This window comes from Lemur catta, chromosome X, assembly GCF_020740605.2.
Source record: "Lemur catta isolate mLemCat1 chromosome X, mLemCat1.pri, whole genome shotgun sequence".
Classification (NCBI taxonomy): domain Eukaryota; kingdom Metazoa; phylum Chordata; class Mammalia; order Primates; family Lemuridae; genus Lemur; species Lemur catta.
This window is the reverse complement of record NC_059155.1, coordinates 47,660,160-48,147,045: the sequence shown is the minus strand read 5'-3', so window position 1 is coordinate 48,147,045 and position 486,886 is coordinate 47,660,160. Positions and strand designations below refer to the sequence as shown.

The 486,886-nt window shown below is 39.0% G+C and overlaps 6 protein-coding genes and 4 pseudogenes across 16 annotated transcripts; 6 read left to right on the top strand and 4 right to left on the bottom strand.

Moving 5' to 3' along the window:
• Window positions 1-1,906: 1,906 nt before the first annotated feature.
• On the top strand, window positions 1,907-11,849 carry GDPD2 (glycerophosphodiester phosphodiesterase domain containing 2). 3 transcript variants are annotated; one of them, XM_045538686.1, is made up of 16 exons: window positions 1,907-2,148; window positions 3,647-3,760; window positions 4,026-4,129; window positions 4,443-4,536; window positions 4,733-4,792; window positions 5,040-5,138; window positions 5,317-5,410; window positions 5,565-5,710; window positions 5,835-5,917; window positions 6,366-6,516; window positions 8,504-8,725; window positions 8,937-9,085; window positions 10,734-10,881; window positions 11,028-11,110; window positions 11,361-11,389; window positions 11,484-11,849. In XM_045538686.1, the coding sequence occupies exons 1-16, from the start codon at window positions 2,044-2,046 to the stop codon at window positions 11,534-11,536; spliced, it is 1,734 nt and encodes a 577-aa protein (XP_045394642.1). In that variant the 5' UTR covers window positions 1,907-2,043; the 3' UTR covers window positions 11,537-11,849. The 3 variants fall into 3 exon arrangements, with proteins under 3 accessions (XP_045394642.1, XP_045394644.1, XP_045394643.1); XM_045538688.1 differs by lacking the exon at window positions 8,504-8,725 and having other exon boundaries at window positions 1,968-2,148; XM_045538687.1 differs by lacking the exon at window positions 3,647-3,760 and having other exon boundaries at window positions 1,971-2,148.
• A 12,533-nt stretch (window positions 11,850-24,382) lies between these two features.
• On the top strand, window positions 24,383-80,137 carry DLG3 (discs large MAGUK scaffold protein 3). Of its 6 annotated transcripts, XM_045538679.1 has the most exons (22): window positions 24,724-25,080; window position 26,308; window positions 28,116-28,168; window positions 28,431-28,481; window positions 28,902-29,026; window positions 29,258-29,427; window positions 29,724-29,860; window positions 30,201-30,345; window positions 30,936-31,095; window positions 32,814-32,970; window positions 33,403-33,505; window positions 54,754-54,868; window positions 67,593-67,769; window positions 68,000-68,075; window positions 70,902-70,947; window positions 72,670-72,711; window positions 73,993-74,043; window positions 74,624-74,725; window positions 75,335-75,507; window positions 75,873-75,982; window positions 76,642-76,733; window positions 77,869-80,137. In XM_045538679.1, the coding sequence occupies exons 1-22, from the start codon at window positions 24,724-24,726 to the stop codon at window positions 77,973-77,975; spliced, it is 2,550 nt and encodes an 849-aa protein (XP_045394635.1). In that variant the 3' UTR covers window positions 77,976-80,137. The 6 variants fall into 6 exon arrangements, with proteins under 6 accessions (XP_045394636.1, XP_045394635.1, XP_045394638.1 ...); XM_045538682.1 differs by lacking the exon at window positions 72,670-72,711; XM_045538680.1 differs by lacking the exons at window position 26,308; window positions 28,116-28,168; window positions 72,670-72,711 and having other exon boundaries at window positions 24,383-25,080.
• A 13,983-nt stretch (window positions 80,138-94,120) lies between these two features.
• TEX11 (testis expressed 11) lies at window positions 94,121-372,373 on the bottom strand. 2 transcript variants are annotated; one of them, XM_045538676.1, is made up of 30 exons: window positions 372,319-372,373; window positions 357,791-357,913; window positions 355,773-355,894; window positions 350,238-350,322; window positions 344,480-344,559; window positions 332,087-332,167; window positions 331,877-331,996; window positions 318,429-318,509; window positions 276,473-276,558; window positions 263,546-263,600; window positions 259,957-260,052; window positions 244,121-244,202; window positions 241,422-241,500; window positions 210,967-211,118; window positions 208,370-208,455; window positions 193,752-193,889; window positions 166,158-166,260; window positions 161,793-161,917; window positions 151,256-151,341; window positions 150,323-150,379; window positions 147,199-147,239; window positions 145,749-145,835; window positions 144,236-144,306; window positions 142,722-142,838; window positions 132,450-132,522; window positions 107,534-107,683; window positions 105,856-105,964; window positions 104,675-104,795; window positions 95,014-95,178; window positions 94,121-94,364 (listed from the first exon to the last, which is right to left on the bottom strand). In XM_045538676.1, exons 1-30 carry the CDS (start codon window positions 372,353-372,355, stop codon window positions 94,227-94,229), a joined length of 2,946 nt encoding a protein of 981 aa, XP_045394632.1. In that variant the 5' UTR covers window positions 372,356-372,373; the 3' UTR covers window positions 94,121-94,226. The 2 variants fall into 2 exon arrangements, with proteins under 2 accessions (XP_045394632.1, XP_045394633.1); XM_045538677.1 differs by lacking the exon at window positions 357,791-357,913.
• Window positions 178,284-179,054, bottom strand: LOC123628750 (chromobox protein homolog 3). Its single transcript, XM_045538678.1, has one exon. The coding sequence runs from the start codon at window positions 178,943-178,945 to the stop codon at window positions 178,394-178,396; it is 552 nt and encodes a 183-aa protein (XP_045394634.1). The 5' UTR covers window positions 178,946-179,054; the 3' UTR covers window positions 178,284-178,393.
• LOC123628752 lies at window positions 305,743-306,610 on the top strand (annotated as a pseudogene).
• On the top strand, window positions 307,198-307,323 carry LOC123628995 (annotated as a pseudogene).
• On the top strand, window positions 345,582-345,867 carry LOC123628751 (annotated as a pseudogene).
• Window positions 372,374-384,017: 11,644 nt separating the features above from the next.
• SLC7A3 (solute carrier family 7 member 3) lies at window positions 384,018-389,682 on the bottom strand. Its single transcript, XM_045538675.1, has 12 exons — window positions 389,561-389,682; window positions 388,191-388,590; window positions 387,709-387,867; window positions 387,318-387,495; window positions 386,998-387,110; window positions 386,649-386,871; window positions 386,345-386,484; window positions 386,142-386,244; window positions 385,407-385,573; window positions 385,056-385,222; window positions 384,604-384,712; window positions 384,018-384,476 (listed from the first exon to the last, which is right to left on the bottom strand). The coding sequence occupies exons 2-12, from the start codon at window positions 388,558-388,560 to the stop codon at window positions 384,346-384,348; spliced, it is 1,860 nt and encodes a 619-aa protein (XP_045394631.1). The 5' UTR covers window positions 388,561-388,590; window positions 389,561-389,682; the 3' UTR covers window positions 384,018-384,345.
• On the top strand, window positions 389,553-392,809 carry LOC123628240 (annotated as a pseudogene).
• A 38,196-nt stretch (window positions 392,810-431,005) lies between these two features.
• SNX12 (sorting nexin 12) lies at window positions 431,006-484,254 on the bottom strand. 3 transcript variants are annotated; one of them, XR_006731751.1, is made up of 7 exons: window positions 483,847-484,218; window positions 478,983-479,078; window positions 478,359-478,483; window positions 477,877-477,967; window positions 460,943-460,976; window positions 460,320-460,454; window positions 458,639-459,201 (listed from the first exon to the last, which is right to left on the bottom strand). XR_006731751.1 is itself a non-coding variant. In XM_045538673.1 (6 exons), exons 1-6 carry the CDS (start codon window positions 484,009-484,011, stop codon window positions 460,396-460,398), a joined length of 570 nt encoding a protein of 189 aa, XP_045394629.1. In that variant the 5' UTR covers window positions 484,012-484,218; the 3' UTR covers window positions 459,953-460,395. The 3 variants fall into 3 exon arrangements, 2 of the variants coding, with proteins under 2 accessions (XP_045394628.1, XP_045394629.1); XM_045538673.1 differs by lacking the exon at window positions 458,639-459,201 and having other exon boundaries at window positions 459,953-460,454; XM_045538672.1 differs by lacking the exons at window positions 458,639-459,201; window positions 460,320-460,454; window positions 460,943-460,976 and adding an exon at window positions 431,006-431,600 and having other exon boundaries at window positions 483,847-484,254.
• Between the last annotated feature and the right edge of the window lie 2,632 nt (window positions 484,255-486,886).

Below are 486,886 nucleotides of genomic sequence, written 5' to 3'. Positions count from 1 at the left end.
CTCCAGATTTGAGAGGAAGAAATCAATTTACCAAACATCTCCATGTTCCTGCCACAATTTTGTTTGCTCCTCACAAAAACAGCTCAAGGTAGATAGGTATCCTTGTTTTGCAATGAGGAAACTGGAGTACAAAAGAAGTTAAGTAACTTATCTAGAGTCACAAAGTTAGTGAATAACAGAGCTAAGATTTGAACCCAGATCTAACATCCAAGCTCCTGTGTGACTCTCTAGAGTGCCAGCAGCGGCAGTTCCTAATGCCCTGTAGCCTGATTTCTTGGTGTAGGAGGGGCGTTGGGACCACACTACTGTCTAATCCCGGGACAGAACAGCACGGCTCCTTGCTTTCTCCTTCGACAGGGGAGAGAAGGGGAGAGGCTTACTCCTTACTATGCATCAGGGTTCTCCATCTCTCCTTAAAGCTAAAAGGAGACCAGCCCTGGAATGCTATACACAGGCTGCTGACTAGACTTGTAGCCTTCTGAGTAGTTCACAAGCCCTGGGCTTCATATCCATGCATTCTGAATCCCAGACTCCTTCTCCCCAAAAAAGCTCACAAACCATCCCCAAGAACTCAAAAGCCAAGATTTCTCTAGAATCCACCAGAGTCCAAGCAAAGGAAATTGAACAACAACCTGCCTAGAATGCAGTCTGCAGAGGACTAGGTGACCCACTGGTCCTCCCTGGCCTCCTGCCAGCAAACAGCCCTGCTCCTCTTTGCATTTTAATGCAGAGGGAGCAAGAGAGCCTCTGCCATTGCCAACTAGAGCCTCTGGATACAATGGGAAGGCTGAGAGGCAGGGGGGCTGGCTCTTGGCATAAGAGAGCCAGTCTTCTCACTGTTTGAAATTCAGTGCATGTAGAGGGGGAGGGGTAAACGGGCTTATCCCCAGAGAAGACATCCTTTCCCACCAACGCACTAGCCCCCAGACACTGAATGAGCCAAAATGTAGAGAGGGAAGGTCAATCAAACCCCCAGCCCCCCAGCCCCCAGCCTACCCAGACCCCTGTGCTTTAGTGCTAAGCAGACTCTACAACTTGCTTGCCAACCCTTTCCTGCTGATGCTATAGTAACAGCATCTTTTGTATGCATTCATCTTCCAAAAGCCTGTGACCCTAACATACTATACACTCCTCAAAGGATTCTTGGAAAGAGAATTGAGATGCCTTGGGGACAAGGCAGCAGGAATGACGTATGTCTCAGCATGTCCTGAATGAGCATCTCCTGTCTGGGGTGATGGAGAAGGGGAGGGCTGCTAGTGTCACACTGGAGCCACAAGGCCCATGAAGACCCTTGGTCCAGAAACAGGGTGACCTGCTACCCAGAGTTCAGGAAGTAGCTTGCAGAAGTGGAAGTAGGAGCCCAGGAGGGCAAGGAGGCTAATGAATCAAGGCTGTATTCCTAGGGAGCTTGAGGCTAGATCCAGACTTACACCACACACACACACACACACCCACACACACACACACACCCACACACACACGCTCCTTTCCAGGGGGCTGGCTGGGCCCTTTCTCACTGCCAAGTTGCAAAGTTGTGTGGTCAGGAGGGCAAGGAGGCTAATGAATCAAGGCTGTATTCCTAGGGAGCTTGAGGCTAGATCCAGACTTACACCACACACACACACACACACACACACACACACACACACACACACACACACACACACACACACGCTCCTTTCCAGGGGGCTGGCTGGGCCCTTTCTCACTGCCAAGTTGCAAAGTTGTGTGGTCACCTCCCCCCAGCTTCCCCTCCCGCCTGTGCCCTCAGCCCTCGCCTCCCTGAGCCAGGACAAAGCCCAGGCAGTGACTGGGAGGGGAACAGGAGGAGGGACAGAGGGAGATGGGGAAAGCTGCACAAAGGAATTCCTCACCCCAAGCCCCCTGACCGCCAGCGAGTAAAGAAGCAGATCTGCACTCCCACCCCCTTCCTCCCTCCCATCTTCCCACCCAGGCTGGGCCCGGGCCATAGAGCAGCTGCAGGCCTTCTGAGAGGACCCACACAGCCTCCTGTAGGTGGCAACAGTGCCACCTGTTTGACCAATGGGGCTAAGCCAAGGACTGGAAGAGAGAGGAGGCAGACAACTCGGAGAAGAGCTGAGAAGCAGTGCAGAGCAGAGAGCAGAGCAGAGCTGCCGCAGAGAAAAGGTGTGAGGGCTCGGGGAAGGCTGGGGGATACAGGCGGGAGCTGTGGGCGGAGACCGGCTCCACCCAACAGGGGACAGGGATTAGGCCTGGGGATTGAGCAGCACCCCTGTCAGCTCCCCTGCCTGGGGTTTTCAGTCTGCTCAGATCCTGATCCCATCCTTCAGACAGCTCCTGGAGGGAGATGGGACTCTGGAAGGCAGTGTCTGGGGTGCAGGGGTAGGACCCCTGGGGAGGCAAAGGGTGTGGACTGGAGCCCAGGGAGGCTACTGCACTCCAGCCCAGAAACAGGTACAGTCAGGGGTCTCCTTTTGGGTTAGCTTTTTTCTGAGAAGGGTCTCAGGGAGGGGAGAGGTTTCTTTCCCCCAGTTCCAGCTCGTCACTCCTCCACCCCCTATCCTAATTCTCCTTTCCCAAGGCAGCACAAAGAGGGCAGTTTCAGGAGCAGCCACATCTTTCCTCCTTGCAGGGGCCCAGCCACTGTGTACGCTCCCCCACAAGACTTCACAGCCTCAGGGGAGCCCTTATGACAAGGGGTCCTGTCCCTTAGACCACACACACACACACACTTTGGGTATATCCAGAGGCTCCTTTACATACTCAAAGTCACCTAAAAACCCATTGTACTGACTGCCACTAGTGCAAATGCAGGTACATATGCTGACGCAAATTGCACACCTTCTCATGTAGAATCACAATCACACACCCAGCCCAGTTTAGTGATCATGAGCCAGTCCAGAAACACAAGGTACAGAGATCCCCTGCCCCAAGACAACCACCCCCCCCCACACACACACACATGCTTACCTTTGCCCTGTATTTGTTATACTTTCACCAAAGCTAACTCAGAGGGTGGGGCCCCTGAAAGGGGGAAGGGGAGACTGGGTTTCTGTGTCCCCTGGAAGGTGGACACAGAGAATCTATCAGTCAGGGCTTTGTGATTTGTGTGCTCTCTGTATCCATAGCAACTGGCCAACAAGCTGGGCCTCCCTTAGCCCCAGGTCAGAACTGGAACCTCTGCTTCAGGTTGTTCCTGCTTCCTAGAGTGGAAAGCAGCTCAATATGGGCCTGCCTCAGGCCTGGCCAGATCTGCCTCAACTTGCTGAACTAAGTTTGCCCCACCCTGGGCAGTCTCTCCTGAGTCCCTACCCCTGAGCAAACTCCATTCCCAGTGCTGGATGCTGTTAAATGGGGAGGAGCTGGAGACAGTGGGTATACATCCTGCCTACAAAGAGGCTAAACCTCCTGGGTGTCCTGCCGACTTTCCAGGTATCAAGATTAGAGGGAAAGAAAGACCCTGGAGATTGTCCCCTTTTACCAGGCTTGGAGCTGAGTCTGCTCACCTCATCCAATCTGGCACTCTGGGCCTGCCCCGTGACCTCTGTTGCTGAGCAGCGTCCCAGGCCTCTGCCTCTTCCCCAGGCTCCTCAGATACACTGGGAGGGAGGCTGGGATCTGCCCTCTGCCAGGGTCCCTGATGGCCAAGTGTCCCTTCCCCCAGGCCTTCGCCATGGCCGAGTCCCCCGGCTGCTTCTCCGTCTGGGCCCGCTGCCTCCACTGCCTGTATAGCTGCCACTGGAGGAAATGCCCCAAAGAGAGGATGCAAACGAGCAAGGTGGAGTAGGGATGGAGCGGGGAGGCTGCAAGTCAGAAGGCAGGGGCCCATTGGAGGGGATAAGGAGGCCAGTTGTACTCATAGGCAGCTGGGGGGAAGGGGCTTTCTCTCCCCAGGAAGAAAATCTCCCTCAAATATGGAAAAAGCTGCCCCCAGAGCAGAGCAGCCCCACACATGGCAGGAAGTTCCCTTCAGCTGCCATCCTTTGGGAACTCTGATCTTGAAATAGGGATCAGCTGTGAACTTCTCTCCTGCCCCTTTGCAGTGTGACTGTATCTGGTTTGGCCTGCTCGTTCTCACCTTCCTCCTCTCCCTGGGCTGGCTGTACATCGGGCTCATCCTTCTCAATGACCTGCACAACTTCAATGAGTGTGTCATGGATTCCCGCAGCCCTTCCTTAGCATGCATGTCAACCTACTCCCCACCTTGGGACCCCTGGGTGCTCAACCTCCAACCTCGGGGATCCCCCATCCCTGCCCAGTCCCTCAAGCCCAGTTCTGCTACCCAACTGCCTTAGAAAATCCCTCCACAAAATCGTCCCAAGCCGTGGAGGCCCTGGCCCCATGAGGGGCTTTCCCCTCACTCCCTTCTGGTCCTCCTGGATCCAACCACCCCCAACTCCCCTCAGGCCACTGTTGACACCCCTTCTCCCACTTGGACACCTCTCTCTCCCCTCCCGCAGATTCCTATTCCACCACTGGGGACACTGGATGGACTGGTCCCTGGCATTGCTGCTGGTCATCTCTCTACTGGTCACATATGCATCCCTGCTATTGGTGGGTCCAGGGGTAGCTGGCCTAACCCACACCTCAGCCCTTCCTTCCTGCTCAACTCTGTCCCCTTGTTCTCACCCTGGCCACTGAGGGGAGGGAGCTAATTCTTGGGTAGGGGGTGTACCAGCATGGGAGGCCCACCTCAGTTACCTTGTTCCCCTCTTAGTGCCTCATAAGTCTCACTACCCTCTGCCCCCAGCTCCTGGCCCTGCTCCTGCGGCTCTGTGGACAGCCTCTGCATCTGCACAGTCTCCACAAGGTAGAGTGGGAGAGGGGGCCACTGGGCCCAGTAGTTGGCTGGCTATTTGCTCAGGACCTCACTTTTATATCTCTGGGATCGAGCCCAGGATCCAAAGTCCAGTAAATATTTGTTGAATGAAAAAAGGAAAGTAGATGTGTCGGGGGAAGGGTAGGGTGAAGTCCTTTCTCCACAGAGTGAGGGAATAGCCCAGGTAACCATGAGCCCAGGTTCACAAAGAAGGCCCCATTCATCCCTGGTCCCCCAGGTGCTGCTGCTCCTCATTATGCTTCTTGTGGCCACTGGCCTTGTAGGACTGGACATCCAATGGCAGCAGGAGTGGCATAGCTTACGTCTGTCACTGCAGGTGAGTGGCTGATCTCCAGTGCCTAGGTGGGAGCCTTTGCCTGTGGCCAACCCCAGATCGTATCTTGCTCTTGGTCCCCCAAGACTGCAAGTAGCTCTGAACTCCAAGTCAGGCCCTAAGAGGAAAGCGGGGAGGGGCACTAGGAAGAAGAGCCCTGCTCACCAGCTCTTGTCCACAGGCCACAGCCCCATTCCTTCATATTGGAGCAGTCGCTGGAATCACCCTCCTGGCCTGGCCTGTGGCTGATACCTTCTACCATATCCACCGAAAAGGTGCCAACTCTGTGCCACCACTCGCCCTTACTAGCCATCCACCCATGCTCCTGCCTCCTGCCACCTCCCTTGTTTCCTGCACCTTCACTTTGCCTTCTGCCCTTAGAACTCCCCCATTGCCCTTTCTCCAAAGCCTATCCACCACTCCCCACAGGTCCCAAGATTCTGCTCCTGCTCCTGTTTTTTGGAGTTTCCCTGGTCATCTACCTGGCCCCCCTATGCATCTCCTCACCCTGCATCATGGAACCCAGAGACTTACCTGCTAAGCCTGGACTTGTGGGACACCGAGGGGCCCCCATGGTGAGTGTTGGACAGAATGCTAGGAGGGTGGGGAGTGTCTGCTCCTCTGGGTTGTAGTAGCCAGGACTATGGGTTCCTAGGCTCACACCCTTCCCACTACCTGCTCACTAATTCCCTTTCCCAGCTTGCCCCAGAGAACACCCTGATGTCCCTGCGGAAGACGGCTGAATGTGGAGCTGCTGTGTTTGAGACCGATGTGATGGTCAGGTAAGAGAAGCTGGGGCTTAGGGCAGCAGCATCCAACCTTTTTGGTACCAAGGACTGGTTTCGTGGAAGACAATTTTTCCACGGGGTCGGGGTGGTGGGGAGCTCAGGTGGTGATGACTGTGATGGGGAGCAGAGCAGCTATAAATACAGACGAAGCTTCGCTTGCCCTCGCCCACCACTCACCTCCTGCTCTGCAGTCCCCCTCCTGACCCCCTTCCCAAGTTTCATGGAAGACAATTTTTCCATGGGGGGGCAAGACAGGGGAGGTGGAGCTCAGGTGGGTGATGCACAGCCTGGTTCCTAACAGGCCACGAACCGGTACCAGGCCATGGCCCAGGGGTTGGGGACTGCAGGTTTAGGAGATCTGGAGGGCCTGTGGGACACAGCAGGGGAGCTCAGGAAGTGACCAGCTCCAGAGCTTGGCCCTCTGACATTCCTGTGCCCTCAGCTCTGATGGAGTCCCCTTCCTCATGCATGATGAGCGCCTGAGCAGGACCACGGACGTAGCCTCTGTGTTCCCAGCCCGAATCACAGCCCATAGCAGTGACTTCTCCTGGGCTGAACTAAAGAGACTCAATGCTGGGACCTGGTTCCTAGAGGTGAGAACAGCTTCTGGGAAGATGCAGCCACCTATAGGGGCACTCAGAGAAGGCAGAGTTTATTCCATTGATAAGCATTTGCTGAGCCCTGTGCTGGACGGTAGTAACACAGTCTGCTCTCAAGTCACTCCTACCTAGTAAGGAAGAGAGCCTAGGCAGCAGACAATTAGAATAAGAAACCTAGAGCAATAAAAATATTTTTCCTGGGTAGAGAGGAGAGAGAGAGAAGTCACTGTCGGGGTGGGTGTGGGAGAGGATGAAGAGTGGATTCGCACAGGACAGGATGCATGAGTAGCATATGCCACGAGTTTTCTCATCTCAAAGCAGGGAAAGGGAATGCTAGGCAGAGGGAAGAGCACATGTAAAGCCCAGAAGTATGAAAAAGTATGCTTCCAGGAAAGAAAAAGTGGTTCAATGTAACTGGGAGATATAATTCATGGGAGTGGTAGGGAGCAGAGGCTTGGTCTTGCTTGAGGGGCTTTGAATGCTGGGCCCAGAAGTATCAACTTCAATCCTGTACATGGTGGAAAATATTTAAAAGTTCCTCTTTTCCTGATTACAATAGTAATGCATGTTTATTGTAAAAAAATAAAACATCAGAATAATAAAAGAAATAACATAGAAATAGAAGTCTCCCATAATCCAACTCAGTCTGAAATATTCACTGTTAACAGTTGGATACACACACAGTCCCTGACTTGTGATGCTTCCACTTAACAAGTTTTTGACTTCAAAATGGTGTGAGAGCGACACACATTCAGTAGAAACCATATTTCAAGTACCCACACAACAGTTCTGTTTTTCACTTTTAGTATAGTATTCGATAAATTACATGAGATACTCAACACTTTATTACAAAATAGGCCTTGTGTTAGATGATTTAGCCCAATCGTAGGTTAATCTAAGTGTTCTGAGCAGGTTTAAGGTAGGATAGGCCAAGCCATGATTACGATGGGTTCATCAGGATGTAACCCCATCATAAGGCAAGGCACATGTGCATATACATAAATACATACATCCTCACTCTTTATTTTACACAAATAGGATCATTACACAGACTCTTTTGCATTTGCTTTTTTTTTCCATTTAACTCTCTATGATGTCATACCAGAGTGATTAAGAAGAAGGGATGTCTGGGTTTGAATCCTGACTCCACCACTTACTAGCTGTGTGACCCGGGGCAACATTTCTTAGTCTCTCTGTGCCTCAATTTCCTCATTTGTACAATGGGAATAATAACAGTACCTAAGCAGTTAATACACATACACAAAGTACTCGGAACACTGCCAGGCACATATTAAGTATTCCGTAAGTGTTAGATAGCTAGCTTTATCCATATCAGCAATTAGGAGGTGAGCTCATTCATTGATAATAAATAAGGAGAAGAGAGGAAAGTGGGCAGAGGCTTGGAATAGCCACTAGGGAGAATGGGTGAGGGAGCAAATCAAGAGCAAATAAAAGGATTGCTAAGCAGTGCTGAGAGTGAAAAATAGGACTACAGTGCCAACAGTCCACATGGTATACTCTGCCCATAGCAATGCTCAGCCCCCAGTTCTAGGAGTGGAGGAGGCATACAACTGTAGAATTGAACCAGAGTTTGGGAGTTGTGGGGCAAATAGGGCAGAAGGGGAGTTGAGAGTGCTGTGGAAAAGTAGTTCAAGCTGTGGACAGACCACAGGTACAGGATGTAGGTGCAGCCAGAAAGGGGCTGACAGACTGGGAGGAAACCAAAGGGTCAAGACTGCAGAGGTCTCTGCAAGACCAAAGAGAAGGTGTAGTGGGAGAGAGGAAGTTAGGAAACTGGAAGGGTAGGAGATTAAGATCACAGAGTAAGATATTAGATGGTCTGGAAAAAAAGGCCACAGTTGGGGGAAAGACAGACCCTGGCTTAGAGGTGGGCAGAAGCTGGACACCAAGTGAAGCTAGTGAGGATAGGGAAAGCCCTGGAGGCCTCTTCTGGTCTTGAAATAATTGTCCTTTCTTATAGAGGCAACCCTTCTGGGGGGCCAAGCGACTGTCAGGCCCTGATCGAAAAGAGGCTGAAAATCAGACAGTACCAGCATTAGAAGAGCTATTGAAGGAAGCTGCACTCCTCAACCTTTCCATCATGTTTGACTTGCGCCGACCCCCACAAAACCACACATATTATGACACTTTTGTGAACCAGACATTGGAGACTGTGCTGAGTGCAAGGGTGCCCCAAGCCATGGTGATGTTGCCAGGACTCCCAAGGGCCCCCTTTTGCCCCCTCTCCCCATCCTGCGCTTCCTAGGTCATAATGATTTTGAGTCTGCCCTTTACCTCAGAGCCCCATCCCAACTCACATACCCCATTCTGTAGTCAATCCTCTCTGCTCCTGCCCATGTCCCTGGAATCCCTAGGTCTTCCCCAGCTTCATGTCCATCCTCCCTGAACCACAGGTCCTTTGGCTACCAGATGAAGACAGGGCTAATGTCCAACGACGGGCACCCAGAATGCGCCAGATATATGGACATCAGGGAGGCAACAGAACCGAGAGGCCTCAGTTTCTCAACCTTCCCTATCAAGACCTGCCACTGTTGGATATCAAGTAAGTGCTAGAGGAAAGGAACCAAGGGGATCACATGAGGCTTAATGGCAGGAAAGAACCAATGCAGGGAGGGCAAAGGCTATTCATTCATTCATACCACAAATGTTTATTGAACACTTGCTATGTATCAGGTAGTATTTATTGCAGGCTTTAGGGACACAACATGAATAAGACAGACAAGGTCCCTGCTTTCACGGAATTTATGGGCTAGTGAGAGACAGACAACAAACCACTTAAAATACATGCAAATTGGAAAGTGATGAACGTTATGAAGACAAAACAGGGAGATGTAGAAGAGTGATTGGAGTTGGGAGTGAGGGGCTGGGGCAGGGAGGGGGGTATAGCTACCTTAGAAAGAGTGCTTAAAGAGCTGATGTCTGAGATGAAACCTGAATAGTCACAAGGAGCTAACTATGAGAAGAGCTGAAGAGCAGCAGGAACAGCAGCCTAAAGAGCAAGGGAAAAGTGAAGCTAGAAAGGTAGGCAGGGGCCAAATTGGGTAGGACCTTATAGGCCATGAGAAGGATTTTAGCTTTTATTCTACACCAAAGAGATCAGTGTAAGAGAGGATAGATCCAGGGCAGAGAGAAGTGAGAGAATCCCAGACGTTAGCTGGGCCCCAGAAGCTGACCCAGCCAGTAAACATGACGGACTTCAAAGCATGCAGTTGCCAAGGTCTCTTAAAATGTCCTTGTGGTCAAATAGAAAAATGTAAACTGAATGATAGCCCAGTTATCATAAGTATTTCTCTCCTCAAGTTGTCATTATGGAGAGAACTATGACATAGAGTTTGGCCCTCACCTTAGTCTTGTCCTGGTCAATATCAACTGCTGATCATGTTTCCAAAAGACGTGAATTGGTAACAAATACACTGATGATGGAATGGAGGCTCTGAAAGGTCTACGTGCCCTAAAAAGATGGGCCAAATCTAGCAAGATGAAATGCAACAAGGATAGATGTAAAAACCTGTATTTGGGGCCCAAAAGAATTTCAATTGCACAAAGACCAGAGAGAAGGCACTGGCATCAGCAGGAACATGTATCAAAAAGACCAGGGCTTTGATTTAACAGTGTGCATAGTGAGTCATCAGTGAGACATGATATTACCAGAGGCTAACCTGACTCTGGGCTGCCTTCATACAGGCATAGTGCCTGGAAGGCAGGAGGAAATAGTTTTGCTCTACTCAAAGCTGGTCCAAGCCCATCTGAGATATAATTTTCAGAGCCAGGCTCCATATTTTCAAGGCACATTGATAAATTGGAGTAAGAGCAGATTAGAGAGGCTTGTATGGGGAAGGAAATAATAACCCAGGACCCAAGAGTGACGGTTGAAGGAACTGGGGCAGTTGGGCCTGGAGAAGATTCAGGGAGACATGGCCTCTGTTCCTCATACCTCTGAAGGGCTGCCATGGGACACGGGGGAGAGACACTTTTGTGTGGCCCCAGATGGCAAAGCTAGGATCCATGGGTGGAATCCACCAGGAGACGGAGTTCAGCTACACAAAGAAAATCACTTTTGGTAAGGGGCTGCTATGCAAAGGTAGAACCTCCTTGGCAGTGACACAAGATTCAAGCACAGGCAGACGGCTGCCTCCCATGCCTCATGCACCGTGATTCCAGATGTTTCCTTTTCTTTCCCACCTTCACAGGGCACTGCACCAGGATAATGTCTCGGTGAACCTCTTTGTAGTGAACAAACCCTGGCTCTTCTCTCTGCTTTGGTGTGCAGGGGTGGATTCAGTCACCACCAATGACTGCCAGCTGCTACGGCAGATGCATTACCCCGTCTGGCTTATTGTAAGAACTCTGGGACTGTCATCCCTCCTCTTCTTCTCCCATCCCTGGTTCTTCTTAACCCTGTCCCTATCTTCCCTACTTATTTCCCTCCATATACTACCCTTGGGGCTCTAGCTACCAACAAGGGCCTTTTTCAATTCCCACAGCCCCCTCAAACCTACCTAATGATGTGGACCGTTACCAATTGTGCCTCCACCCTGCTGCTTTTGTGGACCTTCCTCCTCCAAGGGTGAGTGCTTTGTACCTCAGCTTTCTGGGTCCTTACTTTCCCTAGGCCCCTAGTGATGACGCTAATTCAGACTCATTTGTGCTGCCTGGGGCTTGGGGTTTGGTCTGCTTAGTTCCCTTGAGATTCTTAATCCCTTACTTATACCACCAAATTGGCTTGAACCTGGAAAAGGCAGTTTGAGAGTCCCTAGGGTTGGAAGGTCCTGCTTGAAGCTAGCTGAACTCACAATGGGAAGCCTTTCTCCCTACAGGAGATGTGCTAAGAAGAGAGAAAGAACTGGTAAGAACTGTTCCCCCCTCACCTCATTTTTCCCCTCCTCTAGCTTTCCCCTTACTTACTCCCTATATGACCCACCTTCTCCCCACCTCCCCAGGTTTAGAAACAGCAGTGCTGCTGACGAGGATCAACAATTTCATAACAGAGTAAATGCCCTGCCCACGCCCAACCCCCTACTGGAGTCTGAACCTGTCTGCGCTGACCAACAGCAAGAGGGGGAGAGTGGCTGAAGTGGGATGTCTCAGGGTAGTGGGTTGCAGTGGGGAGAACTTTACTAACAGGAGGTTTTGAACCATGAGGGCCTTCTTCCTACATGGTGAGCATCCCCCATGCTGCTATGGAATCTGCTCCCCTTGGGGTTTTGAACTGAAATGGTTGGGAAGACAGTGAGTCATGAGAAGTTTCTCCAAAAATGAAACTAGAGCAGAGAAAATAAAAGGGAGATTGCCAAGATAATGTCTCAGACTTGTGTGCACGTGTTCTTGCGTAGAAGGCATGGGGTGTGTCAGGGGTGGGATAGCTTGGAACAGTGACTGAAGGAGATGACAAAATGGCCTTTTCTGGAGAACTGTAAGATGATGGAGACAACATACCCACTCCATGTACTGTCTCCCTCCGACCCTTGCAATTTAGCTGCTTTCCTGCCTAGAGGCTAGGAGCTAAAGAACCCATCTACCCATGTAATTTTGTGCCTATGGGTGGCTTTTTGCTATGCATAGCCTTTTCTTCAATACAGGTTGGTTCCTGTATCTTGTCTGTTAGTGAATTTAATTCCCATTTGGTCACAGTCTAATCTTTTCAGAGCTGGGGTTGGGAAGAGGATGCACCTTATGTCTAGGGTTGGATGTGACACGACATTGAGAGGCCATCATGGGGAGATTCATGGGTTGGAGGTGGGAGAAGTCACCCCGGACAATGAAGGACTGCCAGAGGCAAGCTGGAGAGTGGCTGCCACGGCGAGGGGTGGGGGGCGTTCCCAGTGGCCGAGGTGCACTGTGCAGGGTTGCGTTGTAGCTCCATCTTGTGGTCACCTGCCCCAAGAGGAGGGCCACGTCCGTCGCCACCATGACGTATTTGCTGAATGCCACCTGTTTTCCGTGACTGTTGGGAATTTGTGTCCTTGACTCCGGACTCTGGGGGCACGGTCCGATTTCCACAAGTTTTCTCTCCTCTGGACTGCACGCAGGGTCTGGTTTCCAGCCCAGCCTTCTTCTTGAGGAGCAAGTTTCCCAGCATGTTTGCTGCTCGTGAGTTCCCGGACTAAGCAGTTGAGGTGGCTAGTGCAGAGCTGGCCCAGGATGAGGAGTCTGGTAGAAGCGGGGAGGAGCTAAAGCAAAAACAGGGACAGGAGGGGGCTCTATGGCTGACCCTACATGTGACCCTACATATGCACAGACATTCGCCCTGGTTCGTGTCTCTACACAAAGGGAAGCCGAATTAAGGCACTGGCCAGATCAGGAGGTTCGGTCTTGATTCCTCCTCTCTCGTCAGACTGGGATCTAGGGCAGCACTAGCATCTCGCGACACGACCCTACCCCTCGGTTGCAGGGCAGCCGCAGGAACTACAATTCCCAGTATGTCCCTGGCCGTTTCCGGTCTCAGGATTGACGAAGGCGAATTTGAATTTGTGTTCCCGCCCCCTCCCCCAGACCCCGCCCCTTCCCGCTGTCGCTGCCCCGCCCTCTCCATGCACACACATGCACATACATACCCAAGCAGCCGTCCACGCCAACATACCTGGCCTGCAGCTGGCGCGGTGGGCGGGGGCACCGGCCTGCGACGCGCGGGGAGGCTGGAGGCATACTGGGAGCGAGAACCGCAGCTGCTGCCCTGGTCTCGGTCTTCTTGGGGGTCCACGCCTCCGTGTACTGGGCAGCTCTCTTGCACATTCTGCCTTTTCAAGCTGCGATTCCTTACTTTTCCCTGTTCCGATTCCCCCCACCCCACGCGCCCCGTACCCGACTCCAGACAGGCCAACTACTGGCCTCAGCTCTGGGGCCCCCAGCCTATCAGGTACTGCAGGGTTCTCACCTTTACAGCACGTACCTCCTCCCCCCATCCCTACTTTTCTGTACCTTTCCAGTCACCCAGCCTCGAAGCCCTGCAGCCTCATCCTCTCTTCCCCTCCCAACCTCACCCTGAAGACCTCCAGCGTCTCCACCCCCGCAGGCCCAACCTCTCAGCTTCCTGGCTCTCAGCTGCAGTCCTCTAACCTCAGCACCAAGACTCCCAACCAGAATGCCAGCACCCAGCACAAGCCCCTGACCCCTTGCTCCAGCCCCTAGTCTTGGGTCCTCAGCCCTGAGCCTACCAATTACAAATCCTTACTCTCTTCCCAGGAAGACTGGACAGCTATAGCTCATTTAACCTCTGTGAGGCCCTGGACCAGAGACTGAGACTGACAAAAACTTGAGGGCGGAGGGCCAGGGGGAGCTGCTCATTGGGGTTCGGGTTTAGTTGCTCTCAGCTATTTTTAGCTGCTGACTCACAGCTCCTGGCATCCGGGTTTGGGGCTAGCAGGCTGGGCAAGGGGGCTATTAATAGAGCAGAGGCACAGCCCCGACCCAGTTCAATTTGGAAACAGAGGGAGCAAGGAGCCTCTCCCTGCCATCATGCCCTGTGGAGATGTTGTGGACTGAGGCAGTAGCTGGGCCAGAGGCTCTCTGACTGCCAGTTACCTCAGCCTGGTATCTCTACCTTGGAACTCCTGAGGGAAAGCCCACGAGGAGACTCCTGGCACAGCTCTTCCCTTAGCTTGGGGCTCTGCCACACTGAAGCTTCTGTTGTATTAGCTGAGAGGGAAGAGATAAAAGTCCCAAGTGGAGAGGTTATTTTGGCCAAGGCCTTGGCCTACTCCTGGGCCAGAATGCTAGGTTCCTGGGAGGAAAAGCTGTGGATTTCTGATCCCCAAGGGTCCTCATAAGGATGAGGTGCTTCAGCGTGGTCCTAACAGAGGAGACACAGAGCTAGGGATCCCGATCCCCAAACCAGATACAGAATTAGGAAGCTGCTGAATTCTATCTTTGCCATCTTCCCATTCTTTTTATTTCTTCCCATTTTCTTGGGCTCTGTTCCTACTCACTGGGGTTCACAGACCTCATGATCTCTCCCTTCTCTGTAGAGAAACCTAATTCAGGAAAGCCACTGAGGAACTTGTCCCCAATGAGGTATGAATGATCCTTTATATACTGTCATTCCCATGAGACCTTTTATTTTAATGGGCTAACAGAAGAATTTCTTAATGCATACATTGGGAGTGGGGTGGGGAAATCTTGATACTTTGCTGGACTAATCACCAAAATTATTCCCACCCATCCCCAGTTTGCTAGAATTCCTATTGACTAAGGATGCACACTCACAACAAGGATGCCCCTCCCCTCTTGCTAACCAGAAACTTCTGCTCTATACTACCCAGGTCTCCAGCCCCAAGATGAAACCACATTTGAGGCAAGCGTGATTGGTTCTCCGCACACAAAGACTGGGGTCACCCAGTGAAGCTCTGTTTTCAAGAATGAGCCCAGATTATCAGATGGCAGCGAGCCGGGCCGCTCCAACCTGGTGTACTTGCTAAGGGCGGAAGAAAAGCAGTGGAAGGAGAGAGAAATAGTTTGTCCTCCAACCGGGTCTACTTGCTAAGAGCGGAAGAGAAGCAGGGGAAGGAGAGAGAAATAGCCTGTCCTTGAAAATATCTTCTCTAAGTCCTCCATTGTTTCAGTCTCAGCGCAGGCCACCTGGTCGCCTAGCAACCAAAGCCGCCTGCAGGGGTGTGGGGCTGCTTTCTGCCCGTAGGGGGCGCCCGTCTCCCTGGGGTCTCAGGCTGGAGCTCTAGCAGTTGGGAGGGGGTTCCCTTATTAAGTGTCAAAGCGTCTCAGTGTGGCTGATCTCCTCCCAAGCTTGTCAACCCAGTCTAGCCTGAATGCCAGAGATGTGGAGTGGAGAGAAGCTCACTATGAATCTGAAGGGATTTCACTCAGTCATTAAAAAATGAAAAGAGGGAGAGAGGGTGGGAGGAAGGGAGGAAGGAACCAATCAAAGGGGGTGGGGCGTAAAAAGTGGGTATGGGGTATGGGGAGGGCAGTGTGGCCCTCTCCATTCACTCCAGGCTTAGTAACGCTGATTCCTCAAGCAGAACAGTTATGTAGAAAGGAATCTAGCACGCTATTGATAAACTGCTGAGCATATAACAGACTTTAAGCTCCTGGATTACCAGCCTAGCCTAGATTTGGTCATTAAGTAAGATATTCATTCATTCGTTCATTCATTCAAATTAACACTAACTTACTAGGTACCCGATGGTGTGCTAAGGGCTCTACATTTAATCCTTACAAGAACATTATGATTATTTCCATTTCACAGATTAAAAACCTGAGTATCAGAGAAGTTAAGTAATTTCCAAGGTCACAAAAATAGAGACTGAGTTGAGTCTGATGGAGAAATCACTGTGTGCCGGGGTCAAAGAATATAGAAAACAAGACATTTCTCTCTTTTCTCTACCTAATAAACACCTAGTCACCCTTCAGAATCAAGCTAAAAATGTCATCTCCTTTGTCAAACTTTTCTTAAGTCCCTTGCCCCCATAAGTAGAGTTGATAACTTTCTTTTTCTGTACAACTCTCTGAAGTAGCAGTTTTCACAGGTATTGTAATGATCTGCTTCCATGTTTCCATTTCTCTAACTTTGAGGCCTTGGTGGCAGGGCCTATGTTCATATCCAGTTGGATATCTAATAGACATCTCAAACTCCACATATTCAAATATAAACACCTGATCTTTTCCCCCAAAATCACCCTTCCTAAAGCTGTCCTCATTGCAGTTAATGGCAATTTCACCTTTCCAGTTGCTCTGGCAAAAAATCTTGGAAACACACCTTGCATTTGCTGATGCGATCCATCAGCAAATCCTGTTGGCTCTCCCTTCAAAAATACACCCAGAGTCCAACCACTTCTCATCACCACCAGTGCTATGACCCTGGTCCAAGACACAATTATCTCTCAGCTGGATCACTTCAGTAGCCTCCTGACTGTTCCCACTGCTTCCACCCTTGCTTTCTGCAGCCTATTTTCCACAAAGAAGTCAGACCAATCCTGCTAAACCCAAGTCACATCATGTCAGTTTTCTGCACAAAACCCTCCCATGGCTCCCCATCTCTCTAAGAGTAAAGCCAAAATCTTTACAGTGTTCTAAAAGGCCCTACACAATATGGTCCCCTATTAAATCTCCTGGAACTCTCCCACTCCCTCACACTGTTGCAGCCAGTTGGTCCTCCTTGCTGTTCCTTGAACAAGCCAGGTACACTCCTTACCTAGGACCTTTGCACTGGCTGTTCACTCTTCTGGGTGGCTCACTTCCTAACCTCCCTCAAGTCTTTGCTCAAATGCCACCTTCTCAGTGAAGCCTTCCCTGACCAAACTATTTAATATTCCCTCTATTCTAATTAATAGTTTACAGTAAATACAGAATATTATTCCACGGGGAATATGTTACAAGACCCCCAATTGATGCCTGAAACCGCAGATAGTACGAAACCCTATGTATACCATGTTTTTTTCAGTCTGATAACCAAGATGGCTACTAAATGACTAATATACAGGTAGTGTGTACAGCATGGATACACTGGAAAAAGGGATGATTCACATCCCAGGTGGAATGGAGTGGGACAGCACAAGATTTCATTACACTACTCAGAATGACATGCAATTTAAAACTTATGAATTATTTATTTCTGGACTTTTCTATCTAATATTTTCAGACTGCAGTTGACTGCAGGTAACTGAAACCATGGATAAGGGGAGGACTACTGTATAGAGGAATGAGATAAATGACACCACGAGGGAAAAGACAGACAAATCCAGAATGTAGGATATTCTACAAAACAACTGACTTACGCTCTTCAAAAAGTCAATATACTTAATTAATAAAAAAAGAGGGGGGACTTCCAGTTCTGGACCCAGTTGGAATAGACACACTTCTCCCTATTCCTCATACTAAGTACAGCTAAAACTCTGGACATGATATATAAAACAAAAGAAGACTCTGAACGAAGGAGAAGGGCAAACTGAACTAGGAACCCCAGTGACTTGAACTCATGGTGGTGAGTTCCCTGTGTTTTTTTATTGCCTCATAAATCCCAGACTGGGTGCTGGAGAAGCCAGCAGCCTGGAAACGCCAATGGGCACAGACAATAAAAGCCCCAGTGAAAACCTGTTCTCTTTAGCCAAAAGACCAGGAAAGGGACAGCTTGGCCAGACAGAAAACTCTTAGACAGTAACCACTCCACTGCAACCAAACGCCGCAGAAAAAACTGCAGCTCTACCCAAGCCAGCAAAGGCCAAGTACGGAACCTAGATTTTGACTCTGGCCAGGCTCCCCCACACTCCCTGGGGTAGTGTCAGAGAAGGCTGAGTAGAGAGCCTGGATTTCCATCCCTGAAGGGTAACAAGACCCCGCCCCCCAGTTGGGTGGTATCGGAGTGTCAGAGGAGGCCTAGTGAAGAGTCAGGACTTTCACCACCACAACACATCATTAATGAGGCAGTTGCCCTCTTTCTCCTCCCCTCCCCAACCTCTCTTCCAACTCCTGAATGTAGTGTCAGTGGAAGCCACCTGGAAAATAGTAAAGAGGCACTTCAGCCCCTCCCAACCAGGGACACATCAGCAGAGGCCTAGTAGGGAACAGGAACTTCCCCCTCTGCCCAGCAGTAAGGAGGAGCTCCCACCTCGCATATCAACTGAGGCCAAGGGGGAAACTTGAATTTGAACCTCTCTACCCAGCAGTAACCAAACAGTGGCCCCTTCCTCTAATAGCAATGGTATCAAAAGAAGCCTACCAAAAACAAAAGATTTAAATAAAATCCAGTCTCATAATATCCAAAAATTCCCAGGGTGCAATAAAAATCTCTTATCTAAGCCAGGCATGGTAGCATGGGCCTATAGTCCCTGCTCCTTGGGAGGCTGAGGCAGGAGGATTGCTTGAGCCTAAGAGTTTGAGGCCAGCCTGGGCAACATAGCAAAAGCCCATCTCTTAAAAAAGAAAAAAAAAAAAACACGCATCATACCAAGAACCAGGAGACCCTCAACTTGAACAAGAAATAATCAATAGATGCCAATAACAGGATGACAGAGAGGTTTTAATTATCTGACAAGGACTGAAAAGTAGCCAACATAAAAAAATGCTCCAATGAGCAATTACAAACAAGGTTGAAACAAATAAAAAAATAGAAAGTCTTGGGGAAGAAATAGGAGATATAATGAAGAATCAAGTAGAAATTTTAGAACAGACAATAACAAAACTAAAAACTCGGTGGATAAGTTCAACAGCAGGGTAGAGAAGACAGAGGAATGAATCAGTGAACTTGAAGGTAGAACATTAGAAATTACCCAATTTGAACAGTGAGAAAATAGACCTTAAAAATGAATAGAGCCTCAGGGACATGTGGTACTATAACAAAGGACCTAACATTCAGGTCATTAGAGATCCAGAAACAGAGGAGAAAGAAGATGGGGCTAAAAATAGTTCTCAGAAATAATGGCCAAATTTTTCCAAAATTTGGCAAAAGACATAAACCTACAAGTTCAAGAAGTTGAGCAAACCCCAAACAGAATAAACTCAAAGAAATCCATACCAAGACACATCATAATCAAAAGAATTTCAAAGAGGGAAAATGGCCAAGTCAGGTGCAATGGAGAAGACCAAAGAGGATGGTCAACAGAAGAACTATTTTAGTGAAGTGGTAGAATCAAAAGCCGAATTGCAGGGTATATGAATGAATGGAAAGTAAAAAAATAGAGAGTAGAATTTGCCTGTGGAGGTAAAAAGGAAGATGGTAGTCAATATGTTGAGGGGATGAAGGCGCTTGGACAGGGGGGACCTTTAGTTTGAAAACTAAAGATGGGAAACTTGAAAGCAGGAAGAGAGAAATAACACCTTATGTACAGGAGAAAAACAATTCAAATGTCAGTGGATTTTCCAGAAACCACAGAGGCCAGAAGGAAGTGGCACAACATATTTCAAGTGCCGAAAGGAGAGAACTGTCGGCCCTGAATGCTATATCTGGTGAAAAGATCCTTCAGAAATAAGGGGGAATCAAGACATTTTCAGACAAAGGTAAGCTAAGAGAATTTGTCTCCAGCGGACTCACTTTATTTTATTTTATTTTTATTTTTTTTTAATTTTTATTTATTTATTTATTTATTTTATTTCAGCTCATCATGGGGGTACATAAGTTCAGGTTATATACAATGTCCATGTCCTGCCCATCCCCCCGAGTCAGAGCCTCAAGCAAATGGACACCCTTGAGGCTCGGACTCACTTTAAAAGAACGTCTAAAGGAAGTTCTTAAAACGGAAAGCAAATGATAGAAGAAATCTTGGAATGTTAGCAAGGAAGAACGAACAGAATGAGCAAAAATATGAGTAATACAATAGGCTGGATGTGGTGGCTCACACCTGTAATCCTAGCACTCTGGGAGGCTGAGGAGGGAGGATCACTTGAGCTCAATCTGAGCAAGAGTGAGACTCCATCTCTACTAAAAATAGAAAAAATTAACCAGGCATGGTGGCGCATGCCTGTAGTCCCAGCTACTCGGGAGGCTGAGGCAGGAGGATCGCTTGAGCCCAGGAGTTTGAGGTTGCTGTGAGGTAGGCTGACACCACAGCACTCTAGCCTGGGCAACACAGCAAGACTCTGTCTCAAAAAAAAAAAAAGAAAGAAAGAAAAGAAAGAAAGAAAGGAAGGAAGGAAGGAAGGAAGGAAGGAAGGAAGGAAGGAAGGAAGGAAGGAAGGAAGGAAGGAAGGAAGGAAGGAAAGAAAATATGAGTAAATACCTTCCTTCTCTTCAGTTGTCTAAATTATGTTTGATGGTTGAAGCAATAAGTATAACATTGATGTGGATCTCAATGTACATACATTGAGGAAATATTTAAGATTACTAAAAATGGAAGAGAGTCAAGGTGCTTAAAGGAAATAAGGTCTCTACTCTTTCCTCAACCTGGTAAAATGATGACAGCAGGCTGGGTGCAGTGGCTCACACCTATAATCCTAGCACTTTGGAAGGCCAAGGTGGGAGGATCGTTTGAGGCCAGGAGTTTGAGGTTGCAGTGAGCTATGATGATATCACTGCACTCGAGCCCAGGCAACAGAGTGAGACCCTGTCTCAAAAAAAAAAAAAAAAAAATTGACACCAGTAGATCTTTGTGGCAATGAAGTAGTTCTGTATCTTGATTGTAGTGATTGTTACAGGAACCTCCACCTATGGTAAAATGGCATAGAACTATACACACATGGTATCAATGTCAATTTCCTGGTTTTGATATTGTACTATAATTCTGTAAGATGTAGTCACTGGGGGAAACTGGGTGAAGGGCACACAGGCCCTCTCTGTACTATCTATGCCACTTCCTGTAAATCTATAATTATTTCAAAATAAATTTTTTTTTAAAAGATTGGGACTGTTCTACATTAAAAATGGCTGAAGACATAAATGCAATGTGAGAACCTTGATTGGATTCTGATTTTTAAAAATATAAAAGGCAAATTTGGTGAATTTTCAATATACACTGGACATTAGATGATATTAGTTGATATGAAATTATTGTTACTTTCCTTAGGTGTCAATAATATTGTGGTTATGCGGGAGAGTGTCTTTATTCCCAAGAGATGCATGCTAAAGTATTTAGAGGTAAGTGTAAGAAACTGACAAATGATTCATTAAAAGGTATAGATAGATAAAGCAAATATAACAAAACATTACCAATTATTGACTCAATAAGGAAGACATACAGTGGTGTTCATCGTATTATTTGAACATTTTTCTGTTTGTAAATTTTCATTTTTAAAAAAGTTGGTGAGGCTTTGTGGAGGATAGATATGTGATAAAGCAAGTATAGTAAAATGTGAATGAGAATCCTAGGTGGTGGATAATTGGGTGTCCACTGTAAAATTCTCTCAATTTTTCTGTATGTTTGAAAATTTTCATATTAAAATGTGGAGATAAAAATAACTTGAAAAAATATCACAGCTTTGGGTCCTCCCCTATCTTTCCCAATCCATCTTACTGTGCTCTACTTTTTCTTTGTTCACAGCACTTATCACCACATACATAGCAGGTCCTTGAATAATGTTGTTTTGTTCAACATCATTTTGTTATAATGTTGATGAGGAAAAAAAAATCAGTTCCCAGGCAGGGCCACTGTCTGTGTGGAGTTTGCACATTCTCTCCACGTATGTGTGGTTTTTTCTCCAGGTACTCCAGTCTCTTCCCACATCCCAAAGATGTGCACATTAGATGAATTAGCATGTCTAAATTGTCCCAGTATGAATGAGTGTGTGGTGTGTGTGTGTGCCCTGTGATAGAATGACATCTTGTCCAGAACTGGTTCCTGCCTTGCTCCCTGAGCCACCAGGATAGGCTCTGGCCACCCACGACCCTGAACTGAAATAAGCAAGTTGTAAAATTAATGACTAAGTCAATGTAAATTATTGTAAAATAAAAAATTTGTTAAGTAGCTGATAATCATACAAATGCACAACAATAAATGATGAGGTATGAAAGTGCTCAGCAAGCCTGCCATGTTTGTTATTGTTTGTTTTTGAACTGCGTGGTGGTAGGAGGTGCTCCTTACAGTTTTCATTTTGCAAAGCTTTATTCCTTGATTTAACCCACCACCACACCACTACGACCACTGAGTCACAAAAAATTGGGTAAATAATTATCTTACTTGTTTTGATTAGTCTTTCTTAAATGTATATATGGCTCACATTTAAATGTTTAATATTAGAAGTATTTGGGGTCTTTATTTAGAAGTTTAGTGATATTTTTGTGACCAAGAAATATGCCATAGGAACTTAGCTCTTGTTTGTATTAATTAGCCTATGGTAAAATTGGTTTTGTTATACGTCATTTTGCTTGAAGTCATAGTTTCCAAGAACCTACTGACAATGTTAAGTGAGGACTTACTATGCTATATGATCCACTTATTTATTGTGCTTTTTTTTTTGAGACAGGATCTCGCTTTTGTCACCCAAGCTGGAGTACAGTGGTGAAATCATCGTTCACTGCAGCCTCAAACTCCTGGGTTCAAGCGATCCTCCTGCCTCAGCCTCCCAATAGCTAGAACTACAGGCGTGCAATGCAAGACTAATTTTGAATTTTTGTTTTTTAGAGATGAGGTCTCAGTATGTTGCCCAGGCTGGTCTTGAACTCCTGGCCTCAGGTGATCCTCCCACCTCAGACTCCCAAAACACTGTGATCAAAGTCATGAGCCACTGTGCCTGACCCCATTGTGCTTATTTTAATCTGTGCCTTCTTACTAGGATGTAAGCTCCCCAAGGACAGGGATTTGTTCTGTTTACTGCTATAACCCCAAATCCTGGAACAGTGTCTGGCACATAGTGAGTGCTCCATGAATATTTGTTGAATTAAGAATGAATCTCTGGGCTGGGCGCGGAGGCCCACACCTGTAATCCTAGCATTTTGGGAGGCCGGGGTGGGAGGATTGCTTGAGCTCAGGAGTTTGCAACTAGCCTGAGCAAGAGTGAGACCCCATCCCTCCTAAAAATAGAAAAAAAAAATTAGCCAGGCAACTAAAAATAGAAAAAATTAGCTTGGCGTGGTGGTATGTGCCTGTAGTCCCAGGTACTCGGGAGGCTGAGGCAGGAGGATCCCTTGAGCCCAGGAGTTTGAGGTTGAAGTGAGCTAGGCTGATGCCACTGCACTGTAGCCTGGGCAACGGAGTGAGACTCTGTCTCAGGAAAAAAAAAGAACAAATCTTTGTATCCCTAGTACCTAGGTCAAAGTCTTGCACAGAGTAGGCGCTCAATGAATGTGTATTGAATTGAACTAAGCTCTAAGTTCTGCAGAGGAACTTAGAATAGACCTGTTATACTATAGTGGTTCAGTGCATGGACTCTGGAGTCAAATGGCCAGGATTTGTATCCTGATTCTGTCACTTCCAGCTATGTTACCTAGCTGTGTTAACATTTCTGAGCCTCAGTTTCTCATTGGTACAATTCAGATAATAATACCACCTTAGTAGGGTTTTTGTTTGCATGTAAAGCACTTAGGACTTTGTAAAGACTCAATAATTGGTAGCTAAAGACAAAACAAGAACAGCAAAAAGAGAGGGTCTTTCTGGCATGTCATCCTTCCTCCATGCCCCAGCAGGCTGAGCCAGGAGAGACTAAGAAGATGTCCTTGGACAGGTATTCCCAAGTTCTACTCCAGACCCACAGAATGGTTTCTCTCACTTCAGATCTTTCTTACCTTTCCACCTGTCCTGGACCATTTTTCCTCTTGGCATCCTGAAGCTCCTTCCCCCATCATAACCATGCAAAGGTGGAGTCGAGGAGATAGGGGCTTGTAGGCCAGGGATAAGGATTTAGAGCTTTCTGTTAATCCCTGTTCTAGGGTTGAGTCCCTCACTGGTAATGGTAGAAGGTCAAGTGTGAGGTCGCAGTAATTTCAAGGCCTAGAGGCTGAGAGAACAATAGTCCTGTGGAGGAGGCATTTACAGGAGAGTGGGCCTCCTATGCTGCCCTCTTCCTTGGTCCCTTGTAAGAGACAGCACCTCCCGCCACCCTGCCCCAACATCCCTTTGGTCCGTTCTGCTTCCTCGTCTTTACTTCTGGTGGCCCCCGGCTCAGAGCAAGCCTGGGGACCCATTGAGCATCTCCCTGCAACTCCCCCTTGGAAGTGGGGTGGGGTGGAGTGGGCGGAGGACAGGCTGAAATTGGGGATATATGGGCATGAGATCAGGTGCCTGAGCTCTTCTGTGGCCCAAGTCCTCTGCCTTCACCCTAAAGTCGGTGGTACTCCAGAGATCCTTGGAGCTGGGGCTGAGCCTGGGGGTGCCACTGCCTCTGTTCCTTTAAGGAGCCGCTGTTTAGCATTCCTGCCGCTGCCGCTGCCGCTGCCTGGCTCTGCGCTGTGATTGGCTGGAATCAACTGAGAAGGGAGCCAGGGAGAGATGCTCTTGACTCCACTCAGATCCATCCTGGGGACCAGAGCAGAAGCGGTCCTCGCAGCACCCAGCCTCTTCCTGGGCTCCCGCTTCTTCTTTGCCTCTGGGCCTTGGCCCAGGAGCCACGACGGGCGACACGGAGCCGCCAGTGCTGGAGGGGGAGCCGTGGGTGCGGGGCAGCGTGGGGGCTGAGGCCCCGGGACGCCCGCCCGGCCCCAGGCCCCGCTCCGCCCGGGCGCCCCCACGGGTGCCCCCCCCTTCCTGGTCCGAGCAGTGTGAGTGTGCCCGGGAGCCCGGCGGCGGCGGCGGCAGCAGCGGCGGCGGCGGCGGCAGCGTGGAAACCGGCGTGGGCTGGGGGGTCCGAGCCGCGGGGGGCAGTGCCATGCACAAGCACCAGCACTGCTGTAAGTGCCCTGAATGCTATGAGGTGACTCGCCTGGCCGCCCTGCGGCGCCTCGAGCCTCCAGGCTATGGGGACTGGCAAGTGCCTGACCCCTACGGGCCAAGTGGGGGCAATGGGGCCAGCACGGGTTATGGGGGCTACAGCTCGCAGACCTTGCCCTCGCAGGCGGGGGCCACCCCCACCCCTCGCACCAAGGCCAAGCTCATCCCCACGGGCCGGGATGTGGGGCCAGTGCCCCCTAAGCCAGTCCCAGGCAAGAGCACCCCCAAACTCAACGGCAGCGGCTCCAGCTGGTGGCCTGAGTGCACCTGTGCCAACCGGGACTGGTATGAGCAGGTATGGACCAGCAGGGAGGTGGGGGTGGGGGCAGTGGTGGGGCAACCCAGGGGGGCTGGAGAGTGGGGGCCTAGAGGCCTGGGGTGCACCAGGGGTTGCTGGGGCTCCAAGCTGGGGAACCCAGAGCCCTAGCATTGCAGCTGGGCAAAGAGAGGTGGTTGGAAATGTGTGGTTCCCTGTGTGTGTCTGTTTGGGGGTCTCCATTTGGAGGGGATTGGAAGGAGCTGTGTGTGTCAGGGGGTGAAGGTATGGCGGAGAGGCACATTTTCCTGTGTGGGGGAATTGGGTTTGTCTCAGTGTGGGGGTTTGGCAATGTCTCTGTGTCTGGCAGGGGGCGGGAGGTTCTGCGGGGGCTGTGTGTGGTGTGTGTCTCCACAGGAGAGGAGGAGGGGGCATGGTGCTCTGCGTAGGGGGGACATATGTGTGTGTATGTATGTGTGTGGAGGAAGGCAATGGAGCTCCTGTGAATCTGTGTAGAGGAGTCCATGTGCCTGGTTTGATGAGCTTCATCCTTCGATGCCATGAGTCCCTCTCCATCCCAGTCCCTTTGTGTGTGAATGTGCACATGGACGTGTGGGGTGTCTCTCTGAATGTGGAAGTGTCTCTGTAGATAAGGCTGCAGGGATTGCTGTGTCTCTGTGTGTGGCTACATGTATATGTGTGTGAGCATGTGGCTGTAAGAGTGCATGCGTGTGCCTGTGTGTGTGTGCCTGTGTGTGTGTGTGTGTGTGTCTGTGGTGTCCCTGGTGAGAGGCGCTTGACAGGCAGGGAGGGGAGGGGGAGGAGGTAAGAGACACGTCCCAAGCAAGGCTGAGAGGCTGCTGAGAAGGATGGACTCTTTTGTCCAAGCAGCTCTGAAGTATGTGTGCTGGGGTGGGGGTGTGGGGGGGATTGAAGCAAGCTTCCTCGCTTCAGAGCAGGCACGGTGCCTGGAGCCAGGCAAGGGGCAGCTGCCCCGGTACAGGGACTGGCCCCAGTAGGGCATGTCCCTCTTGGGTACCCCCAGATGTGAGAGAGCTTAGCCCCCCAGCCCTGACTTGGCACAGCTTGGGAGCCCCTGGGTGCCGGGCACAACTCCGGCTTCCACTCCCAGCCTAAACTGCCAGCTTAGAAAATGGAAGGAGCATCTGTGGGAGAAGCAGCAAAATGGAGGCTGGGCCGACAGAGCCAGGTCCCTGGCACGCAAGGCGGAGGGCCTGTCTGATTATCCAACTCTGCAGCTCCCAGGGTGGGGAGAGAGGAAGAGGAGGCTTTGCTGTCGAGGGCAGGTGCTGACTGCCCCAAGCTGGTGACCATTCTGGCTGCCTCTGTCCTCCTCTGGGGATAGGATGTGCTCTCAGAAGCAAAGGTGGGGACTTCCTGGGAAGGGAGCCCTTGGTTTTGGCCTTCTCTCTATCCACACTTACTGCTTCCCCTGTCCCTTGCCTTGGCCCTTTGCCCTCTCCAGTGCGTCCCCTCTTTCCTTTGCCCCTTTGCCCTGGGGCCCTTCCCTTGAAAACACCCTCTCATGCTTGTCCTGCCCAGCTGGGAGACAGGTGCCAATCCCAGGGCTGAGCCAGTTGGCCAAGGTTTCTTTGCCAGGGAGGGTCCCTGGATGGCTCCTGGCCCTAACAGCAAGGTCCCTGTGTAGGGGTGGGGTAGGGGCTTGAGGGTGGACCACTGGGAGTCAGAAGTCTCTGGATACTACTTGAGCAGGGCTTGTGGCATGGCTTGTCACATATGGGCACGCATGGTACACCAGATACATACAAGAGCCACATGGATGTCCTTTTGCCTGTGTGTCTGTTGCATGGTACCTAAGGCAGCTGTGTTGGTTTCGGGTCTGTGAAGAGCCACGGGTTCTTCCTCCTGGGATCAGGAACCAGGGTGAGGCTGCAGCTGGAGTCCTCCCACCAACTCCCAGGGCTGCAGGGCGGGAAGTCCTGGGGCCAAACCCTGAAATGGTGGAAGCATGACTAACCAGTCATCTCCCCCTCTCCTCCACTCTGCTTCTGGAAGCCAGAGCTGTGTGGGGTGGAGATGGGATGGGGGAAGCAGAGCAGGGCATGTGGAGGAGCCCCCACCCTGGGTTTCCAGCTTTCCTCTTCTGAGGAGGAGGCCAGGGCTCAGGAAAGGGAGACATAGCCAGAGAAAGGTTGGGGAGAGGTGCCAGGATACCTGGGGAGAGAGGCAAAAGGGCTCCTCCATTCTTGGGGATGGGAGTGGGAGCCAGGGGCAGGTGCTACTTGTCTGTCCAGAATCACATTTTTACTTGACAGATGGACACAAGTACGTCCTGTCTGGGAGGCCACATCTGTGGTTTGATCAAACCAACCCTGTGTTTCTGACCCCCTCCCTTCCCTCTCCTCCTGTGGTTACTGCGTTGAAGACCATGGACTCTGCTGCCAATCAGTCATGGGTCATCGACTTTTCCCTCATAGGGAATCTTGTCCACCCTGCTCCTGTCCCACCCCTAGCTTTGCCTCTGACTCCTGACTAGATCCCAACCTGGCCCTTTCTGCTGGGAAACACAAAGGGTTCAGGATCAAAAGTCCCTTGGTAGAAAATGAATTAGTACTTTGTTTCCTTCTGACTGTTTGAGGAATTGGGTATCTGGAGCCACAGAAGAAGGTATAGAATGAGGGTTCACGAGGTACTCTGAAGAGTACAACTCCCCTTTTTCCCATGAGCTCTGCTGGGGGAAGGGAATGAGTGACCAAAACATCAGTGGCCTTGACAGCTTGCTATAATCAAAAGAGCACTTAGAGATCCAGGTTCTAGCCCTTGCTCTGCAACTTACTCCCAGTGTGCCCTTAGGCACATCCCATGTCCTCTCTGGGCCTCAGTGTTACCATCTGTCACATGAATGGAGTTGGACAAGATGATTTCTGCTGTACTTCCAGCTCTGACAGGGTGGGAGTCTATGATTCTCAAGTCTGGGAGAGCTGTGGTTCAGAAGGGGAGGGGTTTCCTGTCCAGGCCACTGGGTACCCCCTATGGATGCTGGGTGTGACATGGTCTGCCTGCCATGCTCCATCTCTGCCATCCCCCTTAAGCCATCTCTGCACCCCTCCTAGTGAACCCTGAGGCCCTAGGGCCTAGCCTCTTGGTGAGTGCACCATTGGCTGGCTCAGTCTCAGACAATTGATCTGGGCTAAAGGAGCGGCTGGGTTTGGCCTGATTTGGTTGGAAGCAAGGGGAAGGGAGCAGCCTCCTTGGGGTCAATCTGTCCTCATCTGTGGCCAAGAGGTACCCTTGGGTATACTTGGACTCTCCTACCTTGTGGGAGTGAGGGAGGAGGCAGGTTGATTAATGGGTAGATAGCTGGGAGGGCAAGAGGCACTGAGGGGATTGCCTGTTTCTTCCCCTAGGTGAACGGCAGCGATGGAATGTTCAAATATGAGGAGATAGTACTTGAGCGGGTGAGTCTGCCAGTGGGGAGGGGATGAAATGGGTGGAGAGGGCTGGAGCCAGGAGAGGGGAGGGACCTGAACCGTGGTTTCAAGACACATGGGAGGACCTGTGTTGAGAGGATGGGGAGATAGCAGCCCTCAGAGGTAGCTTCACTGCATCAATCAATCAACCCACTAACGAGTATTAATTGACCTTGCTCACTGAGGCCTAGGGAATTGTGGAAGGGATGGGTTTGCTGAGGCCTCCCTGCCAGAATGATCAGCACAGGTTGGGAAATGGCCAGGTTTCTGACAATTGTGCCCAGCCTGCCTTGGCCCCTTCTGAGGCCTGGAGAACTTGCTCTGGGACATAGAGGGAAATGGGGTACCCAGAACCCTTCTTTGTGCCCTCAGAGTGAACACACTGTGCCCTTCCACCCTCTTCTGCAGGGCAACTCTGGCCTAGGCTTCAGTATTGCAGGTGGCATCGACAATCCCCATGTCCCTGATGACCCTGGCATCTTTATTACCAAGATCATCCCTGGTGGAGCAGCTGCCATGGATGGGAGGCTGGGGTAAGATGGCCTGGAAGCAGGGTTGTGGGTGGCATGGGCAGGATGGAGATGAGGGGAGGAGGGCCGGCCTGGCAGGATGACCCTTCCATTAGATCTGAGAGGGGAGGGGGTAGAGGAGGGAAGAGGAGGGATGAAGAGGGATGAGGTGGGGAGGAGACAGGAGGGGGAGAAAGTGGGACAGGGGGTGGAGGGGTGGTGGTGTAGTGTCATGCCTCTCGGGCTTCCCTGCAGGGTGAATGACTGTGTGCTACGGGTGAATGAGGTGGACGTGTCGGAGGTGGTGCACAGCCGGGCAGTGGAGGCGCTGAAGGAGGCGGGCCCTGTGGTGCGGTTGGTGGTGCGGAGGCGACAGCCTCCACCCGAGACTATCATGGAGGTCAATCTGCTCAAAGGACCCAAAGGTGCGGCCCTTCGGGTTCCTGTGCTCTGGCCAGAGCCCTCAACCCCAGGTCCTAGCTGGCCCCATAGGGAATGGAAGGGAATGGCCTTACTCCTTGCCTTACTCCCCCTGTTCCAGCTCACAGCCTTCTTTCTTGACCCTTACTGACCTTGAGATGGCGGCCTAGTGTTTGGGATCCCTTGGGGAAGCTCCTGTGGGACCAGTGGGTTGGATGGGGGTGGGGGGTTGGATTGGGATTGACAACACTCTAACCTTTCCATGTGGCCCCCCTCCCACTCCCTGCTGGTTCCCACCCAGGCCTGGGTTTCAGCATTGCTGGGGGCATTGGCAACCAGCACATCCCAGGAGACAACAGCATCTATATCACCAAGATCATCGAGGGGGGTGCTGCTCAGAAGGATGGACGCCTACAGATTGGGGACCGGCTGCTGGCGGTGAGACAGACTTCACAGGGATACCCAAATGGTAGGGTGGGGAGGAGGAGCTCCAGTACCCTCTCACTCCACCTGAACCTCACTTGGGGATGAGACATTATGGGGAATTTCAAGAGTATCATCTGAGTTGTGTTTACCCAGAAACCAAGACCCTAGTTCTTTCATGGCGGGGTTCCTCTCACTCTCCCTATCCCTGCCTCCTGCCTCTCTGCTCCTCACAGCACTATGCTTGGGCCTTGGTTAGCCCACTTTTGAATTTCCCTGAAAGGGCACCCCTCACGGTTCCCTGGAGAGGCCTTCCCTTCTCCCAAGTCCTAACCTGAGGCTTCTCCGCTTCTAGGTGAACAACACCAATCTGCAGGATGTGAGGCATGAGGAAGCTGTGGCTTCGCTGAAGAACACATCTGATATGGTCTATCTGAAGGTGGCCAAGCCAGGCAGCCTCCACCTCAACGACATGTATGCTCCCCCTGACTACGCCAGCAGTACGTACCATCAGCCCCTGTCCCTGGCCTAAAGTCCTGTGCACTGGTTTCAAGGGGAAGAACTTCATACTCCTTGTTAAGAGAGAGCAAGCACAGAGGATAGTGCTCAGAAGAACTGAGTGCAGATCTCAGCTCTGTCCCTTAGAGCTGGGTGCCCTTGAGCAAGTCCCTTTCAGCTGTCTTTAGTTTCCTCTTTGGCAAAAAGGAGCTAATGATATATGTGCTGCCTTCCTCATAGGACTGCTGCATGGATCAAATGAGATCATGGACGAGAAAGCCCTTGGAAAACTGTATTAGGCTATAGAGATGTGAGGGATTATTATTAGTCACACCTCTAGTCATGCCTTCTTTGTAGACTGCCTTGACTTCAGCTCTTTCTAAGACTCACAGGAGTGAGCCCAGGATTTAGAAAAGGACTGCGGAGGAGGAACCCTGGGTGGGGGATGAATGGAGTGGGGAGGAGCGGCCTGAGGAATCTTGGTCTCTTTCGAACCTGAAGTAGGGTGTGGGGGAAAGTCCTTGGAGGGGGTTGGGGGAGGGTACTTGCCAGGACCAGTTTCTGAAACTTTCTCTCCCTTTCTTGATTCCAGCTTTTACTGCCTTGGCTGAAAACCACATAAGCCATAACTCCAGCCTGGGTTATATCGGGGCTGTGGAGAGCAAGGTCAGCTACCCTGCTCCTCCTCAGGTTCCCCCCACCCGCTACTCTCCTATCCCCAGGCACATGATGGCTGAGGAGGACTTTACCAGGTAGGACCCCGCCCCATTCAATCTAGCCGGGGATGGGGAAAGAGAGGAATCCGTTTCCGGCGGGCCACAGGCCTCCTTGTAGTGTGGCTTTGTAGTCCCAGCTTTGGGGTCTCGGGCCTTCTCTCAGCCCTTGGGGCCCTGGAGAGGGACAGAGGTAGCTGCAGGGACAAGTTCTACCATCAGGGGGAGTGCCGAATGAGTGGCCCCGATCCGAAAGTGCGGATAGAGGGTGGAGTGGAGCGTTGAGGGGACTGCGAGTTTCCTGCCCTGAGGCAGTTGCAGTCCCCTCTGCTGCAACCATTTCAAATGAGAGAAGAAAGCAGTCCAGCTGGTGGGGTTGGCTGGACTCTGGGAGGCCGACCGGCCCGGTGGCCTCGCGGGGAACAGCCCCGCCCCGCTTGCTGCGGCGGCTGCGCCCGGCGGTGGAACTGGTCGGGCCGGCTGGGGTTCCGGGGGGCAGGTTTGCGGGGTGGGGCCTGGTAGGCTGCTGGGCAGGCTGCAGTGGAACCGGAAGGGTAGGCGGACGGGGGAGAGCCAGAGGAGCCATGGAGAGGGCCCGCAAGTTCTCAGGCTCCAACTTGGCCCTGGGCTTGGGATCGGCCTCGGCTTCGGCATGGAGGAGGGCTTCACAAAGGTGGGCCTGGCCGCTCCGCTCCCTGCGGCCTGGAGGGGATGCCAGGTAGGAGTGGACGGCTATGAATGAGCAAAAGCATCTGAGACTTAGGGAGGGAGTCTTGCCCCTGAGACTGGGAGCAAGAAAGGAGGAGTCTTGCTTGGGGCTTGGGGCCGCTCAGATAAAAGGTGCTTATAACAAGTAAAGGCAGTGGAGGAGGAGAGTGTGCTGAGAGTCTGGTTGTATGGATACACATGTGCAGCTGTTGCTCTCACCTGATGACACTGTGACCATTTACAGAGGGGTTCCTTAGACGTGGTTAGTTTTATGCGGGTTTTTCCTTTGTTTCTCTCCTCTCTTCAGTCTGGCCCCTAAGCTCCTTTTGGGGTCCTGGGATTTCTTTTTTTTTTTTTTTGAGATGGGGTCTCACTGTATTGCCCAGTCTGGTCTTCAGCTCCTGGGCTCAGGCAATCCTCTCACCTCAGCCTCCCCAGAAGCTGGGACTACAGGTGTGAGCCACCTCACCCAGCTCTAGAAGTTCTTTCTCTGCCTGCCACATCACCTAGCAGGCTACATAGTGGTAGCTACTGACTAAATATGTTGTTGAGGAAGGTAGGAAGGGTCATAGTTGGTGGGTGGCATTTTGAGACTGCAGAGCAGCGTGTGTAAAGTAACCATGCACATCTTGTGTGGATGGTGAGTGCCTTCAACCCAAGGGTGATTCCACTGTTCCTCTTCTTGTGGCCCAGGGTCCATCACACTGGTTGGTAGGATAGGAGAATCTGGGAAGGAAGAAGACCAGCGAGTGGGCTCTGAGATTTTTGTCTTTAGAGTTCAGGGTAGGGGTTCGTTGACCTGAGAGAGTAGGGGACTGTCCACTGGGAAGTTGACTGTAAGCCCTCAGGAAGAGGAACTGAAACTTGGCACCTGACAGAAAACAGCAGCCAAGCAGATTTCAGGAGACAAAGGGAGAAACAGGGTGTCATACATAGGGACCCAAGTCCTTACTCCCTACAGCCAGTATGGCTGTTATTCCAGGCTGGCCTTCACTGGGACAACAGTTCATCTCTACCTTGTCCTGACTCTTCCATTCCTTTCCCATCAGAGAGCCCCGAAAGATCATCCTGCACAAAGGATCCACAGGCCTGGGCTTCAACATCGTAGGAGGAGAGGATGGAGAAGGCATTTTTGTCTCCTTCATCCTGGCAGGAGGCCCAGCTGACCTGAGTGGGGAGCTGCGCAGGGGAGACCGGATCTTATCGGTGAGGAGACAAAGGCAAAGGCGAGGTGGGAGGATGGGAGCTGTGCCAGTGTAAAAGGCAGGAGGGGAGAGCTTTCTTTCTCCAAGCAATGCTTTTTGGGATGAGGAAAGGGATAAGAACTGGAGAAAGTTACATTGTTTTTATAGACATCCTTAGTGAGGGACAGGGACCAGGACTATACTTATTCTTGAGGAGGAAATGAATGTCTCTTAGATCTTAACCCTAATTGGCATTTGACCTCTACAAAGATAATTATTACACTAGAAATGTCATATCCTTTAGGTCTTGTTTTAGGGACAAGGATGGAATACTGGGAAAGACATCCGAATGGCTTAGGGTTGGGCTACCTCTGTCCCTCCCTTTCCTAACTGCTAGGACTGAGGACTCCCCTCCTTGCTTCTGGGGTGGCTCACAGCTTCTCTCTTTGGCCAGGTGAATGGAGTGAACCTGAGGAATGCAACTCATGAGCAGGCTGCAGCTGCTTTGAAACGGGCTGGCCAGTCAGTCACCATTGTGGCCCAGTACAGACCTGAAGGTAAGATAAGGGAAGGTGGGAAGTGATGAGGTGGAGGAATTTGTATTGGCTTTTTGCCATCGTAGGTAACAAAGCCACTAGACCAGGGCCTTTCTACGCTAGGGCAGTAACCAGGATGGGGGTTGGTTTGGGTGTCTAGGAAGGCTGTGCTCAGAGCCTACTGATCAGGGCTGCAGTGCAGCAGAAGACCAGTAGTGGGCAGCAGCCTACGGGAAGAAGCGCAGAGATCAAGCGGCTAGAAAAAGGGGAGCAGGGCGGAGGGCTGAGAGGCGGAGACGGGGAACTATGTGCCCTGGAAAAGAGAACAGCTCTTGGTTAGAAGGATCTCAGGGAGAAGAGATACAATCTCTTAAGAGATCATGAACCAAACCTCTATGAACCCCCTACTCTCCTCCCCTCATCAAGATGACCTCAAAAGACCCATAAACGCTCTGAAAAGGTGATACTATGCCCTTGGGGTAGTGGGTCGCTAGTCTACCTAATCAATCCCCCTACGGGGGAGGGGGCCTTCTTTGTATTCTCATTGAGCAGTCCCCTGGCTGGGGCTAATGGGCGGGGCTAGTTATGCAAATAAATGCGTTTGATTGGCTGGGGCCAACCGCGGCCCAGGTGCCGAGGTGAGCTGCGGGAAGGCGCGCCCTAGTCCGCCGGCCGGCAGGGTGGCCATTGGCCGGGCGAGCGCGGCCTCCAGCTGCACGCCCCGCCCCTGACCCAGGCGGAGGGCGGCGGGCGCCCCTCCTTTCCCCCCTCGCGCGCCTCTGGCGTCTCCTCCTCCCCCCCCTCCTCCTCTCTCCTCCCTCTTCTCCTCCTCCCGCGCGCCCCGCTTTGTGTCCCTAGTCTCCCGCGCGGGACGGAGGGACTGGCCCGAGCTGGCGCTTTCTCAGCACTAGACCTGGACTCCGACCCGGCGCCAGGTGAGGTGGGGCGGACGGGGCTCAGGCCCCCTCACAGTGACCCCTGGCCTCTCTATGGTTCTGTTCTCAGCCTTCTTTTCCAACACTGCGCCCCCAGCTCTGCCCTCTCCCCCTAATGCCTTCGTTGCGTGCCCCGGGCCTCCTCCTGAGCCCCTCCTGAGGGCCCCTCGGAGCGCCGCGCGGGGCGGAGCGCCAGATCTCCCTCCACAGGGCCCTGTGTGGCCTTCACCTCTTTACCATCACCTTTCCCCACCCGCGAACTGTGCCCCCTTCTCGCCCCAGGCCTCAGTCCTGCCTGCTGCCCGCTTCCTGCTGGCTTCTGCGCCCCCAGCAGCTCCCTAATCTCTTTCCTCAGAGCAGTTTTCTAAATCTTCCCTTCCCCCACGCGCGTTTCTCCACACAACCTGGCTACCTCTGGGAACACCCGGGATTGGTCTGGTATTCTCCTGCCCCTCTCCCTTTTGTTTGCAAGGGTCTTGTACTATTCCCGACTTCTTTCGCCTCCCCCTTCCCTTTGTAAGGCGGCCTTTGTCCCCTAGGGCTGCAGCGCATTGGCTCCTTGGACACCTAGGCCCTGTGGGCCAGTTACTAAGGTGGAGGAAGGGGCCTTTCCCTGGCAGGTGCTCTAGTTCCGTGATGAGAAGCCGAGAGGCAGGGAGCCCTGTCGTCCAGTCGCAAAGCTGAGAGGGATCGAAAGCGCCTACCTCAGTCCTTTCCGCCCCCTCCTCCGTCCCTGTTCCGTGCCTCAGGAGCCTGTAGGGAAAGAAGAGAGGGCCTGCCACCTTTTGCCCAAGGCTTTTTTGATGGGGGACAGAGGTGTAGGGAGGTAACTAACTGGAGAGCTCTTTGGTCTGAGGTAATGGGAAAGAGGGATGCAAATGGGCACCTTGAATCATCTCTCTCCATGTTTGTTTTTCAGCTTGCTGACAGGGAACGCACCTTAGGGTTATTGCTTTTTATGATTTATGTGTGTGCCGTTGGCTTCTCAGCATAGAGCTAACCATCTGATTTTTATGTTAGCAACTCATATTTATCCATTTCGTGCCCACAACTTAGACAAAGTAGGTTCTGCAAAGGAAATGGTTTCTGTTGCGCGCGTGTGTGTGCGTGGGGGGGAGAAATTGATGTTTCTTTTGGTTTTGCTCTGTAATGTTGGGCACACGGAAACATTACTGTGAATTTGGTGGTGGTATGTTGGAAACTGGTGATTGCATATTCTATGACTTTTGTTGGGGGAATGCCACTGGTTTGCATAAAAAAGCTGCAAGTTGTCCAGGGTAAGGGGATTCCTGCAATGTTGATTGCTGCCTGAGTATATTTCTGAGAGTTTATAATGTAGGTTGAGGCGCTATCTTATGTTAGGTCTTTCTAGCACTTGCTAAACAAGGCCTTTCTTCTTTCAGGATTTAGTTGAACTACTGTTGTTAAGGCTGTCCCACCCCAATCTTACTTCTTTGTTTGGTTTGGTATATCCAACAGGGCCCCAACATGCAGAAGCTTTTTTTTTTTTTTTTTTTCCATTTGAAAATAGACCCTTGGAGTCTGGTCCAGAGGGACTATTAAGCATTCCATGTTGCGCTCTGAACTTTGTTTGATAAAATGCTAGTTTTTAAAAATAAGAACTCCATATTGATCATTTTATAAATATATACAGTTCTTTGGAGGATTGCATCACGGTGTGTATTTACAAAATGCATAATCCAAGTATATGTCTGTTGGCAAAAATGGCTGAGATTTTGCATGTTATTGGCCAGGTAAGTGTTCATTATTTGGATATTTTTCACATAGAATGTGAGAGCTGGAAAAGATCATGTCGACCCCTTATTGTGGATACTAGAATAATGAGAGGAGAACCAGGATATGACTTGCCCAAGGTCACGATGGGAAAGTTGCATAGGGTCAGCAATCAATCAGTTTAATCCTGAGGTCTGCCAGTTGGGACAAACCATGCTTGTGAACACCTGAGAGACCCAAGACCTAGTTAAGAGTGGAGGAGCAACAGAAAAGGGACTGGGGAAATAACAGACGCTGTAAAGAGTCAGGGAAAGATGTATGTGGAGAGGAAGGTTAGAGTGATCTCCATGGTGGACGCTGAGGCACCGTTCCAAACCAGTGCAGCCTTTAGCTAGATAGCCTTTAGCATGAGAGCTTAAAATATAGCTTTGATTAATTAGAATAGAGAACAATTTTTCTTCTTTTTTAAAAGGTGTTAATGAGATATAAATCATTTGCCATAGAATTCCCCCATTTAGGTACACAATTCAGTGGCTTTTATGCACAGAGTTGTGCCTTTAACACCACAGTAAATTTTAGAACATTTTCATTACCCCTCTCCTTTTAATACATAGAGAGGGCACAAGCATTGGAAGGGTGATAGGTTTAGGACAGTTGCTTCCTAATGTATCTCCCCTGGACACGGGCTGGATGGCAACTTGGTAATACTCTGACCTTGAGATTCTTTAATATATCCAGTTTTCTTAATGTGGGTTAAATTCATAATGAAGTATAGGAACCACATCTTTCTATTGTGCCTAGCATGGATGCTTTACAGGTGTTTTTATGATGAAGATTTGGAAAATATTAAAATAGAACTGCTAAATGATAAGGTACCACAGTGAGAGATGCTGTTTAATATTTTCACTCCTGATTGCTCCAATCTGTTGTGGACACAGCAATCCTACCTATTAGCTAAAAATAGCATGATGTTCTTGGGCATGTATAATCCTGCTTAAAATTCAAATTGAAAATTTAAACAACTGGCTCTTGCCAAAGCCTCTCTTCCAATCTATTCTAAAATGACAAATATTTTTCTGTGACTTGTGGCAATGCTCCACCAAGGGAAGGATGGGCTTTGTATTACAGCATTTTGAAATCTCCTACATTTTCCCCCTAGTTAGTTTGTGTCAGCCTCTGGTTATAAACCAAGCTGGTATTTTTCTGGAAAGCCCTTTTGTTTTTAGAGTAGAACCTGATCTCAAAATCAGGAGGTGAGCCAGAAATTTGTCACTAAGGTAGCTAAAGTGGGAACTGATCCTTTGTGACCAGTCTTTTCAACTGGAATGTAAATCCAGACAGGCTGGGGGTATGGGGAGTGAGAGAATGAGAGTTTTTCCATAACTTATTTTAAGCTGCCAAATAAGCATATTTTCACCAGGGAAACACCTTCAGATAAGGTCTGGAAGAGTTAGGGATCAGTGTTGACAATAACTTGAAAGCATAAAAGGGATATTTTCTTCATAACATTTACCTAACCATCCCATCTCCTCCTGTTTAAGAATGAAGGAGGTAAACATAACTGCTATCCTATCAGTATGATCTCTCTTGAGAACAGAGGTGAAAGTATACCAAGGCAAAGAATCAAAGTTCTGAAACTTTGCCATCCTCAAAGAAGGCTATGGTAAGGAAGAAAGAAAATTAATTCCTATAAACAGCATTTCTACAGTGTGAACAAATTGAAGGCAGCTAGTATTGTATTTATCTTTGTGTTCCCAGCATCTAGTTGGAGCCTGACACATGGTTTGTTGAATTGAATTATTGGGTATCTCTATGTTCAGATACTTCTGTTAAGCATTAATCTTCAGGATCTCCCTGTGGGATAGGTGTTATTATCCCCATTTTACAGATGAGGAAAATGATGGTCAGAGAGATGGAGTGACTTACTCAGGGTCACATACCCAGTGAGGGGCAGAATGAAAGTTTGAAGTCAGATTTCCTGAGAACTTTGGGTCTAAGGCTTTTGCCACTAGGCCACAACTATCTCTCACTACTGTGGGAAACTGTGAGCCCCCTCCCCAAATACATCTGGACACCGTAGAAGATGCCATTCTGAGACTCTTCAGGTGCCAGAAACTGTTAACAAATGGAGTAAAACCAACTCCCAAATCTCAGCTTTTTAGTCTTAATGGCCACAAGCTCCTGCTCAAAGGAAGAAGTAACCTTGGGGTACAAGGGCTGCTGGAAGCCTGAGGGAGATCCCTTCTCTTCTAGAAGGAAAGTGGATTTAGGAAGATTACTAGGGAATGATAATGTGGGGGGAAACTTAGGAGGAGCCAAAAGGTGGGAGTTGGCTTGCATGACTTAATAGTATGCAGGCTTAAGAACATTAATGCAGTAAGTAGGTATTTCTCAATTCTTTAAGTGAAATGGAGTTGTATTTGTCATTCATTTTTTTATGACCTTACAATTCATTCATTTAAGGATATACTTCAGTCGTTTTTAAAATGTTCGCAGAGTTGTACAACCATCACTACAATCAATTTTAGAATTTTCATTGCCCCATACCCTTTAGTTGTTACCTGCCCTGCCCCCACCACCTTCCTATTCCCCCGCAGCCCTACGCAACCACTTAATCTACTTTCTATCTCTATGGATTTGCCTATTCTGGACATTTCATATAAATGGATTCATATAATATGTGGTCTTTTTTGACTGGCTTTTTTCACTTAATATTGTCAAGGTTTTTCAGTGTTGTAGCATATATCAATACTTCATTCCTTTTTATAACTGAATAATATTTCATCATCTGTATACATCACCTTTGTTTATCAGTTGATAGACATTTGGGTTGTTTCTGCTTTTTGACCATTATGAATAATGCTCTACGAACAATCTGTATGCACATTTTTGCATGGACATGTTTACATTTCCCTTGGGGATATATATATATATACCTATGAGTGGAATTGCTGGATCATACGGCAACTCTGTTTAACCTTTTGAGTAATGGCCAGGCTACATGCCATAGCAGCTGCAACATTTCATATTCCTACCAGCAGTGCGTGAGGGTCCTAATTTCTCTACAACCTCCCCAACACTTGTTATTGTCAGTCTTTTTGATTCTAGCCATCCCGGTAGGTGTGAAGTGGTAGGTATCTCATTGTGGTTTTGATTTGCATTTCTCTGATGGCTGATGATGTTGACCATCTTTTTGTGTACTTATTGTTTGCTGTTCGGTTTTGCTTTGCTCAGTCCCCTGATGCGATTCTCAATGTTTCCAAATTGACCTGAGGCTGGAGCAAGCCAAATATGTTGCTAGTCAGGTGATTAGAAGGAACCAAGAGGATAACTATCTCTCACTCTTATCATTGTGTGTGCTGGAGGGGTTTAAGGCTTTGGGAGTAGATAATTTTAGCTAGGAATGCTGACCTGATAAAAATGATAGGGCCCACATTTTTTTAAAAAAAAACAACTTACTGAGATATAATTCACATACTGTACAATGAACCTATTTAAAGTGTACAGCAGTTTTTGGAATTTTCAGAGTTATGCAGCTGTCACCACAATCAATTTTAGAATATATTCATTACCTCAAAAAGAAGCCCTGTGCCCATTAACAATTGCTCTCCATTTCCCCCCTGCTCCTCCCCTCCCCCCAGCCCTAGGCAACTACTAATCTACTATCTGTTTCCATAAAGTTGCCTATTCTGGCAGGTTCATATAAATGAAATCATACAATATGTGGCCTTCTGTGTCTGGCTGTTTTCACTTAGCATAAAGTTTTCAAGGTTCATCCATGTTGTAGCATGTATCAGTACTTCATTCCTTGTTATGGCTCGATAATATTCCATCCTATCATTATGCCACATTTTGTTTATCCATTCTTGAGTTGATGGACATTTGGGTTGCATCTACCTTTTGACTATTGTGAATTGTGCTGCTATGAACATTCATATACAAGTTTTGTGTGAACATATGTTTTCAGTTCTCTTGGATGTATATCTAGGAGTGCAGTTGCTGGGTCATAAGGTAACTTAGTTTTTAACATTTTTGAGGGATTGCCAGACTTTTTCCCAAAGTAGCTGCCTCCTTTTTAGGCCCACCCTGTTTTGTAAACTTAGAAGAGAAAAAAATCATTAAACTTTCTTTTCAGTTTTGTCCCCTGGAGCTGAACTTGTGTGTGTGTGTGTGTGTGTGTGTGTGTGTGTGTGTGTGTGTGTGTGTGTGTGTGTGTGTGTGTGTGTGTGTATGCTGGGCTTTTCTTTATTCTATGTAGCCCAAGGACATGGTAGCTAGATTTGGCAAAGCATTCCGAATTTAGCTAGACAGGTGCTTTCTTGTCCTTTTGTTAGATGGTTTGAGGCAAAATGCTAGGAGCTTTGGTGTCTGTAAAACATCAGTTCTTCCTGATGGGGTAGAATGATTAGGATAATATATAATAATGAGAATGAATTATTTCTTATTTAATTATAGCTTTTTAGGATTTCTTTTTAATTTAATGTGTTACATGTTAAAATCTTGACTCTGATTGACACTGTTATTTTGTTTAAAGCTTTAGTCTTATATTCCACAATAAGGTGATTGTTTTATTGTAAAAAATAAAAATTATTTTTGCTCCCTTTATGTGAGAATATATATGTATATATATATGTATAAAATCTATATATAAATAAAATCTTGTCAGAGGAGCCAAGGCCTTCCTGGGTTCTAACTTTAAGTAGCTGAATGATCTTAGATTAGTCAACCTACCTCTTAGGGACTCAATTTTTTGATACATAAAATGAGGGGACTGTGCAAAATGATCTCTAATGTTTCTTCTAACTCAAATTCTGTATTAGATAAGTGCAAGTAAGCTATAAATTCAGTTTACCAGTTCCTATTTACTCAGTCTTGAGCTGATTAAAAGTCTTGCTTTAATAAGGGTCTTGTCCCCTCTTCTTTGTTATGATAAGGCTTTCACCTTCTTGAAATGGACTTTTGTTTGCTTTTCACTGAATTTAGATATCATTGGCCGGGGTGCAGTGGCTCACGCCTGTAATCCTAGCACTCTGGGCAGCCAAGGCAGGAGGATCCTTTGAGCTCAGGAGTTCGAGACCAGCCTGAGCAAGAACGAGACCCTGTCTCTACTAAAAAATAGAAAGAAATTAGCTGGACAACAAAAAATATATAGAAAAAATTAGCTGGGCATGGTGGCACATGCCTGTAGTCCCAGCTATTCGGGAGGCTGAGGCAGAAGGATTGCTTGAGCTCGGGAGTTTGAGGTTGTTGTGAGCTGGGCTGATGCCACAGCACTCTAGCCTGGGCAATAGAGTGAGACACTGTCTCAAAAAAAAACACCATAATTTAGATATCATTAAAAAGCAAAGCTCTAGAGATTTTGTGATTTTTTTTCTACTTGATGAAATTAAGTGATAAAAAATTTGAATAGACCAAAAGCAGAAAATAAACATTTTGTATAAATATGTACATTAGGGATCTGGATAGATGTCCTTCGAAAAGGAGAAAGAGAATTTTGCAAATTTTGGGTTAAATTCCAGACTAGATTATTATTATTATTGTTTGAGACAGAGTCTCACTCTGTTGCCTGGGCTAGAGTGCCATGGCGTTAGCCTAGCTCACAGCAACCTCAAACTCCTGGGCTTAAGCAATCCTTTTGCCTCAGCCTCCCGAGTAGCTGGGACTACAGGCATGTGCCACCATGCCTGGATAATTTTTTTTCCTGTAGTTTTAGTTGTCCATCTAATTTCTTTCTATTTTTTTTAGTATAGATGGAGGTCTCGCTCTTGCTCAGGCTGGTCTCGAACTCCTGAGCTCGAATGATCCTCTTCGCCTTGGCTGCCCAGAGTGCTAGGATTACAGGCGTGAGCCACTGCGCCCGGCCCAGACTAGATTATTAAGAGTTGTTTTGTAAGTACTCAGAAAAAGAAGTACTGAGCACTGAGAACCAGTATTTGTTCACCAAGGTCGAACAAGTCATGTTAGCCTGACCAAATTTTCTCGATGGGCAGGACTACTGGGCTGTAGATCAGGGAAATATGGTAGATATGATATGTCTAGATTTCATCAAGGCATTGGCAAAACTTCTTTGGTCTACTTTGGGATAAGACGGCTCAGTGATAATAGTGATAATACATTTAAATGGATTTGTCTGGAATTGGTTGAATGAACAGTCCCAGAGGAAAGTGATTAATGAGCTAGGAGCAGTGTGGAGGGAAGTTTCTAGTACACATGTGTCCTGGCTTTGTCCTTGGGCCTATCCTGTTCAGTCTGCCTCCTCACTCCCTCAAATCATATTTATTTTTTCCTAGATTTAAAAGTATTACATTTAGATTTATAGAAAATTGAAAAATACAGAAAAATACAAAGTTAAAAAATTTGAAATCTTCTATAAAACTACATTCAGAGGTAACCCTCTTGTATGTGTGTATTTCCCTCCAAACTTTTATATATTTATATTTTATATATCATAATATATATATTTCAAGAATGGAATTATTGGATTTAAGCAGTTCTATATTCTTTCCATTAACTTATATCATGACTATTTTCCTAGGTCATTATATTTCTTTGAAAAAATGGTGTTTAATAGTCAAATAATGCTCCATCGTGGGTGTGCTATGATTTGTGTAACCATCTCCCTGTTGGTGGACATTTAGGTTGTTTCCAATGTTTTGATATTACACAAAGCACTCTGCTGGATCTCCTTCTATAAGGTTTTTCTGAATCTATGATTATTTGTTCCGAATAAATTCCTTTCCATAGAATTATTGGATCAACAGGCTTTTGATACATTTTGCCAAATCAGCCTCCACTTCCACTGACAGTCTGTCTACTTCAAGATCCTCACTAACATGGAGTATTATTTTTTTAAGATAATCTTGGCAAATTTGGTAGAAAAAAAGTGTTATTCTTTATATTTCTTTCATTAATAATAGGATTGAACATTTATGTGTGTGTTCATTAGTAATTTTAATTTTGTGGATTGCCTGTTCATACCCTTTCCCCATTTCCCTATTGGGGTATGTTTATCAGTTCTTATTGATATATAAAAGCTTTAATAGAGTTAGAATATTCTTTGTCATATATATTGCAAAGATGTTTCCCAGTTTGTAATTTGCTTTATTATTTTATTTTGATGTACAGATGTTTTATGTTTTTATATAGTCAAATCTATCAATGTTTTCTTTTGTGTATTTTGCCTGTACCCAGAGGTTTAGAAGGGCCTTCTCTATCCTTAGAGCAAATAATTACCCACTTGTGTTTTATTCTAGTTATTTAATGTTTTTTGTTTTTATATTTAAAACTTTATCCTGCCTGGAGTTGATTTATGATGTAAGGTAGGATACTAACACAATTTCTGTTGCAAATGTTAATCAGTTACCTCAGTACCATTTATTAAATAATCCATCATTTCCCTGCTGTTTGGAAGTACCACCTTTATTATAAATAAAATACTTTATACACACACACACACGATTTGGATTTTGGGTTTCTTACTCTGTTCTATAATATTTTACCGTAGGATTATTAGTTATTCAAAAATGACCGTAGATGTTTTGATAACTGTTTTTTTTTTTTTTTTGAGACAGAGTCTCACTCTGTTGCCCGGGCTAGAGTGCGTACCATGGCGTCAGCCTAGCTCACAGCAACCTCAATCTCCTGGGCTCAAGCGATCCTCCTGCCTCAGCCTCCCGAGTAGCTGGGACTACAGACATGCGCCACCATGCCTGGCTAATTTTTTCTATATATATTTTTAGCTGTCCATATAATTTCTTTCTATTTTTAGTAGAGACGGAGTCTTGCTCTTGCTCAGGCTGGTCTCCAACTCCTGAGCTCAAACAATCCACCAGCCTCGGCCTCCCAAAGTGCTAGGATCATAGGCGTGAGCCACCGCTCCTGGCCTGACAACTGTTAATATAGATGAGAGGAGTCTTTCTCTAGGTCCCATTTTCTGGGTTTCTTCCACAGAAACTTGACCTAGAGGAGATTCAGTTGATACCCCAATAAAGATTTTCAGAGAGTTTGTGATCCTGTAGGGGGTGACTACTGTGGAGAACATTTGACTCTAGACTCTCCATTGACCTGGTAAAACATAGAAATTGGTTACATTAACTCAAGTTGGCAAGCTTCGTCATAAAATGTTTGTTTCAGTCACTATATTGTAGTATCCCTGTTAAGTGGAAACGATCCTTTTGAACAAGCTACCCACCACCTTGAGAGCATGGAAAGGGTATAATTCTGTCTTCATTCTCATGCTTTTTGGATGGAATTTTTTTTTTTTAATTCAAGAGCCAGAGATCCAATGGATGAGGTATTTTATCTTGGAGTTTATAAATACTTTGGCTTATGGGTTAATCTTTCATTTGAATATGTGTGTACGAAATTCCTTTGAGATAGAGAAAAATCCCTATTTGAGCCTTTTTCCCTGATCTGCTGGGTGATCCAGAATAGGTGACAAGGACCAATGGCAAGGTCCTGTGAATACTTTTTCTTAGCTTTTTGAGAGATAAAGGCATTTTTCATTCTACTCATTTCAGACCAGGTGGCTGAATGTAATGCAACCTTTATATAGTATAGCACTTTTTACTCAATAGCTCTTCCTTTATCCTCTCTAAGCTCTTTAGGGGACAAAAATATCCAGTCAATAGGGATAAACTAGAATTTTTTATGGCATGCTGATATGGCCTGTTTTGTTTTCTGTTTTATTCCCAGTATCCTTCAGGCTGCTATCCAGAACCCTGGCTATGTGTGTATATGGCTGAGGAAGCTCATTGTGGCAGTATAGGGAACAGAACAATGACACCCAGGTTTCTGTTCTGGGTTAGTCTTTGTTCTAAACCATTGTGCTGAAAGCAGAGCTGAAATGATTTTTCCTCAAGTAATATTTGCCCACATTGAGGCTTGTTTGCCACTTTTCTACCCTCTCACAATGGCTTAAGAAAATTTTTTTTGTAATTTATATTCATTGGTTTGATCATTTGTTTCTTTTCTTTTTTTATTTTATTTTTTAATTTTTATTTTTTATTTTTTTAATTAGAGACGGGGTCTCACTGTGCTCAGGCTGGTGTCGAACCCCTGAGCTTCAGCTATCCTCCTGCCTTGGCCTCCCAGGAAGCTAGGACTACAGGCGTGAGCCACCGTGCCCAGCCTTGATAATTTTTTTGATGCAAAGAGTTTAGGATTATTTGCAGATTTGAAGATTTCCCTCTTCTAGATTATATTAAAAATTAAATTAGACTAGCATTAGTTTTTTTTTTTTTTTAGACAGAGTCTCTGTTGCCCGGGGCTAGAGTGCCGTGGCATCAGCCTAGCTCACAGCAACCTCAGACTCCTGGGCTCGAGCAATCCTCCTGCCTCAGCCTCCCGAGTAGCTGGGACTACAGGCATGTACCACCATGCCTGGCTAATTTTTTCTATATATTTTTAGTTGTCCAGATAATTTCTTTCTATTTTTTTAGCAGAGACAGGATCTCGCTCTTGCTCAGGCTGGTCTCGAACTCCTGAGCTCAAACGATCCACCCGCCTCGGCCTTCCAGAGTGCTAGGATTACAGGCGTGAGCCACTGCGCCTGGCCCCATAATTATTTTCATAGAGACAAGTTTGTGATTCCTGAAATGTGATATTTGGCAATTCATATTCTTACTCCATACTAACAAATGTCTTCTTGAGGGACTTATTTTACTTTCAGCTCCATCCAATTCTTTTGAAAACATGAGCCATAGTGTTGGGACAGAGGTTTGTAATTCTGACATATCCTGAGGGTTTGTACTCCAAAGGCAACTACAAAAACCTAAATCACAATTCATACTCATCAAAATCTGTGACTCTCTTCTGAGGTTGTTACTTCACTTCCTCCAGAATTCTGTTATTCTTCATAATTGGTGATTCCTTTGAGCCTCAGGGCAGCTCAGCAATGGCAAATAAGAGCTATATGAGTTTGCGATTTGAATGCCTGCACTTCCATGAGACCAAGTGAGCTTTCTGGGCAGCTGGTGATTTATTTTAAGTTTATAGGCAACCAAAACACGAGCTATTATTCAGTCATGTCTTCCCTATTCAGTATTTGTGTGGGGACTCAAGGTCAAAAAGATACAGTTCTCTATTTTACTTTATTTTTATTTGCATCTTCTCATTGTTTCTACCTGTCACAATCTATGTGTCTGAAGTCTGTCATCCACTTGTCTCCCCAGCATCATTGTCATTTCTAAATTTGATAGGCATGGCTTTTATTCTCTATAAAAGGGCTTTTCCCTTTTATATCTTCATTCAAATCATTGGTAGTCTATACTGCATGCAGAGTAAGTGCCCTTTGTTGCTACCATTTGTTTCCTGTCTCTATATTTTCCTGCCTATAATCAAATAGGACCAAAGGAACTTAATACAGGTTGAGAAACTGAGCACCTTTCAGCTTTTCCAAATTAATAATAAATGTCATTTTTTATTCTTAGAAGACAATTTTTCTGTCGTTAGGAAGGTAGATGGATTTGAAAACAAGTCTTAGAGGTGAGATGGATTTAGAGGCCTGGGTGTGTGTCCATTCACGATAGTGAATATTGTAGTTTCAGGCCCCTTTGATGCTTTATTGGGTTGTTAACTTATATTTTGGAACCTCTGACTTGTCAGTGTTTTGTAGAAGTGGTTTGTGGTTTTATTGGTCAGTTTTTTAGCATGTTTGGGTGGGTAGAAGGAGAAAGTTTATATTCTTTTCTCTTACATTTGTTCCTGAGAAGCCAGAATTTGAGAAGTATAGAGTTCAGGTTTGGCCTGTCAGATCTCTATATCCAGTTAGCTCATTCAATAAATGTTTGTTGACTCAACAGGGGCAGCAGACCGCTGCACTAAACTTTGAGAAGGAAACAAAACCACATCAAGGAGCTTATAGTTTAGTAAAGGAAATGACATCACCACAAATTCTGAGCACTAGATTAGATTTTAAAAGGTAGTGGAGGATCTGGAAACTATGTTAGGTAAAAAATGGTTAAGGAAGTAACACTATTTAGCCTGGAGAGGAGATGACATTTTGAGGACATGATGGCCATTCTGTATTACAGCTGATATGATCCCACCTTTTCCTTGTCTCCCAGGACGAAGTTCAGATCCTTTGCCTTTGGTCCTTTCTTGCCCTACATTCAATCAGATGTCAAATTTTCTCTTTTCTAGCTCCAACATATTTCTTCATTCTTGCCCATTCTTTCTATCGTCATTGACTTCATATTATGTCAGGCCTTTGATATTATTGTCTGTATTAGTAGAATAGCTTCCTGGTCTCAGTTATCTCTCCCTCTGTCCTCCAGTCTATATTACACTCCCAGAATAATTTTCTCCCAAACCTAGTTCTAATTGTATCACTTTCCTATTTAAACATTTAATAGCAGTTCCCATTGCCTAGAAAGAAAAGTCCCATCTCAATCTCTTAGAATCTGGCCCCCAACCTGCCGCCACTTCCCCTTCCCTGTTTGCACTCTTCCTTCTACTCCATCTTAGTCTGTAGTTTTGGAACCTCCTCTATACTTTTCCCACTCAGCTCATCGACCTAATTTAAACTGTTCCTTCACACTGTTATGAAGAAGAGGACTCATCATGTTTTATGTTGTTTTAAACAAAATTGGGACCAGCTGGCAAAAGAGGTGGCCCTCAACCCAAGAATTTTGTCTTGAATACTGTTGTCTAGTAATTAGGAATTAGAGAATTTCCCAGCATTGGACGTGTTTGAGCAGAGGCTGGAGGGCTAGCTGGTTTGGATGCTATAAGAGCAGGGGCTACTAGGGGCTGGGGAGATAAACAAAAAGAGAAAGCATGATCTTTTTCTGTCAAGAAACTTAAATCTAGATGTAAGACACCACACTTACTGTCCACAATAGCCAAAGTAACACACACACTTGAGCATGTCATTCCTTTTCTCAGAATCTTTCAGTGGCTTCTTTCTGTTACTCTTAAGATAAAAGCAAATATCCTTACCATAGTCTATAAGGCCTTGTATGATCTGACCGCTACCTCTTAGTCTGATCTCCTGCCATTATTCCCTGACTTTCCGGTGTTCCATACATTTTTGTGCCCCTTACATAATGCTGTTCCTTCTGTCTGGAATGCTTTCTTCACCACCACCCTGCTTCCCCTGGAATCAGCTTCAATGTCACTTCCTCAGGGAAACCTTTGTGGTACCCCAGACCCCTTCCCACAGTAAGTTAGGTCATTCTGTTAGTCTCTCTCTTAGCATTTTCTTCATAGCTGTTATCATCATTATAATTGAAATTGTAATTAAATAGTTGTTTGTTTTGTGATTGTAACCATTTTGATTACCATTATATTCCCAGCAGCTAGCACAATGCCTGACAGACAGTAGACATTCAGTAAATATTTGAATAAATAAGTGAATGAACAAAACTTCTGGGATGAGTAAAGGAAGGTGGTGAAAGGGTATAAAGGATGTTTAGAGTCAGGCAGATGAGAAAATTCCAGAAGCAGGGAATAACAGAACTGAACAAGTTGTGTTCAAGGGTTCCAGGCAGGCTAGCTCAAAAGAGGACCTGTGCAATTGAGAGATGGGATGGATAGGCTGGGTGTGATGGGAGGATGGTTGTAGCAGTCCTTGAAAGTTTAGTTGAAAGAGTAAAGTAAAATTCTTTAGTTGCTGTTGAGTTATTATAGATACTTGGACGGGGAGCTACAAATGGAAGTTTTAGGAAGGCTTTTCAAATAATCTAAGCTGGATTAGAGTTTGGAAAGCCTGGGGAAGAAGACCAGTTAGGGCAATATAACAGTGGCCCAGAGAAGAGATGACATCAAGGCAAGGTAGTGAGACAGAGATAGTAAGGCAAAATCAACAGCAAGGCAATGACAATGAAAGAGATGGATTGAGGAAACAATTAGGAAGAAACATCAGCAAAACTTGAGGAAATACACGGGTTATGTGCAGGGGAAAAGAGGGGGTGTCATTAACAGTAAGGGGAGTTTTGGGTATAAAGGAAGAAAAGCTTGGTTTTCAAGTGGTGGCAAGCAGGCAGAGTGGTCCAGTAGATACTTCTAGAGGTAGATACAGTATCACATAGGTGGAGGCTGAAACCCTGAGTTAGGAAACAGTGGGGGGGGAGGGCGGGGAGGAAGAACAAGACCCTCGGGGCTGAGGCCTACCCCAGAGAACCAGCAACTCCGTCCACTTGGAGAACAGCCCTTCCCATTATTACGCACAGAGAACATTTTAGCTCCTCTTTGTCTTTGTCCCTTCCAGAATAAAATCTTGACTTTACTTTTACATAACTAAAAAGCTCATTAAAGTGTTTTTCTTCAAACAATGGATTAATCTGTCCTCAAAGGTAAATTCTGCCTCCACTTCTTCAGAAACAGAAAAGGTGCTGGAAGCTTTAGAACAATTTATCCTCATTTACAGCAACAAAGGTTTCAGAATGTTCCGGTTCAATTTGGCAGTAGTAATCAAAATTTTTAATGTGCATATAATTTGATCCTGTAGTTTCACTTCTAGTAACCTATGCTATAGAAATGCTCATACAAATATACAATGCAGCATAGATTGTAATATTAAGAATTATAAACAACTGAAATGTGCATCAATTGGAATATGACCAAATAAATTGTGGTCTAGCCATTATATGAAATACTATGCAGCTATTAAAAAGAAGGTCAGTCTGTATGTACTGACATGGATGGGTTTTCACGACATATCAGAGAATGAAAAAAGTATGTGTGTGAGTTTTGAGTGCATGTAGATAAACAATATATGTGTCGACTCATAAGTGACTGAGGCAAAAATCTCAGTCAATGGAAGTTTATTACGCAAAAGTTGAGGATGCACCTTGAAAACACACGAACTGCAGACAGTGCTGTGGCTGTTTTTCTGAAGGGGAAATTGGAAGCTTCAGCATTTTAAAGGCATCCAGAGAGAAGGGAAAAAGGCAGGAGGATGGGGGCTCATGAGGCAAAGTGGTTACCTTCTTTTGAGGCCAGGAAATCTACATTTTACATAAAACAGTGGGAATAATAGAAGAGGAAAAGGGAGCGGAGGAAGCAGCAATTATGTAGATGTCCCCAGGTAGATGGAAGAATGTATGATTCTATGTGTCTCCAGTTTTGTTACTGGTAAAGACAAACTTGTAATTCATTACTAGTGCAGAGTCAAACAGGCTTTAGTTTTAGGTACTAGACATAGTTACAATTTGCGTGTCCTCGCTTATGGGAGATCAGAAAGAAAATTTTCTTAATGAATGATCTGTGTGGCCAGTTCTTCACAGGTGCCTGAGGCCTTTACCTTCTGTTTTGCATAAGGAGTTGGGGGGTGGCCCTGAGACTTTGATTTTCTTTTTATATATATATGGAAGTAAGGCTGGAAGGATACATACTAAAAATGCCAACAGTGGTTACTTCTGGTAGTGGGATGGGGAAATGATACAGAAATGTTTAAAGAAAAAAGTTAAAGATTTTTTAAAAAATCACGTTACTTTTATAATTTTTAAAAAAGTAAACTCGTCAGCTTTCTCTCCAGGCACATAGGACTGTGGCTTCTTTAGCACTTTCCTTTCCCATGGGATTTGCAGTTGTATTGATGAATTTTATTTATTTATTTATTTATTTTTGCACACTTAAAACTTTGACTCAAGACAAATTTTATTTTTGAGAGCTTTCCAACCCATTTGTCCTGCTTTCCTTTTGAGACACACTGCAGAATCTTTGCCTTATCCTTCTCTGAACTAAAAAACAAAACGCAATTCTGTAAGTCAAGACCAGCAGTTTCAGACTTTATCAGGCATCAGAATCACCTTGATGCTCATTAAAATGCAGATTCCTGTGCCCTGGCTCTGTAGGTTCTGATTCTGTGTGTCTGGAGTGAAGTCCAAAATCCTGATCTTTTAGAGGCACTGCAGGTGGTCAGTGAGAAACCCTGTTTCAGTACTGACTTCTAATTGTGCCCCCTCCCACTTGTTTCTCTTTCTGTGATAGCAACTGGCAAAAGGGAGCAAAGGATGATTCACTGTGGATATCTTTGTGGGTCACTAATGGTTGGGTTCATCTGGGGAAAAAATGAATAATGCACTCTTTAGTAGACTTGCGATTTTAGTAATGTATTGCTTCTTTGGAGTGGGCCCTTTGGGTTAGAGGCTGGTCAGGTGGGCTTCCTAGACGATGACTTTGGCCTAGGAGATGCCCTTCCAGCGAAGGCTATGATGGCTGTTAGTTATGAATGGAAAGGAAGGAGGGACCTTGGCAAGTTGTGAAGGCTTAGAATTGCGATAGATGCTTCTTTTTTTTTAAGAGACAGGGTCTTGCTCTTTTACACAGGCTGAAGTGCAGTGGCACAATCATCGCTCACTGCAACCTCGAACTTCTGGTCTCAAGCGAAGTGATCCTCCTGCCTCAGCCTCCTAATTAGCTGGGACTACAAGTGTGTGCCACCATACCTGGCTAATTTTTCTTATTTTTGGTAGAGAAGGTGTCTCACTATGTTGCCCAGGCTGGTCCAGAACTCCTGGTCCCAAGTGATCCTCCCACTTCAGCCTTCCAAAGTGCTGGGTTTACATGTGTAAGCGCCCCTGGCCCACAGATGCTTTTTTGTTTTTTGAGACAGAGTCTCACTCTGTTGCCCTGGCTAGAGTGCCGTGGCGTCAGCCTAGCTCACAGCAACCTCAAACTCCTGGGCTTAAGCAATCTTACTGCCTCAGCCTCCCAAGTAGCTGGGACTACAGGCATGCGCTACCATGCCCGGCTAATTTTTTTTTCTATGTATATTTTTAGTTGGCTAGATAATTTCTTTCTATTTTTTAGTAGAGACATTTTTAGTAGAGACAGGGGTCTCACTCTTGCTCAGGCTGGTCTCGAACTCCTGACCTCGAGCGATCCTCCCGCCTCAGCCTCCCAGAGTGCTAGGATTACAGGCGTGAGCCACCACACGCCTGGCCCACAGATGCTTTTACAGTGAAGTTTTTATCCTGGGAAAATGATACCCCTAATATTAACATGAAGTACTATGTATCTTTAGTCTAAACAGCTTTTTGTTAGAATGATTTTTTTCCTCTGTTGTATACAAAGTCTGTTAACTAGCTGCCCTTTGTGAATTATTAACATCTCAAAAGGGTGTTTAAAAAACATAAACCCCAGTTGCTCCCACTAGTTAACCTCAGGAACAAAAGTAAATGGGAATGCTTCTTACTTTCCAAGCCATCAGTGAAGCTGGCAGCTATCAGTTAAATAAACCATTAGGTTTATTAGTTTGAGAACAGAAGCATCGACTTGGACAGCTTTCTAATTTGCTCCTCATTTACCCAACAATCATTTATTCAAAGGGTACTCTGTGCAGTGGACATTAGGTAACTCTACGAATAGAAGCCAAAGACTGATGAGTAGCAGGAAGTCTACAGGGATCATCTGAATGGAAAAAAAACTGAATAAAACACAATTTAATAAACTTGAAATCTCAGTAGCACATTTAAAAACAAAAGTGGATTCCTTTAAACAATAGCTTTGCTCTCTTTCTGTAGTTTATTTTAAGTGGGCCCTGTGGCCCAGAATTATCAGCCTCGGATTAGGAGCTTTGAGGAAATGGTGGTTTGGTGGTTGTTTTTTAAAGCATTTTTTAAGAAATGTAGTCACTAAGCAGCTGCCGTGACCCGCTGCTAAGTTGGAGTTCAGTGGGCACGTCAATTCCAAAGAAGGGAATATATAAACAAGTTTTGAGAGGAGAAAAACGGCTTAAAGATAGATTACATATATTTTTGTGTTCTGGGTTCAATACATAGTTCTGTCTTTTACTTATCTTCCCCAAGAAAGGACTGCCTGATCATAAAATCTCTTTGCCTCACGTGGTTCTCTCCTTAGTTGGTGAGCTCAGAGGGCCAGAAAGGAACCAAGGAGAACCAACCCCCTCCCAGTGTAGAGGGCCAAGCCCTGGGGTGGGGCCAGTGTCTGAGCTGTCTCTAAAGGTCAATTGGCCTTCCTGCTGCTGTGCTCTCCAGCAGTCCAAGGCTTCTGTGACAAATTGGTCACCACCCTCTACCTTTAGATTGGGGTACCTCATTGATAATGATGTGTTGCTGTGTAACCCTAAAAACAGGGTCATTGTGCACCTGTTGTCTCTTTTTTGCTCCCAACTTTAATGAGTGAGTCAGTGACTTAACTGCTTCCTCCAGGATTTCAGAGATGAGAGTAGGTAATGAGGACAAATCACCATAACACCAGTGCGTGATGAATGAAAGAGCAAATGAATTTAACCAGTTGGCTTCATTGATATCGCAGTGAACAAAAAGAAACTTTGTTGAGAAGAGGCTATTTACGTGACTTAGAATGCCATTCCCTCCTCTTTAGGCTTTTTAGCATTTTCCCTTTATACCCAGCTGAAGGTCAGGTTGCTTTGCTGCGGGAAGGGGGAGTGTCAGGTGTTGGAACAGGTGTTTTGTTTTTTCCTGTAGAGTCATACCAACTAGGTGGGGATGCTTCTTGCCAGCTGTCTATGGTGCATGAAAACGCTTTTGTGGAATTTTTTTCTCCTGGAAATTTGTTTGGTTTTTAAAGCAGTTCCCCAACATTCAACCCCTAGTATAAATTTTGACTTCCTTTAAAGTCAGCTTGTCACAGTGAAATATGCCTGTTTTCTACCATTTCCATAGCTTGTGCCTTAGATATACCCCATTTTTGCAGCAATTATAGACCTGGAACATGTGTAATTGTGTGTGTGTGGTAAGTGTGAATATCATATTTTAAATGTACTAGGAGAACGTCACAGCAAAGCAGCCCTATAAAAAGCCTTTTATAATAATTGCACAGCTAGAGTTAATTTTCCTATATCAGGTTTTGTTAAATTGGGCATAAACCTGTAGTTACCTTTCTAGGGTTATAGGGCTGTTTGAGGCTGTTGTGATGTTCTCAGTGGGCTACAAGGCTGGGCATGAACTTATGACCTCACTGACCAGATGATTTCGGAGGTGAGCGGTGTCAGCAGACTTCTAGGTTTGGGAGAATTTATGTTTTAATGTTTGATTGTTACTGAAGCCAAAGAGGCTGTCTGTTGAAAGGGAAATAACTCAGAAGAGCTTGAATTCTCCTCATATGGTTGTGAAGTTTGTTTTTACCTCTGTACTGGGTTCCAGTATCTCCACCCCCCAAAAAAGTCATCCCCCCAAAATTGTCTTCCTCGCTTAACAATGATATAGTGGCTTCAGGTCCTTTCCAGCCCCTCCAGTCTGAGTCTCAGGGCCATCTGTTCTCTCTGCAATACGCTTTTTGGGAAAGTCTCCTTTCCCATCTGCTCTCCTTCGGCGGCGTTAGTGTCAGCTCTAAAGATTTATAAAGGTTGCGCTGGAACCTCTTTCCAGTTGTTATTTTTTCAAGGATCAGTGAGATTTTGAGGCAGATAAGAGCTGTTTCCATTTCACGTGCCCAAATGCTATTCCCTTTTCAGGTGCATTCTTTCCTTCTATTAGTCTGGGAGTGGAGGGAAGTCTGTCTTTCTGTGCTTGGAGGAGGGACTTTGCTTATCAAAGCAAAGATTGACTGGGCTAGCTCTGGCTGCTTTGAAGCCAAGTGTCCTCATGGCTTTTTGGCCGCTGGCATGCAGACTCAGGGGAGCTCCTTGGGTTCATTCTTTTCTTGCCTTTTCCCTTGTCTCCCTGACAGAGTACAGTCGCTTTGAATCGAAGATACATGACTTACGAGAACAAATGATGAACAGCAGCATGAGCTCTGGGTCTGGGTCCCTCCGAACCAGTGAGAAGAGGTCCTTGTATGTCAGGTAAGTTGCCCTTCTGAGTACCAGGCCTTGTGCTGGAGGAGGGGAGCTCTGTGCCAACCCAACCCTTCTTGTTTAACTAGTGGGGTAGGGAGTGTGTACTCCCGGTACTAAAATAACACTTCTCACTGTATGCTCAGGTTGTGTATTTTATGGTCAGTATCTCCTCCCTTTTGTGAGCTGGCTTCTTCCTTTTCGCTCATGAATGACTCAGTATGGGTCAGTACGGGAAAATTTCAGTTTGCTCTAATTGTAAAAGACTGTTGGGTGATTGTTGCTAGTCAGCATTCAAATAGCAGTCAAATTTTCAAAGTACTTTGCTTGCAATCTGTGCTTTGAGGGGAAAACTTGGCACCCCTCAACCCCCTGCACATATGCATAATAGATAATCAGGATTTGGATCTGAGCATATCAACTATCACAGTGTTCTGGTACAGGGTCTCTTTTAAGAGACCAAAGAACTGGCAGGTTGCTGCATTCTGGATGTTTTATTGTGTTTCCATTCCCCCCCCACAACCCCCTGCTGCACTGGTCTGCTGTATCTATGAATCATGGGATGGGATGGTGTATGTTCCCTAGGAAGAGGGAGTGGAAGGAACAGATAATATAGCATTGATTATATTGCTGCTAAAAGCTATTCTGAGATATTTCCAAGGTTGAGCTTCTGACCCTTGAGGCGTAATATAATACTTTGTCAGGTCAAAGTACAAACCTCCTGAGTAGCTGGACTGCCAAATGAACACTATAGTTTCCTTCTTCCTGCCTTATTTCTTGGCAAAACTCCAACAATTTGGTGCAAGTACATTGTATCTCTTCAAGGTTAAAACCCTTAGAGAAAGAGTTGGTGGAATTACTCTCCTGGGCGGGAAGTAGCTAAGGCATGTGTTTAATGCTTAGGTGTGGGGTTGTATCAAGCTCTTGGGCTGAACTTGTTCTGGTGGCCTCTGATACCTGTTAGGGGTGGGGAGGCTACATTTGCTAGTTGCTTGGCAATGTGACAATTGCTGTGTCCTTGGAGTGTGATATGACAATAAATAGCTAACCCTACTACAGGGAGGTAGGGATTGGAGCCCCGCCTCTGTTACTAAAGCCCACTAGAACTCCACTCCTTTTGTGTTGAGAGCCTTTGCTGTGCTCACCTCCTGCTGTGAAGGGAGAAGAATGGTAGGAAGGCTGGACTAGTCCCTGGCCATCTTCTAGTCTCCCAATAAAGAAAGTCCTGTTGTCTGTCACTAAAGCCCTTGCTCCAAGCCTGCAGCATAGACATTGGGGCACTGATGGGGAGAATCAGAAATGTGCTGTCACCCCCTGAAAACGGGTAATGCTTATGTGACTTGGTCAGGATTGTTCCGTTCCTGTGCCAGCCCCCGCAGATGTGGCACTCCAGTGTGCGTGGGAAGCTGCTCTTTAGGCAAGACAGTTTCTTTGGAGAGCTTTATTTTTAGATTTCCCCTCTCTGCCTATCCTGTGCTAGAGTTCTCCCTGCCTGGGCAGGGGGAGTGGGGCATTGGTTCTCGGTCTGGAACACCCTTCTCTGGCCCAGGCAAGGGATATATTCAGCCTAACTCTGGGAAAGAGGGTAGAGACCATGACTCTGTTTCTAGTGAATCAGTTTATATAATCTGCTCTTAACCTTGTCTAGATAACATCTGTATCCTTTGAAGAAAGTAGATATGGTTTAGAAAATAGTAACCATTTGTGATCACTAGATTTAATCTGGGGAAATAGTGTCTTATGGCTATAGCAGTGAGCTGAAGTCCTCTGCTAAGCTAACCCCTTTAATGGAACCTGGCTTGCTCTCTTTTGTTCCTGTTTTTGGCCTTTAACTCTGCACTTGGTTCCCTTTCTTCAGCATATAAACTTATTTAAGCTTCTTTCATTCTTTTTTTTTTTTTTTTTTTTTGAGACAGAGTCTCGCTCTGTTGCCCAGCTAGAGTAAGTGCCGTGGCATCAGCCTAGCTCACAGCAACCTCAAACTCCTGGGCTTAAGTGATCCTACTGCCTCAGCCTCCCGAGTAGCTGGGACTACAGGCATGCGCCACCATGCCCGGCTAATTTTTTCTATATAGATTTTTAGTTGGCCAGATAATTTCTTTCTATTTTTAGTAGAGACGGGGGTCTCACTCTTGCTCAGGCTGGTCTCGAACTCCTGACCTCGAGCGATCCACCGCCTCAGCCTCCCAGAGTGCTAGGATTATAGGCGTGAGCCACTGCGCCCGGCCTTCTTTCATTCTTAAAAAGAAAAAAATCCTCTTGATACCAATGGTCCCTTAAACTATTGTCTGTCTTCTTTTGATTGCTGCATTTGCAAAATTATGTGCCAGGAAATGCTAGTTCCTCAACATGTTAATAAGTATTGTGTGGGCCCAGCATGGTGGCTCATGCCTGTAATTCCGGCACTGATGGAAGGCTGAGGTAGGAGAAGCACTTTTGAGGACAGGAGTTTGAGACCAGCCTGGGCAACATAGCAAGACCCCATCTCTGCAAAATAAATACATAAATAAAATTTTTAAAAAGTATCGTGTGAAAAATCAGTGGTTCAGTAAGTTAGGCAAATGCAGGCTGAAACAGAGGAAAACAGGGTTCTTTCTTGTGATTATCCTCCAGGAGAGACTGTACTAGGCAGTGTTTCCCCAAAAGATAAGAGCATGGGAGCATTATTTGGAGAAACCTCTCTTAACAGTTAGGAAATGTTAGAGTCGTCTGTATTTGCTGCTGCTACTTCATATCACCTCTCTTTCACTAGCTCAAAAGGAAGTATGCATCTGCTTTTCAATGTGGTGGTTCTGAGCAGCTCTGGGAAGCTCCAGAGGAGCAGAAGCTTGGCTTTATCAGGGATCAGCAGTGACCTCTTAGTCGTCAAATGTAACGACTGGTTCTCTGTCATTGGTCTGACCTCTTCACCACATTTGTTTCCACGAATTACCTACTTTCTTCTTTAAAGGCTCTCTTCTTACCTTGCTGACCATTCCTCAATACCTTTCATTAGCTCTGCCCCCTAAATGGCAATGTCATTTATTTTCACAGCTTCAAATCCTGTTGTATAAATGACATCCTTGATCTCTTTACTGAACTCCAGACCTGCATATCAACTACTTGCCCACGTGTGCATAAATAAAGCTGCCCTTTCAATGCCTCAGACTAGCAGCTTGTACTTTCCTTATCTAAGTTAATTGCCTCACCCTATCATGTGGAAAAGGGATTAGATTTGTCCTGTCACCCAAGGCAGATCTGTTCAACACAAGGAAGGAAGAGCTAATGATTAAAACTGTCAGAAAATGGAATGGACTGCTTCCGGATATAGTAAATTTGATCTTTTGTCACTCAAGGTGTTACAGAAGGGGCTGGGCAACCATTTGCCTGGGTGTTGCAGAGGGAGTTGAAGCTAAAGCAATAATCTGAACATGATCTGCTCAGAAGCTTTCACTAGTTCCCCAGTGTCTTCAGGATAAAGGGGAATAAACATTTAGGGAACACCTACTATATGTCAGGACCTTTGTTATTCTCTTTAAATGACTTTTAAAATCTTTTTAATAATTCTACAAAGTAGACATATGATTCCCATTTTGCAGACAAGAAAACTGAGGCTCCAGTTAGACAGCTAAGAAATTTGAACCTGGTTGCTCTGACTATAAAGTGTGGTTCTTTCAGAATTTCCCCAACTTACTGATAGGGATCAGCTGGAATGTTAGTAAAAAATACAGATTCCCTGGCTCCTCTTCTAACAAGTTAGATTCACCAGGTTCGGGAAAATGGATGTTTTTAACAATCAGAACACTCAAGAATGACTGCTTGCGTGTCACAATAGACATTTATTTCTGTATCACTGAAATAACTAAACCTTACACTTTGTTTCGCTCCTACTATATGGAAAGCAGTAAAGCATAGGTGTGACTTCTGCCCTCTGGCAGCTTGCCATCTACCCAGAAAGGATTGAGCAGCAAGTCTGTTAAAGTGAGGGAAACTTTTTCTGTTTGGGTTTCACCTCTAATTCATTTTGCTATTGTTTGCTCTTCTAACATGTTTCTCCTCCCTTCCCTTCCCCTGTGTATCTATCCCTCTCTGGTATGCATGGGTTTGCAAAACTATTTTGAAGAAAATAACACCCTCTTAGAGCTGCACTGAGGTTATAGCAGGTGAAACTCAAGGGAGCTGCAGCTGTGCTAACCATAGGGGAGATGGGATTTGTGGACCAGGGAGCAGGAGCAAGAAGGAAAGATAACAGTATTTGGAAAATGAAACTTGGTTTAAAAGTCACCAGTAACTTAATGGGAAAGGCCTTCCCCACCCTTCTCCATAGTAGAATCATCTCTTAAATGGATGAGCAGGGTGAGCAGAGCCCCTTGGTCTGCCCAGCCTAGGTCTTTTGCTCTGCTGGTGAATTTGCCTTGCCTGCTGGAAAAGTCCACAGAAATATACTTCTCTTGAGCCTCTTGTTCAGGGTTGGGGAGCCTAGGTGTTTAACTCAGGCAATTCTGATATGAAGGCGGTACAAAGACACAGAGTAGGTTAGGATTCCAGGGATGATCTCCTTCTATACTTGTATTTTATTTTTATTTATCTATTTATTGAATGAAGGAAGGAAAGACCTTGTCCTCCAAAGATTACCAAGAGGATCAACAGTACACTTGTAGAAATAGCTTTTGAAAGTCTGTTCAGGCTAGCCTGGCTGTGTTCTTTGCAGCCACAGGACAGCATTCAGGCAGTTGGGAGGCCTGGACTCCTGACTGGCCTCTGCCATCCCAGTCTTCTTCCCAATCTAGGAAGGAAATAATGTTGGGATATCTGTAGTCTTGATTGAAGAAACGATGTCAGAAATAGTGGCTTTGTCATCAAAGAAGGCTAGAGAATGCTCCTTCCTGTCAATAAGCAGACATTATTTGTGCAACTACTCTTCGTTTTACCAGAGTGGTGGTGCTTGGCGGAGCCTAACTGGTCTTGTTCATTAAAGTTCAATAGTGGATTAAGATGCCAACAAGATAATATTGGCAGGCTTCACTATCTGACAGAATTTGGGAGTGGTGATAATATGTATTTTAAAAAGCAACAACAATGTATATAAGTGTTCAGTGCTACCAGAGTGTGAGGCAGAGTTTCCTGCATCAGTGACTTCTGGAACTGCCTGTTCCCAAACACTACTGGGCCTGTGCTTGTAATCCCTCAGCTCATCTTGTCATCTGCAGGTGCCGTGAGCCCTGAACAGCCACTCATTGTGGGTTAATTGGTCCTTGAATGCCTCTCTAACTTCATAATTGCCCTCTAAGGCCTGAAACTTTGAGATAGACTAAGGGGAAAAGTGCCCTCACCTACTCTCCATGCACCCTTCTTCAAGTTGTGCCAGGGGGGCTTGACTTGCTGCTAGCTGCACTCACTCCTCTTGTGATAACCCACCCTGTACCTGCCTGAGTGCTTGGGTTCAGGCTTTTAGGCTGCTTTTTAGAGCCTGCTGGAAATTTTAACTTTCTCGCTAAAGTCGAGGACTAATGAGTGACAGCTGCATTATAGCTTTCTGTCCATGCTTTATACGGACTGGGCAAGGGATGGGCTGCTCAGTCTTCAAATAATATATGCCCTTTATCCAGTACTTTCTGGCCAAAGGAAGAAAGTGATGTCTTAGACTCCAGTTACTATGGAAGGGAAATACAGTAGGAGAACACTCTGAGGGCTAGTACCTGGGAGGATATTCTGTGGACCCCCACCCCCAGTAGCCTGGTCTCATCTATGATTCACAAACATTCAGAATCCCACATAGAGCATAAGACATGGTTTCAGTCTTTAAAAGGCTTCCACTTTGGCGATATAATATGAAACATCAAAAAACCTTGCAAGGCCAGGCATGGTGGCTCACGCCTGTAATCCTAGCATTCTGGGAGGCCGAGGTGGGTGGATCGTTTGAGCTCAGGAGTTCGAGACCAACCTGAGCCAGAGTGAGACCCCGTCTCTACTAAAAATAGAAAGAAATTAGCTGGACAACTAAAAATATATAGAAAAAAAATTAGCCAGGCATGGTGGCACATGCCTGTAGTCCCAGCTACTTAGGAGGCTGAGGTAGAAGGATCGCTTGAGCCCAGGGGTTTGAGGTTGCTGTGAGCTAGGCTGATGCCACAGCACTCTAGCCTGGGCAACAGAGTGAGACTCTATCTCAAAAAAAAACCTTGCAAGAGGCCAGGTGTGGTGGCTCACACCTGTAATCCTAGCACTCTGGGAGGCTGAGGCAGGAGGATTGCATGAGGCCAGGAGTTTGAGACCAGCCTGAGCAACAGTGAGACCCTGTCACTACAAAAAAAAAATAGAAAACTTAGCTGGGTGTGGTGGCACGCGCCTGTAGTCCCAGCTACTTGGGAGGCTAAGGCAGGAGGATCACTTCAACCCAGGAGTTTGAGGTTGTGAGCTATGATGATGCCACCACACTCTAACCTCAGTGACAGAGAGAGACCTTGTCTCAGAAAAAAAACGCTTGCAAGAATTAAATAGCAATAAATAGGAAGTATAAAGAAAAGTTGCTGCAAAGTACATGATATGAATTTGGAAGAAGGAAATTTGGAGTGGGAAGGATCACAAAGCAGGGGAAGATTTGGACTGGGCCTTAGAGGAGTTGCTGAGGGGGTGAAGGGGCTGACAGAGCATCTCAGCTAGACAGATAAGTGAGATCAGCAGAGTCAACCCCTTGCCTTTGAGGCTATAGTGCTCTTATTTGCTTTGCATCGAGAAACCTGCTTGACCAGTTTCCTTGGTGGTTGCCATTTTCTTTGCATTCTGGTGCACTAGGACAACCATGGTGGCTGTGCCAGGTGCTTATGATTTCCCTGTATCACACTTTAGGATCTGAACTACAAAGATTTTTGCCTGATAACCTGTTCACTTTGAGCTGATTATATTCTTGCTCTGCCATCCAGCAGGGAGGGCCCAGATGAAAGGAAGCTTCAACAAAGTTCCCCTGAGCATGTGCGTTATCCTTGTGGGTGTGTGCATGTATCTCTTAGGGGATATTTTAAAGGTCACCTCTTAAGCAACATATCTTTGAAGACCTTTGGAAACACTTTCTCCTTAGGGAGACAGGGAGCTGCCTTGAAAGCTAGAGTGCTGACGATTAGCTCAGGAACTCAAACCCAGAGACCCTTGGGAAGTTGCATCAGCTCCTTATGATGGTGAGATGGCTCGGGAAAGCTGCTTTGTTGTCTACTGTTACTTTGTTTTTACATGTCACATTTTTCCTGTGCCACACTCTTTATCCTTCTCTTAAATAATTTTTTTTCTGGCCTGGCCTCAATATTTAAAAAGTTACAGTAATACCCAGGGTCTGGCTCTCCCTGGCTTCATAGAGGTGCATGGACTTAACTAAGGAGGAGCATATTCCAGGGCAAATCATCTTTTGTGTATGTTAAGCACTGTGGCTTTAGGCTGGGGATGGTAATATTTCCATGAGCTTTGTTCTCTCATGACACAGTGTTTCCTTGTGATGTGACCAAGTCCTTAATTCAGAGGCCTCCATGAAATTCTTTTTATCTAGACCCAGAAAGAATAAGGGGTTTTCTGAGGCTGCTGCTGCTTCTTTTTTTTTTCTTTTGAGACAGAGTCTTGCTCTGTTGCCTGGGCTAGAGTGCAGTGGCATCATCACAGCTCACTGCAGCCTCAAACTCCTGGGCTCAAGCGATCCTCCTGCCTTAGCTTCCTGAAAATCTGGGACTATAGGCCCACGCTACCAGGCCCAGCTAATTTTTCTATTTTCTGTAGAAACAGGGTCTCACTCTTTCTCAGGCTGATCACAAACTCCTGACCTCAAGAGATCCTCCCACCTTGGCCTCCCAGAGTGCTAAGATTACAGGCATGAGCCACTGAGCCTGGCCAGGTTTCTAAGGCTTCTATTCTCCCAACACACAATCTTGTCAGATAAGCTGATACACACACAGATAAGCTGATACACACACACACACACACACATATGTAAAGTGAGACCAAGGTGGCAGATGCTTAATTATGGCCTTTCTTTAGGTGTCTGGAGACAAATAGGTTTTGCTTTCTTTTTTCCTGCTCACTCTCTTTTTGAATTGGGTTGAAATGGTTGGTTGCTGTATCATCTGGGCTCTGCATGTATGGGATTTCGGTTCTGGGACAGTGGTTCAGTCCAATTTAAAAGGGGCAGTATCTGCCTTGACTATCTCTAGTGCTTCCCCTACAGATAGGAAGGGGGAGGGAGAGGATATGTCAGTGTTGTGGAGAAAGACGCTCCTTCCTCCTCTCACCAGGCCTAAAATGAGGCTTTTGTAAGAAGGTGCCAAACTCTGTCACTTCATTAGGATTCCAGGCTGTTTCTCAGAGAGACTGTCACTGCTAGACAGCCACAGTTTAGCATACTTAAAGATCCTAGAAAGGTAATTGATATTTTTAAAAAATGTATTAAGGTCTAATTTACATACCTTTTTTTTGATTACTTGAAAATACATGTCATGTGAGAGGTTGTTTGACTTTAATACTCTGGGCTGTTCTGTTTTACTGGGTTAATTTCCACAGGAAAGTTTAGCCTGGTAATGGGATAAAAAAGCTGAGGCAATGAAGTTGGTCATACAAGGCCTAGTAAGTGAGTGTCAAACTCCTTAGCTCAACAGTCCAGTCCTTTGCTTACACTGTTCCCTGGAGCTGGAAGGACCTCTCTCCGTCTCCACCTTTTGATATCCTGAACCTTCATTGAGGCCCAATTCAAAAAGCAATACCTCCTCATAGCTTCCACAAACTAGATGTGATCTACACTCCCTGTAAATGCTTTTAGGGCTTGGTTTGTCCTCCTTCAGGGCCTCTTGCTACAACATACTTAACATACTCTGTCAAATAGCAAGCTTCACAGGGCCAGGAGCTTACTTTGCTTTTGCATCTAACACAGTGCCCCACATAAAGAAGACTCAGTAAATATTTAAATAGTGAAAGAATAATAATTTCTAGATGTAGACAAATGGAGCGTTAGCTTTTTTTTTTTTTTTGTAATATACACATGACTGTGACTTTGACCTTGTGAAATTTTCTGAGATTTAAGAGTCCTGATCTGAGAGTTACCTCCCACCGGCTCCCCCAACCCCATGCAACTCTAGATAAGGCCCTGTGCATATCTGGGTCTTGCTATCATCATCTGTGAGGAAGTTTTCTAGCTCTTAGTCAAACAAAATTACAGCAGGAACAGAGACAAAGTGGATTTAGAGAAAATCCACATCATGGGTTTGGAAAACAAATCAAAATCATGACAAAGGAAAGGATTGTTGAAGGAATTGGGAATGTGTAGCCTGGTAGAGAAGACCTAGGAAAGACCCAGACTCATTAAATGCTAGAGCTGGAAAGAAACTTAGAGAATATCTAAGGAATTTCCTTCATTAGATAGGAAGTTGGACAAAATGAACCCTAAGGCTCAATGTTTTGCAAAGTTCTTTTCCTATTTGCAATTCTGATTGACAGAAAAGGAAATTCTTGTTAATTCATCTTTTACATTCCCAACTGAGAATAATATTCTAGTTCAGAATTTCAAATTCAGATACTATGTTTCTATGTCTTTAATAAAATCATAGCTTAAAAAAGCATTGTCCATCCTCTTATTCAGTATTCCTCGTTCATTCATCATTCATAAAGTCATCAACAAAATCCAGATAGACTTGAGTACTGCTTTTTATTGGGATATTGGAGTTAATACAACTTCCTTTCTTGCCTTACTTGCTAGGGAACTTAGAGCCAAATGCGTTCCTCGTCTGAAGTAAATGACTCAAGCTTAGTATATTATATTTGTTTCCCCACTTTAATTTTTAATTAACTTATATTTTTTGAAAATTGTAAAAGGAACACATGCTGTAGCTAAAAAAAAAACAAACCAAACAGTACAATTCCCAATGTGCAGAGGTAACTACTGGCAAAGTCTTGTTAACTTTGATCTGTGTTTATTTTGCTTTTACTTCACTTGTGCTCTGTGGGTTTTAATAATGGAAGGTACCTAAAATTCATCTTGGAAATAAACTGTTATATTAACTTTATTTGAACCTCAGATGTTTAAAAAATTACAAATAATTGGATTCCTGGCATCTGGAAAACATGTTTACATCAACTTTACCATACGTACTCCAGCTTGTTACTGCTGTTGCCAAAGGTCAAGTATGGTTCTGTGAGGTGCTAAAGTGTATATTGTGTTTTAAACTAGTAACCAGTAAACTCTGCCTTCTAATCTTCTACAAATTCATCCAAATCTTTCCTAACTCATTTTAACATTTCCCTCCCTCCTTCCCTCCCTCCCTTCTTTCCTTTCCCTTCCCTTCCCCTTCCTTCCTTCCTTCCTTCCTTCCTTCCTTCCTTCCTTCCTTCCTTCCTTCCTTCCTTCCTTCCTTCCTTCCTTCCTTCCTTCCTTCCTTCCTCGCTCCCTCCCTCCCTCCCTCCCTCCCAATTTGTGCTTAACCCAAGTTCTGTTCTTTTCCTTACTGTATTTGTTCTAATCTTTGTGGCCCATACTGACGTTTAGTGTTTCTCATTGTTGCTGAGAATAAGGTCGCTTCATGATGCTTGTCTAAGTAAGTAGGAGTGGCTGACAGAATGCCTTCCTTGCTTTAGGAAACACAGGACTCAGGCAGTGTGAATGCATTCAGATTTCATTCTGTCACATGGAGCCGGGAAAGCACCTCACGAACATCACCTCCTTATCTGCTGGACTCTGTTGCTCTCCTTACTGCCTTGAATATGTAAACTGAGAGAAAAACAGGGCTTTTTGTTAGAGTTGGGTATTTTCATTTTCAAATCCTCTGACATTGATTTTTAAGTATTCTGTTTCAAAAACTTTAAACAGTAGATGAGTATTTTATTGTCTCCATGGTTTTACTACGTTCTGTCTTTCATTTGGATTTACACGTGGGGAAATAGTGTGTTTTACTTGCAGCTTCCAGCTGAGCTACAGGCCACCATGTTGCAGGTAAAAGCTGAAGTCTTGGAACTGGGTTCTGAGCAATCCACTGGGCTATGTGTACAAAGATGTGAAAACACCTCTGTTAACCGAAAATACAAAGAAGACAGAGCCTAGATTGCAGGTAGAAAAATACAAACTTCTCACTGAAATCACCCATTTGTGGTGACTTGATATGAGGAGAGGATCCACTGGATGAGAAAAGTAGAAACTTTTATCCAGGTGAGTTTGTTCTCTGAGCAGGAAGCTCTGATGCGAAGTACCAGCCCAGCCTCACCAGAGCTAGAGTCAGCAGCAGGCGCAGAAGGATTGAGGTTTCATTTAAATTTGCCACACACACCCGGCCACTTATCCCATCACATATGAGGTTGGGTTAATGTTTCTAAGACACTTTTGATGTGTCACTCTCAAATTTTCAGGGGCCACTGGATCAGGTTTATTCGAGGCCTCCCAAAATTTGCCCCAGGGCTTTATTTCCGACATCATTTCCTAGGGCTTCCAGCTGCAGCCAAGCTAGTCTCCTTTTCCTCAAGCCTGGGTGGTATAGCTCTCTCCCCACCTTCTCCTGCCTTTGCCTTTATCTCTTTTCTGTTAGGGTGGAAGTTAGTGCACACAGGTTTTGAGAAAGATTTCTCCAGGCAAAGTTTAGGATAGAGAGAAGTTTATTTTACTATTCCAGATGGAAAAGGGCCAACACAAGGGGAAGAGGAAGAGTATGTTGGCAGAGAGAACCAGGTATTCAGGGCTTTTATTTAGGAATTTTAAAGGGAGTGAAGATGATTTATGACTGTAGCTGAATTTAACAGGGCACTGTGAATTGTTGTATCCACTCCTTTCTTTTCATTTACTCTGCTTCGTTTATATTGTGTCAGAGGACATGGGTTCTGTCCCAGGTTAATTAGGTCTTCCTCCCTAAGCTTCTGGTTCCCCATATATAAGAAAAAGAGACTGAACTAGGAGACTTCTAGGGTCCCTTTTGACCTTATCATTGTGTGGGTCACTGGCAACCTTAGCTTTTTCCTTGGCTGCCTCAGGACACAAGGCCCTTTCTTTCTTTTGTGTTTCTGCAGCATTTAACATTCATTGTTTGGGATTGTAGTTAACATTTTTTTGTTCTCTCTTCAACTACTTTTGCTTTTGAGACAGAGTTTCACTCTGACACCCAGGCTGGAGTACAGTGGTATCATCATAGCTCACTGTACCCTCGAGCTCCTGGGCTCAAGCGATCCTCCTGCCTCAACCTCCCCAGTAGTTGGGACTATAGGCACACACCACCATGCCTAGCTAATTTTTCTTACTTTTTGTCTCACTGTGTTGCCCAGGCTGATCTCAAACGCCTGGGCTCAGATGATCCACCCCCCCCTTGGCCTCCCAAAGTCCTGGGATTACAGGCTTGAGACACTGAGCCCAGCCTCTTCAACTGCTTATTGAGGATATGTTTGTAAACTGAGAAAGCCCCTTGGTAGAGCTAGTTTCCTAGAATGTGGGTGAGGGAGAGGGCTATTGAGTGAGTTCTACTTTGGACTTCCACCTTGAGTCCAGAATACAGGATGGGACGGGATTTGTACGAGATTTTCCCTTATGCTCCTTCTTGGGAGAATGGGATGTTCCTTTGAAAAGGGGATGCATATTTGCCATTTTGGGACTGAAAGAAGGCTGCAATTTCCTGGAGAATTCCTTCTGGTCTGCTGTGAAGCTGCTATATCTGTGCTGTTTAGGTTGGCCTTCCTCTGCCATCCTTTCAGGGTGCCAGTCTCCTGGCATTTAGGGTTGGATGATCACTTTATCTTTCACTGTGCCTTTTAGGGCCCTGTTTGATTACGATCGGACTCGGGACAGCTGCCTGCCAAGCCAGGGGCTCAGCTTCTCTTATGGTGATATTCTGCATGTCATTAATGCCTCCGATGATGAGTGGTGGCAGGCAAGGCTGGTGACCCCACATGGAGAAAGTGAGCAGATTGGTGTGATCCCCAGTAAGAAGAGGTGAGTTATCATGATCACTAGCAAGGCCTTTGCTTCCCTCTTGCTGGTATTTCTTTCTTGTTTTCCCGTTATGCTACAAGTTGCTTGAGAGCAACATGTGTGTTGGTAGAGAAGTGGTACGTGACATGGTTTTCACTCAATGAGCCAAAAAGTAGCTACTGTTCCTGTTGCAACCCACTGCTGAGACCATATTCTGGCAGTAACAGAGCTTGTTTCTGACTCCAAAACAGGGTGGAAAAGAAAGAAAGAGCTCGATTGAAAACTGTGAAGTTCCATGCCAGGACGGGGATGATTGAGTCTAACAGGGTAAGTGGGACCCCCCAAGGAAGTCAGCCTATATGTTGAAGAGAGGCAAGAGGCTTGGAGTTTGGTCTGATGTTTAAGAGAAGTGGGGAGCACAAAAGAAAATCTCTTTTTCAGGAGTCTGGCTCTGCCCTATCAAAACATTGACTGCTTTTCAGAAAGCAGTGAGAGAGCACTTAGAAAGTCTATGGCTAGTCTGTGCTCCTTCCACCTGGGTACTGGCTCTTGAAGATGTGTTGGAGTTGGACTGTCTGGAAGGCTGACTTGCTTGGGGAATATCAAACCACTCACGGGGGTCTCCCTGGCTATAGACCCTGTCGGAGTTGTGGGGACCCTGAACAGAATCTGTCCCCATCATCCATCCAAGAAGGCCAGCCTCAGAGCTCCCACCTCCCTTCAGACAACCTGAGGCAGGAGGGCTCTCCATTCACCCCTTTTCTTCTATGAGCTTCACAGGCCAAAGAACTTCCGGAGCAGTAGAGGGAAGAGAGACATGGAGTAGATGACTCTGTATGTCAATGGCACCTTAGGGCATGTGTCCAGGAGACTACAGTGACCTTTGTTCTTTAGGAAGTGCCAGTGAGTGTTATGATTCTGGATTAGGTAGAAACCTCTAACATCCCTACAACATTTTCCTGTAAACATAATTTTCCTCTTACATCAACTTTCATTTAATCTCTTAGACTCCATTTGTGAGAGATGGTCTTTTATTTAGCTCACCATTGTCTCCATTTTAGTTTTCTTGCATGCTTTAAAATCCATTGTTCTGTTTTTTTTTTCTTCTGTCCTTCCCCTCCATCTTCATGTTCTTTCACAGTCGATCAAAACGAAACGTAAAAAGAGTTTCCGCCTCTCTCGAAAGTTTCCATTTTACAAGAGCAAAGAAAACTTGGCCCAGGAGAGCAGCATACAGGAACGTAAGTAGCAGCAGAGTCCAGAGAGCAGACCGTCCACAGCCTTGTCCTCTCGTCCTCAGTCGCACCTTCCCTTAGGAGCAGTTTGGGCAAGGGCGTGTGTGGCCCTGTGTGTGCCTATGCGCATGTGCACCTGCCTATTCACAGTCAGGGCAGAAACTGGTCTGCACGGGGAGATATTGGGTCTTAATTTGTCCAGTTCCTCACTTGGAATGAATGTTGGAGGTGCTGAGGTGGGACTGGTCCCAGGGCCAGCCTCCAGGAAGTGTGTGGCACTGGCATTGGAAGTGCCAAATGGAGCTCTGCTGTGGTGAAAAGCAGTTTTCAGCCAGTGTCAGGGTTAGAAAAATGGTTTTTCAAGAAATCAAGGTCTAGGGACTCAGTGTTGCTCTCCTGGCTCCTTCCTCTTGTGTTTTCTTTCCTTTAACTTCACTCATCTATGTCAAGAGAAGAGCCTTTTCTTCCGAGGATCCCTGGAGTCGGGGCTACTTCTGAAATCCCACGCACATACATAAGCACACAGGATATCCAAGTGACTCTCAGCAGATTCACTGTCGTCGTAGAGTGCCTACAGAGCCAGTTCTCACAAGAAAATCTTTCCTGCTTAAATGAGTTGACATGGAAAGGGTGTTGCTCAACATTGTCCAAATAAAGATTTATTGAGAAATTCGAAGTTGGTTTGGCAGAAAAAGTTATAATGCTGAGCTCAATTAACTTTAAAATCTAATTTAATCCTGATGAATCTTCTTGTTCTACCGTATGCCTCAGAGATAAACTGCTCTAACCCTAACCTTAAACACCAGGTCTGGCTTGAAAACTATTTTCCCATTTGTCTCATCATGAATTGTAAACATCTGTCATTTACCAGTGACTCCTCTGTCTTACATGGAGGGATCTTGGGGTCCCGGGCTGTTGGGACTGACAAGAGACTGACTAGTTCCAATAGGAAATGTCCTTTTTTTAAGGGTAGCCTGATTCGCAGTCATGATATGTGTAGATCATTGCCATCTGGGATGGAACATGGTAGATAGAAGGGTGTCCTCATCCAGATGGAGGCCATGGCTCTTTATCCTGGGGTAGCTCAAGAAGAAGCAATAGATGAAGGTGGTTCTGCTCATGAAAGTAGGAGACGTTCTGAGGTGGTGTCACTGCAGTTCACCAGATGAGTCCTAGTACCTCCATGCTGAGCCAAGCCTGGGGAGGTATCCACTGCTTAGTGCCCCAGCCTGGGAGAGGAGTACCCGTTGGACGACAGAGTTGGAAGTACCCTAGTGCTTATTCTCTGGAAGCTGAGCTCACCCCCCGCCGTGGTCTGCACAATTCAGGGCAGCTTTGGAGGCCACACCCCAGACTGCGTGAAGCTTTCCCTGAAGCATTTGGACAGAGTGAGTCAGTATTGGGTGAAAGTTCCTTGGGGGATGGTAATTCTGTCTACCAGTCTGGCACACATGGATATTTGTTTTTTCAGGCACCTACAGAGGGAAATGGTGATCTCAGGAGCAAAGCAGAGACCTGGGCTCTCCAACTGCAAATTTAGTCAAAGCAGGTGCTCTAAACCTTGGAATGTCACCTGTCTTATCCTGTGGGCCTACAGCTGTAGACTACTTCAGAAAGCTGGTTCACTCCAAGGTCCTCTGGCAACAAATTTGGGCAGCATGAAGTCCAGATATGGGATGTTCTTTCTGTAGCAAAGTTCTTGACTTCACTGAAGTTATAGGTCTTCATAGTATTTCACACTTCTGTCACTAGTGCTCACCTGCCTCTGTATTCTTCCTTCCCCTTGTCTTTTTTCTGTATTTTTTCTCTTCTCCCCAATTCTCTCCCTCCCTCCCCTCCCCTCCCCTTCTCCTCTCCCCTCCCTCTCCTCCCCTTCCCTCCCCTCCCTTCTCTCTGTCCTTGCTGTCTGTGAAATCAGGACTTCCCGGGGTTAAGTGACGATTATTATGGAGCAAAGAACCTGAGTAAGTCAAACTTACACACCATTAACTGTATTTGTGGCATGAGTGGAGGTAGTGGGGGTGGGGGTTTAGGGGACGTGGGTGAGGGTGAAGCGGGAGGGGAGGGCAGTGTTTGTGAGAACTCTTGATACCACAGCAGGAAGAAATGCATGTGGTTCTAAATGTCACACATTTACTCTGGAGCCCTGGTACCCTAATAAATCCCTATAATTCATGTCTATGTTTTCCTTTTGCCCCTTGAAGTAGGAGGGCACGAGCTTGGTATCCCACCTAAGCAGTGAGGTGGGCCTGAAATGCTCCTTCAGGGTAACTACTCAGCTAATCTCTAGCCTATTGTCAAGGGGGGAGGTGCCTGCTAGTTGGATTCTTCTCCCAGTGACACATTGAAGAATTGGGTGTAAGGATTGCGGCTCTTGTAGTCCCTCTACCTAGGGGCAAGGGTACTGCGAACTCTTTTACCCACCCTGCATCTAAGTGCCCCAACAGGTCCAGGGCCTCAGCAAATAGCTTTCCACAGAGTGTCTCTAAGGGGCTGAGCTGGCCTGGTGGGGGTCTCAGCACCATTCCATATATAGCTAGTGCTTTATCTTAGGAAAACTCTAACTGACCTGATTTTCCATTCTGGAAAATAATCCTAGAGTGGAAAATGATAAGGGCCTAGATGATGGGGACTTAGCGGCCTCCCTGCTGTGTGCAAAGGTGCATGGACAGGTGCCATGCCTGGTGGGTTCTGTCAGCATATACTCTCCTTCAATAAATCATAAAGGCTGAAGGCAAAGGAGCTGCCATCAGGGATTGTTCAGGAACTAGTCACGTGTGGCAATTCAGCCAGTCCTTCCTGAGGGGGGGCCACAGCATATCATGGTCTGGAACAGTGTGGTCTTGGCTGAAACGAGCAGTGTCTCTCTCCATAGTTTGGTGTGTCCATGTCTCATCTTCATTCGCCTGTTGTGCTGGGAGGAGTGGACTTTGTTTGTGCCTCCTGTGAATGCTGTTCCTCTGTTTGAGCTTTCTCCACCCACACTCAGAGATGGGCAGGTCCCAACTGTCTGAGACAGGAGGACTGTCTTGTCCTCAAGGTATTCTTGTTGATTTTGTTGTCTCTGTGTTTTGACATACATATCTGTCTTGTGGTGGATAGAGGTGCATCCCCCCTCACTGCTGAAGCTAAGCCCTCCTTCTTTGGAGTGGTGGCAAGGGCCGGGGGTCCCACCAAATGGTCAGAGCAGCGCTCCCGGGTGCCTGCTTAACCCATCGAGTGGTTAGCTTATTACTTCTGCAGTGCCACACGATTCCGTACTTTGGGGGCTCTGTCTGGGAAGGAAATTCATGAGCAGCCAGGTCTGTGGACGTCTCTTTGTTCCTGTCACTGCCTTTTCTTTCCTGTCATTAGCCTTGGGAGATGCATTTTGAGATAGGATTGGGAAACCATCCAAGTCAATTCATTTGATTCAGATGAAGAAGATGCTGCTGAAGGAAGCAAGGCTTGTAGTGTGTAGGAAGGAACTTGGCAGACCAAGAGGGCTCTGGGGACAAGTGTGAGATGGCCAGGGGCTCGGAATTGGAGCTGTGCCTCCCAGTTGGTAGCCTGGATGTGGCAGGCCTCATGTGGCCTGACTTGGTTGGCAGCTCAGTGTCTTGCTCCTGGAGCATTTGAGTTTTGTGCTTTGCGTGACCTCTCAGTGGTGTGTTCTGAATTGGAGTCTCTTTCTTGTTGGCTTGCAGAGGGAGTGACATCCAACACCAGTGACAGCGAAAGCAGTTCCAGTAAGTGTGTGTCATTCCCCCCATGTTGTGCAGCTCTACCATGTGTCCCAGTCATCCTCATTCCAGTGTTGCACGGCTGCCATTTCTGCTCAGAGGCTGGTGCTTCTTTTAGCCATGTACACTTTGAGATCCTGGAAATGCTGTGGCCGGTTCATTCTCCTTATGGGATGGGGTTTGCCCCACGGATTAAAGGAGAGTATAAGCCCTGTAGTTCTGGCCAGGGCCTGACTTAAAAGCATCCCTGGGACCTGGGAAGGGTAAACTACCAGAGAGTAAATCTCTGCCATGGGCCCTGGGCTATAGATGCTTCCAGGTTTACAGATTTGCTCAGAGACCAAAAGAAAAATGGCTCCTATGGGATATTGTTCTGAATCTGTCTTTCTAGGTCACTAGGACCTCCTTATCTTTTGTGCTGGTTAGTTAAATGACCAGATAATTGCCCAGTTTTCCTTGGGAGATCCTGTGACCAGACCAGAGGAACCACAGTTCAAACCTCATGAGCTGTGGTGGCTAGAGGCCTTGTAAATCTGCCCCAGAAGTCATAGGCTCAGAAGAAGCCTTTTTAGCAAGCATCCTGTGGCTTGATGCAAATATCACTGCCGTCCCCAGGGCTGTTGTCAGCCACTTTTGGACCTCCAAGCATCCAGCACCAAGTGGCTTGGTGACTGTTTTAGGGAAACCTCATCATTACTAGGCTATGTGGAGCTCCACCATGAGGAGAGAGCAAGCTCAGCATTCCTCTTAAAGGGCACTGGGGCCCTTAGCCCAGCCATGCACCACTTTTTTGGATGCTTCTTCCAACGGAGGTGGGGATAAGTAGACCCTTAAAACAGCAAAGGTAGGCAACAGCTTCGGAGACCCGCATGTGCCCTGACTCCTCTGCCTGCAGGTGAGAGGACTCTGGCAAGTGTGTCTCAACCAGCTGAAGCATCCTTGTCATTTTACCAGAGCAAGGGGGCTGCTGAACATAGCCGACTGTTAGCTACAAGAACAGTTCCTCAGAAATTGGGGTGGTTTTTGGTGGAGGCTTCATGGCTTCTGGAACTTGGCCCTTTGTTCACTGATAGAAATTTCACTGAACAAGAGAACTGCTGACTCCTGCCCCAGGGCCAGTGAAGGGCTTCCTGTGCTTTCTTACCAACAGAAAGCAAAAAGGATGACAGCGCAGGTGGTAGCAAGTGCCACTTGATAAGGCTGCTTTCCATCAGGGGTGGGACTACAGCGAATGTTGTACATAGGGAAGGAGATCATACAGTGCTAACCTATCCCTTTTTGTTGCAGAAGGACAAGAGGATGCTATCTTGTCATATGAGCCAGTGACACGGCAAGAAAGTAAGCCCCCTTCTGAGAGTCTTGCCTTCGTGCTAGCCTCCCGGTCATGGGGCTCAATGCAGTGGGCAGCTATGGCAACAGAGGAAGGGACCTGGGGGAGGAGGAAGGCCCAACTTATGGTACATCCAGCCCCTGGGTTCTTCCTCCTCCTCCTCCTCCTCTTTACTCCTTCCTAGTGTCATAGGGAAGGGGGAGGCCATCCAGTGTGTACCTTTCTCTGTGACTTTGCCTGCTGCCAGGATGTCTTCCAAAGGAGAGGTATATTTCAGTGGGTATAGCCACTGCTGAAAGAGAGATCCCAGTCCCTCCCTTCAGTGGGTGCTTTGCAAAAACCTTGCTCAGCTACTGGTGTCTCTGCAGAGATTTATCCTGAATCTGTTGCGAGATGCTTCTGGTTTCAGACTTGCCTTGGACTTAGATATTCTCGAATTAAAGGCTCTTTGATGTCTTTGTAGTTAAAAGCCAGACAATGGCCTCGGATGCTTCACCCTGTCTGAGTCTTGGCTCCAGAGCCTCTGTGTTCTAGCCAGACTCGCAGATAGGGGCCTCTGTTCACTGTCTTGATGCTCTCCCTCTCTAGTTCACTATGCAAGGCCTGTGATCATCCTGGGCCCAATGAAGGACCGAGTCAACGATGACCTGATCTCTGAGTTCCCGCATAAATTTGGATCCTGTGTGCCACGTAAGAGCCCAGGAAGATGCAAGAGAGTAAAGCTTAGTACCCTGGGAATTGTTGCTCTGATGTTTTATGGAAAAGGCCTGGGATCACATGCCAGGGCTGTCTGGGGACAGGGTATTTCTGATACCCTGGAAGAGAGTAGGTGGCAATAAATTCCCCAAAAGCTAATGGGATTGAGAGGACTAAGACATCAGGCTTGGCTGCTTACTCCCTTAGGGGGAAGTTTGGCAACTGTCAGGAATGATTGGACAAACGGAGAGGCCTAGCCAAAATGGTGTTGATATGACTCAATGAAAAGTTTGTTAGGTTCACTGACTCCTGTACCAAGTTTGGCACCCTCTGCCAGGCCTTGGCTCGAGAAACCCCACCTTGCTGGTCCAGTTTAAGCTAAAGCAAATAGCCTGCTGTGTCTCCTTTGTGTGAGACCTGGAGATTGGAAGAAAAGTAGGCAAGACAAACTCCTTCCCAACTGCTTTTTTCCCCCGACTCATCTGAAAAAAATTAGAGTAGCCCTGTGACCCACCCAGGTGAGAGAGGACCAAGTCATCTTTTTTTTTGGCTCAGGGCAGGTCATTGCCCTTGGGCCACAAAGTGTTTCCTTTCTTCTTTCAGATACTACCCGGCCTCGGCGTGACAATGAGGTAGATGGACAAGACTACCACTTTGTGGTGTCCCGAGAACAAATGGAGAAGGATATTCAGGACAACAAGTTCATTGAGGCGGGCCAATTCAATGATAATCTCTATGGGACCAGCATCCAGTCAGTGCGGGCAGTTGCAGAGAGGGTAAGCATAGAGGAGAGGACCTTAAAGGGAAGACAAATGTTCCACTTGGATCCTCATCCTTCCAACACAGGGGCTACCAAGTGGTACTGCTGACCAAAGCCATGGGAGCTGTGCATATTCTTAGCCCCTTGATGAAGCTGTGTATCTCTATGCAACTTACCCCTGAGCGTCACCCACTGGGGAATGGGGACCCCTGGGCAGATGCAGCCTTTTCTGGGTAGTAGGAGCAAAAAGTGAGGCCTGGCTCTAGGCCATTCTGGGTGGCCCTGGGTTTCCCCCAGGTGGATGTTTGAAATGCCACTGAATTTCTGCTTGGGGTTAGGTGGACAGGGAGTGGGTAGACTGATACAACTCTGCTTTTTCAGGGCAAGCACTGCATCTTAGATGTTTCTGGCAATGCTATCAAGAGACTGCAGCAATCGCAACTTTACCCTATTGCCGTTTTCATCAAGCCCAAGTCCATTGAAGCCCTTATGTAAGTGTTTGCTGAGACTCAGACATGCCCAGCCAGGATGGGGCCCTGGAAGGGAAATGGAGAATAAAGCGATTTGTTGGGCAGGGGTAGAACCCAATGGAAGCTTGAAGGAAACTGTGCCCCAGCTCTGGTCACTAGGTGCTTTATTTTTATTTATTTATTTATTTATTTTGAGACAGATTCTCACTGTGTCACCTGGGCTACAGTGCAGTGGTGTCATCGTAGCTCACTGCAACCTCAAACTCCTGGGCTCAAGTGATCCTCCTGCCTCAACCTCCCAAGTAGCTGGGACTACAGGCTCATGCCACCATGCCTGGCTAATTTTGTTTCTATTTTTAATAGAGATGGGGTCTTGCTCTTACTCAGGCTGGTCTCGAACTCCTTACGTCAAGTGATCCTTCCACCTCAGCCTCCTGTAGTGCTAGGATTACAGGCATGAGCCACCTCACTGGCTGCTCCTTCTGTTTTGAGCGCCTGCGCATGTATCGCATGTATTCCTGGTTGGGCTTTTGAACCTGGAAGATTTGAGGAAGGAGTTAGCCATGGGCTAACTCTGAGAGGGCAGCTTAGCACATTTTTAGGGCTCCTGGAATAATCCTTTATGTTAATCAAAACATAGGATCTAGTTTGGAACTATTTTTCTTCTGTGTTTTTGGCAGGGAAATGAACCGACGACAGACATATGAACAAGCGAATAAGCTCTATGACAAAGCCATGAAACTGGAGCAGGAGTTTGGAGAATACTTTACAGGTAAGAATCTCTGCTGCCTAGCCTAGGGTGCCATGGGACCAGCCAGATACCTGTTTCGATAAGTGTCTCAAAGAGGTTTAGACAGGATTTAGAAACTTTGCACAGAGTTTCTGGTTGCATTTGAGCAAAAACTTTTCCAAAGCACTCAAGTTCCCTCTGTATAGTCATAGGAGTTTAGCCAGTTTATAGTATAAACCACTCACCAAAGGCTGCATTGGATTGTTGGTTTGTTCATTTTGTCTTGTCCCTACTAGTTTGTAGGCTCCCTATATCACTTTGTTTCCCTCCCTCCCAGATCCACCCCCCTACTTTGCTTTGCATATTTTAGGTACTGAATAAACGTTTGTTCATGATGCTGATTCCTTGGTGTGGTGTTCAAGTTGTCTGCCAGGATGTGTATTGTGTGTGTGTTTATATGGTCGCCTACTTTAGAAGGTCCGTTCTTAAAAGGTTGGGAAGGTTTCTATGTAATAAGTTCCTCACCTTTTAAAGTACAATGACATATATGTATGTGCAGGGCAGTGCTGAGTCGGTTCTAGCTGGTGGTGCTACTAGGTTAACTGAGTAAAGAATTCATAAATGTATTTGCACACCTTGGGTCTTTGGAGCTCCCTTTACTGTCAGTATCCATGTCCTTGTTTGCTGGACTGACCTCTGACATACAGCAGATGTGATGGCCCCAGGAGCACTGCCTCTTGCCAGAAATTGTGGCTTTCAGTTCTTTCAGTGGATAACCAGGATTTTCCAAATCTTTTAGTAAGGCTGCTTTAGAATTACAAGCTGCCAACCTTATGGTGCCCAAGAGTAACATGAGCTGCAAGGTCTGGCATATAATGGGTGCTCAATAAATATCTTTTGAATAAACACATTTTTCTGGTCATTGCTACTTAGTCTCACTGTCTCAGTGAGTTGACTTCAAGCCCTGGGCTTGGGGCACCTAGCCAGTTCTCCTTACTGCCCTGAGAACACAGACAGCCGGCTAGTGAAGCCAAGCCCAAAGCTGCACCCCCGTGAGTGTGTCCTTCATGCTGGGTGAGTGGGGGGCACTGTAGGATTGTTGAGAGAGGCAGGATTGCTGGGTTTTGGGGGTGTGCTGTGGACCACAGTAATAATTTTGTTTTCCTCTTCACTTTAGCCATTGTACAGGGTGACTCACTGGAAGAGATTTATAACAAAATCAAACAAATCATTGAAGACCAGTCTGGGCACTACATTTGGGTCCCATCCCCTGAAAAACTCTGAAGAATCCCCTCCAACCATTCTCTTGTGAACAGAAGAAATCAAGTCCCTCTTCCCTCCTCCCTCTTCATTCCTGTCCCCATGGGGAGAACAAATGCTACTGTTCTTGTCCCCCTTTTTAGATATGTCAAAAAAAATTGAGTTTTCTAGTCCTGTTCTTTTTTTTTTTAAGTTTTGTTTTGTTTTAGTTTATTTTTTGGGATGATGCCATCTCACTCATCATGTGACTGTGCCCATTCCTGCATGGACCTTTCCCAAGCACTAGCACAGGTGCAAATCCATCAGAGCCATTGTTTTCATAAAAACCAAGCAGAAGCGAAGAGAAGAGAGGAGGACTGATGGAAAGACAGACTCTGGACAGCTGCACAGCTTGTGAAGTGAGCTAAATGCACCACATGATGAGATGCTCCTGGGCATTTCTACCTGTCTGTACCGCTGTCTTGCAGCTCTGAACGGTGCAACGTAATGGCAACAGAAAGTATCTTATTTATATATAGATATATATATGTAATTTATATAAAATATATAGAAATTATTATATATATATATTATACACTCTCATATAATATATATATATATTCACACACATTTGGACTTAGAAAATCTATGGAGACTTCATCAATGGTACTATGTTATTAGAGAAATGCTTTAATTTTCATATTCCAATCAGATGGCATCTTCTATTCCAGCTGGTTGGGAAGGGATTGAAAATGGTAGTAAGTGCTGCACTAAGGGCACTCGCATTTGGTCATTCTCTTGAGAGCTAAGGTTTTCTCTAGGAGGGGTCAGCCTGAGGCCTGAGAGAAGGGGCTTTTGCCTGGGGCAAGAGGGTTGGAGACTACCTGAAAGCATCTGCTGCTCTGAGGTGCAGTCAGTCCTGTGTGTGGAAAGAGAAAGAATGGCTAATGATGCTCCACGTGAAATTGCCTATTGTTTTATGCCACCTGATGTGTCTGCATGAGAGGTTTCCTTTTTGTTCATTTTTAAGCTGCTGTTAAACCAAAACCATGTTGTGCTACTGTGTCAGCCTTTTCATTATTGCAAATTTTACTTTTACTATTTAAGTGAATGCGTAGAATCCAATTTGCCAATGTTCTAAAGGCTTCTGTGGTCCTGAAAGAGCCAGGCCTTATGACATAGTAGGTGATCCAGGTCTGGCCGTCCCGTCAGCAGAAGGGAGATCAGGGGCTGGTGAGGGCTGAAAGGAGGAGCCCAGGCTCTGCACTGCCATGCTGTCCCTTCATTCACCTGCCAAGGACATGTTGGGCTCTGCTGAGGTTCCTTCCCAGGGCCCACCAACAGGGACAGGGAGTCACTTGCCTTCCTGTTCTATGCTGGGACAGCAGAACAGCATTTGGCTTGACCAGCCATGTCATGAGTTTGATTTGGGTTTTTTTTTTTTTGCAGCTGCTTCATATGCCCTGCCCCAGCTCCCTCCCCAACAGCTGGTAGCTTACTGTTTCTTCAAGAAGAAAGTAGACTTTAATGCTGTACATTTGAGCTGTAGAGCTAAAATTCACTTACTGCTGAGCTGTGAAACCTTGTTGCTTTTTCCCAGAGTCTGATGGCAGTGATTGTGGTCAAGGGAGTTTTTGCCCGCCACAAGTGCAGGCAGCAGGTGTGGTTCAGGCCCTCTCCCATCCCACTGTGCTCCTTTGAAGCCAATGTGCCTCCCTCACCTCCATGCTGGAGGGATGACGCAGGGGAGAACATCGAAATGCTTGACCCTAGGGTTGAGGCACTTGCTTCCTAGCCCACTGGGTTAGGGCCAGTGCAAACGTTGCAATGTTGAAGATGCTTTAAGCACTACCAGCCAAATTTGAGAAATCTCTTAACAGTTATCCTACCAGCATAATGAGGCTAACTGTAAAATCTGGGGCCCAGAATGAGGATAAAGAAAGGGCGGCAGCTTTCCCTGGGCAGTACACTGGGTTGAAGGCAAAGAGGGATAAAGTGATGGCCAATTGTGACTCTGGTGAGGAGGGGGTGAGCAGGGAGTATTGATTCTCTGATGTTAACTAAGTGGTGATGTCTGAACCATGCTCAACCCTTTCCCCCTCCCAGGGAAGAAAAGCAAAGATTCAAAGTAAGCATGGCACTAGTTGGTTTACCAGTGTTCCTTCCAAGGAGACATATATTTTTTAATAAACGATAGTTGCAATGAACTGTGTGGCTCAGAGACTTTCTTTAAGTAGTTGAGACCATGGAGGGTGGGGGCCGACCAGTGGGAAAAATGTCCCAAACCTTTGCTTGGGGGCCGAAAGGCTCTGCCCTTCATGATGATCAGCTGACTGAACTGGTTGGTCCTCAAGATGGAAACTGCCCCCTGGAGTGGTGACAGGTCCTTTGTGAAAGCTGCATGCTGGGTCTTCATGACCCCAGCCCCAGATGTTGCCTCAAATAACACCAACCAGATGGGGGTTCATATCCTTGGTGGCAAAATGCTGACATTTTCTCAAAAGGTACACAAGGTGGGAGATGCCTACTGCAGCAAAGATTTTTGTTAGAGAAAGCAGGGGCCGACTTAGCAGCAGAGAACTGAGGGAGAAAAATGGTAAGCGAAAGTGGTCTGCATCTACCAGTGTTTCCAAAACTGAGAGTGGGATGGGCCCAGTTTGCAGAGGAGGGCAGCAGTGATCCCTGAAGCCCTCCCTCTGAGGAGAGAGGAGTGCTTACAGCAGGTATTCCTCACATAGGCAATGTCGCTGCAACTTGGGTAGAGGAGAAGCCTGAAGCCATAGTTCTTGAGGTCAAAAGCAACATCTGGATGAGTGAGCCACCCCAAATGTGTACGGGCTGAGCCACAGTAGTGATGAATACCCTTGTTTGTGGTGCTTCATGGTATGCAGGGTGCTTTCTTTCCCATGTTTGCCGATTTGCCAGAAGGCAACCCAACAAAGGGGAGTCCCCACAGAGTTCCATGGGGGGTTAAGGAAATCCCCCTCCTGAGAGCAAAGAGAAAAAAGACTTGGCCTGTAGTCACACTGTGTTGAGACTGTCTTCATGGCTGATGTCCCTCCTAGAGGAGGTGCAGCTGAAGAAAATTAAGCCCCAACACAAGAAGATACTGAGCAGCTTGGAAACACCAAAGGGAGATGTGCCCTTAATGCTGCCCTATGCTGTGACCTGAAGGAGGGAGCCCCGTCTGAACAAGGGGCAGACTTGGACTCTTGTTCCAGTTTTGCTGCTGACACTGCAGCTGGTTATGTCTCAATTTCTTCATTTCTAACAGAGGAAGAACTGTATTATCAAACCTCAAAATATTCATAAGTCAATACCCATGACTAAATAAAATATTTGTTCAAGCACAAATGACTAAATTTATCTTAAGTTGAAAGTGCTTCTAGAAATTAGCTAATGAAAGCAAAATCCTTACCCGAAGCAAGTGTGGAAGTTGAAGGGCTCAAGGATGAAGCTAATACAGTTGCAGAAGAAAGTGCAGTTGAACTGCAGTCCTGGGAAGAGCATAGAGGGAAAGTATCCCCACCAGGCCAAGAAAAAGAGTATGGGACCCAGAAGGGGCACTGGCTCGAGCAGGAAGGTCAGTAATGAAGGCCAACGGAGCCCCTTCTACAGGGACAGCCCCTGCTTGGTGCCAACCACTGGAAGCCCAAGGCAGCAGAAAACCTGGTAGCAATGAGATGAGAGGGTTTTCAGAGAGCTGTTAGCTTTCTCAAGGAAAGCCAACAAGTTACTGTGGAAGTCAAAAGCCAGCCTAGATGCCTGACAACCTCAACTTGAGCCTTGGCAGTGTGCTTTCAGTCTCGGTATTCCCCCAAATTTTCTCTTTCATCCCTGTTCCCAACTAGGATTTCATGGCCTTGATTCCACTAATCCTTTCATCCATCCAGTCATTTCCTTCGCACCTCTAGGATGTTTTATTATCATTACAAATAACTTTCTGAAGCACAGGTTCTAATTTGCTGAACAGCCTCTTTCTTCCCCCATCACTTCCAAGAAATAGACCTGGGTCCTGCACACCTTGGTTCCTCCCCAGTGAACAGGGTGTTGATACTTTGTGCTTTGCCAGAAAGTAGAAGAGCTTCTTCGACAATGAAGCCCAAACTAGATTTTATCTGCAGAGCTGTTCCCATTGTGCGCAGTGTGATACCCAGTGGTGGCTTTTTCCACATTAGACTGGATGAACTACCTGCATGGCCATCCCTCCCCTACTACTGGCAGTCTAACCACAAGCATCTAACACTTGGAAGAACCGGAAAGCAGGGTGATTTGAGAGTGGGCTTCGGACCTGCATTCCCTTAGTGAAGAGCATCTGTGAGAGTCTGGCCTTTCTGTCCAGCCCCGGGCTGATGGAATCAGCTGTCCCACATGTATTCCGCATCCCACGGGGCCCTGCTACCCACAGGGAAAAGTCACACTGCCTCAGCATGGCCCTTCATCATCAGGCCCAGGCCTTTCTCTCCGGCCGCCTCTTCTGCTGTGTCCCCCACTGCTCCTGGCGTTTGAGTTCCCTGAATGCTCCCAGACCTAGCTCTTGGCTCATGCTTCTTTTTGTGCCCATGAATGCCCTCACTGCAGCCCCATGTTGCTTACCTAGAAGACTTCTCTTAGTGTTTCAAGACTCGATTCGAATTCCCTTTTCTCTGTGAAGCCTTTCCTGAACCACCACCACTTCTTCCCTCCCACCCTGTAAGTAGAATTGACCATCCCTCCCTTTGTGCTCTATTATGTCTGTAAGGACTTTTGTCATCACTGTAGCAGCTCACATTTATTTCCTGCCTACTCTGTGCCTGGCATTGTACTAAATGCCGTATGCATACTAATTCCACCTGTTGCGAGGAACAGCCCTGGAAGGTAGGTGCTGGTATTATCCCTGTTTTCCAGATGAGGAAACTGAGGCACAAGGCAGTCACATGGCCAATAAATGGCAGAGCTCTGAGGCAAATAGGCTGCCTGGCTGTAGCAGCTGTGTTCTTAAGCACACTGAGCTGCCTGTCCCTTTGCCCTGCTTGGAACATCTTCTCGCCCTATCTCTTTAAATCTGTCTTCCTTGCCTGGCCTCCTCTTTGAGAGCAGAGACTGTCCTGTTCAGCTTCATACCTGCACAGTTAGTGCAGGACCTGGCACACAGTAGGTACTTGGTAAAAGAGAAGAGCTGCACTAGTCTGTGGCTCAACCTTGGAGGGAAGTGATTTGACTGATTCTAAACCTGTGGTGAATGTGAAGGGTTTTGGTTTGTTCTATGGAGAGCTTCCTCTGGGATCTTGCTCCATTTTTCTGACTCCTCTTTCTCGTCTTCATCCACTTCCTCTCCTTTGCTCCTTCCCCCTGTTTTCACTCTGCTAGCTTCTCACCAAGAGCTGAACCTTCTACCCGGTCTGCTTCCCCTTACTGGCCATAATTCATTCATGCAACACAAGTTGATTGAGTGCCTGAAATCTCTCAGAGGCCAGCCATTACCTCCCAAGCATGAAATCAAAGACCCTAGACAGGAAAATGCCATGTCCCTGCTCTCGCTGTTGACTTCATTTCTTTCCAACCCCGCCCCGCCCCTTCCATGGGCTCCCCTAGCCCGCGCAGCTCTGACCCTTTTGCTGTCTCTTCCCCCACCCTGAAGTGCCACTGTTGCCCTAGTCACTCAGGCTCAAACCCTGACTTCTCTTGGTCATCACATCCAATCTCCTACCAAAACTTGTTGATTCTGTACAATATCTTTTCAATGCAGTCCTTTGTTGTCATCGCTGCCCCTACCCTCTTAGTGTCAAGAGCTACTGCTTTGTGAGCACTTATTGATAGGCAATGTGCTTGGTGCTAGAAAGACAATGGCAAATAAAACAAATAAAGTCCTGTTCTTAAAGGGCCTGTAATCTACTGGGGAGACAGCAAAGAAGGAAATGACTAAATCTGTAAGTACACATTAGGGTAAGTGCAATGAAGGAATAAACAGGATGCAGTGATACAGGCTAATACAGTGAGGGGCCTGCTTGGAGAAGGTGCCCTGGGAAAGGTACCCCTCACCTTCTCTGAGGAGGTGACATTCAGGTCAAGACCTGTAAGGTCAGTAGGACCAGCCTGGTGAGATGGGATATAGGAAGGAAGTATTTATTTAACATCCTCCACTGGCCCTAATTTGCTTTTCCAGCCTTTGTCTGGAATGTTTCCAGTCCCCATCTCTTATTTAATGAAACCCTTCAAGCTTTAGCTCAAATGTCACCTTCCATGATAATGTTGCTGATCACTGCAGAGGAGCTTCCCCCATGCCTCCTTTTGCACCACTCGAGCAGTTTATACTGAACTTACTCTTTTCTTCCTTGCGTGGTAGCTATTTGTCCATAATATGCTTCTCCAACTAGACAAAAAGCTTCTAGAAGGCTCGGATTGCATCTGGTGTTTCTTTCTGTCCCTCACAGCAGCTAATACATGCCTTGCACATGACAGATGCTCAATAAATATTGTTGAATGAACTTCCCCTTTCTGGGCCTCAATGTCTTACTCTAAAACATGAGGAAGTTGGACAGATGCTCCTCAGTGCCCCGCCCCCCGCCCAGGAGAGACACCTGTTAGAATAAGAGGTGGAAGAAGGTGGGGATGGGCAGCATCTGTTTGACTTGAGAGCTTTCCCACAGCTCTCTGTTAAATGGCAATGAAAATACATGACCGAAGACAATAGTCATGTTATGTTTGCACACATGTAGCCCTCTCCATATCATTAAATCAAGAAGCCATCAGGCTGGGCCCAGTGTCTCACGCTGGTAATCCTAGCACTCTGGGAGGCTGCGGCGGGCGGATTGTTTGAGCTCCAGAGTTTGAGACCAGCCTGAGCAAGAGCAAGACCCCGTCTCTACTAAAAATAGAAAGAAATTATACGGACAGCTAAAAATATATGTAGAAAAATTAGCCGGGCATGGTGGTGCATGCCTGTAGTCCCAGCTACTCGGGAGGCTGAGGCAGGAGGATTGCTTCAGCCCAGGAGTTTGAGGTTGCTGTGAGCGAGGCTGATGCCACAGCACTCTAGCCTGGGCAACAGAGGGAGACTCTGTCTCAAAAAAAAAAAAAAAGCCATCAACTATTATTCATTCATTCATTCATCTGTCTGTCCAGCCAATGAATGATTGTAGTTTACACCTTCAATGTGCTTATCGTTTGATAGGGGAAGAGGTTAGGCTTACATTTATTGTATTAGAGTGATTGCAATATTAAAGATAGAAGATAGGTGCTATGAAAGTTGGGGAAACCTACTGAGATTCCAAAGGAGGGGAATCAGGAAATGCTTTGTGGAGAAGGTTGAACTGGGCTTTAAAGATGTATAGGATTTGGCCATAAGGAATGAAGGTAAGGGTATTCCAGGCAAAATGAACAGCATGGCAAAGGCACATGGCTTTCTGTGTGAGGGACAATGTATTTGCAGCATAGAGTGCTTAAAGGGAAATAGTGGGGAAAATGTTAAAAAGGCATGTTGGAATTAGCCAGGCGTGGTGGTGCACGCCTATAACCCCAGCTGCTTGGGAGGCTGAGGCGGGAGGATCACTTGAGCCCAGGAGTTCAAGGGTGCAGTGAGCTATGATGACAACACTGCACTACAGCCTGGGAGACAGAACATGACCCTGTCTCAAAAAAAAAAAAAAAAAAAGGTTAGTACCAGATTATGGAGGATCTCAAATATCTGGCTGGGGAGCTTGGACTGTATGTGTAAGCTGTTGAAGGAATTTGAGCTGGGGAGTGGCAGGGTCAGAAATGGATCCCAGGAATATTAATCTGGGCAACAGTGGGTATACTGGATTGGAGAAGGGAGAGTGTAGTGGAAGGAAGACTAATTTGAAAGCCATTATAATTCCTATTTCACCCTTTTACAAAGCCTCACACTTTTCATTAACAGCACTTATCAGTTTGTAAGTATGTAATTATTTGTGTGGTTGTTTAATGTCTGACTACCTCTGAGATAGTAAGATCTATAAGGGCAGAGACCATATCTGTTTTGCTCACTATTGTATCTCCAGGGCCTGACACACAGATTTATGTGTTTGTTGAAAGAATGAAAATAATGAAGAATTGAATTGGGGCAATAGTAGTGAAAACAGCGAAGGTGAACATGAGGACTGGTGTGGAAACATAATCAGAGATGAGATGCCACAAAGGTTTCAAGTCTGGATGGAGAGAATGTTTTGGGAGTTATGTGTGTTGAAGCCAGGAAAACTCCAGTGAATTTAATGTGGAGAGAGAAGAGGGCCAAGAACAACTTTAACAAACATTTAAGGGGGAAGAAGAAACAAAGATCTGTAAGAGGCAGAGAAGGAGAAAAAGGAGAGATGTAGGAAAACCAAGAGGGTAGTATCACTGAAGCTAAGGGGAAAGTTTCAAGAAGGAGAGAATAATTAACAGTATCAAATATAACAGAAAGGCTGATGGGTATGAAGTCCATGAATGTATAGGATCTGGTGATTTGGAAATCATATTGACTTCTGAGAGCACAATTTCAGTGGAGTGGTGAGAGCAAAAGCCAGACTACAAAGAAGTGTGAGGTAGAAAGTGGTAGCAGAACTGGACGAGGCTACGTAGCACAGGTACCCACCCTCGAACCAAATTGCCTGGGTTCAAATCCTTGCTCTCCCACTTATGAACTGTGTGTACGTAACCTCTCCAGGCCTCAGTTTTCTCATCTATAAAATGTCCAAAACCATCCTCACAGAGTTGTTGTAAAGAGAATATGAGTAAATACACACAAAGGTCTTAGAGTGATACCTGACACAGAGTAGGTGCTTTGTAATGTTTCCTATCGTGCACTAAATCTGGACATCTTTCTCCATTCTCCAGAAGATCTGTGTTTCTTCTTCCTGGAAAGGCTTCCTCCCTATTACTGGGCAGCTCCAGTGATGGGGTGGGAGGAGGTTTCACTTTTTTTGTTTTGCAGTCTTCTACTCATATTCTTTTTTTTTTTCTACTCATATTCTTGACTGTGGTTTTTATTCCCCTTTATCGCCTCTGTTTCTTGTTATTTCTTCTCTAGAAAGACCCAATTCACCCTCAGTGGGGTGAACTCTAGTAGACCCCACAGGGTGCTTTTGTCATCTCTTCTGACATTCCTCTAAACAGCAAGATCTTTTAACCTTCACTTCCTGATTTCTTTTTTTTCCTTTTTTGCATTTCCCCCAACTTCTCTGATAAGCCAGAACAGAGTGGTAGTTTGCAAACCTTTTTACTTCCTCGAGAAAAGTTGAACGTTGACAAGCTTACATTTAATCTAACAAACACAAAGCCAGCAACTGCTTCAACTAAAAGACAAGTCTGTTTCACCAAAGGAGACACGGAAATCATCTCCAAGAACTATGAAGTTGCGGGCAGATAATTCAAGTACTTGGGGGACCAGGTGGTGTTTTCTTCTTAAAAAAGAAAACTGGTACTTTGGAATAGAAAACAATATATGGAAGATGAAATGGCTTCCTTCAGAGATGGAATTTTATTTATTTATTCACTTATTTAGAGACAGGGTCTCACTCTGTTGCCTCAGCGGGAGTACAGTGGCTGTTCACAAGTGTGGTTGTAGCACACTGCAGCCTCCAGCTCCTGGCCGCAAGCGATCCTCCTGCCTCAGCCTCCTGAGTAGCTGGGACTACAGGCATGCGCCACCACACCCAGCGAGAGATGGAATTTTATTTTATTTTATTTTTTATTTTTTAAGTGAGTGAAAGGTTTTTTTTATTCTAGATTTTTATTTTTTTTTATTTCAGCATATATCTGGGGTACAAATATTTAGGTTATATATATTGCCTTTGCCCCCCCAGCCCCCCAAGAGATGGAATTTTAGAATAGGGTTTATTTTGTCTGAACCATAGTTTAAAATACTGGATTGCTGGGCTCTTGGCTAAGGACACAGTTCTCTATGATAACTGGGAAAAATGTGTTTACCAAGAGCCTTGCTGACCTGATAGAGACAACTTTAAATTGAAAATGGAAGGGAAAAAAGAAAAAAAAGAAAATGGAAGGGAGAGGAGAAAAATGCTCTGATAATATTGTAAAATCAATTGCTCTGCATAACATCAGATATGACAGCAAGAACAGCACTAGGGGAGGTGGCCATTAAGTCACAGAAGAATGTATCTGGGAAAAGAGTCATAAATAGAACTTACAGCTTCAGCTGTCTCTGTATCAATACACAGCATATGTATTAGGTTGAACCATATGAAATTGCCAATATTCAAGTGTTCTTAACCCATAAAAATGGTAACTTCGCATGGTTCAACATAATATTATAAAATGAACTTGAAATTTCAACTCAAGGTAATAAATACCAGCTAAGAGGTATCACTAGGACTTGGAGGAATGAAACTGGAATCTGGTATTAAAAGAAGCATATTATTAAGAAAAAGGTGTCCTTTAGAATGGGAGGTGACATTGTACTACATGCATAGAAATCCACAAAGGTGGGGACAGTGCCTCTATGGAGTTTTGGTGAAGTTAAAGGAGAAAGGCAGAGGAGTTATATAGGGTAAGTACATCACATCCCACCACCCTACAAAATGGTGGAAATAGATGATATTCTCCTGATGCAGATCACAAAAATGGCACAGGGCAAGATACAGCAGCAAGGAGGGACTTTGTCCAGAGTTGCTTGTAAGTTTCCTTCGCCTAAAAGCAGAACATTTAGAAATTCTTTACTTGTTTTGCTGACAATATTACCCCTCAGAAAGTAAAGAAATCAACAAGAAGGACTGTTTGCTATTGATTACCTAATTCTCACCAATAACAAAGAACTGATTGGTGAAGTGGAAACTCAAAGAGCAAGCATATTATGTCAGAGTTTGTGAGAGCATAAGGCCAGGCACTGTAAGGTATTCTGCTCTAGAATTTAGGAAGGCAGACTTCAAACAGCTCAGAGGGAAGAAAGGGAGCATGAGGGCAAAGAAAGAACACAGGATCCAGTAGATCTGACTTTAAATCATGGCTATGCCATTTACCAGCTGTGTTATCTTGCTTAAGTTACTTAAACTCTCTGAGCTTCAGTTTCCCACAGGAATGACTAAGAAGGGAGGGAGAGAGAGTGAAAGAAGGAAGGAAGGAATGGAATGGAATGGAATGAATAATGCAATGAAATCACCTGTATCACAGGGTTGTTATGACAGTTAAGTAAGAGAGCACATGTGTAGGTGCTTAGCACTTAGTAGCTATGGATTAACTGTTAGTTTTCTTGCCCTTTCTACTTGGCTTCCCTCTCAAAAGGGTTGAAAGGCTCCTAAAAACTAAATTCTGGCCATATAATTGTGAATTATTTTAATGAAGAAGTAAAAGGAGAAGTATCTAAAGAAAATGATGCAAATGCACAGAGTTCTTTGATCATGAAACATTAAAAAGGTAGAAAGAAGAACTTCTGACCAAGGATGAACATAAAATGGTAACACAGAACTGCTAAAATCATGTCAGGGAGGCCTGACCCAAAATGAGCTAATTCTAGGGGGTGGGAAAAAAGACCCTGTTTACAGTTTAGTTTGTATCAAGAAATAAATCAAGGCGGACTTAAAGTCCCTGTGTTGGGGAAGATAGTATGTTTTGTTTTAATTTTATTAATAGGTTTTTAAAATTATAAAATATAAGCACATGTAAAAAAATTCCAATAATACTGAAGGGTATAAAATGAAAAATAAAATGATGTCATGCTTACCACACAACAAAGATAAGTATGATCCTTTAATTCCTATTTTGCTTTGTTTTTTTTTCTGCCATCCAAACTCTGTCCATTAGACTGGAAAGGTTAAGTAGACATTGGCAAGAAGCAACTGAGTATTATGGTAAGTAAGAAAATTTTAAGAAAGCACCAAAGTGCTTTAAATGATTTTGAGTCTCTTGGCCTAGATAAATTATATATCAGGATATTGAGAGAACCTATAGATGAGATCACTAAACTGGTGTTTGTAACCTCTGAGGAATCATGGAGAATGAGAGAGATGTTGGAAGCCTACTAGAGAAGGATATATGCTCCTTTTTAAAAAGGGAATAGGAGATTTCACAAACGTTAGACAAGTAAGTTCTATCTTAATCCCAGGCAAGTTTCTAGACTACATTATTGGAAGGGCTGGTTTGTATGAACAGTCCTTAGATGAGAACTACTGATCACAAAGAATTTATAAAACCCTTTGCCTAAGAATAGCTCAACACAGACTAAACTCATTTTCTTTTCTGAAATGAGCTTCGTAAATACATGTAAATCGGTAAAGCTTTGAAAATGTGTAAAGTCCAGCAAAGCATTGACAAAGTCACTCATGATAGATATCTTTGTGAAAAGGTTGGAAAAATGCAGATAATATGGTTATTAAATGGGCAAATAATCATTCCAAAGTCTGCTAATTAATGGATCAATGTTTAAGTTATTTATATACTAGTTTATCTGTTGCCCCCACTAGAACGTAAGCTCTTTGAAGGAGAGACTTTGTCCTCTATTTTGTTCACCACTTTATCCCTAGTACCTATAACAGTGCCCTGTCCATAGTAGAAAAATCTTCAGGGAATATTTGTTGCATGAATAAAAGAGCCCAGTGGTGGGACTGCAAAGCATGTCACCAGGCTCTGTCTCAGCTCTCTCCTATTCAGTATGTTTTATCATTTATTTGGTTAAATACATTAGCTGGCATGCTGACCAAATATGCAGATAATGTGAGCCTGACAGGGATAACTAAGGATAGACTCTCTATCCAAAAAGATCCACTGTCAAGAGCAATTTATTTATTTTTTATTTTTATTTTTTTTACAATTTAAAGGTCTAATTGGCTTTTTTCTTTTATTTTTTGAGACAGAGTCCCACTCTGTTGCCCGGGCTAGAGTGCCGTGGTGTCAGTCTAGCTCACAGCAACCTCAAACTCCTGGGCTCAAGCAATCCTCCTGCCTCAGCCTCCAGAGTAGCTGGGACTACAGGCATGTGCCACCATGCTCAGCTAATTTTTCTATGTATTTTTAGTTGTCCAGCTAATTTCTTTCTATTTTTAGTAGAGATGGGGGTCTCACTCTTGCTCAGGCTGGTCTCGAACTCCTGACCTCAAGCTATCCTCCCGCCTTGGCCTCCCAGAGTGCTAGGATTACAGGCGTGAGCCTCCACGCCCGGCCAAGAGAAATTTAGTAGTGATAAATTCAATTAGATTTTAAAAAACTGGAACTAGAAGCAGAGACATCAGTTAGTAGCAGTATGTGTGGGAAAAAAAGACTTAGAAGTTTTCACTCATTCTTTCAACACATTTTTTTGAAAGTGCTAGGCACTATGCTAGACCCTGGGAAAATACAATGGTGAGGAAAACACACCGTCTACCCTCATGGAGCCTAAAGACTATTTGGGGAAACAGACATTAATCAAATTATTCCACAGACAAATATTTTAAAACTGTGAAGAATAAAACAGAGTATTAAGATAGCATATAGGCTGGGTGCGGTGGCTCACACCTGTAATCCCAGCACTCTGGGAGGCTGAGGTGGGAGGATCGCTTGAGGTCAGGAGTTCGAGACCAGCCTGAGCAAGAGCGAGGCCCCGTCTCTACTAAAAAAAAATAGAAAGAAATTATATAGCCAACTAAAACTATATATATAAAGTTATCCAGGCATGGTGGCTCATGCCTGTAGTTGCAGCTAATGGGGATGCTGAGGCAGAAGGATCGCTTGAGCCCAGGAGTTTGAGGTTGCTGTGAGCTAGGCTGACGCCACGGCACTCCAGCCAGGGCAAAAGAGCAAGACTGTCTCAAAAAAAAAAAAAAAAAAAAAAGGCAGCATATAACAAGAGAACCTGACCTAGTCACGGAAAGTTTTTCTGAGGAACTAACAGGTGCTGACTTCTCAAAGATACGGAGGAATAAACTAAGGTGAAGGCAGGGAAGAGCAAAAAGTAAGTGCAGTGAGTCAACAATGTGAAATGCCTGCTTAGATGCTAATGTTGTCTTCTTCCCTTCTTGGCGGGGGCTGGGGTCAGGATCAGGGCTGTAGTGGGGCCTCAGCTAGGCACTCAGCTTGCTTGCTCTCTGGTCTGGGGGCTCGGCTGATGACTTGGCCAGAGTGTTCGCTAGGATTCAGGCCAAAAAGGCAGCCCTTTTGGTCAGGATGGTGGGGTTAGGGCTGAGGAGACAGCCCACATGGCTAGGAGACTGGGATCATACAGGGAGAATGAGCAAACACATGACTATTTGAGGTTAATGAGAGCCAGGCTTCTCAATGTGTGTGTGAGCGCGTGTGTATATGTGTACATTCGTGTATGTATATACACATACATTTACTTCCTAGTTCCGTCCATCAAGAGGACCTAGAAACAACAGCACCCCAGTAATAATGAGTACACCTCTAGGACCCAGATCTTGGGCACTACCTACCATCTAACATTAAAAGGAGCCAGGGCTCCTTGGAGAAATGACTCATTCCAGGGTTTGGGCAGGGAAAGTTCAAGATGAGCCTGGAGCATCTTATTGTGCCACAAAGTAAGGAAGTGCTAAAAGAATGATGGGGACATGTTAAAAGGATGTAGGAGCCAGCTTTGGGCAGCAAAATAAATAACGATAATAGTGGATTATAACCAGTTGAATAAAATAGGAATCCATTCGTCTGTACTAAAATGTATTTGAAAAACATGGATAAATAAGTGTGAGGCGGGGATAAAACCTCTATCTTAGTGCCAACTAACAAATGAACAGGGAATGATGGAAATGGAAAAATCAACGTTTAGCAATCATCACAGTGAAAATGGATTCAGGCAAGAATCACCAATGGATGCTAAAATTAGTGGTGAAAGTTTAATGAGGAACAGGATATTTACTCAGTCTTCCGTCAAGTACTTCATAATTACTTCATTACTAAGTACAACAGATTTATCAATTAATTTTATTTTGGAGAAATCTGGCAGAAACCATCTTAACCTTAAGCAGTAATAGGGCAAATTGACATTGTGTGCTTCTGGGCATGGTGCACGGAGAACACATCACTTTTGTGGTATGCCTGCCCCAAATGCATGAACTGAATCTAATCATCAGGAAACAACCAGTCCACCTAAATTGAGGTTCATGGTCAAAGTAATTAGCCTGTACTCTTCAAAATGTCATGGTCATGAAAGATAAAGACTGAGGAACATTTCAGTTTGCGGGAGATGAAAGAGACATGACCACTAAATGCAATTTAGGATACTGAAGGACTTTACTAGGACAATCAGTGAAATTTGAATGGGTCTGTGGATTAGATGGTAGAATCATATCATTGTTAATTTCCTAATTTTGATGGTTTACTGTGGTCATGCAGGAGTATCCTTGTTTTTATGAAATACACACTGAGGCATTAAGGGGAAAGGGGGCAGGAAGTCTGCAAATTAATCTCAGCTGGTTCAGAAAGAAACAAAAAGACAACGAATAATAAGGAAATGTGGTAAAAATGTTAACAAATAGTGAAGCTGGATGAAGGATGTATGGTAATTCTTTGTGCTTACTTGCAACTTTTCTTAAGTATGAAACTATTTCAAAATCAAAAGTTTAAAAATGTTAATACAAATCCACTGGGGAAAAAAGGCAACATGATTTTAACAGTCAGTACACTAATGCCAGTTTAGCCAGAATGACGCTGCTCCATTCTGCATGGGTCAGACCTCACTGGAAAACAGGATTTGGCTCTTGGGAGGTGAAGTAACCAGATCACATGAGGAATGGCGAAGGGGTCTGAGGATGTTTAACCTGAAGGAGGAAAAGCCTGGAGAACAGGGAGGGGCCTGGCTCTGTCTTCAATTCTCCAAAGGGTGTCTGGGATAGAGGAAGCAGACTTGTTATAGGGAGCCAGATTTCTCTTCAGTGTGAGGAAGGGCTTTTTACCAATTATACAGTAAAACTAGGTGGATTGAGCTATCTCGGGAGTTCCCTATCATAAGATATATCCTAATATAGACTGGGCAACTGATTCTCAAGGATATCAAAGAGAGATTTCATGAATCAGACCAATGCTAGGCCCAGTGACCACTAAGGTCATTTCAATGAAGAGTCTATGATTCTCTGTTATCTTCGGGTATTGGGAATTCGAACACTTCAGGAATAAAATGCAAAGTGTGTTGGATTGGGATGAACAGTTCCTTTTGTTCACACGGGGCATAAACCATCTTGCTCTCACATGGGTTATTTCAATATAAGCCTTAGCACTTTGGAAAATTCATTTGTCCCCCAGAAATGAGCTGTTCACTGAGGAGAAAGTCAACATGCTTTTATTTTAGAAAATTTCATTCAACAACATGAAACTAGGGCCTGAGAAAACAGAAACAAAAGCTCAAGAGAAAGTTTGGCAAAAATTTAAATAGTCAGCATCTCAGGACAATACATCTTCTTCAAGTTGCTGTGAGCTTGCCTGCTCATCTGCTTGCTCCAGTAGTTCTTGCTCTTCATTAGAAAGTGAGCCCTTCTTTTTATCTAATGCTTCCATAAGCTTACTATGTAGAACATTCATCTGGGAAAGAGAATAGCAAATAGATTTCTTGAGAGGAAAGGAGTTGTGGGAAAGCCTCCCAGACTCATGGTGATGGCATTAAAGTCTAACCCTTACCTTCTGAGATCTGAGAGATCTCAGATTTGGGGAGAAAATACAGTCCTCTCTTGAGGAATAAGTATCCCATATTATAAGGGAGAGGGTACTTAAAACATAAAAGATCTTTGCTCTCGTTTGGTAACAAGGATTTTTCTCCACCAAATCTCTCCTGGTTATCTAACGGCCCAGAAATCTGCAACTGTGAATAGTTCCTGGAGAAAACGCCTTTTTAAACAGTCATTGATTTGAGCAGAGGCCAGTCCTTCCCCACATAGCACTGGCATTGACAGTGATGCATCTTTCCAGAGTTCACTCTTGGCATTCCTCCTAATTAGATTCCATTTGCTATCCCTAAGATTCCCCCTGTTCTCCATCCTTCTTGGTTTTCACTCTAAGAAATTACTGTTTACAGTCCCCTAACCCTTAAAGTTATATGGAACCACTGAGAGGAACAATGATCAAGATCCTTTCCTAGCCAAGGACAGTAGGGTTGAGTTCTTATGGAAGGCCCAGCTATAACCTCTCTGCCCCCTAAGTCATTCTGTCCACTCCTAGTCCTTTCCTTCCTCACCTGAGTTTCATAGCTTCTCTTGAGGGCACCAAGGTGGTCAAAGAAACGGAATGCTAGGTCACACCATTTTTCAGCAGATACATACTTGCTTCTGCTGTACATAAATATTCCAGTATTCCAGGACTTGGTCATCAGCCAGAGAATCTCTATTTCTGGGTAGCCTTCCTGAAATCCATAAACAGTGAGTATTTTGCAGTTATTACTATTACAGCTCATAGTAGCACTACCTGTATCTGTGCTGTGTCCCATTAGTATTAAACAAACAGGTGCTCTGCTAACACTGAGGAAGGTGCATGCTCCTGGAGAGTACGAGGAGAGCACCTTGAAGTTTTATCAGCCGTTGAATGTTCCACAGCAAGATCTCATGAAGAGACATCTACTGAAAAAGCAATGAGGCTCTCTTCAACTGAAGGAAAGAATGAGAGAAAGAGATTTTTGGTCTCCCTGATAACATGAGAAAAATCTGTATCCTGTTTGGGGCTTTCCTTAATGCTGTCCTCAGTCAATTATCTCCCCAATAGCTACCTCTACTATTCACAGAAGGTTGTCAAGAAGCAATTTTAGAGGCCGGGCGCGGTGGCTCACGCCTGTAATCCTAGCACTCTGGGAGGCCGAGGCGGGAGGATCGCTCAAGGTTAGGAGTTCGAGACCAGCCTGAGCAAGAGCAAGACCCCGCCCTCCTACTAAAAACAGAAAGAAATTATATGGACAGCTAAAAATATATATATAGAAAAATTAGCTGGGCATGGTAGCACATGCCTGTAGTCCCAGCTACTTGGGACGCTGAGGCAGAAGGATCGCTTGAGCCCAGGAGTTTGAGGTTGCTGTGAGCTAGGCTGACTCCACGGCACTCTAGCCCAGGCAACAGAGCGAGACTCTGTCTCAAAAAAAAAAATAAAAGAAGCAATTTTATTTTATTTTGTTTTTTTGAGACAGAGTCTCACTCTGTTGCCCAGGCTAGAGTGCTATGGCGTCAGCCTAGCTCACAGCAACCTCAAACTCCTGGGCTCAAGGGATCCTCCTGCCTCATCTGCTGGAGTAGCTGGGACTACAGGCATGCACCACCACACCTGGCTCATTTTTTCTATTTTTAGTAGAGACAGAGTCTTGCTCTTGCTCAAGCTGGTCTCGAACTCCTAACCTCAAATGATCCTCCCACCTCGGCCTCCCAGAGTGCTAGGATTACATGCATGAGCCACCACGCCCAGCCAAGAAGCAATTTTATTGAATCTCTTTAATTTCTTTGACCAGAATCAGTCCATGTTTAGAATAGAAACTATATTAATCTTTAGCACTGACAATATCGACCTAGCTATGAACAAAGGACACATTTCTAAGATGGTCCCTTAGCCTTATCAGTGGTCTTTAACATGATGAATCACAAGATTATAACAGCTTCTTCACAATACTTCTGTGATAGTGAAAAAGATTAGTCTAAGAGGAGCTACTTTCTCTGTTCTTGCAGAGGAGACGGAGCACAAAGAGCATTTGTGTGACAGCCCTTCATCTACACAATAGGCGTCAGGCCCTTGAAGGAGAAAATGCAATAGGAGATGTGGGCAACAGCTACTTGAGAGTGTCAAGGATGTTGCCTCAGCTGTCATTTTGTCATTCATTTGGATCCATAAAAATATTACTACTCACAGAACACTGTGATAATGAGGGTGCTAAGAGGGATAAGACAAAACTTTTATCCTAAAGGAAACACAATGCTTTTGGGGAGACAAGGCATCCACATATAAAGATGATTTCATAAACTATGTGATTAAGGGCTAGAGTGACACAGGCGTTGGGTGCTTTAGTTCAGTAAAAGAAATGAGCACTACTGCAGCGGTCCCCAACCTTTTTGACACCAGGGACCGGTTTCAGGGAACATAGTTTTTCCACATATGGGGGGTGGATAGTGGGGCAGCGTCACTGCCTCAGCTCCACCTCAGATCATCAGGTGTTGGATTCTCATGGGGAGCACGCAACCTGGATCCCTCATATGTGAGTTTGCAGTGGGGTTTGTGCTCCCAGGGGATGCTGATGCTGCTGGTCCATGACTTGCACTTTGAGAATCAAACTCCTAGAGAACATAGCTCAGTAGTCTGAATCACTTTAGCTTCTTTTGTGAAAGAAAAGAGCCTGCTTTTGGGGGGCTTCTTCTTGGTTACTCAACAGGCCTTTGTGACTCCAGTGTCAGCTGTGATGGATGATTAGGGCTGTCTCTTCTCTTTAAGTGTAGGCTTTCCCTCACCATTATCTAAACTGCTGTACAGTCTTCTTTTATTCTTTTACTTTTTGTAGAGACGGGTCTTGTTGCCCAGTCTGGTCTCAAACCCCTGGCCTCCAGTGATCCTACTGCCTCGGTCTCCCAAAGTACTGGGATTATAGGCAGGAGCCACCATGTCTGGACCCTGTATAGTTTGGTTTTGGTTTTGGTTTTGTTTTGAGACTAGGTCTCACTCTGTCGCCCAGGCTAGAGTGCAGTAGCATCCGTAGCTCACTACAACCTCAAACTCCTGGGCTCAAGCAATCCTCTTGCCTCAACCTCCCGAGTAGCTGGGACTACAGGCATGTGCCACCATGCCTGGCTAATTTTTCTACTTTTTGTAGAGATGGTGGGGTCTCGCTCTTGCTCAGGATACCTATATAGTTTTAAAAAATGAACCAGGGAACTTCTACTTCCATGAGATGAACTAAATATATTTTATCCCTATTCCCCCTGCTAAGTACAACTAAAATCCTGGACATGATACATAAATATAAGAAGACTCTGAAAGGTAGAGAGAAGAAGGAAGACTGGCTAGGGACCTTGGTATAGTGGTGATTTCCCTGGGTTTTCTTTTTGCTTCACATATCCCAGATTTGGTGCTAGAGATGCCAACAGGCACAGACCAAAAGTCCCATGAACAGCCTGCTCTTTCTAGTCAAGGGACCAGTAGTAACAAGCAGTCCTCCACCTCAAGTATCAATGGAGGCCAAATTGGAAACCTGGGCTTCTACCTCTACTTGGAAGTAACAAGGTTGCTGCCAAAGCAGTGTCAGAAAAAGCCAGCTAAAACAGAAGGTTTAAATGACATCCAGAGCCTCATAACATAATATGAAAATGTCCAAGTTTCAATAAAAAATTACTCATTATACCAAGAATGGCGAAGATCTCAAACTGAATTTAAAAAAAGACAATCAATTGATGCCAACACTGAGATGACAGAAATGTCACAGTATCTGATAAAGAGTTTTTCTATGAATTTAAAAAATTGTGGTAAAAAATATATATATAACACAAAATTTACCATCTTAACCATTTTTAAGTATACACTTCAGTGGCATTCAGTACATATACATTGTTGTGCTACCATAACCACCACCCACCCACAGAACTGGTTTCATCTTGCAAAACTAAAACTCTGTACATATTATATATAACCCCCAGTCCCTGCAATTACCACTCTATTTTCTGTCTCTATGAATTTGACCACTCTAGGTACTTCATGTAAGTAGTATGACACAATATTTGTCCTTTTGTGACAAGCAACAACTTGATGAATCTCCAGAGAATTGCACTGAGTGAAAAAAGCCAATCTCAAAAGATTATGTACTGCACAATTCCAAATCTCAAAAGCTATATTGTATGAGTCCATTTATACAATATTCTTAAAATGAAAAAATTATAGAAATTAGTAATAGATTAGTGGTTGCCAGGGTTTAAGGAGGGGCTGGGAGTAGGAGAGAAGTGTGTGGAGGCTATAAAAAGGCAACATGAGGAATCCTTTTGGTGATGAAAATGTTCTGTATCTTGACTGTAATAATGCCAACATCCTGTTTGTGATATTGTACTACAGTTTTGTCAGATGTTATCACTGGAGAAACTGGGGAAACGGTACATGGGATATCTATGTTATTTATTACAACTGCAAGTGAATATACAATTATCTCAAAATAAAATTTTAATTTAGAAAACTTGAACAATCTACTTCCTGTTAAAAATAATCTAGAATATGAACCCACTGTAGATTACATAGGCTTGCCTGCTTAAGCATGTTGAGTCATCCCCCTGCTTTTTCATTGTCACTAGCTTCTGATTACCAACTTAAGTCTCTCCTTTGAACTGAAATTTCTCAGCAAGAACTGGTAAAAAAAAGTTATGTGTTCCAGTGGAAAGAGCCCTGTAATTGAGATGCAAATGGCTGAATGTTTGTGTCCCCTCAAAATTCATATATTAAAATCCTAATCCCCAAGGTGATAGTATTAGGAGGTGGGACTGTTGGGAGGTGATTAGGTCATGAGGGCAGAACTCTAATGAATAGGATTAGTGCCCTTACAAAAGAGACCCCAGGAAGATCCTTCACCCCTTCACCATGTGAAGTTACAGTCAGAAGAGGCCATCTATGAGGAAGCAGGCTCTCACCAGACACCAAATCTGTGGGCACCTTGATTTTGGACTTCCTAGCCTCCAGAACTGTGAGAAGTAAATTTTTGTTATTTATAAGCCACCCACTCTATATTTTGTTATAGCAGCCCGAATGGAATACAATGTAAGGTCACAAGATCTGGGTTCTAGTCCTGACCCTCATTCATTAACCATGAATGACCTTAGGCAAATTGGTAACTTGACCTTTTTGAATCTTAAAAATTTTCTCATTTGGAAATCACGGATAATAATAGCAGCACTGTCTACTTCATAGAATTGCTGTGGGGGTTTATGAGATAATGGATGTAAGCGTGCTTTGTAAACTATAAAGCATGATATTGTGAGGCATGAGGTTTTATATTTGTGTAATAGCCATTTTGCCAGTGTATGGAGGCACTTGATAAAGGTTATATGCTCAGTAAAAAATGAGTGAGTGATCGGTCATTTAAAAAGTCAATCAAAGGCAGAATTTTCTCCCAAGCATTTAAAACAAAGGAGATGCACAGCACATTCAAACAGGAAAAAGCAAGATGTACAATATAAAGAGCCAAGAGGGTTACTGAACTAATCTCTTCATTAAAAAGCCAATTAATCAGTCATGTTTCAGGGGATGAGCAATAATGGATGGGAAACTCATCAGAAAAGTAGAAAACCATTAAGCTCTCTAACAGGCAACCCAAGAGCTGTAATGTATTATTGGAACTGTAATGTATTAAATAGAATAAAAGAAGCAAAACCAAAATGCTCAGAAGTTTTGGCCTTACACTAACTTGGAAATTGATCAATTTGAAGTCTTAGTGCAGTCTAATTTTAGTTTGTATTAGTTACTATGGCAAACACTAATATAAACTACCAATTCCAGATGAGGCTCATGGCTTAGAAATAGAATATTCTATTTTTCCCACAAAATAGTAAAGGAAAAAATCCAAAATGTTCAATGTTGAAGTTTGGTTTTTTTTTTTAAACTTAAATTCAGACAGGCCATAATTACACACACAGCTCCAAGAGAATTCTAGGCTTTGATAAGTCAATGCTAGTTTGTACCAGGTTGTCACCTTGCTATATTTTTCCACTATCTGTTGTGATTTGCAGATACAGACATGTGTCACTTACCAACAGGGATACTATCCAACAAATGCATCATTAGGTGATTTTGTCATTGTGAGAACATCATAGAGTGTACTTACACAAATCTGGATGGTATGGCCTACCACACACCTAGGCTATTTGGTATAGCCCATTGCTTCTAGGCTACAAATCTGTACAGAATGTTACTATACTGAATGCTGTCAGCAATTGTAACACAGTGGTAAGTATTTGTGTGTCTAAATATATCTAAACCTGGAAAAGGTACTGTAAAAATATGGTATAAAGATAAAAAATGGTACATCTGCATAGGGCACTCATGGAGCTTGCAGGACTAAAAGTTGCTCTGCGTGAGTCAGTGAGTGGTGAGTGAATGTGAAGGCCTAAAACATCACTGTATGCTACTGTAGACTTTATAAACACTGTATACTTAGGCTATACTAAATTTATGAAAAATATTTTTCTTCAATAATAAATTGACTTTAGCTTACTGTAACCTTTTATACTTTATAAACTTTAAAATTTTTTAAAGTTTTTGAGTTGTAATAACACAAACATATTGTACAACTATACAAAAATATTTTCTTTATATATTTTCTTGTAAGCTTTTTTCTATTTTTAAATTTTCTTTTAAACTTTTAAAACTTTTTTGTTAAACACTAAGACATAAACACACACATTAGCTTAGGCCTACACAGGCTCAGGGTCATAAGTATCACTGTCTTCCATCTTTATATCTTGTCCCACTGGGTGGTCTTCAGGGACAATAACATGCATGGAGCTGTCATCTCCCAAAGTACCAGTGCCTTCTTCTGTAATACCTACTGATGAACGTGCCTGATGTTATTTTACAGTTAACTTTTTGTTTTATAAGTAGGAGGAGTACACTCTAAAATAACAATACAAAGTATAGTATAGTAAATAGGTAAACCAGTAACATAGACATTATCAAGTATTATGTACTATACATAATGCATGTGCTAGACTTTTATATGACTGGCAGTGTAGTAGGTTTGTTTACACCAGTATCACCACAAGCACACTAGTAATGTCTTGCACTATGTTGTTACGATGGCTAAGATGTCACTAGGTGATAGGAATTTTTCCGCTCCATTATAATCTTACGGGACCACCATGGTATATAATGAAACGTTGTTATCTGGTACATGACTATATTTATATATGAAGAAGCATTTGAGCCGAGAGCAGTTAGGATCCTTAGATACTAACATTAACTCAAATAATGACTTTCTATGTGACATTAAGCAAGCCAAGGAGCCACCTTAATGTATTTATAGCTCCCTTATAATAACAATACTACCTTACATATGTATGAGCTGTTAAAGTTTACAACACATATATTATTTCCATGGATCCTTACAACCCCAATGTAGAAGAGTCAGAGCAGGTGTTATTCCCATTTTACAAATGAGAAAACTGAAGTCAAACAGTAGAGGAGTGATATCCATATGCAAAAATAAACAAACAAAATACCATTTAGACCCTTACCTTACCTCATACATAATAATTAAAATGGATTATAGACCTATATGTAAGAGATAAAAGTATAAAACTGCTAGAAGAGACGGGGTGCAGTGGCTCATGCCTGTAATCCTAGCACTCTGGGAGGCCGAGGCAGGCGGATTGTTTGAGTTCAGGAGTTCAAGACCAGCCTGAGCAAGAGCCAGACCCCATCTCTACTAAAAATAGAAAGAAATTAGCTGGACAACTAAAAACATATAGAAAAAATTAGCCGGGCATGGTGGCGCATGCCTGTAGTCCCAGCTACCCAGGAGGCTGAGGCAGTAGGATTGCTTGAGCCCAGGAGTTTGAGGTTGCTGTGAGCTAGGCTGACACCATGGCACTCACTCTAGCCTGGGCAACAGAGTGAGATTCTGTCTCAATAGCAGACAGACAAACAAACAAAAAAGCTGCTAGAAGAACACATAGGAGAATATTTTTTTAAACTTGGGTTAGGCAAAGATTTCTTAGCATGACCAAAAACACTACCCATAAAAAAATTGATAAACTGGAATTCATCAAAATTCAAAACTTTTACTCTTCAAATTATGCCTTTAAGAAAATGAAAAGACAAGCCAGAGACTGGGAGAAAATATTTACAAGTCATATATCTGATAAAAGACCTGTATCCAGAATATATAAAGAACTCTTACAACTCAAGAAAAAGACAACTTAATTTTTAAAATGGGAAAATAATTGAATAGACATTTATCCAAAGAAGATATACAAATGGTCAATAAATACATGAAAAACAAACAACACCATTAGCCATCAAGAAAATACAAAACAGGCCAGGTACAGTGGCTCACGGCTGTAATCCTAGCACTTTGGGAGGCCAAGGATCTTTTGAGGCCAGGAGTTCAAGACCAGCCTGACCAAGAGCAAGAATCTGTCTCTACAAAGAACAGAAAAATTAGCCAGGCGTGGTGGTGCACGCCCATAGTCCCAGCTATTAGGGAGGCTGAGGCAGAAGGGGGTTGAGGTTGCAATGAGCTATGATTACACCACTGCACTGTCCAGGTGACAGAGCAAGACCCTGTCTCAAAAAAAAAAAAAGAAAGAAAGAAAGAAAGGAAGGAAGAAAGAAAGGAAGGAAAGAAGGAAGGAAGGAAGGAAGGAAGGAAGGAAGGAAGGAAGGAAGGAAGAAAAAGAAAGAAAGAAAGAAAGAAAGAAAAGAAAGGAAAGAAAGAAAGAAAGAAAGAAAGAAAGAAAGAAAGAAAGAAAGAAAGAAAGAAAGAAAGAAAGAAAGAAAGAAAGAAAGAAAGAAAAGAAAGAAAGAAAGAAGGAAAAAATACAGGCTGGGCGTGGCTCACGCCTTTAATCCTAGTACTCTGGGAGGCCAAGGTGGGAGGATCACTTGAGCTCAGGAGTTCGAGACCAGCCTGAGTAAGAGCAAGAACTCGTCTCTACTAAAAATAGAAAAATTAGCCAGGTGTCGTGGCATGCACCTGTAGTCCCAGCTACTCAGGAGACTGAGGCAGGAGGATAGCTTGAGCCCAGGAGTTTGAGGTTACAGTGAGCTAGGATGACACCACTGCACTATAGCAAGGGTAATAGAGTGAGACTCTGTCTCAAAAAAAAAAAAAAAGAAAGAAAATACAAAACAACAATGACCTACTATTCCATACCCACTAGGATGGCTATAGTAAAAAACATGGAGGGGTGGGGGGTGGCAGAAAAAAAAAACCATGGACAATAACAAATGTTGATGAATTGTGGAGAAATTGGAATCCTCATACACTGCTAGTGGGAATGTAAAATGGTGCAGCCACTTTGGAAAACAGTTTGCAGCTCCTCAAAAAGTTAAACATAGAGTTACCAAATGACTCAGCAATTCCACACATAGGTATATATCCAAGAGAATTCAAAATGTTATGTTCACACAAAGTCTTGTACATAAATGTTCATAGCAGCATTATTTGTGATGGCCAAAAAGTGAAAGCAACTCCTCAAATGTCTACGAACTGGTAAGTGGATAAAAAAATGTGATATATCCATTCAATAAACAAATGTGGTATATCCATTCAATAGAATATTATTCAGCAAAAAAAAGGAGCAATGAAATACTGATAATACCACAATACAGATGAACCAGAAAAACATTTATGCTAAATAAAAAAGGCCAGACACAAGAATTGTGGTGATAGTTGCACAACTCTATAAATTTACTGAATTATGCATGAACAATGGGTGAATTTTATGATATGTAAATTACATCATAATAAAGCTAACTTAAGATCACTGAATAAACCTGCACTGAAGAGAAAAAGAAATCAGCAGAGGAAGGACTAAAATACAGGTCTTCAGTGTTCTACTCTATCACCTGCCTCTGGGAAAGAGTGGGAATAACAATAAACTTTTCCAAGAGGTTCATATCCTCATAGGGGAAGTAATGATTCTACCAGGCTTTGAAAATACAAAATAATTCATAATGCCTAGTGGTACTGCTATTTTGACCTAATCTATAGCATATTTGTGTTAGAAAATTTCTACTTTTAACTATTTACATTTCAGAAATCCAGGGAAATTTTGTAGTGTCATAATATGAATTTATCCTAAAACTCGTATCAGAAAGTATTATTCCATGTAATTTCTAATACACAAGACATTGCAGTTCTTTTAAATTAGCTGAAAGTTTAATATCACTATTTGACTTACAGTGTGGCTAATAAGGCTCAGAGCATCTTCAAAATAGCCCCAAACTTCTTGCAGGGGACAGAGCTCTGCACTTGATGTCCCATTTGGCAGTGAGAGGTTAATCAAGTTGCGCACACATTTGCTGAAAATCAAAAAGACAAAACTCATCCCATAAGGAAATAAATCAGTGGTGTCATGGCTAAGATAAGTAAAATCTGGATTTCATCCCAGACTAAGAACTTCAAAACATTTCTGTTCTTCCTTCAGTTTTATCTGGCCTCCAACCTCAGAAGACAGATTTTTGAAGCTGTAAAACAAATTGACCAATCCTTCCTTTTATCATGCCTAGGCTGTCTTTCACTCTTTTATTAGTTTCCTGCACAAAGGAGTTGTGTCTGTTTATTTTATTTTATGAGATGGTTCAATTTGCAGGCATTTTAAAGCATCTTGTTATTTCCTCAAATGGGCAAGGGAATTGGGATTTAAATTGGGAATAATTCCACAAGAACTGTCTCTCATGACTTAGAACAGGAAAACCATAATGAAGTTTTCCAGAGAAAAATCACACAACATCTATTTTCCCCCATGTCTGGACATAGAAAACAAAAAATCTCTAATAAATAATATTTTATATAGCACTTATTGATGCTTAAAGAGAAGTACTTAGAAAAAAACTGGAGACAAATATAGCAAAATGTTAACATTTGTTAAGTTTGGGTGGTAGAGCCTGTAGTCCCAGCTACTCAGGAGGCTGAGGCAGGAGGATCACTTGAGCCTAGGAGTTCATATCCAGCCTGGGCAACATAGTAAGACCCAGTCTCTTAAAAAAAATAAATAAATAAATTTGGATGGTGGATACATTGGTGTTTGTTATATCATCTTCTGTATTTTTCTGTACATTTGGAATATTTAGTAATGAAACAAAGAAAAAAAAGGTACTTAGTAGTTTCACTATATACACAAACTCACACAAAGAAGCAACTTTTCCCCTCTTTTTCTTTTTGGGAAAACCAGACTCCTTGATTTTGCTAAATAACTCTTGGTCTCAATATGGAGCTGTTCACAAGAGTGCCTCCCAGATCATCCCTAGATCATCTTTTAGGTTGGGCCAGTTGAGTATGATTGATTACTTATGGGGCATTGACTATAGTTATTTTGGCTATCAGAAAGCCTGGATTAGGTGTTGAATTACATTTACTAACCTGTATTTCAAAACATCAATTGATTCTTGCTTTTTGTGGAGCACTAAAGCCCTTTTCAAGGCCTTGACAGCGATAGAAGGATAGTATGCAGGCGTTTCCACTGCTAATGCTAGAGGAAGAGAAGAAAAAAGGTGAACACCATAATCTCATCCATCACGGTTTTCATCCCAGGCTACAATTTGCTTTCTCTAATGAAAATGGCCTGAAACAGATGAACAAAAACAAACAAACAAACAAAACAATGAATTTTATAAATGATAAATCCACACATGCTTTTAGAAATAGCTTCTAATTTCTGGGTAGAGTAGCAGGGTAGGATTACCAGATTACATCCTTTCTTCAGCAAATATCAATAGAAAACTTACTGTTTCTATGACCCTGCACACAGTCATACAGGTGAAGCAATAATCTTATGAATGAGAGTCAAGGAAGGGCACACTAAGAAGGAAACAGAAAGCAGATCAGTAAAAGGGCTTTAATCAAAAGCAGATTTATACTACAGTGTATGATTTTTGTCTAACACTAAAAATATGCAATACTTGGCATAGGAGTGAGAATCAGAGATAACTAACTCTAAAACTTCCAGATACATTTAACAGGCCTCTAGAATCGGAGTTCCATTATACAAGGAGCAGTGGTCATCATAACATGTCCATAAAGAATACATCATCTGCTCCACGGCTCTAGGAATTCTGTCTTGGCAAGACCAAGGAAAGGCAAATGTGACTCTTGTGCACTTGGGGTTACCTAATAACTTTATTAACCTTTATGCATGCTCCTGAGGAGGATGAAAGATAAAAAGGGAAGATACTTAGGCCATTTTCTGCAACGTATCCCCAAAAAGGCTCTGAGCCCCAAACCCACTTAAAATTCAACCAGAAATTTGAGGGTAGCAGTTACGTTAAAAAATATTACCAGGCCAGGCGCGGTGGCTCACGCCTATAATCCTAGCACTTGGGAGGCCGAGGCGGGCGGATCGTTTGAGCTCAGGAGTTCGAGACCAGCCTGAGCAAGAGCGAGACCCCGTCTCTACTAAAAAAATAGAAAGAAATTATCTGGACAACTAAAAGTATACAGAAAAAATTAGCCGGGCATGGTGGCGCATGCCTATAGTCCCAGCTACTCGGGAGGCAGGAGGATCGCTTGAGCCCAGGCGTTTGAGGTTGCTGTGAGCTAGGCTGATGCCACGGCACTCTAGCCCAGGCAAGAGTGAGACTCTGTTTCAAAAAAACAAATATTACCAGTATTTCTCCGTACGTTTCAATAAATTGCTGAGATTGCATCACCTTTGATTGGTGAAGTGCTCAATTATCATTTCTCGCTAGCAGAGAAAAACTTTCTGAAGTTTGAGCTCCCCCTATAGTGTAGTTACATAATTAAATTCCACACATTGAATAGATTTGAGGACCTATTATGAGCAATGCACTTCACTAGGGTTTGTAAGTACAATAAATATAGGTAATTATTATTCATGACCCTAAGGAGATTGTGATCTTATAGAGTGAAAAAGATAAATGCACAAATGATCATAACATGAAATAGTCTTAGGGAGAATAAAAGTACTATGGGGAAACATTGTTTCCCACCTGGAGGTAAGAAAGAAAAATAAAGAGAAGAAAAAAAAGTAGTAGGATCTAAATGGCCACTGGCCTTACAAAAGCATAAACATAGCTCTTACATGCGATTGTTTCAAATGTTTTACTTTCTAAATGAGGCAGCTCCCACACCGATTCCAGGAAGCTGTCCAAGGATGGATCATTCATTTTGGCTTTAACTTCAAACTCGTACAGCAGAAGCAATGTCTCACATGGATCATTTGAGAAGTCCCCTAAGACAGAAGCAAAAATGCCACATTCTCTATGATTTCATTCCATTATTCTCTCAGGTTCTAATCCCTCTGACTGTAGAGGTTTTCTTTTGGGGAAAAATTAATTTTACTGACACTTTGAAGGTCATCCCAGCCTCTGTACACAGATTAAGTTCACCAATACTTTCAGCACCCTGTAATACGTTCACCAGCATTGCCTATATTTTCTGAAACTATTGCCATCATGCTCCTAACTAGCCTGAAAAAGTCCTGTTGCTATCATTAAGATTCTACTTCAAATCTGATGTTTACTTGCCTCTTGTGAACTTTCAACTTGCCCATGCTCCCTCTAATGGCTGAGTGCATTATGCAGCACTGTATCTTCTAGTTAAGAAGTGCTGCTTCACCATGGGAAGACTCTTATGTTAGGTGGCATGCACCATACTACATGAGACAGCTTTCATTCATCCTTGGTATATTGAACATTTAAAAATGTTTAGAAGTATAACACACATACAATAAACTGAAGGAAGTGCTCTAACCTTAAACAGTTTGATGAATTTTTACATATGTTTAAACTCATGTAATCACTATCTAGATCATGATAAAAAGCACACTTCCAACACTTCATAAGGTTCCCTTGTGCTCCCTTCTAGTCAATAACATCCCACCAGACGTAACAATTATTTTTACTTCTATCATTATCCATTGATATTGCTTACTCTTGAACTTCGTTGCTAGTAACAGAAATATTAAATAGAATTCTTTAGCAGAGTTTTCTTTGTTGGAAGATTTTAAACTATGAATTCAATTAATTTAATAGACATAGGACTATGTCTATTTCTTCTTAAGGGAGCTTCTATAGTTTGTGACTTTCAAGAAATTTGTACATTTCACCTAAGATTTTAAATTCATGGGCATAAAATTGTTCATAATATTCCCTTATTACCTTTTTTAATGTCTGTAGGATCTCTAGTGATATCTCCACTTTCATTCCTGATATTGTTAATTTGTGTCTTGATCTGCCTGGCTAGAGGCTTACCAATTGCATTAATCTTCTCAAAAGAGAAAAACACAGCTTTTGGTTTCATTGATTTTATCTATTGTTTTCTGTTTTAAATTTTATTGATCCGTGCTCTTATCTTTATTATTTCTTTTCTTTGGCTTCATTGGGTTTAATTTGCTAATTTTTTTCTAGTTTCTTGAGATGGAGGCTTAGATTATTTGAGATTTTTTTTCTTTTTCTAATAGAAGAATTTAATGCCATACATTTTTGTCTAAAGAGTGCTTTAGCTGTATCTTCCAAATTTTATATATTGTGGTTTCATCTTCCTTCAATTCAAAATATTCCTAATTTCCCTTGACACTTCTTCTTTGGCCCATTGGATAATTTAAAAGTATGTTGTTTAATTTCCAAATATTAGGAGATTTTACAGATAACTTTGTATTATAGATTTATAATTTAATTCCACTATGGTCAGATCAAATACTTTGATATTTCAATATTTTTATAATTTCTTTTAATTTTTTTGATGTTTGGTCTATGGTTCAGAATATGCATATGTTCCATGTGCATTTTTAAAAAATGTGTATTTTGTTGTTTTGGGGTAGAGTGTTCTATAAATGTGAATTAGGATCAAGTTGGTTGATAGTGTTGTCATGTTTTCTATCTCCTTATTGAGTATCTGTTGATTTATTCTATTGACTACTGAAAGGAGTATTGAAGCTTCCAACTTTGTCTATTCCTCATTTCAGTTCTATAAGTTTTTGCTTCATGTACTTTGAAGCATTGTAAAACAATTCCATTTACAATAGCTTCAAAAAGAATAAAGACATCAGTTTTATTGACAGGATGATGTGATCTTATGAATAAAATTCCTAGGGAATGCAGTCAAATGCCATTAGAACTAATAAACAAGTTCATCAAGATCAATATACAGGCCGGGCGCGGTGGCTCACACCTGTAATCCTAGCCCTCTGGGAGGCTGAGGCGGGTGGATCGCTCGAGGTCAGGAGTTCGAGACCAGCCTGAGAGAGACCCTGTCTCTACTAAAAATAGAAATAAATTATCTGGACAACTAAAAATATATACAGAAAAAATTAGCCGGGCATGGTGGCGCATGCCTGTAGTCCCAGCTACTTGGAAGGCTGAGGCAGTAGGATCGCTTAAGCCCGGGAGTTTGAGGTTGCTGTGAGCTAGGCTGACGCCACAGCACTCACTCTAGCCCAGGCAACAAAGTGAGACTCTGTCTAAAAAAACAAACAAACAAACAAAAAAAGATCAATATACAAAAATCAACTCTATTTTTATACAGCAGCAATGAACAAGCTGAAAAGACCATGTATAATGGCAACAAAAAGAATAAAATACTTAAAAATACATTAAACAAAAGAACTGCACAACTTGTACACTAAAAACTATAAAACATTGTTGAAGGAAAGAAGATGTAATAAAATGGAAGAATATCCCACGTTCATGGTTCAGAAGATCAAACTTTGTTAGGATGGCAATACTCCAAAACGGTTTATAGATTCAACACAATAATTATCAGAATCCCAGCTGAGTTTATGTTTTCCAAAAACTGACAGGCTGATCATAAAATTAATATGGAAATTCAAGGGATCCAGAATAGCCAAACCAATCTTGTAAAAGAACAAAGTTGGAAAACTAACACTTCCTGATTTCAAAGCTTACTACAGAGCAATGGTAATCAAGACAGCATGATACCAGCATAAGGACAGACATATCATGGGACAGAATTGATGATGCAGAAATAAAACCATGTTTCTATGGTCAACTAATTTTTCACAAGGGGACAAAGGCCATCCAGTGGGAAAAGAACAGTTTTTTAAACAAATAGTTCTAGGACAACTGGATAACCACATGATAAAGAATGAAGTCAGACCCTTGCCTCATACCATATATAAAAATTAACTCAAAATGAATCAAACATTTAAATGTAAGAGCTAAAACTATAAAACTCACAGAAGAAAACATAGGGGTAAACCTTCCTGACTTTGTATTTGGCAATGGATTCTTAGATGTGACACCAAAAACACAAGCAACAAAACAAAAATAGATAAATTCGACCTCATCAAAGTTAACAAATTTTGTATTTCAAGGGACACTATCAAGAAAGGGAAAAGAAAATGCACAGAATGGGAGAAAACCAAGTTATATATCTGATCAGGGACATGTATCTAGAACATAAAAAGGACTCTTACTACTCAATAATAAGGAGGCAGCTCAATTAAAAATTGGGCAAAGGGTCCAAATGGATATTTCTCCAAAGAAGATATACAATGGCCAATAACCATCTGAAAAGATGCTCAACATTACTGGTCATCAAAAGTACTCATCGGGAAATCAAAACCATAATGGGATACAAACATACACTGACTAGGATGGCTAGAATCAAAAAGTCAGAGAATACAAGTGCTGGCAAGGAGGTGGAGCAATCAGAAGCCTCATATACTACTGGTGGGAAGGTAAAATGGTGCAGCTGCTTTGAAAAACACTCTGTCAGTTCCTCAAATGATTAAATGCAGAGTTACCACATGACCTAGCAATTCCACTCCTAGGTATACACTAAGCAAAAGTGAAAATATATCCACACAAAAATGTGTGCATATCATTTACAGCAGCATTATTCATAGTAGCCAAAATATGGAAAGAATCCATATGTCCATCAATTGATGAAAGGATAAATAAAATGTGGTATACCCACACAATGGGATATTATTTGACCATAAAACGTAAAGAAGGGGCCAGGCAAGTGGCTGAAGCCTGTAATCCCAGCATTTGGGGAGACCAAGGTGGGAAGATTGCTTGAGGCCAGGAGTTTGAGACCAGCCTGGGCACCATAGCGAGACTTTATCTCTATAAAAAAAAAAAATAGCTGGGCTCAGTAGTGTGCTTCTGTAGGCCTGGCTACTTGGGAGGTTGAGGTGGGAGGATTGCTTGAGCCCAAGAGTTTACAGCACCCTGTGATGATGTCACTGAATTCTGGGCAGGAGAGTGAGACCCTGTCTCAAAAAAAAATTTTCTTTTAAAGTAATGAAGTACTGATACATGCCAAACATGGATGACAAAATTTTAAAATATACTAAGTGATATAAGCCAGTCACAAAAGTCCACATACTATATGATCATATATGAAATTTATATGAAATGTCCAGAATATGCAAATCTATAGAGACAGAAAGTAGACTAATGGTTGCTTATGGCTCGTGGGGAAATGCAAGGGTAGGTAAAGGGTGGTTTCTTTTTGAGGTAATGAAATGTCCCAAAATTGATTGCTGATGGTGGTTACACATATCTGTGAATATACTAAAACCTATTGAATTATATACATTTAATGGGTGAATTGCATAGCATGTGAGTTATACCTCAATAAACGTGTTTTTAAAGTTGAATTTATACTGTGTATTCTTTTGCAACTGACTTTTTTTGCTCATGATAATGTCTGATATTTATTAATATCTATATTTTTGTATGCTGTCAGAAGTTTATTCCTTTTATTGCTTTGTAGTAGTCCATTGTATGAACATACCATAATTGAATCCATTTGGCTGTTGAAAAAGCAATGTAATTGTTTCAAATTTTTAGCTTTTATGAATGGAGCTGTCTTGAACATTCCTGTACATATTTTGGTGAACAGATGCACTCATTCCACCTGAGTATATATGTAAAAGTGAGATTGCAGGGTCATCGCTAGGATAGGAGCATGTTTGGTTTTAGCAGATACTGCCAAACAGTTTTCCAAAGTGGTTGTACCAATTACATTTTCACCAGCAATGTATCAGAGCTCCAGTTGCTTCCCATCCTCATTAATACTTGGTATGTTTTTAGTCATTTCAGTGAGTGTGCAGTGGTTTCTCATTGTGATCTTAATTTGCATTTCCCTAATGAGTAATGACATTGAGTGTCTTTTCCTTTGCTTATTGGCAATTTATATGTCCTTTATGAAGTTCCCATTCAATTCTTTTGACCAGTTTTTATTGTTTGTCTTTTCTTGTTGTGTTGTAAGAGTTCTTTATATATTCTAGAACTTGTCAAGTTTATGTATTGACATATCTTCCTCCTGTCTGTGGCTTGTCTTTTCCTTTTCTTTTCACAAACTGAAGTTTTCACTTGTAAAGAAGTCCACTTCACCAATATTTTCTTTTATACTTGGTAATTTTTATTGTCTCCCTGAGGTCATAAAGATATTCTCCTATGATTATTTTTAGAAACCTTATTGTTTTACACTATAATTCATCTAAAAATCAATGTTTGTGTATGGTGTGAGGGAAGGGTCAAAGTTTATGTTTTCCATATGGATATTTAATTTTTCCAGCACTATTCAATATAAAAAAATCGTTTCCTCATTAAATAGCACTGGGCACCTTTGTTGCAAATCAAATGACCATGTGTGTGTCTATTTCTGTACTCTGTATTCTGTAGTTTAAGTCATCAAATTTTACTCATCTTTTCCAAGATTATTCTTTGCATCTCTATAAAAATGTTAATATCCTGTCAATTTCCACAAGTAAGCTGGGATTTTGACAGGGATTGCCTTGAATTTATAGGTCAATTTGGGAGGACTGACATCATAACAGTATTGAGTTGTCCAGTCCATGAACATAGCATATATTTTCATTTATTTAGGCCTTTTAAAATTTCTCTCAGTAATGTTTCAATGTTTTGTAGTTTTCAGTGTAGAGATCTACATCTTTCATTATAAACTGATTAGTAAGCATTAGATAGATTTTGATGCTATCAAAAATGGTATTTTAAAAGTTCATTTTCCAATCATTTCTTGCTAGTATTTAGAAATACAATTAATTTTTGTATACAAGCCTGTATCCAACAACCATACCAAACTCACTTATTTTTAAAACTTTACTGAAAATAAAATACAAATATAGAAAACCATATGATACATGTACATTTGTTTGCATATACATATATATATACACACACATACATACAGTTCTGTTATAATGTTTGTTTTGAAAATGTAAATTTGTTCCAACATAATTGATATATTAAGGAACAATTCAAGCATAATGTAAATTAGGTGCTTACTTATATGCAATTTAGTCTACGTTAAATGGTAAGTAATGCAGAAAACTGTACCTAGCTGAACCAAGCTGTGTAGAAATACACAAAACACACACACGTGCACAACTCAAACTTCTATCAGCTACCTCAGTTCACCACATATGTTATGAGTCATACCCATCCACATCTGTTGTTATAACTATCAGATTTCAAATAACCCTCCTTCCACAACTTCACAATAACACACAAGCTGCAATCCTTCTGACATTCACTTCCACATGCAAATTTCAGGTCTTTTTCAAGGTAAAATGCCATATTTATTGTAGTAGTTATGTATTTTTATCATTTTATTAGGTTCCTATCCTTTTTTAATGTGTCAAATTTTTGAGTGCTTTTCCCTTAACCCCATTTTCCCTATAAGCTCTGTGGGGTTTTTTGTTTTTTTCTTTTTTTGAGACAAGGTCTCACTCTGTTGCCCAGGCTAGAGTGCAGTGGCATCATCATAGCTCATTGGAATCTCCAACTCCTGGACTTAAGTGACCCCCCCGCCTCAGCCTCTCAAGTAGCTGGGACTACAGGTGCTTGCCACCATGCATGGCTAATATTTGTATTTTTTTGTAGAGACAGGGTCTTGCTATATTGTTCAGGCTGGTCTTGAACTCCTGCCTTGGCCTCCCAAAGTACTACAATTATAGGCATGAGCCACTGCACCCAACCATTCCTATGGTTTTTATTGCACAATTTTGCACAGTGCAATAATTTTTAGGAGCACATATGCCATGTTATAGCAGAACTCACTAAACATGTGAAGTATTTTCATAATTGCTAATCCACATCCACATGAAAAACAAAGTTACCAAGTGGAGTACAGTATTGTGCATAGTTCTTTTTGTCTTTAGCATTGTGTCCAGTCAAAAGAGTGTCTTTCAGTTACTTAAGTCAGCTTCTTTCTTCCCCACCCACTTCAGTATAGTTATGTAGTTCATTTGTAATACAGTTAGATCCATTTGTCACGGTCTGAATTCCATCTGGGATTCCCTCCATATCCTGATTGATCTATTTTTAAATTGCATCCAGTAAAACCTACTCTTTGCGGTGTATAGTTCAATGGGTTTTGACAAATACATAGAGTTCCATGTCTACTATCAGAGATCCTTACAGAGCAGTCCATTATCCTAAAAATTCTCTCGTGTTGCCACTTTATAGTGAACTCTTCCTCCTATGTCCAACCTCTGGCAATCACTGATCTGTTTTCTGTTCCTATGATTTTACCTTTTCCAGGATACCATATAAATGGAATCATAGCCTTTTGGGTCTGTTTTTTTTTTCACTTGGCATATGCATTGAACATTCAGTTAATGCTGAGTAATTTTGTATAGATGTAGAGTTTGTTTATCTATTTCAGGTTATCTTTTTTGTTGTTGAGATTACATGATCAGCTTCTGGAAAGGGCAGATTGATTGGTGGGGTCTCTGTGATGCTTTCAAAGTCATGGTAAAGAAATTGCTCCACTATTCTGAGTCCTTTAGATAAGCAAAACTCCCTTCCAATGTATAGACAGGGCAGGGATTAGTCCCACTTTTGAGATGAGAAAATTAAGGCTGAGATATTAAATAACTTGCCCACAGAAACAGAAAAGTAATGGAGAGCTAGGACTCTAATCCCAGATGTCCTGATTCACAATCCACTAACGGAAAGCATGTAGAGTATAAGAATGACTATGACTTGAAGGTTGGAAAATAGAACCTAGGGACACTAATTTTTGGAGTAGTTGGTCTGAAGAAGAGAGAGCCTAGTAAATACTTCGGAAACTGTCTGAATCATATAAAGGGTTTGCAACTGAGGTTTAAAGAATAGATGGTCTTTAGGAGGCAACATGGAGAGAGTGATCAATTAGACCTAAGAGGTGAAATAGGTTACTAGGAAGTCTGGAATTATTCCAGTATGATGTTGAATAGAAATGGTGATAGTGTACACCCTTTTCTCATTCCCTGACATAAGTGGAAAAGTGTTCATATTTTACCATTAAATAAGGAGTAGTTTGGTTTTAGGTAATGTTTATGAGCTTGGGAATTTACCTTCTATTCTTAGTTTGTTGAGTGTTCTCATCATGAATGGGTGTTGAATTTTTTAAAACGCTTTTTCTGCTTCTATTATTGTGTTCTCCTGCCATTTATTTTGTTAATGTGCACTGATTTTTTTTTTTTTTGAGACAGAGCCTCGCTCTGTTGCCTGGACTAGAATGCCGTGGCATCAACCTAGCTCACAGCAACCTCAAACTCCTGGGCTTAAGCAATCCTTCTGCCTCAGCCTCCCGAGTAACTGGGACTACAGGCACGTGCCACCATGCCCGGCTAATTTTTTCTATATATTTCTAGTTGTCCAGATAATTTCTTTCTATTTTTTAGTAGAGACAAGGTCTCGCTCTTGCTCAGGCTGGTCTCAAACTCTTGACCTCGACCGATCCTCCCACCTCAGCCTCCCAGAGTGCTAGGATTACAGGCGTGAGCCATTGTGCCTGCCCTGCACTGATTTTTGAATGTTGAATTTCTAGGATAAATACTAACTGGTCATGATATAGTATCCTTCTTATATACTGGTGGATTCAACTTTCTAAAATGTGTTTAGGATTTTTGGATCTATCATTTAAGATATTGACCTGTGTTTTTCTTTTCCTGAAATGCCCTTTTCAGTTTTGGGCATCAAAGTCATGCTGGCCTCATAAAAAAATCTATGTGTTATCTCTTTTTCTATTTTCTATAAGAGACATTTGTATAGGATTGCTATTGTTTCTTCCTTATATTTGGGAAAATGTACTAGTAAAGATGTTTCCTTTGTGAGAAGGTATTTTAAGATTTCATTTCTTTAATAAGTATAGGACTATTCAAAATAGTCTAAATAGGACTATTCAGATTCTTTCTTTGGGGGCCAATTTTGGCAGGTATACTTTTCAAGGAATTTTTCCATTTTGTCTAAATTGTCAAATTTATTGGCATAAAGTTGTTCATAATATCCTTTTATTGTGTTTTCAATGTCTGAAGGATTTGTAGCTTGTAGTGATGCACACTTTTGAATTACTGATATTAGTAATTTGTGTTCTTTCTTTTCTTTCCTGATCCATCTTACTAGGCAGTTAGCTATTGTATTATTAATCTTTCCAAAGAAACTACTTTTGGCTTTGTTGATTTTCTGTATCATATGCCTATTTTTTTATTTCATTGTTTTCTGCTCTCATCTTTGTTATGTTCTTGCTTCTACTATCTTTGGATTTAATTAGCTGTTCTTTTCCAAGACTCAAGTTGGAAGCTTAGATCACTGATTTTCAAACCTTCATCTTTTCTAATATATGCATTTAAAACTATGTATTTTCCTTTATTTTAGTTGTATACAACAAGTTTTGATGTCATTATCATTTTTGTTAAGTTCAATATATTCTATAATTTTCATTTTGATTACTTCTTTGGCTGATGGGTTATTTGGAAGTGTTTCTTTTAGATTTTCAACAGGATGGGTTTTCTAATCATCTTTTTGTTGCTTTCTCATTTAATTCTACTTTGTTCAGATAACATACTTTGTATGATTTCAGTCCTTTGAAATTTGTTGAGACTTGCTTTTTTGCTCAGCATATGATCTATTTTGGCAAATGTTACAAATGCATTTTAAAAGAATGTACATTGTATAATTGATAGGTGTATTATTCCATATATGTATCAGTTAGGGGTGGACTGAAGTTTATAGTTTGGGAAGCATAGTGGAAACAAATAATGAATGCTTGTAGGTGAGCTATGGTATGTACCTTACTCTGATCAGGAGACATTGTGCCAAAATAATTGTACGGGAAAATTTCTAGATTCACATCTGTCTTTTTATAAAAGCAAATCACAGTGGAATATATGTTAGAAACAGGGAGACATGCATGACATTCCTAATTAGGTCAGGCACTTGGGAGAAGAAATAGTGTATATCACCATAAATATCTGGGAACAATAACAAACCTGTCTCCTGAACCTGGGACCTCTATTATATTTCTTTAGTGACTCTACAGCCCTGTATCAAAGTCCCTACTCAATGCCACTGGAGCTTTGCTTTGCATTATTAGGATAAGCTTATGCTGCCTGTGAGGCATAATTGAAATGGAATGCAGCCAAAAGCGAAGACTTTTAGGATCCACTTTTATCAGAGATACTAGGGTATCTCCAGCTAATTCTTTAATTTCTTTCCAGGAAATAATCCTAAACTCAGGTTCTCATATTTGTGTGGCATGAGTCCTGGCCCAAAATGTACACTAGAAAATCTACTGAAGTTTTACTATTTTGTTTAATGTGCCTTAGGATTGGGTCCGGTTCCTTTTTCTCTTGGCTGATCTCAAAACTATCATCTCTGAGAATTCCTTATCCACGGAGAACTAATCTCTGGGACAAAAGTAACCTCTGACTGATTGTTAGTTATTAAGCCAGTGAAAAAAACAAGCAAAGACTGTCCGCTGAAAGAATAAGAGCATTTAATCCTAGTTTTGGTGTGTGCAACTGAATAGACAAAAATATTTCTAATTTCAACATGAGCCTTGTTAAACTGTAGATTTTATCTACTGCATTTGGATAAATTAGAATGACCTTTCCAGTTCCGGGCTGAGGAGACCATAATACAGAAATATATAATATATAAAAACATAGACAATTGTCTGCCCTGCCAGCTGAACTGAATTTCTGCTGGGAGAGAACTCATGCTGGGTTTTGTTCTAAAGCTCTCAGGAGGTTTGCCTTGCTTGCCATAAAGACTAAGACTTTCAATGATGACACTTGATTAATACTTTATACCAAAGTCAAAATTATACCACTGGAGATAAGTGAAATTCTTCCTTGCAATGACCTATAAAAATAGCTAAAGACTTTTCTCTGGTCTCATGTTTTCGCAATAAAAATTTAACTTATATTACAAAATAGATACCTTTAAGAAATCAAATTGCTAAGATTACTTCTAGCCCTAACATTTGATGATTCTCTATGTAGAGAGTCTGGCTCCAAGGATGCTCATAGCAACATCCAAAAGTGATAATCTTCAGTGGAGACCCAGAAGAGGAAGTCTCTTTTCACAGCCGAAAGATAGATTCAGAAGCTGTGATCTCCCTCAAAGTTAAAGAGGTTTGGAGTGTCTTATCACTGTAAGCAAAATTATCTTTGGTATAATCCCAACCTCCCTTTAAATCTCCTTTTTCTTTTCATTGAAACCTGACCTGCCCTTCTCTACTTGATATTCCTACTTCAATCTCCATTAGGTATTTTTCTAAATGTTCCTCCAAAGTGTAAGCTGATAATGACTTACATTGTGGGCTCTCCCAAGGATCTTCGCATAGAGGGCTCTCAAAGATCAAAATGCTAGAATACTCAAATGAATGACTCTCTAATGATAGAATTTCTGGTGTTATAGTAGCATTTCACTTAATAAATATTTATTGAGTCCTACTATGGTCCAAGCAGAGATTTAGGAGGTAGGAATAAAGAGTGAATAAGATAGACAACTTTTTACCTGCATGGAACTTAGATTCTAGTTGGGGAGACAAACAATAAACAATATATATTTAATAATATAATGTCAAGTAGTGATGTGTGCTGTAAAAAAATATGGGCTAAGAGGGTATATAGTGATGAAAATTGATATTTTAGAAAGGGTGTGGTCTCAGGGGAGAGTGACATTTTAGCAAGTGGGAGAGCAAGCCATATGAATATCAAGGACAAGAGTGTTCTATGCAAAGGGAATGGCAAATACAAAGGCCCAGAGGCAGGAAAGTACAAGGTGTTATTGAGATATTGTAGGGCTAGAGTACATTGAGCTATGAGATAGAGTGGTAGGAAAGGTAACCAAGGGCCAGATCATCTATGGCCTTGTAGATCCTGGTAAGGCCTTTGGATTTTATTAAATCCAAGTAAATATGAAGTGCAAGGAGACTGACTTGAACTGACTTATATGTTATAATACTCTGGCCGCTGTGTGGCTATTGGATTTATAGGGGGTCAAGAGTGGAAGCAGAGAAGACAGTTGTAAGGCTACTGCACTGGTACAAGTCAGAGATGAGGTCACTTGAACTAGGATGATACTAGTAGCTTAATTTATTGTTGGGAAGGGGCACACTACAAACCACATGCTTTCAGCCTACTATGGGTTGAATGTGCTCCCTCCCAAAATCTAGGTGTTGAAACTTAATGGCCAATGTGATGGTATTAAGAAGTGGGGCCTTTAATAGGTGGTTAGGCCCAGAGGGCTCCTACTGTGTGCACGGGATTTAGGCCCTTATAAAAGAGGCTTAACACAGCATTAGCTTCTCTTGCCCCTCCACCTTCTACCCTCTGAGGAAACAGCATTCTCCCTTCTGGAGGATGCAGCAACAAGGCACCATCTTGGAAGCAGAGAGCAGCCTTCACCAAACAACTGAACCTGCTGGCACCTTGATTGTGGACTTCCCAGCCTCCAGAACTGTGAGAAAATAAATTTCTGTTCTGTATAAATTACCCAGTCTGTGTGTGGTATTTTATTATAGTAGCACAAACAAAGACACAGCCTCACCTCCCACTATGTAACACCTGAATAAGAGACAATCCCAAAACTAACAATGTTTTCTTATACTCCTTGATTTTTTTTTGTTCATTTGGTTCTTACCATTAAAATCCTATTTAATCTTGAAGAGTAAGTTCAAATATTAGCTTTTTGGTTTGGGGTTTGTTGTTGTTGTTGTTTTGGTAGAGACAGGTTCTGGTTATGCTGCCCAGGCTGGTCTCTAATTCCTGGCCTCAAGTGATGCTTCTGCCTCAGCCTCCGAAAGTGCTGGGATTACAGGTGTGAACCACCACACCTGCCCCAATTATCAACTTTTGGAAAAGATCATTTCTTCTCTGTGGTCCTACATATTCTGTATCCCTATTAGTTATTTCATTTTGACTTGCATATGTGTAATTGATTGTGTTTCTGATCTACTTTATTTACTGTAAATTTCTTAAGGACAGAGACAGTCATACATTTCCTTGTTTCCACAATTCCTAGTAGCCCTTAGGAATTTAATAAAGACTTTGCAGAATAAATGTGGTGAGCTGCTTTCCTTAGGTCACAAATATAATGGCATGTCAGGGGTAATCCTTTTGTAAAAGCCAATTCCTATAGCACTAAAATTTTAGTTACTGTTTTTACAGTTTAATTAACTCTGATTTGGAGCAGATTTTTCAAAAGGATGGCATTTTCCAATTTTCCCTCAGGAGATTATGATTCACCAGCTTTGTACTTTCCCTCAATTTATGTATTTACAGTTGGTAGTTTAATGATTTATTTACATTACTCACATACTGGGCTCATAATTTAGGCATTATTTCATTGGAAATACACAATCTTAAGAAATATGAACTTTTAACAAGTCAGAATAATTTTTCTAAATGTATTTTTTGTTTTAATTATTAAAAGGACATGTTAATTGAAAAATTCAAACACAGAAATAAAATTAAAAGTCCCCTAAACTCACTAATTCCTGTTCCAAGGGGTAGTAAATGTCAGGATTGCTGTGTATCCTTCAAGACTTTATATTTGATATATAAATATATATAATTTATATACGTATGTATTATTTTGTTTATTCATACATTAACCAAATGTCTATTATGTGCTAGGCATTGGATATACAAAGGCAAGCAAAAGCAGACATAGTATCTGTCCTCATGGAGCTTACAGTCTAGTATATATGTGTGTGTATATATACATGTATATTTTAAAAATAGAATCAGAAAAAGCCAGCAAAAGTATAACATTCAAGGTGAGGGGCACACTCTGAAGCATAAATTCTTTATCTACAATAACAAGAACAGAGTTTAAAGGCTGGTAAAGGGAATTGGTCTGGACTTGGTTTGGTTTTGAGAAGGAGAAAAGAAAGGGCTGAAAGAGTGAGCAACTGGTCAGTGAGGCAGTGGAGAGGAAAGATTGTTATGAGAGGCCCATAGCTGCCTACATTCACTGGTTGGGAAAATGTAGAGACTACAAGAACCCATATACACAGCAACCCTAGATCTTAAGTTTTTGCTAGCCTGGATTATGGCCCTGATCTCCTCTCCACATGTGTCTCCTACAAACAGATGGTCTAAAGAAAACTTATTGTAATTAAAGATATCAAGCAAAGTAAAACAAAACACTCCAGCACAACTTATATACAAAGACACTACATTAAAATGAGATGAAAGGAGCAGAGAAATAAGTGACAGATGCAAAATTCTCACCAAAGAAATGTTGCCATAAAACAGATGAAAACTGTGACTAAACATGTCAGCCATGAATTTCATAATATTCATTAAGTAATTATCCCTTTAAAATAAGACTATAAGGCAGGAATGCAAGAGCTCAGGGAAAAGATGGTGGACAACAAAAGGAAATGAAATAGGAGCTATTTCAGAGATAAAGAAGGAAACAGAAAAATAAAACCATCACACAAATAAAGGCAAAACTGGAAGCAGCAAAAGGAAGAACAGACATCACTGAATAAATAGTAAGAAACAGAAAACAAGAAGAGGTAAGAAAACAAAATGAAATGGAAATTGAAATTGGTTGCAACAAAGATATGGAAACAACCCAAGTGCCCATCAATACATGAGTGCATTAATAAAATGTGGTATATGAATATCATGGAGTCCTACTCAGCCACAAAAATCAATGGTGACTTAGAACCTCTTGTATTATCCTGGATAGAGCTGGAACACATTCTACTAAGTCAAATATCCCAAGAATGGAAAAATAAGCACCACATGTACTCACCATCATATTGGTATTAACTGATCAACACTTAAGTGTACATATAGTAATAATATTCATCAGGTGTCAGGCAGATGGGGAGGAGGAGGGAATAGGTATATACACACCTAATGGGAGCAGTGTGCACCATCTGCAGGATGGACACGCTTGAAGCTCTGACTTGGGTGGGGCAAGGCCAATATACATAACCTAAACATTTGTACCCCCGTAATATGCTGAAATTTAAAAAAACATTAAAAAAAAGAAATTGGTTGCAACATCTTCCTGGTTTCCTCATCAACTAATGAGTTAAATAAAATCCTTGACACACGTTCATTTTATATTCCTAAGAGAGTCATGGTTATATCTTAAAATTATTGGCTGAGATGTCCACTGGATACACTTGACAAAACCAAGTATATTGTGTTCCTGGAGAAATGTAACTCATAGACTGTTTAAACTCATCTTCTCTTGGCTTCCATAGTGAATCCTAAGTGGCAACAGAACTTTGCTGAATCTGTTTCTTTCTTTTCTATTTATTTTATATTTTGTTTTAGTTTCCGATTTGTGTATAGCCAATAAGATATTCCCCCTTGGTAGAAGCAATGACTGGCAATGTGGTTATATGGTCTGACCATTTGGTGATCTCTGTAAGTGGATTAATAGATTACCCAGTCTCTGATGGGTGAGAAACAACAGAGAATTTAATTTGTCTCTTTTTTTGTTCTATTTGTCCATTTTGAGCTCAAATTAATCAGTAATTTCATGCCCACATGGAAGGAGAACAGCATTTTGATATCTGGACTGGTGAGTTTCTGCATTTACTCTTGACTTACAGCTGAAATTATAGCTCTGAATCCAAAAGATCTCTCTATATCTGTGTCTACATGTCTATAATTGAAAAGGCCTTAACTTCACATTGGGTGAGTGTGAAATGTTTTCCTATCTCTGCAAGGTATTAAAAATTAGATGATAAAGTCTCCTAAATTAAAGGAGCTCTGTTCTGATTGGTTTATAAACACAAAGACTTATATGTATATATTTTTAAAATTCCAAGAAAAAGAAGTGGAACTATTAATACTAAAATGTGCTAAACTAAAAATATTCTTACATAAAATTCTGCTAAATCAGAAAAATTTTAAGAATCTCAAATTAAAGTAATTCTTTGGAGAATGAGATTAGTTTAATAATTTTTTAAAAGAGCTATGTCTTCTTTGGTGATTTATTTGTGTAAAGTATAAATCAAGCACAAATTTTATTTAACTTGGGTCTGTTTTTCCTAAATATATAAAGGTTTACTCACGAAATAAGATAATACTATTTTTTTTTTGAGACAGAGTCTTGCTCTGTTGCCTGGGCTAGAGTGCCGTGGCATCAAGCTCACAGCAACCTCAAACTCCTGGGCTTAAGCAATCCTTCTGCCTCAGCCTCCTGAGTAGCTGGGACTACAGGCATGCACTACCATGCCCGGCAAATTTTTCTATATATATATATTTTTTAGCTGTCCATATAATTTCTTTCTATTTTTAGTAGAGAGGGGGGTCTCGCTTTTGCTTAGGCTGGTCTCGAACTCCTGACCTTGAGCGATCCTCCTGCCTTGGCCTCCCAGAGTGCTAGGATTACAGGTGTGAGCCACCGCGCCTGGCCTAAAATAATACTATTTATACATAATATTTAAGATTATGAGAAATGTAAATTTGTATTCAACTAAAATTGAATCATTATTCTGACAAACTTTTATTTCAGCAGTAAATATATTCTGTAGTATGTTAGATTTAAGCTAATTTCCAAGATATTTAGCAACTTAAAACATTGGATTGATATCAAATTAAGTTGATTAATGGATAATCATTTGATACCTACATAATTTTTACATAAAATAGAATACTTAAACATTGTTTACTAAGCATAGTTTTAAGTTTATATACTGTTCATTCTTATTTTTATATGCTACACAGAGGCAGTATCTTTGGGCCATGTTAATGGGTATGGCCATTTTCCTCTTTAGAAGAGATGGGTGTGTACACAGCAAGTTGTGCTACCTGTGTTCATGTGGCTCTGCTAATCTGCTATAATGCTTGTGGGTGAGAGATGGTTGTCAACTGTACTCCTCAAATTTTCTCTTTGAAATAGAATTATTTTGGTCAAAAGTTACAATTAAAACAAGTGTTTGAGAATTATATTATGAGCAATAGTGACAAATGGGTATATGCTCTTATTTTTCAAGGAAAAAGTAGTCTGTTCCTAAGGCAGTCGTTCACAAACTTTCTGTTCTCAGGACCTCTTGTACTCCAAAAACATTACTGAAGACTTCCAAAGATGTTTTTCATATGCATGTTCAAACTATCAATATTTACCATATTAGAAATTAAAACAAAATTTAAATATATTTACTTATAGAATCGACTTGAAATGAAGCTATTGCATGTTAATAACAACTTTATTATATTTTGAGACAGGGTCTTGCTTGGTCACCTCGGCTACAGTGTAGTGCCCTCATCATAGCTCACAGCAACCTCAAACTCCAGGGCTCAAGCAATCCTCCAGCCTCAGCCTCCTGAGTAGCTGGGACTATAGGCACATGCCACCACACCTGGCTAATTTTTGTATTTTTTGTAGAGATAGGGTCTCACTCTTGCTCCAGCTGGATCTTTAGTAAAAATAATTATATTTAAAAAATAAATAAGAAGATTGTTTCACATTTTTGCAAAGTTTCTTTATGCCTGATGTAATAGAAATAGCTAGATTCTCCTACCTGCTTCTGCATTCAATCTATTACAACATTACACATCATGTTGCCTCTGGAAAACTACATGTCTTGTTATTATGAAAATAGTTTTGACCTGGTAGATCCCCTAAAAGGCTGTCAGTTTGTTCCAGAACATAAAAATAACATAATGAAAGACAAACTTGGAAAGTGAATTTTATTCACCTTGGTTTAAACCTGAGTCTAAAATAAAGATATGTAATGTGTTAAAATTGTAGCAAAGTTATCCCAATTTTGATGGGCTTGCTTCCTTAGTTAACTGATTAATGCCTTCACCTACAATACAAAGGTTATTCTTTACTTTCTATGTAACCTGCCTAGATAGCAGATTCTGTGTTTTACCAGAATAATTTTCTGATGTTGTATTGTCTTTTTATTCTTTATTTTTGGTTATCTAATGGCAAACAAAGAACAAATTTCCTTACTTATCAAAGAGTTAAAGTTCTTTAGAATTGTGTTACACCTCCATGTTTATTTTTAAATGTTTGATCGTCACTTTGTTTAGATAGGTAACCAAGTATTGTTTCTCAGGCACCCATGATCCTAATTTAATCAAGTGCCCACTTTGCCTCTAACAACTTTTTTGATTTTACCTTTTAAAAATTGTACCCCAAATATAAAAGAGATAAAAACAAAACTTTCAGGATATCTTTTAAACCTAAAACTATCTTTGAGATTTTCAAAAGGACCCCTGGAAAATTGCAAAGATTATTCTTTCTCTGCATAAAGTGAGAAATGTTAGAAGTAATTAGGTTAGTTTGTTGTGTTACTATTGTAAGAGCTGCGTGAGAACAGTTGTAAAACCAGAAGAGATGCCCAGCCTTTTCTATGTTAAATTTTTATAGGTAAAACATTATGAATATAAGATTTCCAGAAATTGTATACTTTATGGGCAATTTCTGAAGATTTTTCACTGTCCTCCCTCTCCATAGCATTTTCACCCTTAAGATAAACACTAATTGTAACTCTTATAAACTACTTTCAACAATAGGAGGAATATCTAGACAGACATCAAAAGGATATAGGGACTGTGAACAACATTATAAACCAACCAGACCTAACAGATATACTTAGGACACTCCACCCAACAGAAGCGAAATACATATTCTTCTCAAGTGCTCATGGAACAGTCTTCAGGATAGACTATATGTTTGGCCACAAGACAAATCTCAACAAATTTAAAAAGATTAAAGTCATACAAAGTATATTCTCTGATCACCATGGAATGAAGCTAAAAATCAATAACAGAAAGAAAACTGGAGAATTTGCAAATATGTAGAATTTAAACAACATACTCTTAGACAACCAATGGGTCAAAAAAAATCACAAGGAAAATTAGAAAATACCTAGAGATGAATGAAAATGAAAACAACCTATCAAAAATTATGAGATATAATGAAGGTGGTGCCCAGAGAGAAATTTATAGCTATAATACAAAAAAGAAGAAAGATCTCAAATCAGTATCCTAACTTTAAACCTTGAGTAACTAGAAAAAGAAAACTAAAACCAAAGCTAGAAGAAAGGAAATAATAAAGATTAGAGATAAATGAAATAGAAAATAGAAAAATAATAGCATCAATGGAATCAAGAGTTGGTTCTTTGAAGACATGAACAAAATTGACAAACCTTTAGCTATACTCACAAAGAATAAAAGAAGACTCATTATTAGGAGACTCATTTACTTTTACAGAAATAAAAAGTATTATAAGAGATTACTATGAACTAATGTATGCCAACAAATTGATAACCTAGATAAAATGATAAATTTCTAGAAGCACACAAATTACTCAACTGACTTTAGAAGAAATAGAAAATCTCAGTAGACCTATAACAAGTAAAGGAATTGAATCAGTAATTAAAAACTTCCCAATAAACAAAAGTTAGGATGAGATGGCTTCACTGGTGAATTCTACCAAACATTTAAAGAAAAATAAACACCAATGCTTCTCAAACTCTTCCAAAAAACTGAAGAGGAGGGAACATTTACTAACTGATTCTATGAAGCCAGCATTACCTTGGTACCAAAGCCAGATGTAGACATCATGAGAAAAGAAAATTGCAAACCAATACAGTATATGAATATTGATTCAAAAGTCCACAACAGAATCATATTAAAGGATTATACACTACAACCAAGTGTGATTTATCCCAAGAGTGCAAGGGTGATTCAACATAAGCAAATTAATTAAAGCAATACACCACACCAGGCTGGGTGTGGTGGCTAACGCCTACAATCCCAGCACTTTGGGAGGCTGAGGCAGAAGGATCACTTGAAGCCAGTAATTCAAGACCAGCCTGGGCAACATAGTTGAGACCTTGTCTCTACAAAAAATACAAAAATTAGTCAGGCATGGTGGCACGCACCTATAGTCCCAGCTACTAGGGAGGCTGAGGCAGTAGGATCACCAGGAGTTCGAGGTTGTAGTGAGTGAGCTATGATGATGCCACTGTACTCTAGCTTGGGCAACAGAATGAGATCCTGTATCAAAAAATGTATGTGTGTGTGTATATATATATATACACACACACACACTCCACAGTAATAAAACAAAGGAAAAAACACATTACCATATCAATTGATGCAGAAAAGTCATTTGATGAAATTTGATAAAATCCAAGATCTTTTCATGATAAAAACACCCAGGAAAAAGAAGGGACTATTCTCAACCTGATAAAGGGCATTAAAAAAAACCCATAGTTAACACCATACTCAATGGTGAAAGAATTAAAGTTTTTCCCCTAAGATTAGGAACAAGACAGGATGCCCCCTTTCACCACTGCTATTCCACAATGTACTGGAAGTTCTAGCCAGCGAAATTTGGCAAGAAAAAGAAATAAAAGGCATTCAAATTGGAAAGGAAGAAGTGAAACTATCACTGTTCACAGATAACATGATCCTACATACAGAAAATCCTAAAGAAACAATAAGAAAGCTATGAATTCAGCAAAGTTGCAGGTGCAAGATCAACATGCAAATATCAGTTGTGTTTCTAAACATCAGCAATGAACAATCCAAAAAGGAAATTAAGAAAACAATTCATTTACAATAGCACCAAAAAGAACAAATTTAGCCAGGGAGGTGAAAGAACTGTACACTGATAACTATAAAATACTGATGAAGGACATTAAAGACCTAAATAAATGAAAAGACAGCCCATGTTTATGGATTGGAAGACTTAATATTGTTAAGATGTCAATACTACACTAAGCAATCCCTATCAAAATTCCAACAGCCTCTTTCTGCAGAAATTTTGCAATCCTCAAATTTATATGGCATTGTAAGTGGCCCCAAAGTCCAAACAATCTTGAAAAAGAAGAACAAAGTTGGAGGACCAACACTTCTCCATTTCAAAACTTACTACAAAGCTACAGTAATCAAAATGGTATGGTACTACCATAAGGACAGACATACAGACCAATGGAATAGAATTGAGAGTCCACTTATAAGCCAATACATTTATGGCCAACTGATTTTCAACAAGGGTGTCAAGACCATTAAATGGGGAAAAGAATAGTCTCTTCAATAAATGGTGCATGAGCAAGTGGATTTCCACAGGCAAAATAATGAAGCTGGAAGCCTACCATATAACCGAGTACAAAAATGAACTCAAAATGGATCAGTGACTTAAACATATCAACTAAAGCCATAAAACTCTTAGAATAAATACATAGGGGTAAATCTTCATGACCTTGGATTTGGCAATAGATTCTTAGATATGATACCAAAAGGATGAGCAACAAAAGAAATGGTAGATAAAATGAACTTCATAAAATTAAAAACTTTTGTACATCAAAGAACATTATCAAGAAAGTGAAAGACAACATATAGGAGAAAGTATTTGCAAATCATATACCTTATAATGGTTTAATATGCAGAATATATAAAGAAATCCTACAACTCAACAACAAAAACAGAAACAGCCCAATTTTAAAAATGAGCAAAAGACCTGAATAGACAAGTCCCCTTCCCTCCAAAGATGATATACAAATGGCCAATAAGCACATGAAAAAAAGTCTAACATCATTAGTCATTAGGGAAATGCAAATAAACCATGAGGTAACATTCCACATGCTAGGATGGTTATAATAATTAAAAAATGGGCTGGGCGGGGTGACACATGCCAGTAATCTTAGTACTTTGGGAGCTGAGGACAGAGGATTGCTTGAGGCCAGGAGTTGAAGACCAGCCTGAGCAACATAGCAAGATCCCATCTCTACAAAAAAATTTTTTTAAATTAGCCAGGTGTGGTGGCACATGCCTGTAGTCCCAACTACACAGGAGGATGAGGCAGGAGGATTGCTTGAGCCCAGGAGTCTGAGGTTGTAGTGAGCTATGATGATGCCACTGCACTCTAGACTGGGCAACACAGCGAGACAATGTCTAAGGAAGGAAGAAAGGAAGGAAGGAAGGAAGGAAGGAAGGAAGGAAGGAAGGAAGGAAGGAAGGAAGGAAGGAAGGAAGGAAGGAAGGAGTGAAGGGAAAAAAGAAACAGGGAGGGGGGAAGGAAGGAAGGGAGGGAAGGAATACTTGAATCTACATGTTGGAAAAGTACACTATGTTCCAGAAAAAACTAACACAGAATATTCAACACTAACTCATTTCCTAGTAGGGTATGTTCTGTTACCATATATCTTTTTGATTAATAGATACTACTTTTTTATATATATTACTAGTATTTATTTGTTTATTTATTTTACTTTTTTATTATTATTTCAGCATATTGTGGGGGTACAAAAGTTTAGGTTATGTATATTGCCCTTGCCCACCTAATAGATACTACTTTTAAAAGCAGTTTTAGATTCACAGCAAAACTGTACAGAAAGTACATAGAGTTCCCACATACCCTTGCACCTCCCCCCTACAGCATCCTCTACTATCAACATCCCACATTGAATTGGTACATTAGTTACAATTGATGAACCAACATTGATGCATCATTTTCAAAATTCATAATTTACATTAGGGTTCACTCTATATGTACATTTTATGGGTTTTGACAAATGTATAATGATATGTGTCCACCATTATAGTATCATACAGAATAGTTTCCCTGCCCTAAAAATTCCCTGTGCTCCACCTACTCATCCCTACCTCCCTTCCCTCAAGCTCCTGGCCAATCACTGATTTTTTTTACTGTTTCTACAGTTTTGCCTTTTCCAGAATATCAAATATTTGGAATCATACAATATGCAGCTTTTTCTACATTGGCTTCTTTCACTGAGTAATATGCATTTAAGGTTCCTCCATGTATTTTTGTGGCTTTATAGTGCTGAATAATATTTCATTGCACGACTGTACCACATTTTAAAACATCCATTCACCTGTTAAAGGACATCTTGGTTGCTTCCAAGTTTTGGCAATTGTGAATAAAGCTGCTATAAACATCCCCATGTAGGTTTTGGGGTGGTTATAGGTTTTCACTCTTTTAGATAAATACCAAAAGGAGTGTGATTGCTGGGTCATATGGTAAGACTATGTTAATTTTGTAAGAAATGCCAAACTGTCTTCCAAAGTTGCTCTACCATTTTGCATTCCTACCCGCAATGAATGAGAGCTCCTGTTGCTCTGTATCCTCACCAGCATTTGGTGTTGTCAGTGTTTTGGATTTGGTCATTCTAATAGATGTGTAGTGGTATCTTATCATGGTTCTAATTTAAAATTCCCTAATGACTGTGTATTTGTGTGTGTTCTAGGAACACAGCTAGACTGTATGTGTGTGTGTATATATGTATACACACACATACCTAGGTTACATATATAGATATATATTTTTATCTACATATTTATATCTCTGTCTCTATATCTATAGCTAGTCTAGCTGTGTGTATACATATATATATGAACATATAACTAGATTGTAGATATAGATATATATATATACATGGAGAGGGAGAGAGAGAGATCTTTATTTCTCTCTCTCTATCTATAGTCTAGTTGCATTCCTAGAAAGAAGAAATTGATTTTTTTAGTGGACAGCTAGCATTCTGACATACTTTTGTTAATAAATGTCATTGAGACTATGAATTTGCTCTGAGTACTGCTTTAGCACTTTAGATTCTGGTATAAGGTATTTTAATTATCATTATTTTCTAGGTATTTTGTAGTTTTGGTTTTTAAAAATGCCCAGGTGGTAGGGTGCCTTTTATGATTTCTTTATTAATACCTAATTTTTACATTATGATCAGATAATGTCTATTTTATTTATGTGTCTTGGAATTTATTGAAGTTTTCCTTGTCATCAATTTTGTAAATATTCAAAGGGCATATAAAAAGAATATGTGTTTTCTGTTGTCAGGATACAGAGTATATTTTCAGACTATGGAGTATATTTCCATTAAATATTCTATAGTAAGTATTTTATTTAGGTCTTCTCTATCTTTACTTTTTGTTTTTATTGATTTAAATAACTGTCATAGGTTGAAAGAGGTAAATTAAATTTTATGTGTTTATGTCCCTCCTTATAATTCCTGTAATTTGATACCAAAATCTGTCAAAGACATGACACATGCACAAAAAGAAAATGACAGACCAATAATTTCTAAATGTTAGGAAACAATTCATCAACATATTAAAATAAGAACACACCATGACAAAATAGGGTTTATTGCAGGAATGCAATGGTGACTTAATTTTAGGAAATCTATTACTATAATTCAATATATTAATAGTTCAAAAGAGAAAAATCATATGATTACCTACATAAAGTCTGAAAAAGCATGTAATTCAATTCAATATCCATTGATTTTAACAAAATCTAAAACAGGAATAAATGGACACTATAAAAATGTCTATCTAAACCTAAAAGACAATATCATCTTTAATGAGGAAACAGTATCAAGCTATTATATAACTTCAAAAGGTTGACTACTATTTAGACCATTTTATAAGAAAATATTAGCAATATCTGATATCTTGATTGTGATTTGGAAGACTATAGCCTACATTTAGTCAGAGTTAAAGCTTGATTAAATTAGACATTAAATCTAGCAACCAAAGAGCAATAATGACATGTTGAACAATAAAATATTATATTTTCATAAAAAGAAAATTTAAAAATATTCTTGCTCCAAGCAGTGTGTTATGGAGTCAAAATAATGACATACAGTGGAGAAAAATCAGTTCTTAAATAATCATTTGACTGGTGACAAAAACTTGGTAATTCAGATTCTAAACTGCCTTCATAACTGTGTTACCGAACATCCAGTTTTCACTGTACCTGTTTGTTTCAGGAGATTCCAGATGTCATTGCATTTATGGATCTGCTCAAGTGCACGATTTAGTAACCTGGTCTATTTGGCAAAAATGCAGCAAGATAATTAGTCTCAACAAAAAAGAACTTTAAGCAAATTAATATAATCTCATATCATTTTCATTAAAAACAGCTAAAAATAAAATGATAGAAAAATGATAGTTTAAACTGAACATTTTGGATTTATATAGAAATGTTAGCCTCTATTTGCACTTTTCCCCAGAAAATGAGGATTAAATGGAAAACCTTGAGCATTGTCCACTTCTTTAATAATCTAGAACAGAAGAGAAATACTTTCAGAATGGTGGTGTGAGGAGCTCCATGGACCCTCTCCCCAGCCAAATGATCATAACTGGTGAGAATTATAAAACATCATATAAAGGCTCAGAAAATTGCCCTGAGGGCATAGAGAAAATGGAGAAACATTTATTCCAGGAAATTTGCTAAGACCCAGTAAGAACAGTGAGAAGCTGTGACATTTAAGCCATGACCCACTCACCAACCCCCAGCTCAGTGTGATGTAAGCACTACTTTAGGTAGGTGTGGCCGCCAAGGAGATGGGACTCTCTCTATCCCTAGCTTCCAGACTAGGAATTCCCGGGAGGGCCAGATTTACCGCACTTCTCATCCCCCCTGTCTGTATTGTAGAAGCTCTATTATAAAGAAGCATAGCTGAGAGGCCTTGGAGCTCTCTCTCTCTGCCCAGCCCTCATTTATAGGGCAAAAGCTTTACCCCAGGAATGGTAGGTTCAGAATATGGGGTCTCAGTTGCTCTCATCTCAGCTTGCTTATAGGATAATTTCCATGCTGGGAGAGGCAAGCCAAGAATATCAGGGACTACAACTGTTACCCAGTCCTCCATTCAAAAGAGCTGGACTATCACTCTCAGAGAAGTGGGCCATTATCCCTGCCCCTAGCTCTAAGACAGTGGTTCAGAGTTTCTGCCCAGTATGAGAGGCAGGTCATTAGGAGAGTGAACTCGTAGAGCTCCCTAAAGGAAATGACTAATTGGAACAGAGCCTGGGGAAGTTCAAGTCTAAAGATACTATAAAAAATCATGGAGATTCTGGTAACGAGTAAATTATGAGGAAGCTGGTAGCTCAATGATATCAACAAACAAAACAAAGGAACAACTAGAAGTTCACAGAGTGAACCCAGTGAAGAGATAACTAAGAAGATCCCTACTCCTTCAAAGGGGCCTTATTTTAATGGAACAGGCTGTGAAGCAATTTATGCCCAAGAGTATTTTCAAAACACACATACATACAAACAGAGCAATCACCTAGCAATTAGTCAGGACTAACTGGATGTGATACCAATAGAAGACCATCTAGAGATTAAATCTAGAGGAAGATCAGGGAAAGAGATAGTAAAAAAGAACCCTGCTAAAACCACTGTCATCCCTTATTAGGGGGAAGGGTCAGGGGGACTGCACAGGCAAAGACTGTGCCTTCTGAGGAGTGATAGCAGAGTCTAAATATTATGGGAGAAATAGATGTAACTGAACTAGCCAGCCAATTCACTAAACAAATAAAGAAGCAAACATTAACAGCAACAAGCCCCACAGAGATATATTATCTAAAATGCCCAGTTTTCAACAAAAAATTACAAGATATACAAAGATACAGGAAAATGTGACCCATACACAGGAAAAAAGCAGGAAATAGCAATTGACTTTGAAAAGGCCCAGATGTTAAACTTAGCAGACACAGAATACAAAGAAGGAATTTTAAGTTTGTTCAAATAATTAAAGGAAACCATAATTAAAGAAGGAAGGTATGGCCGGAAGTAGTGGCTCATACCTGTAATCCCAGCACTTTGGGAGGTCAAGGCAGGATTGCTTAAGGCCAGAAATTCAAGACCAGCCTGAGTAACATAGTGAGACTCTGTCTCTACAAAAAAAAAAAAAAAAAAAAAAAAACCCCCAAATTAGCTGGGCATGGTGGGAAGCACCAGTTACTCAGGAGGCTGAAGCAGGAGGATTGCTTGAGCGCAGGAGTTGGAGGTTGCAGTGAGCTCTAATGACACCATTGCGCTCTACCTGGGGCAACAGAGTGAAACCCTGTCTGGGGGGGGGGGAAGAGAAGGGAGGTTTGATAACAATGTTTATTAAATGTAGAATCACAATGAAGAGACAGAAATTATAAAACTCAAATGAAAATTCTGTGATTGAGAATTATAATAACTGAAATAAAAAAATTCACCAGAGGAGATCAACACTAGGTTTAAATTGGCAGAAGGAATTAGCAAACATCAAGACAGATCAATACAGATTATGAAATATGAAAAGCATAATGAAAAAGAAGAAAAATAAACAAAGCCTCAGTAAAATGGGGACACCACTAAGCACACCAACATATACACAATGGAATTACCAAAAGGATAGAAGAGAGCAGAAAAAAGTAGTTTTAAAAAATGGCTTGAAAACTGCCAATTTTAATGAAAAACATTCGTCTACACATCCAAGAAACCCAACAAACTCTAGGCAAGATGAACAAATGTAGAGATGCAACCCAGATACATTACGGTTAAAAGAATAAATGACAAAAACAAAGAGAAAAATTTGAAAGTAGCAAGAGAAAAATGATTCATCACATACAAGGGAATCCCATTTAGGATCAGCAACTGATTTCTCATTAAAAACAGTAGAGGCCAGAAGGCATTGGGATCCAAAGTGATCAAAGAAAATAACAGTTCACCTATAATCTATTACCCAGCAAAACTATCACTCAGAACTTAAAGTGAAATAAAGACATTCCCAGATAAACAAAAGCTGAGAGAATCTGTTGCTAAAAGAAGATCTTTTAGGCTAAAAGCAAGTGACATCAGACAGTAATTTGAATCCAAATGAAAAAATAAAGAGCACCAATAAAAGTAACTATGTAATTATAAAAGATAGTATAAATGCAGATTTCTTCTTCTCTTAACTGTTTCAAAAAGTAATTGCATTGTATATACACACACATATGTGTGTGTATATATGTATTGTTGGGCCTATAACATATAGAAATGTAATATATTTGACAATAACAGCACAAAAGAGACAGGTGGGAAGAAAGCTGTTTTGGAGTAAGGAAATGAGACCATATGGTAACTCTAATCTACAGGAAAAAATGAAGAAAAGCAGAAATACTAAATAAGATGGTTAATATAAAAAGCCATAATATATACTTGCTCTCCGTTCTTCTGTAAGTTCATTTAAAAGACAAAAAATTATATTAAGTGATACAATAAGATGTATTATTGTGTTCGAAATCCATATAGATGAAATATGTATAACAAAATAGCACAAAAAAAGTAAAGAGAAGAGAGCTAGTAGGAATAACATTTCTATGTCTTACTGGAATTACATTCATAACTTGATGTAGATCCTGATAAATTAAGATCTATATTGCAAGGTAAGCATGGTGATGCATGCCTGTAGTCCCAGCTACTCCAGAGGCTAAGGGAGGAGGATTGCTAGAGTCCAGGAGTTCAAGACCAGCCTGGGCAACAAAACAAGACTCTATCTCTCTTTATCTTTTTATTTTAATTTTTTTAGAGATGAAATCTAGCTTTCTTGCTCAGGCTGGAGTACAGTGGTGTGATCATAGCACACTGCAGCCTTGAACTCCTGGGTGCAAGTGATTCTCCCATTTCAGTCTCCAAAATAGCTGGGACTATAGGTGCATGCCACCATACCTGGATACCTTTTAAAATGTTTTTAGAGATGGGGTCATTCAGGTTGGTCTCAAACTCCTGGCCTTTAAGTGATCCTTCCACTTCAGCCTCCTGAGCCGCTGCACCTGGTAAGACTCCATCTCATTAAAAGAAAAAAAAGAGATTTCCATTATAAGCCCTAGAGTGACTACTAAGAAAGTAACTCAAAAAATATTGTGTAAAAACTCATTAAAGGAACTAAAATGTTGTATTAGAAAACATTCACAAAAGAAAGGCATAAAGGAGAAAAACAAGAACAAAAAATACATGAAACATACAGAACTAAAAAGTAAAATGGCAGAAGTAAATTCAACCGCAAAAATAATAACATTAAACGTGATTGGAGTAAACAATCTAATAAAAGGCAAAGACAGTCACATTGTATGAAAAAACATAATCCAAATATATTCTGTCTACAGGAGACATGCATTAGATTCAAAGATACATATAAGTTGATTGTAAAAGGGAAAAACCTATGCTATGGAAGCATTGACCATAAAAATGTTAGAGTAACAATACTAACATAAGACAAAAGTAAACTTTAAAACAAAAAAAAATTACTGAAGACAAAGAGGGAAATTTAATAATGCTAAAAGGGCCAATCCATCAGGAATATATAGCAATTATAAACATATATGCACCTAACAATAGAGCCCCAAAATACATGAAGTAAAAATGGACAGAATTGAAGGGAGAAAAAGATAATTCAACAATAAAAGTTGCAGACTTCAATACCCCAATTTATTTTTTTTGAGACAAGGTATCATTCTATTGCCTGGGCTATAGTGCAGTAGCATCATCATAGCTCATTGCAACCTCAAATTCCTGGGCTCAAATGATCCTCCTGCCTCAGCTTCCTGAGTAGCTGGGACTACAGGCTCATGCCACCATGCCCGGCTAATTTTTCTATTTTTTGTAGAGACAGAGTCTTGCTCTTCCTCAGGCTGGTCTCGAACTCCTGGCCTCAAGCAATCCTCCCACCTCAGCCTCCCAAAGTGCTGGGATTACAGGAGGGAGCTACTGTGCCCAGCCAGTGATATTGCACTTTTTTTTTGAGACAGGGTCTTGCTCTGTTGCCCAGGCTAGAGTGCAGTGAGATCATCATAACTCACTGCAACCTCAAGTTCCTGGGCTCAAGCGATCCTCCTGCCTCAGCCTCCCAAGTAGCTGGGACTATAGGCATGTACCACCATGCCTGGATAATTTTTCTGTTTTTTGTAGACATAGGGTCTTGCTCTTGCTCAGACTGGTCTCAAACTCCTGGCCTCAAGTGATCCTCTGCCTCAGCCTCCCAAAGTGCTAGGATTACAGGTGTGATCCACCACACCCAGGAAATACCCCACTTTAAATAAAGGATAGAATAACTAGGCAGAAAATCATCAAGGATATAGAAGACTTGAACATCACTATAAAGCTACCAGTCCTAACAAGGATCCATAAAACATTCCACCAACCCAAGCAGAATAAACATTCTTCTCAAGCTCATATAGCACTTTCTCCAAGATAGCTCATATGATAGGCCATAACACAAACTTCAAATTAATTTAAAATAACTGAAGTCATACAAAGTACGTATTCTGACCACAGTGGAATAAAAGTAGAAATCAATAAGAGAAAAAGATTTGGGAAGTTCACAAATATGTGGGTATTGAACAAAAGATGCCTTAATAACCTATGGGTCAAAGAAGAAATCACAATGAAAATGAGAAAATACTTTCAGATGAATGAAAAGAAAAACACAACATACCAAAATTTCCAGGATGTAGCTAATGCAGTTCTTAGAGGGAAATTTATATTATAGCTGTAAAAGTTGATACTAAAAAGAAGATATATCTCAAATCAATTTCTACTTTAAGAAATTGGAAAAACAAAAGAAAATTAAACCTTAAGCAAGCAGAGGGAAGAAAATAATAAAGATTAGAGTAGAAATTAATGAAATAGAGGCTAGAAACACAATAGAAAAAAAAAGCTGGTCCTTGAAAAAGATCAACAAAATTGACAAACCTTTGTCTATATTGACCAAGAATGAAAGAGAGAAGACACAAATAACTAAAATTAGGATTGAAAGAGGAGGCATCACTACTAACCTTACAGAAATAAAAAAGGATTATAAGGGGAATACTATGAAAAACTGTAGGCCAACGAATTAGATAAATTAGATGTAGTGGATAAATTTCTAGAAAGATAAACTACTGAAATTGATTCAAGAGGAAATAGAAAATCTGAATAGACTACAAAAAGTAAAGAAGTGAAAAATCTATAATCTGAAAACTATGAAACATTGTTGAAAAATTAAAACCTAAACAAATGAAAGGATAGTTCATATCCATGGATCAGAAACCTTAATATTATTAAGATCACAATACTACCCAAACTGATCAACAGTTTCAATATAACCCTATCAAAATCACAGCTGGCTTTTGTGCAGAAATCAATAAATTAATCCTAATGTGAATATGGAAATTAAAGGGACCCAGAATAGCCAAAACAATCTTGAAAAATAAGGCCAGGCATGGAGGTGCATGCCTGTACTCCCAGCTACTCAGGAGGCTGAGGAAAGAGGATTGCTTGAACTCAGGAGTTTGAGGTTACAGTGAGCTACAATGATGCCACTACACTCTACCTGGGGCAACAGAGCAAGATTCTGTCTCAAAAAAAAAAAAAGAAAGAAAGAAAAATAAGAACAAAGGTAGAGGACTAATACCTCCCTATTTCAAAGCTTACTACAAAACTATACAAATTAAAGCAGCATGGTATTGCCATATGGATAGGCATAGACATCAATGGAATCAAATTGAAATTCTAGAAATAAATCTCATTATGGTAAATTGATTTTCAACAATGATGCCAAGATAATTCAATGGGAAAAAATAGTCTTCAACAGTATTTCTAGGACAAATGGATATTCAAATGCAATATAATAAAGTTGGGGCTGGGCACGGTGGCTCATGCCTGTAATCCTAGCACTCTGGGAGGCTGAGGTGGGTGGATTGCTCAAGGTCAGGAGTTCAAGACCAGCCTGAGCAAGAGCGAGACCCCATCTCTACTAAAAATAGGAAGAAATTATATGGCCAACTAAAATATATATAGAAAAAAAATTAGCCGGGCATGGTGGTACATGCCTGTAGTCCCAGCTACTCGGGAGGCTGAGGCAGGAGGATCGCTTAAGCCCAAGAGTTTGAGGTTGCTGTGAGCTAGGCTGACACCACGGCACTCACTCTAGCCTGGGCAACAAAGCAAGACTCTGTCTCAAAAAAAAAAAATAATATAGTTGGACTCCTATTTCACACTGTACACAAAATTAACTCAAAATGGATCATAGACCTAAGTGTAAGAGCTGAAAATATAAAACTCTTAGCAGAAAATATAGAGGTAAACTTTTATGACTTTGGATTAGGAAATGGTCTTAGATGTGATACCAAAAGCACAAGCAATAACAATAAAATAAATAAAATGGATATCATCAAAATTAAAAATGTGTTTCAAGGAGTACTAGCAAGAAAGGGAAAAGAAAACCCACAGAATATGATAAAATAATTGCAAATCATATATTTGATAAGTCTAATATCAAAAATATCTAAAGGATTATTACAACTCATGGTAAAAAAACAAATAGCCCAATTAAAAATGAGCAAAAAAATTTCAGTAGACATTTTCCAAACAAGATATATAAATGATCAATAAGCACATGAAAAGATGCTAGACTCCATTAGTCAGGGAAATACAAATCAAAACCGTAATGAGATATCACTTTACACTCACTAGGATGGCTATAATCCAAAAAACCTAATAACAAGTGGTAATAAGGAAGTAGAGAAACTGGAACCCTCATTCAGTGCTGGTGGGAATGTCAAATGGTGCATTTACTTTGGAAAACTCTGGCAGTTCTTCAAATGATTAAACACAGAGTTACCATATCATTCAGCAATTCCACTCCTATGTATATACTCAAAAGAAATGAAAATGTCCACACAAAATATGTACATGAATGTTCATCACAGCATTATTCATAAAAGCTGAAAATTGGAAACAACATAAATGCCCATCAATGAATGAATGGATAAACAAAATGTGGTACATCCCTACAATGGAATATTATTCAGCCATAAAAAGGAATGAAATACTGATACACACTAAAACATGAAGAAACTTGAAAACATAATTTAAAGATTTATAAAAGGAACCAGTAAGAAAAGACTATAAATTTTATGACATTTATATGAAATACCCAGAATAGGCAAATCTATAGAGACAGAAAATAGGTTAGTGGTTGCCTAGTGCTGGTGGTAGAGATGAGGAGTGACTGCTAATGGGTAAAGGGTTTCTTTTTATGGCGATGAAAATGTTCTAAAATTAGGTTGCATTGATAGTTGCACAATTCTGTGAATTTTTTTAAAGACCATTAAATTGTACATTTAAATGGGTGAATTGTAAGTTGTATGAATTATATACTTCAATAAGTCTGTTAAAAAATAATCTAGGACAGGGATCAAGACAATTTTTCTATAAAAGGCTAGACAGTAAATATTTTAGGCTTTGCCAGTCACATATACTCTTTTTCATATATTTTTCATTTTAAATTACAACCTTTTACAAATGCAAAAAATGTAAAAACTATTCTTAGCTCTCACGCTGTACAAAAACATACCATGGGCCTAATTTGGCCAGTTGGCAGTAGTTTACCCAGCCCTATTCTAGGAAAAAGTTATAGCTCCTTGACAAATTACAATTACTATATGTTTTTAAAGTATCCCTCACTTCTCCTAACTCATAATGAGAAGGACAGAGACAATGTTGATAGGAGCATGCAGTCTATCTATATTCCTTCATCACCTATTTACTTGGAAATATCCCAATTTATGAGGGTTTACAGAACAGGGAGCAGATATATATAGTAGAATTCAAGAAGTATGCTGTAGAGAGACAGAGTACCACAGTCTAATCCATAGGGAACACACTTAGATGATGAAAGGCAGAAGTATATTTTCATTTATCTAAATAGACATCCTTTCAAAAGCAAAGATTATAGAAGGGTTACTAAGTTATAGAGTTCTTAGGAAACATAGATGTATACAAGGGAAAGAACATAGAATAAAAAAGAACATTTGTTAGAAACAAAGAAAATAATTAAGGACTATTCTTAAGAATTTATGAAATTTCCCTCATGTCAATCTGATCTCTATTCACTGAGAGAAAAAAATTTAACAAACTCAGGACTACAAACTGAAAAGGAAGAACTTTTAGAAAGTTAAAAGCATTATATAAAAACAAGATTTATTATTATTTTTTAGTAAAGCAAAAGTTCCTATTGAGAATTAAATTACATTTACCTTTACCTAGTAAGAAGCAGAATTGTTTTCTTGTTTGTTTTGCTCTGGGACAGGTAGATTATTTTCTCATCTTCTTTTAAAATGGAAAGACTTCTTAAGAGAGGGCACTTTACTTCTCATAAACAAGGATTTTGTCTTCTTTATCTCTGTGTCCCCAGTACCTAGCACAGTGCTTGGGTGCTGAAATGTTTTCTTGAGCTGAACTCAACAAGGGAAGGGAAAGGAAGGGAAATACACTGGCAGAGATCTGGTGAGAGTTTGTTTCAGATCTAAAGAGTAACATAAAAGAAGAGATTCACTGTCTGGGGGATGGGCACACTTGTAGCTCTGACTTGGACAGTGTAAAGGCAATTTATGTAATCAAAGTGCTTGTACCCCCGTAATATGCTGAAATAAATAAAATAAAAAAGAAGAGATTAACAGAAGGAGAAGAATAAATAGAAAGATTTTACATGGATTGGAGAGAAGAGAGGCTGACAAGTATGGGAAATTAGGAAGTTCTCTTTGTACAGATAAATCAAGTAGAGAGAGAATCTAGATTTTAAAAATCACACAAAAAAGGCTATTGGTCTGACTTCGAGACAATTTTCTTAGTTTAAAAGAAAGAAGGTAAAGAGCTAAAGGCAAACCAATAATCTGGTGTATGGGAGACTGAGATGTTGCCAACTCTTAAAAAATGGTAACGTTTAAGAATATGACACGGGAATTCAGACAAGGTAAGGAACTGTCTTGGTGAGAAATTGAGTTAATGATGAGATATTAAAGGGTGTGGGACAAAGAAAGCAAATGCAATTGAGTGAAAAAAACAAGCTAAGTAAATAATTTCAGATGGCTACAAAGCTCTGAAAATAGATGAGTTCTTCCTGAGAAGACGTGTGCAAAGAAACAAAAGTAGGGGAAACACTGCAATGGACGATATGTAATCACAGGGAGACAATGAAGATAAAGAACATTTAAAAACATATTTGGAAAGAGTTGTCCACAGAAAGGGGCATTTTAAAAGAAGAGATATTCAATCTTCTTAAAAGAAGAGGTCAAGCCAAATGTAACCTTCCTTAGGAAGTAATTAGCCATTACAAACCGTTGAAATCAAGATGCTGCTGGAATGGAAGTATTCTCTACAGAGAATCAAAAAGAACTACATCAGGGAAGGCAAACATATCAAATAGTGCACTGAACTCTTGTCTTTTCTTTGAAGGTTGCACATTACCTGTTCAGATGTTGTTGAAGCTTTTCTCCCTTGCTCTAGATCAACTGCAGCTGCCATAAGTAAACATGTTTTCTGTGCAATCAGAATTACTTGATCAGAAGGACAAAACTGGGACAGCTGATAAGAAATAACCAGAACATCAGTGAATAGTGAGAATTCTGCCAGGTGAACACAAACAATCAAAATGAAAATTAGCAACATCCTGTCTGAATGAGAAAATTCAGCTGGAAAAGCACATGTCGCCGCAGAAATGATATAGACTATAACACTGATTTACAGTTTTAATTTTATATTACTTTCCATTGTTTTTAGTACCTTCCTAGAGATAAAAAGCTTCATTTCTTCATAGTTTTCCTATCTTTCCCAGTGACAAATACTATCATTTGCCCCTGTATTTCTATCTAGTGATTTACTTCTTGGTTTATACTGTAATTTCTAAGCGATTTTTCCCTTGGCAAATAGATGTACTGAATAGAGCCAAAATTAGTACATATATTGTCATGGTTGAAAGAGACATTTCTTTCAACATTTGTCTGAAAGAGACAAATCTTGACAGGCATTATGCATAACCTCATCATTAACCTTATCCTCTAGTTTTAGCAAAAACTCCCAACTACTACAATAAAGCTCTAGGCCACTTGGATTCTTACATGCCAGTCCTAAATGCATTATCACAAATGTCAAAACTAAAACCAATTTATTTCACTAATTAAAGTGGTAATTACACTTAAACTTGCAAAGACTATTTCTTGACCTCTCCAAACACGTAGTGATCATAATCATCACCATCACTGAATTAATAGCATTTCAAGACAACCAATCTCTTTAGGTCTGTCTAGGTTACTCCTTTGTGAGATGAGGGAGTTGTGCTAGATTATCTCTACGTTTCTTCCAGCTCTAAAATTCTTAACATTTAATTGACCTGAACATAGCATACTGTGTACTCCTGAAGTGTGTGAGGGATGTTCTTTAACCCATCAATACTTGGTCCTCTTTCTGACATTTAATTTCTACCTTGGATGCTAGTGACTATTTAAAAATGCTTATAATTGAATAACAAACTTACAAATCATTACACACAGAACTTGCTCTAGGAAAAGTTTTAAAGGTGGCACAAGCTTCTTATCTCCTTTTTTAGCCCCTGCTGTCCCCAGATACTTATTCTATATTCAGACTACAGACTTATTTCCCAAACCTTCGCAATGTGTTGGTAACTGACAACTGCTTAGAGTACTCCACTCCCAAAGATAATTACATTTTAATATAGGACTCTGGGAGACTGAAATTCCTTCAAAGGCAAAGGAATAAGTCTCTAAGTGTAGAACTTTAGGCTCCATGATGGGTGCTTATTATACTCTATAGGGAACAAATTCTCCTATGTCATTCCTGCTTAGACATACATTAAAAGTTCCTAGATTAAGAGCCAATCCCAGTCTATACTTAATCCTTTACTGTAGTCATAGTGGTCATATCCTTGTGGTCCATGCATGGCATAATTATTAGAAGAGACTTACCTTATAAGAAAGTATGAAAAACTCTCTCATTGTCACTGGGTCTTTGTCAGATTGTACAGCCAAGTTCCAAGCTGAAAGTTAACATGAAATAATATAATTATGAAAATTGACTGTTTAGTCTGTACCATTATAATATCTACTACCTATATCTTTAATATTAATATACTAATAAGGGGATTCTCAGGGGCTAAAAACTTAACTTTAGGTTTGTAGAGAGCATGTTTCCAGGTAAATTTAGAGACTCCTATCACTTCTAATCTTCAATTCTAGGCCAATGACCAATGGAGGTGCTGCTGAATTTTTTAAAAATTGGGGACATATGATAAGAATTCTTAGTTGGCACAAATCCATTTAAAAAATGAGGATCACCAAGGAGCTCACCAACTGGCAGTGGTAAAGGAAGTTAAAATTCAGCAGAGAACAGGGTACATTAGAATCAAGAATTGAGGAAAATTGCTGGAAATATTCACGTCTTCCAAAGAGGAGTGGAAGCCCCCATTAGGTAACATTAAGTATGATCTTCACCTTAGAAAATAAAAATAAAAATGCAGTAAAAGTAGGAAAACACCTTTTCAAACTTTGGAAAGATCAAAGTCATCCAACCATTCTATATTTTAAATGTTTGTTATTTTTAATTTTCGCTTAAATTCTTTAGAAGCCAGATTGCATATTTATTTCCTGTCTTCTAGATTAAAGCCTCACTAAACCAATAAAGCAAGAAGAGGTTCATGTAGAACGAGTTTACTTTGTGACATTTATGCTTAATTGGTCTTGCTTATTTATCACTGTAGTAAATGCCTCCACAATTTTTAGATCATTTTATTGAAGTGGAACCTACATAAAGTACATTACATAATTTATAATTGTATAAGATTGATGAATTTTCACAAAGTGAACACATCCATGTATCCAGCACCCAGATCAAGGAAGATCTTGATCATTACTAGAAACCCAGAAGTTCCCTCACTTTAAAGCCCAAACCTCCTTCAAGGGTAACCACTATCCTGACTTCTAACTCCATATATGGTTTTGTCTGTTTTTTTTTTTTTTACTACATAAAAATTGAATCATGTAGTATGTACTCTTCAATGTCTGGCTTGTTTTGCTCAACTTTATGTTTGTAAAATTTAACTATATTATTGCATAATTTATTTTTGTTGAATCACAGTTAGAAATAAATTAGGCATTTTAGACCAAGTTTAGGAGCATAACCTTGGGGACTTGCAGTTACAACTCATCATTTTAATCTTAGAATCATTTCTATAGAAAAAGAAAAAAAACTAATGTTCATTGAGTACCTACTATGTGCCAGGTACATATACTGTTTCATTAAAAACCCTTAATAACTGTATGAAGTACACATAATTATTTCCACTTTATAAATAATGAAACTGAGATTAAGCAAGTTATCTCGGTACCCATAGCTACAAAAGAAAGAACCAGAATTTGAATCCAAATCTGTCTGATTCCACCACCCCATAATGTTTCCCAGAGCCACAGAATTGTCTTTTACCTATTTTTCGAAACCACTGAACTTCGTCAGTCCTTGAATCCAAAGTTGAGGTTTCTTCATCAAAAGGCTGAGCAAATTTCTGGAGTGCTGCATCGAACAGCAAAATTTGATACTGAAGTTTTTACATTATACTCTAGCAAAGTTGTTAATTCTGCTTTAAAAACAGTCACACATGAGGGGTTTTTTTTTGTTTTTTTGTTTTTTTTGACAGAGTCTCACTCTGTTGCCCGGGCTAGAGTGAGTGCCGTGGCGTCAGCCTAGCTCACAGCAACCTCAAACTCCTGGGCTTAAGTGATCCTACTGCCTCAGCCTCCTGAGTAGCTGGGACTACAGGCATGTGCCACCATGCCCGGCTAATTTTTTGTATGTATATTTTTAGTTGTCCAGATAATTTTTATTTCTATTTTTAGTAGTCACGGGGTCTCACTCAGGCTGGTCTCGAACTCCTGACCTCGAGCCATCCACCTGCCTCGGCCTCCCAGAGGGCTAGGATTACAGGCGTGAGCCACGGCGCCCGGCCCACACATGAGTTTTAATTTAGAAATTTTTTTGTGTATGTGTACGTGGGTGTATACCAAAAGTAATTAAAATGGCAAAGAGCATTACCAAGCTCCAAGAAGCTGTTAACTCAAACTTTGGGGAACAAACACATCTTTGGAGAGATTTATAATTTTAATTAGTGCAATCATTTACCACCTGAGGTAGAAAGATATGATTTACATGTAAGGAAATAAAGAATAGAAACAATCATTAAAAAGACTGAACTGAAGATTGAGAATTGGAGGAGTATCAATACACTGGTGTAATATTTACTGAGCTCGCACAACAAGATTTGGAATTTTTGGTGTGTTTTGGACATAAGGAAAGAGGTACATGGGCAGTAAAAATGGGAGGACCTGTGAGGCAAAAGGGGCATGATGTAAGAAAGCTTGGAGTTGGAAAAAGACATAGCTAGGAGATTAGCTTGAATGATTAGCAGATAGGGGAGATGACACAGACTTGGGTAGACAGATGCACAGCTTCAAAATAATAAACAATCTGAATTTGATTCAGAGGGCACGAAAAACCAGCAGGGTTCACAGCATTTTTATTTGTCTTGATCCTTTTCACCTGTTCAATTCCTAGGTTAGAATAAAGTGGCAATTAGAAAAAAAGGATAGATGGATAGAAGGAAAAAAGTAAGGAAGGAAGGGAGGAAAGGAAATGTCCTTAAAATAAACTAGAATAAAAACAGAGCTGAAATCACATTTAGAGATGAATGCTAGTGAAGACAAACTTTTCTCTGCTTGTGGATGAAGAAACCAAAATAAACTCCCATGGCAAACATTAATAAGAAACATGAAGCTTAACTCAAACATAAGGTTGGAGTCAATGTGCTAAGTGTACTTAGAGAATTCAACAGAGGATAGAGGCAAGATGAAGGACTGAAAACAATCAAGGAGATATTTACCTATATTCAAGCAAGTCAAAAGTCTATCCATTTCTTTCTTTCTGGAAAAAAAAAAGAAAAGAAAAGGGTGTTTTCCAACTGTTCCAAGATTTACTATGGAAAAGAACTATAATAAAAAGATACCCTATTTGTGCCTGAGAACTCAACTAAGAATAGGCAAAATTGTAAAATTTGTTGTTTTGGACTCCAATCTATCATTTCAACAATCTTTCCCTCCTCTATAGGACAGTTACTCATCCCCAGTGCCCTCATGTTTTTTCTCTTTTCTACTTCTATACCTACTCTCAGCAAAGGATTTCAATTTCAATGACTGGTAAGGTTTTACGTTACAGGGTCATAGAATTTGAGAGTAGGTAGTCCTTTCTGTGATTTATAAGCTTTCTTTTGAAGAGGGACAATTAGAATTCTTATTTCAAATAAAATTGTATAAAAGTCTAATATGTAAGAAAAGATAAAAGTGAAGCTGTTGTAGTTGAACCAGGGGTGGGATGGAGGCCTGAAGTTTCACCTTCTTGGAAGTCCCTGAGGCAGTAGCACAAACTTTCCAGGGTTCTGAGGAACGCAGTCTTAAAAATCACTTAACTAGGCCGGGCGCGGTGGCTAACGCCTGTAATCCTAGCACTCTGGGAGGCTGAGGCGGGTGGATCGCTCGAGGTCAGGAGTTCGAGACCAGCCTGAGCAAGAGTGAGACCCCCGTCTCTACTAAAAATAGAGACAAATTATTTGGCCAACTAAAAAAATATATATATACAAAAAATTAGCCGGGCATGGTGGCGCATGTCTGTAGTCCCAGCTACTCGGGAGGCTGAGGCAGGAGGATCGCTTAAGCCCAGGAGTTTGAGGTTGCTGTGAGCTAGGCTGTTGCCACGGCACTCACTCTAGCCCGGGCAACAGAGTGAGACTGTGTCTCAAAAAAAAAAAAAATCACTTAACTAGTACAGACCCCTCATTTTACAGATGAGGAAACAGACGTGGGGTTGGGGGATGATTTGTCCAAGGTAATACAGTAAGTGACAATGTCAAGATTACTAGCCAGGTCTCTTGACTCTCTGTCAAACTTCTTTAAGAAGTATACACATTTTAACAGAGGACTTCTGGTTTCTAGTTCTGCATGTAAGGAACTTGGAAGTTACCACTCTCTCCTAACAAGTAAAAAGCTGAACAGATTGAAAGATCAACAACTCTTCATGGATCCATAAGAGAGGTGAGGAAACAAGGCAAACCACCACTGCCACAAAGAGTAGAAAGACAGACAGACAAATACAAGGAGTCATGGCTTACTGGAACAGAGACTCAGGAGTGGAAACCACCAGGGTAACCAGTGTCAGAGGGGGAAAACCTGAAACATAAATGACAAATTGCTAGAGTTTCAGTGTAAACAAGTCTCAGAGTTGAAAACTCCAGGGGGGACCCAGTCATAAAGGGGCCTCCACAATTTTGTGAGTTTTACCTCCAAGAGCTCAGCTAGGTTTTCACTGTGAATATTTGAGAAAAATTCCTTCATGCTTCTGACAGAGGGAGAGAAAAGAAACCATTTTGAAATATGCCAGAGCACTCTATTCTTAACAAGGCCTGCCCTAATAGAAACTACTTAACTAGAGCCTGACCTTCTAGGGTATTATCAGAGCCTAAATGATGGGGTGGTTGGGGAGGGGTTATGTCATATGCCAAAGCACAGATCCAGGAAGCTCAGAGAACACCAACCAGGATAAAAACCAAAAAACTACACCTAGGTATATCATTTTCAAACTACAGAAAATAAAATATACAGAACAAATTCTGAAAAAGCCCAGAGGAAGAAAACATATGACCTATAGAGGAACAAAGATAAGAATTACATTCCACTTCTGCTCTGAAACCACATGAGCAAGAACAGAGTGAGGTGAATTATTTAAATGTTGAAAGAGAAACCCACCAACCTAAAGTTCTGTATCCTGTGAAATTATTCTTTAAAAATGAAGAAAAATAAAGGTTTTCTCAGACAAACAAAAATTGAGGAAATTTGTTGCCAGTAGACCTGCCTTACAAGAAATGTTAAAAGAAGTTCTCTAGAGAGAAGGAAAATAATATTGGTTAGAAACTCAGGTCTACATAAAGACAGGAAGAGCATCAAAGAAAGAATAAGTGAAGGTAAACTAAAACTTTTATTTTTCTTATGCTTACTTGCTCTAACAGAAAATAATTTATTCAAAATGATAGCAATAATATATTACAAGAAATTATATACCAATTCCCTACAATCTTTTCCAGAAGAGAGAAGCAGAGGGAATACAGAAATGGGTGATATTTCTCTGAAAGTTATCCTTCATCAACACCTTGAATAGAGTTTTCTTTCAAATCATTAGGAGGTAGTGAGTTTTATGAATGAAAAATTGGTAACCAAATTCTTCCACAAATTGTTAAGTTCTTGATATCTTATGCCATAGAACCTGTGAGTGGAAACATATTTGAATACTCCTCCCAGCTGACCTGATACAGAATCAGAATCAACAAGCCATCCAGGTTATATGTTCTATGGGAAAGTAACAGATATGTTTATATTTGAGTCATCTGTTAAGAAAGGAGGAAACAGATGCAACATCATAATTAGATCATAGACAATGTTCTTGAGGGCTTATTAAGTGGCTGGCACTCTAAATGTTTTACTTATATTAACTTATACTCCGGTTTCTCTGAAAATCACATAAATCTTTTGCCTTTTACATGTTTTAACTTATCAACTCAATGAGGTGGGTACTATTTAACAGCAACCCAATGAGGTGGGTACCATTATCATTTTCATTTTACAGATTGGGAAACAGAAGCCCATAGAAGTTAATAAACTTGCCCAAGGTTACACATCAATAAGTAGCACAGCCAGGATATGAACCCAGAAATACTGGTCCCAAAGCCTGTATTGATCTTATCTACTAAACTAAACATCTCTCAATATAAGATTTATACTGAAAGTTACTATAATTTTTCTTTTTTTGAGATGTGGTCTTGCTATGTTGCCCAGGCTGGTCTCAAACTCCTGGGCTCAAGCAATCCTCCCACCTCAGCCTCCCAAGTAGCTGGGATTATAGGCATGTGCCTGGCTAATTTTTCTAATGGTGAATACATCATTTCTGTTGAAATAACTTACTTATTTTCAGATTCCAGCATTTGACAAATTTTTGGAAGAACAAGATGAAATAAATACCTGTATGATAAAGTAATATAGAAAGTGATTCTTAGAAACAAACATGTGAAAAAAACATATACCAAGTTGTTAACAACCTTGATTATTCTAGGAGGCAGAGTGAGAAAAGAGAGGGTAAGGGGGAGATTAAGAATTTTAAATTGAGAATTTTAAAATGAAAGTGTTGCTTATAACAAATTATTAAATGGTTCCACAGTTCATATCATTGCCCAAAATCACCCTCTAGAATATCAGGTATGGTGTACCAGTCTTTGTATTTTTCTTTCTATAAAGGAACCTGGAACTGGCCTTTGGGTATCACATAAACTAGCATCACAATTCTTTGAAGGGCTCTGGCAGCACAATGACAAATGGACAAAATAAGATAGTTGGTAAAGTTTCAAACCCTAAAAAGCTTTAAATGAATACCATTTGTGCTGAATGATTTTAGATATTTACCTAAGTCAGGGCATGCAAGTACCTCAAGACTCCTTCTGACTCTTTTATCTCTGTGACTCCAATTCCCTTTGGAAGCATGGGCTCAAGCGTAATTGACCAACAGGAGAACCAGTCTAAAACTCTCTGGTTTCCCATTTTTCACAGTGGCATTTTCTCAGTCACACCATTAGTAGTCATCAAGTCTCAGCCTCACCCTCCTCTGCCTCACTATTGTATGTAGAAGTTCTCTTTTGACAAACCATTTTCCTTCCCAGAAAGAGAGAAGAAGGAATATCAGGCTCAACTGCTATCTTTTTTTTTTTTTTCCGCTTTGAGTATCTGGGTTAACAGTTGTTACAGTAGTCATTGATCTTGTCAGCACAATTTCAGCAAAGCACAGATCAAGAGTAAAATGAGCACAGGAAATCCTTTCATTTCCACAGGATGTGGATTACTTACTTTAAAGCTGTAAGGACTTGTTGTGGGTCTTCTGAATGTTGAGCTAAATATTCCAAAGCTTTTTCTGCCACAATTTGTTGTCCATTCTAAAATGAACAAATATAATATGTTAAATTACATCTCAATTGATACTTACAAAATGTTATCTATATTCCTGTCCATTAAGGATAAGACAAAAATCTGAATATGTTCATTTTGTATTCTCAAAAGAGCTACTGCAAGATGGCAGAATGAAGATACAACTCATTGACAAAAACAAAACATGTTCATATTATCTCCAGAAACCTGCTCCTCTCTATCGATGAATACTCACTGACAGCCTTGCCAACACTGCCCTGAATCCACTAGGGCCAATGTTATTATGCCCTTTGTCCCCATTTATTAGCAATACCCAAAAGAATCCCAGACTGTCAGGTCACCCTCATTTCCAGCACTTTAATTCCCAAAAGGCTCTATATGTCCCCTCTTCTGTCCTCTTTTCCCACCTCTCCTCAACTCCTCCAACCCTTCCATGATGCTCTCTGAAGTTCAGTCCACTCTCAGCAAAATCTCCTCTATGAGCAACCTCTTCCCTGAAAATTCCGTCCACATTCTTGGTCTAATGAAAATCTAGGTTTCTGCCAAGATACTGCTTCTACTGAAGTCCTCATAAATGGTAGCTGTTTTTGCTCTCACTGTCCTAGTCTACTCCTAGGCCTGGAGATGAAGTGGGGATCCTTGTTTTTTTTTTTTTTTTTCGAGACAGAGTCTCGCGCTGTTGCCCGGGCTAGAGTGCCGTGGCATCAGCCTAGCTCACAGCAACCTCAAACTCCTGGGCTGAAGCAATCCTCCTGCCTCAGCCTCCCGAGTAACTGGGACTACAGGCATGAGCAACCATGCCCGGCTAGTTTTTTCTATATATATTTTTAGTTTGCCAGATAATTTCTTTCTATTTTTAGTAGAGACGGGGTCTCGCTCTTGCTCAGGCTGGTATCGAAGTCCTGACCTCGAGCGATCCGCCCACCTCGGCCTCCCAGAGTGCTAGGATTACAGGCGTGAGCCACTGCGCCCAGCCGTAAATTCATTTTTAAAAATGAAAATACCAGGCAGGGCGCGGTGGCTCACACCTGTAATCCTAGCACTCTGGGAGGCTGAGGTGGGCAGATCGTTTGAGCTCAGGAGTTCGAGACCAGCCTGAGCAAGAGCCAGATCTCATCTCTACTAAAAAAATAGAAAGAAATTAGCTGGACAACTAAAAATATATAGAAAAAATTGTTGGGCATGGTGGCGCATGCCTGTAGTCCCAGCTACTTGGGAGGCTGAGGCAGAAGGATTGCTTGAGTCCAGGAGTTTGAGGTTGCTGTGAGCTAGGCTGATGCCACGGCACTCTAGCCCAGGCAACAGAATGAGACTCTGTCTCAAAAAAAAAAAAAAAAAAAAAAAAAATAGAAAATACCAAGCATTCATTGGTGAGGATGTGGAGTCACTGGAACTCTTATATATTGCTTGTGGGAGCGTAAAATGGAACAACTTCTCTTTAAACAGTTCTGGCAATTTCTTATATAGTTAAACATATACCTTACTCTATGACCTGACAGTTCCAGTTTTAGGTATTTATCCAAAAGAAATGAAAATATATCCATGGAAAGACTTGCATATTAATGTTGTTAGCAACTTTATTCAAAATAGGCCCAAACTAAAAACAACCCAAATACCCATCAACTGGTGAATGGATAAACAAATACAATGGAATTCTACTCAGCACAACACGGCTGAATCTCAAAAAAAAATTCTGCCATGGAAGATGCCAGACTCGAAAGGCTGCATATTGTGTGATTCCATCTATAAGAAGCTCTAGAACAGACACAATTTATCCTTGGTGGTTCTCTCTGGAGGATGAGGTGGGGGTGAGTTTAACTGAGAAGGGGCATGAGGGAAGTTTCTAGGGATAATGGTAATGTTCTATATCTTGCTGTGAGATTGGGTTACACAGTTGTATGCATTTGTCAAAACTCGGCAAATGTTCAAGATTTTTGTATTTCCTTGTGTGTAAATTTTAACTCAAAAGAAAAAAACTGCAAAAAATGAATTCTAGTTAATAATATCATGCAGAAGTATCAGTGGGGGATAGGCACTAATGCCTTCAATTTACTTTGAAAAGCATAAAAAATAAGATGGATTGATGGAATGATGGAAAGTTGGCTAGGTGGATAGGCATGTGATAAAGAAAATATGGGAAAATATTAATGGTAGAATCCAGTAGTGGGTATATGGGTGCTCACTATAAAATTCTTTCAATTTGTTGGTGAGTGGGGGAAGTTGAGAAAAAGGAGATAAGGGCATTTTGGGGCAGTGATGTGGGAGAGAGCTCTGTGAGGATTGGGCTTAAATCTCATTGTGGGAAGTGGTCCAGGAACCAATTGGAGAGTTTAACAGGGTCAGAATAATGATGGGCCCAAGGTGGCATGCTCAGGAATTTGGACTTTATTATTAGGCAGTGAGGAATCATCTCAGATTTGAAGCCATCAAATGGCATAACAGAAGGTAATATGGCATGGAGGAATGTGTGTAGCTAGGAGCTAAAAGACAAGAGTCCTGGTCTCATTCACAGTATGACCTTCAGCAAGTCAATTAACATCTCCAGGTCTCAGAAAGTTTCAACAAAATGAACTCCTTTTCCTCTGTCCCCTCCTCCATCCAAAAAGAGGCCCTGGGAAAACTGAGTTTAATCAGGCACAGAAGGGACTCTGTAAATATGTACTAAAGGAGAAAAATACACTGCCTCCTCCTTGTCTTTACCCTCCACCCAATTCCCTTGCCCCTGCCCCTTGCACCTTTGCCTCTGCTCCATTTGAATGATTTTTTCCTGCCCTTTAACTGGCTTTCTTCATCTGCAGGGTCAGCAAGTTGGACTTGAAATTTGGCCCTTGGGCCAGAGCATACTAGTTACTGTCCTCCAACTCAGCTGCTGACACCTGATTCTGGCCCAAAGGCTCACTAATGTTTCATCCTTCTATCTCTTGCTCTCTAGAAACTTCCTGTGCAAGGGCCTCGGGGTTTCTAAGGCCCTAGGTCTGTGGCTATCTTGGAGTCTGAGAAGTCATCCTCAAAGAAGTAAATCAGGCAATGTCTGAGAACACAGGCACACCAAGTCCACTTCCAGCCTTCCCTTGGCTACCCTGAGCCCCACCCTGCCCCACCGCCAGGTTTCTTTCATCTTGCCCACCTATGGCCCCTTCAGCAGTTGGTGTCTGTCCCACTGACCTAGTGCCAGGGGAGTTATCTTTCTGGATGTATATATGATTGATCTTTTTATCTAGACTGTGAATTCTTAAAGGGCCAAAAGAGAGGGGAACAGGCAGAAGGGTATTGTAATGCCAGAACGCTTCCCTAAATTGAACAAAACAAAATAAAACAAAAACCCTATGAAATGCAATACCCCAAAGTCTTTACTAAAAGAATTATCTCCAGATGGTGAGGAACTCCCAGATCTTATCATGTCTTGGACACTTCACTTTCCCTGCAAAGTTTCTCGCTGATTATTCTCCTTTAACAGCCTGACCCAAGCATGGCCACAGAACCTTATGCCCCTTAGAACAGATGAGACTAAGCTAAAATGTTCAACAAGACATTATTAAAGGGAAGGAGAAAACAAAAGGAAAATGAGCACCAACAGCACCACAGAGCTAGATATTCCAGCTTCAAGTCTGCTCTTTAGGGCTAGCAAGTCTTGGTATATAATAGTTGCTCAATAAATATTTGTTAAATAAATAAATATCTACGGTGGAAGTCAGACACTATTCCTGCCCTCAAGGAGCTTAAGTTCTAGTGGGGAGACATGTTAAATGGGTCATTTTAATATAATTTCATCAGTGCTGTGATAGAGAAGTGTAGTGGTTAAAATCACAGACTCTGGACTGCCATAGTGTAAATCACAGGTCCTTGGGCAAATTATTTAATCTTTCTCTGTGTCAATTCCCCCATTTGTAAAATGATGTCCCTATCCCATATTATGTATATCATATCACCTTCCACAATGATTTGAGGTAATTAAAAAGAAAAGCTTAGATAATTTAGATGTTGCCTTAAGTAAGTCCTTTTCCCTCTTTAGGTTTCAATTTTCCCATTTGTAAAATGAGGAGATTGGATTTTGTGGGAGGTCCCTTCCAGCTCTGACACTCTGTTCTAGATTTCAGAACTGAACCAATGCCACAAAACATACCAGGTTGTCTTTTATTCTTTTTTCAATCAAAGCAATCTTCAAACCATCTTAGCGCTAACATTTATTGAGCACCTACTACATGCCAGTGCTATGCTAGGTGCCTTCCCTACTTTATTTCCAATCCTCACAACAAACCTGAAAGGTGGGCCTTATCCCTATTCTTTATAGATGAAGAAGCCAAGGATTTGTTACATCAAGTAGCTAACTTTACTAATTTATTAATATTTATCCATTTATTGAGCACCTTCTTTGTGTAAGACATTGTGTTAAATGCTAAGAACACAAAAACAAATAATGTTGACCCTGTGCCCAAGGTCAGCCTACAAGAAGAGACTAAGATGTAAGGAGGGCAAAGCCCATCCTTATACTATATTGTAACCATGTACCTGAGACTCCTCTGCTCCAGTCCTACAAGGCTTCTACTTTTCAGGATGGGGGACTTCTTAGCCAGGGTCTAGCACAATATTTAGCACATAGTAGACTTTCAATAAACATCTCATAAATGAATAAAAAATCAATTAATAAAAGACTAAAATAAAACTCATTCCATTTCTCCCTTGGATAGGATCAAGAAACCAATCCATTTCACCCTTTCTCTCACTTCAAGCTTTGCTATTCTATGCCAACCCTGACAGGGTTAAATATTTCCTATCTCTTTCTTTTCCATAATGCTGCTGCTGCTTCTGTCACCTTTCCCCTCTCCATACCTGCTCTAATAATAGACTAACTATTGAGCAAACTGCTTCCTTGGCATTCAGGAAGCAGGCTCCATGCATAGGGCCACTTGATTTGTTTTTAATGCACTAATTATCATTAACAGCCCTCTGGCTCAAGCTGAAATCAGGCAATATCCAATATCTTCCCTTCCTTGTTTCCACTTTGGCCATCAGAAGGTGTCAACATTCAAATCCATTTCCCAGTAATGTGGGCTCCCATAAGCACTCTTCTTGATTATGGACAATGAAACAAAAGTCTTCTCTGCCTTTGAACTTCTTTTGCCACTACTAGAGCACCCTGGCTCCTTTTCACAATCAATCCCACTTAGCTCTCAGATCCAAGGTGATGCTGTGTCATTGGAACTCTTATTCTCATAAAGATAAATAAAGAAAAGTGAGTGAAAGAGAGAAAGACTATGTACTCACTTTCTTGAGAATGCTCTCAATACATCATCCATTCTAAGGTAGTTGGGATGATTTTGGCACAGGGCAGAGGAATGATGCAAATGACCTAGTGAATTTAATTCTAACCAGAAAATTGTATTGGAGAATAGGAGAGGTCCAAAGCAAAGGGGTGCCTTTGGCCTAAAATGGAGAATTTCAGGGATAGAAGAGGCTTTCAAATGTCATCCAGTCCAGGGAACCCCAAGAAATAATTTGCATATCTATGTCAGTCTATGACATTTTCATCAGTCTGTTGACACATGAGAAAAATTTTTGCCAACTGATATCTCTTGAGAAAGACTTTCCTTAGTTAAAGACTATGTTCTTTCTACATTTTCTAGAATTTGGTGTTGAAATATCATTTCATTAATGACATGATAGTGATAATACATGTCTTCATATGACAACATTAAAAGTTGACATCCTCATGTTGGTCCTCAAAGTTTTCGGGAGATTTTTTTTTTTTTTTTTTTTTTGAGACAGAGTCTCACTCTGTTGCCCCGGGCTAGAGTGAGTGCCACGGCATCATCCTAGCTCACAGCAACCTCAAACTCCTGGACTCAAGCAATCCTTCTGCCTCAGCCTCCCGAGTAGCTGGGACTACAAGCATGCGCCACCATGCCTGGCTAATTTTTTCTATATATATTTTTAACTGTCCAGATCATTTCTTTCTATTTTTAGTAGAGATGGGATCTGGCTCTTGCTCAGGCTGGTCTCGAACTCCTGACCTCAAACAATCCGTCCGCCTTGGGCTCCCAGAGTGCTAAGATTACAGGCGTGAGGCAACATGTCCGGCCTTTTTTTTTTTTTTTGAGACAGAGTCTCACTTTATTGCCCGGGCTAGAGTGAGTGCCGTGGCGTCAGCCTAGCTCACAGCAACCTCAGACTCCTGGGCTTAAGCGATCCTACTGCCTCAGCCTCCCGAGTAGCTGGGCCCACAGGCATGCGCCACCGTGCCCGGCTATTTAGTTGTCCAGATAATTTTTATCTCTATTCTTAGTAGAGACAGGGTCTCGCTCAGGCTGGTCTTGAACTCCTGACCTCGAGCAATCCACCCACCTCGGCCTCCCAGAGGGCTAGGATTACAGGCGTGAGCCACCGCGCCCAGCTGGATCCTTCTTGCTCTTCATTATCATTTAAAATTATTCTCCTGTTCTATTTCCTAAAATCCCTAAATTAAATTTCTTGGCATCTGACTATCACCCACTATCCTTCATTGTTGCTATTGTCTATCAACTGCCAGGCTATTTCTTCTCATTTCTTGATGACTTGTCTACTGCTCAGTTATTTTCTCCAAAAACTACTCCTGTCTTAATTTTTGGCACTTTCAATATATAGGTAGATGATCCACCCAATATCCCAGATTCTTAGTTTCTTGAATTCCACTCTGCCAATTACACTCACAGTCACTCACTGGACCCTGTCATTACTAATAATTGAAACCCTGCCATACTCTCAGTCGGGGCTGGGAAGAAGGTAAGCCAGGTGAGGTAGTGAAGCACCTAGGGTGAAAAATTGAAGGAGGCCCTCACTCTCAGTGTCATACAAGTAGCAAGCCTGCACTTTCACAACCTTGAGAATGGGTGCCTCCTTGAGTTTTGTGCCCTAGGCGCCTCACTCCCTCACCCTAGTTCCCCACCCCAGCTCTCAGTTCATGTACTCCACTTTCTGCCTCCTGCCTCTTACCTTTTCAACTCACTCCCTCTATTACCTGACTCCAACAATAATTCAACTGCAATAAAACCACTAACCCACCGATGGTACCAACTTTTCCCTGTTCCTCATCCTCTTGATGTCTTCCTCCAAACCCAGTTTAAATTCCATGGGGACTAAGTATAACCACTCTCTTGTTCCTTGATTTTCCTGCCTCTCTTTTGCTTCAGGGTATTCATCTGACAAAATCACAAGTCTGATTAAGTTCAACTTTCTACTGACTTTATGCCTACATCCATTCAGCTGAATGTGGCCAGAAAAAAAAAATCCATATAACTACTTGTTTTATTTTAAAACTTCATCAAATGGGTCTGAATGCTACCGGCAAGCAAATCACACTTTCCTAGTCATTCACTTTCCTGCTTTCCTGGATAATTAGTTTATATCTTATCCTGTCTTCTCAATCCCCCAATACCTCCTCTCCTAAGCTCATCACTTGAGAATGAGAATGGGAGAGAAAAAAGGAAGAGGAATCAGCAAAGGAGAATGAAAGAGAGTGGCTCATGAGGTAGGAGGAAAACAAGGATAATGTGGTGTCCTGGAAGCCAAATGTGTTTCAAGGAAGAAAGAGTAATCAACTGTTGAATGCTGCTGACAGGTCAAATACAATGAGGACTGAGAATTAACCACTGCAATTTACAATACAGAGGTCATTGGTGACCCTTACAAAGGGAATTTTGGTTGAGTGGAGGGGCAAAAGTCTGATTGGAGTAACCTCAAGAGAGAATTGGAGGAAAGGAATTGGAGACAGTGAGTATAGATAACTCTTTAGAGGAATTTAGCTACAACAGGAAGAAAAAAAGTCGGGCAGTAGTTGATGAGAGAAGGAGGGTCAAGAAGTTTTTTTGGTTTTTGTTTGCTTGAAATGGGATAAATGAGAATGTTATATGCTGATGGGAATGACCCAGTAAGAGAACAAAATACTGACAACATGAGAGAGGAAAAGACAAGAGATGATGGAAACTATGACAACAGTTGAGAAGGCAGACTATGTGGTGTGATTCCTGGTGTGCGAGTAGAGGTGGTAAAGGGAATCTGTGGAAGTTCTCTTCCTGACTGCTTCAGTTTTCAGAATCTAGAATAACCACATTGTCTTTTGCGTGCATGGGGGATGAATTTTGTAAAGGGATTTAAAGATAGGTAGCTTACTTTAAGAGAAGAGAAAGCAATGTTTTACTTGCTTAATATCCCACCCTCACTACCCTTGTCTACACTCTTATCACCTTTAGACTGCACTATTACCATAGTCTCCCATCCTGTCCTGCCTCTATTTTCTCCCCATTTAGCTCCCCAGGCACAACCCAAATTATTTTCCTAAAGCACTACTTTTATATAAATTACCATCAACATTTTCTTATTGTTTAGGGAATAAAATATATATACAATCTGGTCACAGCGATCTCTACTACTTTATCTTATACTGCTCTCCTATATCATCATCATAACAATATAAGCCCCTATTACATTAGGCACAAGAACTGGAATGGTGGAGACATAAGCCCTCCATCACTCTAATCAAATACAGTGTTTTTCAAAGCAATCACATTTCCTTTTTCCATGTCTTGTTTATACCACCCCATCCTTTAAAAATGTTCTAATATATAGAACATTTTTGCTACCCTTTTCAAAGGCAAACTTGAAGTTTCCCTCCACTGTAGAGACTTCCCAAATCAATTCCAGTTGTCAGTGCTCTCTTCCTACTCTAAATTTCAGTAATTTTAACATGTATATTAGTTATTTGGTCATTATCATATATACCGCCTTATATTGCTAAGGCATGGCTTGTCTGTTCAAATTGACTTATGAGATCCTTGAGGACCACATTTCTAGCACCTAGCCCAATATCTTGCCCAAAGTAGTTGCTAAATACAGTTTGATGATATGTATTTTGATATTTATGAGTAGGGTAACAAAACTCCTGAAGGAAGAAAGATATTTGGCAGATACAGATACAGGATGTATTTGTACAGGATGGGGAGGAAGAGGAAAGAGAGAAATCTGTAGTGGGGAACTCAAAGGCAATTAATTATCTTTTTAAAGGAAGTTTTATAAATTTACATTTGTTATGGAAAGCTGGAGAGAGCCAGTGGAAGAATTATAGAATTGTAGTTCCAATCAGGAAGATGGTTTTTATACAGGAGAAAGAATCAGAAACTAAAGTAGTTTAAGTTACAAATCACATTCTCAGCCATCTTCTTAGTTAATTTTCATAACAATCCCAGAGGTAGGTATTATCTCTATTTTTGCAAATAATGAAATTAACATTTGAAGAAGTCCAGGTGCGGTGGCTCACACCTGTAATCCTAGCACTCTGGGAGGTTGAGGCGAGAGGATTGCTTTAGATCAGGAGTTCCAGACCAGCCTGAGCAAGAATGAGACCACATCTCTACTAAAAATAGAAAAAATTAGCCAGGCATGGTGGCGTGCACCTGTAGTCCAGCTACTTGGGAGGCTGAAGCAGGAGGATCACTTGAGCCCAGGAGTTTGAGGTTACTGTGAGCTAGGCTGATGCCATGGCACTCTAGCCCCAGCAATAGAACGAGATTCTGTCTCAAAAAAAATTAAAAAGATTTGAAGAAGTTAAGCACTTATCAGGTGACAGAGCCAGTACTCAAACCCAGTTCAACAGCTCCAGAGCTGCTACTGTGCTTTTCCTAATCCTATATATTCATAATACCAGAATTTTGTAAGTAACACACAGGGGTGCAAGTATTTATTACTTCTAAACTAACATTGTTTTGTGGTTATGAACTAAAAAGGTCCACAGAAATTTAAACCATTTTGTTCAAATTGATGACAAAGAAGTTTTCAAATATTTAATAGATACCTATTTATTTGCATGGTATCACATTTTAAATCTGGAGGGTTTTTTTTTTCTTTTTCTTTTTTTCTTTCTTTTTTTTTTTTTTTGTTGAGACAGGGTTTTGCTCTGTCACTCTGGCTAGAGTGCAGTGGTGTCATGATAGTTCACTGCAACTTCAAACTCCTGGGCTCAAGTGATCCTCCTGTCTCAGCTTCCTCAGAAGATGAGACTATAGTCACGTGCCACCAGGCCCAGGTATTTTTTCATTTTTTATAGAGACATGGTCTCACTCTTGCTCAGGCTGGTCTCGAACTCCTGACCTCAAGCAATCCTCCTGTATCGGCCTCCCAAAGTGCTAGGATTACAGGCATGAGCCACATCTGGCCTGGAGTTTCTTTTAAAAATTAATGTTTTGCTGTGTTTATTTTTCTGTTGTTTTGAGTACAACTCTGATGCCTCACTGTTTCATTTACTTTAGTCTGCATTATAAAAAAATAAAGAGAAATAAAGCAATTCTGCAACCAAGCTTGGTGAGAAAATAAGAAGCAAAAGAAACAATAAAATAAGGTCTCTTCTGTGCCTCACTGATGATGATTGTATTAACTGTCTTTCATAAAGGAAAAGAGGTAAAAATCTAGTAGATGGATACGTATGAATTACCTCCAGAGCAAACTGGGCAGCTAAACTTAGAAGCATGGTAGGTGAACTTCTATCTGTAAGTAGGTCATTATTTTCTGGCTTTTCATCTGTTAATAAATTCTTTAAAGTAGTGATTGCCTGCAAAGCTGAAAAGCAAGGAAACAATTAAAAAATGAAATACTCTAATCAAAGATAATACCTATTTATAGTTAACTATACCACAATGAATTTGGAACTTATTTAAGAGTGTTAATATCTTTAAAATATTAGTTAATATTCATAAAGTAATATGAGCTGCTAAACTGTCCAGGAGGATTTGAATACCAGAAAAATGCCCAACTGAACAATTGCACTTCTGTGAATCTATCCTGTGGATATATTTGCAAAAGTAAACAAATACATACAAGGACATTGATCCAGCATGACTTATAAGAGTAAAATATAGAATCAACCTAAATTCCATCAATAATGGATGGGCTAAATACATCTTGAAACATCCATAAAATGGTATAATATGGAATGAAGTTATTAATTGAATGGCTGTTTTATATTCCATTATATGTCTTAAAGGTAGACTATGACAAGTTAAATATGGGTACTATAGGCTTTAAGTAACAAATAAATAAGAAACAGTTCTAGCTAATAAGCCAAAAAAGGAGATAAATGTAATCATAAAAATGAATTAATCCAAAAGAATGCAGAGAAAAGGAAAAAAGCAATAAAGAACAGATGCGACAAATCGAAGACAAATAACAAAATGCTAAATTTAAATATATTAATTATCATTTTAAATATAAATGACTCAAATATAAGGCAGAGATAATCATATTGGAAAAAACAAAACAAAACAAAACCCATAAGAAATACACTTTGGCTAGTGCAGTGGCTCACACCTGTAATCCTAGCACTCTGGGAGGCCGAGGCGGGAGGATTGCTTGAGGTAAGGAGTTCAAGATCAGCCTGAGACTCTGTCTCTACTAAAAATAGAAAAAATTAGCTGGGCACGGTGGTGCATGCCTATAGTCCCAGCTATTTGGGAGGCTTGAGCCCAGGAGTTTGAGGTTGCTGTGAGCTAGGCTGACACCACAGCACTCTAGCCTGGGCAACAGAGTGAGACTCTGTCTCAAAAAAAAAAAAGAAGAAAGAAACATAGGGGGAAAGGTCCATGACATGACACTGGTAGAAGCAAAAGTAGAGAAATGAGATTATATAAACTAAAAAGCTTCCATATGGCAAAGGAAACCATCAAGAGAGTGAAGAGACAATGTATGGAATGGAAGAATATATTTGCAAACCAGACATTTGATAAGGGTTAATATCCAAAATATATAAGGAAATCAAACAATTCAATAGCAAGAAAACAAATAACCTAACTTAAAAATGGGCAAATGACCTGAATAGATATTTCTTATAAAAGACAAACAAATGGTCCACAAGTGTATGAAAAAAAGCCCTACATCACTAATCATCAAGGAAATGAAAATTAAAATCACAATGAGATACCACCTCACACCTGTTCAAATGGCTATTATAAAAAAGGCAAAATATAAGCGTTGGCAAGGATGTGGAGAAAAGGGAACCTTTGCACACTATAGATAGGAATGTAAATTAACATAGCCATCATGGAAAACAGTATGAAGGTTCCTCAAAAAATTAAAAATAGTACTACCATATGATCCAAAATCCCACTGCTGGGTATATGTCCAAAGGAAATGAAATTAGTATGTCAGTGAGATATCTGCACTCCCATTTTTGTTGCAGCATTATTCACAATAGCTAAGATATGTAATCAACCTAAGTGTCCATTAATGGATAAATGGATAAAGAAAATGGGGTGTATATATACACAATGGAATACTATTCAGCCTTAAAAAGGAAGGAAATCCTGTCATTTGTGAAAACATGTATGAACCCAGAGGACATTATGTTAACTGAAATAAGCCAGACACAGAAAGGCAAATACTGCTTGATCTCAATTACATGTGAAATCTAAAAAAGCTGAACTTACAGAAGCAGAGTTGAATGGTGGTTACCAGGGATTGAGGCAGGGGTGGGGTGGGGGTGTGGGATGGGGAGATGTTTGTCAAAGGATACAAAATTCCAGTTAGATAGGAGGAATAAGTTCAAGAGATCTATTGTACAACATGGTGACTGTGGTTAATAACAATGTTGTATTCTTAAAAATCACTGAGAGTTGATTTTAAGTGTTCTTACCACAAAAATCATAAGCATGTGAGGTAATTCATATGTTAATTAGCTTATTTAGCCATTCCACATTGTGTACATATCTCAAAATGTCATGTTGTTCAATATATATATAATATTTATTTGTCAATTAAAAAATAAATTCTAAAAGAGATTTTCTATCCTGAATATATAAAGAACTCTCAATAATCAATAATAATAAAACAAAGTACCCTATAGTAAACTGGAAAAATGATTTGTACAAACACTCTACCAAAGGAGATATATGGATGTCAAATACTAGACATTATGGAAAACCTAATTCAAGCCACAGTAAGATACTACTAACCAACTATTAGAATGGCTAAAATTTTTTAAGTGGACAATTTCAAGTACTGATGAGGACGTAGATCAGCTGAAACTCTTATACAAAGCTGGTACAAATATAAAATTGTATAGCCACTTTGGAAAATAGTTTTGCAGTTTCTAATAAAATTAAACATATACTTATCATGCAACCCCACAATTCCACTCCTAGATATTTACCCTACAGAAATGAACTATTATCATCACACAAAAGATGGAAAGAGATGTTTTATGCACCTTTATTCATAATTATCAAAACTGCAAACAATCCAAATATCCTCAAACTGGTAAATGGATAAACAGTGGTATTTCTGTACTATGGGATACTACTCAGCAATAAAAAGAACAAACTGTGGATACACACAACAGTATGGGTAAGTTTCATACGCATTATGCTAAGTGAAAGAAGTCAGGCTCAAAGAGCTTCATACTGTATGATTTCATTTTTATGACATTCTGGAAAAGGTATAACTATAGAGACAGAGAAGAGATCAGTGATTTCCCGGGCTGGAAGTGGTGGGAAGGAGTGACAACAAAGGAGCCTTTGGTAATTTTTTGTTCTGCATCTGGATTGTGGTGATGGTTATGTGACTATGTATTTTTCAAGCTCACAGAATTATTAACATAGATAAACCTCATAGAACCATACCCTAGCAAGAGTAAATTTTATTGTAAGTATCTTCAATAAACATGACTTTTAAAAATGTTCACAGATAACTGGGGAATAAATAAAAAGATTGATCTGATATCGTATTTAAAAAGTAAAATAATTTTATTTTAATATAATGTTAAAAGAAAAGGTTTAATAGGCAATCTATTTTTTTGGTCATTTTTGGTGGAAAAAAAATTTCAAGTTCTTTTATCCTTGAACATAGTATATAAGGTAAAACAAAGGCCAGAAACATTGATGATAGATACGACAGCAATATTAACCTTGATACAGACCTGACTACAATTTACTACTCCTTAATTATAATATAGGTATAATCTACTATTCTGGAATATTTCTTTTCAATGCAGAATAAATTATTTTTTTTTCTTGTGGAGTGAATAACAGAGTCCCTTGTACCTAGTAGGCATTCATAAATAGTTGCTTAACTGGATTAGTATAAATTCTGTTTGGACCTATTAATTCAATTTCTCAATTTCCTTCACACAGTCAGCAACCAGTCTGGAGCTCAGACTGCTTCAGGATTTGCTCAGCTATCCTGAAGGCTGAAAGAACTAATAGCTAAGCAAAGGCATATCTGTAACCAATTCAAGATATATGTGCATGTGCAGACACACCACCTAGGAAACCATACTTAAATTAATGAAAAGGACACAGCACTAATGCCATAGGGTCATGTATGCAATTACAACACTGTTCACTATGTGGAGAGAACTCCTCTTCAAGGCCAAATCTCTCACCAGTCGCCTCCTAAATAAGTGAAAAGTCAAAAGGTACCCTGGAGGCCTTCATTTTCTGAAGATAATTCTTAACTGATATGGATTTTTAGTATAATTTCACCCCCAGTTTTTTAAACTTAATTTTTGAATAGGTTTGTTCAAATGACAGAAAATTTTAAAAAGTACACAGTGACAAGACTTACCCCCAATTATTGTCCCACCTTTGCCCAGTTCCTATTCCCTCAATAGGTAACCACTGTTCTTTTACTTTTACGTAACCTCCCACATTTTGTTTCTGCATTGTTTTACCATCTTTATGTAGGAAGGATAGAATATACATTCAATTCCATTGTCTTAAAAACAATGTGTATTTTTCTATTTTGGTGAAAGAGGATTATGTATTCCTTGTGTTAAGTATAAAATATAACTCATAAATAATATTTATACCTCTGTCAGGATTTTCCTCTAAGATTGCAATCTTGAATATATAAAATTGAGTGAAAATGTTTGTAGGATCACAATGTTCAGCTTCTGTCACTGCCACTTTGGCCTGAAAAGAAGAACATTGGGTCTTTTAAATAAAATCTATAAGGAAGTCCTTACCATATTTTACTAATATAATTAAGGTAGTCAAAATGGCTGAGGGATACTCACAATGAAAAGATATAAATCTAAGAAAAATCTTTACAGAACTGCTTTCCTAGAATGCTAAAGAAATAGTTCTGCTTCTGGAAATGGATGAGTTAGATATGTCAGACCAACCCTCCTGCTGAAAACAACTAAAAATGTTGGACAATATATTAAAATTATTTTTCAGAAAAGAATACAGGAGAAACTGACAGGATAGTAAAAGAATTATCAAGCCAAAATCTAAGGAAAAGTGAGGCTCTAGAGAGGTAAGCAGAGAAATAAAGTCACTACTATCTGGTAAGCATTTATAAATCAATTCAAATGTTAACTTTAGTTTTGATGGGCCTCACTAGGTCAGAGAAATAGACATCAACTCCCAAGGGATCACACTTTTATAATAAGGGCAAACCAGAAGTAAACCCACTCCCACCCATATATTAATATATCCTTAGGGGACTGTAAATAAGGTTACCTTGGTGCTGATTAAAGGTTTCACAATGGGGTGGAGGGAAATAATCCCTGAGGTGTAACACAAGGAGATTCATGTACTTATAGCCCCAAATTACATTATACAAGAAGTGAAAGATATGAAGCTGAGAATTTAGTTTATTTATTTATTTTTAGAGACAGGGCCTTGCTCAGTCACCGGGGCTGCAGTGGCGGGATCATAGTGCACTGCAACCTCCAACTCCTGGGTTCAAGCAATCCTCCTGCCTCAGCCTTCCAAGTAGCTAAGACTACAGGCACACACCATCACACCCAGCTATTTTAAAATTTTTTGTGGAGACAGGGTCTCACTGTGTCACCCAGGCTGGTCTCAAACTCCTGGCCTCAAATGATACTCCTGCCTCGGCCTCCCAAAGTGCTGGAATTACAGACATGAGTCATCATGGCTCCCTGAGAATTTAGTTTAGACAGCTCCCAAATATCTGCAGAAGCAAATGTAAATACTCTCTGGGGGAACGCACCTTCATCTTAAGCTTCAAAATAATTCCACAAATAATTTTCCAAGAATCATGAGTTATACACATTAAAAAATAACCATGCACACTTGGAAAAAAGGTACCACAAATAAGAATCAGCAGAAACAACAGATAACAGAAGCAGATCCCAAAGATGCAGATACTAGAATTATCAAAAACTGGTTATAAAACACCTATGCTTTCAAAATTTAAAGAAACAAAAGATACGCTCAAAAATAAATGTACTTGGGTTGATACACAATGGTACATACTGATACAGTTATAGTTACTGTTTCTAGGTAGTATTCATTCTGAGTCATTATTGTCTATGTTATACCAGTCGTTAAATAAAGTTCATAGGAAACAGACAATACAAAATGTGATCTTGAAGATTTGAAAAAAAGTAATGCTTAAAATGAAAAATACAATAACCCAAATGAAAACATAACGGACAGGTTTACTAGCAGATTAGAAACAGGTGAAAAGAAAATTAGTGAACTGAAATATACAACACAATAAATTAGCCAAAGTGCAGCACAGGCCAGGTTCAATGGCTCACGCCTGTAATCCTAGCACTCTGGGAGGACAAGGCGGGCAGATAGTTTGAGCTCAGGAGTTCGAGACCAGCCTGAGCAAGAGTGAGACCTGTCTCTACTAAAAAAATAGAAAGAAATTAGCTGGACAACTAAAAACATATAGAAAAAATTAGCCGGGCATGGTGGCACATGCCTGTAGTCCCAGCTACTAGGAAGGCTGAGGCAGTAGGATTGCTTGAGCCCAGGAGTTTGAGGTTGCTGTGAGCTAGGATGATGCCACTGGCACTCTAGCCCGGGCAACAGAGTGAGACTCTGTCTCAAACAAACAAACAAACAAAACAAAGTGCAGTACAGACAGATTACAAACATGGAAGACATTTAAGAAAGGATTCTATACTCTCTAGGCTAGCCACTGAAAGATTAGCAGCAGTAAATGATTTTCACGATAGTAGAAGGGGAAAAGGGAAATGTGAAAAAAAAAAAATTGAGAGGGCCGGGCACAGTGGCTCACACCTGTAATCCTAGGACTCTGGGAGGCCGAGGCGGAAGGATGGCTGGAGGTCAGGAGTTCAAGACCAGCCTGAGCAAGAGTGAGACCCCAACTCTACTAAAAATAGAAAGAAATGATCTGGACAGCTAAAAATATACACAGAAAAAATTAGCCAGGCATGGTGGCACATGCCTGTAGTCTCTGCTACTCGGGAGGCTGAGGCAGGAGGATTGCTTAGGCCCAGGAGTTTGAGGTTGCTGGGAGCTAGGCTGACGCCACGGCACTCTAGCCAGGGCAACAGAGCAAGACTCTGTCTCAAAAAAAAAAAAATGAGAATAGTCTTTTCAACAAATGGTGCTGGAACAAATGGACATCCACATCCAAAAAAAAAAAAAATGGATCTAGACACAGACTATAAACCTTTCACAAAAATTAAATGAAAATGGATTATAACTTCAGTGTAAAACCCCAAGCTATAAAACTCTTAGAAAATAATACAGGAGAAAATCTAGGTGACCCTGGGTTTGGCAATGACTTTTTAGACACAACATTAAAAGCATGACTCATGAAAGGAAAAATTAAGTTGAACTTCATTAAAATTTAAAACTTCTGCTCTGTGAAAGACATTATTAAGAGATTAAAAGACTAAGCCACAAATTGGGAAAAATATTTGCAACATATCTGACAAAAGACTGATATCCAATATATACAAAGAATTCTCAAAACTCAACCATAAGAAAACAAGCAACCCAGTTATAAAATGAGCAGAAGACCTGAAGAGACACTCCACCAAATAAGACATACAGATGGCAAACAAACATATAAAAGGATATTTAACAGCATATACCATTAGGGTTTTGCAAATTAAAACAGCAATGAGGTACCACTATACATCTATTAACGTGGCTAAAATCCAAAACACTGACATCTAATGCTGACAAAGATGCAGACCAACAAGGACTCTCATTCACTGCTGATGGGAATAAAAAATGGTATGACCACTTTGGAAGACAGTTTGGCCATTTCTTACAAAACTAAACATACTCTTGCCATACAATCCAACACTCCTTGGTATTTACCCAAATGAGTTGAAATCTAATGTCTACACAAAAATCTGCGCACAGATGTTTATAGTAGCTTTACTCATAATTGCCAAAACTTGGAAGCAACCAAGATGTCCCTCAAAAAGTTAATGGATTTATATATTCAGATAATGGAATATTATTCAGCACTGAAAAGAAATACACTATAAAGCCATGAAAAGACGCGAAGGAACCTTAAGTATATATTACAAAGTGAAAGAAACCAATCTGAAAAGGCTAAGTACTGCAGGATTCTAATTATATGACATTCTGAAAAAGGCAAAACTACAGAAACAGTAAAAAGATCAGTGATTGAGGCTAATCTATATGATATTATTAATATAATGATGTACACATGTTTTTAATATATATTCATCAAAGCGCATAGGATATACAATATAAAGACTGAATCCTAATGTGAACTATAGACATTAGATAAAAATAATGTATCAATATTGGCTTATCGATTGTAACAGAGCACACTAATGTAAGATGTTAATAATAGGGGAAACTGAGTATGCAGAGGGTGGTGAGCGGGTATATGGAAACTGTCTGTACCTCTCACTCAATTTTTCTGTTAATCTAAAACTTCCCTAAAAAATAAATTCTATTATTTTAAAAAATTGATCCTAAAAAGGGCCAAGAAAGGGGAGAAAAAGAAACAGAATAGAAATCACAAATAGAAAGCATAAAGATGTAGATTTAAACATAAATATATCAATATCATATTATTAATAAATGTATAAAAACTGGTAAACATCTTTATAAATATTCCAGTTAAAAAGCAAAAATGGTCAGACTGAATTAAAAATATCTAACTATACACTGTTTACAAGTGGCACACCTAAAACATAAAAGATACAGAAAGGTTCAAAGTAAAGGTATTAAGGAAAATATATCTGGACAATACTACCAAAAGAATGTTAGTGTGGATATATTAGTATCAGACAAAAATGACTTTAAAGTAAAAAGTAATACTAGATATAAAGAAGATCACTTCATACCAATAAAACCTCAATAAACAGAAATATATTATGGTACTAATTTTGTGTGCATAAATAGTATAGCCTCAAATATATAAAACAAAATGATAACATTAGATAGGAGAAATAAACAAATTCGCAATCATAATGGAACATTTCAGTACCTCATCTCAATAACTGATAGAGTAAGCACACAAAATATGAGTTTTGGATATGGAGGATTCAAACAAAATGAACAAGAAACTCAATCTAAATTTATATGTGTTTATACACATGGTCTCTGACTTACAGTGGTTCGACTTACAATTTTTGAGTTTACCACGGTTTTATCAGAGCATAATCCCATTGTAATTCCAGGAGTTCCTTATGACTTACAATGAGGTTATGATTTCTACTGAATTTGTGTCACATTTGCACCATTGTAAAGTAAAGAAAAAGTAAGTCAAACCATCGTAAGTTGGGGACATCTGCTGTGCTGCCAGCATTGAATGCATTTTTGACTTAGTATTTTTGACTTATGATGGATTTATCGGACGTAACGCCATTGGAAGTAAGTTGAGGAGCATCTTTATATATATGTACATACACAGTGCCTAAAAACTCAAAAAACATTTCTTTCAAGCACACACAGAATATGTACAAACTGACCATGTACCTAACCATTAAGCAAATCTCAGCTTATTTCAAAGTCTGAAATCAATTACAATGTAATTAAGCTAGAAATCAATTACTAAGTAACTAAAAAGATGCCAAGATAATCTTCATGTTTCAAAATTCAGATATAATATTTTTACATAATTCATGGGCCAAAGAAAATAACCCTAAGGAAAATTGGAAAACACTCTGAATTGTATAATAATAAAAATACTACATGTATCAGTGTTCTCCAGAGAAACAGAACAAATAGTATATATATAGTCATGTGTTGCTTAACCATAGGGATACATTCTGAGAAATGCCTTGTTAAGGCAATTTCATCATTGTGCAAACATCATAGTTTACTTACACAAACCTAGACACTATAACCTACTTACTACACATCTAGGCTGTATGGTATAGCCTATTGCTCCTAGGCTACAAACCTGTACAGCATGTTACTATACTGAATACTGTGGGTATCTGTGTATCTAAACATATCTAAACCTATAAAAGATACAGCGAAAATATGGTATAAAAGATAAAAATGGTACATCTGCATAGGGCTCTCATGGAGCTTGCAGGACTGAAAGTTGCTCTAGGTGAGTCAGTGAATGGTAAGTTAATGTGAAGGCCTAGAACATTACTGTATGCTACTGTAGACTTTATAAACATTGTGCACTTTAGCTGTAATAAATTTATTTTAAAAGTTCTCTTTCTTCAATAATAAATTAACCTTAGCTTATGTAACTTTTTTACTTTATAAACTTTTTAAGTTTTTTAACTTTTTGATTCTTTTGTAATAACACTTGGCTTAAAACACAAACACATTATACAGCTGTGAAAAAATATTTCCTTTCTTTATATCCTTATTCTATAGGCTTTTATGCATTTCTAATTTAAAAATTTTTTTTACTTTTTAAACTTTTTTGTTAAAAACAAAGACACAAGCATATATATATTAGCCTAGGCCTACACAGGGTCAGGATCATCTAAGACATCACTAGGCAATAGGAATTTTTCAGCTCCATTATAATCTTATGGGAACACCAACATATATGTAGTCCATTGTTGACCAAAACTTTTATTATATGGCACATGCTTGTATAAATATATGTAAGAGGAGATTTATTATAGGAATTGGCTCACATGATTATGAAGGATGAGATGTCCTACTATATGCCATCTGCAAGCTGAAGAATCAGGAAAGATAGCGGTGTCTGAGTCCAAAGGCCGGAGATCCAAGAGCTCAATGTCCAACGGCAGAAGAAGATGGATGTTCCAGCTCAAGAATAGAGAGCAAATTTGCCCTTCCTCCATCTTTTTGTTCTATCTGGGCCCTCAATGGATTGGGTAATGCCTGACCACATTAATGAGGACATATCTTCTTTACTCAGTCAGTATACTGATTCGAAAGCAAATCTCTTCTAGATACACCCACACAGACACACCCAGATATAATGTGTTGCCAGCAGCTATCTGGGCATCCCTTAATCCAGTCAAGTTGACACATAAAATTAACCATTATACTACATATCAAAACTTGGGCACTGGGCATGGGGAATATTTAGGTAGATTGGTAATGTAATTCTTCTCTGGGTAGAGATTACATGGGTTTGTTTACTTTGTGATAATTTATCAGCTGTACACTCACAATTTGTGTATTTTTATTTATATATAATATAAACATATAACTTAAAATATTGTGGGATACAGCTAAAGTAGAACTTAGAGGACAATATAAATATATTACATAATCAATATATTTTAAGAAGACTGTAGAATGGGTTCCAACTCTTTCCAGAAAAATACAAGAGGTGCTATATCACCATTGTTTCTTATAGCTGAGTAGTACTCCATGGTATACATATATCACATTTTATTAATCCACTCATGTATTGATGGGCACTTGGGTTGTTTCAAGAATGGAAAAATAAGCACCACATGTACTCACCATCAAATTGGTTTCACTGATCATCACCTAAGAGCACATTTAGGAATAACATTGATCGGGTGTAGGGTAGATGTAGGTGGGGGAGGGGATGGGTTTATACATATATAATGAGTGTGATGCGCACTGTCTAGGGGATGGACATGTTTGAAGCTCTGACTTGGGGGGTGGGGGGGCAAGGGCAATATACATAACCTAAACTTTTGTACCCCCACAATATGCTGAAATAAGAATAAAAGTAAATAAATAAATAAATAAAAGACTGTAAATTCAAAAGCTAAAAATCTACCTTGAGAAATTATAAAAAGAATTGCAAGATAAACCTAAAAAAATATAAAGAAGAAAATGTATACTATGAATTGCTGAAATATAAAGCACACATACAATAGAGAGGACTCACTAAACCAAAACTTTGTTCTTCCAAAAATCTAATAAAATGGACAAACCTCTGGTAAGACAAAGAACAAAAAAGAAAGAAGGAAAATAAAAGCTACCAAGAGGGCATTTGAACAACTTTATGTTAATAAAGTTGAAACTTCAGACAAACATAAATGCATTCCAAGAAAAATATACTTTACCAAACTGAATAAACAAGAACTAGAAATATCTGTATAGTCCTGTAACTATTAATGCAATTAAATCAATAGTCTAAAATCTTCCCCAAAGAAGACTCAAATCCCAGATTGTGTCACTTTTTTTTACTTTATTAATTTTATTTTACTGTGGTAAGAACACCAACATGAGATCTATCCCCAACAGATATTTAAGTATACAATACAGTATTGTTGACTATAGCTATATCGTTATACAGCAGCTATCTAAAACTTATTAATCTTGCTTAACTGAAACTATATACTCATTGATTAGTAACTCTCCATTTCTCCCACTCATCTTGATCCCTGGAAACCACCATTCCACTCTTTGATTCTATGAATTTGATGATTTTAAGTACCTCATAAAGATAGAATCATGCCATATTTGTCTTTCTATGACTGGCTTATTTCACTTAGCATAATGTCCTCAAGGTTCATCCGTGTTGTTGCATGTTACAGAATTTCCTTAGTTTTAAAGGCTGAATAATATTTCGTTGCATATATGTACTATATTTCTTTATCCATTTATCTGTCAATGGACATTTAGGATGTTTTTACATCTTGGCTACTGTGAATAGTGCTGCTAATTAACATGGAAATGCAGATATCTCTTTGAGATCCTGATGTCAATTCTTGTTGATAATTATGCAAAAGAGGGGTTGGTGGATAATATGTTAGTTCTATTTTTAATTTTTTGAGAAACTTCCATACTGTTTTCTGTAAAGGTTGTACCATTTTGTATTCCTAACAACAGCGTCCAAGGGTTTCAATTCTTCCACATCCTTACCAACACTTGCTTTATTTTTTTTTTTTTTGATGATACACATTTTGTGACAGGTGTTAGATGATGATATCTCATTACGGTTTTCATTTGCATTTCCACGATGATTTGTGATGTTGATAATTTTTTCATATACCTGCTTCCTATCTGTATGTCTTCTTTGGAGAAATATCTATTCAAGTCCTTAACCCAATTTTTAATTAGGTTATTAAGATTTTTTTAAATAAGCTTTCTGGTCCTTTCTCTCTTCTTCTAATAGAACTCTCATAATACATATATTGGTCCAGTTGATAGTATGCCATAATTCTCTTAGTTTTCCTCACTCTTTTCCACTATTTTTTCCTTTTACTCCTCTGACTAAATTATTTCCAGTGACCTGTTGTTGAGTTTGCTCTTCCTTTCTGTTGCTTGATCTAGTCTACAGTTGAACCCCTCTAGTAAGGTATTTAGTTTAGTTATTGTGATCTTTAGCTCTATGATTTTTGTTTGGTATTTTTTAATATTTTCTATCTATGTTGAAATTCTCACTTTGTTCATGCATTGTTGTTCTCAGTGAGTATCTATATGACAGTTATTCAAATATATAATTCTATTTCATTAGAGTCAGTTTCTGGAGATTTATCTTGTTTCTCTTTTTCCTTTGTTTGGAATCTCTTCACCAGATTTTTTGTTTTCCATGAGTCTCCATGCTGGTGTCTGCACATTAGATGAAGTACCCACCTCCACTAGGCTTCATGAACTGTCTTTGTACAGGAGAGGCTCCCCACCAATCAGCCCAGCCAGAGATTCTGGGGGACTCTCAAACTTGTCCTAGTCCAAGTTGCTTGCTTTGCTCTTTGCAGCCCCCAAGGCATGTAGGGTATGCCTATCACATCAGTGCACTGTGACAAGTGAGACTGAAGCCAGTTCCTTGGGTGACCTCCAGCAAAGTTGGACTGTTGGACACTGTCTGTCCAACAGTCCAACTCTTTCTCTCCCCAGGAAGAATTCGGGAGCCAAGGTTTTTTTGTCTACTCACTCTGTGCTGGACCAGAAGGGAAAGGGGTCTATGATGACTGCCAGACAAAATCTCCATATCTGCTTTCACTTGCCCCCAGGTGGCTAGATTATGCCAGGAACTGTCAGCACTCTGAGATAGGCAAGTCAGAAGCCAGTCCTTTGGGTTACCCATGGAAAAGTCATGGTGTTAGATCCCTGGACTAACTCTTTCCCTCCTGAAAGAGAAGCAGGCAGCTATGGTTTTTGTGTGTTCACTCTGCTGAGCTAGAGGGAGGAACTATAATATCTATCAGCCCAAGCCACTGTCTCAGTTCTCTTCTAGCTAGGTATACTTTGCTGAACCTGTCAGAGCTCCAAGACCAGCAAGATAGATGCTGGTTCTTCAGGCAGCCTCAGAGAAGTTGGGGCATTGAACACTCTTCTCCTTCCCAGATCAACTCTTTCCCTCCCCAGGAGGAAGCTGAGAGCTGAGATATTTCATCTGCTTTCTCCATGCAAGGCAGAAGAGATATGATGCCTACCATTTTCCTCCAGGCAGCTAGACTGTGCTGGGCCTGTCAGAGCTCCAACACAGCAAGACAGAAGCCAGTCTTACAGTGAGCTCCTTCAGAAAAGTTGGGGTTCTGCATACATGAACCAATTCTTTTCCTCCCATGATTCAAACTGGGAGCTAAAGGGTCTCTTCATAATCATATGGTGCTGTGCTAGGGGTAGGGATTCTGGTGAGAGGGCTTCCTTAAACTCTCTACTGGCTTTGGTGAGTCTGGTTTCACATTTGCCCAGAGTGCAAGAGTATTTTTATCAGTTTCTAGATTTCTCACAAAGGGAATCTGTCCATAAATATTGCTGAATCAGTATGTTTGTTTGGGGAAGGAGGGGCCAGGGTTTCCTACTGTATCATCTTGCTGATGTAAGTCTCTAGATGATTTCAGATTTTTGGGAAGAAATAATTCAAGTTTTAAACACTTTTCTAGAGCATAGAAAAATAAAGGAGCATTCTCTAACTTCTTTTATGAAGTCAGCATAACCTTCATATCAAAACTCAATAAGGACAAAATGAAAAAGAAAAATTAGAGACCAATTTCACTCATAAAGAGAGATGTAAATATCCTGAACAAAATATTAGCAAACCAATCCAAGTAAAATAAGAAAAGAATAACATCATGACTAAATTGAGCTTTTTCCAGGATTGCAAGGTTGGTTTAAACCAAAAACCCTGTGCATTATAGGATTTTTTCAAAAAAGACATAAATAATTTTAAAGAATCCTACTGATAAAATTCAATTCATTAGCAACATAAAGGAAGAAAAAATCATATGATTATCTCAACAAAACAATACAGAAAACCTCTTAACAAATGAGCCACTGATGGGGACTTTCTTAATCTTATATATGGTACCTGTACAGGGTTGAATGCTGTCCCCCCAAAATTCATGCCTATCATGGAATCACAGAACATGCCCTAATTTAGAAATAGAGTCTTTGTAGATATAATCAAGTTAAGATGAGGTCATAATGGATAAGATGGGCCTTAATCCAATCACTGGATTGGATTAGAAGAGGCAAATTTGGACAGAGACACAGAGAGTACCACGTAAAGAAAGAAGATACAGCGATAACGGTGTGAGATGATAGAGGCAGAGATAGGAGTGAAGAATCTGCAAGTCAAAGAACTGGCAAACATCTAAAGCTAGGAAAAGGCAAGAGAGGATCCTCCACTAGAGCCATCAGAGAAAGCAGGGCCTTACTGACACCTTGATTTTGGACTTCTAGTCTCCAGAACATAAGAGAATAAATTTTTATTGTTTTAAGAGACTCAGTTTGTAGTACTTTGTTACAGCAGCCCTGGGAAACTAACATATTATCTATAAAACAACAACAAAAACTACCCTAAAGCAAATATTATACTTAATGGTAATTTATAGTAGCTTTCTCTTTTAGATCAGGACCACCACTTTTATTCAGCGTAGTAGTGGAATCATTAGACAACACAATAAGGCAAGAAATATACAAAGTATATTGGAAAAGAAAAAAATACAAAATTTTCAGTTGATATGATTGGATATATAGAAAACCCAGAAGAATTTACAAGTTAATTATTATAATTATTAAGAGACTTTAGGGCCAGGTGCAGTGGCTCACACCTCTAATCCTAGCACTTTGGGAGGCTGAGGCAGGAGGATTGCTTGAGCCAGGAGTTTGAGACCAGCCTGGGCAACATATCAAGACCCCATCTCTGCAAAAAATAAACAAAGTTAGCCAAGAATAGTAGCACATGCCTGTAGTCCCAACTACTCAGGGAGGCTGAGGAGGGAGGATCACTTGAGCCCCAGAATTTGAGACTGCAATGAGCTATAATCATACCATTGCACTCCAGCCTAGGTGACAGAACAAGACCCTACCTTGAAAATTAAATAAATAAATAAATAAATAAATAAGGATCCCCAAAGTGATCTACAGATTCTATGTAATCCTGATGAAAATCCCAAGGCAATTTTTGCTTAAAAAGAAAAACTCATCCTAAAATTTATATGGAATCTCAAGGGACCCTGAGTAGCCGAGAACAATCTTTAAAAAAACAAAGTTAGAGGATTGAGACTTCCTAATGTCAAGACTTAGCTAGCTACAAAGCTATTGTAATCAAAACAGTATAGTACTGGGATAAAGACAGACATATAGACCAATGGAATATAATAGAGAGCCCAGAAATAAACCCTCATATATATGGTGAAATAATTTTTGAGAAGAATGCCCAGACCATTCAGTGGGAAAATGACAGTCTTTTCAACAAATGGTGCTAGGCAAACAGGATGTCCACATGCAAAAGAATGAAGTCGTACTCATAGCTTACATCATACACAAAAATTAACTCAAAATGGATCAAAGGCCTAAACATAAGAGCTAAAACTATAAAAGTCTTATTTTTTTTGTATCAAACTTGATTTATTAGATGTAGTTATTTCTTCACACTAGTAAATCAAAAACCAAGACCCAGATTGTATATATATATATAAATATATATAAAAAGCAATGCAAACAATTATTGAGCTTCATCTTCTGGACAAGAATGCCAAGTTAGTCTCTCTTCATAAAAAGCAATTACAATTTGAGGACACTTCATATTTGCTTCTTTTGCCAGCACCAAATCTGCCTCATCTGAATCTTTCCATTTCATAAGAAACATTAATTCTCCACTGCTATCCGTGGCACCAATTATTCTTTCAGGATCAAGACCTCTGGCAAAGCCTCTTGGTTTGTCAGCACCATCTCTTTTTTTCTTTGACTTGCTATCGTCAGATTCACTGTCAGATAAAGACTTTCTTTTTGTACCATCTTTTTCTTTACCAGCTTTTTGAGAATTAAGAAATGCTTCAATTAACTCTGGACAATCCAAATTTTCTTCAGGTTCCCAAGTATTGTCAGCATCTGTAAATCCCTTCCACTTCAGGAAATACTCCACTTTCCCATTTACTACACGTCGATCCAATACTTTTTCCACCACAAATTCTTCAGGCTCTGCCTCTTCAACCTTTTTACTCTTCCCATTCTGTTTCTTTCCCATTTTTTGCAATGTAGTTTTATTGGAGGCCATTTTTTATTGCAGACTTGAAGAGCTATTATTCACCGCCTCTGAGCTGCTCCGGGTCGCGGGTCTACGGCGTCTCTGGCTCGGCGCGCTTCGGGCTCGAGCCACATCCTAAAACTATAAAAGTCTTAAAAGAAAACATATAGCAGCCGGGCAAGGTGGCTCATACCTGTAGTCCTAGCACTCTCGGAGGCCAAGGCGAGAGGATTGCTTGAGCTCAGGAGTTCGAGACCAGCCTGAGCAAGAGCAAGACCCCATCCCTACTAAAAATAGAAAAATTAGCCAGGCGTTGTGGTGCGCACTTGTAGTCTCAGCTCTCAGGATGCTGAGGCAAGAGGATGGCTTGAGCCCAGGAATTTGAGGTAACAGTAAGCTACAATAATGCCACTGCACTCTACCCAGGGTGACAAAGTGAGATACTATCTCAAAATTTTAAAAAATAATATAATATATATAAAAACCTTTATAACTTTGGATTTGGCAATAATTTCTTGGATATGACATACAAAACACAGTCAACAAAAGGAAAATCAGATAAACGGACTTCATCAGAATTAAAAAACAATCTTCTGTGCTTCAGAAGACAATATGAAGAAAAAGACAACCCACAGTATGGGAGAAAATATATGCCAGATATATATCGATAAGGGGTTAATATCTAGAATATGTAAAGAATTCTTACAACTCAACAACTATAAAATAAACAATCCAATTAAAAATGAGCAAAGGATTTGAGTAGACTTTTCTCCAAAGAAAATATACAAATGACCAATAAGCACATGAAAAGATGCTCAGTATCACTAGTCATTAGGGAAATGCAAATAAAAAACACAAGAGACCACTTCACACCCATTAGCATGGCTATTATCAAAAAATTAGAAAATAAATTAGTGTTGACCAGGATGTGGAGCAATTAGAACACTTGTGCATTGCCAGTGGGAATGTAAAATGGTGCAGCCATTATGGAAAACAGTATGGTGGTTGCTCAAAACATTAAACATAGAATCACCATACGATCCAACAATTCTACTCCTAGGTAAATACCCAAAAGGATTGAAAGCAGGGACTCAAACAGATTCTTTTAATATCCATGTTCACTGCAGTATTTACTCATAATAGCCAAACGGTCGAAGCAACCCAAGTGTCTATACAAATGGATAAACAAAATGTGGTACAGTCCTGCATCGCTTAACAACAGGGATATATTCTGAGAAATGTGTTGTCAGGCAATTTCATCTCATGCGAACATCATAGTGTATTTATACAAACCTAGATGGTATAGCCTACTACACACTATAGCCTATTACTACTAGGCTACAAACCTGTAAGGCATGTTACTATACTGAATACTGTAGGTAACTAACATAATGGTAAGTATTTGTGTATCTAAACATATCCTAAACCTAGAAAAGGTACAGTAAAAAATATGGTATGACCCCCGTAATACACTGAAATTTTTAAAAATATGGTATGAAAGATAAAATATGGTACACCTGTATAGGGCACTTACCATGAATGGAGCTTGCAGGACCGGAAATTGCTCTGGGTGAGTCAGTGAGTATGTGGTGAGTGAATGTGAAGGCCTAGGACATTACTGTCTGCTACTGTATACTTTATATACACTTAGGCTACACTAAATTTATAAAAAGTATTTTTCTTTCTTCAATAATGAATTAACCTTAGCCTAGTGTACGTTTTTTACTTTATAAACTTTTAAATTTGTTTAAAACTTTTTGACTCTTTTGTACTAAAAGTTTAAAACACAAACACATTGTGCTGCTATATAAAATTATTTCCCTTCTTTGTATCCTTATTCTATAAGCTTTTTTCTGTTTTTAACATTTTTAATGTTTTTAACTTTTTAAACTTTGTTAAAAACTAAGACACAAACACACACATTAGCCTAGGGGTACACAGGATCAGGATCATCAATATCATTGTCTTCTAACTCCACATCTTGTCCCACTGGAAGGTTCTCAGGGGCAATAACATGCATGCAGCTGTCATCTACTATGATAATAATGCCTTCTTCTGGAATACTTCCTGAAGACCCTGCCTGAGGCTGTTTTACAGTTAATTTTGTTTTAAGTAGAAGGAGTACACTCTAAAATAATGATAAAAAGTATAGTATAGTAAATACTAGGTGAGAGGAATTTTTCAACTCATTTTAATCTTTGGAACCATGGCTCATATATGAGCTGCATCATTGACTGAAGGTTGTCATTATGTGCATGACTGTCTATACATACAATGGAATCTTATTCAGCCATAAAAAGGAAGGAAGTTCTGACACATACTGCAACATGTATGAAACATGAGGACATTATGCTATGTGGAATAAGCCAGTCACAAAACAACAAATACTATATGATTCCCTTTATATTAGGTACCTAGAGTACTCAAGATCAAAGAGACAAAACGCAGAATGGTGGTTTCCAAGGATTAGGAGAAAGGGCAATGGGGAATTTTTGTTTAACGAGTACAGAGTTTCAGTTTTACAAGATGAAAACAGTTCTGAAGACAGATGGTGACAGTGATTTTACAACAATTTGTCTGTACTTACTGCAACTGAACTGTACACTTAAAAATGGTTAAGTGTATATAACTTTGACTCAAACTGTACAAAAGCAGTTTATGTAACCAAAAAATTTGTACCCCCATAATACTCTGAAATAAAATAAAATTTTAAAACATGGTTAAGTGTAATTACTGTCAATGTAAATTTTGTTATGCATATTTTACCACAATTTAAATAAATCAATTGTATTTCTGTAGGCTAGCAATGAACAACTGGAAATTGAAATTCATAGAGCAAGACCATTTGCAATATCATCAAAACATGAATTCTTTGGGATAAAGTTAACAAAACGTGCAGGATTTTTATGCTGAAAACTGGAAAATATTGATGAGAGAAATTAAAGAAGACCTAAATAAATAGAGAGCTATGCTATGTTTATGGATTGGAACAATTAATACTGTTAATATGATAACTGTCCCCAAATTGATATATAGATTCAATTCAATCCCAATCAAAATACCAGCAGGCATTTTTATAGAAATTGACAAGCTGATTTTACAATTTATATGAAAATATAAAGAATCTAGAATAGCTGAAATGTTTCTGAAAAACAAAGTTGAGGGTTTACACAGCTTAATTTTAAGACTTACTATAAAACTACAAAACTCTAGAGAGTAAGGTATTGGCATAAGAATAGATATGTATTGGCCGGGCGCTGTGGCTCATGCCTGTAATCCTAGCACTCTGGGAGGCCAAGGCAGGTGGATCGTTTGAGCTCAGGAGTTCGAGACCAGCCTGAGCAAGAGCGAGACCTCGTCTCTACTAAACATAGAAAGAAATTATACGGACAGCTAAAAACATACATAGAAAAATTAGCTGGGCATGGTGGCCCATGCCTGTAGCCCCTGCTACTTGGGAGGCTGAGGCAGGAGGATTGCCTGAGCCCAGGAGTCTGAGGTTGCTGTGAGCAAGGCTGACGCCACGGCACTCTAGCCTGGGCAACAGAGTAAGACTCTGTCTCAAAAAAAAAAAAAAAAAAAGAATAGATATATAGAGGCCAGGGCGTGATGGTTCACACGTGTAATCCTAGCACTCTGGGAGGCCAAGGTGGGAGGATCACTTGAGGTCAGGAGTTCAAGACCAGCCTGAGCAAGAGTGAGAGAAACCCTCCCCCCTCCTCGTCTCTACTAAAAATAGAAAAAAATAGCTGGGCATGGTGGTGTGCACCTGTAGTCCCAGCAACTAGGGAGACTGAGGCAGCTCGAGAGGCTGAGGCAGGAGGATCGCTTCAGCCCAGGAGTTTGAGGTTGCTGTGAGCTAGGCTGACGCCACAGCACTCTAGCCCGGGCAACAGAGCAAGACTCTGATTCAAAAAAAAAAAAAAAATAGATACATAGAATCAGTGGAATAGAATACAGTCCAGAAACAGATCCACACATTTATGATCTATTGATTTTTGACAAAATTGCCAAGGTAATTCAATGGAGAATGTATAGTCTTTCATTACTGGTGTTAGAACAATATGGTATCTATACGGGAAAAAAATGAAACTTGATCTCTATCTCACACACACACACACACACTCACACACACACACACACACACACACACACACACACACAAACTAATGCAAGACGGATTGTAGACCTAAACATAAAAGTTAAAACTATAAAATTTCTAGAAGGATGCATAGAAGAAATTCTTTTGCCATCTTGGGGTAGGCAAAGATTTCTTAAATAATACACAATAAACATAACCATAGAAGAAAAATAAAATAAATTTGACTTCATTAAATTAAAACCCACAACACATCTACTAGAATGGTTAAAATGAAAAAGATTGAAAATACCATATGTTGACAAGGATGTGGATTAACTGACATTCTCATCCATTGCTGGTAGGAATATAAAATGGTACAACTGCTTTGGAAAATAGCTTGACAGTTTCTTATAAACTTAACAATACACTTAGCATATGACCCAGCAATTCCACTTTTAGATATTTCCCCAAGATAAATCAAAACAAATATCCACACAAAGATGTGTACTTGAATGTTCACGGTAGCTTTATTCATAATAGCCTCTAACTGGAAACAAACAAAATATCCATTAACAGATGAATGAATAAACAAATTATGGTATATCCACACACACAATGGAATACTACTCAGCAGTAAAAAGGAATAAACTATTGATATATGCAACAACATGAGTGATTCTCTAAAACATTATGTTGAGTGAAAGAAGCCAGACTTTTTTTTAAAAAGTACATACTGTATGATTCCACTTATATGAAACTCTGGGACAGACAAATCTAAACTCTAGTGATAAAAAGCTTATCAGTTATTGCCTGGAGCTGGGAGTGGAGGTGGGGATTGACTGGGAAGGAGCACAAGCGAACCTTTCGGGATAATGGAAGTCTATATCTAGACTGTGGTAGTGGGTACATTGGTGTATATATTTGTCACAATCATCTAACTGTATACTTACAATGAGTGCATTTTCATATGTAAATTATATTTCAATATAGTTATTTTTAAAAGAAATTAGTAATGATTTATAAAGGTCCCTTTAGTTCTAAAATTCAATGATCTATAAGCGTAGTTCTCCACAGAATCTTCTTGGATTACAATAGATTTTTTCAGATTATACTGATATTTTAGAACAATATGGCTGGAAGAGAACTCAAAGTTCTCTTAGCCAAAAAACTCTTCTGATACTTGAATCTCTTCTATAACATTTATACCAGGTAGTCATTCAGTCTTTTACTTAAATACATTCAAGAAGAGAGAATTCACTATACCTTAAGAAAATCCATCTCAGTTTTTGGACAGGTCTAATCATTAGAACAAATTTCCTTATGATGACCCCAAATCTCATTCCTTGTAGGTCTCACCAATGGAAACACACATGGAATAAATTTAATTCCTTTACTCCTTGACAGCCATTCAAATATTAGAAGAAAGCTATCATGTTCCTCCTAAATCTTCCATTTCCTAAATTTAACATTCCTACTTCCTTCAACTATTCTTTGAATAAGAGGCTTTTTAGTGCTCACATCATCCTGAATGCCTTCCTCTTGGCACATTAGGGTTGTCAATATCCTCCTTCAAAAGTGTTGTCCCTCAGTCCAACACAATACAGATGCTCCTTGATTTACAATGGGGCTATGTCACAACAAACCCATGCTAAATTGAAAATACTGTAAATCCAAAGTGCATTTTCAACTGATGATATTTTTAACTTATGATGGATTTATCCAGACTTAACCTCATGGTAAACTGAGGAGCATACTGAATGTGTATTGCTTTCACACCATCATAAGTCAAACCATTGTAAGTCAGGTATTGTCTGTACTGTCTCCCTCACTATCCATGAGGACTGGTTCCAGGACCTCCGCAGATACCAAAATCTGCACATGCTCAAGTTCCTTAGATAACATGGCATGGTATTTGCAGATAATTTATGCATATCCTCTTGAATACATTTTTTTCTTTTGTAGAGAAGGAGGTCTCACTGTCACCCACGCTAGAGTGTAGTGGCACAACCATAGCTCACTGGAGCTTCAAACTCCTGGCCTCAAGTGATCCCCCTGCCTCAGCTTCCCAAGTAGCCCTCTTGTATATGTTAAATCATCTCTAGATTACTGATAATACCTAATACAATGTAAATAGTTGTTATACTGTATTGCTTATTTGTTTTTATTGTTACCTTGTTATTTTTTATTGTTTTTTTCCCAAATATTTTCAATCTGTAGTTGTTTGAATCCACAGGTTTGGAGGGCTGACTGTACTTTAGATATGTTCTAACCAGAGCAGAATAGAGGATGATTGCCACTTTTCTCCCACAGTACATTAAATTTCTATTGATTCAACCTAATTTGAGTGAACTTTCTTAGTATTATTGGCTTATGTTGAGCTTACAGTCAACAAAAAGCCCCAAGTGTTTCATGTGTGCTGCTGTTAAAGCCACATTTTATCTATTCTGTTCTTGTACTGTTGTTGTTGGGGACCCAAGTATAGGTAGGATGTTTTGTTCCTTCCTGCTTATCTTCATCTTGCTAGACTAGGCTTATCCTTTCAGCCTATTATGGTCTCTTCAGATCTGACTCTGTCTTCTACCATATCAGTTGCCTTTTTCAGCTTTAGGCCATATGTACATTCAGTCAATATTCACAAAAATCCCACATTTACCCATTCCTATTCTAAGTTCATATGCTATGTACCACACAATTTGACACTTGATTTGCACATTGTCTTTTATTACTTTCTAATTATTTTATACATGTAAGTCTTGTTTCTGCATTAATATTTTTAAGCTCATCTGTACAGCAGATCGTGTCTTCTACTTATTCCATAGTACCAGCCACAGATTGAGCATTCAATAAATATTTGTTTACTTGACTTAAAACCTCAATTAGGCTATTTTTACAGTATAGCTGCATGAAATGAGCCACAATTGATCTTCATCTTATGTTTTCTTTAGTGCTTTCTTTTACATCTATATAGATGTATTTGTGGGAAAGGTATACCTACTTAAGAATTACAAAACAAAAATCGGTGACAAGCTGGTATAGTACAAACAAAAGCCACAGTGCCATCTAGTGAACATCACTAGCTTACGTCTGCTGACCACAAGCTCATTTTCAGTCCTATAATGGAAGGGTGTGATTTTGAGAACTTTATACAGTAAACAGAAACAATATATAACTAGCACATGATACATAGTTGCTTTCACTTTAGGTCATATAAATATTCTATAAATTGTCTCATCTCTGTGGCTGTTGAGTTTTATGGCCATTCTATGGTTTGAGATCATGGTTTAGTTTTATCAATCTATGGTAGTTTTATCAATCTATGGCAGTACTAATGACATCCACGGAAAATGCAGTTGTAAACTGAGGATGGAACTTCTGTAGTGAGTTAAAGAGTATCAAATTTTGTGCATTCCCTTTAACTTACACAGACTATCACCAAAACAATCCGTTATCCATCTGTTAATTAACATTAAGGTTTTATTATGCAGCAAAATCCCATTATATCAAGGTGTGATAAGTTGTTTCTATACTTAGAACTCAAGCTCATTTCCCTTATGCTTAAATCGATTTAAGCCTATGATTTGCACAAACCAAACACTTAAAAATCCTCAAAAATAATACAGCAAATTAGGATACTGGGCTTAAGGTACTACAAACTCCCCAAGGACAGAATTGATGTCTATGAAAACTAAAACCACATTGTTTAATATTGTCTCATGCAAAGTACTGAGACATCTCAATGGATAATGACAATTTAAATATGTGTATTTATACAGTTTAGAAAATAAACCAAAGAAATTATCTATAATTAGCATTGTTATCGAAGGAGATGTTGCTAAATGTGTGAGCTAATGACTGTAATCTTATCTACTAAAAATTTAGAGGAATTTATTCCCCAATCCCTTTGACTCACTCAAATTAACTTCTGACCTATGATTCAATATTTCATTTTAAAGCAAAATCAAATGAAATGTGTTTCCCTCACCCAGAGAGAAAGGAACTAAGCATGAGAATGTAAAGGTGGGTGATTTTTAATAATATAATCTCATTCAGTTCTGATAATCAAAGGGCACTCACAGATTTTGATTACTATTAATTTTCAATTATGTATAGCAGCAAGGATGGAAATAGAATGAGCACAAATGGCCAATAATAATATGAAAAAAATGCTCAATGTCACTAATCAACAGGGAAATGCAAATTAAAACTACAATGAGATATCACCTTACCCCAGTTAGAATGGTTTTTATTAAAAAGTCCAAAAATAATAGATGCTGGCATGGATTCAGAGAGAAAGGAACACTTACACACTGTTGGTGAGACTGCAAATTAGTACAACCTCTGTGGAAAACAGTATGGAGATTCCTCAAAGAACCAAAAGTAGACCTACCATTCAACCCAGCAATCCCAGATACTACTGGATATCTACCCAAAGAAAAGAAGTCTTTTTATCAAAAAGATACCTGTACTCAAATGTTTATTGCAGCACAATTTACAATTGCAAAGATGTGGAATCAACACAAGTGCCCATCAATTCATGAGTGGATTAATAAAATGTGGTATATGTATACCATGGAAAAGGAAGAATTGATGCCTTTTGCAACAATTTGGATAGAATTGGAGACCATTCGCCTAAGTGAAGTATCTAAAGTAGAAAAACAAACACCACATGTACTTGCTATTAAATTCGAACTAACCAATGAGCACACCTGTGCACAGAGGGAAGTAAAACTCAGTGGAAATCAAGCAGGCAGAAGGGGCAAAACCTACCTAATGGGTACAATGAACACTATTTGGGTGATGGACACACTTGTAGCCATGACTTGAACATTACGAAAGTGATCCATGTAACCAAAAACATTTGTGCCCCCTCAATATTTTGAAATAAAAAAACAGAATGAGCAAATGGAATTCCTATATCAGAGGAAATTTACTGACAGCTATTTATTGGGTCTCTATTACTATTTTTTTAATGTAGTAAGTATCTACTATGCATTAAGCACTATGCTGGATACCAGGGCAAATAAAGATAAGATATGGTTCCTGTATCTCAAGGAGTTGGCAGTCTAACAGGGGGCTAAGACAGGTATACAAATAACTAAAATATAAGGCACAACATAAGTACCTAAGGATAAACAGAAATCTTTACAAAATCTTGGAGGGAGGGCCATACAAGGAAATTTCCTTAGGAAGCTAAGACTGTCATTAAGAGCGAGGCTTTGAAAAAAGGAATTTCAAAGGGTAGGGATGCTGGGAAGAGGTAATTGGCAATGAAGAAGCATGAAAAAAAAACTACTGAGGTAGTCTAGTTGAGGACAAACATAGTATATAAGTAAAGGGAAAAAACAGGATTAATTTATTTATAGATTATGGAGGAGACTTAAGTGCTAAGGAATTTGGTATTTATGTACAGGGAGCCATTAAAGATTACTGAGCAAGAGACAATAACTAGTTAAAAGATTATTCCAATAGTCTTATAGGTAATGAGGACTTAGATTAGAGTGGTGAGGTGAAAACGGAAGAGCAGACAGCTGGCAAAAAAAGAAATACTACAGAGGTAGAATTGACCAGACTTGACACGTGATTGTATACATTCTTAGATAGCTAGATATACCCAAAAGCTGTAGAAAAAGTGAATCTGACCTATGAGAGAAATCAGGGGTAAAGATATAGGTTTGAGAATGGAGAGTTAAAGCTAAGAAAACGTTTGATGAATTATTGAGGGGAGAGAAAGAAAAAAAGGGACCAGAGAATACATTCGTTCAACAAATGTTCACTGAAAACTTACCATGTACCAAGCATGATTGTGAGCACCAGAGGTAAAATTGTGAAAAGATACACACGGTACATATCCAACATTTATTTGGTGAAAAGAGGAGGACTAGCCAGTAGCAAAAATAGAAAAGAAATAGTCAGAACGATAGGATTAACAGCAGATGTCATAGAAGCTAAAGGGAAAGTTACCAGGAGGAAGATGTTGTCAGTGATATATTGTTTTGTGCTGCAAAGACATCAGAGGATAAGAAAGACTGAGAAAAGATCATTAGACTTGATCATTACAAAGTCACTAGTAATTTTCAAAAGAGTAGCTTATAGAATTACAGATGCAAAAATCATCAAGAGAGGAGTAAGTAGTGAGACCAAAAACCTTATAGTCACCCTTGTCTCTCCTTTCTCTTCTATCCTACATCTGGTATGTCACTGAATCCTGTCAGCTTTACTTTTATAATCTCTCCAGAATCTGACCACTTCTTACCACCCACATTGCCTCCACCCTGGTCCACACCACTATTATCTCTCTCGCAGATTATTTCAATGGCCTCCTAACTGGTCTCCCTGCTTCTACCCTTTTACCCCAGTATCTTCAACCCAGCAGCTAGAGTGATCCTATTAAAATACAAGTCAGATCATGTCACTCTGCTCAAAACCCTCCAATGGCTCCCCATCTCACTTAAAGTTAATATCATAAATCTTTACTGTAAACTACAATGCCTTTCTTTTATTTTAACCTTTTTTATTTCAAATTTTTAAAGGCGTACTTATGTTTTAGATACATAGCTTGAATCAGGGCTATAAATGTGCCCATCACCCAAATAGTGTTCATACAATGCCTTTCTTACATGATCTATTTCCCCACTTGCTATGGTTTGTCCCCAACAAAACTCATGTTGAAACTTGATCCCCAGTGTGGCCAGTGTTGTGAGGTGGGGCCTAGTGGGAATTGTTTGGGTCATGGGGGAAGATCCCTCATGAATGGCTTAGTGCTGTTCTTGCTGTAGTGAGTTCTCATTCTCATAAGAATGGATTAGTTTTCACAGGGATGGATTAGTTTCCAAGAGAGTGAGTTGTTACAAAGTCAGGACTGCCTTTGGGTTTTTTCTCTTCATACATGTCTGCTTCCCCTTTGACCTTCCACCATGTTTTGGCCCAGCACAAAAGCCCTCACCAGAAGCCAAGCAGATGCCAGCACCATACACCTGTTGAACTTCCTAGCCTGCAGAACCATGAGCTATATAAACCTCTTTTCTTTATAAATTACCTAGTTTCAGGTATTCTGTTACAGTAACATAGAACGAACTAAGACACCACTACTTCCCTGATCACACCTCCTACTTCCCCTAGTGTTCCCTCTGCTCCAGCCACACTGGTCTGTTTGCCATTCTTTATTTTACTTTATTTTTTTTGACACAGAGTCTCGTTCTTGTCGCCCAGGTTATAGTGCAGTGGTATCATCACAGCTCACTGCAACCTCAAACTCCCAGGCTCAAGCAATCCTCCTACTTCAGCTTCCCGAGCAGCCAGGACCACATTAATTTTTCCATTTTTAGTAGAGACGGCGTCACACTCTTGCTCAGGCTGGTCTCAGACTCCTGAGCTCAAGTGATCCTCCCATCTCAGCCTCCCAGAGTGCTAGGATTACAGGTGTGAGCCATCGTGCCTGGCCTCTTTGCCAACACCCAGGGACTTTGCACTTGCTATTCCTTCTGTCTGGAATGCTCTTTTTTCTCAGTTCTCTACTAAAAAATTACCTTCTCAGTGAAGACTTCCCTGACCACCCTACCTAAAATTTCAAACACTCCCCCTCTTCCAAAACATTTAATATCATCCTTTCCTGCTTAGTTTTCTCCTTGCACTTATCACTATTCAATACACCAGGGGACAAAAACCCAGGGCCTTTTGGCAAATCCAGCCCACTATATGTTTTTGTACAGCTCACACACTAAGAATGGCTTTATATTTTTAAATTGTTGAAATAAATCAAAAGAATATTTTTTGACATACGAAAATTATAAAATTACATGAAATTCAAATTTCAGTATTCTAAAATATAAAGATTTATTGGAACACAGCATGCTCATTTGTTTACATATTGTCTAGGGCTGCTTTCATGGTACAACAGCAGATTTGAGTAATTGCAACAGAGACTGTATGGCCTGCAAAACCTAAAATATTCACTGTGGTTCTTTACAGAAAATTTGTCAACTCCTATAAAATGCCATAATACTTATTTATCTTTTTGTTACCTGTCTCTCCTAGTAGAATATAAACTCCATGGAGGCAGGAGTTTTGTCTGTTTTGTTCATTACTATATCCCCAATTTATAAGGGTTAAATTAAAAATATATATATATCCCCAATGGCTAGAAGAGTACTTAACATGTGTCAGATAATCAATAAATGTTTTTCAAATGAATGAAAACAAAAAATACAGACAGTACTTTGGGTTAGAAAGTTTGGCAATGAAAGGAAGGACATAGAACTGAAGTTTTAGGAGGATGATAAAGTTGAAGGAAGGGTTTTGAATAAAGAAGACCTCAATGTAATAGTAGTGACAAGAGAAAGAAACAGTACAGAAAGATTAAAGAGCTAAAGTTGAGATCTATAAAGTCCCCAGAGAAAGTTACTTATTTCTCAGAGATAATAAGCGATGAGTAAACAGGAGAGAAACTGATGAAGTTCATGTCATTGGCTATAAACTCACCAAATTACATGAAAAGATCTTTTGCTAAAACAAAGGAGAAGGCATTGGTGCTTCTGCAAAACAAAAAAATGTTTTGGAATCACCACTGTGGGAAATATGATAGAAAGTCAACAAGAGTCAATGTTATTGACTGTCTAGCTGAAAAACCATGAAATTTCAGCAGATCCAATAAATAGGGTTTAATAAATTTCCCCAACAGTGCTAGGCAGCTCAAAGGAATAAGTCAAAAAAAGCAAACAATGAAAATTAACAAAGGTTAAACACTGGCAAGGCGGGAATAGTAAAATATGATGGGTTGTGTATTTTTTCACCTTTCTATCTGTCCTAGTGTATAGGAGGATATTCCTCAAATATGGAGGGTATCCAGTCAATGTCTGCTAAATCCAAGACAGGAAGGATGAAATGGAGAAATATACTAACAGTAATCAAGAAGGTTACCTTGAACATATTCAAAATAACCTTTGCCTTCACCACCAACCTGGCCTTAAATGATTCAGTTACACATTGAATACATGCTGTTAAAATATTCCTGGTTTCCTGCTCTCCCGTTCTTCTCCTCCTTACTACTAACACCATTTGAAGTCCCAATTATAGCCCCAGTCCTATACTAGGCTCTAGGACCAAACTTAACATTAGAGGAGATTTAAGAAGTACTACTTCAAGTCTGGGAAGACTGTATCTAGTCAACTTGTATTCTTCTTCTGGTAATTGCATCCCAATCTGGCTTCCTATGTAGGGACTCTGATCTTAAGAACAGCCTCATATCCCAGTCCTTTTAGGTTTGGAGCCCTACCTTCCTCTTTCTAGCCTGTCCACACACACCCCCATACCTCAAAGATTTGAGTACTACCTCTGAGTTCAAACCTCTGTGATTAAAGCTCTGTTCCCTACTGATATGCTTATGTGATGCCAACTAATTGTGTGCCTGATTTATGGAATATTACTAACGCCATGCTCTGCTTTGCCATGCTCTGCTTATCTGCCCATTAAGATATCCTGATGGCAGCTTCTTGGGTGAGTTGAAGGCAACTATGCCTTGTGCATCTCTTTAACCTCAGAGCCTAGCACAATGTCTGGTAATGTGTTCTTTCTTTCTTTCTTGACCAGCTGATTTGATATCCTTCTTTGGCCTACAGATGCATCTGTTCCCCAAGTGGCTCCAGATCCACGTCCTTCTCAATCGGCCAGGCTCACTGTGTCATAAATCATGGAAGTTACAAAAGCTGTATGATCACCTTCTTTACAGGTCTTTAAGTGAACAGTAGGCAGCTATCTTTCTGAAATAGTTAATGCTACCCTGTGCAGAAATGTAATTAATTAGGTAACAAAATCTGTTTGAAAATCTTTTCAGGTCTTAAATAGTAGGCAACAAACTTTCTGAACAGTTAAATGTTAGCCTGTGTATCAATATGATGAATTCAGTAACATTTCAGCTTCTCTTCCGTACAATCAATTTATAACATATAAGCTAAGTAGCAAAATTCTTTTGAAAAAAAATCTAAAGTATTCAGTCAGATAAACAACCCTTCAAAGATAAACAAACCTTCAAAGAAAATGTCTAGAAAAACTATCCTTAATCACCTATTTCTCCCTCAATCTGTCATCAAAACTTAAAAGGCAACAAAAATCTTTATATTTCATTTGGGTGTGCACTAATCCTTCTAGTTTTATGTCCTGCCAAGAGCCAATACCCTGCATTATGTGCACACTATATGATACCCAAAGGAAGAAATGTCCCCAGCTGCTTTGGGAAGTATAAATGGCTCTCCCTTTAAACAAGCTTTTATCTCTTTTACCTGCTTGAGTTTTGTCCTGATAAGAAATCAGTCACTGAACAGTTTTCTAGAGCTGCTGGAAAGGAAAGAGATAACAACCCAGAAAGTGAAAGAAAGGCCACTTCATCCATGTATTTGCTCTCAATGAACGCTTGCTAAAAATGTGTACCTTAAAATGCAGTCTGCTTCAAAGGACAATAATGCAGATGATTAGTAGCAGAGAACTTCGTTCAGGAGTTCCAATGATATATAACTTTTCAAAATAGGATGCAAAAATAAACAGTAAGTAATGGGACTAATGGTCTTCCAAATTCTCTCTGCCTTTGGGAAGTTCTACTCAATGTTTACAGTATGCAAATCAAGAAAATGTTCATATTGCTCTGTATGAGGAAACTCTCAGATATCCTAAACTAACAGCCAAGAAGTCATAACACTGCATCTATCTCTCTGCCACTGCACATAAGAACATTTACTGCCTCTGAAAATAGATAAATCAAAGTACCTTATCAAATTGTTTCAAATGCAGATAACAGGAAGCCATGTTCCTCTGCAGCCTGGCTAAGTTCAGATCTGTGTGACCAGATGAATACAACCTCAGAGAATAACAGTACCAGTGTAGGGCATCAGCGTAATTTTGTACCTAAAATTTAAAAGGAAACAAACAAAAAAACCCACAGAGATATCGCCATCCCATTTATCCCAAGTCACTTCTAGAAACAAAACAAAGATTGTATTGGCTTCTTTTTGAAGCAACCAAAACACAATACACTTTCTATTGCCTTCTAAGTGCATTTTACTATCAGTCTTGATCAATATAAGTCTTAGATAAAGTAGAAATCAATATTCTCTTTTTCCTACACGTTAGAAATTTCACACATGGGATGAAGAGTCTGAGAGGGTGGTGAACTACACTAGAAAACTGAAAATCCATTTTAGAAGTTATTAAAACAACAATTTTTAAAAATTTAAAAGAGAACACCCATAATTCACCATACTTATACAGCTATTTTCATTTTCCTAGGTTCCATACAACATAGAAATTTATTTTTGTATATGTACATAGTTGTAATCATAACTTATATAGAACTTCATGTTCTATTCTTTCCACTTAATTATGTTTTATACATATTAACCTATATTGCTATGTAGTCTTCACAGTTATCACTTTTAAGGGATACATAACATTTAATCAAATTAATATACCATGATTTTTTTATTTTCTTAATATTGTACATTAAGTGATTTTCCAGATTTTTCACTATTATAATTTTTTAAAATTTATTCAGGATATTATGGCAGTGCAAACATTTTGGTTACATGTAATGCGTTTGCCCTGCCCAAGCCAGGGCTTCAAGTGTGTCCCTCCCCCATACAGTGCGTTCCACTTCCATTAGTTGTGGGTTTACCTCCCCACCACTCCTCCCCCAAACCGGCACCCAATAAGTATTACTACCATGTGAACACCTTAGTGTTGGTCAGTTAGTACCAATTTGATGGCGAGTACATGTGGTGCATGTTTTTCCATTCTTGTGATACCTCACTTCAAAGGATGGGCTCAATCTCTATCCGGGATAATGTAAGAGGTACTAGATCACCATTCTTTTTTGTAGTTGAGTAGTTTTCCATGGTAGACATATACCACATTTTATTAATCCACTCATGTATTGATGGGCACTTGGGTTGTTTTCACATCTTTGCAATTGTGAATTGTGCTGCTATAAACATTTGAGTGCAGATGCCTTTATTATAGAATGTCTTTTTTTCCTTTGGATAGATGCCTAGTAGTGGGATTGCTGGATCAAATGGTAGTTCTATTTTTAGCTCTTTAAGGTATCTCCAAATTACTTTCCACAGAGGTTGTACTAATTTGCAGTCCCACCAACAGTGTAAGAGTGTTCCTATCTCTCCACATCCACGCCAGCATTTATTTTGGGACTTTTTGATAAGGGCCATTCTCACTGGAGTTAAGTGATATCTCATTGTAGTTTTGATTTGCATTTCCCTAATGATTAGAGATGTTGAGCACTTTTTTATATGTTTGCTGGCCATTATTCTTTCTTCTTTTGCAAAGTTTCTGCTTATTGATGGGGTTGTTTGAATCTTTCTTGTTGATTTTCTTAAGTTCTATATAGGTGCTAGCTCTCCACGGGTGGGCGGCCGCCATTTTGGGGGTCCACAGCTTGGGCACTGCAGCACCCTACGGTTTGGGGCAGCACCCCTCCCCCAGCCGAGAGACTTTCGCACTGGGTGTGGCTGGCTCCGCCCTTGGAGATGGGGAGAAGCCAGAAAAGCTGCTTGCTCTATGCGCCTGGCCTGAATCCGCCAGACATCAGTGACCTGTCAACACGGCTAGCCAGGCCTGTGTTGGTGGGTGAACTTGAGTGCTTTCCCCTAATGCTAGTTCCCCAGAGGTGGGAGGCCCCCATCACAGAGGTCCCCAGAAGCTAGTGCGCTGGGCAGTCGGGCAACGCCCCTCTCCTTGCCCAGATTTTTCACTATTACAATTACTGCTGCTATATTTTATACAAAAATATTTTTTTCTTTTGAGTCACTTTAAAATTTTCAATGGCAAGAAGCTATTAGTTTAGGAAAAATTTGACAGAAATATTCTGGATAATTGTTTTCTAAGCTAAGAAAACTGCGATTGCTTATAAACCAAGGTAAGGTAAATGGGTCCCTGTACCCTATCAAGGAGTAAAATGGCCTCTTCAGCTAGAAACAACTATGCTGAGTACGTAAAATACTGCCTTTGACTATTGAGAAATAAGATTACATTCTTCTCCAGAGTTGGAAGTGGAAGTTTAAAAAATATCATTCAGCAAGACTAGAAAATGAGGGAAAAGAAAAAGAATCAATAGGAGAACAGAAATTCTGAAGTAGTTGTTCACCTGCTCAGTAAAGAAATACTTTGTTCCCTTAACATTGTTCCCTTCATTTCTCTCGTCTTCCTTTTCTATTCACCTCTTTCTCCCACAAAACATACCACTACTTTTTTTGAAAACAACTTTCTTGAGGTAAAATTGACATACTGAAACTACACATATTTAAACTGTACAATTGTTTTGATATACATATACATAGCTGAAACCATCATCACAGTCAAGGCAGTGAACACATCCATCACAACCAAGAGTTTTCTTTGTAATCCCTCACTCTATCCCCTCCTGGCTGCTCATCCCCAAACAACCGTAAGTATGCTTTCTGTAACTATTCATTAATTTTCATTTTATAGGGTTTTATATAATGGAATAATTGAATATATACTTTTTTCTGTCTGGCCTCTTTCACTCAGCAAAATAGTTTCAAAATTTATCCTTGTTATTTCATATTCATTCCTCTTTATTGCTGAGTAGTATTTAATTGTAGGGATATACCACAGTTTGTTTATCCACTTACTTGCTAATAGACATTTTTTTTTTTTTTTAGACAGAGTCTCACTTTGTTGCCCGGGCTAGAGTGAGTGCCGTGGCGTCAGCCTAGCTCACAGCAACCTCAAATCCCTGGGCTGAAGCGATCCTACTGTCTCAGCCTCCCGAGTAGCTGGGACTACAGGCATGTGCCACCATGCCTGGCTAATTTTTTTATATATATATATTTTTAGTTGTCCAAATAATTTATTTCTATTTTTAGTAGAGATGAGGGTCTCGCCTAGGCTGGTCTCGAACTCCCGACCTCGAGCGATCCGCCCGCCTCGGCCTCGGCCTCCCAGAGGGCTAGGATTACAGGCGTGAGCCACCGCACCCGGCCGCTAATAGACATTTGAGCTGTTTCCAGTTTTTGTCAAATAAAGATGCTGTGCTCTTTTGTGTGCAAGTCTCTGTATAGAAAAATATTTCCTTTTCTCTTGAGTACATACATAAAATTGGAATGGCTGGATCATATGGTAGGGGCAAGTTTAACTCTTTAGAAAACCACCAAACTGTTTTCCAAAATGTTTACATTATTTACATTCCCACGATTAAGTTCCAGTTCCTTGACATCCTCACGAACATTTCGTATGGTCAATCTTTTTCATTTTGGCTATTCTAAGAGTTATGTAGTGGCATAACTCCTTGGGATTTTACTTTGCATTTCCCTAATGACTCATGAGTCATCTATCTTTTGTGCTTATTGTCATCTATGCATCCTTCTTGGTGAAATGCTCATATCTTTTGCTAATTTTCAAATTTTTATGTTTAGTTTGGAGAGTATTTTTTATATTCTAGCTAATAATCCTTTATCAAACATGTTTTGAAATGTTTTCTCCCACTCTGTATCTTGTTTTTTCATCCTCTAAACAAGACCTTCCACAAAGAAAAGGTTTTAATTTTGATAAAATACAATTTATTAATTTTTCCTTTTATGCTTTATGTTTTTAAATTAGTTAATTTTCTACTTTTAGTTATTATGGGTACATAATAGTTGAATATATTTATAGGGTACATGTGATGTTTTGATACAGGCATACAATGTGTAATAATCAAATCTGGGTAATTGGGGTATCCATCACCTCAAGCATTTATCATTTCTCTGTGTTAAGAATATTACAATTCCATTTCATTAGCTATTTTGAAGTATTTCCTAACTTATTGTTGATTATGGTCACTTTGTTGTGCTATCAAATATTGTTCCTTCTACCTAATTATCTAACAATATTTTTGCACCCATTAACCATCCCCACTTTATCCCCTCCTCCCTACTACCTTTCCCAGACTCTGGTAACCATCATTCTACTCTGTCTCCAGATCAATTGTTTTAATATTTAGCTCCCACAAATGAGTGAGAATGTGCAAGAATTGCCTTTCTGCGCTTGGCTTATTTCACTTAACATAATGTTCTCCAGGTCAATCCATGTTGTGGCAAATGACAGGATTTCATTCTTTTTAATGGGTGAATAATATTCCTTTGTGTATATGTACCACATTTTTTAATCCATTCCAATGTTGATGGACATATAGGTTGATTCCAAATCTTGGCTACTGTGAATAGTGCTGCAATAAACATGTGAGTGCAGATATTTTTTTGATATACTGACTTCTTTTCTTTTGGATATATACTAAGCAGTGGGATAGCTGGGTCATATGGTAGTTCATTGTTAGCTCTTTTAGGAACATCCCATCCTGTTCTCCATAGTGGTTGCACTAATTTACATTCCCACCAACAGAGTTCGAGGGTTCCCCTTTCTCCACATCCTTGCCAGCATTCATTATTGCCTGTCTTTTTGATAAGAGCCATTTTAACCGGGTTGAGATGAGATCTCATTGTGCTTTTTTTTGCATTTCTCTGATGACTAATGATGTAGAGCATTTTTTCATATACCTGTTGGCCATTTGTATGTCTTCTTTTGACAAATGTCTATTCAGATCTTTTGCCCATTTTTTAATTATTTTATTTTATTTTTTTCTATTGAGTTGTTGGAACTACTTATATATTCTAGTTATTATTCCCTTGTCAGATGGGTAGTTTGCAAATATTTTCTCTCATTCTGTGGGTTGTCTCTTCACTTTGTTGATTGTTTCCTTTGCTGTGCAGAAGCTATTTAGCTTGGTGTGATCTCATTTTACCCACTTTTGCTTTGGTTGCCTGTGCTTTAGAGTTATTCCTCAAGAAATTGTTGTCCCCAGACCAATGTCCTGGAGCATTTTCCAAATGTTTTCTTTTAGTGGTTTCACAGTTTCGGGTTGTAGATTTAAGTCTTTAATCCATTTTGATTGAATTCCTGTATATGGCAAGAGATAGGGGTCTAGTTTCATTCTTCTGCATATACATATCCAGTTTTCCCAACACCATTTATTAAAGAGACTGTCCTTTCCCCAATGTAGTTTCTTGGCACCTTTGTCAAAAATGAGTTCACTATAGTGTATGGCCATACCACTCTGAACGTGCCCAATCTCGTCTGATCTTGGAAGCTAAACAGGGTTTAGCTTGGTTAGTACTTGGATGGGAGACTATAGATGTGTGGATTTATTTCTGGGTTCTCTATTCTGTTTCATTAGTCAATGTGTCTGTTTTTGTTCCAGTACCATGCTGTTTTGGTTACTACAGCTCTGTAGTATAATTTGAAGCCAGGTAATGTGATTCCTACAGTTTTGTTCTTTTTACTCTGGATGGCGTTGGCTATTCTGCGTCTTTTGTGGTTCTGTATAAATTGTAGGATTATTTTTTCTATTTCTGTGAATAATGTCCATGGTATTTTGATGGGGATTGCATTGAATCTGTAGATTGCTTTGTGTAGTATAGACATTTTAACAATGTTGATTCTTCCAATCCATGAGCATGGAATATCTTCCCCTTTTTATGTCCTCTTCAGTTTCTTTCATCAATGTTTTATGGATTTCATTGTAGAGATGTTTCACTTTTTTAGTTAATTTTATTACTCAGTACTTTATTTAATTTTAGCTACTGTAAATGGGATTACTTTCTTGGTTTCTTTTTCAGATTGTTCACTGTTGGCATATAGAAATGCTACTGATTTTTGTATGCTGATTTTCTATCCTACAACTTTACTGAATTTTTTTTTTAGTTCTAGTAGTTTTTGGGTAGAGTCTTTAGGTTTCTCTAAATATAACATCATATGGTCTACAAATAAGGATAATTTAACTTCTTTCTGATGTGGATACCCTTTCTTTCTTTCTCTTGTCTGATTGTTCTAGCTAGAACTTCCAATACTATGCTGAGTAACAGTGGTGAAAGTGGGGATCCTTGTCTTGTTCCAGATCTTAGAATAATGGCATTCAATTTTTCCCCACTCAGTTTTACATTAATACTAGCTGTGGCTCTGTCATATATGGCTTTGATGATGTTATGTTCCTTCTATACCCAGTTTTTTCAGAATTTTTATCATGAATGGGTGGTGAAATTTGTGGAATGTTTATTCAGCATTGATTGAAATAATCATATGGTTTCTGTCCTTTTGTCCTTTGTTTTGTTGATATGGTACATCACACTGATTGATTTGTGTATTTTGAAGCATCCTTGCATCTCTGCGATGAATCCCACTTGATCATGATGAACAATCTACTTAATGTGTTGTTGAATTATGCTTGTTGGTATTTTGTTGATGATTTTTGCATCTATGTTCATCAGAGATATTTGCCTATAGTTTTCTTTATTTATTGTGTCTTCGTCTGATTTTGGCATCAGGATAATACAGGCCTCATATAATGACTTTGAGAGTATTCCCTCCTCCTTGATTTTTTGGAATAGTTTGAGTAGGATTGGTGTTGGTTCTTCGTTAAAAGTTTGGTAGAATTCAGCAGTGAAGCCATTGGGGGCTGGGCTTTTCTTTGATGGGAAATTTTTTGTTACTGCTTCTATCTTGTTACTTATTATTGTCTACTCATTTTTTGGATTTCTTCCTGGATCAATATTGGTAGGTTGTATGTATCTAGGAATTTATCCAATCTTCTGTGTTTTCCAATTTATTGACATATGGTTGTTTATAATAGTCTCTAATTATCCTTTGAATTTCTGCAGTATTAGTTGTCTCCTTTTTTCACCTATCATTTTATTTATTTGGGTCTTCTCTCTTTTTTTCTTATTAGTCTAGCTAAAGGTTTTTCAATTTTGTTTATATTCTCAAAAAAACAACTTTTCATTTTGAATTTTTATATATTTTTTGTTTTAATTTCATTTATTCCTGCTCTGACCTTTATTAATTCTTTCCTTCTACTAATTTTGGGTTTAGTTTGCTCTTGTTTTTCTAGTTCTTTAAGATGCATCATCAGGTTGTTAATTTCAAATTTTGCTACTTTTTGATGTAGGAACTTACTGCTAGAAAATTTCCTGTTAGTACTGCTTTTTCTGTAATATATAGGTTTTGATATGTTATATTTCATTTTCATCTGTTTTGAGACATTTTTAAATTTCTTTCTTAATCCCTTCATTGATCCACTGGTCATTCAGGAGCATATGGTTTAATTTCCATGTATTTTTATAATTGCCAAAGTTCCTCTTGTTATTGATTTCTAGTTTTCTGCCATTGTGGTCTGAGAAAATGTTTGATATTATTTCAATTTTTTGAATTTTTGAAGATTTATTTTGTGGCCTGACATTTGGTTTATCCTTCAGTTTGATCCATGTGCTGTGGAGAAGAATGTGTATTCTACAGCTGTTAGACAATTGTTCTGTAAATATCTATTAGGTCCTGACAGAAAATATTTAAAGGGCAACTTTTTAGAGCTACTCTGTGTCTGCAGTTTCTCAAAATAATCAGCTCAAAATAATCCTTTTGCAGAAGAGGCATATCTTGGGGTGGCATATTCTGGTCTCCTACTGTCACATTTTGAGGTAGCATGTTCTGAGCCCCAACACAAAGAAATTTAACTGTCAAATAAATATATGAAAAAGAAAAAATATACTTAGAATTGTTATATTGTCTTGCTAAACTGACCCCTTCGTCATTATATAATGACTTTCATTGTCTCTTTTTACAGTTTTTGTCTTTAAATCTATTTTATCTTATAGAAATATAGCTACTCCAGCTCTTCTTTGGTTTCCATTTGCATGGAATATCTTTTCCATTCCTTTATTTTCAGACTATGTGTATCTTTATAGGTGAAGTGGGTTTCTTGCAGAGAACATATCATTGTTTTTTTAATCCGTTCAGCTACTGTATGTCTTTTGAATAGAGAGTCTAGTCCATTTACATTCAGTGTTATTATTAATAGGTAAGAATTTACTACTGCCATGTTGTTATTTGATTTCTGGTTGTTTTGTGATCCCCTTTTCCTTCCTTCCTTCCTTCCTTCCTTCCTTCCTTCCTTCCTTCCTTCTTTCCTTCCTTCCTTCCTTCCTTCCTTCCTTCCTTCCTTCCTTCCTTCCTTCCTCGCTCCTTCCCTTCTTTCCTTGCTCTTTCCTCCCTTCCTTCCTGTCTTACAGTGTGTAAAAGTGATTTTCTCTGGTAGTGTGTTTTAATTTCTCACTGTGTATTTTTTCTGTATCTGTTGGAGGTTTCTTGATTTGAGGTTACCATGAGGCTTACAAAAAAACTTATAACCAATTATTTTAAACAGGTGACAACCTAACTCTGCTTACAAAAAAACAAACAAGCAAAGATAATGCTAAGAGAATCTCTATACCTTAAATCCATTGCCCCATCCAGCTTTTTGACGTTTTGTTGTTTCCATTTGTATCTTTTTATAGTATGTACTCTTAAAAAGTTATTATGGTTATTATTTTTGATGTTTGTCTGTTAGTCTTCCTACTCAAGATATAAGTGGTTTATACACTGCAATTACAGTGAAAGAGAATTCTGTATTTGTGTACTTACTGTTACACGAGTGATTTTATACCTTTATATGATTTCTAATTAGTTTTTAACCTTCTTTTCTTTCAGATTGAAGAATTCCCTTTAGCATTTCTTGTAGTGCAGGTATGGTGTTGATGAAATCCCTCAGCTTTTGTTTGTCAGGGAAAGTCTTTATTTTTCCTTCATGTTTGAAGGATTATTTTTGCAGAATATAATATTCTAGGATTAAATATTTTTTCCCTCAGCACTTTGGATATGTCATGCCATTCTCTCCTGCCCTGTAAGGATTCCACTGAGAAGTCTACAGTCAGATGTATTAGAGTTCCTTCATATGTTATTTTTTTCTTTCTTCTTGGTTCTCTTCAGACTCTTTATCTGAGACCTTTGGGAGCTTAATTATTAAATGCTGTGAGGTAGTCTTGTTTGGGTTAAATCTGCTTGGTGTTCTATGACCTTGTAGCTGAATATTAATATCTTTCTCTAGGTTTGGAAAGTTCTGTTATTATTTTTCTAAATTAACTTTCTACGCCAATCTCTCTCTCTACCTTCTCTTTAAGGCCAATAACTCTTAGATTTGTTATTTTGAGGATATCTTATAGATCTTGTAGGTGTGCTTCATTTTTATTTTCTTTTTTGAGACAGAGTCTTCTTCTGTCACCCTGGGTAGAGTGCAGTAGCGTCATTATAGCTCACTATAACCCCAAATTCCTGCGGTCAAGTAATCCTCTTGCCTCAGCCTCCCAAGTAGCTGAGACTATAGGCGCACACCACAATACCGAGCTAATTTTTCTATTTTTAGTAGAGACAGGGTCTCGCTCTTGCTCAGGCTGCTCTCAAACTCCTGAGCTCAAGCGATCCTCCTGCCTCGGCCTCCCAGAGTGCTAGGATTACAGATGCAAGCCACTCTGCCCAGCCTCGTTCTTTTTTATAGCTTTTCTTTTCTCTTTTCTGACTGTGTATTTTCATATAGCCTGTCTTCAAGCTCACTAATTCTTCTACATCATCATTTTTGCTGTTGAGAGACTGATGTATTTTTCAGTTTTTCAACTGACTTTTTAAGCTCCAGAGTTTTTGTTTGATTTTTAAAAAGTATTTCAATCTCTTTGTTAAATTTCTCTGATGGGATTCTGAATTCCTTCTGTATGCTGTCTCGAAGTTCACAAAGCTTCCTCAGAACAGCTATTTTGAATTCTCTGAAAGGTCACATATCTCCATCTCTGGGATGGTCACTGGTGCCTTATTTAGTTCACTTGGTGAGGTTTTGTCTTCCTGGATGTTCTTGATGCTTTGAATGTTCATCAATGTCTGAGCATTGAATTAGGCATTTATTCTAATCTTCAGTCCTGGCTTATTTGTATCCATCCTTCTTGAGAAGGCTTTCCAGGTATTCAAAGGCAATTGAGTGCTGTGGTCTAAGTCTTTGGTTACTGCAGCCATATCAGCACTAGCGGGCCACCAAAGCCCAGTAATGCTGTGACTCTTACAAATTTCTGGTGGTACTGCCTTGGTGGACTTGGGTTAGCTATGGGAGAATTCCCTGGATTGCCAGGCAAAGTTTCTCACTGTTTACCCTAACCTTCCCCAAAACAGGAGACTCACTCTCCATGCTGGGCTGCCTACAGTTGTAGGAAGACTAACGTGAGCACTCCTGCCTGGCCACCACAGCTGGGACTGTGCTGGGTCATATCTGCAGCCAGCCCAGTTTCACCCAAGGCCTGTGGTGACTACTGCCTGGCTACTGCTGATGTTTATTCAAGGCCCAAGGGCTCTTTAGTCAGCTGGTGGTAAATCCTGCCAGGACTGGGTCCTTCTCTGTACAGCAGTGGGTTTCCTTCTAGCCTAGGGTGGGTCAAGAAATGCTGTCCAGGAACTAAGGCCTGGAATAAGGGTCTTCTGGAGTCTGCTTGGTACTTTATTTTACTGTGGCTGACCTGGCACCCAAGTTGCAAGACAAAGTCCTCATATCTTTTATATATATTCATGTAATTACTATTCCCAGTGTTCTTTACTCCTTTGTACAGATCCATATTTCCAGCTCATATCACTTTCCTTCTACTTGAAGGCCTTACTCGTAGCATGGATCTCTTAGTGATGAATTACTTTAGCTTTTGAATGGCTGTTAGAGTATTTTGCTTTCATATTTTAAAAATGCATTTTATTGTGTTAAAAATATGTAACACAAAATTAATCATCTTAACCATTTTTGAGTGCACAGTTCACTAGTGTTAAGTAGATTCACATTATTATGCAACCAATCTCCAGAAGTTTTTCATATTGTAAAACAGAAATTCTATATCCATTAAGTACTTTCCATTTTTTCCTACTCCCAGCCCCTGTCAACCACCATTCTACTTTCTTTATCCATTAATTTGAATACTCTAGGTACCTCTTACAAGTGGAAACAGAGTATTGATTTTTGTGGCAGGCTTACTTCACTTAGCATAATGTCCTCAAGGCTCATCCATGTTGTACCATGTATTACAATTCTTTCCTTTTTAAGGCTAAATAATATTCCATGGTATGGGTATGCCACATTTTGTTTATCCATTCATCTACTGGTGGAACTTGACTTGTTTCCACTTTTTCGCTATCACGTATAGTGCTGCTATGAATGTGGGTGTGCAAACATCTCTTTAAGATCCTGCTTTTAATCTACCCAAAAGAACAAAAGGCATTCTATAAAAAAGACATCTGCACTAGAATGTTTATAGAAGCACAATTCACAATTGCAAAGATGTGGAAACAACCCAAGTGCCCATCAATACATGAGTGGATTAATAAAATATGGTATATGTATACCATGGAGTTCTATTCGGCCACAAAAAAACAATGGTGAGCTAGCACCTCTTGTATTATCCCAGATAGAGCTGCAGCCCATTCTACTAAGTGAAGTAGCACAAGAATGGAAAAACAAGGACCACATGTACTCACTATCAAATTGGTATTAACTGACCAACACTTAAGTACACATACAGTAATAACATTTATCGGGTGTCAGGCAGATGGGAGTGGGCAGGAGGGGATGGGTATATTCGCACCTAGTGGGTGCAGCACACACTGTCTGGTGGGTGGACACACCTGAAGCTCTGACTCAGGTGGGGCAAAGGCAACATATGTAACCTAAACATTTGTACCCCTGTAATATGCTGACATTTAAAAAAAAAATTTAAAAAGATCCTGCTTTTAATTCTTTTGGATATATAACCAGAAATAGAATTCCTAGATCATATGGTAATTATATTTTAATTACTTGAGAAACTGCCACACTGTTTTCCATATTAGCTGTACAATTTTTCGTTCCCATCAACTACTTTCATTTTTAAACAATATCTGTGCTGGGTATAGAATTCTAGGTTGACAGGTTTTTTTCTTTCATTATTTTAAAGACGTTGCTCCACTGAGTTCCTGCTTGCATTGTTTCCAATAAGAAATCTGATGTTCTTGATTTATTTCTCTGTATGTAGGCTGTCATTTTTCTCTGGCTGCTTTTAAGATATTCTCTATTTCTGGTTTTGAACAATTTGATGATTATGTGCCTTGTTGTTGTTTTATTTGGGGTCTGTTAACATTTTTGAATCTGTGGGTTTAGAGATTTTATTAAGTTTTGAAGGTTTTTCACCATCATTTCTTCAAATATTTATTTTCTTCCTCTTCATTTGGGAGTCCCAGTTGCCCACATATTAAGCTACCTAAAGTTGTCCCTCATCTCAACTCATGCTCTTTTAATTTTTTAAGGTTTTTTTCTGTGTGTTTCATTTTGGATAGCTTTTTTGCTATGACTTCAGGTTCACTGATCTTTTGTTCCACAATGTTTAATCTGATATTAATACTATCCAATATATTTTGCATCCTAGACATTATAGTTTTCATCTCTAGAAGTTTAATTTGGATCTTTATATAGCTTCTATGCCTCTACTTAACTTTTTAAATGTATGGAATACAATTATAAGAGGTATTTTAATGTTCTTTTCTGTTCATGCTAACTTCTATGTCAGTTCTGGGTCAGTTTCAATTGATTGCTTATTCTCCTCATCATAGGTTGTGTTTCTCTGCCTATTTGCATACTTGGTAATTTTTCATTAGATGACAGACATTGTGAACATTATCAGGTTGGGTGCTGTAGTTTTGTATTCCTATAAATATTGTTGAGCTCTGCTCTGGGAAGCAATTAAGCTCCTTGGAATCAATTTGATGCTTTCACATTATACTTTTATAATTTTTAGGTGGGTCTGGAGCATGGCTCAGTGTAGGAATAATTAATCCCCATTTCTGAGACAAGACCTTTCTGAGTTTTCTACACAATGCTCCATGAGTTAGAGGTTTTGCAGTCTGAGAGGTAAGAACAAGCTGTATTCCCAGCCCCATGTGAGTCCTGGCACTGTTTCCTCTAATATTTATTCTTAGATGGTTATTCCCCCAGCTTTAGTTAATTTTGTTTCATGTATGTCCTTTTTAGTACTCTGCTAAAAACTGGAGGAAGACCTTCTAATCACTAGGTTTCTCTCTCTGTGCTATGCAATCTTTTTTGATACCCTGTCCTGTGAACTCTAGCTGCCTTGGTCTCCCTCAACCCTTAGCTCTGTCTCCTCAGATCAAGATGCCTGCCAAGCTCCACTTCAGTTCCCCTTCCTGTGCTATAGCCTGGAAACTCAAGGCAGTAAGCTGCACAATTGCAGTGCTCACCTTATTTCTTATCTCTGAGGGATCATTCTCTTTCATTGCCTCATGTTCAGTGTCATTAAAAACCATTCTTTTACCTTTCATGTATTTTGCCTCATTTTTGTTTGGAGGAGGTGTTGTTCAAGCAGGGACATAAACCAGTCCCCGTTACTACATATTGATTGATAGTAGAAATGCACCACAACTATTTTTTAATAGTACATCCCATTTGATTTCTATACATAGACACATAAATGTACACAAAGATTAGAAGGAAATATACCAAAATTTTAAGAGTGATCAGATTATGAATGACTGTTCTTTGCTTTTTATTTTTAAAAAGCTTATCTTTAGTTTCAAATTTTTCTGTCAGAAATCTGTTTTGTTTTGCAAAGTTGTTTTTGTATTTTTTTAATTGCACCACAACTTTTTCTTTATTGAGACAGGGTCTTGCCATGTTGCCCAGGCTGGTCTAGAGCTCCTGGGCTCAAGCAGTCCTCCTGCCTCAGCCTTTCAAGTAGCTGAGATTACAGGCACAGGCTACCATACCTGGCTGAACCACAACTTTTTATTCTTTATTTTTTATTTTTGAGACAGAGTCTCACTCTGTTGTCTGGGCTAGAGTACCATGGCATCAGCCTAGCTCACAGCAACCTCAAACTCCTGGGCTCAAGCGATCTTCCTGTGTCAGCCTCCCTAGTAGCTGGGACTACAGGCAAGCGCCACCATGCTTGGCTAATTTTTCTATATATATTTTTGCTGTCCATATAATTTCTTTCTATTTTTAGTAGAGACAGGGTCTCACTCTTGCTCAGGCTTGTCTCGAACTCCTGAGCTCAAACAATCCACCCACCTCAGCCTCCCAGAGTGCTAGGATTACAGGCATGAGCCACCATGCCCAGCCTGAACCACAACTTTTTAAAGGGAATAAAAACCCTCTGAATTTCTCCACCCTCAGGTTAAAATAAATTACATTCCTATATCTTAATATCAAAGATGATATTTCCCTATACTGTAAGCTTCCATGGGGAGGAACCATGTGTTATTGTTTTTTAATAAACTTTTGTACAATGCTCATTAACACTTTATATTATGAATTTTAATAAATATATAATATCCAAACAGAGAGAGATTATTAAAGTATTTGATGCTCTATGATTTTTATAGTGAACACATTATTTTTGGTGCAGCAGAGAAAGAATATAAAGAATGAAAATAGATTATTCTCAAACCTCAAAACTTTTGGCAGCTTTTTCCCACAGAATCTGGTGTAACCACTCTACTAATACTGTGGTCAGTTGTTTTCCTGTTTGGTGACCTAAAGAAAAAAAACAAAGTTCTGAAAAAAAGAACCTAGATCTATTACATTAAATAAAGAGTGCTAACTATACTCAGAATCTATAATCTTTAAGTAATGGCTACAAAAACAACCACATTCAGACAGGTTTTCATCATCAGTTTTAGGTTTACTACTGTAATTGATTATATAATACAATCAGAGTTTGCTAGAATCACCGTAATTCTCCTATCAATCGGTGATAGTTTTCCAGCTTAGTCTCTTTTAAACTTATTTTCCATGTTCCAAATTTGATCATCATCTGGTGCCTTAATAAGGTTATTGTGAATAAGCAGACAGCAATGCCAGAAATCATTAATAAGAAGTGTTTATCCTATTCTGTACTAAATAGATCAGATCAAGTTCACAAGAAAGGCCAATTATACCTTAAAGCCTTTGTAAAATACTTTAAGCCCACGCTTACACATAAACTTTATTACTTTAAATCGTAACTTGTGTCTGATTGTTTTTGGTCTAGACATTTACTGAGTTCAAATACATTAGCACATTAAGGTAAAGTTTAAACTATAATAGAATTCTATACTTCCTTCCCTTATGCCCCTTTCACATAAAATATCAATTTCCACAAAAGTCTTGATTAGAACGTTAAGAATCTCTGACCCCTTAGCCCAGTCAGCAAATGTAGTTTGTTCCATGACTTAGGTAAAAATACTCAAATGAGAGTAAACAGCTACTAAATGTATCTACTTAAAATATTACGATGCTTTGAAATTATAAGTGTATAATTAGATATCACAATAAAACTTCGTCTAACTGGGCTTTTAGGAAAAGAAGTTATTCTGTATAATCAAGTTTTCTAGTTAGCCGACGGGTTTTTTAAACATAAAACTTTTTTTATTTAAACAGTCTAAATCTTTTCATGAAAGTTCTTAAATTTTCTATAAATTGCACATAATTCCTAGTTTTCTTAAGCACAATTTAAACTTTTCTTGGCCATTCAAGTTCAACAAGTTGTTACAATAGTAACAACTATTGTACTTTATTGCACTATTAATAAATTATAATGATGCCTTTGGGGGTTGTTATATAGTACAGATTGCTGTGTTTTTAAAAATAATATATGAAGCTGTTTTATATAATTTGTAGAGTTTTTTCCTCCCTATGGTCAGGCTACCTGTGTATTTCCCTGTAGACACTTTTGCTTTTTCAAATATGCTACCATTAAAATGCTAAAAGTAGGAAAACCAGATAACCAAGGTTATCAAAACTGGGTCTAAATATAGTTGGGTTCTTAGTGAAGGTCTAGAGCAGGGGTGGGGAACCTGTGGCCTTCTGATTTCAAGATTGTTCATTCTTAAGCACTAAAGGAAGCAAGAAAAGCTTCATCTTTCTCTGCTGCACCCCTTTAAATAAAAGTATTTGTTCTGTAAAATTTGGATTCAGTCAAAGGGCCGCACTCAAGGATCCGGAAGACCACATGTGGCCCCAGGGCCACAGGTTCCCCAGACTCTGGAGGGAAGGGGTCATCAGTAAAATATGGTTCATAGAATCTGGAGTTCATTAGCCAAATGCATTCCTTTTAAAACATATCAATCAATGACTTTGTTTCCATAAAAACATGATACATACTATAAAAATTCAAGCCATATGGTAAAGTGTAAAGAAGAAAGCAACACATCACCTAAAATGCCACCACTCAAAATAAACCCCAGTGATAACATTTAGTGAATATCATTCCAGTTATATTTCTGTACATGTGTAGCATTGGAAGGATGAGGTGGTAGAGAGAATTTTCTAATAAAGGGATCATACTATCTGTATTCTTTAGGGTACACAGGTCTGCAGAGAGGTAGAGGAGCAGGGAATGCTGAGCAGATTTGGTTCCACATCTCTGGTTTAACCAGAGAAACTCTAATCTATTTTATTCAGGGTGAAGTTCATATAAGATTGCATCACAAAAGGATGTTGCTGCTAAAAAGAAGTTTAAAAGCTAGGAATTTAGCTGAACATGGTGGCCCACATCTGTAGTCCCAGCTACTTGGGAGCTCAGCCAAGAGCATCCCTTGACTCAGGAGTTCAAGGCCAGCCTGGGCAACATAATGAGACCTCATCTCTTAAAAAAAAACATTGTTAACCCAAGGAATTTAGTTCACAATCCTCATTTTATAGTTGGAAAAAAAAAACCAAGATACAGAGATATTGACTTGCCCAAAGGCACACGTATAATTTGAGATCAAACTTGTAGACATGAATTTAGGCTTGTAACCTCACAATTTTCCACTACACATGAACTTTAAGCTCAGAGGTTTGTCTGTTTTTGTTGATGTTTTGTTCTTTTTGCTTAGTTTCTCATTCCAGCTTGCCCAATTTCTGGGATCTGGACAGGTGAAGTGTTGCTACTGAAGACCATGAGGGAGGAAAAAAAGTGGGTGAAATCTGTTGACCTGAGGATTATGCTACTGTTCTGACATCTATCTTAGAATTATATCCAGATTAACACCTTTCTAAAACACCTGCAAAAATCCTACTGACCTAAAATGATTTCTTCAATCTTCTCCTTGGCAAGTAGTTCTTCCTTCTTTTGTAAAAGCATGTCAATGTGGAGCAGCAGAGCTTTTCCAATGTTTTCTGATGACTTAAAATGTTCACAGATAATCTTCAGGAAATAAAACCCAACAGATTCTCTGTTCAAGAAGACACAATTTTAAGCAATATGAATAGACAAACTGGTTTTTGATCAATGGGACTAAAATGTATTTCATTGTGAGCAAAACAAACCAGATGAAAGTATTTCTCAGGTAATGTTATGAAATGTTTAAATAAGTCTATTTATCATCAATAAATCATTTAATTTCAGTTTAATTAAGCCATAAACACTTTATTTTCATGAATACCTATAATCAGATGATCATTTATCTCCTAATATCTAATTTATGCTTTTCTCCAAGAACTGATGCCAAGTTTTAAAAATTGGTTACTGAGATACAGTGAAGTTACATGAATAGACATGAGGTATGTATTAATTCCCTCTGTCAACAACTCTTTTCCCAAGGTGATCTACAGATTTACTGGAATCCTTATTCAACTCTTTTTTTTTGAGACAGAGTCTCACTCTGTTGCCCAGGCTAGAGTGCCATGGCATCAGCCTAGCTCACAGTAACCTCAAACTCCTGGGCTCAAGCAATCCTCCTGCCTCAGCCTCCCAAGTAGCTGGGACTACAGGCATGCACCACCATGCCTGGATAATTTTTTCTATATATATTTTTAGTTGTCCATATAATTTCTTTCTATTTTTAGTAGAGATGGGGTCTCGCTCTTGCTCAGGCTGGTCTCGAACTCCTGAGCTCAAATGATCCACCCGCCTCGGCCTCCCAGAGCTTATTAAATTCTTAATAGCATTTTCTGCAGAAATATAAAAATCCATCCTAAAATTCAAATGGAATCTCAAGGGACCCTGAAAAGCCAAAATAATCCTGAAACAAAGAACAAATTTGGAGAACACTTCCTGATTTCAAAATTTATCATACTGTGGGAAATGTGTGGAACTGGCATAAAGATAGACATATAGACCAACAGAATGGAATAAAGAACCAGAAATAAATTGTGGCATATATGATCAAATTATTTGTGATAGCTCCTGGGGAAAATGACAGATTAGCAGTGACCTCCTGGCTCTCTGCTCCCAGAGAGGGAGGTGAGGAACTCGGACTGCTACACATTAGTGGATCGCTCCCCAAGAGAAACAGCGTGGGACAAGCCACGAAGGAAAAAAAAAAGGTAAATGGGAGATACGATCGCAAAGTCTGCAGAATGCGACATAAACAATAGAGAACAGAGCGTGGGACGGCTGCGCCTGCCCGGCCAGCCAGTGCAGTGGGATCTGACCCACAGGAGGACGCCCAGCTCCTCCACTGACCTCCACACCCACTCAGACAGGGACACGCCTGAAGTCGGTACAAAGTCGTGGCATGGGACGAGGGGCTCTGTGGAGAGGGGACAATAGCAGAAAACATTTTGAACTCCCCAGTGCTCTGTGCTAGGACTGCACTGGGTGGGAGAGGGACTGGTCTGAGTTGTCACTTCTTGCAACCATGCTAGGCAGTTTGGAGACAGGCACCTCACCTCTGGTGGTCAGCAGGACCAGAACAAAGGAGGTGAATGCTGAAAAGGGGGCTCTGCCCCTGTAAACTGCTGCCGTTTAGGCAGGCACAGAAAGAGCAGGACCCCTCTGCCAGACAGACATGAGACTGCACGACTGTGATGCACAGGGGCAGCTAAAGGCCTGTTGATTCAGCTCACTGAACGGGCATCTGCCAACTCCTGAGCGGTGACCCCTAACATTAGCTCTCCACAGATGAGCATTCACCATTTTGGGGTCCACAACCCAGAGACGCTGCAGCACCCTGCAGTTTGGGGCAGCACCCCTCCCCCAGCCTGGGGATTTTCACGCTGGGTGCTGTTCTTGGACATAAACAGAAGCTACTAAAGCCACTTTCTCTGTGTGGCTGGCATGAATCCGAGGGACTTTGGTGCTGAAAAATAGTCCATGACCTGGTGATTCAGCTAGCTGGGTCTGTGTCAGTGGGAGAATCTTGAGCGCTTCCCTCCAATGCTAATTCTCCAGGTGTGGGAGGTCACCATCTGCAGGATCCCCAGATGCTGGGGCGCATGGCAGTCTCCGGCAACACCCCTCCCCCAGCCCAGCGACTTTCACACCCAGAGCGGAGGGCTCCACCCTTGGAATTGGGGAGAAGCAAAAAAAGCTGCTTTCTCTGCCTGACTGGTGTGGGTCTGTAGGGCCTTGGCAATGAACAATAATTGGCAGCCCGTTGATTCGGCCCACTGGACTGGCTTAGGTCATCTAGTAAGAACATAACTCTAGGGCTTACTTTCCATGTCCCGGCGGCTGCCAGCAGTGGGGTTTGTGGACAGGGAACGAAAATCCTAGCGAGAGACTTCAGCAATTGCACCAATTGACGCCACCCACCAGGAGCAGCCTAGGTGAAAGAGCCCTGGATAACATATTAGCCACCTCCCTAGCGGCAGATAAGCAACCATAGAAACACACACACTTAGGCTTGCAGGCACCAGCTGCAATCTGTCTTGCCCTTTCCCCCACCTTAAGGGGGAACAGCATCCAAGTAACCCTTGGGAGTGGCAAGAGCCCTCCTAAAGATCAGGGCATTCGTATTCCTCATCTGGGGGACCAGAGACTAACACAGAGGCATCAGATTACTTCAATAACTGGCTCCTCCATGCCAACTACAATCAATGACAGAGAGGGTAACTCCATAGCTTAACACAGTGCCTTCTATATCAAGCTATTAGAGGGCAGTGGAATCATATGCACAAGTGAGATCCACCACCTGGAAGCTTAAGCTGGTGGACCAAACTCACTAATCTCCATTGGCAAGAGGTGAAGATAACAGGTCAGACATAGCCCAACTTGCTAAAATACTTCTAAGGCAATACAATACCAGTGTGCCTCTTCCCACCACTGTCAAGGAACGTCCCTTTGGGGACTTGGAGATAGGGCCATAAATCAGTCCTAGCACCCCAGTTCTCGATCAAGTAGCCTGAAGAGAAAGAACCAGTGAAAGAATGCAGGAAACATGAAAGATCAGAGAGAAAAGTCATCCCCAAAAGAAATCATTAGATCCTCAACAACCAATACCAATTTAAATGAAAAGACTAAAATGATGGAAGAAGAATTTCAAATATGGATTGTAAGAAAACTCAGTGGAATTGAAGAGAAAATAGAAACTCAACACAAAGAAGCCATAAGAACAATACAGGAAATGAAGGAAAAACTCTCTAAAGAAATTGAAATATTACAAAAGAACCAAACAGAAATACTGGAAATTAAAGAGGCATTCAAGGAACTACAAAACACAGCAGAAAGCCTTAAGAATAGAATGGATCATGCAGACGAAAGAATCTCAGAGCTTGAGGATAATACCTATGTGCTAAACAAATCAGATGAAGAAAAAGAACACAGAAGCAAGAGACAAGAACAAAACATACAAAAAATGTGGGATTATGTAAAGAAACCAAGCATAAGAACTATAGGCATCCCAGAAGGAGAAGAAGAAAATACACAATGGCTGGATAATATATTTCTTGGAATACTGGAGGAAAATATGCCTGGCCTGGTCAGAAATCTAGATATCCAGATACAACAAGAACACAGAACTCCTGGGAGACTTGACATGAAAAGGCAATCACCACATCACACATCATGTAATTATTATGCTGGTAAAAGTAAACACAAAAGAGGCAGTCCTTAGAGCAGGAAGACTAAAACAGCAGATAACCTACAAAGGAAAACCTATCAGACTAACTGTAGATTTCTCAACTGAAATCTTACAAGCCAGAAGGGACTGGGGACCCATCAAAAATCTTCTAAAACAGAATAATGGCTAACCTAGAATTCTTTACCTGGCAAAACTAAGCTTCATCTATGAGGGAGAAATAAAGACTGTCCTAGACAAGCAATCACTGATGGAATTTGTGAAGACCAGACCTGCTCTGCAGGAAGAACTCAGACCTGCATTATACACTGAACAGTGCAATAAACACCCACCAAAGTAAAATCACTCGAGAGTTAAAGTCCAGAACCTGGATTCCACAATGGCTCAAGAGGTAAAACAGAACAATAAGAATTTACCCAACAATATGAACAGGAATCTACCCCAAATATGAATTCTCTCAAAAAATGTGAATGCCTTAAATTGTCCTCTGAAGAAACATAGACTGGCTAAGTGGATAAAAAATCACAAACCAAGTATCTGTTGTCTCCGGGAAATGCATCTACCCACAAAGACACTTTCAGACTCAAGGTCAAAGGTTGGAAAACAAACTTCTACACAAATGGAAGCCAAAAGAAAGTGGGGGTAGCTATTCTTATTTCAGATAACACAAATTTTAAAATAGCAAAAGTAAAGAAAGACAAAGATGGTCACTCTATAATGGTGAAAGGAAAAATCCAACAAGAAGACATAACAATTCTTAATATTTATGCACCCAACACAGGAGGACCCAGATACATAAAGCAAACCCTGTTTGATCTAAATAGCATGATAAACAGTAATGTCAAAGTAGCTGGGGATTTCAACACCCCACTGACATAACTGGACAGAACCTCCAAGCAGAAAATAGGCAAAGAAACAATGGACTTAAACAGAGCTCTAGAACAATGGGTCTAACAGACATCTATAGAACATTCCACCTAAATAAAGACAAATATACATTCTTCTCATCAGCTCATGGAACTTTCCCCCAAATCGATCACATCCTAGGCCACAAATCAGACCTCAACAAATTTTAAAAAATAGAAACTATACCATGTATCTTCTCAGACCATAGTGGTATAAAATTAGAGATCAATTCCAACAGAAATACTCACCATTTCACAAAGTCATGGAAACTTAAGAATCTATTGCTGAATGACTATTGAGTCAAGGAGGAAATCTAGGTGGAAATGAAAAGATTATTCAAACTAAATTATAATGGGGACACAACTTATCAAAACCTGTGGGATACAGAAAAAGCATTCCTGAGAGGAAAACTAATAGCATTAAATGCTCACATCCAAAAGACAGAAAGCTCACAAATCAACAGACTAATAAACCATCTCCAGGAACTGCAAAAGGAAGAGCAAATTCATTCTTAACCTAGCAGAAGAACAGAAATAACTAAGATCAGAGAAGAATTAAATGAAATTGAGAATAAAGGAACTATACAGAAGATCAATAAAACCAAAATTTGGTTTTTCAGAAAGATAAACAAAATTGATAGCCCTCTTCCTAGATTGACAAGAACTAAAAAGGAAAGGACTCTAATAAACTCAATCAGAAATGAAAAAAGAGAGGTCACTACAGACATCATGGAAATACAAAACATTATCCTTGAATACAATAAAAATCTATATGCCCCAAAACTACATAATGTGGAAAAAATGGACAATTTCTTGGAAACACACAACCTCCCTAAGCTCAATCAGGAGGAAATATAATTCCTGAATAGACCAATATCAAGCACAGAAATTGGAGCAGCATTTAAAAATCTTTCAACAAAAAAAAGGCCTGGACTAGATTTACACCTGAATTTTACCAAACCTACAAAGAAGAACTCATACCTATACTGCAGAAATATTTCACAACATTGAGAAGGATGGAATCCTCCCCAGCTCATTCTACAAAGCCAATATCACCTTAATACCAAAGCCAGGAAGGGACACAATAAAAAAAGAAAACTACAGACCAATATCCATCATGAATATAGATGCAAAAATCCTCAACATAATCTTAGGAAACAGAATGCAACAGCACATTAAAAAAAAATTCATCATGACTAGGTGGGCTTCATCCCAGAGATGCAAGTTTGGTTCAACATACGCAAGTCTATAAATGCAATTCACCATACAAATAAAAGCTAGAACAAAGACCATATGATTCTCTCAATAGATGCAGAAAAAGCATTTGACAAAATCCAGCACACCTTTACGATAAAAATTCTTAACAAAATAGGCATAGATGGGACATACCTTAAAATTATTAATGCCATATACAATAAACCCACAGCCAATATCATATTGACTGAGGGAAAATTGAAAACATTCCCACTTAGAACAGGACCCAGACAAGGCTGCCCACTATCTCCGCTTCTATTCAACATAGTGCTGGAAGTCCAGAGCGATCAGACAAAAGAGGGGAATTAAGGGTGTCTGAATGGGGGCAGAAGAGGTCAAACTCTCACTCTTTGCTGACAATATGACATTATATCTAGAAAATCCCAAGATTCAACCAAGAGACTCCTAGAATTGATAAATGAAGTCAGTAAAGTCTCAGGATACAAAATTAATGCACACAAATCAGTAGCATTCATATACGCCAATAACAGTAAAGCCGAAAATCAAATCAAATACGCAACACCTTTCATAATAGCATCAAAGAAAATTAAATATTTAGGAATATATTTAATGAAGGAGGTGAAAGACATATATATGGAGAACTATGAAACACTGAGAAAAGAAATTGTAGAAAATGTAAATAGATGAAAGTCCCTACCATGCTCATGGATTGGCAGAATCAAGATTGTTAGGCCGGGCGCGGTGGCTCACACCTGTAACCCTAGCACTCTGGGAGGCCGAGGCAGGTGGATCGCTGGAGGTCAGGAGTTCGAGACCAGCCTGAGTGAGACTCTGTCATACTAAAAATAGAAATAAAAATTATCTGGACAACTAAAAATATATATAGAAAAAATTAGCCAGGCATGGTGGTGCATGCCTGTAGTCCCAGCTACCCGAGAGGCTGAGGCAGGAGGATTGCTTGAGTCCAGGAGTTTGAGGTTGCTGTGAGCTAGGCTGACGCCACAACACTCACTCTAGCCCGAGCAACAAAGTGAGACTCTGTCTCAAAAAAAAAAAAAAAAAAAAGATTGTTAAAATGTCCACACTACCTAAAGTGATCTACAGAATTAATGCAATCCCCATCAAAACACCATCATGATTCTTTACAGATTTAGAAAAAATAATTCTACACTGCATATGGAATCACAGAAGGTCTCATATAGCCAAAGCATCCTTAAGCAATCTTAAACAAAAAGAGCAAATTGGGAGGCATCAATCTACCAGACTTCAAGCTACAATACAAGGCCAAAGTAACCAAAACAGCATGGTACTGGCACAAGAACAGAGATATAGACCTTTGGAACAGGACTGAGAACCCAGACATAAAACCATCCTCATATTGTCATCTAATCTTCGACAAAGCATACAAAAATATACATTTGGGAAAAGAATCTATTCAATAAATGGTGCTGGGAAAACTGGATAACCAAATGCAGATGATTGAAACTGGATCCCCATCTCTCACCTCTTACAAAAATCAATTCACGATGGATAACAGACTTAAACCTAAGGCATGAAACCTTAAAAATTCTGGAAGAAAATGTTAGAAAAACTCCTTTAGACATCGGCCTAGGCAAATAATTTGTGAAGAAGACCCCCAAAGCAATTACAGCAGCAACAAAAATCAATAAATGGGACCTGATCAAATTAAAAAGCTTCTGCACAGCCAAGGAAATTATCATTAGAGCAAATAGAAAACCTACAGAATGGGAGAAAATATTTGCTTTCTACACATCTGAGAAATGGCTGATAACAAGAATCTATATAGAACTTAAGAAAATCAACAAGAAAAAAATCAAACAACCCCGTCAAGAAATGTGCAAAGGACATGAACAGAAACTTTTCAAGAAAAGACAGAATAATGGCCAGCAAACATATTAAAAAGTTCTCAACAACTCTAATCATTAAGGAAATGCACATCAAAACCACAATGAGGTATCACCTAACTCCAGTGAGAATGGCCCTTATCAAAAAGTCCCAAAACAACAAATGCTGGCGTGGATATGCAGAGATTGGATCACTCTTACACTGCTGGTGGGACTGCAAATTAGTACAACCCCTATGGAAAATAATTTGGAGATACCTCAAAGAGCTAAAAATAGAACTACCATTTGATCCAGCAATCCCACTACTAGGCATCTATCCAAAGGAAAAAAAGACATTCTATAATAAAGGCATCTGCACTCTAATGTTTATAGCAGCACAATTCACAATTGTAAAGATGTGAAAACAACCCAAGTGCCCATCAGTACATGAATGGATTAATAAAATGTGGTATATGTATACCATGGAATACTACTCAACTACAAACAACAATGGTGAACTAGTACTTCTTATATTAGCCTGGATAGAGCTTGAACCCATCCTTCGAAGTGAGGTATCACAAGAATGGGAGAACTTGCGCCACATGTACTCACCATCAAATTGGCACTAAGGTGCTCACATGGTAGTAATAGTCATTGGGTGCCAGTCACGTGGAGGGGGGGTGGAGGGGGCAAACTCACAACTAATGGAGGTGGAGCACAGTGTATGGGGGAAGGGCACGCTTGTGGCCCTGGCTTGGGAGAGGCAAAAGCATTACGTGTAACCAAAATGTTTGTACTCCAATAATATCCTGAAATAAAAAAAATTATTTGAGGCAAGTGTGCTAGGACAATTTAATGGGGATAGGACAGTCTTTTCAACAAATAGTGCTGCAAAAACTAGATTTCCACATGCAAAAGAATGAAATTGAACTCTTACCTTACGTCACATAAAATAATTAACTCAATGGATCAAAGACCTAAATGGGAGAACTAAAATAATTTTCTCTGTTTGCAAAACCAAGTGATCCTATATGTAGAAAACCTAAAGACTCCACCAAAAAGCTCTTAGAACTAATCAATTCAGTAAAGGTCCAAGATACAAAATCAACATACAAAAATCAGTAGTATTTCTTTACACCAACAATGAAATATCCAAAAAATAAATGAAGAAACCAATCTCATTTACAATAGCATCAAAAATATATAAAATACTTAGAAATCAATGTAACCAAGTAATTGAAAGATCTGTACACTGAAAGCTATAAAACATTGATGAAAGAAATTAAAGAAGACAAAAAATGGAAAGATACTCTGGGTTCATGGATTGGGAGAATTAATATTGTTAAAATGTCCATACTACCCAAAGTGATCCACAGATTCAAGGAAATCCCTATCAAAATTCCAATGGTATTTTTCACAGAAACAGAAAACCAATACCAAAATTTGTATGGAACCACAAAAGACCCTGGATAGCCAAACCAATCTTAAAAACGAGATTAGAGTTGGAGGCATCACACTTCCTGATTTCAAATTATACGTTACATAGTCATGTAAGATGGCAATAATAGGGGAAACTGTGTTCAGGGTATATGGAAACTCTTTGCTATCTTCTCAATTTTTTTAAATCTAAAAATAATCTAAAAAATAAAGCAGAAAACAAAAAATTTAAATGGCAAGCTTAAGCTCTAACACAGCAATAATTACATTTAATGTAAATGGTCTAAACATACCAATTAATAGAAAGAAATTGTCAGCATGAGTTTTTAACAAATGCCAAGGAAACAGTCAACAAAATGAAAAGGCAACTTACAGAATGGGAGAAAATATTTGCAAACCATATTTCCAATAAAAGGTTCATATCTAAAATATAAAAGGAACTCAATAGCAAAAAATCAAATAACTCAATTAAAAATGAGCAAAAGACTTGCATAGACATTTTCCCAAAGAAGACACATAAATAACCAAAAGTTATTAAAAAGATGCTCAACATCACTAAGCATCAGGGAAATGCAAATCAAAACCACAATGAGATTATCACCTCACACCAGTTAGGATGACTCTCATCAGAAAGTCAAAAGATAAGAAGTGTTGGTGAGGATATGGAGAAATTGGAACTCTTGTGAACCACTGGAATGTAAAATAATAAAGCACTATGGAAAACAGTATGATGGTTCCTCAAAATATTAAAAATAGAATTACCATGTGATCCAGTAATTTCAGTTCTGGGTATATACCCAAAAGAATTGAAAGCAGGGTCTCAAAGAGATATTTGTACACCTATGTTCATAGCATGATTCACATTAGGTAAAATGTGGAAGTAACCCAAGTGTCCATTGACAAATGAATGGAAAGCAAAATGCAGTTTATGTATATGCAATGGAATATTATTCAGCCTTAACATGAAAGAAATCTGTCATTTGTGACAACATGAATGAACCTGAAGGACACTATGCTAAGTTAAATAAGCCACACAGAAAGACAAATACTGCATGATCTCACTTATATGTGTAATCTAAAAAAAAAATTTAAACTCATAGTAATAGAGAGTAGAATGGTGGTTACCAGGGTCTGGGGATTGGGGAAAAAGGAGGAGATGTTGGTTAAAGGATACATATTTTCAGTTATACATTGATTAAGTTCTAGAGACCTAATGTACAGCATCATGAATATACTTAATAATAATGTAATATATACTTGAAATTTGCTAAGAGAGTAGATTTCAAGTGTTCTCTCCACACAAAAAAGTAACTACATAAAGTGATGGATATGTTAATTAGCTTGACTGTGGTAATCATTCCACAATATATAGGCATATCAAAACATCATGTTATATACCTTAAATGTATATAATTTTTATTTGTCAATTATATCTCAATAAAGCTGGGGAAAAAACCCAAATATGCCCCACCTGTAGAGTGTGTACAAGAAACCTACTTCAAAAGAACTGATATAAAAGGGTTGAAAATAAAAAGTTGGAAAAAAATATATTCCATGAAACTACTAATCAAAAGAAAGTATGTGTGGCTATATTTTTAACAGCTTTATTGGGCAAAATTGATATACAATAAAAACTGCACGTTTAATGCATATAATTTGAAAAGTTTGACATATGTGCATACCTGAGATACCATCACCATAGTCAAGGTAATAAACATATTGATCACCTCCAAAAGTTCCCTTGGGTCTCTTTGTGCTTTTGTTTTGTTTTGTTTTGTTTTTTGTTGTGGCAAGAACCCTTAACATGATATCTACTCTCTTAACAAAATTTTGAGTACATAGTACCAAACTGTTAACTTACAGATAATATGTCGTACAGTGGATCTCTAGAACTTTTTCATCTTGTGTTAACTGAAACTTTATATCCATTGAGGAACAATTCACTTTTTCTCCCTGTTCCTAGTCCCCAGCAGTCACCATTCTATTCTCTGTTTCTATTAGTTTGACTATTTTAGATATCTCATATAAGTGGAATCATGCAGTATTTGTTCTTCTGTGACTGGCTTATTTTACTTAAAATAGTGTTCTCCAGGCTCATCCATGTTGTCACAAATAATAGCATTTCCTTCTTTTTTATTTATTTACTTATTTATTTTTTGAGACAGAGTCTCACTTTGTTGCCTGGGCTAGAGTGCCGTGGCGTCAGCCTAGCTCACAGCAACCTCAAACTCCTGGGCTCAAGCAATCCTTCTGCCTCAGCCTCCCAAGTAGCTGGGACTACAGGCATGCGCCACCATGCCCGGCTAATTTTTTCTATATATTTTTAGTTGTCCAGCTAATTTCTTTCTAGTTTTAGTAGAGACAGGGTCTGGCTTTTGCTCAGGCTGATCTCAAACTCCTGAGCTCAAACAATCCACCCGCCTCAGCCTCCCAGAGTGCTAGGATTATAGGCGTGAGCCACTGCACCCAGCTTCATTTCCTTCTTTTTTAAGGTTGAATAACATTCCATTGTGTGTGTGAGAGTGTGTGTGTGTGTGTGTGTGTGTGTGTGTGTGTGATGTGTATACACCACATTTTGCTTATCTATTCATCATCCATTGATAGACACATGGGTTGCTTCCACAATTTAGGTATTGTAAATAATGCTGCAATGAACACAGGAGTGAAAATATCTCTTTGAGATCCTGCTTCCAACTCTTTTAGGTGGAATTGGTGGATCATATGGTAATTCTATTTTCAATTCTCTGAGAAACAACCATATGGTTTTCCACAGGGGCTGTACCATTCTACATTCCCACTAACAGTGTACAAGAATCCCCAGTTCTCCAAATCTGGCCAACACTTATTACCTTTTTAGAAAATAATATCCATCCTAACAGGTGTAAAGTGATAGCTCATTGTGGTTTTGATTTGCATTTCCCTGATGACTAGTGATGTTGAGTACCTTTCATATACCCCGTGGCCATTTGTATATTTTCAGAGTGGCTATATTAATATGAGATAAACTACTCTGCAGAGCAAAGAAAATTACCAAGGACAAAGAGGTACATTACATAACGATGAAAAGGTCAATCCACCAAGAAGATATAGTAATTGTAAATGTGTATGTGTGCACATGCACACACACACAGAGCTGCAAAGTATGTAAAGCACAAAGTGACAGGATTAAAAGAAAAAATAGACAAATCCAACTACTAGAATTGGAGACTTCAGCACCCCCTCTCACAAGTTTATAAAACTAAGCTTGGTGTGGTGGCACATGCCTATAATCCCAGATACTAAGGAGGCTGAGGCAAGAGGATTGAGCCTAGGAGTTCAAGGCCAGCCTGGGCAACATAGTGTAACCCTATTTAAAAAATTTATAAAACTAGACAAAAATCAACTAAGGTACATAACAACTAAATAACTCATCAAATAACAGGATCTAATTCACCTTTGAAGAAGACTTCACCAGACAACAGCAGACTACAAAATCTTTTCAAGTGTCCACAAACTATACACCAAAATATACTATGTCCTGAGAAATAGAACAAACCTCAAGAAATTTAAAAGAATTGAAATCATGCAGAATGTGTTTTCTGACAACATGGCTCAAGTAAAAATCCATAAGAGAAAGGTGACTGAGTGAAAATGAAAATACAGCATATCAAAATTTGTTGGATGCAGCGATGGCAGTGCTAAGAGGGAATTTTTTTTTAGCACTAAAGGCTTACTGTTAAAAAAGAGGAAAAGTCTCAAATAAATAATTTAAGATACCACCCTCAAGAAATTAGAAAAGGAAGAGCAAAATAAACCTAAAGCAAGCAGAAAGAAGTAAATAATAAAGATAAGAGCAGAAGTCAATAACATTTAAAGCAGAAAATAGAAAAAAAATCAATGAAACAAAAGTAAGTTATTAAATATATATATACATATACAATTGATGAACTTTTAGCAAGATTGAGGGAAAAAAAGAGAGAAGATTCAAATTACTAATATCAGGAATGCAACAGAGGGTATCATTACAGACCATGTACACATCAAAAGGATAATAAGGAAATACTATGAACAATTAAATGTGCATAAATTTGAAAAGTCAGATGAAATGGACCCATTCCCCCAAAATCACAAACTATCACAACCCCCAGTATAAAATAGATTATTTGAATAACCATGTAAATATTAGGGAAATTGAATTCATAATTTTAAATCTCCTCGGCCAGGCATGGTTACTGATGCCTGTAATCCTAGCACTCTGGGAGGCCGAGGCAGGAGGATTCCTTGAGCTCAGGAGGTAGAGACCAGCCTGAGCAAGAGTGAGACCCTGTCTCTACTAAAATAGAAAAAAAATTAGCTTGGCAACTAAAAATAGAAAAAAATAGCCAGGTGTGGTGGCACATGCCTGTAGTCCCAGCTACTAGAGAGGCTGAGACAGGAGGATCACTTGAGCCCAGGAGTTTGAGGTTACAGTGAGCTAGGCTGATGCCATGGCACTCTAGCCCGGGCAACAGAGTGAGACTCTGTCTCAAAAAATAGAAATAAGAAATAAAAAACTCCTGAAAAAGAAATTCCAGGTTGAAATGGTTTCACGGAAGCATTCTGCCAAATATTCAAAGAACTAGCACCAATTCCATACAATCTGTTCCAGAAAACAGAATAGTAGGGAACACTTCCCAATCATTTTATCAAGACAGTTTTACTAGGGTAATAAAGTCAGACAATGACCACACAAAATAAGAAAACGATATATCAATATTCCTCATGAATATAGATGCAAAGATCTTTAACAAAATATTATCAAACAGAAATATCCAATATATAAGAAAACGTATTCTGCACAGCCAAAGAAACTATCATGAGAGCAAACAGACAACTTACAGAATGGGAGAAAATATTTGCATGTTACACACCCAATAAAGGGCTGATAACTAGAATCTATATAGAACTCAGGAAAATCAGCAAGAAAAAAATCAAACAACCCGATCAAAAAGTGGGCAAAGGACATGAACAGAAACCTTTCAAAAGAAGATAGACTAAAGGCTAACAAACATATGAAAAAATGCTCAACATCTCTGATCATCAGGGAAATGCAAATCAAAACCACAATGAGATATCACTTATCTCCAGTGAGAATGGCCTTTATCAAAAAGTCCCAAAATAATAAATGTTGGCGTAGATGTGGAGAGATAGGAACACTCATACACTGCTGGTGGGACTGCAAACTAGTACAACCTCTGTAGAAAGCAATATGGCAACACCTCAAAGAGATACAAGTAGATCTACCATTTGATCCAGCAATCCCATTACTGGGCATCTACCCAAAAGAACAAAAGACATTCTATAAAAAAGACGCCTGCACTCGAATGTTTATAGCAGCACAATTCACAATTGCAAAAATGTGGAAACAACCCAAGTGCCCATCAGTACATGAGTGGATTAATAAAATGTGGTATATGTATACCATGGAGTCCTATTCAGCCACAAAAAACAATGGTGATTTAGCACCTCTTGTATTATCCTGGATAGAGCTGGAACCCATTCTACTAAGTGTAGTATCACAAGAATGGAAAAACAAGCACCACATGTACTCACCATCAAATTGGTTTTAACTGGTTTTAACTTAAGTGTACATATAGCAATAACATTAATCAGGTGTCGGGCAGATAGGAGTGGGGAGGAGGGGATGAATATATATTCATATTATAATGAGTGAGGTGCACACAACCTGGGGGATGGACATGCTTGAAGCTCTGACTCAGGTGGGGCAAGGGTAATATACATAACCTAAATATTTGTACCCCCACAATATACTGAAATAAAAAAGAAAGAAAAACATAACACCATGACCAAGTGTTTCAGGAGTACAAGGCTGGGTTAATATTTGAAAAATAATCAGTGAAATTCACCATATTAACAGGCTAAAGAAGAAACATCCCATGATCATATCATCAACTGATGCAAGAAAAGCATTTGACAAAACTCAACACCAATCCATTATTTTAAAAAACTCTCAAAAAGGATGAAATTGAGAGCCATTTCCTCAACTTAATAAAAAACATCTACAACAAATCTACGCTACCCTTATATTAAACAGTGTTTAAAAATTCACCCAACAACAGCATACACCTTCTTCTCAAGTGCACGTGTAACATTTACCAAAATATTAATAGATTATATTCCAGGCCATAAAAAAGTGTCACTAAATTCAAAAGGATTCAAATTATACAAAGTGTGTGTTCTCTAACCACAATGGAACTAAATTACAAATCAATAACAGAAAGATGTCTTAAAAATGCTCAAATATTTGGAAACTTACATACTTCCAAATAACTCATGGGTCAAATAAGAAAATAAAAAGGGAAATTCCAACATATTTTGCATTGAATTAAAATGAAAACAGAACATTTCAAAATTGGTGGGATGCTGCTAAAGTAGTACTGAGGGGAAATTAATAGCGGTAAATTCTTATATAAATAAAAAAGAAAGATCTTAACTCAATGATATTATTTTCTACCCTTACGGAACTCTTAGAATGTGAGTAAATATAACCCAAAGTAAAAGGCTGGGCGCGGTGGCTCACGCCTGTAATCCTAGCCCTCTGGGAGGCCAAGGCGGGCGGATCCTTTGAGCTCAGGAGTTCGAGACCAGCCTGAGCAAGAGCGAGACCCCGTCTCTACTAAAAATAGAAAGAAATTATACGGACAGCTAAAAATATATATAGAAAAATTAGCTGGGCATGGTGGCGCATGCCTGTAGTCCCAGCTACTTGGGAGGCTGAGGCAGGAGGATCACTTGAGCCCAGGAGTTTGAGGTTGCTGTGAGCTAGGCTGATGCCACGGCACTCTAGCCCGGGCAACAGAGTGAGACTCTGTCTCAAAAAAAAAAAAAAACCCAAAGTAAGCACAACAAAGAAATAATGACGTTGGTCTTGGCAATGACTTTTTAGATATGATACCAAAAGCACAGGCAATAAAAGAAAAAATAAACAAATAGGACTACATCAAAATAAAAAGTGTCAGCAGAGCAAAGGAAACAATCAACAAAATGAAAAGGCAACCCATGGAATGGGAGAAAATATTTTTAAACTATATATCCAATAAGAGGTTAATGTCCAAAATATATACAACTTTATACCAAAACAGCAAATAACCCAATTTAAAAATGGGCAAAGGTCCTCAATAGATACTTTTCCATTGAAGATATACAACTGGCCAATAGGTATATGAAAAAGTCCTCAACATCACTAATCATCAGGAAAATACAAATCAAAACCACAATTAAATGTCACCTCACACCAGTTAGAATGGCTATTATCAAAAAGTCAAAAGATAACAAGTATTGGTGAAGATGCAGGGGAAAAGAACACTTATACATTCTTAGTAGGGATGTAAATTGGTATAGCCATTATGGAAGGCAGTATGGAGCTTCCAAAAAAAATTAAAAATAGAACTACCATATATGATCCAGCAATCTCACTTCTGGGTATATATCTAAAGGAAAACATAATCATGATCTCAAAGACATATCTTCACTCCCAGGTTCACTGTAGTATTATTCACAATAACCAAGGTATAAAAACCTAAGCATCCATCAATGGATGAATGGATAAAAAAATATGGTATAAATATTATTCAGCCTTAAAAAGAAGGAAATCATGTCATTTGCAAAAACATGGATGAACCTGGAGGACGTTAAGGGAAATAAGCTAGACACAGAAAGACAAATACTGCATAATCTCACTTATATGTGGAATCTAAAAAAGTCAAACTCATAAAAACAGAGAGTAGAATGGTGATTATCAAGGGTGGTGGTGATGAGGGTGGGGTGGGGGGATGAGAAGATGCTGGTAAAAGGTAAAAATTTGTGGTTTTGCAGAACGAATAGGTTCTGGAGACCTAATGTACAGCATGGTGACTATAATTAATAATAATGTACACTTGAAATTTGCTAAAAGAGTATATCTTAAGTATTTTCACCACAAAAAAAGGTAACTATGTGAGATGATGGATATATTTGTTAATTAGCTTCATTGTAATCATTTCACAATGTATACATATATCAAAATATATTGTTCACCTTGAATATATACAATTTTCATCATTATACTTCAATAAAGCTGAAAAAAAGATCTTGTTTATAAAATATTGAGAGGAGTTTCTAAATCAATAGTAAGAAAACAACCTAATTTTAAAAATGAGCAAAAGACTTGAACAGGTACTTCACAAAAAGGGATACACAGACGAGCATTTTAAAAAATGCTCAAAATTATTAGTAATTATAAAAATGCAAATTAAAGCCACAATGAGATATCACTGAATATCTATTAAAAATCAAATAGGCTGACCATACTAAATGTGGGCCAGGATGTGGAGGAACTGGAACTCTCATACACTCCTGGTGAGAATATACAATGAAATGCTATAACTATTTTGGAAAACAGTTTGCCAATTTCTTGAAAATTTAAATGTATACTGCCTATCTTAGTCCATTTTGTATTGCTCTAACAGAATAATTAAGACTGGGTAATGTGTAAAGAAAAGAGGTTTATTTAGCTCACAGTTCTACAGGCTGGGATGTACAAGGGCATACCCCTGGCTTCTGGTGAGGGCTTTCGCACTGCATCATAACATGGGGGAGAAGATCAAAGGGGAATCAGACACATGCAAAGAGACAAAACCCAAGGGGTGTCTTGGCTTTATAACAACTCACTCTCATGGAAATTAATCCATACCCCGAGAACTAATCCCGTCTTGCAAGAGCAAGAACTCACTCACTACTGCAAGAACAGCACCAAGACATTCATGAGAGATCCCCTCCCATAACCCAAACACCTCCCACTAGGCCCCAGCTCCCAACATCAGATGCACTGGGGATTAAATTTTAACATGAGTTTTGCTGGGGATAAACTATATCCAAACCATAGCACTACCTACCATCCAAACCAGCCATTTCACTTCTAGGTATTTATCAAGAGAAATGAAAGCATGTCCATGCAAAGAGACATACATGAATGTTCACAGCAGCTTTACTTGTAATGGCCCCAAACTGGAAACAACCAAAATATGTATCAACAGATAAATAGGTAAACAAATTGTGGTATATCCTATACAACAGAATACTACTTGCAATAAAATAGAATAAATTGTAGATATATGCAACAACATGGATGGACCTCAGGCAATTTTCTGAGTTAAAGAAGCCAGACTAAAAACAAGAAATACTCTATGATTTCATTTACATAAAATTCTAGAAAATGCAAAGTAATCTACGGTGACATTTAGTGATCAATGGCTATCTGTTGAAGGGGGCTAAGGAGAGATTATAAAAGACCACAAGGAACCTTTTAGGGATAATAAATATGTTCATTATCCTGATTGTGATAATGGGTTCATAACTGTGTGCATGTGTGTAGCTAAAACTTGCTCAATTTTTTTTGTACACTTATTCCAAATATACGCATTGAACTGTATGTCAGCTATACCTTAATAAAGCTGTTTTTTTTAAATAACAACATAAAGGAAAATTGGGCATTTCTTTGCATAATTGCTAGAGGTGGGTGGGAAGGTGAGCTAGAATTGTCATTATAAACTTAATGCCAACTTGCACAGAAGACCCTGGAGATTGCTCTAAAGCAGTGTTGCATCTCTAAGGAATGTACTAAGTACTCATTTCCAGGTTATATTGGAATCTCTGCTCCTTGGAGTTAATTTCATAGAAGACCAAGAGTATACTTGCCAAATAGAGCAAACTGTTGAAATTTGCTATGTATTAGAAATATAGGGTATACACTTGATTCCTTAAGGGAATAAGAACTATAAATTATTATAATGCTAATAGGCATATAGACATCACTGACCTTCTGGTTTGGTAACAATGATCATTTTTCCACTTCAGGGTATGAATACTCTGTATATACAAAGTCACCTTTTCATTGAATCCTAATTTGGGGCTATATCTGAAAAACCTGGTTCTGGCTACAACTATTTGCAGTTGCAGAACTCACTCCACCATTTAGCTGGTTGATCTGCTATTATAAAGTCCCTCAAACCTTTAGCTTTGCCATACTGATATGTATCCTTTAAAGCTGTGGTCCACAACCTTTGGGCTGTGGCCCAGTACCGGTCCATGGCCTGTTAGGAAACGTGTGTATCACCACCTGAGCTCCGCACCACTTCCCAGTAACCCACGACATCCCCCACCTCCACCCTCGGTCCCTGGAAAAATTATCTTCCATGAAACCGGTCCCTGGTGCCAAAAAGGCTGGGAACCGCTGCTTTAAAGTTTGTGTGTTTATGTATGCATCCAATTTATGGTTGTTAGACTTTAGCTCACAAACTAACAGCTGTATGAGAATATTGAAATCAAGAGCTAGAAGGAACCTTAAAGTTTATTTATTCCAAGCTCCTCCACCCCACCTCTTACTACCCTCTTATTTACAGAAGCAACTGAGGCCTCATATTAGTTTTTCATTGCTGCTATAAAAAATGACCACAGGCCGGGCGCGGTGGCTCACGCCTGTAATCCTAGCACTCTGGGAGGCCGAGGCGGGTGGATCGCTCAAGGTCAGGAGTTCAAGACCAGCCTGAGCAAGAGCGAGACCCTGTCTCTACTAAAAATAGAAAGAAATTATCTGGTCAACTAAAATATATATATAGAAAAAAATTAGCCGGGCATGGTGGCGCATGCCTGTAGTCCCAGCTACTCGGGAGGCTCAGGCAGTAGGATTGCTTAAGCCCAGGAGTTTGAGGTTGCTGTGAGCTAGGCTGACGCCACAGCACTCACTCTAGCCCGGGCAACAAAGCGAGACTCTGTCTCAAAAAAAAAAAAAAAAAAAAAAAAAAAAAAGACCACGAACTTAGTGACTTAAAATAACACTCACTTATTATTTCCCAGTCCTGTAGGTCAAAAATCCATGCAGGCTTGACTGGGAATTGTGTTTAGGGTCTCACAAGGCTAAAGGCTATGTATTGGCCATCCTAGGCTCTTACCTAGGGAGTTCTGGGGGAGAGTCCACTTCTGGGCTCATTCAGGCTATTGGCAGAATTCAGTTCTGTGAGGTTCTAGGACTGAGGTCCCATTTCCTTGCTGGCTGTACACTGGGATTTGTCTCAGCTCCTAGAGACCGCCTGCATTTCTTGGCTCATGGCTCATTATTTCTTCAGAGCCAGCAATGAGGTGTTAAATATTTCTTGTACTTTGAATCTATCTGATTTCCCCTTCTGCATTCTTGTTCTGTTTCTAAGGTCTCATGTGATTATATTGGGCCCACCCAGATAATCCAGGATAACATCCCTATTTTAAATTCAACTGGTTAGTAATTTTACTTACGTATGCAAAGTTCATTTTGCCATGTAAGGTAACATATTCATAGTCCCAGAGATTAGGGTAAGGAAGCTCTTTAGGGGATATTATTCTGCTTATCGCTGGCTCTGAGAAGCTAAATGACTTGTCTGAGGTCTCATGGTCATTTAGTTTGAAGGAGGAACTCATTTCAATATACTATACATTGCCTCTTGCTGTCATTATGCTCACTGCTCATGTTAAATACCATTTTGGCAATCATAACTTCAATGCCTATAAATGGGCTCAGTGTTAGTAAAATTGTCCTGCAATTTACTCTTAGACATAGCTCACAAGTGATGTTGATAAAACTGTTAAAGAAGCTAAATGCAACATCTTGATCATGTCCAGGGGTAGAAGCCTTATGTAAAATGATAGACATGAATTCTATTCTGTAAACATACAGCTCAACTTGGAATGAAATACTGTATTATTTCTAATACTTTTTTAGAAATAATAATAGCTACAGTCTATTGAATGCTTATCATGTGCCAGCAATTTTACATGAATGAACTTATTTAATCCTCAGACAACCCTAAGAGTTAAGTAATATTAATGGGTAGGAAACTGAAGCATATATAGTTTAAATAATTTACATAAAGTTATGCATCTGCAAAGTGGAGGAACCAGGACTTGAACTCACATAATCTAACTCTATATTCCACATTATTAACCATTATTCTATAGTGGATGAACCTGAGTTTAAAACACTAGATTGAGCCCACTATTTACCTCAAAAAATAATAGAATGAGTGCAAGAATAAATCCATAGCAGAGCCAGAGAACAAGAAAATATATTTTCAGTGGTCAGAAACTTTGATGAATTTCTATAACTAAAAGCAATCAAATTGAGGGAAAATCAAGAGATGAGACTCCTGAAACCCAACAGAAACAAAAGGTGGGGGGTGCTGCTGAAGAAATAAGTAGGTAGGTCCTCCCCCAAAAAAACAGCCTAGGAAAACCCACAAAATCAGGAATTAATTACTAGAGGACAGGAAAAATTGGTGATGGTTATAGAGGAACTGCAGAAAATAATCCAATTTCCTGTTGTATACACAAGGAGTAGAGGCCATTGATGTTTGACCTCAGGCTCTGCTGTCAAACAATTTTCTAAATGATATAAAGGATCGGTTATGGGGACCTCCCAGCTTGAGCATAAGGGATAAGGAGATCGTAGCATAAAGATAGGGGTAGGAAAGAAGAAAATCAATCAGTACCATAGTGAAAATCCTCATCTAGCAAGAGAACACATTTCCTACTTCCCATATCAAGGCAGGGGTGGAGGCTAGTGTCCCTAGTCCACTATAATATTATAATAGCTAGTTTCTAAAGGTGTACTTCCAATAAATTATGCTTCCTAGAGTATTCATGCCCTCATGTACTGTGCTCCTCTTGAATCCAGACTGGCTCTGTGACTCACTTTTAACAGTGCATGACTTCTGATGCTAAGACATAAGAAGCCTTGAGGCTTCTTCCTGATCTCTGGTAACTCTGGATGAAGCTAACAACAGTCATGTAAGAGCTAAAAAAGAACACAGAGATCCAGGCTTGTTGAAGTAAGATAGGGCCTGGCCTCTATATTTCTGTCTGGTTTCCTAGTGATTATTTTTATAACAGTTTTATTGAAGTATAATTCACATACCATATGATTTATCCATTTAAAGTACATAATTCCATGGTTTTCAGTATATTTTCAGAGTTGTGCAACCATCACTGAATCAATTTTAGAACATTTTAAACACACTAAAAATAAACTCCTTTCACCAATATCATAAAATGATCTATGCTAAGATTATAATTAGGAATAATTATGCACCAATATAGACAAGGAATTGAAGGAAAGAAAAAACTAAAAACAGATAATTTGTTAGGATAATAAGATTAGATGTGATCTTTTTTCTTTTAAAATTTTCATTATAGTCATGGTATGTTTGTAAAATTTTAAAAATAGATACAAAATTCTAAAAGAAAAAATTAAAGTCCAAGGTGAGAAGGGAGTAACAGTAACTTAGTTGTAAAAGAGTTCAGGACCCCTGAATCAAATAAATTTGCATTATAGGGAAATAAGAGAATTTATAGATGAGACTCATAATTACAGAAGTCCTTAAGAAATTATGGAAAACTGGAGGAGTGATGAAGACTGGAGACAGGAAAAGTTCTGATTCTTTTTTTTCTTTTTCATTTCAGCATATTATGAGGGTACAAATGTTTAGGTTATGTATATTGCCCTTGCCCCACCTGAGTCAGAGCTTCAAGCGTGTCCATCCCCCAGACAGTGTGCACTGCACTCATTATGTGTGTATATACACATCCCCTCCTCCCCCTTCCTATCTGCCTGACACCCGATGAATGTTATTACTGTATATGCACTTAAGTGTTGATCAGTTAAAACCAATTTGATGGTGAGTAGATTCCCACACTGCGCTACTCAAAGTATGGGCCACAGACCAACAGCATTGGCATCACCTAGGAGATTGTTAGAAATGCAGATCAGGCCCCATCCCAGACCTGCTGAATCAGAATCTGCATCTTAAGATCTTCAGCTGATCCAGCTGATTGTATACACATTAAAGTTTCAGAAGCACTAACATAAACCAACAAGGATTCACTAAGAAAAAAGAATGGCAAATTAATCTTGTTTAAATAAATTTTTCCAAGTTTATTTAAATAGTAAAGTCAGAGAGTAAATAGATATAATCTAACAAATTCAGAAAAAATGATTCAATAACAGAATATCAAGCTATTCGCCAGCTTTTCTAGAATCCAAAGCATATGCTCTTCCCTTAAATAGTACCATATATTACCAGGATCTAATATGTGTATAACCTGGAATTATCTGGTGATCATTCTGTCTCCTAGTGAAACATAACTATAAAAGGTAAAATTTCAAAAAAAAGGTCACTTAAGAGATATAGTATTTCCATTCATTCTACACATTAAAATTTGGGGGAATTCAATATCCATGTGTTCAAAATTTTATCCTTACATCAAGTGGATCATCATAAAACTAGGTCTAAACTACAGTAGCTTAGTCCATGATAGAACTGCATTCACTTTGTAGCAGCTAATGTTTTGCACACTTTGCTTTTGTTGCTTAAAGAAACTTCTCTACATAAAATATGCTTTTGCTATACAATTGTTATTAAAAGCATTGTCCATTATGTAATACAACTTCCTACAGAAACCAAATGTGTAACATAAATGAATGAAGCAGACTGTAAAATATATCCACTGCCAGATATGTAATCAAACTTTATTATTAACTGAATGATGGTATAAGCAAACAGGTAAGAAAATAGAAGCTATATTTAAAATTTTAAATCTAAAAATATAAATACTGAATTTATCAAATTTCCCTTTTGAAATTGATTACTTTGTTGATTTGGAGACAGAAACCTAAAACCTTTTCTTCTACACTAATATGTCAATATCCACATGAGCCAATAGGGAGAAGTAGATACTTAAATGGAAATTTGGGTACTATTATTAAGAGGAAGGTGGAATGAATATATGACAAGTGGCCAAAAACTGCAAATGTCTACTATATCTGATATTCCAAAGTTGTCTAATTAGGAGTCAGTACCACACTACAGTGCAGTTCAATTTCTTCAATTTGTAATTCTTCATTTACATTAGTAACACTAGTAGAGGAAGGCAAAATAAGCAATATTTTTCATTACCATAATATTGGAAATCAGAAAACTTTTTTTTTTAAGTTCAATCTTTAAGCCCACAATTGTATGTAGCTTAGGTAACCACCTGCATCTCTGGAAACCAATTACAGTACAGAGAAGAGACCCAGATTATTCCTTGCCAAAAGAGTTTCCCCCCAAAATATGACTTCACTAAGAACATGTGAATTAAATTTTACATTTGTATAATTACTTATGGGCACTTTTGCAGAGAGATTCACAGTGTTTATATGGATTGTCATACTCACCAAAAAGGTCAAGTTGTTCAGCCGAGGCAGGGATTTTCCCTTGAATGACATGAACAAGTTGAATTCTTTCAACAGTTCAAAAACTCTCTCTTCAGCACCTAACATAAATGCTGTGCTACATCACCCAGATCCCCTCTTCATAACTGAAGTATTTATTCCCCAGCTGCTCTCCAGGAATTTGCTAGGCTGAAAAAAGTTACCACACCCAAGGTTATGCTCCCTTCCCAGGGTAGCTGGCATCCAATGACTAGTCAACACTGGGCTATAAGGCCTGCCCCTCTCACTCCAGCTGAGGACAATTCTAAGGAACCATTCCAGCTTCAGAGCTCCCCATGGTTAAGGCTGAGGCTTGTAACTGTATCTCAGCCAACTGCTCCTTTAGTCCTTCCTCCTTCCCTTCCCCCCACAATTGCTGATCCTGACATCACCCCTCAATAAACCATTTGGACATTAACCTCCATCTCAAAATCTGCTTCCAGGGCAACTCAACCTGTGACAGCACTATATCCAACTAAACCCTCTAACCTACAAGTAGTAGAGGCAACTACTGTATTGTATATCCAATTCATCCAACAAAGCAATAATCTCTGTTGAAGCCACAGAAGAATATCTAGTATTCTATATTATTATATTCTATATTACCTTACCCACATTTCATTTTTAGCTTCTTTAGGACAATGTTTCCTAGTGAATTATACAATTAATATACTTAAGTTTTACATCTTTAGAAAACACTGCCACCTTAGATTTAAGTTTCAAATCAAGTCTTATGTTAACACTAACCATTACAGAAATATCTTCTGCAGTTATACTTAAATTATTTTGACCAGTCTACATTAAACTTAAGACACAGGCACTGTGTTCAGAAATTCTATCATATCAAAATTCTCATTGATGTCACAAATAAATATGCTTCACTGTGCAGTATTATTCATGTCTGTGCAACAGAAAACACCACAAATAAATTACCCTCTTCAAGCAACCTAGCCAATAAATTCTAAGCCATATCTTCAATATGCCAAACAACAGCGTTTCTGATTAGATTTGCATTTGAAACTTAAAGATACATTGCATGCCTCACTCAATAGACACTCTTTTGTAAACTTGTCATCTACAAAAAAGCTAATGCCTGGGCAATCTTTTCCCTTAATATATAACTACATAACTGCATTTTCCAACAAGATTGCTTATTTTATTCATTTGCCAAAATAAACCCAGTTGAAATTTCAGTCCTTTTCTTGAATTCATTGTTTTTCATTACACTGGTTACTGGCCATAGTTTCTACTATGTTTTGTTTCATAATGGGCTTTTAAGTTGTATTCATTTGACAGAAACACACTTTGTTTGCATATTTAAAACACCAGAATTTTTTTACTTCCATTATAAAGAAATTTGTTCTTTCCCATTTTCTTGAGACACCTTCTCAGTCTAGCTTTCATTCTCCTACTTTGGATAGAGATGTGGGTACTGTATTTTATTTCCTTCTTATATTTGCTATAAGAATAATAACACAAAAAAAGATGATAAATTACAGCTTGATACACAAGATATGGGAGAAAATAAAGAATTGTGGGAACTATGACAAACTGGAGAACACACGCCCCATGTCTAAAGGTAACAACTGCTACTTAGCTCCAACTGATCATTGCTTTGTGGAAATACTGGCCAAGTGTTTCTAGACTTCTGGATTTTTTCAAGAGAAGCCAGGAAGCCAGATTTTTATGTGAAATTTCCTGAATGTTAAATGTTGGCAACTAATTCAACCATATGCAACACATCTCTGGCCATACCAAGGCTCATGGTTCACTATGTGAAAACTTTCTTGTGATGAATTGCTTTAGAATGTAGTATTGGGGGGAAAGTTTGTCAGTCTTTACGTATTCCTTCTAGCACAGTGGTAAAAAGTGTGAGCTCTGTAGGCTGATGCCATGGCACTCTAGCCCAGGTGACAGAGCGAGACTCTGTCTCAAAAAAAAAAAAAAAACAAAGTGTGAGCTCTGTAATCAGGTATTAACTCCAGTTCTGCTCCTTCCTAGCTATGTGATTATGGGCAAATTACTTTTTCTCTATAATCCTCATTTTTCTCACCTGCAAAATGAGGTTAGGCAAACAAATTACCTTATAGGTATCTCATGATTTATAATGTAAAGGGCTTAGAATAGTGCCTAGACAAGTATCAATAAATATTAGTTTTTGTTATTCAATAATGAAAATTAAGTAAATTATCATGTTATCCTTTTTCTCTGGCTGCAAGAAAGCTCACAGTTAAATTTAATAATCACGGTAACCATAGTAGCTATTGTGTTTGGCATATTTTGATTTTCTATTTCAATTTTTACTATATACTTGAATATAGGAAGCTTCAAATTCTTTTTGGAAGGAGGTGGTGTATAAACAACCAAAATTTTAAAAAATAAAAGTTAAGTCCCATGAAATTTTTGTGAACAAGATGGAGGAAATGAGGCCATATGGCTATATAATTAGGTGGATTTATAACAGCTTCAATGACTGTACTCAAAAATTATCAATTAATGGGTTGATATTAACCTGGATATTAATCTATGCTGCCATGAGGTTTCTGGCCTCAGATTTGTTCTGTTTATTAAATTAGATCAGGAGTCAGCAAACTATGGCCTGCAGCTCAGCTGCTTGTTTTTATGAATAAAGTTTTACTGGAACACAGCCACACCCATTTGTTTATGATTGGCCTGTGGCTGCTTTTGTACTACAACAGCAGAGTTGACTAGCTGTGATAGAGATTATGTGGCCCACAAGCCTAAATAAAATACATACTATCTTGCCGTTTAGGTAAAAGTTTGCTGACCCCTGAATTAGATGAAGACAGGTGCCATACCAAATCTGAAGATGACATAAACTGGAACAGTTAATATATTCCATGATATAATCAAAATTCACAAAGATCAGAACACTGAAAAAATAGGCTGTAACCATTAGGCTGAAACTTGTTTATAAAGTACGGCTATTGGGTATTTAACCATAAACATAGAGGAAATGGAATTCAGGTATTAAGAGCAATTTATATTGTAAAGATCTAGTCTTATAAGCCCAGGAAATTAACCATACAATGTAGCTACCAGAAGAGAGCTAATTTAAATATTGCCTGCATTAAAAGAAATATAGGATCTGGAACAGTGCTGCCCAATAGAACTTTCCTGTGATAATGGAAATGTTCTCTATTTGTAATGTCCAATAAGGTAGCCATTAGCTACATGTGGCTATTGAGACTTGATATGGGGCTAGCGTAACTGAAGGACTAAATTTTTAATTTTTTTAAATTTTAATTAATTTAAATTTAAATAGCTACACGTGGCTATTTAAACAGTGCAGGTTTAGAACAGTGCAGGTTCCATATTGAACAGTGCAGGTTTAGAACATTTAGAACATGAAAGGTATATACTATTATTTAGATCACATCTGCAGTTTTGTGTTCAGTTCCAGTTGCCATGCTTACAAACTGGAAGTGACACCCAGGAAGTGATCATATCATAAACAATGTTAGAATGAACTGATGAAGAGCTGTCAAGTTAAAGATTTAGATGTTACCATGCAGCAGAACAAGCAGCCTTAAAAATCAGTGGAAAACATGTATCAATTCTACGTAAGGAAGAATTTTCTGTTCCAGCTTTATAAAAATACAATGGAGCGCTCCTTTTCCACAGGTATTCCAGAAGAGGCTAAATTGCTTTTCATGCAAGAAATCATAGAGAATTCATTTGTCAGGTGGGAGACTAGTCTACAAAAAGGACTGACAAACAATAGCTTGCAGGCCAAATCCAACCAGCTACCTGGTTTTGCAAATAAAGTTTTATTAGGCCGGGCGCAGTGGCTCACGCCTGTAATCCTAGCTCTGGGAGGCCGAGGCGGGTGGATCGCTCGAGGTCAGGAGTTCGAGACCAGCCTGAGGAAGAGTGAGACCCCCGTCTCTACTAAAAATAGAAAGAAATTATCTGGCCAACTAAAAATATATATACAAAAAAATTAGCCGGGCACGGTGGCTCATGCCTGTAGTCCCAGCTACTCGGGAGGCTGAGGCAGTAGGATCGCTTAAGCCCAGGAGGCTGAGGTTGCTGTGAGCTAGGCTGATGCCACGGCACTCACTCTAGCCCGGGCAACAAAAGTGAGACTCTGTCTCAAAAAAAAAAAAAAAAAGTTTTATTGGAACACAACCACATTCTTTCATTTATATATCGTCTATGGCTGCTTTCACACTACAACAGCAGTAGAATAGGTATATCAGAGACCTTATGGCTTGCAAAGCCTAAAATATTTACTACATGACCCTTCACAGAAAATGTTTACTGACCTCTGGTCTGGAATAGTGGTTCTCAGAACCTCCTGGATAACCAAAAAAGAACACAGAGACCCAGGCTGGTTGAAGTAAAATAGGGCCTGACCTCTGTATTTCTGTCTGGTTCCTCGGTGATTATTTTTTATAATGTAACAGTTTCATTGAGGTATAATTCACATACCATATGATTTATCCATTTAAAGTACACAATTCTGGCCGGGCGCGGTGGCTCACGCCTGTAATCCTAGCACTCCTGGAGGTCGAGGCGGGTGGATTGCTCAAGGTCAGGAGTTCGAGACCAGCCTGAGCAAGAGCGAGACCCCATCTCTACCAAAAATAGAAAGAAATTATCTGGCCAACTAAAATATATACATAGAAAAAATTAGCCGGGCATGGTGGCGCATGCCTGTAGTCCCAGCTACTCGGGAAGCTGAGGCAGTAGGATCGCTTAAGCCCAGGAGTTTGAGGTTGCTGTGAGCTAGGCTGACGCCACAGCACTCATCCTAGCCCGGGCAACAAAGCAAGACTCTGTCTCAAAAAAAAAAAAAAATAGTAAAGTACACAATTCAATGGTTCTTAATATATTTTCAGAGTTGTGCAACCATCACTGAATCAATTTTAGAACATTTTAAACACACCAGAAATAAACCCCTTTGCATTAGCAGTCACTCATCATTTCCCCTCAAATTCTGCAGCCCTAGGCAACCATGATCTACTTTCTGTCTCTATAAATCTTACTGTTCTGGATATATCTTATAAATGGAATCTTACAACATGTAGTTTTTTGTGACTGGCTTCTTTCACTTAGCATGTTTTCAAGGTTTATTCATGTTGTAACATTATCAGTACTGTTTATTTTCATTGATAAATAATATTCCATGGTATGGATATATCAAATTTGTTTATCCATTCATCAGTTGATAGACATATGGGTTGTTTACACTTTTTGGCTATTATGAACAATGCTGCTATGAATGTTTAAGTACAAATGTTTGTGTGGATATATGCTTTCAATTCATTTGGGTTTAAACCTAGGAGTGGAATTGCAGGGTCATATGGTAACTCTATATTTAACTTATTAAGGAACTAACAAATGTTTTCCAAAAAAGCTGCACCATTTTACATTCCCACCAGCAGAGTATGAGGGTTACAATTTCTCCACATCCTTGCCAATATCTGTTATTATCTGCCTTTTTAATTATAATCATCCTAGTAGGTGTGAAGTGGTTTCTCATTGTGGTTTTGAATTTCATTTCCCCAATGGCTAATGAAGTTGAGCATCTTTTCAAGTACTTATTCCCCAGTCATTCTAATGACACCAAAGTCTGAAAATCACTAAGAGGTCTGTAAAAATTGCGAGGTCCCTTTTGACCTTAATGGTCCTATAAAAATAAAGCCAGAGAGGCTGTTAACTGCAGAACTGCACCTGTTTATGCCTTCCTAGTCTACATGACTCTAGCCCGCAGGTTAATTCTAGCCTAACTCCTATTTTATACAGCCCCATCTTATTCTTTTTTCATTTATTTCCTTTTTAAAAATTTTAATATAAATTTTAAAATTAACTTTGCTATTATTTAAGTCATTAAGCAAACAGTTGTAACTTCTAAACTGATCAGCACAAGGCAAACATTGTGCTGTCAGACAGAACATGAGAGTGTGTGTGTGTGTGTGTGTGTGTGTGTGTGTGTGTGTGTGTTTAATATGTGTTAACGGAAACCTTAGAAAAATGTTAGTCTTTAGAGAAAGGGAAATCAATTCTTCTGTACCTTTCATGATCAATCAGCAGTTTAGCAATCTTCAGACAGAAGTCTAAAGACATGTCAAGATATAGTATTTCCAGGACAGCTGAAAAAATGAAGTAATCATATCAGTTTCATTTTGAGGAAGCTCAGCTATTTTCAATAACTTCCCTGTATTCAAAATCTACTTACTAAATGTTTGCCATATACCATGTTTTGCCTAACAATTTATCAAAATCTTTTTTAAAGTACTAATATCCAATGCTAGAGAGATAGGTGGCACTCTTATATGGATGGCAAAGTACCTGGTGCAATCCTTTTGAAAAGCAATTTGGTCATACTATATGTTAAGAACACTGTGGTTAAGAGCTTGGGATCTGAAGTCAGATCTAAATTTGAAACCACTTGCCACCAGTATGGCCATAGGCAAGTTAATTTTTCTGTACCTTAGTTTTGTCATCTGTAAAATGGAGAATATACCACCAATCTCTCCGGTTTGTTGAGAGGATTACATGCGATAATGTACGGAAAGTACACAGCTAAGCACCTGGCACTTAGTAAGCATTTACTAAATGGCCAATGCTATTATTATTATTCCCTTTACTTCAGAAATTTCACTTCTGAAAAGTCATCTGAAATAAATATGAGAAAAGGTTTATGAACAAAGATATTAAAAGCAGTATAGATTATAATAGCAAAAGAAAAGAAATATAACCTGAATGTCTAATTTAGGGCAGCAATAAACTATTATGCAACCATTAAAATTGTTGAGTATGAAATAATATGGAAAAAATGAATATGCACAAATATGAAAAATGTTTACAAGATTGGTACGTGCAAAATTAGAAAACAAGGTTATATGTACTATAGGTCACAATTCTGTAATATAAGAAAAATAAATGAAGATAAAAAATACTGAAAGCAAATAATCAAATCTCTAAAAGTGGTTGTGTTTAGATTCAATTATTTATTCAACAAATATTTAATGAGTATAGTCCCTGTACCAGGCACTGTGCTTAGCTCTGAGAACCCAGCAATAAACAAAACACACAAAAATTCTGGCTGTCAAGGAGTTTACATTCTAGTGGATGGTGGGACTATGGATATTTTTAGTATTTTCCAAAAATTTCTTTAATGAGTATGTGCTACACTTTCACAATGAAAAATCTGTATATTTTTAAATTTCTACCTTTTCTGCTACCAAAAATACCAATGAGATTCCAATGCCAGGAGTTAGGTTGACTATTCTAAGAGTAAAGTACCTTTACCAGCAAAGAAATGAAAAAATATAAAAACGCAAGTTTCATACATCTCTCAATACAACAAAGTAAAAATCTGTTATTTTAAATTATAAAAAACTTAGATTTGGGAAAGACTCCTAATTGGTAAAATCAAACAATGACTGACATTGCAACTTACTCTGAATATCAGGAGTAACTAGATTGAGTTAAGTAAAAAAAAAATCTGGGATTAAAGAATAATTTCACTTTAAACTCTGCTTCTTATCTACATTTGAATAAACAGTGTAATGGGGAATTCTCATCTAAAACTAATCAACTCCAAACTTGGTGACTATAATAATTGCTCTGATTTTCCTGTATTATATTAGTGTAAGTGTATTCCTTTAATTGGTTAAGTGATTTGTTTATTCCTGTAATGTAAAAAACTGGAGCTGTCTTTCTGGTATCTCACATTTTTCAACCTGTGTATGCTGAGGTAATACTGTTGCCTAGAGATGCAGAATCCTCTTATCAGTTTGAGCTTCTGAGGTCTCTTAAGTGATTGGCTAAAATTCTAGAGGTCACAGAAAGATTCATCAGTATTAAACTAGCACTAAATTTAGGGCTACTGCCAAATTTGATTATTATTCTAATTACTACAAATTGTTAATATTTATTGGATAATCAGTAATTATACTAACATAATTTTGTATAGTACAAATAATACAGCTCTCAAAGATTACTAATGTACTAAAGCATGTACACATTAGAAGAATTTAGAGTAAATTATGTTTATGATTAACCAAAATTGAAACACTATTAAGGACTAGTGTGCACAGAGATTTTTGCCTCAATGCATCTATATCATAGTAATAATAATAATAACTACGGTAATAGATAACATGTATTGCACACTAACTATGTACCAGGTATGGTGCTAAATGCTTTACATACATTTTCTCAAAAGATTCTCAAAACAACATGATGAGGTAGATATTAATATTATTGTTGTTATATCTCTTTTAAAGATGAAGAAACGAGGCACAGAAAAGTTAAGTAAGTTGTCCAGTGACCCACAGCTATACATCAGTATGTTTGTTTTGTGCTTTGTACGTTCTAATCCCCTGAGAATTATGAAAAACAAATAGCAATGTTTATAAAAGTAATTGTAAAAAGCATGGCACTAAAAGGCTTCTTCCATTAATATATAATCTTTCTTCATGGTGGTAGATAACTTCAGAAGGGTTGGACAGCTGTACTTCTCTGTTGGACTAAAGGAAAACTGATTCAGCTCTTTTTTTTTAGCACTTTTTAAATTTGCTACTATTTTTTCTCCTTTCTCTTTTTCTTCCTGGCTGACAGTCTTTTCCCTTTCCTATGTGATCCATTTCCCTCTCAGCCACTATCAAATTATACTTATTTTTAGTATACTACAAAAGATCTTATATTCAACAAACTGATATTTAGATTTCAAAATTGTGTGCTCTTCACACATAGAGATGATACCTTCAAGGAATTCTTCATTAGCTGTTTCACCTTTCAAGAGGATTTTCATCCTTAAGAAAAGCCCAGCAGGATTTAAATGTTCCTATTTTAAATAAATAAATCACAGTGATATTAAAATTATGTAATGTAAAAGACAATATTCAAGTAATTGCCTATTTTATTCAACTGCTTCAGAATGACTCATGATCAAAGCAAATCAAAAGTATAAAATATCATATCATAACATCCAGTCTATCCCTAAGGATATTTTCTGGTATTTTATTCAGTCTAAATGAAACAATACGAGGAAAAGAACATGTAAACATTTCCATTGAGTGACAAAATTTAACGACAAGGTCAATACTTAAAACTGTGTAATCTGAGGCCATATTATTGGTAAGCAAAACCCCAAGCATCAGTTAGACTTATTTTCTTTTGAGATTTTAATAACTAAGGTCCTTTGCAAACAATAGTAGAAATAAATAGAAAATGTATTGTCTTTTCTATAGGATATATCTATCACATCTACCATTAATAACAATGTGCTCTGAATGATGTTTCTAAGTCATTATTAGCTTGCCCTAAGCCATCTGTTATATCTTGTCCAGTTCCATTTTTGCCTGACAGGATACATCATTAAACAGCAGGCTAAGATTAAAAATTCAGTCTAGGCCCACGGAACAGAACTTTTCTCTCTACAAAGCCAATTAGCCTACACACAAACATTGTACTCATTCACTCCATACTCCGCAAATAATTACAGCTATTCATGTGTGAGATGCCTTAAAAATGGAAAGTTAGAGAAAGTAAGCACTGGCATTAAAAGAGTTTGCAAATATAAATGACACCAATACAAAGAATAAAAATTAAATTTGTCCATTTTAATTTATTGTATTACCACCTTTCCTACAGGCACATCAAAATATGTATTGGGTTCGATTACCTTTTATCTTCAGAGATGTATAAGTCTTCCAGATCTTGGCAGCATCTGTTTTCCTTGAGACTGCTATTCTCACACAAGCTAACATTCTGTTTTGCTCTTTGATTTCTTTACCAAACTCCAGAGACTGTTTCTTTGTATCATGTTCCTTCTATTGTATCATCATGTCTTCACTTCTATAAACATTTGCACTGTATTGTCCATCCTTACTGTCACTTGAAACTACACTTTTAGAAGGCATGAAGGATTGCTTGTTAAATCCATCAGCTTTCTCCCTACTATTAAAATCCTTGTCTTCTCTGTAACTTTTCTCACTATTGTTTCTCACTCTTCTACTCTTCTTCCTTACATTTTTGTTTGCTTTTTTAAAAAACCAGTTATTGAGAAACAGCCGCCAGGTACAATGAACATACAAAGTAAGTATTGTGAATCTTGTATTGCAGATGAGGAATCTGAGGCCCAGATGAAGTTAAGTAACTTACCATGGTCATACGGTTGGTAAACGGTAGGGCTTAAATTTGAATTCATATCTCTCTGACTCTAAAGGACACTATAACATGCTGTCTCCCTTGAAGTTTGGTCCATCCTGGGCCTACATATTACTACACTGGATCTCCTGCAAGCTCTAAACATAATGTATCCATTTTTAGTGTGAAGTGTATCATACACATATACACACCCACACAAGTATATAAAACATATGCATATAGTTTAGAGAATAATAAAACAAACACCCATGTACTCACCATCCAGGTTAAGAAACAGAACATTATCACCACATTAGAAGCCTCCAATGTGCCCTGGCCCATTTGTATCCTCTTCACTTCTCCACAGAAGTAAATACCACCCTGAATTTTGGTGTTTTTTGGGGGGGAGTGCAGGGGTGTCTCACTATATTGCACAGGCTGGTCTTGAATTCCTGGGCTCAAACAATCTTCCTGCATCAGGAGGGATGGGTAGGTGGGACTATAGCCATGAGCCACCACAACCACCACTCTGAATTTTGTGCAGTAATTCCCTTGCTTTTCTTTATAGATACACAATATATTGTTGCTATGGATTAAGTGTTTCTGTCCCTCCAAAATTCATATGTTGAAGCCCTAACCCCAATGTGATGGTACTTGGAGGTGGAGCCTTTGGGAGGTAATTTGGTTATGAGAGTAGAGCCCTCATGAATGGGATAAGTTGCCTTTATAAGAAAAGACATGATAGAGATGATCTTTCTCTCTCTCTCTCTCTCTCTCTCTCTATCTCTCTCTCTCTCCCTGCCAAGTGAGGATACAGCAAGAAGGTAGCCATCTTCAAATCAGGAAGAAGAACCTCACCAGGAACCAAAAAGGCCAGCATCTTGATCTTGGACTTCCCAGTCCCCAGATGGTAAGAAATAAACTTCTACTGGTTAAGCCACCCAATTTATAATGTTTTGTTGTAACAGCTCAAGCTAAGACAACTATTTAGTTTTGCCTATTTTTGAAATTCACTTAAACAGAATCACAGTGTAGAGAAGTTCTTCTGTGACTTGCTTCTTTCATTGAAATCATGTTTTCCAGATTCATTCATGTTAATATATGAAACTAATTTATTTTTTCATTACCATATAGCATGGTTCTCAAAGAGTGGTCCCTGAACTGGCATCACCTGGGAACTTGTTAGAAATGCAAGCCCCATCCCAAACCTACTGAAGGAGAAACTCTGGTAGTGCTGTCCAGCAAATTGTGTGTATGTGTGTGTGTGTTTAAAAATATATAAAATCATTATTATTGATTTGCATTATGAAAAATTCCCATTTCAACATAAATTCTAGTCTCTGTTCAGTAAGGTAATAAATGAGCAAACTGTTTTAACAGGTACACTAGGTAATACTTATACAAGCTGAAGTTTGAGAACAATGACTGTTGTAGGAATATGTCACAATTTACTCATTATACTTTGGACATCTGAGTCATTTCCAACTCAGTTGCTATTATGAGCAATCCTGACATCAGCATTCTATATACCTCTCCTACTAAACAAATGTTAGAGCTTCTCCAAAGTATATACCTAGGAGCAAAGTTGCTGAGTGGTCAGTATGATCAAGTTCAACTTTATCAAATAATGTCAAACTATTACCCAAAGTGGTTGTACAATTCTTAAAAGAAACTGTGAATGAAGGGAGCTTCCTCAGCCTGAGAAAGGACATCTATGAAAAACCCACAGCTAACATCATACTTAATGGTAAAATACCAAAAGCTCTCCCCCTAAGACCAGAACAAGAAAAAAAAATGTCTGCTCTTGCCACTTCTATTCAACATTCTAATGGATGTTCTTGCCAGAAAAATTAGGAAACAAAAAGAGATAAAAGGCATCCAGACTGAAAAGGAAGAAGTAAAACTATCTCTTTTTACAGACGATATGATCTTGTATATAGAAAATCTTAAGGAAGCCAGTAAAAACGTATTAAAGCTAAAAAAAAAAACAAGCTCAGCAAAGTTATAGGATCTACTACTAATATTTTAAAAATCAACTGTATTTCTATATACTAGCAATGAACAATCTAAAAGTGAAGTTAAGAAAATAATTCCATTTACAAAAGTATCAAAAAAAATAAAATACATAGCAATAAATTTAACAAAAGAAAGGCAAGACTTGCTTACTGAAAACTACAAAACATTGGTAAAACAAATTAAATAAGTCCTAAATGAATGTTCCTAGATTTGAAAACTTGGTATTGTTAAGATGGCAACAATCCCCAAATTGATCTACAGATTCAACAAACTCCCTATCAAATTCCATCTGGCTTCTTTGCAGAAATCAACAAGTTGATCCCAAAGTATGAAAATGCAAGAAATCCAGAAAAGCCAAAACAATCCTGAAAAAGAACAAAGTTGGAGACCCATACTAGCAGGTGTGAAGTGGTTTCTCATTGTGCTTTTAATTTGTATTCCCTGATAACTAATGATGCTGAGCATCTTTTCATGGACTTATTGGCTGTGGTATGTATTCTTTGGAGAAATATCTGTTCAGATTCTTTGCCAATTTTCTGCTGGGTTGTTTGTCTTCTTATTATTGAATAGTAAGAGTTCTTTTTATATTCTGGATAATGGATACTTATCAGACATGTGATTTGCAAATATTTTCTCCCATTCTGTTGGGAGGATCCCATGGATTATACGTTCACTTTCTTGATAGTTTCCTTTGAAATAAAAAATTTTAATTGTAATGAAGCCTAATTTTACCCAATTTTTCTTTTTTGTTTTTGGTGTCGTATCTAAGCGCCCAGGTCTTTTTTTTTTTTTTTTTTTTTTTAAGACAGAGTCTTGCTCTGTTCTCCAAGTAGAGTGCAGTGACATCATCCTAGCTCACTGCAATCCCAAACTCCTGGGCTCAAGCAATCCTCCTGCCTCAGTCTCCTGAGTAGCTGGGACTACAGGCATGTACCACTTTGCTCAGGTAATTTTTTAATTTTTTGTTATTTTGTAGAGACAGGGTCTTGCTATGTTACTCAGGCTGGTCACAAACTCCTGACCTCAAGTAATCCTCCTCCCCTGGCCTCCCAAAGTGCTGGGATTATAGGCATGAGCCACTGTGCCCAGCCTCTATGTATTTTTAATAGTAATGAAAGAAACTAACTATGAAAATATGTTTGATGAATGTAAAACTTTACCAAGAAATATGACTATTCTTCCTGAAATAAAGATAAAAGGAAAGTAAAGAAATTTGAAATGTACAAATTACCAGATGATAACATCGATTATTATGCAGAAAATGTATATCAAATAGATATTAAGGAAATTATAAATGTCTTAATTTCACATTTCAAATGGAAACATAAAAAATTAAATGAAGTACCCTCACCATTTTCATTTTTAAACAGAGAAAAGTTATTTTCTATGAACATTTCTGACTGACAAAAAGCAGCCAATAACTTGGTTCATAAATATTCTGATATATGAAGTCCTATAGAAATTTCATCTGTTTCAACCTTCAGTAACATTCCAAATCAATAATTTGTAATATAAAATGGGCATCATATTTGGATATTCTAAAACTGATTCATGAATTTGCTTAGTGCAATCTTATTATCCAAATTTGGAAGTAGACTTGAGATTTTTTCTAATAATACCAGTCACAGTAACATCATGTGAAAGAAGTTTCAGTAAGCAAAAATTAATTACAAATTAATTTAAGACTGTGCTTTACCCATTAAATGATCTTGGCACCCTTGTCAAAAATCATTTGACCATATAAGCAAGGGTTTATTTCTGGGCTTTCTGTTCATTCCATTGGCCTGTATGTCCATCTTCAAGCTAGTACCATAGTGCTTTGATTACTATAGCATTGTAATAAGCTTTGAAATCAGGAAGTGTGAGTCCTCCAGCTTTGTTCTTCTTTTCCAAGATTGTTTTAGCTATACTGGTGGTCCCTTGAGATTCCATATGAATTTTAGGACCAGTTTTTCTATTTCTGAAAAAAAAAATCATTGCAACTTTGAAAGGGATTGCACTGAATTTATAGATCTCTTTGGGTACTATTGCCATCCTTAAGCCTTCCAATCCATGAACACGGGAAATGTTTCCATTTATTTCCGTCTTCCTTAATTCTTTCAGCAATCTCTTATATTTTTTGTTGTACAAGCCTTTCACTTCCTCGGTTAAGTTAATTGCTAAGTATTTAATTCTTTCTGATGCTATTGTAAATGGAATTGTTTTCACTATATCCTTTTCAGAATGTTCATTGTTCAGTGTATCAAAATGCAACTGATTTTTGTGTATAGTCCTTAGTATCCTGCTACTTTGCTGAATTCATTTATTAGTTCTAACAGTTTTTTTAGCAACCTTTAGGATTTTCTGTATATAAGATTACAATATCTGGGAACATAGATAATTTTACTTTTTCGCTTTCCAATTTGGATGCCTTTTCTTTTTCTTGCCTAATTGCTCTGGCTAGAACTTCTAGTATTATGTTGAATAGAAGTGGCAAAAGCAGGCATCTTTGCCTAGTTCTTGATCTTAGAGGAAAAGCTTTTAATCTTTCACCATTGCAGTATGCTGCTCACTGTGGGTTTTTCATATATGGCTTTTATTAAGTTGAAATCATTTCCTTCTATTCCTAGGTTGTTGAGTATTTTTATCATGAGAGTGTTGAATTTTGCCAAATGGTTTTTCTGCAGCTAATAACATGATCATGTGGGCTTTTTTTCCTTCATTCTCTTAATGTGGTATATTACATTAATCAATTTACTGTTCAACTATCCTTGCATTCCTAGAATAAATCCCATTTGGTCATGTTGAATAATCCTTTAAATATGCTGCTGATTTTGGTTTGTAATTTTGTTGACAATGTTTGCACTGATGTTCATAAAGGATATTCATCTGTAGTTTTTGGTTTTATTTTGTTTTGCTTTGTTTTCGTAGTGTCTTTGTCTGGCTTTGGTATCAGGGTAACGCTGTACTCATGGAATGAATAGAAAGTGTTCCCACCTCTTCAGTTTTTTGAAAATGTTTACAAAGGACTGGTGTTAGTTCTTCTTTAAATGTTTGGTAGAATTCACCAGTGAAGCCATTAGGTCCAGGGCTTTTCTTTGTTGGGAAGTTTTAGATTAGTGATTCAATCTCCTTACTAGTTATAGGTCTATTCAGATTTTTTAATTTCTTCATGATTTAATCTATATAGGTTCTATATTTCTAGGAATTTGTCCATTTCATCTAGGTTATCCAAAGTGTTGGCATTCAACTGTTCACAGTACTCTTACATAATTCTTTTAATTTCTAAAGCATGGATAGTAATGTTCTACCTTTTATCTCTGATTTTAGTAACTTGAGTCTTCTTTCTTTTTTTCTTAGTCCATCTAGATCAAGGTTTGTCAATTTTGTTGATATTTTCAAAGAACCAACTTTGGTTTCATTGATTTTCTGTATTGTTTATCCATTCTCTATTTTATTTATCACTGTGCTACTCTTTATTATTATATTCCTATCCTTCTGCTAGTTTGGGTTGAGTTTTTTCTTTTCCTAGTTCCTTAACTTGTAAAGTTAGATTGTTGATTTCAGATCTTTCTTTTTTTAAGTGTTTATAGCTAAAAATTTCCCCCTTACCTAACACTATATAAAAAAATTAACTCAAAATGGATCAAAGACCTAAATGTAAGGCCAAAAACTATAAAACTCTCAGAAAGTAATATAAGGGAAAAGCTAGATGACATTGGACTTGGCAATGATTTCTTGGTATCACAATAAATCAAAAGAAATCAGGGAATCAAAGGAAAAATCACCAGACAGATTGGACTTCATGAAAATGAAAAACTTTGTGCATCAAAAGTCAATATTAACAGGGTAAAAAGACAACCCAAAGAATGGGCAAAAATATTTGCAAATAATTATTCTGATAAGGGGTTAATATCCAGAATATATGGAGAATTCCTAAAATTCAATGACAACAACAAAAAAAACCAACCTAATTTTAAAATGAGCAAGGGACTTGAATAGAAATTTCTCTAAAGAAGATATACAAATGCCAATAAGCCCATGAAAAGATGGCATACATCACCAATCATTAGGGAAATGCAAATAAAAACAAAAATGAGACATCACCCCACATCTATTAGGATGGTTAATATCAAAGAAAAGTAAAAGTGTTGAGGATGTGAAGAAATTGAAACCCTTGTGCACAACTGGTGAGAGTGTTAAATGGTACAACCACTGTGGAAAACAGTATGGTGGTTCCTCAAAAAGTTAAAAATAGAATTACCATATCCAGCAACTCCATTTCTGAGTATATACCCAAAAGAATTGAAAACAGAGAATCAAAGAGATATTTATACACCCATATTCATAGCAGCATTATTTACAATAGCTAAAATGAGGAAGCAACCCAAGTGTCCATCAATAGATGAATGAATAAGCAAAATATGTTATATTTACACAATGGAATATTATTCTGTATACATTACAACAACATGAATGCAATTTGAACACTTTATGCTAAGTGAAATGAGCTGGCCACAAAAAGACAAATAGTGTATGATTCCATTTATATGAGGTACTAAAAGAGTAATCAAAATCATAGAGGCAGAAAGCCAAATGGTGGTTTCCAGAGACTAGGGCAAGGGAAAATAGGGAGTTATTGTTTAATGGGTATAGAGTTTCAGTTTTATACGATGAAAAGAGTCCCAAAGATGGATGGTGGTGATGGTTGCACATTATGCATATATTATAGCCACTGAAGTATACACTTAAAAACAGTTAAAATGGTAAATTTTATGTTATGTGTATTTTACCACAATAAAACAAATCCTGAAAAAAGAAATATCCAGACCCAGATGGTTTCATTAAAGAATTCTATCAAAGTTTTAAAGAAGAATTAAGACTAATTCTATGGAAGACTTCCCAATTCATCTTAAAAAGACCTTATTACTCCGAAACCAAAACCAGACAAAGACACAAAAAGAAAACTGCAGACCAATATCCCTCATGAATACAGATGCAAAGATCCTTAACAAAATATTATCAAATAGAATTCAACAATATATTAAAAAATTATACACCATGACCAAATTGAATTTATTTCAGGGATGTAATGCTAGCTCAATATTTGATAATCATTCACTGTAATGTACCACATTAATGAGATAAAGAAAAAAATCACAAGATCATATCAATTGATGCAGACAAAGCTGTTAACAAAATCAAACATGCATTTATCACAAAAATTCTCAGCAAGTCAAGAATAGAGGGAAAATGTCCTCAACCTGATAAAGAACATTTCACAAAAACTTACAGTTAGCATTTCACTTAATAGTGAAAGACTGAAATCTTTCCCCTTAAAATCAGAAACAAGGCAAGGATGTCCACTTGTATTCAAAATGTTACAGGAAGTCATAGCCAGCACATTATGGCAATAAAAATAAATAAAAGGCATACAAATCCAAAAGGAAGTAATAAATGTTCTTATTTGCAGATGGCATGATCATCTGCATAAAAAATCCTAGAATCTACAAAGAAATCATTGATCTAATAAATGAGTTTAGCAAACTGACAGGATGCAAGATGAACATAGAAAATTATATATTTATTTACTAGCAATTAACATATGGACAATGAAATTTAAATTTTAATGCCATTTACAATCACTGAAAAATACTTAGATATAAACATAACAAACATAAACAAGACTTTGCTTAAAACTATGAAATTCTCAAAGAAGCAATCAAAGAAGATAAATAAATGGAAAAACATATCAAATTCATGGAATGGAGATAAAACACAGTAAAAATAACAATTCTCCTGAAAATGATGCATAAGTTTAACCCAAGAAGTCTATGAAAATCCTTGCAAGATTTTTATTAGATATAGACAAGATTTTCTAAAAATTTATATAGAAAGGCAAAGGAACTATAATAGCTAAAAAATTTTGATAAAGAAGAATAAAGTGGGAGTAATCAGTCTGTACAATTTCAAGATTTATTATATAGCCATAGTAATCAAGACAGTGTGGTACCAGAAGAGGGACAGACTCATAGATCAAGAAAACAGAAAACCCAGAAGTAGACCAATGCAAGCATGGCCAACTGATTTTTGACAAAGCAAAAGCAATTCAATGATGAAATAATAGTCTTTTTAACAAATGGTGCTGGAGCAACTGTTAGATAGTAATAGATAGGCAAAAAAGTAAACCTCAGCCTAAACCTCTTATCTTACACAAAAATTAACTCAAAAGGAGCATAGATCTAAATATAAAACATAAAAATATAAAACTTTTAAAACATAGTAGGAAATTATCTTTGGGATCTAGATCTTGGTGAAGACTTCTTAGACATGTTACCAAAAGCATGATGAAAAAATAGAGGGGAAAAAATCAATGAATTGGACTTCATTAAAAGACCCTGTTAAGAGAATGAAAAGACAGGCTACAGACTTGGAGAAAATATTTGCAAACCACATATGTGATAAAGAACTCATAGCTATAATATATAAAGAACTCTCAAACTCAAGAGTAAAAAGTTGAACAATTATAAAATGGACAAGAGACATTTTACCAAAGATGATATAGAATTAGCAATGAGCACATGAAGAGGTGTTCAATATCATTAGCTATTAGGAAAGTATGAATCAAAACCACAATGAAATATTACTACATGCCTATTAAAACAGCAAAATTTTTTTAAATGGTGACAATACCAACTTCTACAAAGAATGCAGAGAAAACGAAAATCTCATACATTGTTTTTGGGAATGCAAAATGGTACAGTCTCTCTGGAAAATAGTTTTGCAGTTTCTTAATAACTAAATAGCCCAACAATTGCACACCTGCGCATTTATCCCAAGGAAAGGAAAATTTATGTCCATACAAAAACCTGTAAACAAATATTCATAGCAGCTTTATTTGTAGTATTCAACACCTGGAAACAAACAACATCCTAGTGAATAGTTAAACAAACTGTGGTACATCCTTACCATGTACTACTCATCAATAAAAAGAAATCAACTATTGATACATTTGGATGTATAAAAAATTTAGATGGCTCGCAAGGGCATTATGCTAAGTAAAAAAAGTCAATCTCAAAAGGTCACATACTATATGATTTCATTTATATAACATTCTTGGAATGAAAAAATAATATACATGAAGAATAGAATAGTGGTTATTAGGGTGTAGAGATGGTGGTGGGAGGGAGTAGCTATGGGTAGGAAATCAAAGAGGTCTTGGGGGTGATGGAATAGCTCTGTATCTTGATTGCAGTGGTAGTTACATGAATCTACATATGGGATAAAACAGTAAAGAACTACACACACATATTGTACCAATGTCAACTTGCTGGTTTTGATATAGTTATGTGGCAGGTAACCATTAGAGGAAACTTGGTGAAGAGTACATTTGTATCATTTGTACTGTTGTTTGGGGAGGTGCTAAAATTTTTTTCTGAATCTTAACCATTATTACTTTTATTTACTTTTTTGCTTGATACTATTTTTGTTAATTCCTGTAAATCTATAATTACTTCAAAATTAAAAGGGTTTTTTAAAAGAATGTGAAATAAAGACATTTTTAAACATACGAGTGTTAAAAATAACTCATCACCAGTAGACCAGCATTACAAGAAATGTTAAAACATGCCTGTGTTGGTTAATTTTATGTAGCAATTTGACTGAGCCACAGAGTGCCCAGATATTTGGTCAAACATTATTCTGTGTGCTTCTATGAGGATGTTTCTGGGTGAGATTAACATTTAGATCAGAAGACTGAGTAAAGCAGATCACCTTCCATAATGTGAGTGGACCTCAGCCCATCAGACCTGAATAGAGCAAAAAGGGTGATCCACCCCAGAGTAAGAGAAAACTCTTCCTGGCCTTTGAACTAGGACATCAGCTTATTATTACTGCCTTCAGAGTTGAACTGAAACATTGTCTCTTCCTGGGTCTCAAGACTTCCAGCCTTCAGAGTTAAATTACAACATCAACTCTCTTGGATTTCCAGCTTGCCAACTCACCCTACTTGCCACCCTCCATAATCATGTCAGCCAATTCCTTACAAGAAATCTCTTCATACACACACACACACACACACACACACACACACACACATCCTATTGATTCTGTTTCTTTGGAGAACCCTAACCAATACAATGTCCTTCAAGCAGAAGGAAAATAACACAAAATGGAAGTCTGGATGTATACAAAGGAATAAAGATCACCTGAAATGGTAACTACATGTGTAAATATATAAGATTTTTTTTCTTATTATTTATAACTCTTAAAAAAGAAAACTGACTATTTAAACAAAATAATAAGATAGTATTGCAGGTTTTGTAACATATATAAAAGTAAAATGCATAACAACAATAGCATAAAGATCAGGCTGGGAGAAATGGAAGTATACTTTAGATAGAAGGAATAAGGTCAAAAGATCTATTGTACAACATGGTGACTACAGATAACATATAGTAATCTTGAAAAAATGCTGAGAGTGGATGTGAAGGTTCTCACCACAAAAATGTAACACATATGTTAATTAGCTAGATTTAGTCATTCCACACTGTGTATATACTTCAAAACAATATGTTGCACACAGTAAAAATATACAATTTTATCTGTCAATTTCGAAATATTTTAAAAAGAAATGGAAGTCTATTATTAAGGAATATAAAGGTAGGCCAAGATAAGATGTATAGTATAAACCCTAAGGCAGTGGTCCCCAACCATTTTGGCACCAGAGACAGGTTTCATGGAAGACAGTTTTTCCACTGACAAGCAGGGTGGGGGACAGATGAAGCTTCCTTTGCTCACTCACTGGCTGATCACCTCCTGCTATGCACCCCACCCCCACACACCCCCTTCCTAAGTTTCATGGAAGATAATTTGGGGGGGCGGAGCTCTGTAGCCTGGGGGTGGGGGGGACCATAGCCCTAAAGAAACCACTAAAATAACAAAACAAGGAATTATAAGCCAACAAAAAAATAAAATAGAATCTTAAAAAGTAATTGAAAAGAAGGCAGAAAAAGAGGAAAGGAGGGATAAAGAACAGATGAGATAAAGAAAAAACATAACAAAACAGACTCAAACTTAACTATATCAGTAATCACACTAAATGTAAATATTCTAAACACCTCTATTAAGAGGCAGAGATTGTGAAATTGAATAAAAAATCAAGACTCAACTATGTATATGCAGCTCAAAGGGTATGCACTTTAAACGAAAAGACATAAATAGGTAAAAGTATGGGAACAAAATATACCATGCTAACATGCTAACACTAATAAAAAGAAAGCTGAAGTAGCTATATTAATAAAAGACAGTAGATTTAAGAGCAAATGTGGTATATCCACACAATTGGATACTACTCAGCAATAAAGAAATAAACTATGATATACATGACAATATGAGTGAATCATGGAATAATTATCCTGAGTGAAAGAAGCCATAAAAAAGAGAGAACATTCTCTGTGATTCCATTTCCATAAAACTCTACAAAATGCAAACTAATCTATGGTGACAAAAAACAGATCAATGGTTGCTTGGAGAAGAGTGGGAGGGAGAAGTGACAAAAGGGCTTGAGGAAACTTTTGGGTGTGATGTATTAAAATATATATTCATTATCTTGATTGTGGTGATTGTTTCACAGGTATACATATATGTCAAAACTCATCAAATTTTATACTTTAAATATGTAGTTTATTGTATGTCAGCTATCTCAATCAAACTATTAAAAGAAAATTAAGGACAGTAATGGATTATAAATTAGTGAAAACCTAGGAAGACATAAATCCAAACTGAAAATAAATGAATAAGTAAATAAATAAATATTAAATAAATGGGAGAAGAAGGGAGAATTCTTGCTTATAGAATGCTGAGTGTAGTGTGGTGGGAGTGCTGAAGTTAGAAAATGATCATTTGGCAACCATCATAATAAAGATTGGTTCGGACAAAAATGCCGACTCTAAAGTGAAATTTTAACGAAAACCAAGACATGTGCATGATCTGTAGGTCTTCCAATTGTTTATTAGTTGTGAAAGAAAAAATATTAAGTATGCAGTGAAGAAATCAAACAACACCTCTGACTAGGTGATCAATATTAACATCACCAAGGAGGAGCAGATGGACATGATGTGTCCCCTAATGTGATGCCCTGAGAAGGGACACAGCATCATTTATGTAGCATTCCAGCCAGGAATGCATAACTTGAATTTAATCATGAGGAAACATCACATAAACCACAAATGAAGAACTTATAGTTAAAACAAAATGAGGGGATACTGTATTTTTCCCAAATATCAATGACACAAAGTCAAAGAAAGGCTGTAGAAATGTTCCAGATTACAGGAGGCTATAGAGACATGACAGATAAATGCAACAGCTGATCCTAGACTAATCCTTTATCAAAGGAAAAAAATTAAAGTTCATTACTGAAGGGATATATATGGAGGAAGGAAAGGAGGGAGGAGGGGAGAGAGGGGAGAAGGAAATAAGGGAGTGGCAAGAGAGAGAGCATGCATGTAAGTGTGCAAAATGTTAACAAGTATGAATCTAGGTAAAGTATATACAGGTATGATTAGAATTATTCTTATTCTTGCAACTTTTTTGTTAAGTTTGAAATTATTTTCAAATAAACTTTTAAAAGTGGCCGGGTGTGGTGGCTCACACCTGTAATCCTAGCACTCTGGGAGGCCGAGGCGGGTGGATCGCTCAAGGTCAGGAGTTAGAGACCAGCCTGAGCAAGAGCAAGACCCTGTCTCTACTAAAAATAGAAAGAAATTATCTGGCCAACTAAAATATATATAGAAAAAATTAGCCGGGCATGGTGGCGCATGCCTGTAGTCCCAATTACCCGGGAGGCTGAGGCAGTAGGATCGCTTGAGCCCAGGAGTTTGAGGTTGCTGTGAGCTAGGCTGACGTCCCGGCACTCACTCTAGCCTGGGCAACAAAGAGAGACTCCGTCTCAAAAAAACAAACAACAAAAAAACTTTTAAAAGTGTATATTGTCACTGAAATCTTAATGCACCCATTTCAGCTATGTCAGGATCAATCATTAGGCCATTAAAAGTTCTATGTCATGAGCAATGTAGGTGAGTAATTACTGCTATAAAATTGCAAATTCTGTGTCCAATAAACAAAGAGAGATGCTGGCAAGAAGCCTTATCTACTTCCTGAGATTTCTTGGTCCCTATTTTTAATTTGGACTTGCATCTCAGCAAATAAAAAAAATAAAAGAATATAACTTTTGAAAATGTTCCTGTCTATTAATATTTTTAAATTTTTAAAAAATTTCAATGTTAAAGAAGTTTTTCAGCATTAAATAATCCCATCCACATGGCGTAAATTTCAAGAAAATATAGTTCAATTAAATGCTCTGTTTGAGGAATTTGATATTCTGGTTAATTGAATTATTCATTTTCATGCTTCCATTCTACTGAAAAAAATTTCTAAAATGTATTAGTATATTTAATGGCCTTATTAAGTAAACCACATCAATCCTAACTATCTTTTTAAAGGGTCATCAGCCTGACTATCAGTGTTCCTTGTCCAAAAGTGTAAGTGTATACATGTCTTATTTTGTTTTGTAATGTTTTGTTTTGTTTTGATTTGTTTAGAGATGGGGGTCTTGCTTTGTTGTCCAGGCTGCAGTGCAGTGGCTATTCATAGGTATGACCATAGCACACTGCAGCCTTGAACTCCTGGCCTCAAATGAACCTTCCACCTAAGCCTCCCAAGTAACTGGGACTACAAGCATTCGCCACTGTGCCCGGCTTTGTATGCACGTTTTTATGTACATATGAGCATGAGCTGAAAGTGAACCACTGATGTTGTTTTTAAAACTAAATCCCATTATCTGCCTATTTTATCATCATTTACTTTTTCAGCCTAAAATTTCATAGTGGAGAGATCCCTTTCTGTTTCTCAAAAATCTATGGTGTTCAAGAAGCATATTTATTTTAGCCCATTCAGGTTGCTATAACAAAATATCATAAACTAGGTAGCCAATAACAGAAATTTATTTCTCACAGTTCTGAAGGCTGGGAACACCAAGATAAAGGTGCTAGCAAATTTGGTGTCTGGTGAGGGCCTACTTCTTCACAGATGGTGCCTTCTTGTGTCCTCACATGGTAGAAAGGGTAAACAAGCTCTCTTGGGCCTCTTTTATAAGAACACTAATGCCATTCAAGAGGGGTTCGCCCCATGACTTAATCATGTCTCAAAGTCCTCGTCTCCTAATACCATCATTTTGGGGGTTAACATTTCAACATATGAATTGGAGGGGGGGACACAAACATTCAAAGCATAGGAATATTTTATTTTTCTTTTCTGTGCTACAGAATAGATTAGAACAATCTGTTGTTTTAAAAAGAATCAATACTGAAGCAAATGGCTAAACTGGATTTCAAAATGTGATTCAAAGCTTTAAAAAATTCATTAAGTTAGTATTCCAAAGTAAAAACTTCTTATACCTGTTTTGCTAGGTTTATGGCACTGAGAGCCTTATCATAATATTCTTTGTCATCCCAATCCAAATAAATGGTGGCTAGTAACCGTAGAACTTTAGCCTGTAATTAAAAATAGAAAAAAGCACATAACTGAGGGTTAAACTGCAACACAACAGCTGACTAGCACTTCCACAGTGACAGGCATCTTCTCAAACACGTCATCTTTATGAAATAGCATTTCCTTAAGCAACTGTATAGTCTTAGGATATGTCTCATCATTATGGTACCCACACCAAATATTGTCTAAGAATCTTATAGTAATGGTTATATTCCTGACTTATTTAAATTTTTATATACTTACATTAATATAATTATTTTTAACAGTATTTAGCATTAAAGTATTTTATCTCCACTTAAAAAATACAGAAACTAAGGCACAGCAATATTTAATTTAATCAGTTTATCACCTATTATATAGGTAGCATTGTATTAGGTCAGCATCAAAAGAGATCAATAGGATGACATAATCCTTCCTTCACAGGCTTTAGAGCCTAGTTGGGATTAACCTATTGGATCATGGGCACACATAAAACCATTTCAGTTGGAAGAGATATACTTTACTATTAATATATAGAGTATTTCCCCCAACTGAGCTACATTTTAAAATGAATAAAGTATCACTAAATCAAGTAAGTTTCTACAGCCAGATCGGCATCAATAAGGGGAGTAATTCTAGTCAGTGTGGATAGGTGTAACTATAGGTTGGTTCATAATTTGAAAGAAGAAGCCCTACTTCAATGAAGAATCTGCCTCTAGGTATAATGAGGATAGCAGGACCAGGCAAAGATAATCTACCAACTTTAACAACAAAAAAACATATTAAGGCCAGGTGCGGTGGCTCACGCCTATAATCCTAGCACTCTGGGAGGCCAAAGCGGGTGGATCGCTCAAGGTCAGGAGTTTGAGACCAGCCTGAGTAAGAGTGAGACCCTGTCTCTACTAAAAACAGAAAGAAATTATCTGGCCAACTAAAATATATATAGAAAAAAATTAGCCGGGCATGGTGGCGCATGCCTGTAGTCCCAGCTACTCGGGAGGCTGAGGCAGTAGGATCGCTTAAGCCCAGGAGTTTGAGGTTGCTGTGAGATAGGCTGACGCCATGGCACTCACTCTAGCCAGGGCAACAAACAAAAAAAACATATTAAGTACATCAGAGCTCTGTGAATCTAGAAAAATTACATTTGGGGCATCATATCTCTGAGTTTTTTAACTCAAAAACTAAAATGGATCAAATAATATGTATATAAATAACTTAATCAAGAACTTCTAAGTTCCCCCAAATGATTTTTATGCAGTAAATATGGCATCTCTGAAAAAGACTGTAGCTATTTTGTAACAGTAAAAAGGTCAAATCATCTGAAAGACATAACAAAATGGATGAATCTCAAAACCTGTGTAAAAAAAAAAAGAAGCCAGACATAAAATAGTACAACTGTATGATTCCATTTATACAAAGCTCAAGAACAGCCAAAAACAATCTATAGTAATAAAAGTCAGAATAGTGGGGTTTTTTCCTTGGGAGCAGCAACTGGGTATTAACTAGAATGAGACCAAGGGAATGTTTAGGGGTGACGGAAGATTCTGTATTTTGATCTGTATGGTGGGTACAAGACTACATATTAAAATTCATCAAGCCATACACTTAAGATTTGTGCAGTTTACTATATATAAATTACACTTCAGTAAAGTGCTGCTGACATAAAAGGAAAACTATTGCATATTACCTCACCAAACTTCACATTATGAATACTGAATTTCAATCAGACTTGTATCCTATCTTCCATTCTCATTTCCCCCTCAACACATCCTCTCATCTAGATTTTTTGCTTGGAATCCTTTTCTTCCTCCCTTTTAACTGTGTGGACCCCATCTACAAGACCTGTCTCCTACAAAAGTCTTCTTCAACTATTCTACCTAAACTTGATAATCCCCTTTTCTACATGCCCTTCTTCATACTTCAGGTCAGTACCATAAAGTTTATCATTTACTTTCCCAAATTGTTTCACTTGCACTAGTGCTTTTTAAAATCTATTTTTGAAATTTTAATTGATGTATAAAATACATATAGAAAAGTTCAAAAATATCAAGAGTATAGCTCTATCGATTTTCACAAAGCAAACATATATGTTAACAACACAAAAATCAAGAAACAGAACATTAACAGCAACCAGCTCACCTCATAAGCTTCTTTTCAGACACTATTCCAAATAAGGGTAACCGATTCCTTCCCCGACTTCCAACACCATATATTAGTTTTGCCTGCTTTTGACATTTATATTTATGGAATCATATCATATGTACTACTTTGTATCTTGCTTTGTTTACTCAATATTATATGTGAGAATATCTATATTGTTGCAATTACTGTAGTTCATTAATTCTCATTGCTATACAATATTCTGTTAAGTGACAATGTCAATATATGTGCAAAATTATAGTTTTTAATTATGGTAAAATACACATAACATAAAATTGACCATCTTAAACATTTTTTTAAATTTATCTTTTAGAGACAGAGTCACACTATGTTGCCCAGGGTGGAACACAGTGGCTACTCACATGAGTGACCATAATGCACTGCAGCCTCCAACTACTGGCCTCAAGCAATACCCCTGCCTCAGCCTCCCAAGTAGCTGGGATCACAGGTGTGTGCCACTCTGCCTGGCTTTATGACCACCTTAAACATTTTTAAGTGTACAGTTCAGTAGTATTAAATATATTTGCATTGTTATGCAACCATCACCACCATCCATCTCCAAAACTCTTTCCATCTTGCAAAACTGACACTGTACCTACTAAACAATAGCTCCAAATACTCCCCTACCTTCAGCCCCTAGAACCACCATTTTACTGTTTCTATGAATTTGACTACTCCAGGTACGTCACATAAGTAGAACCATACAATATTTGCCTTTTTGTGAATAGCTTATTTCAATTAGCATAATGCCAGATTTCCTTCCTTTTTAAACTTGAATAATATTTCATTGTATTCACTTGTACTAGTTTTATCCTTCAAACATAAGCTACTTAAGGGTAGAGGCTATATTTTATGTTTCTCTTTTACTCCCCATATATCACAGTGGTAAATACATAATATAGGTCTTCAGTTACATTTTGATTAATATACTATAATGGTAAAAAGCAGAGATGAATATTCAAAAAATTCCATTTTGCTATGTCATGTGATAATTTTACATCAGATTTATTTACATAATCACATTTTGCTTGATTAAATATTAAAATTAATTTACATACCCAAGCATGTTCTGTCTGAGTAGTTGGGGGAAAATCTGGAATTTTTAAATATGCAATAATAAAAGCTAAAACTTATATAATCAAACATTGTTCAAAACACTTTACATATGGCTCATAGGTACAAGCCTCTGAGATAGCTATTATTATACAAATTATACATAAATTAATTCACTGAGATGTTAATCATGTGCCCAATAGATAATCTACTCTAATGGAGGGTAGACTATTATAATTTTATAACAATAACATAAACTGTATTTCTTCAACCTACTTCTGCAATATGTAACATGATTCTTACCAGCATTTCTGGCCCAACAGAATTCTTGTCCATCTTCCCAATATCATAGCTTTGTCTACCATTAAAAAGGAAAAATATATGTGTGTATATATATTCATTTCAAATCATATATAATTTTTCAAGATTATATATTACTAAGAAGACATAGTATAATAATATTTTATTCCAACTATTCTATTTTGCACAATAGATTATTAGCCAATTAATACATGAAAATTAATCATATAAAGCAATACTTTCTAACCATACAAAACCATAATTTCCACAGGAGATACCCAATAAATCAACACTATAATTACATTAATGCTGTTTTCCATTCGGTTATATATATACTGCATTAAAATACTTTACAAGTGTATACAAGCTCTTACTGGGCCATTTTAAAGCTTATAAATATAAATACATTTTTAAAAGAAAATAAATACAGCTGTTTTCACAGAAACAAATGCTTTAGCAATGTTCATTAAAGCCTCACAACACCCTCATGAAGCACTATTAGTTCCATTTTGCAGCTGAATGAACCAATGTAGTAATTAAATGATTTCTAATATTTCCTAGATTGGTATTAAAATGAGGGTGAGGGGTTGGAGAATAGAGAAATTTGACTTTCAGTTCTCTTCTTTAATTACTAAACCATATTATCTATGAGACATCCAGATAACCACAAGTAATACATTAACATGAGTCTGCGTTTCAAAACCTAAAACTTAAAAAGCTGCCCGGGCTCAGTGGCTCCCGCCTGTAATCCTAGCACTCTGGGAGGCTGAGGCTGGTGGATCGTTTGAGCTCAGGAGTTCGAGACCAGCAAGAGCAAGAGTGAGACCCTGTCTCTACTAAAAATAGAAAGAAATTAGCCAAACAACTAAAAGTAGAAAAAATTAGCTGGGTATGGTGGCATGTGCCTGTAGTCCCAGCTACCCGGGAGGCTGAGGCAGGAGGATCCGCTTGAGCCCAGGAGTTTGAGGTTGCTGTGAGCTAGGCTGATGCCATGGCACTCTAGCCCAGGCAAGAGAAGTGAAACTTTATCTCAAAAAAAAAAAGCAAAGCAAATATCACTCACCATAAAACTGGTATTCCAAGGGAATATGTCAATAAAATCTTGGTGAACTGAACTCAATTGAAGACAATACTTTGAAATATCCCTTTTTAAAAAACTCTAAAAGACCCAGACTACCAAACTGAGTTTTCAGCTTGCTAACAAAGACATAATGCTGGCCTAGTCTTTGTAAACCCTCTCTTATAGAGGTCTCCTTTGTTACATTAAACCTTATACTTTCAGTTTTTAAAATAACTAATGAGTGGGTGGAACTTCTGCAATGGTGGTATAATGAGCTCTTTGGACCCTCTCCCCAGTGAAACAACTATTTGTCTGGAAAATTTATTAAAACAAACAACCACTTAAAATCTCTGGAAATTGTCCATATAGCACATAGAAAATGAGAAAAGATTTATTCATGAAAATTATCTAAATCTCAGTATAACCAGCTAGAATCTGTGGCATTTGAGCCATAACCTGCTCCCATCCATACTGGCTCCATGTGATAAAAGCTACTCCAGATGGGTGCAGCCAAGAAGATGGGAATTCACTCTCCCTCCAGTTCCTAGACACCTAGGCAATGGTTTCACCTTGGGAGGAGCAGGCTTCCAGTCTTTCTTACCATTCCCAGGCCTGTGTCATAAAATTGCTATTCTGGGCAGGCACACTGGGACCTTGATCACCTTCACCACAGCTGGCTCATCAGGCAGAGGTTACATGCCAAAAGGGCAAAATAAGAAAACGAGGGGCTACCATACCCCCAGCATCCACTAATAGAGCAGGAGTGTCATTTCAGGAGAAGCATGCCATGCAGCCTGCTCCCAGATCCAGTCACATGACATAGAGGTTCTGCCCTGAGGAAAAGACAAGCAGCAAAGAAGAAGAACTCCACACTTCTTCCTGAGAGTACTGATGTTATTTGGAACAGAGCATAGAGTTCATGCCTAAGGACTTGTTGAAAACAATAGCGATCTTGGTGGTGAACAATTAAGAGGGGGCTGATAGCCCCATGATAATAGTAGCAACAAGGGAAACTGCAGACCAGCCAGAAGATTACTAGAGTGAACAAGGGAAAGAAATAGCCAAGAAGAACACTCAGGGTCCAGGGTCCAGAAGGCTGTGTATTTGTACTAGGCTACATCCACTCAGGGACAATCAGAGCAAGTTTCAGAGAAGACTAAAAAGCATTACTCAAGGCATACACAGATCCATCAGCAATGAGCCTTGAACCTGACTGGCTCAAGGGGTTTAACCAGAACCTCTAACGAAACACAAACTGAAAATTAACCTAAGGCCCAGGGTGACTGTTGAGAAGTCAAGCTTAAAAATCAAACCGACCTTATACCTAAGGATCTGGGAGACTGTGTGCATGCCAAAGACTGTGATCTCTCAAGCACAAGCAGATGAAGAACCTATGAGTTACCAGTCCCTAGATGAATGCAAGGCAAAACCATAAACTTCCTGAATTGTGAAAAAAAGTCTCTAAACAAACATACATCCAACAGAACAGGGTGAAAAATCTAACTAGCTAAGTGGGCTTAAGCAAAATGTTTGACCAATAAGTGGACTATTTGGATACAGGGGTGACCCCTAGGAAGCCATGAAAATTCTGGCTGACACCTCTAATCCTAGCATTTGGGGAGGTTGAGGCGGGAGGATCACTTGAGGCCAGGAGTTCAAGACCAGCCTGAGCAATATAGTGAGACCTTACCTCTACAAAAATTAGAAAAATTAGCCAGTCACGGTAGCACCTACTTGTAGTCCCAGCTACTTGGAAGGCTGAGGCAGAAGTATCACTTGAGCCCAGGTGTTTATGGTTGCAGTGAGCTATGATGATGCCACTGCACTCTAGCCCAATCAACAAAGTAAGTGAGAACTTGTCTCAAAACAAACAAACAAAAAATAAAAATAAGAAGAAGCAACTTTTGCTTCAGATACACAAAAATCAATGTAAAGACACGAGAAGCATGAAAAAGCAAGGTATTATGACATCCTCGAGTGAACACAATAATTCTCTCACAATAGATCCTAAAAAAAGAAATCTTCAAATGCCAGAAAAAGAATTCAAAATATTAATTTTATAGAAGCTCAATAAGATGTGAGAAAAATCTGAAAAACAATGCAAAGAAATCAGAAAATCAAATCAGGATACAAATGAGAATTTTATCAAGGAGATATATAACTTTTTAAAAATCAAAAAAAAAATCTGAAACTGGAAAACTCACTGAATGAATTACAAAATATATTCAAAAGCGTCAATAATAGACTAGACCAAGCAGAAGAAAGAATCTCAGAACTTGAAGACAGGTCTTCTGAAATAATCCAGTCAGACAAAAATGAGAAAAAAAAAAAGAATAAAAAAGAATGGGAACAAAGCCTTCAAGATATTTGGGACTACATAAAGTGAATAAACTTAGGAATTATTGCTATTCCTGAAGAGGAAGAAAGATCAAAATGTTTGGAAAGCTTACTTCAGGAAATAACTGATGAAAATTTCCCAAGTCCAGCAAGAGATTTAGACATCCAGATACAGGAGTTCCAACAATCGCCAGGAAAATACACTGCAAAAAGGACTTCACCATGGCATATTATAATCAGACTGTCTGAAATCAAAGTGACAGAAATAATTTTAAAATCAGCAAGAAGAAAACATCTACTCACCTATAAAAAAACCAGGACCAGCGTGCCTCTCCCCAGAACTGTCAAGAAACGACCCTTGGGGACTTGGAGATAGGGCCATAAACCAGCTCTAGCACCCCCAGTTCTTGGCCAAGAAGCCAGATGAGAAAGAATCAGTGAAAGAACTCAGGAAACATGAAGAATCAGAGCAAAAAGTCACCCCCAAAATAAATCATTAGCTCCTCAGCAATGGATAGCAACCTAAGTGAAATGGTTAAAATGACACAGGAAGAATTCCAAATATGGATTGTAAGAAAACTCAATGGAATTGAAGAGAAAATAGAAACCCAACACAAAGAAGCCACAAGAACAATACATTTCCTAATGAATGAAAAATTCTCTAAAGAAATCGAAGTATTACAAAAGAACCAAACAGAAATACTAGAAATAAAAGAGGCATTCAAGGAACTACAAAACACAGTGGAAAGCCTTAAGAATAGAATGGCTCATGTAGCAGAAAGAATCTCAGAGCTTGAAGATAATGCCTATGTGCTACACAAGGCAGATGAAGAAAAAGAGCACAGAAGCAAGAGACATGAACAAAGCATACAAGAAATGTGGGCCGGGCGCAGTGGCTCATGCCTGTAATCCTAGCCCTCTGGGAGGCCGAGGCGGGTGGATTGCTCGAGGTCAGTTTGAGACCAGCCTGAGTGAGACCCCATCTCTACTAAAAATAGAAATAAATTATCTGGCCAACTAAAAATATATATAGAAAAAATTAGCCGGGCATGGTGGCACCTGCCTGTAGCCCCAGCTACTCGGGAGGCTGAGGCAGTAGGATCACTTAAGCCCAGGAGTTTGAGGTTGCTGTGAGCTAGGCAGACGCCACGGCACTCACTCTAGCCTGGGCAACAAAGTGAGACTCTGTCTCAAAAAAAAAAAAAAAGAAATGTGATATTAGGTAAAGAAATCAAACATAAGAATTCTGGCATCCCTGAGAGAGAAGAAAAAAATACACAAGGCTGGAAAATCTATTTCTTGGGATAATGGAGGAAAATTTACCTGGCCTAGCCAGAAATCTAGATTTCAAGGTAAAAGAAGCACACAAAACTCCTAGGAGACTCAATGTAAAAAGGCAATCAACACATCACATTATTATTAGGCTGGCCAAAGTAAACATGAAAGAGGCAATCCTTTGAGCAGTAAGATGATAACAGCAGGTAACGTGCAAAGGAAAACCTACCAGACTAACTGCAGACTTCTCAATTGAAACCTTACAAGCCAGAAGGAACTGGGGACCCATCCTCAGTCTTCTATAACAGAATTATGGCCAACCTAGAATTCTTTATCGTGCAAAATTAAGCTTCTTATATGAGTGAGAAATAAAGACTTTCCCAGACAAGCAATCATGGATGGAATTTGCAAAGGCCAGACCTGCCCTGCAGGAAGTACTCACACCTGCATTATGCACTGACCAGCACAATAGACTACCATCAGTGTAAAATAAACCAAAAGTTAAAGTCCAGAACCCGGATTCCACAATGGCTCAAGAGGGAAAACAAACCAATAAGAGTCTATCCAACAGTATGAACAAAAATCTACCCCAAATGTCAATTCCCCCAATAAATGTGAATGGCTTGAATTGCCCACTGAATAGACATGGGCTGGCTGAGTGGATAAAAAAACACAAGCCAAGTGTCCGCCGTCTCCGGGAAGTGCATATTACCTACAAGGATGCATTTAGACTCAAGATAATGGAATAAAAAATAAAGTTCCAGGCAAATGGAAACCAAAAGAAAGCTGGGATAGCCATTCTTATATCAGATAACATAAACTTTAAAGCAACAAAAGTAAAGAAAGACCAAGATGGTCAGTATATAGTGGTGGAGGGAAAAATCCAACAAGAAGACTTAACAATCCTAAATATTTATGCACCCAACATAGGAGTGCCCAGATACATAAAGCAAACCCTGATTGATCTAAATAACATGATAAACACCAATGCCATAATAGCTAGGGATTTGAACACCCTACTAACAGAACTGGACAGATCCTCCAAGCAGAAAAGATGAAAAGAAACAATGGATTTAAACAGAACTCTAGAACAAATGGGCCTAACAAACATCTACAGAACATTCCACTCAAACAACACTAAATACACATTCTTCTCATCAGTTCATGGAACCTTCTCTAAAATTGATCAAAACCTAGGCCACAAAACAGATCTCAACAAATTTTAAAAAATGGAAATTATACCATGTATCTTCTCAGGACACAGCAGAATAAAATTAGAGATCAATTCCAACAGAAACACTCACCTCTACACAAAGTCATGGTAATTAAACAATCTATTGCTAAATGACTATTGGGTTAAAGAGGAGATCCAGATGGAAAGCAAAAGATTCTTCAAACTAAATGATAATAGGGCCAGAAGTTATCAAAATCTGTGAGATACAGCAAAAGCATTCCTGAGAGGAAAACTAATAACATTAAATGTCCACGTCCAAAAGACAGAAAGATCACAAATCAACAAACTAATGAACTATCTCAAGGAACTGGAAAAGTAAGAGCAAACCAATCCTAAACTCAGCAGAAGAAAAGAAATAGGCCGGGTGCAGTGGCTCACGCCTGTAATCCTAGCACTCTGGGAGGCTGAGGCGGGAGGATCATTTGAGATCAGGAGTTCGAGACCAGCCTGAGCAAGAGCAAGAGCAAGACCCTGTCTCTACTAAAAATAGAAAGAAATTACATGGACAAGTAAAAACATATATAGAAAAAATTAGCTGGGCATGGTGGCACATGCCTGTAGTCCCAGCTACTCAGGAGGCTGAGGCAGGAAGATTGCTTGAGCCCAGGAGTTGGAGGTTGCTGTGAGCTAGGCTGACGCCATGGCACTCTAGCCCAGGCAACAAAGTGAGGCTCTGTCTCAAAAAAAAAAAAGAAGAAGAAGAAGAAAAGAAATAACTAAGATCACAGCAAAACTAAATGAAATCAAGAACAAAAGAACTATACAGAAGATTAATAAAATGAAAAGTTGGTTCTTTGCAAAGATAAACAACATTGACAGCCCTCTTGCTCGACTGACCAGAAGTAGAAAGGAAAGGACCCTAATAAGTTCAATTAGAAATGAAAAATGAGAGGTCATAACAGATATCACGGAAATACAAACATCATCTTTGAATACTATAAAACTCTCTATGCCCCAAAACTTGAAAAAGTGGAGGAAATGGACAAATTCTTAGAAACATACAATCTCCCTAGGCTCAATAAGGAAGAAATAGAACTCCTGAACAGACTAATATCAAGCACAGAAATTGAAGCAGCAATAAAAAATCTTCCAATAAAAAAAAGTCCCCAAAGAGACGGGTTCACATCTGAATTTTACCAAACCTACAAAGAAGAACTGGTACCTCTACTGCAGAAATTATTCCACAACATTGAGAAGTATGGAATCCTCCTCAAATCATTCTATGAAGCCAATATCACCTTGATTCCAAAGCCAGGAAAGGACACACACAAAAAAGAAAACTACAGACCAATATCCCTTATGAACATAGAGGCAAAAATTCTCAATAAAATCTTAGCAAACCAAATTCAACAAACTGCACATCAAAGAAATAATTAATCATTACCAGGTGGGCTTCATTCCAGAGATGCAAGTTTGGTTCAACATACACAAATCTATAAATGTAATTCATCATACAAATAAAAGCAAGAACAAAGACCATATGATCCTCTCAATAGACACAGAAAAAGCATTTGTCAAAATTGAGCACACTTTTATGATAAAAACTCTTAACAAAATGCACATAGATGGGTCAAACCTCAATTATTAAAGCCATATACGACAAACCCACAGTCAACATCATACTGCATGGGGGAAACTAAAAGCATTCCTGCTTAGAACTGGAACCAGACAAGTTTCCCAACTATCTCCACTTCTATTCAACACAGTGCTGGAAGTCCTTGCCAGAGCAATCAGACAAGAGCAGGGAATGAATGGCATCCAAATGGGGACAGAAGAGGTCAAACTTTCAGTCTTTGCTGATGATATGATATTATATCTAGAAAACCCCAAAGATTCAACCAAGAGACTCCTAGAATTCACAAATGAATTCATCAATGTCTCAGGATACAAAATCAATGCATACAAATCAGTAGCTTTCATATACGCCAATAACAGTCAAGCCAAAAATCAAATCAAAGACACAACACCTTTCACAATAGCATCAAAGAAAATTAAATATTTAGGAATATATTTAACTAAGGAGGTAAGAGACCTATATAGGGAGACCTACGAAACACTGAGAAAAGAAATTATAGAGGATGTAAACAGATGGAAAACTGTACCATGCTCATGGATTGGTAGAATCAATATTGTTAAAATGTCTATACTACCTCAAGTGATCTACAGAATCAATGCAATCCCTATCAAAATACCAACAACATTTTTTGCAGATCTAGAAAAAATAATTCTACACTTCATATGGAACCAGAGAAGACCCCATATAGCCAAAGCAATCTTAAGCAAAAAGAACAAATTGGGAGGCATCAATCTACCAGACTTCAAGCTACAATACAAGGCTATAGTAACCAAAACAACATGGTACTGGCACAAGAACAGATATATAGACCTTTGGAATAAGACTGAGAACCCAGATATAAAACCATCCTCATACTGTCATCTAATCTTCAACAAAGTAGACAAAAATATACATTTGGGAAAAGAATTCCTATTCGATAAATCATGCTGGGAAAACTGAATAGCCACATGCAGAATATTGAAACTGGATCTGCACCTCTCACCTCTCACAAAAATCAACGATGGATAACAGACTTAAACCTAAGACACGAAACCATAAGAATTCTAGAAGAAAATGTTGGGAAAACTCTTATAGACATTGGTCTAGGCAAAGAATTCATGAAGAAGGGCCCAAAGGCAACCACAGCAGCAATAAAAATAAATGGGAACTGATCAAATTAAAAAGCTTCTGCACAGCCAAGGAAACTATCATCAGAGCAAATAGACAACCTACAGAATGGGAGAAAATATTTGCATGCTACACATCTGATAAAGGGCTGATAACTAGAATCTATATAGAACTTAGGAAAATTAACAAGAGAAAAATCAAACAACCCCATTAAAAAGTAGGCAGAGGACATGAACAGAAACTTTGCAAAAGAAGACAGAATAATGGCCAGCAAACACATAAAAAATTGTTCAATATCTCTAATCATCAGGGAAATGCAAATCAAAACCACAATGATATATCACTTAACTCCAGTGAGAATGGCTTTTATCAAAAACTCCCAAAACAAATGCTGGCATGGATGCAAAGAGATAGGAACACTCTTACACTGCCAATGGGACTGCAAATTAGTACAACCTCTATGGAAAGTAATATGGAGATACCTCAAAGACCTAAAAATAGAACTACCATTTGATCTAGAAATTCCACTATTAGGCATCTACCCAAAGGAAAAACAGTCATTTTATAAATAAAGACATCTGCACTCAAATGTTTATAGCAGCACAATTCACAATTGCAAAGACATGGAAACATCCCAAGTGCCCAACAATACATGAGTGGATTAATAAAATGTGGTATATTTATACCACTGAGTATTACTCAACCATAAAAAACAATGGTGAACTAGCCCCTCTTATATTATCCTGGATCGAGTTTGAGCCCAACCTTTGCAGTGAGGTATCACAAGAATGGAAAAACAAACAGCACATGTACTCACCATCATATTGGTACTAATTGATCAACACTTAGGTGCACACATGGAAATAACATTCATCGGGTGTCAGGCAGGTAAGAGGGGGCTGGAGGGTATGGGTAAATTCACAACTAATGGGTGCGGAACACATTGTCTGGGGGATGGGCATGCTTGTATCTCTGTCTTGGGCAGTGCAAAGGCAATATATGTAACCAAAATGTTTGTACCCCCATAATATTCTGAAAGTTAAAAATTTTTTTAAATAAAATCAGCTTCTAAATGTAAATAAATAAATAAATAAATAAATTCCATCAGGGCAACTGAGACACCACTAATAAATCCTCTAGATTATAGAGGAAAGTTCCATATTAACAGTCCCTTTCCAACTACTTTTTCTTGCATTCTTCAAGGAGCAGACATAGGAGTTCAATACTGCAAGACTACAAAAGAGGAGGAATAGGAGAAAAAATGGTATTTTATTAAACACAAACCTCTTAGGCATATTATTTCCAAAGTTTGCATTTAGATTTGAAAAATCTTAAATTCTATATTTTATAAAGGCCTGACAGAATTTGTCACTGAATACACTGAGGAAGATACTTTGACAATCACAGAAGAGGGAGCTGAAGGAATTCCAATTTCATTCATAATTACAGAAGCCTTCTCTTAATCTGTGGTATTTCTAATAAGAAGACATGATCAAAAGAATGTGGCAGAAAGCAAAGGGAGCAGGAGCTGTCTATGAACTCTTCTTAGCAAAAGAAAAGGCAGGGGAGAGACAAAAATTGATAAAGGTCCTGAACTGAGATCTGTTAACAAAAATTGCTGGAAAATAATGAGATTTTTAAACAATACCAACTACTATCCTTTATGTTTAGTCTAATTCTAGGCCTCAAGCAGGGATGGGGAACCTGCAGCCTTCTGATTTCAAGATCATTCTTTTTTAAGCACTAAAGAAGGGAAGAAAAGCTTCATCTTTCTCTGTTATGCCCCTTTTAATAAAAGAATTTATTCTATAAAATTTGGATTCAGTCAAAAGGCCGCACTCAAGGATCCTGAAGGCCACATGCAGCCCCAAGGCCACAGGTTCCCCACCCAGCAGGCATTCACTGTTCTCAAAAAGAGTTAAGCCTATAGAATGTACACTCATTTTCCATGGTCTCCTTCTGGTATAAAATTTACAGAAGAGAGTGCTTAATTAGCAGCTATTCATCTCTGCTTATAGCACCAACTGCTCCCAACAGTTGTCTCAACACATGGATATAATTAAAACATGAAAAAAAACCTGTTCCAAAGATTGACAGTATTATGATAGAACATGTGGATGTTGGTTTTATGACATTTTATTTGGGAAGTTAACAAGTAATCAATGCTTGATCTGACTGTGATAAGTTTTAGAAGAAACTAGTGGAGTGGCCACAGGAGTGTCCATTTGCAGTAAATAGCAAATACCTAAAGATAGCAGCAGCAGCAGCTACCACTTACTGAGCAGTTTCTATTTTCTAGGAATGTTATTGAACACTCTATAATACATGCAGCATCGTATTTAAACCCTACAACACTCTAAAAAGTATCACAATATTTAACAATTTCGTACTAATGTCATAGATGACAACAAATTTTAACTGAGAGTTAGTCTAATACTAAAAAGTCTATTCACTGTGCTAAAATTCCTAATGCTAACAATATTGATAATTACTTTTGCATCTTCTTAATCATTAAAATATGATAATTCCTTTCAAGGCATTTGTAAATATTTCACCGAGTTATTGTTGTATGTCCAAAAGATATGGAAAGAATAAGGAGGCAAAAAGATTAAAATCATATACAATAACTAAGGCTAGAATTAAAGATTTTTTCTTTTTTCTTCAATATCATTCTAGTGATGCAAACACTAATACAGTGGTACTCTAAAAGTGTTATCTATTTAGATTTTTATGAAAATATCACTGTGGGTCAAATTATCTTCCCACAAATATAACCACTAAATACAGCAAAAATATGATATTATTAGCTTATGATGTGGATGTCAGATGTCCCATCATCATTACATTTTCCTTTTTTAAGGTTTTTTTTTAAAAAAAAAGATGATAACAGATAAGAGGTCAACACACATGGCATATGTGAAAATAACTTTCATGTCATGCCACTTCAAGCCTCAGCCTGATGTTATGACCAGTTTCTAGAAAACATTTATCTTTATGACTCCTAATTCACCCTCATTCTTGGCATAAACTTCAAGCTCAGTTCCAGACTTAAGTTTCCAGAAGCCATCCATGGCACCAGCATCCTTTTTTTGTTTGTTTTATTTTGTTTGTTTGGACCTCCCCATTCCTGCCTTCTTGGCATTACCAGTCTTTTGATACATTGATGCCGTAAACTTTGTAAGTGCTCTACTCCCAAATACAGCCAAATCCTGAGCTAGAACTCACTCATCATGTACTTTATTTAACGGAAACCTGTGGTAAAACTGAGCTAAACTAGTTAGCTTTGTTGGTATATTTTAAATAATTAAATTTATAAAAATATGATTTATAATAGAAACTTTCAGGTATATTCCAATTGTGTGAAGTAGTCTAAGTTGAGACAAGTATATATCTTACAATTGCATAAGCCTATTCTATCAGGCATAATTCTTTGTACAGGGTTTGATCAATCTTTGGGCTCTAAAAAGTCTTTTACATAAACAGGTTATTTGCATAAATATTTTGTTAAAGGTATATCTGAGTATATAACTTAAATGACCATATTTGTATTTATTTCCTTAAATGACAAATATAATTTTCACAGTAGTTAGACTATCGTTAAAATAACCACAGTAGTATTTCCAAATAACTAGAACCCTATACTCAGACAAGGTAAACATTTAGTGAATTGATTTGATACATTTTACTCCGTGATCCTCTGATATTCAAAGCACCCTATTTGACATCTGCAGAAAAATACATTTTTCACATAAATTCGTTTAACTAGCAATTATTGAGTATTTATTATGTGTCCGTGCTGGGCCCAGGTTTTCAGTAAAACACAGGGTTCTTGCATATAGGTGCTATATTCTTCTATTATCCTCTGGATATTTCCAGCTTAAGCATAACAATCCAAATCTTAGTATAGTGCTCAGCATTCAGTAAATGTTAAATATCAATATATACTTACTTGACTGATATTGAAATACCAAAATTCATCTAAAACTAATAATTTTACCTGATACTACTCCCACCGACCCCTCCACCTTACACCCTCATGTAGGCAAACAGCAATAACTACCAAAGCAACAACAAATAAATTTTCTGTATTCCTGATGGAGATACAAAGGAATACCGGAGTAGGGGGAGTAAGCTCTTATGTTATATGAAGAAGAGAACACATTTTTCTATCAACTGGCAACATGTAAGAATAAGCAATACATGTTAAAAGAGTAAATAAATTTCACATGTTGGCGTTTGAAGTCAGAGAAGGTTTAAACTGCCAAAGTACCATACAGTAAATATTAACTGTCCTCTATGATACTATTCCTGAATTTACATTCATTGTTTTATTTATATTACCTAAGCCAGAAAGAGCTTTCTTCATATTTATTCTGCTTCTGTGTTTCTACTCCAAAGTTGTAACAGAGAATATGAAGATATCCTGTCTGCAATATAAAAAAAGTGTCAGATTCGTGATTTCCTTAAATTAAAAAAAAAACTATAGCTATTCAGAATCTTTAAAATTTACTTAAAGTGTTCTGTACATCAAAATAAACTTCTTTATCAAAAGCTCTCAATTTATATAAAGAAGAAATATAAAACATTCAGGTTAGGGCATTAGTTATGTATGGGAAGGTATTACAACATATTATTAATAGAACTTAAAAGATCTTTTGTAACAGGAAATGAGAAACCCAATCATTGCCCAACAAAAGGATAGGCTAAAACACTGCTTTTGGCTGCCAGATCCAGTAAAAGGCTAATGCAGGGAGTATATTCAAACACAAAAAAAATCCCTATGGGTTGGGGGGAAGGGGAGGAATGAATGGTTTTTGTTTGTTTTTTTTTCCAAAATTAAAAAATTCTGAACTTCTGAAATGTGTTCATAGCACTATCCAGGCATAAGACTTATTTAGAAATAATAATTTTATCTTTAGCAACAATAATTTTCTTTACTAAATACCATTGAAATGAAAGCAGTAACAAGTATGTGAATGGTGCCATAGGAAAACACTCTTTTATGAGTTAATCAGCACCTCAGTCCCTGCGTTAACGTCATGTTTTATAGAAGTTTCCTCTCTCAAAATGCCTGGAAATGGCATAGGATTAATTTTAATTCTAATAATTTATCTAAATATCTCCTCACTATTTATAGAAACCATCTATCCAGAATTTGATTACACCCATATAAAAAAGTCCTTTATAAGTTTCACCTGAGTAAGACTACAGACGCAGATCCTCAATTAAGAATCCAAGATCTGAAGTGAGTTATTCATAAGTAATGTGTAAAGACCTGTCTTGCTTCAAAAAGTTTCCCTTTGAATTACAGTACATTCAGAAAATAGAAGCTCAATATGCATGCCTGAGCACATCAGACCTACTGTATTTTTGAGTCTAAAATAAAGAATAGTCTTAGAAATTTGGTCTGGCAAGAATCCAGAGGTATTTAAATGCATTCTTGACACCTCAGCAAAAACAGCTTAACCATTACATGCCCCAGATCCCATAGGTTCACACAGAGCCATACCAATTATGTAGCTATACTGGAATAATGCAGCTCACACCCACTTGCTGCAGAGAGGTCTGTAACTGAATTTGTACAGGGGAAAATGAAAAATAAAAATTTCAATGAACATTTATGTCTACTGAACTGTTATTCAATTTCCTCAGTATTTCTGCCTCTGCCTTCACAATCCTTTCAAGTGTACTTATGTTAAATACTACTTCCTAGGGAAGAAAAGAATACAAAATAATAACAAACTTATAACAACATATCTAAAAAAGACTAAAAGAATTTCTAAGAGATCTGCAGTATTTTTTAATATAATGACAAAAAAATGCTTTTACTACCAATACTGCTCTATTACCCACTTGATCATTTATACATTCAATAATAACTTTTTATTAAGCATCTCCTATCTATTGGGCACTATTCTAGACATTAGAGATACATCAGTGAACAAAACAGACAAAAATCCCTGTCCTCATAAAATATTTCTAATTGAGGTATGAGGTACTAAGATTCATAAAAGTATATGTTTAACAAAATATATTCTTAGCCTTCCATGGAGTGCCAACATCTCATTTTGCAAGCAAAGACACATGGCAAAAATAATACTAGGAAGATATATTTATAAGTCTATTGTATATTGGTCATATAGAAAGGGACCTACAGGGGCTCCAGGGCCCATGGGATCTCTAGAGCCAGCAGCCACTGCTACATTGACTGGCCCAGAAATGACAGCCCCAACCTAATACCTACTTTGCAATGCCAAGATGAGACTATATAGATGATAAATAAATACTCAATTAGCTATTGCTGCTAAAAATAAATTTGATCACCAGCTTTTTGGTTCAATATGAGGACTTTTATTTTTAATTAACTAAACAACTTCATTGTATGCAACTTTGTAAACAGGCTTTCAAAATTGAGAAAAAGCAAACCTCCAATTACTTTTTTAGTCCCAAGTTTCCAAGCTATTTTTTTCTGATTTGGTTGTCTTTTAATCATTTATAGATGATGCATTTTACATTTTGTTCAGTTATAATAGTGTAGCAATAATTGAATTATAATTTCCTGGCCTTGAGACATTTACCTTCCAACCCCTCCCTCATTCAGCTTTCTCTAATCCTCAGATATCTCAGTAATAATCAAGAATAGCTCATTAGTTATTTCTCATGGTACTCTAAGATACAAACTTATATATCCAATTTCCCAAATACTTTTTCTCTGCCTCTGAATAACAATACAGCATTACCTTCTGCCTTCATGCTAACACCTCATAGTGATTTCTAATCTAGTTCTGGGATACAGGAAGGATGTCTCAGAACAAAAAAAAAGAGTTGGTTTATTTAATTATTAATTCCTTTTAAGTGAATAACACTGTTATGTCTTCTCCAACCTTTATCTGATCATTTCCTCTCATTATAAGATATTCTGCCCTAGATTTCCAGGTCCCTTGTCTAAACTTTACGCCCATCTAAAACACACGCTAAATAATTTCATTGACCTTTAGAATTAAAAGCACGATTTTCCTAAACGTAAAGTTCTATTAACCACTAACCACCTTCCAAATAATGTATCTTTTTATTTTTTTTTTTTGAGACAGAGTCTCACTCTGTTGCCCAGGCTAGAGTGCCCTGGCATCAGCCTACTTCACAGCAACCTCAAACTCCTGGGCTCAAGCAATCCTACTTCCTCAGACTCCCGAGTAGCTGGGACTACAGGCATGTGCCACCATGCCCAGCTAATTTTTTCTCCTATATATTTTTAGTTCTCCAACTAATTTCTTTCTATTTTTGGTAGAGATGGCATCTCTCTCTTGCTCAGGCTGGTCTTGAACTCCTGGCCTCAAGTGATCCTCCTGCCTCAGCCTCCCAGAGTGCTATGATTACAAGCATGAGCCACCATGCCCAGACCCAAACAAAGTATTAATACAAACTCTTTTTTTTTAATTTCAGGATATTATGGAGGTACAAACATTTTGGTTACAAGTAATGACTTTGCCTCACCCAAGCCAGGGCTAGAGGCATGCCCTTCCTCCATACATCCATTACTTGTGAATTTACCCACCCCCATCCCCCACCTGACTGACACCCAATAACTAATAAACCATCTCAAGGAACTGCAAAAGGAAGAGCAAATTCATTCTAAACCTAGCAGAAGAAAAGAAATAACTAAGATCAGAGTAGAACTAAATGAAATTGAGAATAAAAAAACTATGCAGAAGATCAATAAAACCAAAAGTTGGTTTTTCGAAAAGATAAAATTGACAGCCCTTTTGCTTGATTAACAAGGACTAGAAAGGAAAGGACTCTAATAAATTCAATTAGAAATGAAAAAGGAGAGGCTACCACAGGCATCACATAAATACAAAACGTTATCTTTGAATACTATAAAAATCTATATGCCCAAAAACTACAAAATGTGGAGGAAATGGACAAATTCTTGGAAACATATAACCTCCCTAAGTTCAACCAGGAGGAAATAGAATTCCTGAACAGACCAATATAAAGCACAGAAATTGGAGGAGCAATTAAAAACCTTCCAACAAGAAAAAGTCCCAGACCAGATGGGTTCACACCCAAATTTTACCAAACATACAAAGCAGAACTCATACCTATACTGCAGAAATTATTCCACAACATTTAGAAAGATGGTATCCTCCCCAACTCATTCTACGAAGCCAATATGACCTTGATACCAAAGCCAGGAAAGGACACAACAAAAAAAAGAAAACTACAGACCAATATCCCTCATTAATATAGATGCAAAAACCCTCAACAAAATCTTAGCAAATCTTGAAGCTCTGACTTGGGTGAAGCAAAGGCAATATATGTAACCTAAACATTTATACCCCCTAATATGCTGAAATTAAAAAAAAACAGATAAAAGAAATCTTATCAAATCAAATAGAAAAGCACATCAAAAAAAATAATTCATCATGACTAGGTGGGCTTCATTCCAGTGATGCAAGGCTAGTTCAACATACGCAAATCTATAAATCCAATTCACCACATAAATAAAAGCAAGAACAAAGACCATATGATTCTCTCAACAGATGTAGAAAAAGCATTTGACAAAATCCAGCACACCTTTATGATAAAAACTCTTAACAAAATAGGCACAGATGGGATATACTTTAAAATTATTAAGGCCATATATGATAAACCCACAGCCAATATCATATTGAATGGGGAAAAATTGAAAACATTCCCGCTTAGAACTGGAACCAGACAAGGCTGCCCACTATCTCCCATTCTATTCAACATAGTGCTGGAAGTCCTTGCCAGAGCAATTAGACAAGAGAGTGGAATTAAGGGTGTCCAAATGGGGGCAGAAGAGATCAAACTCTTACTCTTAGCTGATGATATGATACGATATCTAGAAAACCCCAAGGATTCAACCAATACAAATTCATAACTCTGGACTTAAAGGTTCTTTACTAGTAGCCCTATCCTGACAAAGGCATAATTACTCTTCAGTTACATATCATCCAGGAGCCTGTAATTCAGCCCTTTCCTCTCTCTACATTTGGTTTTCCCATTTGGTTTTCTCTACATTTGGTTTCACCTCTAACATTGTACAAGATACCACAAGTTTTCTTTCTGTAAATATTACTCAAGAGCCTCCTTTCATGTCGTTCAATGTACAATTCAATGTCCATTTACTCTACAAAGCATATTAAAGAAATATGCTTTAGAAATATTCTAAAATGAATATAAAAGAGTAAAGGGCAAAGAACAGCCAACATAATTTTATTAAAGAAAAATGCTAGCTGGGCGTGGTGGCTCACTCCTGTAATCCTAGCAATCTGGGAGGCCGAGGCGGGAGGATTGCTCAAGGTCAGGAGTTCGAGACCAGCCTGAGCAAGAGCGAGACCCCATCTATACTAAAAAATAGAAAGAAATTCACTGGACAACTAAAAATACATAGAAAAAATGCTGGGCATGGTGGCACATGCCTGTAGTCCCAGCTACCCGGGAGGCTGAGGCAGTAGGATTGCTGGAGCCCAAGAGTTTGAGGTTGCCGTGAGCTAGGCTGACGCCACAGCACTCTAGCCTGGGTGACAGAGTGAGATTCTGTCTTAAAAAAAAATAAAGAAAAGAAAAATGCTTTAGAAATATTCTAAAATAAATATGGAAGAGTAAAGGTCCAAGAACAGCTAATATAATGTTGAAGAACAACTAAGTAGAAGGACTTACCCTATCAACACTGAGTTGAATAATGTCCACCCAAAATTCATGTCCTCCTGTAAACTATGCAAGTGACCTTATTTGAAAATATGGTCTTTGCAGTCTAATAAAGATGAGATCATACTTGATTAGGGCAAGCCCTAAATCCAACATGACTGATGTCCTTATAAGAAGAACGTTTGGAAATAATATAGATAAATCAAAATGTAATTCTAAAAATGTACATCTAACCCACAGAAAGATGGGGAAAAACTAAAAAGAGAAACAAAAAGCAGAGGGAACAAACAGAAAGCAAAACAAATAAAGGCCAGCATCAAGTTTCTGTTAAAGATGCCAGATTGAGGACACACATTAATGTCAGCTCTCTTCTGAAAACCCATGAAAATGATAGTGAAGAAATTGTTTTGAAAAAGCACATAAACTTTACCATCTTGACCATTTTTAAGTGTACAGTTCAGTAGTTTTAACTATATTCAAATTATTGTGTAACAGATCTCTAGAACTTTTTCAACTTGCAAAACACACTCTAACCATTGAACAACTCCCTATTTTCCCCTTTCTCCAGTGCCTGGCAACCACCATTCTACTTTCTGTTTCTATGAGTTTGACTATTTTAGATATATCATATATGTGCAATCATTCAGTATTTATCTTTTTGTTATTGTTTATTTCATGTAGCATGTCCTCAAAGCTCATCCATGTTGTAACATGTGACAGGATTTCTTTTATTCTTAAAGACTGAATAATACACCATTGTATGTATATGCCCCCTTTCATAATCAATTCATCTATCAATGGACATTGGATTGTTTCTACCACTTGGCTATTGTAAATAATGCTGCAAAGAATATGGGTGGACAAATATCTCTTTGAGACTCTACTTTCATTTCTTTTGTATATATACCCAGAAGTGGGATTGCTGAATCATATGGTAATTCTATTTTTAATTTTTTGAGAAACCACCACCATACTGTTTTCCATAGCAGCTGCACAATTTTACATTTCCACCAACAGTGCACAAAAGTTCCAATTTCTCACATCCTCATCAACACTTTTCATTTTCTATTTTTTGATATTGGCCATCCTAATGAGTATGAGGTTATACATTATTGTGATTTTGGTTTGTGTTTCCCTGATTGATATGGTTTGGATGTTTGGCCCCTCCAAATCTCATGTTGAAATTTGATCCCCAGTGTTTGAGGTGAAGCCTAGTAGGAGGTCTTTGAGTCATGAGGGCAGATCCCTCATGAATGTCTTGGTAACTTTCCCATGATAATGAGTGAGTTCTTTATTAGTTCACATGATAGCTGGTTGTTTAAAGGAACTTGACACTACCTCTTCCCTCTTGCTCCCTCTCACCATGTGACACACTTGCTCCCCCTTTGCCTTCTGGCTTGACTGGAAGCTCCCTGAAGCCCTCACCAGAAGCAGATGCTGGTGCCATGCTTCTCATATGTCCTTAACTGTGCCTTAGAAGCACAAATGGACAAGGACAAGATTCAAGCTCTCCTTCCCCATTCCATCAAACAAGCAATTGCTTTTCCATGATCCTAGCAATAGACTACAAATGTATTCATTTTCTACAGGGTGCAAACCAGAGGGTATCTAGACTTAGGAAGATAAGGCACATGAGCCAAATATACCTCTTTTCTTTACAAATTAACCCAGTCTCTCTTGTATTGCTATAACGTAATATAGAAATACAAAACAGACTAACACTGATGATAAGTGATGTTAACCATTTTTTTATATACCTGTTGGCCATGTGTATATCTTCTTCTGAGAAATGTCTATTCAGGTCATTTGCCTACTTTTTTAATCAAGTTGTTTTTTTTTTCTTTTGGTTGTTGAGTTATAGGACTTCTTTATATATTCTGGTTGTTAATCCTTTATGAGATAAATGATTTTCAAATATTTTCTCCCATTCTTTAGGTTGCCTTTTCACTCTGTTGATTGTTTTCTCTGAGGTGCAGTTCTGCAATTTGTTGAAGTACTATTTATTTATTTTTGCTTTTGCTGCTTACAGTTTTGGTGTCATATCTAAAAAATCATTGCCAAACCCAATATCAAAAAGCTTTTTTTCCTATGTTTTCTTTGAGCAGTTTTATAGTTTTAGGTCTTACGTTTAAGTCCTTCATCCATTTTGAGTCATTTTTTGTATGTGGTGTTAGGTAAGGGTCCAACTTCATATCCAGTTGTTCAAGCACCATTTGTTGAAGAGACTGCCATTTCCCCATTGAGTGGCCTTGGCACCCTTGTTGAAGATCAATTGGCCATATAATAATACATGAGTTTATTTCTGGGCTCTCTACTCTGCTCCATTGGTCTATATATCTGTCTTTATGTCAGTACCATGCTATTTTGATTACTGTAGCTTTGTAATACATTTTGAAATCAGAAAATGTGAGGCCTCCAACCTTCTTCTTTTTCAAGATTGTTTTGGCTATTCTGGGTCCCTTGAGATTCCACGTGAATTTTAAGATTTTTTTAATATCTCTGCAAAAAATGCCATTGGAATTTTGATAGGAATTGCAATGAATCTGTAAATCACTTTGGGTAGTATGAACATCTTAACAATATTGTCTTCCAACCAATAAACATGGGATGTCTTTCCATTTAATTTGTGTCTTTAATTTCTTTCAGCAATGATTTGCAGGTCAGTGTACAAGTCTTTCTCTTCCTTTGGTAAGTTTATTCCTAAGTATTTTATTCTTTTTGATGCTATTAAGGAAAAAATTTTAAAAAGGCACAAACTCAGAAGGATAAATACAATAAGATTACAGACAAGAGAAACACAATTTTGAAAGCAGAAAAAATGGATAAATTAGTAAAATGAGAAAGCTGAATACTATGCTAGCAATGCGTAAATCTAAGAAGTAACCCAATTTATATTGCTGAACCATTCTCTCAAATTCAGCAGTTGGCACCCAAGGTACCTTATAAAGGTGGGGCTTAAAACAGGAATATTGGTTCAAAGTCTATTTAAAAAGGAGTTAGACCCTTGCTATGGTTTATATGTTTTTGTCCCCTCCAAAATTCATGTTGAGACTTGATCCCCAATGCAACAGTGTTGGGAGGTGTGACCTTTTGACAGGTGATTGTATCATGATGACTCTGCCCTCATGAATAGGATTAGGTGCCCAAGTGGAAGAGCTTGAAAGAGGGAGTTTGTCCCTTTTTGCTCTTCCATATTCGGCCATGTAAGGACACAGTATTCCTCTCCCCTGGAGGATGCAGCATTCACCAGACAACTGAACTTGCCAGTGTGTTGAAATTGGACTTCTCACCCCCCAGAACTGTCAGAAAATATATTTCTGTTCTTTATAAATTACCCAGTCTCAGATATTTTGTTGGAGCAGTACAAAAAGACAAAGAAAAGACTCAAGTCTCCTTCCCCACTGCATCAAACAAGCAAGTAATTAATTATTTTTCCATGATCCTAGCAATAGACTGCAAATTTATTCATTCCATACAGGGGGAAAACCAGAGGGTATCTAGACTTAGGAAGACAAGGCACAGTTAAGGATAAAGGTACTATATTGAAAAAAGGGGGATTAAGTAAAAATTTTCATACTGAATATTTAGAACCACGTCTGTCTTCCCTCCCTCCCTCCTTGAATTCCAGAACCCAGGAAGCCAGGCATTGAATCTCCAAAGGTTAGACTAGAAGAACATTCTTTAGGAAAATTGCCCAATCCAAATGAAAAGATTTAAGGACACTAAAACCAGGAATAGCTAATCTTACATATCACTTCATCCAGATCATTTTACAGAGAACACTCAGGCACACAGAACTTTCAATCAGATTTCTGGAGTTCTGTTATTAAACATAAACAGCCAATGATCATCAGGCAGTTGAGGAAGGCATCTAATAGAATAGAAGAGACAAAATACACACACACACACACACACACACACACACACACACACACACACACACGGCGGGGGGGGGGGGAGGGAATCACCTACAGAAAAAAAGAGATTACACAGAGAATAAAAATGAGGAAATAACAAAACAGAATTTCCAGATGGGAATGGACTACCGAGTGTCCAGCACAATGAATGCAGACAGAGCCACAGCAAGGCAAAAAAAATCATGCAATTTAAAAATAATGGAATGCTGGGCACGGTGGCTCACCCCTGTAATCCTAGCACTCTGGGAAGCTGAGGCAGGAGGCTTGTTTGAGCTCAGGTGTTCGAGACCAGCCTGAGTAAGAGTGAGAGGCCCATCTCTACTAAAAATAGAAAAAGTTAGCTGGGCATGATAGCGTGCACCTGTAGTCCCAGCTACTCAGGAGGCTGAGGCAGGAAGATTGCTTGAGACCAGACTTGTGAGGTTTCTGTGAACTAGGCTGATGCCACGGCACTCTAGCCCGGGCAACAGAGCAAGACTCTGTCTCAAATAAATAAATAAATAAATAAAATTAAAAAGCAATAAAAAAAACACTGGAAACAAGAACAATATCCATTTCTTAGCAAGAGACAAAGATAGTATAGTGTTTAACAGCAGGGACTTTGGAGCCCACTGTCTAGGTTTGAATCTAGTTTTTATCATTTACTGTATATCCTTGAGCAAGATACCAAAACCCTTTTTGCCTCAGTCCATATCTATAAAATAGAGATGACAATTGTACTCACTTCACAAGGTTGTTGTAAAGATAAAAAAAATTAATATATGTGAAGCACTTAGAATAATACCTGGCATATAGTAATGTTAGATAAGTGTTACTGCACCTTATTATTCCATAAACTTTTAGAGAAAAAAAGTAGATTTCATACATAAGATCAATAATCAAAATGGCAAGTAACATCAGAGAAAATGGCACAATAGGGAACTCCAAGGGCCTCGCCTTCCACAGAAACACTGACAAAAATGAACAAAAACTATCAGAATCAAATTTGTTGGAACTTTGGAAAATAGTCGAAAGTTTACATTAACCAAGCAAATGTGAATCAAGGAAAAGGTGATAAACACAGTAGGAGAGCTTCATGGTATTTTAACTTTAGCTTTATCACACCCCACTCTCTGGCACAGTGACAGCCTTAGAGATAGCAGCCCTCATTCCCAATGTGAGTTCCTGGTTCTCAAGAAAACAAAAGGACCTTGTTTCTAAGTAATTGTGTTTGTTGGATTGACCTATCCTGGAGTTCCCAGAAGGACAAATGCTTGCCTTTGTTTCTCCTAACTCAGAACTCTTGCAAAGTGGAAAGTAGCTAAGCAGAGAAATTAGCCAGAAAACACTGAGAGGCATAAGAACAAGCCACTGCCTGCAGCAAAACATGACATTGGGACAAACAATAACACACATTGAAAGCCTGGGAGGAAAAACTCCAGAGAGTTACTTTGGGCAATAAGGGCTTTGAAAAGCTCACACATAAAACAGGAAATCTAGACAGCCAAGTGGATGTCCAGGGCAAGATGTATGCTGAGAAAAGGCTTGAGAAGACCCTAAGTTTTCACCTCCAGTTGATCTTTAGGCTCAATGCAACCAGGAAGCAAAGGTTAAGGCAGAGTTATAAACAGTGTGACTAAGCACTGACTGAGTGACCCAACACATATCCAATATACAAAGACAGGGAGAGTATTTTTTCTTTCCTTTCATGTCTTTTTTTATTTTTGCCTCTAAGCATTTATGGAAATCTTTGTCAAACCATCAGCTGACTACAAGTTAAAGTAAAGGAGACAAAGAATACAGTTTTTTTAAAATTAGTTTAGAAAAGTGACTAAACAAACAAAACCACTACAAAGCACAGCAAGAACAACAAACTCTGAGGAGGGGGAAAAGTCTGACTTCCAAAGTTACCACATTATGATATTGAAAACAACTAATTTTCAACAACAACAAAAAAAATGTGAGGCATACAAAGAAACAAGAAATTATGGTCCATCACAGAATATAAAAAAGAAATGAACAGAAACTGTCTCTGGGGAAGAATAGATATTGGACTTAATAAACTGAGACCTTAATCAATTGTCTTAAATATGCTCAAAGAGCTAAAGGAAACCATGGAAAAGAACTAAAGGAAACAATAAAAATGATGTCTCACCAAATAGAGGATATCAAGAAAGAAATAATAGAAATTACTTTTTTAATTCTGAAGATAAAAATATAGTAACTGAAATGAAAAATTCACTAGAGGATTTCAAAACCAGACTAGAGCAAAAAGAATAAAAAATCAACAAACTTGAAGGTAGGTCAATTGAAATTATCCAGTCTGAGGAGCAGAAAGAAAAGAATGAAAAACAATGAATAAAGCCTAAGAAATCCAAAGAAAAACAATAATTTTTACAAAATGGAAGTCCCAGAAGGAAATGAAATGGAGTGAGAAGCAGAAAGAATATTTAAAGGAATAACGGCCAAAAAAATCCCAAATTTGATAAAAAAGATATTGATCTACAAATCCAAGAAGCTCAACAAAGTGTAAGTAGGATAAACACAAAGAGATCCACACTGAGACACATTATAATCAAACTGTCAAAGGCCAAAGACAAACAGAGAATCTTGAAAGGCAGCAAGAAAGATGTGATTAGTCATATAAAAGGGTTCCTCAATACAGTTATAGCTGATTTCCCATCAGAAACCATAGAGGCCAGAAAGCAGTAGGATGACGTATTTAAAGTGATGAAAGAAAAAAAATTGTCAACCAAGAGTTCTGTAGTAAGAAAAACTATACTTTTTTTGAGACAGAGTCTCGCTCTGTCACCCTGGGTAGAGTGCAGTAGTGTGGTAGCTCACTGAAACCTCAAACTCCTGGGCTCAAGCAATCCTCTTGCCTCAGCCTCCCAAAAGCTGGGACTACAGGCGCACACCAAGATGCCCAGAGAATTTTTCTGTTTTTAGTAGAGATGGGATCTTGCTCTTGCTCAGGCTGGTCTTGAAATCCCGAGCTCAAGCGATCCTCCCAGGATTACAGGAGTGAGGCACCGCACCTGGTCTTAAAACTATACTTTTAAAATTAAGACATTTCCATAAAAACAAAAGCTGAGAGAGTTTGTCACTAGTAGACCTGCCCTAGAAGAAATTCTAGAGCAAGTCCTTCAGGCCAAACTAAAAGCACACTAGACAGTAACTCAAAACCATATGGAGAAATAAAAACACTGATAAAAGTAAGTAGGTAAATGTAAAAATCAGTATCAATACATTTTTGGTTTGTAACTCTACTTTTTTAATATGATTTAAAGAAAAATATGTAAAACAATAAGTAAAATTCTATGTTAATAGGCACACAGTATATAAATATATAATTTGTGACAATAATATAAAGGGGGAGGGACAGAGATGTATAACAGCAGAGTTTTTATATAATATTGAAGCTAATTGATAGTAATTTAAACTAGATTGTTATAGGTATATGATGTTGATCATAGGTGACCAATGAAAAAATAGTTAAAACATGTACAGAAAAGAAGATAGAGGAGAATCAAAATGGCAGACTAGAAAAATATGCAATTAAACAAAAAAGAAGGTAGTAATGGAGGGAATGAGGAATAAAAAGATAAAAGACATATAGATATATCAAAACAAATGGAAAACGGCAGAAGTGAGTCCTTCCTTGCCAGTACAGTTGGCCCTCCATATCCATGGATTCCACATCTATGGATTCAATCAACCGAGGATTAAAAATATTTAAAAAATAAGTGGATGATTGTATCCGTACTGAACATGTACAAGCTTTTTTCTTGCCATTATTCCCTAACCAATACAGTATAACAACTATTTAACTAGAATTTACATTGTATTAGGTATTATATGTAATCCAGAGATGATTTAAAGTATATGGGAGGATATGTGTAGGTTATATGCAAATACTACACCATTTTATATAAGGGACTTGAGCATCCGTGGATTTGGGCATGGTGGTGGGTCCTGGAACTAATGTCCACAAATACTAAGGGATGACTATAATTACTCTGTTTTTTTTGTTGTTGTTGTTCATCAAGTGTTACTTTTATTATATATAACAATATTCATTTCAGATTTACAATCATGAATAATTTAAAAACTAGCTTACAATCTTATAATAAAGTAAATGATTAAATAAAGTTTATATATAATTGCAGAGGTTTAAAAAATGTCATTTGTAATTACTTTACATGTAATTAGATTGAACTCTCCAATTAAAAAGCAGAGATCAGCAGATTGGATTTTAAGAACTCTTTTAAAACCATGATCCAACTATGTGCTGTCTAGAAAAAAACTCACTTTTGTATCCAAAGACAAAAATAGGTTGAAAGTAAAAAGGATGGAAAAAGATATTCCACACAAATAGGAACCAAAAGAGAGCTGGAGTACCCATACCAGTATCGGGCAAAATAGACTTCAAGTCAAAAAATGTTACAAGAAACAAAGAACATTATATATTGACAAAATCATAAATTTATCCAAGAAAGTATAACAATTATAAACATATACACAACTAACAATAAAGCACCAAATATATAAACTTTTTTTTTTTTTTGAGACAGAGTCTTGCTTCCTCGCCCAGGCTAGAGTGCTGTGGCATCAGCCTAGCTCACAGCAACCTCAAACTCCTGGGCTCAAGCAATCCTCCTGCCTCAGTCTCCCAAGTAGCTGGGACTACAGGCATGCACCACCACGCCCAGCTAATTTTTTCTATTTTTAGTAGAGATAGGGTCTCACTTTTCCTCAGGCTGGTCTTGAACTCCTGACCTCAAGAAATCCTCCCACCTCAGCCTCCCAGAATGCTAGGATTACAAGTATGAGCCACCGTGCCCAGCCTCAAATATATAAACTTAAAATCAACAGAATTAAAGAAAAATTCTACAATTACACTTGGAAATATCAACACCTCACAATCAGTCATGGATATAACAACCAGACAAAATATCAATAAAGGAAAAAGAGGACCTGAACAACGTTGTACACCAACTAGACCTACCAAACACATACAGAACACGATACCTAAAAACAGCAGAACACACATTCTTCTCAGGTGTACATGGAACATTCTCCAGGATAGACCATATTTTATACCACAAAATAAGTCTCAATAAATTTTAAAATATTGAAATCATACTAAGCATTTTCTTTTATCATGATAGAATGAAACTAGAAAACTGAAAAATTCACAAATATGTCAAAATTAAACAACAAACCCTTAAACAACAAATGTGTCAAGGAAGAAACCACAAAGGAATTCAGAAAATATTTACAGGTGAATGAAAATGAAAGCATACCAAAACTTACGGGATGCACTAAAGGCAGTGCTCAGAGATAAACTTATAGCTATATATGCCTGCATTAAAAAGAATAATGATCTCAATAACCTAGAAAACAGAAACTCTTCCAAAAAATATAACAAAGGGAACACTTCTATCTCATGATATGAAGCCAGCATTACCCTGATACCAATGCCAAACAAACACATCACAAAGTTAGAAAATTACAGACCAATGTCCTTTATGAATATAGATTCAAAAATCCTCAACAAAATACTAGCCAACAAAATCCAAGAATGTTATACACCATCACCAAGTGGGATTTATCTCAGGAATGCAAGGGTGGCTCAACATTGCGAAAATTAATCAATGTAATACACTACATTACTAGAACAGGGGGAAAAAGCTAAATAATGTCAACTGATGTGGAAAAAGCATTTGTCAAAAACTCAACAAACTTTCATGATATAAGCACTCAACAAACTAGGAATAAGGGAGAACTTCTCAACCTGATGAAGGCATTCATGAAAAGCCCTTGACTAACATCATACTCAATGGCACAAGAATAAACTTTCCCCCTAAGAGCAGGAAAAAGACAAGGATGCCTGCCTCCACCACTTTATTCAACATTGTATGGGAAGTTCTAACTGGAGGAAATGGAAAGAAAAACAAACAATTAAAAGGCATCCAGACTGTAAAGGAAGAAGTAAAACCATCTCTATTCACAGATGACATGATCTTATACATACAAAATCCTAAGGAATCCACAAAAAACTATTAGAACTAATAAACAAATTCAGCAAATTTGCAGGCTACAAAATCAACACACAAAAGTCAGTTATATTTCTACACAATACCAACAAACAACCAGAAAGGAACATAAGAAAACAATTTCATTTACAACAGCATCAAAAACATCGAAATAAGAATAAATTTAACCAAGAAGTTGAAAGACTTACACACTGAAAACTATGAAATCTTGCCAACAGAAATTTTTAAAGCCCTAAATAAATGGAAAGACATCTTCTGTTCATGGAATGGCAAACAAAATTGTTAGAATGGCAGTTCTCCCCAAAGTGATACAGAGATTCAGTGCAATATCTATCAAAATGACAATGGATTTTCATGCTGAAATGGAAAAGCCAATCTCTGACTCATATGAAATTGCAAGGGACCCTGAATCACCAAAATAATCTTGAAAAAGAAGAACAAAATTCAAAGACTCAAATTTCCCTGTTACAAATGTATAGTACTACAAAGCTACGGTAGTCAAAACAGTGTGGTACTGGCATAAAGATAGAAATATAGACCGATGGAATAGAATTGAGAGCACAGAAATAAACCCATACATCTATGGGTAACTGATTTTAGACAAGAGTGTCAAGACCATTCAATGGAGGAAGAATATTCTCTTCAACAAAAGATGCTAGAACAATTGTATTTCCACACGAAAAATAATGAATTTGGACCCTTACCTAACATTATACACAAAAATTAACTCAAAATGGGAAAAGACCCTTGTAATTTTAAGTGCTAAAACTATAAAACTCTTAAAAGAAAACATAGTGGTAAATCTTCATTACCTTGGATTTGGCAATGGATTCTTAGATAAGACATCGAAAGCACGAGCAACAGAAGAAAAAGCAGATAAAATGAACTTAATTCAAATTAAAAACTTTTGTGAATTAAAGGACACTATCATGAAAGTGAACAGGCAACCTACATATGGAGAAAATATTTGCAAATCATGTGCACATATCTGATAAGGATGTAGTATGAAAAATACATAAAGAACTCTTACCACTCAACAACCAAAAGACAACCCAGTTAAAAAAAAGGCAAAGGATTTGAATATACATTTTTCCAAAGAACAGAATGGCCATACAAAAGGCCCAAAGGCACATGAAAAGATGCTCAACATCATTAGCCATTAGGGAAAGGCAAATCAAAACACACTGAGAGATAACACTTTACACCTGCTAGTATGGCTTTAATTTAATGTATTAACTGCCATGTAAGTTGCATTTAACTCATGCTAGTTTTGACCCCTGAGTCTCCTGAAGCATATGTAACTCACACATCTCTTCACCTTGGGAGCTGCGAGAACTATTTTTCAAGTTGCATATAACTCATGCACAGAAAACAATGAAAAATAACAAATTTTTCATTAAATTAGAAAGGACTATATTGTTTTCAAAGTTTTTATTCTATTTTCGGAATGAAACACTGTGACCCCAAAGAAAAAAATGTTTTTCTAGTGTGGCAGTCAATGTGTTAAAAGCCAGAAAATTAACAAGCACTGGCGAGGATATGAAGAAACTGGAACCCTCATACACTGCTAGTGGGAATGTAATGTTGAAAACAGTATGGTGGTTCCTCAAAAAATTAAAAATAGAATTACCATATGATCCAGCAATTCCACTTCTAGGAATACACCCAAAAGAATTGAAAGGGTTTCAAAAAGATATCTGTACACCCACATTCATAGCAGCATTATTCACAATAGCTAAAATGTGAAAACAACCCAAGTGGTCCATCAGCAGATAAATGGATAAGCAAAATGTGTGCCTGTGTGTGTGTATGTGTGTGTATCATGCAATATTATTCCGCTATGTAAAAGAGGGAAACCAGCTAAAAGGTGGAAGCTATCCAAGCCGCCACTGAGGGATGAACAGATAAATAAAATTTAGTATATACATAAAAAGGAACATTATTGAGCCTTAAAAAGGCAGGAAATTCTGCAATATGCTATGACATGGATGAATCTTGAGGACATCATGTCACAGGACATCAAGTGAAATAAACTGGTCACAAAAAGATAAATTATTTTACCACAATTTTAAAAATTGAAAAAAAGGAACTACTGATGCATGCTACAATGTGGATGAACCTCAAAAACATATATGCTAAGTGAAAGAAACCACAACAGAAGGTCACATATTTTATGATTTCATTCATATGAGATATCCAAAATCAGTAAATCCATAGAGATAGAAAGCAGATTGGTGTGGCCAGCGGCTAGAGTGAGGGGGCAATGAGGAGTGACTGTTTAATGTTACAGAGTTTTATTTTGGGTGATGAAATGTTTTGGAACTAGATTAGATATGATGGTTTTGAATGTAACAAACTCCACTAAATTGTTCACTTTAAAATGGTTGATCTCATGATGTGTGAATTTCAACTCAATTTTAAAAAGTTAAAAAAAATAGTGCATTAATACTTATAGCAGTATTATTCATAATAACAGAGGCAACAACCCAACTGTCAATCAAGTGATTAATGGATAAATAAAATATGCTATATTCATACCATGGAATATTATAATAGGTAAATCCATAGAGGCAGAAAGCAGATTAATGGTTTCTAGGTACTGGTAAAGAGAAGACATAAGGAGTGACTGCAATGGGAATGGGATTTCCTTCAAGGGGGTATGAAAATGTTCAGGGACTAAATAAAGGTGATGGTTGCACAACATTGTGAATATGTTAAATGTCACTTAATTGTACATTTTAGCTTAAAAATGGCCAATTTATGTTATGTGGATTTCACCTAAATAAAAACGAAAGATAATCATGGAAGAAAAAAAGAATCAAAATGGCATCAGATTTCTCAATAGTCATGTCAGAAGCTAGATGACAATGTCATTGATGCTTTGAAAATACTCAAGGAAAATGATTTCCAACTGCAAATTTTATGTCCAGTCAAAGTATAAATTAAGTGTGATGGTAGAATAAAAGTATGTTTAGACATGCAAAGTCTTCAAACAATTTACATCCCATCCAACCATTCTTAGTAAGCTACTGGAGGATATGCACCACAAAAATGAGAGAGTAAAACCAGAAAAATAAAGACACAGGACTCAAGAAACAGGGATACAATCTAAGGGAGAGCTGAAGGGAATTCCCAAGTCAATGAGGAAGGAAAATCCCAAAACAATAACTGTACACCATGCCTGGACAACAACCTGTCCAGATTAGAGAAAATCAGAAACTATGACAGTGATTTCTTCAGGCAAGTGAAACTGATAAAATAATTAATATATTCTAACATATTGAAAAGAAATTTACATAATCAGGAGAGAAATAATATTAAGTACATGATATACTAAGTGATTAGGAAAACCAATACACTTATTAACTCCAGGGAAAAACAAAATGTTGTGTAGAAAAGAAAAAGTAATTGTAGTACCTTATATGGTTCAACTATAATAGCATTTATATAAATGCTGCAGTGTAAACACTAAATATGAATTTATCCAAAATTATGGTATAATTATACAGAGATGACGAAGTGACAGAAAGTGAGCACATATATGTGCTGGGGGTAGAGGGAAGAAGAAAAGAAGCTAAATTCATCTGCTAAGGTGGGAAGTCAATATATAATATCTAAAAGTAAAAAATCAAGAAGCAACAGTATAAGAACACTAAATATATGGAGGTAAATACCTAAAGAACCAGCTAAAATAACTGAAAGTGACTGTTACGCAAGATTTTTTTAAAGTGGGAGTAGGTACTTGCGATTTTGTAATAAGAATTGTAGAATTATTTTTCTCTTTAAACTATGTACTTATATACACTAATAATAAAAATTACATGTAACAAGTAGGCATAAAACATAAACCACACACATTAAAACATAACAGTGACAACCTAAGCTAAAAAAAATCAACATTGATATTTGTTAGAAGCCTTAATGTTCCAATGGCTACATAAAGATCCTCACTGCAGCCAAGAACATGAACAAATCTGGCCAAGCTTTCCATATACTATAGGTATTTAGTTTAAAAGTATATAACTCACTTAAAATTTAATGGAACATTCCATTACAAAATTTCCAATGAGTCATTTTTAAGGCTCAAATGATTTTCAGTTTGGAATAAAAGTAGATACCTTTAAGTGAGTTACGCTCTCCCAGATTCACAAAGCAGTGGTTAGAAAGGTTCGCAGAAAGCAATTATATGCCTGCCAGCCATAACAGGCAGGAAACTGAATTTTACTTCAAGAGGAGTAATTCATTTATGTGCCATGAGATTGGATTTTACTACAGAGAGAAATGTACAAAATCTTAAACATTATGTTTCAAATATTTGGCTACAAAATAGTAAATTTAAATAGGTAAAAGAGAATGAAAGAATTGTAATGAAGTAGCCCAGACTTCATTTAGAATCTTTGTGCTCTTACAGAGCAGCAACTAAATCTACCTGAATCTTGCATGAATTTACTTCAGAGTTTCAGAGACCAACTGGCCATTTTCTTTGTGTAAATATTAATAAAAGATTCACAATGAAGTAAAACTCTATATACTGAAGATAAACTCCAAAGGGGACCAAAGATACAAATGAAATATAAAAGCAAGCCAGAATACACAACCCAACTACTCAAAATAAAATTCCAATTAAGGATCCAAACTGTGAGGAGAAAGAGGTGAAAAAGTAAGTAAACAAGCTGCTACCAGAAAATTTTGCTATAGAAACAGGCACACAGACATACATACCCTGTGGGCAATGGCCCAGGGCTTCTCTAAATTGAGGACTAGGAATTTTTGTACTGAAGGGACCTTTGAGATCATGTTGTCATACACTTTCATTTTACAGATGAGGACACTGATTTTCAGAGTAGTGAAGTGTCTCACAACTAGCCACACTAGTGAGCAGTAACTACTACAATACAGTACGCAGATCACGAACAGTCTTCAGTAATTACAACAGTCTCAAATATCAAAGAAAGCATCCCTATGTTTTACTCATAAAAGTAAGTATATGCAAACATTTTTTAAACAAATGCTCAAAAATGAAAGAATTTTCTAACTCTCACTAAACAAGGAAGTTCCATTAAATAAAATACCACTATATTCCAATTAATGCAGTTAATTAGTTTTTGACTATGTGCCTATAGAAGCTGGATACTAAATCATTACATTAGTCCCCCCTTATCCACAGTTTTGCTTTCTGTGGTTTCAGTTACCCGAGGAAAAAGGGTGAATATAACACAGTAAGATTTTTTTTTTTTTTAGACAAGGTCTCCTCTGTTGCCCTGGGTACAATGCAGTGGCATCATCATAGCTCACTACAGCCTCAAACTCCTGGGCTCAGGTGATCCTCCTGCCTCAGCCTCCCAAAGTAGCTGGGACTACAGGCACACGCCACCAAGCCCAGCTAATTTTTTCTGTTTTTAGTAGAGACGGGGGTTCTCACTCTTGCTCAGACTGGTCTCAAACTCCTGAGCTCAAGCCATCCTCCCGCCTTGGCCTCCCAGAGTGCCAGGATTACAGGCATGAGCCACCACGCCTAACCACAATAAGATATTTTGAAAGAGAGAGAGAGAGACCACATTCACATAACTTTTATTACAACATATTGTTAAAATTATTCTATTTTATTATTAGCTATTGTTATTAATCTCTTACTATGTCTAATTTATAAATTAACCTTTATCATAGGTATGTATGTAGAGAAAAAAACATAGTGTATATAGAGTTTGATACTATCTGAGGTTTCAGGCACCCACTGGGGGTCTTGGAACATATCCCCCATGGATAAGGGGGACTACTATATTTCTAACCATTTCATTGTTTGATTTCATACCACCTCCATCAAGCTTCTACAAGGGTTATATGGCATACATTTACTTTAATACAGAAACTAATTAAGTTTGACTTGCTTTAGAGTATGTTTTTTAGTTTTGATTTTTTAGAGCTTCACAAAATTATCTCAAAAGGATTAGGCCGGCACAGTGGCTCATGCCTGTAATCCTAACACTCTGGGAGGCCGAGGCAGGAGGATTGCTTGAGCTCAGGAGTTCGAGACCAGCCTGAGCAAAAGCAAGACCCCGTCCCTACTAAAAAAATAGAAAGAAATTAGCTGGACAACTAAAAATATATAGAAAAAAATTATCCAGGCATGGTGGTGCATGCGTGTAGTCCCAGCTACTCAGAAGGCTGAGGCAGGAGGATTGCTTGAGCCCAGGAGTTTGAGGTTGCTGTGAGCTAGGCTGATGCCGCCATGACACTCTAGCCCAGGCAACAGAGTGAGACTCTGTCTCAAAAAAAAAAAAAAGAAAGGATTAGAGACATCTTGAAGTCAAGTCACCAATGACTGGTATCCAGTTTTTATGTACGTTCTCTTTCTGTAGCAGTAGCCACTTGAAAATAGATGTTTTAAGATTTTATTTTTATAGCTTTATAATTTTCCAGAGTGATAGAGACTCTGAGGACTGATTTGTCTCCCTGATAAGATTCTATGCAATCATTCTAGTATAAGAAAGTGTTATTCATCCACCCAGGGGATGAGCATGTAAAGTCAGAGCCCAAAAGGGTGAAAGAACACTGACATGGAGTAAATGCTCTAGCAAGGGGAGTTGGAACAGTGTGAGGAGGGTAAACACCCAGGAAGAGAAGACCAAAATGAAAAGTCAGAGCATGAGCAGGGAGAAGAGGGCATCTTTACGGTGGAGAGAATGGCAGAGAAGATGGGAGATTGGTAACATACAGGAGTACTGATTAAATAAATACATTAAGGATAATTGAAGCCAAGTTTTTTGTTACTAGATAAGAGAATCCGAAATACGGAAAAGGAGAAAATTAGGATGAACATTTTGTTGTTGGACTGAAATAGAAAATATCATAGTTTTCAATATATTAGAGAGAGAGAGAGAGATGAATGCAAAGGTAGTTCAACATATGCAAATCAATGTAATATGTGCCACATTAACGAAATGAAAAGATAAAAACTACATGATCATCTCAGTAGATGCAGATAAAGCATCTGACAAAATTCAACATCCATTAAAGATGAATACTCTCAATGAAATAGGTATATAAGAAATTTACCTCAAGACAAAAGGCCACAAATGAAAAGCCCACAGCTAACACCATGATAAATGGGAAAAAAACTGAAAGCTTTTCCACCAAGATCCAGTACAAGACAAGGAAGCCCACTCTCACCTCTTCTATTCAACATAATACCAAAAGTCCTAGCAAGAACAATTAGGCAAGAAAAGGAAAAAAAAGTCATCCAAATGAGAAGAAAGAGTAAAATTGTCTCTGCATTCAGATGACATGATCATGTATGTAGATAACCCTAAAAACTCAACAAAAATTGTTAGAACTAATAAGCAAATCCAGCAACGTTACAAGATACAAAATCAGCATACAAGAATCAGCAGCATTTCTACACACTAACAACAACCTATCTAAAAAGGAAATTAAGAAAACAATCTATTTATAATAGCAACAAAAAATAAAATACTTAGCAATAAACTTAACCAAAGAGTAGAAAGACTTCACTGAAAATTATAAAACATCAATGAAGGAAATTAAAGAACACAAAGAAATAGAAAGACATCCCATTTCATGGACTGGAAGAATTAATGTTTTTAAAATATCCACATTACCCAAAACAATCTACAGATTCAATGCAATCCTATCAAAATCCCAATGGCATTCTTTACAGATAGAAAAAATTCATATAAAATTCATATAAAACCACAAAAGAATCCAACTAGCCAAAGAAATCTTGTATAAGAAGAACAAACCTGAAGGCGTCATATTTCCTCATTTCAAAATATATTACAAAGCTATAGTAATCAAAACAGTATGATACTGGAATAAAAACAAACATATAGACCAAAAGAACAGAAAAGAAGAGCCAAAACTAAATCTACACATTCATAGGTAACTTATCTTCGACATGAGTGCCAAGAACACACAATGCAAAAAGGATAATCTCTTCAATAAAGGGTGTTGGAAAAACTGGATATCAATATACAAAATAATAAAAGTGTACACTTATCTCACACTATATACAAAAATCAACTCAAAATAAGTTGAAGACTTAACTTAATACCTGAAACCATAAAACTCCTAAAAGGAAACAGGGGGAAAGCTTCCTGACATTGGTCTTGGCAATGATTTTTTGTGTATGACTCTAATAGCACAGGTATCAAAAACAAAAATAGAAAAGTAGGCTTACATCATGCTAAAAAGCTTCTGCACAACAAAGAAAACCATCAACATAATGAAAAGGCAACCTGTAGAATGGGGCAAAATACCTGCAAACCATTTATTGATAAATGGTTTTTATATGTATATATTAAAAATATTATTCAGCCTGTCTTAATCCACTTGTGTTGCTATAAAGGAATACCTGGCTGGGTAATTTATAAAAAAAAAAGAGGTTTATTTGGCTCATGGCTCTATAAGCTATACAAGAAGCATGGTGCCAGCATCTGCTTCTGGTGAGGTATTCGGGCTTCTTCCATTCATGGTCGAAGGTGAAGGGAAGTCTGTGCAGAAACTACAGGGTGAAAGAGGAATCAAGAGAGAGAGTGGAGGGAAGAGCCAGGCTCTTTTTAACAACCAGCTCTTACAGAAATTAATACAGTGCGAACTCACTCATTACCATGAGGATGGCACCAAGTCATTCATGAAATATTCACTCTCATGACTCAAACACCTCCCATTAGGCCCCACCTCCAACATTGTGTATGAAATTTTAACATGGGGTTTAGGGAGACAAACATCCAAACCATAGTACAGCCTTAAAAAATAGAAAAAGGAAATCCTCTCATTGGCAACAATATGACTGAACCTGAATGACCATGCTAAGTGAAATAGGCCAGACACAATAAAGCAAATACTGCATGATCTCACTTATATGTGGAATGAAAATAGTCAAACTCATAGAAGCAGAGACTAGAATGGTGGTTGCCAGGGGCTCAGGGGAGTGGGAAATGATGTGATGTTAGTCAAAGTGTATAAAATTTCAGTTATACAAGATGAATAAGTCCTGGAAATCTAATACACAGCATAGTGACTATAGTTAATAATACCGTACTGTGTATTGTATACCTTAATTTTGCTAAGAGAGTACATCTTAAGTGTTCTCACTACAAAAAAAAAAAGTTAACCTCGTGAGGTGATGAATATGTTAATTAGCTTTATCATAGTTGTTAACCGGAAAAAAACCCAAACTCTGTAATTTTAAAGAGATTTACTCTTTGGATTTTAACCATCATTCACTTTTTATCTTAAAATAAATTACTACACAAAAATTAATAATTTAGAATTTTTTTTAGACAAAAACTTTGTTACAGCAACATAATGTACACATAACTGGCTAGCTTGTGAAGAGTGGGACAAAAATGGACAAGAGCAACGGAAAACTGAAGCTTCCAATTTAAGTTCTTCTAACTACAACTTCTAGGACAACTTTGAATCCCTAACTGTACTGTTAATATTAGATGATAGTGAGTTAGAAACACGTTTTGTGTACCTCTCTACAGACATTGAATCAGTGGAAGTAAACTGTATCTGTAGTTAGGGTTAAAGACCAAAACCAAAATATTTTCATAAACCTTTGACCACAAGTTTTTTTCTTTTGTGCTTGTGAACTAAAATAAAATTTTAAGGCTCACCCCCCAACACACACACACCGGCTGACTGAATGGACCCCCTCCTGGCCAAAGGAATATCCTAAAACTAAATTGCCTGCCAGGAGGAGGGAGGTCAGACATGCCTCATCATGCCCCTCTCCCTTCTAGGGGACATCCTTTGTAACCCATTAACAAGCCTAAGGGTATGGGAGACAAACCTACAGGCCCTCAATTTACACAACAAATCTATGTCTCGTGGCTTATCTCTGATAAACAGCAACTATGTTAAAACATTCCAAGCCTTTAGACAAAGCTTCTGTCTTTAACCAATTACAAGCCAAAAATTCTTTAAACTCACCTGTAACCTATAAGCCCCCGCTTAGAGATGGCCCACCTTTTCGGGCCAAACCAATATATAATTCCCACATATTAATTTATAACTTTACCTGTAACCCCTGTCTCCCTAAAATATATAAAACCAAACTATAACCCAGCCACAACGAGTCCACTTACTCAAGGCCTCTTGGGCATGGCTCCGGGTCATAATCCTCAAATTTGGATCAAAATAAATCTCTTTAAAATTATTTTACAAAGTTTGGTTTCTTTTCCGTTAACATGCTCTACTTGGTATTTTATTTATTCTAATTTGCTGACACTTAGGCACATTTGCATTTTTATCTTAAAGCTAAACACATAGGTATTTTTCTGTTGGTAACTCAGATTTAGTGATTATCATTAGACCAAATATTAAATTTACTTTACTTATCAAAAATCACACATTATTTTGTCTTTGGCTGAGTTTATATTTTCATAACCTTTATGTCAAATCTTGACACCTCAAGAACATAAAAATGTCCAGTAAAAACCCAGGCAAAAACAAATGTATGCTGACAATTTGAAAACCTATTTACTATTACTTTACTAATAACACCTTTTTATTTTTTAATAATAACCCAGCTTATTTACCAAAGATTACCAAATTCACGTGAACCACTTGGGTTTGTTTAATTTATGAGTGCTGCCTTATTTTTAAGCCAGTCTGGAACCATGTAAGCACAAACATGTAATACATGGACATTCACAAAACATACCTAAACATATACACTCACACACACACACACACAAAGTTCTCACAGATTTTACCCTAGAACTCTAGCCATGAGATGGTAACACAAACTCACCAGTCTATAAAAGACAGCTGGATCCAAATTTCTTCTGACGAAACTGGAACTTGTTCCCATGGCAAACTTTAGTTGCCCTGATAGGTAACCTAATTAGGCCTGTGGATCAGAGTTTGGGGTAAAACAGTTTCCGTGGCAGTTTGATTTTTTAAAAAATCTCATTACCCTTTTTTTTTTCTTCAGTTCAAAATGAGTTTTCAATGTTCGCATTTTAGCTAGAACTGGCAGCAGGATCTCCAGGTAGCCTTTCAATTGTAAAATTCCATAAACAATGAGCTCTCTTAACATCAATAGAAAAAATTTGCAGGATTTAGAGTAGCCAGAAAAGAAGAGAGAAATAGCTTGAGACATTTTAACTCTATAGTGGTAGGTCGACCATTTGAGCTCTGGATCTTCCTTGATGTAATTTGCTCTTTCCTAAAAACTTGTGCACAAGAATTAGCTATAACCAGCTGGAGCCATAGAAAAACCTGGCATGCCTTTGAATCTTTTCATTTACACAAATATTTGCAAGTAGAGGCGCCACAAACCAACCGAGGTGCCCAACGGGAGTCATTCTCCTTGTCTGTCCTCATTTTTAAAGGATTTCCCATTTTTCTTTAAAAGAAGCAACCGAACTGTAATATAGGGATGGTGTTTTGGATCAGAGTGTGCTGATTGTGGGTGGGGCTCCTCAATGTTTTACCACTGAGTCGGTCCCACCCTCTTATGTGTCTCAGTTTCTCTCTTGGGGGTCTAGTACTTCCGAGAGGGCTCAAAATGCTGAGTGATCAGCTCTTATATTCGTTTCCTACACAAGCCTTCTTTTAACTTGTTGGGGGGTTCCCTTTAGGGCCACTCGCACCTCGGGGAATCGCCCCAGGCAACTCCCACTCAGGACTCTGGTCACCCAGGGCTGCCAAGGCTGGGAGGAGATTAAGAGGCCCCTTCTCTTCGGATTTGAGGAACTCAGTCTCTCATTTATCTACAAACAAGACAGTTCAGTTTCCTCTTTCAAAAATGCACAGAAAAGCCAATTGAGATTAATTTTAGCATAAAATGACAATGGAGAAGACCCTTTAGAATGCACCTCCAAATCTGAGTTAGGATCCCAAAGAATAATTCCTAGGAAAAGAACCAGCTCAGAGTAAAGCAAGACCATAAACCAAAAACGGGAGGTCCGGAGCTCAGGAATACTTACCAGTTCCGCCCAAGGAGAAGCTCAGAGTCAGCGGGCCCAAAAGGGCCATGCCGGTCCCTGGCACCAAGTTTGGGCTACTCCTTCGGCGGTCCTGGGTCCTCTCTGAGCCCCACATCTGGTATGTTAATTACCATTATCATAGTGATCATTTCACAATGTATATGTATATCAAAACATCAAGTTGTACACTTTAGATATACACAATTTTTATTTATGCCACAATAAATGTTTCAAAAAAAGAGAAGTTGAGACTGGGAACTGGAAGGATATAAACAGATCATCAGACTAGTATATGATCCCACCTCACTCCACCACACACACACAAAAAAAACATAAAAATCAGCTTAAAGGGCCTCCTAGTGGCCAGATGTAGGAAAAATTAAACATCAAAATAAACTTTTAGTTTTGGGTAAAATAGAATAAGATTGTGCCACACTTTATCTCCCACTGAATGTAACTATAAACCTGGACAGAATGCATGCAGCTATTTAGGTACTCTGAGAAGATAATAGCAGAAGGCAGATAAGGGAAAAACACCAGAATTCAAAGTAACACCAAACTAGTGGTGGATTTACCATTCTTCTCCTCTAGTATCCCCTGGTCTAAACTTAATGCAGCCAGAAACCTAGAAATGAGCACTGTGATGCAGACCAAGAATTCATCTCTACTTCTGCTTGAGTTGCTTAGAGAAAATGCAAAAATCCCATTTTGGTTTTTGTTTTCTCTTTCCTCTATTCTCTTGTGCCCTAGCCCCTAGGCAATCCCAGAGTGGCAACAGCAGTGGTAGCTAGGGGAAACCACAATACTCAAAACTTTGAGAGAGGAAACCTTTACTCTCCATTCAGTGCAGCTGCAGTTCCCAGAGCATGGGGCAAACCTCCATTATTTTTTCCTCTGTCTCTGTCTTCCTACTGCTTGGCCTCAGTCATTGTGCAAACTGCAGATTGCTGGCTAGAGGACTGAAAAGAGTAGCTCAAGGGAACCAGAAACTACCAAGAAAATCAGAGAGAGAGAGAGAGAGAAGCTCAGAAAAGCAACACAGCCAGGGGCGGTGGCTCATACCTATAATCCTAGCACTTTGGGATCCTGAGGCCAGTGGATGGCTTGAGGCCAGGAGTTCAAGACCATCCTAAGCAACATAGAGAGGGCCCATCTCTACAAAAAGTAGAAAAATTAGCTGGGCATGGTGGTGTGTGCCTGTAGTCCCAGCTACTGGGTAGGCTGAAGCAGAAGGATCACTTGGGCCCAGGAATTTGGGGTGGCAGTGAACTCTGATGACCCCTTTGCACTCCTAGCCCAGGCAACAGAGCAAGACTCTGTCTCAAAAAAAAAAGAAGAAAAAAGAAAAGAAAAGCAACACCACAAAAGTTCATTATCAAGTCTGGGGCTCATCCCTCACCTTAGTAATCATACTAAATAAATCTCTGCCAAAGACTCTGATAACTGAGCCAACAAATAAACCTCTCCAAGATGCCAGACTGACCAATCTAGTGTTGCATATGTAGGACAAATCTGAAGAGCCCTGCAAAACTGAAACAACATTGGAACCATATCCCACAAAAGATAAGTTTAAAAAAATTGCATGAATCGAACCAAGTTGATTTCCTGCTAAAATAAAAATATCAACATTCCCATGAAATTTAAACAAGATTCAGAAGCCAAAAATGTAATATTGGAAATCTATAGGATTCAATAAAAAGTTACGTGGTGTATGACAACACTTAAAAATCTCGGGGAGAGGAGGGTCCGAGCAGGGACATTGTCAGACCACTTTGGGGCAGGAATGGAGGGAGTCGGTCTGTGGCCAAATTTCCTCCACATTCCTCTTGCTTATTTTCATTCTAGACTTAGCTCTTAACCTGCTCCAAACGGTGCCTGTTATGCTTTAGGGAGTGGAGAGATGGGGTGGATATTTGAGGGAAGAAGGGAAGGGAGTGGACAAGAGAAAAGAAGAGACTTAAAAAGGTGCAATGTATTTCCACATCTTTTAACTCTAGAACTTCTGTTTCAAGAGGAAGCAAAAGAAAACAAGGAAGTATGTGACCATGAAGTGAATGCTTAGTCTCAGAGATCAGAAACTGTGAGTGTCTGGAATCAACTGGGTTCTTAGACTACTCAGAGATATAATAAGAGTCACAAGGGGATAAGTAGTAAAAGTTTTTGCTGTTATTTGCTTCTGATATTATTGTGTGTTCGATTTATATAGCATGGGATAGTCGTCAACTATATAACAGTCATTTAGCTGCTGAGCAATTACACTGAGAAGGGCGTTGGGAATTAAACATTTCTTAAGTGTTCACTTTATTCCACTGTTGTTGTGTGGCTTATCTACCATGTCACATTTAAACCTCATAACAATTCTGTGAGTAAAGAAAAGAATAGATTAAAACCTAAAAAGAAAGAAAAGGAAGATCCCAGCATACTGAAGGAAAGGGAAGTCCCTCAACATCCTTCCTCCTTATTCTTCCAATATAATACACAGCTGGGCCCACCTTACCACATCTTGGTTGATACCAGCTTTATCAACTTTTCCATTAAAGCCAAACTGGACTTAGTACAGTCAATGATGGACTGTCTGCCAAGTGTATTCTTTGTATAACTGACTGTGTAATGGCTGAAATTGAGAAATTGGGACAGAAGTATCGAGTGGCCCTCAGGATTGCCAAGGATCTAAGATTTGAATGATTACCATGCACACACAAAGAAACATATACAGATGACTGCTTAGTACAGAGAGTAACTCAGCACAAGTGTTACATTGTGGCCACAGTTTGACCAAGACCTTAGAGGAAGAATCCAGAAAATCCCTGGAGTTCCTATCATGTACATTTCTAACCATAGATACAATATTGATGGATGCCTGATGATTACAGAGCCCCTCGGTTCTAATTCTTATAAGACAGTGTTCTTCCGCCTCTCTTCAACCAACTTTCTCTGTTAACAGATTGTTAAACATGCAGTAGCATGCATTATTATTCTGTTCACCTATTTGCTCTATTATGAGCTGAATATGGTTAAATACACCCACTTTTGGATGCTATTTTGAAAATGACATTTTGTCTCATTTAAAATTTTAAATGATGGTCAAAGGGTACAAAATCTCAGACAGGAAGAATGTTTTATTTTTTTTTTAGTTCTGTTGTACAGTGTGGTAAATATAGTTAATACTAGAGTATTATACATTTCAAAATTGCTAAGAGAGTAAATTTCAAATGTTCTTACCACAAAAATGTTAAGTATTTGAGGTAATGGATTTAATTCTTCCACATTGATTCAAGGATTATAACATAAACTTATACAATTATAAATTGTCAATTTATAATAAAAATAAAATTGTTACATCTTTTTATTTTAGAAAACTTGAAAATCTCAACTTACAGAATAAAAGACAATTAACAGAAGTCAATGATGAGATGATATGAATGTTAGAATTATCTGATAAGGACTTTAAACCACATGTTTAAAAACCGAACGCAACCATCCTTTTCTTGGGGTAGCGCAACTGTCCAATGAATGAGTAGTGAGGGCAGTACTGCTAACGCCTACACAACATGCCCACATCAACTAGAGCTTTGCTTTACTTTGGTGAAATTTTTAGAAAAAAGAAAAACTTCTTTTCAATAATTAAAAAAAAGATAAAAACTGAACGTGTAGTTATAAACACTCATGAAACAAATAGAAAAAATATTAAGTTTCAGCAACAAAACAAAAGAAGGGTCAGCAAACTACAACTTGTGGGCTGATACAGAGAGTGAAATAAAAAAAAATGTTTTTACATTTTTAAAGGATTGTTTAAAAAAAAGATTATGGAGAATACAAAAATTGAGGGATTTTTTTTCCAGTGGAACCACCTTGCAAGAGATGTTAAAATAAGTTCTTCAGAGAGCAGAAAAATTATATAGGTCAGAAACTCAGATCTACACAAAAAAAGGAAGAACATGAGAGAAGGAATAATTGAAGGTAAAAACAAAAACTTTTATTTTTCTTATTCTTAATTAATCTAACAGATAACAGTTTGTTCAAAATAACAACAATGTATTCTATCATGTATGCTTGGATATGAGTGAAATGAATGACAGCAATAATACAAAAAGTTTTAAAAGAAGTATAACTGATACATTAAGACAGGATATAAAATGGGATTATATGAAATGCTCAATTCAAGCCACAAAACCTCTCAAACCCTGCCAATGCTTTATCAACTAAGTTTATGTAATATTCTAAATCTTTTGTTGTCATTTCAACAATGTTCACAGCATCTTCACCAGGAGTAGATTCTATCTCAAAAACCCACTTTCTTTGCTCATCCATAAGAAACAACTCCTCATCTGTCCAAATTTTATCATGAGATTGCAGAAATTGAGTCACATCTTCAGGCTCCACATAAAATTCTAGTTCTCTTGGTATTTCGACCACATCTGCAATTACTTCCTCCACTGAAGTCTTGAACCCTTCCAAGTCATCTATCTAGGATGGTGAATTCTTTCCAAAAGCTTTTGAATTTACTTTAACCAAATCCATCACTATCTATGGCAGCTATAGCCTTACAAAATGTCTTTCTTAAAGAATAAGACTTAAAAGCCAAAATTACTCCTTGATCCATGAGTTGCAAAACAGATATTGTGTTAGCAGGCATGAAAACAACATTAATCTTACATATTTCCATTAGAGTTCTTGGGTGACCAGATGCATTGTCGAGAAGCAGTAATATTTTGAGAGAAATCTTTTCTTCTGAGCAGTAGATCTCAACAATGGGCTTAAAATATTCAGTAAAACATGCTGTAACAGATGTGCTATCATTTGGGCTTTGTTTTCCATTTATAGAACACAGGCAGAGTAAATTTAGCATAATTCTTAAGGGCCCTAGTGAAACTGCCCTTACAAATTAATAAAAAGGAGTACAAGGTGAGAACTGTGGTAAGGACCCAGCTAAAAATAAGGCACAGGCCTAGCTAAAAATAATGATATTAATTAGCCACTGTCCCCATCTACTTCTCTAAAATTGCCACTCTGGAGCCACATAGCTGGTGGTCATAAAGATTCTTAGCTTTCTTCATAGATAATATCAACTTTTTGAAACCCAGGAGTAATTTCTGAGGTATCTTCCAGGCCCCGAATTCCAGTGGAATGGCTGACCCACCCAGACAGGTGGTCCATACCAAGGAACTGACTCAACTGGTCTTGTGACCCCCACCCAAGAACCTGGTCAGCAAAGAAGACAATTTCTACCACCCTACGGTTCCTCCCTGAACCCAGCCAATTGGCAGACTCAATTGCCTATGCCAAACAGTCTTTAAAAACTCTGTCTCCCAAATTCTTGGGGAGGCTGATTTGAGAAATTTCTCCCATCTCCCCCCTTAGCACTATGCAGAATAACCCTAAACCCTGCTGTCTTAGCATATTGGCTTCCTCTTGGGCAGCAGACAAATGAACCTGGTTGGGCAGCAACACTAGGATGTTCAGAATGGTAAGTAAGCATTTTGGTTTCAACATAATATCACCAGCTAGCTACATTAGCTCCTAACAAGAGTCAGCTTGTCCTTTGAAGCTTGGAGTCCAGACATTGACTTCTCCTCTCTAGCTATGACAGGTCCAAGTGGCATCTTCTTCCATTATAAGGCTGTTTTGTCTACTTTGAAAATCTGTTGTTTAGTGTATCCACCTTCATCAATTATCTAAACTAGATCTTCTGAATAACTGGCTACAGCTTCTACTTCAGCACTTGCTGCTTCACCTTGCATTTTTATGTTATACAGATGGCTTCTTTCTTTATACCTCATGAACCAACCTCTGCTTGCTTCAAACTTTTCTTCTGCAGTTTCCTCACCTCTCTCAGCCTTCACAGAATTAAAGAGAGTTACGGCCTTGCTCCGTATTAGGCTTCTACATGCCTTCCTCACTAAGCTGAATGATTTCTAGTTCTTGATTTAAAGTGAAAGATGTGCAAGTCTTCCTTTTACTTGAACACTTGCAGGCCATTATAGGGTTATTAATTGGCCTAATTTCAATATTGTTGCATTTCAGGGAATAGTGAGCCATGAATAGAGGGAGAGAGATGAGGGAATTGGCCAGTCAGTGGAACAGTTAGAATACACACAATTAAGTTCACCAGCTTATATGGGTGCAGTACATGGCACACCAAAACAATTACAAAAGTAACATCAAAGAACTGGTCACAGATCACCATAACAGATATAATAATAATGAAAAATTTTGAAATATTGCAAGAATTACCAAAATGTGACACAGAGACATGAAGAGAGCTCATGTTGTTGAAAGAATGGCACTGATAGACTTGCTGAATGTAGGGTTACTACAAACCTCTAATTTATAAAAACCACAATATCTGCAAAGTACAATAAAGCTAACCACAATAAAATGAGGTAAGCTTGTATGAGATTTATTATACCTCAATAAAGCTGCTTTGAAAGCGCCAACTTCATGAAAGATAAAGGTAGATTTAAGGAAACCAAAGAGATCGGACAACTAAATGCAAAGTATAATCCTGAACTGGTTCCTGGACTAAGGGGGGGAAATAAATGCTGTAAAAGAACATTACTGGGACAGTTGACAAAATTAGAATATGGACTGTAGATTATACAGTTATCAATGCTAAATTTCCTGAATTTGATTACTGTACCATGTTTATAAAGGAGAGTATCTTCTTCTTAAGAAATACACACTGAAGCTGGACACAGTGGCTCACACTTGTAATCCTAGCACTTTGGGAAGCCAAAGCGGGAGGTTCCTATGAGGCCAGGAGTTCAAGGAGAGCCTAGGCAACAGAGCAAGACCCCATCTCTACAAAAAAAATTTTTGTAATTAGCCAGGAATGGTGGTGCACACTTTCAGTCCCAGCTGCTTGGGAGGCAAAGGTGGGAGGATAGCTTGAGCCCAAGAGTGCAAGGTTATAGTAAGCTATGATCATACTACTGCACTCCAGCCTGGGCGACAGAGTGAGACTCTGTCTCTTAAAAAAAATTTTTTTTAAAGAAATACACACTGAAATCTTAAGTAGTATAGGTGCATGATGCATGGCATCCTTCTCTCAAATGGTTCCTAACATTAATAACAATATGATGTATTTAAAATGATAGAAAGAAACATATGAAAATCTCAATTGATTCAGAAAAATCATTTGACAAAATCCAACAACCATGCATGATAACAATTCCAGTAGGAATAGAAGGGAACTTCCTCAACATGATAAAGACTGTATATGAAAATTCCCAGCTAACATCATACACACTTAATGGTTAAAAAAAAAAAAAAAAGCAAAAATTTTTCCACTAAGATCAAGAACAAGCCAAGGATGTCAGTTTTCACTTCTATTCAACATAGTACTGGAAGTTCTAGTCAAAGGAATTAGACTATAAAAAGAAACAAACGTCATACAGATTAGAAAGGAATAAGTAAAACTATCTCTATTTGCATATAATAAGATGTTTTATGTAGAAAATCCTAGAGAATACACAAAAAGCCTGTCAAAACTAATAAATGAATTCAAAGTTGCAGGATACAAAACCAACATGCAAAAATCAGTTATATTTCTGTACATCACCAATGAATGATCCACGCAGAAAGTTAAGAAAACAATTCCATTTACAATGCCATCATGAAGAATAAAATATTTAGGAATAAATATTTAATCATGGAGTACAGATTTGTACACTGAAAACTACAAACCACTGCTGAAAGAACTTAAAGACAACCTAATTAAATGCAAATATTAAATACATCCCATATTCAGGGATTGGAAGATTTAATGTTGTTAGCATGAAAATATTCCCAACAAGATATATAGATTCATTGCAACCCTTATCAAAAGCCCCATGGCCTTTTTTACAGAAGTGAAAGAACCCATCCTAAAATTCTTATGGAATTTCAAGGGACTCACAATAGCCAAAAAGAACTTGAAAAGAAGACAAAGTTGAAGATCTCACAATTCCCTCTTTCAAATGTATAGTACTACAAAGCTACCATAATCAAAACAATGTGGTACTGGTATATAGATTAATGGAATAGAATTGAGAGCACAGAAAATAAACTTTGCATATATGGTTAAATGACTTTCACAAGGGAAACAAGACCATTCAATGGGGAAGGAATGGTCTCTTCAACAAATGGTGCCAGGACAACTGGATATCCACATGGGAAAAAAATGAGATTGGACCCTGCTTTACACCATACACAAAAATTAACTCAAATGGATCAAAGATCTGAATTTAAGAACTAAAGCTGTGAAACTCCAAGAGGAAGCCATAGAGGAAAATCTTTCTTAAAAATGGATTTGGCAAAGCTTTCTTTAAAATGACACCAAAAGCACAGGCAATAAAATAAAAAGTAGGTAAATTGGACCTCATCAAAATTAAGAACTTTTCTGCATCAAAGAACACTATCAACAGAGTGAAAAGAGAGGACTTCCAGTTCCAAAATGGTCGCATAGAGGCAAGCTGACTTCACTCCCTGCCCTTCCCCACAGAAAACCAAAAATAAATATACAGCACCAAGACCTACACCAGCAACAACCCAGAACTCAAGTACAAGGATGAGACAGTTCTTGGGCCCACAGTGGAGTGGAAAAACTCCAAGCAGATGGCTGGAAAATGGACTTCCACATTCATAATGCCCCTCCCCTCATTCTGCCCACATGCTGGGTGAGGAAAATCTCCTCCCAATTCATGGTTTCTACACTAGAAAAAGGGAAATTGAGGTGGTCAACTAGCTTCCCCACCTTAGTGGCTTCCCTAGCAGGAAACCTGTCATCATTTTAACCCACAAGAAATATTGTGACTTCCTGAAGGGAGAAATATCTCTAAAGACAGGCACAAACAAATCGGGGAGGTGGGACTACCATCCCCAGCCCTGGAAAACTCTGCTCTATAATTTAGCCAAAGAAGATGCCAAATCAGAATGGGTGTTCAGCAACACCATGCTGTAGAAGGTACATTCCCCAGGTTCCCTGGGCACAAACCCTTACCTAGCCTTCCCACACTGCCAGGATAATCCCTTTGGGATCTCCCCCATTTGGGAAAGGCAGCGCTCTCTGTTCATTTACTAGAGCAGATGTGAACCTGGCCTTAAGGCATCACTTAACAGCCAGAGAGGAGGCAGTGATCTAGCAGTGAAGATTCACCAAGCAAATATATTCAATAAAAGCCAAAACAAGCTGGACATAGAAAACTGGAATAAATAATTAATCCTTCAATACAAAGACATGGATGTGTACCCACAAGAAACAATAGCAAACAGGGAACCATGACCTCTCCAAAAGAATACAGCAAAAATCCAGTGACTGACCCTAATGAGACAGTGATTTGTGAGCTCTATTAACAAGAATTCAAAACAGCAATTTTAAGGAAACTCAGTGATCTCCAAGATAATACAGAAAAGCAAGTCAGAAATTTATCAGAGAATTTTAACAAAGAGCTTGAAATAATTTTTAAAAATCAAACAGAAATCTTAGAACAGAGAAATGCATTTGCTGAACTGAAGAACCTTTTAGAGGCTCTCAGAATGAGAGCAGAATGAACCAAGCAGGGGAAACAATCAGTGAACCACAATATTGGATATTTGAAAATACACAGTAAGAAGAGAAAAAAGAACAAAAAGGAATGAAGACCACCTACAAGATATAGAAAATTAACTCAAAAGACCACATCTAAGAATTGTTGGTGTTCAAAAGGGAGCTGAGCAAAAGCAAGGGTTAGAAAGCATATTCAAAGAAATAATAACAGAAAACTTTCCAAACCTTGAGGAAGATATATCCAGGTACAGGAAGGTCTTAGAACACCAAATAGATTCAATCCAAATAAGACTACACCAAGGCATATAATAATGAAACTCTCAAATGTCAAGGACAAAGACAAGATCCTAAAAGCAGCAAGAGATAAGAAGCAAATAACATATAACAGAGCTCCAATTTGTCTAGCAATAGACTTCTCAACTGAAACCATACAGGACAGGAGGGAATAGAACAACATTTTCAAAGTTCTCAAAGAAAAAATTATATTATATCCAGCAAAATTATCATTCAAATATGAAGGAGAGATAGTCTTTCCCAGACAAACAAAAGCTGAGAGAATTCACCACGACCAGATCCATCTTGCAGGAAATACTAAAGGGAGTTCTTCAAACTGAAGGAAAAAAAACATTCACATGCAACAGAAAACTTATCAAGGTATAAAACCCATTGGTAAAATTAGGTACACAGACAAACCCAGAATACTCTATTATGGTATTTGTGGTGTGTAATCCACACACAACTCTAGTATGAAGTCCAAAAGACAAATCTATAAAAAACAATAACAGCTACACCAACCTGTTAAGAGATAGTTAATACAAAAATACGTAAATTGAGACAACATAAAGTGAAAATGTGGGAAGTGAAGTTTCAATGTAGAATTTTTTGTGGGTTTTTTTACTTTGTTTCCATTCTTTTATTTGTGATCTAAAATAAGTTGTTATTCTTTATAATAACTTGTTATATCTAACAGATGTTTTTTGCAGGCCTCATGGTAACCACTGTGCAAAAACCTACAACAGATTCACTAAAAATAAAAGCAATAAATTAAAACATACTACCAGAGATAATCACTTAACCACAAAGGAAGACAGTGAGAAAGAAAGAAAGAGAGGAGTCTCAAAACAACCAGAAAACCAAGAAACAAAATGCAGTAATAAGTCCTTACTTATGAATAATAACACTGACTGTAAATGGTCTCATTTCTCCAATTAAAAAGCATAGAGTGTAGCACTCTGGGAGGCCGAGGCGGGTGGATCGTTTGAGCTCAGGAGTTCGAGACCAGCCTGAGCAAGAGCGAGACCCCATCTCTACTAAAAAAATAGAAAGAAATTATATGGACAACTAAAAATATATATATGGAAAAAATTAGCCGGGCATGGTAGCACATGCCTGTAGTCCCAGCTACTCGGGAGGCTGAGGCAGGAGGATTGCTTGAGCCCAGGAGTTTGAGGTTGCTGTGAGCTAGGCTGACGCCATGGCACTCTAGCCTGGGCAACAGAGTGAGACTCTGTCTCAAAAAAAAGACACAAATGAATGGAAAGATATCCTATGGTCAAGGATTGGAAGACTTAGTATTTTAAAATGTCCATACTACCCAGGGCATCCTACAGATTCAATTCTATCCCTGTCAACACCCCAATGGCATTTTTCACAGAAACAGAGAAAGCAATCCTAAAATTTGTATGAAACCACAAAAGACCCCAAATAGCCAAAACAATCTTAAGCAAAAAGATTGCTTTGATGACTAGAAAGCTATAATCATCAAAATAGCATGATACTGGCATAAATATAGACAAATGGAACAGAATAGAGAACCCAGAAATAAATCCATGCATTTTTCAGTCAACTGATTTTCAATAAAGGTGCCAAGAACACACAATGACAGTCTCTCCAATAAATGGTGTTGCAAAAACTGCATATCCCCATGTAGAAGAATGAAACTGGACCCTTAACTCATTCCATATACAAAAATCAACTCCAAATGGCTCAATGAATTATTATAAGACCTGAGTCTATAAAAATACTAGAAGAAAACATGGAAAAAAAGCTTCTTAACATTTGTCTGGTCAATTATATTTTGGATATGACCTCCACAGGTTACAAAAGCAAAAACAGACAAATGAGATTACATTAAACTCAATGCTTCTGCACAACAAAGGAAACAATTAACACAGTGAAGAGACAACCTATGGAATAGGAGAAAATATCTGCAAACCATACATATGATAAGGGTTTAATCTCCAAATTATATAAGGAACTCAAACACCTCAATAGCAAGGAAACAGTAACCCAATTGAAAAAATAGGCAAAAGAACTGAATAGATATTTCTCAAAGGAAGACATACAATCACCAACAGGTATATGAAAAAATGTTCAACATCACTAACCATCAGGAAAATGCAAATTAAAATCAAGATGAGATACCACCAAGCATCTATTAGAATGTCTATTATCAAAAAGACAAAAAATAAGTGTTGGCAAGTGTGTGGAGAAAAGGGAACTCTTGTACACTGTTAGTGGGAAGGTAAATTAGTATAGCCATTATGGAAAACAGTATGAGGGTTCCTAAAAAAATTAAAAATAGAACTACCATATGATCCAGCAATCCCACCTCTGCGTATATATCCAAAGGAAATAAAATCAATATCTCAAAGAGATACCTGCAATCCCAAGTTCACTAGAGCATTTTTTAGAATAGTCAAGGATATTGGCATTAGCCTAAGTGTCCAATAAGGTATGAATGGATAAATAAAATGTGATGTATATATACAATGGAATACTATTCATCCTTAAAAAGAAGGAAATCCATGTGACACTATGGATGATAGATGAATCTGCAGAACATTAAGCTAAGTGAAATAAGCCAGACACAGAAAGACAAATATCGTATGATCTCACTTATATGTAAATTCTGAAAAAGTTGAAGTCATAGAAGCAGACAGTAGAATGGCGGTTGCCAGGGGCTGGGGGAGGGAATGAAGAGACGTTGTTCAAAGGGTATAAAGTTTTAGTTAGACATTATGAATAAGTTCTAGAGCTCTGTTGTACAGCATGACAAATGGGAAAAAATAATACAGATGGTATGGAATTAGAACGTTTCTATCTAACAAAAAGAAATGATAAATGCTTGAGATGGATAACCCAATTACCCTGATTTGATTAATATATATTGTATGCCTATATCAAACCATCATATGTACCCTATAAATATATACAATTACATACCCATAATAATTAAAAATAAAAATAAATAAGAATATAGATGGTGAAAGTGGGATGAGAAATTAGATTTTCCACAGTCTCAAAGTACCATCCATAGCATACTTATAAATAACAAAGGGAAAAATGCTTAAGTTCACAGTGAAAAAGCCTGGAAGACACCATCTTAATCAAGAGATCAAAGTTAACACTACCAGCCGGGCGCGGTGGCTCACGCCTGTAATCCTAGCACTCTGGGAGGCCGAGGTGGGTGGATCGCTCAAGGTCAGGAGTTTGAGACCAGCCTGAGCAACAGCGAGACCCCGTCTCTACTAAAAAAATGGAAAGAAATTATCTGGCCAACTAAAATATATATAGCAAAAATTAGCCGGGCATGGTGGCACATGCCTGTAATCCCAGCTACCCGGGAGGCTGAGGCAGTAGGATCGCTGAAGCCCAGGAGTTTGAGGTTGCTGTGAGCTAGGCCTGACGCCACGGCACTCACTCTAGCCTGGGCAACAAAGCGAGACTCTGTCTCAAAAAAAAAAACAACAACAACAACAAAAAAACAAAGTTAACACTACCAGCCGGGTGCGGTGGCTCACGCCTGTAATCCTAGCACTCTGGGAGGCCGAGGCGGGAGGATTGCTTGAGGTCAGGAGTTTGAGACCAGCCTGAGCAAGAGCAAGACCCCATCTCTACTAAAAAATAGAAAGAAATTAGCTGGACAACTAAAAATATATAGAAAAAATTAGCCGGGCATGGTGGTGCATGCCTATAGTCCCAGCTACTTGGGAGGCTGAGGCAGAAGGACTGCTTAAGCCCAGGAGTTTGAGGTTGCTGTCAGCTAGGCTGACGCCACGGCACTCTAGCCAGGGCAACAGAGCGAGACTCTGTCTCAAAAAAAAAAAAAAAAAAAAAAAAACAATAGGAAGACATGAAGAAAACAAAGAATCTATTCTGTGATTTTCTGGCCCCAAATTCATAACCTGGTCTAATCATGAGGAAACTTTGGATAAAGCCATATTAAGTCACATTCTACAAAATGGCTTTAATCTTCAAAACTGGCAAAGTAATGAACATCAAGGTAAGAATGAGGAAGTGTTCCAGATTGAAGGAGACTAAGGACTATAGGTAATCCTAGATTGAATCCATTTCTATATAGAACATTATTGGAAAACGTGAATGGAATCTGTGGACAAAGAGTATACAGGAGTTATCTGTGCTATTCTTATAACTTTCCTATAAATATGAAATTGTTTTTAAAATTTTTAAAGCTTAGAAGAGTATCTGGCACATAATAGGCAACATATAAATATTTACTGAATTAAGTTCTACATTATAACACAGAATTTGGAGGAGAAAGTAAGACCAATCTCACAAGTAGGTACAACTTATGGGACACTAGGAACATTCTCCCTAATGTCCAACTACATATATCTCTCTTATTAATTCCCTCTGTGACAGTAAAGACTGAAGTAGATATAGGCATTGAAATAGAGAGAAAGAATGGAAAATGATGATAAAGTGGAAAAGCAAAAAACTACAAATTTAGGAATTTTCATGAAATCCAGTCCAGGAAGCAGGTTTTATCCTATCAAATCTCTCACATCTCCAAATCTCAATATAGAAAAATACTATGGCAGTGACATGATTAACTGCTCTCAACCTTGTCAGCAGGAAAATAAACTCATTTTTCCTTATTTTGTTGTGTAGCATGAAATATGAATGAAATATTATCCAAATGGTTTGACAATAAAAGGGAAAGCAAAGAAATTTTAAGAAATAACCCATATCACTTTTTCAAATGCCCTTTCTAGTAAAGAACAAGGAAAGCAAAATATTTCAAAGATCAGCTAAGCAAGTAGAACTGATCTCAAATAGAATCTCCAAAAGTTTGCACGAAGTAGTAATGAGTCTTCCTGGAACTTAATATAGCATATTTTCAAACTTTTGGAGAATAAATGCAGAGATTTCACTCACCATTTGCGGGAGCCTCATCAACATATCTTTACAACGCAGTACACATGTAGATGCTCTTTGAAAATCCCCTTGAGCAATTGCCTGAGAAAGAGAAAAAATGTCAATCATTGGTTAAAATGAAATGACAAGGTATTTGTCTCTAAGTCAATTTTAGCATACTTCAGTGTTAAAAAGTCTTATTTTGTTTTTTAATCTTTTTAGCAATGCTACTTAGTCAAGCCAAACATAATAGCCCATTCAAAATACAGAGGAAGCAGTGGTAAGAATATTTGGCAACGCAGAATTGATACTGAGTGAGCAGGAGTCATTTACTTTTTCTGGAAATGCAGAAACTGGTGTACTACCTTATGTTATTATATTATGACATAATGTCATGTCTAATAGATGCTTTGCCAACTTGAGTAGCTCTTGTATTTATCTCTATACTACAGGAATTAAGTTAAACAGCCATCTTTTGTCCTAACACAAGCTCACAATAACCTCATAATCTGAACTGCTGTGTATATCCACTATGAAAAGCAGCTCAGTGCAATCTCATCTTGAAGCCACAAGAGGTACTCTGCCACTTGTTATGTGTAACCTTGAGCTTTAAGCTCTCACAGATTCAGTTCCCTCATCCATAAAGTGAGGAGACTTTAGGATTCCTTCAAGTTCTACCATTCTGTGACTGAACACCCCCAAATGGAACATCAATCACACATTATTTAAGCATTTGTAAAAGAGGATTATTTCAGCCATTTAAGCATTTAGCTGACAGACAAGGCATTTAAAAAAAAAACATGGACACATACAAGAAAATAATTTTATAAAGTACCACATTTACTATTTTCTTTTCCTTATGTGGTGTCAAATATTCTTGTGCTTTGAATAAGAAAAGGATTGAGAGAAGAAAAGATGAACAATGTAAGATGCCAGGTTCTCTCTAGTTTTTCCCACTATCTACCTGCTAAATAGTACCCTTGACATCTTGCTAAGTAGATACCCTCCTCTAAGGAGGGTAAAATAAATTGTTAACACAAGAGGTTCAATAAGCCAAATCACTATCTATAAAGATTACAATATAATATTCAAATATACACAATAAATAGTCTATGAATATTTGCTGATTGATTCATTATTCAAGGTGGAGAAAATCTCATTATAAAAGAGAAATGCTGAATGACAAACCCCATATCAGAGGATGCTGCTCTCTGTTCTCATAATATATAAAACAACACAAGACTTCAATGCTCAAAAAATCCATAAAGTGTCTATCATTACTCAGATTGTATCTTACAGAAATCAAAGCTCTAATACATTACTCAGATTGTATCTTAAAGAAATCAAAACTCTAATAATTCAAGCTTGTTTTGAAAATGTATTCATCTTCTTATGGCCAGAAATCAATATTTCAAACCCAAAAGATAGAGAATTCAAGCAAAAGAAGTCTTAAAGAGGTGGCAGCATGATACAGTGCTGTAGCAACCTCTGGTCAGCATCAGACTTACCAGTGGAGCTTTTTGAAAATCATATGCCCACCTCCCACCACGTGGAGATTGTTATTCATTAGGTCTGGGATGATGCCCTTCCTATACTGATTTAGTGAAAAGAATATGCACTTTGGATTTCCAGCTTTTCTACTTCTTTGCTTGGTGAAATTAGGCAAGTCACAACCTCTTTGAGCCTCAATTTTTCTTAACTGTAAAATAGGGATAGTAATGTCTACCACATAAGATTGATCTTATGAGGATCAAATGTGATCACCGACATGAAAGCATTCCATAAACTATAAGTCAGTATACAAAAATGTGAACACTTTTGGCACTCAAAACTACTATCAGTGCCAAGAATTGTAATAAAGGTGCTTATTTGTTCCTGTGTGGTACTCACTATTGTTGGTGAAGAAAAGAAAAGCTCTCTGAAATCATATCCTAGCAGATCTATAAAGTATTATAACTTACACTGATGCATCAGGGAACCTTAGGTTTGCTCTTCCTTAGAAGAGAGAACAAAAGCTCCAAGGTTGGATCTGAACTGCTGCTCACCAACAATGAATTATGGCCATTATATAAGGAATTAAATGCTAGACTGACCATCACATAATATGCTACTAAGTGATGAAGACAACACAATCCATCCAAACACAGTAAACTACACCAAATGGATCCACTACAAATTTATGTTAACTTCAACCACACCCGCACTGCAGCTCAGCAATCAAGAATGTTATAGCTTCCAGCACTATGTCAAGCAAATAGTAGATGCTCAGTAAAAATTAGTTTCCTTCTTTGTTAATTTCTTTACTACATTTCCCTCACAGATGGTCAAACACTTTGTCATCTTCTTCAAGTCCTCTGTAACATGGCATATCCTCCTGCTGCACCTCTCCCCAAAATTGCTTTACATCCCATCTTAAAAAAAAACTCATCCCTGAAACCATGTACTTCTATTATGCATCAATTTTTTTAAAATCTCAGGTGCTCCCTTGTCCAACACCTAATTCTCTTCTACAATTTAAAATATCTATGTTGACCAGGCATGGTGGCTCATGCCTGTAATCCTAGCACTCTGGGAGGCCGAGGCAGGAGGATCACTTGAGGTTGCTGTGAGCTAGGCTGGCACCACAGCACTCTAGCCCAGGCAACAGAGCCAGAATCTGTCTCCAAAAATAAAATAAAATAAAATAAAATATCTATGTCCCTTTCCTTCCCAGAAAAATTCACAATCTTCTTAATTATCACAGCATTGTTAACTACTCATTGTTTATTTTACTGTGGAGCCGCACATTTCTTTTAAAGCAATTACCTTGTTATAATACATCTATTTACATATCTGTACCTTCTACAAAACTTACCTTAAGTTCCTATAAGAGATGTAACATATTAATGTTGTCAATCTTTTTATATCTAGTGCACAGATCATTGCCTCATATGGAAGGCACTAAATAAATGTTCAGCCCTCTATATACGCATTTCACCCAATTAATTTCATCTTCTAGTCTATAACCCATCAATTAACCCCCCTCCTCTTTAACCAAATCCTCCAGTCTTCTCCATGGCTTTTTAAATTCTACCTATAATAAGTTCATATATACATTCTATTTTGAAAATAACCTTCCCTTGACCATACTACTCTTTTTTTTTTTTTTTCTTTGAGACAGAGTCTCACTCTGTTGCCCGGGCTAGAGTGAGTGCCGTGGCATCAGCCTTGCTCACAGCAACCTCAAACTCCTGGGCTCAAGCAATCCTCCTGCCTCAGCCTCCTGAGTAGCTGGGACTACAGGCATGAGCCACCATGCCTGGCTAATTTTTTCTATATATATTTTTAGCTGTCCAAATCATTTCTTTCTATTTTTAGTAGAGACAGGGTCTCGCTCTTGCTCAGGCTGGTCTCGAACTCCTGAGCTCAAACGATCCGCCCGCCTCGGCCTCCCATAGTGCTGGGATTACAGGCATGAGCCACCGTGCCCGGCCCATGCTACTCTTAGAAGCTACAGTCCAATGTTTCTTCTTCTTCTCATTGGCAAACATTCTGACCTACTGTGCTGTACTAATTGTTCTCAAATTTAAGCAGGCAACAGAATCATCTGGAAAACTTGTTAGAATGTAGATTATTGGGCCTTATTCCCCAAATTTCTCATTCATCAGGTCTAAGGTGGCACCCAAGAATTTGGATTTCTAACAGGTTCCCAGGTGATATTGATGCTGCTGGTCCAGGGACCACACTTTGAGAATCACAGCTATAAACCAATCTTATACCAATGGTTCTAAATCTTCTTGGTTTCAGGAGCCTTATATCTTTTAGAAATTATTAAGGACTCAAACAGATTTTAATTATCTACGTTATAGCTATCAGTATTTGCCATATTAGAAATTAAAACAAAAATGTAAATATTGATTCATTTTAAAATAACAATAAGTCCACTATATATTAACATAAATATTTTTATAAAAACTAACTAAATTTCCAAAAATAAAAAATATTTAGTGAGAAGAGTACCATTGTATTATATCTTTACAAATCTATTTAATGTTTGGCTTTATAGAACATCCAGAATCTCATAACTGTCTGCATTATAGCTTTTGTAATGGTTTGGGTTGAAGCACATGAAGAAACTCCAGTCTCACCCATATATGTAGTTAGAAAGTAGTCTTTTCAGGCTATTGTAGATACTCTTATTTGATATAACACCTAAACTCAGCAAGTGATAGTTTTCTTAAAGGTTAGTTTCAATGTGAATTCTGGAACCATACCAATAAACATTTCATACCCTGTTTACATTAAAACCCATGGGTCTATCCTACACTTTGAATGGATCTTCTAACCATGCATGATTTTGTAAAAATATGAATCAGTAATTTGGAAAATATTCACTAAGTTATGCAGATATGCACATAGGTTGACATATTCCATCATAACATATCAAAAAAATCACATTCATCCTCACCACTCTTATTCAACATACTGTTGAAAGTCCTAGCCAGCATAACAAGTCTAGGAAAGGAAATAAAAGGCATTGAAGGAGCTCAGGAAATTTCACCTCAAAATATGACTCCTTGGTATATAAAGAGTATTTTTAATTATAGAACTTTAGAGATCAACGGGCCCATTGAAGGGGCTTTCTCTGTATCTGTATAACAAGATGGACCCATCAAAAGAACAACTGATTTCCCTTCTCCTCCCTGTTATCTCACTATATTACAGGAAAGAAAACCAAGCATGCAACCAGATCTGGCCCAAATCATTTTACATATAATATCTGTCTCATTTACAAGTCAATCTGATTCCCCCCATCCATTCATCCTCCCTAGCAACCACTTATTGCCCCTAAACAGAATTACTTAAATTCCTCATCTTTCCCCTCCCCTCTAAAAGGCTGGTATAAAAATATCTGGACTTCATTGGGATATTGGGTAATCACTCTGTGATTCTCCCCATATGCACAGTAAATAAACCTCTTCCTCTTATTAATCTGCCTTAATTGTGAGCTGATCTTTCAGCAAACTTTTGGGGGAAAGGGAAGTTTTCTCTCACTCCCACAGTTACCAGCCTGGGCAATGTAGTGAGACCTCGTTTCTACAAAAACTAAAAAAATTATCTGGGTGCAGTGGTGCATACCTGTAGTCCCAGCTACTTGGAAGACTCAGGCAGGAGGATTATGTCAGCCCAGAAGTTTGAGGCTGCAGTAAGCTATGATCGTACCACTGTACTCCAGCCTGGGTGACAGAGCAAGACCCTGTCTCTAAAAGAAAAGAAAAACTGGCATTCTTTTTAAAGCAAGTGTATAGTGGTAAAGAATACAAGAACTACTAGTGAAGTGTGTGCTGGGCCACTGTCTTGATTCATGTCCAAGTACCAGCAGTTTTATCCATCATTGCTTTTGCACCACAGGTACAAATGCTTCAATAGCAAAAAAAGCAAATAATGTTTTACAATTATTATGAAAATAGTTTTGACTTCTCACAACCCCCCATTCTAATTTCTCCATTGCCTCCCCACCCACTCAGTCCTTAAACACCTATAGTCTGTCTTTAACCTTTACCTTACTACTGAAACTGCATTCTATAGTCACTATCAAATTCCTAAATGGCAGGTACAGCAGCCTTTAGTCCAATCTCATTTTCCTTACTTCTCTGAAGCACTGGCCATTGTGCCTGTGATCATCCCTTTTCCTGGAAGTTTTCTTCTCTTCTTATACATGGCCCACTGTTCTAGTCCTTTTTCATCTCTGATGCCTTTTATCCTTTTTCTTTGCTCTACTTTTGACTATACCCTCCCACTTCCCAACAACATGTAAATATTTATGGAACGAATAGGTTTTCTTATTATCCTCCCTTTCCTGCCTCCAAAGATTGAGTGTTTCAAGTCCTTCTCACTGAGCATAAATACTTGCTTCCCTTATGTCTCTCATATTTGTCCCTTCTTTCCCATCCTCATTGCTAATACTATAGTCCAGGCTCTCATCAGTTCATGCCTACACTACACTGCCATTCTGTTCACTTTTCAATCCACTCAAAGTATGATTGTCAGGTTACTCTTTGCCTGGTGTCACCTTACCTCTTCCCAATCACCTTCAACCACCCCACTGCCTTTAGGAAAATATAAAAAATATTTTTTCAAAGAGATATATTTGGGCTTTCTCAACCTGGCCCAACTTATTTTTCCAAACTTAGCCCTTGCAAAATATTTTACTTCAGATAAACTGGTCACTCACTCAATGTTTCTTAAACATGACATGCACATTTCTGCCCTTGCTAATGCTTAAGCCTTTGCTCTGCCTAGAATATTCTGTGCCCTCTTCCCTACTTTGTTAAATCTATTTCTTCCTTCAAAGTTCAAATCATGCCCTAAATCCTTTGTGTGTCTTCCCCTACCAACAGAGTCCACAATAATCTCCCCCTTTTCTACACTGTTATAGCACTTGCTTATATCAGTGTTTCTCAATCTTTCACGTCTTACATACTACTTATAACTTTCTTGTTGGGAGAGGAGGCAAAGAGGTCAGGGAGGGATAATAGTAGAAGATCAGATACATTTGTACCACATACATTTACATAATATCTATATTATGTGCTAGGTACCATGCTAGAAGCTGACAATGCAAAGATTAATTTTTTACATTACTACTTTTTTAACTAGTAGGAAACATAGTGGACCAGGGCCCTTGGTATAATACAGAAAGCTGGCTTTCCACTTAGTTTGCATCTCCAGGATAGCCTCCATCACAGTCTGTATAGATAAGCTCATGGCTCCTACCTCAGTGTGACCCTGCCAGCTTCTACAAATGGTCTTAACACAAGTACAACATATGACCCTTGCATCTGCAAATGATGCATACAGCACAAAGAGGCACTGCCAGTAACCAAGCGAAATGAGGAATTAGGAGAAACACCAAGATCTAGTTGTTTCTATAATGCTAAAAGATTACAGATGGATAATCTGTGTTACAAACATAAACAGAAGAGCATCCATCACCTTGTTGGTGAATATAGAGATTGATGAAAAGTAAATTTTTAACAACCGTTAAATGAAGGACATGTGACCACTGTTGGGGCTCAGAAAACAGTACCACAAAATGGAGGCCTCAGAAGGAGCCTCAGAAGCAAATGTTTTTTTCTGACCTTCCCAGTCCTCTTGTCTCTCAGTCCCATTCTCCCTTGAGGCCAGCCATAGGAAGTAGAAGCCCTCTTCCCCAAGGCAGGTCAGAGAAATCAGAACCCCCTTTCCCAAAAGCCAGCCATAAAACCTAAAATTATTCTATGTAAAAACTGACCATAAAGAAATTATCTGACCTACTTTGTTTAATTGTAGGTCATAAGACCCCCTTTCCATAGAGGGCCCTGTCTTACACCCAGAAGGAAGGAATGCATGCTCAGAGAGCCCAAAAAGAATCTAGACAGACAGGCCTTGCTGGGTTCCCTCCTGCCCTCCACCCCTTTGCCCACCCATTAGCACTAGATCATGCCCTTTTTGTCCAATCATACTTCTACATGGCTGTCCAAATTTTGTTGAACCTAAATATAAAAATGGACAGTTTCCCCTGTATCTTTGGGTCTTCATTCTGAAGGCTCCCATGTATATAGATTACATAAATTTGTATGCCTTTTCTCATGTTAATCAACCTGCTTCACGTCAGCAATTCTTCAGCAAATCTTTTTTTTTTTTTTTTTTTTTTTTTTTGAGACAGAGTCTCACTTTGTTGCCTGGGCTAGAGTGAGTGCCGTGGCGTCAGCCTAGCTCACAGCAACCTCAAACTCCTGGGCTTAAGCGATCCTCCTGCCTCAGCCTCCCCAGTAGCTGGGACTACAGGCATGCGCCACCATGCCCGGCTAATTTTTTCTATATATATTTTTAGTTGTCCAGATAATTTCTTTCTATTTTTAGTAGAGACGGGGTCTCACTTAGGCTGGTCTCAAACTCCAGACCTCGAGCGATCGGACTCCGGACCTCGAGCGATCCACCCACCTCAGCCTCCCAGAGGGCTAGGATTACAGGCGTGAGCCACTGTGCCCGGCCATCTTCAGCAAATCTTTAGGGGACCAAGGGCCTTGGTCCCTATACCACTTTAGACAAAGTCTGTGTCCCACCTAATCTGTGCCACTCATTGGCACTTAATATTTTCCTTTTTCCATTTTAAAAAATGTATTCACGGTCTATCTCCCAAACTAGCTTATAATTTTCTTTATGTCATCATACCTTATATCTTTACTCATATATAGCACTAAACACTGCATGTAGATCATGTATCTGCACAACCGTTATGGTACCTAATTCTTTCTACCTTGTATATGCATCCTTTATCTCACCAACTAAACTATAATCTTCTCGAGGATAGGATATGTGATCACTTGCATTCCCCCACAAAGCCTAGCATAGTACTGTTAATAGAAGATAGTCATTGTCTGTTGAATAATTTAATAAATAATAAATAAAGCAACTACCTAACTGGTTTAATGGTAAGTGCCTAGAGAAAGATAAGACCTATATAGATCTCTAAGAAATATCACAGGAGCTCTATTGGGACAGAGAAAATCCATTAGCAAATACCACTGTTAACAGTGGTTTTTAAAGATGTCAAGCAAATATCAATAAAACCCATAGGCCCTAATCATGAGAATTTCATAGAGATGAAAAATCAACTTACAGCAAAAAGAATTAGCCTTCATTCCAATTTTTGTAGATGTCACAAAAGTCAAGAATTATATAGTTCTCATTATCAATCATAACTACTAACACTTTCAGCCAGTTAAATAAAGAAGACACCATTTACAAATCAACATCCACAATACTGAAGAAATGCTACAAAACTTTCTGGAATCATACAATCTTGGCATTAGGAAGGGACTTAAGAGTCATAGTAGTCTAATTTTCTACCTAAGAAAGTAGTCCTTTCGGTAATATATAATTTTTAGGATGTTCACACCTTTGCGTACAGTCTTCCGGTAACAACAGATTTACAATCTTGCAAGAAAGCTGTTCCATTATAGGCTTACTATCACTGATAAAAGATTACTCTTTATGTTGAGCCAAAATCTGTCTTCCCATAATTTCTACCCATTGGTCTGCATTCCATCCTGTGGAGCTTAATTCCTCTTTAATATGATAATCCTTAAAATATACAAAGAGAGCTATTATTCCTACTGTCTTGTTTTTTCCAGACAGACATCACTATATTCTCCAAATATTTTTCACATGATATATTTTCTACACTACCCCAGTGATATTAAAATATGAGGCCTAGGCCGGGTGCAGTGGCTCACACCTATAATCCTAGCACTCTGGGAGGCCGAGGAGGGAGGATCGCTCGAGGTCAGGAGTTCGAGACCAGCCTGAGCAAGAGCGAGACCCCGTCTCTACTAAAAAATAGAAAGAAATTACCTGGACAACTAAAAATATATTGAAAAAATTAGCCGGGCATGGTGGCACATGCCTGTAGTCCCAGCTACTTGGGAGGCTGAGGCAGAAGGACTGCTTAAGCCCAGGAGTTTGAAGTTGCTGTGAGCCAGGCTAACACACCATGGCACTCTAGCCAGGGCAAAAGAGCGAGACTCTGTCTCAAAAAAAAAAAAAAATTTTCCTGACATTCTTAAAAAAAGAAAAAAGAATGTGAGGCCTAGAACTGACCACAATACTAAAAATGTGAATTAACTAGTATAGAATGCCTACCTAGATCTGGACACTATATATCTATTAACATAGCCTAAGATTGCACTAGCTTTTTTTGTAGCTACATCACATCACTGATTTAAGCTTGAGATTGTGAATAATTAAAACACATAGATCTCACAAATGTTTAACTTAACTGATCTAGTCTTTGGACTAAGAAACTGATACAAGAATCATGGGATGATATACTTCAATTTGCCCTTTTCTTTTCTTTTCTTTTTTTTTTTTTGTTTTGTTTTGTTTTGTTTTGTTTTGAGACAGAGTCTCGCTCTGTTGCCCAGGCTAGAGTGCCATGGCGTCAGCCTAGCTCACAGCAACCTCAAATTTCTGGGCTTAAGCAGTCCACCTGCCTCATCCTCCCGAGTAGCTGGGACTACAGGCATGTGCCACCATGCCCGGCTAATTTTTTCTATATATATTTTTAGTTGTCCAGATAATTTCTTTCTATTTTTAGTAGAGACTGGGTCTTGCTCTTGCTCAGGCTGGTTTCGAACTCCTGATCTCAAAGGATCTACCCGCCTCAGCCTCCCAGAGTGCTAGAATTACAGGCTGTGAGCCACTGCACCTGGCCAATTTGCTCTTTTCTGCATATCCCAATGTGTTTTTTTCTTCCCCTTTGCCTATCCCTTATCTTGAAACTTCTAATCCAAATCTTTCCAAAGCTATCAACTTGGCTTTTAATATGTGAAACTTTCTGAATGTAAAGTTTCAAAGAGGGGACTACAGAAAACCAAAATATTTAATCCTAAAACATACTTCTTTGACATATTTTAAGATGGCTGTTCATATGGCCTGCAAACAGAAATAACCTTGCAACGCTCTCTTTTGTGGGAGAGATTTGTATATGCAGAGAAAATCTGCATTAATGCAGCCAGGCTTTCACAAAAGCCCACCCTAGTTGCAGATCTAGGAAAGATTAACTGAGAGTCTGACACCTTTAAAAGTTAGAAGGAAACAAACATTTACCATCTATTCTCTCTGAGAGCTGCTACCTGTGAGGCTTCATCTACATAAAAAGATCACCTTTGCTAGCCAGACCTCCTCCTCTTCTCTCCCTCCCATAACCTCTTTTGCATCGTAACTTGTTTAACTGCCATAACCTGTTTTTGGCCACGCTCTGAGCTCCCATTCTTTCTGTAACCTCAAGATGGTATAAAAGGATCAGTCATCTTGGCATTTCTTTGAGTTTTTATTTTTATATTTTGAATGACTCCCATGCACACATGTGCATGTAATAAAATTTCTAAGCCTTTTTTTCCTGTTTAAAAAAACACACATAGGTCTTTTTCACATAAACCACTGTCAAGCCAAATGTACCTCTGTCACAATCTATTATATAGAGAGTTGATTCCTTAACTGAAATATTAGCTTTTATAGGCTCAGAGAGGTTAAATCACAGCCCAAGATCACAGAGCAAACTGGTAAAAGAGTTAAGATGTAAGACCAAGACCTGCTGTACTTCATATCAGTTTTTTAGTAGTTGCATTAAAGTAACCCAGAAAGTATATTAACATTAAAAGGCAAGACAAAATTACCAAAAGTAGATTAACTTAGATATTCAATCTAACTTGTAGTACAGGGAACAATAGACTGAAAGTCAGAAAATCTTGGTTCTGGTCTTAGGTCTTTCACTAAGTTATGTTCCTTCTCTGAACCTCAATTTCATCATATAAAACATAAGGGAAATTAAACAAAACCTAAATAAATGGGAAGACACCCCATGTTCATGGATCAAAACACTTAATATTATTAAGGTAGTAATACCCCCCAAATTGACCTACAGATTCAGTGTTATCCCTGCCAAAATTCCAGGTGGCTTCTTGGCACAAATTGACAAGCTGATCCTAAAATTTATGTAGAAATGCAAGGGACACAGAATAGTCAAAATAATCTAAAAAAAGAACAAAATTGGATTTGCTGAAATAAAATACATTTTAAAAAAGAACAAAATTGGAAAATGCACAGTTTCAAAACTTACTACCTACCTACAAAAAATCAAGACAGTGCAGTACTGGCATAAGGCTAGACATATAGATCAATGGAATAGAATCAAGAGTCCAGAAATAAACTCTCACATTTATGATGAATTGATTTTTGACAAGGGTGCCAAGACCACTCAAAGAGGGGAAATAGTCTTCTCAATAAATGATACCAGGACAATTGGATAGTCACATGCAAAAGAACAAAGTTGGACCACTACTTCACATCATACCTGAAAATTTCCTCAAACTAGATTATAGAACTAAATGTAAGCGCTAAAACTATAAAACTTTTAGATGTGGAGAAACTGGAGCCCTCATACACTACTGGTGGGAGTGTAAAATAGTGTAGTCCCTACAGAAAACATTCTGGCAGTTTCTCAAAAGGTTAAACAGAGTTAGATTTACCAGGCTACCCAGCAATTCAACCTGTACATATATACTGAAGAAAAATAAAAACATATGTACAGACAAAACTCTATACATGAATGTTCACAGTAGAATTATTCATAATAGCCAAAAATTGGAAACAACTCAAATTTCCATCAATGGAAAAATGGATAAATAAAACCTGGTATATCCATACAGTGGAACATGCTATAACACTTGAACCTTAAAACAATTATGCTAAGTGAAAGAAGCTAATCACAAAAGACCACTTATTATATGGTTGTATTTATATGAAATGTCCAGAATAGGCAAATCTATAGAGACAGAAATTAGATTAGTGGTTGCTAGAGCTAGGGTCAGAAGGAATGGGGAGTGACTGCTAATGAGTAGGGGGTTTCTTTTTGGAGTGATGAAAATGTTCTAAACTTAGCATGTAGTAAATATTGCACAATTCGGTGAATATACTAAAACCACTGAATAGTACACCATAAATCGGTGAATTTTATGGTATATGAATTATATCTCAATAAAGAGGTTAAAAAATAAAAATAGGGGGATTATACTGGAAGTTGTTTTTGGTTTTATTTTGTTTTGTTTTTTGGAGACAGTGTCTCCCTCTGTTGCCTGGTTAGAGTACACCACAGCTCACCTCAGCCTCAAACTTCTGGGCTCAAGAGATCTTCCTGCCTCAGCCTGAGTAGCTGGGACTATAGGCGCACCACCACGCCCTGCTAATTTTTCTTTCTTTCTTTTTTTTTTTTTCCTACAGACGGGGTGTCACTCTTCCTCAGGCTGGTCTCAAACTCCTGAGCTCAAGTGATCCTCCCGCCTCAGCCTCCCAGAGTGCTAGGATTACAGGCGGGAAGGAAGCCACCTTGCCTGGACTATATACTGTAAGATTTTTAAAGCAAACTCATCACAGTTTACATTTGGTCAACTGAAAATGCACACCTAACTACATGATAACAAAAGGAAGAAACCTACAAGATAAACAGAGGTAAAGCACAATTTTAAACACTGTGATAGCAGCAGACTTTCAGAAAACATCAACAAACAACTCAGTACAATTGCAAATGAGAAGGATTTTTTTCCCCACAAATATTTTAGGCAGACTGTGAATATTAGAGAGAGTCACAAACAGAGACAGGTGTTTCAAGTAGTGGCTGCTGCCATAAATAAATGACAGATATTACATGCAGTGGTTGAAAATGATGTTTAGCTAAATATCAGTCTTTTCACCCTCGTCTACCTCCACACAGATTCTAATCACCATTAGTAATGTCACCTTCAGATATGACAGAGATAAAAAAGGCAAATTAATATCCTATAAAAGGCCAGTGACACATGACTTTCTTCTAATAGGTTACATCTCATCACTTTTGCATTTACATATACAACATGCCCTGCTGGAAGGCTCTGGTGCCTTATACTTACTGACTGTGCTTGGTAAGAAAGCACTTTGAAGATGTCTGTCTCAACAGCAATCTTCTGCATGGTTAAGTGAGCCTCACCGGAGCCCCTCTGCATTAATATGACATATAATTGCTCCACACTCTGGAAAATAAAACCACAATACAATGTAATAATGAGAATAACCACAGATGTTACTAATAATTGCCATAGCTAAAAATCATGGGAACTTACAGCCATGGCAGCTTGAAAAAATTCATCAGCAATCAGAGCATTTCCAACATTCACCCACACTTTTCCTGTTTTCATATTCATCTAGAAGAAGAGAGAAATTATAAAATAATGTTTAAAAATTCACACCTCCCCCAAATTGGTTGGGGGGTATTGAAGAAAAATATTTAATCCTCTGTTCATGTTCAGTAGCATAGCCCACAGAAAACAGGAAGCAATAGTCAGCATTTATTAGAGTTCTGTGTTCTGCTTTGAACTGCATAATTTAAGAAAAATGGTCTTAAGAAAAGCAATAATAACAAAAAATTAATTGACTTGAAAACACATCTTCTGAAGAAATATCAAAAGAAAACATTGGGATAATTTAGATAGGAAGAGATAGTTCTGAAAACGTAATGTTTCACGTATTTGAAGAAAGTTATAGGATAAGCGTTAGACTATAAGTCCACACACTTGGGTTCTAGTTTTTAATTCCATCTCTAATAAAACTTTCATTAATCCAACAAGTGTTTATTAAGTATCCTTTACATGCCCGGCACCCTGAAGGAGCTCACAGTATTGTAACTGATAGATATCTAAATAAATTATTGATATGTAATATGCACAAATGCTATGAAAGCAAACAAAGACTGAATAAAAATGGAGGACTGAGCATGCAGTACAGCCACCCCTTCTACCATAAACCCCTAGATACGATAATACACAGAAACAAGAGAAAATACAGTACATATTTTTTCTTATTCAATAAGAGTCCTGAAAAATTAGGCTTTTTCAATGGACCTGAAATTATGAATAACCTCTGAAAAATAGACAGCAAATGGGATGAGGCAGAAACCCACATCCCAACATGTACAAAAATGCAAAATGTGGAAACAGTAGAACAAAATGTGTGAATAGTAGAAGCATCAGGCACTTGGCCTCCTAAAACACGGTTATCTTTCTCCCTCTTCTCCATAAAGGAACAGTGAATACAATTACTTGGGCTGGAGAGAAATAGAGTTCCAGGTAGCTACCAACACATGTCAATGCAAAATATCCATTCTCAAAAAGGAGTGCAGGATATGTTAAAAAAAAAAAAGAAAGAAAGAAAAGAAAAGAAAAAAAATGCAAAATATCCAGTCCTACCATCCCATCAGTCACCAGTTATAGTACATGTGACACAGTATTCACAAAAGACACTTAAATAATTTCAAATGAAATATGAGTAAGAATTACCAAACTATTGAGGGAAACCAGTACCATGAAAGGACATCACACTCAACAAACAGAAGAATACCTGAGAAAATAGAATTAAGAGAGCTAGCAGATAAAAACATAAAGACAAATACAATTGTTACCCACAGAGTTAAACAGTCACAATCAATAACATGCTCGAGGTTGGCGACGGTGGCTCACACCTGTAATCCTAGCACTTTGGGAGGCCAAGGTGGGAGGATCACTTAAGGCCAGGAGTTCAAGGCAAGCCTGAGCAAGAGTGAGACCCCATCTCTACCAAAAATAGAAAAATTAGTTGGGCGTGGTGGTGTGCACCTGTAGTCCCAGCTACTCACGAGGCTGAGGCAGGAGAATCTCTTGAGCCCAGGAGCTTGAAGTTGCAGTGAGCTAGGATGACGCCACTGCACTCTAGCTGAGATAACAGACCTTATCTTAAAAATAATAAAAGTAATAATAATAATAATAATAACCTGCTCCACTTAGTTTTTATTGTTTGGAATCAACAAAGCCCAAAATGTAAATGTTAGAGGTAAGTGACGGAAGTTGGAAGGTTAAAGGGGAAGAGAGGTAGAGAAAATGGTAAAGGCATTAATATCCTCACAAAATAGAAAGTAAGGATATAATCTCCAAAATTAATGGAAAAAGAAATAAAACTTTAGGAAAGAGGATGGAGCAAGATGGCCAAATAGAAACCTCCAGCAATCATCCCTCTACACAAACAGCAAATTCAACAAGTATCCATGCAAGGAAGCACCTTCAGAAGAACCAAAAATCAGATATGCAATCACAGTACCCTGTTTAAAAATTGTATCAAGGAAAAGACAGTCTTGCATGGCCTATGCCACCCCTCCCTCATCCCCTGACAGTACCCCTCAGTACACCTGGTGGAAATAGAATCTGTGTGCCCGGGGGAGGGAGAGTTAAGTGATTATGGGACTTTGCCTTGAAACTGAGGACCACCCTGTAACAGAGGAACACAACACAGGGCAGAATTCTACCAGTACCTAGGGAGGGAGCATTTATACCAGCCCAGCTACAGAGAAATCCTCCACCTCAAAGCCCCAGTTTCAGCTAACCCCACACCAGCTGATAAAAAGTGGGCTGAGGCCTGGAATAAATTCATAAAGCAGTCAGGCCACAAAGGCTGCAGTCGTTGGGCAATTCTTGCTGCTGTGCTGGTTCAGAGGCAGTGGACTTGGGGTGCACATGACCCATGAGACACCTCAGCGGCCACCAAACCAGTGCCTGTGTCACCCTTCCCACAACTGCAGGCAGGGAGAGGCTTCTTCCTTTTGGGCAAAGAAAAGAGAAGAGTTCAGAGGACTTTGTTTTGCAACTTGGGTACCTACTCAGACACAGGAAAATAAAGTACCAAGCAGACTCCTGAAGCCCCTGATTCTAGGCCTTAGTTCCTGCACAGCATTTCTAGACCCACCCTGGGCCAGAAGGAAACCTACTGCTCTGAAGCGAGGGACCCAGTACTGGCAGGATTCACCACCTACTGACTAAAGAGCTCTTGGGCTTTGAATAAACATAACAGATAGCCAGGCAACAGTTACCACAGGTTTTAGATGAGACTGGGCTGGCTTAACGTATGACCTTGGCACAGTCCCAGCTGCAGTGGCCATAAGGGAGTACCCATGTCACTTCTCCCCCAACTCCAGCAGCCCAGCACAGAGAATGAGGGAGTGAGACACTTTGCCTGGTAATCCAGGAAATTTTTCTGTATCTTACCCAAGTCCACCAAGGCAGTACCACCAGGAGTCTGCAAGAGTCACAGGATTACCGGGCTTGGGGCACTCCCAGTGCTGATATAGCTGCAGTCACCAAAGACTTAGATCACAACACTCAATTCCCTTTGAATATCTACAAAGCCTTATCAAGAAGGACAGATTTAAACAAGCCCAGACTGCAAAGATTAGAATAAATACCTAACTCTTCAATGCCCAGACATCAATGAACATCCATAAGCATCAAGAACATCCAGAGAAACATAACGTCATCAAAAATACTAAATAAGGTACCAGTGACCAATCCTGGAGTGATGGACATATGTGACCTTTCAGACAGAAAATTCAAAATAGCTATTCTGAAGAAGCTCAGTGAACTTCAATTCAACACAAAGAAGAAAATCAGAAGCCTATCAGAGAAATTTAGCAAAGAGATTGAAATAAAAAAAATCAAGCAGAAATTCTGAACTAAAAAATTCAATTGACAAATTGAAAAATGAATCAGAGTCTCTGAACAGCAAAATTGATCAAGAAAATGAAAGAATTAGTGAGCTTGAAAACAGGCTATTTGAAAATGCACAGAGGAGAAAAAAGAAAAAAAGAATAAAAAAGAATGAAGCACACCTACAAGATCTAGAAAATAGCCTCAAAAGGGCATATCTAAGAGTTATTGGCTTTAGAAAGGACATAGAGAGAGAGATTGGAGTAGAAAGTTTATTCAAAGAAACAATACAGAGAATTTCCTAATCTAAAGAACAACATCAATATTCACACACAAGAAGGTCATAAAACACCAAGCAGATTTAACCCAAACAAGACTACCTCAAGGCATTTAATAATCAAGCTCCGAAAGGCCACAGATAAAGGAAAAGTTCTTAAGAGAAACAAAAAGAAAATAAAAGAAAAAAAATAACTTATAAAGGATCTCCAATACATTTCGCAGCAGACTTCTCAGTGGAAACCTTACAGGCCAGGAGTGAGAGTGGCATGATATATTCAAAATGCTGAAGGAAAAAACCTTAATCCTAGAATATTATATCCTGCAAAAATATCCTTCAAACATGAAAAAGAAATAAAGACTTTCCCATACAAACAAAAGCTGAGGGATTTCATCAACACCAGACCTGTCCTACAAGAAATGCTAAAAGGAGTTCCTCAATGTGAAAGAAAAGGACATTAATGAATAAGAAATCAACTGAATGTATAAAACTAACTGGCAACAGTAAGTACACAAATACAGAATACTCTATTGCTACAATTGCAGTGTATAAACCACTCATATTTTGAGTAGAAAGACTAAAAGACAAACCTTTGAAAAATAATAACAACAATGACTTTTTGAGAGATAGTATAAAAAGATATAACTGTAAACAACAAAAAATAAAAAAGCAGGGAGATGGAGTTAAAAGTGCAGAATTTCTTTCTGATTTCTCTTTTCTCATTTGTTTGTAAGCAGAGTTAACATGTCATATGTGTCAATGGGGAAAAAGCCAAACTCTGTAAAATAATTTTAAAAAGATTTATTCTGAGCCAAATTTGAGGACCATGACCCAAAGCCACACTCAAGTAGTCTTGAGCAAGTGGACTCTCTGTGGTTGGGTTACAGTTTGGTTTTATACATTTCAGGGAGACAGGGGTTACAGGTAAAGTCATAAATCAATACATGGGAGGCATACATTGGTTTGGCCCAAAAAGGTGGATCGCCTGGGGAGGGGGCGCTTACAGGTTATAGATGGGTTTAAATATTCTTTGACTTGTAATTGGTTAAAGACATGAAGCTTTGTTTAAAGGCTTGGAATGTTTTAACATAGGAGCTATTTATCAGAGATAAGCCACCCATATATTTGTTGTGTAAATTGAGGACCAGCAGGCTTGTCTTGTATATCATTAGGTCTGTTAATGGGTTACAAAGGATGTCCCCAAGAAGGGAGGGGGGCATGATGAGGCATGTCTGACCTCCCTCCTCCTGGCAGGCAATTTAGGTTTAGGATATTCCTTTGGCCAAGAGGGGCTCAATTCAGTCAGTCGGTGGAGGGTGAGCCTTAAGATTTTATTTCAGGCCAGGTGTGGTGGCTCATGCCTATAATCCTAGCACTCTGGGAGGCCAAGTCGGGAGGATTGCTTGAGGTCAAGAGTTCGAGACCAGCCTGAGCAAGAGCGAGATTCCTGTCTCTACTAAAAAATAGAAAGAAATTAGCTGGACAACTAAAAATATATAGAAAAAAATTAGCCAGGCATGGTGGCACATGTCTGTAGTCCCAGCTACTCAGGAGGCTGAGGCAGAAGGATTGCTTGAGCCCAGGAGTTTGAAGTTGCTGTGAGGGAAGGTGATGCCACCTCACTCTAGCCTGGGCAACAGAGCAAGACTCTGTCTCAAAAAAAAAAAGATTTTATTTTAGTTCACATATGTTTAAAATAATTGGTTACAAAATGTTTTTTTGCAAGCCTTGTGGTAACCTCAAATCAAAAAACCTACAACAGATACACAAAAAATAGAAATCAAAAAACTGAAACACACTACCAGAGAAAATCACTTTTAACAAAGGAAGACAGGAAGGAAGGAAGAAAGAGAAGATCACAAAACAACCAGAAATCAAATAACAACATGACAGTAATAAGTCCTTACCTATCAATAATAATATTGAATATAAATGGACTACACTCACCAATCAAAAGGCATAGAGTGGCTAAATGGATAAATAAACAAGGCCCAACTACATGCTGTCTATAAGAAACACACTTCACCAATAAAGACACACACAGACTAAAAATAAAGGAATGGAAAAAGACATTCCATGCAAATGGAAAGCAAAAAAGAGCAGGAGTAGCTATACATCTATCAGATAAAATAGATTTCAAGACAAAAACTGTAAAAGGAGACAAAGAAAGGCTGGGCGCGGTGGCTCACACCTGTAATCCTAGCACTCTGGGAGGCCGAGGTGGGATGATTGCTTGAGGTCAGGAGTTTGAGACCAGCCTGAGCAACAGCGAGACCCCATCTCTACTAAAAATAGAAAGAAATTATATGGCCAACTAAAAATCTATATAGAAAAAAATTAGCCAGGCATAGTGGCGCATGCCTGTAGTCCCAGCTACTCGGGAGGCTGAGGCAGTAGGATCGCTTAAGCCGAGGAGTCTGAGGTTGCTGTGAGCTAGGCTGACGCCACGGCACTCATTCTAGCCTGGGCAACAAAGCGAGACTCTGTCTCAAAAAAAAAAAAAAAAAAAAAGGAGGCAAAGAAGGTCATTACATAATGATAAAGGGGTCAATCCAGCAAGAGGATATAATAATTCTAAATATATATACACCCAACACTAGAACACTCAGATATATAAAGCAAATATTATCAGAGGAAAAGAGAGAGAGATAGACCCCAATACAATAATCGTTGGAGATCTCAACAGCCCATCCGAGCACTGGACAGATCATCCAGACAAAAAAACAACAAAGAAACATTGGACTTAATCTGCACTATAGACCAAATGGACCTAATAGATATTTATAGAACATTTCATCTACAGAACAGCTGCAGAATACATGTTCTTCTCCTCAGCTCATGGATCATTCTCAAGGATAGACCATATGTTAGTCCACAAAGCAAGTTTAGGAAATTCAAAAAAAATTAAATCATATCAAGTATTTTCTCTGAATACAATGGAATAAAACTAGAAATGAATAAGAGGGACATTGGAAACTATACAAACACATAGATCTTAATCAATATATTCCTGACTGACCAATGGGGTCAATGAAGAGATTAAGAAGGAAATTTAAAAAATTCTCAAAACAAATGAAAATGAAAACACAACATATCAAACCTATGGGATACAGCAAAAGTAGTAGTAAGAGGAAAGTTTATAGCAATAAGTGTCTACTTCAAAAAAGGAGAACAGCTTCAAATAAACAACCTAATGATACATCTCAACGCACTAGAAAAACAATTGCAAACCAAATTTAAAATTGGTAGAAGAAAAGAAATAATAAAGATCAGAGCAGAAATAAATGAAATTAAAGCAAACACACACACAAAAAAACCCAAAAGATCAAGTTGGTTTTTTTGAAAAGATAAACAAAATTGACACACCTATAGCCAGACTAAGAAAAAAGAAAGAAAACCCATATAAATAAAATCAGAGATGAAAAAGGAGACATTACAACTGATACAATTGATACCGCAAAAATTCAAAGGATCATTACAGACTACTGTGAGCAACTATATGCCAATAAATTAGAAAACCTAGAAGAAATGGATAAATTCATAGATACATACAACCTACCAACATTGGAGGAGGAAATCCAAAACCTGAATAAACCAATAACAAATAATGAGATAGAAGTAATAAAAAGTATCCCATCAAAGAAAAGCCCAGTACCTGATAGCTTTACTACTGAATTCTACCAAGAATTCAAAGAACTAATACCAATCCTACTTAAACTATTCCAAAAAATCAAGGAGAAGGGAATACTCCCAAACTCATACTATGTGGCCTATATCATACTGATACCAAAACCAGACAAAGACACAACAAAAAAAGAAAACCGGCCAGGCGCGGTGGCTCACGCCTGTAATCCTAGCACTTTCAGAGGCCAAGGTGGGAGATCTGCTTGAAGCCAGGAATTTGAGATCAGCTTGACCAAGAGCGACACCCCCATGTACACAAAAAATAGAAAAATTAGCTGGGCGTGGTGGTACACGCCTGTTGCCCCAGCTACTCAGGAGGCTGAGGCAGGAGGATCACTTGAACTCAGGAGTTTGAGGTTGAAGTGAGCTATGGCTGGAAGCGGTGGTTCATGCCTGTAATCCTAGCACTCTGGGAAGCTGAGGCAGAAGGATGGTTTGAGCTCAGGAGTTCGAGACCAGCCTGAGCAAGAGCGAGACCCCGTCTCTACTAAAAAAATAGCAAGAAGTTATATGGACAGCTAAAAAAAAAAATATATATATATATATATAGAAAAATTAGCCGGGCATGGTGGCACATGCCTGTAGTCCCAGCTACTCGGGACGCTGAGGCAGGAGGATAGCTTGAGCCCAGGAGTTTGAGGTTGCTGTGAGCTAGGCTGATGCCACAGCACTCTAGCCCGGGCAACAGAGTGAGACTCTGCCTCAAAAAAAAAAAAAAAGAAAGAAACAAACAAACAAACAAACAAACAAAAACTATAAGCCAATATCTCTGATGAACATAGATGCAAAAATCCTCAACAAAATACAAGCAAACCAAACTTAACAACATATTAAAAAGATTATTGGCCGGGCGCGGTGGCTCACGCCTGTAATCCTAGCACTCTGGGAGGCCGAGGCGGGCGGATCACTCGAGGTCAGGAGTTCAAGACCAGCCTGAGCAAGAGTGAGACCCCATCTCTACCAAAAATAGAAAGAAATGATTTGGACAGTTAAAAAATCTATATAGAAAAAATTAGCCAGGCATGGTGGCGCATGTCTGTAGTCCCAGCTACTCGGGAGGCTGAGGCAGGAGGATCGCTTGAGCCCAGGAGTTTGAGGTTGCTGTGAGCTAGGCTGATGCCACGGCACTCACTCTAGCCCGGGCAACAAAGTGAGACTCTGTCTCAAAAAAAAAAAAAAAAAGATTATTGATCATGATCAAGTGGGATTCATCACAGGGATGCAGGGATGGTTCAACATATGCAAATCAATCAATGTGATACATCATTTCAACAGAATGAAGGACACAAACCATATGATCATTTCAATTGATGCTGAAAAAGTATTTGATAAAATTCAACATCCCTTCATGATAAAAACTCCCAAAAACCTGGGTATAGAAGAAATATACCTCAACATGATAAAAGCCACATATGACAGACTCACAGCTAGTATCATACTGAATGGGGAAAAACTGAAAGCCTTTCCTCTAAGATCTGGAACAAGACAAGGATGACCACTTTTACCACTGTTATTCAACATAGTACTAGAAGTTCTAGCTAGAGCAATCAGACAAGAGAAAGAAATAAAAGGCATCCAAATTGGAAAGGAAGAAGTCCAATTATCCTTATTTGCAGATGATATGTTCTTATACCTAGAGAAACCTAAAGACTCCACAAAAAAAACTATTAGAACTGATAAATTAATAAAGTTGCAGGATACAATATCAAAATACAAAAATCAGTAGCATTTCTATATGCCAACAGCAAACAATCTGAAAAAGAAACCAAGAAAATAATCCCATTAACAATACCTACAAATAAAATAAAATCTCTAGGAAGAAAATTAACCAAAGAAGTGAAAGATTTATACAATGATAACTATAAAACATTGATGAAAGAAATTGAAGAGGACACACAAAAAATGGAAAGATATTACACACTCATGGATGGAAGAATCAATATTGTTAAAATGTCCATACTACCCAAAGCAATCTACAGATTCAATGCTATCCCCATCAAAATACCAAAGACATTCTGAAAAGAAATTGAAAAAATAACCCTAAAATTTATATGGAACCACAAAAGACCCAGAATACCCAAAGCCATCCTGAGTAAAAAGAGCAAAACTGGAGGAATCACATTACCTGACTTCAAATTATACTACAGCACTGTAGTAACCAAAACAGCATGGTACTGGCATAAAAATAGACACATAGACCAATGGAACAGAATAGAGAACCCAGAAATAAATCCATACGTCTACAGTGAACTTATCTTCGACAAAGCTGCCAAGAACATACATTGGGGAAACACCTGTCTCTTCAATAAGTGGTGCTGGGAGAATTTGATATCCATACACAGCAGAATGAATCTAGACTCTTACCTCTCATCATATACAAAAATCCAATCAAAATGAATTAAAGATTTAAATCTAAGACCAGAAACTGTGAAACTATTAAAAGAAAATACTGTGGAAATGCTGCAGGACATTGGTCTGGGCAAGGACTTCTTGAGTAAAACCGCCAAAGCCCAGGCAACCAAACCAAAATTGGACAAATAGGATCACATCAAGCTAAAAAGCTTCTGCACAACAAAGAAAACAGTCAAAAAAGTGAACAGACAATGCACAGAATGGGAGAAAATATTTGCAAAGTACCCATCAGACAAGGGATTAATAATCAGAATATATAAGGAGCTCTGACAACTCAATAGGAAAAAATCAAATTATCTCATTAAAAAATGGGCAAAAGACCTGAATAGAAGTTTCTCAAAAGAAGACATACAAATGGCCAACAGACATATGAAAAAATGCTCAACATCATTAGTCATCAAAGAAATGCAAATCAAAACCCCAGTGAGGTATCATCTCACCCCAGTTAGAATGGCTTGTATCAAAAAAACAGGCAATAAGAATGCTGGAGAGGATGTAGAAAAAGGGGAAACTTTGTAGTCTGTTCCAGACATTTGTAACAACATGGATGGAACTAGAGAATATTATGTTAAGTGAAATAAGCCAAACACAAAAAGACAAACCTCACATGTTCTCACTCATACTTGGGAGCTAAATATTAAAACAATTGATCTCCTGGAGCCAGAGAGTAGAATTATGATTACCAGAGGCTGGGAAGGGTAGCAGGCAGGGGGTGGTAAAGTGGGGATGGTTAATGGATAAAAAATTATAGTTATAGTTAGAATGAACAATATTTGATAGCACAACAAAGTGACAACAATAAGGTAGGGTATACTTTAAAATAACTAAAAGAGTAGAATTGGAATGTTCCAAACACAAAGAAAAAATAATTGCTTGAGGTGATGGATACCCCAATTAAACTGATTTGATTAATACACATTGTATGCCTCTATCAAAACATCACATGTAGGTCAGGCACGATAGCTCACTCCTGTAATCCTAGCATTCTGAGAGGCTGAGGCGGGAGGATTGCTTGAGCTCAGGAGTTTGAGACCAGCCTGAGCAAGAGCAAGACCTTGTCTCCACTAAAAATAGAAAAATTAGCCGGGTGTCTTGGCAGGCGCCTGTAGTCCCAGCTACTCAGGAGGCTGAGGCAGGAGGATATATTGAGCCCAAGAGTTTGAGGCTGTAGTCAGATATGATGATGCTACTGCACTCCACCCAGGGTGATAGAGCAAGGCTCTGTCTTAAAAAAAAAAAAAAAAAAAAAAAAAAAAAAAAACCACAGGTACCATATAAATACATACAACTATTAATATTATGAACCCATAATTAAAAATAAAAAACTGAGACAAAATAAAATTTAAAATTTAAATATATTATTTAAAGTGTTAAAAGGGAGCCATCAGATAAATTAAAATAGTATAATATTAATATAAGCAAAAAAATTGAGAGGGGGTAAGGGAAGGTAATATAATATGAGATAAATACTCATCTATTATGACAGCAAATAAATAGATCATATATAAAGCTGATAAATCAAGAATTATTGTTATGAGCAGAAGTATGTCCCCCAAAATTATATTGAAGCCCTAACCTCCAGCATCACAGAATGTGACTGTGTTTGAAGATAGGGCCTTTCTTTAAGAAGCAATTAAATTAAAATGAGGCCATTAGGGTGGACCCTAATCCCATCTAACTGGCATCCTTATAACCAGAGGGAATTGAGACACACAAATAGACACCAAGAATGAGCATGCACAGAAGAAAGGCCATGTGAGAACACAGCAAGAAGGTGGACATATGCAGGCCACAGAAAAAGTACTCACAAGAAACCAAACTTGCTGACACATTGATCTTGAATGTCTAGTCCTCAGAACTGTGAGAAATAGTTGTTATATTGTATTATTTTTTATTTGTATTGTTTCTTATTGTATTGTTATTTTTTATTGGATTTTCTCTGTAATATTTTTGATCCTTGGTTGGTTGAATCTATGGATGTGGAACCCAAGGCTATGGAGGGCCAACTGTACTTTCCTTAGTAGATTTGCCTTTGAAATCATGTAAATATTTTACATAATTATAAAAAAATATTCAATCAACATGAGAAAAATATCAATCACTAAAAGTCAAAATCAGGGCGGGGTGCAGTGGCTCATGCCTGTAATCCTAGCACTCTGGTAGGCCCAGGTGGGAGGATCACTTGAGTTCAGCAGTTCAAGACCAGCCTGAGCAAGAGCGAGACCTCATCTCTACTAAAAATAGAAAAAATGAACCAGGCACGGTGGCGCAGGTCTATGGTCCCAGCTACTCAGGAGGCTGAGGTAGGGGGACTGCTTGAGCCCAGGAGTCACAGGTTGCAGTGAGCTAGATTGTACCACTGCACTCTAGCCAGGGCAACAGAACAATATTCTGTCTCAAAAAAAAAAAAAAAACCTCTAGCAAAAAATAATTCATCAATCCAGAATTTTAAGTTCAGTATTTAGTTCACTGAATCACTATAATAACTATAGTATTGTGGAGACCTTTAACTGCAGTAGATATACCAATCATAAAAGGAACGTGGATAGCACGAAAGGATTCAACTCCCTTCTAGTATTACACTAACTTCAATCATTTCATAGGAGTAACAACTATCTCATTGCATATGCACTTACCAAAATCTGTCTTCGAATAGCATCTTCTGAAGCAACTGAGCCTTCACACATACACGCCAATTTGCAAGCAACATGACATACTGCAAAACAGTAATTAGACAACCATAAACACAAAACATTCACTCTGCTTTTATGTACACCTATAAAGAGAAAGGATGATGAAAGGAAAGCCAGTTCTGTTGTTATTAAAAATAAGAATTTTAAAAGCCTTTTAAAAAATCAATTTTCAAAAGTAAATGACCTGAAACTTATGAAATGAATCATTTGCTTACTGCTCTAGAGAGATATTTAATTCTCAAATTTTAATTTCTTCAGGTCTTAAATCCCATAGAATCACTGATTCCCTATGATGTTCTTGTATGCACCATGCTGGCAGAAGAAAAATTCTAAGCAGAATTGAAACCTAAAGCTATTTAACATCTGACAAAATCTCTGGACATCAGAAGAGTTTTAGATTTCTCTCCTAAAATGTGAAACTTTCCAAATATACTCTTTTCGGTAGATGAGATAACAGTTCTTAGAGTGTAATTTAGAAAATACAGACATCTTCATTATATAGTTCATTTTCCCTGAAAATAGGCAAGTTTGAATAACTGTAATCTCTTTGTTTCTAGTTTCTTTCATCATAAAACATATCCAAGTTTTTAAAAAATGTCTTCACAAATAACTGAACTAGTCACCTTAACGTTTGATCTCAACAGCCATTCTACCTATGCTAATACCATTTCTAATTAATAGTCCATTGAAAAGAGAAGAATTGCCCAGCTGAAATTACAGAGTAATTGAAGTGGCCAGATTTTTATTGCTTATCATGAAGTGTAAAATCTAATCATCATTTAAGAAAGTTAATTTATTCTGAAAAAAACTTTTGGTAACATAATTTCTAATCATATATTTAAATTGACTTGAATTTCTAGTTTTGAAAATTTTTTAAGTGTTTCCTTTTTTTTTTTTACAAAGTTTACTAATCCTTCAGTATGTTCAAGGACTCTAACCTCTCAATTATTTCCCCTCTCCAAAGGTATATTGTGGCCTTGCAGCAGCGGCGGCGGGAGAAGAATCAAGAATCGGGGAGTTGGGCACCGGGCAGCTCCTGACGGCCATGGCCTTTACCCTGTACTCACTGCTACAGGCAGCCCTGCTCTGCGTCAATGCCATCGCCCTGCTGCAAGAGGAGCGATTCCTCAAGAACACTTGGCTGGGAAACAGACCAGGGAATTGGTGGATTCGGAGAGGAGGCAGGAATTAAATCTCAACTAGTGAACCTTATTCAATCTGTAAGAACCGTGATGAGAGTGCCATTGATAATAGTAAACTCAGTTGCAATTGTATTACTTTTATTATTTGGGTGAATATCAGTGGAGGAAATGGAGACTCAGAAGAAGAGACGCCAGCAGAAGTTATTACTTTGGAATATTCATATCTTAGCAGGCTGACCTTGCACTGGACAAAAATGTAAAGCAGACAATAAAACCAGAGTTTCTATTTATCTGATTTTTTTAATGTTGCACTTGTATTTTCATTATAAAAAGATCAGATCATCAGAGGTAGTAACTCTCCAGGACTGGAATACATTTCATTGCTGCCTGTTAATTTATGCTCTGGTAAAGATTGTTAAAAGGGTGTAGGACTGTTGCTTCTGTTTTTTTTTTTAGATACTTTTCTATCTCTCACTTCTCAGGGATGAATTTTTTTTTCCAAAGTTTTGAAGTTCCTTGTGACTTAGCCATGACATGAGAATCATTAACCCCCTGGATAAAATTTAAAGGATTTAAAAAAATTAATTTACTATATACAAAATAATGGGTAATTTGGATAATTTTATTTTTAAATCTTTGGTTAAATATTTTGTATACATATTATCTCAGCTATGAAGAATTCAAAGTTAAAGACACTATTGAGGAGTAATACTCTCTGATTTCAGGGAGAATTCTAATTTTGTAAGTCACAGTCACATGATGATTGTGTTTTTAAGTTCTTTTCATGTATTTGTTATTTTATTAATTGGTCTGGATATTGAGACCAGATCAGTATCAGAATATTTTCATTGGTAAAAAAAATCTAGAAAAGTCTGTGCCCGTTTTCCAATGATGGTTTTTAAAAAAATCAGCATAAATATTAGTCTGCAAGAGCAATCTTTAACAATCACAATTAAACTATACTACACAAGAAGATGGTTTATTATGAAGCATTTACCTCCCCCCAAAATTATCACGTTTCCATTTCTTGGTGGAGTAGCACATTGAAGGGTGTGACTCTTACTTCTTCATTCTCTCTGTCAATAGCACATTCATGCTGGATAAGTTGTTTTTATTTTGCTTTACTTTTATGCCTTAGACCATCTTGTGAGATTGTTTGCCCATCCCATAATACAGTTTTATGCAGAAAGCTTGAAACTATGTAAATGGATTTTGTGGAAATTATCAATTATAATACTTTAAAGGGGTTGAATGGCATCTTTGTTTACAGAATATTTGTAAATAAAGTTGGATTTCCAAGTCAAGCACATGTGTACCTTAGTATAAACCTGTTAATGTTAAAAGAAAATAAAGGTATATTGTGTACCTCCTTCTCAATTTAGTCCATCCTCTCTACTTTCAAACATACTCACCTCTCCCCCCTTGAAAAAAATCAACTGACCCCACTGTGCTTCAAGCTTGCATCCCATTTCTCCTCTTCCTTTCATTGCCAAACTTCTTGAATTGAATAGTCTATCTACTCTCTCTATTTTCTTGCTACTCACTCATCTCCTTAAGCCCCTGAAATCTGTTTTACATCCTTACCACTTTACTAAAACTGCATTCCCAAAGATTAACCTCCCTAACTTCACAGCAACATTTCACAATGATCATAACCGTTTTGAAAAATGTAACTCCCTTGGCCTGAACTATCCTGCTTCAGAATTGAACACTGTCCCTCTGTGGGAAATGTCTTAGTCTAAACTTTGCTCCCATCCTCACATTCACACTCCAGCTGTTTTATAGTTATCATCAATAAGCCTTCAAGCCAAAGGCAGCTGAGGCTGAAACAGAGTACTACTTCAGTATACAGATGTTTTCTTTGATGCTGTTGCTCTATCCTCATCTTCTCATTTGCCTGTTCTTGACCTCTCGATATTATAAATATCTTGGTTAGGTGCTTGCTGACTGACTCCATTGAACATCTGCTTACTCTACTCTACCAGTGCCCACAGCCTGATACTTGAATTGACTTTGGATAAACACAATGTTGTACACTGACATTTATGAATTTTTTATTTTTATTGTTTATTTACTGTAACCCTTTCCTTTTCAGATCCTCAAGTATAATGTATGCTTGGTATCACTGTTGTGGTATCTTACCTTGTCCCCTTCACCTGCTGCCTGCTGTAACATGGTACAACCCTATAAGGAGTATGCACTCAATAAATAGATAGTAAGTCTCCTCTAGAATGTTTTGAATGTTCCTTTTGCTCTCCCATCCTTGTTCTTTTTCTTCCCAGTCTTTAAATAGAAAATTTAAAGTTAAAATCTCACTACTCTTTACTTCTCTCAATACCACTGGTTCTTAAAATTTGGTGTGCATGAGAATTCCTGAGAAATTTTTTCAAATTATAGACATGCCTAGATTTCATCCTGAACCTAAATGAACAAAAACCACCAATGAATGGTAGGGCCTGGACATCTGTGTTTTTAACAGGCTTAACAGGTGATTCTGGTTTTTACCAATATTTAAGAACCACTGCTCTTTATTTTCTCCCTCAGAGGACTCAACTACTCTTGTGGCTTCAGCTACCACCTCCATGTAAATAACCAGCACATCTATAGGCCCAGTCCTTACCCTTCTCATAAGCTCTAGTCTCATATAGCCAATCTTACTGTCACCTCAAATGCAACAGGTCTAAAACTAAGCGTTATAAGTCATTCCTCTACTTCTGGCTTTCCTATTTCTGCTCATTGTTCCATAATTGTTTCAAATAATAAAAATTGTGGCTTATAAATCTTGATGACTTATTTCATCATGTAGCATAATCCAGGCAGACTAAATATGTTTTTAAAGAGACAAATTATCTTCCAATCAACATATTTTTGAAACAAAATTCTTTTAAATTGTAGGCTTCCTGCACTAACATACTATTCTCCACTGCATCAAAAAAGTACTATACATGGAACAAGAACCCAAATATCTGATTAAGAACTGCTACATGAAGTGAGAAAGTACATGGGAAAAGGTCCCAGGGCTGCAGCACCTACTGCATCTACCATATCCCTGATATTTGACAAGCAGTGAAAAACAGCTAGAGCAATATTCCTTGATATGCAGAATGGTAAGAATTAAGAATGAAAGCATTTTAATATCGCACAGTTCACCTGTGTGCTAAATTTCTCCCACAGACAAATTCCTAACACTTCCCTCCCCATATTTAAAGGATCTAAGGCTGCTTGGAGCAATGATATCAACATTTTTTTTTGAGGCAGATTCCCGCTCTGTCACCCTGGCTAGAGTGCCATGGCGTCAGCCTAGCTCACAGTAACCTCAAACTCCTGGGCTCAAGCAATCCTTCTGCCTCAGCCTCCCAAGTAGCTGGGACTACAAGCATGTGCCACCATGCCTGGCTAATTTTTTATATATATTTTTAGGTGTCCAGCTAATTTCTTTCTATTTTTTAGTAGAGACAGGGTCTCGCTCTTGCTCAGGCTGGTTTTGAACTCCTGAGCTCAAACTATCCGCCCGCCTTGGCCTCCCAGAGTGCTAGGATTACAGGTGTGAGCCACCACACCTGGCCAATGATATCAACATTTACCTGAGAGTTAGAGAGAGAATTGTTCTCTAAACATCCTAATAGAGAATTGGACTCATGAGTAAGTATACTATTGATTAGACTAATCACAATTATTCTATACCTACACCGAAGTTGTATACAGTTTCATTTATGTTCATAAAGATAAATACTTAATAGTAAATTCTATTTATTGTATACAGACAAAAGCCATTTATCTTTACAAAGTCAAGCAGTCCAGAGGTTCACCCTTTTGTTTCTTGCTTCAATGTATCCTTTATAATAAGGCAAGATACTTTCCATAAATGCATTTGTTGTCACTACACTTGTTGAAAACCAGTAAATGTCAGCACACTAGATCTTGTCTATTTAGCTAAAGCACTAGAACTTTGCCAGACAGAGGACGACATTTTAAGCATCCAAGAAGATGAGTTTCGTTTGGGGTTTTTGCCTTGTTCTTGTTCCTGTTGTTTGCTTCACTGGTATAAAAGAACTATAGTTTTTCTCAGTAACTCATGCCAATGTTTATCAATTCACCTCATGAAGAAACTCTTCTTTACACTCTTTGAAATCTAAATCCCTCTCATAGCAACACTTTTCATTCTATTATTAATGGAAAGGGGAAACTACTATTTGATGGTCCTTCAGAATCCTGAAGGTTTTGATCCAATCTCTTCTCCACAGGAAATAATCCATGTCCTTCAACATTTCTTCAAGTTCTCATTGTCCCACCCTTTAATAATCTTTGTTGCTCACCTCCAGACTATTTCTTACAGTGATGCCTCTAAATTTTTATTAATAAATAGCTAACCTCTGAAAAAAATCATAAAACTGAGGGAGCCTATTTGGTTAAGAAACCAGTCATTCTGGGTTGTTTTTAGTTGTCTTAACAAATCTCCATCTAAGAACCGGTCAAAATATTATTTAAACTGCAGGAATACTACCTAATTACATAGTAAAAACATTCCTGATAATATGAGTCACAAAATGTATACGTACATTTAGCTTTCTGCTCTTCATTTATAAGCAAACCTACTCTCTTGGTAACTGCCCAATTCCACAGGTTTACTGCCATTTCTTCAACCTGGTCAAAGAGAAATATTTCCTTAGCCAGTTAAAATACTGTCCACCTCCAATGATATTTTCATACTTGCATGTTGTATGCTTATATAACTATTGTGGCTCATTTCCAGGCCCTCCATAATCTACTCCCATTCTACTTCTCCCCCCAAAAACTTATCCACTGTCAGAGTAATTATCTCACTGTCCCCTGAAGACAACTTGTTCATTCCTATCTATGTATCTTTATTCATAGTGTTGGCTTCACCTGATATACCTCCTCCCCTCCCTTTGTCTTTATGTAACTCAAATCGAGTTAAGTCTCGCCAGCAACATCCATGAAGTTTTTAGCAACCACTACAATCTACATTTCTCTGTCTTCTTTGAATTCCTGTATTTATTAAGTTTCACACAATTGAGCATTAATTATACTATTTTGTATCATTTATACTTTAACTGTTTCAGTTATTTCCCAACTAGGCTCCTGGATATCAAAGATCATGTCTTATATAACTTATGTAGTACTTATAGTACTAATTTGTTGTTTTATTATGTTTTTCCTGGGGACTAGGGGGCAGTTTATAATGTTTCTTTTGGGGTTTATATTTCTATCAGGTAGAACTCAGTCAACTGGATGCAAAACTAAGTCAAGCTCATAGTGTCTAAAGGAAAAAATGAAGATACAAAGTATGTGCAATTGGGGATAGGTTGGTTTCTGGAAAGAGACCTCTGAAAGCAATAATTGGTCCTGGATGGTACTATTGCTTGAGACCAATATGGCATAGCCCTGGCCTAAATCTCCCAGAGTGCTATGGTGAATATAAGAGAAGCCATATACCATTGTCTTACATTAAACATATTGGTAGTAATATGACTAACAGGAAAAATAACTGGATAAGCCAAAAGAACCCAATTTATGCACATAGTACAAGACTGTATTTTAGTTTGTTGGGGTTTTTTTGAGACAAGGTCTTGCTATGTCACTGGGGCTAGAGTGTAGTCACATCATCATAGCTCTCTGCAATCTCAAACTCCTGGCCTCCAGCAATCTTCCTGCCTCAGCCTTCTGAGTAGCTGGGACTATAGGTATACAACACCACGCCCGGCTAATTTTTCTTATTTTTGGTAGAGATGGGGGTCTCACTATGTTGCCCAGGCTGATCTTGAACTCCTGGCCTCAAGCAATCCTCATGCATTGGCTTCCCAAAGTGCTGGGATTACAAGCATGAGCCACTGCACCTAGGCTGTATTTTAGTTTTAAATCTTTCTCCAGTGCCACTTTTCTAACCTACAGTTTCACATTTTCCTCATGAGCTTCCATTTAAACAGATGATTTATTTAGCATGGTTATCATTTCACTTACTATTCTGAGCTAATTCTCATGCCCACTTCCATCCCTCTTACATAGTATGCCCATGCCACAGGTGATCTAATGATGACTTTCACATGAAGTATTATTTGATTTGTATCACTAAAAACACATGGAGTTAATATTCACTCCAACTTTCCCAGAGGAACAAATGGTTTGATGTATTAAAGGGGCAAATGAACATCTAGACTAAAACAGCTTAAAGAAGCTACCTTTTCTGGATTTTGGAAAGCAATTTTGCGATATGTAAAAAGATCCAAAAATGTTCATATCTTTTGACCTAGTATTAATAATTGCTCTTCTGAGATTCTATCCTAAGGAAATAGTACAAAATGTGTAGAGGAAAATCTTTGCACTTAGTAGTGTTTCTAATGTCATTATTTATAATAGTGAAAAATGAGGAACAATATAAATATCCAATAACGAATAGTTGAATTATGATAAATCCCTTTGATCGAATTGTATTCTGCCATTTAAAATAGTGGTTATGGCCGGGCGCGGTGGCTCATGCCTGTAATCCTAGCACTCTGGGAGGCCGAGGCAGGTGGATCGCTCGAGGTCAGGAGTTCGAGACCAGCCTGAGCAAGAGGGAGACCCCGTCTCTACTAAAAATAGAAAGAAATTATCTGGCCAACTAAAATATACATAGAAAAAATTAGCCAGGCATGGTGGCGCATGCCTGTAGTCCTAGCTACCCGGGAGGCTGAGGCAGTAGGATGGCTTGAGCCCAGGAGTTTGAGGTTGCTGTGAGCTAGGCTGACACCACGGCACTCACTCTAGCCTGGGCAACAAAGTGAGACTCTGTTTCAAAAAATAAATGAATAAAATAAAATAAACAAAATAGTGGTTATGGCTGGGCACAGTGGCTCATGCCTATAATCCTCGCACTTTGGGAGGCCGAGGCAGGAGGATCACTTGTGGCCAGGACTTCAAGACCAGCAGGAGCAAGAGCAAGACCCCATCTCTACAAAAAATAGAAAAGTTAGCTGAGCATAGTGGTGTGCGCCTGTGGGCAGGAGGATCACTTGAACCCAGGAGTCTGAGGTTGCAGCAAGCTACAATGCCACTGCACTCTAGCTGGGGTGACAGAGCAAGACCCTGTCTCAAAAAAGAAAAAAATTAATTAAATTAAATAGTGGTCATGAAAAATATGTTTTTAACATGGGAAAATGTCTTACATGTCTAGTGGAAAAGATACAGATAAATTAGACTTCATCAAAACTAGATCATTTCAAAGGATACCATCAAGAAAGTGAAAAGACAACTCATAAAATGAGAGAAAATATTTGTAAATCATGTATCTGATAAGGGATATGTACCTGGAATATATAAAGAACTCCAACTACTCATAATAAAAAGAAAAATAACCCAATTTAAAAATTGGTGAATGATCTTAACAGATATTTCTCCAAAGAAGATATATATAAATAGTCAATAAGCACATTTTTAAAAATGTTCTGCAACATCATTAGCCATCAGGGAAATGCAAATCAAAGCCTCACTGATATGCCATCTCACACTCACTAGGATGGCGACTATCAAAAAAACAGAGAAAGGCCGGGCACGGTGGCTCACGCCTGTAATCCTAGCACTCTGGGAGGCCGAGGCAGGTGGATCACTCGAGGTCAGGAGTTCGAGACCAGCCTGAGCAAGAGTGAGACCCCGTCTCTACTAAAAAAAAAAAATAGAAAGAAATTATCTGGCCAACTAAAAATATATATACAAAAAAATTAGCCGAGCATGGTGGTGCATGCCTGTAGTCCCAGCTACTCGGGAGGCTGAGGCAGGAGGATCGCTTAAGCCCAGGAGTTTGAGGTTGCTGTGAGCTAGGCTGATGCCACGGCACTCACTCTAGGCTGGGCAACAGAGCAAGACTCTGTCTCAAAAAAAAAAACAGAGAATAACAAGTGTTGGTAAGAATGTGGAGAAACTGGCACCCTGTGCACTGTTGATGGGAATGTAAAATGGTACAGCTGCTTTGGAAAACAGTATGGCAGTTACTCAACAAATTAAAAATAAGCCAGGCATGGTGGCATGTGCCTATAGTCCAGTTATTCATGAGGCTGAGGTGGGAGAATCATTTGAGCCCAGGAGTTCAAGCCCAGCCTGGGCAACTTAGCTAGACCCTGTCTCAAAAAAAATTAAAAATAGAATTACCATATGATCCAGCAATTCCAATTCTGGGTATTTATCCAAAAGAATTGAAAGCAGGGACTTGAACAGATATTTGCACGCCAATGCTCATAGCAGCATTATTCACAATAGGCAAATAGGCAAAACAGGCAAAAGGAGGAAGCAACTCAAGTGTCCATCGACAAATGAATGGATAAACAAAATGTGGTATATACATACAATGGAATATTATTCGGTCTTAAAAAGGAAGGAAATTCTGACACATGCTGCAATATGAATGAACATTGAGGACATTATGCTAAGAGGAATAAGCCAGTCACAAAAAGACAACTATTATATGATTCCATTTGCATGAGGTACTGAGAGTAGTCAAATTTATAGAAACAGAAAGTAGAATGGTGGTTGACAAGCTGATCCTAAAATTCATATTAATTTTAGGGGGCAAGGTGGAATTGTTTAATGGGTATAGAGTTTCAGTTTTGCAAGATGAAAAGAGTTCTGGAGAATGGTTACACAAAAACATGAACATACTTAATAGCAGTGAATTGTACACTTAAAAATGGTTAAGACGGTAAGTTTTATGTTATATATATATTTTTTACCATGATTTAAAAAACCAAACACAATGAGATAACACTTCATACCCATAATCAAAAAGACAAATAATAACAAATGTCCTCAAGGAGGTGGAAAAACTGGATCCCTCATATACTGTTAGTGGGAATGTAAAATGGTACAGCCACTTTGGAAAACAATCTGGCAGTTCCTCAAAAGTTTAAACAGAGTTACCACATGACCCAGCAATTTCATTCTTAGGTATATACCTAAGAAAAATAAAAACATAAAAATCTGTACATAAATATTCATAGCAGTATTAGTCATAATAGCCAAAAAGTGGAATAAAAATGTTCATGAATAGAAGAATGAGAAATCAAAATAGGGTATATCCATAGAATGTAATATTATTCAGTCATGAAAAGGTATGAAGTACAGATACATGAGACAACACGGATAAACCTTGAAAACATTATGCTAAGTGAAAGAAGTCAGTCACAAAAGACCACACATTATATGATACCATTTACATAAAATGTCCAGAATAGGCAAATCCATAAAGACTGAAAGTACACTAGTGGCTGCCTAGGGCCTGAGCAAGGGAAGAAGGGAGTGGGAGGAAATGGAAGTGAATAGGTGTGAAGGCTCCCTTTGGGGTGATAAAACGGTTCTAAAATTAACTGTGGTGATGGGTACACAACTAACTGTGAAATGCTAAAAACTACTGAATTTTACATTTGAAGTGGGTGAATTGCATGGTATATGAATTTAATTTTATTTAAATAAAGTTTATAATATAATATAATATATATACATATTTTACATATAAAGAGGAGAGATTTACAATGAACTTTCTTCTCATCTTTCCATACGAGCAGTCACCAAGATGGAAGTGTTTGCCCAAGGTAAATGTTCCCAAAAGTGTTTCAGACCCTCAAGGCAATTTCCACATTAAGTAAATGACAGACCTTCATTTAAACATTAGAACAATTACTCCCTAAAAAAGCACTTCTGAAAGCTTATTTCAATTGAGTCTCCACTACTGGGTAGTTTTCTACTTTGCTGCAAAGGTAAGGAAAAGAGAACTATAATTTAGTGACTAACTACTATGTGTCCAGTACCTTATACAGGTTATTGTGTTTACTATTCACAACAACACTGGGAAGTGGGTATTATTATTATTATTTAACAGATGAGAAAATGAAGCCTAGAGAGGTTAAATAATAAATATTAAACTTGAGCACGTATTTTCCATCGGTTTCTAAAACTTTATTTTCCCTAAATTAGGCTTGAAAATGCAAAAAATAGATTTCTATGTGTTTAGCAATGATTAAGCATAAAGAATTTTTTTACTTATACATTGGTTAAAATGATGAATCATTAAAACTTATCATAAACAAAATTATTTTTACACCAACCTGAGCATCCTGTATTTCAGCCATGGACTCCCTGTTAATATTTGCTATGTTCATGAAGAGTCTATCAATTGCCTCAGGTATGCTAGGTGAATTATCTTTTCCAATCAGGTTTTCAACAATTTCTGAAATAACAATGAAAGATAAATGAAAGATAAATGTGCTGTGAACTATCACCATAGGCTAAAAGTAGCAAATCGTTTTGAAACCTGTTCCTAGGTCACTGGCCAAATGAATATAGCATGAAGGAACTTGAAATGATCCTTAGAGTAAAACCAAACTGGAGATAGTTTCTTTAAGCTAGAGTGCAATTTTCAAATAAAATCTGTATTTCTTGGAGTCACTTGTTTATAACTTAATCATCATTACTCGTTCTCAGAAAGTAAAATGCATTGACTTCACAAACAGTAATGTTATTATAGGAAATCTTAAAAGTACAAAATAGAAGTTAATACTGCATTCAAAACTAGAAAATGTAGAAATTCTGAGGAAGACCTGGATATGTACCCTGTAAAACTGAAATACTTAATACTTTCAAGCATTTGACAGACATAGCAAAGTTATGCTGGCTCTGAAGTCTTGACCTTACTTTGTGAGAAAAAATGACATGCCCAATTAGCAACAACATTAACCAGTTATTGAATCTGTACAAATGATGTCACTGTTTTCTAAACAGTCTGAGCTCCAGATTCTATATAGCTGAATCTTACTAGGCCATGGAATTCCATAAAACCCAAGCATTAGCTGGGTGTGGTGGTACATGTCTGTAGTCCCAGATAGTCAGAAGGCTAAGGCAAGAGGATCACTTGAGCCCAGGAGTTCAGGACCAGCCTTGGCAACACAGTGAGACCACTATCTCAAAAAAAAAAAAAAAAAACCCAAGCATGATGTAGGATCACAATTGATGCCCTTCATATCATCAAAATTGAGGCTTTTTTTCCAAACTCATGTAACAGAAGTCTCCATAAGCTATATTCTAATTTCTTGCAACATTATTGAGCATCAAAGTAGCAAGAATGTTATTAATATTCATAAGAATACTATAAAAGCACCTTCCAAAAGATTTTTAAGCTGCTAAAATAAACAGATTTTTTTATCCTGCTACAATAAACAAGTGAAATCTCGCATCAAACAATAAATCAGCTGCAAAAAATTTTCAGTTAAACATCAGAGAATAGACTCAAATAAAGACTTCACAAAGCAAATTACATTCAAATATACTCACTCAAATATTTTTCACAACACATGGAATCTTCAATACCCACTGCATGAGCAGAGGTATTAGGGAAAATACACTTACACATATTTTCAATGCTTTAGGTGAAAAGATATATATGAAAAGAAAAACTCCTATCTTCCTTTCTCCTACAAATTATTTGATGAAAAGACTGATATCAAATATGTTGACTCTTCTATTAATAAGATTAGGCAAGTATCGCACTGAGGGACATATATTATATCCCTTGCCCAAAATATTGATAACAGGATCATGGAAATTTTAAAAATGATGTTTTTAAAAATCCAAATGTTACTTAAAAACAATTTTAGAGATATTTTTGAAAAGAAAACAAAAACCCAATATAATTTTTGAGTTCTTTCTTTTAAAAAAAATCCTAAGATGTTATTATAGAACACCAATTATAATTTCTGGTTACACAGTATATGGTACTATGAAGACATTAATTCTGATATGTGAATGTTCTCTTAAGTGGTTAATATTTTATATAACTCATTTTTGTCAAAATAATTCTGGTCCTTTCAAAATATATTTTCAATGTCATGCAGTTGAGCAACTTGATTGACACCAGCTGAGGCAAGGGTAGCATTGCAGTCCTTTAAGATAAAATGCAGGCCAGGCGCGTTGGCTCACGCCTGTAATCCTAGCACTCTGGGAGGCCAAGGCGGGAGGATCGCCCAAGGTCAGGAGTTCAAGATCAGCCTAAGCAAGAGCGAGATCCCATCTCTACTATATGGACAGCTAAAAATATGTAGAAAAATTAGCTGGGCATGGTGGCGCATGCCTGTAGTCCCAACTACTTGGGAGGCTGAGGCAGGAGGATCACTCGAGCCCAGGAGTTTGAGGTTGCTGTGAGCTAGGCTGATGCCACGGCACTCTAGCCCTGGGCAACACAGTGAGACTCTGTCTCAAAAAAAATAAATAAATAAATAAAAGAAAATGCAGTCAGCAAAGCTGGCTAAGTAGTGGAGATCACATAGCTGAATGGTTGAGAATTACACTATCAAAGGGAGATTTGCTTCTGGAAAAAGCTCAGAAAAGGACTTCTATAAATGCAGTCTACTCCTGAGATGAAGACAACATGCTGTATTAAGGTTATATCAAGCAAGATTGCATATTTTGAAAAAAAATGATCAAATTATCTTCCTGGCTACTGAAATAAACTATTATTTACAACATGATTTCAGTCAATTTAATTTAAATGAGATTCACTCTAGTTAAAACTAGGGGGTCACTCTAATAAGGCAGCTGTGTTAAAATAGTATCAATTAATTCTGATTAGGTAGACAGCATTGTAGGTACAGTATAATAGGAAACAAATATTTACCCTGTCCTTGAGGAAGAAAGCTTCTGTTACAACATGGAAAAATCTATCAACAGTCCTGCCAAGTCTTTTCCTGTGACCTCCCTCAGCTCAACCAGTCATTCAAAAGCCAAAGCAGCTCAAAGGTCAATTCAAGATTTTACCCAAAGTCACAATGATTATATGCAACCTCTTTATTTAGAAAAGAACCAAAAATGACAATAAAATTAACATTTGCATAATGCTTTCCAGTTTGTAATCTTTTTCATATGCATTCTCACTTAATCTTCAATCTACTCTATAAGATGTGGAAACTAAGATTTAACAAAATGAAGTGACTTCTTGAAGGTGATACAAATAGAAAGTAGCAAACCAAGACTTGAACTCAGGCTTTCTGACTTGAAATCCTATACTTTTCACTATTCTGGTTATATTGGGAAGGGACTGGAACAAGTGACAAGCCAGCACTGGGACAACTATAAAACAGCAGAGAGAGAAGAAATGAGCCAAGACCATTCAGAGTGCTACATTATGGTTCTGATTGTGGGCTAAGAAAAACTATTCTAACTACAGAGGTTGGTTTAAATGAGGGCAGCCAAAATATCCGAAACAGTGTCAAAAGGGCATGGCAACTCAGGCAAACAGGTTCAGCCATAGCCTAGAATCACATTGTAAATTGTAGCTCCTATCCATGGTTAGAGAGATAATCATTTTTCCTATACAGTGTTCCAAGAATTAGAAATGACAAATTGGATATGGTACAAGAGAATCCAAGCAGCAAGTCACAATGCAGAATTCAGATGGAACTGCATGTACCATAGTTCCAAGAGATCTATTCACAGCAACGTACTATAGTTCTAAGCAGCGTCCTGATCCTGGAAGGTAACTAGGGAAAGATGCATGCCAGGCTAACCCCATGAAAATCATAACAAGCAGAAATGACACAGTTCCACAGATTAAAAAATCCCAGCCCTCAGCTTTCCACTGGGGAGGGAAAGAGTTGATCCATGCCTCCAATGTCCCAGCTTCTCCAGGGCTGCCCAAAGAACTAGTATCTGTCTCTCCAGTCTTGAAGCTTTTGTAACAGAGGGAAGGGCCTGAAAAAGGGTAAAATGTTTTAGGAGTTGTCTCTTTAAACCGCCCCCACCCTTTTGGGGAATTAAAACCTGTATCCCTGTCCAAGGACAGTAATCAGAAGGGCAGGGGAGCATTCTCTGTTTTTTTATACCACAGGAGAGATGGCTCAATGGAATTGTCCGGGCAGAGGTCAGGAGATTGTCTTCACTTTGCGGGAGATGGGGTAGATCAGGACCATCAACTGTAGTTAAATAGCAATAGCCCCAAGATGAAAACTCCTTTTAAAAGCTCTGCATTTCTACCTACACATAGGATGATGGCACTCTAGGAAGATAGTCTCCCATCATCCTCATTTGCTGGCAAATTAATAAGCTTCTCTTTCCCTCTCCTCAGATCACTTGTCCTGGGTCTTCTGATGAGGCCTCAAGACCAAGTGCCAAACTTTCAATAACACTCTGATGGATCTGGCACAGTCTAGCTGCTTAGAGAAGAATGGAGACAGTTCTCCGTTGAGAACGGCTTGGACTGGTGAATTCCATGGCTCCACCCTCTGGATCAGCACAGAGCAAGCAGATAAAAACCACAGCTGCCTGATTCTCCCTGGGGAGGGTAAGAGTTGGTAGAGGTTCCCAGAATCTCTGGCAGGGCTGATTGGTAGAGGTCTTCTGTACAAGGCAAGCCTGTGAAGACTGAGAGAGGTGCCTTCTTTGTCTAATGCACAGACACGGACACAGAGAGTCAAGGAAAATAAAGAACCAGGCAAAGATGTTCCATCTTTGGAACAAGACAAACACCAGAAACCAACCCTCATGAAATAGAGTTACATGATTTACTTGATAGAGAATTAAAAATAATTCTCATGAAGATGCTCACTAAGGTCAAGAGCATCTTCATGAGCATGAACAAAGTGAGAATTTCAACAGAGATAAAAATATTAAAAAGTACCAAAAATTTCTCCAAAAAGACATAGAAATGGCCAACAGGTATATGAAAAATTCTCAACATTACTAATCATCAGGGAAATACAAATCAAAGCCAAAATGACATTTGATAGAGGATGATCTCTATCAAAAAAATGGAAAATAAGAAGTGTTGGTGAGGATGTGGAGAAATTGGAACCTTGAACACTGTTGGTAAGAATGCAGCTGCTATGGAAAATAGTATACAGATTCCTCAAAAAATTAAAAACAGAACTACCATATGATCCAGCAATCCCACTTCCGTGTATTTATGTATAAGAACTGAAATCAAGATCTTGAAGAGATCCCACTCTCATGTTCACTGCAGCACTATTCACAATAGCCAAGATGTGGAAACAACCCAAATGTCCATCTGCAGAAGATTCTCAGTCAAGAACAGCAGGGCTTTGCTACAAGGGGTAACAAAAGATAACAGGATGTAATTAGAATAGAAGAGTAATAAATACAGATGCCTTATAAAGAAGATGCTGAGGGATAGCATTGGTTTGGCAAGTTGAATTTGGTTATGGACCTTACATAGGAGTGTGAAAAATATCAGATAACTAGATTCATTGCAATATTTACACAATGTGCATTTGGTTGAAAGGACTGAGTTATGCCTCTTTTGAAAAATTCCTCCTACTGATGCATTTTGTTCAGTGTCAGTACAATTCTATCCTTTAGTCCCTAAAGTTAAATGCCCTGCATGCGACTGGATAAGGTTCCTCACCGGAATCAAGTTGGAAATTCCTTTTTGATTAGCATGATACTGTCAGCTCTTGACTACCCCTACCCCACCCCCCAATTAGTTGCCCTCCTAAAATTAACATAGCTTTATCTCCTGATGAGGCCAGTCTGTAGGCTTAGGTTTTCTCCCTGAGCCAGTTCTGCTTAGGGCAAGAAAGAATAATAGCATTGTAGAGGAGGGAAGGGATTGGTTTAGATTAAGTCACACTGGCCATCAGATTTGAAATTTAACATGTTAGGGGGCATATTCCAGGAACCTGTTTAGCTTTGGAGTTGTATCCTTTCTTTGTTTTTCATGTGGTAAGAACACTTAATATGAGATCTGCTCTCTTAACAAATTTTTAATTGTAAAATACATTATTGTTGACTATAAGTAGAGTGTTGTACAGCAGATCTCTAGAGCTTATTCATCCTGCTTGACTGAAACTTTTTGCCCATTGCTTAGCAACTGTCCATTCGCCCTTCCCACAGCTCCTGGAAACCACCATTCCTTTATTTGATTCTATGAATTTGACTATTTTAGATAATTCATATAAGTAGGATTATGCAATATTTGTCTTTATGTGACTGGCTTATTTCACTTAGGATAATATCCTCAAGGGTCATCCATGTTGTCACATATTACAGAATTTCCGTCTTATTAAAGGCTGAAATATTCCATACAATATTCCATTGTCTATATATACAAATGCCCTCCCTTGGCGTGGGAGGGTAGCACCAAAGTCACCCTCACCATCTGAGTGCAGGCCGTGGTTTTCAGTTTCCCAGGGTCCCCAGATTGGTTCTCCCACGGTTGTCTGCATTTATCTACCAAGATATCATTTTTGCATGAAGATCTGGAGTGGTGCCTTGGTGTATGACTCCGGATAATTGCAGTTTCGCCTCAAGACCCCTAAAAATGAGACTGCCAAAACCAGAACAGTCCTCGTGGCTAAACCACCCCTGGAGGAAAGGCCAAAACCAAGCCCGGTCCTGACTGATCCCCCAAAGGGTCCCCTCCCAATGGAGCCCCCTCCATATCCTACTGCTTCCCCTGAGCCCCGACCGACTAGTCAGGAGAAAGGGCCCCTCTGTCCTCCTCATACACGGAGCAGCTCCCATTCCAGTTTGTCCCCTGATTCTTTGCCAGGGGTGCCTGTCCTTCCTTTAAGGCAAGTTCCCCCTCCCAGAGTGCTAGGATTGCAGGTGTGAGCCACTATGTCCAGCCAAGATATGTTTTTAATAAGAAAAATTGTGGAAAAAACCTAAAATGTGTTCTTATTAAAAATATATATGTAATTTTGTCTAATTCAGAGGTTATTTAAAGGTTGATTCAAAATATAGATTTAGAAAAAAATAATGAAAACAAGACAGAAAATAACCAGTGAAATAAGAGAAAGAGATGTAAAAAAGCTATGAATATATAAACATATTTTTGGTAAGAAAGGTTAAACAGAGAGGACTATAGTATTGTATAAGAAAGAATCTTGTATGGTAAAGGAAAAGTTAAGGCAAAACAGAAAGTTTGGTATGCTGTAGCTGGTCTATGCAAGATGGGATAAAGTCCATGAAAGGGGATTTATGAAGAAATTTTATATGTGAGCCAATTGGCTACAATTAAAAAGAAAAATTTTGGTTTTCTTAAAATATTAATTTGCTGTTAATGAAACTATCTGATTTATAACTTGTGCCCTTTTCTTAAAAAAAAAATCACTACAGAAGGCTTTTCTTTACCTTTTTGATAACTGGCCTAAAAAAACAAAGTTTTTATGCTTTATCAAGTTGACAAACTTTCCAAAATCCAAATTCCAGTCTTTTTGACCTCAAACTAGCTTTTTTAAAATATTAGGGCCACTGAAAGTCTAAGGGAGACATACTGGGCTTGTTTGGTATGTTAAAACTATACAGGAAGCATCGTCAAATAAAAAATGATGTTAACTTTCTTGGGATTATATTTGTATAAACATGTTATTAATATATGTTCTAAATTGTAAAATATTGATAAATCTTCATATATATTATCAGTGATAATTGTAGTTATTACATTACGTTGTTATATGCCATAAAATTAGCCAACTTTGTCAATTGTCTCTCTAACCATGGCTATTCTAAGAGTTTTGTCACCCATAGACAATTCCTGGCCCGGACGGGCAACCTGCGTTTATCTTCCTCGCCATGTGCCCAGACTGGGACCCAAATGAAGAAAGAGGTAAGGAGGCTCTCGAACGGTATCACCAGACTCTGCTTAGGGGCATATGGGCAGCGGCCAAAAAGCCAACCAATCTATCCAAGGTAAGCGAGATCATACAGGGGCCTAAGGAGCCCCCAGCGGCGTTCTTAGAACGCCTTTTTGAAGCTTACCGCTTGTATACCCCCATAGACCAGAGGCGCCTGAAAATAGACGTGCCATTAATATGCCTTTGCCACTCAGTCGGCCCCTGATATTAGAAAAAAGCTGCAGAAAGTAGAGAGATTAGAAAAAAAAATGCTGTCTGAGTCAGTAAAAATTGCCCAGAAGAAAACAGACCGATTGCATACCTGTGTAACAGGTTGGACCCTGTAGCATCTGGCTGGCCAGGCTGCTTGCAGGCCATTGCTTCGACAGCCATCCTGGCAAAGGAAGCCTCCAAGCTCACCTTGGGACAGAACTTGTGCATAATTGCCCCCTCACTCAGTAGAGGCTCTAAAAAGTCCACCTGAAAGATGGCTTTTCAACTCACGCATAACCCAGTACCAAGTGCTGTTGCTAGATCCCCCCAGGATTCGCTTGTGTACTTAGAGTCACATAAGACCCCGATATAGAATAACATAAAAATCCTTCCTCTTTTCTGGTTGAGCGCTACTCTCTATGCGGCCGCCTTTGGCGGTGCAGAGGGTAGTCACTGGCCAGCTAATAAAGACTCCTAATTTGGCTCAGTTCGGTCTTTGGGTGGTCATTTCTCTCGTGTCAGACCATAACAATTAATAAGAGGTAGAGGTTTATTTACTGTGCCCACGGGGAGAATCACACAGTGATTACCCAATATCCCAATATTTTTATACTCTCCTTTTAGAGGGGAGAAGATGAGGAATACAGGTAAATCTGTTTAGGAGCAATAAATGGTTACTAGGGAGGATGAATGGATGGGGGAAACAGATTGACTTGTAAATTAACCTGAGAGACAGGTATTATGTTTTAAACTATTTGGCTCAGGTCAGATTTGCATTCTAGATTTTCTTTCCTGAAAACTACAGAGATAACCGGGAGGGGAAGGGAAGTCTATTGTTCTCTTGATGGTACCACCTGGTTATGCAGATAGAGGGAAAGCCCCTCCCAAAGGCCTGTTGATCCCTAAAGGCCTTTAATTCAAAATACTCTTTATACCAAGAAGTCATATTTTGGGGTGAAATTTTCTTAGCTCCTTCACACCCTATGAATTTTTTGATAATGATGGAACAACACAGGAGAGGTTTATCTGAGCCCATGTGCATTTCCAAATCATCATCAAAAATAGATAGGGTCATTCCTGATGATAGTGTTGCTATTTTTGTGGGCAATATGAATGAAATGAACAAGAGTTATTTTACTCATTCATTCATTCAATAAACATTTAATAATAACCAGGTGCTTCGCTAAGCAGCAAAGATATGACATGAACAAGACATATTCCTCTCCTTTGAGGAGCTTACAGTCATTTCCACACAAGATATATGTAGATAGACATGCATCCATCAACCAATTTTAAAATGCTAGTAACACACTCTGATTTTACAACTGAGTAAAACAAAGCATAGAGGAGTTAACTAACTTGCCCAAGATCAAGGCTATAAGTAACATGACCCTGAACAGAATGCAAGGCAATTGCACTCTTTCTGCTTTGGCTGGCATCTACATGTCTCCTTGTAAAACTTAATTCAACAAACATTTATCAAATGCCTGCTATCAGGCTGATACTGGGCATCTTTCTAGGAATATAAAGATGAGTGAGGCAGTCTATGCCATCAAATGGATCACACTATCAAGGGAAATTAAAATGAAAAAAATTGCAATATAATGTAGTAGTAAGTACTGTGAGTAAAAGGTGCTATAGGAATATAAACGAAGGATTGAGTAACTGCCATTTGAGGTAATGGGATGTAGGAATAGCACGATAAGCTTCACAGGACGTGCTCTTTGAGGTGGATCTGAAGGATGAGTTAGAGATTTCCCAGCAGATATTGAGGGGAAAGAACATGCCAGAGGGAGAAGCACAGAGGAGTGGAAAAGCACAATGGATTCAAATAATCCAAAGTAGTGATGTATGGCTGGAGAAAAGGGTAAAGGATGGTTATGGGAAACACCAATAGAAAGGTATGTAGGGGCAAGAGCTTGAAAGACATTGTATGGCATACTAAACGGGTTCCGTTCTGTTGGTCATTCAATCTCTTTATTTTATAAACTGCATTAATTCTACCTAATAGGTGCATACCAGGTGACCCCAATGAACATCTCAATGAGATTTCTGCACAGGTTATATAATAGTTATGCTCATGAATATGCCTAATAACTGTGCCATTCCTGAGTATCCCATTGTGCTATTTAAAGGAATGGGAAAAAATAGTTCAGGGAGCTTCCAAATAAAGTCCTTTGAAAGTCAGTGAAAGCCACTTACCTTGAGTGAGTTTTCCTACTAAACTTTTTAGCCTAGATCTGCACTGTCTAATATGGTAGCAATATGTGGCTATTGAGCACTTGAAATGTAGCTAGTCCAAATTGAGATGTGCTAAAATAGTAAAATACACATGGATTTTGAAGACTTAGTATTAAAAAATGTAAAATATCTCAGTAATTTTGTATACTGATTAAATGTTGGAACAATAATATTTTGGATGTGTTGGGCTAAAATATAGCATTAAAATTATCATTATTAAAATTATTTTCACCTATTTCTTTGTACTTTTTTAATGTGGCTACGAGAAAATTTTAAATTACATTTGCAGCTCACATTGTATTTCTACTAGGCAGGGCTGGTATTGAGTATATATTATGACTATCTTCTGGAGACTTGATGAAACACATTAGCTAATAGCTACCTCCCTAAAAATCATCATAAATACAACAGAAAATTATAAACTTGGATATTGCAATAGATCATAAGGGTATTTATGTAACAACAAATATAAGGAAGTTCAACATCTAGAAAAAGGAGAATAAGAATTTGTATCCAAAGTAACCATAGGAAAGGGAGTTCCAAAGCTTAATAAACAATTGCCATTCTTTAAGAATTAACCCTGAGGACAACTGAGCTAAATTATCTCAGTACAAATATTCTTTCAACATCATTCAACTTCTTTTTGCTGTTTCCCATGTAAAATCGCCTTCTGTTTTGGATGGTTTTGGTGCTTACCAAGATGAGGAACTTTTACTGAATCAAGTGGGACAGCTTAGGAAACCCTCTAGCCCAGTTGCTTAAATAAAAAAGCCTGTCCTCCAGAAAGGAAATACTCTAGACAACCTGCTGAAACCTGATTACAAAAGCTCTTTACATCTCAGCAATTCCCCTCTTAGGTAATTTTCCCAAGAGAAATGAAAACCTAAGTCCATTTAAAAACCTTATACATGAACATTAATAGCAACTTTATTCATAATGGCCAAAAATATTGATCAACTGATGAATGGATAAACAAATGGCAATATATTCATTCAGTGGAATACCACTAGACAATAAAATGGGCCAGCCATAGTGGCTCATACCTGTAATCCCAGCACTTTGGGAGGCTGAGGCAAGAGGATCGCTTGAGGCCAGGAGTTTGAGACCAGCCTAGGCAACATAGTGAGACCTCATTTCTACAAAAAAATTTAAAAATTTAGCCTGGCATGGGCCAGGAGCAGTGGCTAACCCCTGTGATCATAGCACCTGGGAGGCTGCAGCTAGAGGATCACTTGAGCTAAGGAGTTCAAGACCAGCCTAAGCAAGAGCCAGTCCCCATCTCTACAAAAAAAAAAAAAATAGAAAAGTTAGCTGAGCGTGGTGGCACATGCCTATAGTCCTAGCTACTTGGGAGGCTGAGGCAGGAGAAGCGCTTGAGCCCAGAAATTTGAGGTTTCAGTGAGCTATGATGATGCCACTGCACTCTAGCCAGAGCAGCAGAGCAAGGCTCTGTCTCAAAAAAAAAAAAAAAATTAGCCAGGCATGGTGGCACACGCCTGTAATCCCAGCTACTGGGGAGGCTGAGGCAGGAGGATCCCTTGAGCCCAGGGGTTCAAACCTGCACTGAGGCCGGGTACAGTGGCTCATGCCTATAATCTTAGCACTCTGGGAGGCAGAGGCAGGAGGATCGCTTGAGTTCAGGAGTTCAAGACCAGCCTGAGCAAGAGCGAGATTCTGTCTCTACAAAACAGAAAAAATTTAGGTTCCCAGAGTGAAGATAAAAAAAAAAAATAGAAAAAATTAGCTTGGCATCGTGGTGCGCACCTGTAGTCCCAGCTTCTCAGCAGGCTGAGGCAGGAGGATCACTTGAGCCCAGGAGTTTGAGGTTGCAGTGAGCTATGATGATGCCATTGCACTCTACCCAGGGTGAAAGAATGAAACTCAGTCTCAAAAAATAAATTAATTAATTAAAATAACGGTACCAATATATAACAGGCAAGATGTAGCTTAACAGCAGCATGCATTTAAAAAAAGACTGAGGGGCTTCTGGGGGCAAAAAGTTCAAAATGAGTCACTAATGTGGTATGAAAAAAAATTCAAACTTAGCTACATCATTATCTAAAGAGAAAGATGGTAACTTCTAAATCTAAAGAGAAAGACTATAGACACGCATCCCTTAATGACGGGTATATTCTGAGAAATGTGCTGTTAGGTGATTTCGTCACTGAGTGAATATCATAGAATGTACTTATATAAACATAGATGATATAGCTTACTACACACATAGGCTATGTGGCATAGCCTATTCCTCCTAGGCTACAATCCTGTAAAGCATGTTACCATACTGAACCACTGGCAATTGTAACATAATGGTAATTATCTGTGTATCTAAACCTAGAAAAGGTACAGTAAAAATATGGTATAAAAGATTTAAATGGTACACCTGTGTAGGGCACTTGCCATGAATGGAGCTTGCAGGACTGGAAGTTTCTCTAGATGAGTCAGTGAGTGAGTAGAGAGTGAACGTGAAAGCCTAGGACATTACTGTACACTTCTGTAGGCTTTATAAACACTGTACACTTAGGCTACACTCAATTTATAAATGAAAATTAATTTCTTTAATAATAAATTAAACTTAGCTTACTATAACTTTTTTATTTTATAAACTTTTTAATTTTTTTAACTTTTTGACTCTTTTGTAATAACACTTCACTTAAAACACAAACATTGTACAGCCATACAAAGATATTCTCTTTCTTTATATCCTTATTCTATATGCTTTTCTATTTTAATTTTTTTAACTTTTTTAACTTTTTTGCTAAAAACTAAGATGCAAAAGCACACATTAGCCTAGGCCTACACAGGCTCAGGATCATCACTATCACTGTCTTCCACCTTCACATCTTGTCCCACTGGAATGTCTTCAGGGGCAATAACACACATAGAACTGTCATCTTCCATGATAACAATACCTTCAGGAATACTTCCTGAAGGACCTGCCTAAGGTGGTTTTACAATTAACTTATTTTATATAAGTAGGAGTACACTCTAAAATAACAATAAAAAGTATAGTATGGTACAGTAAATACATAAACCAGTAATATAGTTATTTATTATCAAGTATTATGTGCTATACATAAATGAATGTGCTGTATCTTTATACAACTGCCAGTACAATAAGTTTGTTTACACCAGCATCACCACAAACGTGTGAGTAATTAACTGTGCTACAATTTTACAACAGCCATGATGTCACCTAAGCAATAGGAATTTTTCAGCTCCGTTAAAATCTCACGGTACCACCATCCTATATGCCATTCTTCGTTTACTGTTATGTGGTACATGACTGTATTTTATGCTGATCATATCAAACCTAGAGAATTGTGTTCTGGTCTGGGTACCACATTTTAAGGAATAACATGAAAAGAATAGAGCATGTTCAAAAAACAGCACACAAAATGGTAAGAGGACTAGAAACCCTGTAATATGAGGAATGACTGAACAAATGAAAAATACCCAAGCTGAAGGAGAGACATTCCAGGAGACATGATAAATTATCTTCAAATAGTTGAAGAGCTGGAATGCAGAATGGGAGGCACATTTATTTAGTCCCAGTGGGTATAGTAACTTAGACCAATTTCTATTCCTTCTTGGCTTTGAAATTGATTTAAATTAGTGGTACAAAAAGATTGGTGCTACGTCAATTCTCCCTAATAAGGAAATTAACTAGAGCCATTGCATGGGCTTTTGCATCCATTTTTACAAAACTTGACTAAAAAGGTTATGTGTACAGAAGAGAAAACTCAAATGGCCAATAAATCTATAAAAATATACCCAACTTCACTAGTTATCAGGAAAATGTAAATCAAGACAATACCCAAGTAGGATGATAACTGGCTGAGGGGTATACGGGAACTCTCTGCACTATCTTTGCAACTTTGCTGTAAATTTAAAATTATTCCAAAGTAAAATGTTAATTAAAAACAACAACACCCTCCAGACTTGCAAAATTTTAAAAGTCTGATAATAGCAAATATTAGCAAGGATACAGGGAAAAAAGAAAGAGAAAAGGGAGTCTAGTTTTTAAAACTACTTTGGACAGCAATTTGGCAATATCTATAAAGTTAAAAATGCTCATAGCTTTTGACCCAGCAGTTCCATTTAGGGTATATTCCTAAATGTATACCCTAGAACTGCACTACCCAATACAGTAGCCACTAGTCACATGTGACTATTGAGCACTTGAAATGTGGTGGTCCAAAATGAGTTGTGCTTTAAGTATAAAATGTGCACCAGACTTGCAAGATTTTGTATCAAAAATAGAATGTAAAATATCTCATTAACAATTTTTATATTGATTACATGTTGAAATGATAATATTGTAGATATACTGAGTTAAATATATCATATCATTAAAATCAATTTAATCTGTCTAACCTTCTTATAATGTGGCTACTAGAAAATATAAAATTATTTTTGTTGATTGCACTATATTTCGATTGGACAGCACTAACATAGAGCCTCACTCACCAGTAGCTCAAGAAATAAATCAATTTAGTGGGTCACACTAAGCATTTTTTTTTCAGTCAGATCTATGACTGAATATCCAGCGTTTTTTTTAATAACAGCATTGTCTGAATTTTTTTAATGAAAAAGAAGAGAAAATATCATAATGCACTTCATGTAATAAGGGTAAAAATAAAATTTTTGATACAATATGTATGTACTAGGATGGGAATTTAAAAATATTTTCTTGCCATAGACGGTGATCAAAAATGTTTGAAAGTTCCTGCTAAACTCTCAGAAACACAATGTTCATTGTTGTTTGTAATAGCAAATATTTGAAACAACTTGTATCTCCAACAAGGGAGATGGAATAAATAAACTGTGATATATTTACATTCAATATAATACTACTAGTCTGCAGTAGAAATGAATGAACTAGAATTAAAATATTCATATGGGCAAATATCCAAAACATAATGTTTAGGGAAAAAAAACATAAATTGCAGAAAAAAATCATATAAAATGATACAATTTTTGGAGTTTAAAAAGATGAAAAATGATACATTTTAGTTTTTTTGTTTTTTTTTTTTTTTTGAGACCGGGTCTCACTCTGTCACCCAGGCTGGAGTACAGTGGCCTCATTATAGCTCACTGCAACCTCAAACTCCTGGGCTCAAGTGATCCTACTGCCTCTGCCTCCCAAGTAGCTAGGACTATAGATGCATACCACCACGCCTGACTAATTTTTGTATTTTTTGTGTGACAGGGTCTCACTATGTTGCCCAGACTGGTCTTGAACTCTGTACCTCAAGCAATCCTCCCACTTCTGCCTCCCAAAGTGCTAAAATTGCATGAGCCACCATGTCCGACCAATTTTTTAGTTCTTTGAAACAATGAAATATCTGAAGCATGTGACAAACTGTTAAGATTTGACAAAACTCAGTGGTATACACAGGTGTTCATTATATTATTCTGTATACATTTCTGTGCGATTCAAATATTTATGTAATACAGGTCTCAAATACTATACACTTAAAAATCATAATCCCTATTCCATGTTTATACCTTTAAAATATTATATTCTAAATTAAAACTTAAGGTAAGTGGTAGTGGGCTTTATTGTTGTTGTTTTAAAGTGACAAGCATTAACAAAATATTGACCCAAACTTTTTAAAATCATAGATTTGTAGCCACCTTGGTTACAACATATTTCATTATTATATAAATGTGAATGTACCACAGGTCTAATCATTTCCCCCAGAAACAAAGCAAGTACCCTAAACTCTCCCATATCTGGTACGGTTGAGGAATCTGTTGTTCTAGTTATTCAAATTGCTTTTGTTTATTAAGAGCTCCCATAAATATCACACATGGATTACTAATTTTCAAAATAATTAAGAAACACTAAAATGCACTTAAACCTAAAACTACACAGGATATAATTTATTTTTCACTGATAATTATGTTAAGGCACTTCAGGATCTTGCAGTAATTTTTTTAACTTACTTTTATCACAGTAGACTTTTTTTTTTTTGAGACAGAGTCTCGCTCTGTTCCCCGGGCTAGAGTGCCGTGGCATCAGCCTAGCTCACAGCAACCTCAAACTCCTGGGCTCAAGCGATCCTCCTGCCTCAGCCTCCCAAGTGGCTGGGACTACCGGCATGTGCCACCGTGCCCGGCTAATTTTTTCTGTATATATTTTTAGATGGCCAGATAATTTCTTTCTATTTTTAGTAGATACGGGGTCTCGCTCTTGCTCAGGCTGGTCTCAAACTCCTGACTTCGAGCGATTCTCCCGCCTCGGCCTCCCAGAGTGCTAGGATTACAGGCGTGAGCCACCGCGCCCGGCCTACAGTAGATTTTTATTTCAGATTAAGCCGGTTCCATTTTGTGTGCCATAAAAATAAGTTATGAATTGTGAATTCTGCTAACCCATAAAAGGTTCCCAGTGTGTTAAACATCAATATTTAAACATCATTGTTTCTGGTACATAAATGAAGAAAACCTGGACCTATGGACACTCCAAAGACAAAATTCAGAAACAAAATACATTTAGAGGATCTTAAATAAGGCAGCAGTTTGACTTTTTCTTTTCTTTTTTCTTTTTTTTTTTTTTTTTACTGCTATGTACCTTTAAAGTCCATGAAACGAAAGTCAGCATCATCCATTTTTAAATCTCTGGCTCAGACCTATGAAACAAGAAAATATTTTAATACTCTGTCGTTTATCCTCCAGTTTCTCAACAAATTTCTTTCCAGTGAAACGTTTCCTGTTACTTGTTATCCAAACGAGAAAAAAGTCTGAGAAACCCTAAAAACCCGTAAAAAAATAAAGTAGTTAATGAGGGGAGGGGCCAGGCTGTCCTGCTACCTAAAATGAGCCTGGAGATTTTCATCCTGAATCTTTTTTTTACCATAAATCTGCCCAGCAAGGTGGGAAGCGAGGCTGAGGGGGTTGATCTAGCTGGTACTTGCTTTCTCCTAAGTGGTTCAAAATCCTCCTCCCTACCAATCCTGCATTCAAAGCATCCAATCACTCACCGTCCTTCCCCCCCCCACCCCTCTCACAGACAGCTAGCACCTTTGGCCTCCCACGCCCAAAGGTCCCCAACAGTCCTGTTTCAACTGAATTAAGGTTCTTCTTATCTAAACTACAATAACGACTATCTCCCACTTTCAGTGGGCCAGCTCCCCGTACTCCTCCATCCTTGTCAAAAAAAGCTGCCTTTGCCTCTCTTCCTTCACCTTGAGAGTAGCTCCAGTTCCACAGTACAAAGTTATTGCCTCAAGGTCACTCCAAAAAGCGTTGGCCTAATGGCCATACTGGTTACAAACCACCCAACTAACCTGTGCCCGAAGCTTCCTCTAGCCCTTCCTACCCACTAAATCACTCACTTCAGCCCGGACGCCACCGCAGGGTGCTCTCCACAAACTCCTTCCACAGAGCCGGGCTCGAAACGCCCCTCCCCCTGTCGTGACGTCATCAAACCCCCCCTCCCCGCCCCGCATTGGCCTTTCCCGGTAACAGAGCCTAAGCCTTAGGGCCCAGTCAAGACCTTATCCTAGGCCGGGCGCGGTGGCTCACGCCTGTAACCCTAGCTCTGGGAGGCCGAGGCGGGTGGATCGCTCGAGGTCAGGAGTTCGAGACCAGCCTAAGCAAGAGTGAGACCCCGTCTCTACCAAAAATAGAAAGAAATTATCTGGCCAACTAAAAATATATATACAAAAAAAAAAAAATTAGCCAGGCATGGTGGCTCATGCCTGTAGTCCCAGCTACTCGGGAGGCTGAGGCAGTAGTAGGATCGCTTAAGCCCAGGAGTCTGAGGTTGCTGTGAGCTAGGCTGAGGAGTCTGAGGTTGCTGTGAGCTAGGCTGACGCCACGGCACTCACTCTAGCCTGGGCAACAAAGTGAGACTCTGTCTCAAAAAAAAAAAAAAAAAAAAAAGACCTTATCCTTGGGGTGCAGTTCAGAGAATCACTGACAGTAAGCAAGTATGATGTAATACTGGAAACATACTACAATTAATAGAGGGAAGAGTACAGATGCCAGAATTATAGGAAAGAGAAGAGCCGGACTTCACAAAAAAAGAGGAAAGTAGACAGCACTGACCACTGGTTATTCAAGAGTGGCAAAGGTCAGAAATACCAGAAGTTGAAGAGACCGAAAAACCCTGTAGTTCGAAGACATGTTTCTGCTGTCCTGCCTTTGTTTCTGCTGTCCTGCCTTTGTCAAATCATTAGGAAACTACTTTAATGACTCCCCTTGCAGGCTTAGGGCAAGCTCTCTTGTCCCACCCATCTCCAAACAAATGGATGTTTGTTTCCAGCTAAATCTATGCATGATGCTTGCAAGTAGGGGTTGGCCTCTACAGAAATCTCCACTCAGATACAACCAATGTTAAGGCATGATGCCTCCAGATTTGGAAATGAACCCCAAATCAAAACATTACCAAGACTCCCACTTCTTCCTTCATACACCTCTCTTTTAAGCCTTGTGCACTTCACTCAGGCCAGATGTGAAGCTGCCTAAACGGATAAAGAAGAGACACCATGGCTCTGATTCCTAGGAACATTAACAGAGTTCCCTCCTGACCCTGAAAGTCTCAGAATCTAGTCATTTTATCTCACGGAAAACGTGAGGTTTCCAAAAATAACTTCTTTTCCCTCTTCAAAATTTTCTGCATGTAGATTACATAGTACAATGAAGAAAAGAGAAAAGGGAAAACAGAGAAAGCACTGCTATTCACTCCTGTTCTTTTGCATCCTGCAATTTGGTATGTCTTCATTTCATAACCCTAGATTGCCAAATTAGGGAAAGAAGTCTGGTGAAAAGGGAAGTCTAGTATCCTGCAGTTGACTGAATCTCCGTGCACCACATACTGTGTGGCCTTGTGCCAGCTCTTAGAATCTTAGCACCTCAGTTTTCTCGTCTGTAAAATGGGAATAAAAGTCGTTCTAGGCTTCTGGTTGAATGAAATAGTGCACATAAATCATTGAGAACAGCCAGTGGCTGGCATATAGTAGGCACTTAACAAATGTTAGTTCCCATTTCTTGGTTGGCAAACTAAGGACTTCCTGTTTCTATTATCCCACTCAAGCCCCTGGCTCTACCGTAGCTTCTTTGTTCATGGATTAACAGATGAATGAACAAGACAATAATTAGACTTCAGCTCTCAAGACTACAGCGGCTCTTCCGCATACATCTTAGAGCTCTTAATGATCAATAATGTCTGTAGTAAAAGGGATATTATCCAAGATGATATAAGGCATACAGCAATTCCATGACTCTATTAATACTGACTATAAATATGACTCCAAAGTTAGGGCTACTGAGCTGCATTGAAAAGGCCAGTGAATAAAGGAAAATACAAAGAAAGGGTGAAAACACTGGTGTCACATGGGTATCTCAAATTTATTTTTTTTCCAGCCTCCCTGGATGTTACAAGTAAATGAGAATGAAAAGAAACAGAAAAAAAAGTAAAAGAGAGAGCAGAGGAAAGGAGATAAAAGAAGCAGGTATGCACTGAGGAGGATAAGCAAGAGTGAATAGTAAAATGCCATTAAGTGGCACTCAACATGCTGTGGATTATCTTCCCTTACTCTAACATAAATTGCACATTTTCTGTCCTGTCCTTTAACAAGATGTTACAGAAATGGTAAAATAGGTAGTACATAAGGTGGGTGAACAGCTTGGACTCTAGTGAGAGCCTATTAAGACTCTCATGAATAGAGTGGATTAAAAGAGAATAAGCAACCAAGAACATGAACTAGTTAATAAGGTAGCATTATATCCTGTTAAGAGAAGAAAAATGCTTCCAGAATAAACATGCAATTATAGTCAGGAAAATTATAAATAAAAAACATTAATGGAGTGAGGAAGAAGGGCTTGTTCTGCCAGATGTTAAAACTATTGTAAATAAAATTGTGTGGTAATAGTGCATACAGATAAATGAACAGAATAGAGTCCAGAAACAGACCAAAATATATATAGGAATTATTCAAATCAGTGAGGAAAAGAATTATTCAAGAAAAGGTATTGAAATGACTGGATAGACATTTATGACAAAACAAAAAAACTAGATCCTTACCTTACTTCGTATACTAAAATAAATTCTAGATTAATCAAAGATTAAATCCAATCATAAAATTTCTATAAGAAAATAGGGATGAATATTTTATGAACTTGATGGCAGAATCTAAGCATGATCTGGAAACCAGAATCAAAAAGGAAGAATAATAAGTTTTACTACATGAAAAATAAAATCTGCTGTATTGGCCAGGCACAGTGGCCCATGCCTGAAATCCTAGCACTCTGGAAGGCCGAGGCAGGAGAATTGCTTGAGCTCAGGAGGTCGAGACCAGGTGGAGTAAGAGCGAGATCCCGTCTCTACTAAAAAAATAGAAAGAAATTAGCTGGACAACTAAAAATATATAGAAAAAATTAGCCGGGCATGGTGGCACATGCTTGTAGTCCCAGCTACTCAGGAGGCTGAGGCAGAAGGATTGCTTGAGCCCAGGAGTTTGAAGTTGCTGTGAGCTAGGCTAATGGCATGGAACTCTAGCCTGGGCAACAGAGTGAGACTCTGTCTCAAAAAAAAAAAAAAGCTGCTGTATGGCACAATAAGCAAGGTTGAAAAACAAACCACAGGCTAGAAAAAGATTTTTCCAACATGTAACAGATAAAGAGTTAACATCTCTAATATAAAAAGAGCTTTTCAAATCAAAACGAAAAAGACAAATACTCTAGTAAAGAAATGGTCAAAGGACATGGTAAGATAATTTACACAGGAAGAAATATAGCCAGTCAACATATAAAAAGATATTCAACCTCACCAGTAATCACAGAAATGCAAATTAAAGCAAGATAAATTTTTCATCTATCAGATTGGCAAAGGTTAAAAAGATTAACAAAACCTCAAATTTGTCAAGATATACAAAACAAGCACTCGTGCACTGTTGGTAGGAGCATAAATTATTGTAAATTTTCTGGAAGAAAAGCAGTTTGGCAGATATGTATTAAAATCTTAAATGTATGTACCCTGTCACCAAGAATTCCCCTTTTAGTAATTTTCCAAAAGAAGAAACTGGAAAAGCTAGATTAACAGAAACATTCACTGAAACATTGTAAACCACTTAAATGTTCACCAGTAGTGGACTACTTAGTTATACAATTTATGGTACCATTTAGTGAAACACTTTAAAAACTTTATTGTGAAGACAATCTGTAGTTATAAGACCAGGGAAATGCCTATATCCTACTGTTGAGTTTTAAAAAGAAAAAAGTTTACAAGGAAGATATACACTTAGGTAAAATTATATGCATATTTGAAAAAAACATGTCTGGAAGAATATTTACCAAAATGTCAACAATGTTTATCTTTGAGTGGTGGGATTTGGGAGAATTTTCACTGTCTTTATATTTTTCAGTATTTTTGAATATTCTACAATGAACATATACTTTTATCATTAGGGGGCAAAAGAGACACTGTTTTCACTTTTAAAAATCCACAGGAAAATGAGGGAGTTTTTATCTGATGGGCATGTATTTTCTCAACAAAGTATGAGGCAAAGTCAACAGCAGAGAGTAGGAGAGAGAGATTTGAAGAATGTGAATAAGGTGAGAAAGAGTTGTTTCAGAGAGCAGGGGAATTGAGAGAAAAGAAGGATTTTCAGTCATGTTGAGGACCTAGTTGAGGCTGATGATCTTTAACCTGCCCAGCTGTGTGATTGCGTCCAACAATCCTGAACTGCACAGGTTAAAGTATGAAGAAGATGAATGTTTGGATTCCTCCAGGGGATGAGTTGGAGGGGAACTCTGGAGTATTGCCTAGGAAGTTGAAGGTATTTATTTGCAAAACAGTGATAATGATAATACATTCAAGAATTTAAGTGGGAAAGGGAGCAAGCAAAGATTTGAGGAGACTGAGAAAAAGAGAGAAGTGTGTTTGGGAAGTGGGGTGGTCAGTGAATTGGAGGCTTCATAAAATCAAAGAATTGTTGTAGTGCAGTTATTTGAGCCAGTGAGCTGGGAAAACTTGGGAAGTTGTAGACAGAGAATTTGATGTTTGGTTTAAGTTTTATTTTATTTTTAATTGACAAATAATAATTGTACATATTTATGGCATACAATGTGAGGTTTCAATACATGTATATATTGTGGACTGATCAGAGTAATCAGCATATCTGTCACCTCAAGTATTTATCATTTCTTTGTGATGAGAACATTTAAAATCCTGTCTTAGCTATTAGTATTTTGAAATATACATTATTATTGAGGATAGTCACCTTGCTGTGCAATAGAACACCAGCACTTAATTCCTCCTATATAACTGTAACTTTGTACCCAATGAGCAACATCTCCCCTTTCACCATCCACCTCCCCACTCCTCTCAGCCTCTGGTAACCACCATTCTACTCTCTACGAGTTTGACTTTTTTAGATTCCACGTATAAGTGAGATCATACAGTATTTGTCTCTCTGTGCCTGACTTATTTCACTTAACATAATGTCCTCTGGGTTTATCCATGTCATAGCAAATGACAGGATTTCCTAATTGTAAGGCTGAATGGGATTCCACTGTGTATATATACAACATGTTTAAAATCCTTTCATCCATTGATGGACACTTAGGTTGTTTCCATGCGTTGGCTATTGTGAGGAATACTACAATGAACATAGCAGTGCAGACATCTATTCAGCATACTGATTTCAATTGCTTTGGGTGTATACCCAGTAGTGGGATTTCTGGATCATATGGTAATTCTATTTTTAGTTTTTCGAGGAGCCTCTGTACTATTTTCCAAAATGGCTGCACTAATTTGCAATGCCACCAGCAGTGTATAAGGATTCCCTTTTCTGTACATCCTCACCAATCCTTATCTTTCATCTTTTTTATAGCAGCCAATCTAACAGGAGTGAGGTAATATCTCATTGTGGTTTTAATTTGCATTTCTCTGATGATTAAAAATGTTGAGCATTTTTTCATACATCTATTGGCTATTTGTGTGTCTTCTTTTGAGAAATATCTATTCAAGTCCTTTGCCCATTTTTAATGGAGTCATTTATTTTCTCATTAGTAAGTAGCTCAAGTTCCTTGTATATTTTGGATATTATCCCCTTATCAGATGTATAGTTTGCAAATATTTTCTCCCATTCTGTAGGTTGTCTCTTCACTCTGTGGATTGTTTCCTTTGCTGTGCAGAAGCTTTTTAGTTTGACATAATTCCTTTTGTCTATTTTTGCTTTGGTTGCCCATGCTTTTGGGGTCATATCCAAAAAATCATTGCCCAGATCAAGGTAATGGAGCTTTTTCCCTGTGTTTTCTTCTGGTAGTTTTACAGTTTCAGGTCTGTTTAAGCTTTTAATCCATTTTGAGTTGATTTTTGTATATGGCGTGAGATAAGGGCCCAGTTTCATTCCTCTGCATGTGGCTATCCAGTTTTCTCAACACCATTTACTGAAGAGACAGTCCTTTCCCCATTGTATATTCTTCGTACATTTGTTGGAAATCAATTGACCATAGATGTGTTCATTTATTTTGGGTTCTCTAGGCTATCCCATTGGTTGATGTGTCTGTTTTTATGCCAGTGCCATGCTGTTTTGATTACTGCTATAGTTTAGATGTTTGTCCCCTCCAAACCTCATGTTGAAGTTTGATCCCCAGTGTTGGAGATGGGGCCTAATGGGAGGTGTTTGGGTCATAGGGGTGGCTCCCTCATGAATAGATTAATGCCCTCCCTTGGAAAGGGGCAATGAGTTCTCATTGTATTCTTTCTGATAGAGCTGGTTGTGTTAGAAACAGCCTGATACCTCCCTCCTCACTCTCTCTTGCCTCTTCTCTTGCCATCATCTCCACATATGCTGTCTCCCCTTCACCTTCCTTCAGGTGTGGAAGCAGCCTGAGGCTTTCACCAGATACTCAATCTTGAAATTTTCCAGGCATCAGAATTGTGACCCAAATAAACCTTTTTTTCTTTATAAATTACCCAGTCTCAGGTATTCCATTACAGCAACACAAAACAGACTGAGACAATTACCATAGCTTTGTAATATATTTTGAAATCTAGTACTGCGATGCCTCCAGCTTTGTTCTTTTTGGTCAGGATTACTTTGACTATTTGGAATCTTTTATGGAGAACTTGATGTTTGAATTAGTAATTTCAGAGGCTACATTCTGACAAGATCTAGGGTATGAGTATGTAAGTAGGTAGAGCTGAGGCAGAATTCTTTGAACCAGATCACAGAGCCACTTCACATATTTTAACAATCAACCACACACTTCTTGCCATTCAGTTGCAGGCCCTGGAATTAATGGCCTTCAAGAGTCTCACTGGAACCTAGCTTTCCTGCCTTATTTTTCCACTCTGCTCCTTCAAAATCCTAGGCTCTGGGCAAGTTGAATTATAAGCTTTCCTATCTTGTTGCCTTTGTGCACAAGGTTCCTTCTTCCTGGAATGCTCTCACCTCAATTTTTGAAATTTTACCCACTCTTTAAGCCTCAGCTCAAAAGCCTTGACTTCCACGAAGGCTTCCCAGAACTCCCTGCCAGAACTTTCTCATGTGGATTCTCACGGTACTTCATACATACCTCTCTTGGGACACTTATTATTTCCTACTTCGCATCTTTTTTTTTTTTAAGGCTAGTCAAGTGAAACAGTGGGAGTGGAGAAGGAACAAAGGAATCTGTAACTGGTTGTGATCAATCAGTTGTAAACACCACTGCACTTGGACCGGCCCTTTTTTTTTTTTTTTCTTTGAGACAGGGTCTCTCTCTTCCCCCCAGGCTAGAGTACAGTGGCATCATCATAGCTCATGGCAACCTCAAACTTCGGGGCTCAAGGGATCCTCCTGCCTCAGCCTCCTGAGTAGCTGGAAGTAGAGTTGTGTACCACTACGCCTGGCTAATATTTTCTATTTTTTGTAGAGATGAGCTCTTGCTCAGGCTAGTCTCGAACTCCTGGCCTCAAGTAATCCTCCCGCCTTTGCCTCCCAAAGTGCTAGGATTACAGGCATGAGCCAGGATGCCCCACTCCTATTTAGCATCTGTGTACTTTGTTTGGGTCAGTTTTATCTCTGTGTCCTTGAGGAGGTTAAGATTAGACCATTCGAAAGCAATTTTCTACCCCATCTCCAAGGATAGTGCCTGATTATTCACTGTGCTAACTGTATGAATGTTTCCAAAGTACTTTAGGTGCTGCACAGCCGAACATTTTTTAATAGTTGGATATTTATTAATATCTTAATGTGTATTAGAAAAATACTTTGTTTTCTATTTAGGATAATGATAAAATGTTTTCATTTAAAAATAAGTATATTTAAGCTGTAAAAAAGTGAGTAGTTTATTTTAAAAAGATGGTACAGGAATCACACATAGAGAAAAATTCATAAAGGTTATAGTCAGATGTCTGAAGTCTGGAAAACACTGCACTGAATGAAAAGACTAGAAAACCAAACCACAGAACCACTTCCTGCTTCACAAGTGGCTTGTTTAAACAGCAGTACTAGGATTTATTAGTTCTCTCTATTGACAATCTTAAGTGCAAGGATTGCCCGTCTTTTAAAAAATCAAAACTCTCCCTCAACTTCCTCCAGCTACTGCCTGAAATGCTAGCCTACAGCCCCTTGTGTGTACATCCTCACCCTCCACTCAACCCACTGCAACATGTCTTCCAAACCTACTACCTGATTCTCAAAATGAAAACTGACAAAACCAGTGAAACCCATTCTGTCCTTATCTTATTTAACTTGGTTCTTTAGGCAACATTTGGTATTGTCAATGAATAGGCATTGGGGCATTGCCTATTCATTGTTCCTGAAAAGTTTTTTCTTCCCTAGACTTTCACTCCACTCTCCTGTCTTTTCAGTCATTCCTTCTCCGCCTCCTTCACCAAGTCTTCCTCCTCTGTCTATACCTTAAATGTTAGTGTTACCCTATTCTTTTACTATTATGATCATTATAAAAGGCAGGAAAAAAGTAATGTTTGCACTTGGTAAAAAATTGAAAAAGGGCCGGGCGTGGTGGCTCACACCTGTAATCCTAGCTCTCTGGGAGGCCAAGGCAGGCGGATCGTTTGAGCTCAGGAGTTTAAGACCAGCCTGAGCAAGAGTGAGACGCCGTCTCTACTAAAAATAGAAAGAAATTAACCGGACAACTAAAAATATATATAAAAAAAATTAGCCAGGCATGGTGGTGCATGCCTGTAGTCCCAGCTACTCGGGAGGCTGAGGCAGGATTGCTTGAGCCCAGGAGTTTGAGGTTGCTGTGAGCTAGGCTAACACCAGGGCACTCTAGCCGGGGCAACAGAGTGAGACTCTGTCTCAAAAAAAAATTGAAAAAGTACAGAAGGGAAACCATAGGTTAACAGTTTCTTATATATTTTTCCTGAACAAAGAATTTATAAATACATTCTCTTTTGTTCTCACACAAATATTCTATACCCTTGGGATTTCATTTCATTTTGTTTTTACTTAACAGAGTATCTTGGAGATCTTTCATATTACTTATTGGCACATATAAGTCTATCTTATTTTTTTAATGGCTCCAAAAGTATTCCACTGAATTAATATATTGTAACTTATTTAACTAGTTCCTTGCTGATGCACACTAGATAGCTTCCAAGTTTTATGCTGTTATTAATAATGTCACAGTAAACATCTCTACACATATGTAAATTTTAAAAATTCCTATAAGTGGAATTGTAAACTGAAAAGGAATGTGATTTTAATTCTTATTACATTGCTCTTCACAAAAGTTACAAGAATGTATAGCTCAATCATGCATGAAACTGCCTGTTTACCCTCACTTTTGCCAATGCCTAGTTGTTTAAATTTGTTTTGCTACTCTGTAAGGTAAGAACTAAGATCTCACAGTTGTTTTGATTTGCATTTCTTTTATGAGTGAGGTTGAGCATCTTTTATATATGTTATTTTATATTTTTTCTGAAAACTATTTACATCCTTTACTCATTTTTCTATCAGGTTGTTCATCTCTTATTCATTTGTAAGAGCTCTTCGTATATAAAGGAAATTGTATAATTTTTGCTGCAAAAATTTATTATTTTGTCCCAAGGCAATATTTAACCCCACACAGGTTCTATCACATAATACATGTCCTCTTGAGTTGTTGACCCCTAAATCTAACTTAATGAGATTTTATGCAGAGTAACTAGAATATAATAAATACTCAATGGTTGCTATTATGTCCCTAGTCTAGCTTTTCCCCGCCCTCTTCCAAGCCATACTCCTTGCTGCTGCCAGACTAACAAATCCAACCATCCCCTTGCTTGGAATCCTTCAATGACTCCCCACGCCTTCTCTCCACACACGCACCATTTATAAGATAACAACTGAATTCCTTGGTAGGGTATTCACAGCCATGCATATGGTCTCTTCTCTCACCACAACCCCATAATGTGACCACCCTCCAGCCACATTAAACTGTATGTCACGCTCCAAATAGTCTGATTTTTCATCCTTCCATGGTTTCCTGCACACTGTTCACTGATAGTCAAACCCTCCCCTCAGTCCACTTCATAATCATGTACTGCAAACTCAGGTAAACCATATCCTTCTTTGTGTTTCCATAGCACTCAGTAGTGTCCTGGTACTAATCATATTGTTTTGTAGTCATGTTTACCTGCCTATCTCCCCAACTTGAGTGTGACTTCCTTGAGGGCAGAAACAATGTTTTATTCATGTTTGTATCCCCAGCACCTAGCACAGGGCCTAGCATTTTATAGGAACTTCATGTATATAATTTGTTGTTTGTTGAATAAATGAATGAATGAATAGTTCTTGGTCTGAGCAGGGCTCTGACCTCTACCCTCTGATCCCTTACTACTTCTATAGCAATCAATATCCATACATATATACAATCCTTTACCAAACTCCCCCCAACTATCTACAGTAGCAGGGCCAAACACCCCAGCCAAACTTTCTGTTGCCCAGGTAGTCACGGAAGTCTGGGACTGGTCCAACTGGAAGGGGTGGAACAGAAGACAATGGTCTCGGTGTAGGCCTGAACCAATCCCAGTGTTGAGATCAGAGTCCACCCCTAAATCCCAGAGACAAGTATTGTCATCTACTTATCAAGAAACTAACTTTTACTATAGTGAGGGGAAAACATATCAAGATCATTCCTTTAAGTGTGACTAGACTTGATGGCTACTTATACCACCCTCCTCGAACCCTGATTCAACAAGAAGCACACACAGGCAAAACAGATACTTTTGTGGTAACAGGAGAAAAAACAAGATACTTCTCTGAAGCTCTTCCCCCTCAAAACACAGGACAGTTTCTTTTTTTTTTAAACTTTATTTTAATAATAATTTTTAAAAGCCAATAAGCAGCTACAGAGGCCATTTAAGAGTAGGCAAGTAAAAAATAAAGTAGGGGGTTGGGGGCAAGGGCAATATACGTAACCTAAACTTTTGTACCCCCACAGTATGCTGAAATAAGAATAAAAAAAATAAAAAATAAAAAAAATAAAATAAAATAAAGTAGACAAGAAACAGCAAAGACATATCCTTCACTCCACAATAAATACAGAGCGCTATTAGTATCCCCCACCAACATCACATGGGAAGGCTACCTCCACCTGGGATCGAGAGTGCTCTCCATTATTTTGTGGAGGGACCAGACGGCATTCAGGTGTGATGTCGTCAAACTGAGTGGGCACAGAGATTGTCGAGATCAGGGTCTACAGTTTTGGCCCTAGATGCAGGTGGGGGATGGTCATTCTTAACCTCTTCCAGGCTGTGCTGGATCCCATAGCTGAAGTAGATAGCAAACCCTAGTGGTGAAAGGTAGCTGGTGAGGTGAGGAAGTAGTGGTTTGCTTGGTCTCCTACTTGAGACCAAGAGGGAAAGGAGTTGGGCTAACACACCTAAGAGGCTTACACTTCCCAAGTAGATACCTACCAATCAGCATCCAGACCCCAAATCGAGCCCAGGTACCAGCTGTCATCTGCATCATAAGGTAAATATTCACAAAGATGCTCATTAGTGGGAGGAGAGGCAAACCAGGCACCTGAAAATAAAGTAAAATCTTCTTTGTACATACCACAGGGTGACCAAGAAAGAGATCACTACCCTACATAGGACAGAAGAGGGAGAGTCCAACCCCTGCTCATGCTCTGTATTTCAGTGGCCACTCATTTAGCACACCTCATATGGGGCTCCAAGAATACAGCAAGCTCAGGGAAATGGAACTAGAAAGGAACTAAAGAGGGTCAGAAAGGAAGTCTTTGGCCCCGGTACTGCCTATGTCCTATCTCCGATTAAAGAATATTTATAAGCTTTATTAGACCTCAAGGTATCTGGAGCCTATTCTCCCAAGATAGGTTGATGAGGGGAAAGAGAGGGGTCATTACCTTAAAGTGAAGGGGAGTGGAGCTCTGTGGCTGTCTCCAGATGACTCCAGTGATTCCAGTAATGAGCATGAGGAGCAGCACAACCCCTGCCATCCACACTGGGTCTCCAGAAAGCAATGGAATTGGCCACTGGGCCAGCACCAGGCAAAGAACAGTCAGCAGTAGAGCTTCAAAAGTCAAGTTGAGATACATCAAAACTAACTCTTGAGGCCAACATGCTAAGATGTTAGGCACCCTATCCCAAGGAGGGTCACCCTCTCTCTAGTACTTCGTCAGCCCACCAAATACCACATACTTCCACTCCATCATGCTGACCTCAGAGCCACCCCAGATAAAAATTCCACTGCTCACCAAGCAGTGCAGAACAAACATAGACAACTTGGCCAGAGAGTGGAGTGGGGACAGGGTTGAGTGGGCAAAATAGTCCTTGTAGGGTCAGCTTCTCTGCTTCAGGTATCTTCTCCTCCTGCAACTCCACTTCATCTTCCTCAGTCTTCATCTCCTGATCAGGCTGATACCTAAGGCAAGAATAAGGAGGCAGTATTAAGAACAACCCTTGGCAGGGTGCGATGGCTCATGCCTGTAATCCTAGCACTCTGGGAGGCCGAGGCAGGAGGATCACTCGAGGTCAGGAGTTTGAGACCAGCCTGAGCAAGAGCAAGACTCTGTCTCTACTAAAAATAGAAAGAAATTAACCGGACAACTAAAAATATATTTAAAAAATTAGCCGGGCATAGTGGTGCATGCCTGTAGCCCCAGCTACTCGGGAGGCTGAGGCAGAAGGATTGCTTGAGCCCAGGAGTTTGAGGTTGCTGTGAGCTAGGCTGACACCATGGCACTCTAGCCTGGGCAACAGAGCGAGACTCTGTCTCAAAAAAAAAAAAAAAAACCTGCCATCTTCTCCCAGGCAACCTAACCTTCTTCATCACCATTAAGGGTAGAAGCTCCTTTTGGCAGGAAGGGATACCAAAATTCCTCCAGGAGAGTCAGGATGATGAAGGCAGGGGGAAGGAGGAGCAGAACCCCATCATTCCTCAGCCATAACTAAAAAGCCCAATCACAGTATGCAGAGGAAGGGAGTCTCACCTGAGGATGAGAACACATATAGACACCAGGGAATAAGCAAGCAGGGTCCCAATTGACATAAGGTCCACAAGATCAGTGAGTTCAAAGAGGAATGCCATGAATGCTGAAATTGATGAGCAGAAAAACACGAAATAAGAAAAAGGAATAGCAAAATTAAAGGAGTTGGTGAACCAGCTAGGGGAAGGGGAAAGAAGATTTCTCACCTGCAATAATGCCAGAGACCGCAGTGGCCATGATGGGGGTGTGTGTGATGGGATGGACTCGGGCAAGGACATGGAACAGGAGGCCGTCCTCTGCCATTGCGTAGATCACTCGAGGCATGGGGAACATAGAGCCCAAGAGGCTGGAAAGGAGAATGCCCAGAGTGGCTGGCATCTCTCTTCCCAAGCCTACGTATTTAAGGAATCTCCACCTTCACCTCACAGCCCTTTCAAGGGGTATTCTCTGGTACTGAATGCTATAACCCAAGACTCTGACAGCAAAGGAGAACAGACATTTGAAACTGACCTGGTAGAAAGAGCACAGAGGGAGCCAATAGCCACAACATAGTGGGCAGGAGTCCATCCAGTATAGAGAAACGCCTCAGGCAAAGGGCTCTCAGGCTGAAGACGGTAGTAAGGCATCATGAGGGTGAGTGCTGAAGAGACCCCAAAATATGCCAAAAAGCAGACTAACAGTGACATCACAATGCCCAGAGGGATGGAACGCTGAGGATTCCGAGCCTCTTCCCCTGCAGGAAGTGGCACAAAGTTCTGCGTCAGGGAAGCAGGCCCACTCCTCTACCACCACCCCCAATCTGCACGCAGCCTGAGCACACACTGTGCCCAAGCCCCAGACAGAATGGAATGACTGTTACCAGTGGTAGCAATACAGTCGAAACCAACAAATGCATAGAAACAGGTAGCTGCTCCACGGAGAATCCCCTGGAAGCCAAAAGGCACAAATCCTCCAGAACCTAGAAGGCCCAAGCTACAGTGAAAGAAGGGATGGAGAAGTTAAGGGTGTGTTCGTTCAGCCAACTCTGCACCTTTTCTATGATGCCAAACTTCAAGGCCCAGCCTCCCATTCTTCCCCATCCCCATCCCCATCCCCATCCCCATCCAGAATCCTTCAGCACAGATTCCCGTTTCCCCATGGCATTCCCAGCTCTGCAGTTCCTAAGAGTAACTCTCTAACCTGTACGTTTCATTGAATCCAGCCATGGCCAATTCATAGTCCTCTTCTGTGAGGTTCCAGTTGTGCAGGTCCCCCTTAATGAAGCCAGCGACGATGATAAAACCAAGAACCAAAAGGTTCACCGCTGTGAACACTTTGGTAACCAGGGCCGACTCACTAGCCCCCAGAGCCAGCAATCCTGTGGGAGAAATTCATTCAGGACACTGAGAAAGAAAGCTCTCAGTCCAAACTTTGTTCCCTGCCTCTATATTCCTTCCCGGCTTCACTTCTTCCCCACCATTAACACCTTCATTAAGCCCTTCTCAAGCCCATCCCCCACCCTCATTCCTGGCCCCAGGGCCTAGCCCCTCCTAACCCCACCCCCATCTTTATACCCTGCCCCTTGCCTCACCGGTGAGCAGCAACACAAGGCCCAGAGCAAAGAAGTCTGGATATTTTGCTAGGACATTGGGCACATGCAGTGAGATGGTACTTTGAAGAATCTGAGAGATGTAGTTGCCAATCAAGCTGTCAAAAGCAGAGCTCCAGGCCCTGGCCACACTGGCTGTACCTGGCGCAGCAGAGGAAGAAACACGGGGTCAAGTTCCCTCCCTCCCCCTCCCCACACCAGTCGCAAACATTTTCGCCTATTCTTACTTTTTAAAAACCAAAACCATTCACTTAATTAAGGAAACCAGGACATAGATGAGCAGAATGAAGAATTTCTCCACACCTTCAACCCTCCCAGACCCCCAACAAGCACACACATTTACACATTTACAGGTATTGAGGTCCTTTGAATAATAAAGCATACCGACCTCACATTCCACCCAGATTCCTGACCCAAAGCCCCTTCACTGGCTGTGCAGTTCCCCCCTTGCCCCACCATCTCACCGATGACATAGGAGAGGATGAGGGTCCAGCCAGTGGTGAAGGCCCAGAGTTCACCCACTGTGACATAGCTGTAGAGATATGCCGAACCAGAACGGGGAACCCGGGCACCAAACTCCGCATAGCACAGCCCAGCCAACACAGAAGACAGGGCAGCCACCAAAAAGCAGATCACAATGGATGGTCCTGCTTTATCTTTGGCCACCTCACCAGCCAGGACATACACGCCTGCACCCAATGTGCTGCCCACACCCAGGGCCACTAAATCCAGAGTGCTCAGGCATCTGGCAAGGCGAGTCTCAGCCATGCCTGGCTCCAGTGTACGTCTGCGTACCAGCTTTTGACCAAATCTGCGAAGTGCCTGCCACAGCATTCTAGCTGGAATTGAAGAGGATGCTAGGATCTGGTGAAAAACAAGACAAATGCCCTTCAATAGGGCTCATTATCCCCAAGCTCTAAAAGTGAATTACAAGACCCACTCCACCAAGCAAAACTATGGGGGAGCGGGGCGGCGGGTGGGGGGGAGGGGGCTATAAAAGGGACAAAGGCAAGTCATTTTACCTCTAACCTCAGTTTCTTCAGACACAAGTAGGAATTATAATATCTCACAAGGTTTTTGGAAGGACTAATTTGAGAAAAGGCATGTGAAACGCCCTTAAAGTACAGTGGCCAGCACCTAGTAAGTGCTCAACCAATATTAGGTCTTTTCTTTCTGCGGTCAGGAAACGATAGGTTTTACCCTAGATCCCAACCCAGGAACCCTGAAACCTAATGTGTGTGTTCCCTGGCCTGTGGCTACGTGGGAATTAAACAGAACTCAACCCAGGTGCTCGCCCCCCAGGCTTCAAACAGACATGGCCCCCAGACAGTCCAGAGGGAGAGGGGAAGGACCTTGGCCGAGGATCAAAAGTGAGCATCGATACAATTCCATCCCTCCTCTCCAAGCCCACACCGCTTAACTAGAGCTGCCTGTGCCCAGGGGAGTAAGCAAATGTTCCCCCACTTCCTCCCGCCCTGCTAGGCTGACCTGCAAGCATCAACAGTGAGGCGGGGCTTCGACATTTTAAGATTAGGAGACGCACCCCGAGAGGGGCCTCAGGGCAGCCGGGGATTGCTTGTACCCTCCTCTCCGCAGAGGGGAGAGGTTCCGCCCGAAGCCCCCCGACTCAGCTCCCAGATTTTTATACCCCCATCTAGAAACGCTCTGGGACTGGGGTGGAGATGGGCGCCCTGGCTCCCGGGGCGGGGGTCTCGCCAGCAACAGGTCACGGCCGCGTAGATGCAACTGCATGCTATGGTTGCCAGAGAATCCTAGGTACGCCCGGACCCTCGCTGTCCCCCCTCTGACACACGTGTCGGCCACGAATGCTTACCAGAGAGCTGTGGCAAGCCCAGGGAGCAGTAGCCTCGGATCGGGCTCGGTGAGGCTGAGTTAAGCCGAGTTGGGTCGGGGCTGCCGAGTTCGGCTGCTCAGGCTTCAAAGCTGCAGCTCGGGGTCGTTGCGCGCCAAGCGCCCCTTATATACACAGGGAGGCGGAGCCGGTAACGTCATGGGATCCCACCCCCATTCCACCTCCCTACACACAATACGCACAACACACACACTCCTCGGCTTTGCAAAAGGGATTGCGTGGAGCCTTAGGCGGCTTCCCACCCGCAACAGCAAGCCTGGCGTGGCAGAGAGCGAGAAAAGGGGAGGGCAGCCTTTTCCCATTTGCCTCGCTGGCCGTCAGAGCAGGACAATAAGAGGCATTTTCTTCCTCTGTGCCCTGTTAGTCAGAATCAGTGATTCTGGGCGGGAATGGGGTTCCGGCAGGGGGGTGGTATCGGGTGTGTTTAGCGGGAAATAGGGTGCGTGTGTGGCGGTGGGGAGGAACAATAGGGGAAACAGTATGAGTCTCCACCTCACTCTCCCTCAGTATTCCTTAGCTTTCTTGTCTACACATCTGACCCCGAGCCCTCAGCTCTCGTCCTCAACTGTGGTTATTTCTAATGCAGGCAGCAAGAGAATGGGAGATGGTTTCAAACCACCTGTATACAGATAATGAATCCCATCTAGATTTCTAGGCCCCAGTCTATCCCTAATGTATCTCCAGCTGCCTATAAATATTAAACTATTAAATATGAAATTCTGACAACACTGAAATTCTGGAGAAAGAGCTTGTTTAATTCCATTTTACTGATGAGTAAGATGAGGTTCAGAGGCACAACTCGCCTGACATCTATTGTTGACCACCTTACTGATTAAAATCTGGCTTGTTGGGCTTCAATGACTGCCTCCTGTAGGCCCCACATCTCATTCAAATGCAGAAGAAAAGGGGTGTGGCTGAAGCAAATCCAAACTGGGAGAGGGGCCTTTTAGGCCAGGGGTTACCAGTAAACAAAAGGAGCCAAAGAATCCAAGAATGATCACACTGGCTCAGATCCATAATCCATCTGGCTCAGTCAATTCTTACTCGTAAGGGAGCAGCAAAGGTGATAAAGGTGTGGTTCTCCTCCATCAAGACATCTTGGAGGTTAAGGATAGACTCAAATATCCTTGCTTCCTCTAATGATTCATTATGAATATGTCACCCATGAATATAAAATCTAAATCCTTTTTAAAGTAATTGGCATTTTCAGCGAGCTGCAGCTCCATTTAGACATTCATTAAGTATTTATTGAGCACTGACCACGTATAGTAGCTTTAAAGGACCTCCAGAAAGAAAAATTTTCAGCCTGCTCTCCGTAAATAAGGGCTCTTCCTTGAGGCAATGAAAAATTCCTTGGGTAACCTTTAACTGATTGTCTTAATCGCTTCAATCTGTATAACTACATTTTGTAGATGTAGTTAAATTTTACTAGGACCATTTAGGTTGCACAATCTATGAAATAATGTACTTTGACTAAGATTAATGTTTTCTGCTTCTGTAAACTTGCTTGCTTAAAGATTGTTACCAACACAGGTGGTCCACGGCTGGTCCCGGGCCCCCGCAACATGGAAAATGTGATATAATGCTATCCCAACCCTTGTGTTAGAAGTCATGTAGTCCCAGCTCTAATATAAAACCTCCTTGCTTTTTCGGCTTGAGACTGCTCTCTGTTCCTGTATTCTCTGCAGCACTGGAGTAGTTGCTGGCTAGCTAATAAAGACTCTTGATTTGATTCAATTCAGTCTTTGGTGGTTATTATCTCGCTCTCCGTATCATAACAGTAGCTAGTATAGCAATGAAGAGACTACAGAAAATCCATGCCCTCCTAGAGTTAATAATCTAATTAGGGAAAGAAAACACACAATACAACTGAAACCTTATTACATAGGGGTTAGGAGTGCAGTGTTTGGAATTAAGCCTAGGTTAAATTCACAGTTCAGCCACTGTGGCACTGAGCAAATTACCTAACATCTCTGAACTTCAGCTTCTGTATATAATATACATATTTCACAGGGCTTTTGTGATACTTAGATGAAATTATGAAGTCAAGTCTTCCTTCCTGGCACATGGAAAGTATTCAGTAAAAACTTGATACATATTCAGAATATATTAGTGTGTATGATAATGATTTGGTTGCTTAGATTTGGTAATTGATTGGATTGTGAGATTGATTATAAATCACGACATCACAGAGGTACAATCCAAATGCCATAAAATTCACCTTTTTATTAAAGCTCTTGCTTTGTCACCCAGGCTGGAATGCAGTGGCCCAATCAGAACTCACTGTAGCTTTGAACTTCTGGGCTCAAGTGATCCTCCCATATCAGTCTCCCAAGTGGCTGGGACTCCAGGCATGGTGCCACCACATCTGGCTAATTTATTGTTATTATTATTATTCTATAAAGATGAGGTCTGGCCTTATGGCGCAGGCTGGTCTCGAACTCCTGGCCTCAAGCAATCCTCCCACCTCAGCCTCCCAAGTCACTGGAATTACAGGCATAAGTCACTGCACCGGCTTCATCCTTTTAAAGTATATAACTCAGTAAGATTTAGTATAGTCACAGAGTTATGCATCCACCACTACAATCAATTTTAGAATATCTTCATCATCCCAAAAAGAAACCCTGTACCTACTCCCAGTCACTCCCCATTTCCTCCCAACCCCCTCACCCCAGCCCCAGGCAAACACAAATCTACTTTCAGCCTCTATAAATTTGCCTAGATGTCAGTCAAAGGATACAAAGTTTCAGTTATGCAGGATGAATAAGTTCTGGAGATCTAATGTACAGCATGGTGAGTACAGTTAGTAATACTGTATTATACTCAATATAGATAATGATACTGTATATACTTGAAATTTGCTAAGAGTCCATCTCAGATACGATGCATGTTGTGAGGCCTGTGTGGAGCCCAAAGGTACTACCAAGGCTTCCAGCAGGGTTGCAGTGAGTTCTGCTGGCTAGGCAAACGAGTTCCTGAAATTCCCCACAACGTGGGTGGCTTTGGGGGGTCTATCACTTTGCCACTGCTAGGAATGCTTTCCGGAGGAAATTGATCCTTAGTTTGGGACTGTTTGCTGCAGAAGTTTGGCTGGCCAGGAACTTGAGTGGCATTGACCTTATGGCACCTCAGCCAGGGGTGGAGCCAAGGAGACAAATGGAATCCTGTGCTGCTCCCGAACTTTCCAAAAACAGAGCCTACAACCTGTGATCACCACAAGATATACCCTGATGGCACCTGAAGTTTGATTCAGACAGGCATCTTCCCCTTCCCTGCCTGATTTCCTTTTGTTCCTGAGTCCACTCAAAACTCCATTCTCTGCAGTCAGGCTTGAGCTAAAGCGTTACCTCTGTTCTATAAAGTTCTGTACATAGTTCCTAAGTTTCTGCAGAGGGTGAAAAGAGTGATCTTTGCTCCTGTCCTGAGGAATAACAATGGTGTCTTAACAAATATTTGAAATAAAGACTGCACACAAAGACCAAAAAAAAGAGTCCATCTTAAATGTTCTCACCACATCAAAAAAAATGGTAATTATGTGAGGCGATGGATATGTTAATAGGCCTGATTGTGCTAATCATTTCACAATGTATACATATATCAAAACATCACGTTGTATGCCTTAAATATATACAATTTTTATTTGACAACTCTACTTCAATAAAGCTGAAAAGAAAATAAATTTAAAAATGTAGTTCAGGTGAGGGAAAAAAAAGAAAAAAATGACCATTTTGCACTCACCAAAGCAATAACTGATTCAGGCAAACATAATCAATGGGTAATCCTTAATGTTGGGAAACAGAATATTCACATGATCTCAAAGTATCACCTCACAGATTACATTTTAATTATGAAGGGAAAGGTCTTGCATTAGTTTTCTATTTGTGTCATAACAAATTACTACAACTTTAGCAGCTTAAAACAACACAAATTGGCTGGGCCCAGTGGCTCACGCCTGTAATCCTAGCACTCTGGGAGGCCGAGGCGGGCAGATCGTTTGAGCTCAGGAGTTCAAGACCAGCCTGAGCAAGAGCGAGATCTCATCTCTACTAAAAATAGAAAGAAACTAGCCAAACAACTAAAATATATACAAAAAATTAGCCGGGCATGGTGGCGCATGCCTGTAGTCCCAGCTACTCAGGAGGCTGAGGTAGAAGGATCGCTTGAGCCCAGGAGTTTGAGGTTACTGTGAGTGAGGCTGACGTCACAGCACTCTAGCCCAGGCAACAGAGTGAGACTCTGTCTCAAAAAAAAAAAAAAAGAAAGTTAAAAAAAAACAAAACACAAATTTATTATCCTGTACTTTATGTAGGTCAGAAGTCTGGCACTTTGTGGTAAGATTCTTTGCTTAGGGTCTCACTGGGCTAAAATCAATCAAGGTATCTTAGGTATGCATTGCTTTTTATATGCTCTGAGGAAGAATCTACTTTTAGGCTCATTCAAGTTGTTGGCAGAATTCACTTCCATGTAGTTGTAGGACTGGAGTCCCTGTTGCCTTGACCACATGGCCCTCTTCACCTTCAAGCCACTGTGTGCCAAATCCTTCTCCCACTTTGAACCTCTCTGACTTCCCCTCTTCTACTTTTAAGGGCTCATATGATTACACTGAGCTCACCAGATAATCCAAGACAATCTCCCTACCTAAAGTCCACTGACTGGTAACCTTAATTACCTCTCCAAAGTTCCTTTTTCCACGTAACAAAACATATTCATGGTGTGGCACCAGGGGGAGAAGGTCACGGCGGCCAAAATTCTGCCTTCAATAGTACATTTACGATGGACATATCTGGTGGAAACCACCTTACCAAGTGATCAAATTTAGCATCACAAATAATGGGACAAACTGACATTATATGCCTCCAGATGTGTTGCAAAGAGAAGTACATATCATCCATGACGTGTTTGCCAAAAATGTTTAACCTGAAACTTGTCGTGAGGAAACAACCAGAAAAATCCAGATTGTAAGACATTCTACAAGACAAAAGACAACTAGTCAGAACTCTGCAAATGTCTTGAAAGACAAAAAAAAAAAAAGTAGGGGGACTGTTCTACATTAAAGGAGACTGAAAAGACATGACACCGTAAAGAACATGTTTCTTGATTGGAACTTGGATTAGAATTTTTTTAAATAGCTATAAAGGACACTATTGAAACTATGACAAAAATTTGGATGTAGACTGTATGTTAGATGATGATATTGTATCAATATTAATTTCTTGTGCATGATAACAGTATTGAGGTTATGTAGGAGAATATCCTTGTTCTTAGGAGATAAGTGCTGTGTATTTAGAGATGAAGCATTACGAACTCAAAAATGGTTCAGCAAAAATAATTGCGTGTGCATGTGTGTATAGAGTGAGAGAGAGAGAGAGAGAGAAAGCAAATGTGACAGATGCTGACAATTGGTGAATCTAGGTGAACAGTATGTGGGTATTCATTGTACTACTCAAATTATCCATACATTTGAATTTTTAAAAAAATAAAAGTTTAGTGGCTGAGTGTGGTGGCCCACACCTGTAATCCTAGCACCTTGGGAGGCTGAGGTAGGAGGATTTCTTGAGGCCAAGAGTTCAAGACCAGCCTGGGCAACATAGTGGGATACCCCGTCTCTACAAAAAAATACAAAAATTAGCTGGGTGTGGTGGTGTGCACCTGTAGTCCCAGCTACTTGGGAGGCTGAGGCAGGAGAATCCCTTGAGCCCAGGAGTTTGAGGTTGCTGTGAGCGAGGCTGACGCCACGGTACTCTAGCCCAGGCAACAGAGTGAGACTCTGTCTCAAAAAAAAAAAAAAAAATTCCTCCCCATGCAGCGTGATATCCCCACTGTTAACAGTTGCTTTTGCTTTCTTCCAGATTCTGTGCCTATACAAGATAATACACATATTACAAAAACATGTATCCTTTTTAAAACACAAATATGACTATTTTGTGCATACATATTCTTTTGCTCTTTTCTTTCTTTCTTTGGGACAGAGTCTCACTCTGTTGCCTGGGCTAGAGTGCTGTGGCATCAGCCTAGCTGACAGCAACCTCAAACTCCTGGGCTCAAGCGATCCTCCTGCCTCAGCCTCCCGAGTAGCTGGGACTACAGGCATGCGTCATCATGCCCAGCTAATTTTTCTATGTTTAGTAGAGATGAGTTCTCGCTGTTGCTCAGGCTGGTCTCAAACTCCTGAGCTCAAGTGATCCTCGCCCCTCAGCCTCCCAGAGTGCTAGGATTATAGGCATGAGCCACCATGCCTGGCCAGCTTTTCTTTTTTTCTTAAAAATGTATTTTGGGCTACTTTCCAGATCAGTACTCATGGACTTACTTCACGCTTTTTTTTTTAAGTCAAGGACAGTAGTGAGAAGGGGGCAAAGAGTAGAACAAAGAGTTCAATCTGTAACTGACTGTGAAAAATCAGGTGAGATAACTACCTTTGGATCAGCCAACTTCTCTCTTTTAAATGGCTGTCTAGTGTTCCACAGTATGGATTGCCCATAATTTATTTTGCCCATCCTCTATTTATACAAGTTCATGTAGGTTCCAGTTTCTTTTCCCGGCACAACATTTTAAATAATAGGTGCTTTAACATGTTTTAACATTTGTTAAAGCAAGACTTGCTCATTTTATAAAGTACTCCAAGCAGTTTATCTTTCAAAGTGAAACAATCATTTTACAATCAGTTCTGCTATAATAATGCTTGTTTTGAAAATGTGAATTTGTTCCAAGGCAATTGATATATCAGGCAATAATTGGAGCAGAATGCAAATTTCACCTCTGCTTATGTGCAATGTGCAATTTCATCATCAGGAAATAGTGGGCAAATGCAGAAAACTGTGTCCAGATAAACCAAGCCGTGCAAGAATACACATAGCGAACACTTGCATACACTGCAGACATCTACCAGCTACATCAGTTCACCACGTGTTATGAGCCATACCCATCCGCATCTAGTGCTATAACTTCCTATCAGATTTCAGATAACCCTCCTTCCTCCACTTCACAATCACTCACAAGCTATAACCGTTCCATGCTACTTCCACAAGCAAACTTTAGGTCTTTTTCAAGTGAAAGTGGCATATTTATTGTAGTATTCATGTATTTCTTATCATTTAACATATGAAAAAAGTATGATATTATTTTGATTAAGTTCCTATCTTTCATGTGTGTATCACTGAAAAAGATTTTTAGTGTTGTGCCTCTAATCCCAATTTACTCATAAACTCCGTGGTTTTTATTGCACACTTTTGCACAGCTGGGTGATTTTTAGAAATGTATGTGTTGCCTTATAGCAGAACTGACTGTATTCCAAGAAAAATTTTGATGGGGTTCTGAATGGGATCACAATAAATTCATAAATTCATTTTAAGAGAACTAATATTCTTATATTGAGTTTTTCTATCCAAAAACAAAGGATGTCTTTTTATTAAAGTCATTTTATAATTCTCAGTTAAGTTTTGTAGTTTTTCTTAGGTCATCTATTTCTCTCATTGAGCTTATTTTAAAATATGTATATATTAATATTTCTTACCGTCATGCATGGGGTATAGGATCTCTCTCTCTCTCTCTCTCTCTCTCTCTCTCTTTTTTGAGACAGGGTCTTGCTCTGTGGCCAAGGCTAGTGTGCAGTGGTATCAACATAGCTCACGGCAACCTCAAATTCCTAGGCTGGGCTAAAGCGATCCTCCTCCCTCGGCCTCTCCAAGTGCTAGGATTACAGGCGTGAGCCACTGTGCCCAACCAGGATCTCTTTATTTATTTATTTATTTTTTTTTTTGGAGACAGAGTCTCACTCTGTTGCCCAGGCTAGAGTGCTGTGGCGTCAGCCTCGCTCACAGCAATCTCAAACTCCTGGGATCAAGCAATCCATCTGCTTCAGCCTCCCGAGTAGCTGGGACTACAGGCATGTGCCACCATGCCTGGCTAATTTTTTCTATATATATATTTTTTTAGTTGTCCAGATAATTTCTTTCTATTTTTTAGTAGAGACATGATCTCACTCTTGCTCAGGCTGGTCTCGAACTCCTGACCTTGAGCTATCCTCCCACCTCAGCCTCCCAGAGTGCTAGGATTACAGGTGTGAGCCACCCCGCCCAGCCCCAGGATCTCTTTTATTGTATTTTCTAGCTGGTTATTTATGGCATGCAAGGTTGCTACTGATTTTTGCATATGTTGCTTATCTGGAGAACACTCGGGCATACCACTATATCATCTGCAAGTATTTTTGTCTCTTCTTTTCAAATATCGATTCCTCTTATTTCTGTTTCAAATCTTACTGCACTATCCAGAACACCCAAGACAATATTAAATAATAATGGCAATAACAGACATCCTTATTTTATTTTCAATTTAAAAGGGAGTAAATGTGACTGTTGGTTTGGGAGTCTGTTTACCACATTAAAAAAAAGTCCTTCCATTTCTATTTTTTAAAGTTATTTTATCAGGAATGGGCATTTACAACACTGTTCCACATAAGATGTTTTCTTTTATTTTCAATTTTCTTTCTCTTGTTTGGCATTATGTTAACCACAACTGAACCTTTCAAACCTTCAGGCTTTTGCCCATGCTGTTTCTTTTATCTGAAATGTGCTTCCCTTCCTAGCCTAAAAATGCCAACTCATATTTCAAGACTGTATTATACAGAAGGTTTTTTTAACCACAAGTGACAGAAATCCAACTCAAACTTGTATACGCAAAAAAGGGACTATATGCTATAGTTTGGATGTTTGTCCCCTAAATCTCATTTTGAAATTTGATCCCCAATGTTGGAGATAGAGCCTAAAGGGAAGTGTTTTCTTCATGAAGGTAGATCCCTCATGAAGAGATTAATGCCTTCCCTCAGGGAGGGTTGGTTGTGAGTGAGTTCTCACTCTAAAGTTCCTGCAAAGAGATGATTGTTAAAAACAGCCTGGCACCTCCCCACCCATTGCTTTCTCTCTTACCATATGATCTGTGCACACACTGGTGGCTCCTCTTTGCCTTTTGCCACTAGTAGAAGCAGCCTGAGGCCCTCACCAGATGCTCAGCCTTTTCTGTTTTTTGAGACAGAATCTTGCTGTGTTGTCCAGGTGGGAGTGCAGTGGCATGATCATAGCTCACTGCAATCTCCAACTCCTGAGCTCATGCAGTCCTCCTGTCTCAGCCTCCTGAATAGCTGGGATTACAGGCACACATCACCATGGCTGGCTAATTTTTATATATTTTTTTAGAGACGGAGGTCTCCCTATGTTGCTCAGGCTGGTCTAGAACTCCTGGCCTGAAGTGATCCTCCCGCCTTGGCCTACCAAAGTGCTGGGATTATAGGCGTGAGCCAACACACCCAACTCAGATACCCAATCTTGAACTTTTTCAGGCATCTGAATTGTGAGCCAAATAAACCTTCTTTGTTTATAAATCAGCCAGCCTCACGTATTCCTTTATAGCAACACTAAATGGACTAAGACAGGGCTCATATAACTGGGAAGTGAAGGAAAGATCTTACTTTAGGAACAAGGTTCAAACAATGTCACCAAGACTCCCTTTCTCTAGGTCCTTTTCCTCTCTGCTTATCACAGCTTGTGATGTATATGTGGTATATCCTTATAGTTTGTGATCCAAAAGACTCTGTAGACCCCAGCATCTTTGTCCATATATCAAATTTCATATGATGACCCTGGCTGGCCCTGCTTGAGACCTGTGCCCAACCCAGGGTTTGGGATACCATGAATGGTCAAGCATGGGTCATGTGCCCACTTCTGCACTCAGGAGTAGAGTGGAACTCTTAAGCACAGTGCCAGTGGAACTATATGTGACAGAGAGGGGCAGGTCTCCACAGGTCAGGGCAGATAGATGTCTGATATCAGGGAATGTATCTCTCTTTTTTCTCTTTCTGCCTCCTCACTACAGCTCTCTATTGAAATATCTGACTAATGACTTTGAGAGAAGGTACAGAGTATATGTGGCTCAGCTCTTCCTTGTTCCCATTTTTGAAGCCACCCTGCCTTCAGAGAGGATGCATTCATTCTTATTTGCTCTCTATGGGGGTGGCCTACCATGCTTAACTAGGTAAGTCTCTCTAATTTAGAGCAGAGATTATTTAAAAGGCTCACTTGACCATAGATATAAAGCCATGTCCACCAACAGTTTTATCAGTAAGAATGCTGATATTTTGATCTCCATTTACTTGTTTCCTATGCCTTATTTCTCAATTGCTTCAAAACTATGCAGGGGAAAAATAGGGAATTATATATGGACCCCTCAAAACCTTAGCATCCTGCCTCCCTCAAACCCTGTTATGACATCGGCATATCACCTATCTACCCCTCTGACATGAAGAAAAAAGAAAGAAAAAAACCAAAAACACAAAATTAAAAAATTAAAAACACAACAATTTTAACATTCACTACAAAGTCCCATCTCAAATACCATTTCTGTAAAGCCATCCCTGACTTCTCTCACTTCCCAGGTAGTGTTAATCTCTTGTTCCTCTGTTTATATGTCTCATATAGCACTTCTTAGATTAAAGAATGATCGTGTTCATATATTTGTTTCCCCCACTAGGCAGGCTTCTCAAATGTAGAGATCATTCTATTTCTCTTCCAACCCCAGCATCTGATATCTTACTAAGTGCTGTTTTTTATGAGAGGAAAAAAAAAGATATTTCCTTTTTACTTAGTTTTGATATAAAACCTTCTCAGAAAGTTTTTAGAACCTTAATTAGATTTCATCCACTAGTTTCTCATCTATCTATTAGCCTTTTAATAAACTCTTAATATTAGGAATGCTAACTCTTTGATAAAAGCCATGTTGCCCTTCACCTAGATTATGTCTCCTTAATCACAGATTCTGCAAGTTTGCCACATGAAGAAAACCAGTATGATTCCAGGACCTGTAAATAAGAGAAAAGTCACCTGAGGGTGGGTGAGAGAGTTGGATGAACCAGCTCCTTCTGAAGAACGGGCCGAAGTGTGCAAGTTTCAGAGTTGTGAGCTATAAGGAAAGAGTAAGCCCGTAAAAGACAATGATAATAAGGCACAAACATACTAATGTGTCGGAAATAGAGGTCATTCTAAAGGTATCTGGAAACAGCTACCGTGGTGGCTGGGTGCTCATATGGTGAGACATAATGCCATAATAGGGTGCACATGGCAGACCATAGCCATACAAGGTTCCTGCTTTGATATCTTATATAGTCTGGTACCACAGAAAGACAAAAACAGCAGTCTAAAGTACATGATATGGGTGCTTTAATTTCAACATCTTCTCAGGAGGAGAATTTACAATTAGATGACAAAGAAGGGGCCAGATAAAAGGTTCTAGAAGGGCATTGTAGGGTAGTGGATGGGGTGTTATCACAGTACACAATCTAATCCCCAGCTTTTCAGGTTAAAAAAAAAGTTCTTTTTAGTCATTTTACTCAAAGAAAATCCAATCAACATAACCAATTCCATCAATGCATGACTTATAACAAAATGCCACTTATAATTAAACAATTTTTTTTTGAGACAGAGTCTCACTCTGTTGCCTGGGCTAGAGTGCTTTGGCATCAGCCTAGCTGACAGCAACCTCAAACTCCTGGGCTCAAGCGATCCTCCTGCCTCAGCCTCCCAAGTAGCTGGGACTACAGGCACGTGCCACCATGCTCGGCTAATTTTTTCTATTTTTAGTTGTTTTGGCTAATTTCTTTCTATTTTTAGTAGAGACAGGGTCTCACTTTTGCTCAGGCTGCTCTCGAACTCCTGAGCTCAAGCAATCCTTCCACCTCAGCCTCCCAGATTGCTAGGATTACAGGCATGAGCCACTGCGCCCAGCCTATAATTAAACAATTGATACTAATTATTCTGCCATATTTATCCCTCCTTATCTTTCATTCTTATAGGTAAGTCAATTTAGTCACAGAATTAGGGGAAAAGGAGGTGATTTTTTTTTTTCAGACAGAGTCTTGCTCTGTTGCCCTGGGTAGAGTGCAGTAGTGTCATCATAGCTCACTGCAACCTCGAACTCCTGGCCTCAAGTGATCCTCCTGCCTCAGCCTCCTGAGTAGCTGGGACTACAGGTGCGTGCCAAGACACCCAGCTAATTTTTCTATGTTTAGTAGAGATGGGGGGTCTCACTTTTGCTCAGGCTTGTCTCCAACTCCTGAGCTCAAACAATCCTCCTGCCTTGGCCTCCTAGAGTGCTAGGATTACAGGCATGACCCACTGTGCCTGGCCAGGAGGTGAATTTTTAAAAATGCAATTCTTATTGGATTTTTCTCATTACAGAACATGTGTTCACTGTAGAAAATTTGGAAAATATATTTATGCATAAAGAAGAAAATTTTAAAAAATTATTCATAACTTCTAAACCCTAAGAAATCCATTGCTAATATTTTAGGGTATCTCCTTCCAGTCTTTTTCTATGTATGTTTATACTATTAGGGTCATGCTAAATATTATATTCTGATCTTTTTACTCATATTGTAAATTTTTTCCCTTGCTGTATGGGCTGAATTATGTTCTTCCAACATTCATACATTGAAGCCCTAACCCCCAGTATCTCAGAATGTGACTATGTTTGGAGATTGGGTCTTTAACGAGGTGGCTAAAATGAGGCCATTAAGGTGGGCTCTAATCTAATCTAATTGGTGTCCTTATAAGAGGAAATTTGAACATACAAAGAGATAACAGGGCACATGCCCACAGAGAATAGGCCATGTGAGGCACAGCAAGAAGGTAGCCATCTGCAAACCAAGAAGAAAGATCTCAGGAGAAACCAAACCTGCCAACACCTTGATATTGGACTTCTATCCTACAGAACTGTGAGAAAATAAATTTATGTTGTTTAAGTCACTCAATCTACAGTATTTTGTTATGATAGCCCTAGCAAACTAGATTAGAGCCCACCTTAATGGCTTCATTTTAGCCACCTCGTTAAAGACCCAATCTCCAAACATAGTCACATTCTGAGATACTAGGGGTTAGGGCTTCAATGTATGAATGTTGGAAGAACATAATTCAGCCCATACAGCAAGGGAAAAATACACTTGCCATTGAACATTCTTCAAAATCTGCTGTAATATCATTTTAAAGTATCCTAAAACAACTATTCCCCTATTGTTGTAAAGTTATGTTGTTCTCAGATTTTCACTATTATAAACAATGCTTCAATGAATGGGAAATTGGATATTCTTAGACATATTTTTCATCAAATAAGAATAGCTGGATTAATTCCCCTTCTGCATTCTAGAGACATTTCAGGCTGCTCTCAAGATCAACCATAGTGATAAATAACAAATTCTCACTTTTGGTTCCATTATTTCCATTCTTTACATAGAACACCAACTTTCTGGTAATCTCAAACAGATTATAATATGATTAAGTTAATTCATTTTTTTAGACCAGTTATACTCCAAGTGTGAAGATTAGCCTTGGTCCCTCCATTAGATCTGAGAATTACTCTAGGCCCTTCCTTAGACTAGGGAAGATAGTCAGGTTTACTTGATGAAAACTTGTGAAATGTCTTTGTCCAAGTAATAAACTGTGCTGAAAGGGTGTCGTTTCTTGATTTTTTTTCCAACTCCTAGGGTACCATCATAAAGTAAAAAATAAGCACTGGTATAGATTTGAGGAAGAAAAAGAGGTGGCAACAATTCCCTACCATGCAAAATATATTTAGCCCATCCCACTTGTGGCTCTGATACTCAGGCTTCATTAGTTTCTGCCATGAGAGGGTCCTGAAAATACATATCTGTCAAACACAGATAGATTAGGGAAGGGGCCACCATAAGCTGCAGCGGACATAGGGAGGCCTACAACTCTGTCATTAAGTGAGAGAGTATTGGCAGAACTCACGTTAGAGGGGCTTGAATTTTTCATGGAAACCTCAAATCACATTTTCCCTGCTTAAGTTCTCTGAAGCATTTCCTGTTACTGATCACTCCTTCCTTCATTTTATTAATACAACAACAAAAAAATCATCGAGCTTCTATTGCATGTCAGGTACTGTGCTAAGAAGTGAAAAATCAAGGTTGTTGTCTTCAGTGAGCTCACGGTCTAGTATGGAAGATAAGCATGTAAGCAGATAATTACGATGCACTATAGTAAGTGCTATTAGATCTCAAAAGAAAGAACAATCTACAGAAGGGCAGGGAAAAGCCATCCAGTAAGAATTCACAGAAGAGGAGCTGAACCCTATTAAATAATCTGCATGCTAGAACACTGGTTCCAAACCAAGAATGTGGACTTTAATGGTAATAAATATTTAAAAACATATATTCAGTTTAAAAACTTTACCTCACAGGGATAAGACGGAATGAACTGACTTAAAATAATATGAAGAAGTACTCATTCATAACAATCTCTAAATGGATCAAACATTTAAATGTATTAGTTGTCTACTTCCATGTTTCCATGTAACAAATTACCACAAATTTAGCATCTTAAAATAGTCCCAACACAGATTAGCTAGGTCCCCTGCTCAGGATCCCACTAGGCTGAAATCAAGGTGTAGGCCAGGGCTGGGGTCTTAGCTTGAGCTCAGATGCTCTTCCAGGTTCATGTGGTTGATGACAGAATACAGTTCTTGTGGTTGAAACTCCTAGATGGCCCTCTCCACCCGCAGTTTATATCATAGCAATCTGCCTCTTCAAGACTAGCAGGAGACTTTCTCTCACTCCATTCTGATGAGATAGAATTTTATATAACCCAGTGTAATTATGAGAATGACATCATATCACCTTTGCCTTATTCTATGGATTCCAAGCAAGCCACAGGTTCTGTTTGCACTCAAGAGGAGGGGATTATAAGGTGTGACTCATTGGGGTCCCCTTAGGATATGTTCTGCTACAGTAAGGCAGGTACTAAATATAAGAGAAAAAAAGTATCCATATTGTTTATAGACAGCCTACAATGGGCCAGTAACTATGTTAGGCACTGGAGATACACAGATGAAGAAAACATCATTCCTAGCCTACACCAAAATAAATTCCAGATGGATAAAAAAATATATAAAAATGAAACTATTCCCAAAGCACAGAAGTGATAAATACTCAAGGTTGTAGACACCCCAAATACCCTGACTTGATCACTCCACAATCTATGCATGTAACAAAAAATACCACATATACCCCATAAATATGTACAAATAATACGTATCAATCAAAAAATTTTAAATGTAAAAATGAAACCAAAACTAACTATATCTACTAGAAGGTATCATGGAAGATTTTGTATTATTATCTCAGAGCAGGGTGTGGAGATGCCCTTCTAAGTTAAGTATAATCCAAGCCTAGAAGCAATATAAGAAAGGATGATAAATTTGACCATATAAAAATAAAAGAAAGTTTAAACAGCAAAACATAAAATAACAAAATTAAAAAACAAAGGACATATTGAATGAAACAATTTGCAATTCATATGGCAAAGGGCTAATTTTCCTAATTTATGAAGAGCTTCCACAAATCAATCAGAAAATTTCAAAATAAACAAAAGATATAAATAGTACCCAGTAAAAGAAATGCATGCCTCATAAACTCATGAAAACATCCTTAACTTCACTCGTAACAGGAAAAACACAAATTAAAACTATATTTCAAACCATTTTCACATAAGGTTAGCAAAGACTAAAGATTGATGGCCAGAACATGAGGAAATAGGTATTCCATTAGATATTACTGGTAGAAGCCCTCTTGGCAACATCTATCAAAGTTATTTATATTCATACCATTTGACCCAACAAAAGAAACTTATCTTACAGATATACTAGCATATATACAATCTTGTTAATTGCAGCACTATTTTCAATGGCAAAGTATTTTAAATGATCTAAATGTCAATCAGTATGGAACTAGTTAAATAAAGTGATCCTTATCAATGGAGTACAGCGCAGTTATTTTAAAAATGTAGGAGGTTCCATTTCCAAATTTTCAGTGTGAGGAGCTCCACAGATCCACTCCCCAGTGAAACTTCATAACTGGTGAAAATTAATTAAGCACACACACAACCATTTAAACTCTCTGGAAATTGCCCTAAGGGCATAGAGCAAATTAAGAAACATTTATTAAAGAAAATCTACTTAATCTCAGTAAGAAGAACAAAAGTCTAGGACACTTGAGTAACAACCCACACCCTCCCCCACCCCAGTTCAGCATGATGCAAGCTCCACTGCAGGCAGGTGTGGCCACAAAAACAAGATTTCCTCTCTTCCTACGCTCTAGTCAAAGGCTATTGTATCCCCCCAAGAGGGGAAGACTTTCTGCATTTCTCAACCACCCCCAACTCAGCAGGAGAGGCTAAATTCCTGATGATTGAGGCAAAGAGGGCTCCCTTCCCCCACCCAGCCCCCACTCATAGAGCAGAGGCTCTACCCAGGTACAGCAGGATGAAAATACTGCAGCCCTGATGGCTCTTGCCCCAGCTAGCTTGAAGGGCAGAGGTTCCACACTGGCAAGCCAATAAGAGCACTGGGCCCTTCCCAGTGCTCTGCTCATAAAACAGGTGTGATACTCCAAGAGAAACAAGCCATAGTTCCCACCCCAATCTCCAGAGTAGAGGCTCCAGAGACAGGGAGAGAAGCACTGCTCAAGAACTATAAAAAACCAACATATTTAATGGTCAAAAATTGAATGCTTTTCTCCTAAGATCAGGAACAACACAAGGATATCTACTCTTGCCACTTCTATTCCACAATGTACGAGAAGTTCTAGCTAGGGGAATTAGGCAAGAAAATGAAATAAAAGGCACATTGATTGAAAAAGAAGAAGTAAACTATCTCTATTTGCAGATGACACAATCTTGTACATAGAAAATCCTAAAGAATCCACTAAAAACCAATAAACTAATAAACAAGTTCAGCCAGGTTGCAAGGTACAAGATCAATATACAAAAATCAATAGTATTTCCATACAGGAGCAATAAAACCAACTAAAAATGAAGTAAGACAATAATTCCATTTATAACAGCATCAAAAAGAATAAAATATTTTGGAATAAATTTATCAAAAGAAGTGCAAAACTTATACTCTGAAAACTACAAAATATTGTTGAAAGAAATTAAAGACCTAAATAAATGGAAAGACTTCACATGTTCATGAATCAGAAGACTTGATCTTGTTAAGATGGTAATACTCCCCAAATTAATCTACAGATTTAAGGTAATAACGTTCAAAATTCCAGCTAGCTTCTGGAAATGACACGGTGATCCTAAAATTTGTATGGAAATTCAAGGGGCCCAGAATAGTCAAAATAATCTTGAAAAATAAGAACAAAGTTGGAAAACTCACACTTGCCAATTTCAAATCTTACTACAAAGCTATAGTAATCAAGACATTGTGTATACTGGCACAAAGACGCATGGAATAGAATTGAGAATCCAGAAATAAACTCTCACATTTAGCGTCAATTGATTTTTGACAAGGGTGACAAGACAATGCAATGGGAGAAAGAATAATCTTTTCAACAAATAGTGCTGGGACAACTAGATATCCATATACAAAAGAATGAATTTGGATCTCTACCTCATACTGTATACAAAAATTAATTCAAAATGGATAAAAAACCTAAATGTAAGCACTAAAGATATGAAACTTTTATAAGAAAATGTAGGCATAAATCTTTGTGGATTTGGATTTGGCAATGTATTCTTAGATATGATGCCAAAACCATGAGCAACAGAATTAAATAGATAAATTGGACATTGTCAAAATTAAAAACTTTTGTTCTTCAAACAATATCAAACCTGAACTTTTGTACCCCCATGATAAGCTGAAATAAAAAAAAAAAGAAGTGAAAAGACAACCCATAGGACAAAATATTTACAAATATCTGATAAAAAATTGTACCTAGAATATATAAAAATTCTTATAACAATAATAAGATAACCACTTCACATCCACTAGGCTGACTTTTATCAAAAAACAGAAAATAACAAGTATTGGCAAGGTTGTGAAGAAATTGGAACCCTCATGCATTGCGACAGGCAATGTAAAATTGTGCAGCTGCTTTGGAAAATAGTATGGCAATTCCTCAAAACTTTAAGCATAGAATTATCACATGATCCAGCAATTCCAGTTCTGTGTATATATCCCAAAGAAGTTAAAACAGGAACTTGAATAGCTATTTGTACAGCCACGTTCATAGCAGCAGTATTCACAGTAGCCAAAAGGCAGAAGCAACTCAAGTGTCCATCAACAGATGAATAGATAAACAAAATGTGGCATATACATACACTAGAATGTTATTCAGCCTTACAAAGGAAGGAAATGTGGACATATGCTACAATATAGGTAAAACTTGAAGACATTATGCTAAGGGAAATATAGGATTCCTCTCATATAAGGTTCTGAAAGTAGTCAAATGCATAGAGACAGAAAGTAGAATTGTGGTTGCCAAGAGCTGCAGGGAAGGGGGAATGGAGAGCAAGACTATTTAATGGGTACAGAGTTTCAGTTGGGAAGATGAGAAAGTTCTGGAAATGGATGGTGGTAATGGTTGCACCACAATGTGAATGTACTTAATGCCATAGAACTGTATATTTCAAAATGGTTAAAATGGTACATTTTATATTATATATATATTACCACAGTAAAAATAAGACAATTGGCCCAGTGCAGTGGCTCACACCTGTAATCCTAGCACTCTGGGAGGCCGAGGCGGGAGGATCGCTTGAGCTCAGGAGTTGGAGGCCAGCCTGAGCAAGAGCGAGACCCCATCTCTACTAAAAATAGAAAAAAAAAATTATCCAGGTGTGGTGGCGCATGCCTGTAGTCCCAGCAACTCGGGAGGCTGAGGCAGGAGAATCACTTGAGCCCAGGAGTTTGAGGCCAGCCTCGGCAACATAATGAGAGCTTCATCTCTAAAACAAATAAAATAAAATGAAAACATAGTAAAATTGATTTTTGTGATGGTTGCATAACTTTGTGAATATACTAAAAACTAGTAAATTATACACTTAAATAGGTGAATTTCATGGTATCTGAATTATAACACAATAAAGCAGTGTTTTATTTTAAAGACATAGGCAAAAAAATTTTTAAATAAGGGAGCTCTTTAGGTTTAGATATATATTTGTATATATTTCCAATCAACAGAGACATAGAGATATATAGATCTCCAATACACATTGTTAAGTAAAAAGAGATGTAAGACAGCATGTAAGAAATGTATCATTTCTCTAAAAAAGAGGAAAAGCTATATGTACACACACAATTGCTTATATATGCATAGTTTGTTTCTATAGCTTTTCTCAACCAAGGTTCAGAGAATAAAACCCTATAGATAATTACTTGTGTGACTATTCTCTCAATTCCTCCAAGAACTACACATAACTTAAGCCATTTTAGATGCATGGGAGATACATTTATTCATTACACACAGTGGATGGCGGAGGGCATCGGGGCTGGGCTACAAAGGAATACACAAGAAACTGAAAATCCTAGTTGCTAACCCAGAATGAGGATGGGAGGGAAATGTTTTCCTAGTATGCCCTTTTATACCTTTTGAATTTTGGACCAAAAAGGGAATATTAACAAAAACTTTTAAATGAATTTTATCTATAAAAAGGAAGAAAATAAATTTAAAGGTGGATATAGAATTAACAAAGCATATTTTTTTATCACAAGACAGTAGATACTAAGGCATGTTTATTGGTTGAGGGCAAGAATCTGTGATGGAGATGGAAGGGTTGAAGAGATAAGAAAGAGAAGGAATAATATTGACCTAGCTAGCTCACTGTAGGAGGATATAGGACTCTGAGCACAGGTAGAAGGATTACCCTTTCACAGAGGAAGGAAAACAGGAAAGACTGAGCACAGATGTAACTAAACTGTGAGGTGGAGGAGCTGGTATTTGGCTTCAATTTTCTTCATGAAGGGGAGGCAAGGACATCTTCAGAATGGTAGGGGACAGGGACAGAGCAGGCAATCTAAGAGAAATAAGGGAAGGTTTGAAAGAACATCTATGCAGAATGGGAGCAAAAACTGCCTAGTTATACTAAAAGGACTGCTAGGTCATTGTGATTCCACTATATTTCACTGGGGGATGGTGGCTTCATGCATTTCACTTGGGCCTCCACATCTGAGGAGGGCCACTGCAAACTATAGTGCCAGTCCAGGTTAAGCAACTAAGATGGGAAGTTTTCAGAAAACTTTGTCACATGAGAACTGACTGAAGAAGCTAGAATCTAAAAAGAGGCAGATGAGAAAAGGGCCACAGATAATAGTCAAATATGTGATGATTTGCCATATAAAAGAGGGCAGAGACCGGGCACAGTGGCTCACGCCTGTAATCCTAGCACTCTGGGAGGCCGAGGCGGGAGGATTGCTTGAGCTCAGGAGTTTGAGACCAGCCTGAGCAAGAGCGAGACCCCCATCTCTACAAAAAAAATACAAAAATTATCTGGGTGTGGTGGCATGTGTCTATAGTCCCAGTTGCTTGGGAGGCTGAGGCAGGAGGATTGCTTGAGCCCAGGAGCTTGAGGTTGCAGTGAGCTATGATGATGCCACTGCACTCTAGGCCAGGGTGACAAAGGGAGACCCAGTCTAGAAAAAAAAGAAAAGAAAAAGAAGAAGAAGGCAGAATTAGGAGACTGTCCAGCTCTAACATTCTATGATTTGTCTTCCCAAATAGACAATGAGATTCACGGGTTGTTGAAATATGTATAAGGACTGAAAACAGACTACCGCTGGAGTGATAGGGGTTCAGAATGGAGTGAAATAAGAAGTGAATGGATTTTTGTAAGAGGTGAGAGGTGGGGATCCAGTTTCAATCTTCTGCATGTATTTATCCAGTTTCCCCAGCACCATTTATTGAAATCATTGGGGGTTGGGGGGATGGGGGTGGGTAAACTCACAACTAATGGACACGGTGAGCATTGTGTGGGGGAAGAGCATGCTTCAAATCCTGGTTTGGGTGAGGCAAAGTCATAACATGTAACCAAAATGTTTGTACCCCCATAATAGCTTGAAATAAAAAAAAAAAAGAGAAGTGAATGGCACAGAAACAAAGAGAGTAAACACAGACTACTCTTTCTGAGAAGCTGGGCTGTGAAGGAAAAGAGAAAATGAGCTAAAGAGAAATGTAAAATCCAGGAAGAACACAATGATAATATCTAATAGCATATTTCATTGATTCAAAGATATACATTTCTTCATGTTTTTAAAATGTCTGAAATCGGGATGTAAGTTACAATGAATGGAATCTCACAATTGCTGTCAGCCTGGAAGCAGTTGTGATGTAAGTTGTCATTGCCTGACACCTTGTGGTGAGATCAGAAAAGCACCAACATCAAACTTGCAGAACGGGAGGCAGCAACTTGGAAGAAAACAATAGTAGAACATTTTCCCCCCGGAAATCATCAATGTTCTGAAAGACAGAAAGAATATCATATGGGAATCCCAGAACATGTTCATTGAGTCACAAAGTAATTCCGAAGAGTGAGATCCCAAATGTGACGATGTTTTAGAAACACTTTAACCAATTTATTTATTTCATTTCAATGTTCTTTGTAACGTATGTACAAGAGTGATATATGATAAAAATCCATTTCTAAATACGTCTCAAAGAGGCCTTCAATAATTACAAAACATAAATTCTAAATGCTAAATTATCTTGTGTTATAATTTAATTGGCAGTGTTTTGTTCTTTCTTAGTGGTGCATAAAATGTGGGTGCATCTCATAGTCAATGACATTTCAGATTAGATGAAATACAGTACTTCTACCTCTCAAACAGTATCAGAGTACCATACTACTAGGTGAAAAAATGCTAATTTATTAGGCATTAACATATTTATCAACAAATTTTTACTGAGCATTTACTGCATACCAGATGCTGGATGCTGGATATAAAATGGTCAATGAGACAGACATAGTCCTCATTCTCATTGAGTTTAATTACTAGATAGGACAGAAGATCCCAAATTGGTCCCTCAGAATTAGTTTCTCAAGATACTCCATGAAAAATTAATCTCCATGAAAAACTAATCTGGTCAGATTAGTTTGAGAAACGTTGCGTACTAAATTCACCTCTTCCCAATGTACATTATCACATTACAGGCTTTTAAATAAACCTGTGGTAGGCCAGGCATGGTGGCTCACACCTGTAATCCTAGCACTCTGGGAGGCCAAGGTGGGAGGATCGCTTGAGGTCAGGAGTTCGAGGCCAGCCTGAGCAAGAGCGAGACCCTGTCTCTACTAAAAATAGAAAAAAAAATTAGCCAGGCGTGGTGGCACATGCCTGTAATCCCAGCTACTTGGGAGGCTGAGGCAGGAAGATTGCTTGAGCCCAGGAGTTTGAGGTTGTTGTTTGCTAGGCTGACACCACGGCACTCTAGCCTGGGCAACAGAGTGAGACTGTCTCAAAAAGAAAAAAAAAATTAAATAAACCTGTGATAAAGAAGCTTGCTTAATTTTGTTTCACCCTATATATTCCAAACTTATTAATGATGTAAACCAGGAGTCAGAATTGTGATACATAATATAAAAAGAGCTCCTACAAATCTATTGGAAAAAGACAAACAACATGGGCAAAGGACATCAGTAGGCAACTCACAAGAGAACTTGGTTAATGATCAATACATCTGAAAAAAATACTCGACCTCACTCATAATTAAGAAATACAAATTAAAACAATGAGAGAGCAGATTTTTGCTCATCTCATTGGTAAAAATGGAAAAAGATTAATGATAAACAGCATTGTGAAGATGTAGGGAAGAAGATGCTCCCATTCACTGCTGCTTTTAGTGTGAAGTGTATCAATGTTTTAAGAGATTGATTTGGCAATATCTACCAATTTTACTTCTATGAATTTATCCTACAGAAATACTTGCACAGGTGCCCAAAGATTTATGTACAAAGACTGTCCACTGTATTATTGCTTGAACAGTGAAAAACTGGAAAGAACTCAAATGTCCATCATTTGGACATTTAATAAACTATATTACATCCACACAAAGGTCTACCACGAAGCCATTATAAAGATAAGAGAGTTCTAATTGAAGATGTCTGACTAAAGATATGTGCTTATCTCCCTCTCTTTTGACATCCCATTAAAATGGTAATAAAGGAATAAGCCCTTAACAGTGAAGAAAATGGGCTTAACAAATTTCTGGAAGATCGGAAGTGTGTCAACTGATGAAATAGAACGGAACAAGCCAATGCGCCTGGCAGAATCCCAGAGAAGCTCCTGTTTCAGAGCTGGCAAGTACTCAAGGTCAAAATAAGAAGGAAGTCTGAAAACCCGGGGGTGAATTGAAAGCTTGTCTATGAAACAAATGCTTTCATTGGCTCCCCAAGATCCACCCATCAGACCCATATTTAGCATAGTTAACCCAATCTTTACCTCTTAGCAGAGAGAGAGAGGGAGAGAGAGAGAGAGAAAAGAAAGGAAAAGAAAAAAGAAAAGAAAAGGAAAGGAAACTGGAAGACTCAATAGAAACAGAATAAACTGCCTGAAGAAAACTAAAGGGTAGTGTAGGTGCTGGTGCCCCAGAGCAAATGAAAATTCTTCTTAATCTGGCCTTTGGGGTCCTCCAGCCTAAAGGCAGCTTCCCTAACCCAAGTGTAAAGAGAAGGCTACCAGTCACCAGCCCTGACTACAAGGCAACTCGACACAGCTGTCCTAGTCAGATTCCCTATTCAGAGGAAAGACCCAGTGAGAAAATGGATGTACATACATAAAGTAGAGGAACCTGTATTAACTACCTATTCTTTCATTTTTAAATATGAATAGACAATCATGGACCACCAGAAGTATGAAGAGTACCACATAAAAAGAAAGGGTCAAGCAGGGTGATATATGCCTGCCTGTAGATCCAGCTATTCAGGAGGGTGACGTGGGAAGATTGGTTGAGCCCGGGAGTTCCAAGTCCAGCCTGGGTAACATAGTGAGACCTCATCTCTAAAAAAATAATATATATATATATATATATTTTTTTTTTGAGACAGAGTCTCACTCTGTTGCCCAGGCTAGAGTGCCATGGCATCAGCCTAGCTCACAGCAACCTCAGACCCCTGGGCTCAAGCAATCCTCCTGCCTCAGCCTCCCAAGTAGCTGGGACTACAGGCATGCGCCACCATGCCCAGCTAATTTTTCTATATATATTTTTAGCTGTCCATATAATTTCTTTCTATTTTTAGTAGAGACAGGGGTCTCACTCTTGCTCAGGCTGGTCTCAAACTCCTGTGCTCAAACGATCCTCCCGCCTTGGCCTCCCGGAGTGCTAGGATTACAGGCGTGAGCCACCTCGCCCGGCCTAAAAAAATAATATTAATAATTTTTTTAAAAGGCCAAGATAAGGAAGCCAAATTAACCCCAGAGGCAACCAGAGATACTTCAGAGAAGAGAAGATTGTAAGGGCCAACTAAGATCAAAGGGGAGGGGGAAGACCGATACTTAGATACTATACCATTTTACACTATCAGGAGTAAAGAGAAAAGTATAAGTGTTTCCAGAAAGGAAAAGTAAGTTACCCATAAAGAAAAATTTAAGCAGATTTCTCATTAGCAACACTGGATGCTAAAACAACACTTTAAAATTCTGAGGGAAAATGATACTGAATTTAAAATTAAAACCCCAGCCAAATCATCAATCGAGTGGGAGTATAAAGAGCAATTTTCAGAAATGTGAAGACTCAAAAGGGCTGGGCACAGTGGCTCATGCCTGTAATCCCGACACTTTGGGAGGCCGAGGTGGGAGGATTGCTTGAGGCCAGGAGTTCAAGATCAGCCTGGGCAACACAGCAAGATCCCATCTCTACAAAAAATAGAAAAGTTAGCTGGGCATGGTGGTGCGCACCTGTAGTCCTAGCTACTAAGGAGGCTCAGGTAGGAGGATTGCTTGAGCCCAGGAGTTCGAGGCTGCAGTAAACTATGATTGTGCTACTGCACTCCAGCCTAGGTAACAGAGCACCCCCTCAAAAAAGGACTCAAAAGAATATCTCCTGCATATCCTTTCTTAGTATGTTACTTACAGATGTACTGTAACATAACCAGGGTAAATCCAAGAAAGAAAAAGACATAAGAAACAAGAAATAATAGACTTAACTCACAAATCTAGTGAGAAAAAGATTCCAGAATAATAACTGTGGAGTGGGCCTGAAAAGCAATCAGTCCAATTTAGAATAACAATCCAGTGCTACAGATCAGAATAGACATTTCTCAAAGGAAGACATACAAATGACCAACAGCTATATGAAAAAAAGCTCAATATCACTAATTATCAGAGAAATGCAAATCAAAACCACAGTGAGATATCCTTACCTTAGTTAGAATGGCTATCATCAAAAAAAAACAAAAAATAACAAATGCTGGTGAAGATGTAGAGAGAAGGGAACTCATAGACTCCTGAAGGAAATGTTAATTAGTACAGCCATTGTTGAAAACAGTATGAAGTTTTCTCAGAAAACTAAAAATAGAACTACCATATGATCCAGCAATCCCACTACTGGATATTTATCCAAAGGAAAGGAAATCAATATATCAAAGGGACACCTGCACCACCATATTTATTGCAACACTATTCACAATAGCCAAGATATGGCATTTACCTGTGTCCATCAATGGATAAATAGATAAAGAAAATGTGGTATATATATACAATGGAATACTATTCAGCCATAAAAAGAATGAAATCCTGTCATTTGCAGGAACATGGATGGAACTGGAGGTCATTATTTAAGTGAAATAATCCAGGCTGCAGAAAGACAAATATTGCACGTTCTTACTCATACGTAGGAGCTAAAAAATTTGATCTCATGGAGGTGGAGAGTAAAATGATAGTTACCAAAGACTGGAAAGGGTGGGGGGTAATGAAGAGAGGTTAGTTAATGGGTACAAACATACTATTAGATAGCAGGAGAAAGTTCTAGTGTTTGCTAGCATAGTAAGGTTACTATCATAAATAATATTATATATTTCAAAATAGCTAGAAGATTTTAAATGTTCCCAACACAAAGAAATGATAAATGTTTGAGGTAATGGGTAGCCTAAATATCCTGATTATATGCATGTATCAAAATATCGAATGTACCCCATAAATATGTACAAATATTGCATACCAACAACAAAAAATCAGTGCTACAGAAAATATGTCTTCAGGAAGAACAAAATAGATTCCAACCAATGAATAGATTGTGTAAAAAGCTGGAAAATGTTAATGATTTGAAGAAGTCACATCTCTTTCCTCAAAAATAAAATACAAAAGACAATTAGAAACTCCAAGAAAAACAAATAAATAAAAACTATACAAGAAAATAATGACAGGAATATGAAGCAATATTTCCATTCCTGGTAATATGGTGGACTAAGTATCTGAACCAACCCTCTAACAGAAAACCACTTAAGAGACTAGATAAAACATAAAACATCTTATCTTAAAGCATCAAAGAACTGGTAAGATAATAAGGAATTATCAAGATAAAATAAAAGGGACCTCATACAGACATATGGTATACTGAAGGTGCTTTTAGTCTGGGATCATTTACAAAACCTGGTAACCTTTTAGCTAAAATATTCATGGACTCTTAGGTCCATCCAAGGTGGGAAGTCTAAAAGGAGGCCCTCCTTTTGTACCCCTGGGTCTTAGCTGGATCCTGAAAGGGCTACAACCTTAAGTAAGGGCAGACCAGAAAGTAACCTCACCCAACCCTACTCCCCAACCCAAAGGGACTGAAGGAAAGGTTGCCTTGGCTCTGAACAGAGTGGAGGGGAGAAATATATCCCTGAGTAATTGAACAATAAGCTGATCCTTGTGCAAGTTTACAGTTAAAATACACACCACTGTGATGGTCTAAAAATCTTGAATTCATTTACACAGTTCAAGATTAGCATTGCCCTTAAGTGCCTAGTAGAAACAAATACAAGCACTTTCTGAAAAAATGTTATTTTATCATAGGCTTTGAAAAAATTTCCACAAATAAATTTCCAAAATGAGGAGATCCTTGTAAAAAATTAATAAAACACACTTCTCTCTTGCCAGAAAGTTTAAAATTTTTAAAGAATACAAAAAATGCCAAATTTTGTCAAGGATGTGGAGCAACCTGAACTCTCCTAATTATTAAATACTAACAGGAATGTAATTGATACAACTACTTTGGAAAACTACTTGGCAGTATCTAATACGTCTACCCTATCCAGAAATTCCACTTTTAGTTAAACACTCAACAGAAATGAGTGCATATATCAATCAGAAAACATGTACAAGAATATTCAGTTTTATTCATAATCACCAAACATTAAGAAGCACCCGGCCAGGCGCGGTGGCTCATGCCTGTAATCCTAACACTCCAGGACGCTGAGGCGGGTGTACCCTTTGAGCTCAGGAGTTCGAGATCAGCCTGAGCAAGAGCAAGACCCCGTCTCTACTAAAAATAGAAAGAAATTATATGGACAATTAAAAATATATACAGAAAAAATTAGCCAGGCATGGTGGCACATGCCTGTAGTCCCAGCTACTCCGGAGGCTGAGGCAGGAGGCTCGCTTGAGCCCAGGAGTTTGAGGTTGCTGTGAGCCAGGCTGATGCCCACGGCACTCTAGCCCAGGCAACAGAGTGAGACTCTGTCTCAAAAAACAAAACAAAACAAAACAAAACACACACAAACAAGAAGCACCCAAATACCCATCAACAGGAGAATAAATCAATAAATGGTGGCATATCTATACAAAGGTATACTATTTAGCATTAAAAAGGAACAAACTATTGATATAGGCAACAATGGGAATGAATCTCAAAAACATTATTCTGAGCAAAAGAATCCAGACACAAAAAAGTGCATCCTGTTCTATTAAATTCATATGACATTCTAGAAAAGGCAAATCTATAGTAACAGGAAGCAGATAAATGGTTGCCTAGGACCATGTTTGAGGGGATTGACTGGGAACGGGGCACATGTGAACTTTCTGGAGTGACAGAAATGTTCTCCCTTGATGGTGATGATGGTTGCACAGGTGTATTCATTTGTCAAAACTCATCAAACTGTACTTCATCTGTTTTCAGAGCTATTTTAAAAAACAATAAAAGAAAAACTCATCAAACTGTACATGTAAAACAGGTACATTTTATTATATGTAAATAACACTTCAAAAAATTGATTAAAATGTTTTTTAAAAAATGTAAAAATGAGAAATATAACAATTGCAAGTAAAACTTTTTTTTTTTTGAGACAGAGTCTCACTGCCCGGGCTAGAGTGCCGTGGTGTCAGCCTAGCTCACAGCAACCTCAAACTCCTGGGCTCAAGAGATCCTCCTGCCTCAGCATCCCAAGTAGCTGGGACTACAGGCATGCGCCACCATGCCCGGCTAATTTTTTCTATATATTTGTAGTTGTCCAGATAATTTCTTTCTATTTTTAGTAGAGACGGGGTCTCGCTCTTGTTCAGGCTGATCTCGAACTCCTGACCTCAAGTGATCCTCCCACCTCGGCCTCCCAGAGTGCTAGGATTATAGGCGTGAGCCACCGCGCCGGACCCCTGCAAGTAAAACTTAATGGACAGGAGGATTCTTAGGCAAATTCTCTCCAATCCCTCCACAAAAACAGAGAAAATGGGATAGCAAAACCAAAAACCTGTGGACAATAGCTGTAAAGAAGCTAGGTAACAAGATATCTCCCGTAAGTGCAAATACGAGGAAAGGGTACAAACTACCAATAGCTATAAGATGTGTGGTATTAGCCATTGTACAAAAGGAAATGGAGGGAGGCAATGGGGCATCTGACAGACCAGAGAATCCCCAAATAGCCAAAGTTACGCACTGGAAGGCTTAGAGGGCCAATTTGAGGACAGCAGCTGAAACTGGAAGAGGTTTGGCATGTTCTAATAGCAGGTAAGACCTAAAGAGATTGGAACAATCTGCATCTGGAGCAGTGCGAGCCCCATGAACTCTCAAGACTAAGCAACCAAAGCTCCATTCCAGGATGAAGCCCATGCTGAGGAGAAACTGCTGAGAATAGAATCTAAACTAAGCAGCACAGCAAGAGAAGGTCCAGATGAAAGTGAGGGTGGCAAACGGGACCAGGGTATCTGAGAAAGAAAGCTGCCCCATTTTTGAAAACCAAACAAAAGCAACAGAAGAGGGAGCTGAAAGCCATGAAATTAGAAAATCTGGTTGGGCACGGTGGCTCATGCCTGTAATCCTAGCACTCTGGGAGGCTGAGGTGGGTGGATCACTTGAGCTCAGGAGTTGAGACCAGCCTGAGCAAGAGCAAGACCCTTCTCTACTAAAAATAGAAAAGATTAGCTAGGAATGGTGTGCACCTGTACTCCCAGCTACTCCGGAGGATCCCTCGAGCCCAGGAGTTTGAGGTTGCAGTGAGCTATGATGATGCCACTGCATTCTAGCTGGGGCAACAGAGCAAGACTCTGTGCCTCCCTCTTAAAATAATAATTATGTGATATTTGAATTCCAGTATGCCCTACATTCTTGGGAACCAAGATTCTCAAATGTGAAAGAAAGGAGATTCAGATGTAGGACAGTTGAGGAAAACCCTGTAGACTTGAATTTGAATTAAAAGTATCAGTATGAACTCATAAGGCATTTTTTCCTTAAAAGGTTTAGAAATAGTGACCAACCCAGTAGCTATGAGCGTTACTAGCATCCAGGTTGCAGCCTTGAAATACCATTCTCTCTAAAAGAAACCAGGGCTTCATAGAGAAGTGGCTGATTCCAGGCCTGGGACAGGAAATGTACAAGATGAGCCTGATATATTAAACATGTTTAAGTCCATGAGTTCATAATGATTCTGGTTTTAAAACTGCTGAATTTTTTAGAATAATAGGGAACCAACTCATTATTTTGAAAATGTTAAAGGGACAAGCCAAGCATTTATCCTGCTTTTCCTTAACAAACTGTACCATTGGGCAACCAAATAATAGATGAGAAGATGTTTCTCTTTATTACAGCAAATAAATGATGAATAATAGAATTAGAATATCACCATTTTACGAAACTTAATGAATAAATGGATCTAGGTTTAATCATCAAATGGCTGCTAACATTACAAAAAGAGAGACAACTAGACATTGTGTGCTTCCTGATGGGAGAATACAAAATTATCTGTGAAGTAGTCTTGTCAAAAACCTCCAACCTGGGCCTGATCAAGTCTGTAGATCCAACTACTCATATAAGGAAATACAGTACAGAGAATGTGGTCACCTACACCATGAGGAGGCAATCAGCAAAATCCAGACTGGTAAACTCTATAGGTTAAATCGGTCAGTTCACTGCAATAAATAAATTGGAAGGGTCGAGTGCAGTGGCTCATGCCTGTAATCCCAGCACTCTGGGAGGCCAAGGCGGGTGGATCGCTCGAGGTCAGGAGTTCGAGACCAGCCTGAGCAAGAGCGAGACCCCGTCTCTACTAAAAAATAGAAAGAAATTATCTGGCCAACTAAAAATACATATATAGAAAAAAATTAGCTGGGCGTGGTGGCACATGCCTGTAGTCCCGGCTACTCAGGAGGCTGAGGCAGTAGGATCGCTTGAGCCCAGGAGTTTGAGGTTGCTGTGAGCTAGGCTGATGCCACGGCACTCACTCTAGCCCGGGCAACAGAGTGAGACTCTGTCTCAAAAAAAAAAAAAAAAAAAATATATATATATATATATATATATTGAAAGGAAAAAAACAGGACGGGGAAACTTGTAGATTTTTTTTTTAAGTAAAATTAAATTATAGTGTATAGGCATCACATTTGGGTCAGAGGACTATAAAGAAGAGCAAGGAAATGAGTACCACAAAATTCAAGATGATGGTTCTTTTTAGTGGGAAGGGAGGGGTCGTAATTGGACAGGGCAAGCATATGGCTTCTGGAATGTCCAGGAAAGTTCTATTTCATGCCCTGGGTGGTAGTTACAAGGATATTTGCCTTAAAATAATTCATTAAACTATACATGAGCATGTTGTAGTCTTCTATGTTTGTTACACTCTATAGTAAAAAGCATTTAAAATGAAAACTCAGTAAATGAATTTAATAGCAGATTGGACAGAACCGAAGAGAGAATTAGTAAAGTGTAAGACAGGTCAGAAAAAAGTATAATAATGTAGCTCAAAGAGCTAGAGATATAAAATATGAAAAAAATGCAGAAAAATACAAAATAGAGATTAAGAGACCTGGGGGATAGTGTGAAAAGGCCTAACATAAATCTGAGTTCTAAAATAATAAAATTTAAAAAATGTATGGGCAGAGACATAGCTGAAAAAAATTTATAACTGATGAAAGACCCCAATCTACAGATTTAAGAAGCCAAATGAATCCCAAGGAGGAAGATAAAAATAAATTCATACCTAGACGCATCATAGTGAAACTGCAGAACACCAAAAACAAAGAGATGATCTTCAGGGCAACAGGAGGAAAAAAGGTTATCTTCAAAAGGAACAACATGCTATTGGCAGACTTCTCAATAGCAATAGTAGAAGCCAGATGATAATGGAATGGCATTTCAACATGCTGAGAGAAAATACTTGTCAACCCAGAATACTATTTTTTACAAACCCTTCAATAACATGGGCAAAATAAAGACATTTTCAACGTAATTAAAGATATACTAAAGTATGTATATCAGGCAGAAAGGAATAAATCCAAGATGGAAGGTCTAAGATTAAAGAAGAAATTAAAAGCCAAAAGAGTGGAAAATATGTAGGTAAATCTAAATGAATATCAATGTATAAAACAATAATTATAATGTCTTGTGAAACTTTTAAAAATATAGTAAAAACACATGACAACAATAGCATATAAGTTGGAAATAAATCAATGCATTCTAAAGCAACTGTCTTCAAACTATAATACACCAATGGCTGGGCCCGGTGGCTTACACCTGTAATCCTAGCACTTTGGGAGGTCAAGGCAGGAGGACTGCTTGAGGCCAGGAGTTTGAGATCAGCCTGGGCAACAAAATAAGACCTCATATCTTCAAAAAAATTAAAATTAGCGAGGTGTGGTGGTACACACCTGTAGTTCCAGCTACTCAGGAGGCTGAGGCAGGAGGATTGTTTGAACCAAGGAGTTCTAGATTGCAATGAGCTATGATGATGCCACTGTACTCGAGCCCAGGCAACAGAGCAAGACCCTGTCTCAAAATAAAAAATAAAAATAAAAACTATAATACACAAAGACATTCCAAGAGGGTACACAGGCACAAATAGTTTCAAGGAAATCAATTTTTAGATTCTCAGCTTCTATGTATACACCTTCCAAAAATTGATCTGAGAAAGCACATGTACAGTTTGGAAGTGCAGGTTTTCCTTTCTCACAATAGTCCTTTTCTCATTTTACTAAAGAAAGACTTACTTCTCACTGTTCCTGTGGTGGACTACCCTGGAGTATAAAAACCTCCAGTGCCAAATAACAGGTGTTGGAATTGAGAAAGTGAACAACTTTATTCCTGAGTAACAAATCCTTTTGCAAGTCAGGTAGTTTACTTTCAACAAAATTGAAGGAGGAATTAATCAAGTTGTAAGCAGATAGATTATTAAAAATAATATTTGATGATGCATCACTATGTGATTTTTAATATATAACTCAGGAGTTCAAAGAATTTAGTGTCACTACTATAATAAATCCTTTCCATTCTCCTCTACTTATTTATGTGAATAAAGTTTCCCAGCTCTTATATCTATAAAAATGAAAGTAGTAGAATTGATCCTATATCTGCCTTTTCCTAGCAATAACTAATATTCTTCTTTGGATACACAAATTATTTTTTAAAAAGTAGCTCCATCCATCTCATTAAGAGATTCATTTCCAGGTTGGACAGGATGGCTCATGCCTGTAATCCCAGCATTTTGGGAGGCCAAGATTGCTTGAGGTCAGGAGTTTGAGACCAGCCTGGGCAACTTAGCAAGACTCTGTCTCTACAAACAATCTTTTAAAAAATTAGCCAGGTGTGGGGTGGCATGTGCCTGTAGTCCCAGCTACTCAGGAAGCTGAGGCAGGAAGATTGCTTGATCCCAGGAGTTTGAGGTTACAGTGAGCTATGTGTGATCATGCCACTGCACTCCAGCCTGGGTGACAGAGCAAGACACTGTCTCTAAAAAAAAAAAAGAAGAAGAAGAAGAAGAAAGAAAGAGAGAGAGATTCATTTCCAATAAAATTTTACTTTTTGTTAAATAATTATTTTTAAAATTTTGTAATATATGAAGGGTTTTCTTGGTTGTTGTTTTTTTTTTTTTTTTTGAGACAGAGTCTCGCTTTGTTGCCCGGGCTAGAGCGAGTGCCGTGGCATCAGCCTAGCTCACAGCAACCTCAAACTCCTGGGCTTCAGCGATCCTCCTGCCTCAGCCTCCCGAGTAGCTGGGACTACAGGCATGCGCCACCATGCCCGGCTAATTTTTTCTATATAGATTTTTAGCTGTCCAAATCATTTCTTTCTATTTTTGGTAGAGACGGGGGTCTCGCTCTTGCTCAGGCTGGTCTCGAACTCCTGACCTCGAGCAATCCACCCGCCTCGGCCTCTCAGAGTGCTAGGATTACAGGCGTGAGCCACCGCGCCCAGCCTGAAAGTTTTTAATAGAATTGTTTGTCAATGATTTTAGTAATAATTCAGAAGAAATATATATATATATATTTTTCGTTTCAAAGTATTACGGAGATACAAATGTTTTTGGTTACATGGATCGCTTTTGTAATGCTTGAGTCAGGGTTAAAAGTGTGCACATTACCCAAATAGTGTTCACTGTACCCGTTAGGTAGGTTTTCACCCATCCTCTCCTCCCCCCTCATCCCTGCTTGATTTCCATTGAGTTTTACTTCTCTCTGCTCAGCCATGAAGAAGGATGACTTAATGCCTTTTGCAACAATTTGGAGGAACTGGAGACCATTATCCTAAGTGAAGCATGTAAAGAATGGAAAAACAAACACATGTACTCACTATTAAATTGGAACTAACTGATCAGCACACATAGGCATGGAAGAAATATTTTAATACTTAAAGAAAGAGTTATAGTCACAGGAAATTTAAAATTTGTTAAAATTCCAATATACATATATTTTTGAGGCAGAGAAGTATGATGAGCAATAACAAAAGACTTTCAAGCATAAAATATATCATATTAGGACAAAATTCTGTGGGAGAAATGGAATGGAAATAATATTTTTTTGTTTTGTTTTGTTTTTAAGAAATGGGGTCTCACTGTGTTGCCCAGGCTGAACTCAAATGCCTGGGGTCAAATGATTCTCCTACTTCAGCCTCCCAAGTAGCTGAGACTACAGGCATATGCCACCTTGCCTGGCTGGAAGTAATAATTAAAAGAAAAAATGAAAAAAAAAAAGAATGTTGCAAAATATCTAAGTATTAAAGAATGTTTGCTTGCATAACTTTAAATGGATGATGTGTGTGTACTAATATGGTTGCAAAAAGCAAAGAGAAACTTAAACTTCACATAACTATAAGAAGAAACAGAAAAAACTGCAATCATGGTGGATTTAAGGCAACTCTAAGTAACTAACAGCAGGAAAAAATAAGCATGAATTTGAGCAAAAGTTCAAATATAAACAACAGAAAAAAATAAAAAAAGAACATATGTAGTATGATTCCATTTATATCCAGTTCAAAATCAGGTAAAAACTAACCCATATTATTTAGGGATACATTCACAGATGGTAAAATTATTTTTTTAATTGAAGAAATAATTATCACAAAATTCAGGACAGTGGTTACCTGGTGGGGGCAGTAGAAGGAAATGTATATAATCAGGGAGGGGCACTTGACAATTTGTTTTTTCATCTGAACTGTTATTTATGTTTATACACTCTCTTGTATTTATTGTTTCTTCACACACACATAAACATCAAGGGAAAATGGCAGTATAGTACTCCCCTGACTCATCCCACTAAGCTAGTTGGGGTGCTGAGAAGTCCAGACCTTGAAACAGAATCTGCTCTACCCTGGGTAGACAAAATCTTGCTAAGTGTGTAGAACAAGAAAAAAATATGAAGCAGACTAAAATGTGGCATGACTTTGGATGGAGTGTAAGAAGAGAGTTCATTTGACTTTAACTCCAGGAGTATTCTTCAAGTAGCACAGAAATCATGACAGTGTACCACTAGGGAAGAAAGTGTAATTCCAAAACCACTCCTGTCTCTGCAGTACAAACATTTATATAGTTGTAATAATGTAAATGTTGTTTATTGTTTTACAACTTTTAGAATCAACCTATAAACGATGCATGTAAAATTAATTGCCATTACCTAATAGACTGTAACTGTACTTAACCTTGACAATGTAGAAATAAAGATATAGCTAGTATGGAGGTGGGAGAGAGATGGAGAAAAGGTTTGGGGAATTAATAACTTCCTCTTACATAATGAAAATTCAACAAATACAATCAAAGTTGACAGAAGAAAAAATAAAATTTTATTGTTTAATGTTATAAAGATAATCCACAGAAACATTAAAAATAACTACAAACATTGGAGTAGGGACTGAAGGCAGGGGGTAGTATAAGTGAGCTACATCTGAAGTTGTTGCATCAACAAACAGCAGGAAAAGCATATTAATTGGGGCTATGGAGTTAACCACCAGAAGAATTAAAACCAGAAATCATTAAAAGCCATTGCCTCTGGGGAAAAGAACTGGAGATTGGGAATAGGGATCGGTGACTTACTTTTCTTCCTTTTATTTTTATTTAACTCATAATAATTATATATACTTTATGGAATGCAGAATGATATTTCAATACTTGTATACAATGTATAATGATCAGATCAAGGTAATCAGCATATTTATCACTTTGAACATCTATCATTTCTTTGTGTTGTGAACAAAGTCCTTTCTTCTAGCTTTAAAATATACACTAAATTATTGTTAACCATATTTACCCTACAATGCTACAGAACGTTAGAACTATTCCTCCCGTTTAGTTATAACTTTGTTAACCAACCTCTCCCTATCCTCCTCTCCCCCCTACCCTTCCCACCTTCTAATAACCACAATTCTACTATCTACTTGTATGAGATTAATTTTTTAGCTCCCACATATAAATAAGAACATATGGTATTTATCTTTCTGTGCTTCACTTATTTCACTCAACATAATGTCTTCCAGGTTCATCTATGTTGCTGTAAATGACAGGATTCCATTCTTTTTATGGCTGAACAGTATTCCATTGTGTATACATACCATATTTTCTTTATCCATCCATCTGTTTATGGACATTTAGGTTGATTCCCTATCTTGTCTATTTTGAATAGAGCTATGATAAACATAGGGGTGCAGGGACTGGGTGCAGTGGCTCATGCCTGTAATTCTAGCACTTTGGGAGGCCGATGTGGGAGGATTGCTTGAGGTCAGAAGTTCCAGACCAGCCTGAGCAAGAGTGAGATCTCATCTCTACCAAAAATAGAAAAAATGAGCTGGATATTGTGGCACGTGCCTGTAGTCCCAGCTAGTCAGGAGGATGAAGCAGGAGGATCGCTTGAGCCCAGGAGTTTGAGGTTGCAGTGAGCTAGGGTAATGCCACTGCACTCTAGCCAGGGCAACAAAGTGAGATCCTGTCTCAAAAAAAAGGGGAGGGGAGTGCAGGTATGTCTTCATATACTGATTTCCTTTCCTTTGGATAAATACCCAGTAGTAGGATTGGAAGATCTTATGGTAGTTCTATTTTTAGTTTTCTGAGAAACCTCTATACTGTTTTCCATAATGGCTGTACTAGTTAATATTTCCAACAGTGTGTAAGAGTTCCCTTTTCTCTGCATCTTCGCCAGCATTTGTTATTTTGTGTCTTTTTGGTGATAGCCCTTCTAACTGGGGTGAGGTAAGATGATATTTCATTGTGGTTTTGATTTGCATTTCCCTGATAATCAGTGATGTTGAGCATTTTTTTCATATACTCAGCCATTTGTATGTCTTTTTTTGAGAAATCTCAAAGTAGAAAAAACCATACTCTGGGGAAGGATGATGCCCTATTCAATAAATAGTTCTAAGACAATTGGATAGCCACATGTAGAAGAATGAAACAGGACCCCTATCTCTTGCCATATACAAAAATTAATTCAAGGTGGATTAAAGACTTAAATGTAAGGCATGAAACCATAAAAATTCTAGAAGAATACATAGGAAAAACTCTTCTAGACATTGGCCTAGGCAAAGAATTTATGACTAAGACCCCAAAGGCAAATACAGCAACAACATAAATAAATAAATGTGACTTGGTTAAGTTAAAAAGTTTCTGCACAGCAAAGAAAATAATCAACAGAGTAAATAGACAACCTACAGAATGGGAAAAAATATTCACAAACTATACATCTGACAAAGGGCTAATATCCAGAATCTACGAAGAATTCAAACAAATCAGCAAGAAAAAAACAAAAAAATCCCATCAAAAAATGGGCAAAAGACATGAACAAAATTTTTTTCAAAAGAATATAGACAAATGCCCAGTTTTTGACCAGATGGTTTTTTGTTTTTTGTTTTTTTATTGTTGTTTTGTTTTGCTGTTAAGTTGTTTGAGTTTCTTGTATACTCCAGATACTAGTCACTTGTTGGATGAATAGTTTGCAAATATTTTCTCTCATTCTACAGTTTGTCTCTTCACTCTGCTGATAGTTTCTTTTGCTGTGCAGAAGCTTTTTAGTTTGATATAGTTTCATGTGTCTATCTTTGTCTTTTTTGCCTGTGCTTTGGAAGTCTTACCCATAAAATCTTTGCCTAGACCAATGTCCTGAAGCATTTCCTCTATATTTTCTTCTACTAGTCGTATAGCTGCGGGTCTTACATTTAAGTTCTTAATCCATTTTGACTTGATTGTTATATGTGGTGAGAGATAGAGGTCTAGTTTCATTATTTTGCATATAAATATTCAGTTTTACTAGCACCAATTATCGAAGAAGGTACCCTTTCCTCAGTGTATATTCTTGGTGTCCTTGTTGAAAATCAGTTAGCTATAAATACATGGATTTATTTCTGGGTTCTCTATTCTGTTCTATTGGTCTGTGTCTGTTTTTGTGTCAGTACCATGTTGTTTTGGTTACTATAGCTTTGTAATCTATTTTTAAGTCAGGTAGTGTGATGCCCCCAGCTTTGTTCTATTTGCTTAGTATTGCTTTGGCTCTTCAGGGTTTTTTGTGGTTCCATACAAATTTTAGGGTTGTTTTTTCTATTTCTGTGAAGAATGTTACACCTAAGCTTCACCATAAATTTGATGTTTGCTCTAGCTTCAATTGTAGCAGAATTTGTGTTGCTCTGATAGGAGCCCTTTTCAAACTGAATGTTTTATCCTTCTTAGTGCCTCAAACTAGATTCTGTTCAAACATATTATAACAAGTTAGTATGAGTTTATTTTGCTGCAAGAAAAATTTGAAATCCATGCATAGTTTTTTCATGATACACATTTTCCATGAACTTTTTAAAGAGCCCTCATATAATAGAATACCACAGACTGGGTAATTTAATAAGAACAGTAGTTTATTTGGCTCACAGTTCTGGAAGCTAGGAAGTCCAAGGGCATGGCACCAGCATTTGGTGAGGGTCACCCCATGGTGGAAGGGCAAGTAAGCATGTGAGACAGAGAGAGAGGAAAGGGGCTGACCTTATCAGGAGCCCACTCCTGAGATAACTAACCCACTCCCACAATAATGGCATTAGTCCTTTCATGAAGGAGGAGTCTCATGGCCTAATCAACTTGTAAAGGCCCAACCTCTTAATATTGTTACAATGACAATTAAGTTTCCAACACATGAACTTTTGGGGGACACATTCAAACCATAGCAGATAGATTCATACATACCTACACAGGGGAAAAGAGACAACTCTCCAATGTGTAATTCTAAATAATTTATGTATATACTGTGCTCTCAAGGAGGTGGAGCATAACTCTATTCCTTAAGCTTGGGTGCACATAGTGACTTCCCAGAGTATAGTATGAAAAGGAGAAAAAATAGTAACTTTACTATGGAGAAACCCGACATAACACTACTTTAGCCAGGTGATCAAGGTCAACATCAACAGTAATAAGTCATTTTGTATCCTTGATATGATATGATGAAAATGGCACTTTACCTCTGTGCTCTTCCTCCCTAAAATTCATAACCTCAGTTTAATTATGAGACAAGCATCAGATAAATTCTAATATTTTACAAAATAGCTGACATGTACTCCTCAAAACTGTCAAGGTTATCAAAAACAATAAACATCTGAGAAACTGTCACAGCCAGGAGAGCCTAAGGAGACATGATGACTAAAGGTAATGCAGTGTCCTGGATGGTATTCCAGAACAGATAAAGGACATTAGGCAAAAACTAAGGAACTCTGAATAAAGTATGGACTTTAATAATAATATATCAATATATATATTTTTGAGACAGAGTCTTGCTCTCTTGCCCAGGCTAGAGTGCCATGGCATCAGCCTAGCTCACAGCAACCTCAGACTCCTGGGCTCAAGTGATTCTCCTGCCTCAGCCTCCCACGTAGCTGGGACTACAGTCACACACCACGATGCCTGGCTAATTTTTTCTATTTTTGGTAGAGACGGGGTCTTGCTCTTGCTCAGGCTGGTCTCAAACTCCTGACCTCAAGTGACCCTCCCGCCTTGGCCTACCAGAGTGCTAGGACTACAGGCGTGAACCACCGTGCCTGGCCTAATTATATATAAATATTACTTCATTAATTGTAACAAATGGACTATACTAATAAAAGAGGTTAATAAGATGGAAACCTGGATGTAGGGTATATGGGAACTCTCTGTACTATCTTTGCAATTTTTCTATAAATCTAAAACTGTTCTAAAAAATAAATATTAGTTTAAAAAGAAAAATTAACCACATGTTCTATAGCTGGTAAAAACTATCCTTCAGATAAAGTAAAACTAAGAGAATTTTTCCTAGCAAACCTACCCTTAAAGAATGGCTAAAGGAAATTTTCTAAACAGAAAGGAAATGATAAAGGAAGGAGACCGCCAGGCGCAGTGGCTCACGCCTGTAATCCTAGCACTCTGGGAAGCTGAGATGGGTGGATCGTTTGAGCTCAGGAGTTCGAGACCAGCCTGAGCAAGAGCGAGACCCCGGCTCTACTAAAAAAAAAAAATAATAGAATGAAATTAGCTGGAAAACTAAAAATATATAGAAAAAATTAGCCGGGCATGGTGGCACATGCCTGTAGTCCCAGCTACTCGGGAGGCTGAGGCAGGAGGATCGCTTGAGCCCAGGAGTTTGAGGTTGCTGTGAGCTAGGCTGCCGCCACAGCACTCTAGCCAGGGTGACAGTGCCGGACTCTGCCTCAAAGAAATAAAAAAGAAGAAGACCTGTAATTTCAGAAAGGAAATAAAAATATTGGAATGGGCAGATGTAGGGACATACTATCCTCTTTATAAGTTTCTTAAATCATACTTAATGGATAAACAAAAGTTACAACACCATCTAATGTGGTACTCAATTTACGTAGAGGGAATACTTAAGACAATTATATATTTTAAAAGTGGGGAAGATAAAGGGATCTAAATGTAAGTAAGGTTTCTACATTTTACTTGAAGTTTTAATGCCTGAGCTACCAGAAGCTGGAAGAGGCAAAGAAGGATCCTTTTATTAAAAATAAAAAAGTAAAAAAAATCATACACACACACACACACAAACACATACTCATGAAGAAGATGTGAAAGGCTACACATTACACATATTGGTCCCTTCAATCTTACAAGGGAAGGGGAGGAGGATATGAAAGGGGAGAGATTATTAACCTTATCTTCTTGTGTCTTTGGACTGTTTTACTTGTTACAATGGGAATGTACTATTTTTTAATTTAAAGGAAAATTGTAATTGACAAAAAATGTTTGAGGGAAAAAACTATCTTTTCCCCCAAATCAACTTTTGCTCTTGTCCTCTAATTTGGTGAACAGTAACATCATTCACTCCCAAGACAGACAGAGATCTTCAAGTAATTCTAGATCCCTCCTTTTCTGTAATCTTCTACCCTTCCACTTAATTAGTCACCAAATCTAGATTCTAGTTCATAAATATTCCTACCTTCCTCTAATTTATCATAAGTCTGTCTTTTCTAGCTCCTAAATCTCTTTTAAATCCCTTCCCTTCTTCATCACTTTTGCCAATAGGCTTTTTTCTTTTAGCTCAGGACTTCGTTATCTCTCAATATTTCAATAGATGTTAAAGTAATCCCATCTTATTTCCTCCATTCAATCTCTCTCAAACCATATTCTCAGAATTAACTTCTAAACAGTTACAATGTACACTGATGGCACATAAAATGATTACAGGTAGTACACAAATAAATATATTTTTATTTCAATAGGTATAGTCTTATTTTAATATATATAAGAAAATATAACATATAACATTTATGACTTCAAAGACATCATTGTCTAAATTTAAGAAATCTACTTAATGGGTACAATGAACAGTATCTGGGTGATGGGCAGACTTATAACCATGACTCAAGCATTATAAAAGTGATCATGTAACCAAAAATATTTGTATCCCCATAATACTTTGAAATAAAAAAAAATTAAATAAATAATAAAAAAGAAATTAAAATAGTGAAGGTAGAATATGAGGGAGTAAAGTTTGGAAAACATTGACCCACATGATAAAGTCCAAACTCCATAAAGAAAGTCCCATCCTATCTTTCCAATTTTGTCACCATAAATGTACCATACTAATTACAAAGAACCTTCTGATGGCCCCAAAATATTCCATGTTCTTTCATTCCCCTCTGCCCTTACTCATTTTTTTCTGCCTAATGACTGCCTAGTAAACTTCTCTTTATGCTTCAATATTCAGCTCAAATATTTCTTCCATGAGGATTTTCTTCAGACACTCTCAGGCTCCCATACTGTTTTCCCACAGCACCTCTATTCTAGTACTTAAACTTTAAAATATGGCAATTATTTGTTTATATGCTTGTGTTCTACCACAAAATTATGCACTCTTCCTGGACAGGGACAAAATCTTACGCAACTTGTTATCCCAAAGTCTCACAAAATACCTGGCATAAGTAAGTTCTCATAAAATTTAAATTGAATGAAAAGATCAAAGTCTGGAATCTAGAGCCAAGGAGAACATTCCCTAAAGGTAGATTTGTTTTGCATGTTGCTATAGCTTCCTTTCTTCTTTTAGATATCATCCTGGTCACCTGGAAAAGAACACAAAGGCCAATGTCATAAAGGTTTCAGGGATAGGAACAGAACAGATTAGAAGGGTCTGCTTTATTTCACTTAGAATAATGTCCTCAAGGTTCATCCATATTGTAGTATATGTCAGAATTTCCTTCCTTTTTAAGGCTGAATAATATTTCATTGTATGTATATACCATATTTTGTTTATTCATCCATGAACATTTAGGTTGCTTTCACCTTTTGGCTATTGTTAATGATGCTGCTAATGAACATCAGTGTACAAGTACCTGTGTAAGTCCCTGCTTTACTTTCTTAGGTATATACTCAAAAGCAGAATTGCTGTTTTGTATTTTTAATCATATTTTAAATTTTATTACTCAGTGTGAGTTTTCCACAAATGTATTACTTTAAATTAGAAAAAAATTATTAAAAAGAAAAGATAAAAAATGCTATACACATTTATAAAACATTAATTAATATAATAGTTTTTCTAGTCTATTGGCCACAGAATTCAAGTTGGAATCTGATCATTTTTCATGAACTGACAAAATTGAGTTTCTAGATCTACAAAACAACAGATCAGCCCTCGGTCTTGGAACTGCCACAAAGATACTGGCAACTTTAAGGCTCAGTCTAAAGCAGCCTGCTAGCACCTTTCTGATCTCTCTGTAAGCTGCAGTATTGGTGATTCCGACTTTAGGAATAGTGAATGCCAAATTTAGAAATGAGGGTTTCCCAGTCTCCTTTCCTTTTATTACTTTCCTGAATGAATTTCAGAGTTGGAAGAAGCATTAGAAGTCAATAAGAGGGCTAGGCCAGTGGCTCACGCCTATAATCCTAGCACTCTGGGAGGCTGAGGCGGGAGGATCACTTGAGCTCATGAGTTCAAAAGAGACCAGCCTGACCAAGAGCGAGACCCCATCTCTATTAAAAATAGTAAAAATTAGCTGAGCGTGGTGGCACGCACCTGTAATCCGGGAGGCTGAGGCAGGAGGATTGCTTGAGCCCAGGAGTCTGAGGTTGCTGTGAGCTAGGCTGACGCCACGACACTGTAGCCCAGGTAACAGAGTGAGACTCCATCTCAAAAAAAAAAAAAGAAGCCAATAATAAAATAAGAATAATCGTTTTATAAAACAGTCTGCCTGAATTGCATGGGTCTTCTAACAGTGCTTTTAGTGTGTAGGTGTTTGGCCTCTAAAGGCATTAATTAATCAGGGTGTAGATCCCTTAAGAAATGTAATTACAAAATTATTGTTTTTATAGAATATTTCAGGAGATCATTTCCAAACACTCTATAACCCCACTTACACCAGGAAAGCTATCTTCTCTGTACTACAGAGTGAAAAACTTTACCATAACCTTTTATCTCAGGCTGACTACAGAGCTGAGCTCCCCTTAAGGTCAACTACAAATACATCAAGCAAAATCCACCTGGAAGAGAAATTCAGTGGGAAGTAACTGCAAATAGCTATGGAGTTTCTTTTTGCAGTGATGAAAATGTTGAAAATTGATTGTGGTGATAGTTGTACAACTCTGTGTATATACTAAAAACCATTTAATTATAGGCTTTAAATGAGTGAATTGTATGCCATGTTGGTTATATCTCAATAAAGCTGGATTTTTGTTTGTTTGTTTTTTGTTTTTTGAGACAGAGTCTCACTCTGTTGCCCGGGCTAGAATGCCATGGAGTCAGCCTAGTTCACAGTATCCTCAAACTCCTGGGCTCAAGCAATCCTCCTGCCTCAGCCTCACGAGTAGCTGGGACTACAGGCATGCACCACCATGCCCAGCTAATGTTTTTTCTATTTTTAGCTGCCCAGCTAATTTTTTCCATTTCTTTTTTAGTAGAGACGGGGGTCTCGCTCTTGCTCAGGCTGGTCTTGAACTCCTGACCTCAAGTGATCTTCCTGCCTTGGCATCCCAGAGTGCTAGGATTGTAGGCATGAGCCACCACTCCCGGCTAAGCTGTTATTTTTAGAAAAGAAAACAAGGGAATGAAAATACAACCCACAGAATGGGAGAAAATATTTGTAAATCATGTATCTGATAAATGCCCAGTATCCAAAATATGTAAGGAACTCCTCACAACTCAACAACAAAAAGATAAACAAACCAATTTTTAAAGGGCAAAGATTTCAATAGACATTTCTCCAAAAAAGGTATACAAATGGTCAATAAGCACTTGAAAAGATGCTCAACATCATTAGCCATCAGGAAAATGCAAATCAAAACCATAATGAGCTACCACTTCATATCCACTTGGATGGCTATAATCAAAAGGACAAATAATAGCAAGTGTTAGTGAGAATGTGGATAAACTGGAGCTCCCATACATTGCTGGTGGGAGTGTAAAATGGTATAGCTGCTATGGATACAAATGTGTCAATTCCTCAACAAGTTAAACCTAGAATTATCATTTGAACTAGCAATTCCACTCCTAGGTATATAACTGAAAGAATTAAAAACAGGTGTTCAAATAAAACTTTGAACAAATATGCTCATAGAGGCACTACTCACAATAGCCAAAAGGTAGAAACAACCCAAATGTCTATCAATAGATGAATGGATAAACAAAATGTGTTATCTCCATACAATGGAATATTATACAGCCATAAAAATGAAGTACTGATACATGCTACAACACAGACAAACTGTCAAAACATCATGCTAAGTGAAAGTAGTCAGACACAAAAGACCACATATATTATGTGAAGTGGAAAATATTTCAAAAAAGAAAAAAATAAAGATCACATATTATATGATTCCATTTATATGAAATATCCAGAATAGGTAAATCTATAGATACAGAAAGCAGATTAGTGGTTGCCAGGAGCTGGAGGAAGAGGAAAATGAGGAGTGACTGCTTAATGTACAGAGTTTCCATTTGGGATGATAAAAAAATTCTCAAACTAGAGAGAAATAATGATCACACAACACTGAATATACTTAATGCCACTGAATTGTACCCTTTAAAATAGTTAAAACAGCAAATTTTATGTTTTGTGTATTTTATCACAATAAAAATTAAAATCCAGACATGTAAGAGGATACAGGAAGGCATTAGAAATAATAAATTATAAATGAGACTTAAGCTTAATTATGTCACAGTTTGGAAAATAATAGTATAGTGAATCTAATCAGTTGAGATGTAGGAATGCATTTAGCAGAAGTATAACCCTGTAACACTAACTGATGATTGAAATCTTTTATCATGTAAAAAACACTCTTAACATTAGAAAGAACCTTAGATGTTATCTTAATCTTCCCCATAGTCAAAAAATGATGAGGACGGAGAAAAATCATGAACAAACTTATGTTTGAAAAGAATTATGAAGTCCGATATGCAAAGACCTTGGAAGTCATCACTCCTATCCTCACAACAAGAAAAAAGCTGAAAAAATTGAAAATCAACAACTAGAATTGAGGTCATAGGGCAAGTATATTCCCTCAAAGTATAGAAACAGATGAATACAGGGAATCGCAGCTTAGCAGAGCAGAAGGCCTGGAGCAGAAGCCCACTATTAGAGTCAGTATTGGGGTAGGAAAACTTAAACTGTAATTGATGAATTGCTAGAAGCTCCCTGTGGACTAGCAAGAGAGTTAAAAAATCCAGGGGGAGGTCCAGTCTTGGGGGGCCCCCATACTTGCATGAGTTTTACCTACAGGAGCCCCACTATGTTGCAGAAAAATCCCCTCATGCTTCTGACAGAGGGAGGGGAAAAGTAACCATTTTAAAATATGCCCAGAGCATTCTATTCCTTTTAACAAAAGTCTGCACTCAAGAGAATCTATTTTACCAGAGCCAAACCACCTTCGGTTTTACCAGACCCTAACTGTCCTGGGAGAAGGGAAGTATTCAAATCTACTCCCTCTAGCCTTCCTCCATTTTCACCAAAGGAGGGGGGGCACGGAATGAGGAGCACTTGTAAAGATCACAGCCCAGGGGCACAGACTAACTAAAAGGCTGAGACCTAATCATAGGAATATAGAATCCTTCCCCTCTGCCCGCATCTTACCATCACATCAACTGGACTCCTTTATAATAACAGGGGATTACAACTGAAAGGACTGCACGTTTCAAATCTTATTTACGAGAAGTCTCCAGGGGAACCCAAAAACAACAAAGGAGACCAAAACAAGGACTGAGGGGAAAAGTTTTGCCTCTGACACAGCTACAGCAAACAGTAAACTCAGCCCAACTCTTACGTAGATAAACATAAAATCTTACACTAAATGCCTATTTACTTCAGTTCCTTTAACCAAATACATTATGTCTGGCTCTCAACAAATTATTACAAAGCATACTATTAATATTAATAAAAGACAAAAAACCCACAGTTAGATAGAGCAGGCATCAGAACTCAGATGTGGCAGAGATTTTAGAATTACCAGGCCAGGAATTTAAAATAACTGTGATTCGTATGCTAAGGGCTCTAATGTAAAAATTGCATAACATGCAAGAACAGATGTATAATATAAACAGAAAGATGGAAACTCTAAGGAAGAATCAAAAGGAAATGCCAGAAATAAAAAACACTGTAACAGAAACAAAAAATATCTTTTAAGGACTCATCAGAAGACAGGACATAGCTAGAGCAAGCTCATGTGAACTTGATGATATGTATATAGAAACTTCTGAAACTGAAATACAAAGAGAAAAAATAATTTAAAAAATGGAACATAATATCAAATAACTATGAGACATTTACAAAAGGCATAATATATGCATAATGAGAATACCAGAAGGAGAAAAAAAGAGAATGGAACAGAAGAAATATTTGAACTAATGATGTCTGAGAATTTTCCAAAATTAATGACAGATACCAAACCACAAATTCAGAAAGCTCAGAGAACACCAAGCAGGATAAGTATTTTAAAAATCTACACCTAGCTATACCATTTTCCAACTGTAGAAAATCAAAGATAAAGAGAAAATCTTGAAAGAAGTCAGAGTTTAAAAACATCTTACTTACAGAGGAACAAGGATAAGAATCAGACTTCTCAGAAACCATGCAAGTAAGAAGAGAATGGAGTGAAATATTTAAAGTATTGAAAGAAAAAGCCACCAACCTAGAATTCTGTATCCAGAGAAATTACCCTTTGAAAGTGAAGGAGATCAACAACATAAAATAAACAACCCAATTGAAAAATGGGAAAAGGACTTAAATAGACATTTCGCCAAAGAAGATGTACAAATGGCCAATAAGCACGTGAAAATATGTTCAACCTCATTAATCATTAGAGAATATAAATCAATACCACAATGAGATACCATTTCACACCCATTAGGATGAATACTATTTTTTAAAAACAACAACAACAAAAGAATAGAACAAGTGTTGGTAAGGATATGGAGAAATTGTAACTCTTGAGCATTGCTGGTGAAAAGGTAAAATGGTGCAGCCACTGTAGAAAACAGTACAATTGTCCCTCAGTATCCATGGGGGATGGATCCCAGGACCCCCATGGATACCAAAATCCACAGATGCTCAAGTCTCTTATATAAAATGGTGCAGTATTTGCATATAACCTAGGCACATCCTCCCATATACTTTAAATCATCTTTAGATTACTTATAATACCGAATACAATGTATATACTGCATATATAGTTGTACTGTATTTTAAAAATTTATATTATTTTTATTGTTGTATTGTTAATTTTTTCTGAAATTTTTTGATTTGCAGTTGTTTGAATCTGTGGATGCAGGACCCATGGATACAGAGGGTTGACTGTATGTAGTTCCTTAAAAAATTAAACATAGAATCACCATATGATCTAGCAATTCCACTTCTAAGCATATACCCAAAAGAATTGAAAACTGGGACTCAAACAGATAGATGTTTCTACACCCATGCTCAAAGCAGTATGATTCATAGTTGCCAAAAGGTGGAAACAACCCAAATGTCCATCAACAATGAATGGATAAACAAAATGTGGTATATATATATATATGTATATATATACATACAACAGAATATTATTCAGCCTTAAAATGAAATGAAATTCTGATACATTCTACAATATGGTTGAACCTTGAAGACATTACGTTAAGTGAAATAAGTCAGACACAAAAGGACAAATATTGTATGATTCCACTTAAATGAGGCACTAGAATAGTCAAATTTACAGACAGGAAGTAGAATAGTGGTTTCCAGGGACTTAGGGGGAAATGAGGAGTTATTTAATGGGTACAGAGTGTCCGTTAGGGATAATGAAAAAGATCTGGAGGTGGGTGGTGGTGATGGTTGTACAGCAATGTGAATGTACTTAAATGCCACTGAACTGTACATTTAAAAATCTGTTAAGAGGGTAGATCTCATGTTAAATGGTCTTATCACGAGAACCATAAAATTTTTTTAAATTGCCAAATTGGTCAATTTTATGTTATATGAATATTAAAAAGAGATCTGTATATACTGACATAGAAATATTTCTATACACTTTCTTTGTAAAAAACTAAAAACCATGCAGAAATACTATAGCAATTTTAAAATTGTTTACAGAAATGCTTTTTTATAGTTACCTCCCAGTTCTAAAGTTGCACTTTGATTAACTTGATTGTTTCCCATGTTTCCATTAACAACACAGTTGTAAACCACTTCTACAGATGGCTAATCTCTTTTCCTAGATGACAACTCTTATTAAAATTTGAATGAATAATTCTTTTTCTAAAGCTCTTAGCTTCCTACATACTCATTACAGCACTAATCATTTGACCTGACAATATCTATTCACTAATCAATTCCAAGTGAGAACTACTAGACACTTATGGCCAGTAGCAGGAAAGAAAAAAATTAGAATTCTTGAAACAGATGGTTATGTATGCATGGAAAATGAAAATGTGAGACTCCTTAGTGATTTCCAGAGGAAATAACATTTGCAATAATCAATCCACTGTTTAGCTTATCAAATAAGTACTATAGAAGACTTAGTGGGACCACTTAGAATCTGACAGAAGCCTTGTGGAAATAGTTTGATGAGGGTTGGCTATATGCATAGCTATCACACATAGGGAAAAAAGACTAGAAGAATATATACCAAAATGTTAATATTGATTATCTCTGGGAAGCAGGGTTACCAGTTTTCTTTTCTTTTTTGTTTGTTTATCTGTATTTCCTAAAATTTCTAAAATAAATATGATAGCTATTATATAATAAGAAAAGTCCAAACAATAAAAGTTATCAAAGAGATGGCTGGTTTTAATAGTAATTGAGCTGAGATGCATTTTCTACTAGCTGTTTCAGTCAGGGACGTGAAGAAAATCTTCTAGGACAAAGTAACAGGGTAGATGAAGACCCAGAGAAAGACTGATTGTTCTCTGTGGTATTCTCTAGAATATAAAATCAAGTAATGGACAGAACTTTAAGCTTTGTTCTTTTGTGTGTATCTCTCTTATCTGGTTTCGTTCCACACTCTGAACATCCTAAGCCAACTTACGTATGGTCATCACCAGAAGATTCTATCAGGAAGATTGTCTCTCTAGACTGGTTCCATCAATTATTCCTTTTCTCTTCCATTTTCACATTTTTCTTATCTACCTATATAAATGCTTAACTTTTCCCTATTCTAAAACAAAGTTAAAACACTATTTCTACCCTATTTCATTACAAACTACCATCCTTTCTACCTCCTTCCCTTCATAGCCATATTTCTGGAACAATTAGTCTACAACCAGTCTGTCCTTTCTCCTTTTCCATTTGCACAATTCACTGTAGTCTGCTTTCTGGCATGACTTCATCAAACTATAAAGGAAAGCTTCCTAGCTGCTGAATTCACTGACCCACATTTATACAACCTAAGACTACTGGTTGGCCTCTGGAAAGAAATGGATGACATGGGAAGAAATGACACTACTGTCTCCTTGTTTTTCTGTCTTTCTTACCTTTCCCTGTTTGACTTTCCTCTTCTGTTCAACCCTTAGTCATTGGGATTCCCTAGGAATATGTCCTAGTTTCTTATCTTCTCACACTGCATGGGACAAAGTTCATCTACTTATATAGCTTCAACTATCATCTATACAAATGCTAGATCACAAAATTTTTAATACCAGCCCCAAACTCTTGCTTAAGCTCCAGACCTCTATTTCCAGATTGCCATTAAGCATCTCTATCTACAGGCTACAAAAGTACCCTAAACTCCACTAGTTTAAAATCAGACTTGTCTTCTTTACTGCCACAATCTATTGGATTCCTGAATTCTCATTCACAATCGCCAAGTCAGGTTCCTAAGCTAGAAACCTTTGCTTTTGCCTTAACTACCCCGTCTCCCTAACCTTGCACATCTAATCGATCAATATACCGTCCTATTGATTTTAACTCATAAACATCATTCTGTCAAGACTGGCCTTTCCCCCTGTGTTGCCACAATCTTGGTTCAGACTCTTACAATATCTAGCTTAGATAACTACAACACCTACTAAGTAGTCCTGCCACCAATCTCTCCCCATTCTAGACCAGTTCAACTTCCACACTGCTTTCAAAATGATCTTTAAAAAAACAAACAAAATACACTCTTTTGACTCCTCAGTGCCTACAGGACAAAACACAAACTCCTTGGTTTAACATATTAGGATTCAGTCTAGCTTGTCAGCCTCACTCTCTACTCCATCTCTAACTCCTGCATACTAAGCTTCTCACCATTCCATACACACCAGGTCCTTTAATATCTCCATGTCTTCACACATTGTATTCCATCCTCTTAGATTCCCTCTTTCTTCCTCACCTAACAGTGTCCTACTCATCCTTTAGTGCATGCTTTCTTCAGAAACACAAACTAGCTATCATTTATCAAGCAGTTTTGCTAAGCAATTTATATACATTAGTTTATTTTAATCCTCAATCAATTCTGTGAGGTAACTACTATTATCATTTTACAAATGAAAAAAATGAGATTTAGAAGGGTTAAATAACTTTTCCACCTAGTAAATGCTGGGATTTAAATACAGGTCTTCAAACCCCAAAACTTTAATCACTGTGCTACAGGAAATGTGAATTATACACAGTTGATTGCTCTGTTCTCTATGTCCCCATTGTACTCTGTTCACCTCTCTGCAATGGCATTTACCACACTAGAATGTAATATTTCTTTCTTTCTTTTTTTTTTTTTTCTGAGACAGAGTCTCACTCTGTTGCCCAGGCTAGAGTGCCATGGCATCAGCCTAGCTCACAGCAACCTCAAACTCCTGGGCTCAAGCACTCAAACTGCCTCAGCCTCCTGAGTAGCTCAGACTACAGGCATGCGCCACCATGCCCAGCTAATTTTTTCTATATATTTTTAGCTGTCCAGTTAATTTCTTTCTATTTTTTGGTAGAGATGGGGTCTCGCTCTTGCTCAGGCTGGTCTCGAACTCCTGACCTCAAGCGATCCTCCCGCCTTGGCCTCCCAGAGTGTTAGGATTACAGGCGTGAGCCACTGTGCCCAGCCTAGAATGTAATATTTCTGTTTACACAATATCATTCCCCATTAGACTGTAAGACACATGATGATAGAAACAAAATTTTACTAATACTTGTATCCCAGAGTGTTTAGCACATTATAGCTGCTCAATAAATGTTCTCTGTATAAATGAATTTCAAAACCTCTCTCTGGTCATAGACTTTTGTTTGGCACCTTGCTTTTTCTTCATCTGACTGTATCCTTTCATTGTCCATTCAACTACAAGTATTAAATGTTGGCAATTTGATAGTGTCTAATAAAGATCTCTCTTTTTTTTTTTTTTGAGGCAGAGTCTCACTGTGTTGCCCAGGCTAGAGTGCAGTGGCTTCATCATAATTCACTGCAACTTCACACTCCTCTGCTCAAGTGATCCTCCTGCCTCAGCCTCCTGAGTAGCTGGAACTACAGGCATGCATCACCATGCCTGGCTACTTTTCTTATTTTTTGTAGAGAAAAAGGTATTTATCTTGCTCAGGCTGGTCTCAAACTCAAGATCTCCTTTCATATACGAAATGAATTAATATGAAGTAATTAACAGAGGAATAGATCAGGAGGCTCTCCTCTAGAACTTTGCTTCTTGAATTAACTTTCTCTTTTAGCAGCCTATTTTACTGATACCTCTTTAACCTATCAGTGTTCTCAAGACTTTGACCATCTTAAAAAATTAGCATTTCTTCAACTGTCTCCTTTCCCTATTGCCCTTTTCCTTTGCCAAACTTCTTCAAAGATTAGTCTGCATTTCCACACCTCCCATTTGCTTTTTTAAAATTTAGAAATAGTTTAAACAAACAAAAAAGGGTATAGAATAATATAATAAAAACTCATGTACAAACTGACTCGTGTCAGTTTGTCAAATATGAACATTTTACCAAATTTCTTAATTTTTTAAAGAAATAAAATATTATTGAATACAGTTTAAGCATCATGTATACCTATCCTCTCCCCATTCCTCCTCCTCCCTCCCTAGAGGTAACCACTATTCAGACTTTTGTATTTCTTATTTCTATGCATGTTTTTATATTTACACTACATGTGTATGTATCCCTAAAAAATATGTAGTTGTGGGAGATGTGAGAGTAATGGCTCCCAATGAATCATCCCTTCCTGAACGCACACCCTTTGGTAGTCTCCTCCCTCATTGACTCTGGACTTGGCCATGGGATTTTCTGTGGCCAATGGGATATCTGCAAATGTAAGTAGAGACTTGAGCACTTGTACATTAGGGCTTGCCCCCTTAAAATGTTGCCACCATGTGAACATGTCCAAACCTTCTGGAGAGGCCACATGGAAGAAAACCTAGATACTGTGGCTGAAAGCCTGCCAACTGCCAGATATGTGAGTGAGGTCATTTTAGATCATCCAGACACCACCAAGTTGCCAGCTGACTGCCACAGCAAGAGTGAGCCTAGGCAAGACCAGCCAAAGAAATGCCCAGCTGAGTCTAGTCCAAATTATCTACAGAATTTGAGCAAATAAAATAAATTTTGTTTTAAGTGACTAAGTTTTGGGGTAGCTTAGCTTTATATCCATGGTATCATATTACACATGTCACATCACAGTTTGCTTTATTGCTTCTCCATATTGAGATCTTTCCATGTTTATACATTTAGCTGTAGTTCATTCATTTTAAACTAACTTTAGTAAAGAATCCTTCATATGAATATACCACAGTTTATTTACGAATGGACATTTGTGTTTCCCATTTCTCATTACTATAAGCAACATTGCAATGAACATTCTTATATGGGTCCTTTTGCACTAGGAGTGGAATTACTTGGTTGAAAAGTGAAGACATCTTTGACTTTACTATACAGTCATGTGCTGCATACCGGCATTTCAGTCAATGACAGACCATATATGTGATGGTGGTCCCATATTTTTACTGTACCTTTTCTTTTTATTTTCTTTCTTTCTTTCTTTTTTTTTTTTTTTGGAGACAGAGTCTTGCTCTGTGCCCCGGGCTAGAGTGCCATAGTGTCAGCCTAGCTTACAGCAACCTCAAACTCCTGGGCTCAAGCTATCCTCCTGCCTCAGCCTTCTGAATAACTGGAACTACAGGCATGTGCCACCATGCCCGGCTAATTTTTTCTATATATTTTTAGTTGTCCAGCTAATTTCTTTCTATTTTTAGTAGAGATGGGGTCTCGCTCTTGCTCAGGCTGGTCTCGAACTCCTGACCTTGAACAATCCTCCCACCTCGGCCTCCCAGAATGCTACGATTACAGGCATGAGTCACCATGCCTGGCCTTACTGTACCTTTTCTATGTTTAGATAAATATATCTAAACATATATACACAAATACTTACCATTGTGTTATAATTTCCTACAGTATTCAGTACAGTAACATACTGTATAGGCTTGTAGCCTAGGAGCAATAGGCTATACCATATAGCCTAGGTGTGTAGTAGGCTATGCCATCTAGGTCTGTGTAAATACACTCTATGATGTTCACACAAGGACAAAATCACCTAGCAATGCATTTCTCAGAATGTATTCCTGTCATTGAGTGACACATGACTATATAGTGCCAAACTGCTTTCCAAAGAGGTTGTACAGGTCCTCAATCCCTTATTGACAATTTTGAAATACAAAAATTCTCTGAAGACCAAAATTATTTTTCTTAAGTTTCATCTTTTCACTTTGTTTATAGTTTTTTGGTATTTTTTATTACTTAAAAGTTTTTCATTTTAAAATAGTCAAGGTTATCAATCATTTCCTTCATGGTTGTGCTTTCCTTACTCTTCCATCCACTATAAACTGGCTTCTGAACCATAACACTCCAATAAAACTGCTCAAGAAGGTCACCAACTACCTTTAAAAGCCAAATCTCGTGGACATTTTCAAGTATAATGGAATAACTAGTTGACCTCTATAGCATTTTATCCTATTCATCTTTCCTGCCTTAGAACTTTCACCTCCCTTAGCCTCTTTGACACAACTATCTCCTTCTTACCCCTCTGAATCTCCCCCCAACCAACAGTTTACACATCTTTAGTGGGATACAGCAGTGTGCAGTGGGATTCAGAGTTTTTGTAAAAATTACCAAGAATTCATGTTCATCTGTATAATGTCCTATGTGTGGTGTGATCTATCATTAAAAACTTACTGTGCAAAAACATTAATGAGTAATTTCTAAATAAATTCTATACAACAGTGATGTGACATTAATGTCAATGAATTTAGGAGATAAATTATATATCTGCTACCCCCTACACTAATGTTACATATTCATTTCTTTGTTTCTCTCCAAGTGTGTGTGTATGTGTGTGTGTTCCTTAGACTAGCATATAGTTAGCTGCTGATTAAGGTGTATCTTCTCAAGAATGTAAATTTAGCCACAACATTCATAATGCTAGCATGAAATAAAGGTCAGATACTGAAAAGAAAACCCCTTTATTGTGCAATATTTTGTAACCACCATATTCATAATTGTTTTAGGCAAGAATCATCAATGAATGCTAAAACTAGTGGGTGAAAGTTTGATGAGAAACAAGATATTCTCAAAATATCTCCCTAAAAGTTACTTATTAGTTGCAAAGGGAAGAATAGTGGAGAAACCTGACAGACCTTACTTTAACCAGCTGATCAACATTAATATCACCAGTGATGACACAAATAGACACTATGTGCCTCCTTATATTATGCACTGAGAAGGACACAAATTACTTCTGCAGTATTCCTACCCAAAATGCTTCACTTGAATTTGATCATGTGAAACATCAGACAAACTCAAAATGAGGGAACATTCTACAAAATAAGTGGCCTGTACTATTCAACAATACTAATGTTGAGCCAAGCACGGTGGCTCATGCCCATAAGACCAGCAACTTGGGAGGCTGAGGTGAGAAGATCACTTGAGGCAAGGAGTTCAAGACTAGCCTGAGCAACTAGCAAGACCCCATCTCTAAAAAAAAAATAGTGATAAAATAACATTAGTAGGACAACTGGTAAAATTTGAATGTCTGTGGATTAGGCAGTAGTGTTGTATTAATGTTAATTTCCTGATTTTGATCCCTGACCTGTGGTTATATAAGAGAATGTTCTTGTTTTTAGGAAAAATGCTCTGAAGTATTTAGGAGTAGAAAATCCTTATCCTTAAAATTTGTGAGATTCAGAAAAAAAATAGAGAAGAAAAACAAAGTGAGGGGGAAGAAAGAGAAGAGAGAATGATAAAGCAAATGTGGTAAAATATTAATATTTCAGGAATTTGACTAAAAAATATAAATTATATATACTATTTTTATAACTTTTCTGTAAGTCTGAATTATTACAAAATAATATGTTTAAAAAAAAAACTTACTGTAAGTTACCTAGATGGGGGAAGGGAGAGAACACGGTGAGCTTCTGAGGTGCTAGTAGTTTCATTTCTTTTCTTTTTTTTCTTTTTTAATTTTATTTCAGAATATTATGGGGATACAAACATTTTGGTTACATAAATTGCTTTTGTACAATTTGACTCAAAGTTATAAGTGTGCCCATCACCCAGACAGTGTGTATTTTACCCATCCCCCCTTCCCTCTCCTACCTGCTTGATTTCTGATGAATGTTATTTCCATAGTTTCATTTTTTGATCTGAGTAGTGGTTATATGGGAGGGCTTCATTTTATAATTATTTGTTAAACTATATATACATGTTGTGTGAACATTATGTATATTTCACAATTTGAAAAGCTTAAAAAAACCTTATTGTCAAAAATGAAATGGAACAGAATGCCTGTAAACATATGCTTTTCTTTCACAGAGGAAAGAGGCCTCTGTTTCTAACATACTCAGGTTCTTTGATGGTGTTTGGTGGACAGAAGACACTAAGAATGACTGCCCTGGGTGGTGATGGACATTATGCTTCCCTAGACTTTCTCCTACTTCCCTGCTCAATCCTTTTTAAAGTTTTCCTTCTTCACAACAAGGAAGCCAGTGTGGCAAAGAAACGAACAAGAGGAGAGTGACGAGAGATGGTGCCAGAGGGATGAGGAATGAGATGGCCTTGTAGCTTCTGAAACACAAAAACACAAGGAGTCCCTCTGTCCAGATGGTGTTACATTTGCACTTTATTGATACAGTTGCAAAGGTGTCTCATGAATTAAAATGCATTCCTTCTTTATTTCTCTCAAAAAAAAATAAAGTTTTCCTTCTTCATTTCCTCTGCCTCACACTCCTTAAATGTGTGTCCCTTTAGGTCTTATCTTCATCCCTCTTCCTGTCCCATTAACCAAATTCCTGTGGCTTCAACTAACAGCTATATGCTGACAAACCACAACTCTCTCATAAATTTCAAACCCATATATCCAAGTATCTACTATAAATCTGTATATCAATATCCCAGAGGCATCTCAAATTCAATGTATACAAAATTGATTTTATCATCTTTCCCCATCTGCCACTAACCTCAAACTTTGTCCCCCTGAATTCCCTCGTTCAGCGAATGGCGCTCAAGCCTGGAGCATAAGATTCATCCTTTACATTTATCTTCACTAGTCCCCACATAGTCTCCAGAGCTTCTTGACTCAGTCCTGAGTATCTCTAAAATCTGCCCCCAGTTCCCTGTCTTCACTGCCATTGTCTAGGTTCAAGCGCTCAAATTTTTTACCTGGATTACTCTGGTAGCCACTTAACTAGTCTTCATGCTTCTAGTTTTCTGTCCTCCACCAATCCAGCTTTCACATAGCCACCAGAGTAAACTTTCTAAAATGACAATTTGACCAAGATTGCTCCACTAAAAGTCCTTCAGTGGTTTCTCATAGCTTCAGAATATAGTCAAGCCTTGGCATAGCTTGACCTACAACACCCTTCCTGGTCTCTCCAGCCTCTGACTCTCTCTAGTCTCATTTCTAACCACTATTTTTTTTTTTTTTGAGACAGTCTCGCTCTTTTGCCCTGGCTAGAGTGCCGTGGCATCATCCTAGCTCACAACAACCTCAAACTCCTGGGCTCAAGCAATCCTTCTGCCTCAGCTTCCCAAGAAGCTGGGACTACAGGCATGCACCACCATGCCCGGCTAATTTTTTCTATATATTTTTAGTTGTCTGGCTAATTTCTTTCTATTTTTAGTAGAGACGGGGTCTCGCTCTTGCTCAGGCTGGTCTTGAACTCCTGACCTCGAGCGATCCACCCGCCTCGGCCTCCCAGAGTGCTAAGATTACAGGTGTGAGCCACTGTGCCCAGCCTACATTTCTAACCACTCTTTACTCCTGTCATACTGAGCTACTTTTGGATCCTTGAAGAGGCCATACTCTCTCATTTCTGTCCCTTTTCCTAGAATACCTTTCCCTCTAATATTTCACTTAGCTAACTCCTACCTTTCCTTCAAAACACTATTTCATCATCATCTCTTCTAGGAAGTCTTCCTTAGCACCCCAAAAATGGGTTAGGTAGTTCTCCTACATTCTTCCATGATATATTATGCTTACTTTTGTCACAACACTTATCCCATGGTGCTATAATTATCTGCTTATCCATATGTCTCTCACACTAAGCTATGAGTTTCATAAGAATAGGGACCATTTCTTATTTCTCTCTAGGATGATGTCTGGTACATATAAGTGATCAATAAATTTCTGCCAAATAAAATTATCCATTGTGGGCAGGGAGCCACAGTGCTGTCAGGCAATAATGAATTTCATCATAAATCAAGGAATTCAAGTTGATTGCTCAGTCCAATTAGAACCTAGAAAATCCTATTAAAGGAATTAGGCATTTTAACATTTAATGATATTACTTAAATGATGTGCCATCTGACACAAGCAGAGGGTAGAAGTTCAAAAAATAGGAAACAGTGTCACTGACTTTTAATGGAGTCAGAGAAATATTCGTCAAAGATTCACTATCAGTTAAAGGTAAGAAAATCAAAGATGCCTGCAAGTACCCATACCAATTCTACCTTTTGAGTCTGTCCCTCCTACTTCAGCCCTATCACAATGACTTGGTTCAGGCTCTCATCATCTCTCTCCTAGATTACCATAATAGCCTCTTGTACTGAGTTGAATAGTGTCCCCCCCCCAAAATTCATGTCCACTTGGAACCTCAGAATGTGACATTATTTGGAATTAGGATCTTTGCAGATGTAATTAGTTAAAATGAGATTATACTGGATTAGGATAGGCCCTAAATCCAAGTGTCCTTATAAGAAGGCCATGTAGGCTGGGCGCGGTGGCTCATGCCTGTAATCCTAGCACTCTGGGAGGCCAAGGCGGGCGGATCGTTTGGGCTCAGGAGTTCGAGACCAGCCTGAGCAAGAGCGAGATCCCGTCTCTACTAAAAATAGAAAGAAATTAGCTGGACAACTAAAATATATATAGAAAAAAATTAGCCGGGCATGGTGGCGCATGCCTGTAGTCCCAGCTACCCGGGAGGCTGAGGCAGTAGGATCGCGGAAGCCCAGGAGTTTGAGGTTGTTGTGAGCTAGGCTGACGCCATGGCACTCACTCTAGCCCGGGCAACAAAGCAAGACTCTGTCCAAAAAAAAAAAAAAAGAAGGCCATGTAAACACACACAGAGAAGATCATGTTAAGACATGCAGGAAAGAAGGCCACGTGAAGAGAGAAGCAGAGATTAGAGCGATACAACTACAAGCCAAGGAATGCCAAGATTGCTGGGAGCCATCATAAGCTAGGAAGAGGCAAGGAAGAATTCTTCCCTAGAGCCTTCAGAGGGAGCATGGCCCTGTCAATACCTTGATTTTGGACTTTTAGCCTCCAGAACTGAGGGAATACATTTCTGCGTTTTAAGCTACCCAATTTGTGGTAATTTATTCTTGCCATCCTAGGAAACTAATACACCTCCTAAATGATCTCCCTGCCTTGGCTTGCCTTCTTCCAATCCATTTTCTACAGTGCCACCAGGATGGCTCTTTCTAAAATATACATGTGATCATGTCACTCCTCTGCTTACAACCCTGCCATGATTCCCCCATTGGCCCATGTTGATGTTTCCGGCCTCATCTCTTGCTAATCTGTTATATAATTCCTGCACTTTAACAATATACTACTTGAAGTTCTCCCGAAATACTATACTCATGCACACTTCTGTGCTTTCCTACATACACACTGCTCCCTCTGGAACATACTCCCACACCATCAAATTTTTCTTATTTCTATCTCTACAACCTAATATGCAAGGCAGTGACAGTAGTGAATACAAAATGGGTTTTCACAAAATTTGGCTGTGAAGGCTGGGATTCTTTTGTCAGTTTCAAATTTTGAAATCAGAGATTTTAGAGTTTGCTTTCTAGTATATACTGCTAGAAAGGGATCTCCTACTTATACAAAGGCACTCTTCCAACATTCTGTCATTGGTCCTCTACTGTTTTCCCTCTACTATTTTCCCCCTTTGGGATAGATAGCATCCAGTCTTATGGCTTCAAATACCACCTATCATCATTGAGACTAGCAAATCTCTCTCTCTTGTTTTACTCTCTCCCCCAAGTTCAGACCACTTGAAGTTGTCCCACAGCAAACTGATGCTCTGTTCATTTTTTTCCCAGTCATTTCCTCTCTCTGTGTTTCATTTGGGATAATTTCTATTCCTGTGTCTTCAAGTTTACTAACCTTTTTTTCAGTAGTGTCTAATCTGTTAATTCCATCAAGTATATTTTTTCTCAGATATTTTATTTATCATAACTAGAAGTTTGATTTCAGTCTTTTTATAGCCTTCATGCCTCTCCTCAACATGATCACATGATCATATTTTCCTCTATTAAACATAGGAAGTATATTCATAATAACTGTTTTAGTGTCATTTTCTACTAATTATATCATCTGTGTTATTTCTGGATCTGTATCTATTGATTGATTAAGTTTTGTCATATAGGACAAAAAGAACCTTTGGTCTAGAGCTAATTTGTCCCCACTACTGAAGCAATACCCTTCTAAGTACTCAACCCAATGCCCTGTGTATTGCACTCTGGCTTTTAGGAATATGTGTGAGATGTTGGAATTGTTCTGCCTGATCCTTTCTGGTGGTTCTATCCCCAGTCTCAAGTAGTTACCTCATATGTATGTGTTGAGGAGTACTCAGCTGAATACTTAAGGGAATCCTCTGTAGATCTCAGGCACACACACACACACACACACACACAAACACATGTTCTGAGCTTGGCAAGATAGGGGTTCAGTTGCAGATGGGTTAGAATGGAAGAATAAAAGTACATCATGGAAAACCTTGAATGATGTACTAAGGAGTTTTAACTTTATTTTGTAAGAAATGGGAAGCCATCAAAAGGCTTTTGAGCCAATAGAACAGCAACTATGTTACCACATTCTGTGTGTGTGTGTGTTTCCTCTTTGGTACTGTACTCTGCATATTCTAACCACCTCACTCTGCATGCATTCTCAATTCTGTCTCCTAAACCCAGAGAGACTACTAGGCTCTAGCCAGGTTCCCCTTTCTTAAACTGTTGTTTCATATATTTTGTCTGGTTTTGTAGTTGTTTAATACCAAAGAGTAAATCCAGTCTTTGTTACCTACTCCATCATAATCAGAAGCATAAGTCCTTACCCTTTTGAAAATATACCTATATCCACCATGAAAAAAATGGATTGTAGAAGGGTAAAAGTAGAACCAAGGAGACTAGGATACTGCAATAATCCAGGTGAAAAATAAATAGCTTGGACTAAGTTGGTAGCAATGGAGATGAAGAGAAATAGATTTTGGGTACATTTTTGTTTGTTTGAGAGTAGCAACTGTGTCTGTTACTTACCACTAAACTTTTATCACAGTACCAGGCCCATAGTAGATTTTTAATAAACAAAAGACAATTTATGTCACCCCCAGTGATTATCTCAAAGATAAATAATGCATGGTCACTGTTCACAAGAAATTACCAATCTAGTGCTGAAACAAAGATCTGACTGTATTATCCTGTTGGCTCTAAAGCCTTTTGATGGCTTCCCACTTCTTACAAAATAAAGTTAATACTCCTTAGCACATCATTCCATGATGTACTTCTATTCTTCCTTCTAACCCATCTGCAACTGAACCCTTATCCTACCAAGCTCTCATACTTTAATGTTAACAGACTACAAGTAAATAAATGTTGAGTAAACAAATAAATGGTATAATACTTTCTAGTTCCTGATTGTATCTTAGGAAGATAATAAATTCGGGGAATAAGCATCTTACACCAAGCCACAGCTATTTTGATCTTTTAATAATCTAGAATAGAGAAAATAATTTACCCTAACACTGGGTCCCCTTCTCAAACATCCCATTCCTATTAGAGATACCACTATTCTTCTAGTCTTTTGGGTAAAAATTTTGGCCTCATCTTTGGAAACAGAATTCAAAAAGAGATTTCTCATTTATTCCATTATAATGTGACTCATTTACACATCCTTCTTCAGCGCTATTGGGACCACTATCATCTAGGATCTCATTGCCTCACACCTAGATTGCCATAACAGATGCCTAGCTGGTCTCCCTTTTCTGTTTCCCAGTTTACCTTATATACAGTTGTTGGAAAACTTCCTAAAGCACAGCTTTCATCATGTCACTCTCTTCCTCAAGGGACTTCAACTGCTCTCTAGCTGCATCAAGTCTGACCTCTTCAGCTTGGCTTTCTAAGGCTTCCATTATCTGCTCTCCTACCAATACAATACTACGTTATTTCCTGTTAACCTCACACTTGTAACTGCCACTCAGTTACAGTTACACCAATTTCCTCACTCTTCTTGGATCACACTAGGCACATTCCCATCTCCATACCTTTCTTCATACTGTTTCCACCTCTATGAATGTCTTATCATCTTCCCCTGTATCCAAATCACCCTGATGCTTACTAATCAACCTGAGTCCCACCTCTTCACTATGCTTTTTCAAAAAAAAATGTACTGTAACCTTGAGAGTAAAATGTATCTGAAACTATAGATAGCTCCCAAAGAACTTGGCATAGCACTGGGCATAAAGAACCCAAATAAGTACTTTCCCAAATGGATGCATATATAAAATAACAAGAACAAAATTCATAATATTTAATGAATAGAATCTCAATCTCTTTCACTGGTTCCTCATTCTCTGCTCGCCTCTTAAATGCTATTGTAAAAATGGGGATTATATTAATATCTACCTCATTTAAGGTTGTTGTGAGAATTAAATGTACAAGTACATATAAAGCATTTAGTATAGTGCCTGCCACACAGCAGGCTCTCAGTATATGTTAGTAATTATTATATCACTGTCACCATTCCCCAAACTTGTTTTACTGCCTATAGTCTTGTTCTTGGCTAATGGTCTCTCCATTGACCTAGGCTCCTAAACCAGGGCCTTTTAAAGCTTTAAGTCATTTTAATGCCATTTAATGCCTTTAAGCCCTTTTAATTCCCCTCACACTCTCCATATTCACTTAGTCAGCAAAGGCCCATTGATTCTTCTTTAGAAATACCTCTCTGAATCTATCACCTGCTCTCTTTTGTTCAGGTCTTTATTTCCCCCTTGAGAATTCCAATGACCGTCTTAAACTAGTCCCTACTTCTGGTCTTTCCCTTACGCTTCACACTGTAACCAGGCATCTAAAATGCAGTTCACCTGCTCCTTTAAAACTCTTCAGTAGCTACCAATTATACTACACAGTTTGGCATGCAAATCCCTTTTGTGCTCTGACCCCTGCCTGCCTATCCAACTTTATCTTCTATCAATTCCTTATTTTATATAGTTCAGTTATACCAGTCTATTTTCAGTTATAAGAATGGGCCATACTATTTCACCCCAGCAGACCTGGGTGATTTAATTTCTTTTCCTGAAATGTCCTATCTAATCTTGTGCACTTGGTAAATGTCTATTCATTCTTTATGTTTCCATTTAATTAATTACCTTCTCTGTGAAGATGTCTCAAATTTCACTCTCTGTTGTTACACTTTATCACATTTTGTCTGTTTCCTCTACTACTACATCGCTCTTATTTCTTAAGAGCAAAAGCTATGTCGTAGTCATATTTTTATTCTGTGTCTAGCACATAGTAGGAGGGGAATGGTTATTTAATGACTAAATAAACCTCCTATCCAGCCTTATTTCCTGCTAGTCTACCAGTTCCATGAATATATAATACACAGCACTTTCTACCCTCTCTCCCTTGCTGATGCCAATCTCTGTGCCCACGATGTTTTCTACTACCTCATCTCAGTCTGCTGAAAATCTACCTATTTTCCAAGGGCCAGGTCATTTTCATCTCCTATTGCTACATTTTCTCATCACCATGGCTGAAAGTGATCTCTTTCTTACCCTGCTCTCTATTACATGGTGACATCTTAGAATCAATAAGATCCAAAAATCAATAAGATTTTGGGATCAATAAGATCTAAAGATCAATAAGATCTACTCTCTGCCCTCAAAAACTTACTGTCTACCGTGGGGGTCCTTAACCTAGGACAGTGGTTCTCAAAGTCTAGTGAAGGGCCAGGCGCAGTGGCTCACGCCTGTAATCCTAGCACTCTGGGAGGCCGAGGCGGGTGGATCGCTTGAGGTCAGGAGTTCAAGCCCAGCCTGAGCAAGAGTGAGACCCCCGTCTCTACTAAAAATAGAAAGAAATTATCTGGCCAACTAAAAAATATATATATAGAAAAAATTAGCTGGGCATGGTGGCGCATGCCTGTAGTCCCAGTTACTCGGGAGGCTGAGGCAGTAGAATCGCTTAAGCCCAGGAGTTTGAGGTTGCTGTGAGCTAGGCTGATGCCACGGCACTCACTCTAGCCTGGGCAACAGAGTGAGACTCTGTCTAAAAAAAAAAAAAAAAAAAAAAAAGGTCTAGTGAAGAAAAGAATCACCTAGTGGGATTGTTCAAGATCTTTGGGGCCCACACTCAAAAGACTCTGATTTAGGCCAGGTGTGGTGGCTCATGCCTGTAATCCCAACACTTTGGGAGGCTGAGGTGGGAGGATTGCTCGACCTCAGGGGTTTGAGCCTGCAGTGAGCTATGATCACCAGGAGTTCCAGGCCAGCCTGGGCAACATAGAAAATTTTTAAAAATTTTTAAAAATTACCCAGGCATGGTGGTGCACACTTATAGGCCCAGCTACTTGGAAGGCTGAGGCAACAGGATTACTTGAATTCAGGAGTTCAAGCCTGCTGTGATCTATGTTTGTGCCACTGTACTCCAGCCTTGGTGACAGAGTGAGACCTTGTCTCAAAAAAAAAAAAAAAGATTCTGATTCAGTAACTAGGGGTGGGACCCTGGAATTGGCTTTATAAACAAGCATTCCAGGTGATTCTAATGCAGGTGAATAGGTCTGTGCATGCCCTTTGGGAGGTTCATGAACCCCATGAAAAATTGAGTAAATATATGCATATATGTGTATTTTTCTAGAGAGTCCACAGTTTATATCATCTATGACCTCTAAAAAAGTTTAAAAGTCCCTGATCAAATGGGAAACATATGTTAACCGAAAAGTTACAAAACAACCTAAGTGCTAGAAAATAAATATGAATAAAGTACTGTGGGAATAGAGACCAGAAAGCAACTAAGTGTCCCTGGGGTAGCTGCAAAAAGCTTCATGTGAGGGTAACATTTTAGCAGGATCTTCAAAAGTGAGTAAAAATTTACCAAGTGGAATAGAAGAATGTTGGTATTCTAGACAGAAGGAAAGCATATGTAAAGACACAGAGATACAAAAAAAAAAAGTTTTGCATTCAATATGTCTAGAATATTTGTGAGAGGAAGTACATGTGAATAATGAGACGAGACATAGTTAGGGCCTTGTATACCAAGTTAAAGAGTTTGAACTTTATCCTGTAAGTAACAGAAAAACAACATAGTTTTTTAAAATGGAGGTTAAACTCCCAAAACATAAAATTCACCATTTTAACCACTTTATGGTGTACAATTCAATAGCTTCCAGTACATTCATAACATTGTACAGCCATCACCAATATCTATCCAAAACACTTCATCACCCAAAAGAAACCCTGTACCCCTTAAGCAGTTGCTCTCTATTCCTCCCTGCCTCCAGTCCCTGACAGCCACTAATCTGCATTCATTCTCTAAGGATCTTCCTATTCTGGAAATGACATATAAATGGAACCATACAATATGAGATTTTCTTCTGTTTGGCTTCTTTCACTTTGAATAATATTTAGTTCACCCATGTTGTAGCATGTATCACTAATTCATTCCTTTTTATGGGTGAATAATACAGTCTTTTATGAATATATCACATTTGTTTATCCATTCATCAGTTGATAGACATTGTTTCCCCTTTTTGGCTATGATAAAGACAGTAGTCTCCCCTTATCCATGGTTTTGTTTTCCATGAATTCAATTACCTGTGGTCAACCATGGTCTGAAAATATTAAATGGAATATTCCTAAAATAAACAATTCATAAATTTTAAATTACACATGCTGTTGTGAGGAGCATGATGAAATCTTGGGCTGTTCTGCCCAGGACACGAATCATTCCTTCTTTGTCCAGTGTATCCACACTGTATACACTGCCCACCCATTAGTCACTTAGTAGCCATCTTTGTTATCAGATCGAAAAACATAGTATATATAAGGTTCAATATTAGCCACAGTTTCAGACATCCACTGAGGGTCTTGAAACTTATCCCCCACAGATAAGGGGGAGGCAATACTGTAATGCTGCTATGAACATTTGTGTACAAGTTTTTGTTTGCAAGCCTGCTTTCAATTTTCTTGGGTATTCATTAATACGTAGCAGTGGAATTGCTGGGTCATATGGTAATTCTATGTTTAACTTTTTGAGGAACCCCAACAGCAGTTTTTAAGCAAGGAAATGATCAGCAGGACAGTAACTACAACAACAGTATAGAAAAAGCTGGAATGAAAAAGAGACAGGAGGCAGGAAGACCACAGAGAATCCTACTGTGATAGTCTAAGTAAGAGCAGATAAGGGAGTGAATTAAAAAGAGACTAGATTCACAAAACCAGAAAGAAGGGAGGAAACAACATAAAATAATATATAATCTCACCATCCAAATATAACTACTATATACATTTGGGAACATTTCTTTGCTGTTTTTTCTTCTTTTTTTTTTTCTTTTACTTTCATTTTTTTCCCCATGGATTTGCTTATTCTGGATGCTGTTTTTTCCCTATGCTTTCTTTTTTTTTGAGACAGAGTCTCACTCTGTTGTCCAGGCTAGAGTGCCATGGCGTCATCCTAGCTCACTGCAACCTCAAACTCCTGGGCTCAAGTGATCCTCCTGCCTCAGCCTCCCGAGTAGCTGGGACTACAGGCACACGCTGCTATGCCCAGCTAATTTTTTCTATTCTTAGTAGAAACAGTGTCTCATTCTTGCTCAGGCTGGTCTCCAACTCCAGACCCCAAGCAATCCTCCCACCTCAGCCTCCCAGAGTGCTAGGATTACAGGCGTGAGCCACCATGCCCAGTCCCCTATGCTTTTATTAAACACTAATTCATAACATAGAAAAAGGAAGCTAGAGAAGAGGTAAAGCTAATAGTACTGTATGTGTAATATTCAGGACAAGGGATAAGTCAAAGAGATTACACTAAACTTGCAAGTTTAGAAAACCAAAGGGATGGTGACAATATTAACTGAAACTGAGAACACAGAATGGTGAAGAGGTTTAAAAAGAGTAGGGCAAATGGTAGTGGTTAAAAAAGTAAAAAAGGTAGTGGTTAAGAGTGTTGGCCACTAAGCACTGGAACCAAATTGCTTAGGTTCAAATTTGGGCATAGTCACTTGCTAGCTATGACCCTGGGCAGGTTACTTACCTTTCTGTGTGTCATTTTCTTCATCTGTAAAATGGAGATAATGATAGGAACACTTCATTAAGTTGTTGTGAAAATTAAAGTAAATTAAAATATATAAAGCTGGCCGGGCACAGTGGCTCACGCCTGTAATCCTAGCACTCTGGGAGGCTGAGGCGGGAGGATCGCTCGAGGTCAGGAGTTCAAGACCAGCCTGAGCAAGAGCAAGACCCTGTCTCTACTAAAAATAGAAAGAAATTATATGGACAACTAAAAATATATATAGAAAAAATTAGCCGGGCATGGTGGCACATGCCTGTAATCCCAGCTACTCGGGGGGCTGAGGCAGTAGGATTGCTTGAGCCCAGGAGTCTGAGGTTGCTGTGAGCTAGGCTGATGCCACGGCAATCTAGCCTGGGCAAGGGAGTGAGACTCTGTCTCAAAAAATAAATAAATAAATAAAAAGTAAAGTCTATTTAAAAGATTTTTTTTTTAAATCAGAGACTCTTCAAATAGAATGTGAAATAACAACAAAAATAATCCTATATCCTTAAACTTTATCCTCCATGGCTCCTTTTTAAGCCTAACAAAACTGGGTCCATAAAAACCAATCTATTCCCTCCCTTGCTATCTAGACTAAAAGGTCTGCCTCCTCTTCTTTAACTTTAATAGGCCGGCCAGGCAGCCTCTTTAGGACCTCTTTTGTAGGTTTCCTGTGACACTTCAACTCCAGGCAGCCTGTTTTGTTCTACCCAGACAAGTGATCTAGTGAATTAGATCCAAAAGGTGATCTGCACTGATTACAGAGGAAGTTCTATCTTTTATACTCTTACCATCTTCTCTGTTTTCAACTAGCATGGCCTGTCAACTTGACCTGGCCATTGTTTTGCTATATTCCCCCAAAATTCAAGATATAAGTCAAACAAACAAAAGCATTAAGAATACTAATGGTAAATGCTAACTAAAAATGCTAATGTTAAAAGTACTATTCTGGAAGGAAAGTGTATTAGTCAGGGTTCTCCAGAGAGACAGAATCAATAGGATATATAAAGACAAGAGGTATGAGAGGGAATTTATTTGTTAGGGGAATTGGTTCACATGATTATCAATGCTGAGAAGTCCCACAACAGATCCTGGGATGCCGGCAGCATGGCTCAGTCCAAGTCTGAAGGCTTTAGAAGTGGAGAAGCTAAAGAAGACAGAAGAATGGCCAACAAACATATGAAAAAATGCTCAACATCTCTAATCATCAAGGAAATGCAAATCAAAACCACAATGAGATATCACTTATCTCCAGTGAGAATGGCCTTTATGAAAAAGTCCCAAAACAATAAATGTTGGCGTGGATGTGGAGAGACAGGAACACTCATACACTGCTGGCGGGACTGTAAACTAGTACAACCTCTGTGGAAAGCAATATGGAGATACCTTAAACAGATACAAGTAGACCTACCATTTGATCCAGCAATCCCATTATTGGGCATCTACCCAAAAGAACAAAAGACATTCTATAACAAAGATTATCTGCACCCGAATGTTTATAGCAGCACAATTCACAATTGCAAAGATGTGGAAAGAACCCAAGTGCTCATCAATACATGAGTGGATTAATAAAATGTGGTATATGTATACCATGGAGTGCTACTCAGCTATAAGAAACAATGGTGATATAGCCCCTCTTGTATTTTCCTGGATAGAGCTGGAACCCATTCTACTAAGTGAAGTATCCCAAGAATAGAAAAATAAGCACCACATGTACTCACCATCAAATTGGTTTCACTGATCATCACTTAAGAGCATATTTAGGAATAACATTAATCGGGTGTTGGGCAGATGTGGTGGGGGCAGGGGATGGGTGTATACATACATAATGAGTCCGATGCATACCATCTAGGGGATGGACACACTTGAAGCTCTGATTCGGGGGGTGGGGCAAGGGCAATATACATAACCTAAACTTTTGTACCCCCGTAATATGCTGAAATAAAAAAAAAAGAGAGAAGTGGGGAAGCTGATGGTATAACTCTCAGTCCAAGGACAAAGGCCTGAGAACCTGGCACGAGTTGGGGGAGCCACTGGTATTAAGTCCTAGAGTCCAAAGAGTGGGGAGCCTGGTGTCTGTTGTCCAAGGCAGGAGATAAGTGTATCCCAGCTCCAACAGATAGATCAACATATTCACCTTTTCCCCATTTTTTGTTCTCTACAGGTCCCTAGCAGATTGAATGGTGCCCAACCACATTGAGGGCAGATCTTCCCTACCCAGTCCATTCAGACTCACATGATAATCTCTTCTGGAAACACTCTCACAGACAAACCCTAAAATAATGCTTTTCCAGGTTTCTAAGTATTCCTTAATCCAGTCAAGTTGACGCCTAAAATTAACCATCACAGAAAGTATAGAGGACCTAATTTCTCACAAACTCAGGAAACAAAGGAAATTACCTTTCTTCAAATGGGCCTAATTTTCACTTAGTGTAGCCTGATCTCCAAGAGGTTCTGACGCTGAAACTTCTGTAAACTGCTGTGATAAGAAATAATTAATTGTATACCTACCTGTGAAGAATAATCCATCACATGATTAAACTTCCATCTCATTAACTCTCCTTTCCACTGTCTGATAATAGTGATTATTTATTGAGCTCTGAGTATGTGTCAGGCACCATGCTAGGTAGTTTATATATTTTTTTCATTTAATTCTTAAAATAACCATATAACTATCATTAATCCATTTTTTTTTCTTTTTTTTTTTTCTTTTTTTTTTTTTTTGAGACAGAGTCTTGCTCTGTTGCCCAGGCTAGAGTCAGTACCGTGGCGTCAGCCTAGCTCACAACAACCTCAAACTGCTGAGCTTAAGCGATCCTCCTGCCTCAGCCTCCCGAGTAGCTGGGACTACAGGCATGCGCCACCATGCCTGGCTAATTTTTTCTACATATATTTTTAGTTGGCCATATAATTTCTATTTTTAGTAGAGACGGGGTCTCACTCTTGCTCAGGCTGGTTTCGAACTCCTGACCTTGAGCGATCCACCCGCCTCGGCCTCCCAGAGTGCTAGGATTACAGGCGTGAGCCACCGCGCCCAGCCCATTAATCCATTTGATAGAGGAAGAAACTGAGGTTTGGAAAAGGTAAATAATTTTCCTGTGATCACACAGCTAGTAAATAGGAGAGCCAGGATTCATTCTTTTAACCATTAAATATTAAAGAAATATTTAAAATATGATTATCATCTCTACATAGCTAACATTTCATTAGAAAATGACACATCACTTTAATTGAACTTCTATCCATTTTAATTTCAAAGCACACTTCCATCCTATTTAACCTTGCCTTCATAGATATTTTTATTACAATTCAATCTAAGTTTCTTCATTCTTAAACTCATGCCAGGTACCAAAGCAGACTCGGTTCTCCCAGTTCTTCCAGTTTTTATATTTCATGAATACCACTCTACTGAATGTGTCCATAACCCGCAGGGCCCTCACCCTTTGTTTTGCTGCTTGTGGCCCAGGACTTAACCTCTCCTCTAGGGTCTAAGATTCATATCTATATTTTTCCATATTCCCCATATTTGCTTTTTTTCTTCCTTGTTGTTTTCTACAGAGCCAGGTTCTGTATGACTAGTCCATAGGGACTACTCACCTGGCTAAACCAGAATGACACAGATTGCCTCATAAACTGGAATTCTGAAAGCCTAAGAGCTCAATATCCCAGGTCACTAGTGACAGAGGGCTATACAAGCAACAGCTTCTTTGTGTTCTTTTTTTCTGATGATTGCTAGAATGACAAAAAAAAGAAATATTACATCTATAAGAATAGCCATTAAACTCCATATTATTACAGAGTAGAAATCAATTTAATAAGTCCCCGGTATGGTGATAAATAATTTTTCTGCTGTTGTCAACCAATATCAAATATACAGTATTAATATAAAACAGTTATAAGGCTCCTTTCTAGGTAATCAACTCCCTCTCCTCCACCCCATTGCCAGCAATTATGCACCTCAGTATCCAATTATTCCAACGTTCTTTTATCCTGTAACAAATGGCAGCCAGAACTGAATATGTGCCCAATAACCATCATGGCAGTTAATCTTAACAGTTTTCATAACTGGAGCTCTACATCTCCAATTCAGTCTCATTTTAGCTTTACATTTTCTCTTCTCCTATGCTTCTAGCTACATATCTTATTTATAGATAGACACTACTATATTAAATATAGTTAGGGTAACTAAGATCAAACCCTCATACTAAAGCAGATCTTACATAGTCCTCTGTATATTGTGAGTTGCAAATGGTCCTGGAAAAGAACAGTAAAAAGATTATTCCAAAAAGTCAAGACATTTTTTAAGCTCTAATTTTCTAATTACAAATAGATCAAAATTTATCACAGCATACTGGATACAACCCCAAAATAACCTCTTTTATATTAATGTTCATTGTTACCCAAATTATGATTTATAGTCAATTTCAATTCCAATGGTGACATTAATAGCTTATAAAACATATGCCCATTTCACATTTGTCAGCCACAGTACTCTAAACCTGTCAAGTTACTTCCCAGCTACCAATATCAGTTCCAAAATTTCCCTAAGATCTAAACAAAACAATTTCAAAAGGTTTTCTTAGTATATCATCTAGTGAATAATATTTTAAACAATAATGACTGTAGTTATATTCTCGATTCAAACTAATTACACAGATTCCAATATTATCTTCTTCTTATAAACCTAATTACACTCTATGTTTGAGCCAAAAAAAAAAAAAAATGAACCATCCACCATTTCCTAAAACCTTCTAACCTTTGGTTATGCCATCCATCCTGAGTGCCACCATGCCTGGCTGCGGCTGTTTACTTTCCTTTGCTCAACCCTACTCATGAGTCAAGATCAGGTTGCCATATTCTTGCATCTTCTTCACTGGATCCCCAAAATATTATTTTACCGTCTTTCTCTCTCCTCTCCTCTCCTCTCCTCTCTCTCCTCCCCTCCCCTCCCCTCCCCTCCCCTCTCCTTCCTTCCTTCCTTCCTTCCTTCCTTCCTTCCTTCCTTCCTTCCTTTCTTTTTCTTTCTTTCTTTCTTTCTTTCTCTCTCTCTCTCCTCTCTCTTTCTTTCTTTCCTTCCTTCCTTCTTTCTCTCTCTTTCTCTTTCTCTCTGTCTCTTTCTCTCTTTCTTTCTTTCTTTCTTGACAGAGTCTCACTCTGTCACCCAGGCTAGAGTGTCATGGCATCAGCCTAGCTCACAGCAACCTCAAACTCCTGGGCTCAAGCGATCCTCTTGCCTTAGCCTCCTAGGGTGCTAGGAGTACAGGCGTGAGCCACCATGCCCTGCCTATTTTACCATCTTACCTCAATAGTCTCTCTTCAAAGTTCATACTACTCAATTTTATCATCCTCTCAATGTTAAATATCAACCTCCAAGCTCTCTCCCCTACCTTTGTTGAGGACTTTGGTATTGTTTTTCTTTCCTCTTTTCATCCTGAAAGCCTTCATTATCCCCCTTGATGACCTAACATCAAAACCTCACAGATCCTTGACATATCCTATTCTAATTTCTTCAACTTGATTCCATTTCAGTCATCCATTTCGTTACTGACACCTGGAATGGCTTCACCTCCAAAACCAAACAGAGTCTTCTCTCAGAACTCCTTGTTTTTCTACCTCTCCTACACCTCATATTCCCTGAATTTACCCTTTAACTTCCTAAGGCCTTTACTTCATCAACCCTCTTACCTATTCTCCAAGGCCATCATGTCCTTTTGAAACTTTCTTCTCTACCTGAGATTACATGGACAGTGGGACTTCAGTAACAGTAACCAACACATTCAATTTTCCTATAACCTTGATTTTCCACCATACCGACTATGTCAATCTTTACCCACAAATCAACCCAACTATTTATATTCTCCATTTCTGCTAACAGATTACAAAGTGTTGCTGAGTAAAATTCTATACTTCTGGCTACCAGTTTCTCCTCCACTCAGACCATCTTCCACTGCTATCAGAATGCACTTTTTAAAAGTGACAAATAAAAATTGCATATATTAATGGTGTACAACATGATATCTTGAAATATTTATACATTGTGGAATGGCAAAACTGAGCTAATAATTGACATATGTATTACATCATATACTTAATTTTTGTGGTAGGAACACTTAAGAATGATCCTTTAAAACATAAATTGGTCAGGACTTCTGGAATGGCAGAGTGAGGAGCTCAGGAAATCCTCACTTCCTTAAAACAATGGTAAAACTGTACAAAATTGTCAAAAATAACAATTTCAGGACTCTGGAAATAGGCCAAAATTAAACAAATTTAGAAGTGTTTAATAGCTCAAATTAGCAAGAAAAGGAAACAAGCCCATTAAAAAATGGGCAAAAGGCCGGGCGCGGTGGCTCACGCCTGTAATCCTAGCAGTCTGGGAGGCCGAGGCGGGCAGATTGTTTGAACTCAGGAGTTCGAGACCAGCCTGAGCAAGAGCGAGACCCCCTCTCTACTAAAAATAGAAAGAAATTATATGAACAGCTAAAAATATATATAGAAAAATTAGCTGGGCATGGTGGCACATGCCTGTAGTCCCAGCTACTCGGGAGGCTGAGGCAGGAGGATCACTTGAGCCCAAGAGTTGGAGGTTGCTGTGAGCTAGGCTGATACCATGGCATTCTAGCCCGGGCAACAGAGTGAGACTCTGTCTCAAAAAAAAAAAGTGGGCAAAAGACATGAGCAGAACTTTTTCAAAAGAAGATAGACAAAGGGCCAACAAACATGAAAAAATGTTCAACGTCACTAATTATCAGGGAAATGCAAATTAAAACCACAATGAGACATCACCTTACTCCTGTTAGAATGGCTTTTATTAAAAAGTCCAAAAACAATAGATGCTGGCATGGATGCAGACAGAAAGAAACACGTGTACACTATTGGTGGGACTATAAATTAGTACAACCTCTATGGAAACAGTATGGAGATTCCTTAAAGAACTAAAGGTAGACCTACCATTCAACCTAGCAATCCCACTAGTGGGTATCTACCCAAAGGAAAAGAGGTCATTTTATCAAAAAGACACCTGCACTTGAATGTTTATTTACAGCACAATTCACAATTGCAAGGATAGGGAATCAACCCAAGTGCCCATCATTTCATGAGTGGATTAATAAAATGTGGTATATGTATACCATGGAGTACTACTCAGCCATAAAAAAGGATGAATTAATGCCTTTTGCAACAATTTGGATGGAACTGGAGACCATTCTCCTAAGTGAAGTATCTAAAGAATAGAAAAACAAACACCACATGTACTCGCTATTAAATTGGAACTAACTGATGTGCACACATGTGCACAGAGGGAAGTAAATCTCAGTGGAAATCAAGCAAGGTGGGAAAGAGGAAGGGAGGGATAACAACCTACCTAATGGGTACAATGAACACTATCTGGGTGATGGGAACACTTATAGCCCTGACTCAAGCCACGTAACAAAAACATTTGTATCACCTTGATATTTTGAAATAAAATAATAATAATAAATAAAAGCATAGAGGCAAAAGTGTTAAAAAAAAAAAAGAAGTGTTTGAGAAAAGCTATTGAACCTTGGGTTAAGACCAGTGGGAGTCTATGGTGCTTTAGCCTAAGGCTGCTCCCATCTCCCCTCCCAGGTCCATTGGAGCTGATTTTAAAGGGCAGGCAAGACAAGCCATAAAAAACAGTAATTTAGCTGCTGGGAGGGAATTACTTGGTTAAGAATGAGCACCAAAAGCATCCTATGCCCAGGGGTGTTGAAAACAATAGTGAACTCAGTGGCATATAGTTGTGGAAAGCCAACATCAGTTACCTGAGGTCACAATATTGGTTGGGGCAAGCAACAGAGTAGAACTGCCCAAAGTTTAGCAGAGAAATCCAGAAAAAAAAAACAGCCACAGTGGAGCTTGATAAGCTTCCTCAAACCCTTGTTGGTCTAGAAGGCTATATGCATGTGTAAGACTACACTCAAGCTCAGGGTATTGGAGAGGGCCGTAGTTATTTACGTTTCTCTGGCTAATGTGAGGCCTGGCACCGGCACAGAAGAGACAACGAGAAGGCCTATCAGAAAGTAAAAGTCAGGGAAGATTTGTAAACTCCCTAAACTTTGAGTGTGTTTCCCAAACCACACACAATTCCATCAGCAGAGAGTAGAAGACATACTGGCCCAAGGTTTAAGGACAACCTCCAATAAATCATTGGCTGACCACTAAGTCATCCTGACCTAGATATGACATGTAGGAAGCCAGGTTTAAAAATAAAAATATTAAAAAAAAACTGATCAGAAACATCAATGGGGCCACACACTGAAGAGGAGTGCATAATTATGTAAAATCTACAAAATTAGTTCAGGCAAGTCACTAAATAAATAAAAAAGAAACAAAACCACAATAACCTCTAGGGAGTGGGGATCAGAACCCTGAGTTTAACCTTTTTAGGAACTGCCAGACTGTTTTCAAAAGTGGCTACACCCTGTAGGATGTCTATCATCAAAAAGATGGACAATCTGCAGGTCTAGATCTGAAAGGGAAAAAAAAAGATGGACAATAAGCAAGTGTTAGCAAGAATGTGGAGAAAACTAAAACCTTCATACCCTGCTGGTGAGAATGTAAAATGGTGCAAGTGCTTTGGAGAACAGTGTGGCAGTTCCTAAAATGCTAAACATAAAGTTACTATATAACTCAAAAAGTAGAAACAATCTAAAATGTTTACCAACTGATGAACAGATAAATAAAATATAGTATAGTCATATGATGGAATATTATTCAGCCATAAAATGGAATGAAGTGCTGATACATGATATAACATGGATGAACCTTTTAAATACTATGCTAAGTAAAAGAAGCCAGACGCAAAAGATGACATATTGTATGATTCCATTTATATGAAATGTCCAGAGTTGGTAAATCCATAGAGACAGAAAGTAGATCAGTGGCTACTAGGGGCTAGGGGTAAGGAGGAAATGGGAAGCAAGTGCTAATGGGTGTGGGATTTCTTTTTGGTGTGATGAAAATGTTCTGGAATTAGATAGTGATGATAGTTGGGCCACCTTGTGTTTATACTAAAAACCACTGAGTTATACACTTTAAAATGGTGAATTTTGTGGTATGTGAATATCTCAATTAAAAAAATTAATGCTAGGCCTGGTGCAGTGGCTCACGCCTGCAATCCTAACACTCTGGGAGGCCGAGGCGGGAGGATCACTCGAGGTCAGGAGTTCGAGAACAGCCTGAGCAAGAGCAAGACCCCGTCTCTACTAAAAATAAAAAGAAATTATATGGACAACTAAAAATATATACAGAAAAAATTAGCCAGGCATGGTGCCGCATGCCTGTAGTCCCAGCTACTCGGAAGGCTGAGGCAGGATTGCTTGAGCCCAGGAGTTTGAGGTTGCTGTGAGCTAGGCTGACGCCATGGCACTCTAACCTGGGCAACAGAGTGAGACTCTGTCTCAAAAAAAAAAAAAAAAAAAACGTAAAGGAGGCCTAAATAAAAAGAGGGATATACCATGTTCCTACTTGGGAAAACTCAATTAATGTACAAAGATTCACTCTCTCCAAATTAAGCTGAAAATTCTATAATCTCAATTAAAATCTCAACAATTTTTTTGTGAAATTGACTGATTCTAAAATTCTTGTGGGAGGAACAATAAGCTAGTTAGCCAAGAAATGTTTGAAAACAACAATCAGTGAAACAAAATAGATGGTGCAGAAACAGACTCATGTGTATAAAGGAATTTGGCATATACTAAAGGTGGCATTTTAAATCATCAGAGAAAGTAAACAGTGTTGGGATAATCAGCTATGTATTTGGGAAAAAATTAAGTTATAGTGATATCTCACACCATTCACAAAAATAAATTCTATACAGTTTAAAGAATGAAACCTAAAAATCCAACTTAGAAACAACCTCATGTTGGACAAAGATTTCTTAGATATGAAACCAAAAACATAAGCCATAAATGAAAAAAAACTGATGAATTGAACTTCATCAAAATTATGGATTTCTGTGCTTCAAAGGATACTGGTAAGACAATGAAAAGACAAGCTACAGACTGACAGGAAATATTTACAAATCACATATCTGATAAAAAGGACTTGCACTGAGAATATATAAGAACTCTCAAAACTCAAGAAAACAAATAACCCAATTTTTTTAAATGGGCAAAAGATTTGAAGAGACACCATACCAAAGAAGACATACAGATGGCAAATAAGCACAGTACTCATTAAGAAAATGCAAATTAAAACCACAATAAGATACCATTATATACCTATTAGAGCATCTAAAGTTAAAAAAGAAAAGTTGACACTACCAAGTGCTGGGGAACTGGAAATAACCGAAACTCCCATACATTGCTGGTGGGAATGCAAAATGGTACATCCACTTTGGAAAATAGTTGGAAGTTTCTTATAAAAGATTTACATTGACAATACAACCCAGCAACCTCACTCCTAAGCATTCGCCCAAGTGAAATGAAAACTTATATTCACACAAAAATCTGAAGCTGATATTTATAGTGACTGTATTTGTAATCACGAAAAACTATAAATAATTCAAATGACCTTCAACTGGGGAATGGAAAAACAAACCATGGGACATCCATACAATGGAATAGTACTCAGCAATAAAAAGGAACAAACGACTGATACATGCAACAACACGGATACATTTTAAAGGCATTATGGTGATTGAAAGAAACCAGTCTCAAAAGGTTATGTACTGTATGATTTCATTTATATGACCAGTTTGAAAAGGCAAAACTGGCTGTGTATGGTGGCTCACACCTGTAATCCTAGCACTTTGGGAGGCCAAGGTGGGAGGATTGCTTGAGGCCATGAGTTCAAGACAGCCTGAGCAATATAGTTAGACCCTGTCTCTACAACAACAACAACAAAAATTAAAAAATGTAAAAATAAAAAAAGATACCACAAATAAATACAAAAGAAGATTAAGGAAAAATATTTGCAACATATATAGTAAAAGGATAATTAATATCAAAACTCCAAAGAACTCCTACAAATCAGCATGAGAAAGCAAACAACCCAATAGAAACATGGGCAAAAAATAAAACAAGCAATTAACAAAAAGGAACAGGCCGGGCGCGGTGGCTCACGCCTGTAATCCTAGCACTCTGGGAGGCCGAGGCGGGTGGATCACTCAAGGTCAGGAGTTCGAGACCAGTCTGAGCAAGAGCGAGACCCCATCTCTACTAAAAATAGAAAGAAATTATCTGGCCAACTAAAATATATATATAGAAAAAAATTAGCCGGGCATGGTGGCACATGCCTGTAGTCCCAGCTACTGGGGAGGCTGAGGCAGTAGGATCGCTTAAGCCTAGGAGTTTGAGGTTGCTGTGAGCTAGGCTGACGCCACGGCACTCACTCTAGCCCGGGCAACACAGCGAGACTCTGTCTCAAAAAAAAAAAAAAAAAAAAAAGGAACAGCAAAGAGTCAATGAACATGAAGGAATATTTAAGTTCACTAATAATCAAAGAACTATGAATAAAGACATCAAACAGATTAACAAATTTTAAAAGATTGATAAATGTTGGCAGGGGTGTAGGGAAATAGGTACTATCATATACCATTGCTAGAAGTAGTCTGCCTTTTTTGGAGAGCAATTTTGCACTATTAAAATGTAAAATGTACATACCCTTCGACCCAGTAATTCTACTCTTTAGTATCTACCTTAGAGAAACACTTTCCACAATAAAAGAGTTAATGGGGAAAAAAACTGGAAACTATCTCAATCAGTGCTTCTCAAACTACCTGTGATAAAGGACCAGGGTTTTTCTTTTCTTTTTCCTTTTTTTTTCCTTGTAAATTTCCAATCTTTCACAGACTGTTACGTTTGTAGAGAAAAAAAGGATTACTAGAAAAGTGATCATGCACTTAGATGTTTTGGCCATGTCAAATTGCCTATCCTCAATTTCCATACTTATCTCCTTGTGGATGGGTGACAGTTCACGACTGGCATCTGTGGAATACAGTTTGAGTAGCACTGATATAAGTGTCCATCAAAAGGGAAATGAAAATTAACTTGTGATCCAGCAATTCCATTTCTGAGTATATACTCAAAAGAATTGAAAGCAGGGACTCACACAGGTATTTGTACACCCATGTTCACAGTAGTATTGTTCACAATATACAAAAGGTAGAAACAACTGAAGTGTCTTCGACAGATGAATGGACAAACCAAATGTGGTGTGTAGGTAAACACACATACACACACACACACACACACACACACACACACACACACACACACATACACACTGGCATGTTATTCAGCTTTAAAAAAGGAAATTCTGACACATGCTATAATACAACATGGATGAACCTTGAAGATATTATGCTAAGTGAAATAAGCCAGTCACAAAAATACAAATACTACATGAGTCCACCTATATAAGGTATCTATAGTAGTCAAATTCAAAAGTAGAATGGTGGTTACTAGGGACTGGGAGGAGGGGACAACGGGGAGTTATTGTTTTGAGTTTCAGTTTGGGAAGATGAAAAAAGTTCTGGAGATGGATGGTGGTGGTGGTGCTTGCATAACAATGCCACTGAACTGTACATTTAAAATGGTTAAAATGGTAAATTTTATGTTATGTATATATTTACCACAATAATATATGTGTGGTATACTTTAATCAAAACATCCTATCGTAATAGATCAAATGCAAAAGCACAGATGAAATCCAGATGTCTCCTATTAAGCCAGACATTAATGAGACTTATAAAAAATATAATACAATTTTACTCTTCTATTATTTTTTGGTTTGGAAAAGTTATATTTCATTTTAAAATATCATTTATATTAACGCTTATTACTGTTGTTTTTAGTGAATACATACTTTTAATATTCCTCAGTTTTAATTTCTAATATGTTTAATAAAGACAGACATAAACCCACATAAAACAAATTCTCTAAGGACTGTCAAAGTAGCTGGATGTGGTAGCACAAGCCTGTAATCCCAGCTACTCGGGAAGCTGAGGCGGAGGATCCCTCCAGTCCAGCAATTCAAGGTTACAGTGAGCTGATGATGCCACTGCATTCCAACCTGAGTGAGACCTGGTCTCTATTTTAAAAAAGAAGGAGGAGGAGGAGGGGGAGTGGTATCGAGGGGTTCTGAAGGATCAAAAAGTTTGAGAACCACTGCACTAGAGAAACTCTGACAAGGAGTCATGCTCAGGAATGTTCACAGCCGTACCACTTGTAAAAGCAAGAAATTGAAAAAAATCTAGTAGTCGATCAATAAGGAAATGGTTAAATAAACCATTTTATAGCCATACTATGGCATATTATGTCACTTAAAAAAATGTAAATCTAGATGTATCGAAACAAAAATGTTTCCAAAACACTAAATGAAAAATTTGTAGAATATGCACAATGGGGTATAGTTTTTATAGAAATCAAAACACAACACAATGTATTTTCTACCATAAATAAAGACCTGGAAGGCTACCAGGATACACACCAAAGCGTTGAAAGTGGTTATTTTGGGAAAGGGGGAAAGAGGACTACGGTTACGAGCAATAGGCAAAGAGTACGTTAGCCCCATCTATGTGCAATGTTTTCGTGACTTTTTCCAAGAATGTACTGGTGTAATTCAAAATAATTAGGAAAAAGAAATAAAAGCAACAAGGTCAAGCCCACTGACAGTGAGGAAGAAAGGAGGCTCTCTGAGCCCAGGCTGCGAAGGCTAATATATTTGCTGCAGTGGTTCTAGAGCCGATAAGTCTAGAAAGGAGCCACGAGGGGTGAAATTAGGGGACAGAGGGGGTGGCTGGATGAAATGGTGGTGGCCAAGTCGATGGCGGAACTTTTTCTGGGTCAGACGCCTCCTGCTCCCTTCATAGGAGGTCTTAATACAAAGAAGGTATTCACAGCCTCAGAGCGCAACCCCTCCCGCTTCTGTCCCCGAATCCTGCAGCGATGCTCAGCCTGATGAACCTCGCCCTGATGCCCGATCCCCATTCCCAGGCCCAGACCTACAACCTCAGCGGCGATATCAGAGGAAAGGTTCCGGGCTGGTGTTTGTGGAAGCAGATCGGCAGCCTAAGGAAGAACCTCCCTGAGGGCCAGACAAGTAGACTACAGCCAGAGTCACCACAGCACAACTGGAGACACTGAGATGCTCCAAACGGGGCCGGGAGTAGAGGGTAGCTAGGCTGCGGGAGGGCGCAGTCACCAGATCCGCCGCTGGAGCTCGGAGGAAACCAGCTGACTGATGCAGGCGCTGCGCGGGGGCAGGCCTCGCTTTCGAAAGCAGCGCCACAGCGTTCCCATTGGTCTTCCATTCCAGCCAACCAGCGGGTCTCCCTATGGCCCACCCACCCACCCCCATTAAGAGGCCAATCAGGAGAGGGTATGTGCTTCCCACTGCGTATGACCAACTAAAATTTGCTCATTTCTGACTGACGCGTGGACAGCCAACCAGAAGAGCCGAGGCCTGGTAAATTCAGCCTCCTAGTTCGGTCACCGTCTGGATCTTTGCACTCATCCTTGTTCCGTCTCTGTCTGAAATCTAAGGTTTGGATCTGGGAGAATAACCAAAGAGGAGGTTCAAGCTGGAGGGATGGTGACCCCAGAGGGAAAGTAATATTTCCCCGAGTACTCAAGGGGGTTGGCCCTGAGGTCAGTTGAGCCTGTAGTTGAGCTGTTAGTATTACTCTGGGCTTGACCTCAAGTAGTGCCAATCTGAGAAAAGCACTGGTGGTGAGAGCGCCTTAGATAATATTGCTTTGTCACCAGGCTAATTGCTTCATTTTCCCCCAAAGTCAGGTAGGAAAAAAACCTATGAACATTCAGGAACTTTAATTAAGTGTGATGATTTGTTTATGCTGAGGAGTGGTAAGTATCCTCAATTGGCAGCAATAGATAGGGCCTCTAGAATGACCAAAATTAAATGTGTGGAGAAACTTAAAAACCTAACACTGGTATCATTAAAACTAAATGTACCAGAAAGTGCAAATTAAAAGTATGAAAGATGATTTTCACCAAATAGTATGGATTATTATCAATTGTTTAAATTTTTACCACTTTTGGCAAGGAAACTTTGTGGGGAAAAAGAAATTCTCATTTGCTGTCAATGGAAGCCTAAACTGCACTCTTAAAGAAGGCAGTTTAGCTGTTCCTATCAAAATGTAAAATGCATATACCCTTTAACCCAGCAATTCCTTATCTCAAAATCTATCCTACAGGAATACTTATACAGAGGAGCAAAGTTTTATGTAGCACCATTTGTAATAGTGAATGATTGGAGACAAACTTCCATCAATAGGTAAATTATTAAATTGTGATACAACCAGACTATGAAGTGTTATGCAGCCATTTTTTAAATGAGGTAAATTTCCATATATTAATGTGAGAGGAAATTCAGAATACATTGCAAAGTGAAAACATTAAGTTGCAAAATAGTAGACATAATATCCCATTTTTTTAAAAAACTATATACAAGTGTGTGGGTATCATACATGTATATATGTGTATATTAATACACACACAGAGAAAACGGTCTGAGAAGACACACACCAAATTAAAAGTTATTCTTGGAGAATGAGAGTAGGGAGAGGGACTAAGGAAAAATCTTTCACTTTTTACTTTATACATTTATGATTTGTTTGAATTTTGTCAACTAACATTAATTACTTTTGAATTTTTATCACCACAATAAAACATTTTAACAAAATAGGCACTTCTGTAATCAGATCAACAAAGTTATAATTTATATTTTTTAAATAAGAATAACTCCACATACGTATGAGGTGACTATTTCATTTAAAGATTTCAGCTAGAAGACCAACAATAATATTAGGGCAACTGTAAACCAAATCAACATCAAGTTTCAATGGGGCACTCATGACTTGATACAACAGGATGTGGGAAAACAAAATCTAATCAGGACAAGTGAAGAGTCATTCATTTCTGGAAGGGAAAACTACACTATAGTAAACTCCATCGTACTCAGGAAAAATTGTGCTTTCGATTTTTTGGTGGCATCACTTTCAGGGTTTACTCAACTCCTTAGCAAGGGTGGGAAATCATAAAAGTTAGAGATTTAAGATACCTCAGAGATCATTTAGTCAAATCCTCTCATTTTATAGTTCAGAAAACAGGCCCAAAATGGTGAGGCAATTCAACTAAGGTCCTGTAGCCAGCTATATAGCCAGCTCCTTAAGTTAGGTTTCTATTCCAGGCCTAGTACTCTTTCTACTTCTTTTCAGATCTTCCTGAGTCTTCAATATGATGACATATTATAAAATATTTTTAAATCTTATGAATATCAGACACCTCTGTATTTAAATTTTAGAACAAACATGTATGACAAAATTAGCACAGATGATGAAAAGTTGACTGTATCTAGACAGAAAACATTATTGGTATACTAATATAACATTTTCTTGAAAAGTAATAAATAAAATTTCTGTGAATCTAACTGTATTTTATTGTTTAAGAACTATTGTTTTATCCTAATTTCTAGCTGTTCTTCAATTGGCAGTGCCTCTTAACCCTTTGCCTTCAGTATCTCTATATCAAGTAGTTGATAACCTATATATAGACTCTTAAAACCACCATGGGAAACACCTATTTAAAGGAAGCCTGCAGTGATTTAAAGAATACTTTTCTGTGATGTTGATAATTACCCCATTCGTCTGTTTTATAAGGAATGAGTTCTCTGTTCTTAAATGTATAGATAAACAGACAGATGGAAGGAAGCCTACAGTGATTTAAAGAATCCTTTTGGGCTAGGCCTGGTGGCTCATGCCTGTAATCCCAGCACTTTAGGAGGCTGAGAAAGGAGGATTGCTTGAGGCCAGGAGTTCAAGACCAGCCTGGGCAACATAGCAAGCCCTCATCTCTACAAAAAAAATTTTTAAATATTAGCCAGGCATGGTAGCACACACCTGTAGTCCTAGTTACTTGGGAGGCTGAGGCAGGAGAATCGCTTAAGCCTGGGATTTCGAAGTTGCAGTGAGCTATGATTGGGCCATTGCACTCCAGCCTGGGCAACAGAGCAAAGCCCTATCTCTAAAAATAATAATAATATAATAATAATAAAGAATTCTTTTGTGATGTTGATAATTACCCCCAGTTTGTCTGTTTTATAGGGTATGAGTTCTCTTTTCTTAAATGGATAACAGAGAGATGGAGGGGATAGAGAGAAGAAATAAAGGTAAAATAGGGAATAATTAATTGGTTTTTATACACAAGCAAAGCAAAAAAAAAAAAAAGAGGATAAGGGGTGGTGGGTGATCAGGAAGGGAGTGGCAGACAACCACAAGCTAAATTAGTCACGAAGAGTTTATATTTTAAAAGTAAACTTGAATACTACGGATGTATAAATGGAATAACAACCACCTAACCTTCAGGCTATAATTAAATTGGTATCTAGTTTTAGACTTAGGGACATGTGAGGACCTCGCGGAGATTTAATATAAAGATAAAAGGGTTAAAAATGAGCCAAGTAAGAAAAAATTAGAACTGTTATTGTGTCTCTAAGAAGAGAATACCAGAGGTGACTCAGGGGTCCTCAAGAATATGAAGGAAAATCCACTTTGGTGAGCAGCTAATCTACATTTCCACAGCAGAAAGTAATTTTACTTAAATTATGGCAGCATATATTTCAACACAGAAGTATGCTCACCTAGGATAGCTATCAAACAAAAACTCCAGAAGGCCTGAATGTTGTCCACCTCTCCCACCTTTACTAGCTCAATTCCTTGTCTCAGAGAATGGGTCAAAGTGTAGATAAGGCATCTTTGGAATGTGAAGATTTAGACTTCTTTTGGGTCTAGCTATGTTCAAAATTTTTTGTTAGACTCTTTCCCCCAGGTTCCAGTGTAAGGTTAAGCCCTTTCTGTGCTACAGATAAAGGGGATTAATTAGCAGTAAACACTCAGATACATGTATAAACTTGAATTCCTTATAAAAGAAAAGTATGCTTCTCCTCAGTGTTGACGGGTAAGAAAGCTTAGATTTAGGGTTCTTGTGGAACCCAGTTACTGTGCTAAAATGGCCAACTGACTTCAAAGAGAAGGAATTTACCCGGCCTGATATTTAAAAAAAAAAAAAGAAAAGAAAAAGAAAAAAGACTGGACAACTAACCAGATATGCCTGAACCTCTAAGTCTCCAGCATTTTCTTATCTTGTATAGAAATCTCTTGAACAGAAATCTAAGGTCTATGAAGAAAAATAATGTAATATAATCATATTTTACTTATACTACAACCACCCTATCACACTGCCAGCACAGCTTTTAACATTGGGCTGGGCACACAGAATACTATTAGCACTTGTTAAATGAATGTCATGTGCCCAAAATTTTGTTAATACTTTATATTATTGCTGCTTTTTCTAGTTATTCTCCAGTTCATTCTCTAACACTGCCGCCTTGCATTTCTCTCTTTACTCTTCCTTTCCCTATCTCACAGAAATACCTATTCTTCCCTAGCCCTCAGATGTCTTTAGTCATCAGTCATCTCATTCCTCAACTACCAAAATCTTAACTTTTTCAATTCAGCCCTCTTTTTTTAAATTTTTTTTCACTTTATATAATTTCTATTTATTTTTTTAGTACAGATGGGGTCTCGCTCTTGCTCAGGCTGGTCTCAAACTCCTGAGCTCAAACGATCCACCCGCCTCGGCCTCCCAGCCCTCACTCTTTTACTTAGAACCAAATACTGCTAAGTCACCTTAATTTCCTAATGTTTTGAACACATCACTTTCTATACCTTCTTTCCATGCTGAACTACATTAAAACTAGCTTTGACTTTCCAAATGACAAGATTCCTATCACCCCTCACTCCAACCCTTCCCCAAACACTCTGTAGGAAAACCATTTCAGAACATATTGGTCCATTGAAAATATCCACCCATCAAAAGTTCTCAGAGTTTACCCACCTTTCTGCCTGCACCAAATTTTGGGGGGGGAAAAGTCTCAATTGAGGTAAAAAGTCTATGAAAAAAACAGTGTTGGTGGTGTGTGTGTGTCAGATGAGCACATGCATGTGTGTTTATGTACACATATTACATATGCATGCACATACACATATATACTATAAATATATTCTGCCCAAATCAGTATAAACCCACAAGCTTAAAAACCAAATCTGCTAAATCTGACCCAAACCACAGATACTGAGCCTATGGCTACTTCCTGCAAGCAGATATGTTACCTGTGTGACAAAGTCAGTTATAAGTTGCAAGAAGGATAGGTAAATATCACTACATGCAGTTATAATTCTGCTTTTTAAAAAAATTTAAATTTTCCCCTGAGAAAACCAGAAAAAAAATTTAAATACAAAACTTATTACCTCAGGACATTGGCCTTGTTTTATGATTTATGCACAGCATGTTCTAGACACTAAAAAATACTAAATATACAACTTAAGCAGGAAAACAGAGGCTTGCTTCACAGTGGTTTAATATGAACAGAGTTGAATATGACATTGTCTGACAGAAGAATCAACAGTTTGCTGAAAAAAAGCCCCGAGTCAGGATATATACACAGCAGAAATGGGGCCTCAGACTCTCAGCACTTGTGCACAATGAAAGAAGGAACCTTTTTTTAAAAAAGTCTATAACAGAGGATACAAATCAAAAAGGCAGCAACAACACCAACACTGGCGAGGTGGGAAAGGGAGCAGAGCCTCTCTCTAGGGGCTGCTTAGCCCCTGGCACAGGCTCAGCAGCTGGAGAGCTGTCTCAGGGAACTTCAACATTTATACAGGCTCCAAATCCATGTCAAAATCCAACCCTAATCTCTCTGATCAGGGTCACGTCAGCATCAGCAATCCTTTTCCGCAAGGCCTTGTATAGAAAACTCCAATCCTTCTGTGACAGGGAGTCTAAGCAAAGAGCTCCCACTTTTCACCTGGCAGCAGAGTTAACTTGCTCTCATCCCACCACCTGGGACAGAAATCAGGCCCCAACAAACAAACCACTACCTCCCACACAGAAGCTCAGGACAGCTGCCAGCCTCAAGAAGCTGTTTCAGAATCTAAGATTTAGAAAATTCACATCCGGCTGCTATCCCTAGTTCAACTTCTGGGGAAAACGCTGGAGTTGCGTGGGAAACGAGTGCAGGCAGTTCAATAACCCTGTGACCAAGCTGGGGAGAGCAGCGACAACTCTTGCCCCTGAGCCCCATTCAACAGCTCAAAGTGCTCAGTGAGAAGTCAGAGACTATGTGGTTTGTTTGTGTGCTTCTGCCCAGTGGCAGCACTAAATGGGACAGGGGGAAAGGAGAATGGAAGGAAGAGAGTGGTGATGCCCTTCCCTACCATTGGGAGGAACCTAGAACATAATTAATTCCCACCCTTCATGGAGCTACCTGGTAGTGGTGAGTTACCCCCCACCCATCAAGCCACCAAACCTGCAAAGCTAACCCATAAAGTAGCAAGGGCTTGGGGAGGGAGAACTGCTGACCCATATTAACTCACCTACTGGTGAGTGGGTAGCCAGAATGGGAAGCCACAAAAGGAGAGGGGCTAGGCAATAGGAGCTCCCCTACTGCCCTATGGCTTTCTTCTGACTCTGAAGCAGCCATGATGATGGGCCCAGAAAACCCACACAACATAATGCTTGGACTCTAGGAGGATTACTGCCATGAAAAGCAACAAGGGAGAGAAAAAGGAACAAAAGAAACTGTTGAGAAAACTGGGAGCAGGCCTAGAGAAAAAAAAAAGGAGAGCTTCTGGGTCTCTACCACATTCCCAAAAAGGAAAAAGTTCATGCAGGCAGGAAAGGCAGGGTTTTTCCCTGCTCAGTGTTCCTGGTTAAACCTAAGAGTAAGAAAAATCCCCTGGACTTGCAGCATCAGTATGTATCCAAGTGCCTTACCAGCACAAGACCCCCTCCCCCCAAGGTTAGTCTTCTGGCATGGGTAAATGCCCAGGAAATTGCCTTCCAGTCCAATCCCCCCACCCACCTCCCAACCCCAAGCAAAGGGCATCTGCCTGTGGTTTCCCACCTCTCCTCAGAGAAGAGAATCCTAGCAGAGTGCCCACACGGTGTAGTCAGGTACCAAGGAGCAAAATGCCAGACAGTCTATGAGGCCAGGGGATGGGCAGCCAACTTCAGATCAAAGAGAAAGAGAGGCTTAGTGTAAAAACCAATGTCATTTCAGCAGGAAAGTAGAGGGCAAGTGGTGAGAGGGGCTCCTACTGGCGCACCTTCCCAGGGACGTAGTTCCTGTCAATTGCCTCCTCCTGCAGGAACATGTGTAGGCAGCGTTCGTTCTGAGCCAGTGGGTGCCCAGCAATTCTAGAAAGAGACCAAGATTGTTATCAGTAGTATTTGGAGTCAGAGAGAATTAGCAGAGGTATGGGAGTGTGGATAGGGAAGGAAGGGCAAGATCAGCCCTAAGGTTCAAGCCACTGAAGGAGAGCAGTAGAGTACCACCCCAACCCTAATATTGTAGAGGGAAAGGGGGCATAGAGGGGCAAGGCAAGGAAATCCCTAGATACAACCAACATGTAGTGCTTTCTTAGGCCCTAACATATAGGATCAGAATTCTGCTCAAAGGAATGGAGTTTTACCACCACACAGTTGGGGCCACATCATAGTACCCATTACAAAAGATGAGGTAGACAAAACATAAAGAAGGACCATGAGGGCAAAAGTAGCAAGCAGAGCCCCCAGGAACTTGGCTTACTTGTTAATAAACTGTTCAAGGCCCTGCCTCCTTTCTTCAATGAAAGACTCTTCAAAGATCCCTTCATCTCCTCGGAAAGGGAGCTGCCGTTTCAAGGCTTTTCCAGGCAGTGGTGGTACTACAATCTGCAGGCAGACACAAAATATCAGCCACATGGGAGAGAGACAGAGTGAGCATGAGATGGTAAAGCACTGTATACCTCATTTGTTATTAGGCATAGGGTCCATCCTGTCCCACAGCCAGCAACTTGCAAGAACTAAGACCATTATAACAGTCAGGATGACTCACGTCAAATAATTAATCCAACTGTTTCTGTGGGAGGAGAGGTTTACTATCTCGAAAGAAAGGAAATAAACTCCAAATAATCATTTCTTTCCCATCCACTACCATCCAAGAATTTATCTAGGACTTTTCCAACACCATACTTTCCATTCTTAGCACCTATAGGAGTTAAGTTGTACAACTTTACTAGCTACTAAAAGTAGCTAGTAGTAAAAGTAATACTTAAAAAAAAAGTCCTGAATTTACCACTTTCAAGTTTCAAAGGGTATCCCTCAGATCCAATATATTGAGATTTGGTAGATAAGAATGTGTTCACTCTTTCCACAGAGAATGGGGCCATACCTTACTATCTCGCTCCAGCTCATTCTTCAGCCACTCAAAGTCACTGTAGCGCCGCCGTACACAGGACTCCTTCAGCTTGAAGATAGGTAGGTTTGTCTACAGGGAGGAAGAATGAAAGAAGAGAGATAGCAAGTAATGTTCAACCTGTGGTGGCCACTTGTCAGAACCACTTCACCCAGTGAAGAAATAGCTCCTATGGTCCATGCTCCCATTACCCTTTCAAAATAGCACTGAGTGAATACCAACCTTTACCACATCCAACCTTGTCACAGTTGGTGATCAGAAGTCTCGTGCTGCTTAGAATTTATCCTACAGATAGACTTGTACTTGTATGTAAATATGCATATACAAGAGGTTTAACTGCATTTTATTATTTGAAATAATAATAAATATCCATCAGCAGGCAATTGATTAAATACGGTACACCTGTGTGTACGCAGACTACGACACAACTATGAAAAGAATGTGAAAGATCTATATGCCAGTATGGAAACATATTAAGTGGTCAAATCAAGGTACAGAACAGTAGCTTGTCTCTATTTGTGATTAAAAAGAAATATATGTATAAACTTATATTAATGAATAAAATATTTATGAAAAGATAAATAGGCCGGGCACAGTGGCTCAGGCCTGTAATCCTAGAACTCTGGGAGGCCGAGGCGGGTGGATCTTCTGAGCTCAGGAGTTCGAGACCAGCCTGAGCAAGAGCGAGATCCCGTCTCTACTAAAAAATAGAAAGAAATTATCTGGCCAACTAAAATATATATAGCAAAAATTAGCCGGGCATGGTGGCGCATGTCTGTAGTCCCAGCTACTCGGGAGGCTGAGGCAGTAGGATCGCTTAAGCCCAGGAGTTTGAGGTTGCTGTGAGCTAGGCTGATGCCACGGCACTCACTCTAGCCCAGGCAACAAATCGAGACTCTGTCTCAAAAAAAACAAAAAAAGATAAATAGTGATTGACTTTGGAATGGGTGGGAGAGTCACATTTTTCCTTGTACAATTTGAATTCATCATGTGCACATATCACATTTTCCATTAAAAAGTGAATTTAAGTTCTCTGTAAAGAAGAGAAGGCATCAACCTCAACACTAATGAATATTATAATAAAAAAAGGTAAAAAAAAGAAGAGAAGGCACGTCCAAGGCATGCCTTCCTCTGCTCTTCCTGTCCAAATCCTTTCCATTCTATAAGTCCTCACTGAAGTTTCACTTCATACAGGAAAATCTCCTGACAACACCAACTGGATTTATTGGTCTCCCTCCCCTCTGAACTCTTGTGACTTTTATATTTTAGTATTGTACAACACACTATTATTTTATGCATTCTTTGTTTTGTCCACCTAAGTACATTACAATCTCATTAAGATTAGGAAACATGACTACTTCTGCATCTTCTAAAATGCAAAACATGCAAGTTACTCAATAAAGACTCAATTACTTGAGACCTTATGTATCTGTTTATCCTTTCCTTATCTAGAAAATGCAGACGAAATAGCCATTACATAAGTTGGCTTACCATAGCTTGGTCCCTGATATAAATCAGCTGATTCCCATATTTTAATCACTGAGAAAATTCCCAAGGCTCTAGAGGCAACATGAACCCCCTGACAAAGTCCTGATCATCACTTCTGTTTACAAATTCTAAGCAGAAATGGCCAACCACACATACTACTATTGACCATATTTCCTGCCAGTCAATTCAGATCAATGGATGGGTAATAAAAGGAACTAGTTCTCTCCTTTCTCCACTCTTGGCAGGAAAAGAGGATCCTGGGGCTCTGCTAGAGCTTCACACAGTCCTCACTACACCATGCTTTATAGTCCTGGAATCTGGAAATTGTTTTTCAGAATACAGTTCTGATATAGGTCATCAAAAGCCAAATAACTGGCCGACTTACATTAGTTACAACTCTACCCATGAACATCAGGTCCAAGGAATTTCAATGGGTTGAAATGGAGACAGACACATGTAAAGTAATATTTTATTACCTAAACCGTTCTATAAAAGAATGAATAAGAAACTGGAAACAGTGGTTTCTTCAGAAAGGGGAACCTCTGGAGGGCAGAGGAAAGAGGGAGACCTAGTTTTTACAGTATACATTTTTGTACCTTTTGAATTTTGTACCATGTGCATGTATTAACCAAAATAAACCATTATAGAAAAAATTCTCAGAATCTTGCAAGAAAAAAAGCCCTTCAGTCTCACATGATTTTAGGTTTCCATCAGAGTTCATTACAGACTTACACAGAAACCAACAAAGGACCAAATAAAAGAAAAAAAATGCTCAGTAGATTCTTCAAGACACCCACTACCATTTTGTGGACTTCCTCCTTTGACTCATAAAAATGCTATTCTTTCCCTACCACCACAGGATGGTGACAATAATGGCCTTTCATCTCAGCACCTAGCCATCTAAGGAAGGGGCTACTACATACTAGGATAGTCTCCTGGCTCTAACCAACAGATCATATAAGGAAGCCAGGATTGCACAGTACAGGATATTGAGAGTCCTTTGGCTCTGATCAACACAAAGTCAAGTGAAAGGAGAGAAAGAAGCAACATTCAACTCCAGAGGACAAATGACGCTTAAGAAGTTCCATGTCATGTAAGGTCACCATAACACCTCTCTAGACTCTCCATTAAGGGGAAGGGGAGATTCCTTCCTGAGCAAAATGAAAGAGAACAGCCTCAGAGATATTTAGCTATTATACAAAGAAAAAAAGTCAGTGACATCTGCTTCTACTATACTATGTGTATGGTATAGTAGAATGGGCTGTGCCTAACTCCCACAGCCCATTCTCTAAGTCTCATGTTCCCTATAATGCATATCATGATCAATCACTTAAAACAGCAATTTAAAACCAGATGATTTTACCAGTGATTTTAACTCCAAAACAGAGTTCAATAAAAACATTAAAAGCCGATACAACCATACAAATTAACATAAACAACACAAATTAACTCAAACCCACAGAACTAGGAACCACCATCAACTTTATTATCATTATATAATTTGAAATTGTAGAGGGGACTAATGAAAAACTTAGTAAGTCGAAAAATTTTACACACTAAAGTTTTGCAACTAAGCCTTGTCAAAGGGACTCAAGTGTAGTCAAAAGAGTCAGACCGACCTGGGTTCAAATTCCAGCCCCATTTTATATGTACTTGGGCAAGTTACTTAAACTGCATTCCTCCTCAGCTTCCCATTTGTAAAATGGAGTTTTTGTAAGGATTAAGATAGAAACTAAAATCTGGTTCAGTGCCTGACATATACTAGGCACTAGGTGAACAGTCCCTATTGTTATTAGAATACCTGAAGTGGAGAGCTATTTCATTCCTAATCCCTGAAGTGGAGAGCTATTTCATTCCTAATCCCTAAGGCTCTCGGGTAATGCATTGAATGACTCCAAAACCCCACAGCAGAGAGCCGTTATACTGAACAAGTTATGCCCAGGCTCCCTCAGGTAATTAAGTTCTCCACCACTGACAAGTCTCTGCCTTTTTCATATTTTGAAGGACCTAAATATCATTCTTCCCCAAAGAGATGATTTCAAATAGTTTTTATATAGACAAGTGTTTCTCGTGTTTTGGTATTCACTTTTCTTTCTTCAGTTTGGACTTTGCCAAACTTGGAATTTGGAGATCATTTCTCAACTAGATTTCAAAGCCCTGGTAGGAGACTACATTTTCTTCTTCAGTTCATTCCTTCAAAAATGAAAGCACATACACTCTTTTAGGTCTTCGATGCTGTTTGAGCAGGATGCTGTGCATAGAGAACATTCTGACCTGCTAGTCTGAAAAGAAAACACAAGGAAAACTAGAAAATAGTTCTCAAACTTTTTCACCTATAACTACCTCAACTGGGCAAAAGAACCTGCAAACCATGTACTCCATCTGCATATTCTATCCTTGTATTGCGGACTAAGCACTAGAGAATAAAGTCCTCTGTAGTGCATGCTGGAAGAAGCCACTCCTGGGGAGTCCTGAAATGTCATTTATTAAAGTAACTACAGACCAAGGTCAGAATCCAAAAGGTTAATCTAGGACAGAAGGAAAAAAATAGGCATTCATATACAGAGAAACCAAATGAGAGCTAATAAATATTGAAGTAAACATTCTGGATACTTCAAATCTAAAGGATCAGCACAGGATGAGAGCAATGACTGACAATCCACCAATCCCAGGGCAAGGTTTCATGATGAGACACAGCATGTAGTACCTGAGAAAACTTAAGCATAAAACACTTCTCTCCTTCAGATGCGAATCCTACACAAGTCAGAGAAGCACTCAGTCTCAAGGAGACTCCCTTTCTTATTTCTGCTCCCACAAGCCCACTGTCTCCCTTTTCTGGAGTCTATCTTTCCTTTAACCCAAGGCTTTGCTTAACTCCATCATCCCAGGGAGACCTCATTAGGAAGAAGCCCAGCCTTCCTGCCCTCCTTCTTCAGACTGACTTCCCACAACCTAGTTTAGTTATGAGACCCAACGATATATCGATATATCGCCTTGGCTTTCCATCCCCCAAGCCCTCTTCCACCCTCCCTTCTTCCTTCTGTCTCTACAGTCATGATTCCTATCTCCTTGAATTCCTCACTCTAATCTTTTTTCATCCTCCCCACCCTATCCAGCCATGCTTCACTTCTTCCTCATGGGTTCTGTTTTCCCTCACCCCTGTCCGATGGAGTTTTCTGCATCCTCGGACCACAACCGAATCTGCAGACCTCTCTCCAAACCTATTAAGTCCCTAACCCCCAAATGACCCCTTCAAGCATCTTCTCCGCCATCTGCTGTCCCCATGGCAGCCCCCTCCCCGCCCCACGCCGCCCGGTCCTCCCTCAGCTGTCTCCCTCACCCCGTGACTCACCCGCATGCGAACCTCATAGGTGGTGAAGCGCGCGCGGCCCACGCCCACCGTCTGAGGATTAAAGATGTCGATCTCCAGGAAGTTACTTGGCGGTCCGTAAGCGTCGGTCAGGTCCTGCGGCTTGGAGTTAAGGCGCCGAGTGTCAGCGACTGCCGTGTCCGACATTTTTCCGAAGGAGAGACTTTGACCGGGAAAGGGGGGTGGGGAACAGAGGCCGGAGACAGGAGCGCGCACAGCCCCTCCCGCTTGCAAAATAACCAGCCAACCCACAGACAGCGGCGCCGTGCACGGGCGCGCACGCACTCACGCACGCGCACGCCGCCCCGGCCCCGGGCCCTGCACCCTGAATAGTGGCCACGCTGACTGCAGCGCGTCCTGTAGAGTGGAGGCCTGATTCAGGCTTCCGGGTGGTGTTTGTGGCTGCCCCGGAACCTGCATCTGCAGTACGCACTACCCAATACCCAGGGAAGCACCACAGGCAGGCTCGGCCAATCGCCGCTCCTCAACCCAAGAAATTGTCTCCTAACGTGTATCAATCAGCAGTGGGCACTGCCCAGCAAGCTAGGATCCTCCAGTGATAGGCACAAGCCCGGTGACCTGAATAAGTCGGGGTTTTCCGCGAAAATAGAAGGGTGATCTCTGGAGGGTGGGGTTCCAACAATACCAAAGTACCAAGAACCTAGAACGCAACCATGCCACTTGCACCACTGATAGTTTCAATTCATGCCACACACAATTGAGTGCTCACTGAGCACTATATATGGTGCCAGGAAAGCAGCAAGCAACTAGAATGAAGTAAACAAAGATGACTTCTCAGTCTCCCTTTTCAGGAAAATTGGGCATATCTTAGCCCTCCACTTGTTACCACCTAAAAGCTAACTCCAGGTGTACTCTACATTACATCTCTCAGCAAATTGAGGGCATTTATTCCCTACCTTCTATCTCTACTCTGCAGAAGTCCACACTTGGCACTGCTCTGAGGTTGCTTGCAAACCATAACGGAGATAGAATAAACACCTAAATGAAAACATCTATAAAAATGTTAATATTTATATGACTAATTTACACATGCCCCACATTAAGAGAGGTAAACTGGGTAGTGATTTCAGGTCATCATTCCTCCTCTTTTCCTCTGCCCTCATCTGCTCAAAAATTATTTCCTATATCACTGATCCCTGAAATTGTTTTACCAGAGTACAAGCCCCTACAATTTCACAATTGTTATTTAATTCAACTTAACCAATATCTACTAAGCAACTACTTATGTGCCAAGCACCATGCTAAAGACCTATAGTTAAATAAGAGAGTCCCTGCCCTCAAGGAGTTGACCTTCTAGCAAGGGAAACAAGTAAACAAAACTATTAATATTATAATGTGACAAGTACAAAATAAGCCAATGTTCAAGGCAGCACATAGGATATACATAACTGGAGGAATTAGGGAAGGCTCCCTGGAGGAGGAAACATCTGATTTTAACAAACAAGAAAAGACATAAAGGACAAATATGAATGGAAATGGGGAAAGGTGATTTCTGGCAGAGGAAATAGCATATGTGAAGTCCTTGTGATAAGAAACAGTACAGTTCCAGCTCATTCTTGTTGGTATAAAAAAAATTAAAAATACAAAAACATCACGCCTGTAATCCTAGCACTCTGGGAGGCCAAGGTGGGTGGATCGTTTGAGCACAGGAGTTCGAAACCAGCCTGAGCAAGATTGAGACCCCCATCTCTACTAAAAATAGAAAGAAATTAGCTGGACAACTAAAAATATATATAGAAAAAATTAGCCGGGAATGGTGGTACATGCCTGTAGTCCCAGCTACTCAGGAGGCTGCGGCAAGAGGATTGCTTGAGCCCAGGAGTTTGAGGTTGCTGTGAGCTAGGGTGACGCCCCGGCACTCTAGCCCGGGCAACAGAGTGAGACTCTGTCTAAAAATAAAATAAAATAAAAATAAAAATAACAGAATTTTTAAAAGATAAAAAAATTAAAAAAGGAAATAGCATGGCATTTTTAAGCACTTATTACCAATTCAGATTGTATGATGGAAGTGTTTAGAGAGGTAGGCTGGCTGGGGATAGGCAGACAAGGGTGATCTGTCTATATTAAGCAAATGCTCTCTGACTTCATAATAGGTGATAGGAAGCTTTATGATAGATGATAGGGAGCCACTGAAGAATCTTAGGCAGGAAAAAGACATGATCAGATTTATGTTTTAGAAGGATTATTTTGCAGGCAACATGGAAAATGTATCTGAGTTGAATGTGACTAACCATGAAAGTATTGACAGTAAGACTCAGAATCAGGTGGTGATGGTAGGAATAGAGAAAAGGGAAGAGATAGGACAGAGATTGAGGAAATAAAATAGATAGGACTGGCTGGGTGCAGTGTCTCATGCCTGTAATCCTAGCACTTTGGGAGGCCAAGGCAGGAAGATCGCTTTAGCTCAGAAGTTAGAGACCAGCCTGAACAAGAACAAGACTCCGTCTCTACTAAAAGTAGAAAAAATTAGCCAGGCATGGTGGCACATGCCTGTAGTCCCAGCTACTCGGGAGGCTGAGGCAGGAGGATCGCTTGAGCCCAGGAGTTTGAGGTTGCTGTGAGCTAGGCTGACACCATGGCACTCCAGCCGGGGCAACAGAGCGAGACTCTGTCTCAGTCAATCAATAAATAAATAGATAGGACTTGTATCTGATTAGATATGGTGGTAGGATACTGTAGGGCTTATGTGTGTGAGCCATAGACCTAGACAGCCCGGGTTTAAATCCCCACTTCCTCAGCTGTATAACCATGAGCAAGTTATACAAACCGTTTTCCTCATCTGTAAAATGGAAACGAGAAGACTAAAAGCTACCTAGGGGGCTGTTGTGAGAATTTAATGAAATAAAATATGTGCAAATAGTAAATGTCCAGTAACTGTTAGCTATCACTACTGTTTGGGAGAAGGAGAAAACTGAAAATGATTCCTAGTTTTCTGACTCCTAGGTTTCTGACTAGGTAACTAGGTGGATGCTGGTACCATTATCAAAACTGGAATTACAGA

Coding starts and splice junctions, on each gene's coding strand:
- GDPD2 (XM_045538686.1), top strand. CDS start 2,044: ATGGGGCTAAGCCAAGGACTGGAAGAGAGAGGAGGCAGACAACTCGGA. Junction 5,918..6,365: donor GAGACCGATGTGATGGTCAG/GTAAGAGAAGCT, acceptor CTGTGCCCTCAG/CTCTGATGGAGTCCCCTTCC. Junction 11,111..11,360: donor TGGACCTTCCTCCTCCAAGG/GTGAGTGCTTTG, acceptor TTCTCCCTACAG/GAGATGTGCTAAGAAGAGAG.
- DLG3 (XM_045538679.1), top strand. CDS start 24,724: ATGCACAAGCACCAGCACTGCTGTAAGTGCCCTGAATGCTATGAGGTG. Junction 72,712..73,992: donor TGACAGCGAAAGCAGTTCCA/GTAAGTGTGTGT, acceptor TTTTTGTTGCAG/AAGGACAAGAGGATGCTATC. Junction 75,508..75,872: donor TGCGGGCAGTTGCAGAGAGG/GTAAGCATAGAG, acceptor CTGCTTTTTCAG/GGCAAGCACTGCATCTTAGA.
- LOC123628750 (XM_045538678.1), bottom strand. CDS start 178,945: ATGGCCTCCAATAAAACTACATTGCAAAAAATGGGAAAGAAACAGAAT.
- TEX11 (XM_045538676.1), bottom strand. CDS start 372,355: ATGGATGATGCTGACTTTCGTTTCATGGACTTTAAAG. Junction 244,203..259,956: donor CCATAAACCTAGCAAAACAG/GTATAAGAAGTT, acceptor TATTTAAAATAG/GAACATTTAAATCCTGCTGG. Junction 241,501..244,120: donor TAATGAAGAATTCCTTGAAG/GTATCATCTCTA, acceptor TCATTTTTTCAG/CTGTCCTGGAAATACTATAT.
- SLC7A3 (XM_045538675.1), bottom strand. CDS start 388,560: ATGCTGTGGCAGGCACTTCGCAGATTTGGTCAAAAGCTGGTACGCAGA. Junction 387,111..387,317: donor GGATTCAATGAAACGTACAG/GTTAGAGAGTTA, acceptor CTTTCACTGTAG/CTTGGGCCTTCTAGGTTCTG. Junction 386,485..386,648: donor CTCTGTGCTCTTTCTACCAG/GTCAGTTTCAAA, acceptor TCTCCTTTCCAG/CCTCTTGGGCTCTATGTTCC.
- SNX12 (XM_045538672.1), bottom strand. CDS start 484,011: ATGTCGGACACGGCAGTCGCTGACACTCGGCGCCTTAACTCCAAGCCG. Junction 477,968..478,358: donor CTTGAACAGTTTATTAACAA/GTAAGCCAAGTT, acceptor GTCTCTTTCTAG/AATTGCTGGGCACCCACTGG. Junction 431,601..477,876: donor GGAACTACGTCCCTGGGAAG/GTGCGCCAGTAG, acceptor GTTCTTTTCCAG/GTGACCAGGATGATATCTAA.